This window comes from Rhinopithecus roxellana, chromosome 16 (assembly GCF_007565055.1).
Source record: "Rhinopithecus roxellana isolate Shanxi Qingling chromosome 16, ASM756505v1, whole genome shotgun sequence".
Taxonomy (NCBI): domain Eukaryota; kingdom Metazoa; phylum Chordata; class Mammalia; order Primates; family Cercopithecidae; genus Rhinopithecus; species Rhinopithecus roxellana.
This window is the reverse complement of record NC_044564.1, coordinates 79,784,291-80,361,006: the sequence shown is the minus strand read 5'-3', so window position 1 is coordinate 80,361,006 and position 576,716 is coordinate 79,784,291. Positions and strand designations below refer to the sequence as shown.

General features: G+C 36.4%; 1 protein-coding gene across 1 annotated transcript; it reads left to right on the top strand.

Annotated features, from left to right (window-relative positions):
• Nucleotides 1–109,697: 109,697 nt before the first annotated feature.
• LINGO2 (leucine rich repeat and Ig domain containing 2) lies at nt 109,698–567,955 on the top strand. Its single transcript, XM_010384447.2, has 4 exons — nt 109,698–109,763; nt 155,753–155,785; nt 231,535–231,693; nt 565,787–567,955. The coding sequence occupies exon 4, from the start codon at nt 565,822–565,824 to the stop codon at nt 567,640–567,642; it is 1,821 nt and encodes a 606-aa protein (XP_010382749.1). The 5' UTR covers nt 109,698–109,763; nt 155,753–155,785; nt 231,535–231,693; nt 565,787–565,821; the 3' UTR covers nt 567,643–567,955.
• Nucleotides 567,956–576,716: the final 8,761 nt, after the last annotated feature.

Here is a 576,716-nt window from a genome sequence, read left to right as displayed (position 1 = left end):
TGTATAAGTTGTATTTTTCCATACCAACTATTAGAAGAAAGTTTCTTAGAAGTGATAAATACTTTTATATTTTTCTGCTTATGAGTCTTTCTTCTGGTGCTACTCTGAGGGACTGTTTCTTTAAAATACAATCATACTTTATTTGCCTCTCAGAGCCAATGAGTTCAAGAGAGTGTACACTAGTAGCTCTGTACTGCCCTTGTGGATTTATCGTCTTTGGTACCATGGACTAGAACTTCTACCCTTTACAAAGACAAAATTCTGAGATCTGTCTCCTTTGATTTCCTCTGGCCATTTTTTCTGATTTATTTCTTTGTTGCCCACATGATAGTTTTTCATCTGATCACAGTCCTTCTCATGGAGTTCCCACTTATGTGAGATCACCTTTTCCTAAAATTGAGTATTTGCTATTGATTTCTAAGCTTTCCACTGCTGGCTTTCTTCCACTTCCCTCATCTTTTCTGGTCTTATTGTCATAGAAATTTTGCTTAATTGCTTCATTAGTTTCATAGAGATGCTGTAACAAATTACCACAAACCAGGCAACTTAAAAAACAGAAATTTATTCTCTCACATTTCTGAAGGCTAGAAGTCCAAAGGTGTTGGCATGGCCATGCTCCCTCGATGGATCCAGAGAAGGATCCTCCCTTGCTTCTTCTAGCTTGTGGTGGCTATTGACAATCCTTGGCTTTCCTTGGCTTGTGGCCACATAATTCCAACCTGTCTCCACCTTCACATGGCTATTTTTACTCTGTGTGTATCTGTGCCCAAATTTCCATCTTCTTATTAGGACCTCAGTCGTTAAACCAGGGCCCATCCCAATCCAGTATTACCTCATCTGAACTTGATTATATCTGCAAAGAAGCTATTTTCAAATGAGGTCGCATTCCCAGGTTCTTGGTGAGCATTAATTTTGGGGAAAACACTATTCGGTCCAGTGCACCTGCATATATCCCCACTTGCATAAAATTTGCATATTCTAGTTTCTTTCTACAACCTCAGTGTTTGTAAATTATGGGGATTTCCCCCCAACTTTGTTAGTCATTCTACATTTTTCAGAGGGAAAAATGGGGGGAAAAACATGACTAATTGGCTTGCACAGGCCTGCCATATCCTTTCCTTAGATTTTGACACATCAGGCACAATATCGGTGAATGGCTTACAAACCCATTTCCACAGGTCCTCATGAATCTATTTCTAGGTTTGGCATTGTGAATAGGAACCCTATATACATACAGTGGCATTGCCTCCTGGAGCGTTAGTACTCATACCCTCACTACAGTTTTGAATAGTACAGCAGGAAAGTTAGCTGCCTTAGATCATCTATTGAATTTCAAAGATGATGTTTCTACTGCCCTCTTAATTATCAAAAATTGCCGTATTTATTTTTATATTGCTTTGAATATCCCACACAGTTTACAATTTTTATTTTATTAAGACATGTCGAAATAACATACAATGGAATGATATTACTGTCATAACAAATAATTCAGAGGATTTGTATTCCCTCAAATTTTAGGCTCTGTTGGGCCTAAAACTCTCAAAGGGAAAAACAAAATCATTTATTGAGAAGGAGTTTAATTGTAGGGATTTAAACATTTTACACACATCCAGCCGTTGAGAACAGAGAAGCTGAGGATCCAAAAAGCACAGGAATGTAGGAATCAAAGAGTGATGCAGGTACTATTGTGTGGCACATCTGCAATGCTAATGTTTTCTAATTAGTGCTTATCATGTTCCTGCTCTAAGGCATATGTAAAGGAGATTTAATGAAAAAGTTGAAAAATAATTGCACCTTCATGCTTTTGGTTACTAAATGTTAAAATATACTATGTAGTACTTCCTTAGTATAGTAGCTGTGTTAGCTGATTAAGCTAATTAAATTATTGAGCATTGGTGGAATGCAGTAATTTATTAATTCCACAACGCTTTATTCAATGCCTCTTGGGTACCAGGCTCTCTTCTAGATTCTGGGGAAACAAAGATTAATAAAAGAAATAACATACCTGCCCTCAGGGAACTTGCATTCTAGTGGATGACATAGACAAGTAACATATGAACAATAAAATGTTCAAATATCAAGTAATGATTACTGCCTTAAAAAAGAAAAGCTAAGACAATGAAGGACAAAGAGAGTAACGAGAGATTTTTTAGCTAAGGTAGTTATAGAGAGCTCCTCTGAAGAGGTAATAAATGGATATTAAATGTCATAAAGAAGCAAACTATGCAGACATCTGGTAAAAGAGCATTCTAATATTACTAAAAAAATCTTAATAAACTAGTAAAAAATTCTTGATGTCACCTACTTAAAAACCTACATTATCATAATTCGTAATAAAATTTTAGAAGTACTCTTGAAGTCAAGACTAAAACAAAGACACCTGCTATATCAGCTTCTACTCAGTATTCTACTGAAGACTGTAGCTAATGTAACAGGAACACAAAAGCAGCATAAGAATTAAGGCTAAGGTAAAACTATCTTTGTATACATATCATGTGATGTTTATGTTGAAAACCCAAATGATTTTACAGACAAACTCATAGTGCTAATAATGATAATGAAAACAAATTGATATGTTATGGTTTACAAAATCAAAATATAAAATTAATAGCATCATTATATGGAATTTGTCATTTTTTTAACTGGAAAATAAACCTTAACCCTCCCTTTTTATATAAAAGTACACTCAAAATGGACTATGGACAAAATGTAAACCCATAAGACATCCAGAAAAAAAACTGGGGATCAAGGGCTAGCCAAAAACTTCTTAGACTCAATGCCAGAAACATGATCTATAAATGGGAAATTTGACAAATTTTACCTCCTCAAACTTTTAAACTGTTTCTTTGTCAAAAACCCCAGTGGTGAGGGTAAAAGACAAGCTGCAGACTTGCTTTGCAGAAAGGTTTTCTTCATGAAGATCTGTAGATGTGGTGAAGGATGTATAGTGCAGGTAACATTTCTTATCTGGCAGTTCTATGACTCTACTACTTCATTTATGGGGCTGTAACTTTTTGCAGCATCATTGGCTTACATAAACATGATTCAAAAGTTTGATGGTAGCAACCACAGTACATAGGATAGGAATGATTTGTTAAGCAGAGTACAAAATGTTCTATGTATGCTTTAACATCTAAAAAGCTATATATAACTCAGCATTTCCAAAAAGGGAAGTCTCAACTAAATAACGATACATCAATGACACTAGCTGTTACTACTTACCTGAACAACTTATTTAAGAGATGAAGACAATAAAAGTGAAAAATAGAAGATCTTGTGGGGCCAAGTGTGGTGGCTCATACCTGTAATCCCAGCACTTTGGGAGTCAGAGGCCAGGGATCACTTGCACCCAGGAGTTTGAGACCAACCTGGGCAATATGATGAAACCCCATCTCTACTAAAAAAAAGTACAAAAATTGGCTGGACATAGTGGCACACAGCTGTAGCCCAGCTACTCTGGAGACTGAGATGGGAGGATCACTTGAGCCCGAGAGGTTGAGGCTGCAGTGAGCAATGATCATACCACTACACTCCAGCCTGGGTGACAAGAGTCAGACCCTGTCCCAAAACAAAAAACAAAAAACAAACAAAACAAAAAAACAAACCAAACATTAGAAAACTACTATGAAATAGTCATTAAAAAGACAAGTATTTATAGGATTCAACAGTACAAGAAAAGCAGAAAGTACAACACAAGTTAGATAAATCCAGGACAGAAGAAGAGTCAAAACTTTACCTTTTCTCTCTAGATTTCCTGCTGGGCCTTAGGATTAAACTGACATAAGATAAACAGGAGAGAAGCCTACAAATTTAATGTTTTATGTTACACAAAGCCCTCAAAAGAAAATGTAGACTCAACAAAGCAATTGCAGTCAATCACTTATATACTTATATACTTGGTCCAGTTTGAATTGGACAAAGAGTAGTAAATTTTGAAAAAGCAATTAAGTTATGTGGAGAAGTTTAAAAGATGAGTTATTTTAATAAGGCCTGTCTGTGCAGAATTCTCTCAGCTATGATTCATCATCAAAGAATGTTTATTTTCTCCTGGTACAAGGAGCATCTTTCACATGAATATTTTTATGTCCTGTTTTAAGGAAGTAAAAGGTAAGTCGAGAGTGTACTTCTTGGATCTGGTATTTTTCATGACTGTAGTTCCAAGTAACCCCTATGTTGAAGTGACATACTTCATGGTTGCATATTCTGGTACACTTCATAAGTGATTCATTACTTGGAGGTGACAAATGAGTGTTTAGAACATAGTACTAGCCGGGCACGGTGGCTCAAGCCTGTAATCCCAGCACTCTGGGAGGCCGAGACGGGTGGATCACGAGGTCAGGAGATCGAGACCATCCTGGCTAACACGGCGAAACCCCGTCTCTACTAAAAAATACAAAAAAAAAAAAAAACTAGCCGGGCGAGGTGGGCGCCTGTAGTCCCAGCTACTCGGGAGGCTGAGGCAGGAGAATGGTGTGAACCTGGGAGGCGGAGCTTGCAGTGAGCTGAGATCCAGCCACTGCACTCCAGCCTGGGTGACAAAGCGAGACTCCGTCTCAAAAAAAAAAAAAAGAACATAGTACTAACCTACATTATAACCAGATATGAGATGTGACCTTCATATATTTTATTGAATGGTGGAAGGGAATGGAAACTGGCCTGGGAATCAGGAAACTTGTCTTTTCTTCTTGATTTGTTTTAACTCTTGGAAAACCAGAATTAATTCACTTCATCTCTTAGGTTCATTTTCTCATTTTTAAAATGGGGTGGTAGTTGGGGGCACCTCTGAGTCATTTCCAAATTGTAATCTCTCTGAGCCTCTCCTGCTGGCTGTGGAGGTAAAATGACTCTGCTCCATACATCACATTTAGGGGCCCTATCTGTTAAGCCAGTGACTCACTGCCAAGGGTAATGCAGAGGGACACAGAAATAAGATCCTGGAATCCAATTGGCTTTGCTTTTCTCATTTCCAGAGTGCTATGTTTGAACACATTTAAAAGTTCTTCAATTTATAAATTCCACCCCTGAAGCAGAGTGAATCAAAGCACTTGTGGCATTTGAATCTTTGTACCTTGAGAATGATTTATTGTGTTTGAATTTTCATTGTGTTTCTACTGGGGGAAATAGGCTTCTGGGTAGAGTAAACATTTCCGCAGTGTGAAAATACGCTCCAAGCATCCCTAAGCCTGTGCCAAGAAGTACTAATGTTGCTTGAAAATTATTATTGCTCCATTAAGGATTCCTGAATTTCTGAATATTCATTGTAACCATGTGATTAATTTGTACCTCCTCAACTCTAGATGACTGGTTTCCAAATGCTCTTTAATTTCAGTACATTTACAAAATAATTAAAATGCAGTTTACCAGATTTTAAGAGTGTTTGTAGTAGATGCTCATAAATGTATCAGGTAGCACTACTTTCTGGGTTTTTCCTAATAGTGTCTTCCTCCCCTCCAATTCTTTTAATTTAACACTTAACAGGTACAGAAATTCTCATAAATAAACATGTAAATTGATTGAAAGGAGTGATTAAATGGCATTCAGAGGTTAGTGCTCTAGCTTTTGCTTCCTAGAAAGTCTGTTAATGTTTTCAATTAAAAAGAGAAAAGAGGAACCTCACAACTCTGAAATGAGGGTCTTTGAATTAGTGTGATATTAAAGATCTGTCTCTTTTAGAAGGGGTGGCAGCTGTAGTGGGGGTTGAGGGGGAAGAAAAGAATAGGAGGATTAAGTCACACCACTTAGATTCATTTGTCTGCAGAAAAGACCTTTCCATCTGGTTAAGTGAAGATGAATGAATGAAGAATCACAGTGTTCTTACTTAATCAGCTTAATCACCTTGAAAAATTGAGGTAGTTATTCTGCCTACCAGGCATGAAGGGCCTAAGTGATATTTGCCAAGTTGTTTTAGCACCTTGAAAATCAAGTTGTATGTATTGACACAGATCCATGCTGACAAAATGTGCCCATAACATCCTGACATTACTTTGAAATTGCTCTAAATAGAATTTGTCACTAATATTTGAGAAAGAAAAAATAACCTAGGGTCAAGCCTTCCTGTTTTTAATATTATCAGATATCTCATACAGTCTGGCAGAGGAAGAGTATATCCATGAATCATCTGATCCCAACTCTAGATTTAGCTAAGAAGATATTTCTACCTGAGAGAATACTTCTTGGGATAGAGTGGTCTTCAGTGACATTAACAACAACAGCAACAGTGTCAATAACACTGCAACAATAGCAATGTTGATGATGAGAATATCAAATATTGTCCTCAGTGGTTTTTACACATTGGTTTTAATTTTTTTTTTTAATTTCGTTTCTATGAAGTAGATATTATTGGCATCACCTCTTTAGACTTGGGGAAGCATGTTGCAGAATTTAACTTTTCCAGGTCCCCTGACTAGGAAGAAGTGGAGTCATCACACCCAGGCATGACCTGTGTCTCTAAAACCAACAGGTGTGGCTCCATCTCCACCAAAGACTAGCTTAGTCCACAGCAAAGTTGTATCATTTCTGTCTTATTTCTAAAAATTATCTGTTAAAACTTCAATGTAGTTTTTATTGTCTTCTCTGTAAAGAGAGTAAAATACCACAAAACCATTTTGAAATGATCCTTCCTGTATCAGGAGCTCCCTGACTTCTGTGGGCAGGGATTAAATATACAGGCATACCTCAGAGATAGTGCAGGCTCAGTTCCAGGACACCACAATAAAGTAAGTCACATGAAATTACTGGTTCCCCAGTACATATAAAAGTTATATTTATAGTATACCATAGTCTATTAAATGGGCAATAACATTATGCCTTAAAATGTATATACCAAAATTTTAAAATACTTTATTGCTAAAAGATGCTAACGATCATGTGAGCCTTCAACAAGTCACAATCTTTTTGCTGGTGGAAGATCTTGCCTTGATATTGATGGCTGCTGACTGATCAGAGTGGTGGTTGCTGAAGGCTGGGGTGGCTGTGGCAATTTCTTAAAATAAGACAACAAAAGAAGTTTGCTGCATCAATTGACTCTTCCTTTCACAAGATTTCTCTATAGTATGGAGTGCTTTCTGATAACATTTTACCCACAGTAAAACTTCTTTTAAAATGGAGTCAGTCCTCTCAAACCCTGCCAATGCTTTATCAACAAAGTTTATGTAATATTCTAAACCTTTGTTGTCATTTCAACAATGTTCCCAATATCTTCACAACAAGTAGATTCCATAAAAAGAAACCACTTTCTTTGCTCATTCATAAGAACAACTCATCTATTCACATTTTATCATGAGATAACATCAACTCAGTCACATCTCCAGACTCCACTTCTGATTCTAGTTCTCTTGGTATTTCCACTACCTGTACAGTTACTTCCTCCACTGAAGTCTATGGCAACTATAGCCTTACAAAATGTATTTCTTAACAAATAAAACTTGAAAGTCAAAACTACTCCTTGATCTGTGAACTGCAGAATGGATGTGGTGTCTGCAGGCAAGAGAACATTACTCTCCTTGAGCTTCTCCATCAGGTTTCTTGGGTGGCCAGGTGCTTTGTAAATGAACAGTAATATTTTGAAAGGAATCTTTTGTTCTGATAGTAGGTCTTAATAATGGGCCTAAAATATTCAATAACCATGCTATAAATAGATGTGCTGTTATCCAGGCTTTTTTGTTTGTTTGTTTGTTTTTAATAGAGCATAGACAGAGTAGATTTAGCATAATTCTTAAGGCCTTTAGATTTTTCTGAACGGCAAATGAACATTGGCTTAAACTTAAAGTCATCAGCTGCTGTTTTGTCTACATTGAAGGCTATTTTGTCTACATTGAAAATCTGTTGTTTAGTGTAGCCACATTCATCAGCTATCTTAGCCAGATCTTTTGGATAAGTTGCTGCAGCTTCTTTATCAGTATTTGATGTTTCCCTTGCACTTTTATGTTACATAGATGGCTGATTTCCATAAACTTCATGAACTAACATTTACTAGCCTCTAATTTTTCTTATGCAGCTTCTTTACCTGTCTCATCCTTGATATAACCGAAGAGAGTTAGGGACTTGCTCTAGAAGATTAGGTTTTGGCTTAAAGAATGTTGTAGCTGGTTTGATCTACCCAGATGACTAAAACTTCCTCTATATCAGCAATAAGGCTGTTTCCCTTTCTTATTATTGGTGTTTGCCAAAGTAGTACTTTTTATTTTCTTCAAGAACATTTCCTTTGCATTCACAACTTATCTAACTAGTGAAAGAGGCATAGTTTTCAGCCTGTCTTAGCTTTCAATGTGTTTTTCTTATTAAGCTTAATCTTTTTTAGTTTTTTATTGAAAATAAGAGATGGGATACTCTTCCTTTCATTTGAACACTTAGAAGCCATTGTAGGGTTACTAATTGGCTTAATTTCACTGTTGTTGTGTCTCCAAGAATAGAGCTGTCCAGGAAGAGTGAGAGTGATATGGGAATGACTTTTCAGTGGAGCAGCCAAAAGACACACTTTTATCGATCAAGTTCATTGCCTTATATGGGCATAGTTTCTAGCATTTCAAAACAATTACAACAGTAACATCAAAGATCAGAGATCACCATAACAGATATAATAATAATAAATAGTTCTGAAATACTGTGAGAATCACCAAAATGTGACAAAGAGACAGGAAGTGAGCACATGCGGTTGGAAAAACAGTGCTGATAGACTTGCTCTATGCAAGGCTGCTACAAAACCTTCCATTTGTGAAAATGCAATACCTGCCAAGCACAATAGAAAGATATGTGCCTCTATTAATTTTAATACACATACATTCATGAAGTCGGTATGTCCTTTTTTAGATCATCCATTTCATCAACCTCTAAGCTTCTTCAATATACTTTATTGGATATCACATATTTGAAATGTGAAGAACATACACATAAAGAAGAAAAATATACTATTATGTTAATTTTATAGAGCAATATCTGAATTTTTTACAAAACAACGTTGTCAAAAGTAGACTCATCCAGCATTTTTACTTAACAGTGTCTAAATATTATAAGAATATATTTCTAACAACTATCTCATTGTAGAACTCAAGTGACAATAAAATCTATGAAGCTATTTACTCAAATATTGCTTTTTCTATAATTGTATCTTTTTCATGCACTTAAATATAATCAGTGAGATTACAGATTCTTCTAGAAACTAAGATTGTATAGCTGGACCCTAAAAAATTATATCCTGTGCCATAGTTATAGGAAACAATGTAGATTTCAGATATTGTGCTAAGTACATGTTATTTAAAAGAATATTCACTTTGAGTCTGAAATTTAGATACTGTAACACTTTGAGCTGCAGTTAGCTCATAGTAGTTAGTGCATAAATAGAAATTGCATTGATTGCGGATTGATTGACTGATTGATTGATTGGTATAAAAAGTGTGAATACCTACATCTACCAATTGTTTTTTGCCTATTTGTTGCAAAGTTTGCATGTGGCATTTAAAGCTAGAATACTTTCTACATACGTGTGTGTGTGTGTGTGTGTGTGTGTAAGAGAGAGAGCGAGAGAGACGGTTAATACTGAGCATCAACTTGATTGGATTCAAAGATACAAAATATTGATCCTGGGTGTGTTTATGAGGGTGTTGCCAAAAGAGATTATCATTTGAGTCAGTGGGCTGGGGAAGGCAGATCCACCCTTAATCTGGTAGGCACAATCTAATCAGCTGCCAGCGAATCTAAAGCAGGCAGAAAAACGTGAAAAGGAGAGAGAGAGATGGGCCTAGCCTCCCAGCCTCCATCTTTCTCCTGTGCTGGATGCTTGCTGCCCTTGAACATCAGACTCCAAGTTCTTCAGTTTTGGGATTTAGACTGGCTCTCCTTGCTCTTCAGCTTGAAGACAACCTATTGTGGGACCTTGTGATTGTGTAAATTAATAATAAACTCTAAGATAGACAGATATAGATAGATAAATAGGTAGATATCCGTGTGTGTTTGTGTGTGTGTATTTCCTGTTAGTTCTGTCACTCTAGAGAACCCTGATTAATACAGATTTTGGTTCCAGAAGTGGGATCTAGAACAGGAGAAGTCTCTGCAACAGGTTCAGGCTCTTTGCAAGCTGCTCTGCCACTTGGGCCATATGACCCAGCAGATCCAATGGTGCTTGAGGTATCAGTGGCAGATAAGGATGCTGTTTGGAGCCTTTGGCAGTACCCCATTGGTGAATCACAGCGGAAGCCTCTAGGATTTTTGGAGCAAGACCTTGTCATCTTCTGCAGATAAATACTCTCCTTTTGAGAGACAGCTCCTGGCCATTATTGGGCTTTGGTGGAAAATGAACATTTGACTATGGGGCCTCAAGTCACCATGCAGCCTGAACTGCCCACCGTGAAATGGGTGCTTTCTGACCCATCTAACCATAAAGTGGCTCATGCACAGCAGCATTGCATCATCAAATGGAAGTGCTACATATGTGATCGGACTCGAGCAGGTCCTGAAGGCACAAGTAAGTTACATGAGGAAGTGGCTCAAATGCCCATAGTTTCCATTCCTGCCACTCTGCATTCTCTCCCCCAACCTGCACTAATGGCATCATGGAGAATTCCCTATGATCAGCTGACAGAGGAAGACTAGGGCCTGGTTCACAGATGGTTCTGCATGATATGCTGGCACCACCCTAAAGTGGACAGCTGGTATACTACAACCCCTTTCTTGGACATCGCTGAAGGACAGCAATGAAGGGAAATCTTCCCAGTGTGCAGAACTTTGAGCAGTGCACCTGGCTGTGCACTTTGCATGGAGGCCAGGTGTGCGATTCTATACTGATTCATAGGCTGTAGCCAATGGTTTGGCTGGATGGTCAGGGATTTGGAGGAAGCATGATTGGAAAATTGGTGACAAAGAATCTGGGGAAGAGGTATGTGGATGGACCTCTCTGAGTGGTCAAAAACTGTGAAGATATTTGTATCCCATGTGAGTGCTCACCAATGGGTGACCTCAGCAGAGGAGGAGTTTAATAATCAAGTGGTTAGGATGACCTGTTTTGTGGACACCACTCAGCCTCTTTCCCCAGCCACCTCTGTCATCTGTTAATGGGCCCATGAACAAAGTGGCCATGGTGGTAGGGATGGGGGTTACACATGAGCTCAGCAACATGGACTTCCACTCATCAAGGCTGACCTGGTTACGGCCACTGCTGATTGCCCAATTTTCCAGCAGCAGAGACCAACACTGAGCCCTCGATATGGCACCATTCTTTAGGGTGATCAGCCAGCTACCTGGTGGTAGTTTGATTATATTGGACCTCTTCCATCATGGGAAAGGCAGAGGTTTTCCTCACTGGAATAGACACTTACTCTGGATATGGGTTTGCCTATCCTGCACATAATGCTTCTGCCTAGTTGACAAGGGGTGGATTTGTGATGGTTAATACTGAGCATCAACTTGATTGTATTGAAAGATACAAAGTATTGATCCTGGGTGTATCTGTGAGGGTGCTGCCAAAAGAGATTAACATTTGAATCAGTGAGTTGGGGAAAGCAGATCCACCCTCAATCTGGTGGGCATGATCTAATCAGCTGCCAGCAAACATAAAGGAGGCAGAAAAACAAGAAAAGGAGAGACTGGCCTAGCCCCACAACCTACATCTTTCTCCTGCACTGGATGCTTCCTGCCCTCGAACATCAGACTCTCAGTTCTTCAGTTTTGGGACTCTGACTGGTTTTCTTTGCTCCTCAGCTTGCAGACAACCTATTGTAGGACCTTGTTATTGTGTCAGTTAATACTTAATAAACTCCTAGATAGATAGATAGATAGATAGATAGATAGATAGATAGATAGATAGATTTTTAAATATATAGTCAAGGTCCCTCTAGAGAACCCTGACTAATACAAAAAGACTCTGTGTGTGTGTGTGTGTGTGTGTGTGTGTGTGTGTGTGTGTGTGTGTGTATATATATATATATATATATATATATACAGTCGACAGTAGAACAGCATGGGTTTGCGCTGCACGGGTCCATTTATGTGTGGATTTTTTCAATAAAATTTCACTGAGTATGCTTGTTCTCCTTCATCTTCCACCTCCTCCACCTCCTCTGCCTCTGCCACCCGACACAGCAAGATCAACCTCCTCCACTTCCTTAGCCTACTCAACATGAAGACCAAGATGAAGACCTTTATCATCATTCACTTTTACATAATGAATAGTAAACACATTTTCTCTTCCTTATGATTTTCTTAATAACATTCTTTTTTTAGATTACTATAAGAATATATTATAATACATATCACATAAGAAATGTGTTAATCAACTGTATATATTATCAGTAAGGCTCCCAGTCAACAGAAGGCTATTAGTAGTTAAGTGTTGGGAGTGAATAAATGTTATGTGGGTTTTCAATTGCTTGAGGGGTTGGCACCCCTAAGCCCTGTATTGTTCTAGGGTCAACTGTATATTAATAACCATGTTTAGGGAATTGTTTAAATGAATTATGTCAATATAAATGTCTCACTTTCCACAAGCGTATTTAACTTTTTCACGTTTCCAAGCCATAATCAACATGTGAGCATCTTAAAATATAGGGCAGTAAGCTGCCTGAGAGCAAGGTTCTTCTCTCTGCCATAGGGCAAGCCGAGCAACTGCCACTGCATTAATACCAGTGATAATTATGAATTATTGCAATGATTGTAATCTTAGTATAGTGCTCTTTGTTTTGTTTATCTTCAAAAATATTTAGGTTTTGTTACAATATCAGAATAAGTTAAATCTAGACTATATATGTATTAGTCTGCAAGGGCCGCCACAACAAAATACCACAGACTGTATGACTAAAACAATGAACTTTTATTTCCTTGCAGTTCTGGAAACTGAAAGTCTAAGATTAGAGTGACATCAGGTTGCTTTCTGGTGAGGCCTCTGTCTCTTCCTAACTTGTAGAAGGCTGCCGTCTCTCTTCTCTTATGAGGACATAAGTACTACTAGGTTGAGGTCCCACCCTTATGACCTCATTTAACCTTTATAACCTCCTTAATGGCCCTGTCTCTCAATATAGTCACATTGGGAGTTAGAGCTTTAACATACAAATTTTGATAGGGGCACAACTGATTCCATAACCGCACATGTAAAATGATGTTTTCTCAGATGTATTCTCAGTGGAGACAATGATTGTAAACCACTGACTTGAAAAATATCCAGACAGGACAATATTTCAGGCAGGGGCTCAAAAGGTGGTCAATAATCAGAACTTCAATCAAAAAGCAGAAGGCTACAGGAATCACTGTCATAGGAAGGAGTTTCAAGCAATGAAGCTTGTAGTAGAAAGGCTGAATGTTATTCTCTTAGATTTTCTATGTCCAAGGGGAAAAGTAAAACCTGTTTCAGAGGTAGCCCACTGGACATTCCTCTTGAGGGAAATTAAGCCACACTCAGTTTTTAGAATTGCTTTGTAAATTAGAGTCTCACTCATAGAGGAATAAAAAAGAGCCTGAAGTTAAAAAATAACTAGGGCCACAATAAAGCTGATTTGATCTAAAGTGAGGCTGATTTAGACCAGAGCAGATGAATTCCAGGTTGGGAGAAGTATAAGCACAATATCATAGAGTCTGCTAGATTCTTGGCGTACCATATGAAATGACAGCAGATTAGTATGTAGCATATGGCATGTAGTATGTATGTAGTATGGCATGCATACTGCATGAAGTAGTTCACACAACCACTCCATAAAGTTATTATTTCCATTCTAGGGATGATGACATCTATGCTCAAGTAAGGTAAGAAACGAACTCAAAGATCATATATGTAGTAAATCATCAAAGGTAGGGAGAAATCCTTTGTTTCTGTCTGTTAACTCTCATGATTGTTCTGCTATACAAATAGAGTTTTCTACATTAAATACAAGCAGAAAGTCATAGAATGTCTTACAAATATTTTTTTTTCTCCCTCCAAAAAAGGAATTAAACAACCAACCTTCTGTTTATACATCAAATAAAGGAAAAGATGTATTGTGGAATCCAAGACAAAATTGGGGGATTAACAAAAGACTAATTCCAGTAGTTAGATAAATAAGTGAAAAAAGTAGGAAAGTCATTTCACATATGGGCTAAACTTTTTAAAAATAATAACCAAAAATGAGAGTACAAAGGAAAAAAAGAGAGAAGGCAAGCAAAATAAGTAAAGAGGATAAGAACTTAAGACGAGTTTTTGTTCTAAAATTTCCCTTTAGTATTTAGTGCATGCCTAAAGCTGACATCTTAATATGTCATCTGAGTAAAAGATTACTCAACTATTGAGCCCCATGGAATAGCACATTCAATGAGCACTTAATAAATACTATTTTCTGATATCAACAATGATATATTCAAGCTGTAATCTTCTGGCATACAAATAGATGTAATGTTTTTTTGGAATTTTAACAAATGTACAGAGCAAGAGCCTAAAGTAACAGGAAGGGAAATACGTGTATCGATAATTTCGTATAAATACTGTTTAGAGCCATAATCTCTGCTGTAAGAAAGCCAAGTTTAGTCTTATAAATTCCAAATCATTTAAAGAAATTGGAATGAACCCAGATTACCCCACATACATTTAACCTACCCACTAATCAAAGATTGATTTTTAATACCTATTTTTTCTTTCCAAATATGACAAAATATATTATTAGAAAGGCTGGCTTTCCAATGAACCCTTCACTGTCATCCTACCTTTGCTCTGAGTCACAAAATATAATACCTAAGTGAAATTTTTAGAAAAAAATCAAAACCTACCTGTGCTGATTTTGCTGTTAATTTGCCCTGATTATAACCATATGAGAGACTCATTATAAATCTATTTAATAATCCAATCTCATATTATGTAGTACATGAAAGCGTTTTGCTCTTCCTCATTCTGAATATAGCCACTGTTAGTACTTGAGTATATATTCTTTAACCTATTTTTAAAACAAATACCAGTATATAAAGTTTTATATATGTGCATGTATGTATTGATTTAACAAAATTTGAGTCATACCTTATGTATAGTCCTTTTTCTTTACTAACATATCTTGGACATCTTTTGCTTCCAGTATTGTTAAATGCCATTACTGGAAGACGGAAAGGTCAGAAATTCAGTTTTGCACATTTAAGTCTGAGATGTCTATTAAATATCTAAGGTGGGATGGTGAGTGGGATATGTGATTTTGGAGTTCAGAAGAGAAACCACTGAGCATGAATGCTTTGAGGATTGAAAGGCTGGGTTCTTCCTCACTACTCCAGTTTCCATTGCTATGTGGTTCTAACAAAAGACTGAGCAATGTATCCTTTACTCTAGAAGGATATAACATAGATACAGAAGACTATTGGGTAGGAAAGAGTAATTATGTACACACACATATGCAGGCGCGCACACACACACACACACTCCTCAAAAATGCAATAAGGTCTATTTCTGATTTTTGCTGAGCTATCCAGGATAAAAAGCCTCAATCAGTCAGAGGTGCCATTCATGGGACATCATCTTGGAATTTCTTCTAAGGTATAAGTCTTTGCTGCCTTGATGCTTAAGAATCTTCAGCTGGTACATGTGGAAACAAGATTCAGACTTTTTATTTAATTCCAAATTGTGTGAACTTTCCATTACACAGAGCTGTTCTTTCCCTTTGTAGTTCTTTTGAATTTTATAGTAATATAGGAAGATAAATAAAATTTGATGAAACAAATTGCCTAATTGCTCTAGAGAAGATGATTTAATGAATCTGTTAGAGTTGGTTTTCCCAGGAGGAATACCTTTACAAGTGACCAACATGGCAATTCTTACACTCAGTACTTTCTATAGCATAAACACCTGGCAATAATTATGCTACCTAGAGACAAAACAACTCACAGCTAGTAATGCAAGCAAATACATTTTCTGTGTGATATATATCAGTGAATAGTTGTTTAAAGTGAGTGAAGATGGACATGCAGGTATATATATATATATATATATATATATATATATATATGCCTCTAAGTTATGACTTGCATGAAGTGACTTTGTTATTTAAGTGTGGAACAGAAGTTCAAAGCTCAAAGTGGCCTTACTTTTCTTGAGTGGAAATGTAAAATTAGAATTACTTCAGATGGTATATTGCTGTGAAGATCAAATATAAACTATATCATATAAGTAAACACCTTAAATATTTATATTACTACTCATATTGTTATTATTAATGAAGGGAGGAATTTTTCCACTGGTCAGTACAACTATTCAATTAGAGTTGCTGGACCTAGAAATATAATAAAACAATGACAACAACAGAAATACCCTTGCATAGCAATAATTCCTTTTCACTTAAAACATAGGAGGAATGTTATTTAGTTGAAGTCATCAGTATTTGGGATAGTGGTTAGTTGCAACAGATGACTCCCACTACCCCAAGAGTGAAACCTAATTCAAGAATGAATGAAATAGAAAAAACAATGTGTTGATATATAAAGCATATGAAAATTAGACTGATTTTCACTAATGGTAGCCTCGGAATTAGGGTTTACAAATGCAGATTATGTATTACTTGGTAGATGTAGCAGTCGTTTGTCTTAGGGTCAAACAGGAAAAGGTAAATGCACTATTTATTGTTTCTAAACTCTTGGGAATAAAAAGCCCTCTATTTCTAGTTAATATCTATTTATGATTTATAATCATCACAATCTATTTCTTTTCAAAGGATATGAGTTGTCTTATAACAAAAGTAAGCCTTTTCAATTCAATGTGTCATTGGTCACAAATTAGAAACATAACTAAACAGACATTCATTTTCAACTTTCCAAAACTTAATAAAATGTTATAAACAATATCTAACAAATTTGTTAATGGTGTTATTTACCCTCATTTGTCTAACCCCTTAAATGTTGCCAATGAAGAACAAGTTAGAAGATTAAACCACAGATGCTGAGGAACATTTTGTTTATTTTTTACCTTTGGCCTACCTGAGTGTCCCAACCTGCAGGACAGTCGAACGGGCCCTGGAAGGGGGAGTGGGAATGGAGGAGACAAGAAAACACGAGAAATGGAGACAAGACAAATAGCCTGATCAAGTCTCGTTTAATGGTGGCAGTGCAATGCCTTATATAGGCTGGCAGAGGAAGAGGTTGGGCCAGGGCGGTGACAGGAGGCTGGGTTTACTCAAATTACAATTGCACATGCGCTGTGGGTTTGTAATTTTTCCCGGGCGCGGGATCGCGCCTGCGCCCTAGGCTGCATAGCTTCCTGGGCGGGAAAAAATGTTTGCGCCCGGGCAGGAAAAGTTAGCCCGCGCGCGGGAAAGGTTAGCGCGCGCGCGGGAAAGGTTTGTAATGAAGAACCCGGAAATGTGCCATCTGGCTCCGGACACCTGAGCGTCACTTCTGTATTTTGAGTCTCCTTTGTTCCATGAAAAAACGCCTCATATTTTCCCCTTTATGCTTTCTAGACTGAATTTCTAGTAATCTTTCTTAAACATAAAATAATTTGCTCAATGTGTATGGCCAAATCACTATAGTTGATTAATTTTTAACCAGTGTAATAACTTACTGTTGCTCCTTCTATCACAAGACAAACTTTATTTTTTCAGCATGGCATTCAAAATCCCTCTTAAATTGGCTTACAGCAAGTCAAATCATTTGCTTTCTCATCCTTCCCTAACTTGAAAACTTCTCTGCCATCATTTTGGTCTCCTCATTGTTCTACTATGCTCATGCCATTTTCCCTGTTTGTTGGCACCCTACATCATCATTTCAATCCATGGTTCTCGTTTTGCCTCCTCTATGAAGCCTTTCTAACTCCAAATACACTTACCCCACGCTGTTTTACCAAAAAATTATATTCTACCTCTTTACTTCTTTCTCATTTCTCAGTTTTATTTCTCAGCTAACTTTTAAGCTGATTTAGGGCACTTACAATAACATATTTTTCCTACAATGACTATTTTTTAATATCTTGAAAATATTAAAATTTTAATACATATATTAGGTATAAAATACATATATAAAAATATTTATATTTTGTCCATTTTTAATGATGAAGCTAAATGCAATAAAATGTAGTGAAAAAAATCTAGCAGTGAAAAAACAGTGAGGTTAGAAACAGATGAAAGAACACTTTAAACAATCATGTTAGAACTGTGCCAATGTAAACATAGCACAGTAGGGACTTATTTTTTAGCATCCCAGTTTACAAGCCTTATTTGTGTACTGGTTACTTCTACACATTGTTTGAAGTAGGCCCCTTGTGAAGCGTTATGCCACAGTATGTTTATATACCATGACAAGTTGAATTTTACTGCTTATGTTAGTATATTTTTAATATATCTAAATTAAAAATCGTAGTGGAAAAGGGAAAGTTAAAAAATTTGGCACAATGTTTTAAATGATAAACAATACTAAATGGCCTAAATATATAAGTATGTAGGAAAATATAGAGAAATGATGGAAGTATGATTTTTTGCATTATTTTATTTAGAACATTTTCTTAGCTTTTTGAAGTTGAGGAATTAATGAAATGTGTGTTTTCCAAAAAAATGTGTTTTGAGGTATAACTGTTGAAATCAGAATAGATTACTGAACTGTAGGCACTATGAATCTGACCTTTGATGATAGTTTTTCTGCTGTATGGGGCTTTATTCTGTTCTTCACATGATAGACAGTTAAAGAAGTATCCACTAAATTTCAGGAGAACCTCCGAAACTGTCTTCATACTCAATCATGTTTTCTTGTTCTACCCTTCCTAGTATCTTATTTACTGTTCAATCTGTCTGTTTAAAAAATGTATTATTTATTTTTTTTCCCCCGTATCTTTTTTCTCTGATTTTCTACTGTCTCGTAATGTTCCCACTAATTAATTCCTCCTGCTCACCACCAACATTCTGACTTATACCTCGGGAAGATGTGGCAGGTGGAGTTTTCCTATGGAAGAACTTTACTGACTATTTTATCCCTTCCAGTAGAGTTTCTTTTCAAAGAATAATGCCTAACATTTAATTATCTTATATAAAACAAATATTAATCCATCTATATGGCATTTAAGTTTTACTTTCTTCATGGAAAACTGAAGTTTTTTTAAAATAACAATTTCTTTTTTACTGAAGATTTTCTCTTGTAAGCTCTGTTCCCATAAATATGACAGCAATAATGAAAGAAGGCTTTTGATTTCATGTAGACATGCATTGCTTTCCAATCTGTCATCCCCCTAAAGGTGATGCTAAATGAGTTATCATACATGATAGCTAAATATGTGTCACATGGAAGCACCATCAATAGATTTTTTAAAATAATATTTTATCTTCAATATGTGGATTTTAGGATGCCTTCATCAACTATAATGACATATCTTAAACTAGATATTTTATGGAATTCTTAATTTTTATGTACATTTAATGCTTTTTTACAAGGTATTTATATACTTTCGTATTCATTGTTTGGCTTTCTAAAGAGTTACTAAATTTATAATCAGAGCTGTTTCATAGTGACTGTAATGAACCCAAAGTAATACAGAAAGTGTTTCTTTCCATATTGGTTAACAATAACAGCCTGTTTTTTGAGTCAAATTCGCAAAAATTATACCTCAGTATGCAAATTTATTTTTTCATTACTGATGCAGAGCAAAGAAAGCCAACAGGATAGCAAACACTAACATTTTGCCTCTAAGTGCTCATGGACATAAAATAAATGAGCCATGGCTATTGATTGTCTTTGGCCTACATTATCTGCACAGGAACTATTAAGGAGGCTTTACCATCTTCCTTTCATGCCTCATTTTCTCATACTATCTAATGAAGAGCTTCACTTAAATGATAATGTGCTACTCTCCCGAAAGTACATTTTTATGGCACTAAGAGGCAATACTTGTGTATCAAGGACTGTTTTTAGTGCTATATTTAGTGGCTTGTTGCACTGTGTAAAATGATAAAATATTCTAGAGCTGAGTGGCATTATTCTTTTAATTAATTTCTAATTTTAAAATTTATGTTATCAATCCAAACTGCTGAATAATAAATGTCACTATAATATTCAAATAGTTGTGAGATTACCTTTGCTGCCCTCTACAAAGACATATTTTATAATATTTTGTTGTATTTTCCTTATGAAATGTTTATTGTAAGGCTAAAGTGATAAATATGTGTAAAAGATATTTTCATTCTGTGGCACACTGAGTTTAGGATCCCTCTCAGAAATGTATGAGTGAACCTTTGGATGGAAATCCTGAAATTTCATTAGTAAGGTCTAAGCTGGAAATACTTTTGTATGAGTCATTAGTTGTGGAAATCAGAAAAATGAATGAGATTATTTGGGAAGACAAGAGAGAAGTCAAGCTGAAGTACTGGAAATACTGATATTTAAGGAGTAGCAGATAAACAAGTGCCCATGAGACCACATATGCAGAAAGGAAGGATACAGACAAGTAGAGGGTGGTGTCATGAAAATCTAAGAAGAAAATGTCTTTGGAAAAAGATTGTGTGATGTCACAGAAATGACTGTGTGTGTGTGTGTGTGTGTGTGTGTGTGTGTGTTTCTCATCTTCAGACTTAGAAACCAAAACCTGCAATGTGCATTATCAACCTTTGTCTTCCTCCCTCCTTTCTTCCCTTTATCCATTACTTCCTTCTCCCTTTCTTCCTTCCTTTCTTTTTTTCTCTCTTTCTCTTCTTCCTCCCTCCTACCTTCTCTTTCTGTTTTTGCCAGTTGCAAAACAAATGCCTCATTTTAATTTGTGTTTCCATGCTTATTCACAAAGCTGACCATTTCTTATCTATTTATTGGCAATTTGTTTTTCTTCTGTGAATTTTCGTGCAATCTAAATCAATTACATTGTAAATCAGTGGAGAAATGGACAATAGATCTGGACTGCAAAGCAGGATATTAAGTGTAAATTTCTGCTAAAGAGATTTTTCAAGTATCAGCTGGTAGGAGTATCACCTGTATGTAGAGGTGTGTGCGTGTTTCTTAGGTATGCCTCTGAAAAACAGAACCTAGGTAGACAGGTGGATTTTCTTTTCTCTACCATCCCTTCCCCAAATTGAGAGTCTCTGGCTTTTAATAGGAAAATTTAATAAATTAACATTCACATTACAGTGGTCATTGATATTTTTAGAATTACTTTTGGCACTTTAGTGTAGATCTTTTTTTTTTTACGTGCAATGCTTCCTTTAAATTACCCTTTTCCCCACTTGACTTTGTTGGATTAATTTAATGTTCTTTGCTTCATTCAATTATTTGTATGAGTTTAAATTTCTCCATCATATTTACAATGTGATAGTGGCAATGCTTAATATTTTATTTAAACTTCAAAAAGTTTTTTTTTCTACCAACATCTGGAATTACTTAGTATTTATAGCCACATTCAAATAAAACAAAGAATACAACATGCTTCTTCTTTTACCTGCCCTGCCTTATCTTTAGCAAAAATAAATACTTCCTAATTACCAACAATTTGTGTATGATACTTCAAGTATAATTTATTTTATATAAATATGCTGATAAAAATTTTGTTCAACAGTGTTGCATGAATTTGACATATTTCTTTATGTGGAAATCTTTTTTTGTTTGTTTTGCTAGGATATATCTCTTAGCAATATTTTCAGAAAGGACCTACAGTTGGTAGATAGAATGTAATAAAAGTCTTTATTTTTCTCTACTACTTACATGTTATTTTCCTGTGTATGAGATCAGGGTCTTTGAAGACATTGTACTATTATATTCAGTCTTCCACTTTAACTGCTGAAATACCTTATATTAATTTAATATTCATTCTTGTGAATTCAAGCTGCTTTCCTTCTGGAGCTTTTTGTAATTTGACTTTGGAAATATAGCCTCAATTTTACATTTCTTATTCTTTCTGCTAAATACTCAGCGATCACCTCTCTATTTGGAGTCATCTTATTTTTCTCATTTAGGGATATTTTATATCTTTTTTTAATTAAAAAAATCATCTCTTCCATGATCTCTATTATACTCTTCTGGAATTTTATCAGATGAATATTGAAACATTGAAGTATACTCTTCCTGCCTCCAAACTCCTCTATTTTACTTCTTATCTCCTTATTTTTTTATCGTGCATTCTGAGAAAATATCTTGCCTCAATTTTTCAACCAATTGACTTCAGTTTATATCTAATCTATTTAGCTCATTTTAAAATTCTAGCATTCAATTATTTTTACTTGTTTCACAAAAATATGTTTTAATTATTGTTTTTCTAGCTATAGTAGTACCTTTAATCTTTGAGGATTCTAGTGAATATTAATGCTGTTTGTTTGCCTCAAATTTCTGGGGATTTAACATTTTCTGCCTTTAGAGGCATATAGCTTCTGATTACAAGGACAAGGGCATGTGGTCAGTGATAAGGAAGGAGGAGAAGGATGTCTAATAAGTTGAAATATGTTGGTAGTGCATTTTCTTGGTGTGAAAGCCCCCATCTTCCTTGAATCCAGAGGCACAGCTCTGCCTGTTTAATCCTGCTTCCCATCTCGAAATCTTCAGTCTGAAGACACACACAGTGGCTCTATTCAGAGTTTTATCCTGTTAGCAAATGATTCAGCATCAGCCAAGACCAAAACAGGGAGAGGGGCAGATGACTCCTTACTGGTGAGAACTAGAGATAGAGGTTGCTACTTAAGGGGAAAAGCAATATTAAGGAAAATCTCTGGTGTCACAATTTACCTTCAAGTCTAGGATCATTTTCATTGACTACCAACAAAAAGAAGTTTCTAGGAGGTGACATACTTTTTGCGGCTTGTGTGACTGTACAACTATGGCATCCAGTGGGGACCTATAGAAAGTTATCTACTATTCTCTAATTAGTCTAGAAAGGCTTCCTGTGAGAAATGGGATTGTAGGAGAGAGATGTTCTGCAAAGTTCTTTGGAAATGTCACATCTATAAAGTGATGGCTTTTCAGTGGCAGTAATATGGAGTGCCATTTGTTTAACATCCACTATGGCCATGTACTGTGCTATGTGATTTTATGTATGTTATGTTGTTTAATTTTCAGAAGTTTATCCTCATCACTCTTTATATATGAAAAAACTAGGATTAGTAAAATTGAGTAACTTACCCATTCAGCTGTCAAGTGAGAAATCTGGGTTTGAACCCATTTATGTCTAAATAAAACCTATATATGTCTAAATTAGAATTGCTGTCAAGCACTTGAATTGAACTAATTGCAACAGAACAAGATACTTACCTCTCATTTACTTAGGGCCAAAGGCTAAGGGATGTTGATCGTTGACAACAGGCTCCTGGAACTATGATCACTCAAGACTTTATTAGGTCTATTCTTATATACATATTAAATTGTAACATAAAAGTGATATTCAAACTCCCAGGTAGGTCTGACCGAGATGGTCTTTCCACTTCCTAATTCCCCATATTCTACTTTGAGTGCCTCAGAAAACAAGTCATCTGTCTTTCACTCTAGGGCTAGAAAATGGTATCTTCATTCCTCTATATCTGCAACTGACCTCCCAGGACTTACCTTTGGTTTGCTAAAGAAGGGAAAAATTATAGCAGTTATAACCTGTTATAGTTAAATAAGCTACTCTTCAGAGTATGGATAAATGAATCAAAGGCTACTTTCTGGTGAAAATGCCTGCAGATACTATGAATATAGGTTAAGTCCCCATAGGTTTGCCTTCTTTCTGATATTTAAAGACCAAAAAAGTCTTTGGGTAAAATATCATAGTGGATAATTTAATATTTTATAATCTTTACCTTTATTTCTACCACACTATGTAGTATTCTTTTTATTTTATAGTCTTATATTTTTATTGTCTTATATCTTTCATGCACTAGACACCTACTGATCAAAGTAGCCTAAATATTAGGTTGATACAAAGGTAATTGTGTTTTTGTGATTTAAAAGTAATCGCAAAAACCACAATTGCGTTTGCACCAAAGGAATATATCTTAACATTTATTCTAAATCTAAAAATCTAGGAATCCATAATTCTAGGTGTATTAGTCAAGGTTCTCTGGAGGGACAGAACTAATAGAAGAGATGTATGTATAAAGGGAAGTCTATTAAGAAGAATTGACTCACACCATCACAAGATGAGGTCCCACAATAGGCCGTTTGCAAGCTGAGGAGAAAGGAAGCCAGTCAAGTCCCAAAGCTGAAGAACTTGGAGTCCAATGTTCGAGGGCAGGAAGCATCCAGCACGGGAGAAAGGTGGAAGGTGGAAGGCTAAGCCAGTCTAGTCTTTGAACGTTCTTCTACCTGCATTTATTCTGACCGTGCTGGCAGTTTATTAGATCTGTGCCCACTCAGATTAAAGGTGGGTCTGACTTTCCCAGTCCACTGACTCACATGTTAATCTCCTTTGACCACATCCTCACAGACACACCCAGGAACAATATTTTGCATCCTTCACTCTAATCAAGTTGACATTTAGTATTAACCATCACACTAGGATTTTAATGGATTTTTGTTATATATTTGTTTGTTTCATGATTTTTCAAATAAGTAACATATAAGCTATCTGTATTACTCACACTAATTACTCTGAAACAGCTAGAAAAGACTTGGAGAGATGGGTAGAGAGTAGGTACTGCATTTACCAATATATCTCCAATGATTTATTACCATGTCTTCTTTTGATGTCTGTGGTATTCTCAGCTGAATGCCTACTGAATATCCATCCTCACTTGTTATCTTTACTAACAGACCCCCAATGTTGATTTTAGAAGTGAGGTGTCAGTTACAAATACTCTCTGTCTTGGTTACCCTGGCAATGAGAGATGATCATGTTTTGAGTTCTGGAGAAAGAAATGTAGGTGGAAGTATTAACAAAGGGATTCCCTTTAGGACAAAAAGGCAAAGCCTCATAAGGAGAAACAATTTTTGACCTTATTCCTTTGGTCATTTCCTATGTCAGGAAATGTAAATAATTGCCTGGAAATAAAATAAGACAAACATCACAAACTAAGGACTATGGATCAGGATGACAGGGGATACTTGTTGCCTTAAAGATACACACCTTTAGGCATCTCAACCAGCCTAGAGACTTGAAAAACATGAGCCCCATCTGTCAGAGTTCTTTGGGTTTTCTATTATTTGTACCTACACCAATAAAATAGGTTAACACTTCCGTAAATTTTTGAAAACTGGTGAGCTGCAACTGCTCTTAGGATAATTGCTCAGTAATGAAGTATTCCACCACCCACCTTTTTGTTTTTCTTTTAGGAGTCCTTTGCAGTTCTGCATTTATTGACTTCTTCCCTCCAGGACAGGTGAAAGATCTTTCCTAGTGTCCTGTATTGTGGCAGTGACTACTGTATTATGGCAGTAGTCCCTCTAGATGCTGGTTGGAATTCAGAGACTCATGGACGGTTAGGGATCTCTTTAGTTGAAACCTTTCCATGCATCTTCTTCAATGGGGGGAATAATTAACAGCTGTCAGTATTTCAGGAGCTTAGTGGAACTTTGGAAGAGACCCAGAATGATTTGTAATGCCCTACTTTTAACAAAAACAACAGCATTAAGCTTGACAGGAGTATGTGGTATTTTATTGTAACCTAAAGCTATGTTATGCAGCTTCAGGTTGCCAACAGCATATCCTTCATTACAGCGGTGGCAGCATTTATATTATACCCATACTTTGCTGTACTTTTGCATTCTTTCTAAAAATTTGCTACAGGCTAGCATAAAGCTTTCAGGTTTTCAGCATATGAGTTAATGCTATGTATTCTCAATGCTTTATTTGTTTGGCATAGAGTTTTTTCCCCAAGACACTAAAACTGGGAGATTGGATAGTTTAGACAAATTGATCAGACATTGTTCTTGTATTCCACTTAGTCTCACTGGCACATGCAAGATACATAACACCGAATGGAATTTAGCTCTGTGTAGAGCATTTCTGGCAACATCTTTTTCTATTAGGAATCACGGGAGAGAAAGCAAAAGCTGAAATTTTGAAATCTGATATGAAATTGGTTTCAAAGTTATTGACAACACTAAGTGCCCCATACAATGATGCCCACGGAAAATTTTCTATGAGCTTAGTACTAGAAAGATCTGTCTCCTCCTCATAATTTGATACATTTGTTCAGTTCACAACAATAAAAATAATACACCATTTTCCCCCAGTTTCCCTTGTTGCTTTAGCAGTCAGGAACCTAAAAACAAGATTGATGCCTATTCAAAGCAAGTATTTTGACTCATAAGATTATCGTATAAGCGTTCTCATGTTATTATACTTTTAATCCCTTTTTAACTTTCAATTTTATTTATTTTACTATAGGTGCCTGTTTTATAAACTGCCTAAATATTCTTTGGAACAAATTGGGGCATAAATAAATCCTTCTTCAAAAATGAATTATTGCACTTGTAGCTGATATATCACATTTGCCTAAGAAAGTCACAGGTTTCTATTTGATTTTAAATGTTTAATTAGGTTTAATTTTATTTTAAACTTAATACAAAAACATAGTTAAAATAAGTCAAATAATGCAAAAAAGAGGATAATAAAAAGAATACTCACTTCGAACATGTGGTAGGCAGAAAACTGGTTACCCAAAAATGCTTGTATCCTGCTGCTTGGAACCTGTGAATGTTACTCTATTTGGTGAAAGAGATTTTGCATGTGTGATTACGGATTCTGTGATACAGAGATTATCCTGTATCATATGGGTGGGCCTGATGGAATGGCAAGGATCCTTCTAAGACAGACAAGAAGGCAATGTGATCACAGACACAAGGATTGGAGTGATGTGGCCATAAGCCAAAGAATGTCAAGAGGTCTCCAGAAGCTGTGAGAGACAAGGAATATATTTATCCCTGAAGCCTCCAGAAAGAATCAGCCCTGCATACACCATGATTTTAGCTCCATAAGACTCATTTCAGACTTCTTACTTCCAGAACTTTAAGAAAATACATTTGTGCTGTTTAAAGCCTCCAAGTTTGTAGTAATTTGTTACAATGGCAACAAGAAACATACACACTCTAATACTCCCATCTCACTTTTCCAAAGTTAACCACTGTTAAGGATTATTCATGTATCCTTCAAATAATTTTCTAATCACTCTATATACGTTGTTTTCTCTTTGTTTTTGAAAGATCTGTATTTTTTCCAGATTTTAACATGTACAAATAATTTTACAATAAACATCTTTTACATATACCCCTTGATAAATGTGAGATGCATAGCTGTAGAATAATTTTCTTGAAGTGAAATTATTGGATGATAAATTATGTACAATAACCTAGTAGTTTTGATAGATTATGAAAAACTACCCTTTAGAAAGGTTAAACTAATTTATATAATCCCAGTATTATGTGAAAATGTTATTTCTCTCTACCCTTGTCAAAGCTATTAAAATGTTAATCTTTAAGATAAAGGTTTATATTGGCCATTGGATACCACACCTCACATAATCTGAGTTTATGTTTCTATTGTTTTATACATAAGTAAACTAAATTAATTCAAGGTTACGTTTAGGAAATCTGTAATGAAGGAACTCTGAGCACAATTGCTTCTAGTTTTGGCATTAGCACTCACTGCATTTTTGACTCTGTGCAAATTGTTTAACCAAGTTGCTCACAAACCTCCCTCTCTATGAGATTTATCTGGGAAGCTTTTAAAATGCACATTCCTAGTTCACCCAAGTTTACTCAGTCAGACTCTCTTTGGGTTAGAGATTGGAAAATTTGCTTTTTAACAAACACTTGAGCTGATTCTTATACAGATAGTAAGGAGCAGTCTATAGACTGCATTTGAGAACCACTTATTCAATATTTCTAAGCCTGAGTACATTTTCTTTTGTTAAACTCCTGCAATATAAGCTTGCCTTTCCCACAAGGTTGTATTGGAACTTCAAGTTTACTTGTTCCATTGGGCCTACTCCCCTAACCCTACCTAGAAATTTTAACCACCTTACTGGGGTAGGATTTGAAAGCAGCTCACACCATATACCTTTTTACTAACCTGGGACTTTGCTGACTGATTTTATGCCAAGACTGAATTCAGCACTTTCTTGCTCTTTGATTTTATTTTCATTCATTATCTTACAAAAGGTAAGATTTATTGGTAAATTGTATGGGTGTGGGTGGAATTTGGTCAATACATGAGTGGCCAAACATAATGGGCCAGTTACCCTTCCTATTTTGGGCATTCTTGAGAGAGCTAAACACACAAAGGACAATATTAAGTAGTAAAAGCAGGTTTCAATTTATTGTTAATTTTGGGCCCATGTACAAGAGAAACCCTCTCAGTGGGTGACCTGATAACCCTCTAACATAATCACCAAAATAGTCAAGTTTCCATTTCCTATGTGAAACACACTTGTGTACTCCCAGCTGGAGTCACTCTAATACAGAGAAGCATTTCTGCTGTCACCAAGAGGCTCTCTGCTCAAAAACCTTTAGATGTTAGCTGTTCTCATTACTGAAATTACATAGTTCACTTAAACTTTCTATAAATTAATGATAATGAAATGTGTATGGAAAAATAAAGAAAACTGATTACTAAAATTAAGTCGAATGCTTGAGAAAACTAAGTAAATGTAAATTATTATTTAAATTGCTGACAATTTTTATTTATATAAATATGTATTCATTTCTCAACCTTTCATTGCAGAGCTAAAGCCATTTATATAAATATTGATCTGCTAATTGGAATTATAAGCTTTATTTATTACATAAATCATACCTACATGCCTTTCCTTATCTTAATATATTTTTTTTTCTGTTTTTAGAGATGGAGTCTCGCTCTGTTGCCAGGCTGGAGTGCAGTGGCGCAATCTCGGCTAACTGCAACCTCCAACTCCCTGGTTCAAATGATTCTCCTGCCTCAACCTCCTGAGTAGCTAGAATTACAGGCCCTCACCACCACACTCAGCTACTTTTTGTATTTTTTTTAGTAGAGATGGGGTTTCACCATGTTGGCTGAGATGGTCTCCATCTCCTGACCTCGTAATCTGCCTGCCTTGGCCTCTCAAAGTGCTGGGGTTACAGGCGTGAGCCACCGCACCTGACCTCCTTATCTTCCTAAACCTTAGCTTTTGCAGGTGGCTAACGGACTTAGAAAGTCACAACAAAATACGAGAACAGACAAGAGAACAAAAGTTCAGGCCTAGCCTCAAAGAATAAGCCCTTTCTTAACTTAGCCACAATATTAAAAGAAAAGTGATGGGCTGGACGCAGTGGCTTACGCCTGTAATCCCAGCGCTTCAAGAGGCTGAGGCAGGTGGATCACTTTGAGGTCAGGAGTTTCAGACTAGCCAGCCAAGATGGCGAAAACCCATATCTACTAAAAATACAAAAATTAGCCCGTCGTGGTGGTCCATGCCTGTAGTCCCAGCTACTCAGAAGGCTGAGGCAGGAGAGTCTCTTGAAACCCGGAGATGGAGGTTGCAGTGAAGAGATCAGGCCACTACACTCCAGCCTGGGCGATGGAGCAAAACTCTGTCTGCAAAAAAATAAATAAATAAATAAAATAAAAATTTTTAAAAAAGAGGGAATTGTAGAAGAAAAGCTATTCTCACCTCCCTGGAGTGTGACATTTTAAAGTATGATATCATGATCATTTATAAATATTGCTCAGTCAATATTCTGGAAACTGACAATTTATGCCAGAAGGTAGAGAAGTGGGTAGAGGAATTCCCCATCTCTACCCTATATGCATCATTAGAGTATAAGCTTTTTTTGCTTCCTTTAAACATCTTTGCAGTTCTTGAAGCTTCCGTCTCAATAGCTTTGGCTAAACAAATAAAAATAATTTATTTCAAAACATTTTGTAAATTTCAAAACACTGGACAAAATATAAAGTATTTGTTTATTGGTCAAACATTTGTAGAGCAATATTTATCCAGCCTGATTCACCACCACACAATTCAATGACACCAAGTAATATGATTAACTCAAGCAACATTACAATTTAACTTTGAACTGTGATTTAGTACAACAAGGACCATCATGTTAAGATAGCACTGATCAAATTATTTCTAGAAAAATCTTTCATTGAGGTTTTATACTTGGAGATACTACTTAATAATAATGATATTTGCAAAATTAAAAATAACTACATATATGACTCATTATGTTCCAAGGACACAAAAAACGCCTTTGATTCTCACAAATACATGAAATATGTGCTGTTGTTTTCCTTATTTTGCAAATGAGAAAAGGTTGGCTTAGATAAGTCAAATAACCTGCTTAATATATAAACAATTAATGGCAGTGCTAAGATCTTAACTGAAGGTTTCATTCTAGAGCTGGTGTTTTAACCACTATCCTATATTATCTTGCCTTAATGGTCTTAGGATAACTCACTTTGGATGATTCTGTGAAGAAGTTGAATCTATTTATAATATTATTTAATTAGTAACAGATTTCAGTTCCTTGCGTCAGTGTTTCTTTGCTAAAGTGTTTAGTAAGTTTCCCTATTTATGTGGGATTTCATTACATCTCTTTATTTTTTTTCTTAATGTCTTTTCAGAGTTCTGCAGGCACTTCCAATTATTTGCCAAACATTAACAAGCACAGAGACTTTAAGAATTCACATTAATTTTTAGCACTTGAAATTCTTATCCTATGACTCATGTAGCTTTTTTGCTACTCAAAATCACCTCCATGGGGAAAGTGGAAGAAATGTTTTTATCCTAGTGAAATGACTATCATTTGGTTTGGCAAGAAAGAATGTGTATATATTCAAAATAGATGTCAGCAGGGCTATACTTTAAAAGCATGCTTTTCAGAGTATACATGTGTGTATACTTTTAAATAGGCTAAATAGCTAATTGTTTTCTCTGTTTTGTTTGGCTTTTGATCTATCCGTTATGAATCATATTAAAAGCTGGGAAGCCTCATCAAACACCTAACCTGTGTTGACTGAGAGCATCTTGGCAAATTAAGCTGAAAAAATATTCCATAATTTTACTTTCTAATTAATGAGTTTGGGTTAATGGATGCAGCTGTATTTAACATTTATGTCATATCAGCAATAAATTAGGATCAAGTCTGAATATAGCTAGCAGCATTCTCAGGTCTAAAGTGTCACAGTGCAGAAAAGATCAAGATTTATGCTGCTGTTTATGTTAGTATTTCTTTTGGGTATATTATGGGTATTTCTGTACACTTTATTCAACCTTTCATTGGGAAATTTGACATTTCCAACACATTTCATGTGAGTTGAGAAGAAGTAGAGGGTGTTTCATGGGAGGATTGATTACAATTAATTGACTCTTATAAATGTGACTTTCAATAGTTTTTAGATAAATTTCCTTAAAATTTTTGGCATAAGAGTTATTATGCATATGACCCAAACTCTGTTTAGTTGTTTCTAAAATGATAATATCAGGCTTATTCAAGTAGGATTGGCTTATGCTAAATCACTTTACCTGCATTCCAGAAATACCTGGTGAGAAGAAATTGAAAATATCAATTTGTTCTTCAATGCATTCCGCAAATCACAGTGGTGAGAAAAGCATACTAAAAGAATATTTATCAAAAGATTTCAGTGTTCTATAAACTCTTAGAAGACCACCTGCTATTGGAAAGGGACAGAGGATGAAAAGAAGCTAGTTTCCTGCACCATGGGGACCAATGTCTGTCTCTACAATATTATCTGTTACACTAGTGAGTAACTTTAACTTTATATGGGTTTTCTTCCATCCAAAGCAGAGCTCCACTTTTTCTTTCTATGGTTTACTCTATATGGGGGATATATTTTTGACTCCATACCTTCTTTCACTCTACCTTGAGGTCATCTTCCTCTGGAACTGCTCCTGCCGTCTCTGCTTGGCACTCAGCCTCTTGAATGCTTTCTCTCTTTGTCTCAAATAACTCAGCACCCTTAATGGAGGGACTGCAAGCATCCTACAAAAGAGAGTCTGGCTGTATGTCCTATAAACTCTATCTCTGGTCATAGATTGTGAGTTTATATTACTATTTTATTATTTTTTTTAAATTCGATTTAGTGTGTGTGTGTGTGTGTGTTTTTTTTTTTTTTTTTTTTTAAGAACATGAGGTTATGTTTTATGAGTTGAAGGAGGGTCAACGCAAGATTTTTTTTACATTAAATTTTCATTTGTTTGGAGGCCTCATAGAATGAGAGCAGTATTCAGTATAACAGAATTAGATGTCTCCTGTACATGAGGAATACCTTTGTAAAAGAAAATCTGAGCAATAGAAAAACAATACATACACACCCCCATACATGCATGCATACACATGTGCATATGCACATGAACATACGTATGTATGTGTACTTTCTTTGGGAAAGATAAGGCACCGGGGAAAATTTCCAGGAGACAATTTCTTTTTTATTTATTTATTTATTTATTTATTTATTTATTTATTTTTATTATACTTTAAGTTCTAGGGTACATGTGCATAACATGCAGGTTTGTTACATATGTATACTTGTGCCATGTTGGTGTGCTGCACCCATCAACTCATCAGCACCCATCAATTCATCATTGATATCATGTATAACTCCCCGATGCAATCGCTCCCCCCTCCCCCCTCCCCATGATAGGCCCCAGTGTGTGATGTTCCCCTTCCCAAGTCCAAGTGATCTCATTGTTCAGTTCCCACCTATGAGTGAGAACATGCGGTGTTTGGTTTTCTCTTCTTGTGACAGTTTGCTAAGAATGATGGTTCCAGCTGAATCCATGTCCCTACAAAGGACGCAAACTCATCCTTTTTTATGGCTGCATAGTATTCCATGGTGTATATGTGCCACATTTTCTTAATCCAGTCTGTCACAGATGGACATTTGGGTTGATTCCAAATCTTTGCTATTTTGAATAGTGCTGCAATAAACATACGTGTGCATGTGTCTTTGTAGTAGACTAATTTATAATCCTTTGGGTATATACCCAGTAGTGGGATGGCTGGGTCATATGGTACATCTAGTTCTAGATCCTTGAGGAATTGCCATACTGTTTTCCATAATGCTTGAACTAGTTTACAATCCCACCAACAGTGTAAAAGTGTTCCTATTTCTCCACATCCTCTCCAACACCTGTTGTTTCCTGATTTTTTAATGATTGCCGTTCTAACTGGTGTGAGATGGTATCTCATTGTGGTTTTGATTTGCATTTCTCTGATGGCGAGTGATGATGAGCATTTTTTCATGTGTCTGTTGGCTGTATGAATGTCTTCTTTTGAGAAATGTCTGTTCATATCCTTTGCCCACTTTTTGATGGGGTTGTTTGTTTTTTTCTTGTAGATTTGTTTGAGTTCTTTGTAGATTCTGGATATTAGCCCTTTGTCAGATGAGTAGATTGCAAAAATTTTCTCCCATTCTGTAGGCTGCCTGTTCACTCTGATGGTAGTTTCTTTTGCTGTGCAGAAGTTCTTTAGTTTAATTAGATCCCATTTGTCAATTTTGGCTTTTGCTGCCATTGCTTTTGGTGTTTTAGACATGAAGTCCTTGCCCATGCCTATGTCCTGAATGGTACTACCTAGATTTTCTTCTAGGGTTTTTATGGTATTAGGTCTAACATTTAAGTCTCTAATCCATCTTGAATTAATCTTCGTATAAGGAGTAAGGAAAGGATCCAGTTTCAGCTTTCTACTTATGGCTAGCCAATTTTCCCAGCACCATTTATTAAATAGGGAATCCTTTCCCCATTTCTTGTTTCTCTCAGGTTTGTCAAAGATCAGATGGCTGTAGATGTGTGGTATTATTTCTGAGGACTCTGTTCTGTTCCATTGGTCTATAGCTCTGTTTTGGTACCAGTACCATGCTGTTTTGGTTACTGTAGCCTTGTAGTATAGTTTGAAGTCAGGTAGCGTGACACCTCCAGCTTTGTCCTTTTGACTTAGGATTGTCTTGGCAATGCGGACTCTTTTTTGGTTCCATATGAACTTTAAAGCAGTTTTTTTCCAATTCTGTGAAGAAACTCATTGGTAGCTTGATGGGGATGGCATTGAATCTATAAATTACCTTGGGCAGTATGGCCATTTTCACGATATTGATTCTTCCTATCCATGAGCATGGTATGTTCTTCCATTTGTTTGTGTCCTCTTTGATTTCACTGAGCAGTGGTTTGTAGTTCTCCTTGAAGAGGTCCCTTACATCCCTTGTAAGTTGGATTCCTAGATATTTTATTGTCTTTGAAGCAATTGTGAATGGAAGTTCATTCCTGATTTAGCTCTCTGCTTGTCTGTTACTGGTGTATAAGAATGCTTGTGATTTTTGCACATTATTTTTGTATCCTGAGACTTTGCTGAAGTTGCTTATCAGCTTAAGGAGATTTTGGGCTGAGACGATGGGGTTTTCTAAATATACAATCATGTCATCTGCAAACAGGGACAATTTGACTTCTTCTTTTCCTAACTGAATACCCTTGATTTCTTTCTCTTGCCTGATTGCCCTAGCCAGAACTTCCAACACTATGTTGAATAGGAGTGGTGAGAGACGGCATCCCTGTCTTGTGCCACTTTTCAAAGGGAATTTTTCCAGTTTTTGCCCATTCAGTATGATATTAGCTGTGGGTTTGTCATAAATAGCTCTTATTATTTTGAGGTACGTTCCATCAATACCGAATTTATTGAGCGTTTTTAGCATGAAGGGCTGTTGAATTTTGTCAAAAGCCTTTCTGCGTCTATTGAGATAATCATGTGGTTCTTGTCTTTGGTTCTGTTTATATCCTGGATTACGTTTATTGATTTGCGAATGTTGAACCAGCCTTGCATCCCAGGGATGAAGCCCACTTGATCATGGTGGATAAGCTTTTTGATGTGCTGCTGAATCCGGTTTGCCAGTATTTTATTGAGGATTTTTGCATCGATGATCATCAGGGATATTGGTCTACAATTCTCTTTTTTTGTTGTGTCTCTGCCAGGCTTTGGTATCAGGATGATGTTGGCCTCATAAAATGAGTTAGGGAGGATTCCCTCTTTTTCTATTGATTGGAATAGTTTCAGAAGGAATGGTACCAGCTCCTCCTTGTACCTCTGGTAGAATTCAGCTGTGAATCCATCTGGTCCTGGACTTTTTTTGGTGGGTAGGCTATTAATTGTTGCCTCAATTTCAGAGCCTGCTATTGGTCTATTCAGGGATTCAACTTCTTCCTGGTTTAGTCTTGGGAGAGTGTAAGTGTCCAGGAAATTATCCATTTCTTCTAGATTTTCTAGTTGATTTGCTTAGAGGTGTTTATAGTATTCTCTGATAGTAGTTTGTATTTCTGTGGGGTCGGTGGTGATATCCCCTTTATCATTTTTTATTGCATCTATTTGCTTCCTCTCTCTTTTCTTCTTTATTAGTCTTGCTAGCGGTCTGTCAATTTTGTTGATCTTTTCAAAAAACCAACTCCTGGATTCATTGATTTTTTGGAGGGTTTTTTGTGTCTCTATCTCCTTCAGTTCTACTCTGATCTTAGTTATTTCTTGCCTCCTGCTAGCTTTTGAATGTGATTGCTCTTGCCTCTCTAGTTCTTTTAATTGTGATGTTAGAGTGTCAATTTTAGATCTTTTCCTGCTTTCTCTTATGGGCATTTAGTGCTATAAATTTCCCTCCACATACTGCTTTAAATGTGTCCCAGAGATTCTGGTATGTTGTATCTTTGTTCTCATTGGTTTCAAAGAACATCTTTATTTCTGCTTTCATTTTGTTATGTACCCATTAGTCATTCAGGAGCAGGTTGTTCAGTTTCCATGTAGTTGAGCAGTTTTGATTGAGTTTCTTAGTCCTGAGTTCTAGTTTGATTGCACTGTGGTCTGAGAGACAGTTTGTTATAATGTCTGTTCTTTTACATTTGCTGAGGAGTGCTTTCCTTCCAACTATGTGGTCAATTTTGGAATAAGTGTGATGTGGTGCTGAGAAGAATGTATATTCTGTTGATTTGGGGTGGAGAGTTCTATAGATGTCTATTAGGTCCGCTTGGTGCAGAGATGAGTTCAATTCCTGGATATCCTTGTTAACTTTCTGTCTTGTTGATCTGTCTAATGTTGACAGTGGAGTGTTGAAGTCTCCCATTATTATTGTATGGGAGTCTAAGTCTCTTTGTAAGTCTCTAAGGACTTGCTTTATGAATCTGTGTGCTCCTGTAATGGGTGCATATATATTTAGGATAGTTAGCTCTTCCTGTTGAATTGATCCCTTTACCATTATGTAATGGCCTTCTTTGTCTCTTTTGATCTTTGATGGTTTAAAGTCTGTTTTATCAGAGACTAGGATTGCAACCCCTGCTTTTTTTTGTTCTCCATTTGCTTGGTAGATCTTCCTCCATCCCTTTATTTTGAGCCTATGTATGTCTCTGCATGTGAGATGGGTCTCCTGAATACAGCAGACTGATGAGTCTTGACTCTTGATCCAGTTTGCCAGTCTGTGTCTTTTAATTGGAGCATTTAGTCCATTTCCATTTAAGGTTAATATTGTTATGTGTGAACTTGATCCTGCCATTATGATATTAACTGGTTTTTTTGCTCGTTAGTTGATGCAGTTTCTTCCTAGCCTCGATGGTCTTTACATTTTGGCATGTTTTTGCAATGGCTGGTACCGGTTGTTCCTTTCCATGTTTAGGGCTTCCTTCAGGGTCTCTTGTAAGGCAGGCCTGGTGGTGACAAAATCTCTAAGCATTTGCTTATCTGTAAAGGATTTTATTTCTCCTTCACTTATGAAACTTAGTTTGGCTGGATATGAAATTCTGGGTTGAAAATTCTTTTCTTTAAGAACGTTGAATATTGGCCCCCACTCTCTTCTGGCTTGTAGAGTTTCTGCCGAGAGATCTGCTGTTAGTCTGATGGGCTTCCCTTTGTGGGTAACCCGACCTTTCTCTCTGGCTGCCCTTAAGATTTTTTCCTTCATTTCAACTTTGGTGAATCTGGCAATTATGTGTCTTGGAGTTGCTCTTCTGGAAGAGTATCTTTGTGGCGTTCTCTGTATTTCCTGAATTTGAATGTTGGCCTGCCCTACTAGGTTGGGGAAGTTCTCCTGGATGATATCCTGAAGAGTGTTTTCCAACTTGGTTCCATTTTCCCCCTCACTTTCAGGTGCCCCAATCAGATGTAGATTTGGTCTTTTTACATAATCCCATACTTCTTGCAGGCTTTGTTCATTTCTTTTTCTTCTTTTTTCTTTTGGTTTCTCTTCTCGCTTCATTTCATTCATTTGATCCTCAATCGCTGATACTCTTTCTTCCAGTTGATCGAGTCGGTTACTGAAGCTTGTGCATTTGTCACGTATTTCTCGTGTCATGGTTTTCATCTCTGTCATTTTGTTTATGACCTTCTCTGCATTAATTAGTCTAGCTGTCAATTCTTCCACTCTTTTTTCAAGATTTTTAGTTTCTTTGCGCTGGGTACGTAATTCCTCCTTTAGCTCTGAGAAGTTTGATGGACTGAAGCCTTCTTCTCTCATCTCGTCAAAGTCATTCTCTGACCAGCTTTGATCCGGTGCTGGCGATGGGTTGCGCTCCTTTACAGGGGGAGATGCGCTCTTATTTTTTGAATTTCCAGCTTTTCTGCCCTGCTTTTTCCCCATCTTTGTGGTTTTATCTGTCTCTGGTCTTTGATGATGGTGACGTACTGATGGGGTTTTGGTATAGGTGTCCTTCCTGTTTGATAGTTTTCCTTCTGACAGTCAGGACCCTCAGCTATAGGTCTGTTGGAGAATGCTTGAGGTCCACTCCAGACCCTGTTTGCCTGGGTATCAGCAGCAGAGGTTGCAGAAGATAGAATATTGCTGAACAGCGAGTGTACCTGTCTGATTCTTACTTTGGAAGCTTCCTCTCAGGGGTGTACGCCCCCCTGTGAGGTGTGGGGTGTCAGACTGCCCCTAGTGGGGGATGTCTCCCATTTAGGCTACTCAGGGGTCAGGGACCCACTTGAGCAGGCAGTCTGTCCGTTCTCAGATCTCAACCTCCGTGTTGGGAGATCCACTGCTCTCTTCAAAGCTGTCAGACAGAGTCGTTCGCGTCTGCACAGGCCTCTGCTGCTTCCCCTGTTGGTTTTTAGCTGTGCCCTGTCCCCAGAGGTGGAGTCTACAGCGACAGGCAAGTTTCCTTGAGCTGCTGGGAGCTCCACCCAGTTCGAGCTTCCCAGCGGCTTTGTTTACCTACTTAAGCCTCAGCAATGGCGGGCACCCTTCCCCCAGCCTCGCTGCTACCTTGCGGTTAGATCGCTGCAGACTGCTGTGTTACCAATGAGGGAGGCTCTGTGGGCGTGGGACCCTCCCGGCCAGGTGAGGGATATATTCTCCTGGTGTGCCTGTTTGCTTAAAGCGCGTTATTGGGGTGGGAGTTACCCGATTTTCCAGGTGTTGTGTGTCTCAGTTCCCCTGGCTAGGAAAAGGGATTCCCTTCCCCCTTGCGCTTCCCAGGTGAGGCGATGCCTCGCCCTGCTTCAGCTCTCGCTGGTCAGGCTGCAGCAGCTGACCAGCACCGATTGTCCGGCACTCCCTAGTGAGATGACCCCAGTACCTCAGTTGAAAATGCAGAAATCACTGGTCTTCTGTGTCACTCGCACTGGGAGTTGGAGACTGGAGCTGTTCCTATTCGGCCATCTTGCTCCGCCCCCCCCAGGAGACAATTTCTTGATTGGAATAAATGTTTGTTTTCTTTAAATAACACAAAGGAATCCTAGTTTTTGTCAGACTTCAATTGCTTAGTAAATATTTACTGACCACCTATTACTTTCTATCACTCATTTGTAGCATAAATTGCCAAACATAATGACCTACATTTACTTTTCTTGTGTGTAAGAAATTGCCACACAGAATCTTTCAATTGTCATTGTTGTGCCTGTTGTCTTCAAGAAAATGATTAGACCAAACAACAGCTAATGTTACCGTCAAGCAGATTATTAGAAGAGGTAAACAACACTCAATAGTCTGGATGTGCTGGATTTCAAATCAGCATTAGAAGGATATCCTCAGTTCTCCTCATCCATACTCTATTGATGTATTTTCAGACTAATTGAAATTAATTCTGAAAGTGTGTGTCGTTTCGTCATTCGAGCTGTGTCACCTGGCTCCATAATTAAAGTAACCTCTGCCATACCAGTCAGTAGAGACACCAAGAATGAGAACAGTGATTTAGCAGTCACAGAGCTCAGAGTCACCTCCTCCAAAGCTGGTTGCCAAGAAGATTTTTTTTCCCACTTACATCTTCTGAGTATATTTTAGAACCCAAAAGTAAATATCCCCTCTTGTTCTTACGTCTCCTAATACTTACTGAGCTGCACAGGCCCCACTGGAGTGTCAAATGACTGACGGTTGTATCATGCTAACTAAGCAGGGTGGAAAGGTATACAAGGGGTTGGTTTCAGCAACCATGTTTCAGGGTTGTTTCATGCTGTGGCTACATAATTTCTAGAGCAATGGAAGACTGTTTATCAAAAAATATGCTTTATCTTATCAGGACACAAATAATTCCCTCTCTCAGCTATCAAAATCCTACTTCATCAACTTCTACTGTCTCCTTATATATCCTTCATGAAGTATTTTTCATCTCTTCAGGCTGTAATGAGCTTTCTCTCATCTGATTCCACTATTATTTATTGTCATTATCATTTACTTGATACTCATACTTTTACACTTCAAATTGTAGCATATTATAGTCTAGATGGGTTGTAGTATAGGTATATCTGCATAACTAGACTGTAAGTTCTTCAAGAGAAAGAGCTGTGGTGGATATTACTTTTTATCATCCAGAGTGCCATGCACTGTGCTGTGCTCATAGTATGTAACAAAGTAAGTTGCTGGGTGAATCAGCCAATGAACCAGTAAGTAGGAAGACTGGAGGAACTGGTGAAGCACTTTTCTCAGATTTTTATTGAAGATAAAATTGTTTAGATTTGGGCTAAATTGTAATCAAAGACAGAATTTTAGAATGATTTCTGACAAATAAGAAGTTGGGAATCATTGAAATCCCTTACCAGGAAATATTATGGTTTACATGGAATCTTAGAGATGATTTAGTCAATGCTTTCACTTGATAACGGAGAAACTGAGAATCACAGGTATTAGTTACTTGTCCAAGTTTACTGAGCTGTTTGAGGGGAAAGTCATGACCTAGATGTCCTTTCTCTGACAGATGTTCTTTCCATCCCTCTCAAAGAGTTCAATATTTTGGAGAGTTAACAGACAATTGATTGAAGTGTTGTCTGTGGGTTGCTCACCACACCTGTAGACAATGTCTCTCTCTGACACTACTTTGTAACACCAGCAGACTTAGAGTTGAATTTTTAATCCATTAATATTGTAATAGTCCCTTCTCTGACCACTTTTGGGAAATATAAATTTTATTTAAGTTTAGACCTTGTCACTAGTCACAAGCCAGATAAATTTACTGTTATTCTCATGGTGTTCCATGTTTGCTAGTAGCTCCAGAAATGTCACACAGTGTTCAATATATTTTAAAAGGAGTCATTGACAAATTGAAGTTCATCCAAAAGAGGGTGACCAGAATAGTGAAGTGTCTACAAACATGCCATGTGAGAAATGTGGCTGTCATTTTGTATTTAAGAAAGTGGTAATGTTGAGTCTGAAAGATGCTCTATATCCCTTCAGGGCAGTGATAACTTCCTTCAATTACTTGAAGAGCTGCCTCATGAAACTGGGATTCTGTATATTTTGAATAGCTCTAGAGGGCAAAACTTGGACCGATGTATGACAGGTACAAGCCTTCCACTCTATATAAACAGATTTATCCAACAGTTGGAGCTGCTGTTTCAAGCTCCATTCCTGGTGCCAAGAGAACCACATTATGGGCCCCCCTTGTCAACAAAAGCTGGTATACCCCACATTGAATGGGAGATAGAGTGGACAACCTGAATCACTTATGACTTGAAGATTGTGTAATTATCTGAGTCATCAGGCTATTCGCAATGGATGATAGTCTAACCTCATCAGCAATTCTTACTCACCTCATTCAGGTGAAGGTTACTTTAAAAAAGACCTTGCTACTGGAAGCTATTGCTGACACTAGAACCCCTAATTAAATGCCCAGGCTGTAGATAAAGCTTAGCCTGTTGTATTGAGGTGGTATTTCTTTCTCTCTACTTAAGTTACCATAATCTAAAGCTTTTCCTGCAACAGTGAGAAAATGTAATTCTTTAGGAAGCCGTCTGCATCAATCTACATGAAGGAAATAAAATGTGTTTAAAATAACCCTTTTCCTCCCAATCTTTTTAGGTTAACAGTGGATGTTCTGGGTGGCTTATATGAAACAAGTGTAATTTATTGAACTACAGTTTTGAAAATGTTAGGAAATGAATCAAACTGTAAAATGTGCCATAAGTTTTAGAATAAATAAAGTAAATCATGTTTCAGTATATTTGAAGTAATGCCATGACCTAGATGTTCATATACCTAGAGACAACATATATAATACAAATATTATTTCACTTCTCACTTTGATTACAACAGAAAGTACATATTTAACAGTTATTTTAAGGCCTGAATGTGACTCAAGTTACCATCCTAGTTACAGTTCGGTTTTTATCATTTTTTTTTCCTGTCACTAAAGCAGCAGTTAAACCTCATATTTAGGTTTAATATAGATTTCAATGAGCACACAAGTTCCATGATGGAACTCATTTTATTAGACCATGCACTCAATACAAAACATCAGTTGCAGACGGTCACACCGCATCTCTAGCTGTCACACCAATGTCTTGCTGAGTGCCACCTGCAATGTCTTAGGTTCTTTATTTATACTGGAACTCATTTAGTTTGATCCGAGAGCTATTTCCAAAATGCCTGCAGTACACAAAATAAACACTTTATCAGCAGATAGTCCATTGCTTTGGAGATAGGAATATCAGCAAGATTTTTAATGGTAGTGAAGATCTAGACAAATGATGACAATCCACTTAAGGAGAAACAATCTTAATTCTAGCAAAAGTTGTTTTACATTAAATGAATCTACCCATCCTGAACTAGTATAGCTGAAATGGGATTCCAATGCCTTCCACCTTTTAGGTTTTGAAATGCAAATTCAGTATTTGAGAAGGTTTAATTCTTCTTATACAATGTGCCTGCAATTTAGGTAACTACCACCAGGTGATAAAGTTAACTTGGAACAGAGCAACATGGGCTAAGTAGAAAAATCTTTCTTAAAAATGTGTCTAATTGAGCCTCATAACCTCTGATGGACCAACATTCTCAGCCCAGTAAAAAGCTTATATATAAACAAGAGAAGTAGTTCGTACACAAGTGACTTAAAAAATGGCAGAAGATAGAACTGCTGTAAGAGAAATTCAGTAAAAACTTATACAGAGGAGGGAGAGAGCATTTCCAGTTGACAGTAACAGAAGGAGTTAGTATTTGATCTAGATCTTGGAAGGTGATAAATACTTGAAAATAAAGAGACTGAAAGAAATGTTCCTCTGAATATAAATATGCACAAATCTGTCTTCAGAGAAAGGAAAATAAAGTATTTAAAGAAGTGGCTAATCATGCAAATTAGAGGACAAATAAATTTTGGTGGATATAGGCTGCAGAGGTAGAAGGCCTGGTTCCTACTATTTATTAGGTTAACTGAAGGCTTAGGGTAGCCATAACATCTCCATGCTACAATTGTCTCATTACAAAATATGGATATTAATAATTATTTTACATTTTTTTCTGAGCATGAATTTAGTCAGTTATGAAATATCTTAACTATTTGCAATACACTTTTGCATTATGAATTTGCACATAGGAAATGAATCCAAAAAGGTAAATCAAAAACATTTGAAGACTTTGAGCCCAGGCTTTGGAGTTAGAAATGGGGCTCCATGCCCATTCTCCAATCCTGTGTTACACAGAGGAGCTTGAGAAATGTTTTGATAATGAGTTGAAAATATTATAGCTTGGGTTTAGAGAATTTGGTGAAATTGGGAACAAAATTGATGTATGAAAAGGAGGCAGGACTGTTGTTGAGGCAGATGACTTAGTTGAGAAATTGTTGCAGTAAGGGACAAGAGGTGGTAGGAGTCATAGAAATAGAGAAGTAGCAGTGCCTTTTGTTTCTTCAGGAAACTCAATTAACCTTCTATAAAGTTGTAAGTTATGAAAGGGAATCAAGGCCTAAAAGGACAGATAGGACACTAACAAAAAAAATTAAAAGTAAAATAAAGTAAGAAAATTGGATAGAAAACCTGGAAGCATTTTAGGAGTAGACCTGAACAAGAAAGAGACTGAAATCTGAGAAGCCAGTTGCGAGGTGAAGTGGTAAGTTATTCCAGTAAGACATTAATCCAAGGATATTACAGTTATTGAATTCTTCCTCCTGGCAATAGTTTTCCCCTTTAATTTTTAATCTTATTTTCCCTTCTAACAAACACTTCAGTCTACAATTTATTTTTCTCTTTATTCCTATCAGAAATTTACCTAAACTATTGTTGTTTTACTCCCATGTTTGTGTCTTCTGCCATGGATTCCTTGAGCCTGGTCCCATCTGCTCTTGAAAAAGAATAAATTTCTCTGAATAACTGGCTTTCAAACATAATCAGAGTCAAGATGCTTTATATTATAAAGCCACCTAAGTGTTTCCTTTCAAAGAAATTACTGAAGATAGCATTTGAACATATGGGCAAAGAAAATCATAAGGCGGGTCTCAGAAATAATGAAGAAAATAAACTGGCCAGCTCTTATTAAACCTCTCTCAGAAAGGAGCCATACTAACCCACTGGGCAAATACCTATCTTTCCTGTGTTGTTAAAAGTTCTTGTTTTGGTAATTGAATCTAAGTGAAACCATTATTGACCTACAATGATTAAAATAGCAACTCTTTGTAAATGCAAATGAACCTCACAGAAATCATAGCATTAAATAATCTATCAAAACAAATATTAGCAATTTATTATGGTTGTTGAAATTTTGCTTAGGAAGTAACTCTATTTAAATTTTTCTCAAAATGTATGTGTGTGTGTATATATATGTATGTATGTATACATACATACACACACACACACAGATGACATGGTTCTAGTAGTTAAGACATTCTTCAGTATGGTACTCATATGGGAGAAATAGTCATTATAGATAAGACCAGTGAGTGTTCTTTAAAGCAACTGGAGAAATGTTCCTGAAATACATTGTTGTTTGGAAATTTTGCTGAAAAGACAAGTAGGAAATAAGCATATTCTTGTCACCTGGGTCTATCATTCTTAAATGAAAAAATATGTCAGACATAAGCATTTATTTATTACATGGATTGGCCATTATTAAACATCTACTTATTTTATTTCATTCTTTCAATGTTGATTAAAACCTATGCTTTCAGAAAGATCTTTGGCAGTAATATTTAGCAATAAAATGATCTTTTGCTAAGTTTTGGAAATAAAGACTAGAATCAGTATTCTGTAAAATTTATAATGACATTTCCTGTGCTTTCACAAACACTTCTTATTTTGGCATATTTTCCTTTTATAAAGTATATAATACAGAGCTAGTACCTATGTTCTCTTTTGTAATATAATTGGCTACCTAAAATATCTTCTAGCAGAGATATGATTCTTTAAAAAAAATTAAATTTCCCGTGATTATAAAAACAAGACTGAGCATACCTGAATTTAATATCATTTTTGCCACTTTTAAAACATATATGCTTGAAATAATTCCTCCATCCCAAAATTCTGTCTCTAGGTATTAATAGTTTATTTTTGTAATGATAATTAATATATACAAAGCACTAATACAGTGCATTGCCATTAGTAAGAGCCCAAAATAATAACTACCACTAACTTTAATTCCATCAATTTATCAATTAAATGAAATAACATAAGTACATAAAAGTATATGAACACACATATTTAGCACAATGTATTGTAGGACTTCATAAATGAAAGCTAAAATGTATACTGTGAAAGGAATCAGAAATATAGAACAAAGCACAGAAAAATGCAGAAGTATCTCAAATATTGGCCAATTACAAAAATCCAGTATTTTATATATTATATGTGCTGTTAAATTTAAAGGTATCTGCATTATGTGACATCAGGATGCACACTTGTTTTCAAGGCAAGGACAATCTTTATTCAGAATTATTGACAAATTACAAAGTAAATAAGAGAAGTACGTATGATTTGTTAACTACTTAATGATGTATTGTTGATCTCGCAGAAATGGTGTTTGTCTGAAGAAGAAAATGTACGTTTAAAAAACTTATTGTTATAATAATATTTTTGCACATGGAAAATATACACAAACACACAGAAACATACAATAGGAAACATTCAAGAATCTTTCTGAAACCATCTAAAACTGTGATCTATTGCAGGGGCCATTGAAAATAATATGCTAAGAATAGATAAGGCTCAAGGACAGTATCTCTAGCTAGTTGCACTTTCAATGAACTCCCGTAGTCAAGGACAGTATCTCTAGTTGAACTTTTAATGAACTCTAGTAGGCGCCAAGAAGGCAGACAAAATAAGAAAGAACTTAGAGACAAGGAACTAAGCAGAAGGTTATATCTGCGTGCAGAAAGTTTGTTTTGCATTGTGTTATTTTTGCTGACGTGGGATTTATGGAGTATAAATAAAGTGAGGCAGAGGCTCTAGGCGCGGCCGCCATGTTCTCTGTTTGTCTTTGTCTCTTGTGTCTGTTCATTCTCCACCACCCCCGGCACGGTCCCCAATAATCTATCTTCTGAATTCTTGTTACTCAAAGTGTGGTGAGTAGATCAACACCATCAGAGTAACCTATCTGATGGATACAGATTCTGCAGTCTTACCCTAGACTCACTTAATGAAAAATCTGCAGTTTGATGAATGTGCATATAAATCTCCATGTAACTCATATTTGCTTTAAGCTTGAGAAGTAATGCTTTAAATCAAACTGAGAAAAAAAATCAGAAACAAAGCTTAGAGGGCTACATATATTTTAGCAGAATGATTCAGATAGAAAAAAAATGCTACTAGTTAAAATCACATATAAATCTTGTTTTGTATAAATAAAACCAATATATATGTCCTGAAATAATCGTTCTGATGCCTCATTTTACAAGCTTACTTCAGGGCTATTTGACAGCTACTGGTTTCTTCAGTGAGGAGGAGAGAGATAATAGAAAATTAAACAAATAAATTAAAACATGACTGTAGGTTATGATGGAAGGAAGGACTCCTTGGGTGTCAGGGAAAACCTCTTTGAGAAAGTGACTTTTGAACTGAGACCTGTAGGATGAAAAGTATCCAGTCTCAGAGCCTTCCAGGGTTGATTTCCAAAGTCCTTAGTTGCTGAAGACCATGGCTTATTAGAGAATGAGTTGGTGGCAAAATGGAAAATAACTATCTATGGTAATGTTTGAGAGATCGGCTGCAGCCAGCTCATGTCATAAGTTGTAGGCCACGATAGATGCTTGCATTTTATTCCATGTGCACTAAAAAGCCACTGAAGAATTTTAACCAAAGAAGTAAAATGATGATTTATGCTCTGAATTCTGTAAGTAATGTATGGTAGAAGGTGTCAAGAGTGGGATCAGTGAGAATAGGTGGAAAGCTCTTGCTATATTCTAAGGGTTAGATGATGGTGGCTTCAATTGGAGTATTGGAGTGAACTATATGGACTTTAGCTATAATTAGCCTGTAAAATCACATGGAAAAGAAAGGTATCAAGGAGATGCCTACATTTCTGGCTTGAATACAAGGCAAACGTTTCAGTTTCCTAGAAAATGGGGGAAGACTTAAGAAGGTATATGAGGAAAATGAAGAGTTCCAATTTGGGTCAAGTTTGAAAGATAGTGGAATACCTTGAAGATTAAGAGAATGGATTCTGCATTCCATGCTCATGGATAGGAAGAATCAATATCGTGAAAATGGCCACACTGCCCAAGGTAATTTATAGTTTCAATGCCATCCCCATTAAGCTACCAATGACTTTCTTCACAGAATTGGAAAACACTACTTTAAAGTTTATATGGGACCAAAAAAGAGCCCACATTGCCAAGACAGTCCTAAGTCAAAAGGACAAAGCTGGAGGCATCACACGACCTGACTTCAAACTATACTACAAGGCTACAGTAACCAAAACAGCATGGTAATGGTACCAAAACAGACATATATACCAATGGAACAGAACAGAGTCCTCAGAAATAATACTACACATCTACAACCATCTGACATTTGACAAACTTGACAAAAACAAGAAATGGGGAAAGGATTCCCTATTTAATAAATGGTGCTGGGAAAACTGGCTAGCCATATGTAGAAAGCTGAAACTGGATCCCTTCCTTACACCTTATACAAAAATTAATTCAGGATGGATTAGAGACTTAAATGTTAGACCAAAAACCATAAAAACCCTAGAAGAAAACCTAGGCAATACCATTCAGGACATAGGAATGGGCAAGGACTTCATGTCTAAAACACCAAAAGCAACGGCAACAAAAGTCAAAATTGACAAATGGGATCTAATTAAACTAAAGAGCTTCTGCACAGCAAAAGAAACTACTATCAGAGTGAACAGGCTACCTACAGAATGGGAGATAATTTTTGCAATCTACTCATCTGACAAAGGGCTAATATCCAGAACCTACAAAGAACTCAAACAAATTTACAAGAAAAAAAAAAAAAAAACATCAAAAAGTGGGCAAAGGATATGAACAGACATTTCTCAAAAGGAGACATTTATGCAGCCAACAGACACATGAAAAAATGCTCATCATCACTCGCCATCAGAGAAATGCAAATCAAAACCACAATGAGATACCATCTCATACCAGTTAGAATGACGATCATTGAAGTCAAGAAACAACAGGTGCTGGAGAGGATGTGGAGAAATAGGAACACTTTTACTCTGTTGGTGGGACTGTAAACTAGTTCAACCAATGTGGAAGACAGTGTGGCGATTTCTCAAGGATCTAGAACTAGAAATACCATTTGACCCAGCCATCCCATTACTGGGTATATACCCAAAGGATTATAAATCATGCTGCTATAAAGACACATGCATATATATGTTTATTGTGGCACTATTCACAATAGCAAAGACTTGGAACCAACCCAAATGTCCATCAATGACAGACTGGATTAAGAAAATGTGGCACATATACACCATGGAATACTATGCAGCCATAAAAAAGATGAGTTCATGCCCTTTGTAGGGACATGGATGCAGCTGGAAACCATCATTCTCAGCAAACTATCACAAGAACAGAAAACCAAACACCACATGTTCTCACTCATAGGTGGGAATTGAACAATGAGAACACTTGGACACAAGAAGGGGAACATCACACACCAGAGCCTGTAGTAGGGTGGGGGGAGGGGGAGGGATAGCATTAGGAGATATACGTAATGTAAATGATGAGTTAATGGGTGCAGCACACCAACATGGCACATGTATACATATGTAACAAACCTGCATGTTGTGCACATGTACCCTAGAACTTAAAGTATAATAAAAAATAAAATAAAATAAAATGAGAATGGGTTCTGAAAAAGTTCAAATCCTACTCTGTTTTTTTACTAGCTGCGGATCTTGAATAGTTCACTTAAACAAAAAAACCTCGTTTTTCTCGTTGTTAAAAGTAGGGATATTAATAACACCTGCCTTCCAGGGTTGTTGTAAATATTAAATTAAATCATACCCCAAAATACTAAGAACAGTTCCTGATACAGTGTAAAACTACGTAATTATTGCCATTATCATTGGTCACAAAAGTGGCAGTGTCATGGAGGAAATCTGATATGTAAATATGAAGTTTAAAGGAAAGTGATTGACATTCTAATAATTTTCAGAAAGCATTTTTTTCTCATTATAGTTCTTTTGAGTGAATGAAAATTATCTTAGAATTGTTTCTACTGTTTTCTGCCAACTTATCTTTCTCTCTGTGGATCACAGAAGGGAGTTAGTGTGGTATAGGGTAAGAAGGAAATGATTGATCAAGAAAATGGAAACGTCATATTCTAATCCTGAAAAGAACATCTCATTTCCTTTTACAATTTTACAATTCCAAAAGCAGATTACAGTTTTTAACTGATTGTGTTTAAATTTTCCCTTTTAAATTAATCATCACTATTTTTGACTTTTCCAATATATTAAATACTGAAACCACAAGGAATAATCTTTGACTTGCATGCTGACCATGTTGTCAGATTTTAACCTTTGAAATGAAAGGTTTACTGACACAGCAAGTCTTTTCTCCTTCAGGTCTGTTTTCTCCTCATTACATTATAACAAAATACCATTTTGCCTTCTGGAGTTTCAGTACACAGATCTTCAAATATATGAATGGCTTTAAACATGAGCTTCCTTTATTCATCTATGTAATAAAAAAGATAATTTAATGATTAATTTTAATAGATTGTTATGTTCTATGAATTCCAATTAAACATAACAATATACTTACCTTCAAAATGGAAAATCACAAACACATGAAGTGAATTAATCCCTATTGTGTTTCTTTCATTTATAAAACAAATACTATATATGTTAATTATTACCGTTATGGCCATTAATATATTAAAATCCTTCTTGAAGCAAGCGAGTGTCATTTTTCTTTTAATTTCCTATTTTTTGGCAGCGTGGAAATAGGGTTATGAGAAGAAGCTCAGAGCAGAGCACCAAAAGTGGCCACCACCAGCATGAAGAACCCAACAATTCAAACTGGTAAGTGGGTCCCTTTTTCTATGTTTCAGGCAATCTGTTGATTCTGTGTCTTATGCAGAAAATCTTCATAGTTTATAAATAAAAATGAGAAAGCTTCTAAAATGTAGACTGTGAAATTTATTCTCATGACTTGGAAGACTTTTGGGAGGTGGTATTCTGTGGGAAACTTGACCAGACTTTTTTATAGACAGACATGGATTTAAAGTAGCTGTGTAGGACTGTGGAAGTTGCTCACATTGAGTCTTAGTTTCCTTATTTTAAAATGGAGATTATCATAGTTATCTGGTTAAATTTTTATAAGAATTAACTAAGACATTGCATATAAAGAATTCAGTAGTTTTCTTAGCATAAAGAACTTGAAGATATGACTAATACTTACTGAATACTTTTCATGTACCAAGTACTAACCACTAAATACTTTACTGTATTATTTGTTCCTCGCCTCAACCTGAAATTAGTAGTGATAATTATCCTTGTTTTATAGAGGAAGAAAGTTTGCTATTAATAGATGATGTGACTTGCATTTAAATCATATGCTGCTCCATGAGACAGTTATTTTGTATACAATTGTATCCATTGCCAAAATTTCTATTTTTGTATTTATTTATAAAGTCAAAAAACCTTTAGTATCTAATATATGCCAGGCTTCTTTTAGCTGAGACACCATGCTACTTCACAAATAATTATTATTTAATATATGATGACTATATATTTCTATGAGGCCTTATATTTATCGACAGCTTATGAACACATAATTGTGTTTAGTTTTCACATACTCTGTAAAAAATGCAGAGAGTGGAGTTCATTATTCATATTTTTGCAGATAAAGAAATTCAGGTTGTGAGACATTAACTGGCTCTCTGGATGTCTTAGAGCTCAGTACTTCTCAGACTCTCTGTGAGTAAGAGTCAGTTTATTGTTTATACATTGCAGATTGAATGTTTTTGTAAAATTACTAAAAATTAATTGCTAGAAAAAATGAAATGATAAAAAGAAGATAGAAAATATACAGATTTATATTTTTATTCTTATTTATCATCATTCTACAAACAAAAAATTACCTCATTTCTAGAACATTATTCATACTTTCTCCCAATCTCCATAAATCCTTATGGTGCAGACCAGTTATTGTTTGCAGATTGATGCCAGCCTGACCATACAGACAGGTGACAGTTGACCATACAGCAATGGTAAAACTCATGTGATACAAGTGTAACACTCAGTCTAGGTTTTCCATCTCCTAGTCCAGGTCTTTTCATAGTAGCCTTGGCTTCCTGAACACACAGTAACAAACCTGTTTTATGGTCCAAGGGACAAGAAGATCAACTTCCAAATTGTTAAAATGAAACTGGTGCAAGAAAAATGAAAAATGACAAAAATTATAAAAGAGTTGTATGAAATAACCGACATTAAAAAATTAGGGGAAACATTTGGAAGCCTGTAGAAACGACTTACTCTACATTGATTTATAAGACATCAAGACTTCTAAAAATTCAATATGTGTTGTGTTTTTGAAGAACTTTCTCAAGATTGTTTTATGTCTCTTCTTTTTTCATTTTTTTATTCTTTGAAAAGGTAAGTTAGATTGTATTTAGGAGACTAGGCCTTGTCAGTTCAAAGCAGTATACCGACCTGCGTACAATTCTAAGAGATAAAGGTGGATCCTGGCCTGCTATGAAATAAAAATGAAGTCATTTCCACACTACATTGAAGGGGCTTGAAAATAAATGTTACTTGTTATTTCAAAACTACCAAAGAAAATTGCAGCACTTTTGGGTGCAAAGTAACATGCACATTGAGTCAGCAATGAAAATTTACTTTGTAAGATGATTTTGTAGCTTTCTCAGTTCTACTGAAATGGATCCAAATATTTACATGTGTTATTTTATTAATAACTATTTTACCATCTGTGTCAAAGTAACATTACACAGATGTTCAGGAATAGCTTTTGGTTGTGAGTAAACATTAAAGGAAGATTGAATTTTTCTCAAAATGATGCTGATGGAATGTTTTTTATCATAGTTTAAGATGTCAGAAATAAGTATTTTTTTTTTAAGTTCTACCAGCTTAACAGTGCTTGAGTTAGCTTAAAATGGCTGTAAGCGCCCAGAGAAAGATGACATTTTATGATAATATTCAAAACTGACACTTTCAGCCAACCTATTATTAGTTTCTTGGAAGACTCTACATTGCTAAATTGAAATTTACAAACGGAAGTAAAGAAAACCTATGGCCTTCTGTGCTTCTTCCCCCTGACTGAAAGATCCAAGATTTGTATCACTCAGAAAATTAAGCAGTCATACATGGGCACCTTTCTTCAATCAGTGCCTCTACATCTGTATTTATTTGGTGATTACTTTTTCTGCTCCCTCTGAAAATGGAAGAAAGGAAGGAAGAACTTACAGTAATGCATTATGTCCCGGGAAAGAGAGATATAGTCCCAAAAGCATTGTAGGTGTTACAATAGTGGAAATAGAGAAAGTAGTAGTGTGTGCATGCTCACAAGTGTGTGTGTGTGTATGTGTGTGTGTGTGTGAGAGAGAGAGAGAGAGAGGGAGGCTCTAGAGATGTTATCAGATCAAGGTGAGAAGACCATAGAGTGGGGAAAGATGATGAACCATCTACCAACATTCTAGAATTGCATTAATGAAATGCTTGCTACTCATTGGAATTTGGGCCTGAACTTTTTCATAACAATCTACTCTTCAACCATGAAGCTCAGAAGCTTTCTGCTAACAAAAAAAAAAAAAAAAAAAAAAAACAAGTTACCAGTAGAACCAAGGGCTAATGGTCAATCTTGTCACTTGTCTGTTAGAAAATCCTACACTTCAATAGATTTTTCTCACAATCTCAGATCAGTAAAGAAAAAATAACAACAAAACCATTAAAGCAAACCTGGTTGTCAGTAGTAATTACTTGACATGGAAAATTAAAATCTCAGAAGAAAAGCATATGTAAAGCAAGAATTAATATAGAAAGCAGACAAAATGTTTTAGAAAATTGTTTTCCATCCTTGCATATGCATTGAATGACTCAGAAATAAAAAACACAGAGATTGGATAAATTAAAGTACAAACAATTGAAAAGAAACCAAAATGTTACAGAAGAATGATATCTGTCTTTGGAGGCAACAAAGAACAGAATCAGATTTGTGCAAAGGAAACTGAAGGAGCACTCAGTTTCTTCAGAACTGCAGAGGGCAAAGATAAACTATAAAAACAATGAGAGAAAACATATGACCAGTATGGAAAACAGAAACAAAGGTATAGGTAATTATTTATGAAAACAAGAGACCAAAATAAATAAAAAAGAAGCACTAATTCCACAATTGCAAGAGAAAAAATCTTGTTGAAGAAATAAATAGGTTTTTGTTTGTTTGTTTGTTTTTTAAATAAATTGTTTGCTGTGGTCTAAGATTTTTTGTAGTGCAAGGAAATTACTTGTTCTTTAAGTGTTAGGACAACCTAATAGTAAACTTAGACAAAGATTATCTTGGGTCTAATAGTTTCTTTTTTAATTTCTCATGCTTCTATGGTTATTGGTCTATTCAAGATTTTCTTGATTTCCTTAACATATTTTGATAATCTGTGTCAACCTAGAAAAACTACCAATGCTGAGTAATTATTCATGTGTGAACCTACATATTAAAAAATAAAAGACTTGGAGTCAATGCACTAGTGGAATAAGAAGTAACTTTTATTTTTTCAACTTTAGTCTCTTCTGTTTTCTAGTATAAATATAAAATAACCATGTATCATAGGTTGAGCGAGTATTTGTATCGAAACATACATAAGAACAGTGTGCAAATCATAAATGAATAGCTAAATGAATTATCAGAATGTCTACAACCCTGTGTAATACCTCTCAAATTAGGAAATAAGACATAATCAACACCATTGCAAGGGCCCTTTTTTTCTTTCCAAGTCACAAATTCAATTCCTTCACAAGGCAAGCAACTCCTTTCTTGAATTCTAAAACTATAGAATATTTAGCCTGCTTTTGAGTTTCACAAATGTAATAATAGTGTTTACACTTGTTTTATGTCAGCCTCTTGGTCTCAATATTGTGTATATGAGATTCCTATGTATGGCAATAGTTTAATTTTCAATGTATTTCATCATAACCAGATTTTGGACCTTACGTATTTATACATATCTTTTGGGACATGTGTGTGAAAATTTCTCTTGCTGTGTAATTGTGTTTATGTGGCTTAAAAGCTTGTTGATAGATAGATGCTACTTTCCCAAAGAGTTATACCAATTTGTATTCCCACTGACATAGTATAAGAGTTCCAGTAGTTCTATATCTTTATAATCACTTGGTAATCATTATCAGAGATTTTTGTTTTAGCTGTTCTGTTGGGTATATTGTGGTATCCCACTGTGGTTTTAATTAACTTTGCTATAACTGGTAAGAATGGTGCTATTGTTTGAGTGTGTCTCCCACAATTCACGTGTGAAAAATGTGGTTCCCTGTGTAGCAGTGTTGGGAGGTGGGATCTTTAAGATGTGATTAAGTCACTGAGAGAGATTAATGCCACTCTTGTTTGATCCTGTTAATTCTTGAGGGAGTAAGTATGTTCTTACTCTCAAGTGACTGGATTATTTACCAAGACAGCAGGCTGTTAAAGTAAGGCCATCCTCTTGTTTGGTCTCTTTCACATGCACTCTCTTGCTTTTCTGTTTTTCTATCATATTATGACATAGTATGAAATCCCATGCCAGAAACTGTTAGCATACACTCTGACTTCCCAGCCTCTAGAATTGTAAGACAATTAAACTTATTTTCTTTACAAATTACCCAGTCTTGGGGTATTCTATTTTAGCAACAGAAAGTTAATTAAGACAGATGGCATTGCTATACCAGATCAACAATTCCTTCCTCTAAGTTAAAAGGTACATGGACATTTAGAAGAGGCATTAAGAAGCATAGTAACTGTTCGCCTCCACTAAATGAATACTCAAGCCTTAAAAAACCTATAATTTCCTATTATATAAAGAAAATTATATATATTATATATAAAGAAAATTACGTGTAATATATGTTATATATTTCTTATATTTTATATATTAGTTATTACATATATGTAATATATTATATATAATTATATAATTCATATAAAACCTTATGTCTTTAATTGTTTGCAAGTATGGCAATCCCATTTAATTTAAAATTCAACATCTATTTTTTTGACTTTCCCATTAGCTAATTAATACATGAGAATCTATCAAGTTTTGTCCTGTTTCATTGGGTACCAACCTATCTTATGACAGTAGAATCACAGCTGAATGGCAATGATTAAAATTTGTTGCAGGACAATGATTGCATACCCCATTCGTGTGTTGGGAAAACTAATTATTTGTTCAGCCATTTGAAACTAGGGATGGCACATGGGCAACAGGCATGAAAATGATCCAGGAGGGCAGCATGATCTTGACAGAGGGCCTAGGGCTCTCAACCATGCAAAAAGTGTGACAGCTCCATCACTTTCCCAGGCATTTCCTCTGGTGAGCTATGTAATGGTTGATTTATTTCCAGTACTATTAGTTTCCAAATAGTGTGAGAGCCTGGATGATATGTTTTTGAGACAGTTTGTTTGTGCATCATTTAATACTATGTTGTCTTATGGTATGATTGCCTATGAAGCCATATTATCAGGAATTAGCAAAATTCAAATAAATTTTTCTTTGTTTTAGTGTGGTAAAATATATATGACAAAAAATTTACAACTTTAACAGTTTTCAAGTGTACAGTTCTGTAGGATTAAATACACTCTCATTATTGTACAGCTATCACCAACATCAATCTCCAGAGCTTTTTCACATACCGACTTAACTCCAATGCACAGGAAAACTCTACTGCTTAGAGCTTCACCCGGTTTCTCTTTATGTTACTGATTTCACAAATGACATCTATACATAGTGGGTATTCCTTTATGTATACTTATAATTATTTTTATACATTTGTTTTTTTAAATCCTGTAGAAAATAAAAAGTTAAGTTACAAACCAAAATTAAAATAATACTGTTATTTGTGTTTGTCCCTGTGTTCATTTTTACTGGGGAATTTCATATTTCCATATGACTTTGAGTTACTGCCTACCGTCTTTTCAACTTATAAGACTCCTGTTAGCATTTCATATATAGTAAGTCTAGTTGTAATTAACTGTGTCAGTTTTGTTTGTCTGGTAATGTTTTAATTTCTCCCTATTTTTGAAGAAGCTTTATGCCAAATACAAGATTCTAGGTTGACAGGTTTTTTTTTTTTCTTATTTTAGCACATTAAATATATCATCCTACTGCTTTCTGGTCTGCAAGATTTCCACTGAAAAATTCAATGATAGGTTAATTGAGGATCCCTTGTGCATGATTAGTGTTCTTTCTCTTGCTGCTTTCAATATTCTTTCCTTATTTTTGGCTTTCAAAAATTTGATTGTAATGTCTCTTCTTGTGAATCTCTTTATTCTACTTGGAATTTGTTGAGATTCTTGGGTTTATAGATTCCTGCATTTCCTCAAATTTGGAACATTTTCAGCCATTATTTCTTCAAATAATCTCTGTACCCCTTTATCTCTCTTTTATCTTTTTGGATTCTTATAATGTGTACAGCTCTGTTTATTGGTTTATTGTAAGTCCCTTATGTTCTGCTCTGTTCACTTTTCTTTACTCTTTTTTCTTTTTGCTCTTCAGACGTAATAGTTTTAGATGACTTTTCTTCATGTTCACTGTTTCTTTTCTCTGCTTGTTCAAGGCTGCTGTTGAACAACTCCAGTGAATTTTCAATTCAGATATTGTATTTCTCCCACTCCCTAAGTTATGCTTGGTTCTTTTTTTATGACTTCTATATTTATCAATATTTTAATTATGTTCATATATTGTTTCTCTACTTCCTTGAATTTTTTTCTCCACATTCTTCTTTTGCTCTTTGAGCATATTTAAGACAATTATTTTAAAGTCTTATCTAGTGAGGCTGATGTATTTCTTTAAAGACAGTTTCTGAAGATTAACTTTGTTCCTTTCGATGGATCATATTACCATATCTCTTTGAATGCTTTATGATATTTTTGTTGAAATTTGGTCATTTACAAAAGAGACCACATCTCCCAGTTTTTGCAGACTGGCTCTGTGCAGTGGAAAACTTACTTATCAATGTAATATGAACACATAAAGTCCTCTCAGACCTTTTCTGAGCATATATTCTGTCTGGGCATGTGTTTATGCCTTTCCCTCTTATACACACTGTAGAACTGTGATTGCTTTCCAGAGCTCCTAAAAACCTGTATTAGTCAGTCTCTCATTTTTAAAGTTTCTGTGGGTAAACAAGGGCCTAGATCTTTCTTTTTTTTTTTTTTTTTTTTTTTTGAGACGGAGTCTCGCTCTGTCGCCCGGGCTGGAGTGCAGTGGCCGGATCTCAGCTCACTGCAAGCTCCGCCTCCCAGGTTTACGCCATTCTCCTGCCTCAGCCTCCCGAGTAGCTGGGACTACAGGCGCCCGCCACCTCGCCCGGCTAGTTTTTTGTATTTTTTAGTAGAGACGGGGTTTCACCATGTTAGCCAGGATGGTTTCGATCTCCTGACCTCGTGATCCACCCGTCTAGGCTTCCCAAAGTGCTGAGATTACGGGCTTGAGCCACCGCGCCCGGCCGGGCCTAGAGCTTTCTAATCTACCAACTTGCTGATGTCACTCACAGACTCTTTTACATTTCAGTGAGTCTCAACTCAGCTTCTTCTTGGAGCCTTAGATGTTCTATTGTATTATTTTCCCAATAATCTCTTACCTTGGGGTTTCCGTGGACCTGCAACTGCCCCTCTGTCCTGAAGTTTTTGCATGCATGCCACTGGTTTACATGGTTTCTAGCCTAAGATCCAAATTACGCTTTTTCCTCTTCTGAGCTCCAAGTAAGGCGAGTGAAAAACCAGTGCCTTGGCAGTGCTCACACTGGTTATAACCTTGCAAATATGATCTACTTTGCTCTTTCTGGCCCAAGTGAGAGAACTGGGTATTGTGTCATCATCTTCCACCTGTGAGGCACTACATAGGATAAAGAATGGGGCAAAGGCAAGTAGAACACTATGAAATTTCTTACCATTTTTAGTGTGGCTTTTTCTTGATTGGGCATTTGCTTGGTTTCTGTAGATTTGTGACTATCAGAGATACTATTAAATTATATAAATCAGTCTATAAGTTTATTTATTTTAGTGTTTGTTTTCTGTGATGGATAAAAGGGCTTTGAGCTTTCTATTCTGCTACTTTCCTGATTATTTTTTAAAAAATTTTAACAAAATGCATTGTGAATGTAATACAATATTGTATATTTTGTATATTATTTTGATGTATGATTTCAGCATTGGAAATAATTTCAATGACTTGAAAATATGTTATAAACCTTCCAAACAGGGAAAGCAGAATCAGTTAGTTATTCATGTCAATACAGTTGTATTATGTTCTTTCCTACTCTAATATATGATTCAAAGGGAAAGACTAATTTTTTATGTGACTTTTATTTGCAATCTATGACCCCAATAAGCACTGTGTTGAATTAAACTTCTTTAAAAAAATTCCAGTGGATCAACCAATTTTTACTCATTAAAAATAATACAAAATAAATAATATGTAATAAAAATATTTACTTCTTCAATTTTACTCTATTTTTCTAGTTTTAATCAGTTTGTTGTTCAAACAAGCAACAGTCTCATGAGCTAACTTTTGAAGGAGAAAGTGCATGCTATGGTATTTAAGGAATTGTGGTTCATGTTAGATATATGATTTCAGCATTAACAAAGAAGAATTCCAATGACTAAAAAATATGTTATAAGCCTTTCATCATAGAGAAAGCCGAATCTGTAAGTTTCTCATGTCAATATTGTTTTTACTATGTTGTACGCTACTCTAGTATACAATCTGAAAGGAGAAAGAGCTGAGGTTAAGAGTCAGCTAGGGTTAAGTTATTTTTATTACTAGAACAAATCCACCCACTTTGCCTTTGTATCTTATCAGCAGAGTTAGTTTGGATTAATTTTGTATAAACAATAATTTTAGTCATTTTTAACCAATTTGTAACACCGTTTCTATAGTTTAACAATATGCATGTGATGCAGAGATAGCTGGATAATTTTATTCATGCCTTGTGTTCAATTTAATAAAAGAGAAAAACACTTTGAGTTAACATCACAATTTTAGTGAAATGGAATGCTTTTTGTTAATTTTTAATTTATAATTCTTGTGGGTACATAGTAGGTATATATATTTATGGGGTATATGAAATATTTTGATAAAAGCATAAAATGTGTCATAGTCACATCAGAGTAAATGTGGTAAACTCTTCTGATTATAACTACTTTCTTGCAGATAAACAGAGAGATAGCAAAGTAGTTATATTGTAACATAGGAATAGAATTTATGCCAATCACTCTTTAGCTTATATCCTATGTTGTGTAAAATGCATTTGCTAATTTAATTACATGGGGAAATATCGAAATATTGTGTTATGAAATAATGATTCATACCATAAACTACTAGAATTATGAGGTAGTTTCCCTGAACAGAATATTTTCTTCCCAACCTTAAATGTTAGGGAAATGTTTTGTCTTGATAAATCTGCAGAAAACCCTAGCAACATTTTGATTCTCTATGACTTACGGATTTCCTCCTTATACAGGCATAATGTGAAGTATATTAAGATGAAAACAGGTTCATTTCCTCTAACTTTAAATAAAAAATAATTATTGTGACAGGGAGGAGTGAATACAAGGTGCTTTAAATTTATTGGCTCTGTTAAAGATATTTTTTCCTGCCAAATGCACTCAATTAAAACAGCGACCATAGGCTTATCCTATTTTCAGTAAATCATTATGGGTTTTTTTCAATTTGCTTTTATGATTGAATTCTAAAACTCTTCAATGGCTCATCTTGGTTCTCTCCCCTTCCGTGAAACCATCTCAAGTGAATATTTTTGTATACAATAGCACACACATACATATATTTGTCTGTGTAAGGTCAAGTAAATACCCATGATTTTTCCTTTATGGCAGTTCACATGATCTTTTACAGGCCATTTGCCTCTAGTGCTCAAGGCTAAAACCCTCCTATTTAATTCACATTACTTGATCTTTTTCTCAGTAGAAATGAAAAGTCCTAGTATACCTATAATCCAGACTATCCATGGGCAAAATTGGAAGACAGGTGAACATTTTTCTCATTTTTCTTCATCCCATTTTTCTTTCTTTTTTATTTATTTATATATTTTTGGCCTTTTGGTGCCAGTGTTCTTTTGTTCTGCCATCCCACTCCTTCAAAAAATCAATTATAGTTTAGGCATCAGATAAAAGAGATTTGATAAATTTCTTCACACTAAATTGAAAGTAATGGCTAAGCTCTCCTATACAATGACATTTTTCCTTTAATAAGTGATGTTACATATCTAGGTAAATAAGTATAGATACCAATAACAAAGACTAGGGTAACTTGTGAAACGATAAAATTTGTTCCCCAAACCAAGAAACTTTTGATAGAGAAAAAAGTGCTATTAATCATTCCCTGAGGATAAAAGTGTAAATCAGAAGTGTCTTTTGTAAACCAGAACCTAAATGTCATCTTCTAACTCTAGTATTATTTGTCCAGGATATTTAACCCTGCATGTAGTTCCCACAATTTGCAGATGTATACTGTCTTGCAAAACTTAATGTCAAGAAGTATTGCTCTTTAAGGTGTCCCCAAGATGGCTTAGAAATCCTGTGATGAGTCATTTTTCAATTTTTAGTTCAGAATAGATAGTTCCTTGGAAAAATGCTCAGAACTTAATTACTACTCACAACCAAGTTAATCTATGAATCCACATTACTTCATTGAGTCACTGTTTCCTTGATTTAATATTGTGGGGGGAGGTAATTAGACTAGAAAATGCCCAAAAATATTTTTATCACTGATATCCTATGAGTCTGAGTGAGAGTTATGATAAATTTTTATCCCTTCAATAAATAATAGCACAAACTGAAAAATCATTATGTGTAATCTATGTGAATTTTTGGAGCCCTCTAAAATAATGGTTGAAGAGAAAGGTGACAGAAACTTATAACTCCATTTTTTCCCCCATTTGTGGTCTTCATTTGTGGACCAACTGTGCTTGATCTCTTTCAAAATGAGATGTCATTGCAAACTCAGGTATAAGAATTTTTTTTTTTTAGCTAGAGCATGATGAATGTTATTCTAGCATGTGACCCTTTTTGTTGATCATAAAATGAAAATAAGGGCATTGGTTTTTGTTTTATTTGTAAAAAATTGTTAAAAATCAAATTATCTGCCATAATTCTGTATTATTTGAACTAAAATAATTTCATCTTAGGGATTCTGCAACAGTTACTAACCATTATAATGGCAGCTATATGACTGTTCTCTCTTCATCTAACCCTAATGGATAGAGTCAGGTTCTCTGGGAAGTCCATTCAGTTACTCTGATTCTATGAGATTACAAGGCAGCATGATTTAGGACTAATGTAAACAAAGATAAAGAATAGTGTTAAAATTAGAAATAACATTGGAGGAGAATGAATATAAATTTTAAAAGGAGACAGATGATGCTTCAAATCTTGGCTCTGTGGGTGCCGACTTTGTCACATTAGACTAAGTCACTGATACTCTTTTAGCCTATGTTCCCTCATCTGTAAAATGGACTGCTGACATCTGATAACTCACAGAGTAGTTGAAAAATTTAAACGAGATAAATATGTAGAGCTGTCACCATTGCTGTAATGTCATAGACTGCACAACAATTACTTTTCTTTGCCTGAGAATCATTAACAGATATAATCAGGAACTACTACTTGCCTTTGGAACCTGATGTTTTTGTAACTTTTGTCCATATTAGACTCTCAGAAACTATTCTCTTGCTCTCCTCTCCACATCCCTGCAAATATAAACAATGACATTGATTCGCAGACTGTGCTAAGTCAGACCAGCTGGTGCCTCAGCTGTAGGGAAATGAGCCCGATCTTTCAGGGCATCAATTCTCAATATTTGTTACTCATTAGAGCAATTGTTTGCATCTTTAAGAATCTAACGTTTCTGTTTGGGAGGCCGAGACGGGCGGATCACGAGGTCAGGAGATTGAGACCATCCTGGCTAACACGGTGAAACCCCGTCTCTACTAAAAAATACAAAAAACTAGCCGGGCGAGGTGGCGGGCGCCTGTAGTCCCAGCTCCTCGGGAGGCTGAGGCAGGAGACTGGCGTAAACCAGGGAGGCGGAGCTTGCAGTGAGCTGAGATCTGGCCACTGCACTCCAGCCTGGGTGACAGAGCAAGACTCTGTCTCAAAAATAAAAGAGTGTAACGTTTCTTTTTATTTTCATTTTTTAGTTATTTCCAGTCAAGAAAAAAATAGTATGTGCCCAACCTAAGTTATGAGGACTTGTTTGATACAAAATGTGTTGCTATTTTTGATGGAGTAAATACAAATTTAAGATACCCTGTATGACCAGAAACACCATTTCAGAAAGCCCCCAAGTAAATGATAGTGAAAGATGAATGGTAGGGAGAGAGCACTGAGACTGGGAAAATGCTGCTTGCATAGCACTTTAGGCTCCTAGTGAGGCAGATCAAGAATTGTCTTATTATCTCGATATTGTGTAATATGTTTCAAAAAGCTCATCCGGAACATTATTTTGATTTGTATTCCTTTAGAATCAACTTCAATTTCAGTACTATCTTCTATCATTTTATGTTGTTATAAAAGTGAATCAAATATTTGTGGCAAACTGTAGATTTTTCTTCATATAAGAAAGAAAAGACTATGACGATAAACAAGAAAGACAAGCAAGAATGAGTTTATGCCCAAGTGTTTAGGGTTATATTGTATCTTCAATACTCTCTAGTTGTTTCTACACCAGAAACAACTAGAGATCGTGGAGTTTAAAAAAAAATTAGGTTGAAGTAAACGGGAAATGATACAACGGGTTCTAGACATTTTTAGTCTGTATGACGAAGCTGAGTTCTTGCTCACTTACCTTTTCTTCACCTCACACTCCTCCACCCCTCCCACACACACGCACACAAACCACACACTTTGCCCTCCAGACTGGGAGAAATTCATTACTGTGGTATACCATCTATCATACCACTTCTTCCCAAATACCGGCACAGTAGAGGAATTAATTTCCAGAGGGAGGAGTAAAATTTCCTATTACAGATGCATTATATTTTATATAGTATCTTTTCATTGAAAGATCATTTTTCTGATTACACACCAGGAAGATTTTCAGTTTCTCCCATTTCTCCATTACTATGTATTACATGAAATTATTTATTTGGCTTTCCTTTCGCCTATTGCACTATATTCTTATATATGTTTCTAATAGCATCTTTCTCTTTGAGCAAGCATTCTATAATCTGGACTTTAAAAGTCACCTACACGGCAAAGCTGAGTTTTAGTATTGGGAAATATGTTTAAGTTACACATAAGCTATATTTTGCTAATAGTTCTCAGACAGTTTTGCAAACAGTTCAATATTTCACTTATCCAAAGTTCATTTATTTTACAACCTTGATTCCCAAGAAAATAACTAAGATCCTAAAAGGACTCTGAGATTTTAGAAGAGATAATGTCTTATGTGAATGTTGTGTATAAAATATTTGCTCCTATATTAAGAATAATTTCAACTGGTTCTATTATCTGGTTTTCCAGACTGCAGGGAGTTAGGAAAAGACAGTAAGTCTGTTTAAATCAGATATACTGTGAGTGTCAAAAAGGGATGGCTGGCAAAATAACAATAGATAAAAATAAAAGACACACTCAGATTTACAGATTGGAAAAATTACAAAACCATGATTACTATGATATAGAAGTAAATTCATCAGACACAGAAGAATAAATATATGCCTCATTTATTCAGCTTATGAAAAACATGAATGTGTAATATGCCTTCTTAAAATAATTTTTCCAGGTCAACTATTGGTTTTTATTGGATATATAGCATTATGTTTATAAGTTATCTAATATGATCTCAGAAGACTGATTTTTGATAGTAACAATATGCGAACATATTGTCTTCACTTTAAATTTCAAAGCACATACAATAATATTACTTAACAATATAAATATTTTGAAACTTCAAATATCTCTAGGCAACTGTCTTGTAAGAATGCCAGATTATCATTTATTTATTTGATAAATAATATATTTACTTGGTACCATTTTTGGACTGAGAATATTGTCTGGTGCTAAGAATACAACTGTGAAGAAGATATTATTTCTGATTCTAAGGAGCAAAAAGTCTACATAGGACCCTAGTTCCATATTAATATTCATACTAAATGTCCATTCATCTACCTGGAAACATAAAATGAGGTGACATAGACTTTTTTTCTGGCACATAGAAAATGTTCAGTGTTTGTTGAAATTGATTCAACTCTCATGTATTTTTCACAACTAACCATAGAGCTGAAACGTATCACTATCCATATTGACTATCAACTTGTTATTAAATCTCTTTAGCCCAGAATCCTTAACTTTACCAATGAGTATGTAATTACCTAACTTTTGGGGTTATTGTGAAGAGTCAAGAAAATAATAGCACGTGCACAGGTTTTTTGTTTTTTGTTTTAAGTTTTCTCCTTCCCATCCTTTTAAATGCTTGTTTCCAGAAGATCAGATGAAAGAGCTATAACATCATGGTGGAATATATTTTGATTGCCTTTTTGAGTTTACTAATATCATTATTTTCATAATTAAAGCATCATCTATTTTTTGCAAATGAATGTAAAATAATTTTGTAGAGTACTATTGGAATTGTTGTAATAAAGCGTATACATACATTTAGTGATGCCAAGATTTTATTTTATGGATAATTATTGAATAAATCATGTTGCATTGCAATTTAGTAATGCAAAAATCATAATTCACATTTGGGCTCTATGTATCTTTAACAGCTTGCTCCTGTATCTCAAATCCTACAAGAATACACATGTACTACTTGATGCTTCATAGCTTTTTGTAGACTTTCTCTTCTACAATTTTTAGAGTATGTAGTTTTTGAGCAAAGTTCAAGGTAAGCAATGACTTTAACATTTGTAGCCAGGGCAAACCTTCAAGAGTGGACAGTTGATCTAGGAAGCTTCAGAAGCAGGATGTGGGATGATGGGAGTTTGTCTATCAAAATTTAGGTTAGCCTGTCAGTGGTCATCAGACAGGTACCAGCAGAGCAGCAGAGCTGAGAAGCAAGTAGCAAGGATCCCATCTAATGGCAAGTGAATTTTGGAAGGGGAACTTCAGGTTCTAACAAGATCAGTGAGAGGATGACCAAGTGTTTGCTCCAGATCTTGGCAGTATATGTCTATATGCAAAAAAAAAAGAAAAGAAAAAGAGACCCAAGTATATTAACAGTGACTCAGTTAATGTAACTAAAATGCAGGATATTTTTCATGGTGAGGTATTGGGGCAGAAATGAGCAGAGGTAAAAATTGTCATGAGACAAATAACAAGATGAATGAAAATCACAGAAAATGTAGTTAATCAGCAAGTAGATTTTGAGCTATGAACAAGTGTCACTATGTTAGTCCTGGTATATATAAAAATATAGGAGCTTGCGCCTTTAAGAAGTATATAATCCAGCTGCAGAAATCATCCTTCCCTAAGTAAAAAGAAAATATAATTTAAAAAACATTCAGAGAATGATTTCTGACAAATTGTTTGCATGCTCCTGAGATTTACGATATGTGGCTCATGTTGTGATCTAAGGCTACAAGAGCAATTTGTTGTTGATCTCTTAAAAGTAGTCCTACCAATTCATAAATCCACATCAAGTCAATTTCCCAACAGTTTTCTCTCTACATACTATTAAGCTGAACAGCATTGAAAGAAATTGATAATTATAGTCTCCTTTGTAATTTTCCTTGTGAAGTATTCTCATTGAGATTCACTTTCCGGTACCCTGCCTGGATTGCTAATTCTTTTCAGTGAGAATGCTTTGGCTGAGTTGTGTTATTAATGAAAATTTATGCCTCCCAGTAACTTTTTATATGAGGGGTAAAGAAAGTAGCAATGACAGGAGAGAAAAGGAAACCATTAATATGAAATTCATATACAATGTTGCTCTCATTCTCTGGTTGGAGGTAGTTTTATATTCCTGGAACTAGTATTTACATGAAAACTTTCAGTGTGTCACAGTGCCTCCTACCTATAATTCCAGCTAATTGGGAGGCTGAGGGAGGAGGATTGCCTAAGCCAGGAGTTGGAGACCAACTTGGGCAATATAGTGAGAACCCATCTCTTAGGGTTTTTTTTGTTTTGTTTTGTTTTTTGTTTTAATTAGCTGGGCATAGTGGTATGGACCTGTAGTCCCAGCCACTAGTGAGGCTGAGGCAGGAAGAATTGCTTGAGCCCAGGAGTTACAGGCTGCAGTGAGCGATGTTCGTACCACTGCACTCCAACCTGGGGACAAAGTGAGACCCCATCTCTAAAACAAACAAGCAAAAACTTTGTGACATGGTGACATCATTGTGGATTGAAGGTTATGGCGTATAGTTTAGTCACATTAAATTATCTCAAGGCTTCATTGTGTGCTTTGCCAGCACTTCAGTCCTGTTTGAAAGGCTTTCTTTCATTGTACTACGTGATTAGCTATATAGTTGGTCCCATGCAAGGAAAATATGCTGTGCCTATGCAAGAAGACTGTCATGCACAGAGCTCATGAACACTTTTTATAAACCACTGTGATGGGTCAAGGTTTCTCCTGAATCTCTCTAGGTTTACATATTTCCATGATGTGCACTACTTGACTGTCTTGCTTCTGGAATTAGCTCTATAAGTGATCATGTTCACTTATGATTTAAGTGGCTAGTTTATAGCACTTTGGCAATTTCAGGAATGTACTCTCTCCTCATGAGTTGTAGAAAATGATTCTTGCTTCCAAGTTCTGGAGGCTCTCCAAATGTGGAGGGGTGAGGAAAAGATAACATGTATAGTAAAAGTAGTCAAATATTATTTTGAATAAACTCCATGAGGAATGAACACAAAATGGTTCATAGCATATGTGTGTAGCAAGACCAGTGATCTTTCATAATGAGAGAAGAGTTTTCTCCAAAAAGAATCCTTGTTCCAATTCATTTCTTATATTTTTACAGGAACTTCTTGAACTAGAAGCTTCAAATTAACAAATATTTTATGTCTGTAGGTTCAGTTTGTGTCATGCATGTCAGAAAAAAAAAAAAAAAAAAAACTTCATGTGGCCTTCAAGGTCATAGTTTGGGATGAAGAGAGATGGCACTTGTTCCAATGGGTAGACTACTGGGCAATTTCTCAAAAAATATCTGAAACAGTCTCTTTTCTGTACTCTGGAAAATGAACAGTCAGAATGGTGCAAAGCTCTGAAATCAAGGGAGACTTCTGCAAGCCCAAATTTCTCTTTTGGTACTCTTTCCACGTTTTATATTGATTTCTCTTCCTTTTCTTGAAAGTCTTTATGATTTGTAAGAAATGCACGACCATGCCTCTGAGTTAGAAGACATAGAGAGAATGGAGAAAAGTCTTGGAAGGCTGTAAATGAGGCAATCCAGTATAGAAGCAACTCAGGTTGGAGGAAGAAGTGTGTTCGTAGACTGACAAGCCAGGCCAGCCCCTGTCGTTGCCTTGTGTTGAATCTTGGTCTTAGAACTAACCAGTATGTGACTTCGATAAGTCTTTTTCACTTTGCTCATGTGTAAAATGGCAATAACAATAGTACTTACCTCAATAAAGTTTATATGGTGATTGAATAGCATATGGCTTATGAAACACTTAACACAGCATAAAATAAACACTCAAAAATTACTACCCATTATCAACAGGTTAAAAAATGTTAGTTATTATTTGAGAAACAAAAAGTTTGAAGGAGATAAAAATGAGATACATGAGAACTCATGGGAATATAGAAGGTAGTTCTACTACTAATATGCTGAACTGAGTCTTATAAAAGTATATGTCCACCTGGCAAATGAGAAAACAGTGCCTTCCTGATACAGAGGGCATCATGATCAGAATATAGCAACTGGGATACCATGGTGTAGGTGAAGAACTGCAAAATGGTTCGTACTTCAAGAGTATTCATTTCAAGGCAGGGGAAGGTGGGAGATATGATTTCAGAATTAGATAAAGGCTGTCTAGTGAAGTCCATAATATTTTACGTAAGTAGTTTGCACCTGTCCCTATGAATAGTAGAATGCTATTGCTGGGTTGTAAGCAAGACAGTAGCGTGGCCTATTCTCCCAGACTGTCGCAAAAGCACAGATTTACAAATGAAATACATTACACTTAGTGTGGTCCCTTCTCAAAACCCATACCTATCTTTTACTCTTTGGCTCTTGACTTTAGTTGCATCCTACACTCATGCATTGGTTTTGATTGTATGTTCTGGTTGTTTATTATATGAGTATAGCTTGCCTGAAACTACATTAGAGAGAGGGTAGATTTGTCCTCATTGTCGCTATGCAGGTATTTAGATAGGGAATCATCTTAATGCCCAAATTACTTTGCAAATCAAATATTTCTTATGAAATATATTGGATTAATATTAAAAGTATATTCACTTATACCAATAGTGTTTATCAGGTAGGGCAAAGATATAACTATTTTAATAATCTAGTATATAAGAGTAGGCATGCAATACTTGTGTTCTGGAAAAATTATGAACTCACAATCACCTAAAATGTTAATGTCTTTTGTCCCTTAACCAGTGTCTCCCACTGTGTTTCTCCTACCACTTATATTCTATGTGGCAAGCATGATGATTTTTCCTACAAGACAAACAGAAGGGAAATTTTATTTAAAACTTCAGGAAATAGAAAGCAACAGAGAAAGTGAGTGAAGGGATCTAAAAGAATACTAGAAATATTGATGAGAATAACAAAATGACTTAGAAAATCCTTAGTACCTGTTCTTAATACTAATGGCTGCATTCTGAAATTCAGCTAAAGAGGCTAAGAGGTGTCAAAAATGTATCACATTATATTCTAGCAGATGGTTAAGTAGTATTTTTTGTTAACTCATTTATCTAAAGCTCTTTCATCTATATTAAAATTGTCCTTAAGGAAAACAGAAGTTTCAGAAATGTTTGTCATCCTTTATTTTGAGGGAAAAATCCATTTTCTATGATATCTGTCAAGTGCAAAAACCTATTTAAAGGAATTAGCTGTAATAATTTGCTGCTTTGAATTGATTCCTTTTGCAGTATTGCTTCCCACACTTTCATCTTATTTCATTCAAATGTCTTTATCTTGCAGTTTCAATTATCAAAACGTATACAATACAGAATATATATGTACATTGTGTGTGTATATATATAATATGTATATGTATGTATCCTAAATATCAACAATCTGTGTAAATGCAATATTTGAGACTTACTTTTCTTGTATAGACTTCCTCATGTCTACTGTGCCCTCTAATGTCTATCTGTTGCCTGTATACTCATCTTTTAAATACATTATTCTGCAGGTGTTATTTCAACCCTTTTGGAAATTTTGTTTGAGTTCACCGTTTGAAGGTGTCATGTGTTTGTATGCATGTGTGTGCTTATTTCTACAGGAGAGGTAACAGAGACACAGCTTAAAAATAAGTGCAAAAGTTGAAAAACAATTTTAGCAAAGTGTCATAAAAGGAAGACAAATATAAGCAATGGAAAAGTGGCTTGTGTCAGTATATATTGATCTTTATTGTTTACAACCTGAGAATCTGAGAGTTAATAAAGTGAAGTAGTATGACTAATGTCTTAACAGGATTTGTGCATTCCAGCCTCTTACTTACCTTCTAAGTTACCTCTGTGAGCGGTTGTTCTCTATTTACAGTGACACTCTCATTACTCAAGACTGATTTTAGCATGTCTCATTAAAAGCCTACTTCCAACTCCATTTTAATCTTTCGATCTTCTCATTTCACAATTCCAGCCATGAATGCAGACAGACTGCAAGGCAGCTGCAGCAAAAATTAAAGGCATGGGTCAGTATTCATATGCAATATCTATGTGGTTCAGAAGAGCCATCCAAAGGATTATTTTTTAAAGCACTAATCAGAAAAACAACTCTAAGGACACTGACACTGAGTAAAGAACTAGGAAGCTTTTTGAGTCAGTACTGTGGGTCCTGAAGGTGGTAGCCAAGGAGGAGTTCCAAAAAGATCTTGAGCAAAAGGAGCATCAGTGAAATAAAGGGCTCAATATACATTTATATACTAGTATTAGCAAGAAATCTGGTATGATTTTCTATAAATCTGAATTAGACTATTTTACTCCTCTTTTGAAAAATTTGTAGAGATTCCTAATCTATATAGTGTTTTAAACTTTTTTAACTTAAATATCCCTAAGGACAAAGAAGAGACAATCACAAAATTTCTTTGTCTTTGAGTCTTACCTTAAAAATGTATCTGAATATTTTATTTATTTCACAATTTAAAAGACTGTATTAAAATTTTACTATCAAGCAAAATAGATCAGAATGTTGCATCAGGTTTCTTTGTATTTTAATAGAACACTGATGTTACCTCCAACATTCATCCATTTCACACATCCAAAAAAATTAACCGAACATTTGCTATACAGTACAGAGTGTCAAATGATGGAATTGTACGCACCTCACTATATTTTATCTGTTTGTATGAGCATCGTTCACAATAAATTGAATTTCTTGAGAGTAAGGACTCTTTATTATTCCCTCTCATATCCCCAGTGACTAGCATAGTTGTTGGAACACAGAAGATGCTGAGAAAATATTGAATAAATAAAAATGTTTGGTAACAACCATTTCAAAACTTTATGGTACATTATATATTTCCATTCGAGTTCTTATTCCAGTATCATCCTACTCAAATCTATTATCTTTTTATCAGAGTCATTGATCTTAATGCTAATTCTAAACTTTCCCCAATTTTATATATTTGGCAAATATGCATGGCTTTTTAAGTTTTGCACAATAAAGTTTAACATCTAAACTCCTCCTTAAGCAAGATATACAAGACCTGTGATTATCTGTCTCGTGCCTATTCTTTCAGGGTTCACTCTTACTGCTCTCCTCCAACTCAGTACATTTCACTTTTTTCACAGCTCTTAGCTCTTACCCATGTTTGTACGTATGTTCTTACATTTTGTCTAGCCTGTACTTCTTTCTTTTGGATCTAGCAAATTTCTACTAATTCTTCGAGACCCATCCCAGGCATTTCTATATTTAAGACCTTCCTTGACCAACAGATGTAATCACTTCTTGTATACAATCGCTTTCCCTAATTTATACTTTTATTGCTATTATCCCCAAACCATGTTCCGAGGGAACTAACCCTGCAGAATGGTAAGAGTGTATTGAAGGGGGTAGGGGATAAAGAATATTCTAGGGTCAAAAAAATTGGAAAATTATGTATTTAATAAAATTAAGCAAGTGTTTTTTTTTTTTTTGTTTTGTTTTTTTTTTTATTCTAGGAATAGTCAGAGCCTGTTCAGTTTTCGTGTTTATCATGAGTCTTTAAGAGCAGACCTCATAATATGCAGAGTTTCCCATATGTATTTCTCTATGGAATACATGTTTCACACATCATTTAACATCCCATGGGACATAAGCCTTCTACTCAAGGTAGTTTGTGAAACCTGTTCTATTATTTTGCTTACTATGATCATTTTCTTAAGATGTGTGAGTCCTTGAGATCAGGGACTGTGCACTCAGTAAAATTTGCTATTCTTTTGCTTAGTAAAATGTGAGTAATTGTCTGAATATTGACTTAGTTTACACATGAAAATATTCTAAATCATATCTCAGTGAAAAGACTAAAAAAGTGTCACTTTTCATCCATCTTATTTGCTGTGATTTTGTTTGAACTAGTGCACATGAATGTTGGATAAATAAGTAAAACATGTAAATAAAGTGAGAATTTATTTTTTGGTGTACTCTACCTATTTCAATGTTAGAGTTTCTCATATGCTCAATATTCTATTGCAGTATATTTTATTGGTCAAGAACCTTTAAAAGTAATATACACGAAAATTTTACATTTTTATAGTACTTAATGTTGATAAATACTTCATGCTGATCATAATTATGCACATATTCAGTTGGAATTTTTTAAAGGAGAGTACAATTATTTCAACTATCTTAAAGCCTATATTTAAAATATTTAATAAGCTACTGGGTGTAGCTAAATCTCTTTATAGTATAAGATATAACACCAAAATATTCATGCAGACTGATGGCAAAATGTAGCCAAGGTACAAACATAGATACTTAGATTTACTATCTGAAATTTAGTTAGCTTTCATTCCAAATAGATTGTCAGTATTGTTCCCATAATATATTTTAATGAATAATTGGTTTAAAAATACACTAAGAACATTTTCTACTCAATACTAACCCAATTGGTGGCAAGGTAAAAATTTTATTAAAACAACCAGAATTTGTGTATTTGGTGGTTGTTAATTGGTTTGGCTGAATTTCTTCAGTTGTTTTATTGAACCCACAAGTTGATTCAATTAAAAAAAGTAAAACTTTATCAAACTTGTTTGTGTACACATTCAATGCCATCGTTTAAACATTATTTTCCTGGTGTTAGACTGTAGCCTGAGAAGTGAGATAAGCATTCTACTGCGATTTATTTCTCTTCTTCTCTCTTTCTGTTCTATGAAATAATTGTTTTCTTCAGATAGTTATTTTAAAATCTAGAGAGAGAATGTTATTGAGAATAATGTTCATAAAGAACATCGTAAGTGAATTATTGAAACATTATTCCCAAGTAGAGTTCTCATAAACACAGGGAAATATTGAAGAATTAGAACTAATAATTGATCCTTATTGGTTAGTTATATGGAACTGTATTTTTGTTAAACAATTTGACACGCATTCAAAAATTTTATCTTTTTTAACTTTGAAAATACGGTTGTAGTCTTTTAAACTACTCTACCAATTTAAACAATGAAAAAAAATTAGGACTATTTCTATTCAAAACGAAGGAAAGGACTCAGACTCATGTATACTGTTCACCACAATTAAGTGATAAAATCAATGAGGAGAATGGGCCATTTAAATACAACTATTAATCATTAATTTTATGTGGTTTAACTTGTATTTTTATAATGACAAAAGAGTATAAAATAGAAACATGAGGAATCTCTTCCAGCCAAGTTAATATACACATTTAAGAAGTCATAAAAATATAAAGATTATGTTTTTGATAGTAGTACTTCAGCCCATCGTCAGGAACACTCTACTGTATTCACATACAGCATGGATTGATGGTAGCAGAAACAGTGTTCTTGGGTTCGGTTGATTTGATAAGGAAACTAATTAGGTAGAGAAATGTTTAATTCCAGTGTGACTGATCAGACTTCAGTGATTAAGTACTATTTTTATTTGGTCATTTTCTGAGCCTCAAAGTTAAAAGGATCAAAGAGGAATCTAATCAAATCTTTGTAATTAATGCTACTACTCTAGATGTTTAGCAACAAGGATTGTGGCCTTGGCCTCCCCGAAAACTGCTTTAATTGTTCTCTGCAGCTCAAAGAGCCCACTCTTTTTTACTGTCTTTAAAACTATGATGATTTGTTAAATAGAACACTTCTTATAAAGCACTTACACTCAGACTTTAATGAACAGAGGATTCATCTAGAAAGTTTGTGAGTATGCAGATTCACAGGACCCAATGCCCTATCTGTTTGATGGGTCTTAGATTGGACTTAGGGGTCTGATTTTAAGGAATGTCCTTAAATCTGTTACAAGTGGTCCACAGATTACATTTCAGAAGCACTATGAGAGAGAATAGTTGACATTCCAAAGAACAATGTTCAAAGGGTATACAAGTTCAGATGTGTTTCAGACATCTTGCATACAGGGAAATCTAATCCACAAGACTGATCGTTGCAAGAAGGCATCTCAAGAAGGGAGTCTAAGTTATAGTGTGATGCATGAATACTGTGGAATGGTGTGCCTATGAATCCAAGAACATTCTAGTACTCCCTCCTTCCTGCAACGCAAGGACCAGGGGATAAAGAAATGAGATTTGGCCTTAGTCAACTCTAAGAAAGGCAGAAATTGCTGGATAATTTAGCCTGATTTGGTGACTTAATTTCAAGTCCCAGTGGATGGTGTCACCAAGTTTTCTTCTGTACAGTCAGTCTCAGGATGGATTCATAAAGTAGATAATATTGAACCAATAGGTGGGGACTAGTAATCAAAGCAAAGAAAATCAGGTAAGAAATGGCAGTCGAAACATTTCAAGTCTGCCTTTTATAAATATTCTAGCTGATCTCCATTTTCCAGACTTGTCCTATGGTAATAAAGAACTGATTCTTCAAAGGGAGAAAAAAAAAAGAAAACCTTGGGATTTTGGTTTGTTGGTTTTACTCTTTAGTAGACCAGTAACTTGTTGGGTATTGAGTAGTATTATATAAAATAGCATTTTACTTTGTTATTCCTACTTTAAGTAGCAACACTCAATATTCAAAAGAACCTTGGCAACAGGCCAACTATTAAATATTAAACTCCTTTGCTGGCTTTATGGATATTTATTTTAAACATTGCTCATAACCACTTTTTTTTAAAAAAAAAAAAAAAGAAAGAAAGAAATGCACTTCTGTGCTTTGCTTAAAAACAAACTATTTGTGGATACTATGGCAGAATATGCATGAAGTAAGAAATTAGTCTACCTTGTCTACCATAGAACTTTGAGATGCTTTGTTAATCCAGCCAGTGCTTCCCTGTAAGTAAACTTTGGAATATAGTGGAGACAGCTAGTGCAAAATCCAACAACAGCATCCCATAGACAGGCTGTGGCGTGATGCCTTGATTCGTAGGCTACAAGAAAACTGTTTGTTATAGACAAGGCTAATATTAAAACAACCAAATAAAATCTACCTTCCCAACACATACACACACACACACACACACACACACACACGTGAATACATAGGCGGAATGGATTGTCGGATTGTCGTTGCCAACAGAATCAAGCCTAGCTCCTTGATGTGATAACTTATGGCCCTTCACTATGTGGTACCAATCTGGTGGTAATGCTTTTCTTTGTTCTCTTGATACATCCCTGACTTGTCCCACATTTTAATCGAACTGGATAACTTAACATTCCCAAACTTACCCTAGGTATTGTGGCCACACTCTCTCATCACACTCTTTCCTCTATTTGCTGTACTGTTTTCCCCAGATGCAGAATGCTACCAGTCACTCAGGGCTAGCTTAAATGCTCCTTCCACCTAATCTTTATGATCAGAAGGAAATAAATCACTTTCTTTTCAATTTCCATAGCACTTTTAGATTTACTTTCTTTTCTAGGTCTTTCCATTTTCTCGTTTCTATTACATTTTTCTGCATCTGATCATCTCCTTTTTGAAAACTGTATGTTCTTGGGCATCAATAACTGCTTGTCCCTCCCCCGGAATTGCCTTTAGCAAATAGGTTTATATAGGTAGTAAGTATGCAATATGTATTTTTTAACAAACGTCCTCTTCTGCCTGCATTTTGTCTAATCAGTAAGAGTTCAAAATATGAGCCTTGAAATTTAAACATCAGAATGCTTTCTGATTCTACTGTCTATTAACAAAATCTAAAAATGTGTTACAGCAGTTTTAAAATGTGTTATGGGATATGCTGTTGTTTAACTTTTAGTACCAGTCATGTCCTTGACTATTAAATGCTGCAAGGTTTTTTGTACCACCTGCTGTCAACCCGGCAAGTATTCTCCATTTTGTAGGTCCACAACTTTCAAACTCATACAGCATTTTAATGCTGGTTATACTTGTCCTTTATTCTATCTTTTCAAGATATTTTTCGATCTTAATCGGTTTTGCCAGTAAAAAAGACTAGCTGTCTCTCTCACTGCACATACCCCTTTCATTCGAAGCTCTAGGTAGTGTGATCCACAGAGAAGCTTAGCAATTCATTGATAAAACTGAGTGGCACAAAGACAGAAATAGAGACTTCTCTTCTAACTGGCATCAATTAGAATCAGCAAATTATAAATTATCCACTATGACCATAATCCTCCATTTTATCCACAAAGATGTCAAAGGACATTTCACTGCCTTACTGTAATCAATGTGTGTTCTTATTTAAAAATTTTTCCCAATATGCCCAGTGCATCACAATAAAAAGAGGTGAATTCCTATATCAAGCAAGTAATGTAAAGTTTTGTGTTATAAAGTTGTTTGCATTTTTGGCAACATATATAGTTCTCCCATGTTAGCTGTGCATTTAGACTTTAATGAATACTGAGAGAAGATCCTATTAATCATTTCAAAATAGCAAAAGCTAGCCATTTCAATATTTTGAAACGTCTATTAGTTTAATTTTTTTAGAGATGAAATCTCACTATGTTCCCCAGGCTGACCTCAAACTCATTAGAGGAAAAATCAGTTGGTTGCTATCTTCGTCCATCTGGGCTGCTATAATGAAATACAATAAACTGTGTGGCTTATAAGCAGCAGAGATGTTTCTTACAGTTCTAGAAACTGGGAAGTCCAAGATTAAGGCACTAGTAAATTCAATGTCTGGTGATGGCTCACTCTTCTAGTTCACACATGATACCTTCTAGTTGTGTCCTTACACGGTGGAAGGACAAACAAGATACCTTTGAGTTTTATAAGCAACTAATTCCACTCATAAGGACACAGCCCTCATGACTAATCATTTTCTAAAGTCTCCACCTCTTAATACTATTGCATTGTAGATTGGGTTTCAGCATATGAATTTTTAGGGACACAACCATCCAGACCTAACAGTTGCAATTATGAAAAGTAATACAGGAAAATTCAGAGTCATATGGGGATAGATATCAGGCAAACCTGACCTAGGATGGAGGGGCAGGAAAGGATTCTCTAAGGAAGTGACAGTTAATCTAAGTCCTGATAAGAGTTAGATATCCAAAGGGATATTGACAGTGGGGTAGTGAGCTGGAGGGCAGATTCTTTAAGGCAGAGAAAGGAACACCTATCCTGAGATAGAGAAGGAGTCTGGCACTTTTTAGAAAAATAAAAGGCATCCAGTGTGACTCCATGGCAGAGAGTGAGAGGGAGCATAGATTCTTCCTATCATTTATGGTCTTCCTGCAGGCCACCTATTAATTTTAGATTTTAGCCTAAGGGGAATGGGAAGGCAGAAAGCCTATTTGCCTATTTGTATTTTGTTTGTTTTAATTAACAGTAAAATATAATCAGATTTGCACTGTAAAAAGATCATTCTGGCTGCTCTGTAGGGAATGGATTAGAAAACAGCATAAGTAGGTGAAGGAAAACCAATTTGAAGGCTTTTGCAGAGGTAAAGGAGAAAAATAACAGTGTTTTGGAGCATGTAATAACAAAAGGGTTCAAGATTAGTGAATAGAGGCAAAAGAGGTTCAGGAAATAGAAATTATAAGGCTTAGTTATTGATTGAATGTGGTGAGGAGCAAAAAGAAAAAGCCAAAGCTTGTCCAGCATGGTGGATATTAATTAAATATAATAGTTGCCCAAGGACAAATAGCTAATAAGTGTTAGGGATTTGGACCTTGTTTAAAATTTGTGCTGTTACCAGTATGCTCCTCTGAAGCCCAGTTTAAAATGGCCAAGCATTCCAGTATTTGCAATTTTATATTATAAACTGGATATGCTTGAATATGCATAACAACATAATGGAGAGACATGTGCAATTCAAAGTGAATTATGGAGCAGATCCAGGATCTGTCACTCAGAATTAGCTTTGATGACTCTCCAGAGAACCTGTGAAATAAGGGGTTCCTTAATTTGTTTCATTCCATACTCTGGTGGTAAACATAATAATCATAATGAGATAGTCAAGGTAAAATGAAAAATAAACATTCCCTTGGATCCTTGAATGAAAGAAAAAAATTTCCCCAAATTATAAAATCATGTATTTTCTCTGTAATGTTCTATCTCACTCTGTCTGGCTTAATAATATCAAAATTGTGATATATATCCTCAAATTACTTTGTAACCATTTGCACAGATCAGGAGAATTAATTATATGTGAGGTCAGGTAGAATCTCTCCTTTTTTGAATTCAGATGCCCTTAGTAATGTGAGGTAGTAAATCATAACCCATAATCATGGTTTTTTTTTTTCCCCCTTCTGGGTTAACAGAGAATCACAAAAGGAATTATAGCCACAGGATTTCATCTTTAAAAATGTTGCCAACAATAAGTAACATTGTCATCAGGCAGAATCAGGTGCAATTTTGCCTTGTGTATTCTTAAATTTTTGTTTCAGATTTGCTTTCAGAATGTATTACTTCAAGTTTCTCTGACAGTTCTGAATACTGCTTTCTATGTAATATACTTTTAGTTGTAATTGCATATTGACACTGTACACATTATTCTGATGGAACAAATGGAGTAATAAAATATGTAAAAAAAAATAACAATTTTAAATGTTGATAGACCACTGTAGATGGTGACACAATGTTGTCTCCTTCACAAGCCTGCTACTGTGCATGTAGTTATTTCTCCAGTTTATTTCCGGTTTTTCTAGCTTACTCCTTTTCCAAGAGAAGCAAATCAAGACATGTCAGATTATGCTAGATCGATGGAAGATGAGCAAGTTCAGTGGCTTTGATCACAAGCTTCAAGGTGGTCAGGATGAGGTGGAGGGACCATGTATTTCCAGCCCATTGAGACAATGTGAGGAACATGGCAGCTATCAAGTGAGAGGAAATAAGTTGTTCTGCAATACAGAAACTTCACCATTCCCACTGACAAGGGCTCAGATTTACCGAATCAAGAAATAACAATAACTTCTGAAAATAAAGGATAAAAAGTAGCATGTTAAGAGTGTATATTATTATTGATAACATTGTCATGTGGAGTGGTGAAGAGCACAGGCTCTGGTCCCTGGCTTCTGGCATTATCCGTCACTAGCTCTGTGACCTTGGCTAAGTTACTTAAGTGAGGTAATAATAGGGTTCTTTGGTGGCTCTGTCACAGGATCCTTGGGATGTCACTTCACCAGCCAGAAACCTCTGTAGACAGCAGCACCTTATGATTGAGTTTTGGTTGCTCTCACTGGGCCAGTTCTGCCCACTTGGCCCAGCAGGCTGCACTTGGCTTGCACTACCGGCCTGGATCCCACAGCTGCTAAGGCCAAGCCAGGTGCAGAGTGGCAAGGGGTATGTAAGTAAATGAGTATGGGGTCTTACTACTGCACATAGCCAGGTATACTGGCTGTTGTAGTGGGGTGGGCAACACCAGGCACTGGCACAGGTGCCAGCTCCATGCAAGGCTCCAGCTGGACCAGACATACCACAAGAAACTTCCACTGTGGGGACCAGTGTCTGGACAAGGGGAATGTGGTGGTGTTTGAAAGCCCAGAGATGCCAGAAACCACAGAGCCCAAAGAGGGTGTTACAGCCTGTCACAGCCCTGGCTTGGGGAGCCCTGAGGTCTGGACTCCAGGAAGGACTGCAGCTCTTCTCTCTTTCATGTCACCTGCAGCATGGTGAGTGGGTAGGTGGGGGCATGTTTCAGCCCATTTGTGTTACAGCTCTTTTAGTCCTGCTGCCTTGTTCTGGCCCACAATTCACGGGCTGGCCTGGCCTCACTGCTGCTTCTGTTGCATGGGGTGGCCACCACCAGTGCCAGCAGAGAAAAGGAGGGCTATAGTGTTACAGCAGCTTTGGCTTGGGGAACTCTGAAGACTGGGCCACCAGAAGGATCACCACTCTTCACTCCCACAGTCCAAGAGCGTTTCACCATCTGCAGCTCAGTGAGCTGGCCAGGAACATCTTACAGCTTCTTTTCTTCCTGCTGTTTGGGTGGATCCTGAGTTCTTGTCCCATATCCAGGAAGAATGAGGAGGCATGGACAAGGAGGGTGAGCATGGCAGAGAGGAACTTTATTGAGTGACAAAACAGCTCTCAGGAGACCCAAAGTGGGTAGCTTCTATCCACAGGCAGTCTGAGTCTGGCTGAGTCTGGGGTTTTTATGGGCTCAGATGGGAGGAAGTCTGGCTGATTGATGCATGGGCAGTCATGGGTGGGACTGGAAAAAGCACCATAAGTTCTCACTCCAAGTCATGGACTCCCCCTGGAACTGCCAGCCCAGGCCCAGGCTTCAGATTGTCCCTGGCTTGAAGGTAAGGTTCCACCAGAGACCACTCCCTCCCACCTAATAACCTGTCTGCCTCCTGCCACTGTCAATGTGCTATTTGTGGTGCTCAGACTGTCCATGCTGAGGGCCGCCCACAGGCCCACACCGAGTCACCATTAGCTCCCTGGCCTCCCCATACTCATTGGCACCCAAAGTCCAGAGGGGACCAAAGCAGTGGGGTCTGGCATGTCAGCACTGCCCCAAGAGTGCTCACACCTGGCCAGATTGTGACAGCACCCAGGCTCAGCCACAACTTTACTCCACAATGGAGTAGCCACTGGGAGTGGGGAGAGGCCAGGGAGCAGGAGCAGGCACGTCAAGCCTGGAGGAGGTAGGGGGTTACCAGGCCCCCGAGAGCACAAGGATGCCTGAGTCTAGAACCATGGGGCAGCTGCACTCAGGAACATGGGGCTCCTGCCCCACCAACTCAGTAGGGTGAGCATGGCAGAGAGGAACTCCTGTAGGGGTAGGGGTCAGGGCTCCTGCCTGTTTCCTGCTTCAGCCAGCTCCACAGAGTGCGCAGCCCCAGCCATTCCTCCCCACCTGCAGCTGGCATCCCAACAACAGTTGCTCCAGATGGGCCTCTGCCACCATGAGTTTAAATGATGTTATCCATCAAGCCATCAGCACAGTGCCTGGTAGGTACATAGTGAATATGGGAGGAACGTTAGCTTTTATTATTGTTATTGTTACCCTAATGTACTTACCCAGTCAGAACCTTTAACAAGCACAGCAATAGGCACCTGATAGATGAAGTGAGACAGTTGGTATGAAAGCATATCTTCCTTTTTCCTCTTACCTCATTTTGTCCCTTCTTTCTCATATATATGCCTCTTGTCTATTTGACTTATCAACACATCATTTTTCCTCTTCCACTCATGCACATGCCATGGTCTATGTAAAATTATAACTGAGGTACTCCTTATTTTAAAGCTTATCCATCCATATATGTTACAACCTCATTTGTAAGAGTCCTCAGTTTGTGAAAAAATAAAAATAAAACAACATTGGAGCTAATAATTTTAATATTGAGTACACTGAAAATACATACTATGTAATGAAATTCCACCAAAGCAAGGATTTGATCCTTTATAATTGAAGCAAATTTACTAACAAAAGCTTCATGTGCCTTCATAACCATAGAATTGTGATTTCAACTAATGAATGGCCATGAGTTTGTAAGAATATATATATAGCTGTCACAGGAATGCTTATACCACTGATGGTTTTCAACACTGTAAGAGAAGATGTAAAGGAGCCTAATTACCTAGCAGAAGCCTTTGGCTCTCCTGAATGTAAACTCTTGATTGCTGTTTCAAAGAGAGTCCATGTTTAAAAACAAGAAAGTAAATGAATGCATTTAAGGGAAGTTTATGTAGCTGTGGCCCTAAAAATAGAGAGAATAACAAAAATAGTTGTTAAGTATTGAAGAAGGAAATTTAAAAAGTTCATAAAACAAATATGGCACATTAGTACATTTTAAAATATTTTATTATTCTTTAACAAATTATAGCACATTTACATGGTACAGTGTGATGTTTTAATATATGTATATAATGTGGAATCATTAATCCATTATTTATTGTTAAAAAGTATGATATACTCTTAGCATAAACAATAAAAGAAGTATACAAACCAAAAACTTAACAGTGGTTATGTCTTAGTGGTAGGATTTGGGTTGGTCATTCATTTACTTATTATTTAGCTAACTAGTTTCTTATTTTTCTACTATGTCTTTTTTATGTCCTTAAAGAAGAAATAAACAAAAATGCAAAGTAAGCTGACCAGCTGACAATTAGGAAACTTTTTTTTAATAATTTGCAAAACTGAACAATGTTTTTATTATGTTCAGGAAATTTAAGAAATACCTCTGAGATCCCAGGGAAAATATTAAAATTCAAACAAATCAAATAGAAAAAGATACATTGCCAAGGCATTGCCCAAGGCAGAAAAGCTTTCTAAAATATAATAATAAAAAGATCCAATCAATGTAAATTTTCAAGAGCATTTATAATAGAAAACAGTGGGTGAAGTTAGGGAGTATCTTAGTTCAGTGAAGTCAGAGACAACTAACAATCTTAAACACAATAAGTTATCAAAATATAATTTTTACAGCCACAGAGACTTCTAGAGAGTTATTTGTTTGCAATAAATCTCAAATAATAGAGGACTTGAATAATACAAGGAAGAATAATTTACTATTCATCAAGGAAAACAAATCAATAGGATAATATGTTATTTTCTTCTTTGTTATTAAGAGAAGTAGATATTTATGAAAAGCATGGTAACTATAAATGCATGATGAAAAAGAAGAAAATCAATGCCCTTATAAGATGTCAAAATTCCTTTCTTGGGCAGTTTTCTCAATGTGTATTGCCTAGACAACTGGTATGAGAAAAACCTGGGATGTCTGACCCTGGCCACCCAATCAAATTATCTGGAGTCACATTCCCTAGGAATCTGCTTTTTCAATAAGTGCCTAAGTTAATTCCTATATTCACTGAAGTTTGAGAACAAATAACATGAATTATGGGCTAAAATCCATCAAAGACAAAGAAATAACATGAAGTATGGGCTAAAATCTATCAAAGACAAACAAAGTGGTAGATTTCACACTTCTCGTTACACAAAGAGCTTCTGTATTTAACTGAAAGTTTGTTTAATATATAAACTTCCTGAAGAGAGAATGGGCTAATGCACCAAAAAACAAACAAACCCTCCAATGAATTTATGCTGCTATACTTGTGACTAAGGTCATTTTGTGAAATTTTTTTTTTTTTTTTTTTTTTTTTTTTTGAGACGGAGTCTCGCTCTGTCGCCCGGGCTGGAGTGCAGTGGCCGGATCTCAGCTCACTGCAAGCTCCGCCTGCCGGGTTTACGCCATTCTCCTGCCTCAGCCTCCCAGTAGCTGGGACTACAGGCGTCCGCCACCTCGCCCGGCTAGTTTTTTGTATTTTTTAGTAGAGACGGGGTTTCACAGTGTTAGCCAGGATGGTCTCGATCTCCTGACCTCGTGATCCGCCCGTCTCGGCCTCCCAAAGTGCTGGGATTACAGGCTTGAGCCACCGCGCCCGGCCCATTTTGTGAAATTTATTTCTCACAATTCTGGAGGCTGGGAAGTCCAGTATCAAGGTACCTCAGCAACCGGTGAAGGCGTTTGGCTGCATGATCCCAGGAAGGTAGAAAAAACTGTGAGACAGCAAGAAATTGAACTGGAAGTCTCAAGAATCAATTCATGAAGGTGGAGTTCTCTTGATATAAATACCTCTCTTTATGCCCCACCCCTCAAAACTGTTACATTTGGGATTAAGTTTCCAACACATGCTTTTTCGGGAAAACATTCAAACCACAGCAGCTTGTATACACACTTTTACAGATATGCCTTTAGGTCATTTTCATTCAAATTGTTTTATATATTCTGAATAAGTATGTGAACTGGGAAAACTTTAAAATGCTTTGCTCTCATTTGCATAACTGATAGAAATAAAATATTCTTGTTAATCATTGAGGCATATGTACTATGTTTCAGCTGATTAATTTTGTTCTAATGTGATCCCTGTTTTTTTTTTATCCTACTTCATAGAGCAGTCATACTTGAAACAGAAAAGCATTATGTGAGATATTTATATTCCTTTAGTTATTAAATCCAAAGGTAAATTACTTTTGTTATTTTCAGAGCTTTTGTGTATTTTTTTTTTTTTTACCCTATGGTATTTCTAAAAGGCATGACTAAACTTAAGCTCTGGAAGGTTTAAGAAGCCAAAAATACAGGAAGAATTCATGAGACCAATGGTATGTTAATATCAGAGGTAATTTTCTGACCTCATAATTGATGGCTTTGCTTTTCCAAAGGGGGACTATTTCCAAATTCTTCTGAAGTGCTAAAAGACATTTTTCCAGAAGCGAACATTCTATAAATGACCTGTGTCTTCCATTAAAAGTATACCTGTAACTTTATGTAACTTCAGTATTCACACCTTTTTGAATACATTTGACTTATGAAATTTTTTAAAAAATCTCTTATGTATCCACACTTAGTATTCCAGAAATTTTTTCAGTATCCTAAATTGCAGATGCTTCAATTCACAAAATGCAATTACTCCTGAGTATAATTTTACTCTTTAAAAACAAAATAATAAAAATCAGGGTTTTGAGGAAAACAAAATGTTGCTGTGTAAAAACAAGACATTGATGGTATTAAGTTATTCCCTTAAGGATTTTATCAGTCAGGATGGGCTCTGTTATGCCAGGGTGAAAAATAACACCAAATTTCAGAGTCTAACAACAGCCCAAATTTAGTTTGCTACTGGCATGTACACATCAAGTTATACTCAATTCAGGATTTAGAGTTTCAGAGAAGCCACTATCTAGAACATTGCTTAGCCCCATGGCAGAGAGAGGGTGATGGCAACATGAATCATACAACAGACCTTACAGTTTCCTCACAGAGTAACACATATCACTGAACCAAGCTAGTTTCATGGTATATTAATCCATTTTCAAACTGCTGTATATAAAACTACGTGAGACTGACTAATTTATGAAGGCAAGAGGTTTGTTTGGCTCATCGTACTGCAGGCTGTGCACCATGTCTGGGGAGGCCTCAGGAAACTTACAATCATGGCAGTAGGCAAAGGGGAAGCCAGCACGTCCTATGTGACTGGAGCAGGAGGATGAGAGAGTGAAGGGGAAGGTGCCACACGCTTTAAAACAACCAGATCTCATGAGAACTCTACCACAAGAATAGCAAGGAGGAAATCTGCCCCTATGAGTCAGTCACCTCCTACCAAGCCCCCTCCTCCAACACTGGGAATTACAAACCAACATGAATTTTGGATGGGGACACAGAACCAAACCATATCACATGGTCATACCAAACCTCAGTGTGCAGGGGAACACAGTCACATAATATGCCCAAGAGAACCATAAATATTTGATGAACAGCACTAATGACTGCCAGAGGATCCTTGCTTACTGGACATTTTCAATATATATATATATATATATATTTCATTTTATATATATATGCATATATTCTCTTCTTCCTTTCTTAAACATCAGAACTATCTTCCACAGCTGGCTTTCTGAGATTTAAGACAAAGGCATTAGCCCTTGATGACCTTCAATGGCAGTAGTGAAGATTTGTAAACTTAAGTCCTCATCACTACTTGCCAATAGCTGATGCATTAGTCAGTGTTCTCCAGAGAAATAGAACAAATGGGATATATGTAGATATGCAAAAGAAAATTTGTGCTAGAAATTGGCCAATGTGATCATGGAAGCCTAAAAGTCCCACGATATACATTCTGCAAGCTGACGAACCAAGAAAGCTGGTGGTATAATTCAGTCTGAGGCTGAAGACATGAGAACCAGTGGAACCACATATCTAAGCCCCACAACCTGAATACCCAAGAATCAGGAGCTCTGATGTATGAGGCCTGAAGAAGATGGATGTCGCAGCTCAAGAAGACAGAAGGAAAATTTATCCTTCCTGTACCTTTCTATTCTATTTGTATCCTCAACAAATTAGATAGTGGATCTTCTTTACTAGATCTACTGATTTAAATGCAAATCTCTTCCAGAAAAACCCTCTCAGACACACATGGAAATAATGTTTTATTAGCTATCTGGGCATCCTTTAGCTCACTCAAATCGACCCATAAAATTCACCATCCCAGCTGGTTTGGGACAGAAGAGGACTAGCTGGATGATATATTTTTTTTTTCAATAGCCACAGAAATCAATATAATCAGAAAGGGAACCATCATGAAAGCCCTAGGCCTTTGATGTGACAAGGAAAGGAGAAGACTAGATTACTGGAACCAAAGCCAATGTTTCAACCTGATAAGTTTTCCTATATTCTTAAGTCACTTGTCTGATAATTACTGTATGAAAAAAAGTCGTTTTCTTTGTTTGAAATACATTTAGAAGAGGGGTAGGTAGTTGGGTGTATGGTGTTAACAGTAAAAATTTAAACTGTTAAAAATGATATGAAAAATACACCTGGCAGAATTTTTTTGTGCTACACTGGAAAATTATGGTAGGGCCTTCTGTGCCAAATATATGTTGTTTGTCCTTCAGAACCTCTCTCCATTGTTCTCTATCTTTCTATGGTCTCAAGAAGTCTGATGTATGTAGGTCCCTTGTCCTTTGGCTTCCTGAGTTTAAAAAATGGAGATGGCATCAAGAGATGAGAAAGGGGGAGAAGAGATACATTGGTCAGGGTTTTCCAGAAAGATAGAAGTGATCTGTTTGCACGTGTGTGTGTGTGTTTGTGTGTGTGTAAGAAGGGATTTATTAGGAAAATTGGCTCATGTGATTTTGGAGGCTGAGAAGTTCCACAACAGGCTGTCTGCAAGCTGGAGACCCTGGGATGCCAGTAACATGTCTGCGGCCAAATGTGACAGCCTCAGGACCAGGGAAGCCCAAGATATAACTCTCAGTCAGATGCTGAAGACCCAAGAATGTGGTGAGTTGGGAGGCTGCTGGTATAAGTTCTAGGGTCCAAAGGCTGAAGAGTCTAGAGTTACGATGTACAAAGGCAGAAGAAGAACAGTGTCCCAGCTCTGGGACAAAGTAAGAAAAGTGTTTGCCTTTCCTCTGCCTTTTTGTCTTATCTAGGCCCCAGCCCGGGATAGTGACTGGACTGAGTGGAAAGTGGACCTTTTCCACTCAGTCCACCAACTCATAAACCAACCTCCTTTGGTAACACCCCATAGGCACATCTGGATATAATGCTTTACCAGTTATCTTGGTATTCCTTAATACAGTCAAGTTGATACTTATAAGTAACCATCACATTGAAGTATTTGAACCCCAGTTCACTCTGTTAGGTCTTCGAAGGGTGGCTCTTTTTCTTTATTGAAGGCTACGGTTCTTATCACATGGCTCTCTCCACAGAACTACGCTTTCAAGGGTCCAGGAACCGTTCCTTACCCTTGCCCCATCAGGCTTTGCAGTGGTAAGGACTTCCTCCTCTTGCTGCCATGCAGTACTGCCTTATCTCTTATTCATTTCTCTATACTCTGCCACACTTTTATAAATACTCTTCCTTATTCTTCTCTCTCAAACAGACTGTCCCGTCTGTTTCCTGCCAGAATCCTGAGAATCTCTGTCTCCAGGTGTTATGACATATGTCTATGTTCAGTGCCAATAGTTAAAACTATTAGGTTGCAAAGGTCTTGGCAGAAACTAATCTTCCATTAAGATTTTATGTTCTTCGGATCTCAAAACTATTTTTATTGTGTAAAGAGTAAATTTAAGTCCTGAATTTACTAAGTGAAAAACAAAACATAACAAATATTTGAAGTCCTTGGAATTACAGGTTGTTGCTATGGATAATTTGGTCAAAAGCTTCTGAGAAACTGTAGAGTGGGCTACTTATTATGCTAACAGAAAGAGAGACTATTAATAAAGCTCTCAAGTTAGTAATCTTGGTAACTGCTTTCTATTGTGGATCACTGCTGGCAGACACAAATAGAAACACTGAGAATGAAATAAGTGGCAAGTATGTTAAACCAACCTGTCAATCAATCAGTGAGTATTTACTGTTCTAAAATCTCACGTCCCCAGTCCACCCTTTCTATTGATTTATCCAACAATTTTCCAAGTTTTGTTCATTCTATTATCTTTTGTGTTGATTTTTATTACTCTCTATTGACTGCATTGCTCATAATAACTACAGTGCCACATGGTCCTTTGTCATATCACTTGCCTTCTTAGTCTGATACTCCATTCTCCAAGGAGAGAGCTACTTCATACACAAAAGCAGGAAGGGATATTCTCATTCTAATCCTAGCCATCAGGACTGAAGACCATGGGACAAATGTGTAAGCCTGCATTCCAGTACCCAATCTACATTGTTTTTTTTCTGCCATTACATTTCATTCTACATAGTCCTTTGCAGTAATCTTGAAGTCAGATAGAATGACAATTCGGCATCAAACTTCACAGTCCAGAAATAATTAGAACATTTTTGAGCAACTCCTATTTTTCTATTATATTGCATGATTTTGTCCTAGAAATATGAGGCATCACGATTTTTGCTAATTTAGAAGTTTTCTTGGCCACAAAGCAAAATAACCCTTCTTATATATAGTGATACTGCTAAATAAAATTTGAGGTGATTCTTAGATCACAACGTTCTAAAGGTACTAGAGTGTTAAATTATGAAATACGGTTAAAATGACTTACAAAAAACAAGACTTGAATTACTTTACAGTAAAATTGAACAGGTTTTCATTTAAGACATAGCCTTTAGTGCGTGTAGTTGTTTGAATTTGGACTATATTATTTATTTCCTATAGTGAGTTCGTTTTAATATTTATATAATGAGTGCTCACTTTATGTTCTTTATTATAAAAAATTACAAAGGACAAACTTTGTTTCTCAAAAGTTGACTCTGCTAAAGGGAAAAAAGTGGGTTTTATGACAGGGAATTTTTTTAAGTAAAATGAAAGTGTAAGGAAGAAAAATATACAGGTTATAGTGGATCAAGAGAGAGCCTGGAATACTTTAAGCTAATAATAGAATGGTAAAATATAGTCTTCATGGCTTATATCAGTGTTTCGTTTTCCCTCCTTCTTTTGTACAAACGTTCCGTGAAAATAGTCAATAAACCTTCTAAAAACAATAGAGAAGAATAGATATCCAAGCTATGACTCAGACTAGAGAATAAAATAAGTGAGTCCAAATTACGGATTAGGAAAGAAACAAAAGAGAAATATTTATATCTGATCATATTAGCCTTATCATTTGAAGTAAATGTGATAAAAATTTTGGCCTTGAGAGCATACGAGAATAAGATATTTAAGGAGAATATTGAAACAGAAGACCTCTTGTTTGATGGAAGCCAAATGCAGGAAGGATAAATGTGTCATTTCTCAAGTACCATCTCCAGTATTTTGTGTGTGTGTGTGTGCTCAAGAACTTTATTTTGGCAGTGCTCTTACAAGATAGATAGTTATAGTGAGAACAGGCTGTAGCATGAGCCAGACACAATCAGGGGTCGGATGATTGACTAACCAGGAGGATCTCTGTCCTCTAGCTGAATAATGTTCTTAGTATTTTGGAGACTCTCTTTTTTTTTTCCTTTTCTTCTTTTTTTATTTTAATAATTTTTATGGAACAGGTCATTTTGGGTTACATGGATAAGTTCTTCAGTGGTGATTTCTGAGATTTTAGTGCACCCATCACCCAAGCAGTATACACTGTATGCAATGTGTAGTCTTTTATGCCTCACAATCCTCTCTTCCCACATCCCAGAGTCCCCAAAAGTCCATTATATCATTCTTATGCCTTTGCAGTCCTCATAGCGTAGCTCCCACTTATAAGTGAGAACATATGATATTTGGTTTTCCAATCCTGAATTACTTCACTTAAAATAATGACCTCCAGCTCCATCCAAGGTGCTACAAAAGACATTATTTTGTTCCTTTTTTATGGATGTGTAGTATTCCGTGGTGTATATATAGCACATTTTCTTTATCCACTTATTGGTTGATGGGCATTTGGGTTGATTCCATATTTTTGCAGTTGTAAATTGTGCTGCTGTAAACATACGTGTGCATGTGTCTTTTTCATATAATGACGTGTTTTCCTTTGGGATTACTGGATGGAATGGTAGTTCCACTTTTAGCTCTTTAAGGAATCTCCATACTGTTTTCCATAGTGGTTGTACTAATTTATATTTCCACCAACAGTGTAAAAAGTATTCCCTTTTCACCACATCCACATCAACATCTAATGCTTTTTGAATTTTTAATTATGACCATTCTCGCTGGAGTGTGGTGATATCTCATTGTGACCATATCCAGATTTTAATGAAGATTTCTTTATTTGCATTCAGAAATATGTCTTAAATCTGTTCCTTCCTTTCCATCAGCACTATCCCAGGCTTTGAGGGTCATCTCCTCTTTCTGGTGTGCATGTCCCTAAGTAGAGGGGACTTTTCTTATTTATCTGCTTTTCTGGCTCAGCATGATGCCCGATATATAGAATTTTTGCAAATTATATTTGCAGAATAAATGAGAAGTGGAAGAGTTTTAGAGACTAGTCTATATACCCAGTGGCTGAGATCTTCCCTTTATATAGGGGTGAAGGGTCGCAGCTGGGAGAGTGGGAAAGGGATGACAGGCTTGGGTTTTATAATTTAAGAAACCTGTTTGCAAGATCACATCTTAACATACTTTTCCTACTTGGAATTGTATACAATGATGCCTTCCCATGAAACCGTCTAGAAACCATCTACTGTTACTTCTTCCATGTCTTTATCATACCCTGCTTTTAATGAGAGGTGAAAGCCATTTTGAATGATAAAAAGTAGCAATTAATTACTATGCTTAGTCTTTCTGAAACTATATTTTTTCAAGAAAATCCAAGATTGGGATATTTTTAATGCATATTCTTATTGGCTTACTGCTATCATTTCCTCCTCATTTCTACTCTCTCCAGAAATTAAAACAAGATTTCTTAACAACATTCATTTTCTACTAGTGGAATTGTGATTAATCTTCAGTATATATGGCTGATAATAAATTGAAAATGTAGTCAAGCTGAAGTTAACGTCTCTTTTATCTGCAATGTTTTATTATGGAAATTAATAGAAATTAAATACAAACATCAGAATTCTGTATTTTAAATGTTCAGTTAATACAAAGTGTGTCTTGTAACATTTTTCTATTCTAAATTCATGATTAATGTGACCATAAATGCAAAGAAAATAGAGGCACAATTCAGATCTGAAAGCAGACCATCCTTTATTATTCCTGAAGCTGCAATCAGAATAACCCATGTGAATAGATTTATTTTTAATACATGTAAATTGCCACAAAATCAATCACAGTTAATAGGAAGTGGAAACTAATATAGTTGCCACTCTGAGCAATAACAGGGAAAGTTTTGCTTTTTGATTTTTTCCATTATCAGTTCCTTTCTTTTTCTTGAAATTGCAGTTGAAATATTTCTATTTTATGTATATTAGTAAATATCTTATTTTAAAAATTAATATTGATTGGGGAAAATGATTTGTTGAAATTCAGGTACAACTTCAACTCACATTTTGTCTTTTAGTGTCAAAATGAGCTTTTAATAAAATTCAGTGTCTGTTTTCCACAAGTTTGACCCATAACTACACTATCTCTCCCATAGTCACTGTTTATTTTTGAAAAGGTGACAAACTAGTATATACCTTCTCCTTAACAGTAAAAGTCTAAATAATATCTCATCTGTGTGGTCTTCTGATCTTTCCAGGCAGAGCTAATCACTCTTTTCCTGTGACCCTATAGTGCTTTTATAGAATATGGTATGGCACGTTTATTTATATTACATTATGGTTTTTTGATTAAATGCTCATCTGGATGTACATACAATGAATTATTAGGGCGAGGACTATATTTCAATCATATGTGATTTCCCATCACCTACATATTTAGGGAAAGAGAGAGGGAGTAAGTAAAAACAGAGCACTAGATTTCAAAGGGGAAAAAAATGTCCTATTAAGTATTATTGGAGACAGAGAAGGAATACTTTTTCACTATGCTTTTGAGGAGAAATCAGCCTAAATTGGAAATCACTTTGGATAAAACATTTAAAACAGCCCATTTAAGATAATTGAACTTCTGTTTATTACATAAAACTGCATCCATAAATGTCAATGTTTCAGCCACAGGGCTTTCTGAAAGAGTCACAGAATATACTGCAAGGAGCTGCCGTGAACTGGGAGAATGATCATAATTGGTCTTTTTATTTCTAACTTCAGTGATTCTCTCCAGACTTATATATGAGTTGTTAAATCACAAACTCTGTTTCTGTCAATACCATAATCAAGGGCCATGGTGCTAGAAATTCTATATAATTTCAGTCTTGACTAAAATATTAAAATTCTATTTATTTCTTCCAAATAATTGTTCTATAGATCAGTCATTTCCAATTATTTAAGGGATTTAATATGTGCTTTAGCTTTGATTCCTTTCTCTCTTTCTCCCTTCTTGTCTTCTTCTTTTCTTCAATATTTAGTGTGCCAGACACTAGGCAGATGATAGGAAAACAGAGAAATTGGGTTTGGTTTGGTTTCAGCTCTCAAATTGCTTTAAGTCTAGTTAGGAAGATACTGGATGTGGTAGACTGCCTCTTAGATCACCTTCTCCACCCCCCACAATGATTCCCGACTCCTAATATTTATATTCCCTATAATCACTTCCCCTTGAATGTGGCCAGACTTATTGCTTTCAGTGAATAGAATGTGACAGATGTGATAGGATATTGCTTTTCAGATTAGGTTATTAAGAAAGACTGTTGCTTCTGCCTTGAGTTCTCTCTCTCTCTCTCTCTCTCTCTCTCTCTCTCTCTCTCTCTCTCTCTCTCTCTCTCTCTCATCACTCATGCTGGACTAAGCAAGTTATCATGTTCTAAGAAGCCCAATGGACAGATCCACTGGTGTACAAGGAAATGAGGCCCTCAGTTTAATCACCTACAAGGAACTGAGGCTTGACAGCAACCACAAGTGAGCTTGAGAGCAGATTCTTTAGACCCCATTAAGTGCTGAAATCACTGCAGCCCTAGTCAATACCTTGACCACAATCTAATGAGAGACCTTGAGCTCAAACCATCAACTGAGCCAGCCCTGAGCTCCTGGCACACAGAAACTGTAAAAAAGTAAGCATTTTTTGTTTTAAGTATCCAGTTTTAGGTCAGTTTGTCACCCAGCAAGGCATAACTAATACAACATTGAGTGTAAGCAACCCCGTTCATTAAAGACAGTATCCTGATGACATATAGGAAAAATGTAAGTGAAACAAAATAAGTCATATCTATTTGAAATAAAGTGAAGTCAAAAGTCTTTTGATTTTGGATTTAAAAGATAAGGAGATTTTCTCTAGGAGGATGACATTGGAATGAGAGAGAAAATATTCTAGGAAAAGAGTTATGTGAACAGAGGCTCAGAGAAGTGAAACAGCATGGTGTATTTTGTCAATTGTAAGTACTTTGTTATGCTTGTGTGCTATGACAGAGCGTAGGATGCTATACAAATCTTATATGCCATACTAGGAAGATTGAATTTTATGCTGTAGGGCCTGGGATGGTAAATTGAAAACAAAGTTGGTATCTTTCACGTTCCTAAGTCACATGGCTGACACTTTGACCAGGACCCTCTTCTGCCAAGCCTATGAGAAATAATCTTCTACATTATGCTCCAGTCAGCTGTTACCAATCAACCATCATTGAAATGAAACTGAGGATCAGACACACACATATCTAATATCTAATGTAGGAAATTTGAAGACATAACTAACTAATCTTCATAGGTGCTACAGGGGTTTGCAAAAGCAGTGACCCATATTACATATTTGTGAAACTGAACTGCAAATCTCATAATATCCTACCTAGGTTATCTTCGATTTCTTACATCTCTCCCTCTTTTTTCCCACTTCTCAATTTTTATATGCATGGATTCAAAATCAGTTGGAACACCAGGGGCTACATCTTTGGTGAGGTTAAGAAGCCATAAAAGGGAAGATAGAGAAATGAGAAAATGGAAGTACTTTAGTGGTAATGAGTACAGTAATTAGCTAGTTTAGTGTATAAGAGCTTGAAGACTATTTTTACTGCCACCTTCTACTCTAAAACTAAAGGATTCCTTGAGTCATTGGACATTTCTAGCATTTCAGGTGTCTCAGCTGAAAAAGGTGGGGGTGGTTGACCTATTGAACTTCCTCATATAATATCATCAGTTCTGCAGAGCTCATTATTGGTAGTTCTCTCCTACATATTAAAGAGTGCCTAAGAATGAATGGACCTCATCTACCAAAGAGAGATTGATGTTTCTTGATGCAACTTTTTAACCTGATTCGTAACACAAGGGAATATCTTTGGAACTAACACATTGTTATTATGCCATATAGGGAAGAAAAAGGGGCTTTGTTCAATTACCCTATCACTATTTTTTTAATCTAAAATTTTTAAACTCCTGTGAGGTTTTTAGGAAGAAAACAGTCCAGAGCATACAATATATTCTTCTTAATGCACAGTGTCTTTGCAATGTGTTCTGCAAGTTTGCTGGGGCAGGATAATAGCAGAATGCTCTTTGTATCTATTTCATTTTTCTTTAAAGAGATAAATGTGCTAAGCAAACATTAAACACTTACTGAGCTGTTAAGATGATTTATTAGAATAGTACTGTTTCTATTTTTCACGGCTATGATACAATTGTCAAAAAAGTATGTAAGTAAACAGTATGCTTTATTTTCAACCAAAATTTTTTAACAAGTTAGATACTTAAGGCAAGATAAAGAATCATGTTCTCTGTTTATATGGCTAGGCCTTTTGAGTATAAGGATGAACAAAGGGAACTAGGATGCACTAATAGTTTACCACTTAATACTACTTTGCATTCTCCCTAAATGCAGTAGATATTAACTTCATTATTATGCAGGTGAGAAAACCCATCTTTGAAAAATTCAAGTAAGTTGTCAAAAGTCATTCATAACTGACAGAGGCAGTTTCAAATCCAGGTGTGTCTATTCCAAATCTTCTGCATGTACTGTGTAACCAGCAGCAAATACATCTGAACCCACCATGATCCTGATGAAAAGCAGAGTCAAGCTTTATAATAGCATCACTGCTCTGATTAAAGCTGAATAAATCACCCATTTTTGAGTCAATTGAGGTCAATGACTGAAAACCCCGCTGCATTGCCAAACAGTTGTTAAGGTCCGGTTGTTTTGATCAGATGACTGTCTCAGCAATTAACCATCCTGATGAACCAAAGAATTGATTAGACATGAAAATAACCTACTTTTGGAAAATGGAAACACAGTCTAGTACAATCTCATAGTTTCCTTCCTCTGTGGAAAAGCAGTGATTCTGCTTCGTCAGCCAGAGGATGAAGGTAGGCGAGATCCCCTTTCCTCCTTTGCTTATTATTCATATTGTGATTTTCTTAACCACTTTTCTCAAAGATTGCCCAAAGAATCCTCTCAAATGTCAGAAACCCTTGTTCCTGATCCTCTGATGAAATATAAAAGCCAAATAGATGGCTGTTTTGTTTACTCTTCTGTGAAATTGCATTATTAGGTGAGGCATCATTTTAAATTAAGGAGTGATACATGGCTATGACTGGCTTCAACTCGTTACCTTTTTATGATTAAGGAATATTTTGCCATGTTAAAAAATCCTGGGGAAATGATCGAAGATGTTTCATGCTGCTACTGTCCTGGGTGTAACTGACTGTATTACACACAGAGACTCTGCAAAGGAAACAGATGTGATACTGTTTAGAGAAATAAAGAATAAGATCTATAATGTAATACCATGATTTCAAGGGTCTCAACTGAAAAAAGCAGAGGAGGTTGACCTATTGAATGCCCTCATATAATATTATCAGTTATGCCAAGTTCTATATTAGGAGTTTTTCCCTATATCTTGAAGTGGTTAAAAGGAGATGGCCTCATCTAACAAAGAAGGAGTGATGTTTCCTGGTACAGCTTTTTCACCTGATGTGTAACACAAAGGAATACCTTTGGAATGAACACATTGTCCTTATGCCACAGAGAGCTGATTTGGACTAATTTGACGTTCATTTAAAAGTCTATGGAATAGGAGCATAAAATGATTGACAAAGAGACAAGTTTAGATGGAAATTAGAAGCCTAGATTTTAGAATGAGACAAGCCTGTGAAAAATCCATCTGTATCATATTGATTGTATGAATTTAAGCAAATGATTTAACCTTTATAAACAGCCTCAGTTTTCTCATATGTAAAATGAAGATTATCCCTCATGGGATTATGGAGAGGATTAATGGAGAGAATATACATCAAGTGCTAAGTACACAATGAATCCTCAGTAAATAATAATAACTTGTTGTTTGAGTAGTGAAGGGATCTCATTCATACACACCTGGACTTCATATCTCTTAAGCAGGAACATGTGTGAGAGCAGGTAGGCTGGATCACTTGCAAGAAACCCCTCTAGTGTCCCATTATCCATCTAGAGTAGAGCTCGGGAGAAAGAGCTCTTAATGGGTTTTTCAACTCCTCTAGACTATGTCTTCTTGTGTTTTAACATCTTTGTATCCCCTGCAGCATCTAACCTAATGTTTACTGCATGGGAAATGCTCATGTGTGGTTTTTAAAGAGAGAAAAATAAATAGGAGAGAAACAGATGATTCATTTGATATCCAAAGCAGCTGAGAAGTAAGAAACCAGGTATCAGGTTTTCTAAAATGCCTCTATGTGCTAAGTGCCAGTCTTCGTTTATGAGATATGATAGCTAAACCTTTGAAAGGAAAATTGTAGTAAAATATTAATAAATAAATTTTCCAGTAAAAATATGGACCTCATGCTTTTCAGTTTCACAGGAAGGACAGGAAGAAGTAACATCTGAAGTGCATCTTGATTGTTAAAGGAGAATTTGGCAGGTAGATGATAATCTGTGTTCTCTCTCTAAAAACAACTAGAAATGCTACAGGCATAAAAGCAGGGTAAAGAATGCTTGGTGCAATTTCCCTTTAAACAACCTTAGACTATATCTATTGAGCTCCATCCTCTTGGATGGACACTAAACCTCCATTTATGTGTGCCTCAGGAAAACCTCTCTACCCTCATCTTTTACAAACATGGCAAAGGGTATGAAAACATCAGCACAATATACTTGCGTATTTAAAAACTTCTGTTGGTAATGGTCCCTTAAAGCTAACAAATAACAAAACAAAACTATGTTTTGATTGCTTTTCTACCAATGGTGGCAGAGTACTGCTATTCCATGCAAAATTCGTTTCATCCTTTTTAGCTTCCAAATTAATAGGTTGTAAATATAACTTTCAATTTACTGAATTTATATTTGTATTTAAAATGCATCAGCAAAATGTTACCTCTTTTTCAGATATATGAGATTAGTTCTGGTATTATAAGTCCTATGTCTACTTCAGTACATGTATTAAATGTTTTATTATATATTATGTATTATTAATATGTTATAGGCAATAAGTATAGGGAGAGATATTTTATTTTGGAGGGGGATGTGCTATTTATCGTTTTTCCCCAAAAGTGTTTATTGGTAGGATAAATTATTGTCATTGTATCGTAGCAAGTGTGTGTGCATGTGTGTGTCATCTGTTAATCTGCCATTTTATCTTCATAAAGGCAGAAAGAAGAATTTCATTTTAAGTAGTTGATTTCAGTAATACAGTTCAAAGTATCTTAAATGTGCTCCACTTCAAAACAAATGACTCTATCTTCTCTGAAGCAAAGCAAATTATAGTTATAGATGAATTTAATCTTGAAAACACACCTAAAGTAGATCTCAAAAAGAAGTAAGCTGAATAGGCATTTCAAAAAGAAAGTAATTTATCTACGTTTTACAATAACAACAACAAAAATATAGTCAAACTCTAAAGAAATTTCTATTTGAGAGAGTTCCCATTTTGGCTTCTCTGGACAACGCTCATGTTGTGAAAATATATTTGATTAGCACAGGTCATAGGCAGCTGGTGCAATGAGTATGAAGACACTACATTTTGGAGAAGATGCCTTAGTAGATATTTGATTTTGTTGTTCTTAATTTTAAAATGTAGATTTTCACTGGATTTGATTTCTACTAGATAAGTTACTTCCCCCTAATCCCTAACAAATGCTATAGTGTTGGATATTGCCCTTATCAACACAGTCACAAGACAGGAATGTTCCAGAGCATGATAAAAGGTAAAAGGCCAGCAGCATAGCACAGTATTCAGAGCATGAGCTTTAGTGCCAGGCTGCCTCCACTACTTCTTTAGTACTATCAGAGCAGGTGATTTATCTTCTGTTAGATGCCTCACTTTTCTAAAATGAATATTGTAATAGTTTCTACCTCTTACAACTCATGTGTGGATAAATGAGCCAATATATGTATATGTACGTGTTTATATATATATATAATATATACACATATATACTATATACACACATATATAATACATATATTTAATATACATTATATAATTATGTGCACTTATTTCTTTCACATAATAAGCTCTATTAAGAGTTTTACTTGTATTATTAAAGTACAAAATGTAAAGGCACTTAAAGAAAAGAGACCATGGGAGTTAAAGGAGTTGAAAATTATATATTATTTATATATTAATCAAAAACATGAGGGCCCTACACTGTGGTAGAAAATTTAAAAATTAAAACCCGTTTAAGACTTACTGTACATGAGACATTAAATATGTTCTATTATTTGGTCCTCACTTTAGCTTTATAAGGCAGGTATTACAACCCTTATTTTGTAGAAGAAAAAAATTGAGAAATTAATATATTTATCCAAGAACAATGAACCGCTGTATGGTTAAAAGGACTCAAACAAGGCCTGTTTAATTCCAGGGCCTGACCATTTAACTACTGCACAACACTGCCTCTTATGTAATCTTGATTCTTACATATGGAACTCATTGACACAAGTGTAGCTAAACATAGCACCTGGTGAAACAGAGTATAAAGAGAAATCAGGCCTTGTTTTAATTACTGGAATACTGGATCAAGTTATAGAACAAAAAATAGTGATTAATTTGGTATTACATTGATGTACTTAAATGACACAGACTTACATGTCAATTACCTACTGCTGCATAAAATGCTACCATAAATGTTGTGGCTTAAAATCAACTATCATTAATTTAGTTTATAATTCTGCTGGTCAGTTTTTAAACATGGCTGAGTTCTGCTGATCTCGGAGAGCCTGATCATATATGTGCAGTTAGTTGTTGTGTTTTCTGGGGACTGACTAATTCCAAATGACCACACTCACATGTCTGGCAATTGTCTGGCTATTGGCTATGATACCTCGGTTCTCCTACATTTTGTCTATTCTCCAGCAGGCTAGCCTGTACTTATTCACATGGTGGCAGCAAACTAAGAATAGAAGCTGAAAGGGCTCTTGCAGCCTAGGCCTAAAAGCTGTATATATAACTTCACTTCCTTCATGTTCTTCTACACAAAGTGAGTTGAAAAACTTGCCTAGTTTAAATGGTTGGGAAAGAGATTCCTCCTCTTCAGGAAGGTAAATAAAAAGTATTATAGGCATTTTCGCAATCTGTCGTGGCTTGTATAGAGGTGATCCTACCAAGTGACTTAATTTCCCTATAAATTAATATGGCAGACAGTGTGGACAAGGAGTAGGCAATGGATGGGAATTGGTGGCATGAACCCATAATAGCAGCCTTAAAACTATTGATAGAGATCTGGGAAAAAGAGACACCTTGTGATTGAGGCACTTTGTGATTTTTCTATTTAAACCTAATTTAGGAAATAGGTCAGTCAATGTAGCTGGTTCTGAAATTAATTCTTGGAAGACCACATTTAAAGATAGTCATTTTAAAACACTCCATCATTCTATTTCTCTGAATTATATCTTGAAAAGGAACAAAGATTTAGATATTATACACCTTATTCACCCAACCCTAGAAGCACCACTATTAAGCACTAACGTTTTGGTTAAATGAGATTAGTCCTCTAAAACAGATAGCTCATATTTATATAAAACATAGAGTAGAAGTAAATGAAGTATTTCCTAATTCAGTTTTCTTCACATGTGAATGTTTTATAAACATGTAGAGCTACTATAAGATTTTTCCCTTCTAAGAATTACCATGGGGAATTATAAACCCTGCCACTAATCACCCTGGAAATTTTGTTCTGAACAGAGTGTAAGCTAATTTAGTGACAGGTAGCATCCTTAATTGATTTAATTTTTAAAGATGCATATGTAGTTCTTTAACCGTAGCTGAGAAACTACAAAGGACATTCACTGATAATTCAGTTTAATGGGTTCATTTCCTTTTTTGATGTTTTAGGTTATTGATGATTAACTTGAATATTCTAGTTCTAAATCATTTATTGTTTAATTTTTTTTCCTTGTTAGGGCTAGAGTGTCTCAGGATTATTTAGCAAAGATAGAATCTGTTCTGACATGTAGTCTTAGGATATTCTCTTAATATTGAAGTGTATATTCCATTTCAAGCTTTACTCAAAAAAGGAAACTTTTAAAAAAATTGTGGTGGAATACACATGACATAAAATTTACCACCTTAACCATTTTTAAGTATATGGTTTGGTGGCATTAAATACATTCATATTTTTGTTTAACCATTACCACGATCAACCTTTGGGACTCTTTTCATCTTGCAAAACTGAAAATCTGTATCCATGAAAAAAATAACTTTCCATCCCTCCCTCCTCCCAGCCCCTGGCAACCACCATCATTCTTTCTGACTCTATGATTTTGACTATTCTAGGTACCTGATAATAAGTGGAATTATAAAGTCTTTGTCCTTTTGTGACTAGCTTATTTTATTCAGCATGATGCCTTCAAAGTTTATCCATATTACAGCATGTGTCAGAATTTCGTTCCTTTTTATTTTTCCTGAAAAATACTCCATTGTATATGTGTACCAAATTTTGTTAATGCATTCATCTACCAATGGGCACATAGGCTGCATCCATCTTTTGGCTATTGGAAATAATACTGCTATACATATGGATATACAAATGTCTCTTCAAAATCTTGCTTTAAATTATTTCATATATATACTCAGAGTAGAAATGCTAGATCACGTGGAATTTCTATTTTTAAGTATTTGAGGACCTGCAATATATTTTGCATTGCCGCTGTACCATTTTACACCCCTATTAACTGTATACAAACATTTCAATTCATCTACATTCCCAGTAACACTTATTATTTTCTGCTTTCTTTTTAATAGTAGCTATCCTAGGAGGTATTAGTTGGTGGCTCATTGTCATTTTGATTTGTCTTTCTGCTAATGACTGTGACATTTAGCATCTTTTCATGTGATTGTTGGCCATTTGTATACCTTCTTTTGAGAAATGTTTATTGAAGTCCTTTACCCATTCTTTCAAAAAAATCAGGTTGCTTTGTTGTTGCTGTTGAGTTGTAGGAATTCTTTATATATTCTGGATATTAACCTCTTTTTAGATATATGATTTGAAAATATTTTCACTCATTATGTAGGTTGCCTTTTTATTCTCTTGATAGTGTCCTTTGATGAATAATTTCAATTTTGATAGAATTCAATTTATCATTTTTTATTGCATTTATTTTCTTGTCTTTGGTTTTCGTGTCATATCCAAGAAATCATTGCCAAATCCAATGTCCTGAAGATTTACCCCTATGTTTTCTTCAAAGAGTTTTATAGTTTCAGCTCTTATGTTTAGGTCTTTGATCCATTTTGAATTAATATTTATCTATGGTGTAGGTAAGGTAAGGGTCCATCTTCGTTCTGTTGCATATGGATATCCAGTATTCCCACTTTGTTGAAAAGACCGTTCTTTTCCCACGGAATGATCTTGTCATTCTTGTGGAAAATCATTTGGCTTTGTATGAGATGGTGTATTTCTGAGCTGTCTGTATTTTTGGACTATGTGCCTTTCTTTATACACGTACCACACTGTCATGATTATTGTAGCTTGGTATAGTTGACCCTTGAACAACGTGGGTTTGATCAGCTGCGGTACACTTATGTATGAAGTTTTTTCAACTAAATGCAGATGGTGTTCATAGAATATGAAATCCTTGTATCTAGAAGGTGGACTTTTCACATATGTGGGTTCTCCAGGGCTGAACACAGGACCAATGAGTATGAGTGAGTTTTGGTACTCCCGTGATCTTGAAACCAATCCCCCATATTTACCAAGGGATGATGGTCATAAATTCTAAAATCAGAAAGTGTGAGACATCTAACTTTGTTTCTTTCAAGATGTTTTTGGCTATTTGTAGTCTCTTGAAATTCCCAATGAATTTTAGGATGGAATATTTTGATTTCTAGAAAAAAATGCTTTTGGGATTTTTTTTTTTTTTTTGAGACGGAGTCTCGCTCTGTCACCCAGGCTGGAGTGCAGTGGCCAGATCTCAGCTCACTACAAGCTCTGCCTCCCGGGGTCACGCCATTCTCCTGCCTCAGCCTCCCGAGTAGCTGGGACTACAGGCGCCGCCACCTCGCCCGGCTAGTTTTTTGTATTTTTAGTAGAGACGGGGTTTCACCGTGTTAGCCAGGATGGTCTCGATCTCCTGACCTTGTGATCCGCCCGTCTCGGCCTCCCAAAGTGCTGGGATTATAGGCTTGAGCCACCGTGCCCGGCCGCTTTTGGGATTTTGATAGGGATTGCATTAAATCTGTAGATTGCTTTGGGCAGTGTTGACATTTTAACAATATTAAGCCTTCTGATTAATTAAAATAGAATTTTTTTTCATTTATTGATGTTCTTTTTTATTTTTTCAGCAATTTTTTTTTTAGTTTTTAGTTACAAGTTATTCATCTTCTTAGTTAAGTTTATTCTTGTTCTTGATTCCATTATAAATTAAATGATTTTCTTAATTTCCTTTCAGTGTATAGAAATGCAACTGTGTTACTTTTCTGTTCTACAACTTTGAAATTTTTTTTGTTTGTTTGTTATAGTGTATACTGATCATGACAATTTGGGCAAAAGGAAAGCCATTTGGTATTTACCTTGGGAGATATTAAATGGTTTATTATTAAGTGATTTATACAATCACCAACTATATTATTTTCTTTAAACATTTCAAGAATCTTTGAAATTTGGTTAGTATTTTTAGTATTTTTCCAGCATTCATTTCTTAAGTCATGAGCAATTTACATACCTGGTGGGAAAATCTAGTCCCTTTCGACATGGCCACAAAAGAATGTTGAATACAAAAAAAGGTATCCCAAGTCAGTTCTTCATAAATATCATGATACAGAGCTATCTTACTTTGTGCAAACCTATGAGTTTGACGCAGAGAAAGAAAGCAGTGACAGTAAAAATTTTCTGAACTTTAGCAGAGTTTATGCCTATTCTCTTTGAATATGGGTCATATTACTTTTATAGAGAACAAATGGTACTATAGTTCAGCCCTGTGACCTGTATCTATACAGAAATCCAGCCCCTCCCCAGCAATAGCTGTAAATTAATCCCCTTGATCTGTCTTATTGTCTCCCTTACAAACAATGACATGCATATGGTAGGTGGGAAGTGATATATGAAAATATGTGTTTGTACAATAGATGAAGTGAATCTTTACAGTGAGCCAGCAAGTTTAAATTAAAAATTGTATGACCACAGATGAAGCAAGTCTTTATAGTGAGCCAGCAAGTTTAAATTAAAAACTGTATAACCATGAAGGAATGTTCCTCTATTCACTGTAAATGGCATTGCTAATTATCAAGAAGAAAATGTCACCTGCTGCTTTCTAAAATTGACCTTGTAATTAAGAAGAGACTTAGTGGTTATGCCTGAATGAGAAATAAGACAATTTTACAATAAGAAATATTACTTCTAGTGTATTTGGAAATGCAGATTTATTTTTGCACTTTGCCATGTTTGGATATTTTGGAGCTATACTTTTCTTTGGGCAATGAGACTTCCTTTGTGAAGTCACAAACTTGTAATACCAGGACTCTAAGAAATTATACAAAAAATATGAATTTTATTCTTCCTCATTTGAGGCAATGGCCTTCTTAACTTTGATATACTACAGCACTGCCAAACATGCAAATATGTCGTTTGATGTTGGTGATTTTTATTTTTTTCTTTATATTCAATTTTTCCGCCATGCAATTATTTTCTCACTTTTTAAAATTATGATTTCCCAACCTTTTATATTGGCAGCCACCTTACTTATTACTTTTTATAATCAATTTCTTAGCTCATATTTTTAAAATTGAAAATAAATTTATATTTACAGATAAAAATTATACATAATTTTGTTGTTTTGTAGTATTTCTATTATTGGCAATGTTGCAAATTTAGATTCTTCAGAATAGAAATTTTAAAACAAAGGATTATTTCATGAATGTCATTTGTCTTAAGGCTGATTTTTAAATTTTTTTTGCTGAATATGTTTTGTTTCAGAACTGTAAAATAGAGAAGTGATATTTTCTTCTTCTTCTTTTTTTAAATCTATCTCCACATTTGTTTCTTTGTTCTTACAGGATATTGAAATGTATTGCCCAGGCTTGTTCTTTTTCCGTTTCCATGTTTATGGATAAGATGGACTAATGGAGTCAGATTTGCTTATGAACAAGTTTTACCTTTATACAACAGCTTACATTAAGCAAATAAACCCTCTGAATCTATTTTCACATCTGGAAAATGGCAATAGTATTACTAAATATAGATTAGTATTGTAAAAATGAAATAATGTTTGTGAACTATCTACTACTTAATAAATATCCAATAAATGTTTTTCTTTGTTTACACAGCACATACATTTGAGAAAAAACAAAAATTCAAGAAGTTTTCAAAACTAAGCAAAGCTGGAAGATCAAATAGCTTTTATACTATTTGCTGATTGGAAAAAAAGATGGAAACTCCCCATCTTCATTTCCTTAAGTTAGCCTAAATCTGACAGCAAAACAATATGAACTATAAAAGTAACATAAAAGAATACAATGGAGAAAAATATAACATATTAATTCTGCAACTTAGTAAAATAATAATATGCTTTAATTATGAAGAAATTACTCTGGAAATGTTAGGACTGATCAAAATTAGAAAATGACTTCTGTAATTAATCACATTATAGATCAAAGGAGAAAAAATGTATATGAATATTTCAATTGGTACTAAAAACACATTTATTTAAATCAATAATATTCATTCCACATTTTCAAAGACAGTTTTTAATATGATATGAAAGCTACCACAAACCATATTAAAGATTATGTTAAATGCTGAAACAGCACAGACATTTCCTTTTGCAATCAAAAATTTCCTTGTAATCAAGAAAGTTCCCTTACAATCAAGAGGCTGCAGCCTCTGATCATTTGCATTTATTAAATGCTTCCCATGTGCTGAGCCCCCAGTCTAAATGGTCTCTTTTAATCTTGCCATTTACTTTAAGAAAGTAATCTTATCCATTTTACAGATGAGAAAATGAGGCAACTGAGCCTTAGGTATAAATGTGAATTGCCGGCTGGGCACGGTGGCTCACACCCGTAATCCCAGCTCTTTGGGAGGCACAGGCGGGCAGATCACGAGCTCAGGAGTTCGAGACCAGCCTGGCCAAGATGGTGAAACCCTGTCTCTGCTAAAAATACAACAATTAGCCTGGCGTGATGGCGGGTGCCTGTAATCCTAGCTACTCAGGCGGCTGAGGCAGGCAAATGTCTTGAACATGGGAGGCAGAGGTTGCAGTGAGCCGAGATTGCCCCACTCCAGCCTGGGCAACAGAATGAAACTCCATCTCAAAAAAAATAAAATAAAATAGTAAATGGCCTAACATTACATAAGTAATAAATGACAGAGTTAGGACTTATTCTAGGTCCTTGTAATTTTTGGATTCTTAAATATTCAGTGCTTTCTTACTGAACAATAACACTAATCATATGCTCATGGCACCAGAAAATTAGGAAGTCTAAATACATTGTTGAAGGAGTTTGATCTCTGTTCATCAAAAACAGTAGTATTCCACTGGGGGGAAAAAATGGAACCTCTCTTAGACTTCCTTAAATTGTGGTTCAGTTTAGTGTTTAGTGCTTCAAGTCTAAGAATGATAGTTCAGTCCCCTTTTTTACCACCTAAGAATGATTAGAGTTTTCTGAGAAGATGGCCACAAATTCATTGATTTGTTCACTCATAAAAATCCATTCAGAACCTATCCTTTGCTGTATATTTTCTGCAGGATGAGGGATATGGAGATGAATACAATTGAGTCTTTACTTTCAAGATACTCATAGTTTAGTAGACTCAACAAGCGTGTAAGCAACATAATCGTATGACATAAGTAACAGTAAAAAATTATACATGATACACAGATATTGCACACAAGGTAATGACACAATATTGAAAGTAGGAGTGGCATATTTTTAGGGAAGTCTTCTTGAAGGAGCCCGCGTTTGAGAAGGATTGTGAGAGTTCTATAAGAGTTCATCATGTAAAGTGAAATACCAACCTGATGTTTCTTCAGGGAACCACGAACTGTGTATTACATAATTAAGGGAAAATTTTTCTAACCTTATGGAATTACTATCTCCTAATAATTATGTAGTGTATTATTTCTATATTATCAAACTTATCAGATGCTTATTATTCAGGCTAATACCACATTTTAAAATATAATTACTATCATAATTACTGTCATAAATGACAAATAAAATATGTTAAAGTGATCTGTTTTGATTTTATTCATGATGACATTTAAATGTAGCACCTAGGACTGTGTTGGCTTTCATAATATCTTTAATGGAAAAGAATGGGACTGAACACCACTGAACTGCAGTCTTTCCTAATAGAGCTTGGTTTAAACTTCTCCTCCCTGCCCATTTCATGTGCCTGAAAACCAGAAACAAGTTGGCCTTGCCAGACTCCTTCACAGACTAACCATTTCCACAATGACTTCTTTTATAAATTTCACATCAGTATATAACTGAAACAGCTTTTTTACTGAACTCCTTACTCTTTTGTAATAGTTTCCATCTCTAGTGATTTATTCACTAGGTCAGAGTTATAGTTATAATCTACATACTTATGTACTTGATATCTGCAATAAACTGTATTTCTAAAGGGCTGTAAGGGTGTGTAAATGCATATGTGTGTCCATGTGTATTTATTTTATTAGTACAAAGAATTGGATACATATGTACAATTCTTCATCTAAGTAGGTATGGAAGGAAAATGTATACATTAGATTAAAAAATACAAAGGACTCTGTCCTATACCGTATGGTTTTATCTTAACATTCACAGCTTAAATATAGCCTAATAAAAGTATCTCCTTATACTCTGCAGCTTTATGGATGAAAACATTCCAGTGTTCACTGCTTTCAAGACAAGTTCTGCCCTTTTCTAAGGTAGTTACAGTGAGGAGATGACATGTCATATTTTTTTCTTGATAGACATTTTGAGGGTCTCTTGCATGGGATTTGAAGCTGAGTGTGCTGGGATAGAAGGGATTCACTCGTAATTCATTTGGAACACTTTGTAATCTTGAGTTTCCCTATCTCTCTCTAAAAAATAATTAATGCTTCATAAAAGGTAATATCTCTTGAAGCAAATTTAATTTAAAAACCTATTTTAAGTGATAGTGAGGTGATGACACACTTTAGTAAATTGTGGATGTTCAAAATATTCTTAGAAATCAGTTTTGTGTGTGTGAGTGCTTTCAATTCAAGAACCACAAAGGAGAGAAAACCATAGCAATTCTGTTCTTTTTAAGGAATGCTGTTGATTATAATGATTACTACCCAAGCTAATTAATCTAGCATCTTTAATTAAAGTGGATAATGACAAAGTATATTTATTTAACAGAAAATGTTTAATTTTATGAAAAGAATATAATTTTCTGGCTTTACTTGTGTGGTCAGAGAAACTCGATTGTTTACATATCTGATATAGCTACTCCTGTCACATGTGATAGTGGTATAATAAGCAATTTTGCATAAGATTTTGATAAAGTAATCAAAAAACATAAAAATCCTCAATCTTCACAGTTTTTTATACAAATGAAAAGTTGAGCAGATAAATGGAAATAATTTTGTTCAAGCCTTTGTTTTAATAGGGTGTATAGTATTCTGCAAAAACCTAAACTTGAATACTGTTAAACAATTGTTGATCTTTCTGAATATAATAGAGATCACAACTACAGTTCATATAAATATACTAAAAAGATATTATTTCCATCCATGCATTTATGTAACTTTTTTTTTTAGCACTTACTATGTGCCAGTCATTATACAGTAATTGGTTGTAAAACAGGATTACAGCTCTCATGGAACATATAGTATAACAATTTTTCTGTAAAGGTTCAGACAGACAAATAAAATAATTAAAAACTAAGGTGCCATTATAGAAAGTGATACAAGATACAACATGGCCTCCCTTAGTTAAGGTTGTGAGTGCATTTGAGATGATATTTAAACTGGGTCCTGAAGGATAAACAATTGGAAGAATACTTTCAGGAAAAAGATAGTGCATTCAGAGACCCTGAATTGGAGAAAAGATTGGAAAATACGAGCCAAGTGAGCTCCAGTAAGAGCATCTCAGAATGAGGTAGCAGACAGCAGGGCCATTTCATTCAGGACCTTGCAGGCTGCAGTAAAGAGTTTAGGATTTATTGTCAATGTAATGGGATGCCGTTGATCATTTTGGAAAGTGTTAACATCCAGATGTCATTTAAAATATATTATCCTGCCTGTTGTCATCAAAAACATTTTGACTGTGTCAGAAGTGGAAGTAGACAGGCTGGAGAGGGAGCTAAGAGAAAGACCCAAGGTCCTGGATTTACTGAGACAGAGATTTGATAGTTTCCTATCCATTCTACAGCATTATGGGAGTGAACTGTATTTAACTAAAAACAGAAGGAACTAGCATGTGAATTGGTTAATATTCTAAATGCATGTCGAAGAATTTGCCATTATCAGTGATTTTGGTGCATGTCCTTCTATTCCTCTTCTACTCTCTGTTTCTCTCTTCTTTTATATGTGTTCTGGTTATTGTCACTTAACAGTATAATTAATGACCAATCTCCCATACCATTAAATAATTTTCTACAATGTTATCTTTTAGACACAAAATTTTACTGCTTATACTATGTTTATTTAAATAACCCCTTATTTTTGAACTCTGGACTTGTTTTCAATGCTCTACTATAATAAACAACTTTTCAAGAATTTTCACTCACAAAATCTTAATGCCTATCTTGAATGATCTCCTAGGGATATATTATTTGTACAAAACCATCACTTTATCTAAAACAAATATCTATGATTACTGTGGCAAAAACACAGAACAAGGAAGCCCAGTTGAGAGGAGGCTGTAGGGCAATCAGCTTGGTGCACTTATTAATAAATGGCTCATTAATACCCTTCAAAAGTGTCTCCCACCCCCATCAGAAGATGATTCAAATTTATATTTTAACAGTCTAGCATATTATTAGTTTCAGGGACTCTAAAGGTTTTAAACAAATAGTTAGAATTTTGAACATGAAATACACAGTTGGAAGGTATATTTTCTCTCAATTCCTTCTTCTAAAACAGCTCATGATTTAGAAAATGATTAGCAAATATCAGCCCCTCAATGCTCTCTTCTTTTTGCAGCAGGTTTTGAAGACTAGCAAGCACATGGTGAGGGAAACTATGTTGAAAATATATATTAAGCCGGGCGCAGTGGCTCACGCCTGTAATCCCAGCACTTTGGGAGGCCGAGGCGGGTGGATCACGAGGTCAGGAGATCGAGACCATCACCGCTAACACGGTGAAACCCCGTCTCTACTAAAAATGCAAAAAATTAGCTGGGCGTTGTGGTGGGCGCCTGTAGTCCCAGCTACTTGGGAGGCTGAGGCAGGAGAATGGCGTGAACCCGGGAGGCGGAGCTTGCAGTGAGCCGAGATGGTGCCACTGCACTCCAGCCTGGGCAGCAGAGCGAGACTCCGTCTCGAAAAAAAAATAAATAAATAAAAATAAAAAAAGAAAATATATATTAAAATTTGTTCATGTGTATTTGGCAAAATATATTTTATATATTTACATATAGGTACTGTTTCAGCTCATCAATAGCCTTATGGATTTCTATCTGCTTCAAGGGCTAGAACAAAATAATGATGAAATAGACAACCTCATGAACCATGGAATGAAATAAAATCCTAAAAATTCAGGGACCTTCTGAATCCCAAAACAGTAAAAAGTAAAGTTCTGAAAGTCTTATTATTTTTTCTTTTGATAGCTAGAAACCTAGAATAGGAAGCCCTGAGGTAGAAAGCTTACGGAGCCTGCCTCTTTCACTTACTTGTCAAAAATATTTTTTAAAAAACAAGCTGCTGCTTTGCTTGTGTACAACTCTGATTCAGTGCAAATAGATGTCGTGGGGGAGGCAAATTGTGATTCACTTAAGAAATGCTATTAATGTGGGAACTAAATAATAATTATAAATTAATACTACTTGATTTAATAATATTAATACTGCTTACATTTTTACAGCCTCTCTTCAGAACACCAGTCTGTTTGATCATCATAATAATTAACATTAGTAACAGAATCCTGGCTTCAAATATATCTTGTAATCAAGTATTAATTTATAACACAGACGTAGCATAGCCTCTGTTTGAAGTATATGTGAAGCAGAAAGGATCAGTCTAAGCTCCACCTGCACAGCAGGTGCCACCCCTACCACTCCCACATCTCAGCCCTCAGCTTAGTCCCAGAAGTCGTTTGTTGAACCCTTCAGCATAATGGAGCACAGCTGGAAAGCCATTGTGGTACCCTGTGCCAAGAAGATGACAGTAAGAATCTCTTCCATTTCTTTTTTCTTCAGATGAAGAAAATTAAGCCCAGAGAGCTCAATGATTTGTTCATTACCACAGAGCTACTGAGAGGGAGAAGTTGGAGGGAAAGCGTTTTATGCCTATAGAGTTCTCATACCACTTTTCTTTAATTACATTTACATGTGGTTGTGTGTGTGTGTGTGTGTGTGTGTGTGTGTGTATTTTATAGGGAAAGGAGGAACAGGTAGCATACAATATGAATAAAGACCTACATGTGAAAACTTAGGCAAGTCACTTTCCCAACCATAAAATGAAAGCTGAAATGATAGATAAACCCTAGCATATCCGAAATTAAATTATTCTGTTTTCAGATGACCTTTAAACAACATGGGGTGGGGGGTAGGGTTGCAAATCTTCTTTGCAGTCGAAAATCTGCGTTTAATTTTGACTCCTCCAGAACTTAACTACTAATAGCCTACTGTTATCTGGAAGGCTTATTAATAACATAAACAGTAGATTAACACATATACTGTATGCTATGTGTATTGTATACTTTATTCTTACAATAAAGTAAGCAATAAAAAAAGAAATATTATTAAGAAAATCATAAGGAAGAGAAAATGTATTTACTATTCTTTAAGTAGAATTGCGTCATCATGAAGATCTTTATCCTTATCATCTTCACACTGAGTAGGCTCAGAAAGAGGAGGATGAGGAGGAGTTAGTCTTGCTATCTCAGGGATGACAGAGGCAGATGAGGTGGAAGAAAATCTGAATAAAGGTAGACCCAGGCAATTTAAACCTATATTGCTGAAATGTAAACTGTACTTATCATTTAAGGTGAGTTAAAATTTTATTATGAAATTTAGATTTGTTAATGAAAAACTAAATTTTAAATGCATATTTTATGTCATTGCTATTTCCTCTTTTTCGCTACCAAATATAATAAAACCCCTTAAAAATCAAAGGAGCTATTTTCTTAATTTTATTTTCAGATTTATAATTAGTACTATAGAAATGCAGTGTATTTTTGTGTTCTGATCTTGTGTCTTGCTATTCTGCTGAATTCGTATCTAGTTCTATCAGATTTGGGAGGAAATTTTAGAGTTTTCTGCATGTAAGATCATATCATCTGCAAACAGGAATAATTTTACTTTTCCCTTTTCAATTTGCATGTTTTTTAATTTTTATGTTATGTTTTTGCCTAATTGCCCTGGCTTGGGCTTTCAGACAAACAACTCTATTCACAAATGGGCAAAGGATTTGAATAGGTATTTTAAAAGAACATATACAGATGGCCAATTAATCAATAAGCATGAAAAGATGCTCAGAATCATAAATCATTAGAGAAATGCAAATTCAAACCACAGTGAGATACCACCCCACCATTAAACTGCTATCAACGAAACAAAATAACAGTTTTTTTTTTTTTCACTTACAAGTGGGAGCTAAGCTATGAGTATGCACAGGCAGACAAAGTAGTATAATGTAGTGAACACTGGAGAATCAGAAGAGGGGAGGGAGAAGTGGGCTGAGGAATGAAAAACTACTTGTTCGGTACAAATAACACTATTCAGGTAATGGGTGCACTAAAATCCCAGACTTCACAATTACACAATTCATCCGTGTAACCCAAATCCATTTGTACCCCTAAAGCTATTGAAATAAATATTTTTAATAAAAAATAACAAGTTTTGGCAAGAACTTGAAGAAATTTGAAACTTTGTACACTGTTAATCAGATTTAAAATGGTACAGCCACTGTGGAAAATAGTGCAGTGATTCTTCAAAGACTTAAAGATAGATTTACCAGTTATCCAGCAATATCACTTCTGGGTACATACCACAAAAAAAAAAAAAAAAATTAGAAGCAACATCTTGAAGAATATTTGTATACCCATATTCATAGCAGCATCATTTACAATAGATAAAATGTTTGAACAACCCACGTGTCCACCAACAGATGAATGGATAAGCAAAATGTGGCACCTACATATGATGGAATATTATTTGGCTATAAAAAGGAAGGTAATTATGGTTTATGCAACAACTTAGATAAGGTACCTAGAGTTGTTGAAATCAGAGACAGAGAGCAGAATGGTGGTTGGCAGGAAGGGGCAATGGTGATTTATTGTTTAATCCATAAAATGTTTCAGTTTTGCAAGATGCAGAGTTCTGGAGATGGATAGTGGTGATGATTGTACAACTATATGAATGTACATGATACCACTGAACTGTATACCTAAAAATGGTTAAGATAGTATATTTTAAGTTATGTGTATTTTATTACAATTGTAAGAATTGAAGAGAAAAACTAAGGATAAAATCATTTTGCCACTCAGAAAACTTGATAGATTTTGAAACAGATGCTAAAAAAGGGAGCATGTGGTTTATTATATATCACTTTGCTCTGGAGTTGCCTGGTTTTTAAATAACTAATCTTAGCATGTTTTCATATGCCTGTTAAAAAAATTCCATACATTTATTTGTTTAGAATGCTCTCCTGATACCTGATTTATAATGATATGCTATCGCATTTAAAGGAAAAAGGATAAGTTCCAGCTTGTCTTGAGAATTTGTTTTTGCAGCTAGCTGCCTTCAGAGGTAGACACCTGTGAATTCTTAGCAGCTTCTCTAATCTCAACCAGTTCTGGTCGTTGTGCATGTTGACACTGAGGGGAAAGCAATTTGTAAGGAACCAGACCCTTTTTTCATCAACTAACTACTGTGAAGTTTTGCACTTTTACCTTATTTGCAAAAGTATTCTATGAAACATGTTGAAATTGTTGCCTGACGATTGAGTTTTCATATTTTATCAGAATAAAAATTATCAGAATTACAAGATGTCAGAGTACATTGTCAAAATTAATGATGCAATAGAAAGCAAGTAAAACATACACAGTGAACTTCCCCCTTGTTGCGTTTGTTGTTCTGAATCTTTCAAATACAGATTGTAATAGAGAACAAACTTTCTCTTACTATACTTTGTTGGTCTTTATCTTAGCGATAACGAGCCACTGGCAGTCACGAAGCAGCAGTCTCATGCTCTCATTAATGTCAGGACTTAAGTCACAGGAAATCTCATGGGACTCAGGGCTCTGGCACTCATTTTTGTGTTGTTTTATTGTATGTTTGTTTTATTAGTGAGCAAAAATCTAAACAGCCTTTCGACTGTTTTAAGGGAGCAGGGGAACATTTTTATTTTTATGCCTGTGCAGTTCTGTTAATGACTCTCAGAGTTTTTTATTTTAATATGCAAGTGGCTTGTTATTCTTTAGCAGAAAACCCCCATAAAGTAAACAACTGTTCAACTCTGAGTAGTACATGTAAATCCTAACTTGCCTGGTTAGTAATTTATTCATATACAAATTATAAAATAAGATGGAGAATAAATTTTTAAGAAGGCTGAATCAAATCATAACCTCTATTTATTCCTTTCTTTTCCCTTCTCTTTCTCTTTATCTCTATTTCTCTCTCTCTCTTTCTCTCTATCTCTGTCTCTCTCTCTGTTTCTTTCTCTTTTTCTCTCTTTCTCTTACTTTCTTCCTTTCTCTTTCCCTTCCTCCTTCCTTCCTTTCTTCCTAACTTTTTTCTTTCTTTTTTTGTTCTTTGTTCTTCCCTCTCTCCATCCCTCCCTCCCTTCTTCTCTCTCTCTCCCTCCCTCCCCTCAGCTGTCTTCCTTTCCTTCTCCCTTTATTTCTCTCTCCCTCGCTCACACTCTCCCTCCCTTTCTCCCTCTCTATCGTGAAATGTATGATTTTCATCGCCTTTAGCCCCAGCTTCATTAGTTTAAAGAGGTTGTTGGGCTAGATAGTATCTCAGGTCCCTTCTCCTCTAATATGCAATGACTATGATTCTAGTGGTTGACTCAGGAGAAGAGAAACTGCATCATGTAATAACCTGGACATTATTACTGTGTGATCCTGATGCTCTCTTTTCCTTTTACAATGACTTCAAAACATCACATACACACACACACACACACACACACACACCCTTGCACATCTGTTAAACCAGCTTTGTAATAAGAATCCAGATTTTATATGAAATATAAATTTTAAGTCTTCCTACAATATGAGTATTATTCATCAGAGTCTCCACAGGAAAATATATTAAGTCATTTAACACTATTCAAAAATCCACATCAGATTCAATGAAAGTGACTCATGTACATAACTATCCACAGCAAAGTTCGAGATGAAACATTGTAAAATTGTACACTTGTGCATGCTATCACAAGAAATGGATAGGATGGATCTGATTTATTCTTTCATAAAGGAAATATGAAGTGGGTATTAAAATTATGTTGGCTTGTGTTTATGAAAGATGAGATGGCTAAACTCTATGTAAAGGTATATTGGACAAGCAAATGATCCTGTAGCAGTATCACAGAAAATAATTACCATCCACAATGGGGTATACAACATGCATTTTATTCACTTGTTCTCAGGAAGTTTTCATTTTAAACACATGAACCATGTTTCCAAAATTTATTTTTCACATAATGCCTACATGAAAATGATGCTTTAGACAGGTGCCCAGTGGGAGTTAAGATGATAGAAGGGTGGGAGTGATTATTGACAACCTGTCCTGTGTTCTTAGTTTCATATGGTAATATGGTGAATGTGGCATTAAAGCAGGAGAAATTTATTTCTAATAATGTTTGTAGAAGCTCTTAAAGGAAATGCTAGAAGTTCAGAAACCACTGTGGGGCCTATTTTCTAAATTCTTCCCTTTTTGTGAACTTCAAAGAAAGTAGTTCTCTTTGTCATCTAGGAGGACTATAGACTATGGACCAGAAGGCCATCTTTCTATTTGAATGACTTTGAGAAAGTTAAGAAGCATCCCTGGTCCTGAGTTCCCCGATGTATAAATAAAAGCATAATCCTGTGGAGGCTTTTCCAAATCTACCAGTTCACATTGAAACTAATAATAGTGATAATACTCAAGATATTTCTGGTGTTTCTTATTTGTCATGTATTGTATTAAATGCTCTGTAAAGTGATCTCAGTGAAGCAAACATATAGAGGAAAATATTTACAATATTCATAAACATCGTCTTGCTTTACACATGAAAAAGCTGAAATTTAAAGGAGATAAATGATGTACCCAAGGGTACCTTGTAAGTAGCTGACCGTATCTGAACCTAGGCTGTCTACTGACAAAGACCAGTGTTGGTTTTACCCAACGGTCCCTCAGCACTGCCTCCCTTTATAGATCACAGGGTTGTTGAGAAAATTTTAAGCAAAGTAGTGAAATAATCAGATGGCTTCTCTTTTCTGTCTTTCTCTCCCTGCCTCCCTCTATCTGTACTCTTACTACTCCTTTAGTTACTTTGCCCAGTCAAGGACTGGACTTTCTGTACACTATTTCAAATGCACATTGTTTTACAAGTTTTTATTCTGTGAGAATGCCTTGGCCCACAAAGAAGACTTCACTGGGGTGACTCTTATGGTCTGCTTGCTTCATAGGAAGGTTTATGGCTAAGACTGAGAACAAACTTATTTGTAAAATTATAGTGATGCAGTAAATACAATGTAAGGAAAAGGCTAACCGTTGATTTTAATGAAATCAGGCATCCTCCTGAAATAGAACCATTTTCTCCTTCTCCCCCTCTTTCAACCTTCCCTTTAGCATGTGTCATTTCACACTTTCACACTTGTTTTGCTATCTGCTGCAAATTACCAGAAACCCTTAGGAAAATTTGCAAGTGTTGGCAACAAATCCAAGTTTCCTTTCTTAAGTTGTGTGCTGTGCTGTGGCCTTAGAAACCTCTCCTCTGTGATAAGCAGAATCTTGGCACAGCGAATTAGGTGAGCTGAGAAATCTGCATCTGTGCTTTTAATTCTGTGTAATCATTTGCCTCCAAATAGAGCCATTCATTAAGGAGCGATAATAACCTTTGAATAGTGCTTTACACATTTGTGGCTACCCTTTCAGCTAAGTTAATTTTCCATATCATAAGTGATTTTTTTCTATACCTTACTCTGACTCATTATATTTTTCTATCACTTTTTTTTCTGTTTACCTCAATTATTCCTTAACCTGCCCCTCCCTGCTTTTTTTTTTTCTTGTTTTTAAATTATTTTTTTCTTCCCTTTCTTATGTCCTTCCTTCTTTCCTTATCTTGGTAGATAGTTTATGCAGCACTCTAAACTATCATAAGTGCATACATATTTATATATGTATCTCTACATATAGTGATATACATATAGCCCTAGAAACAAAAATGTAGTAATATCATATATTCTTTCTTACGAAACTTAGCCCCTGCAGTTGAAGATTTCTTTAGTAAACTGCACCCAACACAGGAATGAAGAGATTAATTGGGATTTTTGTCGTTATCTTGAGTGTCTGGACTATAGGGTCATCATGAACTCTAAAAGCAAAGTATCATTAGAGCAATGCAGTTGGAAATTTCTTTTACCTGGACCAATGTTGGTGGGAAGAATGAATTAAAATAGCTTTTTCACAGTACCTTTTTAAAATCTAGAAACATGTTTACCCTAGTTGTATATTTAACTTGGTCCTTAAAGAACAAATAAGAAATAAGAAGAAGAACAATTTGGTTGGAGAATGCTGCAGATGGATTCACGTTTGTCTAGAAATGCCAAAGCAAATTTTCTAAAGTATACATATTCAGAATCTGGTGAAGATAGAGTAGGGAGAGTTGTCTTCACCTGCTCTGTTAATTAATCTGAATATATGGTTTTATTATGCAGAAATGAAAAAAATAGAGGATGCATAAAGAGAATAGCAAGCTAATGTCTGGCTGGAAATGGCCATCAATTAAATACACTTAGCCATAATGAAAGGCAAATATTTCATTTTTTGCCAGGTAGCCACACACATTCCAGAAATCTTTTTTTTTTTTTTTTTTTTTTTGAGATGGAGCCTTGCTCTGTAACCCGGGCTGGAATACAGTGGCGAAATCTCTGCTCACTGCAACTTCTGCCCCCTGGATTCAAGTGATTCTCCTGCCTCAGCCTCCTGAGTAGCTGAAATTACAGGCATGTGCCACCATGCACAGCTAATTTTTGTATTTTTAGTAGATATGGGATTTCACCGTGTTGGCCAGACTGGTCTTGAACTCCTGACTTCAACTGATCCACCCACCTCCTCCCAAAATGCTGGGATTACAGGTGTGAGCCACTGCATCCAGCCGCACATTCCAGAAATTTCGAATGTGAGTCAAAACTTTACATTCTATCCAATTAACAATTATATGTCAAGGGAATTTTGAAAACAAGGAATTAGAAAAAGATAAGAAGAATATGAATGCATTGTTAGTGCAGGAAGGAACTAGAGTCCTGGAGAAAAATTAGAAAGCTATTGGCATAATTAGGAATTAAAGTACCTTAATACCTTGCTAATAGCCAGCCATTTAATAAATGCTCTTTGGTTGAATGAATAAAGGAATGAAGTAACCTTTAGTCTACACATGGTTGGTGAAATAAAAAATAAAAAGGAAGGAAGAAAAACGGAGTCATGTAAAAACCATGGAGAAGGCTTAAGTATTGATGGGAGGTGGGAAATGAAGAGAAAGAAGATTTAAAAATGCACTGACAACAATGTCTGGAAACTTGATAGAAAGAGAAGTGTGTCATATTTTAAAAACAACCACTTCTAAAACCATTTTCAAAGGATAACTGAAACAAGCACAGCAATAAAGTAATTCTATTTTACTCTTGTCCTTTTACTTCCAGAATGTGTATATGTATGTGTGTGTGTGTTTCTATTATGTGGTAAATATTACAAATCTAATAGTGATAGAGGTAAATTTAATACTTTTTTTTAACGGAGGAAAAGCTAGCTACATGAAGAAATTGGTGAGGCTGGAACTAGAAATAACAAGTTAAATTGAATTTGATGTGACAGTAAGACCTCTAAATAGAGGCGATGGGCCCAGACTCCCCTGAGAAAACAGGAATGAAGCCACAGTTTTCGAGTTAACTATGAGGAGGTTTCAGAATGAGTACTCTCTTTGAAGGACCCAATTCTATTTCAATTGAGAGGACACATATTAATATAACAATGTTGAATAATAATACAGTGTTGATAAAGCTCAAGAGAGAATAAAAAATAAAATGCCTTAAATTAAATATACAAGTTACGTAATATATATTAGTGTTCTTTGAAAGTTTTAAACTTGCAGAATATTAAAATGTCAATGAACCTAATCAAAAGCTTCTACAATAAGATCCCTCGGCAGGGATTTGGTTTTCAGTGTTGTCTTTCTATACCTCCTAAAGAGAAAGGCACATTCCTCCTTATTGAGTTCGATTTTTTGTTTGTTTGTTTGAGACGGAGTCTCGCTCTGTCGCCCAGGCTGGAGTGCAGTGGTGCGATCTCGGCTCACTGCAACCTCCGCCTCCCGGGTTCACGTCATTCTCCTGCCTCAGCCTCCCGAGTAGCTGGGACTACAGGCGCCCGCCACCACGCCCGGCTAATTTTTTTTATATGTTTAAGTAGAGACAGGGTTTCAACCATGTTAGCCAGGATGGTCTCGATCTCCTGACCTTGTGATCCACCCGCCTCGGCCTCCCAAAGTGCTGGGATTACAAGCGTGAGCCACCGCGCCCAGCCTGGTTTGATCTTTTTAAATTTCATTGAAAATTAAATTTCCGCTGGCTTCCTCCAAATGAAATTCCTCAGTCAAAGGTTTATATGGCAAGCTCAAAGGTGTAGTCCTTCTGGAATTTTACACACACACACACACACACACACACACACACACACACACAGCAGCTGAACCTCTAGTTTTCACAGTCACATTTTTCCATACATTTCAGTAGTTACTATTTTCTGATCTAAAAGTCACTGCAGCTCACTTATGGATGAAATTATTCAGCTTTGCCATACCTACAGTGGCAAAAAAATGATTATGCAAAGTGAGATTACAATAAAGAACTGATTGTCAAGCCTGAATGCAGGTGCCCAAGTGATGCAAGTATGCCTGGAATATTTCAAAAGAAATTTATGTCAAAAGAAATATTCCAGGGATATTCCAGGGAGAGGCAACATTTAGCCTCTCACTAGCCAAGCTTTAGCTCAGCACAGTAGTGCTATAGGTTCTCATACTTCATATGTATTTTTTCTTTTGAATATAATTACATACATTTTATGGCACATTGTTGAAATTCATTTCTGACAGAATATTCTTTTTAATAATACAATTTAGAGCAAATAATATCTATGAGACTTTCAGTTGTCAAATACTTGAAATAGAGTACCTGTTAGGTTTAATAATTTTTAAAAAAGAAAAGTTAATAAACTTAAAGTAAGCTGATTTTTTTCTTTAAACCTCTACCACAAATCATTTGGAGAATATATTTATTCATCTATTATAGAAAAGAGCAACACATTGTTTTAATAATAAAAAAAAGTACAGAAATAAGCAATGAAAGAAAGCTTAGTTATTAGTATGTGCTGAAAGAAAGAAACAAAAAAGACGCCCTTGAAGAAAGTAAGTTGAGATATAGGGGTATATTTTTAGAGATATTTGGGGCAAAATTATGAATGTGTATTGGCAAAGAAAAGTTATTCATACATGAGTGTTCCCAACTTCCACTTGGTCTTTAAGGGGAAAAGACTTTGGCTTATTGGGTCAGCTTCTGGGCTTCCTTTGTTATAAAAAATAGGTAAAGACAGAATTAGAGAGATAAGTAAAGAAAGCAGAGAGACTAAATTAATCTTCATCTTAAGGAATTGGGAGAAGAATAGAGATGATGCCAAGAAAAGGATTTAATTCCATTTAAAAAATCTTATATTCATATTCCATGTGCAAATAACTGTACCAAGTGCTTCTAGGGTATGAAATTGAGTAAGACCCAGTCCCTGATCTCCAAAAGGCTCACAATTTTATAGGCAGGAACCAGATTACTATTATGTATACTGTGCTTCTTGCCAAACTAGATTAAAATTTCATGCAGATTATTCTGGGAGTCCATGAAAAGTTGAGGTCATCCTTTTTTTTTAAAAAAAAAAAAAAGGAGAAGGATGGCATTGTAATCATTATTTAAAACAATGGCATTTTAGTTATTCTTTGAGAACAGGGTAGGGCCTCGATAAGTTTCGAAGAGGTTAAATAAAGATATTGCAGGCAAAGACAACAATCATAATTACTGCATTTGTCAGAATCCTGGCAGGACAGGTGGCACTCCAGTGATATACATTACCATTTCTAGAACAGAAAGAGCCAGAAGAGCTAGCTGTCAGACCTGAAGAGAAGCTGTCGCCATGAGAAACAGCCACCTTATAGAAGCTGCAGCCTTTGACAGAGTAATGCAACCCCTGCCGTCCTGTAGAGGAGCCAGGAGGGAGCCTTGGGAATAAATACCCCAAAGTTTCCTCTCCATTCATCTCCTACAGGAACCTCCCTTTGCACTACTCCAACCAGACACCAAAGAGAAAGGAGCCCATTAATTAAGTCCATGAAGTTCAGCATTTTGGAATACAGAGCCAGTGGGAAAAGTACAAGGCAGATCTGGAGCAGCAGAAGAGAAATATCTGGCCAGCACAGTCATTATCATCTTTATCATCACTAAAGTTGACTAAATATCAAAGTTTCTTAATGACAATTCACATGTGTCATCTCATTTATTTTTCACAAAAATCCTAGATAGGGTATCATTATTTTATGCATTAAGAATCTGAGGCACCGAAAAGCCTAGTAACTTGCTCTTCATACCACAACTTTTAAGTGGTAGAGAACCGATGTGATTTTGCCAAAACCCTGCTTTTTCTACTACACATTCTACCTTCTTTTCAATGAAAAAGTTAAAAGTGTAAGGCGTTTGGGAACTATCCTATTGCAATGTTGTTGAAACAGGGGGTCCACTGAGAAAGAAAACAGAAAAAACGTGATGGGAAAGATAGCCTGGGATATAGTGGGGAAAGTGTTGGTTCTCACTGTGTTCATGTCATGTCAGACGTGTGCCTTAGAAAACGACCTTTATAGAGATAACTCTGATCTAAACAGAGATGATGTGTTGGAGGAGAGAGTGGAGGAGAGCAGATACCTAAGGGGAAAAGAAGAGAGGAAGGAAGAGAGGGAAGATGGGAGGGAGGGAAAGTGGGGCAGAGAAGTTAGGAGGCAGTGTACGGATCTGCTGGAAAGATTCTTTATGCCAAAAAAGTTGTAAAATCATTGATGATTTTTGTTATACTTGTCATTCACTGTTTTTTTTTTTTTTTTTTGACACCTTGATGATGATTTCTTATTTTCTAATCTCATTTTTTCGATGTTTTATCTTCTACTCTGCATTAGATTTATATATAATATGACATTTTAACTACAACTACTCCTCTTTTTACATACTAACTCTTTTTTCAACAAATTGGGCAGAAAAGAAAAGAGAAAGGAATTATAATTAAAAGAAAATAGAATTTGTTCTTTGTTTCATAATGCCTATCCTAAGTTACTGTTTTTTTCTTTAGTTATGTGGCTATGAGTACTCATAAAATGACAAAATAGATAAGGTAGGAGATCCCAGGCTGCATTACATTAACTGTATCCACCTGGGTGGTGTTTTAGACTTGCTTATGTTGCCCTAGTGAGACCTTGGTCACATAATGCCAAAAAGCTAGTCTTTCCTTATAAATCTTGTACTTTTTTTCAATCTAGAGAACATTTAAACATGTTTACAAGAAAAAAAACCACAACCCCATCAAAAGGTAGGCAAAGGATATGAACAGACACTTCTCAAAAGAAGATATATATGAGGCCAACAAATATATTTTAAAAAGCTCAACATCACTGATCATCAAAGAAATGCAAATCAAAACCACAGTGATATACCATCTCACACCAGTCAGAATGGCAGTTATTAAAAAGTCAGGAAATAATAGATGCTGATGAGGCTGTGGAGAAATAGGGATGCTTTTACACTGTTGGTGGGAGTGTAAATTAGTTCAACCATTGTGGAAGACAGTATGGCAATTCCTCAAGGATCTAGAACCAGAAATACTATTTGACCCAGCAATCCCATTACTGGGTAGATACCCAAAGTATTATAAATTATTCAACTGTAAAGACACATGCACACATATGTTTACTGCAGCACTATTTACAATAGCAAGGACATGGAACCAACCCAAATGCCCATCAGTAACAGACTGGATAAAAAAAATTGGTACATATACACCATGGAATACTATAAATTAATACACCCATAAATACAGCCATAAAAAGGAATGAGATGATGTGCTTTGCAGGGACATGGATGAAGCTGGAAACCATCATCCTCAGCAAACTAACACAGAAACAGAAAACCAAACACCACATGTTCTCATTCATAAGTGGGAGTTGAACAATGAGAACACATGGACACAGGGAGGGGAACAACACACACCAGGGCCAGTTGGGGGTTGGGGGTAAGGGGAGGGAGCTTAGAGGATGGGTCAATAGGTGCAGCAAACCACCATGGTACTAATATACCTATGAAACAAATCTGCACATTCTGTACATTTATATCGTTTTTTTCAGAAGAAATAAAGAAAAAAGCATTTAAAATCTTATTTGCACCCTTGTTTCATCACTACATGACTTTCACTTATTTATAAAATATAGCATTATATTTTGTTTTTCATATATAAACATTGTACATATGATTATTAATAATGCAAACACATGTTCATATATGTTAATTTTGTTGGTGTTTAGGAGCAGTCACCTTGATTCAATGTCCATGAAAGAAATAAAAAACAGGAAAGATGATTTCAAAATATATCTTCAGACTTTTGCAGAACATAAAAAATGTCTTTCCAATTATTTGCAGTTCGGCGTAACATTCAAACTCCCTCATGTGTTGAACTAATTTATTTTTCAGAACTTCTTACATGCTCCCTTTACCTTACTTGTGTTGTTCTCTTAAACTTCATCCTTTATTAGTGTTTTCCTGCACCTGCATTAAGTTTGAGAAAGCCTCTGAACCATCATTAGTTACCCTTTTTTTAATCAACTCTTCTTCGTTCATGAGTACCTTTGATAATTATTTAATAGTTCAAGGTTTGAGCTATCGAAACACTATGCATAGAATATTATTAATGATACCTTACAATGCATGTTGTTTTACAAGGCACTTTTACATCCCTTAGTCATGTTATTCTTAACTCTCCAACAAACCAATTATTTAAACCAGTGATATATTGGTAAATGTTTTACAACTAGGTCTTTTGGGGAGAAGGAGCCCTGGTTTGTAGTGTTTGCTGGTTTCCATGATGTAAATTCACCTACCATGCCTAATTTTAAGCTACTTATACAACATCACTGAACATGGAGATGGAAAGAGGTGTTCACAAGTGACTCTCACATACCAGTATGAGCCAATTCCTGCACATGATGGGTACTGGAACTTAGGAAAATTCGTATGTTCTGTAAACTCCCAAAGATCATAAGAGACAGAGCTAGCACTTGGATCCAAGGTCTTCTGAATCCCCATAAATTAATTTTCTTCAAAAAATAGGCTATAGTTCAAAGATATAATTGTATCTTGGGCTAGTCTTTCTGGTGCCAAAGGGTCACAATGGAGTCACTCTGCCTGCTTTAGACACCCCCATTGTGTTCTGTGGTCAGCTCCATTGTGTCCACATAGATGGGCCTGCCACTATTTTTTGCTTCCAACAAAATAATGCTGCAAAATTAAACTGACTGCTTTTTGGGGGCCATAGACCATTCGTTTTAATTTTATAAACTAAGCTCTAATTCAAGTATGCTATTAGTTAAGTAATTATTTATACTGATTCTTCAACAGATGCCTTCAATATGTTCAAAATAGGTATTACTTTTAAAAATTTGCCCACTGAAAATATATCAGATATAGAATCTTAGAACTGAAAATAGAATGAACATTAAACATCCATAAGTCAAATCCCATAATTTAACATAATACCTAATGTAATTCAGAACTCTGCCTTCTTGGGAATTCTTTCTAATACTCTATGCCAGTTCCAACCAGAATGCTTCCCTGATCATCACAGGAAGTATTAACCACATAGTATTTCATAGTAGGTGGAAAATGGTCATTTCATTGTTTAAATTTGCATTTCTTAGATTACTCTGAGGATGAACATTTCATTTATGTTTTCTGTTTATTTGTATTTCTTCTTTAATGAATTTTTCTAACGATGTTTTCTCTATGTTTCTATTTCTCATCATTTTTTAAAGTTATATAACTTTTTATTTTATTAACTGCACAATATTTACATGTTAATCTACAAATTATGACAAACATCATAATTTATGTAATTAGTCTACCACTTCCAATATTTACATACCTTTCAGTTTCACTTTCATAATGAATGTTATGATAAAAATAATATTATCCCCTTTGTCCTACAAAGACAGAAATATATCTGTTTGCTACATTGAGTTTTTGACTGTGATTGAACTGAGGTGGAATGAGAATCTCCTTGAATTTTGTCACTCAGGGAATTTGAATGTAAGAGGGAAAAGGGTTAACTGAAAGTCCTTGAGATACTTAGCCAATATCCTAGACACCATTTGCATGCCATCCTTCAAAAATTAAATTTCCTAAATCAATAAAAATATAAAGAAATATGCAGGCTGTTAAAGCAAAAAATTGTGCAAGGTATAGAGCCTCTTCTTTGGCCTTCTATCTCTCAATCTGGTTTTTACTCACCTTCTCACCGGCTCCAACATAGAGTTTCTAGTCATTTGGATAGATTTCTACTTCTCAGCATGTTGTGAGATTTTATAATAGACTGTTGGCCCCAACTGCATATTCAAAAACCTCTCTTTTCTCTTTACCTATGTTGCTTAACTCCTTTCTGAATGGATTTTAATCCCTGTTAACAAATTATCTTATTTTACATTTTTGCCAAACTGTATCTAAGCCAGTTTTTACATCAAATCAAGTAAAGTAAGTAATATTTATGAAATGAGAACCAGACAGGAAATCACTATAGAAATGTTTATTTTTAACCAGACTATTAGAAGGGTTTCTGCTAAACTTGCGCTAGAAAGTAAAATGAATATATTTGTATATTAAATTACCACTAACTCTTGGCATTGGATAAAACCAAACTTTTCATTCAACACCTTCTAAATTCAATGACTCTAGTACAGTGTTAGGTAATAGAGTCCCCGTATATATCTTTGATGCTGTAATCCACCTTAGATTAAATAGTCTGACCTCACATAACATGGGTTATGCAAATAATCTCTGCCCAGTTCCTGATCAGCCAGGGTAATCATAACACTGACTGATCTTTTCGGTCTCAGTTCCCAACCTGGCGCTTATAATGGCATTCCTTTAACATGCAAATTTAACTCCAGCAATAATTCTTTTTTATTCTCAATGTATGACTTTTGCTACTGAATTTAAATGACATTTATTAAAGCCTATTGAAGTAAATGTGTAATAGCACTATACTCTATACAGAGGTACAAAGTTCACAGAATTTGGGGAGATGCTGTCCAAAGAATACATATTTTCTCTTAGATGGGAGGAATGACTATAAGAGATCTATTGTACATCATGGTATTGATAGTTAACAACAATAAAATGTCTTCTTGTAAAATCCCAAGTGTGGCTGTTAAATATTCTCACCACAGAATAACAATGTGAGGTAATACATGTGTTAATTAGTTAGATTTATCCATAGCATAATGTATATATACTTCAAAACATCATGTCATACACAATACAAACAATTTTATGTCAATTTAAAAATAAATAAATGTGAAAAATACAGTTTTTATTTTTATATATCTTATACTCCCAAGAAGATACTGAAGGATATGGATCCTATTCTACTTTTACTGCCTCTTCCATAGGAGTTAGTAGGAGTTATACATATTATCAAGACTCACTACATGCCAAGTGATAGAACTCTTCTTAGAAAATTAAGTCTAGGATTATTAGGAAGGAAATACTGATGAGTTACTGGACATATATTCCAGAGAATGGATAGGCAAAGATAATGAGCCCAGGGCATCATCTTTTTGCATATAAACTCTTATGGTTAGTAAAGGGTAGGCTAGATTAGGAAAATACTTGCAAAATCATCTTGAAAGATAGTGAATCATTGTGGCTTTCTATCAGACATAGAGTAAATCTGAACTCTTAACCTCTCTGATTTTACCTCCCACTCCTCGACTTTTTACTAGGTTCTCTCTAGGAAGCTGGCCAACTTGCTAGTTCTCAAAACCGCAAGGAAGTTTCTCACTCAGAGCACTTGTTGATCTGTCTGCCTGAAATATTGTTCTCCCAGATAATTTGATTTAGTCAGGACTTTTTTTTTTTTTTTTTTTTTTGTTTGAGACAGAGTCTTGCTCTGCCGCCCGGCTGGAGCGCAGTGGCGCGACCTCGGCTCACTGCAAGCTCCGCCTCCCGGGTTCATGCCATTCTCCTGCCTCAGCCTCCCGAGTAGCTGGGACTGCAGGCGCCTGCCACCTCGCCCGGCTAATTTTTTGTATTTTTAGTAGAGACGTGGTTTCACCATGTTAGCCAGGATGGTCTCAATCTCCCGACCTCGTTATCCGCCCACCTCGGTCTCCCAAAGTGATGGGATTGCAGTCATGAGCCACTATGCCTGGCCTAGTCAGGATTGAATGTTACTTCCTATTCAAAATTGTCAACTCCAATTATGACACGTAAAATAGTAAATAAAATAATAAAATATCTGACTAGAGTCTCTAAAATTGCCCCATATATCTCTATTTCCTTACTTGGATTTACTTTGCATATGATTCTTGGCACTTGTAACTCACAGCTTTGTCATGAAGAATAAATGAGTCAAGACATGAACAGTGCTTTTAACAGCACTTGGCACCTGGTCATTTCTATATAAGTGTCTGTGAAATAAATCATCAATCTTCTACATTTTGTGGGAGGAAATGGAGTCTCAGAAACGAAGTGTCCCATAACCAGTTGTATGGAATCCTGAGTTTTCTGTTACCCAGAGCGCACTGGGAATTATGGCAGTCTCCCTAGTTTCCTCCTGCCCTCCTATTTTTAACATTTTTTTAACCAAGACAAATGGATAGGAATCCATATTGAAGACCAAAGGGCCAAATTTCAGATCTAATATTAATTTATAACACAGAAAGATAAAAGGGTTGCTGAAATGTTTACACCAATAATAACCAAGCTTAATAAGTACTGTTCCAAAAAAGTATCCATAATGACAGAGGAGTATGAATTTGCCCGCTGAGGTCTGAGCTAGGGCTAGAAAGGACCAACTACAAGTATAAAACTTATCAGAAAGCTATGGTTTTATTTCAAGAAGTGATGAAAACATTGCATTCAACTTTATACTATATCTATGTCTGTTTAAATGTATAAATGATATTTTAAATTATTTACCACCAAGTGAAATTGACATTAAAGGACTTGTGCGGGCTTTGTTGGTTAACTTGCCATATGGGTATATGCCCAGGAGACCAGGCTTTCCACTTTAAGCAGCAAGGACGTGAACTTTTTTTCACTTCTGTTATTTCAGGATTTACTGTCATATATTTGCTTCGATATCATAGTTGAAATGGTTTTGAAATATACTTTATGCAATAGTATCCATATTCTTGGCAACGAATACATACTCTTTCTTCTAAACTTCTAATATGTGGGCATTGAAAGAGAGCATGCCAGTGTTTGGGTAAAATCACAATAAAGTGACATTTTCCAGCACACCTTGCATTGAATTTAATTGATGTAGGTTTTCACTAATACATTATTTTTTTTTTTTTTTTTTTTTTTTTTTTTTTTTTTTTTTTAATTATTATACTTTAAGTTCTAGGGTACATGTGCATAACGTGCAGGTTTGTTACATATGTAAACTTATGCCATGTTGGTGTGCTGCACCCATCAACTCGTCAGCACCCATCAATTCATCATTTATATCATGTATAACTCCCCAATGCAATCCCTCCCTCCTCCCCCCTCCCCCCTCCCCATGATAGACCCCAGTGTGTGATGTTCCCCTTCCCGAGTCCAAGTGATCTCATTGTTCAGTTCCCACCTATGAGTGAGAACATGCGGTGTTTGGTTTTCTCTTCTTGTGATAGTTTGCTAAGAATGATGGTTTCCAGCTGCATCCATGTCCCTACAAAGGACGCAAACTCATCCTTTTTTATGGCTGCATAGTATTCCATGGTGTATATGTGCCACATTTTCTTAATCCAGTCTGTCACAGATGGACATTTGGGTTGATTCCAAGTCTTTGCTATTGTGAATAGTGCCGCAATAAACATACGTGTACATGTGTCTTTGTAGTAGACTAATTTATAATCCTTTGGGTATATACCCAGTAGTGGGATGGCTGGGTCATATGGTACATCTAGTTCTAGATCCTTGAGGAATTGCCATACTGTTTTCCATAATGGTTGAACTAGTTTACAATCCCACCAACAGTGTAAAAGTGTTCCTATTTCTCCACATCCTCTCCAACACCTGTTGTTTCCTGACTTCTTAATGATTGCCATTCTAACTGGTGTGAGATGGTATCTCATTGTGGTTTTGATTTGCATTTCTCTGATGGCCAGTGATGATGAGCATTTTTTCATGTGTCTGTTGGCTGTATGAATATCTTCTTTTGAGAAATGTCTGTTCATATCCTTTCCCCACTTTTTGATGGGGTTGTTTGTTTTTTTCTTGTATATTTGTTTGAGTTCTTTGTAGATTCTGGATATTAGCCCTTTGTCAGATGAGTAGGTTGCAAAAATTTTCTCCCATTCTGTAGGTTGCCTGTTCACTCTGATGGTAGTTTCTTTTGCTGTGCAAAAGCTCTTTAGTTTAATTAGATCCCATTTGTCAATTTTGGCTTTTGCTGCCGTTGCTTTTGGTGTTTTAGACATGAAGTCCTTGCCCATGCCTATGTCCTGAATGGTACTACCTAGATTTTCTTCTAGGGTTTTTATGGTATTAGGTCTAACATTTAAGTCTCTAATCCATCTTGAATTAATCTTCGTATAAGGGGTAAGGAAAGGATCCAGTTTCAGCTTTCTACTTATGGCTAGCCAATTTTCCCAGCACCATTTATTAAATAGGGAATCCTTTCCCCATTTCTTGTTTCTCTCAGGTTTGTCAAAGATCAGATGGCTGTAGATGTGCGGTATTATTTCTGAGGACTCTGTTCTGTTCCATTGGTCTATATCTCTGTTTTGGTACCAGTACCATGCTGTTTTGGTTACTGTAGCCTTGTAGTATAGTTTGAAGTCAGGTAGCGTGACGCCTCCAGCTTTGTCCTTTTGACTTAGGATTGTCTTGGCAATGCGGGCTCTTTTTTGGTTCCATATGAACTTTAAAGCAGTTTTTTCCAATTCTGTGAAGAAAGTCATTGGTAGCTTGATGGGGATGGCATTGAATCTATAAATAACCTTGGGGAGTATGGCCATTTTCACGATATTGATTCTTCCTATCCATGAGCATGGTATGTTCTTCCATTTGTTTGTGTCCTCTTTGATTTCACTGAGCAGTGGTTTGTAGTTCTCCTTGAAGAGGTCCTTTACATCCCTTGTAAGCTGGATTCCTAGGTATTTTATTCTCTTTGAAGCAATTGTGAATGGAAGTTCATTCCTGATTTGGCTCTCTGCTTGTCTGTTGCTGGTGTATAAGAATGCTTGTGATTTTTGCACATTAATTTTGTATCCTGAGACTTTGCTGAAGTTGCTTATCAGCTTAAGGAGATTTTGGGCTGAGACGATGGGGTTTTCTAAATATACAATCATGTCATCTGCAAACAGGGACAATTTGACTTCTTCTTTTCCTAACTGGATACCCTTGATTTCTTTCTCTTGCCTGATTGCCCTAGCCAGAACTTCCAACACTATGTTGAATAGGAGTGGTGAGAGAGGGCATCCCTGTCTTGTGCCAGTTTTCAAAGGGAATTTTTCCAGTTTTTGCCCATTCAGTATGATATTAGCTGTGGGTTTGTCATAAATAGCTCTTATTATTTTGAGGTACGTTCCATCAATACCGAATTTATTGAGCGTTTTTAGCATGAAGGGCTGTTGAATTTTGTCAAAAGCCTTTTCTGCATCTATTGAGACAATCATGTGGTTCTTGTCTTTGGTTCTGTTTATATGCTGGATTACGTTTATTGATTTGCGAATGTTGAACCAGCCTTGCATCCCAGGGATGAAGCCCACTTGATCATGGTGGATAAGCTTTTTGATGTGCTGCTGAATCCGGTTTGCCAGTATTTTATTGAGGATTTTTGCATCAATGTTCATCAGGGATATTGGTCTACAATTCTCTTTTTTTGTTGTGTCTCTGCCAGGCTTTGGTATCAGGATGATGTTGGCCTCATAAAATGAGTTAGGGAGGATTCCCTCTTTTTCTATTGATTGGAATAGTTTCAGAAGGAATGGTACCAGCTCCTCCTTGTACCTCTGGTAGAATTCAGCTGTGAATCCATCTGGTCCTGGACTTTTTTTGGTGGGTAGGCTATTAATTGTTGCCTCAATTTCAGAGCCTGCTATTGGTCTATTCAGGGATTCAACTTCTTCCTGGTTTAGCCTTGGGAGAGTGTAAGTGTCCAGGAAATTATCCATTTCTTCTAGCTTTTCTAGTTGATTTGCGTAGAGGCGTTTATAGTATTCTCTGATGGTAGTTTGTATTTCTGTGGGGTCAGTGTGATATCCCCTTTATCATTTTTTATTGCATCTATTTGATTCCTCTCTCTTTTTTTCTTTATTAGCCTTGCTAGCGGTCTGTCAATTTTGTTGATCTTTTCAAAAAACCAACTCCTGGATTCATTGATTTTTTGGAGGGTTTTTTGTGTCTCTATCTCCTTCAGTTCTGCTCTGATCTTAGTTATTTCTTGCCTTCTGCTAGCTTTTGAATGTGATTGCTCTTGCCTCTCTAGTTCTTTTAATTGTGATGTTAGAGTGTCAATTTTAGATCTTTCCTGCTTTCTCTTGTGGGCATTTAGTGCTATAAATTTCCCTCTACACACTGCTTTAAATGTGTCCCAGAGATTCTGGTATGTTGTATCTTTGTTCTCATTGGTTTCAAAGAACATCTTTATTTCCGCTTTCATTTCGTTATGTACCCAGTAGTCATTCAGGAGCAGGTTGTTCAGTTTCCATGTAGTTGAGCGGTTTTGATTGAGTTTCTTAGTCCTGAGTTCTAGTTTGATTGCACTGTGGTCTGAGAGACAGTTTGTTATAATTTCTGTTCTTTTACATTTGCTGAGGAGTACTTTACTTCCAATTATGTGGTCAATTTTGGAATAAGTGCGATGTGGTGCTGAGAAGAATGTATATTCTGTTGATTTGGGGTGGAGAGTTCTATAGATGTCTATTAGGTCCGCTTGGTGCAGAGATGAGTTCAATTCCTGGATATCCTTGTTAACTTTCTGTCTCGTTGATCTGTCTAATGTTGACAGCGGAGTGTTGAAGTCTCCCATTATTATTGTATGGGAGTCTAAGTCTCTTTGTAAGTCTCTAAGGACTTGCTTTATGAATCTGGGTGCTCCTGTATTGGGTGCATATATATTTAGGAGAGTTAGCTCTTCCTGTTGAATTGATCCCTTTACCATTATGTAATGGCCTTCTTTGTCTCTTTTGATCTTTGATGGTTTAAAGTCTGTTTTATCAGAGACTAGGATTGCAACCCCTGCTTTTTTTTGTTCTCCATTTGCTTGGTAGATCTTCCTCCATCCCTTTATTTTGAGCCTATGTATGTCTCTGCATGTGAGATGGGTCTCCTGAATACAGCAGACTGATGGGTCTTGACTCTTTATCCAGTTTGCCAGTCTGTGTCTTTTAATTGGAGCATTTAGTCCATTAACATTTAAGGTTAATATTGTTATGTGTGAACTTGATCCTGCCATTATGATATTAACTGGTTATTTTGCTCGTTAGTTGATGCAGTTTCTTCCTAGCCTCGATGGTCTTTACATTTTGCCAAGTTTTTGCGATGGCTGGTACCGGTTGTTCCTTTCCATGTTTAGGGCTTCCTTCAGGGTCTCTTGTAAGGCAGGCCTGGTGGTGACAAAATCTCTAAGCATTTGCTTATCTGTAAAGGATTTTATTTCTCCTTCACTTATGAAACTTAGTTTGGCTGGATATGAAATTCTGGGTTTAAAATTCTTTTCTTTAAGAACGTTGAATATTGGCCCCCACTCTCTTCTGGCTTGTAGAGTTTCTGCCGAGAGATCTGCTGTTAGTCTGATGGGCTTCCCTTTGTGGGTGACCCGACCTTTCTCTCTGGCTGCCCTTAAGATTTTTTCCTTCATTTCAACTTTGGTGAATCTGGCAATTATGTGTCTTGGAGTTGCTCTTCTGGAGGAGTATCTTTGTGGCGTTCTCTGTATTTCCTGAATTTGAATGTTGGCCTGCCCTACTAGGTTGGGGAAGTTCTCCTGGATGATATCCTGAAGAGTGTTTTCCAACTTGGTTCCATTTTCCCCCTCACTTTCAGGCACCCCAATCAGACGTAGATTTGGTCTTTTTACGTAATCCCATACTTCTTGCAGGCTTTGCTCATTTCTTTTTCTTCTTTTTTCTTTTGGTTTCTCTTCTCGCTTCATTTCATTCATTTGATCTTCAATCGCTGATACTCTTTCTTCCAGTTGATCGAGTCGGTTACTGAAGCTTGTGCATTTGTCACGTATTTCTCGTGTCATGGTTTTCATCTCTGTCATTTCGTTTATGATCTTCTCTGCATTAATGAGTCTAGCTGTCAATTCTTCCACTCTTTTTTCAAGATTTTTAGTTTCTTTGCGCTGGGTACGTAATTCCTCCTTTAGCTCTGATAAGTTTGATGGACTGAAGCCTTCTTCTCTCCTCTCGTCCAAGTCATTCTCTGACCAGCTTTGATCCGTTGCTGGTGATGGGCTGCGCTCCTTTGCAGGGGGAGATGCGCTCTTATTTTTTGAATTTCCAGCTTTTCTGCCCTGCTTCTTCCCCATCTTTGTGGTTTTATCTGTCTCTGGTCTTTGATGGTGGTGACGAACTGATGGGGTTTTGGTATAGGTGTCCTTCCTGTTTGATAGTTTTCCTTCTGACAGTCAGAAGGACTCTCTGTTGGTCTGTTGGAGATTGCTTGAGGTCCACTCCAGACCCTGTTTGCCTGGGTATCAGCAGCAGAGGTTGCCGAAGATAGAATATTGCTGAACAGCGAGTGTACCTGTCTGATTCTTCCTTTGGAAGTGTCCTCTCAGGGGTGTACTCCACCCTGTGAGGTGTGGGGTGTCAGACTGCCCCTAGTGGGGGATTTCTCCCAGCTAGGCTACTCAGGGGTCAGGGACACACCTGAGCAGGCAGTCTGTCCGTTCTCAGATCTCAACCTCCGCGTTGGGAGATCCGCGGCTCTCCCCAAAGCTGTCAGACAGAGTCGTTCGCGTCTGCACCGGCTCCCGCTACTTCCCCTGTTGGTCTTCAGCTGTGCGCTGTCCCCAGAGGTGGAGACTACAGAGACAGGCAGGCTTCCTTGAGCTGCTGTGAGCTCCACCCAGTTCGAGCTTCCCAGCGGCTTTGTTTACCTACTTAAGCCTCAGCAATGGCGGGCGCCCCTCCCCCAGCCTCGCTGCTGCCTTGCGGATAGATCGCGGCAGACTGCTGTGTTAGCAGTGAGGGAGGCTTCGTGGGCGTGGGACCCTCCCGGCCAGGTGTGGGATATATTCTCCTGGAATGCCTGTATGCTTACAGCGCAGTATTGGGGTGGGAGTTACCCGATTTTCCAGGTGTTGTGTGTCTCAGTTCCCCTGGCTAGGAAAACGGATCCCCTTCCCCCTTGCGCTTCCAGGTGAGGCGATGCCTCGCCCTGCTTCAGCTCTCGCTGGTCAGGCTGCAGCAGCTGACCAGCACCGATTGTCCGGCACTCCCTAGTGAGATGACCCCAGTACCTCAGTTGAAAATGCAGAAATCACCGGTCTTCTGTGTCGCTCGCGCTGGGAGTTGGAGACTGGAGTTGTTCCTATTCGGCCATCTTGCTCCGCCCCCCCATACATTATTTTTTTTACTTGAGTTATCTCGTTCGTTTTTTATAACTACATAGTTTACCTATTTTATTTTATTTTATTATTTTATTTTATTTTATGATGATAGAGCTTACTTCAAGGACTAGTATGAAAGGTCTTTCTTTTGTTTATTTCAAATAAGTACAGTTACCATTTTGATGGTGGGCTGGGACCCTTATCAAGTACATGTTAATTTTGTTTTCTATGCCAGTGATTCCATGTTTTAATAAAACAAGAATGTCTTAAGTTTTTTTCCTCAAGTGCCAAGATAGGTGATTGTTTGAGCTCTGATAATATAATGAATGTGAGAGCAATGGCCTCATGCCAAATGGGAGTTAAATGCAAAAAGATGGGGCGAGTTTAGCTTTTCTACCTTGTAGTGAAATTAATACATTCTCCACATGTGTTCATTTTACTAAAGAAGGAAATGACAACGGTTTGGGGCTGGGAATTCTATAGTTAATTCATTTCTGTTAGCTACACTGTGCTTAATTGGAAAATGAAATGGCTTATTTCCTTCACAAAGGATTTTATTTATTAATAAGAATCTATGTGTATAGTACTGTGTAATAACAAGGAGTTCTAAGTACAGCTAGCTCAGTACAAGTAATTTATTTCTTACCTGTTATCACTGCCTACCCCCATACATCTTCGGATGGATTTAGAAAACAAAAGGCATGAAGGGAGGAAAGGTTAATCACATATCTGGTATCTGCCTACCTTTTCAACTAAAGAAATGTCTTCTTTCAAAAAGTCTATAATTTAGAAAAGAGTATCTTTACTGAAAGAAGAAAGGAAGGAAGCAAGAAAATGAGGGAGGCAGGAGAGAAAAGAGGGAGGCTGGAAGAGAGAGAGAGAACATTGGTAGTGAGGGCAATGGGAAAAAAAAAGAGGAAAAGACTTTTCTCACTGTCATCTGATTCTGTTTGGATGATGGAAGAAACAATCCCCATTTGATTTGTAAGCAGTAACTACATTTCATATCTCTTGCATTCAGAATTAGAGAGTACTGACAGTGAAGTCTTCCATCAGAAAAAGGCCTGGTAAACTGTGTTTCATAGTCTTTATGCAAAGTGAAGCATTGCATTGGAAAGAGATCTTCAGATATACCAGATACAGCTTTGGTATGGACCCATTAATCCTATGAGCACTGACTGGCTACCCTTACCTGGGCACATCGATTGGTGTCTTCGTCTTGGTTCCATTAGACAGAGACTCTTGTGAAAAGATTATATTGTAGGAAATGTATTTGGGAGTTAATCCCAAGAAACACTAATAGGGGAAAGAGACAAGGGAAAAAAAGAGGTCAGTACAAATTTACCACTCAGTAACTGGGATGAATCCTGTTTGGGAACACCGGCAGCTAGTATAAGAGCTTTTGCCTAAGAGTTATCCCCTCTAAGGGGCAAAAGGTATTTATCTACTAACTTCCATTAGTCATTAGTTGAAGGTTGTTTGGGAGAGGAGAATGGGTGTTAATTCCCTGGCACCTTTGACCTGCCCTACTATACTGGAGCAGAGCAAACTCTGAAGGAAGACATCGAGCAGAGAGATGGATTTGCTGGAAGTTCGAAGTCAGCCTGGTGTTTTCCACCTGGTAAGGCCTGACGTTCACCTCTGACAGTTGATCTTGCCTTGCATTCCACTCCATCGCTATTTGTCTACCTCTTGTTACCTATCCCCCTTCTCCATCTTAAGGATAAATGTGTGGTCTTGCCTTGTGGTTCAGTATATTGTCATTAATATGATCACCACCTCTCCTACCTGAAGGATAAAATTTGAAGTTTTCATTGATTTAGCAATCAGCAAAACACCAGATCTTGAATCAGAAAATGCAAACTTAATTCTTGCCTGTTCAGTCCAGTTTACCAGCTTAATAACTGTCTTTCAATCTCATTTTCCTTGAGTATGAAATGGGAATAATGTAATTTTCTCTGCTGAACTCTAAGAGTACTATAAGGACTTAATGAGATAATACAAAGTGTGCTTACTAAATATATGTCCTTTTATCCTATGTTCTAGAACTGGATCTCCATGAGAGCAGTGTTTGTGTTTTGTTCACTGCTGTTCCTGCCCCCAGGACATAGAATACATCCCACATAGTAGGTATAGGACAGATATAAGAATTACCCATTAAAATAAAGTAAACATTGAAGTAGATTTCCTTTATTTCAAATATTAGCTCAGCTATTTGCTGGCTGTGTGATTTCACATAAGGTTTTCATCACTCTAAGAGACTTTTTCTGAGGGATACGTTAGTCAAATGACTTTGTTCTAAGTATTAAGAAGTTCCTAGGGACATAGTCTCCCTCAGCACCATTCATAGCCTTACCCTTGGGGATAGTGTAATAATTCCTACATCTAGATTTGAAAAAAACAATCTATTAAACTACTGCCATAAGAAATATTTTTGATCTTTGTCTGCAACTTCTGGCCCAGAGCTTCTAAAATCCTTGGAGTTTCCTGAGTGATCAGGTGTCTTTTGTTATTCATAACAAGCCCCCCTTAAGAGGTACACCTGAGTTTATTGTAATAAGGTGATTTATAGCTGGGCCCTTAGATAATCTCAAGATGAGACTGGTCACCTGAAACACCAAGTGATTAGAGCGCTGGAACTTTTAGCCCCACCCACTGACCTCCGAAAGGGTAGGGGGAACTGGAGCCTGGAGAGAGGAGAGTTGATGAACCCCTCCAGGTGTTGGGAATGCGGTTTAACTGAAGAGAGCATGGAAGGTCCATGCACCTGCTGCTCTCCCATACCTTGACTTATGCATCTCTTCCATTCAACTTTAACATCACCCATATGAGGTGAAACTATGATTTCTACTCACCAGTGTGTACATCACAGCTCAAGGAAGTTACATGACTTTTATGTGAGCAAACAGCTAGTGAATAGCACAGACAGGACCTAGGTATGCCCAACTCCGAAGGCAGTGTAAAGGTGTTGCTTTTATACTTTTTCTCAAGAAGTAGCCTTCCTTCCCTCATGCATATTGTCAATTAGATCCTAATTAAAAGACAAAATATCTTAACTGACTAAAGATAGCAATAGTCAAGGTTTTATTATTATTATTATTATTATTATTTCTTATATTTTTGAGATGGAGCCTCGCTCTGTCACCAGGCTGGAGTGCAGTGGCGCAACCTTGGCTCACTGCAACCTCCACCTCCCGGGTTCAAGAGATTCTCCTGCCTCAGCCTCCCGAGTAGCTGGGACTACAGGCACGTGCCACCACTGCCAGCTAATTTTTGTATTTTTAGTAGAGATGGGGTTTCACCATGTTAGCCAGGATGGTCTCAATCTCTTGATGTCGTGATCTGCCTTGGCCTCCCAAAGTGCTGAGATTACAGGCGTGAGTCACCACACTTGGCCAAGGTGTTGTTTTATAGGCACATAATTGTTTTGATTCAGCATAAAATAGGGTTTTCTTACTAAGAATTATTTTTCCCCATTAGATTTTTGTACAATGTAGCCCACCTGCCTAGAGTAGGTATTTTAAAATGTTGTATAAATAAATTAGGTATTTATTGGTATTTTCAAAAATAATTATAAAGAATTTCCATGTGACAAGGAGGTGTAAGGCTTTAATTGAAGACATATCAGCAATAAAGAAAACATGATTTCTATTTCTAACAGGCCTCCAGTCCAGTGGATGAGGTGATTAAATAAACACACACACACACACACACACACACACACACAAACGTAAATACATATTGTGAAAAGAAGGAAAAGGGAAAATCAGGGATAAGAGGGAATAATAAGGCCATTAGACAGGGAAGGCCTTGGTAAGGAAATAACTCCTAACAGAAAAACATGATTTCCAACTGCCCTGATTCACATCCTTTGACAGGAATCCAGGCACTGAAGTTTTGAATTTGATGAACCCTGTAAGAGCACACCAGAGTTTATAAGTAATAAGGTGATTTATAACTAATTAAAACTGGGCCTATGTAAAGGGCCACAAGGAAACTCTCTGATGGCAAAAATATTCCGTATCTTAATCAGTGTGGTGCTAATTATTTGGATTTATAAATTTGACTCATTTCGTTGAATTGTACAGGAAAACTTTGTAAATTATAATACATTAATTACACAAAAATAAAGTTAATGAAAAATAAAAGTAGATTTAAGCTAATAGGTCAATAAGCAAACAAATTAAAGATGAATTCAAATGATTCTGAATTACCCACATCTAGGTTTTAATGGTTTTACATATCTGGGAGTCGTGTATTATTGGATCAGTACCTGCAAACAGATTACTTTTACATCTGTAACAATAGTTATCTCTGATTTGTCAAGTATATCAGACTTTTTTTTCACTCATGCTACTAAGATAGAAGAGTAAAAGAGATAGATGCTTTTTCAATGATGTGAAATGTTGGATTTTCCCCCATACTGTGGCTACATTCCTGAGTAATAACAAGAGCATCACAATAATGTCTTTTTGTTTATAAAATTCTTAGCTCTGAAGAAATCAAATTGCTTTGAATTTATGTCTACATTAAATTGCTTTTACCTAGGAGAAGTCAGATGTGTATTATCCCCATTTTGCAGGGAGGAAACAGGAGCACAGGAAGGTTTAGGAGATGGCAGACTTAAGTATCTGTCAAGGGCTACAAGGGTTATGATCATAAACTCTATTCTGAAGTTGTTCTTTTTTTTTTTAATTTTTCGTTTATGTATCTTTCAAAGCAAACCTATTTCTGCTCTATGTGTATATGTCAGCATTCTACTAGCAGGAGAACAATGGAAGATGTTCATAAACACAAAAGTTGAAAGTATTTGTAATACCATTTCTTTATTCCAGACTTGATAAATTGATGCATAAAATGATATAACTAGATAATTATTAAATAACACATGGCTTTGGGGCAAACATCCATTATGCCATAGATGTGAAATAAGATTTCAGAGTAAAAGGTTCTTCCTTTATTATTTGCCAAACAACTGTAAGCCTGTTTGCACTGAAAGAAATAGTTTAATTTTGTAGTCATCTGCTGGATGCGAACAATGGGAAGGCTATTTGCTCACAATGTGTGGCAGCATTGTACAACAGAAACCATGGAAGCAATGACCTGAGGCAGGATACAGCTCAGGCATTTACTAGTTGGGCAATATTGAGCCATCATGAAGCGTTGTAAGAACTGGAGAAAATGTATGGAAAACACATACATGTTGTCTGGCAGATAGTAGACACCAAAAAAAACAAAAAGGTACCTGGTAACTATTATTGGTATCATGGCTCTTTAAGCTATAAACACTGAGTTTGGTACTATTAACATAGAAAAAATGTGGCTTAGTTACAAGAGACATAACATTTTTCCAGACCATAAAAATATTTTCAGTGTGATTTATCAGCTTAACTCAGGGCAATTTAGGAGTAGTCCAAATCCAGACATCAGGAAAAGGAAACAATGAATTTTGGAACATGAAACCAGGGCCAGATTAAGACTTTATTTCTCCTCATATTAGAAATATATCAGACTGTATTAAGACTCTATGTCCCTTCGAATCAGAAATTTATGGTGCCCTTCATAGGTAATTCAAAATGAAAATATTATTCAACTACATAATACAACCCTAGATGTCTATTGAATGTAAAATAGTTTCTAGATGCTATGATTGCAAAGTTCTGGATGCATTTATGAAAGGTGAGGGTTTTGTTTGTTTCTGGATGCATTTATGAAAGGTGAGGTTTTTGTTTGTTTCCTGTGGGAAGATGATGAGGCTCCCTGCAGGATGATGCAGCACTAAGTGGGGCTGACTGTGACTACTCTAAGAGATGAGGCAGGAATTTAGGAATGCTGATGCCTAGAGATCTTGGGTAGGTGGGAATGATGCCTCTGTGCATGGTTGTCAACATTTATAGAAGACAATACTTAAACCTTTGTTGAAGGTGGGGATCTAACCCACCCAGGTCAGGAGAGTTGAAGAATGTTTATGATAGAAAACTTTAAAACTCTGATATCTAGCTTCCAATCTGTGGTTATAAATCTCTGAAATTGTAAAGTCATAATATTTGGAGACAAAACTGTTATGCCCAGACTGTTTATTCCCCGAAGAAGACCACCAGAGTCCAGAGTCAAAGCCAAGCAGCAAGGATCTTTACTGCAAGTTCAAACTTGGTCCCTCTGCTCCACAGCATACAAGAGGGCCCCGAACAATGCATGTGCTTGCTTTTTATAGCCCGATGTAAACAGGACTTGTAAGGTTACAGAGGAACAAGGGAATTCTTTAGGTTACAGCATTACAATTGGTTAACATTTTAAGTTATACATTTAGCAGTTTTTTTTATTGGTTCCCGTGCTTTCAGTAAAACCACTCCACAAACGGTTGTGACCTTATCGGGGACTCTCCAGGTGGTGTTTTTCTAAAGTTGAGACAAATGGAGGAATGTTTGTACTGGGCCCAGGACTGAGATATATGGAGGAATGTTTGTACTGGGCCCAGGAAGTTGAGACAAATGGAGGAATGTTTGTACTGGGCCCAGGACTGAGATATATGGAGGAATGTTTGTACTGGGCCCAGGAAGTTGAGACAAATGGAGGAATGTTTGTACTGGGCCCAGGACTGAGATATATGTTTGATTTCTTACAAAACATAAAGATTATCTTGTCTTTATGATATAGCTCTTCCTAGATACATTGATAAGTGGCATATAAAATATATAATTTTATAAATATAAGCAAAAAGAATAGTTCATATATTTTACAGTTCAATATTTTTGTTATTAGTGTAACAATTACTTTAGACAACAATCTCCTAAGACTGGTTTAAGGTGAGAGTCTAAGGAGACATGCCCAAGATTCTGAGGGCATAAAGGGCTGTAGCTACATTTTAAGGTAAATTACAAATAATCTGCCTATACCAGGTTATAGCAAAAATAATTGCCTTCCTTAAGCCTTGAAAATGAGTGAAGAAAAACAAAAACCAATAATTTGAGTAACCACAAGTAGGTTCTCATGTATGGTTTCCAGCCTGCTGAATTCATTCTACTTGGGAAATCAAAAAAAAAAAACCTCAAGTCAAATATTTACAGTTGCTGAAGTTTGGTAAAGCTTCTAAACGCATTACAGGAGAAAATGCAAATTATATCTGATTTAGTTCACATTTGGCTCAGGCATCAAATAATTCCTTCAGATAAAGCTTCAAGGAATATCGGCTTAGAGTCAAAAACCAAACAATACACAAGGAAGTACCATAAATAGGCATACCACAGATGAGAAATCGTATCTTGTGAACCTCATTAATAACCAGAGACATACATACTGAAATGAAGGGTGAAATACAGGATTTGCAAAAATTAAAAGTTGTGTAATATGAAGTTTTGGCAAAGATGTGGAACAAATAAAATTGAAAAAGTCCCTGGTTCAAATAAACGTATTTGGGAAACAAATTGGCATATTACAGTAAAATTGAACATATGCATGCCCTATGACTCAGCAATTCTACTCTTAGCAATAAACCTAAGGGAAACTCTTATTTATGTGTCCCAGGATATCTGAATCAGGAGACACATGGGTGAATGTTAACAGCAGCAATGTTTGTATTAGCAAAATAGTGGAAAAAGCCCAAATGTCCATGAACAGTTGAATAGAGGGGGACAATGGCATATTTTCACACAATGGGATACTCTATACATTAATTAACAAACCACAAGTGCATAAAAGAGAGATTCTATCATAGAGACATGACACTGAGAGAAAAAGCAAGTCTTAGTTACACAAACTTTAGAAACATGCCAAGTAGGATGTTAGAGGTTACTAACCGATGTAGTAAAACTATAAAGAATAGTGAGGGAATGATAAAGCACTATCTTTATTTTATAACTTTGGTGGGTAGGAGTAATGACTGATCTCAGTAATGGATCCATGAGGGCCTTAAAAGTGATTGGCACGCTCTATTGCTTAAATTGGGTACCTATATTAGGTACACAGTGTTCATTGCATTGTAATTATTTATTGCTAATGCAATGTTTACAAACATTCTTACTATATTTTAATACTTAATTTTAAAAAACTAGAAATACTGTAGACACAATACTGCTTGATATTCTTCTTATTCCCATATAAAATATAACTGCTTTGTTTCTCTTTATTTTTGTTAAAATCTAAGTAATTATTTTGTTAAGTATTTTTAACATATTCGTCTTCATAACTTATTCTAAGAAATCTCTACCTACCTTATAAAGATCCTATCTAGAATAGTTTATTTTTTAAATTAGAAGTGCCATATTGGAGAAGGTGTGACAGAAATTCTCATATACCACACAAAGTACTGCTCTGTTAATTGAGGTAACCAACTATGATTGTTTCAAAAGACTATTAAAGTTTTTATTTGTTGAAGATATTGTGTTTTTTTTTTTTAGAGTTGTATACTCTGTTATCTCTCATTGGCATGATACAGAATAATGAACATTCCCTTCATCTTTAGAATCATTCATTGAATTATATATTCTCTAATCTTTCTTCTTCATTATTTAAAATGTATTTTTCTATTGGTATGAGTAGGAAGAAGATATGTACAGTTTAGGTAAATATGAATCAGAGTGAAATTCAGTACACACACCCCTCCACACACAGACAGGAATCTCCCTTTTAGTATTTAGTGTCTTAGTAGCAAATTAAAGAACTAGAAAACTTGCCCAACTAGGAAGCTTGCCTCTTTCTTGTGCACATCAGTGTCAAAGGACACGGCCAGATTCACAGGATAAACAAGCGGTTCTTTATCTCTATAAGAACATTGTGTATTTTTTCCCTTTAAAACAGAGATACACTACACCTTCTCAAATCTTTGAAATAGGGGATCCTCAGGCAGGCAGAGGGATATAAGTCATCGATGTTGTGTTATGTGCAAGGCTTCCAATATTAAAGTCTAACTTAGTTGGAAAGAAGATTTCATGCTTGTTGATATTCCGCTCAAAGGCAATTATCTACTGCTATCATGTCTGAGTTCCCAGAAGGCCCAGAACTGTAGTATTTTATTAATGATGTTCTGTAAGAAGATATATATTGAATTGTGTTGTTTCATTAAAAATAAAGTCCACACAGTTTCCAAGGATATACCGGCTTCCCTAATAAATCCAAACTGCCATCCCTCTTTTCTCTCTGGGTCCATTTTCTTTTGCCTTCTCTGTATCTGTGCCTAAGCCTAGCTGCAGTTATGTGGAAAGGTATGCTAATGAAGCACATGCACATATATTTTTTGATTATCATTTCCTGGTTTTTATGGAAAGAAACACAATTCATAGAGGATTTAGTACGTTTGAGACTTCCAGGGCAAGATTATATTTTGAATATTTATCTTTTGTTCACTCCATTTCCTTCTGCTTCATAATTTTCCCTAAGCTGCGTATACCTTCTTTCCGGCCACAAAGCCTAATTTTATTTGCCTAGAAAGAAGAAAATAGCATTATGAAGCATAGCAGTATCTGTGCCTTTTCTATATTTCTTAATTCAGAGCAGAGGCATGAAGTTGAATACAGCAATCCCTCCCCCCGACACACCTGATTGTGAGTTCTCCTTATATAAAATCAACCTGTATGTGAATTTGCGTTTCAACAGCTGTGAGAAAACGGAATCTAGTCTAGGTAAGCCCAGTGAATTTTAAATCACTTCAGGTGAGGTTAATTATATTATAGAAGGAGCAAAACTGGTAGTAGCAAATTAGGTAAGGTTAAATGCTACAGGAATAGAGATTCTAAACACTGAATCTTTAAAAGAATGAAAGGAAGGTAATGCTTCCTTTAAGACTGGTCATAAAAACATATTCTTAGAAGTACTCAATGCATCTCACTAGAGGTCAACCTCCAAGAATTTAGAACTATGCCTCTCTTGTGCCCTCCTGTACCCTGGTGTCTAGCCTAGTACATCACAAATGGTAGACATTTAGTAAATATTAATTGAATGAAAGGAGAATGAATGGATAGGAGTAAATAGATCACACCCAAGAAACAAGAATCAAATTAACCTTAGATTTTTCAAGGGCAACAGTGGATACAAGAAAACAGTGGAGTGCTATTTGTAAAGCATTAAAATAACTTAGGATATAGAATGTGATATCTGGCTAACTGCTGTTTACATGTGAAGACTTTTTTTTTTTTTTTTTAATCACACAAAGCCTCTGAAACTTTGCCAAAAACCCATACAAGGAGCAGTTTGGATCGAGAATCTAGATGAGAAAATTGTTTAAAATCTTAGGAGGTGTTGCAAGAAACATATATTTTTAAAGTAATTTTATTCCTTGTTATAAACTGTTATAAATATTGATAAGAGCAAAGAAAAGGAGAAAGCACTAACAGAATAAAAGTCTAGAATGATAATGCCAACATTACAGACATGTTTGAGGAGTGGAATTCAATGAATGTGATGTGTGCTGAAGTGGTCGTTTTAAAAATAATGAGAAAAAGGTGAGACATTATTACTTAAAGGTATGAAAAAGGAGACAAAATTGAAATAATAAACTAAAATGAAGTAGGTCAAAACATATCAGTAACTACAATAAAATGTTAACTGAAAAAATGTCCAAATGATTACATACAACATTATTACCTTTTTTAAGTTACAAATATCACACATACATGGGCATATATATAAAATATATGGTGGATAACATGGAAAAGAAGGGAGTGATAAATGTGGAATTCAGAGTATTGGTTGCCTGAGGTGATGGATTGAGGGGATTATGTGTTTGGAGTTAAAGAGGAGCATAGGGTCAACTTCCTAGTTTTTGTTTTGAGTGCAGGTTTGCTCATTATATTATTAAAAATCCGTAATTGTCTAAATGCAATTTTCAAATTGTCTAAAATAAACTAAATAACTATTATGCTGGAAATCAGTAATATATTAATATTTATCACTAATTTAATATTTATAGATTTTCACATATGTTGTATTGCATAATATTTTATTTTAGTGAAAATGAACGTATATAAAAGGCTTTCATAGCTATAATCCTGCCCTCAAGCCTTATAACTTTATTTTCTGTATTAGCATAAGATCATAGATTTCTCTACCCCAAATTCTTTTAACACAGGAATTCTATGCAAACCTAAGCACTGCAGGTGAGGTGGGAAAAAAAATGCGTATACAAAACAGATGTATTTTCCAATTCAGAGCTTCCTTATATTAAAGTCTCTTTAATTAATGTTACACAGTATTGTATGGTTGACTAACTCCCCTTCTCTAAGCACCCCGTGAATATCCGAAATATTGTACAGATGCTCTTACAGAGAATTACATTACTAAATGTCATTAACGTAAATCAACATTCAGCATTAATGTAGTGGTTGGGGCTTGGAAGTGACAAAACCCTCTGGTTTTCATTCACCTCCAAATTCCTGTATATATTTATGGCTTCATGCACAAGGAATTTCTCTGTATGGACCGCTTCCTTTCCAGGGAGGGATCCCCTGAGGAATCTGATTCCCCACTCTCTACAAACTGCTGCCTCACCAGTAGCCTCTACTGCCTTCAGCACGTGGACATTTTTGGAAACCTTCCTCCAATGAGATCATGGACTTTCTTAAGCCTTTTTCATACTGTATGGTCACTTGTGGGAGATTAAAAACAGAGGAGAAAGTATTCCAGGTAGAGAGGGACTGTATGTAGATATACAAGAGGCATAGCAGAAACCTAGGATCTTACACACACACACACACACACACACACACACACACTGAATGGTGATCTGTAGTGTTTCAATTTTATAAATGAAAGAGTGAGTGCTGCCAGCAACCCACGTGGGCAGAAGTCACCCATGGAGGTCCTTGCATGCATTTTAGGGTGAATAATCTTCATCCTACAGATGAGGAGCTATAAATGAAAAAATTTTAACTGGGGACGTGAACTCAGGGGACTTAGCTCTGGATTGGGCTTGAGAAATATCGACTCTTTAGCACAGTGACAGACTTCACTTCCACACTTACCACCTTTTACTCTAGGATCCTTGTTTTTTTTGGTCCATATTGTTTTAACTGTTATATATGTGTTATATGAAATAAATCTCCACAAATCCTGTTTGGAAACAGGTATGAAAAAAATGATAGTATTTATTTAGTGATTTCAGTGTATCAAGAACTCTTGTGGTAGTATTTCATTTAATTCTCACAATAATTCAGGGAGGTAAACACTATTTATTACTAACCCCATTTTACAAATTAAGAAAATGAGTCATGGGGGCAAGTAACTTTCCAAAGAGTCCACAGCAAGTTAAAGGGTTCCGTCAACTGTCTAGAAACAGAGCAAGTATTATTGACCACTATGCTTTAGTGTTTTTTGATTGAAATATGCCATGTGGCCTGTAGAACTGAATTATAATATCCTGTATGAAGATTTTAGGTGTTGAAGAGCTGCAGACTGCACGTGAATGCCCCCCCCCCCACCATGAGATTCAAGGCTTTGCTCTAAGTATTGCTGATATAGAACACAGGAAACATGAAATGTGTTTAATTGGTGTTCAGCTAACTCTCCCTGTGTGTATTGTTTCTGTCCTTAAAATAAATGAGCACCTATTAATGGTCCATAATGTGTTGTCGGTATTTAACTAAAGTCATTTAATACATAATTTATCAATGTGATTATTTGGGAAAGATGTATCTAATGAGCTTTTCCATGTGAATCATTCCGTGAGATAACATCTTTATCTGAATTCTAGACATTTGAGACTTTCTAACAATGCTTTCATATTTTGATTGTCACAAATATAAATGCAGCTAGCTGAGATAGCTTAATAATCAGAAACAGTACTAAAGAAGAAATTGAACTAATATTTATTTTGTGTCTAATAAATGGCAAGTACTATCTATGACCTCACTAATTCTCAAAACAAACCTTGAGGCAAGTGTTATTATCCCCATTTAATAGAGAAGGAAACAGGCTCAGAGTAAGTAGAGAACTAGCTCAAAATTTCCCTGTTAATAAGTAGTAGTGCTGGGATCCAGCCTAGGTCCATCTAAATCCAAATACTTGGCTCTTCACACTGTAATATCCTGACTGTAATATGCTGCTATTAAAAGTGTGCAGGCATCCATGGATGTATAAAAAGAAAAAGAAAAAAATTAAAGATACAAAATTTGAATGATGGCCTGAGCCTTTTGACTCACAAGGCAACATTCTAATGATTTGGCTAAAAATCTTCCCCAAATTGCAGTGTTGGGTTAGAAGTGCAACATAAATGACCATCTGGGTCAATTTTTTCAGTGTCAGTACAAGACCACCTTTCTCCTAGCTAAACACTTCCATCAGACAAAATTGGATAAAGTAGGGGCAGAGGGTGAAGATTTCCTTTAAAATCTAAGATTATAGTCAAAGACATAAAGAAGGGAATTTATAAATAAACATTTTGAAAATATGTTTTTTTTTCTTATCGATGGTGCTGATTCAAACACAAATATGGTTTTATATATTCAAGATATAAATATGTTGGTGTATATATTCCAGCCTAAATTACAAAGACACATTTACACTCCCCACACAAATAGTTATAATTATGTCCTGTATTCCCTCAGGGGCTGTGATTCCTGAGATCTTCTACCTGCATGTGTAGCCATACTCAGTTCCAAGCTGTATGATTATATTAACAGCCTGAGATTCACCAACCAATGGGGACTGAAATTATTTTTACTGCCACTGACACCCAAATGCCCATAGACTCACAGCTTTTCCCTATTTCTACCATGTTAGTCAAAACTCTGCAATTGCATTTTTTTTAACTCTGCTCTGAAGTTACCTTCCACACTAGGACTCTGGAAAAATTGATGGCTTTCTCCCTGAATCCAAACCCCATTCTATATAGGCATAGTCATTGTCAGGGATCCTTTTCTGAAAGACATCACTTTCTACCAACCAATGGTGGACTTCATTGGATATTGATGCAAATCAAAGTGGTGTTTACTATGTTCCTTTGGACCCTGTGTAGAGAAAGCTCCTGACCTGAGAAAGAAATACATACTCAAGGGCAAGCCTGTAGTTATACCCAGCCTCCACTCCTTATTTCTTCCTTATATGCCTGAATTGCTATGTACCTAGCATTTCTCATTCATGTGAAATACACATTCATTTCTGCTTCTCTCTTCCCATCCAATCCTTAGTGTTCCATGTTCTTAAGTCTGGACTGCAGCTGTTCTATATTCCATCTCCAATCTATCCTATATATCACTGTCAAAATGATCTTTCCTAAACTTCACTTTGTTTATACTGTCTCTTTTAAGAAAGACTTTGTAGTTTCCTATTAGCTACCAAATAACCTAAAAAATATTAAGCTTGACATTAAATGACCTCCATGATATGATGTTTCTCATCTTCCCAGACATCTATCCTGTACTTCTTCACTCGTACCCTATATGCTTATCCAACTTGCCTGGTTTTCATTCTTTGATCACTGACCTTGACTCTTCCATACCTTGAGGACTGCTACCTCCTACTTCTCCATCTATTTCCATTAACCAATTTTTCACGGCCTTTTTCCCCATGAAGTATTGTTTTTTAAAGACTCTTACCATTGGAAAAAAAAAACTTTATAGTCATTGAGTCAATAATTTACTCTCCTCTATGTTATCCTCTATTGATGGTCACCTAGCTTATGTCTGGTGGCCTTATGGAAATTGGTGGGTAGGCTAAGAAACAGGCTGTTTCTTATCCATATATTGCCAGGTATATTTTAGACACATTGTGTATGTTTGAAACCTGTTTATTAAATGAATGAACACATGAGTGAATGATTGATGGATCGGCTGTTTCTTAAGGCAGGAGTCAAACTTTTCCTGTAAATAGTCAGATTGTAAACATGTTCAGCTGTAAATATGTTCAGTTCATATATGGACTGTGTGGCATCTAGTTAACTCTGCTACTGTAGCAGCAAAGAGGACATAAATAACCTATAAATAAAAAGAAGTAGGATGTTTGTAGCCTATAATTTGTGAACCCCTGTCTTAATACAAGTCATCTTGAGACAATTTTTAGTTAGTATTCTTCCTCTTGTTACTTCAAATTTCTCTGGCTAAAATGTTACGATACTTACTTAGATGTTCCAAAACAACATGCATGGCCCCACTTGAATGCAACTTCTTCTGCCATTCCTTGCACTATTTTTAGTTTCTTCACTAATGTAGCCTTTCTCCCAGATTGTGTCCCATTTGTTTGTGGATCTTATAAAATCTGGTATCTTAAACTAAAATCAGTGCTCCGTCTTGATATGACAACTTAAAAGTAAGGCAGGTTCATTTCCTGCCTTCCTCTATATACTACACATGTAATAATAAAGCATACAATAGCATTCGTGTTTGTGGGAGGCACATCGCATTTCCTTTTGATCCTAAGTCATACTTTTGCTCTGCACTCTTGCCTAAACCATTCTGTATTAAGGAGTGCTGGTTTTGTTTTGGGGAGGAGGGCAGGGGAGTACTCGAAATTTAACTTGTAACTCAAGTAAAATTGTTGAACAGAAACAGATAACCATTGGAGCAGAATATAGACTAAATCCTGGGCTTCTGATTTTATGTACAGTGCTCTTTGAACCACACCACTCTACTTTCCTAGTGTGAGGGGGAAGAAAAACATGATTTCAAATTAGTGAACCTGAGCAACATTTGCCAGCCTTGTCAATAGGGCCCCATCAAACACGCATGAAACACACCTGCTTTCACTCTTGTGCAGGTGCTACCTCAGCAATTTTTATAAAATACCCTCTCATCTGAAAAACACTTTAAGGCTTCATGCTGACTATACTTCCTTCAAAATTTACCATATGAAAGACTTTATGACATTGCCCCAACCTCTCCCTGTTATTTAATTAAAAGTTAAATAACTTTTAATATTTTTAATATCAAAAGGAAATTATTAAAACATTATTTTCCATGCTGATAAGCTCTGTCCTGTAGAGCTCTTTGTGATTCAAAGTTAACTCCATGCCTTTGTCAGTCTTTATCTGTTTGTCAGACTACTTTTTGTAAGTGCCTTTGTGATGTTAAATGTAATGTACTGTGTACTGACAATCACTCAGCTATAGGAAATCTGGGTTTCTTGGGCAAAAATTGACTTTCTTCCCTGAACTCATGAATATTGATATCTAGAAACTGAGGTGCATTCTTACCAGTGTCAGGTGTACTTGCATTATAAGTCAAAGTAAGCTTACGAGTATGTCATATACATCTTTGTATCTTTCACAATCCCGATTAAATTATGAATGAATTGATGTAAATCTATGATGCTACCTTTCTGAAGTTTCCAGGTTTATGTATTAATGGTACTGTTTAAGAATAGTGAATGATCCCAGAATAAAGTTAGAAAGCCTAACTTGACAGTTTCGAAGCCTCATCAGTCAGTAGGGAGCAATGGTCTAGTAGATTTTCTGGAAGTCTGGAAGAATCTTTGACTTAAAGCTCACTGAGTAGAGTGTGCTTTGCAAAATCTACTGCCTCTTGGTGGAAAGTCCCCCATTAGCTGCATGCTTCACTTATAGTGTTTCCTGTATTTATTGCCACGTGGGACATATAATGCAGATTCCATGGGGAGGTTCCTATCCCAGTTACCACAAGTTTAAGTTTCACAACCCTCTGATACTTGAGAGCTCTTTCAAAAGCCTCCCTGCTTAAAATGGCATAAATAGTCTTTTGTCCACTAACTGAAGACAATTAAAGATAAAACTAAAGCTAGTTGCTCTTCCTGGACATGTAGCTACTATTTTCTGTCTCTCGATGGATAGGTTAGGATACTTTTCTTGGAATGCTCTAGTTTTATTTTTCTATCAGAGGAATTTTATCTACAATTGTGTTTGTATTTATTACATTTAAACCTTTGACACAGTGTAGTGGTGGCATAATATGAGTAAACCAGTGATGCCACAAATACTTAAATAGAAAGTATAAATGATTTGATCTAGAATTAAGAGTTGTGAATGAAATAAAAGATTCGGTGATGCAGAATTTCTTGAGGAATGGTGTGAAGCACTGTTCACAGCTTGTAAAATCTTAACTGGATTTTCTCACAACTGCATAGAATTAGGCAACTTCTGTGTTCTAATTGTAAATGCCGCCTGAAGTAACATTTTACTGGACTGTAAATTGTTCTGACTACATTTCATGCCTGATAAAATTCTTACGTTTATTGCAGAAAATGTAAGCCCTTGTTCCATAACTAATCTTTTAAGTTTTCTGAAATAGAGAAGTCTTGAATAGTCTTCCTAGAAAAATGGCATGATTAAAAGTATCATATTGTTCTTTGCAAATAGGCTAACATAATTAAGGATTTTGGTCACAGTAACCTTGGAATGAGTCCTGAGATATGTTTTATAGGATACACACACGTGTGTACATGTATACTATATCCACTTGAGCCTTGAACAATCCATGGGTTGGGAAACTAACCCCCCCCCACACACAGTTGAAAATCTGTGTATAATTTTTTACTCCCCCAAAACTTAACTATGAATAGCCTACTGCTGTCTGGAAGGCTTACTGATAATATAAACAGTAGGTTAAGACATATTTTGTGTATTATATGTATTGTATGCTGTATTTTTATAACAAAATAGACTGCAGGAAAGATGTAAATCTTTCCTGTTATTAAGTAAATCATAAGCAATAGAAAATGTATTTACTCTAAGTAAAATTGGACTATCATAAAGGTCTTCATCCTCTTTCTCTTCACATTGAGTAGATTGAGGAGGCAAAGGAAGAGAGGGGGCTGGTCTTCCTGTCTCAAGGATGGCAGAGGCAGAAGAGGTGGGGGAGGTGGAAGGGGAAGCAGGCATACTTATATAACTTTTATGGGAAAATGTCCATGTATAAGTGCATCTGCATAATTCAAATCTGTGCTCTTCAAGGGTCAACTGGATTTTAATATATTATAAATCAATGTGTGTTTGTACATATCTACTAACATCTCTGTAGATGTCTAGATTTCAAGAGATGTAAATACATTAGTTTAAGTTCCAATGGCAGTATAATTGTAGCTATTGTGTAACACTGAAGAATGATGACTTACAGGCTGAAATATACCATCCTTGCCTGTGTCTACTGCATACACAAAAATGTTTTGAAAAATTGTTTCAACTCTTCCTTTTGAGAGGGAGAAAAATATAATGGAAAGGTTATGAATTTCAGACTCAGACATATCTGTTTTCAACTCTCTGCTCCATATCTTCCAAATTTTGTAAATCTTGATTGAGGTAAATTTTCCTGTGAAACAAACTCTGAAGCAGAGGTTTTCAGGCATGAAATTTATTGGGAAGTTACTTGGGATCAATGTATTTATAGTTGTACCAAGCTGAGGAAAGAGAGTCCAGTCTTTGCAGTACATTATTAATCAATCATTAGCATGAGCTGCCTGTGAATAACCTGTCTTGGTCAAGGCAGTTCCCTTGGGTGGAAGATGGAAAATCCCCAGAGAAGGACTCAGCTGTGGGCTACCAGCAGCCAGCACTTCAGGCAGCTAGGGGAGTGAGTCTTTGTCATGAAGGGGGTGATGCCATGTGGCATCTACTTGGCACTGCTTGCATTGTATGATATATTTATCCCATCTGAGAACAGCTCCTCCAGAATCTGAATAGGTCACCATCTTTAGGAAACCTCTTAGAAGAAGATTAGTGGGGAGCCATGGCTCCTGCTATTCAAAATCACAACAGATACTTATTATCTCTCCCTTCCCTTCCCTTCCCTTCCCTCCCCTCCCCTTCCCTCCCCTTGCCTCCCTTCCCTTCCCCTCCCCTCCCTTCTCCTACCCATTCTAAAATTCTCCCATCCTCAGCTAGTACCCCCATGGACATATGTGGCCTATCTTGTGGGGTAACACAGACTATTACTAAGGGATCTGAACCCCTCCTCAACATTTTATTTTTAGGCTGCTATACATGTCCATTTATTACAACAAAAAAAAAAAAAAAAAAAAAGGAGCAAGGAAATTTTACAAAATGCCTAGTGTATCACCTGCTTGCCAGATACTCTTTTCTGCCCTTATTGTATAATAGCAGCCACATCAGATCCTGATGAGGAGACAGTTATCCTGGTAAAGAGAGTGACCTTTCTCTTTGCTGCCAATTTCTTGGCACAGGAGCCCAAAGTAATTTGGTGTGGGATATAGCTTGAAGCTTTATGAGATTCCTACTGTGTCCCCTCTCAGAGTCAGTGTCCTCTCTCGGAAGCAACCTCCCTCTGAAAACCAGGATCTCTAGACCCACAGAGCCTAAACTTTTGTGAACAGGAAATGCAAATTTCCCCATTTAAAACTGTGGGAGTGATGCTAAGTTCAACTACTTCTATATTTTCCACTTTGTTCCTAGATCCATGTATTCAACCTGTTGGGGATGCAGTATCAAAGAATGGTCATTGATTTAGAGTATTTACCACATCCTTTAGGATTCAAAAGGCTGGTCCATCACTCATCAGACCAGCACTTTCTGCAGCATGCAGTGCATACCAGGACAAGTGGATCTCATGATTACGTACCCACTGTTCTGCCTCAGTCCAAAGTAGTCCCATTGGCCTGGATGATATTATGCAGTATCATGTGTTCACATTTCAGACACTCTGTAGGCCCTCAGATCTTGGTGCTAAACAAGGCTCTGCAGGCATGTAAGGCAAACCCTTATTTGGAATTGGCTCAGTTCTAGTCAAAATGAGCTACTGTTCCTTCTAAGGTAGAAGATGTGATAATCAGCTTACTACTGAGTGGCAGTCCGAACCGGGGAATAATACTGAATTAAGACCCAGCGTCTACCCCCGTTGCTATTAGGTTGAACAGCTCATCTACATTTTCAGGTGTGGAAAATCAGAAACAGATAATTAATTGAGTGGCCCCATTGGAGCAGATGGGTGCTGCCAAAGGAGTGGAGAGAAGCTTGGTGTGTGTGTGTGTTAAGGGGTATGTGTGCGATAAGGGGTTGGAATTTCTTGGGTGGGTTGTTAGAAATATAACAAAGTCCAGAAAGAGTCCAAGAATAGGTCCTGGGAGTTCTTAAGCTGTATCAGAGGGTAGTCCTCTAAAAACTCACTAATTTATACACTTTGTCCTTATCTTTTTAATTTCCTGTTTTTGTTTGCCTTCGGTTTCTGAGTTTCTTTTCAATCTTACTTTACTTTTGGTCAAGATGGGTCAATTTGTCAAATTAAAAGAACACAGGCTAACTTGGTAAATTTGGGCAAATAAATGACTTTTGTGAGACTCAATTTTCTCATTTGTAAAAGTGGAGTAAAATGGCTATTACAGAATGTTAAAACCTGCTTATAAAGTGCTTATACATGGTGGATGGTCAATAGTTGCCTATCAATATTGAAACACTCCTAAAAAATTACTGCTGAGCTAAGGAGGAATGGATAGGGCTTCCATCCTTGTTTGGGGCTCTGGTTGTACAGATCTGGCAAGCTAGAAGGAAGGCAGGCAGCCGAAATGAGTTACTGGAGGTCTGCTTCCCATTTGATCTAGGGACCCACCTAATAAGCTGTTTCAGTGATTGGCCTTGCATTTTGCTCAGTTTTTGCTTTCATTTTAAAATAGTATAATTTTTACATTTATTTTTGGATGTCCTTCTTTCTAGGTTGTTACATTTTTAAAAAATTGTTTTCTGCTTATAAAAAATACTATAAACACTTAAAGCGTAATATACATGTATCATGGAGGAAACAAGTTCCATCTTCAACCTCTTATTAAAAGGTTACTTTAAGTGTCTGATAGCTATTCCTTTAGATTTGTTTCCATGCACAATTGGATATGATATTTTATATATAATATATATATACACACATATTTTTAATAAAAGTAAGTTGATGTTATGTATATTGATGTATCAGATACTCTGTGGGCCTTCAGATCATGGTGCTGAACAAAGGCCTTAAGTAATTTGTCTATAAAATTGGGACAATACTACTACCTGCCTCATGAGGTTGTTGTGCGGGTTAAAGGAGAAACCTTTGCAATTCACATATGCCTGTAACATGCATCTATGTCATACGCATGTAAGCCTGGTTGTGTCATGCCTGCCACAGTAAATATTAGCTATTATTATTATGCTTGTCTGAATCCATATCTTCTTTTTTTTTTTTTTTTTTCTTTGAGATGGAGTTTTGCTCTTATTGCCCAGAATGGAGTGCAGTGGCCTGATCTTGGCTCACTGCAACCTCTGCCTGCCAGGTTCAAGCAATTATCCTGCCTCAGCCTCCCCAGTAGCTGGGACTACAGGCACGTGCCACCATGCCTGGCTAATTTTTGTATTTTTAGTGAAGACAGGGTTTCGCCATGTTGACCAGGCTGGTCTTGAACTCCTGACCTCAGGTGATGTACCTGCCTCAGCCTCCCAAAGTGCTTGGATTACAGGCGTGAGCCACTGTGCCCAGGCTGAATCCATATCTTAAATCCCAACAGGATGTTTTATGTTAGTGTTTTTCTCTTACCTCCTCATTCCTCAAAGAGAACAATGAGTAAAAAAAACATCGGTTGGGTAAATACAGCATTATCATAATTACAATTTCCCTGAGAAAAGTGGCTTGCAGTTTGAATATTCAGCATCATAATTACAATTTCCATAAGAAATGTAGAACAGTTATTATAAACAACAGAATAATCACTTGGTCCATAAGGGAGAACAGATTATTAGGGGAGTGAGGAGAGAGAAGCAGCAAAATCATGTGTTCTAATCAGCATTCAAGAGTAGAAATGTAGAACCTGAGAATAAATTGTAATAGCACCTTAAAATACTCTTGCCTGAATTTATCAAAAATCTTACCATGATGGCTTCCATGGGATAAGTGCTGCCTATATGTTTTTTTCTTTTATACAATTTAATCATGTTTATTACATACCCCCTCTGCATTTTTACTCACTGTCATTCATGATTTCTATACCCATAAGAAATTTTAAAAAGCAAATTATGACAAAATTTAAAAAGTAAAAATATATTTAAAACAATGTAGGAGAAAAAGAGTTTTATCAGGTTTTTTTCTCTCTGTAGTTAAATGCTTCTTTCCTGTCCACAAGAAAAATGGGTAAAAGTTAAAAGAAAAAAAGAAAATGTCTTTTTGACTTCTTGTGTTACTTTAATAGGCTTTTATTTCAATTTCCTTTTTTTGTGTGTTTTCTATTTTTTAGGTGAAGTGAGAAAAACAGAATGCAGCTTTCAAGGTTGGTACATTTTATAATTTTTATTGTGAATTGACAATTTGTAATTGTATAAATCTATGGGTTAAAAACTAGTGTTATAGTTTATGACTCCAATGTGGAATAATTAAATCAAGCTAGTTAACATATCCATTAATTTAAATTTTTAACATTTTTTGTGGTAAGAAGATTTCAAATTTACCCTCTTAGCAATTTTCAAATGTAAAATACTCTGTAATTAGTTAGATTTACCATGCTGTGCAATAGAACTAACAAAAAAAAAAGCCTATTCTTCCTGTCTAACTGAAATTTTGTGCCCTTTGACTATCATCGCTCCATTCTCTCCAACAGCCAGCCTTTATAACCAGCATTCTGTTCTCTATTTCTGTGACTTCAGTTATTTTAGAGTCTACCTATAAGTTAGAACGTGCAGTACTGCCTTTAGTGCCTGATTTATTTCACTTTGCATAATGTTCTCTTGTTCTATCCATGTTGTCACAAATGACAGAATTTAACATATACGTTAATATGAAACAATATGAAAGTAGCAGAGCAAACTATATCCTTAGCTTTGCACCAGTAGCTATTAGAAAACATTATGTTTTTATTCTCCTCACTCATGGACAGAAAAGTACAACATAGACTTAAGTGAATTCAATATAGCAATTATAATAGCTGAATCAATCTGTAGCAAAATTGTGAAGTTGGAAGTACATAACATTTTCATATTAACATTTAATATTAATAATTATTCACTCGATCCATCTATCCATCATTCAATTCATCTACTATTCATATATTTTTATCAGTGTATCCTTATTACATATTGTGTACAAGCTCCTATCATCTAATTCCTCTCTTCCTACATTGTTTGACTGACCTTCAACAGATTCTCAACCCTACCCCTTGCTCCAGCACTTTCTGCTTATTACTAACAATAAACCTTCACCTATTATAACAGGTATTCGATTTTAACTTGCTGTATCTGATAAGTGAGCAGTGTTTCCCCAACATCCCTCAGCTTATGTGTACGCCAGTATGTCTACTTCCAAATAATTGGGGCAAAGAGGAAATCATCAGGGCAATAACTACCAAGTGTATTGTAATTCAAGTAAATCTGGAGAGTACAAAAAAGTCCTAATCTGGCCTCTGAAATAGAACACTCAGAACTGAATTTATATATGAGCACCCTTGGATAAAGGTATAGTATAGCCCTACAGTGACAAGATACTATGGCCTGAATGTTTTTGTCCTCTAAAAATTACTCTGCTGAAGTCCTTCACTTGATCTTAGCCAAAAGGCCAAGAAGCGATACTCTGCTGAAGTCCTAACCCCCAAGGTGACGGACTTAGGCAGTGAGGCCTTTTGGGAAATGATTAGGTTCATGAATCATGAATGGGATTAGTGCCCTTATAAAAGAGGCCCAAGGGAGTTACCTTGCCCCTCTCAGCATGTGAGGACACAGAAAGTGCTGTCTCTAAGGAAGTAGGCTTTCACCATACAGTACTCCTGCCTGTGCCTTGATCTTGGACTTCCCAGACTCCAGAACAATGAGACATACATTTCTGTTGTTTAAATGCACTCAATTGATGGTTATTTTGTTATGGTAGATAGAACAAACTAAAACACAAGTGTTCTCATTATACAAGTTTGAAACATGAATGGGTGGACATGGAACTATCATCTCCACACTGGTCATAGATAAAAGGTAAAAATGATCTGCAATGTCCTTATGGAGAAATTAAAAAAGGAAAATAATTCTTGATAACTCCAGATCCATCTCCAGGAAGTATTTAAATATTTGAGTGAAGGGGCCCAAATTTGAACCTGCCTATGAAACCTAGTCTATCCCTATGATATCCCATGGTCATGCTTCCATTTATATACACTATGTAGATGCTTCTGATGGCTTGCATTAGCCACTGTAGGTAAACTCATGCCCTTCTTATAAAAGGGAAGCCCAATAACAGATTTTTAGATTGAAAAATGCTTCAACTGTTATTCATTTTAATCATTTTTTGTCTTCATATAATAAAATCCAGGCCTATAGAGGTTGAATACATAAACTGTTCTAAATCAGAGTTCACTAATGACCAAATAGGGACCACAATCACATTGTTTACCATCTTAACACAGGGCATCCCACAGTGGTTGGTATGGAGGATAGGAAAGTCTTTCATTTGGAATGGAAGCCATTTCTGTAACAACACATTTCATACCAATCTGTTGCCTAAAATTGTTTATGTCCTCTATTTTTAAGCATTTCTCAAAAACCCTTTTACTTCCCTGACTATATCATGATCTCCCTGACGGTAAAGCTCATGGCTATCATTTCTCTGTATTTTTACCATATTTATAAATTTTAGGTAAATGTTGTGTGGTTCATTATTATTCTAAACCTTATTAATAACACTGAACCTCTGCCTCTATTCCAACTCAGTGAATTCCACTGATACTCTTTGTAGAAGATCTAGAAAAAAAAATTCACTGAAGGAAACCAGAAACCAAATAAAGATGGCTGGGTTTTGTTTTTGTTTTTGCATGTGTGTATACTTTGGAATGTGTGTGAGGAGGAGGTGGTCAAAAGAAATCACTTAAATTTATCTGAGACTATGTGGGTTTAATGAGTTGCAGGGTAAACCATTAGAGTAGCTGAAGAGAATAGAGAATGCCTACTGAAAATGTGAATGTATGTTTGGATAGATAGAGAGGATCCAGAGGCTAAACATTAGAATAAATAGACTCAATTTTTAAATACAGAAGAAAGGTTAGGAATAAGAAAACTAATTTCCTTTTTATTATAGATCTCAGATCTAATTTCCTTTTGTCCTTCCTGTATATTTGAAAATAGGATGTAGCTCTTCTTTCCATGTGAGAGCTGTTTAATATTTTCACACTGAAAGTGTTGTGTTTAGATTTGAACACGACACATTTAGAAATCTATAAATAACCTATTTTGCCCTTCAAAATATATAGAATGTCAGTCAAAGAAGCAGAGATTATACAACGATTATTAATTAAAGAGAAATACCAATATTCACTTTACTCTTTCAAAGATCACTAAAGGTGATCAAATTTATAACTCACAGCAACTATTTTCACAAATCCTTTTATTCACCTGTCAAATCTTTCACACTACAGTGTTTCAAATCTTCATCAAAACCTTACTTTAAGCCCTAGTTCTTGCCACTTTTGTTACATATGTAGCTCTCTCTCCTTTCTTCCAGCATTTTATTATGTAGTTCAACCTAGTCTGTCTTACTAAAACCTTCCCTCTTACTCACCTACCTCTCTGATTTTGTCTTTCTAGATTTTCGTATGAAAGAGGAAGAGATAAGAATTAATAGGCAGATTATGGAAATGCTGAGTGTACCCAAATGTCAGTAAATCTTGTCTCAACCATATATATTCTATAGCATGGTGATGGACTCAAAATTGTAAGCAGTGGCAGCACGTGTAGTGGATACAGCAATGGATTCACTTGTAATTAAACATGGTGTGAGCTTTTATCTCTACTCCCTTCCCAAAAGTAACTAAAATAGGAATAAAGGATAAATTATGCATAACCCCCCAAGGACAAAGTAATCAAGAAAGGTGACAGACAATACCAGACTAAAAATGGCAAACACATTTTCAAAAATTTTAAGTGGATGGACAAAGATAGTCATAGTAGCATGACAGAAGGTTGTAACTGAAGCAATCAGAAAAGTCATAATAATGAAAAGGAGTCTGAGCTGCTGATCCCCAGAAATGCCCAGAAATTAGACATATTAAAGGTAGGGATTAAGGAATTGACTGAAAACATTAAAATGGGGGTTGAAAGTTTGTAAATGGAAGAATTGGGCTCCCAGATTCATTCCCACATCGTGAAGCCAGGCAACTACCCCGGCTTCATTTTGTCAGAGACTTGAGATATACGTTGTGAATACTGTAATTCAACTGGGGAAGTATTGGTCTTGGAAATCCTAAGATCAGTTTAGGACACAAAGAAGGCACTCTAGTGAAAACAGGATTTAATTAAAGTATACAGAAGTAAGATGATTAAATGAAAGTATGCTTATGAAAAACTGAGACCCTCAATACATCTCTCTGACTTAACTCTCAGAACTCTGGAAGCCAAGCAGGAAAACAAAGCATTCCTCTCTGGAGACTAAAGAACTCAAAAGATTTGCATTTATCTGATGGCAAGTGATGATGAGCATTTTTTCATGTGTCTGTTGGCTGTATGAATGTCTTCTGTTGAGAAGTATCTATTCATATCCTTTGCCCACTTTCTGATGGGGTTGTTTTTTTCTTGTAAATTTGATTGAGTTCTTTATAGGTTCTGGATATTAGCCCTTTGTCAGATGAGTAGATTGCAAAAATTTTCTCCCATTCGGTAGGTTGCCTGTTCACTCTGATGGTAGTTTCTTTTGCTGTGCAGAAGCTCTTTAGTTTAATTAGATCCCATTTGTCAATTTTGGTTTTTGTTGCCGTTGCTTTTGATGTTTTAGACATGAAGTGCTTGCCCATGCCTATGTCCTGAATGGTATTCCCTAGGTTTTCTTCTAGGGTTTCTATGGTTTTAGGTCTAACATTTAAGTCTCTAATCCATCTTGAATTAATTTTTGTATAAGGAGTAAGGAAAGGATCCAGTTTCAGCTTTCTACTTATGGCTAGCCAATTTTCCCAGCACCATTTATTAAATAGGGAATCCTTTCCCCATTTCTTGTTTTTGTCAAGTTTGTCAAAGATCAGATGGCTGTAGATGTGTGGTATTATTTCTGAGGGCTCTGTTCTGTTCCATTGGTCTATAGCTCTGTTTTGGTACCAGTACCATGCTGTTTTGGTTACTGTAGCCTTGTAGTACAGTTTGAAGTCAGGTAGCGTGATGCCTCCAGCTTTGTTCTTTTGGCTTACGATTGTCTTGGCAATGCAGGGTCTTTTTGCGATACCATCTCACACCAGTAAGAATGGCAATCATTTAAAAATCAGGAAACAACAGGTGCTGGAGAGGATGTGGAGAAATAGGAACACTTTTACACTATTGGTGGGACTGTAAACTAGTTCAACCATTGTGGAAAACAGTGTGGCAATTCCTCAAGAATCTAGAACTAGAAATACCATTTGACCCAGCCATCTCATTACTGGGGATATACCCAAAGGATTATAAATCATGCTGCTATAAAGACACATGCACACGTATGTTTATTTTGGCACTATTCACAATAGCAAAGACTCGGAATCAACCCAAGTGTCCATCAGTGACAGACTGGATTGAGAAAATGTGGCACATATACACCATGGAATACTATGCAGCCATAAAAAAGGATGAGTCTGTGTCCTTCATAGGGACATGGATGCAGCTGGAAACCATCATTCTCAGCAAACTATCGCAAGAACAGAAAACCAAATGCCACATGTTCTCACTCATAGGTGGAAATTGAGCAATGAGATCACTTAGACACAGGAAGAGGAGCATCACACACCGGGTCCTATTGTGGGGAGGGGGAGGGGGAAAGGATAGCCTTAGGAGATATACCTAATGTAAATGATGAGTTGATGGGTGCAGCACACCAACATGGCACATGTATACATATGTAACAAACCTGCACGTTGTGCACATGTACCCTAGAACTTAAAGTATAATAATAAAAAAAAAAAGTAAGAAAGAACTCAAAAGAAAAGAAGTACAGATAGGAATACTGTTTTCTCCCAGGAAAAAGTCCAGTGCTTTATTGTGGGCTGCACTAAGGCTTACCAACTGACAGGTCCAGCAAATACACCCAGAGATTCCAATCAGCCTTGGAGATCCTGCAATAAACAGAAGGAAACTGCTATAAACAGAGGAGGGAATTGTACACCATGAAAGAAGAACACCAACACAAACAGAAAAAAAAAAAAAAAATAAGACAATGCAGGGTGTAAAAGAAAACAATGGAAAGGCTATAATACTCTCAAAATGATGAGACATTATATCCCCTAAAGTACAACAGGATGTATAGATAGATTAGAGAGAGATAGAGATAGAGATAGAGATACATAGATAGAGGTAGATGTACATAGAGGGAGACAAAGAGAAAGAAAAAAAGTAAAGGCTCTTGGAAAAAGAGGGAAATAAATTGGAACATATTGGAAGTTACACTTAAGGAGTTTACAGAAAGTAGAAAAAAATGACAGAAAGATTAAAAATGGGGAAAAAAGTTCAACAAACCAGAATTAATTCAGAATACCCAGCATCTGACTCATAATAGTTCTTGAAATAAAGAAGTTAGAGGTGAGTGATTAATAAATAATAACTGCAAACTAATAGCCAGAATTATTTTCAGATTAAAAGGGCCCAGTGATGCTACCAATAACAAATAGGAAACCAAAATCATCATAAAAGTTCAGAATAGAAGAGACAGAAGAGTCCACTACAGCTTCCAGAGAGAGAAGAGAGAGGAAGAAAAGAGTCACCTACGAAAGAGTAAGAGCCAGACTAGACCATGACTTCTCAGTATCAACCCTGAAAACTAGAATTCCATGGAGAAATACTCTCAAATTTCCGCAAGCTCCACCAAGAAAGAGGAAACAATGGCCCCCAGGAAATAAAGTCACAAATATAAGAAGGACATAACACTTCCCAGGTTATCAGTGAAGTTCTGGAATATCAGCTTATGCAGCCCCCTCTAGAGAACAGCCAGTACAACAGACCAGCTGCAGTAAAAATACAGAAAGAAGGACTCCAGGAGGAGTGTGTTAAAGCCAAATACAATACAACAAGCAAAACTAGAAAGAATGGTGAATGTGTTCACACATATTAAGAGAAGATTTTCAGTTCTGCAGGATGATTTGGGAGTAAATTAATGACAGATTTATAGAAATCATGCAAGTCATGAAACAGGGCAATTATTAACTCCAGGAGAGATAAGAATTGAAATAAATGTCTAGAACATCATATTATTGAGCTGATATTAACAGTCATAATAATGTAAATGCTTAGTTTTGATTTAATCAAAATTATAATACAACTATATAGAGAAGATAAATGTATATGTGTTAGATGGGCAGTTTTAAGAAGCTAAATCTGTATATTCCATATGGGAAATAGATGAGGAAGAAGAGAAGGAGAAGGAGGAAAAAAAAAACGGCATTTTACCTGTGTCATTAGAAACAGATGATTAACAAAATATACAACTATAAGAGGTGAGAGTAAGCCTGTTGAAAATAATAAAGCAGGTTATTATTATTACTATATTTTCCTAGTAGTGTATCATTAATATATTATTATTAGAACTACTTGGCTTTAAAAATATGAATCTGTATTACTTTCATAAAATAAAGCAAAATTTAAATGTATTTAAAATTAAAAATTTATAATTTACTCTAGCTTTTACATACCTGCTTTACCACTTACCTTGGGAAAGTCACCCTTCTTTTTTTTTTTTTTTTTTTTTTTTTTACTAGTTTATTTGTATATTTGTTGGATTTTCTTTTGCTTTTCCTCATAAGGAAGCTAATGCAAGTGAATGATCCTACCTTAATATCTAACATGAAGCAGTGAGTCTTCCAGCATTCTTTTTCATTTCCCCCTTAAAGGAGCTAAGCAATGTGTTAGCTTCTTTCAGATATTTGAATGAGTCTTATATGGAAGTGAGATGCAATTTGGCCTTTGGTTTCAAGTGATAAAAACAGGAGCTGAAAGGTTCAAGAAAACATGTCCAGCTCAATATTCAAAGGAACATTATTGTAAAACATGGCTATCCAGGGCACAGGTAACTGGTGAGTTCTCTATGGTAGAGTCTTTCAAACACAGCCTAAAGATCACATCAGAGGGATGAAATACAAAACAGAGGTAATGCCAGTGCTAAATTAGTAAACTAAGTAATGTTCCAAGTCTTTCCTTTCCAGAGACTGGATGATGTTATGCCCTGCTACCACTTCAGAGATGCAACAACCACCAGGGAAGCAAGCTGTAGTTACTAATATGGTAGCAATGGAGATTAGAAGAAAAAGGAACAGGCTCCAGCTGCTTTATATACTAAGGAAAATGTAAAAAGTAGAATTAGAAAGGTCTGAGCCAAATTCTGGCCCAGATTTAACATTGTGAAAATGTTCAAAGTAAGGGTGAAATTCTAACATTTCATTTGAAAGCAATGCAGCTCTCCTGGGAAAGGACTGACTTGGGGCTTGCTTTGTTATGAACTCCATCCTTTCTTAGTCACACACAGACAGATCCTGACTTGTATATATGCTCTGCCCACTAACATCCTTTCTCCCTCTGCCTCTAAGTCCTCCAGAGTAGTCTCAAAGTGGATCCATATCCCCATTGGAAGGAAGAAAAGGAGGAGAGAGAAAAAAAAAAAGACCCAAAGGTTGGAATTTCCTTTGTACCTCCTAGCTCTTGTCCCTATTCTTTAACTCTGAAAAGGCAGGGTAAACCGTAAACCCCAAAGTGGGTGAAGAAATCCTACTCAAAACCACTTTTCACTCCCTGTGGCCCTGTCTTCTCCCTCCTGTCCCCTGTTTTGCTTTTTTTCCAGGTCCCTTTAACTGCCTACCTTCTACTCACTTGCTACCTCTGCCATCAACCCTCACCCAGGCCTGCAGGAGCCTCTTTCTGGGATAGGAATGTGGTGCCAAGCTCTTGCACTAGGGGGTGTTGCAGTTTTGCTTTCTGGTGTTTCGCTCTACAGCCTGTTTGAAAACAGGGTTGCCTCTGCAGCACAGATCCAGTTCTTAGCTCTTAGTCATATTTCTATTGGTCACCCAATACCCAGGCAATTAGTTCCAGGCTCTTTAGCATGACACATACATTTTTCACAATCTGGCCCAGGTGACATTTACAGCCTCCTATCCTGATCTTCCTCTAGAAGGCTCCCTTTGTTCCACCCACACTAAATTCTTCATGTTCCCTCTATTGAGAATGCCCTTTCCCACCATCATCCCTCTCCCACTCTCTCCCCTCTCTGCAGCACACTGACTGGACTAACCAGAATATCTCTCCCTCCTCTGTAAAACCTTCTTATACTCCCTTATTTGAACTTAGACAGCAATCCCTCTGTGCTCCCAAGACTTTTTGCTCATGCATCTATTATAGCACTTAACATGATGTATTTTAATTTATGTTTTCGTGGGTTTATCTTTCCAACCTGATTTCTCAAATAAAAGCATCCTATTATTCTTGGTATTTACAGTACATAACACAGTATAAGGTTTGTAGCGGGAACCCAATTAATGCTATTTGAATGAATGAAATAAATATGTGAATGAATGAGAATATATGCCATAGTGTGTGCCTTTTTAAACAACTGATCTAAAAGATCAGTGATTAAACAAAGAAAGCTTCAGTAGGCATCTTGCACATCTGGACAATTGTAATGCAAAATATTTACTTAGGAGGCAAAGCGATAGTCTCTTTTCTTGTTGAAATAGAAAGGAATTTTGTTTCAAGGAAAATTACATTGAAAAAATAACTGTCTACAATACAAGAGTCTAAGTTTACATCTTTGGGGACCGTTCTTATCTTTTTACATTACAAGAGTGAACACGATTTAAACCAAGCAGTCAGTGTGATGATGTTTCCAGACAGCTAATAAAAAGGAAGATTAGAGAGCTATATAAAATGGCAGGTGCCTCGGCAGATTCTACATCTTAGACATTAAGCACAGAACAAAGTGAAGCTGTTTTCTGAAGACCACCGAAAGTGCTTGATGTCAGCTTCAGCCGCATGATGCCATTTTGACTGTGGTATTCATCTTACCTTGTGTCCCTGTTAGAAAACAACATAGAGAAAGAAAAAAAAAAAAAAAAAAAAACTAAAGCTGACAGCGGTAGATGATGATACTAAGAACAGAGAAAGCATCTGAAAAAAAGCAGACTCTTGAAAAAAAGAATGTTGAATTATTTCTAGTCGATCAATCACTTGCAAAATATCCTTTGCACTCACAGACCAAACTGTTATATCTGATGATATAAAGAATCATCTGCAGAGGGACTATATATATTCTATAACTCATTTTATATCATCTCTTACAGAGTTTAGAATTATGACTATTTAAAGATATGAGAGAAATGAACCAGGGCATTATTTCTCCTGGTAACTCGCATGACTACCAGGGGTAACAGCCATCTTTACCCAAAAAGCAAATACGGAAAATACACCATCTTTTTTTTTTTTTTTTTTTTTTTTTTTGTAGTCTAATGAATGCAATTACAACAAATATTTTCTCTTTTGAGCTTTCTTTATCAAAGGTAACTTCAAAACCATCTCCTGTTTGGAGACAAAGGTAATGCCAAGAACATACTGTGAATGTAGGCTAAAAGAGAAACACAAGCAAAGAGACAGACACATTAGGAGAAAATAATTGTCAACCTCAAAGACATCTAATGAACATGGAACAGGAATCTCAGAAATTGATCATGAAGATAATAGTAGAAATTTTGTAAATGTACAATTTGTAGTAAAGGGTTGTTTTTTTTTTTCAAGTGAATATATGCATCTAGCCTTGACTAATTAACTAATGATAGTGACCCTGCGATTGGTGGGGATGATTAATTTGTGAGCTTGTTAGAGGACAAGTAATAATAAAGACCTGTGTTCCCCCCTTTTAGCTGATGGTGCTGCATGAATGTCTTTATATGTCTAAAGAAACTCAAACTTCTTTGGTCAATGTGACTATTGCCTGAAGGCTTATTATCAGGGGCCCAAGATAAGTTAGAGATATTTCCTGGATTGGCTCAAATCGAATTACATACTAGCAGAGGAGTTGCCCACTGCCCTTTCCTGATAAACAATCGCTTAGCCTCAGGTCTAGTTTTCTCATTTTGCTGTTCCTCCTCTTTATTTTCTTACTCTTGCTTTAGGTTTCCTTCTCAATAGGACTAATGCGTATATGCCATGGCTATTTCACTTATCATTGATCTGAGAGTCAGCAGAGCATAGACTCTGGAGACAAACTATCTGGGCTTGAATCCCAGTTTTTCCACTTACTGTGTACATTTTGGAAGAGATGCTTACAATCTCTAAAGTTGAGTTTCCTCATTCACAAAATGGAGGATGCTTCCCGAGGGGTTTATGAATATTAAATAGGATAATCTCGTTTTGGCCAGCCGTAGATACTCAATTGATGTCATTGCAATAATTATATGATTATACTGGAGAAGGGGAAGAGACATGAAGGTTTTCACACTCTACACTTTGACCATATGTATAAGCAGTTCCCTTAAGTTCTTACTCAGAAAATAAAAATGCAACAGACATCTATTTTTTCTTTTGCTCAGATGCTGGGAGAATTAGAACCAAATTAGTCTTGTGAATAAAACACTTTTCAAAATAGTTTTATTTTTATCTTAACTGCTAGAAGAATTAGAGTCCAAATCGAAGTCAAATAACTTTTCTGGGCTGGGCGCTGTGGCTCACGCCTGTAATCCCTGCATTTTGGAGGCTGAGGTGGGTGGATCACCTGAGGTTAGGAGTTCGAGACCAGCCTGACCATAATGGAGAAACCCTGTCTCTACTAAAAATATAAAATTAGCTGAGCATGGTGACACATGCCTGTAATCCCAGCTACTTGGGAGACTGAGGCAGGAGAAGCACTTGAACCCCGGAGGCGGAGGTTGTGGTGACCTGAGATCATGCCATTGCACTCCAGCCTGGGCAACAAGAGTGAAACTTCGTCTCAAAAAAGAAAAAAAAAAGTCAAATAACTTTTCTTCTAGGCTAAGTTCCTCTTTTCTTTTGATTCTTTTATTAATCTTTGTTCTTGGTTTATCTATAATTGTGTAATTTTTATTTGTATTTGGCTTCTAGGGTCTCTCAAATCCTTTTGAAACAAAACAATGAAATCGTAATTTAAACTTTCAGAAGTCCTCTCTCTCTTTCTCTCTCTCTCACACACACACACACACATGCACACACACACATACAATTTACACCATCTAAGGGAAATGATAAACCTAGTTTGGCCTATATGGGCTCCCTGTGAACCTTTTTGAAATTGCGTATTTCCATGTCCAGCTCTAGATATTCTGATCCTCTAGATCAAGGTGGAGCCAGGAATCTGTATGTTTTAGCAAGTATTATGCACCTAGGAAATTCTGATTCAGACAGTACTCTACCACACTTGGAGAAACAATGGCCTGTGTGGTGTGGCAGGCAAGAGATATAAATGAGTCTGGCTTTTAAAGCAGAAACAATTACAATCTGTGTGACCTTAGAAAATCACTCAACCTTAGATTCAGTTTCTTCATCTTTGAAAGATGGAGAAAGCTGTAAATGTCTGTTAAATCTAACTTATAAAGTTGCTATAAAAAGCAAATGAAATATTATATGTCACAAGGATACAAGAAAACACATTAGTTAAATGAACATCTAGGTTTCATAATCTGCAGAAAGACCCATATGAATTTTTAGAGGCAAATAGCTTTGGATTTTTTTGTTGCTGTTTAAAAATCAAGGCCCTTTGCTCTGACTTCTGGCTGCTCCAGATAGATTAGGTGTGTTAAATCTCAGGTCATGACTCATTAGGGAACTGTGTAATCTGTTTGGTAGTAGCCCCAGCATTCTTAAAATACAGTAGAATAAAATGGAATGGGACAGGATAGAATACAATGAAAAATGTCAGAGCACATTGCCCATAAGAAGAAGTTTAAAATCAGATGTCTAATACAGTAGTCTCCTTTGTCTGCAAGAGATGTGTTCTAAGGCCCCCAGTGGATTCCTGGTCACAGATAATATTGAACCCTATATATACTATGTTGTTCCCTGTATATACATACCTATGAAAAAGTTTGACTCATAAATTAGGCAAGTAAGAGATGAACAATAATAACTAATAATTAAATATTAATTATAATGACATACCATCATCACTACTCTTGCACTTTGGAATCACTTATTAAGTAAAATAAACATGACTTCAATACAAGAACTGCTTTACCTCAGCAATTTATTTGAAGCAAAACAGCTACTAAATGACTAATAGGCAGGTAGCACAGACAGTGTGGATCCACTGGACAAAGAGATGATTCACATCCCAGGTTGGATGGAGCCGAATTGGCACACAGTTTAAAATGTATTAATTTCTTATGTGTGGATTTTTCCATTTAATATTTTTGGACAGCTGTTGACCATGGGTAACTGAAACAATGGAAAGCTAAACCACAAATAAGGGAGGCCTATTGTATTTAAATCTAGTTTTTTTTTTTTTTGTGCCATGTTGTGTCTTCTCCTGAGTTATTCCTGTATATCCTGACTTGTGTTTGGAGATCATACTTAGGAATAAAAGAAGAGAAGTGCTGGCCAGTATAGAGGGCAAGATGGGGCGGCAAGCAGGCAGCATCTATAGGTGAGATTGTAAGGGAAGCAGGAATATATGAAAAGGAATATGATTAAAGGAATGTTAAAAGGAATACAATTAAATGTTATCATAGTTATGCATGTATAAGGAAAATAGCATATACATGGCTTGGTACTCTGTGCGGTTTCAGGCATCTTTCAGGAGAAGGTCAGGAGAATATGTGTGTCTTTAGTGCCCTCAAATATCTTGTGGAGGGCACTAGACTTTTAAGATCATGCAGAAAGGAGTTTTAGAGCAGCTTCTTTGAAAATTTTAAAAAAGAATGATCCTAAAAAGCTGAAGGACGTGGGGCAGTTTGTATGTGCAAGCACTCCAAACTTAAAGCACACTGGTAAGGGAAAATAGTACTTTTCAGGTATAAGTTTAATTATACTTTGCAGGTATAGATTCCTTGATGTAGCAGCTGCTCTTCTAATCCCCAAATACCTCTACTGAAAGCAAAGTTTAGGGCTATGATAAAAGATGGAGTCCTTTCTCTGGCTGACAGTTTAAAGGAATAGTGCTCTAGCATCTGAAAGTGAATTTTGAAATTCATATTTCTCATTTTAACAATGATACTGCCCTATTCAATGAAATAATACATTGCATGCACTACTTAGTGGGTACATTAATGGCTACCATTTTGTGAGCTCATACCATGTACTAAGAATTGTACTAAATACTTTACAACCATGATCTCTTACCTTCCAGAACTCTAGGGGAAAAGTTTTAATGTACATGCTTTATATATAATCTTACTGAAGCTCAAAGAGATTAAGTAATTAACCTCAATCCACATGAGTAGCAAGGGCTAGAAGCAGAATTCACACCCAGATCTCTACAGTCATTTACTTGCAGCTGTACCTCATTGCCCCAGCCCCTAGGGCAAACCGGTGCTTATGGACTGATTTTGGAAGGACACCATCATATGTAATATGTTTCTGAGAGGGAAGCTCACCTGCAAAGTCAAGCAATTTGGCTAAACAAAAGTGTTGTGCATTAGGCAGTCAGCCTCTGCTGAAGACGCTCAGTGTCTCAACATCTTCACTATACACGTTAGGTATGTAACTGTGTCTTTTGTTTCTTAGTGGATTCTAAAGGCACTTGGTGGAAAAAATAACTGCTTGTTTCCCTTTTAAATGTTAATTTGGTGGTATGCTTCATAAATATATTTGCATTCTGTCACCCAAATGATAGTGATTGAGATGAAAAGAATATCATGCTAAAAATAATTTTGGGTTGTACAGTGAATATAGTTAGAAAACAAATTGTTTTCATGTATTTTTGTAAGTTTAGGGCGAGGGTTAGGGCAGGTATGTGTGTGGTGTGTGTGGGGACAGGAAATGGTATTACTCTGGGACCAATGTTTTCTTTTTGTTTGTTTTGTGTTTGGCAATTAAGAAGGTTGATGTTAATTTGATCCAGAAATTATGCTGCATAGAAGTAGAGAGTATAGTATGCTCTGGATGTCTAGTCCCAGATTCTATTCACTGTCTGCATCCAGTGAGGGTTAAAATTAAAAAATGAAGCAGCTGTGACTAGCTCTGACAGGAACTCAGGGGGACTTTCTCCTCAGTTCTCCCCCACATTGCAAAGCGAAGAGCTTTGTTCGTCCTCTATCCAAAACCGTGAGAGGCGCAGATGCCCTCTTTGCAGTCAATTCTTTTGTAAGTATAAGTTTGGGTTAGGTAAAGGAAAGAGAGAGCAAAACTGCTGATTTTCAAGGACATCTTGCACAAGGAAATTTGCAAGATTCCTGTGATTCTCCTGACTCTCTCTGGTGTCTCAAAACAATCTGGAATCATCAAGCCTTGACAACAGCTAATGAGAATGAACAGACTCACACAGACTCCCCCTTAGCAGCAATTGGATTCAACCTTTACAAGACAGGCAAATCAGCCCAAATAACCTACTTTTTGAATGAATAAAAAGATTTTCTAGCCTCTAGAAGTTGTCTACTAAGAAGGAAGTCTGGTAAAGAAGTTGAGCTGTAATCATGACAATAAGTCCCGTAGAATGTTTACTAAGTGCCAGGTATATAGTACTTTACGTCAACCCTGTGGTCTAGGTACCACTGTCACCACCATCTTCATCACTATAATCCCCATTTTATAAATGAGGAAACTGAATCATAAAGAAGTTCCATTTTCTGCATGTGGCCCATGTGCCTGGTTCCAGGGGTCGTGGGCTCAACTCTTTTCTTCCCTAGTCAGGGTAAAAATTAAGGTGTATCTGAATTCTGAGCTGCCTTACTAAAGGGCTGTCATCCTGAGACCCATGGAAAAGGGGCTGGTTACGGTTCATCATCTCTTCAGCATAGTATCTCATGAATTATTCTTTCCATTTGTGACTGATCAATTAAAAAATAATGATTTAGAGTCTGCTATGAGTTAGGCACTGTAATATATGACAGGAGATATTGCTCAGTGGCTGAGGTGAATCATGGAGCCAGGCTTCCTTGATTAGAATTTACTTACTAGCTATGTGACCTGAAGATGTAACTTAACTTCATGGGCTCCAGTTTTCTCATCTAGAATATGAAATAATAATAATTATCCTCTTCATAGATTTAAATTAGTTAATTAATGCAAATCAATTAAAATAGTGCCTGACACATAGTAACAGCTCAATAAGTTTTACTGTTATGGTTATTCCTAACCTGTTTTACAAGCTAAAAAATATAAAATAGTTTTGGTGTAGTTAAAATAGTCTAGATGGAGAGAAAAATGAATCATTCTAGATCTACCCTTTTTATGAAGTTAGTCTAGATTTTAAAACAATAAAATACCTATAACTTTTTTAAAGTCTTAATTAAGTTGCCCTTTTCTATCCCAGGAATGTGTACACACTTTTAAAATTGTTTGATTTGTTTGATTTAATTAATTGATTTGATCAATGTAGCTAATATGTATTGATTACCTACTAGGTGCTAGGAAGAATGAATGAAAAACACTTGCACAAAATTTGTAGAATTAACACTCCATCATAGGTTTCCCACTCTTTTTCACTCTGATGTTTACAAAAACTGTAACAGAAACTTAAAGTTAGCACTGAACCTGTTAGTGATGCTATAGAATACAAGAAAAATGATGCCTAATTATTAGTTGAAATATCATTTACTACACTTCTGCTTTTCATTTGTTCAAGGTAAAACTATCATTGAGTAAAAATGTTTCCATATAATTATCTGGAACCCAATTCTTGCTTATACTATATGATTATAGTTGTTTCTAATCAAAATTATGTATCACTTTAAAAACACAACAAATTTAGGATTATATTTTGGGGTGAATATTTGTCATATAGAAAAATCAACATGTCTATGAGGAGTGTTATACAGAATTTACATAATTAATTCTACACTAAATATTTGCTCCAAATTAGCCACAACATAGACCATATAACAAAATTGTATCCTCGAAAAGATTGAGAAGTATTAGTCCTGTTTTTTTCTTTTTCCTTTTTTCTTTTTTGCCTTTTTTTCTGTATCTGAAAGGCTTCTAGAGGTTTAACTAATAAAAGGTTGTATTTTCCAACTGTTCCCATTTGACAGATGGTTGATTTTAAGCCTATAGAATAAGCGTGCTTAACTCACTTTGCAAACCCGAAAAAACCATAAATTCAAAAGCTAGATATATTTTATCTGTTTTAGCTATTGGCTATTCCAATTGCTCACCATGATCTCTGCTTCGGGGATAGATTACAACAAATGATATTAATATATTCTATTCTTGAATGCATTAATGCCACAGTCATTTAGTGAAATTGATTGCATAGGAGCCTAGATATGTATATTTAAATAATTAATAAATATTTCTTACTTTGAAGTTAGTGTATAGCCCTTTTAAAATTATCAGAGCAGTTTTTACCCCTACCCCATATTTCTGTTTTAAGATACAATATCATCACTCAGTGGAAGAGGAAGTAAACTTGCCTAGTACCTCTTCAGAGGTTAGAAATAGGATCTGATAGTAAGAGCTTCTGGGAGGAAGATTTCTGCTCAATAGAAGGATGCGCTTTCTGATCATTAAAGCTGTCTGACAGTGGAGAAGTGACCACCTGACATAGAGATAATTTAGGCAGAGACCGGGTGATTATCATTTAGAAATAGGGTAAAAGGAATAATGCAAGTGGTAGAACGTTTGATTATGTGATTTCTCAATTTCCTTACAACTCAAAGATTTTGCTTAGGATTGTGGAAGTTCTTGTCTAGCCTAAAATTGTTTCCCATGAAGAAATAGCTACATGGTATAGTGGTTAAAGGCAGCAATTTTATGATACAACAGATTGACCTGGAGTTGGTGCCTTGTTGCTACTGACCAACAGAGCGACTGTAAGGCACTCATTCAACTTTCCCAGAGACAGTTTCTGTAGCTGCCAGAAAGAACAATATCTAATAAGTGAGTTTTGAGGATTGAGTTTATACATGTTACACTGTCTCATGGGTATGGGTCTACAAACCTAGGAGGTCATGTCTTTCAAAATACAAAGGGAGAAATGATTGAGAAATAGACCTGGTTGGAATTAGAGGAACATCATGATATTCAATGATTTAAAAAAATATATTTAAATATGTAATGTATATTGGACCACTCTGATGCATGCTTAGTTTATAATAGCCAGAAGCAAATGTATTTGTGGCAGTTGTATGACAATTAAGACACTTTAACAACTGCATGGATGAAGTATTCACAATTGATTCCTTTCTTCTGGAGACAATTCCATAATCTATTTCTAGATCAGTAGCTCTTCATAGACACTAGAAGTGATTAAATATCTAACTAAATGCTATAAGCATCATTGTAATATCCTGGGACCCAGGAAATCACATAATCTCTCAGTTCGTGTTTATAACTCTCTTTCAAGTCAACATCACCTGGTCAGTTTAAGGTTTTCTTGCACATTTGTGTAGCATGATGATACTCATGCTGGCAACAATAAATCAAACCTCTGGTGATAGATGTTTTTTCTGTATGCACACATACACATACCTTAATGCAAGTCATATTTCCCAAAGAGTACAGTGTGAGTATTACGTGCTGATACTACACAAAAGCAATCTCTCTTAGCCTAGGGTTTCCATCCTTCACTGTGAACCCTCCTGGAGCCTGCTGATCAGCATGCAGAACCAAGTTCCAGAGAAGTACAGAGAAATCTCTAGGGATCTCTGTCCACCTGTGAGGTGAGAAAGGATCCATATATTATTTGCAGACCCATATTCACTTGTTCTCCTTGAGAAAGCTTTTGTTGTTACCTCAGAAGTGGAAATATATGTGTGTTTCAACTGGTGTCTAACACATTTAGTTAGAGAATACAAAAATGTTCAGCACTTTAGGGGGCAAATGTTATTTTTTTTTGGATAAAAAACTTTTCCAAAGCATTGCACATAAACACACACACACACACACACACACACAGAGAGAGAGAGAGAGAGACAGAGACAGAGACAGAGATAGATTTGGGTTCTGAGATTTGTAATGCAACCTGGGGCAATGAAGAAAAAAAAATAGATGGTTAAGACAGGTAAGTAGAATTATAGATGTCTATTAGACTGATATGTTTAAAAGATGAATGTTCTCTGGACTAAAGTTAGAATGAATTTCTCTTTCTATTAGACTTAGTTTTAGAATGTTTTGGGTAGGTTTGTTAACACCTTTAATAAGTGAGTACATTTCTTTTAAAATGTGTCAAATCATGATAAAAGCTGCTGCACTCAAAAAGCTCCAGTTTGCAGTACAAATTCAGCAATGTACAACAGCAAGCTGATCAAGTCTCAGTTGTATTTTATTTTTTATATGATATCATTAGATTTTATTTGGCTGCTCTTAGCTGCTGACAACAACATACCTCCTATCAAATTTATTGTGAATTAAGAGATGATAGGTATGAAGTTATATTAAAAGAGTTTTCAGTGTGAACTTACATACAGTAGAATGAATTGGTAAAAAAACAGCTATAAAAATGTTTTAAAATTTATAAGTTGTTTTCTATTGGTCAAACAAGAAGAAAAAATGTGTACAGGATTGTTCTATTGTGTTTAAGGGGATAGGGATAGTTAAAGTGACAACAATAGGTTTGAAAATATTGTTTTTAAAACTTATGTCACCCCATGTGTCTTGAGCATGAATTTTGAAATTTCACCTTAACTCCTACTGTTTGAAGATTTCTACATTTGTGACTTGAAAGAATTGAGAAGCAAAATCACATACAAAATTATGAAGTTTTAGAACACCTAAAGCTATCACATACTATCATTTTGATATGTAATTTGGGAGCCATTGGTAGGATTTTGTGAAGTGTTTATAAGCCTATGTCATATTTGCTTTATATTTCTAAAGCAATAGGTTAACATGAATTTGCATAATTACCATAAAATAAAGCAAAATTAATAATGAACCTCAATATGGTACATCCTAATCTTTCCCAAACCTTTTGGTAAGAGTACCATATCACCTTAAAAGCCAACATTTAAAAAAAAGTCTTAACAATTTTAATCAGAACTCATATGATGTGAACAGCATTTTTGTCATGAAAATATTTCTTCTTTAGATTACAATCACTGCTTATATTCACTGTATCTACAATCCTATGACCTGTTTACCTAGAAACCTTCTAAAATACTTCTGAGAATACCTTATACTCCAAAGTGTTGAAAATAAGTGACATTCTTTACACCCAAATCTTTTTAATCGGTATTTCTCTAAATGATAATGCTAATTATCTCAAGAGAGGCAGTAACAACATAGTAGAAACTTCTTTGAGCTAGACAGGAGACTTGACAGTTCTCAATAATACTCAGCACTCAGGGCATTTGTTATTACATGGTCAGCATCTGTCTTCCCATTTAAGTGGTTCTCAACCTTGGATGCACATTGGAATTACTGCACACCTTTAATAAAATAATAATGATGCCTGGGTGGTACCCTAGAGATGCTTCTTTAATGAATTACAGAGTGGAGTCTGGAGATTGAGATTTTCAGAACTGAACAATTTAGCTTATTGTAACATGTAACTAAGAAAATTGTGCATTTGACTGCACATTCAATGACAAAAGGGACCTTATCTTCAATAAATAAATTAATATCTAGCACAGAGTAGACTGTTGGTAAATATTGGATGAATGGATGGGTAGATGGATAAATGGATTGATGGACTGTATTGACTCTTATCTTTATAGGTCTTGGTTTTGTATGTGAGTGTGTGTGTGTGTGTGTGTGTGTATGTGTATCACTCTCTGCCAGGTCAACTTCAATGTGTATGTATATATATATTAAGAGGGTTGAGCTATGTATCTCTTCCTTTGATTCAAATGACGAGAGACCATTGTAATGGGTCTAGCGAGCATTTATTTTCTCAAATGTAAGGGCCTTAACTAGGAATATTTAAATATCCAATAAAGGCTTTAATAGGTTTAATAATTTTTGCTGAACTAAATGCAAATTTTTATATTTTATAAAATCCGTTGTAGGATTTTCTATTTTTATTCTCTTAAATGAAGCCACGGATTCACATCCTATATCCTTAAAGATTTATTTGCCCTTGGGAAAGAATATAAAACATATTTTGTATCTGTAAAAAATGACTTTTCAAAAATTGACAAATGGGATCTAATTAAACTTCAGAGCTTCTGTATAGCAAAAGAAATTATCAACAGAGTAAACAGACAATCTACAGAATGGTAGAAAATATTTGCAAACTATGTATCTAACAAAAGTCTAATAACCTGTATCTATAAGGAAGGTAAACAAATTTACAAGAAAAAAGCAACTCTATTAAAAAGTATGCCAAGGATACAAGCAGACACTTCTCTAAGAAGGCATACATGTAGCCAATAAGCATATGAAAAAAAAGACTCAATATCACTAATCATTAGAGAAATGCAAATCAAAATCATAATGATATATGATTCCACATCAGTCACAATGGCTATTAAAATCAAAAATAACATGCTGATGAGGTTGTGGAGAAAAGGGAATGCTTATACACTGCTGGTGAGATTACAAATTAGTTCAACCATTGTGGAAAGCAGCATAGCAATTCCTCAAACAGTTCAAACAGAGCTACCATATGACCCTGCAATCTCATTACTGGATATGTAGCCAAAGGAATATAAATTGTTCTACTATAAAGACACATGCACATATATGTTCATTGCGGCACTATTCACGACAGCAAAGACATGGAACCAACCCAAATGCCCATCAATGATAGACTGGATAAAGAAAATGTGATACACCATGAAGTACTATGCAGCCATAAAAAAAGAATGAGATCATGTCCTTTGTGGGAACATGGATGGAGCTGGAGGCCATTATCCTTAGCAAACCAATGCAGGAACAAATACCACATTTTCTCACATATACGTAGGAGCTAAATGATGAGAACACATGGATACTGGGAGAGGAACAACAGACAGTGGGGTCTACTTGAGGACTGAAGGTGGGAGGCAGTAGAGGACCAGTAACTATTGGGTACTAGGCTTAGTACCTGGGTAACAAAATAATCTCTACTACAAGCCCCCATGACACAAGTTTGCCTACATAACAAATCTGCACATGTACCCCTGAACCTAAAATAAAAGTGTTTTTTTTAAATTATGGCCTTTGTTTCTGATAAATCAGATATCTATGGAAGATGCTTTAGTTATCCAAATTATTTAGTGTTAATTTTGTCTAGCAAAGTTATTTTTATAAATCTTTTTCTTTGTCAATTAAATTAGGCTATTCCAGTGTGATTGCTGTCATGATCCATGTTGTTTATATAAGAACTTTTGCTATTTTTGTTTAGCAAACATTTATTTTAACTAATCCTTCCTCATTGTCACTACTGAGCAATGAAGCATTGCATTCAAGAGACATAGAAGCATTAAAATTTTATACATAATGAGCCACGTGTGTAGGCTACAGTAGTGATTGTATTACAGTGATAGTCAAGAAGACTTTGTTTTGGTGAAAGAATATTGGACAAAACTCAAATGCGAGTTGAAGGCAGTCTAAAAATTCATTTAAAACTTGTTTTCTTTCTGAAGTCATCCTTCAAAAGGCCTATGTTGTGATGAAATTTTAGAGGGATTAAACTTGAGTAGGTCAACACTGTATAATGAACAACCCTATATTATGATCAAGTTCAATTGCAATTACTAAGTGATCCAGGCCTGCTAGTTTGATACAAGGCTGCAATAGGTTACCCTATATTTGAAATGTCTTTCTGGCATTCTAGCAGTTTGATGTGTACTAGTTAATGGATTGAACAAAGGCTTTCAAACTTTTTCAGTTCATGATACCCTTAGTGTCTCAGTAATATTTTCACTGCAAAGGAGATATTTCACAGTTTTACTTATTATGCACTTAGGCCCTTAGTAACCACCTGAAAAAAATATATGAATTAAAAGAAAAAAATATGTTTAATTCCATTCTTAAATAGCCACAATTAATTACTGGCTGGATGTGTGTGCCTGTTGGGCACTACATGGCTTCTCAAACCTTAGAATCAGAATAGAAGCCACCCTCATTCCCTGTTCTAAGGTAATTCTTAACGGTTACCTGCCTTTCTTTCTTTTTTTTTTTTTTAACACATCAGCCACTAAAAGCCGAGCTTCACAAAGATAAGACACTATCGAAGGGAATGACACCAGATTTTATGTTGAGACAGTGAACTACCACTGTCTAATATTTTGTACAGTATCCAACAGAATGTCTAGTATTACTATATTTCCTTTGAAAATTAAAAATAATCTGTGGCACCTTTGTTGAGTTATTGCAGCACCCTAAGATTCTTTGGGGGCAGTTGGGGAACTAGAGCAGTAAACTGTTTGCTAAGCTAGGCCTGCTATATTCCAGAGTTAGCTAGGCTAAATGTTGGACAGTGGGATGGATGGTATAATTCTTAAATCCTTGAGTCTTTGTTAGCTGAAACCATCTGTGTTTAAACAACTATTTTTCTTTTGGAAAATGGATGTTTTTTACTAGTGCCACTTATTTATTTATATATTTTAAAATTGAATGACCCTTTTTCTGAGAATAAAGCTTAATACAAATAAATTTAATTTGATGCAGAAAAGCAAACAGAAAAGAATAAAAATAATATCTAATCCCACAATTCAGGACTACACAGTCTCCATATTTGTGTGCATATATATTCAGATACTTTTTGTCCTAATCATGAATGAATAGACATACTCATTTTTCATTACTTATTTTCACAAACATGATTTTATACTGTTTTACAGTCTCCTTTATTCACTTAATAACATAACCATATATTTTAGATATCTCTCCTGCTTCTTTAAATACCTGTTTCGCTGGAAATATCTTTTCTTAATGTTCATATGATCCCCATCTTTTGAACTACTGAGACTTTTCATTTTCTGTATTGATTTTTCTGCCTCCTCAGTCTTATAGAAAAAGATCCAGGTTGTTTTTCTGTTATTAAATGAAATTTGTGAATAATTATGTAGGGTGACTGTTCTGTCATTTTTTGTTACCAATAATATTAAATTTTATTTACTGCATCTTTAATGTTTAAATTTATCATAAACTTTTGTTGACAGACTAGAGGGGCCCAGTAGTTTGCAGAGCTGGGGGACGAGACACACAGACTGACATTACTGGTGCAGGAGAGACATTTTTGTTCAAAAATTCCCTTAGAAAGTCAGCTTTGGCTGCCTTAAGACATTTGAGCCAGAAAGGCTCAATTATTACTCCCTGCCACCTAATGGAGACATTTTATTTGGAGGGTATCCTGTTTAACTTACTGAGTAATTCTTAGTCTCTCCAAACTTAATGTTGGGTTTAGGCATCTCCATGATTTCCAGTCCCTACAGATAATGGCAGCTGACAGAAACTCTTCATATGTGACCTATAGAAATGGTGAGAAGAGGTGGGCCCAAACTTTTTTCCTGCATTTTTCAACTGCACTTTCTTGTCTAAGGTCTCAAGAATTCAGGTACCTGAGTAAGATTCTTAACTAGTTTTCAGCAAGAATATGGATGTTATGTTAATTCCTATTATGTTAATTGGTTGATTGTAATCAGTAACTAGTCTCAAAGCTGAGTTTACATTTTCATCTCAGTTCCAAGAGTACTTTTATCACGATGTCTATCAGTAGTTACACAGGACAATCTACATATATAGAACAATCTATGTTGATTTGCCAGAAATCACAAAATATTTACCTTAGACTTCTTTTCAGTTTTTTTATACTAATTTCAATACAGAATAGGCAGACCCATAGCTCTGCAGTCAAAGAAATGGAAGAGAAGAACATGATTTTTTAATTGTTTGTTTGAAGTGAGGAATGTATATATGTATGAACTATAAGCAAAGTGTAGGTTTAACTTGTGATTGTATTATTATGATGCTTCATTGTATGACCTATTACCCTGACTGCCCTGAGGGATATTCTAGATGTCTAAACAGACAATATTATCTGTTTGACCTCAGGCTATCCTATTTCCTAAATCCTCAGTGTGAAATACTATGAAAGGTGATTGTCATACGCTTTATAAAATGACCATATGAAAACCCCATGTTTTGATGAGAGCAGATCTTTAAACCAATTTTGCAATCTCTTAGAAATCACTATCCACCCAGCAGCAGGCTTTTGCTGCCATTGAATGGCTCATGATAAAGCCACTCACCTGAAACAAATGGAAGGATTTGATCACCAGGAACAGCAAGACCAATTCTAGCTGTTTTTGTTATTGTTCTGTTTAAATGAGGAGAAAATGCTCACTTACAGAATGTCTTCATTCTGGTCATTCCTTTTTCTAAAGGAAAAAGAGTATGTTTTAACCAGGTAGAGTCATTTTCAAATAATATTAAATTATATTTAAACTACATTTGTAAGTTTTTTTACTCCTCTAGAAGAAGTTAGTGACAGTCCTCCTCCTCACCGCCACCCACCTCATATACTACAGTACTTTTCTGAGGTTATTACATGATGGAAAAACCTCTAAGATATCATAGAGTTGAACTCTAATATTTTAGATGAGAGGAAGCCAAGCCAAGAAATTCCCGGATCTCACCAAAGGCCTTAAGCTGAAAAGCAGCCATGAGGAGACCTGACAAGAGATTTGAGATTCCAGTACCACTGATTGCTGGTGGGCTGGTGGTCACTACAGCATGACTGAGACTAAAATTTTACATCTCCATAACTGGGGGTGGACATAGGGGATGAGATGGCACATAGCAATAAAGTTTGCATGTTTGTTGGACTATTTCTTGTCTCTCTATATGTAGGATTTGAGGCATCTTACAGTAGAAATACTTATATGACGATGGGAATATGAACACTAAAAGATCAAGGATAAGTAACAACCTAGATTAGAAGACAAGGTTGAAACACAGCAGGCAAAAGAGAGCACACACTAGCCGTATACAGAGCCGGAGGTTTGTTGAAGATTTTGCTTTGCACTTCCTTGAATTCAAAAAAGGAAAGTCTTTTTTATAGTCAGCATTTTTCAGAGAGAAGAGAGTTAACATACAGTTGCTTAGAAGAAGCAGAACTTTCCCCATAAGTTTTAAGCAACATTTTCCCCTCCTTTTTTTGGTATTTGGAATTACATTGTAAAACTTTGAGCATTCATCCTAACTCATTAATATTCTTCCTAACTCTACACTGTAGTATAAAAAGAAGGTGGTAAATGTGTTGTTGGTCATAGAGAGAACATAAAGTTAGTGAAAACTTAAACACTGCATTGTGGGTATGTAGTGTTTTATTTCCAATAAGGGGATGCTAAAGTTGACCTGTTTCTGTGAACTTTATGGTAGAATGGAAATAGAGATTTTGAGTCAGGAGGTCAGTCTAGGATACTTATCTACTGTGTGAGAGTTAGAAACACACACTATATGGTTCTTACAGTGGTTAAATATGGTTAAATTTTGAAAAAGGGTTTTGTAATATGTTAAGCTGCATATGCTTAATAACTATTATCCATTTAGTTGCTGAGTATTCTTTTGAGAAAATGACAAACACTGTACATTGCATCTTTTCTGATTGTATTTAATGCCATATTTTTTCTCCATGTGCTTTATTAGCTGCTTTCATAGAGAGTTGAGTCCTCATCACTATAAAGTGTGTCTTTTCTTGGCTAATGTTTTGTCTTTGCTTTGTTTTAGAAGTCACCATCACAGGGTTGTATTTCATGAAATAATATTATTGTAACAATGAAGAGTTAAGTGAATCTGAATAGTAAAATATAATATAACATGTGACCAAAATGACTGGTAACACAGTAGGTGGAAAAACATTTCTTTCTGTTGTGCTTTATTAGATTGCCAAAACACCTTTCCCAGATTTGCTGTTGTCAGCATATATTAAAAATATATTTAAAAAATTACAAATTTTAGTTTCTTGGTATGTGATATAAAAGATGGATTTTAAAATGGCCCAGTCATATCTATTGAATTGGTTAAATATTTATTTCAGCTGAAAACTTGTTTTTTTCACTTAGTCAATTTTCTTCATTCATTACACAATCCAGATAACAGTATGTAAAAAAAAAAATTAGTCCTTGCTTGCCTTAGTTTTTTGTTTCATGATGCATTTTTCTCTAGGGACTCATTAGATTGTTTTAATGCTATGCATTTTATTTGCCCTTTAAAGAGACTGGGGAAAAGATACACTGTGCTCTTGAATTTATTGCTAGATTTTCTAAAATAAATGACATGAAGGAATGATTCGGTTACTAAAATATCCATGTGATTACTTCATCTATTACTGTGCTGATAACCTAATAACAACTTTTTCTATTAAAATGTTCACTGTTTTACATATTTTCTATAATGAGCATCATAAACCCACTTCTTCATGTTCCAAAGACAAGCTGCTATTCCATAGAGTATTTTTTTCCTTGAATTGATTTGCACTACTAAGAAATTAGCCAAACTCTACTCAGTTACATCCACTATTTGAGTTTTGAATAAACCAACAAAGGGGAGACTTTTACTTGCTGTTGTTCAGAAAATTTGTAAACGATATGGTAAAAATATGTCTTTTGCTAATAGATTCCCCTTACCTCTCAATAGAATTCAAAAGTAAGTACTGTTCTATTTATTTTAGTGTGCTACATGTTGAAATATTACTATTCTGTCATCAAATCAAATTTTGTATAATTACAAACATTTTAAACTCCATCCAGAAAGAACGTAATGTGTTCTCAATTTTATGCATTCTATGAAACACACATATATGTCCACTGTGCTATTTTCTGTTGTAAGAATATAAAATCAGCTAGCACTGTTGAGGGCATATTATATACAAGACATTGTGCTTCAGAGCTTTATGTAACTATCTAATATAATCCTCATACTAACTTTATGAGTTATGAATTTTCCGTCTTATATATACAAGAAAACTGAGACCCAGATAAATTACATAGTTTCCCTGTGGTCACAGAACGAGTGTCAGAATTTAACCTTAGGTCTACCTGATAACAGAATTTGTGCTCTTCACTATCATTCTATTCTGCCTGATGGCAAAACAATAATATATATACAGTATTTCCCTGTTTTACTGAGCAGCAGAGTTGCAGACAAGGCTTTTCTTGAAGCAGAATACAACTATGAAGGAGGCTAATGGTGGGAAAGTGACCAGGCTTTGCAAGGTCATTAGAGTCAAGTAAAGCCAGTAAGCACCTATGGCTAAACAGGCTACAGGCTCAGAAGAGAGAACTAAATACAGGGGCTCCAATCAACAGAGTTGTCCAGAATTTTCACTGCCACAAACACAGCTTCCTAACTTTGACTCCTGTGGGAATGAAGTTCTCATAACAGATCTTCACATTGTTTCTACCATTGCCTGGAAACAATAAATAATATTCACTACTGGTTTTCAAGTATATGCAGATTTCATTATGATAATTAAAGTACAAATTTATTTAAAAGCATCATTGAACTCAGAGTTTATATTTAAGTATTTTCTCAATTGATAGGTCCTAATATCACCATTTAGTGGGCCTAATTTAAGTTAGGTTCAGAAAATATGTTGACATTAAAAAGTATCCTCATTCAAAAATATTCACAGCCACCATACTACTGGACTTATGCAACTCTGAACACTTACTGAGAGCTTACTATTTTGCCAATCATTCAAATAAACACTTTCAATGTAAAACTATGTTTAACCTTACAACAATCTATATGGTAAGTCCTATTATCCCAGTTTTAGATGTAGAAACTAAGCTTCAATTTTCACTTTCTAAATACAACCTACTATAAATAGTTTTGTGGAAATTAAAATGGATAATGAATTTAAAATAGCACAGCCTAGGTCTAAGGCAGTAAATGTTTACTGTTTATTAGTATTAATTAATATTAGTTCCATTGAAGACACAATCCATTAATTTTATTTGTAAGATCATTGATAATATAACTTATCTATTCCAAAAAGAGGTTAAGAAAGTTAGCAAAAGGACATTTAGAGACATTTTGTTATGACTGAAGAGTAAACAGAATCTCATTAGATTTTAAGATAAAACAAGAGACTGCAAACGTGTTCCATGCTTATGGAGCATTCTTCAGGCTGTGCTACAACGCAATACTTGGGAGTATCATTCTCTTGGAGAATGAGTTTACTCCCATCTAGCATCATTTTAATGTTTGTTAATTTTGCTTTGTGTGTTAGTGGATGAGGGGGTGGTGTATTAATTTGTTCTCACACTGCTAATAAAGTTACCCTAGATTGGGTAATTTATAAAGGAAAGAGGTTTAATTGACTCACAGTTCAGCATGGCTAAGGAGGCCTCAGGAAACTTACAATCATGGTGGAAGGGGAAGTAGGAATGTCCTTCTTCACAGGGCAGAAGAGAAAAGAAGAATGAGCAAAAAGGGAAACGCCTATTATAGACCCATCAGATCCTGTGAGAACTCACTCAATATCACAGGAACAGCATGAGGGCAATGCCCCCATGATTAAATTACCTCCCACTGGGTCCCTCCCACGACATGGGGGAATTATAGGAACTACAATTCAAGATGAGATTTGGGTAGGGACAGAGCCAAACCACATCATTCTGCCCCTGGCACCTCCCAAATCTCATGTCCACACATTTCAAAAGACAATCATGCCCTTCCAACAGTCCCCCAAAGTCTTAACTCATTCCAGCATTAACTCAAAAGTCCAAATCCAAAGTCTCATCTGAGACAAGGACAGTCCCTTCCACCTATGAACCTGTAAAATCAAAAGCAAGTTATTTACTTCCTAGATACAATGGGGTTACAGGCATTGGGCAACCTGTTCCAAATGGGAGAAATTGGCCAAAATAAAGGGGCTACAAGCCCCATGCAAGTCTGAAATCCAGCAGGGCAGTCAAATATCAAAGCTCCAAACTAAACTCCTTTGACTCCCTGTCTCACATCCAGGACACACTGATGCAAGAGGTGGACTCCCATGGCCTTGGGCAGCTCTGCTCCTGTGGCTTTGCCAGGTACATCTTCCCTTCTGGGTGCTGTCATAGGCTGGCATTGAGTTTCTGTGGCTTTTCCAGGTGCATGGTGCAAGCTGTCAGTGGATCTACCATTCTGGGGTCTGGAGGATGGTAGCCCTCTTCTATTGCTTCACCAGGAAGTGCCCCAGTGAGGATTCTGTGTGGGGGATTTTATCCCACATTTTCCTTCTGCACTTCTCTAGCAGAGGTGCTCCATGAGGGCCCCACCCCTGCAACAAACTTCTGCCTAGACACCCAGGCATTTCCATGCGTCCTCTAAAATCTAGATGGAGGTTCCCAAACCTCAATTCTTGACCTCTGTGCACCCACAGGCTCAATACCACATGTAAGCCTCCAAAGTTTGGGGCTGGCAGTCTCTGAAGCAGCGACCTAACCTGTAACTTGGCCTCTTTTAGCCATGGCTGGAGATGAAGCAGCTGGGACTCAGGGCACCATGTCCCAAGGCTACACAGAGCAATGGGTACCTAGACCTGGCATTTCTTCTTCATAGGCCTCAAGGCCTGTTATGGGAGGGTCTGCTGTGAAGGTCTCTGATGTGCCCTGGAGACATTTTCCCCTTGTATTGGTGATTAACACTTGGTTCCTCCTTACTTGTACAAATTTCTGCACCTGGCTTGAATTTTTCTTCAGAAAATTGAATTGCATTTTCTGTCACGTCTTTAGGCTGAAAATTTTTCAAACTTTTATGCGCTGCTTTCCTGTTGAATGATTTGTTTACATTTGATTACAAAATGATTTGTTTAATTATATTTTCTTTTTAACCTCAATTTTTTATTTTAATTTGGAGGGCCATTTTTCCCACCACATCCTAGCAATTACTTTTAAATAATACATAAGCATTGTAGAAAATGTGTAAAATACAGAAAAGCACAAAGAGAGAAATAGTATTTTTCTCATAATTCTACTGTTATTCTATAAAATATGACACTGTGCTTTCAGGAATTTCTCTATATACATATTCTATATATAATATTTATATCTTATTTTTATAATATGAAAGTATATTATATTCATTTACAACTAAAATTATTAAAATATTGAAATGCTATATGTAAATTTTTTAATAAGTTGACTCAAATTTTAGTACTTCAAAACAGTTGACTATGTAAAGAATTACTGAAAGAAATAATTCTGTGATATGTATGGTCAGCTCAAAATTGTCTTTGTGATTTTTTAAATATTCAAATTTGTATTTAAAAAAAGTATTCTAGTAATAAGCAAAATATTTTAAATCTGCTATTACTATGGAAAATAAGATTTTTTTAGCCACAGTTTTCACTGGTAATGATTAAACAAACAGCTTATCACAACCATGCTTCTAAATCCAGATGCACATGCATTTACCCAACTGATTTTTCTGCAGTAGTTCAATGGAAGAAGAATCTTTTTAACAAACAGTACTAGAACAGTTGAACAGCAGTAGTGCAAAAAATGAAGTTTGACCTAAAACTGATGTTATTTTAAAATTAACTCTAAGTGGATTGTAGATCTAAGTATAAAATATAAAACCATAAAATTTTCTGGGAAGGATGTATGGAAAATCTTCATGACCTAGTGTCAGGTAAAAGTTTCTTACATTTACCAAAAACAAATCCAAAAAGAAAAAATGAATAAATTGGATTTTCTCAAAATTAATAACTTTTATTCTGTGAATGATCCTGTTAAGAGGATGAAAAGACAAATTACTAACTTGGGGGGAAATACTTCTAAATCCTCAAACGACTTGTATTCATAATATATAAAGAACTCTCTAAACTCAACATTAACAAAACATATCATCCAATTGGAAAATAGGCGAAAGTTTTAAACATCTCTCTAAAGAATATATACAAATGACAAATAAGTACATGAAATGATGTTCAGCTATTTAGAGCAATGCAAATTAAAACTATGATGTTACACTACTACACATCTAATAGAACAGATAAAATTAAAGATAATACCAAATGTTGGCAAAGATGTTGAGATACTAGATCTCTCATATAATGCTGATGGGAATGTAAAATTGTATAACCACTCTGGAAATCTGTCAGGTTTTTTTTTTTTTAAAAAGAAATTAAACCTGCAGTATTACATCTAAAATTATACTACTGAGCATTTATCTAACAGAAAAGTAAACTTATGTTAAAGCAAAAACCTGGAAATTAATGTAAATTGCAGTTTTACTTGTAATACCGAAAAACTGGAAACAACCCAAATGTCCTTCAATGGATGAATAAATAAACTGTTGCACATCCATGCCAATATTACTTAGCCAATAATTCATATTTTAAAATTTGAATGCTTTCAAAAATGTCAGCAGTTATTTATCCTTGGATCATGGTTGAGTTTATTGTTTTGTTTTACTACTTTTTAACATTTTTCAGCTTACTGACAGTTGTTTCTATAATCTTAAAAAAAGTCCTCAGATATTTTTAAGGAAAACAAAAGAATATACTTTCCAAACTGGGGTAAGATTCTTGTTAAGGAAACCCCACCGCAATGTGCACAAATCCTCTGGATAATCACATCTTCCTGGAATATCTGTTTTATTTGAACATTTAGCATGGTATGTATATGGAAAGCATGGATATTTTGTGCAGTAGAATATGAAATTTGGGTATATTTTTCACATGTAAGAGATGATTACAAAATGTCTTGCCTGAAGTGACTGCCCTAGGGCTACAATGCCAGATCGCTGGAGGGTTCTATGAAGACCTCTCTATATTCATTCTTCTCCTAGATGACAATGTGTATGAAGCACTCCTTAGCACAAATGTGCATGGAATGTAACAATACCTTAAATGCTAGACTTTCTGTTCTTTCCACCTGTCATTTGACATGTATTGAAAATGTGACATCAGCTCTCCCTCCTAAGCCTCAGCATTGATCCTCTGCCTCAGAAGAGATGGAGAGTGTAGATCAGAATTAACAGCTAACTAGAGGAAGAGAAGGAAGTTAAAAATAATTATAACTGTAGTGAATATGAACCTCATTCCACCAACATGGATAGGCAAGAAACATCACATTTCTGTTATCTCTAAAGTAACTTAATTTCTATCCCTGGCCTCTATCTCACTGGCTTATTAGCAGGGAATTCTGACTCAGTCATTGCTGGGTTTCCCTTAACAAGTCTCATTATTCCCTTCTCTGTCTTTGTGCCTGAATGCTGGTGTTTTAAATGGGGCCAAGGCCTCCAGGAGTCCTCTCTTCATAGCTTTCTGGATACAATCACAATGCCCACTGTCATAATCCCCAGGATCATTTCAGGTTCGTGACTGTGGTGCTCCAATATCTGCCTTGGGCATGAGTAGGGCCAGGACAGCTCCTTCAAGCACATCAATTCATTCCCTTTAATGTTGCCACTGTTTGGGAGTTCTTATGTAACCAGTATGCCACCCAAACCTACCAGAGTCCCATTCTCTATGGAAAACACTTATTTAAAAAGTACTATATACCAGGTATTGTTCTGAGTGCCTTATTACTATTAACTCATTTTTCCTCATAAAAACCCCACTTAGTAGAGGAGAAAGCAGTCACAGAGTTAAAGTATATGAGTTTAGGTACCTAAACCCATACTATTTTATTGAACTATACATTGTGGATATTTTTCTAGTGGAATTCATTAACTAGACTTCAGTTGAAAAATATACATAATAATTGGCTTAATAGTGTTTTTAAATAATTGTACCATTATTTAGTTCCCTAGTTTGCCATCAGAAGAAATATAAATACAGGTTTTACAAATAGAGTTTGGTCACTCATAGTACCCTTTTTTCCTTATGTATCTTATTTGCTTATAAGATTGAAAGTTCTCAGGCCATCCTCTTTCTTATATTTCATGAAATTTCTTACAGTATGTAACATGTATGTGTCCACAACATTCACCCACCAGGGAAGCTACTCTCTGTTCAGAGAAGGCTTCAGAGAAGAAACAGCTCCTGCTTTTACAAAGAAGCAAACTGCAGCACAAAGGGAAGCCTGTAATCTGATTTTCAAATCTGAAATATAAATCAGCATTAGATAATTGATAATTTTGCTAATGTTACTGTGCCCCAGTATCATGGTTCCCTTTCTTTTATGAAACAGTGAACTGACAAAAGTATATAATAAGGTCATTTGTAAGCAATATTTTCGTTTCCTTTGCTCTTTTCAAATGAATATAATGTTAGGTTTAATGCACTGAGAGAGTGTCTGCTCATGTACAGTTTTTAAATCATTTGGAGCAATGATGATACCCTGTTCGAATATCTTACATAGTATTTGCATGACTTTTAAAGAACTGTGTGTGCATAAATCAGAGGATATGGCAAGGTCCTGACATGATTTTGAAAGTTCATTGAAAATATCCTTAGAGTACCTCACAGCTTTAATATGCACACTTGAGGATTTACTGGTTTTCAATTTGGTTTAATTTCCTGAATAATAATGTACATTTTTCATTTGATGTGTTTTGAAAACTAAGTAGTTAGCACTGGATTAGAAGAAGAAGAAAAATGTACCTTCCCTTATCAGCTCCATCAAGTTACCATTATATAATGGCTTGACTTTGCCATGCAGTTGTCCTAAATATCTTTGTATTTTACATTTGAATGTACCTTAGTCTCCCACCTAGGTTAACCTTATACAAATCTGTCCTTTAAACGTCTCTGATGAGTCCTTAGACAATTACTAGTAGACCTACGTTACCCTTACACTGAAACGTCTCTTTCTTTTAAAGAAGTTTTACAACAGCTGTAGATATTTTTTATTGAATCAAGCATTCTTCCTGTTTAATCAACTGTGTTCCAAAATGTAAGTATCTGCCTTCAATTGTTAAAACACAAAGACATGGGCACAGTGTTTGCCTAACTTAATTGTTCTTCTTTTTATATGACTCACAACTTGTTAGAAAGCTTCTAGTGTAATGTTTCCTGTGTATGTGTCTCTTCTTTTTACTGACTGATTTTTGGAAAGACCAGCTGGATTTTGATCCGTAAAACTGCAGAAATTAAAGATAAATATGTCTGAATCATAACACTTTCATTTTCTTGTTAAAACAGCTAGTTTTAAACTTTGAGGAGTGAGGATGTTTATCTGATCCCCATTTTTTTCTTTCTGATTACATTTAATCATCAGATCACAGACCTAGAAAACAAGTTAGATATCATTGTGTTAGCCCTCATCCCCAAGCCAATATGTGCTTTAACCATCCACTTCCTATGGACTTTTCCGGGGCCAGAGTTTTACAGATTTTCCTACTTAGGGATTTATGTATTCCTCCAGGCATGAGTTGAATTCTTATGACTAAACAAGGCTCTTGTTTCAATCAAACTCCATTCATTTTCTTTCATTTGATTCTCTTCTCATGAGAGAAACCAGTCAGATTCTTACAAGAACCCATCTATGTCTTGAGGCTGGCTCTTACAAAACCTTTTCCCCATTTCCCAACCTTTTTTTTTTTTTTTGCTATACTTATTTTTTATCCCATTTCAACAAGGCCAACTTTAAGAATAGATAGTACCACCCTAGGATGATTTGAGAAGTGCCCTTGTAAGAAATTTTCACCACAGAATATATGTGCCTCTATTAAGACAATGTCTTTTCATCTATTAGATTTATTAGAGAATTGGTATATTCCTGTTTTCACTTACAGAGAAACCTGCCATGTGAGTCTCAGGCCAGGTAAGTTTCAGTGAGGAAGCTCAGTGTAGCGCCTTGAATTATTAGGTTGATGCAAAAGTAATTGCGGTTTTGAAAGTGATGGCAAAAACCACAATTACTTTTATACCAACCTAATAGAAACTACAGCCCCAGGCCTACTATCTACTTTTCAGGAATTTTTTTTTTTTTTTTTTTTTTTTTTTTGAGACGGAGTCCCCCTCTGTCACCCAGGCTGGAGTGCATGGCACGCTCTTGGCTCACTGCGAGCTTCGCCTCCCGGGTTCATGCCATTCTCCTGCCTTGGCCTGCCAAGTAGCTGGGACTACAGGTACCCGCCACCATGCCTGGCAAATTTTTTGTATTTTTAGTAAAGACCGGGTTTCACCATGTTAGCCAGGATGGTCTCGATCTGGGGACCTTGTGATCTGCCCGCCTCAACCTCCCAAAGTGCTGGGATTACAGGCGTGAGCCACTGCGCCTGGCCTACTTTTCAGGAATTTTTAAGTCTTAAGCAGGGACTAGAAAAACAAAATCTAAAAAGAGATTGGAAGGTGCCTAAACTGCTCTGAAAAATAAAGTCTATTAAAAAAATTAGAAAATTTTCCTAAGAGGCTACCTAAATGGCACATAACTATGTGCTTTAATTAATTAGGTATCAGGTTAACATAAGTTTATTTGGCAGTTAAGTTGATTATTTTAATGTAAGAACTTCATAATCTACAAATGTTTTAGATAATCCTTTGAAAATCAGGTAAGGCAAAAAGACACTTTAATAAGAGATGTGAAGTTGGAGCTCAGATTTAGATGTGCCCACCACATCCAGGTTAGTGACATGTGCAAGGTGACAAACAATTCCAAAAAAGTTTCTTTTTCCTTTATGTGATTTTTAAAGTATATCATACTGGGAATGGTGGCTCATCCTGTAATCCTAGCATTTTGGGGAGGCCAAGACAGGAGGATTGCTTGAGCCCAAGACTCCGAGATCAGCCTGGGCAACATGGTGAAACCCTATCTCTACAAAAAATACAAAAATTAGCCAGGCGTGGTGGTGTGTGCCTGTAGTTACAACTGCTTGGGAGGCTGAGGCTGGAGGATCACCTGAACCTGGGATGTTGAGGCTATTCTGAGCCATGATCAGGCCATTGCATTATAGCCTGCGTGACAGAGTGACACTTTGTCTCCAAAAACAAAAAGAAAAACTATAACAATATTAGTTATGTGGAAAGAATTTACATGCTACAGGAAATGTACTCCTGTTTTGAGAGATATACTTTGCATATCGTAGAGCCCAGTTTCCAGAAGTGATTAGAACAGACTCATATTTAGTATAGATAGCATTTTCAACTCTATTTGATTAATTAAGGTTATGGAGATTTAATATTTTTGCTTGTTTATTTGGTTTTTGTTCTTTTCTTGTTGTATACAAAATATAGAAGTTGTTTGCTTCTATATTCTTGGCCACAAATTATGAGACTGAACTAAAGGTTATTTATAATTAATAACGTTTAAGATTTATTGAGAAAGTATGGGGTTTTTTCTCCCCTCTCTTCCAATAAAGACGCCTGGAAAGGAATAAACTACTTTGTATCAGTTGAATACTTTTTAAAATTAGTATGAAATTAATTGGTTTTAGAATACTTAATAAATAAATACTTTGAAACATTGTTTTAAAAATAATGTCAACTTCATACAGGTTTAATAAAGAAAATTTAGCCTATTTCAATTTATAATCATTAAAAAAAAAGATAGAAATAGCAACAGTATCCTACTAGATCTTCATGTCTCTTGAAAAATCTGTCTATATTAAAAGCCTACCTAAATCATTTTTCTAATCCAAAATTTGCTGTCACTCCTTTGAACACCACATGTCCTGGAAGGTGATAGCAGGAGAATAGTGTACCACAAAGCATTAAGCATAAAAGAAAGAGGATGTTAAAAGATGGCATGAAGTTGGGGCTGAGCTTTAGACCTGCCCACCATGTCCAGGTGTCACAGTCAACGTGATCAGTAATTCACAACAACAGATCCCATTTTGGGTGAATCAAGTCTTTCAGAGCCATTGTTTACTCATTCATTCTTATAATTCTTTTACTAAATACAGTATTTAGTAAGCATCTACAATGTACCAAGCACAGCCCTTAGGGTCTAGGGATATGGAGATTAAAAACATGACCATCTAATATAATGTATCAATATTGGCTCATCAATTATAACAAATATACCACACTAATGTGTGATGTTAATAATGAGGAAAACTTGTGGAGAGAAGATGGGTGACATATGGGAGCTCTTTGTACTTTATGCTCAATTTTCCTGTAAACCTAAAAACTTCTCTTTGTCTTAGCTTGGACTGTCATAAAAAATTCCGTAGACTGAGTGGCTTAAACAACAGAAATTTATTTCTCACAATTTTAGAGGCTGAGGGATTCAAGATCAAAGTGTCAGCAAGATAGATTTCATTCTGAGGTCTCTTATCTTGGCTTGTAGGCAGTACCATCTCACTGTGTGTTCACATTGCCTCATCTCTGTGTGGATGAGAAGAGAGAGAGCATTCTTTCCTGTTCATTCTTATGAAGTTACTAATTCCATCATGAGGGTGCCATCCTCATGACCTGATTACCTCTTAAAGACCTCATCTCCAAACACTATTGCATTGGGGGTTATGGCTTCAATATATGAACATTAGGGGCACACAATTCAGTAAATAGCATGCTCAAAAAATAAAGTATTGAAATAAATACATAAAAATTAAAAGAAAGTGTCTATTGGAAGAGCTAAATATACAAATAGACAAATAAAGGTTAATAGAGCTATACACAGGCCAGGTGCTTTAATAGAGATATACACAAGGTGGTATAAAACCCCAAAGGATGGCTATCTAATTCAGGGTGGGGTCAGGGTGGTTTACCTGGAAAAGGTCATGCCTGTTTGAAGTCTTGAAGGGCAAGTTAAAATTAGCTAGATAAAGAATATGGGGGAGGTAGCAGTTGCAGTGATAAATGAAAGAAGGGGAGAGTGGGAAGGAAACTATTCCAGGCAGAGAGAATAGCAAGTGCAATTATATAAAGAATTTTTGTGTATGCTTGGATATCCTGGCTTGAACCCAAGCCCTGGCTCAAACAAGTTTGAACATGCAGGTTGTACCAGGAGTCAATTATCATGAGCATTTTAGATTGAACAGGAGCAAAACTTTTATATATATGACAAGAAATAATGACTTGACTGAAGAGATAGCATGGTGTGTGCCCCTACCTTATCAGCCCAAGCCATCAAGTTAAGCTATATGGAGAGAAGGGGTTTAGTAACAGGCAGAAGGTACTGCTTTGAAGAGAGTATTTGTGAGATACAGGGAAATAAGAAGCTCTGCTTTATGCCATGGGACAGAATTATGACTAGAAGGTGAGAGAACCATTCTCCCCACTTTTGGACAGAGCCAGAATGAACTGAGAACAATTAAACTGTTAGGAAATCTAGGCTCCTTTGGAAATTGGAGGCTTGGTTGCAGATTTGGGAGCCCTCTGTCTGTCTTAGTAAGTGACTGGAGCAAAGGAATATGGAAAAATATTCATGAACATGAGCAACACACCAAAGAAATACTGGGACTGATCTTGTAAGGGATAAGGCCTAGCTCATATATGGATGGGGTGAGAACCTGAGAAGTCTCTGTCAAGGCCATTCAATGTGTTCCATTAGTTTTCATTGTTTTCTTAGATTTTTTTTTTTTTTCCTCAAAGGGCATCAATGTTAATCCCAGAAGGACAACTGTCACTATTTTTGTCTTCCAACAATAAATTTTCAGAATTTTGACTATGACCTACTAACATCTTGTAACATGATCAATGTATGATATTGAGATGATATTCTTGGATTACTAAAATAGTTAATTGGCAGAATCCTATAACTTATTTGAGTTCCATTGGAATATATATATATATATGTATATATTGCATTACTCCCTTAATGAAGAAAATTAAGGCAATTTGGCACAGTGTGGCTTTCCTAAGGTTGTGCTTAGTGCCTTAAGCTTCTGAATGAGTTGTTTTATGCCATTACCAAGATTAAATTAAGGTTAACATTCTAAATTATTGCGATCATTCTGCTTTTTTTTTTTTTTTCAAAGATGAACTTTTAAAAAAATCGTTCTAGAAATGCCTCTTCTCTTCCATGGTTTTCAAAATAATAACCAGTCCCTCAGAGATAAGAACAACATATTCTACAAGGATGCTGAAGGCGTATGTTTGGCTGTGAAAGTATCTGACATATTTCTTCCGCTATTCATTTAGTTTTGTTCTTTTTGCTTCACAACCAACTCTCATTCTAGTTATCACAACACATTGGGCTTTTCCATAATGTTAGATATAAATAACATTACAGACAGCCTATTACTTTTTGGATACCTTATTGTTAATATCCCTTCTCTACTTATCAAAAGGCAAGTAACAGCTGCCTTCTAACTTTCCTCATTTTGCTTACTTTGTTGTCTCATTTCTGCTACACATGCTATGAACCATAGGGTCTTTTCCTAGTGATTTCCTCTGGATACAATATATGATTTTCCCTTTTCTTTCAGATTCTTCACTGTAATTCTTCTTGCTGCGTATTTGTTGTCTCTCCTGTTAAGAGCTTTTTGATGCACGCATTCACAGGGTCCAAAAGTTTGAAAGGAGTGTCTTGGCCCCTGGCTGCTGAGAGTGTATGTTGTACATTCACATAACTCTTCCACTCTTTTTTTTTCTTTCCTTTTTTTCCTTCCTTCCTTCCTTTCTTCTTGCCTTCCTTCATTTCTTTCATTCTGTTAATCACATTACACTAGACATTTAATGATAGTGTCTACTTATTGAATATTGAATATCTCATGACTTTTTTTATTGATGAGTGATTTTCACATTATCATCACAGCTTTGTAAGAACAGCTGCCAGAATATTTTATCAGATGAAACTAAAATTAACCAACTGTTTTATTGCCATACAGAGCCCATATATGTATAATATCAATTAGATGTTAGTGCAAAGATGACAGAAACAAGTGTGCTTATTTCTGCTGTTTTGAAAAACAAATATAAAATTCTGAGATAAAATTTGCCAGTTTGACTGTGAAGGGAATATGGCCTGTAGTAATTAAACTCTGGGCCAAAGAATCCTCCACAGTCCCCCTAAGGGAGAACTGCTGTTGGACTAAGCTTAGAAGTAGATAAAAATGAGAGAGATTTTCCACCTCAACTCACAAAATGAGCTTGAAAAAGCCATTCCTTTTTCCTCAGAGCTGGAAGAAATGCATTGCCAGTGGGTCCTGAGCTTATTCCTATTTTAAACATTTTATCAGGACTCCTTCCTGCTGACTTAATACTCATTCAGCAGGAGGTGGGAATGATGGTAGCAGACTTTCTTATTTCACATGGGTCGCTATAACAAAATACCTTAGACTGGGTAATCTATAAACAATAGTAATTTATTGCTCACAGTTCTTGAAGCTGGGAAGTCCAAAATTAAGGCACCAGCAGATTGAGTGTCTAGTGAGGGCCTGTTTCTCATGGATGGGACCTTCTTACTGCATCTTCCCATAGCAGAAGAGGTCAACAAGCCCTTTTTATAATGGTACTAATCCCATTCATGAGGGTGAAGCCCTCATGACCTAATCACTTTCCAAATGGCCACCTCTTAATGCCACCACATTGAAGATCAATTTTTCAATAAATGAATTTTGGAGAGACACAAACATTCAGACCTTAGCAAGCCTCTTGGATGTGAAGAGGTGAATGAGGGCCTTAGCCATTCCCCTAGTGCATTTCTCAGTAATGGTATCTATGTGTCTAGGGATGACCATGTAACCAGCATGCCACAATCACCTGTTGTGCCTGTTCTATTGTGACTATGATCCCCAAGGAATATTGAACTTTCCTAACATTTGTGAATTGTGGAGCCCCTGTGATTTGGGATTAGGAAAATACTATTGATGTATTTTATTCAATTATTTATTTTAAAAACATTCATTAAGTATATACCATGTCTTAGAGCACTGTGCTATGTTCTGAGGATTAAAGAAAAGCAAAACAGTGAACAATGCAAATATAGTTCCTAATCTCATGGAACATACCGTCTCATGGAGGAACAAGGTAATGGACAGGTGAACAACAAATATAATAATTAAGAAAGAGGTGTTGCAGGGCTGAGCAAGATGGCTGAATAGGAACAGCTCCAGTCTCCAACTCCCAGCGCGAGCAACACAGAAGACCGGTGATTTCTGCATTTTCAACTGAGGTACTGGGGTCATCTCACTTGGGAGTGCCGGACAATCGGTGCTGGTCAGCTGCTGCAGCCTGACCAGCGAGAGCTGAAGCAGGGGGAGGCATCGCCTCACCTGGGAAGCGCAAGGGGGAAGGGAATCCCTTTTCCTAGCCAGGGGAACTGAGACACACAACACCTGGAAAATCGGGTAACTCCCACCCCAATACTGTGCTTTAAGCAAACGGGCACACCAGGAGAATATATCCCACACCTGGCCGGGAGGGTCCCATGCCCACGGAGCCTCCCTCATCGCTAACATAGCAGTCTGCGGCGATCTATCCGCAAGGCAGCAGCGAGGCTGGGGGAGGGGCGCCCGCCATTGCTGAGGCTTAAGTAGGTAAACAAAGCCTCTGGGAAGCTCGAACTGGGTGGAGCTCACAGCAGCTCAAGGAAGCCTGCCTCCGGGGACAGGGCACAGCTAAAAAAACAACAGGGGAAGCAGCAGAGGCCTGTGCAGACGCGAATGACTCTGTCTGACAGCTTTGAAGAGAGCAGTGGATCTCCCAACACGGAGGTTGAGATCTGAGAACGGACAGACTGCCTGCTCAAGTGGGTCCCTGACCCCTAAGTAGCCTAACTGGGAGACATCCTCCACTAGGGGCAGTCTGACACCCCACACCTCACAGGGTGGAGTACACCCCTGGGAGGAAGCTTCCAAAGTAAGAATCAGACAGGTACACTCGCTGTTCAGCAATATTCTATCTTCTGCAACCTCTGCTGTTGATACCCAGGCAAACAGGGTCTGGAGTGGACCTCAAGCAATCTCCAACAGACCTATAGCTGAGGGTCCTGACTGTCAGAAGGAAAACTATCAAACAGGAAGGACACCTATACGAAAACCCCATCAGTACGTCACCATCATCAAAGACCAGAGACAGATAAAACCACAAAGGTGGGGAAAAAGCAGGGCAGAAAAGCTGGAAATTCAAAAAATAAGAGCGCATCTCCCCCTGCAAAGGAGCGCAGCCCATCGCCAGCAATGGATCGAAGCTGGTCAGAGAATGACTTTGACGAGATGAGAGAAGAAGGCTTCAGTCCATCAAACTTCTCAGAGCTAAAGGAGGAATTACGTATACAGTACAAAGAAACTAAAAATCTTGAAAAAAGAGTGGAAGAATTGACAGCTAGACTAATTAACGCAGAGAAAGTCATAAACAAAATGACAGAGATGAAAACCATGACACGAGAAATACGTGACAAATGCACAAGCTTCAGTAACCGACTCGATCAACTGGAAGAAAGAGTATCAGCGATTGAGGATCAAATGAATGAAATGAAGTGAGAAGAGAAACCAAAAGAAAAACGAAGAAAAAGAAATGAACAAAGCCTGCAAGAAGTATGGGATTATGTAAAAAGACCAAATATACGTCTGATTGGGGTGCCTGAAAGTGAGGGGGAAAATGGAACCAAGTTGGAAAACACTCTTCAGGATATCATCCAGGAGAACTTCCCCAACCTAGTAGGGCAGGCCAACATTCAAATTCAGGAAACACAGAGAACGCCACAAAGATACTCCTCCAGAAGAGCAACTCCAAGACACATAATTGCCAGATTCACCAAAGTTGAAATGAAGGAAAAAATCTTAAGGGCAGCCAGAAAGGTTGGGTTACCCACAAAGGGAAGCCCATCAGACTAACAGCAGATCTCTCGGCAGAAACTCTACAAGCCAGAAGAGAGTGGGGGCCAATATTCAACGTTCTTAAAGAAAAGAATTTTAAACCCAGAATTTCATATCCAGCCAAACTAAGTTTCATAAGTGAAGGAGAAATAAAATCCTTTACAGATAAGCAAATGCTTAGAGATTTTGTCACCACCAGGCCTGCCTTACGAGAGACCCTGAAGGAAGCCCTAAACATGGAAAGGAACAACCGGTACCAGCCATTGCAAAAACATGCCAAAATGTAAAGACCATCGAGGCTAGGAAGAAACTGCATCAACTAACGAGCAAAATAACCAGTTAATATCATAATAGCAGGATCAAGTTCACACATAACAGTATTAACCTTAAATGTTAATGGACTAAATGCTCCAATTAAAAGACACAGACTGGCAAACTGGATAAAGAGTCAAGACCCATCAGTCTGCTGTATTCAGGAGACCCATCTCACATGCAGAGACATACATAGGCTCAAAATAAAGGGATGGAGGAAGATCTACCAAGCAAATGGAGAACAAAAAAAAGCAGGGGTTGCAATCCTAGTCTCTGATAAAACAGACTTTAAACCATCAAAGATCAAAAGAGACAAAGAAGGCCATTACATAATGGTAAAGGGATCAATTCAACAGGAAGAGCTAACTATCCTAAATATATATGCACCCAATACAGGAGCACCCAGATTCATAAAGCAAGTCCTTAGAGACTTACAAAGAGACTTAGACTCCCATACAATAATAATGGGAGACTTCACCACTCCACTGTCAACATTAGACAGATCAACGAGACAGAAAGTTAACAAGGATATCCAGGAATTGAACTCATCTCTGCACCAAGCGGACCTAATAGACATCTATAGAACTCTCCACCCCAAATCAACAGAATATACATTCTTCTCAGTACCACATCGCACTTATTCCAAAATTGACCACATAATTGGAAGGAAAGCACTCCTCAGCAAATGTAAAAGAACAGAAATTACAACAAACTGTCTCTCAGACCACAGTGCAATCAAACTAGAACTCAGGACTAAGAAACTCAATCAAAACCGCTCAACTACATGGAAACTGCACAACCTGCTCCTGAATGACTGCTGGGTACATTATGAAATGAAAGCAGAAATAAAGATGTTCTTTGAAACCAATGAGAACAAAGATACAACATACCAGAATCTCTGGGACACATTTAAAGCAGTGTGTAGAGGGAAATTTATAGCACTAAATGCCCACAAGAGAAAGCAGGAAAGATCTAAAATTGACACTCTAACATCACAATTAAAAGAACTAGAGAGGCAAGAGCAAACACATTCAAAAGCTAGCAGGAGGCAAGAAATAACTAAGATCAGAGCAGAACTGAAGGAGATAGAGACACAAAAAACCCTCAAAAAATCAATGAATCCAGGAGTTGGTTTTTTGAAAAGTTCAACAAAATTGACAGACCGCTAGCAAGACTAATAAAGAAGAAAAGAGAGAGGAATCAAATAGACGCAATAAAAAATGATAAAGGGGATATCACCACCGACCCCACAGAAATACAAACTACCATCAGAAAAAACTATAAACACCTCTCGCAAATCAACTAGAAAATCTAGAAGAAATGGATAATTTCCTGGACATTTACACTCTCCCAGGACTAAACCAGAAAGACGTTGAATCCCTGAATAGACCAATAGCAGGCTCTGAAATTGAGGCAACAATTAATAGCCTACCCACCAAAAAAAGTCCAGGACCAGATGGATTCACAGCTGAATTCTACCAGAGGTACAAGGAGGAGCTGGTACCATTCCTTCTGAAACTATTCCAATCAATAGAAAAAGAGGGAATCCTCCCTAACTCATTTTATGAGGCCAACATCATCCTGATACCAAAGCCTGGCAGAGACACAACAAAAAAAGAGAATTGTAGACCAATATCCCTGATGAACATCGATGCAAAAATCCTCAATAAAATACTGGCAAACCGGATTCAGCAGCACATCAAAAAGCTTATCCACCATGATCAAGTGGGCTTCATCCCTGGGATGCAAGGCTGGTTCAGCATTCGCAAATCAATAAACGTAATCCAGCATATAAACACAACCCAAGACAAGAACCACATGATTATCTCAATAGATGCAGAAAAGGCTTTTGACAAAATTCAACAGCCCTTCATGCTAAAAACGCTCAATAAATTCGGTATTGATGGAACGTACCTCAAAATAATAAGAGCTATTTATGACAAACCCACAGCCAATATCATACTGAATGGGCAAAAACTGGAAAAATTCCCTTTGAAACTGGCACAAGACAGGGATGCCCTCTCTCACCACTCCTATTCAACATAGTGTTGGAAGTTCTGGCTAGGGCAATCAGCAAGAGAAAGCAATAAAGGGTATCCAGTTAGGAAAAGAAGAAGTCAAATTGTCCCTGTTTGCAGATGACATGATTGTATATTTAGAAAACCCCATCGTCTCAGCCAAAATCTCCTTAAGCTGATAAGCAACTTCAGCAAAGTCTCAGGATACAAAATTAATGTGCAAAAATCACAAGCATTCTTATACACTAGTGACAGACAGAGAGCCAAATCATGAATGAACTTCCATTCACAATTGCTTCAAAGAGAATAAAATACCTAGGAATCCAACTTACAAGGGATGTAAAGGACCTCTTCAAGGAGAACTACAAACCACTGCTCAGTGAAATCAAAGAGGACACAAACAAATGGAAGAACATACCATGCTCATGGATAGGAAGAATCAATATCGTGAAAATGGCCATACTGCCCAAGGTTATTTATAGATTCAATGCCATCCCCATCAAGCTACCAATGAGTTTCTTCACAGAATTGGAAAAAACTGCTTTAAAGTTCATATGGAACCAAAAAAGAGCCTGCATTGCCAAGACAATCCTAAGTCAAAAGGACAAAGCTGGAGGTGTCACGCTACCTGACTTCAAACTATACTACAAGGCTACAGTAACCAAAACAGCATGGTACTGGTACCAAAACAGAGATATAGACCAATGGAACAGAACAGAGTCCTCAGAAATAATACCACACATCTACAGCCATCTGATCTTTGACAAACCTGAGAGAAACAAGAAATGGGGAAAGGATTCCCTATTTAATAAATGGTGCTGGGAAAATTGGCTAGCCATAAGTAGAAAGCTGAAACTGGATCCTTTCCTTACTCCTTATACAAAGATTAATTCAAGATGGATTAGAGACTTAAATGTTAGACCTAATCCCATAAAAACCCTAGAAGAAAATCTAGGTAGTACCATTCAGGACATAGGCATGGGCAAGCACTTCATGTCTAAAACACCAGAAGCAATGGCAGCAAAAGCCAAAATTGACAAATGGGATCTAATTAAACTAAAGAGCTTCTGCACAGCAAAAGAAACTACCATCAGAGTGAACAGGCAACCTACAGAATGGGAGAAAATTTTTGCAACTTACTCATCTGACAAAGGGCTAATATCCAGAATCTACGAAGAACTCAAACAAATATACAAGAAAAAAACAACCCCATCAAAAAGTGGGGAAAGGATATGAACAGACATTTCTCAAAAGAAGACATTCATACAGCCAACAGACACATGAAAAAATGCTCATCATCACTGGCCATCAGAGAAATGCAAATCAAAACCACAATGAGATACCATCTCACACCAGTTAGAACGGCAATCATTAAAAAATCAGGAAACAACAGGTGTTGGAGAGGATGTGGAGAAATAGGAACACTTTTACACTGTTGGTGGGATTGTAAACTAGTTCAACCATTATGGAAAACAGTATGGCAATTCCTCAAGGATCTAGAACTAGATGTACCATATGACCCAGCCATCCCACTACTGGGTATATACCCAAAGGATTATAAATTCTACTACAAAGACACATGCACACGTATGTTTATTGCAGCACTATTCACAATAGCAAAGACTTGGAATCAACCCAAATGTCCATCTGTGACAGACTGGATTAAGAAAATGTGGCACATATACACCATGGAATACTATGCAGCCATAAAAAAGGATGAGTTTGCGTCCTTTATAGGGACATGGATGCAGCTGGAAACCATTATTCTTAGCAAACTATCACAAGAACAGAAAACCAAACACCGCATGTTCTCACTCATAGGTGGGAACTGAACAATGAGGAAACTTGGACTCGGGGAGGGGAACATCACACACTGGGGCCTATCATGGGGAGGGGGGCGGGGGGAGGGATTGCATCGGGGAGTTATACATGATATAAATGATGACTTGATGGGTCCTGACAAGTTGATGGGTGCAGCACACCAACATGGCATAAGTATACATATGTAACAAACCTGCCCATTATGCACATGTACCCTGGATCTTAAAGTATAATAAAAAATAAAAAAATATAAAAAAATTTAAAAAATAAAAATATAAATATAAAAAACAAATACAATAATTACTATTTATGGTGAAAACTATATAAGAAACCAACAGGAAGCAGTGATATAGAATAGCAAGTTTTTATAGATAGGAATGCCAGAGAAAGTAATATTTAAGCAAACAAACAAAGGAAGTAAAAAATTGGGGTAGGATAGAGGAGCAAGGTTAAAGAATCTGAGGAAAAAACCGACATTGGCATGCACTAGAACTAAACACTTTACAGCATTATAAAAACAGTTTGTGGCTGGGGCATTGTGGTTCACGCCTGTAATCCCAGCACTTTGGGAGGCCAAGGTGGACGGATCACAAGGTCAGGAATTCCAGACCAGCATGACCAACATAGTGAAACCTTGTCTGTACTAAAAATACAAAAATTAGTCATGCGTGGTAGCAGGAGCCTGTAATCCCAGCTAATCGGGAAGCTGAGGCAGAAGAATCGCTTGAACCTGGGAGGCAGAGGTTGCAGTGAGCCAAGATCATGCCACTACACTCCAGCCTAGGCAACAGAGTGAGACTTTGTCTTAAAAAAAAAAGAGAAAAAAGAAAAAAAAAGCAGTTTGTACTTCTTAATTGTCAAAGAAAAATTGCAATGGACAGACTTAAACAGTCAAGGATGACTTTATTCAATACTGTTGCAATAGGGGAGAGAGATTGAGCTCAACTCTGTTTAAATAAAATGTGGGAGAGCTTTTAAGCCCTGGAGTGAGCTAATAGGATAGTACTGGAAGGTACTAGGCCAGAGTTTAGTCAATGTATTAGTTCATTTTCACATTGCTGATAAGATATACCCGAGACTTGGTAATTTATAAAGAAAAAGAGGTTTAATGGACTCATAGTTCCACGTGGCTGGGGAGGTGTCACAATCATGGCAGAAGGCAAAAGGCACATCTTACATGGTGACAAGACAGAGAGAATCAAGTGAAAAGGGAAATCCCTTATAAAACCATCAGGTCCTGTGAGACTTATTCACTTCCACGAGAACAGTATGGGGGAAACTGTCAGGCCTCTGAGCCCAAGCTAAGCCATCATATCCCCAGGGACCTGCGTGTATACATCGAGATGGCCTGAAGCAACTGAAGATCCACAGAAGTAAAGATAGCTTAACTGATGACGTTCCACCATTGTGATTTGTTTCTGCCCCATCCTAACAGATCCATGTGCTTTGTAATCTCCCCCATCCTTAAGAAGTTTCTTTGTAATTCTCCCCACCCTTGAGGATGTACTTTGTGAGATCCACTTCCTGCCCCCAAAACATTGCTCTTAACTCCACCGCCTATCCCCAAACCTATAAGAACTCATGATAATCCCACCACCTTTGCTGACACCTTTTTCGGACTCAGCCCACCTGCACCCAAGTGAAATAAACAGCTGTGTTGCTCACACAAAGCCTGTTTGGTGATCTCTTCACACGGACACATGAAACAGAAACCACCCCCATAATTCAATTATCTCCCACCAGGTCCCTCCCACAACACAGTGGAAATTATCGGAGCTACAATTCAAGATGAGATTTGGGTGGGGACACAGCCATATCAGATCATGTGTGTTTATTCATTGGTACTTAGTGAAGTTTGGCTCCAGCTGTTCTACAGAGACTAAGAGATAGGAGTTCTGTCTTTCTTGATGATTATATTTCAAAGGGATGACTCCTAGGTCCTTAAAAAAAGACTTTTCTGAGTTGTGTAACTGGCAAGAGGCTGAGAAAATATTTATGTTTTAAAGGGGAAGATAAATTATTTATAATTGCAAGTTTTCTAATATAGATGCTCTAAGAAAAGAGAATTCAGGGACCTATAATCAGGAACAAACCTGTCTAAAGTTTAGTCAAGCTGAGAGCAACAGGCCATCTTAGTCAATGACAGAGATGGGGGGTAGGTAGGGGAGAGGGAGGAAAGGGAGAGAAGGAGAGAGAGACGGAGTGTATGTGAAAGAGCCTGAAAGAGAGATATGTGGAAGAGAGAAGTTAAGAGAGACATAACATTTAGTTTGCTGCTCCATAGTCACACCTGGTACTGACTATGTTACTGGAAAGGGGTCTTCAAGAGAGGGTTCTTGGACCTCGTGTAAGAACGAATTTGAGGCAAATCGATAAAGTGAAAGCAAGTTTATCAGAGAAGCAAAGAAATAAAAGAATGGCTACTCCATAGGCAGAGCAGTGGCATGGGCTGCTCAGCTGCTTGTATGTATTGTTACTTCTTGATTATGTGTGAAACAAGGGTTGGATTATTCATGAGTTTTCTGGGGGAAGGGGTGGGCAATCCTGGAACTGAGGGTTCCTCTCCTTTTTAGACCATATAGGGTAATTTCCTGATGTTGCCATGGTGTTTGTAAGCTGTTATGGCACTAGTGGAAATGTCTTTCAGCCTGCTAATACATTATAATTAGCATATAATGAGCAGTGAGGATGACCAGAGGTTACTTTCATTGCCATCTTAGTTTTGGTGGGTTTTGGCCAGCTTCTTTACCACAGTCTATTTTGTCAGCAAGGTCTTTATGACCTGTATATTGTGCCAACCTCCTATACATCCGGTGACTTAGAATGTCTAACCTCCTGGGAATGCAGCCCAGTAGGTTTCAGCCTCATTTTACCCAGCCCTATTCAAGATGGAGTTGCTCTGGTTCAAACGCCTCTGACAACTATACCTGGTTCCTTCACAATTAAAAACCCATTACTGAAACCAGAGGTAGATGCAGGTTTTGTGGGGCTTGAAGCTTATAAAATTTGGGGGAGGGATATAGCTATTATTTTTTTAAAAAACAGCAACAAATGTATAACTGCTAATGGAAAAATAGAAATGAAGTCTTGACAGGGGCCCATGTAAGCTGGAGACTTTGAATCCTAAACTTCTTTGCTTCATGGTTAATCCCCTTCTGACTCTAAGTATTAGCCGTACTGCTACAACATTTTGCTTTAGACAAACAACTTCCTCAGTATAACACACCAAGGCTTTTGTTTATTATATAAGAGCTATAGAAAGCTGTGACTTTCTCTAGAATCTGCAAAACAAAAGAAGAGCCTTGCCATTTGTACTGTTAGGTTTCCTGGATTGCTTCATTAACCTACGTGTCTTTTCTTATAAACTATTAGTATTTTAGGGGTAGCTTTTAATTTCTGTTATAATACCATGCATTATTTCTATTAGCTTCTTTACAAATTACGTGTCTGACGATTCTTTCTCACCCTCTTACTCTGATATACGGTGATGTTAGCCTTCTGCCTTTTAAAGCAGATGATGGTAATTGATTGTGATTGGTTACTGTCTGGTGCCCATTATCCTGCCATTGTTCTCTAAACTTATGTTTGCTTTGATGCTATGCTCTGGAGTTATTTACAGCTTATTTCGAGACTATTTTGGATCTATTTGGCTTGCTTCTTATTTTATTGATTGATTGAAACAGAGTCTCCCTCCGTTGCCTAGGCTGGAGTGCAGTGGCACAATCTCAGCTCACTACAACCTCCATCTCCCGGGTTAAAGCGATTCTCCTGCCTCAGCCTCCCGATTAACTGGTATTGCAGGTGCACACCACCACACCTGGCTAATTTTTGTATTTTTAGTAGAGGTGACATTTTACCACGTTGGCCAGGCTCTTCTAGAACTCTTGACCTCAAGTGATCCACTCACCTCAAACTCCCAAAGTGCTGGGATTACAGGCGTGAGCCACCACACCCGGCCTGCTTCTTATATTATTTTATCAGAGCAAATACAGTTATATCAAAAGGCATGGAATTTGCCTACAGAATGTGAGAGCCATAGGTAACCCTGGATAACATTAGGCCCACAGATTTTAAACTGTGATTTTTTTGAAGATCCTTTAGAAATTCTACAAGTTTTTCTGTGCATATATAGCATATTAAACTGTATTTTAGGCAGTATAATAATAAACCACCCACTCTGGGACTATTTTTATACACCAGATTTTAACACGCTGGAGACCATCAATATCTAAACACATGATTCCAAGTTAACTCCCTTCTGGGCACAATTAGAATAAAGATTTTCCTGCCATACCTGCAATCAATGAGTATTTTAAGATTTCAAGGAAGTCCATTTTTAAAATCTCACCATGTCTCACTGTGTACATATAAATAGGGATTTTCTTAACATAGAAATTTTAAAATATATTTGTCAGGGCAATCTTATTACTTTCACTGAATGATTTCACAATAAATAAACATTGTGTCTTTGAATGTATCATATTAGCAATTTATTGAGGTTGTCTATATGATTTTATTTAGAAAAAAATAGATTTTGCTGCTAAAAAAAATTAGAAAAGCATCTTTCTATCCAGTGACTTACCCCAAATCATACAGGTAGTGATAATCAAACATGTGACAGTGTTTAAGACCTTGGCCTTGGATCCAAACAGATCTGACTATGAATTATGCCATACATAAATGTTGGATGTGCAAATTCCTTAATTTTTATTAAATTCAGTGTCCTCTTCTATAAAGTGAACAAAATAAAATCTATTATGTTTGGTTATTTAAAAAATTATTTATGGTAAACGTGTGTGTGTGTGTGTGTGTGTGTATTTATGTACTGAATGCCTAGTATGTCTGGGAACTATCAAGTATGCAAAAGAGGCTTACTATTCTCAGCAAATCTTATATTTTATTTGGGACAGGTAATATTTTTTAAGCGGAATGAAAATGGTATAATATGATAGGAAGTCACTGATTAATTTTAGCTTGGGTGATCAGTGAAAACCTCTCTGATGAGAAAACATTTGTGCTGTCATCCAAATGATAAGGTTTCATCCATGAAATATAAGGGACATTCCAGGCAAAAGGGACAGTTGGAGCACAGGCCTAAGGCCAGTATGAACTTGATGTGTCTAAAGGAAAAAACCTATATGTCTCAAGGTTAGTGTGTAAGGAGAATACTACAAGACAAAATGGAGATGAAGCTTAGTAAGCTGAGGTAAGTAGTTTGGATTATTCCAAGTAGCATGGAAAACTTTTGGAATGATATGATTTAATTGTATTTGCAAAATGGATTTCATTGATAGATATATAAAAATATCATGCATCAAAATTAAATTGTTGAGTTTTTTTTTCTTTTTTTCCATTCCAGTGAGTGGAATCTAGCTTTCCATCACCTGTCCTAACATCCAGTGGAATTTATTTTAGGAAGTTTTCTCTTCATTGGTGGTTGTAATTGGGTGGGCCCTGACCTTGTCCCAACCCAGGACATGACCTAAAATACGTTCAGCATATATTTCCAATCTGAATTTGAATATAAGGCAGATCAACAATGAAATTGAGAATGTTTGAAGCCTCAATTCATATTGAATGGGTCAGGCCCTGTAGTTTCTATTTCTTGGCCCTATTACAGTTCTTTGAAATCTGCTTCTCCACTCTTCTTTTTGAATTCATAAACTTTTAATATATTTCCAGTACATTTTCTTTAGCCAGTAATAGTTTCAATTGCTTGCAACCAGAGAACCTTAACTAGTACAGCACATCGATTCGCTGGCACATAATAGGTCCTCAATTACTGTTATGATTAGTGATTGAGGTGAACTAGAACTCTGGTTTCCTAACGTTGAATTTTCAGCACACTGGTTTTTGCATGTCTTTTATGTAGTTACTGCCTGGCTATATGCAGTTTTCTCTACGTCTAACATGTTATATCTTGTGGATTGAATGATCCTATAGAAGCTTATTGTGACAACATCTTTGTCAAATGTTTTACTTCTCAAGCAGGTCTCTGGCTTCTTGATTCTTAAATTTCAGTAGGTAATTTGTTTGGGTATTTTCTCAAAACAGTTATGGAGAAACACATGGAATAGTTTGTATTCAACCCTTTGATAAGCATTTCTTTAAATGAAGTGAGTGTTTTAGTTTCAATGGCAGAAGGGTGAGAACGAATGTGATTGCATGAGGTTGCCAATATTTTTTTAAAAATTAACAAAAATTAAAGTAAGTTATTCATCCTAAGAAATGTGATTAAATGAGCTATCATTTTATGCCATGGATTGGCAGCTGCAAGACAAAGTGCATTCAATTATTGATGCTGTCAATCAGACCATACTATAATTCTGTACTATAAGAATCTGCCATTTGAAGCTAGCTAAAAGTGCTCTCTGAGTTTCAATGTCCTGCCATGATAAAACAGGGCTTTTTAACATCAAGAAGGAAACAGAAGGGGAACAGATGTGCGAGGGAGTTGGCAAGTAAACAAATCCCTAGTCTCAGTCTGGATTGAGAGTCCTCTATTGAATTGGATCTTTGAGAAGAAATCTTTTGAAGGTAATGAAGCTGCCATTCATAGAGAGAGTGATTTGGCTCCCCTCATTAAACTGTGCTATATAGTACTGCCTCTGTCTTCTGCATTTCTGTGTCCTGTGCCTTAGGTTATATTCCTGATCCCATCCCTAGAACATATTGCCTAAGTGAATGTCTAAAGATACCTGTTTGTTTGACCAATTCATAAGTAAGTCTAATGCTGTGGAACTGTTTCTCTAGGGCCTAAGAGCAGCACACACATCTGGAAAAGTAAATATAGCTACTAAAATTGCCACCAATTATGTCTGCTAACTGCAGCACCATTCACAATTTGTGCAGTTGCACAGGTGTCTCATTAATGCTTAAATATTGGGATTGACAGAAACAATTATAGTTTCCCTTAGATTTGTAAGAACTCTTCATTTCAGTGATAGAGTAGTGGACAGGAGCTTAGAGACAGGAATTCTACTCCTGGCTGCCATACTAATAAGATATATGACCTCAAGCAAATTACTTAATCTCACTGGCTGCTGCTACTGCTTTGAAATAATGGAACTAAGCTATGTGACCCTGGAGAATGAGGGGACTGTATGTTTCTAATGCAAAACTGGAACAACTGACGTGTGATGGAATTTTTCTTGGGTTCACAAATATATTTTGCCCACTAAAATATTCATATAGCTGGAGTTCCATAGGAGCAATGAGACAAAATGTTTTAAATCAGGAAAGTCTCAGAAAGTTAGGTACATATTCTCACCCTATTAATAACATCTCCCTGTAGCCCTAAAATCCTAGTACTTTAAGATTCATGGTGACTCAGTGAAGCACTAATACCTTTTTCTTTTCTGTTTGTTTTCAATCAGTTTTATTGCATGTAATTTATATCCAAAAATTTACTCTTTTTAGAATTCAGTTCTATGAGTTTGGACAAATGCACACAGCAGTATAATCCCATCACAAGAAAGATGTAAAACGTTTCTATCACCCAAAAAATTGCCTCAAACTCCTGTGTAATCAATCCCCTCCTCTCATTCTCAGTTCCTGGAAACAACCAATCTATTTTCTGCCTCTATAGTTTTGTCTATTCCAAATGTCATATAAAAGGAATCATATAGTATGTAACGCTTTTATTTAACATCATAAATTTAAGAGTCATTCACATTGTATGTGTTACTAATTTACGTATGTTGCTGAGGGGTTATGGTAGGAAGAATAATAACAGCCCCCCAAGATGTTCACACCCTAATCCCTGAAACCTATGAATCTCTTATTTTACATGATAAAAGCAATTTTATAGATACAATTAAGATTTAGAACCTTAAAATGGAGAGATTATCCTGGATTATCTGAGTGGGCTTAATCTAATCCTATAAATTCATATAAGAGAGTAGTAAAGAGAAATATAGATGAAAGAAGGAGCAGAGATTAGAAGACTGACAGGGATTCCACTCATTATTGCTGGCTTTGAGAATGGAGGAGAGAGGGGCCACAAGTCAAGGAATGTGGGTGGCCATCCCTATTACTTTTGAAATCTATATGGAAGCCCTAATTTTCCCATTATACATTGTGTTAAATTTGAGTTCATGTGTAGATCCTGGCTCTTGCTTTCAATGTTTCTCTTCTGTCTGCTGGGCAGTTCATACTTTGTAATTATTTCTAATAAATACAATACATCACTGATTATAAGGAGTTTTAAACTATTAAGTAATGGAAGAGGCTGTTGAGTCAGCCCTAGATTCTACGGCTCCTACTGCCACTTACTAACCAGGTGTATGTAGCAAGTAGCTGAACATCTCTAAGCTTCAGTTTTTAACTGTAAAATGTGGGAAACAATAAGGATTACTGTTATGAAGATTAAATAGTGTTTTGTCAAGTGCTTGCTTAGTACAGTGCCTAGCCTAGAGAAAGCACCAAGAAATGATGGTTTTATTATTATTACAATTTTTAGTAACAAGCATTTCCAATAGTAGTCTTATGTCTTTATATTTTCAAATATAGGGATCTCTTTTGTGGGACATACTTACTCATTAAATACCCACATGAACAGTGATGTCAGGCAGAAATCTTGTCAATAGTCAATAGAACAATTGATCTCTCTGTCCTTTGGAGCTCATTTTCTAAGTAGACCGTTTTTATTGTAGTTGTGAAAAAGTATGACATTTAGCATCAGTCAAACAAGGAAGTCACATTCTATCACTGACCATTGCAAGTGACTTTGTGCATGCTATTTAACCTCTTTGAACTTGATAAAAATAATCTCCAACTCCCAAAGTTATCATGAGATTCTACTAAGATGAACACATAGTTCACACTCTAAACATTATTTTTCTTCTCCCAAACAGAAATTTGGAGATTATACGATATAATATATGCTCATGAATAAATGATATATGAATGCTCATGAGTCAATGATATAAATAGAAGTATGTGTATAATTTGATGTTTATGATCTCCACTTAGCTTTCTCAAGTGCTAATTTACAATGCAGAGTTCTCACTCAATGTATTTCCGTTCTATAGAAACAGTGAAGTTAAAGAAATTTTTTCCTTTGCATTTCTTAGGTGTTTATGATGAGAGAAGTGCTTTGAGTCATTGTTGTTCCAATTGTGAAGCAAATTAGTCCAATTGTAGCCTGATATTAATTCAGTGAACCTTGAAAGAACATGAGAATCCTGGTAGGATGAAGGGCCAGGTACCTGCTTCAACTCAGTTGCTTCTTGTATGGCTGCAGCATATGTGTATTCCTTGCTGATAGTCTTTTGATGTGACTCATGCACAGATGTCTGAGAGAATGGCCATTCAAACTCCCTCTTTATCTCTTTTTGTTTTGATATGCTTAGTCCCCACAAAGGCAGGAACTGCGTTTGACTGGACTGTATTATGGAGACTAAAAGTTGGCCCATACTCTGTGTGGCAAAAAGAACTGTGACTTAAATTAGCAGACAGGGAGCCTTTGAAAGTTAGTAACTGCTAACACAGCTGGCTGTTCTTCTACCCTGTATGGATTAATATAATATTTCATTTTTACCATCAACCCACTTTTATGTGAACCGCAGAAAAGGGAGAAAGCAAATAGAATTAAAATATTTTGAAAATATCTTTTTTAAACACTCCGTTTTTTAGAATAATGAAGTGACAGTTGAATCCATTAAAATTTCATCCTCACAATATTCAAGTTTCAATTATAATCCATAGAACCCTCATGGCCTCTACCAAACTTATTTGACCTTGAACAAAGCTCTATTTTTAGCTATTTTACATATTTTGCTTCTAATAATGATCTGAAAGTTCTGAAAGGTTTCACTAATGAAGTTACAAAGCAACATGTTTAATCTAAGGTAGAAACATTTTTCAGTCACATTTATAAGATTTTTATTTGTTTTTTTAGGACATTATTGTTTGACACAAATTAGGGAGAAATCTTCATCAAAAACTTTTCTTCTAACTCTCCAAACTGAGATAAATAAGGAAAGGTCAATCTAGAATTTCAGCTCCCTCATGAAAATTACGTCTCTCTTTTCTCACAAATATATATGGAACTCATACTGACAAAATGCATCACATGCTGAATGCATCTTTATAATTCATGCTTTAAGAATAGTTGAGCCGAATCTTCAGACCTCAATATTTCACATTATCCTGTGTAACATAGGAAATATAATTGGAATACATTAATATAGTACAAAATAATATATTTCTAAGAACTTAATTTTTCTAAGAAAAAGAGAGTTAATATCTTCAACATAAGGATAATGAAGGATATATATTGTCATGTAGGTGAAATAGCCAAGTTAGCATAGTGCATATAGCATGTACTCAACTGATGCAAGGGACTTTTGGCAATTAATGAAGCAAAATGGGAAGTGAGCTTTCTGTATTTTCAGATGGCTAGCAGATAAGGGTGCTTAAAAGTACCTCATCCTAATTTTTACTAATCATCCTGGTGTCAGATTAAATGTGTATCTGAAAGGCCTTCTTGGAACTTCTCAATATAAATTACACCCTCTTCTACAATCTTATATACTTAGTTTGTGTGTATTTGTTAATGTTTCCTTGATCTCTACTGCTTAGACACTCTGTGTATATTGGTTTCACAAATGTGACTTGTCCTTTAGTCCAAGTTCAAATGCCGATTCTTCTCTGGAGACTTGCTTGACATCCTAAAACAACTCAATTTTACATGGCCTTTTTTGTAACTTCTTTGTAATTGGACCTGTATTATGGAAGTTTTTACAATTTTTCAAATTAGCTATGTACTTTTCCAGATTCCACTTCTTTGCCTCTGTTCCCTACTTCCTACAATATCTTAAATCCTTTAAAAGCCAAGGTCAGTGTCTTAATAATTTTGAGTTCCCTCAAATCTCAACCCAGAGCTGGCATACAGTAATCTTCAATTTTTACATAAATACATATTGCCTTATCTGTTTGTCTTCATCTATAGTTTTTTATTTTATTTTGATGAGTATATAATGAAATACATATCTCCTCACTATATATTTCATTGTACAGTCATTAAAATTAAAAACAAGTTTTGGTACTGTTTTCAAAATATGTATATATACATGTATTAATATATAATAATTGTTTTTATAACTAACATTTATTGGCTGCTTATTATTAATATATGACAAGTGCTGTACTAAATGCTTCATATGTAGTTGCTCATTTAAAGTTTATGACAATTCTATAAAGTGAGAAATATTTCATATTATTATCTGTATTTGTAAATGAGAAACTTGAGGGAAAGAAAGGTTTAGAGGCTTGGCTAACAATCACATAGGTAAGTAATAATTGGCAGAGCCACTTTTAAATTTAAAACTCAGAAGATCTGCTCCTGGAGCCTACGATTTAACCCATAAACTAATTTGCATATTCACAAATCTAACACTATTATCATACCCTGTACTAAGAATTATGTACTTTGAATGTCATATTCATAGTTTTTACTCCAATAAACATATATGAAATAGAAATTAGAATGATAAAATTTGACTACATAAATGAAGTTCTGGTATTTTCTTGCTGAATTAAGTGGATATTCTCATGTATGCTGGGAGTGCCACATTCCACTTGGATCCCATTGATGAGATACTCTCAACTAGTAAATCATCTACCAATACTTTAAAAATCTTTCACTAAGCAGCCCTTCTTTTTGTTAAAACCTAGATAATATGAATATAATATTTCAAGTGACAAAAATAATTTGCATTCCATCAGTAAAAACAGCTGGTCAGCTAGAATGCTTCCATAAATAAAGATGAGGCACAGGGAACAAGTTTAGGATATAAATATTTGTCCTATGGAAAGTCACTCCACATCAACCAAGAGTGTGTCTCTCTTTTTTTTTTTTTTTTTCGAGACAGAGTGGCCTTCTGTAGCCCAGACTGGACTGCAGTGGCGTGATCTCCGCTCATTGCAACTCTGCCTCTGGGTTCAAGAAATTCTCTGCCTTAGCTGTAGCTGAGATTACAGGTGCCTGCCACCTCACCTGGCTAAATTGTTGGTATTTTTAGTAGAGATGGGGTTTCACTATTTTGGGCAGGCTCGTCTTGAATTCCTGACCTTGTAATCCTCCCGCACCTCAGCTTCCCAGAGTGCTGGGATTACAGGCGAGTGTGTCTCTTTTTTTTAATCCATCTCTAATTGTGTTACCAGTGATCGTTTGGGAATTATTAGAATATAATAAAGCATTCCATACTCCTGAAATGTTTCATATTTTCATTTTTTTCTCTTTCTTTTCTTTTCTTTTCTTTTTTTGAGACGGAGTCTCGCTCTCTCACCCAGGCTGGAGTGCAGTGGTGCTATCTCCACTCACTGCAAACTCCACCTCCCAGGTTCACTCTGTTGTCCTGCCTCAGTCTCCTGAGTAGCTGGGACTACAGGCGCCCATCACCACACTTGGCTAATTTTTTTTGTATTTTTAGTAGAGACAGGGTTTCACAGTGTTAGCCAGGATGGTCTCCATCTCCTGACCTCGTGATCCGCCCGCCTTGGCCTCCCAAAGTGCTGGGATTACAGGCGTGAGCCACCACGCCCAGCCTCATATTTTAATCTTTGCCATTGTTTCCACTAATGTATGTAAATTCAGATTTTTAATGTGAAATGACATGATGGAGCAAAGAGCTGTCAGGTTGATTTTGTGATGGTCATCAACAAAAGCCTAGCTCTGGCAAAGTGCTTTGGAGAAACTGTTTTATATTTAGGCCGTCAGTTTCTTTTTATCTGTAAAATAAACTCAGTGCCTTGAACACACAGGAACTCAAATATTTCTTGAAGAAGGAACGGGAGACAGGTGGAAAGAAGGTGTTAGAGTACATGGTTAAGCTCCTTTTCTGCTCTAAAATTTACTGACTCTGATTTCTAAAACTTTATCTTGGGTTTCAAATCGAAAGATTTGTGGATTTATTGATCAACTTTTTGCTTACCCTAACCATGGATCCAGCTGCATTTAAGTGTAGTATTTCATGCCCCAATCATGTTATAGGACTTAAAAAGATCAAAAATCAATTCTCACTGGTCACAGTGTTTGAAGTTCTCAAGGTGTTGAGCAACTAAGTCTGTCTATGAACATTTTAAGGCCCTCTTCAAACAAGAACCCTTCACAGGCACATGCAAAGTACCATCAAGCTAACTAATAATGTGGATAGGACTTCTAGTTAATATTCATTGGCACTCCTTACATTCTCCCATTTCCAGTTTGCATTAGGGAAAGAATTTATTACTTGATGCTAATTTCATTTAAAAGCTTGAAGTTGAGAAGCAACTTTCTTCAAAATAGAATTTGATACAGAATAAGTTTGAGGGTGATTCTGAGAGCATCCAGCCTCTCTGCCTAACAGTGTAAGAATGGGCTGTCTCACAGACAGGGATGACAGTGATTGAAAGATTTCAATTTCTTCTAATCTTTACACATGGAACTTCAAGAATTTGAATTGCCCTAGATTAAAAAAGGGGCACAGTCAACCATTTTCCAAATTTAAGGAGTCCTGTAGAGTTGAAACTTAGCAAAAGCTTCTTTATAAAATATTATATACTGTCCTTTTGTCTGAACTATTCTAACACAAAGTACCCTTTCTCTGTGTCCTTTGGATCTTTCCCAAATTGCACCTAAGAATTTGAGTGTGTTAGCAGGAGCCCAGAGACCCCTCTCATTAAATACTTCCCTGAATACTGTGAGTGTGAAAAGTATTCTTTTGAAATAATTCAATTTCCTAATATAGTGGTTATGCTTCCAGATATAATTATGTATTAGCTAAGGATATAAATCCTCTCAATTGTAATTATGTAGTCTCATTACAAAACTGTCTGTACAATATAGGAAATGAGTGATTGAACTTTTATTCAGCAAAGTTTCGTCATCAGTTGTTGAAACATGTGTCAGGATTATTCTCTGTTGGTATTTTGCTTGGTACCTGGACTGTTAATCAGTTTGTATGAAAGTGGGGATGATATATTGTCTCAGCCTGAAATCCTTTGTATTTTGTGGGTTTTCATGACATTTAATGTAATAAATAACTACCCTTGGGTCATTAAAAACAAGAAGGTCAAGTTTTCCTTTTTTCCTGACACAGCAGAGCTCTGATTAAGAATAAAGGCACAAGGTGATTTCTGCTGTGAAATCTCGTTTGGGTTGAGAGTGATATAAATGATTATTTTAAATGGAAACAGCAATGGCAATAAGCCACTACTGATTTTATTTCATGTTGGCATATGCTAATAAAATTCTTAAAATTTTCTCAGAATTACAATAATTGCACTCTGTCTTGTATAAGGGTAGAAATACATTTTTGTTAGAAGGGATAAAGACTTATTTGAACCCAATCTAATTATTTTGTAAATACTACTAGTCCCTTAATCAGAATAAAACCTTATAAAACTACATAGTACTCTATGCGTATTGATGTTTATGACTGAAATCCTCTCATTTAGCTTTTTTGCAATTTTATCATTATTTTAAAAATTTAATCATAATCACTTTACTTTGTTAAATTTTCATAATTTTTCTGTAAAATTTTAATAATTTGATTTCCACAAATCATTTTCTTATTTTCTTTGATCATCCTCTCACTATTACTCCCCTCCTTCTCTCCCTCTCATTTTTATTTAAATGATTCACAATTTTCAAATAAAAATTTAGAAAAATTTGAGTTTATGTCAAAGTTTTATTTCAAAGTTTGCAAAAAGAGAGGGCTAAGCTGGCCAATTGAAATATATTCTTTCTCGGTAAGGACAATTTCGAAGTAAAAAGATTGACTAGACAATTATTGGTATCTGGATACAAAAAAAAGAAAGAAAACATCTAAAACATCTAGCTAAAGAACATAGATACTTGACTAATGACCAATAAATGGTTAGCTAATTTCAGAAGAAGGCTTAGTATTGTTGAACTTTATTTAAAATTGCTTATCATTTTATCAGCATTAAAATTTCTTCTTAAAAGAATATGAGTTTCTCTTCTCAGAAAGGTTTTGCTCTGATCAGATTTGGGGCAATGTTTCTTTGTAAATTACTACAGATAGAAGATATTTAACTGTAAAGAAATTTTCAAATTAAACTTTATACTTATATCCCATTTGTTTAAATCAGCTTTATTTACCTATAATTATAAAGTACACATAAAGTGTACACTTTTATGTCTTGACATATGAATATACCCATGAAACCATCATTGTAGTCAAAATAATGAACATATCCATTACCCTCACAAGTTTTCTTGTGTCTTTTAAGTTTCTCCTTCCTGCTTCCTCTTTGCGCCCTCAGGCAAACACTGAACTGCTTTCTGTAATCATAATTAATTTGAATTTTTATTTTCTAGCATTTTATATAAATGGAATTAAAGAGTATACATTCCTTTTGGAGGGCTGCAGGAGAATCTGGCTTCTTTCATGCAGCCTAATTATTTTGTGATTCATTGATGTGTTGCATGTGCCATTAGTCCATTCCTTTTAATTGCACAGTATAATTCTGTTCCATGGATATAACACTATTTATTTACCCACTCACATGTTGGTGGATGTTTGAGTAGTTTTCAGCTTTTGGAAAATGTCAAAAATGTTTCTAGGAACAACTGTGTACAAATGTTTGTATGTACATATATCCATTTCTTGTGAGTAAATACCTAGAATTTGAGTGGATGGATTATATAGTTGTGTATGTTTAACATTTTAAGAAACATGAAACTACTCTCCAAAATGATTGTATCATATTACACTCTTACCAGCACTGTATAAAAGTTTAGCTTCCTCCACACCCTTGCCATCATTTGGTAAGGTGAACCTTTTTAATCTTATCCAATCTAATAGCTGTGTGGTGGTATCTCGTGGTGGTTTTTATTTGCTTTTCCCTAAGAACTAATCACAATGAGCATCATTTCATGTGCTGATGTGCCATCCATGTAGCTTCTTTGGTGAAGTGTGAATTCAACTCTTTTATACATGAGTTTTTATGTAATTTGCATATATTTTCCCCTTGTTTGTGGCTTTTCTTTTAATTCTCTTAAATTTGGTTTTCACAATGCAAAACGTTTTAAATTTTAATTAAATCTAATTTATCAATTTTTAATGGAATTTTTTTTTTTTTTTTTTTTTTTTTTTTTTTTTTGAGGCGGAGTCTCGCTCTGTCGCCCAGGCTGGAGTGCAGTGGCGCAATCTCGGCTCACTGCAAGCTCCGCCTCCCGGGTTCACGCCATTCTCCTGCCTCAGCCTCCCGAGTAGCTGGGACTACAGGCGCCCGCCACCTCGCCTGGCCAGTTTTTTGTATTTTTAGTAGAGACGGGGTTTCACCGTGTTAGCCAGGATGGTCTCGATCTCCTGACCTCGTGATCCGCCCGTCTCGGCCTCCCAAAGTGCTGGGATTACAGGCTTGAGCCACCGCGCCCGGCCTTTAATGGAATTTTTGATGTAGTACCTAATAAATCTTCACCTAACCCAAAGACATAAAGCTTTTCTCCTTTGTTTTCTTCAAAAGATGTTCTAGTTTGAGGTCTATGATATGGTTTGAATGTACCTGCTTTCCCAAAATTCATATGTCGAAAATTTGCAATGTGATAGTATTACAAGATGTGGCCTCTGGAAGGTAATTAAGTCATAAAGGCTCTACCCTCGTGAGTGGGATTAGTGCTTTATAAAAGAGGCTTAAGAGAGCTTGTTTACCCCTTTCATCATGTGAGGTTGCAGCAAGAAGGCCCCATCTGTAAATCTGCTCACTCCTTGATCTAGGACTTCCCAACATCTAGCATTATAAATGGGAATTTCTGTTGTTTATAAATTACTCAGTCTAAGGTATTTTGTTATAGTAGCCTGAATGGACTAAGGCAGTCTATGGTCTTTGAGTTAATTTTTCTGTATCACATAGTGTGAGGTAGGAATTAAAATTATTTTGCTTCTTTTTATTTTTTTATGTTACCAATTGTTCCAGCTCCACTGGTTGAAGTGACTTTCCTTTCTCCACTGAATTATATTTGTATGTTTGTTGAAAATCAGTTGTCCAACTATATGTGGGTTTATTTCTGGTCTCTGTTTTGTTCCATTCATCTAGTTGTCTGCTTTGACACAAAACCATACTTGAAAACTTGGTAAATGTCATTTTCTAAAAAGTCTTGAAATAAGGTATTATTAATTCTCTGAATTTTTTTCTTAACTTCCAAAGTCTAGCGGGGGTGTGTGGGGGGGTGCTATTCTAGGTTCTTTGCATTTGCAAATAAATTTTAGAATCAGGTCAGGTACAGTGACTCATGCCTGTAATCCCAGCACTTTGAGAGGCTATAGGTGGATCACTGGAGGTCAGGAGTTCAAGACCAGCCTGGCCAACACGTTGAAACCCCCTCTCTACTAAAAACAGAAAAATTAGTTGGGCATGGTGGCACATGCCTGTAGTTACAGCTACTAGAGAGGCTGAGGCAGGAGAATCACTTGAACCTGGGAGGTGGAGTTTGCAGTGAGCTAGGATCACAACACCACATTCCAGCCTGGGAGACAGAGTGAAACTCCATCTCAAGAAAAAGAAAAATTAGAATCAGTATGTAATTTCTTTAAAAAATTCTGTTGGGATTGTGATTAGTCAGTTTCGGATAAATTGACATTAACAATAATGGATTTTCTAACCCATGAATGTGGTGTATCTGTACATTTGTTTGGTCTTTAATTTCTCTCAGCAATGTGTTATAGCTTTCAGTGTACAGATCTTGTATATATGTTGTGAAAGATTCATCCCCATGTATTTCATTTAATTTTATATTATTGGGGATGTTCTTGTGTAAATTTCAATGTCTAATGTTTTGTTGCTAGACTATAAAAATACAATTGGTTTTTGTATGTAATTTTTATATTCTGTAGCTTTACTAAATCCACATATTAATCAGTTCTAGTACTTTTTGTGTGGATTCCAATAGATTGTTACTTAGACAATCATCTGCAAATAAAGACAGTTTTAACATTTTTATTTCTACTTTGGATGCCTTTTATTTCTTGCCATACTGAACTGGATAGAACCTCCAGGACAATGTTGAACAGAAGTGATGGGAGCTGACATCCTTGCCTTTTCCTGATCTTAATAAGAAAGCATTCAGACTTTCATCATTAAGTATAATCTTAGCTCCAGGTTTTTGCAGATATCCTTGATCAAGCTGAAGAAATTTCTTTCTAGTCCTAGTTTGTTTAAAGTTTTTATGAGCAATTGATATTGAATTTTGTCAAATGCTTTTTGTATGTCAATTGAGATGATCATATGGTTTTTATTTTTTAGTTTATTAGTACGGTTAATATGGTTACATCAACTGCTTTTGTACGAAGCAAATCTCTTTCAATTTAATGTGTCTTTATTGTAAAGTTGCTCTAGCTATTCCATTATATCTGCAAGTCATTTGCCAAGTTCCTCCTAGAACATTGATAAGTAATAGAATTAAGGTATTTTCTAAAATAACTGATAAAGACTTTACATCTTATTGCTAACTTTACTAGAGGCATTATAATCTCAGCTACAATTTATTTATTCAAATTTTGTTTTTCATGCTTTATTTTTTGTTATTCTCTTTGACATACTCCGTACTACTTTCAGTTAGTCCCTGAGCTGGGTGCCAGTAGGGTTTCTATTAATGTGAATTGTTTGGATAAAATTTCTAATATAGTTAAACATAGATCTAAACTAAGACCCGGCAAGTTTAGTTTTAGGTATTTATCCAAGAGAAACGAAAACATATATCCAAAAAAAGACTTATACAAATGTGTGTACTATATAATTCCATTTATATAAAGTTCAAGAACAGGTGAAACAAATATTTTAAAGCCAGAATACTAATAGCCTGTGAAATGTGTGTATTGACAGGAAGAGATATGAGGAAGCTTTCTGGGGTGCAGAAATATTCTATATCCTGATTGAAGTGTTGGATTCAGGGATACAGTGATTTCTTAAAACTGATCCGAGTGTATACATAAAATCTTATGTTTCACTCTATGTAAATTGTTCAATAATTAATTACATATATACACATATCATGTATATATTTATAAATCAGTATATATGTATATAATATAATTAATTATGTAAATTATACATATGTAGCTATTTATATGCCAGGTGAAGTATATTTTTAAAATTATGTATTATAAGGCCGGGCGCGGTGGCTCAAGCCTGTAATCCCAGCACTTTGGGAGGCCGAGACGGGCGGATCACGAGGTCAGGAGATTGAGACCATCCTGGCTAACACGGTGAAACCCCGTCTCTACTAAAAACTACAAAAAACTAGCCGGGCAAGATGGCGGCGCCTGTAGTCCCAGCTACCCGGGAGGCTGAGGCAGGAGAATGGCGTGAACCCGGGAGAGGGAGCTTGCAGTGAGCTGAGATCCGGCCACAGCACTCCAGCCTAGGTGACAGAGCGAGACTCAAAAAAAAAAAACAAAATTATGTATTATATATATACATTTTAAATTTTTAAATTATTTAAAATTTTCGAAGAACAAATTTCTGTATCAGTAAGGATTTTTTGTTATAAATATTGGAAAATGACTCTGGCTGTCATAAGCAGGAAAAGAATTCATCAGAAGGAGATTCACATCTCACAAAACAGGCATATGGACAGGAATAAAGAAGCTTGTGCACCTAGATCATATTGCAGGAAAACCTAGTGCTTTAGCTGTCGTTGTTATGTGTCTATCCTTAAAAATGTGTGTATAATGTAAATATATATGTACATACACACACATACACAGGTGACCATTGAACAACACAGGTTTGAACTGCTTGGGTCCACTTACATGTGGATTTTTGTCAGTAAAAGTTATGTCTAGTGTGTTGGTTCTCCTGCCTCCTCTCCCATCTCCTCTACCTCTTCCTCCTCTGCCACCCCTGAGAGAGCAAGACCAACCCTTTCCCTTCCTCCTCCTTAGCCTACTCAACATGAAGACAATGAAGATGAAGACCTTTATGATAACCCACTTCCACTTAATAAAGAGTAAATATATTTTTCTTCCTCATGGTTTGCTTAATAACATTTTCTTTTCTTTAGCTTAATTTATTGTAAGATTACAGTATTTAATAAATAGAGCACATTATGTTACCAATAAGGCTTCTGGTCAAGAGTAGGCTGCTAGTAGTTAAGTTTTGGGGGAGTCAAATATTGTACACAAATTTTCAACTGCACGAGGATGTTGGTGCTCCTAATCCACATGTTCAAGGGTCAATTTTATATATAACTACAGTTTAAAAAATCTTTGTGTCACTTCCTCATGCTTTCATATTTAGGTCATGTTAGTTGAGTTAGGTCACCTCCAACCCACTCTCATTCCCAGGCTGCAGTAGAAAGAAGGCCTTTCTTTCCCTCCAAGACTATCCTCAGCAACAACTTCCTAATAAAAATCAGAGAATTAATAGGAAGAGGAGCATGTTGGTTTATGGAAAGCCAAAATAAAAACAAAAAAAAAAAAAATTCACACACATACACACACAAGCTGTCCATGACATTGTCTCTCTTGTATTTTGTCTCTATATACCTGATATTGGGATAAAGTGGAATATAGTGTTTAGGGGAAGAAAGTATTAGAAATAGAGAAAGAAATGGGTTGACCTGGCTTTATTCTTGATGTGGGAAATCTAAAGCAAATTGATAAGACAAATGACATACAGAGCATTTATTGTATTGGAAAGCGTAGGACCTATACAATTAACAAGTCACAAGTTTAAATCTTAATTCTCCCTTGTATCTTTTAGACCTCAAGCAAGTTACTTATCTTTTCTGACCCCATGCCTTTTGATTGCAAAATGGAAGTAGTGCCTGTCCCCAGGTTTTTATGAAGATCAAACGAGAACATGTATGTAAAGTGTATAATGTGACACACTAATTCTCAATGTTTACTTACCAAATACTATTTTCTCATCTTTCTTCTTTAGAAAACGGTGTTACTTTTGATTCATCCCTACTACCATGACCCTGCTGAAAGGGGTTATAATTTTTTTTTTTTTTTTTTTTTTTTGAGACAAGTTCTCACTCAGTTGCCCAGGTTGAAGTACAGTGGTGTGATCAGGGTTCACTACAGCCTCAGCTTCCTGGGTTCAGGTGATCCTCCCACCTCAGCCTCCTGAGTAGCTGGGACAACAGGCATGTGCCACCAGGCCTGGCTAATTTTTTATAGAGATGGGGTTTCGCCATGTTGCCCAGGCTGATCTCGAACTCCTAAGCTCAAGTAATCCACCTGCCTTGGCCTCCCAAAATGCTGGGATTAAAGGTGTGAGCCACTGATCCCAGCCTAAAAGGGGTTGTATGTCTCAAATATGCTAACTGCATCCCATCAGGAAATGGTATTGCTGTCAAACTCATGTGGTGGCACCATTCTTGAGTGTGGTTATATAGAGAGATGATAGTTTCTTCTTTATGAAACATAAGTCCTGATGAGACCACTTACCCTCCATCGTTTCTTGTTTCCCATTTTAGGCACAGTCTGCCTTACACCAAAAAAATTTGATTCCATTGTTTGTATGGCTACTTTATAGGGACACTGGTCTGTGTGTTTAAGTGTGTTTTTGTCTTAGCTGGTAGAAGTCTTTCCTTTCTACATTTAGTGCTCCTTTCAAGATCTCTTATAAGGCAGGTTTGGTGGTAAGGAACTCCCTCTATATTTGCTTATCTGAAAAGAATTTTATTTATCCTTCACTGAGGAAGCTTAGTTTGACTGGACATAGAATTCTTTGTTGAAGATTTTTTCTTTAAGAATGTTGAATATAGGCCCCCCATCTCTTCTCGCTTATAGGGTTTCAGCTGAGAGGTCCACAGTTAGCCTGATTGGGTCTCCTTTGTAGGTGACCTGCCCTTTCTTTCTAGCTGTCTTTAACATTCTTTCTTTCATTTAGACCTTGGGAAATCTGATGATTATGTGTCTTAGGGATGATCTTCTTGTGTAGAATTGAAAGGCCATTTCTCACTTTATGCAATTCACGGAAGAATCATTTTTCCCCCAAAATAGGCTATCTGAAACTCAAAGAGAAATAAATATTTTTCATTAAAAGATGTAGAAGAATACTGAAAAAATTAAAAAATGGCTTTGTTGTAGAAGAGTAGTTCTTAAACATGAGTGTGTCTTAAGTGTAATCTAGGGAAGTGTCATCTTCAGAATCTCCAGTCTCACTCCAGACATGGTGATTCATTAATTCTGGGGCATTATCCAAGAACCCACATTATCAACAACACTCATAATTTTGATGAGCTAATTCAGAAGTGGTTTTTGTTTTTTCCCTACTAGAAAGGATTTCCAGGGAGAAGTTTCTGGGTTATTTGTTTGTTTGTTTGTTTGTTTTGTTTGTTTTTTTTTTTAACCTGTCATGGATTGTGCCAAAGGCAGGACCTATACTATATCTAGAGAGCAGTGGGTGGTGACTCCTCAATAGTTATAAAGGAGGATCTCAAACTGGTGGCCAAGGACCAAAACCAGTCCAAAAATGTGTTCTTTCTGGCAAAATGGTGTTTCAAATGTTGTTTGTAATATCCTTAGGCTAAGCTTACTTTCCCCAGCTCATCACTGGTGGATCTCTGGCTCCTTGTCAAAGTCAGCCACACTATATTTACATTTAAGAGATACACTTGACTCTGAGGCATTCCAGTTTGTGAGCTTTGAGAATTTAAAAGATTTCTCTCTAAATCATAGAAAACTCAGAGTATGTGAAGTATTTGGAAACTGCCTGATGATAATTATATTTTGTTTGTGAGTTCTAAGTTGACCAGGCCAAGCCAAACCAATAAAGATCAATTTATGAATTATTTTCTACTCAAAGCTGACATGTTCTGACATGTTCAATGCAGGTTGGACCTCTACTCTTCTTCCAGAATTTGTTGGTTTACTTCTCTGTTCACACTACTAGACTACGAACAATACTTGAGCAGGAACTAAGTGTCTTGCCTTGTCCTCTGAGACTAGCATATTGCATAGAACTTAACACATATTTAAATATTATTGGAATGAAGAAGGTGAAAAGGAAGGGAAAGAAGGATGGAAGGGAGGAAGAAAAAAGACAATGGAGGAAGAAAGAAAAGGAAGAAAGAAGAAAGGAGGGGGCATGGGATACAAACACTAAGGAAAGGAAGGAAAAAGGACAGAGGCAAGTTTCAACTGTGGAAAATGTGGGAATGTGACAAATTGATGCCTCGTTTTAAGAAAATGAAAACAAGAATGTGGCCTATTTTAATTGGTAAAGTTTCCAGATCATAATAAATTCAGAATTAGGCATCTTTGAGCGAAGACCAAAACATTGAGAATTGTGTTTGAGCATCAGGCACTGCGTTCTCAGTGATTGATAACATTACCTTAGATCTTGCTTTATGTCACTTGAAGGGCTTCCTGCTGGGTTCTGAAATGAAAATGATATCAAATGAGTATTTTGCAAGATTATTTCCAGATTGTGAATACTAATAATGTAGCTACACATACAAAATGGTCATCAGCAAAACACTGATGTGCTATTCATACTTTAATCAGGGGTTTTGTCATAGTCTATCAACAGTCTTCTCTTTGTGTCTATGACTGTTTTTTTTTTCTTAATTAGAAAAATGAGAGAGAGAAAGGGCATCTCTTGCTTTCAAAATTAAATTCACTTAAAACTGTGTATCTCAAAATCCTGTTATTTTGTTTGTTGGCTTTGGTATCTTCTTTATGAAATAAAACCTACCAGAAACACCATTTTTAAAAAAAATCAAGTGAATTAGAAATCTATAAAGTTGTTTGGAAACCATGCTGAGTAAGCTGGGTAAGAAAGGGGTATATTGGAAAGACAGGAGCATCATGGGTTTAAATGCTTATCCAGACCCTACTGAGATCTGAGTAGCCTCTAATATGTCACTTTACTTCCCTGGGACTAAGCTTTTCATCTATAAATTGAGTGAATCTTTCAAATTCAATCTCTAGGAACTTATTATTAATTGAGTTAATATAGTACAGCACTATCAATTAACTGCACTGAAATCACAGCTCTATTTTTCAAAGGCTCTATATCCTTGGGTGAGTAACTTAAACTTTCTTATTTTAATTTCTTATTTTAATTTCTTATTTTATTTATTATTTAATTTAATATTTCTTATTTTAATCACCATAAAGTGGGCATTATTATAGTACAGACTTCCCATAGTTTGGGAGACAATTAAAAAGAAACTACATATAAAATAGATAGCAACAACATTTACAAGTATTAGTGGTGGTTGTTAATGACCTCTGCCTGCTGAGAAATACTTTTTGACCTTTTCATCAGACTAAATGAATTTAAAAAAAAGAATTTAGAAGCAATAATTTTGTGAATAAAAAATGGCCAAACCTACCCTTTCCCTAAAATTACTGACAGAAAAGGCTAAATTTGACATTTCTAAGGTAGACAGCCTCATAATTTTGATAATAGATAATCTACCTGTTTGTACATTCTTGATTATTATATTTTCTGTGTTAGTGTGGGAAAATGAGTCACTTAGACACAAAGCTTGCAAAATATACCAAGAGCAAGCAATCATTTAACAAATGCACTGAACTCATTGAATGCTGAGTACTCTTCTAGTTCTGTTGGCCACCTAGAGGGCTATGCAACATATCTCCATGGGGAAGATGAAGCTGAGATAACATATAAAAAACAACTTGTCAACAAGTGCAAATAATCAATAGCCTATAAAATGAGTGCCTAAGTGCTAAGGGGATCCTTTGGAAAGCTTTCTTCAAAGCAATAAGGTAAACTAAAAGGGTAGTAGTAGTGGTGTGTATAAGGAAAGACAAAGAATAGCAAAATTCAATCACAGAGCACTTAGGGCCAGACCAACAAATAGGAAAACAGGGTTTGTACATGTTAGAATTTTTTCTCTTTTGTTTTCCAAATTTTATTTTGGTCTTGTTTTGCTTTAAATTAATGTACAACAGTGATTTATCAATCACTTCTGTATACCATGCCCCTATCTGGAACCTCTTTGCATATTGTCAAAAATTCATTTTAGAACATTTAAATCAACATTATTGAGTTGTAATTTACATACAGGAAAATATATTCATTCTGAATTTTTTATTTTTTTTTTTTTTGAGACAGAGTTTTGCTCTTGTTGCCCAGGCTGCAATGCAATGATGTGATCTTGGCTCACCGCAACCTCAGCCTCCCATGTTCAAGCGATTCTTCTGCCTCAGCCTCCTGAGTAGCTGGGATTACAGGCATGAACCACCACTCCCAGCTAATTTTGCATTTTTTTTTTTTTTTTTTTTTTTTTTTAGTAGAGATGGGGTTTCACCATGTTGGGCAGGGTAGTTTCAATCTCTTGACCTCGTGATCTGCCCGGCTTAGGCTCCCTAAGTGCTGGGATTACAGGTGTAAGCCACTGCACTCAGCCCAGAATTCATTTTTAAAAGAATAAGTTTCTCAAAAATAATGAAAGCATTGAAGGAAATAGCTTGTTTTCATACTACACATCCCCGTAATAGCAGTTTCAAAACATAAAATAATTAAATCTTTTGGAAATCATATTGATTTTATTTTAAAATATCACTTACTATCTAAGAGCATTTTAAATAATAATTATTCCTACCTTTTGTTTTAATTGTATTCTCATTAATTACATATTTGGAGAGAGATAAGTGAAAAATTATTTGAAGTGTATTTTTTCATAATGAAAGTTGGTGACCGGATACAGTTTCAAACCAAAGTCATGGAATTGGTACTTCTTATGACCCCTCATAGACTTCTCTTCAAGGAGAATACATGCATTTAATTTTGTATCTTCTTTTACAGAAAACAAATGGAATAATCACACAAAAATTGTGTAAAGCAACTTGTACGATAGCATCTCCCCCTACCTCCCACACACAAAAGTCTGTTAACTTGGATGTGATGCAGAGCACACAGGATTGTATTGCGATTCCTTACACAACAGTTGCAAGGCAGTGACTCTTGTGTTTGATGCCATAGATGTTATTGTACTATCAAAACCTAATTGGTTGGATTATCTGATTCATTTTAACTCAGCTACATGAGATTGTGGAAGAAGATATGAGAGTGACACAAAGCTATCACATTGAATAACAACCTCACAGGCATTAGCTATGTGAATTGATCCTTCTATATTGTAGATTTTCCCTTGGCCTGTAGTGCTTTACTCACTGACAAACCTCATGAATTTCCCGGCTCTGGTCACATAGCAGATTGTTCATAAGGTAAGGCTAATTATCTTGATTGGATGTAATGTTGCTGCCTTTCTTAGTTACAAGAAAATGTTAAATCAGAATAGAATCAGTGATAATCTTTTCATGAAGAGAATGTATGTCTTTTTGTTTTGTACCTGTAGCACCAAATCCCATGCCTGGCACCACAGAGGTACTCAAATAAAATTTGTGGAATGAATAAGAGGGCTGATGAATAAATAAATGAACAAAGATCAGTGGAAAATCATCACTGCTGAAAAGAAAATACACAAAACTTACCCCTTCTGAGGAGGGAGCAATAGCATCATTTCTGTGTAATAAAATAAAGCCATTTTATAAAGCAAGTAGTTATACTGACTTATTTTCACTTTTTTATAATAAGTGGCAGAACCAAAGTATGAGAAGTGGCACTAAGTCACAGATGGGTGCTTCCAAAGCAAGTAGCTTTCAAAAATTTCTCACTTAAAAGCCAGTTTGGAAGCTTAGAAATTATGTTTATAAACTCTTCCCTGTCATCTGGTCCACTAGTATACAGCTTCTTTTAATATCCTTCATGGCTGCCAAAAGACCAAAAAGGCTTTACCATTCATGAAAACAGGTTTGTTTTATAAGATAAGTGATATAATTTCCAGAAGATCTTCAGAGAAGATAGGAAGTAGAAAAAAAATGTTGGCATGAATAAAAACAGTTTGCATCTAGAAGTTGACTAAGGTTGTAGGTTAATAAGTACCACAACTTGGATCAACAAATACAAACTTTTAGACTTTTGTGTGTTGAGGGGGTGTGAGTATTTATGGGTATCAAATAGCATCAACATAACGCTCCTGCTTTGAATTGCAGTATGGTCATTTAGTGTCACATATACACCTCTTTGTTTAAGGAATTATTTTGAAGTTCTGCATTCTAGTGCAAGGCATGTGTTCAACTTGAACCATTTGTCATCTTAGCATTCTGGCTGAAATGGCATAATAGGATATCATACTGTTGTGCCTTTTAACAAAGTCTGCACACTGACTTCTGGGAATCCACGAAGCTCTAATCACAGGTGCATGAGGATTTATTATTTTGTTGCTTGTTAAAATCAGTTTCTGCACCTGTGTCCATGAACCTTCAGAACGTAGCTATTCACAAGTCCCCCTACACACTTAGAATAACCTCTAAGCCCTTTCTGTGCACTACTTAGAAAATAACAGTAATAAATTTGCTTCTCTATATGTATTACTAAATATGGTTGTTATAGTTATAAAAAATCTAATAGTTTTTAAGAGCTACCCTGGGAAGACCAATGAGCAATTTTGTTCATTAGTATCATCCTAATCGTGTATTGAAGTGTTGCTTATGTGTCAGGTAACAGTCCAATAAAGGTTACTGATTATACATAGGTTTTCTCTGTATGAATGAAAGTCAAACATGCTAATTAAGTTTAAATGCCATATTTACTCATGGACATAAACAACTGAATCATTAAATATGTGGTACATTGCCTCCAAATTAGCTGTCTAATTACTTTCTTGAGTCTGGTCATTCCTTTGTGTACAGACTCTGGCTACGATGCATTTACATTGGTTACTGTCTTACAGTACTGTCTTACTGTCATACAGTCTGTATGTTGATATCAATAATGGTAGCTGCTCAATTTGCAACACCTTACATATGTCCCTCAAAGTTGTTTCTCACACATTATCCTAGAGAGGTGACCCAACATTTATACAAGAAATGTTGACATTGACTGGAGCATCAGAAATCACAAAGGAAATTGTCCTGATCCACAATCTTGTGGATTTTGCTCTAACTGCTCATGGGTTTTGCCCTGTTGCATCCCATTGCCTAGTTACCCTGAGAATATTATGGGTAAAGTAGAAAAATACTCTGAGTACCCCAACTGGTTACCTACCTGAAGAAGAGGTGGTACATACTATAGCATGTATAAGTTTTAATATCAATAATGTTCATTAATAACCGATGGCTTGAGTAGATCAATAACAACATGCAGAGGAACATGCATTTGGCAAAAACACCTTTTGTAGTACATAAACTTCAGTCTTCCAGTTTTAATGTTTATCAGCATCTTGAGAGGCATTTATAGTCCCTCACACACTCCTTTATGATACCCTTATTAAGTTGTGATGCCTCCTGGACCTAGGACACGGTTCACTATTTTTCAATTAAAACGGAGAAATATCTTGTTTGTTGCAGGTTCGTTTCAAGCAGTTGGCTTGTGGGACTCTGAGAGATGCTGCTGCCCATGACATGCTGGAATTATCATGATCAACTACCCAGCTTGGATTTCACCCAGTGGCCAAGAGCTTTGTGTGGGAGACGGCAAGGGTTGGATTTTTCAAAAGAGTAAACCAGGTAAGGTTTGAGGGAGACATCTGATCATTTATCACTTGCTCTAAGGGCTTTAGTGTGCTGCCAAGATATATGAATAATGTATAGCTTTTCTATTTGTTTTCTAAGTCCACGGACCAGGTTGTTAAAGAATGGGGCTCCCTTGGATTTAGGAGAATGCATATAGTAATAATTGAGTCCCTTTACTCGTAAGAGGAGAAGGGAGCTATTTTAAGATACACATAATACAGGCATATTAATACTGTAGAGGCCAGTACTATAAAGATTTCCTCTTTAAGCTACTGTTCTGAACTCTAATGGCATAAAAAGTTGTACTTTTGAAGGTGTAGTAGAGAAAGTGTTGCCATTAAGTATTTATATTTTATACAACATAGAAGTGAATATCAGTTCATGGCATATGATCTTATAAATACGCTTCAAAGTTACTCCAATTCAGCAGATTATACCATTGTTCTGCCTTTTATTTCTTTGAAAGTATTTATCATTCTAATCTATTCACCTATTATTTAAGATGGTGATACAATGACATACTGTATTATTTTGGCTCTGAGGATATAAAATATTGCATTCTTATTCAAGTACTCTTTTATCTACTTTTTCTATTACATGCTGGAAACTCTTCTCAACTATTAACTATATTTTGGTCAGAGCTTCTTATCTCTCTCTTTAACTCGCTTCCTCCCCTAAAACATCAATTAAATTTGTTATCAATAATTACCTGAAGACACTACAAGGTATTCTTGTCTTCTGACTCTAAGACCTTTGAGACTTTAACAGTTTCTTTGAATTTTATGCATTGCAAGGCAAGATTTTCTTTAAGTTCAAGTATAGAAACAGAAAAAAGAATGTAAAATTCCTTTATTTAGAAAGCAATGGATAGAGATTATTCTATGTCACTAATGCTTGAACACCTTAAGCTTTTTACAAATATAGCTTTCATACTTTCTGAAAATAAAGTAAATGGAACTCACTCAGTCAGTAAATTATAGCCTGACATAATTATCTGGATATAAATGAAGACTTCTGAAGTATTTGAAAACAATCTTTTAAAGTTTAATAAACATTAATTTTCAATTCCCTAATGACTTATTTGCATATAAGATGATATCATAAGAGTATAAAACCCAAATAGCTACAAATTTAAAAATGTTTTGAAATAGTGTAGATTACCAATCTCGTGGCAGTAATGTTTGTTTGATGAACTGAGCTGGTGAATAATTTTTTTGTCCTGTTTAGTGGCAAAGTGGATTACTCACATTTAGAAGACTTCTGACAGTCTGTAAATGAGGGGGACATCAAAACACAGCATACATTAGTAGAAGAAAGTGCAACCCCGTTCTACGTTTCATAGCATTGGTATCTAACACATAATTGTAGCGAAAATACTTTGGGATAGACTTCCATAGTCTTATACCTTTAAGTCTTAGAGTTAATCCTAGTTATTTTTATTTCAGTATTTACCATAAAATTGGGTTATATGTCAAAACCTCAGAGTTAGAAAGGAAAACTTAAAAAAAATTTTTTTTTGGAGATGTTAACATTCCTCTCTTAGTACTACAACCAGCAGACAGAAAATCAGTAAGGATTTAGAAGAACTGAACAATACCATCAATCAACTGGATCTAGTTGACATTTATAGAACTCTACACCCAACAACAAAATATACATTGTTTTCAACTGCATAGGAAATATTTACCAAGATAAACTATATCCTGAGTCATTAAACAGACATTTACAATTTAAAAGAATTTGTGTGTTGATTGTGTATATCAAAGGGAATAAAGAAAAATAAGAAAAAATAAAATAAAAGGATTTTTGGCTGGGTACAGTGGCTTACACCTGTAATCTTAGTGCTTTGGGAGGTCAAGGTGAGAGGATCACTTGAGACAAGGAGTTTGAGATCAACCTGGACAACAAAGTGAGACCTCATCTCTATAAAATTTTTAAAAATTAGTTGGGAATGTTGGTGTGTGCTTGTAGTTCCAGCTACTTAGGAGGCTGAGGTGGGAGGATTGCTTGAGCCCAGGAGTTTGAGGTTACAGTGACCTGTGATAGCACCACTGCATTCCAGCCTGGGTGACAAGGTGAGACCCTGTCTATAAAAAAAAAGAATAAATAAAAATAATTTTTAAAAATCAGGGCCAGCCGGATGTGGTGGCTCCAGCCTGTAATCCCAGCACTTTGGGAGGCTGAGGCAGGTGGATCATGAGGTCAGGGGATTGAGACCGTCTTGGCTAACATGGTGAAACCCCATCTCTACTAAAAATGCAAAAAAAAAATTAGGAGGCTGAGGCAAGAGAATGGCATGAACCCGGGATGCAGAGCTTGCAATGAGCCAAGATCACGCCACCGCACTCCAGCCTGGGAGACAGAGCAAGATTCCGTCTCAAAAAAAAAAAAAAAAAAAAAAAAAAAAAAAAAAAATCAGGCCAGGCGTGGTGGCTTACGCCTGTAATCCTAGCATTTTGGGAGGCCAAGGCAGGTGGATCACCTGACATCAGGAGTTCAAGACAAGCCTGACCAATATGGTGAAACCCTGTCTCTACTAAAAAATACAAAAATTAGCTGTGCATGGTGGCAGGCACGTGTGATCCCAGCTACTTAGGAGGCTGAGGCAGGAGAATCGCTTGAACCCTGGAGGTGGAGGTTGCAGTGAGCGGAGATCACGCCATTGCACTTCAGCCTGGGTGACAGAGCAAGGCTTCATCTCAAAATAAAATTAAAAAATAAAGATAAAAGAATTGAAGTTCTTGGACCATAATGGCATTACACTAGAAATTAACAACTTGAACAAAATACGTTCTTGGACCATAATGGCATTACACTAGAAATTAACAACAGAAAGATACGGGGAAAATCCTCAGACTGTTGGAAATAAAATAATTCACTTAATCCATGAAATACCCATGTGAGTTGAACCTTATTGTTATCCTCATATTAGAGATGAGAAAGTGAGGCAGAGAGAAACTGAGGAACTTGCCCAAGTTCACTTGGCTAGTGACAGCTGGAATCAGAAATTGGACTCAGGCAGCCTGGCTCCCAATCACACTCTGCAGTCCCTCTGACACATGTTGTAGCCTAACTTATCCAAACAAGTTCCTCCACAGATCAAATGATGCAGATAACTCGCTTGGCTTCATTCAGGATAACTCAGGATACTTTTACTAGTTATGAAATTCTAGGTTGACAGGTTTTTCTTCCCCCTATAAGCACTTTAAAGATGGTTTTCCATTGTCTTCTGGCTTGGTTATTTCTGGTCATTGTTCTCCTATAGGCAATGTGTCTTTTTTCTTTGGCTGCTTTATCTCTGGTTTTTAGCAGTCTGCTGATGACTTGCCTAACGGTAATTTTCTTTAAATTTATCCTGTTTGGAATTTGCCAAGTTTGTTGGGTCTACAAGTCTATTTTTTCTCAAATTTGGAAATTCTGCCATCATTTTCCTCAAGTAAATATTCTACCACATTCTCCCTCTCTTCTTCTAATATTCTAATTACATGTCAGATATTATCCCATAATTACTGAGCCTCTGTTCATTAAAAAATATATTTTTACTCTATTTGCTTCAGCTCGAATGATTTCTTTTCATCTGTCTTCAAATTCATTCATCCTTTCTCCTGCAGTTAAGCCTATAAAATTTGTAAAATAATTTCAGATATGTATTATTCCATTCTAGAAGATCCAGTTGGTTCTTTAAAAAAAATCTCTTGGCAGCTATTAGACTATAACTTCTATAAGGGCAGAGCATTTTATCCATTTTGTTCATTGCATTATCCCTGTTCCCTAGAACTGGCATAGTATCTGTTCACGGACAAACATGTGACGCCATCTCCCTAGCTGTGAGTGATGGACTAAGGAACACGTGGATGTAGTAATGATTTGGGAACAAATGAGAGTGGCCCAGCTCTTTTTCTGTTCACTTCAGTGCCTGATGATCTCAAAGTCCACCAATCCTTCTCTTCCTGAAAATCTGTATTTTAGATGAAGCTGATAGCCTTAGTTTGGGTTCCGAAGAAGCAGACTTTGGGAACCGCAACACCAAGATTCAAGTGCGAATAGATTAGATTATTTTGGAAAAGATGTCAGGAAATATCTATAGGTAAACTGGGAACTGAGACAGGGTAAGAAGGGCAGCTGATAAAGGATATATTATCAAAAGTGTCATTAAGTGGACAACTGGAGCCTAATCCCAGTGGATAATTCTGAGAGTCAGTGCAGGGTTTTTCCTCACAAGAGGCAAGGGAGCTGCAGCTTGTATACACCATTCTCATCAGTCATTGGTTGAGGGCTGCTGGGGTTGGGGTGAGAGAGTTAATTCTCCCATGCTTTTGAAACCGACCCAGTATTCCCATGGATAGTTTTTAAGATAAACATAGAAATTGACCCTTCTGATCTTAAAGCTTGAAACTTACATTTGTCTTCTCTGAGTTCCTTCCTCAGGAAATGACCTTCAGGCCTCTGAAAAAATAATAAAGTATCAAAGAACTGACACTCACCAAATACCCACATCCAGACAATGAGATGCCAGGCCCCTCACTCCTCATGATTGCTTCCTTGCCCCTCCTCAGTTACTGTTTTCTCACACATTGTTACATTCTTTCCCTGCTTTATAAACCTCTATTTTTAGTCAATCAGGGAGATGGATTTCAGACTGAGCTCCCATCTCCTCAGGTACAGCACCTGAGTAAAGTCTAATCTTCCTTGGCAATACTGTTGTATCAGTGATTGGCTTTCTGTGCGATGAGCAGCAGGAGCTAGACTGAGTACCCCAGTGTTTCTGTAACACGTTTAGTCTGCCATATTAGTGTTGCTGGAGAGAGCAGGAGCCAGAGAATGACCTCAGACAGTCCAAAGTCTTGCCCAGTGCACTGCAGCGGTGAGGTGTAAATTGATATGGGTAGGGCACTTTTATCAGGTGCTCCACTGATTTGCCCTGAAAACAAGTATCTAGTATCTAGTAAGACAAATACTTAATACAGTGCTAGGCCCACATAAATATTAGCCTAGAATAGTAGCTAAATCACATATTTGGGAGTCAAGCCAACTTGTGTTCAGTTATCATATCTTCTATCAATCTGCCTTGTGACCCTAAAAAAATTACTTAACTTCTCTGAGCTTTGGTTCCCTCACTAAGAAAAAGGTGTAATGCAGAAGAATGATGGAGAGTCAATAACAGAGTGCCTGGCACCAGGTCAACACTAGAAAGGAAGACATGTACATGGCTTCCTGGCATCCCTTCTCCTGGCTGTGAGCCCGCAGTAAATGATGGAATTTCATGCTTCAGTGAACCAGGAGGAATTTGTATGAAGGGCATGAGGAAAAGAGTAGACAATTTTCTGGTATTCTTGAATTACAATGTGGAGGGAATACCTCTTTGCCCTGCTTCCTGGTTCCCAGCCTGTGTGCCCAGGAGAGCGGGGTACTACTTCCAAAAATGGAGAGACTGGAGAGAGAAGAAGCTTCAGTGCAAGAGTAGCTAATGAAACCATTCAAATGTTGGAATACTTAGTCCACTAGAGGACAAAACCCTGAATATTGCCCTAGATTTTGATAACATATGAGCTCAAATTAAGTATAGAAAGAAAAACTTTTTAAAAGGGAGATAAAATTAATTAAGCCTGTTTTGAAGGTAAATAATCATAAGATAATGCAATTAATAATTATCTTGTCACAAAGGAAGAGCTCCTCTGTTTGTGAGATATGAACTTTCTTTCTTTGGAATACTTTATCTTTCTGAACTGTATAAGTCATAAGTATGGGGAAAATGGACAAATAGTTTTGATCCAAGTATTATAACACAAAACTTCAGATAGCCCTTCGAAGTGAATCCTGCTAATCAGCATGTACAGAGAGAGTCCATTCCACTTTTCTGTATACAAATATATGAATTAGAAGTGTCATCTGGAATATAAAAGATTTGACAGTGAATTAATATGTTTTCACAGTTAAAAGTTAAGTGTTTTAAAATGAACAGAAAATTTATATATTATAGTTTTACAGTTTACATTAGTTTTAAATTTATTTTGTTCTCTGTTGTATGAATGGCAGTTACATTATTTTATGGTGATGTATATTGGCTTCTCTGTAAGGTAGAAAGAGTGTCAAGGTGTCTTAATTCTGTTTCTCAGAAGTTTACAACAAAGCTATAAAACTTTGTACTGTTTCTAAGCTTAGAAGCAATTTTTCATTCTTGAAGAATTTTTTAAAGTAAAGATTTGCCAAGCTTAGCATTACATTACTACAGGCTCATACATAGAAGCAACATTAAGCTATAAAGACAGGATAGAAAAGATGAGATCTCTGAAAACATTCCTGATAATAGTATGCCCCATTAATGGGCTTTGCCTTCCCCAAGGTAATTCATGAAAAACACTTAAATAGCACCTGTGTATGCAATATATCCCTTGCTATCTGCAGACAGCAGTGGGCATTCTCACCTGTGCAGCTCTTCACATTGTTAGATCTTCTGAAATAAAATATTGAAAATTTAATGAGGCAGCTGATTCCCTCATGAAAACTCTCATGTGACTCTTAAATACTTTCTGGCTGCATATTTATTTGCCCTGTAAACACTTTTTAAAAGCCTAACACATGTAAAACAGCATGTGGCCAGAAACAAATTAGCAACCCTCACTGCCCTGTCCTCAAGTAGTTCACACTTACCAAAGAAAAAACAACAACAAATAACAAGCCATATGAACAGATATATGAACAACTCGTTTCAGCTCAAATGAACTGAGAGCTTTAAGGACACATTCCACACAAAATTATCCAGAAATTAAGATGAAGGACTGTTAAAACTGTTAGAAATATTAAAAAGCATGAAGCTTAAGAGGCATTTCAGCTGCACTGCAATCAAATGGAGGGAATTGCAATTGATAGAAAACTGGTATAAAGGTATTTGAGGCTCAGAGTACAGTCTGACAAAGTCACCATTATGTAAAAATAAATGTTATGTTTGAGGAATGGAAAGCTTGAAACTGGGATATCGGGAGAGATGCAAGAAGAGGCTGGATGTGTAAGTAGTGGCTAGACTGTAGTGTTTTTGCATGCACAGCTATGGTGGTGTTAAATGTGAAAATGAAGCCATTTATATATATATATATTTTAAAAGATTATGGCAAAGGGTGCGGTAGAAGTAGGGAAGATACGTACAGAAAGAAATGATAAACTAAGAGCGTTCAGCTCCATGAGTGCAGAAATGTGTGGTTTCTAGCCTATTGTATCTCTAGTGCCTGGAACACTTGTCCTTCATGGATTCTGTTATTCTCTGTTAAATGCTGACTAAATAAACATCTTCCAGTGAAAATCAATACGTTTATACATTTGCAACTTTTTCCTTTATAAAACTGACTTAAAAACCCTTCATACAAAGGATGAAAAGAGCTTGTGTGTTTTTTATCACAGCAGTGCACATATGCACACAAGTGTACACACGCACACACACACACAAACTGTCAGTGTATGCTTGAAATTAACCCTCAGATCCTGCTTCTGAAATTTATGCTTCAATTAAGATGGGGGCAGCTGCTGCCCTACTTTATTTCCCTTTTGAGACTTTTCTCTCTCTGGCTTTATCCTTCCCTTCATCATTTTATCATCACATCAATCACTGTGTTTCCTCCTCGGGAACACGGCATGCATCGCAGGCATATTTTTTATGGCTAGAAAGCAAACCTAGCCTACTTGGCACATACTGCTTACAAAAACCTAATTAAGTAATTCTGCTGAATGTATCATGTCCTTTCCATTACAGTGCATGTGTGGTCAAAATAATAGGGGACACTTTAAAGATACAGAAAATAACTGGGGGAAGGAGCATAAAGAAGACACAAAGCACACAAAACAGTGAACGTCAGTTCAGCTTTCTTTGATACAATCCTCTAATAAGCTGGAGCACATTAACACCTCTGCTAGAGGAATCTCCTAACTCAGAGCATCATTTTCACTTCAGTTGTTTTATTGAAAACACCATTGTTGTACATCTCCTTAGTAGTACATCAGAGTCAGCATGTTTTTTATGATCGAGTCATGTATTTTCAGATAAGTTCTCTTATGATCTGAAAATAATCTAAGAACTTGTTTCTAAATGTGCAGACTTGGGGACATGTGATATTTTTCACTAAAATGTAAGATGCTCGAGGTCAGGGCCTTTGTCTTTCTTCCGTAAGACTTAACCCCAGAGCCCCATACACACTCATGGCTGGTAACTGACTGAATGAATATCAGAACATGTGCTAACATCACACTTGTATATATTTTTTAACTTTTAAGCTCAGGGGTACAAGTGCAGGTTTGTTACATAGGTAAACTTGTGACATGGGTGGGGGGCTGTTGTACAGATTATTTCATCGCCCAGGTGTCAAGCCTAGTACCAATTAGTTGTTTTTCCTGATCCTCTCTCTCCTCCCACCCTCCACCTTCTGAAAGGCCCCATTGTGTGTTGTTCCCCTCTATGTGACCATTTGTTCTCATTATTTAGCTCCCACTTATAAGTGAGAACATGAGGTGTTTGGTTTTCTGTTCCTGTGTTACTTTGCTAAGGATAATGGACTCCAGCTTCATCCATGTCCCTGCAAACAACATGATCTTATTCTTTTTTATGGCTGCATAGTATTCCATGGTATATATGTACTACATTGTCTTTACTCAGTCTATCATTGATGGACATTTAGGGTGATTCCATGTCTTTGCTATTGGGAATAGTGCTGCAAGGAATATATGTCTGCATGTGTCTTTATAATAGAATGATTTATATTCCTTTGGGTATATACCCAATAATGAGATTGCTGGGTTGAGTGGTATTTCTGTCTTTAAGTCTTTGAGGAATTTCCATACTGTCTTCCACAATGGCTGAACTAATTTAAACTTCCACCAATAGTGTATAAGCATTCCTTTTTCTCCACAACCTTGCCAGCATCTGTTATTTTTTGACTTTTTAATAGTAGCCATTCTGACTGGTCACACTTCTATATTTTTAACAGGAGGAAGCATATCTCTCTCTTGTTGGTGGGATCAGTTGGTAATTGGTTCATTCTGTCCATTGTCAGATAATGCTACTTTATCCTCTCATGGTTAACTAAAGTGCCATTATTTAGTAATTGATATTTTAAAATCACAAAAATCACAAAGTGACATATAATTGTACCCTTGTAATACATAATAGTATAGAGGATTTAATCTCAAATAAAGGGACAAGAAAAAGTATTTATTAGGTATCGTGTTGCCTTTTTGGATAAAGTATGGTCTCTTCCACAAGCTTTCACAAACTTTGAATTTTTACTTAATAAAATTTACATGATATGAAGGTCTCATATATTTGGGAGAAAGAAGTAGGGTTTGCCATTTTCTGGCTGTTGGGTATGTAATAGTGAGTAGAATTTATTAGAATGCTACCATCCCAGCAAGCTGCCCTTTTCTTCTTTGAGGAGGCAATCTACAATAAGTTGTGATTGACCTATAAACTATGAAGTTTATAGGTATTATTGACTTTAAGTAAGGCCTGGGTTTGAATCATAGCTCTGACACTAATTAATGATCTTGGGCAGCAGGGCTCGGTGGCTCATGCCTGTAATCCCAGCACTTTGGGAGCCTGAACCGGGTGGATCACGAGGTCAAGAGATCAAGACCATCCTGGCTAACACAGTGAAACTCTGTCTCTACTAAAAATACAAAAAATTAGCCAGGCACAGTGGCAGGCGCCTGTAGTCCCAGCTACTCAGGAGGCTGAGGCAGGATAATTGCTTGAACCTGGGAGGCGGAACTTGCAGCAAGCTGAGATCCTGCCACTGCACTCCAGCCTGGGTGACAGAGCGAGACTCCATCTCAAAAAAAAAAAAAAAAAAAAGATATTGGGCAATGTATCCTCTCAGAGTTTTGATTTCCAGTCAGATATTAGTAGTTACCCAATGGGACAACTGTAAGGATTAAATGAGATCACTGATATAAAATACTCAGCCAAGTATCTGATATATTATATATAAGTTACTGTGATGATGATGATGATGACAACGATGATAATGATGTGAAGTCTATATATACAGCAGGTCTACCTAGAAGTTCATTTGTTTAAAGCCAAATGTCATAATATTTTCACCTTGATCTCCAGAAGTAAGTGAGATAATCCAAGGCCAGTGCTTAGCACAATGCCTGACACCTCATAAACACTCAATAAGTGTTTTGTTGTGGTAGCAGTTACTATTATTCGCTTTTATAAACATTTTGCTTCTTCAGGCTCTTTGAAGATATCTTGGTCTAGTCCATTTCTATCAACAATTTCCATCTTACAATAGTGGCAGTTCTATGAGTTATGGTCATGGTTTTGACTTTGCGGTAACGCTCTCCTTAATAATCTAATATAGTTCATATTATATTGGTGTCTTGAGGTAAATAGCATTTTCTTTACAACTGTAGAATACCAGAAAGGTTTTCCTATCAAATTATAGTCTTTTGGATCATAAAATACATTAAAAGCAACTAAATGAAATGTTAACATCTATCTTTACAGTAGCAAACAAATCATCCTTCTCTGTTGACATAATTCTCTAATTTGGAAATACCTCTTTGAAGTACAGTCGTAGAAAGAGTCTGTGGGAATCCCTGACATTAATCTAGCAGTATCTATAATTATGCCTTTAACCTTTTTATTACATGTATTTTATTAAAAAGACTGTCATTAATTTTGAAAAGAAAAGTTAGAATTAAAACTGTATTTAACATGATAAAATAATACTTAAGAAATAACTGACAGCATTCGTCTACAACATGCCATCTAAAATCATATTAGGAAACTATGAGGAAGGTGGAGTCAGAGTCTGGCCTCATAAAAAGGGTGAGAACACAAAAGAGTAGGGAAGATGTGGTGGGACATTTCAGCCAAACAGTATGATGAGAGCAGAGGTTCTGGAGAAAAACATGTGGCTTGTTCAGGGAAAAACAAATACATCCTTTGATTGTATGGAAGCATTTGCAAGAACAAGTACAGAAAGAGATGTTTCAGAAGGTAACTGGGAAGAAGATTGTGGAATGCCTTTAAATTTCAGGGTGAAATTGCTGAATCTGAATTCTGAATCTATCCAATGAAAAGCCACTGAAATATTTGGTTATGAGGAAAATAAATGGAACACTGCATTTAAGGAAACCTAAGCCAGATAAATGTAGCTTTTGTTAATTATTTATTCATTTTAATCATTTGTTCAGTAAATATGTCAATAGGGATTGAGCAAGACATAAGATTTGAGATAAAGGTTTGAATGAAGTGGGAAAGTAGTAAGGAATTAGAAGCCATCCAGAAAAGAAGTTTAAAAGCCAAATTTGGGAGGGCAGTAGCAGAGTTGGGTGAGAAGCTGTGGGTTTCAGCAATTCATCTGTTTATTGATAAGGAGTATATGCACATACAGGAGCCATGGAGCTCTTCTGGAAAAAACACCTTCAAGTTATAATTTCAGTCTGCTTGATGTTACCAGGTGAGCCAAAGACACGGACTTTTAGCTCTTATACCACAGACAGCGTAGCAACTCATTAAGGGTGACTATATTGCAGTTGTTACTATGGGAAATTATATCCTCAGATAGACTTCATAATAGAATGGAAGAAGCCCTCAAGCCCATCTTTGCCGCTGTTGCTGCAGCTATACCTGAAGCTCAGACACGAACACCTGAGCAGTCCACATGGAGCTAGATTATCCAGTAGTAGTAGGACTCATATACTACATCATTTATTTGGAACTGAAAATGTACTGAGTTTCATTGTTGGTCTTTATAATGATATCTCACAAATACCTCACAATTAACTTGGAGAAAAGTGAAATATCATGTATCCTCACAAACTCGCCCTACCGTCATGCAAAGTCTCTCCACCTGGGAACCGTCTCTGTCTCTCTGTTTCTCGTGTCATACCTTAACATCACTACATCCTTTCTGTTTTTGAAGTATCCCTTTCAATCTATTTTCTCCTCTCCTGCACCAAAGCCACACCTATAGTTTGGGTCCAATACTTTCTTACCTACATTCCTACAATCGTCTGTTTCTTTTAAAAAATGTTTTCCTGCAGTACTCATTTCATAAGTCTCCATGACTTCAATTTTGTCTTCCACCCATTTGAAACCCACACAGAAAGCAAATCTCAATATATCATCACTAAACTCTTAGGGATGAAGCACTTATATCTTAATGTATCATGGGAAATTCTTCATCATCAAATTTCTTTCTCTCAAGACTCACGCCTGCTATGCCTATGCCTTGGCTTTTGTCTCATTGTTATCCCACAATGTTTGTCCTCTCTTGCCCTGTACATCTGGCTTATATTTGTCCTTCCTGGCCCCTTGCACATACTTATACATCTGTTCATCTCATTAGAATGTGAGTCCCCTAAGGCGGACCAGGTCTTATTCATCTCTGTGTTCCCAGAACATATGATTCCCACAGAGCTGGCATGTATACATGAACATATGCATTTTCTTTTCAATTATATGAAGAGTAAATCACATAATTCTTTGTCAATTTGGTAACTGGAAATCAAACCCTACTTCTCTTTTTGCCTTTATTTAGCTGAAATGCCATTATGGGAGAAAATAATGAGTTCTAGAAAACCTAGAAAACTGTTTTGGGCTGGCAAATATGATGTAAATGATCAGGATTGAAAACAAAAATTCTGTCTTCAGCACTGGAAATATTGTAGATGGTATTCAAATGTGACTCAAAAATGTGACTTCATAAAAATAATAGTATTTATATGAGCAATTCAAAGTAGATGGAAAACTATTATTAAAAAGTTTTAAGAGTTTAAATGCCTTTCCATGATTCTATGTTACTGGAATTTAACTAGGCTGTAAAGACCAATATGTCTCCACTATACCCTACTTGGATTAAACATAATCAGTGTCACATATATACCATCTGTGTCTAGGCCTATAATCTAATTCCTAAAGAAAATTAAAATAATCTAATTCCTAAAGAAAATTAAAAACTGACCTCTCATTATGTTAAATATACGTAAATAAGTTTGTTCCCACTATTTTATGACTTAAGTAAGTACCTAAGGTCTTGGATTTAAACCTTCTTCCCTGCTACATATTTTTTTCTACTTGTGCAACTGAAGGAGGAAAGTATAAAATATAGGATTACGATGCTTAAAAAAATTCCTGTGTAATAATTAAGGTACAAGTGAGTAGTACATTCTGTCAGTTACTGGGAGTTCCAGTACAAATACTGGAAATGATATATATTGTTATGGATATATAAGAACTAAAAGTAAAATCTTTGCATATAAATTTTTAGAGCTGGTTACTAGCAAATTTGAAGCACCGAAAGAGGCATCAAATAATTTCCTAGCCAAGAATTCCAACTTGTAGAATTTCTCAAACCCATACCTCCTAGAAAGTCTCCTACCCTATTCCTGAACATTTCCAGGGCATAGTTGATGCAAAATTGATTATCAACTCTGATTTGACATAAGCCAAAAGAGCACAGTTATTATAGCCCAGTACAGGGACTAAGATAACTTATGATACTTTTTATTTGAAAAATAATATTTTCTCCTGCCATGAACTTGCAGCAGAATGAAAACATACTTCACTAGCAGAAAGGGCAGTGTTTTCTCCATCTGATCTTTCATCAAATAGAATTCTTAAACCAGAACCTTCTGAAATATATGATTTGGAGACCTTCCACAAAAAAAAAAAAAAAAACTGTCCTGAAAGAGATGGTAAACTACAGTTTGATCTCATTTGTCCTGAATTCTGCACATCATTCACTCATTACTTATCATTGTCTCACCCTTGTGAGCTATGTCCCATAACGCATTCTAGTCAACATGCTGCATTGAATATTGAAAGATTTGTATCGTGGAAATAACTTGACTATTTCAAACTTTGGTCTCTAATGAATCAGAACGTAATTGCATTTAGTATCTTTCTGCTTCCCAAGTCTAATCAAATTCCACGCAGGTGAGTCTGCGTCTGGCCTCTACATCTGGCATGCTTTGTGAGATTTAATCAGGGACATGATTTAAGGAACTCCGTGACTGGACATTGAAGTTCCTCCAGTGTTTGTGTTATAAACATCAATACCAAATTCAGCTTGCCTTCACCATGTGGAATATTGTTTCCTGTTTGGAAACAGTTAGAGGTTCAAGCAAGTATTTCCACATGCAGAAATCCAGTAACTACGTTTAGAATATGCTAAGAAGGCATTTGCAGTTTTAGTCTAGAAACAAGTCTGTCACAAATCAGAATTGCATAATGCCAGATTCTATAGAAGTGGATGCAAAAGATCTGCCAGATTAGCCTTGGTACAGTGTGATTCAATCAGCAACATAGTGTATTTGTGATGTCACCTCTCCTTGTATGAGCTGCTATCCACATCTCGATTTCTCTTCCCCACTAGACTATATAAACATCTTAAGGTCAGGCGCTGTTAATTTTTCCCCCTTATAGCATTCTTCATTCCTAAAACAGTGACTGGCAAATGGTGAATGTTGATAATTCAATTTTTTAAATGTCTAGCATCCAATAGCCCCTTTATGTGTGTGTGTGTATGTGTGTGTGTGTGTATATATATGTAAATTTTTTAATAGATAAAGTAGTAAATATGCATATGAATTTATTTCAATGGAAGTGGGTCTTAATAGTTCATTGGGGCATTTAATGGTTAAAAGAAAATGAGATGCATCTTCTTTCTTCTCTTTATTACTTTAGAAATCAATTACACTGAAAATTGAAATTTGAATATTACATTAAAATATTGGAAGTAGGTGGCTCATGCCTATAATCCCAGCACTTTGGGAGGCCCAGGCGGGTGGATCACGAGGTCAGGAGATCGAGACCATCCTAGCTAACACAGTGAAACCCCGTCTCTACTAAAAATACAAAAAATTAGCCGGACATGGTGACGGGCGCCTGTAGTCCCAGCTACTCGGGAGGCTGAGGCAGGAGAAAGCCATGAACCCGGGAGGTGGATCTTGCAGTGAGCCGAGATCACGCCACTGCACTCCAGCCTGGGTGACAGAGCAAGACTCTGTCTCAAAAACACATACACACACACACAAATAAATAAAATATTAAAAAATGGACTTTAGAGTAGACAAGACCAGCATTCTGGACTAGAAACAGATGTGACTTAAGACTTGGAGATGAAGATACTCATACTGACAGGAAATCAATAAAGGCTTACTCTACTGCTGAATGAGTAGGAACTTTCTATACTTGTGAGCACCTAACTTAATTAGTTTTAGAGATTGTGCTAAAACTGCTTTGAATACATTGGAGAATAGCCAATGGCATAGCTACTTTTGTGATGACCCACCCTGAGAAAACGTACCAGTAGTAACTGGATATCTTGTTCCTGAAGTTGGCTGGAAGAAAGAAGCACCCTGTCATGTTGGGTGTTGGTAAAAGGAGTCATTTAGGAAAAAGCAAGCTACTCTGCTGCCCCTTCTGACTTGTCTATGTGGAACTTGTTTAACCACACTTTATCTTATGAATCAGTTTGGTTTAGCAAGAATAGCCTACAAAGAAATCACATTCTACTGAAACTGTGTGTGAATTTGTCTTGGAGGGTTGAAATAATTGGTAGATAAATCCAATTTTAAAGGGTAAATGAAAGAAAATCTTCAATTTTCACAGTTCAGATAGCATTATGCATGATGTAATTTTCTCCTAATTTAAAATGAGGGGAATTTTCAAGTTATTTATGAATGCAGTGAGAAAATTAGAATATGCTATCAAATATATCTTGGTGTCAGTTTAACCTAAACATTAGCCATGCATTTTAAATTTCCAGAAGCAAAAAAATATGTGCTCATAAGTGGACCTGGGTTACTTTTTTAAATTTACTAACATAAATGGGTCTTGGAATAATACAATAGAGATTAGATTTTTATAACGTATAGTGTTAAAAGAGAGGAGAGAATGATTAGGAATAAATTTGTCACCAGGAAATATTATTTTGATACTTATGGTTAGAATTAATTTTGTGTGCTTAGGTTATTGAGGTAATATAATAACAATTATTCAAAAAGTATGTTCATAGATGTCATCATCTACAGTAAATATTAATTATAACTCCATTTTAGCTCTCAAATATATCCAGTTCTCCCCATCTTCTCTTCTTCTGGTTGATATAATGGTCTCTTAAGTCTGTCCGTGCTCAGTCTGTGCCATTATATGTGGCTTTTTATCTGGGGGAAAATGGAGTTCCTCTTTTGTCCATTGTTCTCTAGGTAGGAGAATACTAGCTGTGCCTGGTAAATTTGCTATGGAAATTACTTCTAGCCCTAGTATCTGGCCTTTGATAGACTGACATGTCTGAATATTACAAAGTTTTCTTCAGATTTACTCTCTGAATAAAGATACCAGAATCACTCATTAGGGTACAGCTACTGCTAAGAGCTTAAGTCTTGGTTTTACTGTTTGTATTTCTTTTCTTCCCTGGATTTTATGGAACTGTTAGTTGCCCAAAATGATAACAATCCCAGTATCCTCTGATAGAAGAATTAATTAGATGAAGCAGTAAGCAAACGCAAAATGGGTAAAATCCGCGTGGTAGAATTCAATCTAGGGTTCTCCTTCCCCTGGTTGGTAGCCTGGAATTTTCTTTTGCAGTCCTCCATGACCTGCCACATCGCTTTCCTGGGCGTTTCCGGACTTTGTGAATAATGCTAACTCTATTTGGTTACCAAAATACTAAGGGACCGTTTTCCCTGAGTGAAAGCTTCCAGAGAGTTTCCGTGGCTTTGTTTTTGAAGTGTCAGTAAATTTTAGCCCTATTCCATTTGCCTACACAGAAGGACCACTTTGCTTTTGCCCTTGGCAGGATTCAGTGGATACCACAGCCATAAAACCAGTGTGAATAGGACAATAAATAACTTTATTTATTGGGGCTGCATTCAATAACAAGATAACTCTTGGGTATGAAATAAACAATCTCTTCTAAGGAACAAGGTCAAGGAAGAAGGGGCCATGTGGTCAGCTTATATGATAGGCAAGAAATAATTATGTTGGGTATGGGGAACTACGTGGTTTTCTTTTTAAAAACAAATCAGCCCACAGATATTTATTGAGAACTTATGGGAGAAGCATTGTCCTAAGTTCTGGTGATGCTGGTGAATCAGAAAGATTGATCCTAAGTATAAAGGACTCTATGGTGCTTACATTCTAATGGAGGGAACTAAAAAATAGGTAAGGTCAAAAGGTAATAATTTAAGTGACTCAAAATGAGCTGGAGGCTTTATTCAGCTGATGTGCACTGGGAGCACCTGAAGACTGGGTAACTCTCCAAGTTAAAGCAGGAGTGGGATTTTATAGGGTGAGGAGAAGATGGGGGTACCTGTCCTTGGAAATTGGTTCAGTTAGTAATTTTCATCGTTAACTGCTGTAAAATTTGCTGGTGGTGAATTAAGAGATTTTTGTTGTTGTTGTTAGTCCTCTGCTTGTGATTTTTGGGCCAATACCACCCCAATGACTGTCAGAACAATTCTTGTGAAAGTTGTTTTTATAGGACTTGTAGTTTGTTGAAGTTGAGGTTCAAGGGCAGAAGTAGGGAAAAAAAGAATAAAGGGAATTCAAAAAGGAAGGAAGGCAATGTTAAAGGCAATTTTGGTTGTTTAACATAAACTATTCAAATAAAATATCTTTAATGATTTGTAAATTGAGTTAACAAAGTAATTTCAGGGAAACATGGAAGAGAGTCATTAGGGAGATCTCTCTCAGGAGGTGACATTCAGGTTGAAACCTGACTGTTGAAAAGGAGAAAGCCATGTGACGATATTTAGCAACTACAAATGCTCTGAAGCAGGAATAAGCTCAGCATGTTCAAGGAGAAGAAAGAACAAGAGAAAGAGACATATGAGACAAAGATTCAACTAGAGTTCATAGGCTGTCTTTGATACTTGATTTTACGCTAAGTGCAAAGAGAGGCCCCTGAAGTATTTTTGGCATAAGAGGAACACAATCTGTTCTCCGTGTTGTCGAGATTCCTCGGCTGCTATGTGGACTATGGACAGCATGGGGTCAGTAGGCAAAGGGGAGAGAACAGTTAGAAGGTTACTAAAATAGCCCATATTAAAGATGGGGGTAGCTTCTATTAAGGCTGCAGCCATGAAAATGGTGAGTAGATGACATGGAGAAGAAGTAAGGGTGCAGGAAAGGTCATAGTTGACTGGAATTGTTTTAAACTGGCATCAGCCCTGGCTGCTTGGCAAGCATTTACAGCAGAATCTGATGAGGTGTTTTGGAGAGGTGGTACTCCAACCTCAATGTGCTCAGAAATCACTTGGGCATTCTGTTGCAGTGCAGATTCTAATTCAGAAGGCCTGAGATAAGGACTGTTTTTCTATTTTCTTTTTTTTTTTTTTTTTTTTTTTTTTATACTTTAAGTTCTAGGGTACATGTGCATAACGTGCAGGTTTGTTACATATGTATACTTATGCCATGTTGGTGTGCTGCACCCATCAACTCGTCAGCACCCATCACTTCATCATTTATATCATGTATAACTCCCCAATGCAATCCCTCCCTCCTCTCCCCTCCCCCCTCCCCATGATAGGCCCCAGTGCGTGATGTTCCCCTTCCTGAGTCCAAGTGATCTCATTGTTCAGTTCCCACCTATGAGTGAGAACATGCGGTGTTTGGTTTTCTCTTCTTGTGATAGTTTGCTAAGAATGATGGTTTCCAACTGCATCCATGTCCCTACAAAGGACGCAAACTCATCCTTTTTTATGGCTGCATAGTATTCCATGGTGTATATGTGCCACATTTTCTTAATCCAGTCTGTCACAGATGGACATTTGGGTTGATTCCAAGTCTTTGCTACTGTGAATAGTGCTGCAATAAACATACGTGTACAAGAGGGAATCCTCCCTAACTCATTTTATGAGGCCAACATCATCCTGATACCAAAGCCTGGCAGAGACACATCAAAAAAAGAGAATTTTAGACCAATATCCCTGATGAACATTGATGCAAAAATTCTCAATAAAATACTGGCAAACCGGATTCAGCAGCACATCAAAAAGCTTATCCACCATGATCAAGTGGGCTTCATCCCTGGGATGCAAGGCTGGTTCAACATTCGCAAATCAATAAACGTAATCCAGCATATAAACAGAACCAAAGACAAGAACCACATGATTGTCTCAATAGATGCAGAAAAGGCTTTTGACAAAATTCAACAGCCCTTCATGCTAAAATGTTTTTCTATTTTCTAACAAATTCCTAGGTCACAGTAATGATGCTAACCAAAGTGTACACTTTGAGTAAGAAGGCTTTGGAGGCTATTTTTGGAGATGTCTTTGTCCTTTCTAATTCCCCCAAATCCTTAAAGCATCACAGTGGGTACAGCCATGTTTGACTTCCTTCTTCACCATTCAAAATACCACATGAAGGCTTTTCCTTGGTCTATTTATTGACCTACTGGAAACCATTGTCACCTTACAAGGCTGGTTCTTGCTGGATTTCCAATTCAAATTTGAAAATGGTGGAAGCTACTTAAATCACTTTATGTCCAAGTGTCTTTAATTTAATATTTTGAGGTTATTCTTGTTTTGTTTAATTTAATTTAGGAGAGCTAAATAATTAAACATGAGGCCAAAGTACATAAGAAAGCGGCAGCCTTTTATTGCAAATATGCACACACTCTCGGGCGAGGTTCTCTGGTCCTCAGGTGTAGGGGGCCAGGGAAGTGGCACCGTCGCTCTGGGGTGAGGTTCTCCGGTCCTCAGGTATGCGGGGGGGAGGGAAGAAGTCACGCCAGCTCCTGCCGGCAGCAGACTTTTAGGCATTGGTACTGGAAGGGGGAGGGCAGTGGGCAGGATAAGTGCGTGATAGGGGAGTCTCCATAGGCGTGGCCGGGTAAGTTTGGATCTCTTCGGATTGACGTCACCTGGCGCATGCTCGGTTGATCTGCATCTTCCCGGCCGGGGCTGCATTTTCCCGGGAAAGTTGGTGAGGAAGAACCCAGAAGCAACATGGATTGTGCGTTCTTGTTCACCTTCCTCCATCTTGTCCTTTCTCCCTCACCCAAACAATTCTATCATGTGCCTGTCATGTGTGTCCGTGTGAAGAGACCACCAAACAGGCTTTGTGTGAGCAACATGGCTGTTTATTTCACCTGGGTGCAGGCGGGCTGAGTCCGAAAAAGCAGTCAGCGAAGGGAGATAAGGGTGGGACCGTTTTATAGCATTTGGGTAGGTAAAGGAAAAGTACAGTCAAAGGGGGGTTGTTCTCTGGTGGGCAGGAGTGGGGGTCACAAGGTGCTGGGGGGGCTGGGAGCTTTTTGAGCCAGGATGAGCCGGGAAAAGGAATTTCACAAGATAATATCATCGCTTAAGGCAAGGACCGGCCATTTTCACTTCTTTTGTGGTGGAATGTCGTCGGTTAAGATGAGGCAGGGCATTTGCACTTCTTTTGTGATTCTTCAGTTACCTCAGGCCATCTGGGCATATATGAGCAAGTCACAGGGGATGTGATGGCTTGGCTTGGCCTCGGAGGCCTGGCAGTGCCATTTACAAATTCTATGTTATTTCTGGGAAAGAGTAATGCTTGTTACATGGAAAATGCTTAGTTTTTTTTAACTTCTTAATTATTTACAAAGCTATGTAGTTTTTCACTGGGCATCCTTTAGACTGTAGTAGAGACACAGTATTTGTCCTGCTATAAGTATGGAAGTCTTTCTAAATTATGTTAATAGACATAGGCTCTGCTCAGTCACCCACTGTTTGAGTAAGCTTTGGCAAATTATTTCGTCTCTCTGAATCTCAAATCTTCATCTGTAGAGTCTGGATTATAGAAGAAACTCATAAGTTTCGTAACACTTAAATAGGGTATGCCTATAAATTGTAAGCATGGTGTTTGGTACACAGTAAGCTTTCAATATATATTAGACATTAATATTAGTATTATGATTACTAATTACTATTTTCCCAACAAGTACAAATTCGATTCAGGAAGAACTAGTTGGCAGAGCCTTCAAAACATATTCAATCGTGATCTGCAGCTCATATACCAGCTGCTAATTTGCTTGTTTATTTCATTTGATTTTCCTTAACTGCACATAAGGGAGGTGGGTGGTAGGAGCTTAATTTATTTGTCCCTTATTTTGAAAATGTGGGTTTTGGCTCTCACACTATTTTGAGGCATGGCCTGGTGGTGGCATTGGGGATATGCATACTTTAGGGAGGCGGGAGGACAGTGTAGCCCTCCTAGTGGCTCTAGTGCCTTTCTTTCCCCAAGTGATCATCATAGGTGCTAGATAGCTAGTGCTGCCTGCCAAAGGCCTCTCCTCCCACTGATCTGGAAACACATGAAAAGAGCCATGACTCATGGGCTACAAGTTTTTCAGCTGCTTGATACAAGCACTGATAGGCTCAGCTCTCATATTTGTATCACCCCACAGGCTGGCTGAAGGGGAAAGAGATCTTGGTTTTAAAAATGAAGTGTTTCCTAACAATAATTGAGAGCGGCTGAGAGATACCATGAAGAGGGTAGGACATTGTTTCTGTCACTTTGCCGAAGTCAGTGAAAAGGATGATCTGGGGTAGTGCCAGGGTATCTTCAGAACCTTAAAGGTATGGCATTTGAAGTAATTTCAGATTTTTCTTTACAAACTATCTGAGAATCCCTGCTTTCCTGCCTGGATTTTATCCAATGCACCTTGAACATTTTTCTAGTGGCACTTAAGTCATAGCGTCATTATTTGTTGTGGTTGCTGTTATTGATTTTCCTGTCTTCTGTGGACTATGTGCTCTGTGAGGGCAAGTCCTCTGTCTTTGTCATCTTTAGATCTCCAGCCCTGAGTTCAGCGCCTGTTAGACAATCAGTACCTAAGTAGCAATTGTTGGCTACATGAATGCATAGACTCATTAATGGTTGGATGGATGCATGAATGACTATGCTGATGAAATTGGGGAAAAGGAAATAACCTAGCACAGTTTTTCGTGGTGGATGTGGGAATACTTTTTGATTAACAGAGAATATTTGGTGGGGGAAAGTATTGATTCAAAAGCCATTCCTGAAGTTTAGAAAGTTTACCTTGCTGTGAAACTTAAGGTGATAATATTAAGCTTGAGAAATGCTACTTTGTCCATAAAACCTGGAGTCATTTTAGGGAGAATTTAGAATGAAAGAAGCAAGTGTCCTCAAAAGTAGAAATGGAAACTTGTGTTATCATTGATAATGTGACATTTAATTGAAAATTAAATCAGATTTAGTTTATATAAAGATAAGATGTATTGAATCTATACAAAATTTTTATGGACAGAAAGCTTAATGTTCCATTGAGAAAAATGATAGAAGTTCATTCAGGCACTTGCTGAAATCATATTTATTAAAGACCTATTTTGTACTGGATACAATGGACCTGGAGATGAATCAATCCATATCTCACTCCTCCGGGGCCTATCAGTTAAACCAAGAGGTAGACGTGTAAATAAGTAATTATAGTAGTAGGAAAATAGAGGTATAATTAAGAGATTATGGAAACACAAGAAATTGACATGTTTAACTCTGCTCGCAAAAATCTATAAAAAGGGAAAAAGTGATAGTTCTGAAATGGATCTTGAAGGATGTGTAAGAGTTTACTATAACAGGAGAGAAAAAGAGGTTGTACATGTGCAGAGAGGGAGTCCAGGAAGAAGAGCATGCATTCTGAGAAATGTGAATTCTTCAGTATGACCACTGCCGAAGTGAGTAGATGAGATTAGAAAGGCAAGCAGAGAAAAATCCCTCAAGACTTATATACCAAACTGTGGATTTAAAAATTTTGTTCCTCCATGTAAATGACACATAACTGAAAAATAATCTACTAATTGCTTTTCCAAATACTGCAGTATATTGTCTAATAAAGACATTGTGTTGTCTACAGCATGTTCTGGTTTAACTTTAACAGACAGAGAAATATTTATTCAGTGGTTATGTAGTCCTGACCTCATGTACTTTTAATTCTTTTGGTAAAAGCAATTGATGAAAAGCATAATACTGTGACTTAATTTTATACTCTCATGTAATTTGATATCAATCATTTTACAAATCAGAAAAACATCCAGGAAAAATTATAGAAATTGTCTTATACTCAAATGGACTCATTGACAGGGTCAAGAATAAAATGTAGAACTTCTGGTTTCCTACCCATTGACTTTCTTATGAGACCACCTGAATCAATAAATGCAATTACCTATAAACCTGGATGGTAGTGTTTTATCTTCTTTGTTATGTCATGGAAATTCTGTTCTAGGTTCACCAGATTCTCCTGCATGACCTTGAGTGTCTGCCTTATAAGCTTTTCCATTCTTTACTTCAGATACCATCACAGATTGTGGTACTCTTATAATCGAGTTCAAAATTGCATCTATCTTTAGCCAAAGAAATTGTTGACCATACAACCAGACATCATCCTCTCAAAGATTAGTTTACCCAAATTCATCAGTGCATTAGAGGAATGGCTACAGAAAATCAAGAGCACATCTTCAGAAGCTACCTAGTTTTATTTGATATTTGCTTGACCTACATTTTTAAAATGCCTATATGCAAAGGGTGTGTTTATGTGTGTGGCTGTGTGGATGTGTGTGTGCACAAATAACTCTGATATTGACCTTTAAACGGTAGATACTATGTTGTAAGGCATTATTCTGAGTACGTTCTCATAATAGAAGCTAATTTAATCCTTTTCTATTAATGGATACCAATTAAAATCCCCATTTTATAGGTGAGAAAACTAAGGCTCCGAGAGATTAATATGTAGCTTTCTCATGTCATGGGCCAGAAAACGAAGGAACCAAGAATTGAACTTGTGTGATTTGAGTCTAGAGCTCATGCTATTAGATGCTGTGCTCGGCTCCATGCCCTGGAAGGAAACTGGGACCTCCAGGAGTAGGGGATCATGTGTCCATATGGGAACTACTCTAGAAATTCGGTATAGGAAGAAAGTCCATTTGTGGTGTTCATGAAGGGTTCATAAAAGAGGAAACATTGAATTGAAGCTGGGCCCAGGATTAGTGGGGTTTTGTCAGGTGAAGATTAAGGTGACATGCAGGCTACAGATTGGCAGCAGCAAAAGCACTGAAGTGGAAAACCACAGAATGATGTGGAGAGAACAACACATGTCAGGAGTGAGGTGGAAAGTGAATATAAAAGTACAGGAGGAATGTTACTAGAAGGGTAGCTGTAGCAAATTCCAGAGAAACTTACAACCCAGATAAAATAGTTTGAAATTCATTCTGGATGTGAATGTTTGTGATTGGAAGTTTTATTTTATTGTGTTTTGTTTTGTCCTAAGCAAAGCAGTAAGTGAAGAAAGATGAATTTGGCAGCTATGTGTAAGATAATTAGATAAAAACTGGAAAAGATTTCAGAGGTGAATGATAGAAAAAAATGGTGGTATTCTAATGGATTTAGACACTTTAACAAGAACAACACCAACAAAACAAAACAAGAGACATTGTTCTGAAGTATTTTAATTCTGAAATAGAAATTCACACAATCTCAAAACTGCATTGCTATAGCAGAAAATATATAGTTATAAAAGTAATGTTTTCTCGCTCACCCTCCTCGACCTACACAAACAGGACATTTTTGCACTATCTGGAAACACAGAAGAAGAATTCATTCTTTAGTTTCTCCCTGCACCCTGGAACCGTGAATAACAGAGTTCTTTAACTTTTCCTCTGTACTTTGGTGACAGGTTTGCCCAAGATAGATGTACAGTGGAGCACAGCTAGTGTATTATATTGAGATGTCCACGACTGTCCTGTGATGTGGAATAATGATGTACGTGCTACCTTGACATGGGCATTAATACTGATCATAGCATACTCGGGCACAAGGGACCAGGAATGGCTGAAATGGGAGATTCGCCAGCAGTAACAAACATTCTTACCTAAGTCTCTGCATTTTTTGAAGAGGCACAAAGCAAGAATATTAACCTAATTTGGGTTTTGGCCTTCTGGTTTAACTGCCTCTACATTAGGAAGTCCAAATATCAAGGATGACGTTTGATATTAGGAAAAAAATAAGAGATAATCCACAAGATATATAACCAAAGAGAAGAACTCTGAGAGAGAAAAGAAAGAAGGCAAATCCTTGTCAATTTTCTGTTAACTGATTTGAAATTGTAGGGTGTCTAAGCAAATGTATGCTTTCTAGCAAATGGAATTTGGAGAGAGAAATCTGGGAAATTCTGGGTTTGCCCTGGAAACAGAGAGCAGGATTTAAGTGGCCTTTGTCCATTAGAAGGTCAAAATTAGTTGTATCAGAGAAGATGGCAGAAAAGCTCACTTGAAAATTGTAACTTTCTTGTAGGAATCCTCTGAGTGAAGTTCTTTCTTTGTGAAACATTTTACTATTCAAGTAATGTACTAAATTTACATGACAACTTCCTTACGATATCCCAAAATAAATGGCCCTCTGTGGGTACTTCATCAAATGGGGATCTTTTGGGTTATCTTTGTGTCTCATTTCACTAAAGAGAAAGCTTTAGTGAGGTAGAACTTCAGAAGCATCTTGTAATGATGCATAGGGAGTGTATTAAAGACAAGGCATACTTAGTTTAAATGTTTTTAAATAACATCCATTTTTAAAACTAATATTAAATCATTCAAATCATTTGGTGATGAAAAAAGTACTAAGTGTTTATGTATCTTCAGATTCCATCCTTATCATCTTAGATTCTGGCCCCCACTTTGAAAGTGTCTCTTTGAATGTGACAGGGTGTAAGAAGCAGACTTGTTTATGTCTATGAGCCTTTAAACCTAACCAAAGCATACAGCAAGTCAGGTCAGGTGCTTTCAGAAAGGTGCTAATAAGACCTCTACTTTGGTTTGGGCCCATTTATGTCATTTTCTTTTCTTTTTATTTTGCCTTTTTTAAAACTTTGTGTTTGAAATAAACTTAAACATACAGAAAAGTTTCAAGAATAGTACAAAGAATTCCTGTATCCCCTTTATCCAGAATCACTAGTTTGTAACATTTTATCATATGCTTTAAATTTCTCAAGTTAGAACATATTTTTTTCAGATCCACTGAGACTAAGTTGCATGTGTCATGCCCCTTTACTCTTTACTACTTGAGTGTATATTTCCTAAAAGCAAAAATATCTTCCTACATAAATGCAGTACATTTATTAAATTCTGTCTATTCTACATTTATCTAATCTATAATCCACATTGAAATTTGTCCACTGTCCCAATCATATAATTTACAGTACAGGTACCAAATCTAGTTTAGAATCATGCATTACATTCACAGTATTAGAACTCTGACTAACAGGAGGGGCCATAGGAAGATAATTTTCAGACAACATTTAGAAAGGAGCTATGGGGGATCAGATTTATCCTTTTTATACTCAGAAGAGGTATCCCTGTGAGTGATGTGCCTTTTTATCCTCAGAAAAGGTGATGTACCCATCAGGGTTGTGCAGGGAAGCAAAACCAATAATATATATGAGTGTGTGTGTGTGTGTGTGTTGTGGTGTTGTGTATATACACATATATGAAGATATTTGTTTTAAGGAATTAGCTCTTAGAATTGTGGAGCTGGTAATTCAAAGCCTGTAGGGCAGCCTGGCAGGCTGGAAACTTTGCCAGGATTTGATATCGTCATCTTGAGTTTTAAATCTGTAAGTCAGACCATCAGGCTGGAAACTTAGCAGGAGTTGATGCTGCAGCCTTGAGGCAGAATTTCTTCTTCCTAGGAAACCTCAGTTTTTTCTCTTAAGGCCTTCAGACTGATTAGACAAGTCCCACCCACATTGTGAGGACACTCTTCTTAAAGTCAACTGACAGTAGTTGTTAACCACATATGTAAAATACCTTTACACCACCACTTAGACCAGTGTTTAAGTAATAACTGGCCTAGCCAAGTTGACACATTAAACTATCAGAGGAAGAGATTATCACTCACATTTGATAGATGAAGAGATGCACCACTGTTTTTCCTAAAGGTACTCACTGTGTGTGGCTGAGGTAGAATACAAATCCAGTGTGTCCCATTCCCAAAACCCATGCTGTTCCATGGCATGCCCTGTTGCCTAACTTCAGTGTGGGATGATTCGGGAAGTGGTGAGTTTCCAGTCACCAATGACTAGCTAATAGGAATATTTCAGAAATTAGTCAAGCCTTGAATGAAATACTGTAATAGATGACCTTTATAATTCAGTTTGCCTTTATGGATTTATATTAAGTTAAAAAATGTGTTTTAAAGTCATTGTATTTCTTTAATTAGGATATAATATTTTTATGCACAGATACCTTTGTATGAAATTAGTACCCCTAATTAGAATAGACAGATCAATTGTACCACATTTTTTCCTGGAACAACATTATTTATGGTTTTACCATTTAAACCATTGTCACTATTTGGCAGTTCTGTTTAATAGAGGGCATAGTGAAAAATATGAGACTTTATAGAAAAGCTGTGCTGTTCAAAATCAATCATAAATGACATCTATGTAAATATAAAGTTTAAATATCCAACTGAGTCATTTTATCTTTATATTTTATTCCAAAGATGATTTGATGGCTAAAGATTTTTTTGTCTTTTTTTTTTCCTTACTTCACAGCAGAACTGTAATGAGAGCTCATGGTATATCTTGAAAATTATCCTCACTATTAGAAAGAGTTTCATCCATTGTAGGTCATTTTAAGTAACAAATAATAATCATAGAAGTAATATTCAGTAAGCACTAGGAGGTGCCAAGCTTTGCTAAGTGATTTATAAGCATTTTCTTAATTATTTCTCATAACAACTCAAAGAAGTAAGTACCATTACAACATCCATTTTAAGGAAAAAAGAAATTAAAAAAAAAAAAACAGGCATGAAAAGATTACATAACCCTAAAAGAAATATTCTACGTAGATCATGTGCAGGTGAATATTTTGTTTTCTAATCTGTACTTCGTGTATTAACACAAATTGATTTATTTAATATATAATTCAAACTGTCTTTTTAAAATCTGAGAGTGTTCATATTTCAATAGATGATGGAGGAAAGTAATTATGTGCCTTGTCCTTAGTCACCAGCAAGATGGTTGCCAAATTAGAAAATTAATTTATGACCTTTTAACACCAAGTCCAAAGTTTGTCCATTAATTTACAACACCTTATAATAAAACCCACTGTTATGACAGCTTAACATATGAAAATCTCAATTGCTTAGCAAATATTAATTTTCTATATTGCAGTCTATAATTACCTTCCCTGGGCAATTGCATGGTTCTCTTCCTGAATAATATGTTGTCATCTAATGTTAAGGTGGACTTTTTTTTTCTCATATAATTATAGGAATGTACACCTCTGTCTCTAGGGGTATTTGTCACTTGGCAAGGAATAAAAGACAACTCTTTAGTTTGATTTTAAAATTTCAAATCTAAAGGTATCTTATTAGGAGTATAGAAAGGACTATGTGCCAACTTTGTTTTTTATTTGCTTGTTTTGAGATTTGACTATAGTGAGAATTTGTGAATAAAAATCTCCTATGTAGCAAAGCAGTACTGTTGGATCTCAACTCAAGGATAGATGGTAACAGTTTAAATACTGTTATGAATACAATGGCAATGTCAAGAGTGTCTTTAAAAACTTGTGATGTTACTATTCCTGGCTGAATTTAAGGGTGGCTGGCAAAAGAATAATCTGGGATTTATCTTTGCCTAAAGATTTTAAAATCCCTTCTAATTTAGATATTTTTTAATTCTGTAACTCTGCATCTTTACATATTATGGAGGACTTTCCTTATTATGCTTATCATTTTAATAAAGCGTAATTCCTATTTTAAAATTACTATGCTATATAGGGATTTAATTGTATAAAATTATTTTTATAGAATAATTTAATCTCATATAGTTCCAGAACTACACAGTAATTAAGCTCTAAAAAATAATGGCAATTAAGGAATTGTCAGGTTTAGGTTATCTAGATGTATGATTTACATGTATCCTACTCATATCTTATACTGGTACATTAAATCTTTAAGCACACAGACCAAGATATATGATGGTGACACAAAGATTGTTGATGATGCCACAGCGGGTTACTAAATTCTGCTCAGATAGCATTCACTGAATGCTCGTACCACTGAATATCCAATTGATTTATAAAACCCCAGCATCAACCACATTGCAGAGAAAGGGGCATATGAGAGTAAAGGAAGAAGGTACCCTAAAGTAAGGCATTATTTACTTTCAGAGGTAAGAAACTCATTAGAGGTGAGAAACTCGTGAAATAAACTTATCTGTCTCAGAGCTCGTTTGATGTACAGGTATAGGTATAATTCTAGGTATAAAACTTGCTAAATATGTAGGACTCTCTGGGGCAAATTTGTTTGAATACGTGTTTCTACCACCAAGATCTAAACCTGTGTGCCTCTGTCATGCCCACATCCTGATGTGAGGGAATGTAACTGCTAGTAATGACAAAGCATTTAAGAGTGTCTCACAAGACTGAATGAACATTCATGTTAAAGAGTGACTAAGGCAGTGTTCTTAAAGTGGATCTAGGTATCTTAGGGAAAGATCCTAAGACATCTCTGAAGTTAGAATTAAAAGTTTGAAGTCAAAGCGACCATTATGACATATCAGAAAAGAGTTTGGAGCAATATGGAACATAGAAAAGCTTTAGCAGGTGATATAGAGAAGTTTTCAAGAGTGAATCATTAGTTCTCTTGGCAGTTCAGCCTAAATGTTTCCCAAGTGAAAAAAAAAAAAATTACAAGTGCTCATTTATCCACTTTGAGTAGTATAGTATCCTTTGTATATATGGTTATGCATAGGACAATTGATATATTTATTATTTGTTGAGGTTATCACCATATAATTTCTGAATTTATGGATCCTAAAGTTTTGTTCAAGTCAGGTCCATTCCACCTCAGTACAGATGAGCCCACTGCTCATTCTTGCTCTTATAGGCAAACAGGGTGCCTTAAAAATGGGTTGTCTGTGGGACACAATACTGCCGACATCCTGAAAAAAAAAATTGTGGAAAAAATAGTCTTCATTTTTGCCGGGTGGAAGTAGGAAAGGGAGGATCTTGCTCTAATTAGGGCTGGTGGCTAGTACATAATGACCCAGCTACCGTTTGGCTTCCAGATCTTCAGATAATCTTTTTTTTAGTGTTCCTTTCTGAGCTTTTCTCTCACTAGTCTTTCTCTTCTTGATTAGTTTCCTTTGGACTTTCAGGATAAATTTATGTTCTCCCCTACCAATGTACCTCTACTGTTCTCCTTTTAATATGAGGAAATGCTCCTTCTCTGTTTCCTTCCATGACGCTCTCTCTCTCTTTCTCTCTCGCTCTCTCATTCTCTCTCCTCCCTGGGTCCCTTCGTCTCTCTTCTTCCCTCTATTTCTTCCTCTTCCCTCAAAAACCTCCTTCTCTTCTGTTTCCTCCATAGACCTTGTATGGCTCACCAACTCAGACCCCAAGCTATCGGCAAGTAACATCAACATCCCTTCTTTTGTAGGGCTGGTAGAAATTAATTGACAAATCTCTCCAGGAGGTCAAGTAAACTATTTCCATGCCCTTCTTCCAGTACCTCCTAGAAAGAGAAGAAGAAGAAGAAAAAAAATAGATTTTCAATTAAAACACAATTCTACCACAGTCATATATTTTTATTTCATTTAAGTAAGTTAATTCTTATTTTATCCCTGGGTAAGTCCAAAATTTAGGCACCTCTGTGATTCCTAAACCACCAAACAAAAGAGAAATTATGTATATTCTAACTGGCAGATTGAGTCAGGACTCTGGTATCAAATCTGGGGAGATCAAATAAACAACACTCCTTACAAAATGGCACCAGAACAAAGCCTTTTCTTGTCAGGGTCTGCTGTGCATCACACTTGCAAACATACTAATTCTGGAAAGGATGAAATTTTAAAATTAGAGAATTAAAAAAACCTCATATGCATCTTCTCAAAATATAAGTAAAGTTGGTATGGGACCAATCCTTCTGTGATTTTCTTGTCTTGAAATTTAATGTGTTTCTTTTTTTTTTTTTTTTTTTTTTTTTTGACTTACAAAATACTCACTACACCATTTGAAAAGTCAGAACCATGCTTGCTAGGCTTTCAGGTTTCAAAAGAAAAAGCAGTTCCTCTTGGATATGACTTATACACATTGTATAAACTTTGGTATGGTGTATGGTTGGCAAGCCATTGAACTCACAGACAAGAAGGGTAAAAATAGGCCGGGCGCGGTGGCTCAAGCCTGTAATCCCAGCACTTTGGGAGGCCGAGACGGGCGGATCACGAGGTCAGGAGATCGAGACCATCCTGGCTAACATGGTGAAACCCCGTCTCTACTAAAAATACAAAAACTAGCCGGGCGAGGTGGCGGGCGCCTGTGGTCCCAGCTACTCGGGAGGCTGAGGCAGGAGAATGGCGTAAACCCGGGAGGCGGAGCTTGCAGTGAGCTGAGATCTGGCCACTGCACTCCAGTCCGGGCGACAGAGCGAGACTCCGCCTCAAAAAAAAAAAAAAAAAAAAAAAAAGAAGGGTAAAAATAGTATCACAATGTCTGTAAGATGTTCCGTGTTGTAGTTCACGGCATTCATTGAGCTGTGGAATTCAGAGTTATTTCTAAACCTCTCTGTAAAGGCTCTCTGGTGAGATATCTGTTAATCGCAACAGACTGAGAAAAATTCTTTAAAAGGTATTTTATAATGAGGCATACATAAGAAGACCAAGTTCAGCATAATATTAAAGGAAGGACAGCATAATTCTAAGAATCTTGTGGGGTGTGTGTGTGTTTTCAATAATTTAGAGTCCAGAAAAGTTTTCTGCAGTGATCTTTTTATATTTTTATATTGACAGTTAAGTGCATAACTTAATATGACTTGTATTTATTTTATTTCAGTAGCTCTTCGTTTGTTCCTCAGGCCTCACTCTTGGGAAAAATAAGGGAAGGGTCAAAGGGGTAGTTTTCTCTTAGGATGGGAGAGGGATATTTTTCTCCTTTCCTATGACCCTTAATTAAAAATATATTTTTCAGGAAGCATTTTTACTCCAGTGAACACATAAGTTCTGTTCAATATTTTTATAGCCTTTGTATTTATGAAGTGCTTTAAAATGAACCTGATGGCCGGGCACAGTGGCTCAAGCCTGTAATCCCAGCACTTTGGGAGGCCGAGACGGGCGGATCACGAGGTCAGGAGATCGAGAACATCCTGGCTAACCCGGTGAAACCCCGTCTCTACTAAAAAATACAAAAAGTTAGCCGGGCGAGGTGGCGGGCGCCTGTAGTCCCAGCTACTCGGGAGGCTGAGGCAGGAGAATGGCGTGAACTCGGGAGGCGGAGCTTGCAGTGAGCTGAGATCCAGCCGCTGCACTCCAGCCTGGGCGACAGAGCGAGACTCCGTCTCAAAAAAAATAAAAAATAAAAAATAAAAAAATAAAATGAACCTGATTAGACACTTGTTTTGTCATCTAATAAAAAATAAACACTTGAAAGATAACATGGACACCTCATCATTTATTAGCAAAGAGGTTAAGCTGCCTGCTCAGGTTGGTCTTCCAAGTCAATGGAGGACAAAAGAATAACATTTGTCATTCTGTAGCTTCTAATGTATTGGTTTGGTTGCTTACCTATGTGACTGCTTTTTATGAATTAATCAACAACACCATAATTATTAGGAATGACAATTGCACATCAATAATTCTCCAATATAGGTACATAAAAGGATTAATGTTACATGGGCTCTAGAATATACAGAAGAAAAGGTCACTAAATGATGTATTGGAACAACCATGATAACAGACGAACAAATTAAACCCAACAGGAGAGATCAGCATTTGTTGGATAAACCTAATAAAATCTTGTAGTTTATTGATGTTGCTCTTCTACTGGGCAGAAATAGCTGTAGGATAAGATAGAAAGGCAATAAATAAGCATGTGGATCAAAGAGAACTGCTGAAACACAGGTGGAGATCAAGGTAGCTCCAAGTAAAGCTGTAAGTACAAATTTCGAGTCATTGCCAAAATGTTTTCTTACTTATGGAATTATTTTGTTACTGAATTATAAACAAACCAAGGTTTGTTTGTTTACTCTGAACTCTGAATTAGCGACTTCTAGTAGTCATAATTTTAGTGAGTCTCTGGGAGGCTATTTTCACTAAAGACCATCTTTTAAATCACAAAGAGTCCTTTCTCTTTTAATGACTACTCTCCTGCACACTGGAATGGTCTTCTGTCTTGATGAATTATTTAAAAAGGCCAGTGGACATAAAATATATGAACACATGACTGATATAGACAAAATGTTAGGTTAAAAAACATCTCTTTAAACATGTTTTATACTAAATCTACATTGAGATGAATAAGTTTAAGAGACTGTTTATGCTATTTGGACATTTAAAATCAAAATGAATTCTATTCCAGTCATCTAATCTAATAAACTGTTCAGAGATAATAACATAAATATTTCCATAAAAACACTAATTATAGCATTTATGTCAGAACAAAAATAACTAAAAGTAACTTAAAAGTCCATGGGGATTGATTACATAAAAGTCAATACTTTTGTGTTATGAAATAATATGCAGCAATTAGCAATATGTTTATTAATATTTTTAATGATCCAAGAAGATATTCCTCACAATAGATTTAAAGGCAGAACCAAAATTGTACATAGCAGCATCTTTTAGACCTTTTCATTTGCTAAACATATATCTACAATTTCTGGTAGGAAATATATGAAAATACCAAAATTATTAAAAGGCTTTTTTAAAATACATTTTATTTTTATACTTCTTTGTATGTTTTGCATTTTCTAAAATAAGAATATAATACTGCTTTAATTAGCCTAAAACAATGAAGGTTCTTTTTACTTTGTTTTTATTTTAATGAAGTGTTTCTATTCTTCGAGCATGTCAAGCTTGTTCTTTGCTGCTTGTACCCTCTGTCCAGAATGTTCTTTTCCCACTCTCATAGCTGGCTGCATCATATTATTTTACATAGTTGCTCAAACATTACTTTTTCATCATTCTTAACACATTATCTTTCTTAATTTTTTTCATGGCACTATCAGAAATTATATCATTAACCTGTTATTGAATGCAATTATTTGTTTGATGTCTGTCTATTGCATTAGAAAGAAAAACCTATGAGGGTAGCAGAAAACTTTACTATCTTGCTTACTTCTACATCCCCTGGAATTCAGTCTGGCATGAAGGACATATTTGTTCAATAAAATGATGCGCCCTTAAAGAATTAATCAATAATTGGCAGTGTGTATATACTGATTTCTTCTTATATTAAGAAGAAATAAAAGAAACTAATATAAATGAAACCACCTACTGTGTTTTGGCATTGGCAGGATGAAATGCATTTTACTTTTTAAGAAAAATATGAGCATCAAGAAAATAGAAATAGAAAAATGAAGCAAGAGGTGAGGGCAACTTACAAACTAAATGCCAAGAATTCCTGTTCAGCTGCTGGAGTGCGGTCACAACCCTGTCTCTAAATCAGTGGTCCATATCTCTTTGTTTGGGGTATGGATCCCGTTGGAATCTAATCAAAGATCTGAAACATTCCCTCAAAAATATATTTGTGTATATTTGGACATGTACATGATGTTTTGCAAACAGTTTCTGCAGATTCACAGACTGCCTTAAGAGTGCATAGTTTCCACAATAAAAGCTATTGCTTTCTCTTTTGTGACATACATAATGTTACAAAGTACAGGATAGTTAGAAATCTTCACAAGAAGTTGCAGTGGTATCTAAGAGCAGCAGCAGAAGTTTCACTTTAGCCTCTCATAGAGAGAACACATTGCAAATATGATCACATTTAGTTATTATTACCTCAAGATCAGGAAATAGAATTGCAAAGTTAAAGAACTTGCTAAAAGTTGGAAATCCATCATAGAATTTCATGTGAAGCTAAGTCAAAGATGAATGTTTATTCCACTGAAGCATGTCAGTAAAAGTTTTATGGGAGACCTGATAGGTGAGTTATATCTTGAATAGTCATAATAATAAAATAATAGCTAGGGCTGATTGAGTGCATTACAAATGCTAGACACTCTACTAAGTGCTTTACATACATCATATTTTTAAAGTCCCCACAGTATCCCTACTTTAAAGAAAAAGTAACAGAATTAGAGAGGTTCAGTAACTTGCTCCAGGATATTCAGCTAATAAATAGTAGAGCAGGGTTTCAAGCCTAGCAAGTCTGACTCAGTCTTTCCATGCTGATATAGCATATCTCAACAGGAGGATAAGATTTCAATCGCTAGAGAAGAGGGCAGAAGTCAAAAGACATTCCCAGTGGGGGCTACTATAATACCTGCACAGATGTTACTATATGCCTAGAAACAGCGAAATAATTTTAAGTGTGCCAGGAATAGTGTAAGAACAAAAGGAAAGAAAGAGACAGAGAGAGACGGGGGACCGGGGGGGAGGGAGGGAGGAAGGAAGGAAGGAAGGAAGGAAGGAAGGAAGGAAGGAAGGAAGGAAGGAAGGAAGGAAGGAAAAAAAGAGAAGAAAGGAAAACAATTTCCTTGAGACTGTACATAAATCTATTTTCACAACTATTTTGAAATAAAATTGGGAGGAAAAAGTATCACTAAGTAACAAAGGAACTCTAGTAAATGAGGAACTTTAGTAAATTTAGGTGTTACATGGATTTATGTATTAGATTTTGTATGTCTTGATGAGAACACATGGACACATCGAGAGGAGCAACACACACTAGGGCCTATTGTAGGGTGAAGGGTAGAAACAGGGAGAGGATCGGGAAAAATAATTAATGCGTACCGGGCTTAATACCTAGCTGATGAAGTAATCTGTACAACAAACCCCCATGACACAAGTTTTTACCTGTATAGCAAATCTGCACATGTACCTCTGAACTTAAAAGTTAAATTTAAAAAAATTTGGTATTTCTTTTGGTTGTTTATAAAATGGTTGTTTGAGTGAGAGCCTTCTGAAAACTTTATCTTCAGCCAAAAGCAAATTTTTGTTTCAATAAAAGGACAGATTTTATGGCACCTTTATACATAAGTTAAAAGATGGATATGATGGAAGTGAACCTTCTCATGGGATTTGAAGTGCCTCTAAAAGCTATCAATTGCTAAGAACTATAAGATTTTTCTTCACTGAGTGTCATGATGATATATTCTTTGCACCGGATATGAAATAAATACATATGTGTCTATCTTTCATCTAGGAAGATAAATCAAGTGCCCTAAAAGTAGTCTATTTCTCTGAAAAATGTGATATTGTATATTAAGGAATAGCTGAGAGAGAGTGGTTAGGGGCAACCTTTGTGCACATTTTAGTTTCCATTTTAATACCATTTCATTGCTATATTCCAACAATACAGTGGAAATACCACTAAATATAAATGCTCTTTCATATATTCTGACAAGTTTTAGAAATAATAGTAGCATTATTAATATTAATGTTAACAATTACTAATATTTTACCTAGCAACTATTATGTACTAGGAAACATGTCAAGCACTTAAAGATAATATAATTTAATTCACATAATTATGTTATCTTTCTCCCTCGTTCAACTAAAGATGGGGGTCCTTGTCACACAGCCATGAAATCTTAGGCTCACAGACACTGTGAAGGGTGAGGAAAAATGGAATTTGTTGGGCAAAAAGGAAAATCAGGGGAAACAAGGACTCGCTGCTGAGCAAGAGTTCAACTAGTAAGCTTCCCACCTCACAGACTGAATCCCAGGTTCCACCCAGGAAGAGGAGGGGCCAGGTGCTTCCCCGCTGCAAATGGCAGAACTTCTGTGAGTCCACCCCAGTGCACGTTCTTCCCAGTGTGTAGGGTGGTTGGAGTTTTTCCAAGGACCCCCTTACACTTGGCTATCTCATTATGAGGCTAGACTATTATGATCCCCATTTTACAAATGAAACTGAGACCTGAGACCAGGAAGGGAAGGTAGGTTGCCCCAGGCCACAGGTTAAGGTGGTGGTAATGGCATTTGCCCCAGGTGAGCCTGCTTCTAGACCCTCAGGGTTTAACTCCTACCATCTTAAACTTGTCATACAAATATGAGAAAAGACTTTCTTCATTTAATATGCATTTAATTTCCAGAGAGAAACCACTAAAACATGGTTACAAAAATATAATGCAAGAAAAATCATTTAGCTTACTGCTGAGAATACCTAGAAATATATTTACCTCTGGATTGAGAGAAAGAAATAAGAATGCTTTCTCACTCATCTAAAACAACAGATTATCATAAATTCTAAAATAATTGGTATGCAGCAGCCTTTGTTTTTAACATCCACAAAGTTAAGGGTCATGCCTTCCATTTCTTTTGTGGAGTCTCATTGTGTTTAGTACACTGCCCTACAGAGTTAAGTGGTCAATAAATGCTTGTTGATGGACTTTCCCATTGGGCACCTGTCAATATCCTATAGTGTACTTTTAAGATTTAATGAAACTGTACTCTCATAAAAGAAATGTGCATCTGTTCTAATACCACATGAAAATCGATATATGTACTATAATGCCTTGAGAACATCCATTAATTTTTCTCTGCCTTGTTTTTCCCACCTGTTTATTGAAGAAAATGATAATTTTTTTAAGCAAATTGAAACATGAGGAAGTTTAGGTTTGATAACTGCTCTGAAAATACTTGTTGCTTACCTTTTAGCAGTTAGGTAGCTTACAAAACCTTTATTATATTCTCCAAATGCTAGTTTTCTTTGTTCGTATTTTTTTAAGTGTAGAGAAATTGTGACTGTCCATTAAAGTCTGTAAATTAATGGCCAATCTACAATATGATTTGGCTGTGTGCTTGATCACCTCTATATAAACATAATTAAATCTAGGAGACCTGGATTTCCACATCTTATACTATTACTACTCACTGTGTAACTCAAACTCTCTGCCCTTAATTTCCTTATTGGTATAAAGTAAGAGTTGAAGAAAATCATTTCTAAAGTTCTTTGTAGGATAACGTTTTCTGATATTATATATTTTGTACTATATATACTGTATATTCTCATATGTAGTAAATATACTATATATTTTCATATGATTGCTCTCATTTAACTGAATTTTATGTTAAAGTATGACACATGACTCAAGGTTAGAAAAGTGTTGGCTTAGAGTGGAAATAATATGTGCCAAATTCTCTCAACCATGGTTCCTATTTTTAAATAATTTACATATTCATTTATGAATCTGGGGGTTAGACTTAGGGTACAATTTAGTACACTGTAAGGGACATTTTTAAAGTGGTATGCTATCTCCAGAGTAACATATTTAAAATATGGTTTGCTTTAAAATCCGTTACTATGGGCTGGGCAAGGTGGCTCATGCCTGTAATACCAGCATTTTGGGGACTAAGGGGAGCAGATCACAAAGTCAAGAGATCGGAGACCATCCTGGCCAACATGGTGAAACCGTCTCTACTAAAGAATACAAAAATTAGCTGGTCATAGTGGTGCATGCCTGTAGTCCCAGCTACTCAGGAGGCTGAGGCAGGAGAATCACTTGAACTCGGGAGGCAGAGGTTGCAGTGAACCGAGATCGTGCCTCTGCACTCCAGCCTAGAAACAGAGTGAGAGTCCGTCTTAAAAAGAAAAAATAAAAAAGTGTTACCATGATTTTTAACCTTCATTCCATTTATATAATGATCCCTGTATAGACCACTGCAAATATTCTTTCCTAACATAAAAATACATTTTATAAAGTGTGACTATAACTGTTTGTGCTTGTTCTGAAAATTATCAATTTCTATAACATACTAAACTACATGATCCCAGAGATATCTACAGTTTTAGAGTGAAAGGAAACTTGTAGATTATCTAACTTCATATTTTATAGAAAATAGAGAAACTGAGGCTCAAGGAAGTTAAGTAAATTGGCCAAGGTCACATAGCTATTTAGTGGTAGAACATGTAAGAATCAAGATCTCCTAACCCTAGGTCCAGTATTCCTTCCTATAAGAGAGTACAATTCCAGTTATACAATTTGCAGCTTTGTTTGGTACATACATATGTAGGATTGCTATGTCTTCTTGAAGGACTGACCCTTTAATTATCACATAATGTTCCTCCCTGTATATAATAGTTTTTTTTTTTTTTCACTCTGAATTCTACCTGTTATTAATAGAGCTACTCTTGCTTTCCTTTGAAATCTTGGGGAAATATAATTAAAAGTAAAATTTTTGCCAATTCAGAAAAGCTTTCCACAAAGACAGAAGAGAAAGAAAATAGTTCTATTTTTGAATAAGCACTAAATCAGAATGTGATGCCCACCACAGACAATCTGCTAAAGAGATTGCAAAGAGAGAAAGAAATTCTGCCCTTTTGTATAGTCAGGCAGGTATGATCCATTACATACGTGTTTTCAGGATAAATGACAACTGATCCTCAAATAAGAGGACTTGAAATTTGTCACACAGTTTATCTTGAATTTACCTGATAATTAGAGTGACAATCCACATTTACTAATTGCCTTTATCAAAAGGAAAAATAGACTTCTCATATCTTTACAAAAGGAGACATATTGCAGTTACCCTGAGGAAGTAAGGATCCTACCCTTCTCTAGAAGCTGAGAGATAAGGGAACTATATTCTTTGATGATTACATTTCAAATAGGTAGCTTCTGGGTTCTTGGGAAAAAAGTTTCCTGAGTTTAAAAACTGACCTGAGGCCTATTTAGCTTTCAAGAAGATTTGTATTCATCATAGGGGGCAGAGAAAGAATTCACAGTTGTAGGTTTTCTAAAGTAAATGTTCTAAGCAAAGGGCAGGGGGAGGAAAAGTCTTTTTCCATTTTGCATTAGGGAAAATTAATTTTTTTCTTTTTAAAATTTGAATGTACCCTTACAGAAAGGGAAGAACACCTTGTGATTGCCAGCTGGAGGTGAGTTACAGGTTCCCCACTTAGCCTACGTTGACACCTGATGGGGAGGGCGTCTCGTGACTGCTGGGGTGGGAGGATTTGCGGCTCCCCAACTGATGGAGATCCACACCAAGGTGGAAGTGGACTCATTACCACTGGGTAACTGTGAAAGTCCTCTCTGTCCATTATTCCTCCTCTGGCAACCCCTGAATAGGGAGTGGGAAGGGTGCTGTATTACTGCCAGATAGCGTATAAGTGCAGGCTGTCCCTGTGGCTGGCACGGGATAAAAAGTCCAGATCCTGCTTTGCCTTCTCTTCTATAACATAGTTCTGGTGAGGGGTTAGGGTGCTTTGTTATAGCCTCTGGAAGGTAGAAGTCTTCCCTGCCCATTCAGCCATCATGAGTGGGGATGGGGACACAGACATTTCTGTGGTGTTTAGCTGGAGTAGAGTTATTAAAGTCTAAAAGTTTTTTGTCCTGCAAAACTGCCCCTTCCTGGTGATTGCACTAGAAAAGGCTGACTTGTTCGGGCTTCTTTGTCTGCACCTGTTGATGTCCTGTATTGCCTACTTCTTAAGCTCCAAGTCTGGGATATCTTAGGCAAAAAGAAAACTGAGGAAACTCACCACTGTGCTAAATTCTCTAGCTAGTCAGCTTTTAGAGACTTCGTATGTCTCTTTTGTAAACACTGTATAGTATTTGTAACTGTACTTGGCAGAAATAAGAAAAACTACATCCACTTCATCTTCCTGGAAGCAGAAGTCTCTCTCTGCATATTTTGAAAATAGTGGCATAGGTCACTTATGTTGCAGGAACTCAGAAGGATGTGACTGACATCCAGAAATCCAATCCCTTTCTTTCCTAACCACTCATTGTTAAGACCCATGAGAACAGAGGCTGCTTTATTCACTTGTAGATAATTTTCAGTCCTTTTGGTGTCAGTAATAAAACATTTTCTTGTCTTTATAAACAGCTTTTTCATCTCTGAGAATGAGTACCAGAGTGAAGGTTAATAATTGTGGTACCCAAACGCTGCCCCTCCTATCTGAATATTTGCAACACTTTTGTTGAAAACTTAAGATAATTGTTTGACCAATGGAAAAATGGTTCCCTTTTGTCTGATTAAAACTGTCTATTTCTTCTATCACTTCAAGAAAGAATTTAAATGGATTTCTAAAAAATACAAAATAAGTCAAGTTAACGGTAATGATAGGGGAAGAATTTTTACTTCTGACTAAAAGAATGATAACTCATTTTTTTCTTTAATGAGAACAGTAAGTCAAAATAATTATTCATGCATGCTTGCCATCTCATTAAGCATTGCTATAAAATTTTCTCCAATAAAACTCAAGTGGGCTTTTTTTGCAAGGTCGGGCTTTAGGAGGTTTATTATTTCCATTAGTCTGTGGAATTTGATTACTCAATCAACCTACTTCAGTCCAGAAAAAATTCTTAAGGCCCATGAATTTAAGGAAACTTCTTTGTAAAGTGCATGATTGTAAAATGAAAAGGAAAAAAAAAAAAATAAAGACTGTCCTTATTACTTGCTTTCCTCTACTTTTATTCTGTTTTAAATAATTCTTGTTGCAAATCACTTGCCATAAGCACATTAAACACATTTTTAGCCGCAGTTATTCTAGAAACTTGAATAATAAAGATTAATATGCTGATCTAAACTCAATTACTAGTCTGAGCATATCAAATATATCAAACTTCTTTTCAGCATAAAAATATATTTTCATCAGAAGAAATAAACATTTCTAGGTTTAATTACTGTAGGGGGTTTTAGGTAAAACTTAACGATTTTCTCATGGTTAAAACAACCTCATGATCCAAAATGAATTTAAGAATATATATATTGAATGTTGTATGTTGAAAATACAGTTCCCAAGGTAAAATAATACTTTGCTTCTTATTTTTTTCAAAAAAAAAGAAACCACATTTTCCCACAAATCATGTAAGTAAAGATAGGACTCTCCACATTTCTGTGTATGCATGGTGAGGGAATTAGTAAGTGTTGTTCTACATGAGAGCATAATCTGTAGAAGCCCTAGATAAGTGCTGTTCCTGTCATAGATGGCTTAGATACATTGATTTTCCATTTGCTTGTGTCCTCTCTTATTTCCTTGAGCAGTGGTTTGTAGTTCTACTTGAAAAGTTTCTTCACATCCCTTCTTAGCTATATTCCTAGGTATTTTATTCTCTTTGTAACAATTGTGAATGGGAGCTCATTGATGAGTTGGCTCTCTGCTTGTCTGTTGTTGGTGTATAGGAATTCTTGTGATTTTTGCACATTGATTTTGTATCCTGAGACTTTGCTGACATTGCTTATCAGCTTATGGGTTGAGATGATGGGGTTCTGTAGGTGTGGGATCATGTCATCTGCAAACAGAGACAGTTTGACTTCCTCTATTCCTAATTCCTTTTTTCTTTCTCTTACCTGATTGCCCTGACCAGAACTTCCAATACTATGTTGAATATGAGTGATGAGAGAGGGCATACTTACCTTGTGCCAGTTTTCAAAGGGAATGCTTCCAGCTTTAGCCCATTTAGTGTATCAGTTGTGGGTTTGTTATAAATAGCACTTATTATTTTGAGATATGTTCCATCAATATCTAATTTATTGAGAGTTTTTAACGTGAAGGTATGTTGAATTTTATTGAAGGCCTTTTCTGCATCTATTGAGATGGTCATGTGGTTTTTATCATTGGTTTGGTTTGTGTGATGGATTATGTTTATTGATTCACTTCTGTTGAACTACCCTTGGATCCCAGTTGTGAGGCTGACTTGGTGGATGAACTTTTTGATGTGGTGCTGGATTTGGTTTGCCAGTATTTTATTGAGGATTTTTACATCTATGTTGATCAGGGATGTTGGCCTGAACTTTTTTTGTTGTGTCTCTGCCAGGTATTGGTATCAGGATGATGCCGGCCTCATAAAATGAGTTAGGGAGAAGTCCTTCCTTTTCAACTATTTGGAATAATTTCTGAAGGAATGGTACTAGCTCTTCTTTGTACCTCTGGTAGAATTTAGCTGTGAGTCCATCTGGTCCTGGGCTTTTTTTTTTTTTTTTGGTTGGCATACTATTACTGCCTCAATTTCAGCATGTGTTATTGGTCTGTGCAAGGATTCGACTTCTTCCTGGTTTAGTTTTGGGAGGGTGTATGTGTCCAGGAATTTATCCATTTCTTTTAGATTTTCTTGTTTATTTGTGTAGAGTTGTTTATAGTATTCTCTGATAGTAGTTTGTATTTCTGTGGAGTCAGTGATGATATCCCTTTTATCATTTTTTATTGTGTCAATTTGAGTCTTCTCTCTTTTCTTATTAGTTTAGCTAGTGGTCTATTTTTTTTTTTTTTTCAATAAACCAGTCCTGGATTCAGTAATTTTTTGAAGGGTGTTTTGTATCTCTGTCTCCTTCATTTCCACTCTGATCTTAATTATTTCTTGTCTTCTGCTAGCTTTTTGATTTCTTTGCTCTTGCATCCCTAGTTCTTTTAATTGTGATGTTAGGGTATCGATTTGAGATCTTTCTAGCATTCTGATGTGGGCATTTAGTGCTATAAATTTCCCTCTTAAAACTACTTTAGCCGTGTCCCAGAGATTCTGGTACATTGTCTCTTTGTTCTCATTGGTTTCAAAGAACTTCCTGATTTCTGCCTTAATTTCATTATTTACCCAGGAATCATTCAGGAGCAGGTTGTTCAATTTCCATATAATTGTGTGGATTTCAGTGAGTTTCTTAATTCTGAGTTCTAATTTATTTGTACTGTGGTTTAAGAGATGATTTGTATGATTTCTGTTCTTACGCATTTGCTGAGGAGTGTTTTACTTCCAATTGTGTGGTCAATTTTAGCATAAGTCCTCTGTGACTTTGAGAAGAATATATATTCTATTGTTTTGGGGTAGAGAGTTCTGTAGATATATATTAGGTCCACTTGATCCAGAACTGAGTTCAAGTCCTGAATATCCTTGTTAATTTTGTGTCTCATGGGTTTGTCTAATATTGCCAGTGGGGTGTTAAAGTCTCTCCCTATTATTGAGTGGGAGTCTAAGTATCTTTGTAGGTCTCTAAGAGCATGTTTTATGAATCTGGGTGCTGCTGTATTTAGGATAGTCAGCTCTTCTTGTTGAACTGTTCTCTTTACCATTAAGTAATGCCCTTCTTTTTAAAAAATCTTTTATTGGTTTAAAGTCTGTTTTATCAGGAACTAGAAATCCAACCCCTGGTGTTTTCTGTTTGTTTGTTTGTTTGTTTGTTTGTTTTACTTTCCATTTGCTTGGTAAATATTCCTCCATCTCTTTATTTTGAGCCTATGCGTGTCTTTGTACGTGAGATGGGTCTTCTGAATATAGCACACCAATGGGCCTTGACTCTTTATCCAATTTGCCAGTCTATGTCTTTTTTTTTTTTTTTTTTTTTTTTTTTTTTTTTTTTGACAGAGTCTTTCTCCATTGCACATGCTGGAAGGCAGTAGCGTGATCATGGCTCACTGTAACCTCTGCCTCTCAGGTTCAAGCTATTATCCTGCCTTAGCCTCTTGAGTAGCTGGGACTACAGGCATCCACTGCCATACCCGGTTAATTTTTTGTGTGTTTTTTAGTACAGATGGGTTTTCACCATGTTGCCCAGCCTGGTTTTGAGCTCCTGACTCAGGCAATCCGCCCACCTTGGCCTCCCAAAGTGCAAGGATTACAGGTGTGAGCAACCACGCCCAGCCCGGTCCGTATCTTTTTTTTTTTTTCTTTTTTTTTTTTTTTTTTTTTTTTTTTTTATTATACTTTAAGTTCTAGGGTACATGTGCATAACGTGCAGGTTTGTTACATATGTATACTTATGCCATGTTGGTGTGCTGCACCCATCAACTCGTCAGCACCCATCAATTCATCATTTATATCATGTATAACTCCCCAATGCAATCCCTCCCTCCTCCCCCCTCCCCCCTCCCCATGATAGACCCCAGTGTGTGATGTTCCCCTTCCCGAGTCCAAGTGATCTCATTGTTCAGTTCCCACCTATGAGTGAGAACATGCGGTGTTTGGTTTTCTCTTCTTGTGATAGTTTGCTAAGAATGATGGTTTCCAGCTGCATCCATGTCCCTACAAAGGACGCAAACTCATCCTTTTTTATGGCTGCATAGTATTCCATGGTGTATATGTGCCACATTTTCTTAATCCAGTCTGTCACAGATGGACATTTGGGTTGATTCCAAGTCTTTGCTATTGTGAATAGTGCCGCAATAAACATACGTGTACATGTGTCTTTGTAGTAGACTAATTTATAATCCTTTGGGTATATACCCAGTAGTGGGATGGCTGGGTCATATGGTACATCTAGTTCTAGATCCTTGAGGAATTGCCATACTGTTTTCCATAATGGTTGAACTAGTTTACAATCCCACCAACAGTGTAAAAGTGTTCCTATTTCTCCACATCCTCTCCAACACCTGTTGTTTCCTGACTTCTTAATGATTGCCATTCTAACTGGTGTGAGATGGTATCTCATTGTGGTTTTGATTTGCATTTCTCTGATGGCCAGTGATGATGAGCATTTTTTCATGTGTCTGTTGGCTGTATGAATATCTTCTTTTGAGAAATGTCTGTTCATATCCTTTCCCCACTTTTTGATGGGGTTGTTTGTTTTTTTCTCGTATATTTGTTTCAGTTCTTTGTAGATTCTGGATATTAGCCCTTTGTCAGATGAGTAGGTTGCAAAAATTTTCTCCCATTCTGTAGGTTGCCTGTTCACTCTGATGGTAGTTTCTTTTGCTGTGCAAAAGCTCTTTAGTTTAATTAGATCCCATTTGTCAATTATGGCTTTTGCTGCCATTGCTTTTGGTGTTTTAGACATGAAGTCCTTGCCCATGCCTATGTCCTGAATGGTACTACCTAGATTTTCTTCTAGGGTTTTGATGGTATTAGGTCTAACATTTAAGTCTCTAATCCATCTTGAATTAATTTTCGTATAAGGGGTAAGGAAAGGATCCAGTTTCAGCTTTCTACTTATGGCTAGCCAATTTTCCCAGCACCATTTATTAAATAGGGAATCCTTTCCCCATTTCTTGTTTCTCTCAGGTTTGTCAAAGATCAGATGGCTGTAGATGTGCGGTATTATTTCTGAGGACTCTGTTCTGTTCCATTGGTCTATATCTCTGTTTTGGTACCAGTACCATGCTGTTTTGGTTACTGTAGCCTTGTAGTATAGTTTGAAGTCAGGTAGCGTGACGCCTCCAGCTTTGTCCTTTTGACTTAGGATTGTCTTGGCAATGCGGGCTCTTTTTTGGTTCCATATGAACTTTAAAGCAGTTTTTTCCAATTCTGTGAAGAAAGTCATTGGTAGCTTGATGGGGATGGCATTGAATCTATAAATAACCTTGGGGAGTATGGCCATTTTCACGATATTGATTCTTCCTATCCATGAGCATGGTATGTTCTTCCATTTGTTTGTGTCCTCTTTGATTTCACTGAGCAGTGGTTTGTAGTTCTCCTTGAAGAGGTCCTTTACATCCCTTGTAAGCTGGATTCCTAGGTATTTTATTCTCTTTGAGGCAATTGTGAATGGAAGTTCATTCCTGATTTGGCTCTCTGCTTGTCTGTTGCTGGTGTATAAGAATGCTTGTGATTTTTGCACATTAATTTTGTATCCTGAGACTTTGCTGAAGTTGCTTATCAGCTTAAGGAGATTTTGGGCTGAGACGATGGGGTTTTCTAAATATACAATCATGTCATCTGCAAACAGGGACAATTTGACTTCTTCTTTTCCTAACTGGATACCCTTGATTTCTTTCTCTTGCCTGATTGCCCTAGCCAGAACTTCCAACACTATGTTGAATAGGAGTGGTGAGAGAGGGCATCCCTGTCTTGTGCCAGTTTTCAAAGGGAATTTTTCCAGTTTTTGCCCATTCAGTATGATATTAGCTGTGGGTTTGTCATAAATAGCTCTTATTATTTTGAGGTACGTTCCATCAATACCGAATTTATTGAGCGTTTTTAGCATGAAGGGCTGTTGAATTTTGTCAAAAGCCTTTTCTGCATCTATTGAGACAATCATGTGGTTCTTGTCTTTGGTTCTGTTTATATGCTGGATTACGTTTATTGATTTGCGAATGTTGAACCAGCCTTGCATCCCAGGGATGAAGCCCACTTGATCATGGTGGATAAGCTTTTTGATGTGCTGCTGAATCCGGTTTGCCAGTATTTTATTGAGGATTTTTGCATCAATGTTCATCAGGGATATTGGTCTAAAATTCTCTTTTTTTGTTGTGTCTCTGCCAGGCTTTGGTATCAGGATGATGTTGGCCTCATAAAATGAGTTAGGGAGGATTCCCTCTTTTTCTATTGATTGGAATAGTTTCAGAAGGAATGGTACCAGCTCCTCCTTGTACCTCTGGTAGAATTCAGCTGTGAATCCATCTGGTCCTGGACTTTTTTTGGTGGGTAGGCTATTAATTGTTGCCTCAATTTCAGAGCCTGCTATTGGTCTATTCAGGGATTCAACTTCTTCCTGGTTTAGCCTTGGGAGAGTGTAAGTGTCCAGGAAATTATCCATTTCTTCTAGATTTTCTAGTTGATTTGCGTAGAGGCGTTTATAGTATTCTCTGATGGTAGTTTGTATTTCTGTGGGGTCAGTGGTGATATCCCCTTTATCATTTTTTATTGCATCTATTTGATTCCTCTCTCTTTTTTTCTTTATTAGCCTTGCTAGCGGTCTGTCAATTTTGTTGATCTTTTCAAAAAACCAACTCCTGGATTCATTGATTTTTTGGAGGGTTTTTTGTGTCTCTATCTCCTTCAGTTCTGCTCTGATCTTAGTTATTTCTTGCCTTCTGCTAGCTTTTGAATGTGATTGCTCTTGCCTCTCTAGTTCTTTTAATTGTGATGTTAGAGTGTCAATTTTAGATCTTTCCTGCTTTCTCTTGTGGGCATTTAGTGCTATAAATTTCCCTCTACACACTGCTTTAAATGTGTCCCAGAGATTCTGGTATGTTGTATCTTTGTTCTCATTGGTTTCAAAGAACATCTTTATTTCCGCTTTCATTTCGTTATGTACCCAGTAGTCATTCAGGAGCAGGTTGTTCAGTTTCCATGTAGTTGAGCGGTTTTGATTGAGTTTCTTAGTCCTGAGTTCTAGTTTGATTGCACTGTGGTCTGAGAGACAGTTTGTTATAATTTCTGTTCTTTTACATTTGCTGAGGAGTGCTTTACTTCCAATTATGTGGTCAATTTTGGAATAAGTGCGATGTGGTGCTGAGAAGAATGTATATTCTGTTGATTTGGGGTGGAGAGTTCTATAGATGTCTATTAGGTCCGCTTGGTGCAGAGATGAGTTCAATTCCTGGATATCCTTGTTAACTTTCTGTCTCGTTGATCTGTCTAATGTTGACAGCGGAGTGTTGAAGTCCCCCATTATTATTGTATGGGAGTCTAAGTCTCTTTGTAAGTCCCTAAGGACTTGCTTTATGAATCTGGGTGCTCCTGTATTGGGTGCATATATATTTAGGAGAGTTAGCTCTTCCTGTTGAATTGATCCCTTTACCATTATGTAATGGCCTTCTTTGTCTCTTTTGATCTTTGATGGTTTAAAGTCTGTTTTATCAGAGACTAGGATTGCAACCCCTGCTTTTTTTTGTTCTCCATTTGCTTGGTAGATCTTCCTCCATCCCTTTATTTTGAGCCTATGTATGTCTCTGCATGTGAGATGGGTCTCCTGAATACAGCAGACTGATGGGTCTTGACTCTTTATCCAGTTTGCCAGTCTGTGTCTTTTAATTGGAGCATTTAGTCCATTAACATTTAAGGTTAATATTGTTATGTGTGAACTTGATCCTGCCATTATGATATTAACTGGTTATTTTGCTCGTTAGTTGATGCAGTTTCTTCCTAGCCTCGATGGTCTTTACATTTTGCCAAGTTTTTGCGATGGCTGGTACCGGTTGTTCCTTTCCATGTTTAGGGCTTCCTTCAGGGTCTCTTGTAAGGCAGGCCTGGTGGTGACAAAATCTCTAAGCATTTGCTTATCTGTAAAGGATTTTATTTCTCCTTCACTTATGAAACTTAGTTTGGCTGGATATGAAATTCTGGGTTTAAAATTCTTTTCTTTAAGAACGTTGAATATTGGCCCCCACTCTCTTCTGGCTTGTAGAGTTTCTGCCGAGAGATCTGCTGTTAGTCTGATGGGCTTCCCTTTGTGGGTGACCCGACCTTTCTCTCTGGCTGCCCTTAAGATTTTTTCCTTCATTTCAACTTTGGTGAATCTGGCAATTATGTGTCTTGGAGTTGCTCTTCTGGAGGAGTATCTTTGTGGCGTTCTCTGTATTTCCTGAATTTGAATGTTGGCCTGCCCTACTAGGTTGGGGAAGTTCTCCTGGATGATATCCTGAAGAGTGTTTTCCAACTTGGTTCCATTTTCCCCCTCACTTTCAGGGACCCCAATCAGACGTAGATTTGGTCTTTTTACGTAATCCCATACTTCTTGCAGGCTTTGCTCATTTCTTTTTCTTCTTTTTTCTTTTGGTTTCTCTTCTCGCTTCATTTCATTCATTTGATCTTCAATCGCTGATACTCTTTCTTCCAGTTGATCGAGTCGGTTACTGAAGCTTGTGCATTTGTCACGTATTTCTCGTGTCATGGTTTTCATCTCTGTCATTTCGTTTATGATCTTCTCTGCATTAATGAGTCTAGCTGTCAATTCTTCCACTCTTTTTTCAAGATTTTTAGTTTCTTTGCGCTGGGTACGTAATTCCTCCTTTAGCTCTGATAAGTTTGATGGACTGAAGCCTTCTTCTCTCCTCTCGTCCAAGTCATTCTCTGACCAGCTTTGATCCGTTGCTGGTGATGGGCTGCGCTCCTTTGCAGGGGGAGATGCGCTCTTATTTTTTGAATTTCCAGCTTTTCTGCCCTGCTTCTTCCCCATCTTTGTGGTTTTATCTGTCTCTGGTCTTTGATGGTGGTGACGAACTGATGGGGTTTTGGTATAGGTGTCCTTCCTGTTTGATAGTTTTCCTTCTGACAGTCAGAAGGACTCTCTGTTGGTCTGTTGGAGATTGCTTGAGGTCCACTCCAGACCCTGTTTGCCTGGGTATCAGCAGCAGAGGTTGCCGAAGATGGAATACTGCTGAACAGCGAGTGTACCTGTCTGATTCTTCCTTTGGAAGTGTCCTCTCAGGGGTGTACTCCACCCTGTGAGGTGTGGGGTGTCAGACTGCCCCTAGTGGGGGATTTCTCCCAGCTAGGCTACTCAGGGTCAGGGACACACCTGAGCAGGCAGTCTGTCCGTTCTCAGATCTCAACCTCCGCGTTGGGAGATCCGCGGCTCTCCCCAAAGCTGTCAGACAGAGTCGTTCGCGTCTGCACCGGCTCCCGCTACTTCCCCTGTTGGTCTTCAGCTGTGCGCTGTCCCCAGAGGTGGAGACTACAGAGACAGGCAGGCTTCCTTGAGCTGCTGTGAGCTCCACCCAGTTCGAGCTTCCCAGCGGCTTTGTTTACCTACTTAAGCCTCAGCAATGGCGGGCGCCCCTCCCCCAGCCTCGCTGCTGCCTTGCGGATAGATCGCGGCAGACTGCTGTGTTAGCAGTGAGGGAGGCTTCGTGGGCGTGGGACCCTCCCGGCCAGGTGTGGGATATATTCTCCTGGAATGCCTGTATGCTTACAGCGCAGTATTGGGGTGGGAGTTACCCTATTTTCCAGGTGTTGTGTGTCTCAGTTCCCCTGGCTAGGAAAACGGATCCCCTTCCCCCTTGCGCTTCCAGGTGAGGCGATGCCTCGCCCTGCTTCAGCTCTCGCTGGTCAGGCTGCAGCAGCTGACCAGCACCGATTGTCCGGCACTCCCTAGTGAGATGACCCCAGTACCTCAGTTGAAAATGCAGAAATCACCGGTCTTCTGTGTCGCTCGCGCTGGGAGTTGGAGACTGGAGTTGTTCCTATTCGGCCATCTTCCTCCTTCCCCCTCCGGTCCGTATCTTTTAATTGTGGCATTTAGACCATTTACATTTAAGGTTAATATTGTTATGTGTGAATTTGATTCTGTTATCATGATGCTAGCTGGTTATTTTGCACACTAGTTGATGCTGTTTCTTCATGATGTCAATGGTGTTTACATTTTGTTGTGTTTTGCGGTGGCTAGTACTGGTTTTTCCTTTCCATATTTAGTGCTTTCTTCAGAACTCTTTCAAAGCAGGCCTGGTAATGATGAATTCCCTCAGCATTTGCTTGTCTGAAAAGGATTTTATCTCTCCTTCACTTATAGAGCTTAGTTTGGTCAGATATGAAATTCTGTATTGAAAATTCTTTTCTTTAAGAATGTTGAATATTGGCCCCTACTCTATTCTGACTTGCAGAATTTGTGCTGAGAGGTTTGCTGTAAGTCTGATGGGCTTCCCTTTGTGGGTGAACTGGCCTTTCTCTCTGGCTGCCCTTAACAATTTTTCCTCATTTCGACCTTGGAGAATCTGATCATTATGTGTCTTGGGGTTGATCTTCTCGTGGAGTATCTTAGTGCTGTTCTCTGTATTTCCCGAATTTGCTAGGTTGGGGAAGTTCTCCTGGATAATATCCTGAAGTGTGTTTTTCAGGATGAATCCATTCATCCTGTCTCTTTCAGGTACTCCAATCAGTCATGGGTTTGGTCTTTTTACCCAGGCCCATATTTCTCAGAGGTTTTGTTTTTCCTTTCTTTTTTCTCTTTAGTCTTGTCTTCCTGCCTTATTTCAGCAAGACAAGTCTTCCAACTCTGATACTCTTTCTTCCACTTGATCAGTTCGGGTATTTATACTTGTGTATGGTTCACAAAGTTTTCAAGTTATGTTTTTCAGCTCCAGATGTTTCTATCTAAACTGGTTCTTCTAGTTACCACCTCCTCTAACCTTTTGTCAAGGTTCTTAGCTTCTTTGCATTGGGTTAGAACATGCTTTTTTACCTTAGTAAAGTTTGTTATTACCCACCTTCTGAAGCCTACTTCTGTCAGTTTGTCCATCTCATCCTCCATCCAGTTCTGGCCCTTGCTGGAGAGGTGTTGCGATCATTTGGAGGAGAAGAGGCACTCTGGCCTTTTGGGTTTTAAGCATTTTTTCATTGATTTTTTTCTCATCTTCATGATTTTTTCTGGTTTTGATCTTTGAGGCTGTTGACCCTTGGATGAGGATTTTGTGTGGACTTTTTTGTTGATGCTGTTGTTGTTGATTTCTGTTTGTTTTTCTTTCAGTAGTCAGGTTTCTTTTCTGTAGGGCTGCTGCAGTTTGCTGGGGGTTCACCTTATACCCTATTCACTCCTGTGCCTGGAGATGTCATTCAGGGAGGCTGGAGAACAGCAAAGATGGATGCCTGCTTCTTTCTCTGGGATCTCTGGCCTTGAAGGGTGCTGACCTGCTGACAGTAGGAACACTTCTGCATAGGATGTCTGACAGCCCCTAGTGGGGGATCTCACTCAGTTGAGTGGCACAGGAAGCAGGACCCATTTAACAATGCACTTTGGCTGTCACTTGGTGATGAGGGGGTGTGCTACACTGGGGGGAACCCACTAATCTGGGTTGCGAGGTTCCTCAGAGCATCTGTCTTGGCTGGGGGTGGCTCCCTTGCCCCCTGTGACTCTCAGGTGGGTGGCCACACCACGCTGCCCTTCCTCACTGTGGGTCATACCTGCTGCCTAGTCAGTCCTAATGACGGAACCGGAATACCTTGGTTGCTAGTGCAGGATTTGCACACTGTTTGGATCTTTTCGATGGGTGCTTCTGATACCACTGCTTTTAGGCGGCCATCTTGGCCCCACCCCACATTCTTAGAATTTTTTCTTTCTTTTTCTTTTTTTTTTTTTTTTTTTTTTTTGAGACAGGGTCTTTGTCATGAGGCTCGAGTGCAGTGGCACAATCTCAGCTCACTGCAATCTCCACCTCCCGGGTTCAAACGATTTTCCTGCCTCAGCCTCCTGAGTAGCTGGGATTACAGGTGCCCACTGTCACACCCAGATAATTTTTGCATTTTTAGTAGAGACAGGGTTTCATCATGTTGGCCAGGATGGTCTTGATCTCCTGACCTCATGAACTGCTTTCCTCGGCCTCCCAAAGTGTTAGAATTACAGGCATGAGGCACCGTGCCTGGCCAGATTTTTTCTTACAGAGTTGTTTGAGCTTCTTATATATTCTGGTTATTAATCCCTTGTCAGATGGGTAGTTTGCAAATATTTTCTCCAATTCTGTGGTTTGTCTCTTCACTTTCTTGACTCTTTCCTTTACTGTGCAGAAGCTTTTTAAACTTGATGTGATCCCATTTGTCCATGTTTTCTTTGGTTGCCTATGCTTGTGGGGTATTGCTCAAGAAATTTTGGCCCAGACCAATTTACTGGAATTTCGCCCAAGGTTTTCTTTTACTGGTTTCATAGTTTAAGGCCTTAAATTTAAGTCTTTAATCTATTTTGTTTTGATTTTTGCATAAGAGATGGGAATCTGGTTTCATTCTTCTGCATATAGATATCCAGTTTTCCCAGCACCATTTGAAGAGACTGTCTTTTCACTAATGTATGTTCTTGACATGTTTGTCAAAAATGTGTCTACTGTAGTTGTGTGTATTTATTTCTGGGTTCTCTACTCTGTTCCATTGCTCTATGTGTCCAGGATTTGTTTGTTTGTTTGCCAGTACCATGCTGTTTTGGTTACTATAGCTCTGTAGTATAATTCGAAGTCAGGTAATGTGATGCATCCAGTTTTTTCTTTTTACTCAGGATAGCTTTGCCTATTCTGGGTCTTTTGTAATGTCATATCAATTTTAGGATTGTTTTTTCTATTTCTGTGAAGAATGTCATTGGTATTTTTACAGGGGTTGTGTTGAATCTGTAGATTGCTTTGTGTAGTATGGATATTTTAACAATATTAATTATTCCAATCCATGAATATGGAATATCTTTCCACTTTGGGGTGCCCTCTTCAATTTCTTTCATCAATGTTTTATAATTTTTATTGTAGAAATCTTTTACTTCTTTTGTTAATTCCTACGATTTTAATTTTATTTGTAACTATTGTAAATGGAATTACTTTTTAATTTATTTTTCACATTGTTTACTGTTGGTATACAGAAATCCTACTGATTTTTTTTTTTTTTTTTTTTTTTTTTTTGAGACGTAGTCTCGCTCTGTCACCCGGGCTGGAGTGCAGTGTCTGGATCTCAGCTCACTGCAAGCTCTGCCTCCCGGGTTTATGCCATTCTCCTGCCTCAGCCTCCTGAGTAGCTGGGACTACAGGTGCCTGCCACCTCGCCCGGCTAGTTTTTTTGTATTTTTTAGTAGAGACGTGGTTTCACCATGTTAACCAGGATGGTCTCGATCTCCTGACCTTGTGATCCGCCCGTCTCGGCCTCCCAAAGTGCTGAATCCGACTAATTTTTATTTGAAAATATTATATCCTGCAACTTTACTGAATTTGCTTATCAGGTCTTGTAGTTTTCTTGTAGAATCTTTTGGTTTTTCCAAGTATAAGATAACATCATCTGCAAAGAAGGATAATTTACATTTTCCTTTCCAATTTGGATGCCCTTTATTTCTTTCTCTTGTCTAATTGCTGTAGCTAAAACTTCCAGTACAACATTGAATAACAATGGTGAAAGTAAGCAATCTTGTAGTATTTCAGATCTACGGGGAAAAGCTTTTAGTGTTTTCAAATTCTGTATGATACTAGCTGTGGGTGTGTCATAAGTGGATTTTATTATGTTGAGGTATGTTCCTTCTCTACCCAATTGATGAGGTTTTTATTTTGATGGCATGTTGAACTTTATCAGATGCTTTTTCAGCATCATTTGTAATGATCTATGATTTTTGTCCTTCATTCTGTTGATATGATGTATCACAGTGATTGATTTGCATATGTTGAACCATCCTTACAGCCCTAATGTAAATCCTACTTGGTCATGATGAATGATATTTTTAATATATTGTTGAATTTAGTTTACTAGTATTTTGTTGAGTATTTTTGAATCAGTATTCATCAGAGCTATTGACCTGTAGTTTTCTTTTTTTTGATGTATCTTTGTCTGGTTTTGGTATCAGGACAATAATGACCTCATAGATGATTGGAAGTATTTCCTCTTCCTCTATTTTTCAGAACAGTCTGAGTGGTATTGATACTGCTTTTTGAAATTATTGGTGGAATTCAGCAGTGAAGCCATCTTGTCCTGGGTTTTTCTTTACTAGGAGATTTTTTATTACAGCTTTGATTTTATTACTTGTTATTGGTCTGTTCAGTTTAGGGATTTCTTCATTATTCAATCTTGGTTGGTTGTATATGTCTATGAATTTTATTTATTCTAGATGTTATGATTTATTGGTGTTTAGTTGATCATGCTAGCCACTAATGATCCTTTGAATTTCTGTGGTATCCGTTGCAATTACTCCTTTTGTCATATCTTATTTTACTTCTTTGGGGCTCCTCTCTTTTTTCTTAGCTAGCCTGGATAAAAGTTTGTCAATTTGGTTCATCTTTTCAAAAAAAAATCACAATTATTTGTTTCATTTATCTGTTATATTGTTTATTTTCACTTCAAATTTATTTATTTCTGTTCTTGATTTTAGTATTTCTTATACTAATTTTGGATTTGGTTTGCTTTTGCTTTTCTAGTTCTTTAAGATGCATCATTAAGTTATCTACTTGAAGGTTTTCTTGTTTGTTATGTAGGCATGTATAGCTACAAATTTTCTTCTCAGTACTGTTTTTGCCATATCACATAGGTTTTAGTATGTTGTGTTTCCATTATCATTTGTTTTGAAAAAAATTTCAATTTCCTTTTTAATTTCTTTATTGACCTACTGTCATTCAGGAGCATATTGTTTAATTTCCATGTGTTTATATAGTTTCCAAAGTTCTGCTTCTTGTTGATTTCTAGTTTTATTCCATTGTGGTCAGAGATGATGCCTGATATTTTTTCAACTTTTTTGAATGTTTTATAACTCTTTTTGTGACCTAACATATGGTCTATCCTTGAGAATTATCCATGTGGTGAGGAAAACGTGTATTCTGCAGCTGTTGGATGAAATGTTCTGTATATATCTATTAGGTTCATTTGGTCTATAGTGCAGATTAAGTCCCATTTTTGTTGTTGTTGTTGTTGTTGTTGTCATTATTGATTTTCTGCCTGGTAAATCTTTCCAATGTTTAAAGTGGGGTGTGGAAACCTCCATCTATTACATATTGGGGTTTCTCTCTCTCTCTCTCTCTCTTTAGTTATAATAACATTTGCTTGATATATCTGGGTGCTGCAGTGTTGGGTGCATGTATATTTCAAATTGTTATATCATTTTGCTGAATTGACTAATGAATCATTATGTAATTACCTTCTTTGTCTCTTTTTACAGTCTCTGTCTTGAAATCTATTTTGTCTGATATAAATATAGCTACTCCTGCTCTTTTTGGGTTTCCACTGGAATGGAATATCCTTTTCCATTTCTTTATTTTCAGTCTATGTGCATATTTATTGGTGAAGTGGTTTTGTTTGTTTGTTTGTTTGTTTGTTTTTGGTGTGTGTGTGTGTGGTTTTTTGTTTCTTTGTTTTTTTTTGACAGAGTCTCACTCTGTTGCCCAGGCTGTAGTTCAGTGGCACAATCTTGACTCACTGCAACCTCCACCTCCCAGGTTCAAGCAATTCTCTGCTTCAACTTCCTGAGTAGCTGGGATTACAGGCATGTGCCACCATGCCCAGCTAATTTTTTTGTATTTTTAGGAGAGGTGAGGTTTCACCACGTTGTCCAGGCTGGTCTTGAACTCCTGACCTTGTGATCCACCTGCCTTGGCCTTCCAAAGTGCTGTGATTGCAGGTGTGAACCACGGCACCTGGTCAGTGAAGAGTCTTTTATAGGCAACAGATCACTGGGCCTTTTTTTTTTTTTTTTTTTAAATCTATTCAGCCAGTCTATCTTTTTTGATTGGAGAGGTTGGTTTCTTTGCATTCAATATTATTATTGAGTAAGAGATAAGTGGTGACTTACTCCTGCCATTTTGTTATTTCTTTTCTGGTTGTTTTGTGGTCTTCTCTTGCTTATTTTCTTCCTTCTCATCTTTCTTTTAATAAAGGTGATTTTTCTCTGATGGTAAGCTTTAATTTCTTGCTTAAGAATTTTTGTGCGTGTGTGTCCATTGTATGCTTTTTCACTTTGAGGTTTCTATGAGCCTTGCAAATACTATCCTATAACCCATTACCTTAAACAGATGACAACTTAGCACTGATTGCATAAACAAACAAACATACAAAAAAAACTAATAAAAATTGTACATTTAACTTTATCCCCCACTGTTTAACTATTTTGTTTCTCTTTGTGACTTATTGTACTGTGTCTTTTACCCTATGACTTTAAATTTTTTTATTTTTAATTTGTGCAGTACATAGTAATTTTATATATTTATGGGGCACCCAAGATATTCTGGTACAGACATGCGATGTATAATAATCACATGATGACAAATCGGGTCATCTCCTAAAGTATTTGTCCTTTGTGTTACAAATAATCCAGTTATACTCTTTTAGTTATTTTAAGATGCACAATTAAATTATTATTGTCTATCGTTCCCCTGATGTGCTATCAAATACTAGGTCTTATTCATTCTTTGTGTCATTCATTTTGTACCCATTAATCATTTCCACCTCCCTTGCTACATTCCCTACTACCCTTCCTGACCTCTGGTAAACATCCTTGTATTTACTATGTCCATGGGTTCAATTGTTTTGATTTTTAAGGTCTCACGAATAAGTGAGAATGTGATGTTTGTTTTTCTGTGCCTAGCTTATTTCATTGAACATAATGACCTCCAGTTCTGTCCATGTTGTTGCAAATGACAGAATCTCATTCTTTTTTGTAGCTGAATATGTACTGTCTATGCCTTAAAAAGTTGTGTTACTATTTTTGATTGGTTTATCATTTAGTCTTTCTACTCAACTCAGGAAAAGTATACACACTACAATTACTGTATTAAACTATTCCATGTTTTCCTTTGTGCTTAGTATTATGAGTGAGTTTTATGCCTTTAGATAATTTCTTCTGGCTCATTAACATTTATTTTTCAGATTGAAGAAATCCCTTTAGCATTTCTTGTTGGACAGGTCTGGTGCTGTTGAAATCTCTCAGCTTTTGTTTGTCTGGGACAGTCTTTATCCTTCATGCTTAAAGAATATTTTTACCAAATATACTATTCTAATGTAAATTTTATTTTTTTTCATCACATTAAAAATATGTCATTTCACACTCTCATGGCCTTGTAAGGTTCCCACTGAAAAGTAGTAGTAGTGCCATTGTATATTATTTGTTTCTTTTCTCTTGCTGCTTTTAGGATCCTTTCTTTATCCTTGACCTTTGGGAGTTTGATTATTAAATGCCTTGAAGTAATCTTTGGGCTGAATCTGCGTGTTGTTCTATTTCCTTCTTGTGTAATTGAATGTTGATATCTTTCCCTAGGATTGGGAAGTCCTATGATATTGTCCCTTTAAATAAACTCTCTACCTCTATCTTTTTCTCTGTCTCTTCCTTAAGGCCAATAACTCTTACATTTGCCCCTTTGAGACTGTTTTCTAGATCCTGTAGGTGTGCTTCATTGACTTTTTTTGTCTCCTCTGACTGTGTAATTTCAAATAGCCTGTTTTCAAACTCACTAATTCTCTTTGCTTGATTATTTCTGCTATTAAGAAACTTTGATGCATTCTTCAGCATGTCAGTTGCATTTTTCAACTGTAAAATTACTGCTTCATTCTTTTTATTACAATCTCTCTTAAATTTATCTGGTAGAATTCTGAATTTCTTCTCTGTGTTATCTTGAATTTCTTTGAGTTTCCTTAAAGCAGCTATTTTGAATTCTATGTCTGAAAGGTTACATATCTCTATTTCTCCAGGATTGGTCCCTGGTACCTTGTTTAATTCATTTGGTGAGGTCCTATCTTCCTGGATAGTGTTGATGCTTATAGATATTCTCCAGTATCTGGGCATTGAAGAGTTAGGTATTTACTATAGTCTTTATATTCTGGACTTGTTTGCATATGTCCTTCTTGGGGAGGCTTTCCAGGTATTCAAAGGGACTTTGGCTCCAAAACAAATAACACTATGGTTTTTACAGACTCCTAGAGGTACCTCCTTGCTGGTCTTGGATAAGATCCTAAAGAATTCTCTGAATTACAAGGCAGAGACTCTCATTCTTTTGTCTTACTTTCTTCCAAACATAGAGATTCTCTCTCTCTGTGGTGAGTCCCTTGAAACTGCATATGTGGTGATGCAAGCACCCTTGTGGCCACCACCACTGGGACTGTGTTTAGTCAGACCTAAAGCCAGCATAGTATTGAACCTTGCCCAAGGGCTTTCCCTTTAGGATGGTGAATTTCTCAGTGCCCAGCCATGTCCAGAGATGCTGTGTGGAAGCCAGGGATTGGAGTTAAAAATCTTAGCAATTTACTTTATGTTCTAGTCTCTTGCCTCCTAGCTGGCACTCAGACCACATGTATTAGTCAGGGTTCTCTAGAGGGACAGAAGTAGTAGTATATATGTATATATAAAGGGGAGTTTATTGAGTATTGACTCACACGATCATAAGGTGAAGTCCCACAATAGGTCATCTGCAAGCTGAGGAGGAAGAAAGCCAGTCCGAGTCCCAAAACCTCGAAAATAGGGAAGCTGACAGTCTGTGGCCAAAGGCACGAGAGCCCCTAGTAAATCACTGGTATAAGTCCAAGATCCCAAAAGCTGAAGAACTTGGCCTCTGATGTTCGAGGACAGGAAGCATCCAGCATGGGACAAAGATGAAGGCTGGAAGACTCAAGAAGTCTGCTCTTTCCATTTTCTTCTGCCTGTTTTATTCTAGCCATGCTGGCAGCTCATGAGCTGGTATCCCTCAGATTGAGAGTGGATCTGCCTCTCCCAGTCCACTGACTCAAATGTTAGTGGACTTTGAGTCACCTTTGGCAACACTGTCTCAGGCACACCCAGGAACAATACTTTGCATCCTTCAATCCAATCAAGTTGACAGTCAATATTACCCATACTGAGTTTTTCACACTCTTCCTTCCCCTTTCCATAGTCAAAGAAACTTCTGCTTGTGGCTACCATCACCATCAGTCCCCAGGGGATTCTGCCATCCCACTGCTGATGTTAGCTTAAAGCCCAAGGGCTGTTCTGTCACATTGTGGTGAATGCTGCCAGGCCTGGAACTCACCCTTCAGGGCAGTGGGCTCCTTTTTGGCCCAGGGCAGGTCCAGAAATGCTGCCTAAGAGGTTAGGCCTGGACTCCAGGACCCCAAGAGCCTGCTGGTTGCTCTACCCCACTGTGGCTGAGCTGGTACTAAGGTCCAAACCAAGTCCCCTTTACTTTTCACTGTTTTTCTCAAATAGAAGGAGTCTTTCACTATAGCCACCATATATGTGGGAATGTGCTGAGTCTCACCTGAAGCCAGCACAGCTCAGAGCCCAAGGCTAATGGCTTACACCCTGGGTATCACTGCTGGTTATTCAGGGCCCAAGGGCTCTTTAGTCAGCAGGTGGTGAATTCTGCCAAGACCATTTCCTTTACTTCAAGGCAGCAGGATCCCTTTTTGCCCAGCAGTTGACTAGAAATATCATCTGGGAGCTAGGGTCTGAAATGGGGCCTCACAACTCTATTTGGTGCCTATCCTATTGTGGCTGACCCGGCACCCAAAAGGCAAAACAAAGTCCTCTTTAGTCTTCACTCTCCTCTCCTTAAACAGAAGGAAGCAGTCACTTTTGTTGCTATGAGCTGTACTTGCTGGAGTTGGAGAGGAGATGGTGCAAACCTTAACACAGGAACTTTTAATAAGAAGTAAAAAGAAGTTACTTTGAAGATCAAAGTTACACTTATAACACTATTCTATAATGATAAATATCATTTTATTTTTCCTTCTTAATCAAGTCAGTCTTTTACATGTGTTCAAATTAAATGACTGCTCATAAGATTTTATATTAGGTGTTTGGGAGTGTCATTCCTCTGCTCAGAGATACCTCACTAATGGCTAGGTCATCTTGCCAGATATACTTAAGTTTCTGCCAATTTGACTTAACACTGTAATTGTCTTTATAATGTTACACATTTTTCAAATAGGAAGTAAAAATATGTTTAGTTGCTCAAACTCATTGGAGCTCATTTGTTCAGTTAGCTTATCTGTCACTTATTAAAGGGAATGGGACAGATAATGATTTTAGAATAATATACATGTTGTTCATATCAATAGAGATACACACACAGATATGTATGCACACACACACAGACCACACATACACACACAGAGTACACACACACACACACACATATATATATATTTAAAATGTTTACTGTCTCTCTTATGAGAAGTATAAGTCCTTAATTCATTCTCTTGATTATGGAACCACAGAAGACTAAAAGCATCCATAGGTTGGATGATACAAGGGTATTTCCCATACGCACAGGTGACTAGCTAATATTCACAGCAATGGAGTTGATGTGCCTTTTTTTTTTTTTCCAGATGCATGATCTCACTTATATGGGAAAAACAAGAAGTCAAGCTAATAGAAGCAAAGAATATAATGGTGGTTGACAGGGGGTGGGGAGTGAGGGAGTGGGGAAATGGTGGTCCAAGGGAACAAAGTTTCGATTAAACAGGATGAATATATTCTGGGGACTTACTGTACAGAATAATGACTGTAGTTAATAATAATTATTGTATACTTGAAAATTGTTAAGAGGGTGGTTCTTAAATGTTCTCACCACACACAAAAAAATGATGAGTTATGTGAGGTGCTGGGTACATTAATTAGCTTGACTTAATCATTTCACAATGTATACATATATCAAAACATCATATTGTATACAGTAAATATATCTAATTTTGATAGTTTTACCTTAATAAGCTCTGGGAGAAAAACGTGATCTCTTTTCAGCTTGTGTTTTTTTTTTTTTTTTTTTCTGAGATGGAATCTTATTCTGTCGCCCAGGCTGGAGTGCAGTGGCACAACCTCAGCTCAGGGCAACCTCTGCCTCCCAGGAGGTTGCCCTGAGCCAAGAATCAAACAATTCTCTAGCCTCAGCTTCCCAAGCAGCTGAAATTACAGGTGTGTGCCACCATGCCTAGCTACTTTTTGTATTTTTAGTAGAGACAGGGTTTCATCATTATGGCCAGGCTGGTCTCGAACTCCTGACCTCAAGTGATCTGCCCACCTTGGCCTCCCAAAGTTCTTGGATTACAGACATGAGCCACCGTGCCTGGCCTCTTTTCAGCTTTATAAATGTGGGAAGTTCCATGGGTAAAAAAGTGACATATATAAGATACATAGTTTTAGAGAGTCGTCCATTAGCATGGGGTTTGAAATTGTGAAGGTAAGGATGATGGTTTTTTTTATTACTTTATTTTTATTACTTTAAATATAAACATTAAATATTGACATTGAAAATATTAGAGAAACAAGTATAAAAGAGCAGTGTAGACATACATGTAAAGCATATGAAGTATCCTTTTGTTACGATGCCTAGCAATCAGGATTTTTTTTATCTTTGCTTTTTGTGCATGCTTAGTGCCTTCTACTAATCATTGAAACTGAGTGTCTTGATGGTCTGATCTATAAAATGGAGATAATGGTCTCTTTACCATACTTACCTAACAGGGATTTGGTGAGGGATAAGGCTTTTCAAGGATCTCCTCAAAAGCCATTACATAAATACAGAGTTTTACTCTAACTATGTAAGAGTATGTCCTTTGAAACCCATTAGGGAAGAGAGTGTCAGATGTCTTAAAACTCAGTGTAATATCTCATGTTTGTTCCCAAATGTATATTGCTGTAGATATTAGTTTTGTTTTCTTTTTAATTGTAGAAGTTAATGTGATTATTAAATTCCAGATTTTCATATTTCCTTTAAAAAATTAAACATTTCTTAAATATTTAAGAATCCTTCAGTATTTATAATTTTAAATACCAAAAAATAAACCAATTTTCCCACATTGCTCCAAAAAATGTTTTTTCTAAAAGCAAAAGTTTAAATATACTTGGAAATGGCATATCAGTGAATGGCTCCTGTACAGGGAAGAATCTTCTCTTTTATTTCTAATGATTCAGGCATATATTGTGAACTCTTTCAAAATGTAGTCCTCCTTCACCTTCCAGTGTAGTAATATCCCTGCCTATCTTTACCATTTTTATTTGTTCATAAAGGTAATGTCTTTTTTTTTTTTTTTCTTTTTGAGGCTTAGGCTAAACCTTGATCTCATTGATCCCACTCTCAAACATTTTATTCTTCAACCGGGTTTGTTTTTCCAACTACATATTGAGGTCTCTATATTATATATTAGTATATTCATTGTCTTATAGGAACTCATGAAATGTGTGCTGAATAAATAATGGCCATAGCTGAGATTATTTGTCAGAAAAACATATGACTATTTCATTAGTTAAGTTGCTTTGACAGTATTTGATTTGATACTCTACATACCATTATAAACAAGTAAGAAAATATATTGGATAAACCTGTGATGTCAACATTTATAAAAGATACTTAAGACTATAGTGAGAAATATGTGGCATATTATGTTGAAAAAACAAAGCACTGTGGATAAACATGCAAGAAGGCAGAAATAAGTGAGTATGCACATCCATTTCCTTTATGGGGAGATGAAATTCCCTAAATGTAAATTATTTACAAATTAACTTGCAGATTTTTTGTAATTCAATTAAAATCTCAATAAATATTGTGGTTTTCAACAATGTAAAATCAAAATTTAATAATAATAAAAACTGTAGACTTGGTGATAGACAAGACCTTGTCTTTAATTTAAAAAATAAAACATAATATTAATAACTGGCTGGTGATAGTCAATATATTTTAAATTAGTTAAGATGGGATTTACCTTACCAGATATCAAATCAAGTTATAAAGCTACAGTTATGGAAACATAAACTATTAAGCCAAGAAGGGTATTAGACCTCAAAAACAAACCTGATATCATAGTTTCATGTATAATAAAGATGACATTTGTCATTTGATTGTAATTACATCTGATTCTAGCTTTGGACATCTGCTAACACTGTTACTTTCTGAGTAGCTTACTTAAGGAAGTTTACCTGTATTTTTATTTTTTTATAGAACCAGTTTATTCAATTATTCAACTGTTTTTCACATTTTAATTAACTACATACCCACATGCACACACACAGTATTTTTTATCCTTTCATCGTATTTGTTGAATACAATGTTTCTAAATTTTCTAATACAAAGCTTGCTTTTCCTTATTTTTTAAAGTATGTTGTCTTACAAAGAAAGCTTTTAGAACAATAAATGTGACATTGATAGTTATTTTAATTTTTTTCACATCTAACACAACTTGCATTTTTAGTTTTGGTTTTCTTTTTAAAAGAAGGATAATTGAGAAGTAAGTTTTGTTTGTTTGCTGAAACTTTTGGTGTCAATTTTTCCTTTATTGCCTTTAGGTCAAATCAGCTGCTTTGTACAAGTTGTTCTTTTTAGAAATGAAATTACTTTTATTTTGCAATAAACTCCACATTCAATTTTTCTAAATGGGCTAGGGACACATGAATAAAAGGTGAATTATTTATTAGGATGGAATAGAGGTCAGCGTTTATTCCTCAATTTTAGTAAAATTCCTATGACCTTATTTCTCTGTTTCTAATTGATTGATAAAAGAACTGAAAGCCAATGTGTTAAATTTTCCTGTTAACAATATGTTTCTGTTTGATTATCACTTTATTTTTTAGTTTTGTTAAACCCATTTTGATATTAAATTATTCAGTTCACACAGTTTGCAGCTGTTCGGTCATTACATATTATACCTTTTGGTCATTCTTTTTGTGTTAACTATATGCCTTATGTTTTATGTGTAAAATTAACACTGCCATTTCTGATGAGAGGGAGGGTCCTTTACCTCCCCTTCCTCTTCTTCTTCATCTTTTTCTTTGTTCCTCTGATACTTGTTCCTACTATTAACTTATTTTCTTGTAAACAAGGTATATTAACATTCTTTATTTTTTTCTTCTGAAGTTATTATAGACTTTTATTAATTGTCTGTATCAACATATATTATTGTCACAGCCCAAGATATTTTTGTTTTATTTTCAATATTTTGGAAGGTTATCTCTTTAACATTTCTTTTAAAAATTACCTTTTTAATGAAATAAGAACAAAATATAATTTACTGTGCTATGTGTAAGAGGAAGTATTTTGCATCCTTTCATTTTCCCAGCTTTTTCTTTGTAAATATGTATGCAATGTTTAGAAGTTCAATCACAGAAAGGAATTCCTCTCCTGTTTTGCTCTCAGAAGAGAATGACCTTTGTTCCATAATGCTTTAGGTTTTAGTGTATATCCATGAGAATTATCTCTGTTCTGATTAATAAATGTGGAAATACTGGATGCTCGTATGAGTACAACATGGCATTTTAGAAATAACGGGAATACAGAAATAAGAAAAGAAAAATTTTAATTTCTATGCTAATCAAATTTCATTTGGAAATGTTTTAAGGAGACACATCTCATTATGTAAAAATAAGGTCTTTCCATTTAAAAATATTTAATAAAAGCATAAAACTAAAAAATAATTCCAAAATATTAAATTATTATATTAAAGTATTATTTTGTTTTAAGAATAATTTTGACCTATTTAGTTTTGTAAACAAATCTGCTAGATTTAACTTTGTAAGTGATTTTTAAATCATTTTATAACATCTCTCTCTATTCTTTATTTTACATTCTCGGGCTACTTGAATATTCAGATATTACTTTTTAAAATGGTACATGGATGTTATACTTCTGGAACTTTTGCTTTATATATGAATATCATTACATTGCTTATTAACAGAAACAATATCTTTCTGGTTATAAAGTTTCAAATCCCACCATTTTCCCCTAAGGAATTACAGATACTTAAACCAAAGGAAGAAAGATATGTATGGGTAAATTCATAATATTGCTGTGTGCCAAATGGATCTGATTTAGTTCATACAATTCCACAGGGCAAAACTAAGATGGAAAGGTAGACGCTGTATAGAAGGTTGGCTGGGTGAAATGTTGATCTCTCTAACACTGAGAACTTTCTAAAAATTGAGGTAGAACTGCCTTCCAAAGTCATAAAATACAAGTATTCCTGCAGTGATTTGGTGCCTACCTTTCGGGATATTGTGCAAAGATAGTTCACGCTAGATAATAAGAGGTAGGAACTCCTCTTTAGGTGAGTATCTGACTCTGAAAATGAAGGATTCATCTGTTTTCAAAGCTCTGTAATTTGTAATTAGATGGAATCATTAGGATGTGACTACATGTATTAAGCTTCTGTCATCTATCGATCTGTTGATCTATCTATTATGAATGACTATTATTTATATATTTATTCTAGATAAATAATAAAGCCCTAATTAGTTTGGATAATTAATAAATACCCTATTATCCATCAAAGTGTTGTGGCTTTTTGCTAAATTGTGGAAAGGGCAAGTTTGCATTTCAGTATCCTGTAGATGTTATGGCTCCTTTGTGGCCATCTTCCCTGAACCTTCCTTTGAATATCAGACAGATGGCAAGCTAGGCATTCACATTGCTCACACTGGAATCCCCAAAAGGATAGTAACCAAAGCAAAAGCCCTCTGGTGGATGATCTGTTTGTAACTTCATTACATAGTATGTGGCTGTTAACTAGAGGGATTCTGAACAGTCTTTTAGGAGTCATTTTATACTTTTTTTTTTAATTGCTGAGTTTCTAGTGTTACTTGTGTATGTAGTTTAAATATTTATTTTTTAACATAGGATAAAAGGGAACATTGATTTTATTGTTAAAGAATACATACCAACCACATAGAAGGGAAGAATGGAACAATACAGATTCTGCATGTCCATTTTAGAGAACTACAACTAGTTGTGCAATTTACCATTCTTATTTTAAAATGAGACATAAATTATAGCTGGGTCAGATGGAATGAAAAAAAATTAGAGGAAAATAGCAAAGAGAAGTTCAACCTTTTTCTTTCCTTGAGCAGCTGCTCTATCTCCTCGAAATAATAAGGGACCATGGTCCATGGAATTTAGTAAAAGAGAACCAAAAGCATAACAATGTTTAAAGATAGCTTGAGAACCTCTGGGGACGTCTGGATTTTACTTCTTGTTCTGCCAACTCCTATTGGATTAGCATACATTATCAGAGCTTCAAGTTTCTGATCTGTACATTGGAAGGCATATACCATCTAATAATAATGGTTCTTGATTTATTGAATGCTTACTATGTGACAGACACTTTGCCAAGCTCTTTACATCGATTATTTCATTTAATCTTCATAATAATCCAATGGGTTAGAAATTTTCCACAAACTGATACTGAAATTAGATCTGCAGCCTGCCTACAAGCCTGAAAACTATACAAATATTAAAAACCCTACCTAGTTCTAAAATTGTATGAAAAATTGGCTTAGTACTTACTAATATCAATTGCACTTCAAATTGCCTATCCCTGATAAAAGCCGTTGATTAACTACACTCTTCCTGGATAGCCCTGTGTTCTTTCAGTCCTGGAAGGACCTTTGGACAAATGCATCCAAGGAATGGATCCAAGGGATGCGCTGGATCATAATATGCAGTTTCCTCTGTCTTGTCTTGTCTGTCTTTCTTTCTTTTTCTTCCTTCCTTCCTTCATTCCTTCCTTCCTTTCTCTTTCTCTTTCTCTTTCCCTTTCCCTTTCCCTTTCCCTTTCTCTTTCTTTTCTTTTCTTTTCTTTTCTTTTCTTTCCTTTTCTTTTCTTTTCTTTTCTTTTCTTTTCTTTTCTTCTTCCTTCCTTCCTTCCTTCCTTCCTTCCTTCCTTCCTTCCTTCCTTCCTTCCTTCCTTCCTTCCTTTCTCTCTCTTTCTTTCTTTGTTTCTTTCTTTCTTCTTTCCTTTTTTTTTTCTCTCTCTCTCTCTTCCCACCCTTCCTCAATGATGTCTTCTATTTCTCTTCTCATGCCCTTGAATCAGAGACTTTTTTTTAAATCCTATGTTTAAGAAAGACTCTACCTGGTAAGAGAAAAAAGCATGCAAATGATAATTAATATAGCAGAGGTGCATTGTATGTAACATACTGTAATGGAGGCATATATAAGAGACTGGGAAGACAATTTCTACTCTACCAGAAGTAGGGGGAGATAAATACAGTGAAATCTTCACAGAGGTACTAGATGGGTCTTGAAGAGTAAATTGGTACACTTCAGATAGGCTAGAGATGTAGCTGAGCTTTCCAGACCCAGAGGGTAGAACCTGAAACAACAACTCTCATACTATATACATTCTGGATTTTACCTTGCAAGTTGATGAAATTATTTTGGATATTTCTTTTTAAATCTCCAATGAGATATATTCAGAATGCATTCCAGTGGACCAAAGCTTTCTGTGCCCTTGGTTGGATTGTGAGAATACGCCATTTAAGATTTAGTAGGTTTATGCTTTCAAATTTTGGAGGAACTTCTGGTGTTATGTAGATACAACATGAAGTCATTCCTGGAGATTCATTTAGCATCAATTTTCAGAGTGATAATGATTGCCATGCTGGAGAGATGACTGATTTTGGTGATTGCCCATTGTGAACATGTACAAATTTTGAAATTCAAAATGGCCATTTGTTTCAGCTTTATGGAATTTTCATTTTAACAGCATTTCAATTTAACAAGTTTCAAAAGGAATCTCATTATTTCTATTTTTATTTTTTGCACTACTAGTAAAATTGAATATATTTCTCTGCTTACAGTCAACTTTATAATTTTCATGAGGTTTCCACATTGCTTGCTTGTGCATTTTGCTCATATTTCTATTTAAGGAAATTTAAAATTGTTGATTTATAAGAATGTTTTATATATAAAGGGTATTTATATTTTGTTCATTTATTGAAATCTTTGTCAGTGTTTCAATCTACATAATTTTTAGTATATTTTCTCTCATTAAGGAATTTTAATTTTCACTGCATTTAAAACTATTAGCCTTTTCCTTTAGACTGTATTGACATTATGTTGAGAAAGTTTTTTTTTACAATTCTCATACAATCTATTACATTTTTATCAAATTGCTAGAAAAGTTCTATTGGTATTTTGATTTGTATTTCATTTAACATATACAGTAATTTGAGGAAACTTGATATTTGTAAATATTCTTTAAATATTCAGCCTTACCATCCAAGAACATAATAAATCACTATAATTATAATTTTAAAAATCTTACAATAACATATTATATCCCTTGATAATGACAATGTTAAATTAATACCTAAGTATTGTATTTGTTTCTTGCTATTCAATTTCTCATTTACTGGTCCCCTTTCCTGCTCTTTCACCTTCTTCAAATATAGACATCCAAAACTTCACATCCTTAATCTATTTTGATGTGACTTTTTATATGGTGAGAAATAGGACTCTAGTTTTATTCCTGTGCATATGGATATCCAGTCTTCCCAGCACCTTGTATTGAAAAGACTGTCCTTTCTTCAAGGTATGTTCTTGGTGCCTTTATCAAAAATGAGTTGGTTGCAAATGTGTGGTTTTATTTCTGGGTTCTCTATTCTGTTCCATTGGTCTATGTGTCTGTTTTTATGTTGCTGTTTTTGTTACTGTAGCTTCGTAGTATATTTTGAGTCTGGTAGTGTGATGCCTCAGGCTTTGTTCTTTTTTGTGTTTTCAGGACTACTTTTGCTGTTTGGAGGGTTTAGGGATTCCATACAAATTTTAGGACTTCATTCTATCTTTGTGAAGAATGTCATTAATATTTTACAGGGATTAAAAGCTATATCTCATGAAGATAGAAAGTAAATTGGTGATTACCAGAGGCCAGGAAGGGTATAGGGAAGGAAAGATAAAGAGAGGAAAAATGGGTACAAAAATACAGCTAGAAGGAATAAGACATACTGTTTGATAGCTCAGTAGGGTGACTACAGTGAATCATAATCTGTTTTACAGCTACTCAAAACAGCTATAAGAGAATAATCCAAATTTTCCGCATAAAGAAAAGGTAAATATTTGTGGTGAAGATGGATATCCTAATTATCCTGATTTAATCATTATATATTATTTGCATGTATCAAAATATTACATGTACCCTTAAAAATGTACATCTATCATGTAACAATAAAAAAATCTGCCTTATTTGTTTCTTATAGTCTGATTGTACAGTTTCATCTATCCCAGTGATTACAGCTATTACCTGAAAGTAGATGAACTTCCACACTTAGACATCGACCCAACCAATATAATTACTTATTGTCTTTGCTATCATTGCCACACCAAACTCAAAATATCTTCTACCAAACCCATTGTCTTATTTTATGGGCTGAATAGTCTTGACTTCCATATTTTGGTTAATGGTATTTCAATATGCATCCACATTTTTAAAAAGTATGGGCGTATTTGTCTTTTTTCTCTCTTTCTTTCCATAGGCAATGTACAGGCCGTTCTTAAAGATTTCAGATCTATGAAGTTTCCAGCATCCATCCCTTTGTCTCCCGCTCCCTGTTTCCATAACCACTATCATAGTTTTTGCTCTCCTCACCTCCTGTCTCGATTATTTCATTGGCAATTAAACTAGTCTTTTTGTTTCCATCTTCTTTTCTTCCATCCCAATCAGACAGATAAGCATCTAATTAATCTTTATGAAACAAAACATTGATTTGGTGCTGTGGTTTCTAATGCCCCCCTGCAAATTCAGATGATGAAACTTAATGGCCAATGAAACTATGTAAAGATGCGGGGCCTTTAAGAAGTGATTAGGTTATAAGGGCTTCTTCCCTTGTGAATGAGATTTAGGCCATTGTAAAAGAGGCTTCACAGTGTTTGGTTCTCTTGCCCTTATGCCCTCCTCAATGTGAGGCCACAGCATGCCTCCCCTCTAGAGGATGTGAGACGGCAGGATCTTAGAAGCAGAGGGCAGGCCTTACCAGGCAACCGAACCTGTTGGAACCTTGATCTTGGACTTCTCAGCCTCCAGAACTGTGAGAAAACAAAATTTTTTAAATAAATTACCCCATCTCAGGTATTTTATTACAGAAGCACAAATGGACCTACCATCTCTCTTCTTTTAAGGATCCTGCAGTAGTCCACAGTGGTTACTTGCCTAACTGAGCACAAGTCTCAATTTAGAAGACTCTCATGCCTCAATTTCTTTTCTATTCTCCTTTTCAGGTGATTCTTCTCCTTTTCAAGTCATTACTGTATCTTGAAATAGGACTCTTCTTGTTCCTTAGAAATATATAATGATTTCATTCCTCTGCCTAACTAGGTAAACTCCAGCTGTTTCCCTAGGGTACCATCTCACTTATCTCTCCCCAGTGAACGCTACCATCCTTAAAGCTGTGTGTAATCTCCCCCTCTTCATATCTTGATTTTGGAAACTTACTATGGTATGACTTGAATATAAAGCTGTTTGTATATTTGACTTATCTTCATTTCTAGATGTTTTAGCGCCTTAACTGTGGAGATTGATCTTATTCATCTCTCATTTTATTCAGTGATTTGTGCACATTTGGAATCATCTAAATATTTATTAAACCAAATCAAATAGGCTCAATTACCCTAGGAATTGCCTGTGATTCAGACTAAGAAACAAATGACTAATTTTTACTAGATTCCAAATGTGACTCAGTTAAAATAAAACCTAAGGTAATGCTTTTTTTTTTTTTTTTTTTTTTTGCCTTTAACTAAGTCAAGTGTTAATTTAAGGTGAGCAGCTGGGAACCTCTGATTACAAAATTCTGTATGCCAATGAATTTTTTATAGTTAAAAAGAGTTATTTGGTAGAAATGCATTTACACACATAGGTATTTGATTCAAAAGCTGTGATTTATGACTTAGACTGGAATTTAAGGGAACAATGTCATGTAATACCTGAAAATGCCATTTATTTTCATGCACTATTTAAATTACACTTATACCAAGTTACAGCAATATTTAAAAAGAAATATTCAATGCCTCCTCACATTTGCCACATTTTTATCACAGTTGAATTGAATTCAGAATTACTGAATGGGAAATATTTCTTCTACAAAAAAGTTACAGTTGAATAATTAATCAAATGAGAAAAATGTTCAGGTATATATTTTTATCTTCCTTTGTTCTTTAATTTTTTTATTTGTAAAATGAATATATTCATACTTCTGGATTTTTCCTTTTGAGTAGGATTCATAACATATCTCTAAACCCATAGCACATTTCACAAAAGGTAATATAAATACAATTTTCTGGTGAATGTTGTGAGGGCTAGTTTTTCAAAACGGATTTAGACTGGAATACTGAGAGGTGGAAGTGCTTTAGCTAAATACTAACTTACTCTGAAGGAAATATAAAAAATAAATTAGTATATCCTGTTGGAAAGAAGCAAGTATATATCTTTTTTGTTTTTTTGAGACGGAGTCTCGCTGTGTCACCCAGGCTGGAGTGCAGTGGCCGGATCTCAGCTCACTGCAAGCTCCGCCTCCCGGGTTTACGCCATTCTCCTGCCTCAGCCTCCCTAGTAGCTGGGACTACAGGCGCCCGCTACCTCGCCCGGCTAGTTTTTTGTATTTTTTAGTAGAGACGGGGTTTCACCGTGTTAGCCAGGATGGTCTCGATCTCCTGACCTCGTGATCCACCCGTCTCGGCCTCCCAAAGTGCTGGGATTACAGGCTTGAGCCACCGCGCCCGGAAAATCATGGATAACTTGGTATATTAGTGAATATGAAATGAAATTGAGGTAATGAAAACACTTTCCAAATCTAGAAGAGTGATCAGGGATCTACTCACAGCATTTCTTCATCTTTTATATGTTGTAAGAGTAAAGCATTAAATATCTTAGTTTTGTCTTTTGTCTAAAAATAGCTGCAATTCAGTTGCAATTCGGTGTCTATAATTTAAAATTCAGCCAAGTAATTGGAAAGTTTAATATCTCCCTTTATTACCAGTAATTTCTAAACTTGTCTGATTATTTATGAACCACAGAATCATATGCTTTTTTTAAAATTGGATCCCAACTCCCTCTACTTTCAATTAGGAGTAGCAAATGTATTTTGATTATATATTTACTTTGTAAAACATGATGATTTCAAGTATACATACATGTGTAATAATTAAATTTAGCTAATTAACAAATTCATTACCTCACATAGTTGTTTTTGTGGTGAGAACACTTAATCTCCTCTATCTTTGCGTTTTTGAAGAATACAATATATTGTGATTGACTGTAGTCACCATGCTATACTATAGATCTCTTGAATTTATTCCTACTAACTGTAATTATATATTTGATTGACATCTCTATTTGACTCAGAATTTTTGTTTGGGTTTTTTTCCTTTGGGGTGGAAGTGTTACTTGGTTGTTTCGCTTGCTTGTTTTGCAATGGAGATATAGATCTGGCGTGGTTTTAGTGGCATCTACACCTCAGTTTTTCTGGAGACCAGTGGTAGGCATTTCTGATATATGTGGTGATTTGATAGATCAGAGCTCTAGGATGTAGGTTCTTTGTAGATTGGAACAATGTAAACTGACCCATATGAGAAATGAACTTGTAACCAACAAACCAAATGAGTAAGTTAGCAATAAAGGGATCCTTTTTAAAGTTGATCTGAAAAATCTGAAAAGTTCAACTCTGTTTAAGCCGTATTCAGAGCCTTTAGTCAAAAACATTTCTAAATAAATCCAAATAACACTACTTTAAAAAAAAAAATCCATAGCAGCATTTTGTTATTCATTCGTTTGGATCTGTTTATACGATATCGTACTATGTGCTCCTGGTACCCAGGAGTCTTTTTCTCTCATAGAACTTGCTTTTGTATGATAACGGACAAACAAGATGATTTTAAATGGTGAACCTGTTCTGAAAGCCAGTATTATACTTTTTAAAGGACTTATGGTTAAAAGAGTTTGGAAAGTGTTGTGTTAAACAAAGTTCAACCAGTTTCTTTTCTAAAGGACTACAGTCATTCCTCAGTATCCATAGGGAATTGGTTCCAGGACTTCCAGAGATACCAAAATCTCAGACTCTCTCGTCCCTTATATGAAATGGCATAGTATTGGCATATAACATACATATATCCTCCTGTAAACTTAAAGTCATCTCTAGATTACTTATAATACCTTATACAATGTAAATTCTGTGTAAGTTGTTATTATGCTGCGCTGTGTATAGAATAATAAAGACCAGAAAAAAAGTTTGTGCAGGCTCTGTATACATGTAACCATCCTAGTTCATGTCATCTACAAAGTAATATTTTCTGGAGTTTTAAAAATATGATCTATAGTTGGTTGAATCAGCATATATAGAACTCATGGAGACAGCAGACTGACCACACTTAGAAATTTTAATATTTTCATCTTTGTTATGAATCTCCAAGAGGAAAACATAGTATTAGCATTTCACAATATAATTTGTCTGTGAAAATCTCTTTGCACAGACTATGTAGCAGCTCCACTGTTCAACAGAACATACTTTGTAAATGCTGTTCCACAACATGCATAACTAACTATGAAGGGCATAAACCTAAGAATTCACAGCGAGAAAAGCCACATATCTAGACTATGTTTCATGATAGCTTTATGAAAGAAGTTAAACTGGTTTGCCAAAACAGAACCTTAATATAATCTTGATAAAAGATCTATGTGACAGGCATTCTGTAGGAAAATTATAATTTAAGGAATATGTATTCACATTGCTTCCAACAAGAGGAATAAATATATTGACAATTTGACAGCCATAATATGAAATTTTACTTGGCATTATTCTTGCTATTTATGAGACCTTAAAAAAGAACCTCTAAAATAAGGAATAAGGCAAGCATATCCATCATTTTGAAATATAAAAGAATATAACTGAACAAGAAGTCCCATATTTTATGCAGGCTAAAGAAAGAGCAAGTATGCAGAAAGCCACTAGTTTTTCTGAATATTAAGCATTTGAAAGCAAGAATTATATCTTTCTAGGCCCTACATGGGCGCCTGGCACAAAAAGACATCCTTAAATATTTCTTAACTTCAGTTGAATTTAGAGAATTGTCAGGCAATAGTTAACAAGATGGGGCCACTAAGGAATGATATTCAGTGGGTCAAGTTGTCCTGGTTCTGCAAAAGCTAATCTGGCTGCAAATGTTGCCTGAAAACTGGGTGTCTGTCTGCATGGTTGATATTTAAAGTACTAAGTGATTAGAATTTCTGGCAAATGGTCACTAGTGAAGACAAGTTTCAGGTTATCCAAGCTAACATGCAAATTATAGTCTCAGAAAATTTGAAATAAGTAGCACTCAGAAGTAGAATCCTTATTCTTGTGTCTGAAATGGCAAATGGGCTATTTGCTATGGAATGGAGCCTCAGGAAGAACTTTAAATTCCAGGCGGGGAATAGTGAAATATTAGCATATCAGGGTCTCATGTCCTTCACCCAATGCCCAGGGCAGAAATCTCGTTTTAGGAGGTAGGTTGTGGCATGAGATATTGGGCTGTGAGATGGTACAAAATTATTGGAAGCCATGGTTTCATCAGCTTTGTTCTTCATGGTGGAGAACATAGTGAAACATTAGCATATCAGGGTCTTATGTTCTTCACTCGATGTCCAGAGCAGAAATCTAATTATAGAAGGTAGATTGTGGCACAGGATATTGGGCAGCAAGATAATACAAAATTCTTAGAGGCTATGGCTTCGTCACCTCTGTTCTTCATGGTGGAGAACATGTGACTTTTCCACTTCAGAACAGGCTTGGTTTTGGTGATGTGGGTAGAAATGGTTTTCTAGGAAGCAGACTGGCCAAGATTACTAGATAGCGTGTTATATCAGGTCGCTGGAGGGAATGGTCCACTTTGTTAGTGCATACTTAACTAGTTTAGGGACTTCATTTTTCTTTGACAGATTCTATCCAAATTTCCATAACTAAAAAAAAAAAAAATTAGAAATTCAAGATTAAATTATTAATTCCACATAGGAACTGTATATTAGAGTTATTATATTACTATATTATTATTTGATATTATTTGATATGTTTGATATTTGATACTATATTTGGTATTATTTGATAATATATTAGAATTATATATATTTATAATATAATTATATTAGAATTAGAATCCAGACCCTAGTCTTCAAATCTATATCTGCAAATCTGTAACTTGATCTTCATCTCTGTCCCTTTCCAAATTAGACTTTATGTTTAATCTATATTTTAGACCATGTTAAGAATATATCTCCCTCCTCTTTTTCCAAATTATTTCCTTGGACATCTTAATTCTTATAATAGATAATTATTCTAGTTCCTCGAACCTAGGTGCCTTATTTCTGCACACAATTATCTCAAAATAACATACCCCACTTTTTGTGGACACGTTATGTTTGTAGCCGTTGATCCTGCACTTTAAAAGCAGTTCCTATTTCATGAAGTCATATACTTTCTCAATAACTGAGAGCTAAAATGTTAGTAGGGGTCTTTCGGACCAAGACCCATTATAAATCACCAAATATATTTTATGGGACTCAGAATGTGAAGGCTATTTTGGACATCAAAACAATAAAGGAGACAATATAAACTATGGGAAAATAAGGACGTTAGAAGAAGAAATATATGAAGAAAATATTTCAGAAAAAAATAAGACTTCCAAGACTCTCTTCAAAAATAGTGTCTTTTCTATGGTGGTGTTTGCTCATATAGAGAAAACTGTGAAAACGATCGTGCATAAGGGTATGAAACAAACTTATCAAATATTTTCTTTTTATTTTTTTGTGAATCTTGATTTCAGTTGTCTTTATTTTCACAACTTGAAAAATTCTTTTGAAATCTTTTAACAGTGTATTACCCCCAAGAGGCACAGGAACTATTTAATTTATATTTGGTGTTTAACTTAAAGGGGAAATGACCTAATTAATTTTACTAGGATTTCTTATTTCAGAAGTTCATTCCAAGTAAGGTATTGTGACTTAAAAAATAAACTACATAAAAATAATATACCACTCAATCAATTCACATATAGTATATATACAGTATATAATATGTAGTATTATTCATATTGTATATATACATTTAGTATATTACATATTATATATTTTATCATGAGTTTATTGACATCAGCACTGATGATTTGTGTAACTATATTAATAAATGTCTATTCCTTACTTTTCTCACTGATGCAAAACAAGGGCATTACAGTTTTTTATGCCATTTTCTGTTTAGTTTATATAATGTGAAGGATGTTGGTATATAAATTGAAATTTTATGTGCGCAAGAGAATAAAGTTTAAAATATCACCTGAATATCACCCGATACCTGTTTTTTCTTTTATATAATGGGAAATTTCTAACTTACTGATCCATTTATTTGAATAAATGGTGTTTTATTTTAAAAGTGACAAACTATAAAAAGTAGTGACTTCAATAATGATCATAAATGAGCCATTTTAGTTCTGAGAAATATTGCTGCCAGTGGAAGTCCTTGCTGTATGTAGGAAAAAAAAATCCTAATAGATAATGTACTGTATACCATAAATTTTCAAAAAGTGAATATTCATATAGGTATAACTTTTGGGTTGCATTCTCAACTCAAATAGTTTTGCTTTGTTTGCAATTTATGGTCAGCGGAAGTTTATCTGTAGTGATGCTTATGTTGTCAACACAAAAATCAGATTGAAGACATTTTACAATGCAACTGCCGCTGCAATTGCTGTTTCTCTAGAGATGGATATATAAGTGAGTTATGCTACACATTCTTTTTTCTACTCTTTTTTCACTTAACTATTTCATAGCACTTTTTTACTAACAACCACTCCTCCCAGAATCATTGAAATAATATGCTTAGAACTTCAGAAAATCCCAACAAAATTCTGTCTTTTGTTTTTAGATGTCCAAAATTTCATCCTAGTTGAAAATGTCATCTGCAAAATCCTGAATTAGAAAAGCTATCCATGGACTGTGGACTATGAGGCCACATTTATTAATTTTGACTGTTGTGGATGTAATAAATCATTCTAAAATAATATTGGCATTTATGCATTCCACTAACATGACAGTCTAACAGCCTGTCCTGTATACTGCTGCTTGAGTTAAGGATTTGCTATCACATTTTCCAGCTTAGTTCTCCCAGTCTTAATACACCAGACAGGGGTAATGTCAATTGCAGATGTGCCAAAAGAGCAAAAGATGGCTAATGTGTTCATTTTTTATGGGCAATTTAAAACTCCATGCCATTGAGCACATTTCTCTGAGTGACTCTCATAGCTCACGGTGTTTGCTTCTTTCCTCTTTCTTTGAGCTACATGAAGCCTTTTTTTGCTGCAGGTATGGCTTTCAGTTTGATTTAAGTCTGTTTTCTCTGCGTACTGACAGGTGCACAGAATGCATTAGCAAGAAAGATATCATAATTGAAATCAACACCGTGACTATGAAGAGTGTTTCTATGATGAGTTCTGGTCCTGTGTATTTTATATGCTGCCATAACCATGTTGATGTAATGGATTAGACACTTCCATCGATTCAGCTCACACACACAAAGACACATGCACAACCCTTGACTAACGTTTCTTTTATACTGAATTTATTGTGGCCTCCCAGTTGTTTGATTAAACTGAACCAATCAATACATAAAAAGAAAATATTCACTTGCTCTTCTAGGTCAAAAATGTGATTTAAGTACCACAATAAATGCTTTTTTTACTATAAAGTTTCTAATTCCCATGTGCAAATGAGCATAGATTTCAATTTATCACTGCCATATGCGTAACATTTTTACCTCTTGACTTCTAATCATTGATTCTTGCAACTTTCACAATCATCGCCAACTGCCCATATTTTGCTCCACTAATTTATAAGATAAACTTTTCTCAGCACTTTTCCCTTCTACTATGTCCTGTTCTTTCAAGTGCAAACTTTTGACCTCTCTGTATTTTATTTTTTCTATATGCAATGGGAAATTCTAAAGGAGAATGTTATTGTTGGATATCATAGCTATATAACCCACCTCTGAAATTATTTTCTGGCTTTTGAGGGTATCTTGATCAGGTAGCATCCTGGCCCTGACGAAAGAGAAGCAGCAATATCAGCCACTCTCAGGATATCCCTGCCTTGTTTATGGCCAATAAACCATGAGAAGAATTACGACATTTCCTGTAGAAGAAAGAGGATCTCTGCACTTTGAAAATTCCCCATGTCATTAAAAACACAAGAAGGATGTACAGAACATGTCATTCAATCCCTCTTGTGCTTACATTTGAACACCAGTTTTTAGAGTTTTGGAATATATACTTACTGTTTGTTTATAATCAAATTACATTTTATAGACAGATGGGGAAATAAGCTGATTTGTTTCCATTCTGTGATTAGTATCTTTTTTACTCTAGCACCACATTGCCAAAAGAGAGTGGAGCATGTGTATACCATTGGCCCTACTTGCAGAGAATGAATTTGCACTTATATTTGGACAATTATACCGTACAGCTTTTCTGTTTCCTTCATATATAAAATAGCTACATTAGTAGTTACATTATTTTCTTAGTATTCCCCAAATATCCTTTTATAGATCTACACCTCTGTGGGCTCCTAGTAAATTCTACAGGATAATGGAAAAGAAAATGAGAAAATGGGCCAGATGGACCTACAGTACCATCTTTATATTGTCATTGATATGGAGTTGGAAAAGCTCCCAGGGGGAGTTTTCTGAAACACATTCTAAGATTTTCTCTAGAGAAAATGGAATTCAACAGTTGGAATTGAACAAATTTTCTTTGGGTAGATAGAAAAATCCTTTAGTGTATTTTCAAGTGTAGACAAGACTTTGCAAACTGATGCAACATCCTTGGAAATGGATGTTTACAAATGATTGGGAATGACTGCCTTGAGTATCTGTACAACTTCAACTATTATCAACTGTCTCTTTGTTCAGGCAAAGAGAATGTCATGGGCCATCAGCAATTTTATTCCATTGCTTTTCTGCATGAAAGTATAAAGGATTTCTTACTCAAGCAAAGTTTAGTCTTGAAAGATGCTGACATAATTTTTGAAACTTCCTTCTTTAGCACTTACTTTCTCTGTACCCTGATATTAAAATTGTATCCTCCTAATAGTTCAAAGTTGTGTTCAAGTGGGGAAAATATGTATTTTTCTTTTGATTAATTTCCTTTTATCTTCTAAGTCAAAAATAATCCTCCTGTTTCTCCTGAGCACACTTAAAATGTATATCTAAAAGTAAAGGTTGGTCTATTCTTTTAAAATGTAAACATTGAGGGTTGAATTGGGGAATATTGCATACTTTAATTGCAAATAATGCAAACTAGAAGATTGCCATTTTTTTCATTGAACAAATTCACCATACTGTGTGGAGTGTAAGTTTATAAAAGCCATTCTTTTAGAGGCAGATGAATCCAGTACTAACATAAAATGTTTAAAATAAATATATAATCACTGAGAATATTTATAATGTCTGGTGCTTCCTAGAGATATTTATTTTTATTAAGTATTTGGTAAGTGACTACTTATAAACTGAGTTAGGTAATAGTTTTACATTTATTGACTAATAGAGAAGAAGAAAAGTAAGATAAATGTTTATTATATAAATGTCCTCTGCTTCTTTTAAAGAGAAAAAAAAGGATCCAGGAAAAAATGTATGTGCTTCTTAATAAGTCATTATTCTATCACTAGTTGCCAAGCAGATACTCAGAAAACCAGGCAGAAGAAAGGCATACTGATTTATTTCCATTTTTGTGCTTATCTGTTTATTTCCTTGAAATTGTTTGATCACTCTGGCTTTTCATTTTCCATATCTTTGTGGCTGCATGGACTATTTCTGAAGATTGGCTCAATATATCAGAATACCATCTCTCTTGCCTTGTTATTTTTTTTCTAGAAAAACACAGGGGTTCTTAAAATAACTCTGCTTCCATCCTCCTTTATTGAAGATTCTCCAACAAATTGAACTCTCTAGGAACTTTCATATAATGAGGATGACTGATGTTTGCTTAGCTTTGAAGGTCTGCATATATTTTGAAGTACCCAAGATTAGAATCTGTTGAAGTGAGTAAGTCATAACATAAGAATGTATTTGCTATGCTTTGCTCACAAATGTGATTGCACAGGGCAAATCTTTGCATACAGCTTCAGATTCAGAGTGACCATGAAAAAATTACAGATAAATTTTACTTCTCTGTATATTTGGTTTGCATAATTGAGTTTGTATATGTGTATGTAAGGATCCAATATGAGAATTTTTAAATTAAGTGATTTCTCTATTATGACAAAGGATTTGTTATAAACAAGTACCTTGATAAACAAATTTATTCACATTCTTATCGAAATGTATCCAGTTCAGTGCTGTCAATACAACTTTCTGCAATGATGGAACTGTCCTATGTCTATGCTATTCAGTATGGTAGGTACTAACCTAATATGGCTTTTGAGTGCTTGAAATGTGGCTAGTGTGACTGAGGGGTTGATTTTTAAATTTTATTTGATTTTAATTATCTTAAATTTAAGTAGCCACTTATAACTGGAAGCTACTATATTGAACAATGCAGATCTAGTTGATATATGGATGCATACTTGACATGATTAAAATCAATATTCAGTATATGCATGTGTATGTACATATATATAGACAAGAATCTTTAGATACCCAGCACTATAGGAAGATACACAATTTTTTTCTAAATCCAGCTCATGTGTACATTGTACATGAACAGAATGAAAGAAACCAGTTATATCAAAAGAAGGAACACATAGGAGGCCATAGCAGATAGCAGTTGAGAGTCTAGGCTTTAGAATATGTCAGATGGGTTAAAATCCTAACTCTGCCCCTCATTTGCCATGATAACTTAGACAAAATATTGAAGCTTTTTTAGTCTCATTTTGTATGTTGTAAATGAGATTATGTATATATAATGTACTTATTACTCAACATGGAGAAATAGTGAGTGTAATAATAATCCTGTTCATGATGGTGTTGTCTTCATACATATTGACTTATTTAGTAGTCATACAACTTTTATTAAAAATACTATCTCCATTTCTCAGATGGAAAGACTAAGCTCAAAGTTATTATTTTCAATTTTACTTAGCTAATCCAAAATTTGAATTATAAGTCCACTTCTAAATACATATTCTTTTCATTATGCTACAGTGTCTTCTTTGGTAGTAACCAGCTAAACTCCAGTTAAAGTCTAAACTGTTAGTTGGTGCAAAAGTATTTGCAGTCTTTGACATTGAAAGTAATGGATTAAAAAAAATAATAAGCATGAGAATACAAAGCAGGATACTACCCTGGACCTTTAAAATAAAGCAAGGAAGAAAGGAAGGGAGAGAGAGAGAAAGAAAAGTAAGAGTAAAGTTAGCAAGCAAGAAAGGAGGAGACAACCTCTCCTGAATTTATATTTGAGGAATATGCATTTGCTCATTTCTGGGAGTAGGGAGGAAGAGTGAGTGGGTAAGAGAGAGAGAGAGAGAGAAAGCATGTAAATCACATGAATATGAATGGTCTGTCTTGAGAATACAAGCCTTGCCTGTTTCTTCTGACTTCTTCAAAGCAAGAAATGCAAGCAAAAGTTTGCAGAAGGTATAACTTTTAAGAAAGCATAACCCTGTCCATTGTTAATTAGTATCTCGGTCTTAGACTAATCAAATTAGCAACTCCTTCTTCCTTAGAGTCATGGTGGAGAGAGCAGAGAAAGGCCTGATCACAAGAGGGTCCAAGTTTCTTCTCCTTTGTTTGACAATGGCAGAAAAACCATGGAAGTACACCTTTAAAATTATTGTGTGTATTTTACTCCCTTAGTGGTACACAGTTTAACAGGTGCTCTCCGGTCATGAGAGGGGTTATATTTATAACTCAATGGCAGGGAAAATACTGTCCTTAAACTAAAAAAAAAAAAGAATTTGGAGTTTTCTTGGTAAATCCAATTAATCTAAATCATGATTACAGACCAATCAGTAACTAACCCTGATGGGCTAGAGTAATTAATTGCAAAAGCACAAGTAGTGTATATTTGTATAGTCCATGTAGACTGAATAAATATTATTTAGCCTGTACATATTTGTTGCAATTTTTCAAGGCTTATAGGTACAATGTGATCAAAGATTGACTTAGAACAGAATTAAGACTGCTTATGAAATTTGCATTTTCTCAATCAACTTCCATGAAAAGTACAGGCAAATGCATGGGGAGGAATCATCATCATTTCAAATGAATGGAACCATCATTTAGAATGGTACCACTAGGTTGGATCTCACTTATTAGCTCTATTATGGTCTTCATGATAGTCTTTATGGAGCTAATGTTCCTCTCTTGGTTATGTGATATTTGCCCTTAAATTTAGACTTCCTGTTTAACCAGATAGAAATCTCATGAAAAAAATATGTAAAAATATAATATTTCTCCAAATATCACAAAATACTCATGGAAATAATTTGTATCAGGAACATGGATGTGAGTCCAATATTCATAAAACTCTACCGTTTATACCTAGTGGCTTTCTTCTCTCTTCTCTCTCTGCATCCATGTAAAACACAAATTTTACATTGGTGCAGAAGATTGTAATTCAGTCACATTAAGTACATGCATGCAGCTCCTCCATTTAAAGTAATGTGGTAACTTTTTAAAGAAAAACTACAAAACTTGCTTTTAATTATAATGGCACCAGAAACAGTATTTATTGGCATCTTTCTCCCAACTCATTAGTTCATATGAATGGCATCTATTATAAAGAAAGCCAAGTCATTCTTTATTTTTTTATTCTTACAGTTAAAGTTTCCATATGTTAACATCACATCAAAGTGAGGGAATTCAAGGATAGAAAACAGTACAATTCCCAATTACTTTATTAGGTTCTACTTTACAAATCTGTGGTCTACAGACTAGGAAAGTATGAGAAAATTGCTCAATATTTTTGGCTTTAGCTTTATATATTTACTTAAAATCTGCTGAATCAATGCTGCAAGTTATTGAGACACATGGCTAGAGCTGTAGCTACCTCCAAGAGCCCAAAGCCACTAGAAATTGGAGAAATATTGAAATATCTGGACCTTGAATTTAATACAACCAAGTCAATGTGAATTACTCATGGCAGAAAGAATACAAATTGTTTCCCTCTTTAAAGGGTAAAGGAAATTAATTCAGTATTTCTTCTTGTTTGCATTAAAGTGGCTTTAGGGCATGTTAATTGGAGATTCTTTTGAATTATTTATACTTGTAACCCTAAAGCTAAGGAGATAAGTTGGTGGAATTTTTTATTTTTCAGTGAGTAGTTTCACAGCTTGCCTTCCATGATTATAAGCCTGGGAGGATGAATATGTTTACTTATCTGTTGAAATAAAATATAAATACACTGAGAAAAGTGTTCATTTACTGAAATATTTCCATTATCTGGTTAACCTTGCCATAGCATTACTGAATCCCATCATACTCCTGGTATATTCTAGAGCAGCTCTGATTTCCTTTTTCTGATGTACTCTTTCAACACAGAAAATGTTTTAACCATATACTTATACAAAATTACTCCAAGACAGAGAGAGCGTTACCATTACAACTTACCTTAACATTGACTTAGAATTCAAAAAGGTTTATTAAATTGAACTATTACTAAAGGTGATTTTATTTTTGTATTTTCATTAAAATAAATATGCGTCATAAAACAAATTATTTTTAAGACCCTTAGACAGTAAATCCTGATTTTTATTTCAGAAAATATGGCCATTATACCTAGTGTAACAAAAAGTTCATGAGACCACCTGCAGTATGAAAAGAAATTTCCAAGGGAAATTAAAGTTAAGAGCTACTGGGAAGTGTCTTGAATTTATATGTGCATGACAGATGACTCCAATGGAGACAGAAAGAATGATACGTACAAGTCTGAGAGCATCCTTTAAGTACCTAACCTAGGCATGACCTATATCAGTTATTCAATATATATTTGATATATGAAGATCTCTGATGTAGTAAAACTAAAGCCAATGTCATCACAAAATGTTTAGAGAATGGATAAATAAGACCACGAAAGAACACTTAAAAAAATTGGGATGGAAGATTGGCAGCACAATTTCATAACTGCTTTCAAGATTACATAAGCTTATTACAGGTATTTTTGCTCTCTGTCGTGAATAGAACAGGAAGAAATATGACATACGGAACACATGCATTTATCTCTACTCTCTCCTGCAACTTCATTAAATTGGTTGTACAAGAACAAACCCAGAAAGGACAAAGAAGAGAATTAGTAAGAGTAGAGAAGTGATATCAATAAAATGATGGGAAATGGAAAGCAGATGGCCAAGTGCTAAGGACTTAGCGGAGCAGAGGAAAAGGAAGCCTGAATGCCTGCAGAAGATGAAGCAAGTGTGAGGTGAGCTTATTAAAGATACAGATCCCCCAAATGCTCAGAAATTAGACATTATATGCCTATGAGGACATAGGTGAATGATGAGACTGAAAACTGGAATATTGTTTAGAAGTCTAGTAAGAAGCGGTTAAAGGCCTAGGTCTCTCCAACCGACCAACATAGTGATAGCGCGTTTATTCTCTGTAGAAGTAAATGAGGAAAGTTGTGTACTCCAGGAAACCAAATACAGTGAAAGAAAGAGGAGGCACCATCTTGATCCCAGGCCATGAGAATTAATTATGAGTCTATCTCCCTACCCTTCACACCTTTTCTCCTCTTTACCTCCTGCCCCCAAGGATGTTGAAATAAAGATTATAATTCTAGCTTCCTTAAATAGCAGACTGCAGTTATTTCCTGAAGAAATAAGCCCAGTAAATAAATAAGATTTGCCATAAGGTATATCATCATAAAAATGCTTTAAATAGATTTAACACAGTATTATGATTTGTATCTATAAATTCAGTTGCATATAGTTCTCCTTCCCTACCCCACAGGCAGCAGTTGGGGTAGGTTACTATTATTTTTTGGTCCTAAGGCTTATGGTGATTTTTAAATCAAAATGAAAATTCAAAACATAAAATTCTCTTTTAATTACACTTATAGTATAAATGGACAATTGTATATTTATAAAATCTGCATGTTCTGAGGAAAAACTGTATGCATTCTGACATTAGTTTTTACAAAAAGTAAACCAGCAGTAAAATAATGGACAGTGGCATCCTGCTATAAAAGCAGCTATACTCTGAGATGGTCCTGGAAATTAGGTGCCATTGGTAATATTCGTGTAAGCCAAAAAGCAGACTTTGAATTTCCAATCTACTTATTCATACATGCATAGAAACATTACCTGGTCTCTGTGAGACATACAGAAGAGCCAAGTTTCATGCAAAACATTAAAAAAAGAAAACCTCTTTCTCTTTCAGTTTTTAAAATATTGGCAGACACTGCAAGTCTATTTTTGGAATTAAACATAGCTAATTATTTTTAGGCATGGCACCAAATGTTTATGTCTTCAGACTCAGCAATTCTCAAAATTGGTTTCTGGACTTTTCTTTTGCACTCCTAAAGCTCATATTCCAGAGCTGAGACATATACATAAACTTCAGCCGTAGGCACCTTTTTTAGCTTGTTATGAGTCAGGATGAGGATGAAGAAAGAGAAAGATTATTTAGAATAGAGGGGAACATTTTTGTTATTCAATATTGGAAGTGAGAGAAGAGACTTTTTTTACTTTCTGTGAGGAATTTATTGATAGGTTATGTATTTTATTTTCAAGACCAATACCTTCTCCTTGTAAGAAATGAAACAGGTCCTTTAAAAATAAATAAAATTTGAGGAAAGATTTCTAAAGGCATTAATTAGCCTGTCTAAAATCCTTATAAATCTGCTACAATTTATGTAAAGTAACAGACAGTTGTGAAATTGGTATTTTAAGAATCCTAAATGATATTAAACAGCCTTAATCGTCTTAACAGGCTGTGATTACTTCAACTGACTATGTTTACAGTGGGAAATTGGAAAATGTACTTTCTTTGACTTTAATTTCGGGCTAACCTGAAAGTACTTTTAGTTTGAATAGCAATTATTTATAGATGATCATATTAAAAATAACCAAACTTAAAGTGAAAAATTTTCATTGTAGTGCTATCAATAATAGGAAATGCATAATGCATGGGACATAAATCAGAGTCTATGATTAAACATTTAACTTGTGAAGGTACAATTTTTAAAACTGTTTCATACCTCTAACAGCAAAAATAAGAAATGAGAGAAATGTTTAACTATGACCACAAAAGGTGTACATAATGTGTCTAATGTTGACTAATATCCGGGGTCTAAAATGAAATCAAATAGTTCCATCTTAAGTGAACAAAAACTATCCAACTGTGCAGAAATAGTAGGCTTTGTATGATAACTGGGTTGGCAGAAATAATTAAGCCATTGAACCAGTTATAACCTAGTAACTGAAGATTCCTTGCAAAATCACATTGAAAGAGATTACATAACATCCTTATGATCTTAATAGTAATGCTTCAGATTATAAATACTGGCATTATTCTTGTCTTTTCAAATTTATCAAAACATACAGTTTTTGTGACTTATACATTTTAAAGAGCTACTATTTTTATCTATCTATGGAAATATACCTATTAAGTACATAAGTTAACTTGGTATTATGGAGACATTCTAGTTCAAGGTTGCAGAAAACCATAGATAAAATTAAATAAGTTAATATAAGGTGGTGATTTTTAATATCCAGATAGACTGCCTTTAGCTTCCCTGTGAATCATTTTGAAACCTTGGACAGTACAGACAGACATTTGTCAAAATGACAGACATTTTATCACAAAGCACTGTTTAAAAGTATTATATTTAGTATCAAATTAGGCATTTTCATATTTTTGTGCTTGATTTGAATATTACTAAACTTGGAGAAGACGTACTACTCTTGGACATGAGTGCTAAGGAAATGTGCTGATCATTTGGAGAAGTTTTCCAGGGTAATTTCTTATTGTGTGCTTCAACAGCTTATTCTCAACTTTATAGGTCAAACACTCAACTACAATTATACCAGAGGCTATCCAGTGCAAGAAGTCTGACTTGAGATACTTAAATTCACATGATATGGATAATTAAACCAAATTTCAATGGATTTATTTACAAAGGAAGGCACAGCTTCCTGAGACATAATTTCTTCCTTCTTTCCTTCCTTCCTCCCCCTTTTGTTTGAAACAGGGTCTCACTCTGTCATCCAGTCTGGAATACAGTGGCATGATCTCAGCTTACTGCAACCTCCATCTCCTGGGTTCAAGCGATTCTCACCACCACACCTGGCTAGTTTTTGTATTTTTAGTAGAGACAGGGTTTTTCCATGTTGGCCAGGCTGGTCTTGAACTCCTGGTCTCAAGTGATCTGCCTGCCTCGGCCTCCCAAAGTGCTGGATAACAGACGTGAGCCACCACACCTGGCCAAAGACATTATTTCTGCTTTCTAGAGTAAATTGGAAATCAGCATACCTTGGAAGCTGACACTTTAGACTGCACTTGTTTGCTAGCTTGGACTTGGAACAAAAGGAAATGGAGATAAGATTTGTTTCATCCAGAAAATGATGAGGACTAACGAACCATCTGTGCTTTTATGATAAAGATCAATTCTCTGGTGACTAGAATATTTCTGTCACCATAATGAATAATTTTCTACCTGGTCAGAGCTGGATAAATACTGCCATGTTTTCTTCTTTGTTTCTCTTTTAGTTGAAGAATTTTCACTAATATTTATTGAGTGCCTAAAATGTAATATTCAAAGTTGACAAGGCTGTTGTCTCCCAATAGTTAACATTCTAGTTAGAGATGATAAAAAAAAAAAAACTGAGGTGATAGGTTAAATAGGTTAATATCATGTGATGATAAGTATTACGAAGAAATAAATTTGGCATTGATGATATGACCAAGAGTAATGGATTGGGATAGATCAGGGAAGGCATCTCTGGGGATGTGATGTTTGAGTTAAGATCTGAGGATGGGAAGTATCAGATGTAAATATCTGAGGGAAAGGAACCCAGGTTAAAGGAACAGCAAAACACGGGTACATGTCAGAAAGGAAAACATTTGGGTGAGGAACATACATTCTTGACTCTCCAAATGTGACCATTAGGTTATATCATATGCTATTTGAAAACAAATATTTCTTAATGTCACAAACATTTCTTAAATTGCTTAAATGTGATATATACTCCTAGAGGGTATAGACGGGGTCTTGGTAATTTCCATATCCCCTAGTCTCTAGAATAGGCTCTAATGTAGATTTGAGATTTGGGACTCGACACATATTTCTGAATTGACAAGAATAGTCACATATGAAGACCATTACTTGTAATTCAAGAGCAATATCCTGTTACAAAATTGGGCAGAGATCTAGTGGGCCCATTCTCTGTTTGACTGGTCCCTGGTTTTGATGCTGACTTACGCCCTCCAAACCCAGGAAAATATGTCCCCTTTATTAAAATAAACCGACTCAATCTGATAGCTAATGGAAAAGAAGATTCTGTTCATGGAACCAAGTGCCCACCCATCCCTTGAAAAACTTTTGTAAAATTTCTGAAAACTCACCTCTTGCCAATTCCACTGGTCTCTCCTTTGTTTCATAAGAGTTAACATTAAAAACACAAATTCTGCTCGGAAGAGTTGCATTTTAAGTAAGTGACCCAAATGATACTTTGATGAAGAAAAACTCAGTCGAGGTTCTGGAACTGAGGGACGATCAATCAATGTTACTCCCGTACACCAGGTACATGCAAGATATGCCTAGGGAACTGCTTTGACCCATCACTATGTAAGAAGAAATGTCGCTAACAGTTCACTGAGAGCATGATTAGAATAAGTAACCATGGAACTATAATGGAAAAGATATTACAAAATAGAAAAATATACTGACACAGTTGAAAAAAGAGCATCGCAGTATCAGCATGTGTGTGGGTAGGTCCTTTGGTTATAATTCAAAAATAATAAACATTACTTAATCATATTAGTAATTAATTAATCCATTCCACAAAATATTCAAAATGATTCACAGGGAATACATATAATAAAATAAGATTTTGTGTATGTGTGTGTGTATGTGCACGTGTGTATGTATATGTACAAATATAAAGACAGGTAGATACAGATGCAGATATAGATAGAGTAATACATGATGTCTAGGAAAACTATAACTGAGTGACAAATAGTTGCTACAATAACATTGTAACCTGGCTTTGGGTATCCCAGAATCCAGTATTAAAGAGTATTCCATGCAACACTAGCCCTTTGTGGCATTTAGTAAAAATGTTCAGCATCACATAAGCTTTGAAAAAGTCATATATACTCTGTGACCCTTTCTTGGAGATTCAGAATGCACAGTAGAATAGGAAAGGCTCTGAGGAACAACAGGAAAATAATTTTGCGTGTATTTTCTTAGCCTGTTGTTTCCCAAACATATTGATCAGGTAATCCATTTTTGTGTTTGCTTTTTAAAATTTGTTAACATCCAGTAAGTCTCTATGAAACAGTGTTCCACCAAATACCCTGAGACCCAGAGGCCTAGTGCTCTTAGTTTCCAGGAAGCTCAAAACAAATGTAGTGTTCTAATTCTAACCTTTTATGATGTGGATATATCTATTTCTTCCACTGGTACTAATGCTTTGTATGATATGGCATTTTTCTTGATGCTGTTTATTGATTATTTTATCTTATTTTCACGATATATTTCCTATGAGTTTATCACATTCTTTATGGAAACCTTTGATGAGTTACTAATTAATAAAGCAATGTTTACTGTAATTCAGCATTGAATAATTTTCAGAATCCTTCCAAGTATGATTCCAGGCTCCTCACTCCTCTCCTGCCTTACTATCTATTCCTCCTTCAGAAACTAGGCCCAGAAGAAATACCCCTATTTGTAATGGTTCAGAAGAGGAGGCACTGCTGCTATTACTGTCATACTTCAGTGGTTGGAGTCCATCTTTACGCCATGCAGATAAAATAGGTGCTTCCTCCCTTGACTGTTAGCAACAATATCAAAGCATTGCTTAGCAGAGTGAACATTAGGAATGACATAAAAGTACTCTCAAGTAAAATGAATTATGTAACACATTGAAACAGTGAACACATTGGAACACTATAGTGACATTTAAAATCATCTTTTCTGTGAATACTTACTGTTACGTAATTTAGTTCACTGCATATTGCTATGGTAAATATAGTCTCCATCATTATAGGTGTAAGGCTATACATTTCATTGTAATTTTGAAGAATAATTTCCTGCTTTTTGTTTTCCTATCTTTTGCTTTTTTTAATTTTAATATTTGTTGTGTACCTATTAGGTTCTAAGTACTAAAGCATGTACTAAGGTTATTGTAGTTAACCAAACGAAGCCCCTGCTTTACAGAGTTTGCATTCTATTCACAATAAGCCTGTACTATTTGTGAAATGAAAAATAACTAAGAATTATTTTCATGTATCTTTCCATCCCCTACTTGTTTACTGGAAGTTTGAGAATGTCAGTTTGTGCCATGACTTAAGCTTTGGAAAGAGAACATATATTGAGCACTTCATATCTGCCAGGCACATTCCTGTGTTCTCAACCTAGTGAGGTGCATTATCCCATTTTACATTTGTGAAAAGAGAGGCTCACAAAGGTCCAAGATTAAACATTAACAAAGTCACATGACTGGAGCCAGGGTTTTTCTGCATTGATAGCCCCTCTTCAGTTCTGTTTTTCTAAACAATATATGTGACAATAAAGAAATGTTAGTGCAAATCCTTTCTGGTTGGGGTGGGGGAACAGAATTACAACTACCTCCAGGAAAGAACTGTCACTCTAAAAACTAGTTAGTGAGCTTTTGTTTCCAAGTCTTTTCAGTGGCTTTCAGGAGACATCAGGCACATTCAGGAAGGTATGGCTGGTAAACTCTTTCAAGTGGTTTTCAAAAAGTGGATAGCTAATGGTCCCCTGCATCCAAATTTGCAAGTGTATTTGTTACAAATGGTGTCTGTTAGATGCCATATCAGACCTATGGAGTCAAACTTGCAAAGAGAGCATTATGGGTTGAATTGTGACCGCCCTGGAAATTAATATATTGAAACCCTCATCCTGATACCCTAAAATGTGACTTTCCTTAGAAATAGGCTAATTTAAAATGTAACTAGGTAAGCTAAAATAAAGTCATACTGGAGTGGAGGACTCTATTACAGTATGACTGGTGTTTTTATAAAAAGGGGAAATTTGGACACAGGTATACACACACAGAAAAAGGCCATGTGAAGATGAAGGTAGATGTCTACAAGCCAAGGAACACTAAGGACTGCCAGCAAACCTCCAAACTGCGGGAGGCATAGAATAGGGCCCAGAAGGAACACAGCATCCAGAAGGAACCAGCCTTGCTAACATCTTGATTTTGACCTTCATGAGAAAGAGAAAGAGAGATAGCAAGTGTAGCATCAACTGCTAGAGCAGTGGGCTCATTTATTCTAAGTTCTCTTTTGAAGGTTGTGGGGGAATTTAAATAGGGGGAGGAGGAAGGGGAGGAGGAAGAGCAGGAGGAGGAAAAGAGAGGGAGAAAGTATATGAAGGAAAGAAGAACTAAATATGAGAAGGCAAGGTAACTTAAATGGCATTATTTTCTTCTTAAAAAAGAAAAAAGACATCAAGGAATCAAGTCTCAAGGACAGCAGTGTGATTTTGAATTAAGGAGGTGATAGGAAAAAAAAAAAAAAAAAGGTAAATCTGTCAGCCCAGTAATTAAAGCTAATAACCAGGTCAGGAGTCTTGTACAGTGATTTATTTATTTATTTTTAAGTTTTTCTTTGTAGACTCACCTGAGTATTTAAATATATATGAAGGGATCCACTGTTTTTAACTAAAGTCACTTTGCATGGCCTTAGCCTTATTCTCTAACATTTTTATCACTGGACTTTAAAAATGCTGATAGTATTCTGCATGTAGAAATTTGTGGTAAAATGTAGATGACTGGAGGGTACTTATTTATGTTTTACTTCTATTCTTTATTTATTGAACAGCCCTATTACAATTAAAATATTCAACTTTACAAAACAACTAAACTCACATACAGATCTTTATCAATAATATCTTCCATAATGAGAGTCATACCTTTGCAGCCAGTGTGTCCTGATTAAATACTAAATGTTCAGAAGTAATTTAGAAGTATTCTTGAAGCCATATGTAAATGGTTATTTTTTTTTTTTTTTCCTTAAGAGAACTATACCTGCTTTACCCAAAGCATTGCTCTAACCTACATGACCTAGTTCTTTCTTTATAGGATGAGATGCTACCTTGGATAAAGCCTGTGTAATTAATCTTAAAAATGTGATCTTATTTATTCTCCCAAATTTGGAGGCTTTTTTTCCCCCAAAAGTAATAAAATGATAAAACTAGAAGGAAGTTTGAAAAATCATTAAGTCTAAATCAGACCTAGACACCAACACTGTCTTTTGCTTAAAATAACTCCAGAGGCAAGGTTACCTATCTTAGTCACTGTTGTGCAGTTTAAAACCCTTATTGGCAGGAACTGCATTAGCTTAAATGTTTATTGCTTTGTAAATCCCACAATAGCTCTGTTATTTGTGAACACAGAGTCCTTTTTCTTTTAAAAATTCTCTGTTGTGAAGAAAGTGTTTTGTTGTAATTGTTGTTTGCTTGTTTATTTTTTTAATTAGCTACCATTTTTCCAGGAAGTCTTTTTTTTTTTTTTTTCCTAAATGAAGTTCAACTGGTATTTCAAATTGAATTTCAGCTAAGAGAAAATAACCATGAAGTTCTTTGTTTGGTTATCTTTATGACCTGTAGTTTCGAAGCCCTATACTAATACTTTAAAAGGTTATTATCCGATGGTAACATTGTTTTTGAAGAATTATCTTTCGATGTATTGGTCATGTATTATATTCACTAGGATGATATGTACTACTTCTCTTAATTATTGATATAATATCAGTATCAGAATAGAAAATTAAGATGTGAAAAAATGTGAATTCAGTTTAGCAGAGATAAACATTGGGAGGGAGATGTTCACTTAAAATATGAGAAGCAAGCTGAGCTACCTAAAAATGAAGAAGGGCCAGGTGCGGTGGCTCACGCCTGTAATCCCAGCACTTTGGGAGGCTGAGGAGGGTGGATCACAAGATCAAAAGATCGAGACCATCCTGGCCAACATGGTAAAACCCTGTCTCTACTAAAAGTACAAAATTAGCCGGGCGTGGTGGCAGGTGCCTGTAGTCCCAGCTACTCGGGAGGCTGAGGCAGGAGAATGGCATGAACCCGGGAGGCAGAGCTTGCAGTGACCCGAGATCGCACCACTGCACTCCAGCCTGGGCGACAGAGCGAGACTCTGTCTCAAAAAAAAAAAAAAAAAAAAAAAAAAAAAGAAGAAGAAGAAGGAGAAGAAGAAAAAGAAGATAGCCCATAATCTTTCAACATTATGAGCAAATTAGAGAAAAAATAACCCTTGGAGTTAATAAAATGCATGCCCTCATCATATATGAATTGCCTACTATGCACCAGGCAATGTGCTAAGTAGGCAAAAGGAATAAAGACAAATGACAACCCAAATACCAGGAGTCAGATAAATAAGTAGAAGCTTGCAATGCTAGGTAATAAGAACTATGATACATGTATTTAAGGGGAATTGTTGAGAAATGGTATTACAGATGGTGACTTTTTCAAGATGTACATGGAAAAGAAATTATCTAGGAAATCTTCATAATAACATTCTAAGCAAATCTTCCAATAATGTTTTGACTTTAATTACAATGGAAAGAATTGCCAGACTTTCACATCTTTCAATAGAAGCCAAGCCAGAGCACTTGTCAGGAAATCATTCAAAAGCTAGCAACAGATGGGACATTTAAGGTCCATTTTGACTCTGAGATCCTATATTTCTATGAGATTGGATGTGTAAATAAAGGCAAACTTGTCCTAAACATTACTGAGCTGAATACTGGAAATGCCCTAAAAGATAGGGTCATCATTTTTCTTAGCTGCTGTCTGCCAGGAGTGTAAAGGATCTTTTTGACAGTTTTCTTCAAAAATGAGAAACCAAAAATTATAATGGAAAAAAAATAAAGATTTTTGTTAAGTGATGGTTGCGACCTCTTAGCAGCTGGAAGTTCCTCAAGACACTTCCATTTTTAAAACTCACTTGGCATACTTAAAAAGAAAAGGAATAGCAGAATAAGTTGTAAATGAAAATATTTTGTCATTTTTGCATCAGTACTCATATGCATAGGAAAGAAATTGAAAAGCAAAAGTATGGTTGGTGAAAAGTAAATTGTGTTCTGTTGCCATTCTCCCTTGACACAAACTCTTGCTACAGTTTCTTATACAGTATATTTATCCAGAGAGTATCGGTGCATATCCAAGCATGTGGTATACATAGGTACATGGAAATTTATACAGAATACTAGTGGTAAAACAGTATACACAGCATTCTGTAACAGGCTTTTAGAGTTTTATTTTTTTTTTCATATTCGTCCACAGAGGAATGACACATCATTTTTTAACAAAACATTGTAACTTAGAGTCAACTTATTGATGAACAGTTAGGGTTTTTTTTTCCTGAAATTTCTCAATATTGTTCCTCAAATATATATCTATAGGATAAATTCCTAGAAGTAAACTGTTTGAGTCAAAAAATATGTGCATGTAATTTTGATTGCTATGCTCAACTGCCACCAATAGAGTTTTAACTCATTTTCCCTCCCATTTATATAATATGTTTACACACACATTTATTACTATGGTACATTATTAAATTTTACTCATTTTTCCTGTGTGTCAAAAAATGGCAGTTTACAGTAGTTGTAATTTACATTTCTCTTATAATGAGTAAGGACGATTCATAGTCTTTTGTATTTTTTTAATGCAGATGTTCTATTTCTTGTGGACTTGTCAGAGTTCTTTAAGGTAATTACCCTCTGTGGTATGAATTACAAGTGTGTTTTTCCGGTTTGCCACTTATCTTTTGATTTGATCATTTTTACGCTATGCAAATTTTTTGAATTTTTCTAAATTTAATTTACATTTTCCTTTTAATAGTTTCAAAGTATTATACTTAGAAAAACCTTTACAACTCTGTGGTTCCTAAAGAAAACTCATTCAGGTTTTCTCCCACTTTTTACTGCTTTTATTTGTGTTCCATCTGGAATATATATTAATAAAAATAGAAGGAAGAAATACAACTTTATTATGTTTCCCAATTACTAGTGACTATTAACATTTTATTAAGCAATTTATGCCTTCCTTAGTGAATTGAAATACCATCTTTATTATACTCACTTTACTATAAACTAAATTTTTATTTCTGGTTGTTAGAATCCTTTTTTTTTTTTCCTCTTTACTACACTGTTTAAGATATTTTAGCTTTATAACATATTTTAATACTGTGTAGACTAGCTTCCCACAATATTCTATTTGTTTTCCTTAGAATTTGCCAGGAATCCTTGCTTACATTTTGCATGTAAACTTTATTTTTATCATTTTAATCTTTTAAATTAAAAACAAAATTTTAATTATAATAGATACATACTAGTTGCACATATTCATGGATCACATGTGATACTTTGATATAAGTATACAAGGTGTAATGATCAAATCAGGGTAATTGGAAGGAATTCTCTATCTCCTCAAGGATTTATCATTTCCTTGTGTTAGGAACATTCCAGTTCCACTCTTTTAGTTATTTTGAAATATACAATAAATTATTGTTAACTATAGTCACCCTATTGTGCTACCAGACACTAGATCTTATTCCTTTTATCTGACTGTAGTTTTGTACCCATTAATCATCCCCACTTTATCCTCCAATCCCCACTCCCCATCCTGGCCTCTGGAAGCCATCATTCTACCCTTTATCTCCATTTCAATATTTTTTTGGCTTTTACATATGAGTGAGAACATGTGATATTTGTATTTCTGTACCTAACTTATTTCATTTAACATAACATCCTCCAGTTCCATGTAAACTTTAGATACAACTTGACTAAATTTTAAAAAGTAATCTGTGGGTATTTTTATTATGATACCATAAGTTTTCTAAATTAATTTAAGAGAACTGATACCCTGATAATGTTGAACCTTCCTATCTAAAAAATGGCACAATTTTGCATTTGTAAGAACCTCTTTCTGTTTCTTAGTAAAAATTAAGACTTGGATCCATTTCAATTCTTCATCATTTTTGTTGTGCTTTTTCTGAACGACTATACCTTTTTATTTCCACTGTAAATGGGGTATTTTCCTCTAATTTACCTTGTTAGTGGGTACTGCTTGTACATATAATGTCTATTAATTCCAGTATGCTAATTTTGAGCAACTACCTTACATGAGTCTCTTATCCCTTTCTATAGTTTCAATTGATTCTCTGGGCTCTTCCGAGAATATAAACATAGGTCTAGAAATTTTGATAATTATATTACTTGTTTTCAGATTTTTAAAACTGCAATTTTTCTTCTCTTGTCTAATACCACTAGGGCAATATTAAATAGTTTGATGATAAAAGACATTCTTTTTTTAATCTTCAATTTAATGTGTGTTTTAACAATGTAAATCCATGTACATATACATTTCAGTATCTTGAGAAGTATCCATATATTTTGATTTTAAGAGATTTTGTCAAAAAGGATATTAGCATGTTTGTGTATTTATCACACACTTATCTGCATCAGTAGAAATAATCAAATGTTTTTTATATTGATTTATTAATACAGTTGATTATATATTTATTTATGTTAAAGCATTCTTGTATTCCTGGAATATACCAGTTTTTCATGGATTATTATTTTATAGTGCTGATTAATTTGATTTGCTGATAACTTACATAGAAATTTACATTGATACAATAAATAAGCATGGTGTATAGTTTTGTGTATGTGTACATCTTTTTTTCCATGCTGTGAAGAAATTTAAACAGTTTTCTGTTACTGAAAATGGTATAATTCCTTTCATAAAAGCATCTTTGCTATGAACTATGTATGAATAAATAAGAGATTTACTTATTTATTTATTGGAATGAGGAGATGTTTGTTGATGGAAGTTTTATCAGATCATTTCTGGCTATAATTTATGTGTTCTGGTAATATTATTTTCTTAGAAAATCATCTATGTCATCCAAGTTCCCGAATTTGTTTATATAGGGTTGTGAAAAAAAAACTTTTATTATTTGTTATAATTATTAATAATTATATTTATTTTTAACAAATTGTTTATCAGAGAAAAAAAGCATCTTTTAAGTGCCTCTCAATACCCCATGTTTCTGTTTATTATTATTATTTCATATCTTTCATATAAGTATACATTTTTCTATTTCCGTTTCTGTCACTCACAACTTTCTGGAATTTTTTTTATGAGTTCCGTAATATAGTAAGATGGCATAATATAAATTAGGATAGAGAAGACCTAATCCCCATGGTTATTTCAGGTAGGTCTAATTGATAACTATGACATTTCATGCCTTTTCCTATCAAATCTATTTTAGCTGGTTCTTATACATTCTAACATGTAGGTGTCCACTGTTACTGTCTAAATAGTCTGTCATTCTGCTTTGACTTATATTTTGTCCTAAAAGTTATTTAGTAGAGTATTTTCCCCTTAATTTCAAAAAGCCAATGTTTACGTTTCTGTTGTTTGTTTTTCATAGGTTTTATTACTAATTCTTTTTGTTTTGTTTTGTTTTTGTCCACTTATTCTGTTAAGGTTAGAAAGAGGTGACTTAAATCCCCTACTACTACTATGTTTCAGGAATTACTCTATATAGTTGGTAGTTTTGCTTTATAAACATTGATGTTATATTATTCGTTGCACAGAAATGAGTAATTGTTAGATCTTTGTACATTGCACCTTCATCATAATAAGGTCTTTTTCTTGTCTGTTGCTTTTTTCCCTGAAATAAACGTAAATTATTTTTAACTTAATTAATTTAATTAATTAAGGTAACAGTGCTTTGTAGTTGTTTGTATTGGCAGGTGTGTTTTTACTTTTTTATTTCTTTTCCTACTTTCTATGTCACATTGTTTTCCATACGTTTCTAAGATAGTATTGATTTGGAGTTTTCTTTTTCATGCATTTTGAAAGCTTTTCCTTGTTTTTAGTGAATTTAGCAATTTTTTTTCTTAGGATAGAGAGTTTAAGTCTTAGCTCTGTTCTTGTGAAAGGAATATGATGAAGTGATTGAGATAATGTACTCTAGAGTCAGACTCCTCTTCAAATCTCAGGTCCACAATTGATTAGTTGCAGAGACTTTGGCAATTCACTTCTCTTGCCTTGATTTCCATGTCTGTAAACTGGTATCTTTCTCAGAACTACAGTGAGGATTAATTAGGTTAGTACTGGTAAAAGACTTTAAAAAGTGTTTGGCACATCGGTTTGTTACTATTATTCTATTTTGTGTCATATATTTTATTTTACTTTTCACTATATTGTCTACATTCAGTTTCTATTGTTTTGTTTTGTATTTCTTCTGATACCATGGAAGATATGGCAGCTTGTATTTTCCAAATATCTCTCATTTCATTTGTTCTTACTATTTGACTTCGACAATCCCCCTTTGGAAAGGTGGAGTCTATGTCCTATCCCTTTGAAACTAGACTGGCATTTGTGACTGCCTTGACCAACAGATTAAAGTAGAAGAAATGCTATGTGACTTCCAAGACAAGTCATAAAAATGCCAGTTTTCTTTCTTTGACTACTCACTCTGGAACAAATGAGCTGCCATATGAGCAGTATGACTGCCCGGAGACTGCCCTTCTATAAGGGAGACCAAACTAGCCTAGAGAGACTCTAAGACTACATAGAGAGAGAACTGCCTGGGCAGCTCCTAGTTACTCCAGCTTCTGATTGTTTCCACTGCAGCCTGCACATGAATGGACTCACAAGAGGGACTCTGAACCAGAACTCTTGAACGCTCTTTCTCAATTTTTGACCCACAGAACTGTTGAGAGATAATAATACCATTGTTGCTGTTGTAAGCCACCAAGTTTGGAGGTGATTTATTATACAGCAAGAGCTAAGTAGAATAAAAGTTTGTGTTTTTGTTCTAGTGGTTACCTTTATATCAAATAGCTTGATATAATGTCTTTACTCTTCTATTTTCTGAGAATGTATCTATTAGCTCTTTATGAGTCTTGATGTAGTTAGGATAATCTTCCTTTACTGTCCAATTTTGGTATATATTTTTACTTAGTGCTTACTTTTATACCTTTCAAAATCCTTAAATTTTTAATTGAAAGTTAATAAATAAAAATTAATTTCACTTGTCAGTTAGTAAAGACACTAGCGAGATATATGTGAATTTTATGCAGAAATTTCTAATTAATCCTACTTTGTAGTAAAATAACATGGAAAATGAAAAGCAGCCTTGGTAAGTGTGAGTCTAGTTCCTAGATCTAAGAAAGAATGGGACTATTCAAAGGAAAAGCATTGGGGTTGAACTCCTATTTATAATAATATCATTAGCTGTAACATAAAAAAATTCAGAAATCATTTGAACTCCCAGCATAAATCTTTGAGAACATCAGTGTAATCTATCTTTTCATCTTGATTCCTCTAGGAATAAATTAAATTTGTACTATGTCAGTAACCATCAAATGTGAGCTATTCAGCACTATGTTATGACATACAAGTTAGGCCTTCTAAGTCTCCCCAATTATCTCTTCTCTTAATGTCTTTATTATGTGACTCAGTGTGTATTGTTGAAATTATTTTATCTTGTGCCCCCTGGGAAGGAGGCAGAAGCCTAAAAGACAAAATTTTCACACAGAAAAATGTATTTTCAAAAATATAGACCCTAATACCTATATCAAATATTTTTTCTTTATGTACATATAATACTGTGTCAAGAGAACCCAGACTGGCCACTCGGATAAACTGATTAATCAGAAATAAAACCAGCATTCTGCATAAAGTGTCTAAACACGTAGTGATCAAAAAAAATTATGACCCATAGAACATTGCAGTGTTACTATTTAAAAGGGCATAGAAACAGATTGACTTTGCATTAAGTTGTCTACACAAAGAAGAAGTACATCACCACAGAGCCAGGCCAGGGGGTTATGGGTTATGACGTATCATAATCAGAGACACACAAAGAAAGGTGAGGAGGCCTCCAAGGAATAGGAAAGAACTGCAATCACTGATAAACCAGGGGATATATAGCCAAATATCTAGGTAGACACGGCATCAGTAATTTGAAATGTATTCTGAAGAAAGTTGCTAAGTATGCTAAATGTTTGTTAAATAATTAAGTAAATTAATTAATTCAGTGAACATTTACTGGGTTGCTGTTTAATGCACTTGAAAAATATGAAAAGCCACTAAAATATTTACTCTATTCATATATATAATGTATATATAACATATATTTATCTTTGTGACTATGAGCAGGTATGTATGTAAATATATATACATACATATACATTTGAGAGATGATGCATATATCTTAGGTTTGAGCAATGAGAAGACTGTGGTGCTATATTGAAATGTGGCAGAGTGATGAAGAGGCAATAAGAGTTTAGGGTTGTCTATATTAAATCTGAGTTTCCTTTGAAATAAACGTATTTAGATATCAAGTGTGCAGTTGGAAATACAAGTAGGGCTCTCAAGTGGAGAAGCCAAGGATGGATATAAGCATCTGGGAGTCAACAGAATATAGATGTTATGTTAAGCCCTAAGACTAGAGGAAAGAACTAATAGAAAAAGGCATGCACTGGGCAGATTTAGTGGTCACATAGGAAAATAAGACCTGGCAAAATCAATTAGAAAGTAGCTGGTGTATCAGAAGAAAACCAGGTTATTGTCATTGTACTGAATATGGGAAAAGATAATGTTTCAAGAAAGAAGGAGAGGTTAAAACTTTAGGTTCTGCTGAGAAGTCAAGGAAGATATGGATAGATACATTACCATTGGGTTTATCATTGAGGTTACTGATGACATTTACACTGTTCTGAGCACATACCCTGTTCCTGGCCGTAAGCATGTACATAATAAATGCTCATTAAATATTTTTAAAGAGGAAGAAAGCAAAGAAGATGGAAGAAAGGGGGTTTAGAGAGAGGGAGGGAGGCCTTCAAGAAGGAGAAAAATAAGAAAGATAGCTAGATAAAGGAGCCAAGTGATTCTATTTTATTCTTCCTGCCTAGACAAAAATTAACATTTGATTGTGTGAGATGCTGGTTAGAAAATGAAATCACAGGCAGCAGGAATAGGATCTAGATGCTCAGCTGCAGATTTGTGGGTTCCCAAGTTTGGGGCAGAGCTATACTTTACCTTTATGAACTATATAAACTATATATGATGGAATAGTTTTATACAGGCCTACTATAAATAGTCAAATGTCAAGAAAATAGTAGAAGTCTCCACCACTGTGAAGAGAAGTTATTTTATTCATTTATCTATTTTTACACAAAAATGTTTCTTGTCAGAAAGCCCAGCTTGCTTGCCTAGAGCCAGTTTAACCATGGGACCTTGCTCATGCTTTGTCTTAAATTCTCTCTAGGAAAGTATTATTTGGGACTGGTTGTTTATTTTAAAGAAATTAATAAACGATGACTAAGCAGCTGCTTTAATGCTTAAGACATATTGCCTTCAAAATGCTAACTGGCACCTGGCTGTGGAAGAGCAAATAGTTCAGTTTCTCTATTTATACAGTTGCAATTTGGTCACCGTACTGTAAATCAAAAAGAGAGCTGACATCTGTCTGGTATATTAGTTGTTAAATCCTCGTAATTCTTTAATATCATATTTAAAATGTAGATGTTTCTTCAGCAAGAGTATCTATTATATCAGTTAGTTTGGACTAGTGGTTTGATCTTCCCCAACTCCTCCTAATGAATAGCTACCTTTATACCTGCAGATTGGATAAATAGAAAACCACAAAGAATATCCGGGCTAGTTTAACAAAATACCATAGACTGGGTAGCTTATAAACAACAGAAATTTAATTCTCACAATTCTAAAGGCTGGGAAGTCCAAGATCAAGTCATCAGTAAATTCTGTGCCTGATGCAGACTCTCTTTGTGCTTCATAGATGACTGTCCTCTTGCTGTGTCCTCACATTGCAGAAGAAACGAGAACTCTCTGGGGTTTCTTTTATAAGGGCACTAATGTCATTCATTAGGACTCTGCTCTCAGGACATAATCACAACTCAATGGCCCCACCTCCTGATATCATTACACTAGGGGTTAGGATTTCAACATGTAAATTTTTGTGGGGAACAAAAACATTCAGTTCATTGCAACCAGCAACTCTGACTTCTTTTGATGCAGTATTTTTTTAGTATATTGGGGAGGTAGTGAAATACTATGTGACTCCGCACAAGCTACTAACTTCTTCCTAGGAAAAAAAAAAAAAAAAAAAAAACAGATACACTCCCAAATTTTACAATTTGGGAAAGTTTATCAACCCTTAAAGCCCATTTATGGACAGAGCAGCTCGGGAACTGTGAAGGTATGGGCAAAACAACCTGGCATCAGAATTACTATGGAGCTGAGGAAACTATTGAAAATGTGGCTGCCTTGGCCATACTACATCAAAATATCCATGTTCGTTAAAGGTTTAAAGAACTTATAACACTACAATTCTGCCTAGATTCCTGAACCCAAGATTCAGAGGCCTCAGCTAACAACGACCTCTCTAAGTATTCCTGTTCTTATGTTCCACTTAATTTATTTCCCTTGTTTTTTGCTGTCCCCCTTTCTAGTCCCCTCTTCTCTCTCATCTCCATCACTACTCACCACCCCTTATACACACACCACATGGTTGCACACGCACACGTGCCGCACACACAGAACAAGAGTGGCTGCCTTAAGCCCTGGATCACAACTGCTTCAAGCTTTTGGTTCTCCAGGGAATATTAGGCACTGGTAAAGCAGTGAACTTTTCATCATCTTTTGAACCGATCTTCCTTCCTTCCTTCCTTCCTTCCTTCCTTCCTTCCTTCCTTCCTTCCTTCCTTCCTTCCTTCCTTCCTTCCTTCCTTCCTTCTTTCCTTCTTTCCTTCCTTCCTTCTTTCCTTCCTTCCTTCTCTCCTTCCTTCCTTCCTCCTTCCTTCCTTCCTTCCTTCCTTCCTTCCTTCCTTCCTTCCTTCCTTCCTTCCTTCCTTCCTTCCTTCCTTCCTTCCTTCCTTCCTAGTATGGGAGAAGAAAAAAGATCATTGCTCTGGCTATCTTTGCTTTCATTTCTGAGTGGTTTGGAAAGGTGTATAAACCTAACCTCAGGAACTTTGTTCTGAATTTTCAGGATAGCCCGTACCTAAGACAAAAGTTGGCAAAGTTCCGAATTTTCAGGATAGCCTGTACCTAAGAAAAAAGTTTGCCTCAGAGTGAACTTTCTGGGATATATTCTCTAATAGCTGCCCAGATTATCTTCTTAATTGATGTAAACTTTTAGACTTGTCTTCTGTTTTTTCCTTCCCACATCTCTCTGCAATCTTAAGCAGTTTCTGAAGAGATGCTTTTCCCTTATAGGCAATCAAGGATGGATTATGTTCCCAAAATCAGTTTTAAAGTCCTTTGTTTTAAACTTGGAGCATATTGTGTCATGGTAATTACACATAAATGATGATGTTGTCACAGCAGCCTATAAGACCTCTTTGACCCATCACAGTAGGAATAGCATTATTTATTAATTATGGGAATACAGAAGCAGGTGCTATAGATATAGTGACCATTTCTGCATTTTCCTTGGCTTGTCACCATACTCCAAACATTGTCTGTAGAAAACATCAGAATGTCTAGGAAATCTCTGGCCTTTTTTTTTTTTACTGCCTCTTATATCCAAAAGGGTTAGAAAAAAAATTTATTGTCCCAATTTTTGGTGATAGAGAAGATAACAGTAATTTTTTTTTCCTGAAGCAGAGCTTTTCCCAGGCAAAATTCCAGGAAAGATAGTCATCTCAGGTGTCTTCCCATACCCTCTGGCCCAGTCCTCTCTGTAATTGCCATGCCTCAACTTTAGTAGGTGGTTGAAGAGAGGGTGGCCTTTAATAACTAGGAGATTTTATAAATGTGATCTTGACAAGTCAGGAGCTGCTGCATCTGAAAAAGGAAAACAATTTAGTTATTTTTTAAAGAAAAAATGCTTATTTTATTTGTTATCATAAGCAATTATGTGGACTATGAGAGAAACAAGTAGCCCAAGGTAATGTTCATTCACTCAGAAGAAGCCCTGAGTAAATAAGTGGAAATTAGCTATGAGTTAGACTCATTTGAAAAGCCTGTCAGTTGGTTAGTCCACACAAAGGTTTTGAGCTCTAGACAGCAGAAGAAATGGTTTGGCCTAAAGAAGGGCCAAGTAGAAACATTTAGAGTCCAGAGCAAATAGCAGAGAAATATTAAAAAGGATTAATGAACCTATTCTAAAGAGCAACTAATTACAAGCTTGGATAGCTGAGACCAGGAGCTATGAAAATGTTTGAGGTGACGGGAACAAGGGAGAAAGATAAAGAAGCAAATCATAGTTTGGAATTAAAAGGCAATTACCTAGTTATTAGGGGCTCTGAGGCTTTAAAAAATTATATTCAAGTCATAGTATAATATTAAATCCTAGAAGTTTAGACCATAGAAAAGCCTTAGAGATCGTGTTATCATATGTATGTTAAGAAGTAACAATTACGCACTATAGTCTAAGTTAATAATTATGCACGTATTTGCCTAACACAAAAGATATACAACTCTGTCCTTCTCAAGTTTAAATGTCTATGTCTGCCCTAGACTTTATCTTGAACTCACAGCCTGAAATAAGTATTGCAAACATAAAACCACAGAAATTAATCTCTCCTCTCTACTGATTAATTTTTTCCTCCTGCAGCCTTCATCTTCATTGATGACAATTCTATCCATCCAATAGTGAAGCTCAAAACTTTGGAATAATCTGTGAATCCTCTGTCTCTCTTTTTTTTTTTTTTAAGACAGAGGCGCACTCTGTCGCTCAGGCTGGAGTACAGTGGCACCATCTCAGCTCACTACAACCTCCATCTCCTAGGCTCAGCTGATTCTCCTGCCTCAGCCTCTCAAGTAGCTTTGATTACAGGCCCTTGCCACCATGCTCAGGTGATTTTTGTATTTTAACAGAGACAGGGTTTTGCCATGTTGGCCAGGCTGGTCTCGATTTCCTGACCTCAAGTGATCTGCCTGCTTCAGCCTCCCAAAGTGCTGAGATTACATGTGTGAGCCACTGTACCTGGCCTTAGTGAATCTTCTCTTGATCTTCTATCAGGAAATCCTGATAACTCTATCTTTAAAATATACCCACATTTTCTTAACTTCCTTTAGTATGTCTATTCTGATTTCAGCCACCATCACTTATTTCCCAGAAGATTCCTATAGTCTCCTAACCGGGTCTGCCTGTGTCTACCATCGATTCCTTTCAATCTGTCCCCACTACTGCAGTCAGAGGGGTCTTGTTTAAACATATGTGAGACTGTGTCATTTTTTGTCACCAAACCCCTGATGACGTTGAATCTCACTCCAAGTAAAAGACAAAGTAAATTCCCATGCCCTGTGAAGTTTGGTGGATTTGTCCCCAGTTATTTCTCTGACCTCATATGCTACTACACTTCTCCTTGTCGATCTGTTCCAGCAGCCTGGTCCTTTTGCTGCTTGTCAAATATGCCAGGCCTGCTCCTACCTCAGGGTCTTCGCACCTGTTCTTTCCTCTGCCTGGAATTCTTTTATCTCCAGATGTCTATATGACATTTCACTTTTATTGATTCTGTACTCATTGAAATCTTCACATTTTTTGATTCTTAACTTATCTAAATCTTCCTGGACTACACTTTATAAAATTCCAACTCCACACCTCCCCCCCTCTCCAACACTCCCTACTCACTTTCTATGCTTTATTTTTCTCCATTATAAACGCTATTATATATTTTTGTATTTATTTTGTTAATTGTCTCATCTGTCTAGAATATAAGCTTTGTGAAAACAGAGATCTTTGCTCTTTTGTTCACTGCTGAATCCTCTGGCCCTAGAGCAGTACTTGGCTCGCTAAAGACCTTGTATAAGTATCTGCTGAATTAGGCACATTTCTCATTTATAATTACTTTAACTTAAACAGACCCTGGGCCAATTGATCTACTTTTTATACCTCGTAATATCATTGAATAGATTCAGCACCTCTTTAGGAATTTTCCTACGTGCGATATGAGCCTCTTCATTTAAAGAAATATCACAGTTTGTGTAGGAGTCTACCTCTCAACTTTTCCAGTCCCCCATAGGATGAGATTGATGTCAAAAGTCAAATTGTACCAAAAGGCAAGGACATGAACCTGGGTCAGAGTAGTATGACAGGACAAGGAACCAGAGAGTGAAAGGAGGTTTTGACCAGATAAAAGGAGAATGGAAGAAGATGGTTGGCTGAGGACATGTCCCAAATGATTGAGCATCTCTCATAATAAGCCTCTTTTCTCTGGTTTTATCAGATCCACCTAGACAAGATCTTTTAGTGATGAAAACTTTATGCTTCCTAAAAGCAGAAGCCTTTTATCCTTTTTATATTTCAAAGTACAATCTTAGAAATGACTCCTGTAAGTCATTTGTCAGACTACAAGGCATAAAAGATGCAGATTTCTGACCATTCCCTAGAATAACTGGTTCAGAATGTCAGATATGTTTTTTTAAATTTTTCCGTATCATTCTCCTGGACTGTAAATCCCTAGGAGTATCTGTAGCCATCAAAATTTCAGATGTGAGCAAGAAAAAAAAATCTATGAGGAGAAAGAAGTGTAGCTAAGAACTATATTTTTGCAGTCCTATTTCTACAATTGTGTTTCAGTTCTCTAAAGAATACAAATAGTGAAGAGTGGGAGTGAAGACTTTCTTGGACAAATGCATTTAGACAAAAATTGATTAAATAGAATTACTGTGGGGTTTCTCAGAGCCACTTATGACATGCACTGAGTGTGATACATGAAGGGCATAAATTAGGCCACACTTTCTAAAGTTTTTTTTTTTTTTTTTTTTACCATTTACCTGTTAATCATAGGTTATGATTATGCAAAATGAATATTCTAGGAAACACATTTGATTAATACTAACATAGTGTCACGGCATTTATAAGAGAGAATTTATTACAATAGTAAAGCACATAAGGATGCTTCAAGCATCTTGCATTATGTATAATTGAAAAAGTTAAAATTGGTGTGACAAGACATTATTGCTGGCCCTCTGATGTCTGCACACTGCTGAACTATGACTGAATGTGTTAGCACTACCAAGTTTATTTACTTTTGAAATGAGGTCCAAAGAGGGCAATGCTTAAACCAAAGTAATAATGTTCAAAAGACACTATTTTGGGGAAGCTGGTACCAGAAATATGTGCAATTTCAGTGTAGTTGGGCCTTTCTGGCATTTCTCAAAGCAATCACCTACTTCACCTACCCATAAATCCAGCTCTGTTTCTTGTGGCTCTGAAGTTTTGGAAAAAGGATTTTTTTCATTTTGTTTTGTTGTGTTTTGTTTTAATTTCCCCTGTCTTTCAACAACCACCATATCATTAGTATGCTCTCCAGAGAATGAAGAATTTGTACATGAATATTTGGCTCCTGGGTCAGACAAAGCAGCAGATGTTTTCTTGTACCATGTGTAGGGGTGCAGTTATTTTAGGCCTTTTCCAATTTGCTTTTTTACTGAAAGTTTTATGTTAAAGTGTGTTGTTGTTTACTTTCTCCTTTTAGAATAAATGTCTGTATACTTCCTGAATTATGTCTCCAGCCTGTCTCTGTCTTTTTCTGTCTCGGTCTATCAGACTCAGAGTCAGTCTCTCTTACTCATTAATTCTTTCTCTCTCTTTCCCCCCATCTCTCTCTCTCCCCACATCCCCCCCGGCCCACCCTTACCCTCCTTCCTCCCCTTTTACATCTTTCTTTTTCTCCATCTCTCCTTTCCTCCTTTATATAGATTAACCATACTTGTCCAGCAGGATTTTTTTAAATTGAACCTTAAGAAGTTCAGTTTCAAAGGTAAAATTAAGGCACAGTGCAGCCTTAGACAAAACAATATAGTGGTAGAAAAGGTAGCAGAAAAATATGGGCTTTAATGGTAGACCAGATGTGCCTCATAGTATCACTTGTTGGCTGCATTACCTCTAGCAAGGTACTTAAGAGAATGGGTACCACTTCTTTATTTTCAAAATAAACAAAAAAGGGTAGTAGCTAACTTGTGGAAGTATACAAAAGAAGTATACAGCATTTATGAACATTGTTGGACTTTTATTTCCAGCTACCTCCCCTTTTCCCATTAAGACCTCCCCTTCTATTTTACCCTCCTGTGTTCCTTAGAACTTCCCCATACAGGTTCTAGAGAGCATTTCATGGTATTCCTTGTTGATCTTTTTCTTGAATCCAGCAACAAGATGGTCAATAATTTTCCTCCAATGAACCAATTGCAGAAGATTAGTAATGGTTGCCTAGAGAGCTTGCTGAGAAGGGCTGTGAGGCCCAGGTGGGGCTTTGAGAATACAAGCCTCATGATTGATTGGTAATGTCTATCATTTGCATGAGAAGGAGGTTGCAACATACGAATTTTTCAATCTTACTCCAAACCTGTTTCTTCTCTTTAGTTTCCAAACCAAATTTTACCATGCTGACCTTGTCTTCTTGGGCTTTAGTTGTGGCCTTCTAAAATAGCATATTTTTACACAAGCTCATGCCTACAAATGTCTTGATTTGGGCTAATGGTAACCTGTATAATTCCTTTCAGAGACACTTACATGTATACCGGCTATATCTAAATATAAGGGTGGAATTTCATGCAATGTCCTTGTAACAGTTTTCTATAGTCACATTGTATAACTCTCACATGACCTGCTGTGAGGTCATGCCACTACTTAACTCTGCCATTGTGGTGTTAAAGCAATAATAGACAATAAGTAAATGAATGAGTGAGGCCGTGTTCTAATAAAACTTTATTTACAAAAAAATGCAATGAACTAGATCTCATTCACACATGATAGTTTTATGACCCCTGCATAAAAACTACATTTCTTTTTTTAAAAAAATTAATTTCTGGAATACATGGGCAGAATGTGCAGGTATGTTACATAGGTATACATGTATCATGGTGGTTTGCTGCACCTATTGACCTGACCTCTAAGTTCCCTCCCCTCTCCCCCCGACCCCTCAATAGGCCCTGGTGTGTGTTGTTTACCTCCCTGTATCCATGTGTTCTCATTGTTCAGCTCCCACTTACAAGTGAGAACATACGGTGTTTGGTTTTCTGTTCCTGTGTTAGGTTGATGAGTATGACGGCTTCCAGCTTCATCCATGTCCCTGCAAAGGACATGATCTCATTCCTTTTTATGGCTGCACAGTATTCTGTGGTGTATATGTACATTTTCTTTATCCAGTCTATCATTGATGGACATTTGGGTGGCTTCCATGTCTTTGCTATTGTAAATAGTGCTGTGATAAACATATGAATGCATGTGTCTTTATAGCAGAATGATTTCTATTCCTTTGGGTATATACCCTGTAATGGGATTGCTGAGTCAAATGGTATTTCTGGTCCTAGATCCTTGAGGAATCGCTACAGTGTCTTCTGCAATGGTTGAACTAATTTACACTCCCACCAACAGTGTAAAAGTGTTCATATTTCTTCACAGCCTCGCCAGCATCTGTTGTTTCCTGACTTTTTAATAATCACCATTCTGACTGGCTTGACATGGTATCTCATTGTGGTTTTGATTCACATTTCTCTAATGATCAGCAATGTTGAGCTTTTTTTTCACGTTTTTTTGGCCATGTAAATGTCTTCTTTTGAGAAGTATCTGTTCATATCCTTTGTCCACTTTTTGTTGGAGTTTTTTTCTTGTAAATTTGTTTCAATTCCTTGTAAATTCTGGATATTAGACCTTTGTCAGATGGGTAGATTGCAAAAATATTCTCCCATTCTTTAGGTTGCCTGTTCACTATGATGATAGTTTCTTTTGCTATGCAGAAGCTTTTTAGTTTAATTAGATCCCATTTATCAATTTTGGCTTGTGTTGCCATTGCTTTTGGCATTTGCATCATGAAGTGTTTGCCCATGCCTATGTCCCGAATGGTATTGCCTAGGTTTTCTTCTAGGGTTTTTATGGTTTTGGGTTTTACATTTAAGTCTTTCACTCATCTTGAGTTAATTTTTGTATAAACGGTAAGGAAGGAGTTCAGTTTCAGTTTTCTGCATATGGCTAGTCAATTTTCCCAGCACCATTTATTGAACAGAAGATCCTTATTGCGTTGCTTGTTTTTGCCAGGTTTGTTGAAGATCAGATGGTTGTCGATGTGTGGTGTTATTTCTGAGGTCTCTGTTCTGTTCTATTGGTCTATATGTCTGTTTTTGTACCAGTACCATGCTGTTTTGGTTACTGTAGCCTTGTAGTATAGTTTGAAGTCAGGTAGCTTGATGCCTTCAGCTTTGTTCTCTTTGTTTAGGGTTGTTTTGGCTATACAGAGTCTACTTTGATTCCGTATGAAATTTAAAGTAGTTTGTTTCTAATTCTGTGAAGAATGTCAATGGTAGTTTAATGGAAATACCATTGAATATATAAATTACTTTAGGCAGTATGGCTATTTTCATGATGTTGATTCTTCTTATCTATGAGGATAGAAGGACCTCTTCAAGGAGAACTACAAACCACTGCTTAAGGAAATAAGAGAGGACACAAACAAATGTAAAAACTATATTTCTCTGCACACTAACTCACAAGTGATGCTAGAGGCTGGGACACAAGGGAATGAACCCTGCTGCTGACACTGTCCGAGAAATCTAAACAGACTTTCAATGAGCTGTAAGCAGGGTCTTTGCTGTCAATTTGAAAACATTTCATTAGGCTTCACAAAATTGACTATACCAGTGGTTCTCAAACCTGAACGTGCATCCTAATCATTGGAAGGGCTTATTAACACACTGTTGCTGGCCCTACCACTGGCATGTCTAATTCACTATACCTAGGATGGGACCTGAGAATTTGCATGTCTAACAAGCTTCCAGGGGATGTGAATGCTGCTGGCTGAGAGATCACACTTTGAGATCCACTGGCCTGAGCCTTTGCCTAGAAAATCTGAGATGATAATGAGACAACATTATTCAAGCAACAATGAAATTGGTTAATCCTCCAAACATTGTTCATAGAAAACTTTTTACACAATATTTCTACTCAGTCAATGAATATATCCCTCCTATTGGCAATGTAGGTGCCTACTGGAAGCAGCCCAGTAAGCATAATCTAAAATCAATGGGTATGCTGGTTGGTGGTAAGAGCTATAGACTAGTAGGCTTCCTGTACTTGCTATCTCCCTTCAGCCCCATTCATCTCTTTTGGCCAGCTGTAACAACTTACCCTGGCAACTAGAGTGACGCTTTACGGAAATGGGTTTTTACCTAAACCTAATAAAAATCAAACAGTACATTTTATCACGTTGATACAACCTCAATTCTTATCATATGGTTTTGTTTTGGTGAAAGTACATAGGAGGCTACATTGGCATATGGATATCAATTTGACTATGTGAACTAGAGTAGTGAACAATCTATTGTTTTTCCTTCTTTTAAGCAAACGCTGCACGTTTCTTTCTCTGTGTGTGTGGGGTGTTCTATATGTGAATGTTTGAGGTATGTGACACTCTTGGGGTTCTCTTACTTGGGAGAGGACATTTTTTAAAATGATATTTATGGGATAAACTGGCAACCTTTCTTCTCCTTCCCAAACTCCTGTTCTACTCGCTGGCTAATGCCGCAGCTCTATCTTTTGAACTATATTGTTTTATCTGGAAAAGCTGGTCTTTAAGCTGTTAGCAGTCATTCATGCCTGAGTGAGGATAAAGTGAAGATGAAACTGGATAGAAAATATGAGGATAGAGAATGAACCAAGACAAAGACAACAGAATTGGGAGAAGAAGCAAAGGAACTTGCCTCACTCTGCTTCTTGCCAAATAATGGCGCTAGTGATCAGTATGTCAATGCAAAGCAGAAAGTAGAATTTGTAAATGTCTTTCACACGCGTGTAGCTTTCACTTATAAAACAGACACTTGGAAATTTCTTTTAAAATCCACAAGATAGAAAACTTTACATGAGACAATACAACAAATGCTCTAGCAAAATACTGCTGAGTTTACCGGGGACCTTCCTTATCTCTTGAAGATACCCCTGGCCACATAGCCATGGAAAAGAAGTTCACCTGAGGAAGATAGCACATAGCATGGAGGCAGCCCAGTGGTGACAGATAAAGCAGATGGCTTTGCTTTCCTGCTATGGTTTATAGAAAAGCTATCTGGTTTTATTTCCCTAATCCACACTGAAGCACAAAAGACTACTCCTTGCCCCAGGTCATATATTGAGTGGCAGATTAATGACAGACAGGACAGAAAATATAGATATGAAGGCTAAATGTCATTATAGACTTTTGAGGCAGTGGTTACCTAAATTGTGCTTATAGTCCACATTCAAAGAAGAAAACAGATAATTCACTTCAAAGGTTTATTTGAAGAATTATTTGACTCTTGTTTTTCTAATTTAACATACCAGAGTTTTAGCTGCACAAGCCTGCTTAACAGGCACTCAGAAACTGAAGCTTTCCTTCCGTGAGGAAAAAAGTGAGAAAGAGAAAATGAAATGAGTAACATGTTGCAAATCTAGAATTTCGCCTGTTTTTGTAAATGATTATTTAAGGGAAAATACTATATACACACACACACACACACACACATATATATATAATTAAAGAAATACTATATATGGTATACATACCATACTATATATAGTATATATGTATAGTATTAAAGAAAATGAGTTAAAACTAAATGCTTCCACACAAATTGGATCAGCTCTTAGAGATGCTATTGGCTATGCTGTAAATCTTTTGAAGTATCAAGTTTCCAATAAAATACAGGAGGAACTTTAAATAAAGTGAAACTAGCAGATGCCAAGTCCATGTATTAAAAAAAGTTTAACACTTGCTCCATGCTGCTGTTAAATTCATTTTTGTACATTTTATTAGGTCTGCAAAAACTATATTATCCTTTGAGTCTCAATTTGTCTCCCTTCAAGTCTATTTGGCTGATATTAGAGGTGAAACCTGATATAACCCAATGGAGCATAGATTCAGAAAAATTGAAAATGGAGTGCGTATCGTTTCCAACTTAGAAATAAGCTAATAGACGTTATTCTGCTGCACTGGACTATTCACTTGTCTTCCCTTTCCTGATGGAAAGTTTCATGGATTGGAAATCTTCCAGCTGCCAATAATAATATTCACGATATGCATTTGACTAGAATCAATTATGTTGTAATCCCCAGAATAAAGACATGAGAATTCAGCTATGAATATGGCACATTTATGGAAGAAAATGCACAGTCTAAAGAAATCGTAACTTTCAGTGTCAACTTTAACTTCTGAAGATGGAGAACAAAATGTTCCGTGAACACTGAGAAGATAATTTCCTGTTATCACCAAAGCTTTGTTCCTGTTCCTTCTGTGGTTATCAAATCTTATTTTTGTAATGAATATTAATGCTTACAGCACTCTAAAACCAAAACTCCTCGTGTCTAAATTAACTGACTTTTTTTTTTTTTTACCATATTTAGCACTTAGAAAGTTTCTGCAGAACCATCTATTGCCATGTTGATGTATATTTTGAATGTATATTTAATTCATATAAGGCATTTCATGTTCCAAGTTTACTGACATTGTAAACCTACAGTTTCAAGTTTCCTCTTACTATATGTGAGAGCCCAGACATTTTAATATAATGTATACACTACCTTCTCTAAGTCGCAATTTAAATTTTATCACAACACTGTGGGAGCTGCGGGTATCTGTAGCTTGATTTCACCCCATGGTTTATGCCCTGAAGTGTCAGACAGATAGACAATGTTTTGCCAGTTAGTTTCAGCCTGTTAAAACTCAGGGGCAAGGCAGAGATAAAGTGATGGAAGGCCGAAAGTAGGCTTCATAGCTCCTAGGACTTTAGCATCTGTGCAGAGGGCAGTAAAAGAAAGACACATCTCTATTTGCATAGATTCATGTATGACTTCAAAATACTTGGTGGACGTTGGAAGATCTAAAACAAATGCCTGTTAAAAAAAAGAATGAAAAAGTAAAGAGTATTTGATAGGCTGTAGAATAAATTTCAGCAGTGTCACTTTTAACAGGTAATAGTGCATGAATGAGACCTCTAAATCATCCACTATTTGGGTCAGAGTTTCCTCATCTATAAAATGGGGATGATACTGAAATTTATTTCATGGAATTTTTGTTAAGAATGAGATGAAATGGCCAGCAAGATTCCTGGTCTCTGGAGTTCTGAATCCATTCCTTTTTCTTTCTTTCTTTCTTTCTTTCTTTCTTTCTTTTAATTTATTTATCTATTGCTCCTTTTTATATTTCCACCATAGCAATCATAACAGTATTTGTTGGGACATTTAATGTGTCAAGCACTATGCCAAGCTTTACATTCCTTATCACATGTAATAGACAAACTAACCCTATGGGGTAGGTATTTCTTTTATTCTCATTTAACTGGGGAACATAATGAGGATCAGAGAGGTTCATGCAGGTTAGTGGTGAATTGCAGATTTGAACATGTATCTATGAACTCAGAAGTTTCTAACGCATTTGTACCACATGACCTTCAGAAATCAGAAGGCATAAATTCGGATTTCCCTCGGGGTTTTGGAAAATGGCTGGGCTGCGAAGAGAAGAATCTTTCAGAACTTTGGCCAGTTCCAAATGAGACCCTTTTTTGTAAGCCCCATTGGACAAGCTAGTTATATCTAAAGCTTTCTAGCATATTTCTGTTCATACGTTTACTCAAAGAAACCATCCTTTACAATAGCCATCTATGATTTTATCCAAATATACAGCATAGTGGGAAAATCCTATCAGAGGACAACAGAAGAGATCCTTCATGTTAAAATAAGAAATGTTAATTCTGTAGATGCATCCACATCTTTCTATAATAACATTTGCATGTATACACTCCCTAAATTTTCAGGGATTCCTAAGACTTGGTAAATGCTATCACCATCAAATTAGAGTCTGGGAAGCTTGACAAATGGGGAAATATTATTGTGTTAATTTTTAACTACGATAACATCAAAGCCATACCTTAAGTCATGTTTGTATAGGAAGTTGTCAGGAAAGATTGAAAATATGATTCTTGAGTTTTAAATGATTGAGTAGCAGTATGAGACATAGCCTGCTGACGCCAAGTTAAGCACACTGCACGTGCTTACATTTTCTGTAATGGCAAAAAGAGCTGAGGGCAATTGTTTACATCAAACCATCAATCAAAAAGTATTTATGATGAGTCTTTGGTGTGCTGAGCAGATCCTAAGTATTCTTGAGTTTTAATTTCCTTATCTGCAATATAGAAATAATAAAAATATCTGCTTCATTGGCTTGTTGTAAAGATTAAGTGAAAGAATATATGTGAAAGCATTTTGTACACTCTGAAGTGTTATATAAATGTCAGATATTGTATTAAATTCAGATCATTAATCTTTATTGAGCATAATCTACTTCTTGATCATGGGAATCCAAACACTGGAATGTAGGTTATTTTACCCCCAATGATATAACTATCTAATGGAGAAAATATGTATCTTATCTAAACAATTAAAATTCACATGAAAACTGCTACTATAGATGTATAGACAAAGTACCATGGTGCTATAGAAATAAGGGCTGCATTTAATTCAGGGCAAAATTTGTCAGAGAAGTTTCAGATGGGAATGATATATTGAACTAGCTCTGAAAGCTGATATGGGAGTTTTTCAGGAAGAAAAGATTCTAGGTAAAAAACATCGTACATGGAAGGGATTTTGTGAGCATCAATATAAAAGCATAACAGAGTAGCCTCCTGTGACTAGGCTGTGGAAGGTGCCTGAAGAAATAGTAGAGCTTTCAAGGTAGGTTTGAAGGCTGTATGTGAATAATTTTGAGCAGAATACTTAAGAGTTTTATCCTAAATACTATGGAAAGCCATGAAAATATTTTCAGCAGGGAACAACACAGATTTTATTAGATAAGAGTGAAGGTGATAATCATTCCTACCTTCAGGTGTTTATCTTCTGAGGCAGTCATATCAGTATATACAAAAGCATGTTTCTTCCTTGACCCTCACCATCAGGACAAGAATTGAGGCCAAGATCAGAGAAGGAGCTTCATCCTGAGTTGTCTTGAGTTATTGGAGCTCATACGGTCGATACATAAATCAAACATCTAAGACTGCTAGAGAGATTCTAGAATGAATATTGTAATAAGAGTGAACAGAACTTGCAATCTACCTTATCTAACAGAGCAGGTAACACTAACTCAGTATTTTCCCTAATGACTCACCACGTGTGTTGCAAAAGCATATCCCTGGATAGGGTCCCAGTGAGACTGTTCCTGGGCAAAGGATCATACCTCATAGTCATTATATTCTGGAATAGAGTTCTCAATATTGGTGTGTAATCTATATTACATGAATAATAACAAAATTACTATAATGGTGAGAAATCACTCCTGAAGTTGGCAATGTTTCATTGAGGATGTTGTATTCGATTGTCTGAATCACAACAAAGAGGTAAAACTACAGTTCTGAGAACCCCTCTCCCCTATGGCTTCATGCCAGTGTCTGCCAATGAGAGGAAGTTGTGAGAGCTTTGGAAGGAGAAAAAGAAAGAGGGGCTGGTCTTCTCTGGAGAGAGTTGCAGTCAGACACAGGAGCAAGTGTAGAGTTCAAAATGCCTTCCTGGAAAGCATCTTGAAGATCACCTGCATTTGGCTGAGAAAGTTTGTGACAACCTCCAGAGGTTGTCGTGGTTCACAGTGGCTTCAGGTGAGCTACTCAACAAGCTTGGTTGTTGCAGGCTGGTATCTGGGGCGGCAGTTTTCCACAACTTTACTTTCTTGGCCCTTCTAATGATTGTGTAAGCTTCCAGTTCCTATGCTAACAACTGCTATACATGAAATGAAGAGAGTAGATTATATTCTTCTTACTAAACACTAAATCTGCCTGATGCTGGTATGGGCAGGCAGTTACCCTTATACAAAACTTGGCCAGTAGAATGAAGCCTGCTAATAAGTCTCCTCTCTCTCTCTCTCTCTCCCTCTCTCTCTCTCTCAGACACAAATTCTCTTTCTCTCTCTGCCTCCCCTAAGAAATCTGACTTTTAGGAATTCATCTGAAAGATACATGTTTCATAAACATTTATTGAGTACCTTTCATGGAGCAGACACTGGATTCGATGTATAATATATATATGGTTCTGACTCTCACAGAGCTTTCAGTCTACTGGGAGATATAAAACAGTGTTCATGCATTCACCATACAGTGTGATGTATATCACAATGGTAGTACAGGGTACAATGAGAGAGCCAAAGAAAAGCATGCAAAATATAGACCTCAATCAAAGTCATCTCCCTATATGAGGTTATGTCTAAACTGAAATGTGATGGTTAGGCAAGAATTAGTTAGAAGTGCATATGCTTATGTGAAATATGTGTGTGTGTTTGTGTATCTGTATGTCTGTTTGTGTGAGACAGAGGAAGAAAGAGGGAGAGACTTAAGAAGAGTAAGGGTAAAATGAAGAGAGAGGAGGAAGGCAGAGCATGTACAAAGATTCATGAGCAAGTGGCATTTTGTAAACTGAAAGTAAGTCATTTTACATAGCAGTGTCTGACCCATTATGCTTTGATTCCATAGCTTGCTTCTCAATCTTCAAGAAGAGAACATTTCTTTTATTGAACCTTTACAATTAATGCAGAAATAGAAGCTTATAATTCTGAGTGGATTCTCATTTTAGAAATGTCGCAGCTCATACTGAGCAGCTGTCACCCACACTAAGCCAAATCCTCTGCTGAGAAGTCTTTGGAATAGCTTAATAGAAACATGGTGCATGCATTTTTTCCATTGTTCTGTTCTGCAAAAAGCTTAGTGAATCTACATTGATATCTTAGAAAATATTTATTTTACAGTCCTTTATTTATAGTGAAAAGACCTCAACTTTATATAGCATAGGTGTTTTCAGTTTGGATATAACCTCACTGAGCTTGGTGGACTATAAAGAAAACAATTTTTAAGCAGAGATTGCAATAACCAGCTCTGCCTAATATTGTGTCCAATTGAGGTTTTCTGACTTTAAATGATTAATTTATACCCCCTAAAAGACACGGGAAAATACCAGTGGCTAAATAAGATAAAACCTAACAGGCACAGTACATATCAGACTCTTAATATTTACATGCTATGCTAAAGGGATTAATGAAAAATAATTTCCTCACTAATTATACACACAGTGAAACAAACATTCTTATGACCATTCCATTCTTGGTCACGAAGACAGTGTGGCAGAGCACTTGTAATGCATAGCATTCCTAACTCGGGACTGATGGCTCATGCCTCTTAAAAGAGAGTATTTATCAAAAGTTCAAATGACAATTATCCTATCCCCATTGTGACACTTCTCCCATGGAGATTTACTTTCTCCTTTTCCTGATAGTAGATGAGTTGCTCATCTTATGGTCTATTAGTCTCTATATATAATTCAAAAAATTGGTCCTATCCCTTAAATATTCAACAATAAGAAGAATTTTATTCTTTGAATTTTTTCCTCCTGTTATATATCACCTTCCAATTTTCCATTCCCCTAGAGTTCAGCTATCCATCTCACAGTATCAAGTCCTTCAGTATAAAAGAGAAAACAGCAGATATAAATACCATTTTAAAGAGAGTGAGCTGCCAGGTCTTTTGGAATAGAAGATGAAGAATATGAGGAAAATGAAGCAAAAATTTATGCAGGGTATTACTGGATGCTTAATTGTTGTTGTTTAGTGTAATACACTGATAAACTTTAGTATATCCTAAAGCAGCTCATTTGTATGTATATATATGTGTGTGTGTGTGTGTGTGTGTGTCTGTGTGTGTGTATAAACAGACCTTGAAATCTTTAAGCTGTCTTTAAAACTACAATCAGTGAGAGTATTTTGAAGGCAAAAACTGCCTCTGCTGAATTGGAGCCTTCGGATTACACAATTTTAAGACAGTTATGCACCTAGGAGCTGAATCTAATAGGCACAGTCAAAGAGAATAGTTTCAACAAGTTTGTAATTACATATACTGGACTCCAGGAGGTTGGCATCCCATTACTCCAGTCCATCAATGAAGAAGAGATAAGAGTTGTGCATGTATATAAGCAATAGACCATAGGCAAAAGCAGTATTTTAACCAGCATTCTTTCCCTCAACATTCATTATAGAAGCAAGAGAGTCTATCAAAGACAAAAATCGAGAAGAGAACTAGAAGAAAGAGCTTCGAGAAAAAAAAAAATTGAGAAAATTTTACTTAAGGACAATGCACTGAAGCAAGACCACACAGGCTTAGCTTTGTGAACTCCTGAAACTCCTTTCTCCATCCTTTCCTGAAAGTTTCCCTCCAAAGCTATTTCTTCATGTGCAACTTTGTGGATTTGATTATAGATTTATTATTCAGGAATTAATGTGTTTTTAATCACAAAACTATCCAAAATTTAAGTCAAGATTACCCTAGTTTTGAGATGTTTAAAATGACGATAATGATATTTTCTTCTGTGTAGGGTTCTTACATGGATTCAGTGAGATAATGTATGGAAAGTGTTCTAGTTTAGTGCCTGGTGAATCCTTAATTATGTCATCTATGGCAGTAGCCACAGCAGTAAAGTGGTAGGAGATGCTGTTTTTATTGAGTTTCAGCTGGGATCCAGAGGCCCACATTTTGGCCACAATAAAAGATTTAGATATTGGAATTTTGGTGAAAAAAAAGATACATTGTTTGGTAGCAAAAGTCCCAATACATATTTATATAATATGTAAATCCCATGGTGCTAGATTTGGGGACTTCTGTCCATGCCCTTAAAGGTGCATAGTTTTTTTAGTGTTCTTGAGATCTTCCCAAGCCCTCTACGAGGCTGACAACAACTTCTCTCCACAATTTGATGGGGTTTTAGTATTCATGAAGGACCTTGTGGAAGTGGCCCTTTCAGATACAGCTCCAGCCTGATCAAGAATTGTTGTAATTAAACGGTTCTGGTTGCCAAGACAAGGACATTAAAGCTAATTTTACTAATGAATAGATTGTAAATGAAAGGTACCCAAATACTCTGCTTCCCTCTGCAAGTTTGTTCCATGTCCTTCCCTGCAGACTGGGTTTTTCAGTTTCTTCATATTCTCTACACCCATCTGTCCTTCCAATTTCATGTTGCAATTGGTTTTCATTTATTGTGGTAGAGATTATGGTCATGCTGCTATAATAACATTCAACTCATTGTTCCACAGCTACCACCAGCACCTCAAGAACCAAATACCAAATTTTTGGAAAACAAAGATGGTTGGCCCAACTTAGATTGAATATCTACCCACTTATCTAGAAGGTAGTTTTGGGATGGGAATGATGGTGCCCATAACCATCTGTGATAGGCAGAATAATGACCCAACAAAGTTGTCCATATCCTAATCCTTAGAACCTCTAAATATGTTAGTATATGTAACCAAGGGACTTTGCAGATGTCATTAAGATAAGGATCTTGAGATGGAAAGATTATCCTGGATTATCTGGGTTTGCCCCCAGGGTGTTAGTAAAGGGAAGAGAGAGGCAGATCAGAGAAGGAGATGCAATGATTAAAGCAGAGTTTGGAGTGGTGCTGGGCCCTGAGCCATGGAATACAGGAAGCCTCTTGAAGTTGGATTCTCCCCTGTGGCCTCAAGAAGGAATGCAGCCCTGAGACCCATTTTAGACTTTTGACCTCCACAGCTATAATAAATGTGTGCTGTTTTAAGTCATTAAATATGTAAAAATTTGTTACCACAGCAATAGGAAACCGATACACCATTGATTCCAGAAGTAGAGGCAGTTTCCAAAGGACATTGCAGCCAGCCACCACCCTTATAATCTCAAGACCTCAGAGAAATCAGAAGTAGCTTCTCAAAATTTAGGGACTTCTTACTTTAAATTTTCTAGCTGTTTTCCTGCCACTGAAATAGCCTGAATGAATAGCCACTAGATTCCTCTTACATGTCAGTGGAAGCTGTTTCTATTTTTTATGGATAATAGTAACTACCTTGTGAACTTTTTGTATTAAATAATATATTTACATAAAGCTACGTGGAACAATGTCATGTAATATCTGTACATTATATTCATCTAACCTTCTTTCCATGCCTCAAAATATGTCAAGCCCTCTCCTAGCTCACATATTTATTTATTCAAACATTCATTCAAATATGTGTATTCAATACCAGGTATGGTCCTGGCACCGTTCCAAGTGATAGAAACTTAGTAGTGAATACAACAGAGTTATTCTTGCCTCCTTGGAACTTCCATTGTTGTGGGGATCAGGCAGATAAAAACAAAAGCAACAGTGATAATTTAAAAAATATAGATGAAATAGGGAGTGCTGGTGGGTAAAAAGTGTTGTAACCTTAAATACCATGACTAGAGAAGGCCTCATTGGAAAGATGACATTCAAACAGAACATGTGAAAGAGGTAGATTGCAGATATTTGGGAAGGAAACAATCCAGACAGGGAAAATTCCAAGTGCAAAGTTTAAGCTAATCTTTCTCTCATCTAGGAAATAAATAAAACAGCTTATTCTTTACCCCACTATCCATTCCAACTACCTTTGCATTTCTCATTTCTGGCTCCCATGCTGTATGTTTTCTATGCTCTTGATTATGCACTATATTTATTTGTTTATTTGCCTCTCATATGTCCACTCAATAAATGTTAAGCTCCATGAAGATACTGATTTTGCCCATTTTATTCACTATGTAACATCAGAACCTAGAACAGTGTCTGGGCACATAGTAGGCACTTGATAAATATTTGTTGAATGGCTATATTAGTGAATGTTTTTAAAGAATAAAGTTAGACTTCCTATACTTATTGATAGGTTATTACTGAATATATTTTCTTCTGGTTTTGCTTTCGTAAAGTATTGATTTCTAAAAGCCTCATTCTTATTCTGATTGGAAATTCTGGACTACTATACTTTAAATACAGTGAAAATGAATATATCCTATAAAAATGTTTTACCTACTTTCCTCAGTTCTACTTATTTTAAAGAATATTTCAATTTTAGCATAAAACTAACTCAGTGTATGAATAATGGTTTGAGTTTGATCACGTGTGTTTGTTCTGCATGCTGCTGCCTCAACTATGTGGGAGAGTGAATTGAGTTGTTAAAGCATACAAATTAAAAATTAAAATAATAAAAGTTTCCACACCTTTTAAAAATTTCTACAAAATATTTAGTCCATATATTAATCAGAACATTGTTTTTGGTAGTTTTTTCGTGTGTGTGTGCCTATCAAAAGCTTGAAAGAGTTGAATTCATGGGTGCAGATGTTTGGCTCATTTGTAAATAAGATATATCAAGCAGTTAACATAGTACCTGGCACAGACCAGCTGTTCAGTAAGTGCTTGTTGTTCATTCATTCATTCATTGACTTACTGAAAGATGTATGAAGGAATGCTGGGTGGCAAAGCCACACACAGTCATTCCAGTGCCTTTTGGGAACACAACTCCCACTGTGTGAAAATGGAGGTGACAGCTTCATTTATTAGCTATTTTTATTGTCCCAATTGTAATACATGCGTGTTACAAGGACTCTAATACAATGTGGGTTCCACAGATCTTTAGGCCTCGGCATCAGCCATTCATATAATTATTTGTATGTACCTTTAGAGCAATATATGCCATATGTCTGTCCTATACACATGGCTGTGCACATACGTTACTTGCCCATTTTGAAAACTAATTTATAGTCATTTAGAACCAAGTACATGCCTTTGAAAAGCAGGCTATTAGCAATGTAAATTAAGAATAAATGAAACAATAACACCTGTTATAAAAAGTACTTTAGCTACTTAGCAAACACATGAGGTTGGAACTCTTAAATTTAGCAAATTTGACTCTAGAGATTGGAGGCCAAAGGAAACAATTTTTTCTAGTTTCTAGATTATTTTTCCTGAAGAAGCCTTCCTGTTGCTATTTTCACACTACCCCAGATGTGCAGAGCCCTACAGTAGACATCAGGACTTCATGATTTTTGAAATAAGACATAATTCCTGCTCCAGTTATTACAAGTAAAATAAAATAGAAACCATGGCTTCATCAAAACCTGTATTGGCTAATGGACCTAAAATATCCAGGAGTAGATCTGGCTTTAGGCTCAGCAGGAGTCAGGGCACAAATGATGTTATCACCACACTCCCTGCTTAATCCCACTGCACACCAAATTCTCCTCCAGGTAGCAAGAAGGGGAGTTTTCTCCCAGAAATACAAGCGTAAGTTTGAGAGAATCAAGTCACTGTGGCCAGAGAAATTGTCTTTTCAGGGATGAAGTGATATGAACATGACCTCTCAGGGAAAAATTGGGAATGGTTACCAAAAAAAGGGCTGAGGCGATACTGGCTGGCAAAACCTCATCTCCTCACTTCTATGAAGAAGCCTCCCCCATGTGTGGGGAAGGAGATGACCACTGTGCCCATCGAATTGTTTGCAAATCTGGCTTTCTGTTAGAATCATCTGGTGGGCTCTTTTATCTATAGGATGCCAATTTGAGCAACTTCTGCTTCAGCCATAATGCAGTAACTTAGAGCAAGAATTATGATCCTACCATAATCAACTAGAAAACTGAACAAAAATAGAAAACAACTGCTTTAAAAATTAGACAATAGGTGGGGTGCAGTGGCTCACGCCTGTAATCCCAATACTTTGGGAGGCTGAAGGGGGCATATCACTTGAGAACAGGGGTTCCAGACCAGCCTGGCCAACATGGCAAAACTCCGCCTCTACTAAAAATACAAAAAAAAGTTAGCCGGACGTGGTGGCACATGCTTGTAATCACAGCTACTCAAGAGGCTCAGGCATGAGAATCGCTTGAATCCTGGAAGTAAAGGTTGCAGTGATCTGAGATCGCGCCACTGCACTCCAGCTGGGGCAACAGAGGGAAACTCTGTCTCAAAAGCAAACAAACAAAAATATTAGACAGCAGAGAAACACTGGGCTCTCTTAGTGAAGGGAAATGGCAAGGTAAGCCCAAGGATCACAGAATTTATGCCTAAAGGCACTTTACTGGTCATGGCGCAGAAATGGGGATCCCTAACAGAGCATGGCAATCTTAAAAAGTTGAGTAGAAGCAGATTTTCAGCGTTCTGTAAGTTGTTGGAATTTGCAGGATAAGAAAGCTGGAGGGAAAGAAGGGGGGGGGGTTATATTAATTAAGTAAAAGCTCCAGGAATCTGCATATACATTCCCTTGAGTCTCTTCCTCAGTAATAAACCGTGTACCCATAGATTGAGAATCTCTTCTTTCCCTCCAGCTTTCTTATCCTGCAAATTCCAGGCTGGAAAAATGCCAACTAGGAACTATTATGCTTAAAAATTCCCTGAGTCATACAGAACTTCGAGAGGTTTGAGTTCTGGCTGCAGGTTGATGAGAGTTCTCATTGACCATCTGTGGCATTCATAGAAACCCCAGAAGAGTCATACTTTAGTAGGTACATGAAATAGCACAGAGTAATGGGAGTAAGAGTAATAGTAGACAGGAGGAATCGATAGAATCCAAAAATTCACTGTTTGTTTTTGTTTTGTTTGTTTGTTTTTATTTTTTTGTTTTGTTTTGGTTTGGTTTTGCCAAGAAATAAAGACCCAACTTTGGAATTCCAGGAAAAAAAAAAAGGAAGTATCATCAGTAATGTTATTGGTTAAAGAAAGCCCCAATACATATTTGTACAGTGTCAAATTCTAGACATTTGTACAAGTTCTGCAATGTCAAGAGAAGACTTCTTCTCTTCTCTAAATAAAAAAAAAAAATATTTTTGTGCATTTGATTTGTACACTCTTTCCAGCCCCATCTCAGTAAGTTAAAATCATATTCTTTCTTCACTGTCCAACATAAATACCATAAAGCATTCTCAAGCTTCCTTCTAACACTAAACAAAAAGATCATCCCTCCAGTGAATGATGTCATTTGAATGTCTCATGGCTGTGCACAGTATCTCATTTAACCATAACAAACGCATCGGGTAGGTACCTCCCACTGAGGAATCTGAGGCTTAGAGTGCTGGTAAGTAGCACTGGGCAAGTCTGGAGTTGAACACAAGGAATCTGGCTCCAGAAAACAAGTTATTCAACTCTACCATCTACGACTTATGATAGATTATGTTTTAGTTGTTTTGGATTAGGTGTTCTTGTAGACAAATGCTATGGTTTTTTGTTTGTTGGTTGGTTGGTTGGTTTCTTTCATCCTTATATGCCCTGTACCTAGCATAGTGTTTTGCCTATACTGGTACTTAGTTATTGGCAGATATTTAATGAATGAGTAAATGCATGCATGAATGAAAAATGTTTAAGTATCTTTTGAAAGGCAAAGCTGTTACGAGTCATACATCAGATATAAGTGATGTCTACAGAGTAGAGGGTATATTATTGATGTGGTGAGCGGTTTTGTGTTTGGTAAATACGAGTTTTGTTGAATTTCTTTTGAGAATTTTTTTTTTTAGCTCTGCTTTTCTCCTTGCTTTGTGTTCCTATTGCTAGCATTCTGAAGCAAAATATTCTTATTGATATATAAAACAGATTGTGTTTTCAGAGCTAGCAAATTTAGTGATCGATATTCTAATCATTAAATATGAAATTCCTTTAGTAGGGTAAGATTTGGTAAATTGAGAAGGGAAACTAACTAAAATCATTGAATGGAAGCCTCCCTTAGCTTCTCTAGGGGAAATATACCAGTTCGAAAGGAATCAGGAAAAAAGGGAAAACAATTATGAGGAAAACCACAAGCTTTATAGGTTCAATAATTTTCTATTTCAGAATGCATTTTCTTGCTCTTATTTTCCTTGCTTTAAAACTAAAAATGAACGGGAAATAGCATAGTAATAATGAATTTGAGATTGCAATCCACGAGGACAGTTTTTTCCGTTAAGTTACTATATGGTCTGAACAAAGAAAACTAGGCATCTTTTACGTAAAACCTGGGAGTAATTACTGGAAGGACAGCAATGAATTACCTCCCATCCTTTTATTCTTCACCTCCCACAATCCCTGAATCTGCCCAGCATGTCATAGGGTCTCTGAGGTAGAAGTTCAGTGAAGAAACAAAATTCAGTGTACCATTAACAAAGGTTTAGCATGAAAGAGACCAAAGCACACTACTGATTCACTTCTGGTTTGAACAAATGATTCATTAAAAAAAAAAAAAAAAAAAAAAAAGTTCTTTAAAGGAATTGTAAATGTTGTGACTGTATTTGTCCTTATTTTAGGCATCTGAGTTTGCATGTAAAGTGTCCTAAAACGGAAGCAGCAACAATGAAAGATTAAGAGGCCTATATGTCTAGTTTTTGTTTTAGAAACTAATTGGCAGGAAGAACAGCCTAATATAGGTATTACCCAGAGATGAGGTTGGTGCTTCACTGCATCAGAGTTCAAGTGACTCAAAGAAAAACTTGCCCAAAGGCCTTGTAGTAGTCATACTCAAGTGGAAAAACCAAAAATTTTAATGGAGCAGTGATATCCAGTAATAATTCAATGTGATGAGTGGGAACCCTTTATCTGTGTACAAAGTAAGACGTAAGAAGCAAAGGACACGTGGAACCTGTCAGGAGGAAACTGCAAGGGGGCTAAGGGAGCAGTTCAAGAATGGGGGCTGGAACCAACTGGGAAGACACCAATAACTTACCCTAATGACCTAGTGCCAGACACATATATAGGGGTGAACCAGCCAGCTCAAAGGCGTAAAGCAGTCCAGATGCATTGCAAGTAGCACCTTCTCTGATGACTTTTCAGATTGTCTGATATCAAGGTGACCTTGGCTTCCTTTTTACTCTCAAGACATTTATCTGTACTGCTCCAATATAGTTCATTATTTTTCATCCTTGACCATAGTTGGGCTCTGGTGACAGATTACCTGGATTACCTTTCTAGCTGTGTATTCTTGGAAAAATTACTTACTTGCTCTCTTTCTGTATTTTTATCTCTAAGATGGAGATAAAAGTTTCCAGATCTCATAACATTTTTACAAAAAGTAAATGAGTAAATAAATGGAAAAATGTTAGGACAGTTTCTGGCAAGTAGTACCATTCAACAAATTTATATTTTGTTAATATACTTATTATGATCATCTTATATTTCACCACAGTGTCTAGTATAGCACATTATCAGTGATCTGTAAATATCCAGTAAGTTACCAAATAAAAGAACATGAGTCCCGGGTTTAGCTGTACCTTCATATGTCAAAATAGTCACCTCTAGTTAGGATGAAATGAACAACATAGGTAACAGACACTTCTTAAAAATTGTCAAAGTGATAATACCATTCTATTACAGTTTATTATTAACTTATTTTCATTACATGTAAGTCAAAAATAGTTTCCAATATTTAGAGAAAATTTACTCCTAATTAATTTATATTTTTGACTTTAGATAAAATTGCAGACAGAATCATTTCCTGAACAAATACAAGCTGTGACCTATTTACATCTTGATCAATGTTACAAGCCAGGGCCAAAAGATATTTTAATTTTGGGCTATTGCAGAAGAGTTTCTGGTTACATCAGGAAGGTAAATCATTTGAACAATTATTATTAGAGTTTAACTAAGTCCAGTGAACTGTAAATAGGCAAGTTGGATCTCGTTTAGGCAGAAAATTGGGCTGTAGATGTAGGGTGTGTGGTGATGCTTATTGAATCAAACAGACCCTGTCATCTGCAAAAAAGAAAAAAGTAACTTGGTGTCATAATCTGTACTCTTGATTTTCTTGGTGAGTCTTTGACCATGTATTCTTATTTTTATTTATTTTTGTCTTTGTTTAAGAGCAACTAAAAGGGTCATTGAAAGGAGGAGTATATGGTATTATCTATCACTTATTACTCCTAGGCCACGTGACTCAATTCTTCCTATCTTATTTCCTGTCTAAGTTCTATAGATTATTTTTGTATGCATTTTAAGTATTTTTATCCTTTGAAAAATTTTAAATTATTGGATTGTTTCAAATATCTTTCATATATATTCTAAAAATAACAAAGACTTTGCATTCACATTACATTGCTTTCATGTTATCAGTGTCTAGCTATTACTAATCTCTTGGCATGCTCTTCATACTCATATACTCAACGTCTCCCTCAGTTTTGGCTATTCCCTCTTTCTTAACTCTCATTTTACTGCAGATTCTATTGATACCTTCTTTCAATGCCTCCTCAAATAGAGAAATAACTAACCCCTTTTTCTGGAATATTTATAATTGACTTATACAATTGTTTTCTGCCTCTGGTTTCTTGCTCCTCTGATTAACTTCACACACTCCTGCTGGAGTTTTTTTTTTCCAAAACACAAATATGAATATAACCTTCTCTAGCTTTTAAATTTCTAATTTACCTTTCTTGCCAAAAGATAAAATCCACACTTCTCAATCTGTTACTTAGAGTTTTCAAGCACATAGCTTCCTGCAAGCAACCTCTCCAGTTCATTCTCACCATGTTTTAACAATACACTTAAAAAAAGTTAGTATCAGACTTCTGCTCCTTTGCTCAAGCATTTCATTCTGTCTGGAAATGTCTTACCTTACATATCTCTACATCAACTTCACTATGCTATACCATATTTTTGTTGCACTAGCATACATGAACAATCATGTCCAAGTTAAATCCCACGTAAGTAATAATTTCTACAGCCACATACTAGGATCTTAGCACCCCACTAAGATTGTCATCATCCAACCATCTCCCAGAATAGGAAGTAGTACACAAGGATGTACACATAATTAGTAAAAAATATAAAACATCTTCCTAAAACACAAATTTGAATCCATAGTAAGTAAATTATAACCTTTTATATTAAAGTTATCAATGTAGTAGAATAACTATTGCTGTTGTTTGATCGCTCAAGCATTTTATCCTTCACTGGGGAGACTTATTCCTCTTGACACCATATGATTCTGAGAGGGCTTCCATATTACATCATATCTCTGCCTCCTTAGCTCTAGTTGATTGATCTAGTGCAAATCTGACCCAAGTTAGATGAATCAAAGCCTTTCCCTGGGATTTTTTTCAGCCAGACTCTGACATGAAAACTACCTTCTTTATGCCAAAAACAGAAGATATGAGATATGGGAACTACCAGTTATGTAAGTAAGCAAACTTACAAGATTGAAGGTTTATTGAACAAACAATATTATTCAAGTCCGTGACCGAAGGTGCCCCTGACTGAGTCTTTCATTTGCCTGACAGAAATGGCCTCTGACTGAGTCTTTCGTTTTTATGCATTTTCTCGTAAGTTTCTTTTTGCCTAATTTGGTACTGGTTTCTGGCATTTGCCTGAAAGAACGCAGGCAATATATGCATATATCATGGAAATTAATTGAAATTGTTCTTGCAGTTTTAGAATATAAGACAAAATTGAAATTTTGAAATCATTGCAAACTGTTAGTGCCTCCTGAATGTCTCAGACTTTGACTTCTACTTTGCTATAAAAAATGTATTAATGAACCATTTTAAGGACAGCATTGAAATGTTGGAAAATTTGTTAATTTTTTTTGTTGGCTAGTGATTACATAAAAGAATTATTTACTACTATTATTAAATTAATTAGAAAATGTTGAGTGAGTTAGCTTGTACCGGGACAAAATGAAATGGCAAAAATACCTGAAGAGCAAAAGTTCTGAATGAAGTATTATTTGATAATGTTCTCATAGGATCTTCTTATTAGATCATAGATACTAGATTATAGGTGACCGAATTCTGCATCTTACTTGATAACATAAGACATACAATATGCTAGCTGGTTTCCTTTACACATGAATCCTTCTCATTCTATTTTCAGTATAAATGGAGATGGATAATTATACTATTTTTTACCCTTAAGAGGCCCACTCAGTTTCTCTTTCTTAATTTTTCCATCAATAAAAATAAGGCTAATACTATCTTTTAGCTTACACTTGTACTAAATAATTTTTAATAAGTTTGTGTTTAAATTATATACTTATTTCACTTATCACTGAATTTTAAAAAGTGTCATCACACTTATATCTTTTGCACTTTCAAAGGCAAAATAACAATGAAATATTGATAGTAAAAAAGATACTAAAATTTCATTGCCAACAATTATTTTCCTCTTAATTATACCCTTGGCATTATATATCCAAATGTCTTTATCTCCTACTAACCCCCTGCTTTTTCCCAAGTAGTCCTAGAGGCCTAGGAGCCAACTGGATATTCTTGAGAAATCTTACTGACCATTGGTATCAACAATTAATAGCAAAGTTAATTTATACAACTTAAAGCTATTAGGAATAATTTCACCCTATAAATGTAGTTTGTGTTCATATTATTCTTTGAATTTTGCCCTCCATGCTCTTCAGTCTTTGGCAGGAGTATTGGTCTGGTTAATGATGCAATAGCAGATATTCTGTGGAGCCGAGGCCACTTTGGGAAGTCCCCACCAGGAACCACTGCAGAGGTCAAAATTGGAAGGCCGGGTAACACCGAACACTGTTCAGGAGCATGGATGTCCGAAATGCTAAGAAGGGAATTGAGAGAATAGTCAAATCCTGGTGGGCAAGAGAGGCTAAGAAATTGAGATATGGAGCTAAGAAATTGAGATATGGAGCCGAGAGGCAGACATCAGTGTAGTACCTGACACTCAGTTCATTTATTTATTTATTTATCTAGAAACTATTTATTGTCTGCTGTTACCAGACACTGTTCCCAGCACTGAGGATAGAATAACAAAAAAAAAAAAAATAGGGAAAAAATTACTGCTCTTTACTCTTTAGAAGCTATTAATAAATAGTGAATAAATGAATGGCTGTAGAAGAATGAAGTAATTAACAATGCATATTGGTAGAGAAATCACAGAGATGAAGAGCAAGAGCAGAAGGGGTTCAAGAAGGGAGTAGAAAGGACAGAGATTCTGAATTTTTTCTCTTATGGGACAGTCTGGACATATGAGTTGATGTGTGTAGACTGATATAAAAGGAACAGAAAGGTAGCAGGTAATTAGGATGAAATTTTGTCCATTTTATTCCACACAGGAGAGGCAATAAATAATTTGACAGTGAAGAATTCTTTTTTCAGTTTCTCCCGTTTCTTTTATTTTTTAAATATGATGGGTCCAAGGGTTATTATTCTGTTTAATGAGGGAGACACCTCACAGATATCAATGCGAGCTCAGGCTCTTTCTCAAGATATCACACAAGATAGTCTTATTTCTACTGGAGTCTAGTCAACTCCAATTAGTACAAGAGATGCACTGACCTGCTTAGTTCAACAGATGTCTCTTACCTAGCAGAACATTAGACAATGCGTACATTAACCTTAATGTTCTTGAGTCACTGATTTTTTTTCATAGTTGCTATAGATTCCTTTTCATAAGTAGCACATTTACTAATAATTTGGCAGTCACAACATCATCTTGGCAATCATAGAAACGATAAACTCATGTATAACTCATAGAAACATAGAAACAAGAAACTCATGTATAATGAGTTTGGGTTAGGATTTCCAAATCAGTTATCTCTGTTGAACAGACATCTATCAAACCTTTTTAGTTAAAAAAATTCTCAATTACTCTATAACTGTGGGTAATAGGTTGCGTTTTAAGAGAAGGCAAAGAAACTGTATTCAATCTTAAAAATATTTGAACTGTATTTGAAATAATGTTTATTGTTTATAGTTAGTTAATCAATCTGGTAAAACAGAAAACATGCCATTTGATTCTTGCTTATCAGAGTTCCAGATAATGTCAGGAAATCCCAGAAGGCTATAAAGGAATTTAAATTTTCATTTGGATTTCTACACTAATCTTTTTTTTCATAATTATTCAGTATGAAATCCAAGAAAATTTAGTATCAGAAAACTGGTTTGTAAAGCAATTATCTAAGATAAAAATGGACTCATTAATTAGCTTGGTTTAATCATTCTATAATGTAAGTACATATCAAAACATCATATTGCACTCCACAAATATATATAATTATTATTTGTCAATTAAAAATGAAAATTGAGAAACAGAAAATTATAGATGCTTATTAAATGGTTTTTTATTTTTTATTTTTTTATTTTTTATTTTTTATTTTTTTTTTGAGACGAAGTCTCGCTCTGTCGCCCGGACTGGAGTGCAGTGGCCAGATCTCAGCTCACTGCAAGCTCCGCCTCCCGGGTTTACGCCATTCTCCTGCCTCAGCCTCCCGAGTAGTTGGGACTACAGGCGCCCGCCACCTCGCCCGGCTAGTTTTTTGTATTTTTTAGTAGAGACGGGGTTTCACTGTGTTAGCCAGCATGGTCTCGATGTCCTGACCTCGTGATCCGCCCGTCTCGGCCTTAAATGGTTTTTTAAAAAGAAGAAAAAATAAAAGCTACACATGTGTTAATTAAAATTTGTTTGAAACAAAGAACTAGTTACATTTTTTCAGTAAGGAGATTTTAACTAACATTAAAATATTCTGTGACAGTTTCAGCATTTTAATTCTCTGTTAATTCACCTCAAATATTATGATACTTATGGGAAAATAGTATCTAGCTCACCTTTTAAAATAATTCATAAAACAAACTAAAAGTCTTATATTTTAAACTAATTAACAAGTAAGGTAACAAAATAAGAAAATATTCATAATCACCATTTTTATACCTTATAAAGCAGTCTGTCATCCACTCAAATCAGGCATGAAAATGGTGAGTTGTTTAAGAATCTAGCAGTCATTCAAATCTAGGCTTTTTGTATACAGGTCTGTGTATAACTTCCTTTTGGCTTTTATTGTTCTATTCTTAGTTTTCTCTTTGCTCTGAAACAGAATAAAGGAATGATGAAAACCTAAATAAATAAAGCCATGTTTTTCAAAATAGTCCTTTTTCAGTGTTTACAATGGAAGTAAAAATTTGAACGAACAAATTCCTCCTTGGTACATACTTTGTGAAGGATAGTTTTTCAGCTGTTTTGTGAATGCACAGTCAGATTCTTCCCCTGTGAAACTCATCCTTAGGGTATCCTTCGAAGCTGCTGTGCACCCATGCAGAGGAGCACTAAGTGGAAATAGCAATTGGAAGGGCAACCCCCTCTTGTCTGTGCCAGGGTGGCTCTTCCTTGTTACCCTAGGGATATCATAATACAAGCCTCCCTCCCACCCACATCCTTGTCTATTAGATTTGCTCCACTGAACCCTGATTGAGTTTTAATCCAATTTTGAGAGAGGAGGGGACACGCCGAAGGAAAGACATGTGAGATGCTGAGGAAAGAAAAGGCTAGGGAGAGAGGAAGTTTGCTTTTCTTTTGTCTTCAGACTCCCTGACCAACTTTAAGAGCCCACCTTTCTCTGACCTTCCTTTAGTACTTTCTTACCTGAGAACTCTTTCTTGGCACTTGATATGGTTTGGCTGTGACCTCACCCAAATCTCTTCTTGAATTCCCACATGTTGTGGGAGAGACCCAGTGGGAGGTAATTGAATCATAGGGGCAGATCTTTCCCATGCTGTTCTTGTGACAGTGAATAAGTCTCTTGAGAGCTGATGGTTTTAAAAAGGGGAATTTCCTGGTGTGTGGTGTTCCCCTTACTATGTCCAAGTGATCTCATTGTTCAATTTCCACCTATGAGTGAGAGCATGCAGTGTTTGGTTTTCTGTTCTTGCGATAGTTTTCTGAGAATGATGGTTTCCACTTGCATCCATGTCCCTACAAAGGACAAAAACTCATCCTTTTTTCTGTGGCAATTAGGAAGGATACAGCTGGGATTCGCACTAAACTGAAATTTAAATGTCTACATAGACAATTGAAAAACAAAATCCTATCATTGACTGTTTAAAAAAATAATAAAAGGGGGGGGATTTCCCTGCAAGAGCTCTCTTCTGCTGTCTACCACCATGTGAGACGTGCCTTTCACCTTCTGCTGTGATTGTGAGGCCTCCCCAGTCACATAAAAAGACTGGGCATGTCTTTATTAGCAGCGTGAAAATGGACTAATACAGTAAATTGGTACCATTAGAGTAAGGCACTGCTGAAAAGATACTCGAAAATGTGGAAGTGACTTTCAAACTGGGTACCAGGCAGAGGTTGGAACAGTTTGGAGGACTTAGAAGAAGACAGGAAAATGTAGGGAAGTTTGGAACTCCCTAGAGACTTGTTGAATGGCTTCGACCAAAAATGCTGATATTGATATCAATGAAAAAATCCAAGCTCAGTAGTCTCAGATGGAGATGAGGAACTTGTCTGGAACTGAAGCAAAGGTGACTCTTCTTACATTTTAGCAAAGAGACTGGTGGCATTTTGCCCCTGCCCTAGAGAGTTGTGGAACTTGAACTTGAGAGAGATGATTTAGGGTATCTGTAGGAAGAAATTTCTAAGCAGCAAAGCATTCAAGAGGTAACTTGGGTGCTGTTAAAGTCAGTCAGTTTTAGCAGAACATAAAATTTCAGAAAATTTGCAGCCTCACAAGATGATAGAAAAGAAAAAAAACCGTTTCTCTGAGGAGAAATTCAAGCCAGCTGCAGAAATCTGCATAAGTAACAAGGAGCCAAATGTTAATCCCCAATGCAATAGGGAAAATGTCTACAGAGCATGTCAGAGATCTTCATGGCAGTGCTTTGCATCACAGACCCAGAGGCCTAAAAGGAAAAAGTGGTTTTGTGGGCTGGGCCCAGTGTCCCTGTGCTGCATCAAGGAGCCTAGGGACTTGGTGCCCAGCATCTCAGCTGCTCCAGCCATGGCTGAAAGGAGCCAACTTCCAGCCATGGCTGAAAGGAGCCAACTTCCATTCACAATTGCTTCAAAGAGAATAAAATACCTAGGAATCCAACTTACAAGGGATGTAAAGGACCTCTTCAAGGAGAACTACAAACCACTGCTCAGTGAAATAAAAGAGGACACAAACAAATGGAAGAACATACCATGCTCATGGATAGGAAGAATCAATATCGTGAAAATGGCCATACTGCCCAAGGTTATTTATAGATTCAATGCCATCCCCATCAAGCTACCAATGAGTTTCTTCACAGAATTGGAAAAAACTGCTTTAAAGTTCATATGGAACAAAAAAAGAGCCTGCATTGCCAAGACAATCCTAAGTCAAAAGGACAAAGCTGGAGGCGTCACGCTACCTGACTTCAAACTATACTACAAGGCTACAGGAACCAAAACAGCATGGTACTGGTACCAAAACAGAGATATAGACCAATGGAACAGAACAGAGTCCTCAGAAATAATACCACACATCTACAGCCATCTGATCTTTGACAGACCTGAGAGAAACAAGAAATGGGGAAAGGATTCCCTATTTAATAAATGGTGCTGGGAAAATTGGCTAGCCATAAGTAGAAAGCTGAAACTGGATCCTTTCCTTACCCCTTATACGAAGATTAATTCAAGATGGATTAGAGACTTAAATGTTAGACCTAATACCATAAAAACCCTAGAAGAAAATCTAGGTATTACCATTCAGGACATAGGCATGGGCAAGGACTTCATGTCTAAAACACCAAAAGCAACGGCAGCAAAAGCCAAAATTGACAAATGGGATCTAATTAAACTAAAGAGCTTCTGCACAGCAAAAGAAACTACCATCAGAGTGAACAGGCAACCTACAGAATGGGAGAAAATTTTTGCAACCTACTCATCTGACAAAGGGCTAATATCCAGAATCTACAAAGAACTCAAACAAATCTACAAGAAAAAAACAAACAACCCCATCAAAAAGTGGGCAAAGGATATGAACAGACATTTCTCAAAAGAAGACATTCATACAGCCAACAGACACATGAAAAAATGCTCATCATCACTCGCCATCAGAGAAATGCAAATCAAAACCACAATGAGATACCATCTCACACCAGTTAGAATGGCAATCATTAACAAATCAGGAAACAACAGGTGTTGGAGAGGATGTGGAGAAATAGGAACACTTTTACACTGTTGGTGGGATTGTAAACTAGTTCAACCATTATGGAAAACAGTATGGCAATTCCTCAAGGATCTAGAACTAGATGTACCATATGACCCAGCCATCCCACTACTGGGTATATACCCAAAGGATTATAAATTATTCTACTACAAAGACACATGCACACGTATGTTTATTGCGGCACTATTCACAATAGCAAAGACTTGGAATCAACCCAAATGTCCATCTGTGACAGACTGGATTAAGAAAATGTGGCACATATACACCATGGAATACTATGCAGCCATAAAAAAGGATGAGTTTGCGTCCTTTGTAGGGACATGGATGCAGCTGGAAACCATCATTCTTAGCAAACTATCACAAGAAGAGAAAACCAAACACCGCATGTTCTCACTCATAGGTGGGAACTGAACAATGAGATCACTTGGACTCGGGAAGGGGAACATCACACACTGGAGTCTATCATGGGGAGGGGGGAGGGGGGAGGAGGGAGGGATTGCATTGGGGAGTTATACATGATATAAATGATGACTTGATGGGTGCTGACGAGTTGATGGGTGCAGCACACCAACATGGCACAAGTATACATATGTAACAAACCTGCACGTTATGCACATGTACCCTAGAACTTAAAGTATAATAAAAATAAATAAAAAATAAAAATAAAAAAATAAAAAATAAAAAAGGGCAAAGGAACTTTCTCAAAAAAAAAAAAAATTCTCAAAAAAAAAAAAAAAAAAAACATACAAATGGCCAGCAGGTATATGAAAACATATTCAACATCACCAATTATTGGGGAAATGCAAATTATAACCATAATGAGTTATCCATTTCACTTCTGTTAAAAGGCTAGTATCAAAAAGACAAAAGATAACAAGGGTTGGAGAAGATGTGGAGAAAAGGAAACCCTCACACACTATTGGTGGGAATGTAAAGTAGTAGAGCCATTATGGAAAACAGTATACAGATTCCTCAAAAAACTAAAAGTACAACTATTGAATAATCCAGCAATCTCACTACTAGGTATAAATTGAAAAGAAATGAAATAAGTGTGCTGAAGATATATCTACACTCCTATGTTTATTGTAACATTATTAACAATACCCAAGATATAGAATCAACATATATGTGCATCAGTGAATGAATAAATAAAATGGTAACTACACACAATGTAATGCTATTCAGCCATGACAAGAAAAAAAATCTGTCCTTTTTGACAACATAGATGAACCTGGAGGACATTATATTAAGTGAAATAAGCCAGGCAGAGAAAGACAAACTCCGTGATCTCATCCATAAGTGTAATCTAAAGAAGTTGATCTCATGGAAGGAGAGAGTAGAATGGTAATCCCGGCACTTTGGGAGGCCGAGGCGGGCGGATCACAAAGTCAAGAGATCGAGACCATCCTGGCTAACACGGTGAAACCCCGTCTCTACTAAAAATACAAAACATTAGCTGGGCGTAGTGGCAGGTGCCTGTAGTCCCAGCTACTCGGGAGGCTGAGGCAGGAGAATGGCAAGAACCCTGGAGGCGGAACTTGCAGTGAGCCGAGATCACGCCACTGCACTCCAGCCTGGGCGACAGAGCAAGGCTCCGTCTCAAAAAAAAAAAAAAAAAAAAATGATGATTTTCAAGAGATGGGGTGGTTGGTGGGAGGGGGTTGGAGAGATGTTGGTCAGAAGATATAAAATTTCAGTTAGGAGGAATAAGTTCAAGAGATCTATTGTACAGCATAGTGACTGTAGTTAATAGTATATTGTATTCTTGAAAGACCCTAAGAAAGTGGATAGAAAGTGTTCTCACCACAAAACTAACTTTGAGGTAATGCATGTTAATTAGTTAGATTTAGTTATTCCACAATGTATACAAATTTCAAAACACCATGTTGTACACAATAAATACATACAATTTTATCTGTCAATTTAAAAATAAATGAAAAGGCCACTGCTTTATGTACAATGAGGGTGGCCACATTTAAAGAACTTGAATATTCATTATCTAGGCCGGTATCTGGGCCATGTACTTGGGAAACAAAACGTATAACCAAGCGGTCACTGGTGAGCACAGAATTATAGCAAAGACAGGGATATGGGGAATTTGGATAGCTGTTAAAGCTGTATGTTCATTAGAGGTAATGAACACAGGGTTTAGAATCATAAGAGCCTTATTTCAAATTTTATGTTTCTCTAAAATAATTCTTTAAGTCATTTAAGCTCCAGTTTTCTCATCTAAAAATGTAAGAATAACTGCCTTATAGAATTGTTGTAAAATTTAAATAAGATAATGCATATAACATACTCCCAATGTTTGATTCATAGAAAGCCCTCAGTAAGTTACAGTATTAGCTTACATAATCCTTATCATTATTATCATCATTATTATTGTTATAGTTTATCCAGACAGGCTAAAGATATACTCTTGCTCCATTACTGAGTTCAATTTTTAGCAGTTGGTATGCTCTAATCTACCTGACATAGTAACTTTTCTCTGGATTTTATTGGCTAAATACTGATCAATTATACTTTTCTGATTTTCATTTTCCTCAACTCAATGAAAATGAGAAATTCTCTTTCTTTATGAAATCACAGAAAAGCATACATCAGTTATTGTTTCCATCTACCTGAGATTTTAGAGACATCTTATTTTCCCAGTAAATGTTAAACCTCTCTGTACTTCATTTGCAAAACTGGGATTAAAAATCCCTGTGTCATAAGATTGGATGTAGATATTCAGTGATAGAATGAGAGTCAATACTTTAAAATGTCTACCACACTGCCTAGTGCATAGTAGGTTCTTTAACAATTCTAATTGGATCTACTGCATTTTTACAAACCATTCCTTAGAATGGGGTTACTCTCACAGAATTATATCACATTTCCGTTGAAAGGAGTAACATTTTCTGATCTTATTCACAGTTTATGGAGGATATGCTGGCCCTTCTAATCATGCATGTCTGATATTATTATTCTCAAAATATAACTACTAAGTACATAAGAGGAAATGAGAAAAATCATTTAGACCCGGAAAACAAAGATAGAATGCCCCAAACTTCTTAGATACTTGTCTCAATAATGATCTTTTCTATTGCAGTGAATAATTCATTAAAAAGAAAGGATTAAAAACAGTAGTAACAAGTTGTCCTAGTTTGTTTGGGCTACTATAACAAAATACCATAGGCTGAGTGTCTCGTGGACAACAGAAAATTATTTCTCACATTTCTGAGGCTGGGAAGTCCAAGATCAACTTGCCTGATGATTCAGTGTCTGGTGAAGGCCCATTTCCTGGTTCATAGACTGCACTTTCTTGCTGTGTCCTCACATGGTGGAAGGGATGAAAGCACTTCCTATGGTCTATTTTATAATGAAAGGAATCCCATTCATGAAGGCTGTGACTTCATGAGTTAATCACTTCCCAAAGGCATTATTTCCTAATACCGTCACCTTCAGAGTTAGAATTTTAACAGGAATTTTGGGAAGACACATTTAGTCTATAGCATTAATCTTATACCAACTATTTCCTAAATCCAGGGCTGATTTTGTCTCGTAATTGTAAACAGATATGACCTGATGTTTGTTCTGCCATGTTCATGGAACATATTTTAGAAAAAACTTCATTTCCACAAACATATGTTGGGCATATCTTATGTCCAAAGCTTTCAAGCAGGAAGTAGCGTGATCAGTTTTGTGTTTTAAAAAGATCATTCTGACTATTGGCTAGAGAATGTGGAGGAAAGCAGAAGTAGACATAAAGAAATAGGACTTTCTAGGATTGTGTGTAATTAAAAAGCCAGGAGACCTTAAAGAAATTATATAGGACTTTCTTCTAAGCATAACTTTTCATAACTGACCCTTTCACACAGCATGTGGCTTCTCTGAGACCTTGTTTGCCATGACTTCTAGATTCCTGGCTGGGTTCCAGGGTTGTTGAATTTGCTGGAAGTCTAAGCATAGAAGAATTGGATTCTTACAGAAAATTGAGTATATTATCAAGAAAACCTTGTTTTCCCAAAGGTGGAAAGCACCATGTGCCAGTTGCTTGCATATTTTCCTTATCTTTTCTTTAATGAGTCTTAATGCTCTCAGAAAGATTTGTCTACAATAAACTACCAATACATAAAGTTTCAATAACAAGAATTTCTGACTAGAATTCACAGGTGAGAATTAAAATTCAATAGTAGTTGCAATATACCAACGATTTTCACTTCTTCCTTCTAACAGCTAGTGATTCATGATTTTTCAAAAATAAAGCAAATTATTTCTAAATGTTCTCCCAAAAATAAGAAATAAAACAACTAGTTTGATTTTTTTTTAAATTTCTTCATTCAAGAAAAACTTTATCTCATTCCAACCTGACATTGTATTCTTCCTTGTAATCCTATTAGGGCATTACTAGGATGAGATTATTATCTCAGTAAGTGTAGTTGCAACATATATTGAAAGTCCATAGGTGTCTGAAAAGGGGATGCTGCAAAGTGGAAATTCATAACCTTTGATTATAAATTGCACACTATTATTCATCAGAGCACGAAGGTTTTCTCTTCATTGTGGAAACACTGGGATTTAATAGGTAGAAAGTAATTTTGATGCCCAGAAACACAGTACTCTGTGAATAAACCTTCATTTCCTCCCTTACAGGAAAATAATATACAATCTGTCCTGTGCCTTCATAAATAAAAACCCACTCATAGGCATGTATCCAAGCAGACCAAACAGTACAAAAATGAAAATAGCATATTTATGTCCATTTGGATCAGCATGTGTTCATCTTTGATTTGTAACCTTTTCAATTGAATTGTGGCCCAACAGAGAAGGGGGTGAACTTTATTTTGAGTAGAAAAACAGTGTCTTAATATTAAGACCCAATGTCTCAACTTTTCTTTGTGGGTCAAAAACTATGACAAGTACATAAAATCTCATAGTAATAAATAGCAGACTATACAATTACGTCTTTGATAGAAATGTGGATTCCCTCATCCAACCCACTTCCTTTCCTTCTGTCTTCTCTATCACCCAAAAAGATAGTCTCCTCACCTAGAGGCACCTGCTTTATGAGGATGGTTGTCAGAGCTATAGCAAATGAATGGAGTATTAAAGCAAGTTCAAGTCTTGATTCTCCATTAAAAATGATGAGTCTTTCTAAGCATTATTCATCTCATCACTATGGTGCAAATAATAGTATAATAATTTAATGAATGTGTACGTAGAAGTGCTTAGTAAACCTTAATTCACAGTTGAGGTAACTTCCTTACCACAGAAGTTGAGGTAAGCATTGTCCCAACTGTATTTGCTTTCCTTAATGAAAATCCTGTAATCATGCTCATCTTTTTTCCTTCCTAGGATTATAATATCACCCTGTCTGTACTGTAATATCTTACTGTTTAATTATTAATTTAATCACAAAGAATGTAAGTTTAGATAACACCAAATAGCATAGCTCTGGTATAAAGGGATAGAGGCGTGCTCTCTTCTTTTTGTATTTCAATATTTTAATCACATCATTGCATGGTTATTTTAACAATTAGAAAACGTTTAAAAATTTAGAAACGTTTAGAAATTTCTGAAGTAAAGACCACTGGAATCATTTTGGTCAAATGTTGAAGAGACAGACTTTTTACAAATATGTGATTTTGTGTTGCATTCTATTTTAAAATTTACTTTTGGAATGTAACTACAAGACTGTTGTTCATTCCATGTGGAAGAAATGCATTGGACATCAATAAGCACGTAATGTTCTAGGCTCTGGGTTACAGCAATAAATAATCTAGACAAGGTTTGTATGTATTAGAATTATTTTTATTGCTGCATATAGAGATCTATCTCCATATATACACATTCAGCATAACACATATGTGCAAACTTCACTAATGGGGATTCAGGCTATTTCCAATACTTCACAATTAGACAAAAAAAGTAACAAGGATTTTTCAGTATACACCATCTTTCTGCACTTATGCAAATGTTAATTAAATAAAATTAATAGGTCAAAATTATTGATATTTATTTTACTAGATATGCGAAATTGCCTTTTGGGAAATTGTGCAAATTTAAACTCACAGGAACAATAAATGTCTTATCACAGGATGCAAACATTTTGCTTCTCTGATAGATGAATAGTGAACCCTGACTGAATTTTCATAACTTTATTAATAATATTGAGCATTGGGGTTATTTATATCTCTTCATTGATATCTAGGCATTTTGTATATCATGCATATTAGTCCTGGAGTTTCTAATTATATTGAATTCTTTTCTTCCAAAGTTGTTGCCCATCAGTTTATGTTGTTTAAGGAAGACTGATAGGTGATTTTGATTTTTATTATTTAGATTTATCGGTTATTTTCTTTATGTCTTTCACATTTTGTCATGTTTCAAACATTTTCTGTCCCCAAGTTACAAAAATATCCATTTAAGTTTGCTCCTAGTATGTTGCATTTTTATTTTTTTACATTTAATTATTTGATCCACTCTGAATTTTGAGTAGGGAATTAAGTAAAGCTCCAGTTTTACTTGTTTCAAAAAGCTTCCAGTTGTCCTATTGACATTTAGCAAATAGCTAACTATTTTTCCACTAATCCAAAATGTCATTTTTATACATGTTGCATTCTTACGTATATTTGGGTTTATTGTGAGTTTCCCTCTTTTTGTTTCATTCCACTTGGGCTTATCGTGTTTGTGTTGCTATAAAGAAATAACTGAGGCTGGGTAATTTATAAAGACAAGAGGTTTGTTGGCTGCCCCACAGTTTTGCTGTCTGTGAAAGAACCATGACGCTGGCATCTGCAGCTGGGGACGGACAGCCTCAGTGGGCTTCCTCTCAGGGCCGGAATGAAAGAGGAGCCAATGTGTGCAGAGGTCACATGGCGAGAAAGAAAGCAAGAGAGAGAGAGACAAGAGTTGCCAGGCTCTTTTTAACAACTAACTTTCTTAGGAATTAGCAGAATGAGAAATCCCTCACTGCCTCCCCAAACCCTGAACCCAGAGAGGGCATTAATCTATTCATGAGGGATCCACTCCCACGACCCAAACAACTAGGCCCCAACTCCGACACTGAGAATCAAATTTCAACATGAGATTTGAAGGTTAAATATCCAAATTATAACATCCATTAATCTGCCTATTCTTTTGCCAGTTCTATACTTTATTAATCACTATTAGTATATCTTATATTTGGTAGGGTTATTAAGCCCTCATGACACTTTCTTCTAAATCAATTTAAAAATAATTTTGTTGGTATTTTATGTGGAATTGCATTTAATTTCTATATGAATGTAGGAAATATTGGTGTCTTTAAAACGTTAAATCATCTAGTCCAAAATTGAAAATACCCATCTATTCAATTCTTCATTAGTTTATACTTTTTACAACCTTTATAATTCTTATTAAATTTAGTCAAGAATTTATACAGTCTTATTGCCATAATTGGTGGGATTATTTCAGTAAATTTTTGAGTCATCATTTAGAATATTAAAAAACCCTTAAAAGTTTTATTAATTTTAATTTTGTTTTATTAATTTTAATTTTATTTCATTGTTTTGAATTTTCTAGTAACAAAATCCTATCAACTTCAAATGATTACAATATTTCCTTCTTTATTTAAATAGTCATAATACTATTGTCTAATTATATTTGTTGACACATATTGAATTATATTAAATAGCACTGGTGATAAAAGATAATCTTAAGTTGATCTTGACTTGATTTGCAGTACTTCTAAAATATTACCATTCAATCTAAATGTCATATGACCTTTGTTATTTTATATTGATCTTTTGATATGTGTATATAATTTGTATATACATGTGTGTATGTATAAATATAAATTCACAGTTAGTTAAGAAAGCATAATATAATCCATACTTATTCAAGATTTTTATTAGGAAAGAATGTTGGATTTTATTAAATGCCTCTTACATGTATATTAAATGAGTTTTTAGTCTTTTGTCTGTCAATCTATTACTAGAGTGAATTATAGTTATTGATTTCCTAATATGAAAACATCTTTGCTATTCAAGAATAAACCACTCTTGGTCATAATATATTATGATTGCAATGTACTGTTGGGTCTTATTTAGGTTTTTCTTTAACTCATCATAGTAAGTAAACTTGTACAATTTTTTCACTTGAGTGTTTACTGTCTCAGGATTTGGTATTAGTGTTACTCTGGCTTTTAAAATAATCAGGAATTCTCCTTAATTTTGTTCTATCCTGAAATACTCTAAAAGGCCTTGGAATTATGTGTTTCTTTAAGGATAAAAGAATTTAACTTTGAAATTAAGTTTGGCAATATTTCAGGAAGTAGCTCTCTGACATTCTTCATATCCTCTATGATTATTGACCTGTTTAAGATTTTTACCACTTCTTAAATAAATTTTGGTAGTTTATGTTTTTCTAAAAAATCAATTACTTTAGGTTTTCAAACATCTAATTTCCTCTATACCTGCAATTCTTTCCTCTTTATCAAACCACAATCAATATTTGTACTTTCTCTGTCTTTTGCTAGATTGGTCTAAGTAGTGTGTGTTTATTTTATTAGTTTCTTTTAGGGTAAATAACTCTATAGTTTTTATTCTGAATTTATTAATTTTTTGCTGGCTCTTCTCCTTCCTAGTTCTGACACATCCTGAAAGCAGGGATTTGAGGGCCCAGGGACAGCAAACACTCAGTTGACTATCCAAGCCGAGTTTAAGCCTGACTGTTTGCTCTTGACCTGTAGGCAGTTACATCTGAAGGGGGCTGATTGTGGTACAGCTGGCAGTTCATAACCAATGAGGGGGTGTGTACTTCTGTTGTGAATGGCACCACACAAGGCTGAGTGGGAAAATACTTTCTCTTGAGATTCTATTTAAAAATCAAAAGTAGAACTTTATTAAATCATTTTTGACAATGCTGTACAACTGTGGCCCTTCCCATCTGTCTGCTCACCAAAGACATGGAGATCTGGGTTTCCCTTAGCACAGAGCAAATCAGCCAAAGAGCCTCAGGCCTGGATAGCCTGGGGAAGACAAGGGGCTTTAAGGGGAAGAATTTCGATCAAGGAATCCTGGAGTATTGAGCCTGGGTAAGAGTATCAATTAGTTTCTGCCACTTTTGCTGAAGCTATTTGTGAAAGAAAAAAAGAAGACCTTTTAATATTTAAAATTGTATAAAAACTATTTAAAGAACGGATAAGACAGGAAGCTTAATGACTCTTGGTTCAAATTTCACATTCAGTAAGATGAGAGAGAGAGAGAGGAGGGAGGAGAGAGAAGGAGAGACAAAGAGAAGTGAGGGAGGAAGAGAAGGAAAGAGAGAAGAAAAAAATTAACACATGGTTTTCTCAAATCTGGAGCAGATGTTTTCCAAGTGTTCACAAAAATAGGTCAGACGCACATCTCAGAACTGAATTAGAGTACAGACACCCAGTCCTGACTCTAACTATAAATCAAAATTCATCTTTTAAAAATAGATAATGTGGTAGTCTTGAGGAAACAATTTGATGTTCTTAGAAAATACTATATAAACATATTATTTTATAGGCTAGTTCCCACTTTGCAACATTAGAGAACTGCCTAAAATACCCAAAGTATGCAAATAAATTCATAGTACCTCATAGTTTAGACTACAAATTATCCCATGTGTCAGAAACTCCCTGCAGTTATCATTGTATTCAACTCCCACTGTGTGCAACACTTGCCTTCCTTGCACACTTTGAGCTTCTAGTAACCCTTAAAGCTTTCTCATGTCCCTACCTTTTGAACCCACATAAGAGCAGAACATTTCTTACTATGGCCTAATTTTCTATATAATCTTGGTTCAGAGAACACTGTGACAATACAGTGAAGGATGGAGAAAAGAGAAGAGGCGACATACTGCTCTGCTTAGATGGTCTCCTTGATGGCCAGAAAGCACCTCATGCACATTCCTGCCTCTATTGCGTTCATTTCTTTCAGAGGATTTAATACCTGGGTATTAAAATCTTACCTTTCAAAAGTTTCCACTGCAAAATATCCACCCTACTAGACTAAATGAGATGCAGAAGTCCATCCAGTTTTTGTAACTGGGATGCAACTCAAGCACTGATCTCAATCTTCTTTACATCCTTGTTGTGCTTAATACCCACATGTACTGTCTTGCATAGGCTTCAATTTGCCTTTGTTATTTCGGTTTACCAAACCAGACAGTAAACTCCTTGTAGGCAGGAGTCCCGTTTTTCGTTGTCATTGTCGCTTGTTGTTACTACCTCCTCTATCTCCGTTCCCATCTGTCTAGCACTTAGCAAAGACTTAAACATAGTAGACTTTCAACTGTTTCTTAGGGAACTGAACTGAAAATACACTCCAGGAGATCGAGTATACCAGTTATTTTCCAAAGACTAAAATTAAGTCAGAAGAAGCTTACAGATTGAAACTCTTATCCCCGGAATTATGGATGGCATTATGAATGTTGTCTATGGATGTAGTTACAGTCTAGAAATCTTATATAAGCACCTCACTAGTACTTTTTAAAACTTCCTATTCACAGGCCTTTCTCTTTAAAGATTTTTATTCAATGGGTTAGAATAGATCTTGGGAATTTGTATTTTTAACAAGAATGCTAAGGGATTATAGTTTGTAGCTAGGGTTGAGAAACACTGTAACAGGCCTGACAAACCTACATCTGAGATGTCCTAGAAAAAGGTATATTTTTCTCATTAGAAATGATGTATGCCATTTACCCCCAAGCTCACAAGAATAGCATACATTTCCAAAACACAATAACCTTTATGAAATTATTAAATTACTTTAAAGATCAATTAATTTTTTTAGAGATACAAACTATTTTATCTATTTATTTTTCTGTCTGTTCAACCATTTATCTATCTCATTTGGTCTGCCTACCTACCTACCTGTTTCAATATCTACCATTCCATATATCCATAATTAACCTTATTACAAAAAGGACTCTCAGTGCTCCTGCACAAGTACTTTATACTTCTAAGTTAAGCATATGCTTACTGCAAAAAGTCACAACCAAAGTTTTTATAAAAATAAATATAACCAAAAAGACTTAATAATTACCTCTTGTTTCATTGAACTTTTGCTTTGGATTAAAATATCTCTTGAGACATGAGTTATTGGGTTTCCTTTTTTATAAGCAATTTAAATAATCCAATAGGCAGTTCTTGTGCTTAGAAAAATGTACTTGATATTGACACTATAGTTTCCTTTTCTCATTTTCATCACCAGGTTTTCTATTTATACACGTTTGTTCTATGTTTAACACCTCTTTTCCTTTGGTGTTTATGTTTCATACACAAAAACCAACTGAAAACCATCTTCTTCTTAGTCATTATTCAGTCCATATTAAAAAGGTTGAGCAATTTGATTCACTAGTTTATCTCTCTATTTCCTTAACTACGTTAAGCCCATTTGCTCATTTTCCTGCTCCTTCCGATTTATTTTACTGCTCTGATCCTGTGCTACTTGAAACTGAAGAGATGTGATTTTATTAGACTTTCATACAAAAGAGATTATCAATTTCAAGATGCAAATTATCTGTGCAAATCCAAAATAGCACTTATCCTTTCCCCATATAAAAGGTTCCAATGACTCTTCATTTTCCAGTCCTTAGAATTGACATCTCACTTACCATTTTTGCTTTCTTTGACTCTCCAGGACTATTCAATAAATGCAGCAAATTCAGATTGTTTTAACTATTCCACTAGGACATAAAGTCAAAGGATCTAATGTAGATATCAAATTTTGGAATTTCTTCAAATTTACTGCTTTTGTAGCAGTTATAGAAAATGATGGTGATTCCTAAGTAGGACTAACTTACCACTTAATTAGGGCCTCTGCATGTGAGATGTGGACAAATAGTTAACTTAGAGTCCTACCTATAGGTTTACAGTTCCAGAAATTTAATTTTTGTCAATGCATCTGCAATTGATCAGATTGAAATCTACTGAAATAGACTTTTCAATAACAAAACTCCCTATAGACCAGCATAGAAAGTTGATTTATAATGAAGAGTGACTGCCAACTAAACCAACTGTTAAGTCATCTAGTCAGTATATCCACCCCAGTTAGGGAAATGATCATAAAGGGGCAAAACAAACAAACAAGCAAAAATAATAGTAGAGGCTAGCATCCTTAACCTATCAGATGGAATCATCAAGAGTTGGGATAGTTCTGTCAATCAACTCAAAATCCCCACAATAAGGGAATCAGAGAATTATCTCAAGACAATGCTAGCCAATTAATAATATACACTGAGATTCTCTTTCAATCTTTTCATCAGTTAGCCTAGTCTTTCTTCAGATGTGTAAATACAACTAATAAGGTAATTACTTTCTTTGAAAAGAATTACCTTATCGACCATTTTATTTTCTGAACCAGACCCTTTGCTATGGACATGAAATATATTATGTTATTTAATCCTGAACAACAATAAAAATAAATCCTATGAAGTCTTTACAGAACAGTGAGATCAGAATCTCACCCATTGCTACATAGCTTGCAACTAGGATTCAAATCCAGATCTAGCAGTAACAAAATCCATACTAATTTTTTTTTCTCTACTTAAAGTCAGTATTTTTAAGGAAACATGACATACAATTAATTTCATGTGTTGGTTTTATTGCTTTTCTCTTAGAGGATAAACTTATTAAGGAATTCTGGAAATCCCTTATTACCTTACCTATATATGTTACTAATGCACACTATTTAAGTTACTTGCCACAAAAAAAAAAAAAAAAGAAAGAAAGAAAAGAAAAGAAAAAGTAAACCCAATTAGTTCCAAAGAAAACAGCTGGTTTTCATGACGTACACAGAAAAGGAAGGAAGTTGGGCAACAAATACACTCTCTATTAGTAATCCATCAATGAAATTCTACTTGGGCACATGGTAACCAGGAAACGTGCTAAAGTAATGCAGAAAATTGATGCATTTGCCTCTTAGGTTTTCCAACATGAGTTCCATTTAGTTAACAATTCTAGCTAAGAATTATGTGCTTTCTGAGATGGAGTCTCGCCCTGTCACCCAGGCTAGAGTGCAACGGCATGATCTCGGCTCACTGCAACCTCTGCTTCCTGGGTTCAAGTAATTCTCTTGCCCCAGGTTCCTGAGTAGCTAGGATTACAGGTGTGTGCCACCATGCCCGGCTAATTTTTTGTATCTCACTAGAGATGGGGTTTCATCATGTTGCCCAGGCTGGTCTTGAACTCCTGACCTTGTGATCTGCCCACTTCAGCCTCCCAAAGTGCTGGGATTACAGGCATGAGCTACTGCACCTGGCCAAGAATTGTGTTTAATAGTGAAATTCCATTACAGGCATAGACTAATGATGAGACTGTAATGTTTTCCAAAGTGTAACCCAGGCTGCAGAAGTTAGTAATAAAAATCCAATACAAAATGATTCTTGAATCCCTTAAATTATTAAGTATATGTAATGAGGTGCTACTATGGTTTTAGGTAAACATTTCTTTTTTTATGTGAGGCTTCCCAAGCATTGCAGAACACTGAGAATCCCTAGCTTCTGACTACTAAATGCCACTAGCATCTGCCAGTCTTGTTACAAACACACCAATGTTCCCACACCACATTTGCAAATATTCCTCCTGTGGCTGGCAATTCTGCCCTCTGAAGGAAAGCATGAGTGTAGTAGTTGGTAAAGAACGCATTTCTGGAAATTCCAAAGTAAGGGCCAGACCCATAACTTTAGAAATATTAGTACATGAAGGACTGTTCTATTCCCCAATTCCAGCTAATATCACGACAGAAATAAGTTAACCTTTCCTTAATAAGCTATTAAGAATTCCTTTTCTCATCTGTATTGAATAACTGAGGCAATTTTCTGCATCAGGGTACTCAACCAAATGTTAATTTGAACATTACTGGTTTGGACTCAAGATAATTTGCTATTTTCAATATGAACTGTAATTTTATATTGATGATTAATGATAGTAAGTATATATTATTTATATTATATTAAGTAAAGATTATATTAAGTATACTATGGAATAAAGAAATTAACAAGGAATACTTTTCATTTAAGAAAATAATCATGATTATCTTGTGCCAAAACCTGTACTATATATTAGAGATACACAAAAGAATGACCTTGTCTTTTGTTAGTAAAGAAGACAGAATATTAACCAAGTAATTGCCACATGGTTTGCTAAGAGATACAGAAAATGTATGTACAAAATGCCATGGGAAAATCCAGGTGGTAGTGATAACTCTATCTATGGGGTTTAAAGAGAGCTTCACAGGAGATATTTCATTTCACTTGGATGTTAAGGCATGCATAGGAATTTGCCAGATGAAGATAGCCTTCAGAGAGAGAAAACTTCATGGGCAAAGACACAGGAGTATTAAATAACAGTAGTACAGTGAGGCTGTACCAGGAAGAAATAGTAGGAAATTAGGTTTAAATGATGTATGTGCACTTGAAGGAATAAGTGGTAAGAAGTTTGGCTTCTCTCCTTTGGGTGATAGGAAGTCTGATGAAAATGTATATGTGATAGTAACAAATGATTTAGTTTGTGAATGTCAATCATATACATTTCCTATCTGGTTCACTCAGTAAACATCTCTGCATTTGTGTTGCAAATTGAACTATCATTTTATGGAAATTTGGGAAGAAAGGTGTTTCTAGTTGCCACTGGTAGATTACCCTGGCTTCCTCAATCCTCACTGTCTACAGAGTACATTAAGACACTTTTCACGCTGACCCAGAAAACGTTGTATATTTTCTTTTGTTTTGTGATGTCTGCTAGTTTTTAAGTCCAACTATTTAGGTCTTTAAGATATAGATTGTCTTAGATGGGACATTAAGGTTTTGTTTTGCTGGAGGGACAAAGGTTACCTTGTAATTATTTAATTGTATATGTCTGTATGCACATCATTCTCATACAAAAATACTTTTGACTGTAAAGACACTTTTTTAAATTAAAAGTCGTGCTTGTAAGGTGAGGTGAATGGTATAGCATAAATATTTTCAATTAATAATCACAAAACTAAATGTTATCCAAGAGGATTAATAAGTGAGTTCAATGGTTCTTTTGGATGGTTCTGAATTACCTTAATTTTGCTTTTTTTCCCCCCTGAAACTCAAAACGTAGTTTTCTCTATGCTTATATTTGTAGTATTCATTGTATTTTCCCTATTTTTTTCATTTTGTGATACCTTTCTTAATATTCAATATGTATATCTCAATATATTTCATAAGCAATTTCTGTAAACCTTTCTAGCTGTAGAATTCCTTTATATTTTAAATTAAGTCTCACAGTAGGAAGAAAAAAATTCAATGAAGGGGCCAACTGAAGAATCTAAGCATTTCTATTGTTAACCATGGAAAAATGCTTTACTTTATGCTCTTTAATTAAAATCTACATTTCTCTTATCAGTTTTCTTTCTACATTTGTGCCCCAGTGAATATCCAGGAATGTAGCTGATATACCAGGCTGTTGTCATAATTGGATGAATAGTAAAAGGAATAAATTAAAAAGAAAGATATATTCTACCCACACAATTTTAGTTAAGGATACTGTATTCTATATGCACATGTATCCACTCTTCATCTATACTATATAAATAAGGTATATGTAAACTGTGTTTTAAACAGCTGTAGAAAGCTGTTGGAAGTCAAGGTTTTTGCCAAAAGCAAACTGCCAATGGCCAAGGTTATGTCTCTGGTGACTTTTTTAGTAATAGCTGAGATGCTGGTAGACTCATTGCTGAGGTCCATACCCTGCATCACTTAGTTGTACAATTGTGGCTCTCACTCTGCAGTAGCAGATAATGATGCACTCAGCAGGGCTGCTCTAAGTTTTTTCATATGTAACTAACCTGAAAAATAGCTTCAGGCATGACTGAACAGACCACTGCCTCCTAGAAGCCAGGCCTTTTTGAGATTTACTGATAGTGGAGGGAAAATCTCGTAGTGAAACTGACCATTAGTGAGAAATAACCCATTTTTTTTCCTTAGACACATAACAGTCCTTACATATTGGAACTAGGTTCATAGTTCTCTTACCTTTGTCCCTTGACTTTTCATCTGTGTAGGGGAAGGTCTTGCTTTGTGGAACTTCAATCTTGTACATACTTGATGTATAGTCATTGAAAATAAGCATGAATGCATTAGTCTATGTAAATTCTTTAAGAGTGGTTATTATAACAGTTTATATGCTTGTTAATATTAGCATTTTTAAGGTTTTATATGATGTTCTTAAAGAAGGCCTAAGGACATGAGTTCCACTACAAAAGGAAGTGGAATAAAATTCATGATTAGTTTAATGAGTCACTGAAAAATGCCTGCTTTTCAAAGCAAAGCTATAATTCTTTAATCAAAGACTGGAGGCAATGAATGAAAATTACATTATCTCACTAAATCACTTATCTTGGATTCAAATATGACAAGTGGCCTCACCCAAAAAAATATGCATCAATTCTGCATTTGATGAGCTGGGCAAAATTAAAACTTTTAATTCCCAGCTTTGTCATTGACTGGTTGTCTTGTAAAGCATCTTTCTTTGCCTCCCATATACCATACGTGTAGACAAAGCACATTTTATAGTTTCAGCTATTTCTCTTACTAGAATTAGGTTGAAGTAAAAGCAAAGGAAAAATATCAGAGTACAGGGAGAATTACTGAACAGTGTTTTAGGTAAATTGAAAATTGTTTTGCCTTTAATCTTTGGGGGAGTCTGATAGTGCAGACCAGAGTCTTGAGATAGACGGAGCTAAGATCAAACCTTGGCTCAAACCTTGGCCACTGATTACTTTTAAGTGTCAAGGTGATCTTGAGCAAATTTGTTAACTTTTCTGAGGCAGATTTTTTTTAATCTATAAAATAGGAATGATATCTACCTTCCAGAGTTTTTATAAGAACAAACTTGATAATGCATGTAGAGCATTTAGCAGCAAAGAATTTGGCACTCAGTTGCTTATGGCAGCTATGTATCTTAGAGGAATTTTATTCTATTTCTCAAAAATGTATAACTCATGGAACAAACGAAAATATTCTCACATAAAGTTTTATGTGCTGAGCTTGGGAAATTCTTCCTTTTACCTCATAGAACCAAAGATATACCAAAATACGTTTTTAAATAATGGGAAAATATCTATTTTTTATTGTAAAAAGTTTGGTTATATCTATATTTAAGTGATCAAAATCTTCAAACGTAATATGCCTATCATTATAAAAATCTAGCTTTTCATTTGTTATAAGAATAAATCAGACTTTAGAAAAAATCTTTTCTATTAAATACATATTTACTTTTTCATGTTAAAGAATTCCAGTAAGAAAATCAATAAAAATGTACAATATATATATGAAATCATTACAAGTTTCATGCTTCCAGGAAATTTTTAAAACTATGACCCACTTGAATCCAATATTCTAGGCCCTAAATATGAGTGTGAAGGACACGAAAACAATAAACTAGCTTATCAGATTAATTTCTTAGGCCTGGCTTTACTTAAATTTCTCTAGAGCAGGGTTGTTGTAGAGGTGTTCAGAATTACTTTAACTGTCAAGCATTCTTGCTGCACAGAATTAAGTCTTAAAAATAAGTTAAACTAATATGTATTTAATTAGATATTACAACTGACATTCAACTTGTATACAATCATTTTACATTGTGTTAAATGTATATATTTGTCAGGGTTCTCTAGAGAAAACCAATTTGTGTGCATGTGTATGTGTGTGTGTGTGTGTGTGTGTGACAGAGAGGGATTTTCGATACATCTATGAATATATAAAAATATTTATCATAAGGAACTGGCTTAACCTGTGAAGGATGTCCCAAGATCTGCAGTTGGCAAGCTAGAGCCCCAGGACAGCCAGTGGTATAATGCCAGATCAAGTCTGAAAACCTAAGAAACAGGAGAGATGATGGCATAAGTTCCAGTCCGAGTCCAAGTCTGAAGGCAGGAGAAGACCAACATCCCAACCTCCAAAACCATTAGGCAGAAAAAAATCAAATTCTCTCTTACTCAGCCTTTTTGTTCATTCAGGACTTCAGCAGATGGAATGAGGCCCACCCACATTGGGGAGAGCAATCTGCTTTACTCAACTCTACCAGTTGTTTAATCTCATCCAGAAACACCCTCATGAACACACCCAGAATAATGCTTAACCACATGTTTATCTGAGAACTCCATGGCCCAGTCCAGCTGACATACAAAATTTACCATCACAGTACATTATGATGGGATATGGTATATTCTAATGAAATATAGAGAGGAACATCTGGACATAAGAAAGTCTAACACTGATGAAGATTTTTAGAAAGCACTGGAGGAGTTCTCTCTAAAGCTTACCCTAGCCAGATCATGTTGATGTTCATCACCATAAAAAAAAAGAAAAAATGCTGATTAGAGTGGGATAACAGAAAAGTGACCCTGAAATACTGAGCGTCCCTGCTAGGCAGAACTAGCAAATCCATAAATCTTAACTGGACAAAAAGTAGAATGATTCTCAGTCTAGCTTGATCAGTGATACACAGATTTGTGTTCTATCAGATGGTGACTGAAGACCCCGTGTAGGAATCTGGATAGTGTCGTGTATAGGGCCTGAGTAGAGCTGCCGAGAGCTGCATCGGCATGCAGGAAGGGAATGCCTTTTTCTAATTTATGCAGTATCTCCCTCTGGGCCAGCAACAGCCTCAATTATCAACTAGTAGTATCATACACCACCACCACTACCACCATTAGCCTCACAGTAACTTTGTAAAAATCCTATAATTAATTATGTGATTATTAGCTTGATAAATCAAGGAATACAAAGACTTCAAGTTGGTTAACTGTTCTTAGTGGAGTCTGTCAGACTCTACAAAGTTAATAACTAGATATAACTAGGACATTAGAATAGAAGAAACCTTAGAAATAATTTATTTCACCTTCCTCTGGCCATCAGACTTTATCACTGCTGACTGTGCTAGATAGATGCTGGACTATACAGACCTCTGTTCATAGGGAGCTTACATTACAGTGAAGGGAGAAAAATAATATCTCAGTAAATAATATAAATAATGAGATAGTTGTGTATGAGATAAGGGCTGTGAAGGAAATAAACAAGATAATGGAAGAGAAAATCACTGGTAAATACTTTACAAGCCAGGGAGAGAGTAGAGGGAAGGCATTTATGACAATATATTCAGACTCAGCTGCAGGAAGTTCTGGGGACTGTTTGAGCTTGAAGGGGAATAGCAATGTAAATAAAAGATCAACATGGCTGAGTGAGGGATCAGCAAGACTTGAAATTTGTAAAGGAGTGGGAGTAATATAGAACAGACCATGATACAAGGTTTGACTTTCATTTTAGAATTCATCAGAGGCCATTGAAAGGTTTAAAGAATGAAAATGATATGGGAGGATTTTCTTTTTCTATTTTGAATTTCATTATTGAGTAGATACTAGACCGACAGGGTTTATAAATAAAACAATAGATGGTTTTGTTTTGTTAATTTTTCTCATTTCTGTTGTCTGAGTCAATTTCCATGTTTTCTTATCATGTCTGTTCTCCCAAGTGTTCCTTTTAAACTTGCCTTCTTTACTCATTTTATTTTCTCTTCTATCTCTTTCTTAAATTCTAGCAGCTTGTATTTCATCTCTTCTTTCTTTCATTTCATCTTCTTTCGTGCAAACATCTTTTCCTTGAGTTCTTGTATTTCCTCTTTAGGGTCTTCTTTCATAGCAATCACTTCATGTATTTATTTAAGCCTATGATAAAATGTTTGGTTACAATTTTTATATGCTCACTGTGATTTTTTTCTTGAGATTGTTTTTTATCCATTCATATGATAGTAACACCTTCTTCATAGAGTACAACCATGCTATGTCTGCTACTGTTTTGTTACTCAGGGTTGGATGTAGAAGATTTTACTGGAACAGGTATTTATTTGAAAGAGATTCCTAGTGTGGGTCTATGCAGTCTTCTAGGCTTTGCAGCTCAAGTGTCTCTTTTAGTCTTCTTGGATTTAGATTGTTCTCTTCCTATATAGAGCCTCTGAGCTTATCTGTGTAGTCAGCTATCTTTAAGATATCCAGTAGTTTCTGCTGCCAGCCCTGCATGCCACATTCCCTATTTCTTCACTGCCATTGTCATAAACAGAAACGGCTCTGTTGTCCAAGGCAATATTTATTTCAAATCATTTTAGAACTTGTTTTCACTGGCATTGTCTTTAATCTGACAAGGCTATTAGACTCATCACCTTGGCAACTGCTCTCTGATGGCAGCATTCTCAGAACTCAGCCATGTTTACTACATCTCCAGCATCAGCTTTAACTTTCACATTTCAGGGAATTCCTTGCTCTTAGAGAATGTATCTGTGTTGCGCTCTCCGGAATCAGCTACCTCTGGGTCTTCCATGCACTTACCAGCCAGTGCCCTCCCTTCCTCCCAGGTGGCTCTGCCCCGATCTTGGCGGCATTTGGTGGCATTAACTTATCATTGGAGTTACAGCTTCTTTCTGTCTCCTAATGTTTCTGCAAATTGAAGTTAGGCAATTTTTGACATTTTATATATGTTTGTTTGTTGGTTGGTTTGTTTTGCTAATGCTTAATGGTTTCTAAGAGGAATAGTGAGTTGTTTTTAGGTAAACAATAACCATATAAAAGAACTACAACCATGTTCATATTGATTTCTTTCTCTCTCTTTCTCTATATTTTTAATGATCACTGTGGCTGCTAAGTGAAAAATGTGTTGTTCGGGGACAAGAATATATATAAGCAGAAGAATTTGGAGCAACTTCAGTAGTCATGCTACAATGATTGTGGCCAAGACTGTAGTATGGCAGAAGAGATAAATCAATGTGTTTGAGATATATTTCAAAGGTAGAGTGGATAGGAATTGGTGAATTGGGAGTTGTATATAAGGGAGAAAAAGCAATTCAGGAAGGGTCTTATATGTTTAGATTTGGAGAATAGGGTTGATGATGGTATTATTTATTGAGAGTTCTTTTTGGACATATGTTAGATATTGGATAATATTGTAAGACATCTGTAAGGAAATGCCAAATCTGGACTGAAGATATAAATTTGGGCATTAGTAAATTATAGATGGCATTTAAAACATGGAATGTGAGGAAATCAGATTTAGAGAGAGTTTAATGAAAATAAAGATCCCAAGACCAAACCTTAAAGGACACCAACATTTACAATAAGAGAAATTAAGGAGCCAGGAAAGGAAATTGAAGAGGGGTGACATTGAGGTAGACAGAATGCCTCATCTCACTTAAAAGAAATCTGAGTTCTATGAACCCTGCCTCCAAACTGCCCATTAGTGCTTTCTGAGCCTGTCTCTCAACACATTGCTCTTCATCTCAGTGATTTAAGATAATATTTCAAAATTTCACTTAGTGTGAAAGTTTACCCAGTGAGTAATATTTTAATAGTATCAATTGAATCTCAAATACCATCTGTATGTCATTAACTTTAACTTTATATCTCTAGTCCAGACTTTTTTGCTGAGCTCATGTATCATCCTTCTAATTGACAGCTCTACATGAATGTCTAATAGGATCCCAAACATATACGTTCATAATTATAAATATAAAGCAGACATTTGTGAAATTATATTTTCTGATGACAACTATAGTAATAGATCACCCAAAACTTTTAATATGTAAATAATCATAATTGTATAATATGTAATATATTACTCATGTATTTGGTACTTATTTAATAATATATTCAGGAAAATACATTCTTTTTTTTATTTTATCTTCTTAATCTTTCAAAGTTTACTTGTGAATAGGACAAAGTTTACTTGTGAATAGGATCTCAGCTTTCTTCAGCAATTTTGTTCAAAATAGTCCTGTTCTTAACAAATGTCAGCTGCTTTGTGGTTTGATATAATGAGGCAAAAGCTTTTTCTGCCTTCCTGTATTTTTGTGACATTTAACTTGCTTATTCTTAGGGCATTTATGTTAAAAATGTATGGGCTGAAAGCCTTACCAACAACTCACTGAGTTTTCTTCATGAATGTGGAAATTACCTTTTGATGAAAAGGGGGGTCTGCTCACAATGATGTGATCTCAGCTTAGGCCACAGTGACTGCTGTCACTATTCACATAAGTGCCCACTGAAAGCAAACAGGTCAAGGTCAGCTTTGTTTTCCCCTTGGAAAGTGTAGCATCTAAAGAAAGAGCATAAAATGCTCTGGGACCTTAATAACACAAAGTATGTTCCACTTTGTGGAACAACAGATTAAAACTCAGTCTTTTCATTGAAACAACATATAAAAACCAGAAGCAGCTGTAGTTTTATTACATTTGAACCTGATTTATTAAAATGATGGCCTGTGACAGAAAGAGGTAAAAATGTATAAAGCAGTTACTAGATTTTTTTTAGCTCAAAATTTTTACCTGTTCAAACTATGCAACCTCAGGAAATCTAAATAACTGGCCATGGAGCTAAAAGCTGTCTAATTGAAGTACCTGCAATAGTTATAATTCTGACAGCTATAACTCCTGGTATCTGCCCTCTTGCCTTGGAAAGTCTCTTTAAGTCATGTTTTCGATGGGCAGATGCAATTGGGTTGGGAGAAGTCACATTAAGCTACATAAAAGGTTTTTATCTAGACATTATCCTATTTTATCTTTCAATAGCTTTACACATGGGTATAACTCAATGTATATATTTATAGCCCATATACTTATACGAAACAATTAGAGGCAGCTTTCAATAATTTAGTCAATATAACAAAATAGAAAGAAAAGTCAGGGTCAGTAGAAACATAGATGACATAGAATATAATATGGAAAAGATTATATAGTACATAAGCAAGCTTTACATATCTATGAGTTTACTAAAACTAGTTACTAAAATTAGGCTGCATATTTAGCTTTGAACTTTTTGGTACAAGTATAATTATACTACTTTTACAAAGAAAGAGATTGAAGTTCAGAGAAGTTACTTAATCCACCCAAGGGCATAGTTGGAGAGTGGTAGAGTTGAGATCTGATCTTGAATGTCAAGCCTTGATCCCCCAAATCTGTTGCTTCTACCACAATGTGCTGAGCAGTTTTCATTCTTTCTTTTTAAGTCAGGTTTCACCCTAGACATATCTTTCCTTCTGTATTGAACCTCATTCTTTCAAAATGTAAATTTCCCTGAAATCACCTTAGAGGTGTGATGCATTGACAAATTTTGTTACCTTTAATTTGTTCCAGCTGAAGAACTCAACCCCCTGAATGGTGGGTCAGCAACCTTTTATTATTGGAGGTTGTGAGTGAGAATGTTTTAAGGGCTTCTACCCGGAAGCATCTGATTATTATGGGAATGCAGACAAATTGCATGAAACTATTATAGAAAAATTACCAGCTAAACTCTATTATTTAGGTTTCTATAATCTATCTGCAATTTACTTTTCCAGCCTTAGATCCTTCTTCTTCCCTCCATTATATTCAATTCATGAAATATTTATTAAGCATGTATTTATTATGCTAGGCATTTTGGGGAGATAAAAAAGATGAGTGAGATACATTTTTTACTGTTAAAAGAGATTAAGTTTATTGCCAGTGATAAGCCAAGTGCAAACATAAAGTGGAATGAGTTAAGTGACATAAAATAAATAGAAAATGCAGTTGGGATTTTAAGGAAGAAGGAGTTCATTTGATTAACAAGACCCCAAAGATCTGTATGACTCAGGGGGATACTTTTTCTAGGCCTTGAATGGTGTTGGCAGTATACAAAATACATGACATTTCTACCACTGCTCCCAAAGTCATACCTGGTTTGACATCACTAATCACTCATGGCTTTTTTTTTTTTTTTTTGAAGATGAATTGATTTTGGAATTTTTCCCTCATATCACTCTCAAGAAACCTTGCCAGTTTATCAGAGTTGAAAGCAGAGAAAAAACTTATTTCTAAAAAACCTTCATTTTGAGGAGATACGGGAAGGGAGGCTGGGAGCATGGTAGAAGTTAAGGAATAAACATCAGTAAAGGCAGAGATGGGAAGGCATATACATTGTTGGGAAATCCAAAGTTTCCCAGTTTGTCTATCATATAGGCTATATATTTGGAGAGAGAAAACTGAAACAAATACAGATGTGAGGCCCTATTTTGAAAGGCCTCAAATGCATGCATGGGAACATATATACATAAATTTCCTTCCGTAGCCAAACTGTACTACTTCTCAGAATCTAGTCTTTTTCCATTTCTGTACATTTGGCCCAGAATATCTGATAATAAGAACAGTGTCCTACTCTTCTCTATTATCTCAAACTCTGGCCATCCTAGCCCCAAGATCACTCTCTGACCCTCTGACTTCCATACAATAACACTATTATTATATTTGTTAATGACTTTTATGATGTGTTTTCTGATAACATTGGTTATATATTTACATGTAGGTGTCCTGTTTCTCCAGCTATATTGTAAACTCCTTGACATAGGAGCAATGTCCTATTTCTACAGGTGTTTCTAACACAGATTGAATGATTGTCAGTGGTAAAATGGTGAGAGATTCACAAAAACTTGACTTAAATTTAAATTGGGAAGAAAAGAAACTTAAAGTTTAGCAGTCTGGCACTGTCTCCCAACATAGCTCTGTCCCTCTGAATGTTTAAATACTTTATACAGTCTCATAGCTAGAGGGAGAGTTGAATATCAGACTTATCAGTGGCTGACCTTTTTGAATCCAAAACTAATACAGTCATAGCAGAACAAATACAATTGAATCAGAAAATAAGCAGCAAGTTTCAAAAACCTGATGAAGTGTGTTAAGGTCTATTTTAGAGGGTCTAGAGTTCAAACCAGTGGTTAAAATGAAGGCACAACTCTAAATCTAGAAAAGTCCTCTATTGCACATGAGAATCAATGTCAGAATTGACAAAATCCCCAAGAGTTTACCTGAAGATCAATAACTATATTCATGAGATGCTGAAACATATGAAATAGTCTGAAGTGGTTACTCTGTGGCTTCTTGAATTTTAGAGGGAAAAAGTCAACTAAAATAGAAGTTACTGGAACATAAGTTGTTATACCACAAAGATTCACATATTCTGGCTCAAAACACAGATCTTAGTTATTTCTCATTCTATAAAAAGAACAACATATTTTTTCTATGCATGTTTCTTTATTTTCCAAGTGTTCTACTATGAATGTTTTCACTTTCTTAAGCCAAAAATAAACTTAATATTTAAAAAAAAGCTTATGACTAGGTTGTTTTCAAATCACCAGCAATATGTCTATACCAAATTTCTGTACATTTGAGCAACGAAATTTTCAAATTTATAATTGGACCACTAATAAAAACTAATTTGGATTTTTCGGAGATTTTCTCCCCTACTTACTGCCTTAGTTCAAGCAATTGATGAGTTTTAGCTACTTACTTACAGGAAGATAGGTCAAGTGAGTTGGGAAGTCAGGGATGTAATCCTAGGTCCATTTACCTGGGCAGGACCCAGTCTGAGGACCGAAGAGGTATGACTGGATAGGCTGTTTATTTGATGAGACTTCCAGGCTGGCCGAGAGTTTATACTTAGGAATCTCTTTTTGGGTGAAGAATACCCAAATGCCATGCTAGATAAATGAGTCAGGGCCTCAGCTTCTCAGGAGCTATAGGAGTACACAGTTACACAACGAAACAAGAGCCAAACATGGGTGTATTAGTCAGGGTTCTCCAGAGAGATAGAACTAATAGGATATATATACATACAAAAAGGAGTTTATTAAGGAGAATTGACTCCCACAATTACAAGGTGAAGTCCCATGATAGGCTGCCTGCAAGCTGATGAGCAAGGAAGCCAGTGCTAGATCAGCCCAAGTCCCAAAGCCTCAAAAGTAGGGAAGTTGACAGTGCAGACTTCATTCTATGGTCAAAGGCCTGAGAGCCTCTGGCAAACTACTGGTGTAAGTCCAAGACTCCAAAAGCCGAAGAACTTGGAGTCTGATGTTTGAGGCCAGGAAGCATAGACCATGGGAGAAAGATGAAGGCCAGAAGGCTCAGCAAGTTAGCTTATTCTACCTTCTGCCTGTTTTTCCTAGCTTCACTGGCAGCCAACTGGATGGTGCTCACCCAGATTGAGGGTGGGTCTGCTTCTCCCAGTCCACTGACTCAAATATTAATCTCCTCTAGCAACACCCTCACATACACAGTCAGAAACAATACTTTGCATCCTTGGATCCAATCAAATTGACACTTAAAATTAACCATCACAATGGGGAACAAAGGCAGCTCTGTTATCTGTTTTCTGTTACCAGGGTTGGACCTCACCAGAGCATTATCAGCACTGGTTCAGCCCCAGGTCAGAACAGTAGAGAAGTTGAGTCCAACAGACCAGCGGTCAGCTTTGAAGCAGCACTGCACTGAGGGAGAACGCATTGCAGTTAAATTCAGTTTAACTGCAGCCCTTATCCAACTTTAGCTGAGACTTTAGAAATATTTTCTCCTTAAATTATGTCCAGACTTGGAACCACGTGCTATCATGAGTGGGAAATTAAGACGAACAGAGGCAGGGAGAATTAGATGCGGCTGGTATTTTTCACCTATACATATAAGAGGAAATCTAAGATGTTTGGTTTATTTGTACCTGTTTGGCCTTTTCATGACAATTTTTAATCTGGGAATGATGATTTTCATAATGACAATTTGGGCTATTTCTAGTTATGTTTTCCTCACCCAGGGGAAGCTCCAGTTATGGTGGAAAGAACCCTGATTGAGGAGTCAGGAAACAATGGTTCTGGTACTTATTCTGTGGCTCACAAGCTGGATTCTTTGTACAATTCACTTTTCCTCTCTGGATCTTTCTTCTTCTGTGAAATAAAGAGATTGAGCTAGATAGATGATATCTATGGATATATTTTTAATTTACCATCCTGTGACTCCATTAAGCAAGCCTGACTTTTAACCAGAGCTTTCCAGAACAGGTACTTATGCCCTAACTAATGGATGCTACATGTGGATATTTGAACAGAAAAATATCTGCTTTGATTTTTAAAATAGAGACAATTAATGTAAAGGCTGCATGACTGAGTTTCCTCTCTTGTATTTTGAAGAATTTACATTTTCCTCATATAAGCAGGGACAAGAGATAAAGTAAGTTTCTAAAGTCAGAGTTTGTAAATGGCAAGCCCCTAACTCAAACCCAGGTCTTTGTGACATCAAACTCTACACTGATCAGAAAAATCATAGCAAAAATGGCATCAAAGGTGAAGATGCCAGTTTTATTTTCCTACCTGGGAATTGCTGTTGATAACAGTGAAGAACATGTGAAGAGTCGGCCGGGCGCGGTGGCTCAAGCCTGTAATCCCAGCACTTTGGGAGGCCGAGACGGGCGGATCATGAGGTCAGGAGATCGAGACCATCCTGGCTAATACGGTGAAACCCTGTCTCTACTTAAAAATACAAAAAACTAGCCGGGCGACGAGGCGGGCGCCTGTAGTCCCAGCTACTCGGGAGGCTGAGGCAGGAGAATGGCGTAAACCCGGGAGGCGGAGCTTGCAGTGAGCTGAGATCTGGCCACTGCACTCCAGCCTGGCTGGCAGAGCAAGACTCCGTCTCAAAAAAAAAAAAAAAGAATATGTGAAGAGTCTACCATAGAGAGGACATTTCCACCATAGAGAGGACATTTCCACCATACAGAGGACATTTTGTCACTTGTTAGGCTTGCATTCCCTGTTCATAGGTGCCTTGTCTGATTCCATGGGAAGCATCCTCTATTCAGCAATCCCATATTTGTGACATTCCAAAAAGGATGCACTTACTTGTTTACTGTCTACATCTACTTCTCAAGGAAAGTTCTTTAGGGTAGTACAGGTTTTTCAAATTAAGCATTACAGTTTTGAGGTATAAAAGTAGAATTCTTGTCACAGCTACTTGTATCAGTTGACCAGATTCAAATGTCGGTGACAAGAAGGTCCAGGCAATGTGGCTCAGGAATGTGGCCACATGGTTTTGATCTTAGATCTGCAACTTTATAGCAGCTAAGTAGTTAACATCTCTATACCTCACTTTCTTCACCTGTGAAACAATGATAAAAAATTGCATCTACCTCACAGAGTTGAAGTACTCAATGCATTTTGGCTTGAAATAACAAAAAACCCTTAAAATTGCTCTTTTCTATTGACACATCCCAAATACCTATTTGATTCAGCCAAATGTTTCCTTGCCAAATTAATAATTAAGAAAGTATGAATAACCAGGGAAGTCAGCACCATGCAATAAAAATAACCTGGGAGTCATGTTTCAGTTATCTATTGTTTTATCACAAATCTCTCCAAAATGTAGTAGCTTAGAATAAGAATAATAATGTGCATTATTTGCCCATAATTTGGCAGTTTGGGCAGGGTTTAATGGAAATGCTCATCTCTGCTTCATGCAGTATTGGGAGGGCATCTTGACCGAGGCTGATGTAGTCTCTCATCCTCCAGGACCTGCCTCTCTTCAACAGTATAGTTGTACTTTACATGTGGCTGTCTTCCAAGAGTGAAAGAAAACACTCCAAGACCCCAAAGGCATGAGCATCAAAATCCCTGGACATCATTTATACTACATCCTATTCACCAAACCAGTCATAAAGCCATACCAGATTCAAGTGAAAGGACATACATCTCTACTTCTAGGTGAAAGGTGTGGCAAGTGCAGAGAAGGAAGAAATTGCCAGGGGCTATCTTGTCAACAGGCAGAGCTGAGTTCCAGTGAAATTTCATCTACCTAACACCTAAGGGACTTCTGTGAATCTCAATTTTCTCATCTTTAAAATAGCTCATTTTAAGATTGTGTGTACTCATATAAATGATGCATGTAATGTGTCTAACAAAATTCTTTATTTATTAAAAATGCTAGGTACATATTTATTTCCTTTTCTTTTTCTGTAATGCTTTTATGAAGAACAAATTGAAGTAAGGTTAGAGAGTATTGTTTCTCTGAAGGAGAATAATATCCTTCTGCTCACTGCTGTGCATCCCCAGTTGAAGAGCTATTAACCACATAAACAAATGTAACACCTGAAAATAGGGGTGCCATGGCCTGGGACTTTTGATTTGTCATATATTTAAAGTTGATATTTGTTTGCTGTGTCTCTGGCTTGTTAATACATATTTCAAGTCTCCACCAATGGAGAGTCATAAGCCTCTAATTGTATGATGGCCTATTTCTTTGAGGGACCCCTAGGGTGCCCCAAAGGTAACTTCATCTTTGCCTAATGGCCTGTAGTTTAAGTCATGCCATCTCAAACATGTCAGTCACATTTGGGAATGTCATGCAGCAGCTTTCACAAGGATGTGGTCTGAAAGGAACAGAAACATCACTGCATTTAGGGAGATTCACTACAAGATGGTAGAGCCCCATCTACAACTCTCTGTTATCTAACGCATTATGTTGGTCTCAGTGGTCAGTTAGGATGTCTTTTTTTTCCCCTTCCACTTAAAGCCATTATCTTTGACTAGTCTTCTAAATGAACCTTCGATAAATACCCTTGCAGATGAAATTATTCAGTACTTATTCTAGGTTTTCGTAGTAGCCAAAGCCCATAAAATACAATTATCTGGAGCTTTAACCCTTTAGATATGAAATTTTACTATAAGCCACATCATGAAAATACAGCACAGAATATGATATATTCTTTGACTATAAAAATTATATTGAGGAATTAATATCACAGACTACTTTAGAGGAGGCAAATTCCATGGCCTTTTATCAAAATTTTTCTTTTTAACATGACAGAGCTGCTTAGTATTTAAGGCCTTTCATTTAAATCAGCCTTGTTAAGATTAATTTGAATGATTTGAATTTGAGATCCTGTTGGTATGGAGTATAACAGGTGCAGATTGGTTGGTACTCAATTTTCACCAGAGAGTGTTTATCACAAACGATGGGATAAATATCCTGGCAATTAGAGACATTTGGGAAATGTAAAAACTGAACCTCTGGAATTGGATTTGAAAGTAGCTGTTCCGTTCTTAGTGATTGATCAGCCTTAGGCAATATTATAGTATTTCATTAATGTCACCAGTTAGTTTCATGGGCTCGGCTCACACTTTGGCTCCCACAGAAAAGAAGGTCACTCAATTTTTTTTCCCTGTACTTATTTCCCCTGAGCTCTGGTCTTGGAAATCTAAGTGTGCCTTAATGATCTGGAACTGAAACCTCTCCTATTCCAAGGATGAGACTCCAAGAAAGCCCTGCAGTCTATAGCATATGTTCATAAGGTTGGGTCTAATTTGGCTGCAGAGAAATACTAGGGGAATCATAACAGTCTAGCTTCAGCATTTGGGTAGAAAATTCTACCGTACTCTTGTCCAGAGTGCCACTGAAATATTCCATAAATTAATGTGCTAAAAGAAGTTTTTATATATGCTGCATATAAGCAGTTTTGTTTTTAGTATCTTCTGAAACAAATATACTTGTAAATATAGACTGCTGAAATAAATAGATGTACTTAGAGCAATAGTGATCTTTAATTACAGAAGAAACTACATGTCTTTTATTTCTCTTTGTTATGCTGCTTGGGCTTCTGAAAGGTCTTAAGAAATTTATAGCCACAGCTTCCCTCTGGTACTGAGAAGCTTTAGCCAAATAGCCAATGCACACACATTTTTCTTCTTCCTCCTCCTATCCCCAGTGTTTTTGCTGAAGAATATATATCCTCTTGACTTTGTGTTTTCTGGCTCCAGAGTTCTGAATGTCCTACCAGAAGCACAATTCCTTTTGACATCAAGAGATTTGAAATGGCATTTAGGACACTGCTAACTGCCAACCTTCTTTTTATGTGAGTATCTATCTCATTCTATGTGTTTAGCGTGAATAATACACAGCCTGCTCTTTTATGGCACATGTCATTATCTTCTAAACAGTCTTCCCTTATATTATTACTGGTAATATTTATTTTTGTTCACTGGAGATTTACTTGATTCAATGAAAGGCCACAGCAAAAATCATTGAAGAAAAGGCATGAGCTTTCCTTTTCTTCCTGTTTTTCTTTTCCTGTATTTATTCCATCTCTCCCCAACAGCTAGTCTATTTCCCAGAACATAACTAATGAATGCTAGCAGCTGCCATGATAGTGATCCCATTTCTCAGGAAACCAATGGGGAATTTCTGATGAGCGCAGTATTTTAATATTTCGCTGGGAAAAATAAGTTGATCTCTATTTACTCAGAGGTAAATAAAAAATTATATGTGCATGTGAAACTATTCAAAAAAACAAAAAACAAGATAAATATAGTTTGTCTCTGAGGTATTTTGCTGTCTTTTAATAGGAGTGTGCAGATGGTATAATATGCATCATTATAAATGTGGTATGTCTGTGTTTTGAGGAAAAACTTCCTTTCTTTTTACCTGTTTGATTTTGAAATTGCCAGCGGAAAACAATTGAAGTGTAATCTCCTGTTCTTGTAAAGAGAAGTTGTTTAGTCCTCCCAAAGTCTTATCTTAGATGTTGTTCCTAAATTTAAGTGCATGATTTTAACATGTTAACTTCAAACATTCTTCTTAGCGAAATATGGTAGAATCAGATTTCTTGAATCCAGATGGGATTCAAACTCTAAATTGTGACCAGGGTTAATGACTGCCAAGTCATATGGTATCCTCCAGACTACCACCAAGCAAATGCTTCAATGAATAGACCACTTGTCTTTAAAGCCTCTCCTTGAGAGAATCCACAGTAATATGCCAGTTTTAAGTGACATCTCCATTGTTGTGGGAGTTGTGTTTTCTATTCCCAAATATAGGCTGAAAAAAGTCCTAAGATATTACATAACATTGTTGTGCTTTTTCCATATAAGAATTAAATATTTTTTAAACGTCCATGTTGGAGAATCAAAGGTTACCTGTCCCTTTTTTATAGAAGGGTTCACGTTTTGTTTAATTTTAGTCAGAAAGCCAATTACAAAAGCATTTTTGAATGCCAGATATGTTCCAGAAGCAATATTCTGTGCCATGAGGACTACATAGACCAGTGTCTCTTGACTGAAGGCAGATTCCTATCTAGAAAATGTGTCCTTCATTCCTGAGAGTGCAGCCTTGAGAAGGGCACACTTAGAACTGAGAGAAAAGGAAAGAAACAGGAAGACATTGCTGACCAAGCAGATGAACAGACTCAGTGCTGGAATCAAATCCAGATTGCTCTTACCTTTCACATAGCCAAGTAAATCTAAGTATATAGCCTATTTTTGAGGTTCTTCCTTCTTCATATTTTATTAATTAAATAGATTTCCTTTTTGAAACCTGACTATGATTTTAGGAGATCCTCAAAACTAGAAGAAATGTTATTATTCTTAGTTTTGTTTTTGTAAAAGCCTGGGAAATATGAAGTGGCCCCTTTTCTCCATTCAGCATTATTCAATCCTCTCAAATATTTGGTTCAACTTTGATCTCAAACAAAAGATAGATAAGCACAAGAATGAGAAGAAAATGTTGACACATAACTCAGTATTTTTCAAATGCTGAGAATTTGGTCCAAAGATAGAAAACCAACAAATAAAAACATAAAAGAAATAGAATAGCCAGGCGAGGTGGCGGGCGCCTGTAGTCCCAGCTACTCAGGAGGCTGAGGCAGGAGAATGGCGTGAACCTGGGAGGCGGAGCTTGCAATGAGCTGAGATCCGGCCACTGCACTCCAGCCTGGGTGACAGAGCGAGACTCCGTCTCAAAATATAAATAAATAAATAATAAAAAGTAAATAAATAAATGAAAATTAAAAGAAATAGAAAAGAGATTATTTTAGGTATCATAAATATATTTTGACAAATTGGACATTTGTAATCCTAGCACGATAAATGAGTCAACAGTAGGCATGTTGTCTGCAGTAGACGTCACCCAATTTGTCAGCACATTTTAGACCAGTAAATAATTACAATAATTAAAAATGTAAAACTCTCAAAATTCTCTCAATGTAATTGAACTCTTATATGAAATGAATTAAAAAACATAACTTCTGGTTCTTTTGACGCTATGATGGTGGCTTGGAAATGGAAAAGACAAAGAAAAGTCTAAGTCAGCATCATCCTGGGATAGCTTGCTTTTAATTCCCAGGAAGAAATCCAGAAGGAGGAATGATTTTTACAACTTTCATACTGAAACCCACAGAGCTACTCTTCTGTAACATAGTGGGGAAAAATAAGGGTTTAGGAAACAAACATCTGGGTTCTAATTCCATTTGGACCTGTGTGATTCTGGACAGGTTAGCAAAACTTTCTGATTCTCTATTTTCCTATAGACAAAACAATGCTGATAGTTATACTGTAACATGTGAGTTTCAATAAGATTTTGCATTTATCTGGAATGTAGTGAAGACCTAAGCACTTGTTATGTTCTTTCTTCTAATCCCTGTGTTTATATACATAGCCCTATTTCACTATAAATTGTTAAAACATTTAAATAATATATATTTTTAATTATACTTTAAGTTCTAGGGTACATGTGCACAATGTGCAGGTTTGTTACATATGTATACATGTGCCATGTTGGTGTGCTAGTGTGCTGCTGATAATAACATCATATAGCTTGAGTCTATCTTTCCTGAAAATTATTTTTAATGGCTTTTGATACTAGTAATCTATTCCCAAACTGGACACTGAGAAAGCATACACTACTGAATGTTTTGTTTTAAGCTTTCTTATGTACTGTCTCAAGACAATTGAACACATTAAAATTAGGAGATTGAGTAAAAAGTAGTATCATGCGCTAGTTTTAGGAAGACCGGGAATTAAGTCCTCTCCCAGCTCTGATTTTTCCACATAAGTCAATTCATCTTTTATCTTATTTTCTCCCATATATAAAATAGAGATGGTGGCATTTATTTTTGGCAATACTATGAAATTTTCAATTCTTAGGAATTTAAAAGAGCAGTAAATATTGCGTTTTTGCAAGATATTTATTTTTAATAGCACCAAGCCTGAATATATAATTCATCAGTTCTGGAGTCTTCATGCTTATTTTCACTGATTCATATTCTAGTGGAGTAATGACAAGAAATTGGATTTTTTTAAGTGTGCAGTTTTTCTTTATTCACCGGTCTTTAGAAGAGCTTTTTTCCTTAAGTAAAACACTCTTTCCAAAGATGTAGTTCATAAATCTTTGGGTATTTCTCTGAGGAATGTTCTTGTAAGGGACACGTTTTATACTCTATTGTCCTATTGTCTTTTATGGCTCTCTGCCAAGAGACCCGACTGATTTCATTTAGATTGCCTATCTATTGGCTGCAGTAGCTCCAAGCACAAAAAGGACTGGGTCCCTTTGTTTTCCTGAAGGTTCCATAGGAGTGCTACCAAGTCCAACAGCAAGAAAGAAGACAGAATGCAGAAGGAAGTAAGGATAATCAAAGATAAAGAATTTAAATTTTAAGAAGATAAAATTCCTGTGTAACAATAGAGCAAGAACAAAAACCCTAAAAGAACATAGATTATTCCTACATTGCATAGATAAAGTAAAACCACCAAAGGCCTTTACCAATATGTAAAAATGATTTTTTGTTTAGTTACAGAAAAGCAGATTTGCCGAGGAATCTGTGTCGTTAGTGTAAAAAAAAAAAAAACCTCTGCACTGAGAAACAGCATGTACACATTTGCTCCCTGGCATTGTTTCACCACTTTTATTTCTCCTTTATTCTTATATCTTTCTGGTTTGTTTTATGCTATTTTTCTGCCACAAATTTAAAATCTATACATAATTGTGTTCTGGAGACCCAAAAATCTTCTATCAGTGTATCTAAAATATAATTTTGAGGGAAATCTAACCCCCAAAATTCTCAAGTTGAAGCAGATAGATTTTAATTAAATTAATATATAACAGATATTTTTGTGTATGATAAGGATTTGTGTTTTGTTTTTAAATCCAGGCAGTTTTCTTACTCTTTTTTCCCCCTATTTCACTTAAAGCATCACTGTCGTGAACTATTAAACAATATCAAAAAAGGTACGTAAAGCTCCAGTCTGAGCAAGAAGAATCTTGTAAATGGAAACAGTAGACTTTTCCTCATAAGCTGGCTTGAGTTGTCAGAAGGATAATTATGTGTTGCTTCAACTGGAATTTAACAAGGAAGTATACTCATTATTCATTTTTTTTCCATTTTACATGTAGAAATTCTGTGAATAATAATTACCATATTGCTGCATCAAGTAAAAATCAAACTGCTATTTGGTAGTTCATTTGAAAGCAGTGGGGTGAAGAAACAGAGGGGGGTACTTGTAGATCTACTAAAATTGTGGGTCCCAGGAAAGGAGCCTTTAACACTGAATATTTCTAACCAATGCAGTGTTACCAAGTTTCTTCCCTTTCTGTATAGCCTGTTTTCTTTGGCATTCAGCCACTGGAAATTAAGACCCAGTTTCCCTGGCAACAATAAAGGTGCACAAGTCCTCACAAGAGCTCCTTCATTCAGATTGTTAGTTATACAAATAAAGTTCCACAAAGAGATTGCCTCAGAATAAAAGAATAAAAGAAAGACCATCCCCATCTATTGTGACAGGCGTTTAGGTATTATTCACAGTACCTCCAATTGGACAATGTGTTTTTGTGATGAACTGAATTACCTTAGATTGGTTTTCCACATCTTTTTGTGCCTGGGATAGCAGCCGAGGCTTTTATAGTCTATTTAGTTTTCTCCTCAGTTCCATTAGCATCAATCCTATTTCTTTCCAGTTTGTTTTAGAGGAAATTTACTTGTTAAGTTGCCGTATTACCTTTTAAAGAGCTGTTCCCAATTGAAATTTAAGTATAGCTCAGAGCTTTCAAAATTAAGGTGCATTTTTTATTCTATCTTTTCTCTATCTTCTCCACAATATGTATGTTGGGAATAAAGAAACTCTAGTATTTTAATCTGTGGTCTGACCTGTGAAATAAATTGATTGTGATTGGATTATTTCAAATTTGACTTGAAATCTTGAAGAGTGTTTGTGTGCTTATTTTTCATAGTGCATTTACCTATACTTCTAAGGTGAGGGTAACACAGGAGATTGATTTTAAATTTTACTAGAGACATATTAATTAAAAGCTTAATAAAATAATCAATGAAGCCCTCTATAATACTTGCCAAAAGAGGGCCAGACTTCATATCAATAGACCTCTAAAATTATGAATCTGGAGAGGGGAGTAACTTACATCTTCTTAGATCTTCTTAGAATTATATATCAGGCAAAGGTTTGATAAAATTAATAAGAGCTGTTAGTCACTGAATGTTTACTTTTTGCCAGCCACAATGATAAAAGCTTTACTTAGATGCCTGAATCAGCACATCCCCATGAATTATGTATTATTATTATTGTACCCATTTTAAAGGTAAAGAAATCAAGACTAAGATTATATTAACCTGCCTAGGAATATATGTTTGTTAAGTAGTAAAGCTGTAATTCAATTCCATGCAGTCTGGCTCTAGAGCCCATGCTTTTAACTACTTCATCATAGCTTAAAATCATATTTTGCTGGAGAATATGGTGAAACCCTGTCTCTACTAAAATACAAAAATTAGCCGGGCATGGTGGCGGGCGGCCGTAATCCCAGCTACTCGGCAGGCTGAGGCAGGAGAATTGCTTGAACCCAGGAGCCGGAGGTTGCAGTGAGCCAAGATCATGACACTGAGTGAGACTCCATGGACTCCATCTCAAAAAAAAAAAAAAAAAAAAAAAAAAAAAAATCATATTTTGAAGTGATTTTCCAGTCAAGAGATGAGATATTTTTTAGTGAACCCATCCAAATTCCTTCCAGTTTTTCTGTAGTAATGATACCAGCTAATGGTCTTTGCTGATGGATGCAGAGCATCTAATATGAACCAACTTGCATGGAGTTTGAACCCCTAACATCAGAGTTTTCAACATGGGCCTCTAATACCCTGCGCTATCAGCACAAGACAACATTTTATCCAGACAATTACAATTGCTAATGCATACACATAGGAATTCCGATATTAGTCTGGGTAGACCAACTGAGAATAAATTGAAAACTGTTATTTTATCCTGTGGAATGTTTTCAAGTAACATTTTTTCGCATTCATTCCATAGGAATGCAGTTCATTCAGCCCTAAGAATTCTATTTGTTTAGTCAATAAATTCTTGCTAAGTTCATAATGTGCACAAAGCTTTACCCTTATAGATATACCAAGATAGCCCAGACATGGTGCTGACCCTCAAAGAGTTGTGCTTCTAAGTGGCAAGGAATACAAGCGGACTAGAAACGCAGTGGAAGCAAGGACATCTAGATGCTACATCTATGCTACTGACTACCGGAGTGAGCTTATGTTAAAGTTATTGGATCTCAGTTTTCTCATCCATAAACTCAGGGTTTCTGACACTTTGATCTTCAAAACCTTCTGATTCTAGTTTTCTAGGATTCTAGTGTATTCTAGGTTGGGATCCCTCACAAGGTAATTGGGTTTGTTGTTTACTGACCTACATGCTAAAATACTTTGACCCACCTATGATGCCTTTACAAGACTCAGATTTTGCTGGAATTTATTCATACTGTGCACTTCCATTATAACAGTCTAAGAAAAGTAGTGAGCCTCTTTTTTAAAAACACTATGTTTTTTTACTTAACTGCCAAAGGTAAAATGTTTTAACCAAAATTATATTTAACCCAGGCTGGCAATGATCCAGGGTCCACGAGTAAATTATACAATTAATTTCAAAGTCCTATGATAAATATGTAGCATCAGCTTCTATATAAGATGTCAGAAGAGGGCTCTTTTGCTATTAAAGCCCCAGACTTCTTTGTTGCATTATTCATGGCAAGGATCATTTTCTATCTTGCAGGATATTTATTGTCTATTTGTATTTTGTTCTTTACTAGATGTAGACTTCATATACTTGTAAGATAATATGTATTAGCAAATCTCCAAAACAGCAAAAATAATTGGCACTTGTCAAGCATAAGTTAATTTTACAGTAATATTGAATGTACATATAATTGTATGTGAATGTTGCAATTATAATTTATTCCTATTTTGTTACTTTTGTGAAGATTACATATTAGTTACTACTCTCCCAAAAATCACACTGAACTATCTTCTCATAATGCCCACTGTCAAGCTTTCTCATTCCTTATATCCACGGATTTTCTACTTGCCACTACAAAATTAGATAGCTTACTGAATAAGTTACTGCACTGTTAGAAGCACTGCCTTCTCCTTATTAAACTAATAGTGTACTTATTAGCTAATGTTGATGAAAACATGGCATTATTTTTGAAAATCTGTAGATGACTTGATATTTGGTATTACGTGGCTTATTAGAAGTTAAGTTCAAATCAATCTAAATAATACCTGCTATTCATTTAGAAGTAAGACAGGCAGTATTTTCCTCTCAGTTCTCCATACTCAATTCACACACTCCTGCATTCTCTGGACTCCAATTTTAATTTTAATTTTAATTTCTGGAGTACATGTGCAGGATGTGTAGGTTTGTTACATAGGTAAACATGTGCCATGGTGGTTTGCTGCACCTATCAACCCATTGCCTAGGTATTGAGCCCAGCATGCATTAGCTATTCTTCCCTAATACTCTCCCTCCCCCTACCCCACTCCCTAACAGGCCCCATTGTATGTTGTTCCCCTCCCTGTGTCCATGTGTTCTTATTATTCAGCTCCCACTTACAAGTAAGACACTTACACTGTCTTCCACAATGGTTGAATTAATTTACATTCCTATCTCTGGACTCTTTTACACTTCATGCCTTTATTCTTGCTGCCCCCATTCTTGTGCTATTAAGTCTGGTCTTTTTAATAAATATTTATTCTATCATCTAAGATGTGGTTTGAATATCACCTTCATATATCATGACTTCTCCAGAAGTAATGCATCACTCTCCCCTATGTGACTCTAAAAGCCCTTGTACATCTCTGTGGCAGCTTTCTTTCCTATTTTTAATAAGGGAAGATAACTACACTTCATTGATCAATTAATATGAGTGAAGCCCTTTGCATTACATTTATTATACTACAATTATCTTTTCCCAATCTCCCCTTCCTGATAGATTTTAAGATTCTCACAGAAGTGGGGAGCACATTTTTGTTGAAGGGATGAATTATTAGAAGAATTACTCTGAACTAGCCACATTCACTTGGATTATTCCCTTCCTAAAACATGATTATAAGTAAACAAAATAGCTGGGCAGAGTTAAAAGTTTCCTAGAGCCATTTATTTCTGTGCAATTCCAATAAACTCACATAGGAGAAACACATAATGTCAGCCTCTTGGTTTTCCTTTTTTTTTTTTTTTAATTTTTATTTTACTTTAATTTCCGGGATACATGTGCAGAATGTGCAGCTTTGTTACATAGGTATACATGTGTCATAGTGGTTGCTGGACCTATCAACCCATTATCTAGGGTTTAGGCCCCACATGTGTTAAGTATTTCTCCTAATGCTATCCCTCCTGTAGCCCCCCCACCCCACGAATAGACCTGGGTGTGTGATGTTCCCCTCCCTGTGTCCATGTGTTCTCATTATTCGACTCCCACATATGAGTGAGAACATGTAATGTTTGGTTTTCTGTTCTTGTGTTAGTTTGCTGAGAATGATGGCTTCCAGCTTCATCCATGTCCCAGCAAAAGACATGAACTCATTGTTTTTTATGTCTCCATAGTATTCCATGGTATATATGTGCCACATTTTCTTTATCCAGTCTATCATTGATGGGCACTTGGGTTGGTTCCAAGTCTTCGCTATTGTAAATAGTGCTGCAGTAAACGTACATGTGCATGTGCCTTTATAGTAGAATGATTTATAATCCTTTGGGTATATACCCAGTAATGGGATTGCTGAGTCAAATGGTATTTCTGGTCCTAGATCCTTGAGGAATCCCCATACTGTGTTCCAAAATGGTGGAACTAATTTACACTCCCACTAGCAGTTTAAAAACATTCCTATTTCTCCACAGCCTTGCCAGCATCTGCTGTTTCCTGAGTTTTTAATAATCATCATTCTGACTGGTATGAGATGGTATCTCATTGTGGTTTTGATTTGCATTTCTCTGATGGCCAATGGTGATGAGCTTTTTTTCATATGTTTGTTGGCTGCATAAATGTCTCCTTTTGAGAAGGGTCTGTCCATATACTTAGCCTACTTTTTGATGGGTTGTTTGTTTTCTTGTAAATTTGTTTAAGTTTTTTGTAGATTCTGGCTATTAGACCTTTGTCAGATAGGCAGATTGCAAAACTTTTCTCCCATTCTGTAGGTTGCTTGTTCACTCTGATGCTAGTTTTCTTTTGGTACGCAGAAGCTCTTTGGTTTAATTAGATCCCATTTGTCAATTTTGGCTTTTGTTGCCATTGCTTTTGGTGTCTTAGTCATGAAGTCTTTCCCCATGCCTATGTCCTGAATGATATTGCCTAGGTTTTCTCCTAGAGATTTTATAGTTTGGAGTTTTACATTTAAGTCTTTAATCATCTTGAGTTAAATTTTATATAAGGTGTAAGGAAGGGGTCCAGTTTCAGTTTTCTGCATATGGCTAGTCAGTTTTCCCGGCACCATTTATTAAATAGGGAAATTTTCCCCATTGCTTGTTTTTGTCAAGTTTGTTGAAGATCAGATTATTGTAGATGTGTGGTGTTATTTCTGAGGTCTCTATTCTGTTCCATTGGCCTAGATATCTGTTTTGGTACCATGCTGTTTTTGTTACTGTATTCTTGTAGTGTAGTTTGGAATCAGGTAGCATGATGCCTCCAGTTTTGTTCTTTATGCTTAGAATTGGCTTGGCTATATGGGCTCTGTTTTGGTTCCATATGAAATTTAAAGTATTTTTTTTTTCTAGTTCTGTGAAGAAAGTCAGTGGTAGCTTGATGGGAATAGCATTGAATCTATAAATAACTTTGGCAGTATGGCCATATTCACAATATTGATTCTTCCTATCCATGAGCATGGAATGTTTTTCCATTTGTTTGTGTCCTCTCTTATTTCCTTGAGCAGAGGTTTGTAGTTCTCCTTGAAGAGGTCCTTCACGTCCCTTGTCAGTTGTATTCCTATGTATTTTATTCTCTTTGTAGCAATTGTGAATGGGAGTTCATTCATGATTTGGCTCTCTGCTTGTCTATTGTTTGTGTACAGGAATGCTTGTGATTTTTGCACATTGATTTTGTAACCTGAGACTTTGCTGAAGTTGCTTATCAGCTTAAGGAGTCTTGAGGCTGAGTGGATTGGGTTTTCTAAATATAGAATCATGTCAATTGCAAACAGAGACAATTTGACTTCCCCTCTTCCTATTTGAATACCCATTATTTCTTTCTATTGCCTGATTATCCTGGCCAGAATTTCCAATACTGTGTTGAACAGGAGTGGTGAGAAAGGGCATCCTTGTCCTGTGCTGATTTTCAAAGGGAATGCTTCCAGCTTTTGTCCAGTTAGTATGATATTGTCTGTGGGTTTGACATAAATAGCTGTTATTATTTTGAGATATGTTTCATCAATGCCTAATTTATTGAGTGTTTTTTTAACATGAAGGGATGTTGAATTTTATTGAAGGCCTTTTCTGCATCTATTGAGATGGTCTTGTGGTTTTTGTCATTGGTTCTGATTATGTGATGGATTACGTTTATTGATTTGCATATGTTGAACCAGCCTTGCATCCCAGGGATGAAGCTGACTTGATTGTGGTGGATAAGCTTTTTGGTGTGCTGCCAGATTTGGCTTGCCAGTATTTTCTTGAGGATTTTCTCATTGATGTTCATCAGGGTTTTCCATTTTTTTTATAGCATGGAGTAGAAGACAAAGCATAGGCTTACATCTCAGATAATTTTGGAATGGCTTTGAGGCTAATCTCCATGTATGAAATTCAGCACATTGTTATACCTTTCTGAGACTGAGTTTCCTCATCTACAAAATATGGATAAAATATTTATCTCTCAGGGAAGATATATTAAATGAGAAAGAACTAAGTGTTCAGAATGGTGCTTGATAATAAGTATTCAAGGACTGTTGGTTTCCATCCTTTGGGACTCTTTTTACCAGGAACTAATAGTCCCAGGTTGCATTCTGTACTATTGCCTTTTTTACTCTGAACAAAACCTAACAGGAAAAGTAAAGAGGGCAATACTAAGAGGCCTCTAGCTCAGAAAGTTACACTCCTGAGAGTCTATTTTTCCTTTCCATTCCCTGTCTCCTTCTTGGATTTGATGTTACTCTCAGACTTTTCTTTTTTTTTTTTTTTTTTTTTTTTATTATACTTTAAGTTCTAGGGTACATGTGCATAACGTGCAGGTTTGTTACATATGTATACTTATGCCATGTTGGTGTGCTGCACCCATCAACTCGTCAGCACCCATCAATTCATCATTTATATCATGTATAACTCCCCAATGCAATCCCTCCCTCCTCCCCCCTCCCCCCTCCCCATGATAGACTCCAGTGTGTGATGTTCCCCTTCCCGAGTCCAAGTGATCTCATTGTTCAGTTCCCACCTATGAGTGAGAACATGCGGTGTTTGGTTTTCTCTTCTTGTGATAGTTTGCTAAGAATGATGGTTTCCAGCTGCATCTATGTCCCTACAAAGGACGCAAACTCATCCTTTTTTATGGCTGCATAGTATTCCATGGTGTATATGTGCCACATTTTCTTAATCCAGTCTGTCACAGATGGACATTTGGGTTGATTCCAAGTCTTTGCTATTGTGAATAGTGCCGCAATAAACATACGTGTACATGTGTCTTTGTAGTAGACTAATTTATAATCCTTTGGGTATATACCCAGTAGTGGGATGGCTGGGTCATATGGTACATCTAGTTCTAGATCCTTGAGGAATTGCCATACTGTTTTCCATAATGGTTGAACTAGTTTACAATCCCACCAACAGTGTAAAAGTGTTCCTATTTCTCCACATCCTCTCCAACACCTGTTGTTTCCTGACTTCTTAATGATTGCCATTCTAACTGGTGTGAGATGGTATCTCATTGTGGTTTTGATTTGCATTTCTCTGATGGCCAGTGATGATGAGCATTTTTTCATGTGTCTGTTGGCTGTATGAATATCTTCTTTTGAGAAATGTCTGTTCATATCCTTTGCCCACTTTTTGATGGGGTTGTTTGTTTTTTTCTCGTATATTTGTTTGAGTTCTTTGTAGATTCTGGATATTAGTCCTTTGTCAGATGAGTAGGTTGCAAAAATTTTCTCCCATTCTGTAGGTTGCCTGTTCACTCTGATGGTAGTTTCTTTTGCTGTGCAAAAGCTCTTTAGTTTAATTAGATCCCATTTGTCAATTTTGGCTTTTGCTGCCGTTGCTTTTGGTGTTTTAGACATGAAGTCCTTGCCCATGCCTATGTCCTGAATGGTACTACCTAGATTTTCTTCTAGGGTTTTTATGGTATTAGGTCTAACATTTAAGTCTCTAATCCATCTTGAATTAATCTTCGTATAAGGGGTAAGGAAAGGATCCAGTTTCAGCTTTCTACTTATGGCTAGCCAATTTTCCCAGCACCATTTATTAAATAGGGAATCCTTTCCCCATTTCTTGTTTCTCTCAGCTTTGTCAAAGATCAGATGGCTGTACATGTGTGGTATGATTTCTGAGGACTCTGTTCTGTTCCATTGGTCTATATCTCTGTTTTGGTACCAGTACCATGCTGTTTTGGTTCCTGTAGCCTTGTAGTATAGTTTGAAGTCAGGTAGCGTGACGCCTCCAGCTTTGTCCTTTTGACTTAGGATTGTCTTGGCAATGCGGGCTCTTTTTTGGTTCCATATGAACTTTAAAGCAGTTTTTTCCAATTCTGTGAAGAAAGTCATTGGTAGCTTGATGGGGATGGCATTGAATCTATAAATAACCTTGGGGAGTATGGCCATTTTCACGATATTGATTCTTCCTATCCATGAGCATGGTATGTTCTTCCATTTGTTTGTGTCCTCTTTGATTTCACTGAGCAGTGGTTTGTAGTTCTCCTTGAAGAGGTCCTTTACATCCCTTGTAAGCTGGATTCCTAGGTATTTTATTCTCTTTGAAGCAATTGTGAATGGAAGTTCATTCCTGATTTGGCTCTCTGCTTGTCTGTTGCTGGTGTATAAGAATGCTTGTGATTTTTGCACATTAATTTTGTATCCTGAGACTTTGCTGAAGTTGCTTATCAGCTTAAGGAGATTTTGGGCTGAGACGATGGGGTTTTCTAAATATACAATCATGTCATCTGCAAACAGGGACAATTTGACTTCTTCTTTTCCTAACTGAATACCCTTGATTTCTTTCTCTTGCCTGATTGCCCTAGCCAGAACTTCCAACACTATGTTGAATAGGAGTGGTGAGAGAGGGCATCCCTGTCTTGTGCCAGTTTTCAAAGGGAATTTTTCCAGTTTTTGCCCATTCAGTATGATATTAGCTGTGGGTTTGTCATAAATAGCTCTTATTATTTTGAGGTACGTTCCATCAATACCGAATTTATTGAGCGTTTTTAGCATGAAGGGCTGTTGAATTTTGTCAAAAGCCTTTTCTGCATCTATTGAGACAATCATGTGGTTCTTGTCTTTGGTTCTGTTTATATGCTGGATTACGTGTATTGATTTGCGAATGTTGAACCAGCCTTGCATCCCAGGGATGAAGCCCACTTGATCATGGTGGATAAGCTTTTTGATGTGCTGCTGAATCCGGTTTGCCAGTATTTTATTGAGGATTTTTGCATCAATGTTCATCAGGGATATTGGTCTAAAATTCTCTTTTTTTGTTGTGTCTCTGCCAGGCTTTGGTATCAGGATGATGTTGGCCTCATAAAATGAGTTAGGGAGGATTCCCTCTTTTTCTATTGATTGGAATAGTTTCAGAAGGAATGGTACCAGCTCCTCCTTGTACCTCTGGTAGAATTCAGCTGTGAATCCATCTGGTCCTGGACTTTTTTTGGTGGGTAGGCTATTAATTGTTGCCTCAATTTCAGAGCCTGCTATTGGTCTATTCAGGGATTCAACTTCTTCCTGGTTTAGCCTTGGGAGAGTGTAAGTGTCCAGGAAATTATCCATTTCTTCTAGATTTTCTAGTTGATTTGTGTAGAGGCGTTTATAGTATTCTCTGATGGTAGTTTGTATTTCTGTGGGGTCAGTGGTGATATCCCCTTTATCATTTTTTATTGCATCTATTTGATTCCTCTCTCTTTTTTTCTTTATTAGCCTTGCTAGCGGTCTGTCAATTTTGTTGATCTTTTCAAAAAACCAACTCCTGGATTCATTGATTTTTTGGAGGGTTTTTTGTGTCTCTATCTCCTTCAGTTCTGCTCTGATCTTAGTTATTTCTTGCCTTCTGCTAGCTTTTGAATGTGATTGCTCTTGCCTCTCTAGTTCTTTTAATTGTGATGTTAGAGTGTCAATTTTAGATCTTTCCTGTTTTCTCTTGTGGGCATTTAGTGCTATAAATTTCCCTCTACACACTGCTTTAAATGTGTCCCAGAGATTCTGGTATGTTGTATCTTTGTTCTCATTGGTTTCAAAGAACATCTTTATTTCCGCTTTCATTTCATTATGTACCCAGTAGTCATTCAGGAGCAGGTTGTTCAGTTTCCATGTAGTTGAGCGGTTTTGATTGAGTTTCTTAGTCCTGAGTTCTAGTTTGATTGCACTGTGGTCTGAGAGACAGTTTGTTATAATTTCTGTTCTTTTACATTTGCTGAGGAGTACTTTACTTCCAATTATGTGGTCAATTTTGGAATAAGTGTGATGTGGTGCTGAGAAGAATGTATATTCTGTTGATTTGGGGTGGAGAGTTCTATAGATGTCTATTAGGTCTGCTTGGTGCAGAGATGAGTTCAATTCCTGGATATCCTTGTTAACTTTCTGTCTCGTTGATCTGTCTAATGTTGACAGCGGAGTGTTGAAGTCTCCCATTATTATTGTATGGGAGTCTAAGTCTCTTTGTAAGTCTCTAAGGACTTGCTTTATGAATCTGGGTGCTCCTGTATTTGGTGCATATATATTTAGGAGAGTTAGCTCTTCCTGTTGAATTGATCCCTTTACCATTATGTAATGGCCTTCTTTGTCTCTTTTGATCTTTGATGGTTTAAAGTCTGTTTTATCAGAGACTAGGATTGCAACACCTGCTTTTTTTTGTTCTCCATTTGCTTGGTAGATCTTCCTCCATCCCTTTATTTTGAGCCTATGTATGTCTCTGCATGTGAGATGGGTCTCCTGAATACAGCAGACTGATGGGTCTTGACTCTTTATCCAGTTTGCCAGTCTGTGTCTTTTAATTGGAGCATTTAGTCCATTAACATTTAAGGTTAATATTGTTATGTGTGAACTTGATCCTGCCATTATGATATTAACTGGTTATTTTGCTCGTTAGTTGATGCAGTTTCTTCCTAGCCTCGATGGTCTTTACATTTTGCCATGTTTTTGCGATGGCTGGTACCGGTTGTTCCTTTCCATGTTTAGGGCTTCCTTCAGGGTCTCTTGTAAGGCAGGCCTGGTGGTGACAAAATCTCTAAGCATTTGCTTATCTGTAAAGGATTTTATTTCTCCTTCACTTATGAAACTTAGTTTGGCTGGATATGAAATTCTGGGTTTAAAATTCTTTTCTTTAAGAACGTTGAATATTGGCCCCCACTCTCTTCTGGCTTGTAGAGTTTCTGCCGAGAGATCTGCTGTTAGTCTGATGGGCTTCCCTTTGTGGGTGACCCGACCTTTCTCTCTGGCTGCCCTTAAGATTTTTTCCTTCATTTCAACTTTGGTGAATCTGGCAATTATGTGTCTTGGAGTTGCTCTTCTGGAGGAGTATCTTTGTGGCGTTCTCTGTATTTCCTGAATTTGAATGTTGGCCTGCCCTACTAGGTTGGGGAAGTTCTCCTGGATGATATCCTGAAGAGTGTTTTCCAACTTGGTTCCATTTTCCCCCTCACTTTCAGGCACCCCAATCAGACGTAGATTTGGTCTTTTTACGTAATCCCATACTTCTTGCAGGCTTTGCTCATTTCTTTTTCTTCTTTTTTCTTTTGGTTTCTCTTCTCGCTTCATTTCATTCATTTGATCTTCAATCGCTGATACTCTTTCTTCCAGTTGATCGAGTCGGTTACTGAAGCTTGTGCATTTGTCACGTATTTCTCGTGTCATGGTTTTCATCTCTGTCATTTCGTTTATGATCTTCTCTGCATTAATGAGTCTAGCTGTCAATTCTTCCACTCTTTTTTCAAGATTTTTAGTTTCTTTGCGCTGGGTACGTAATTCCTCCTTTAGCTCTGATAAGTTTGATGGACTGAAGCCTTCTTCTCTCCTCTCGTCCAAGTCATTCTCTGACCAGCTTTGATCCGTTGCTGGTGATGGGCTGCGCTCCTTTGCAGGGGGAGATGCGCTCTTATTTTTTGAATTTCCAGCTTTTCTGCCCTGCTTCTTCCCCATCTTTGTGGTTTTATCTGTCTCTGGTCTTTGATGGTGGTGACGAACTGATGGGGTTTTGGTATAGGTGTCCTTCCTGTTTGATAGTTTTCCTTCTGACAGTCAGAAGGACTCTCTGTTGGTCTGTTGGAGATTGCTTGAGGTCCACTCCAGACCCTGTTTGCCTCAGTTGAAAATGCAGAAATCACCGGTCTTCTGTGTCGCTCGCGCTGGGAGTTGGAGACTGGAGCTGTTCCTATTCGGCCCTACTCTCAGACTTTTCTAAGTGAGATGAAGGTGCCATGGAGTGAGTATAAAAGATCAATGCTCAGTGTAAGGTGAAAGAACTTTCACACTGCACCTTCCTTACGTGGAAGAGTACCAGAGCATCAAATCATCACATCGAGTGTGACATGCTGTTTGATAATTGTAGCACACTTGGCTGCCTGAAGACTCTTCAAAGGTAATTTTATCTGAGAAGAAAGAGTTAGCTCACACCCCTTTCCTCCAGTCTTTTAATAGGGGAAACAACCTAATTGCAACTTTAAAGGGACCTCATAGTCTGTGTTCCCTTTCAAAGAGAGCATTTGATATAGAGTCACTAGGTATTGTAGCTGCGAGAGAGCTTTCAGAATCAAGGGGAGGCTCATTCAGAGAAAGCTCTAAAACCTATGTGTACTCCCGTTTTAATGAGGTTCTGGCAGTGCTGCTGGCTTTTTGCCTCCATTTGTGTCTGAGCATCAGTGAACTTGCACTGCTATTATTTTCATATCTCTGTTCCTTTTAGAGCAACTCTTGTGGATTCTACTTTAGACTTTGCAATTCTATGTCCTGAAAAATGAAGTAGATCGTTAAAATGACTGCCTTTTTCTTAGAAAGGATACATGTAGGGGAGGTTGCAGTAGCTATGAATTTTAGACTTTGATGACTTGCCTATTTTCAAAAGTAGCCAAGCATATGAGGTGTTTTATATCTCAAAAAATGCACAGACTCCCCTTAGAAATGAATCATTTATGAGGTTGAGCAAACATCCCACTGAGGTTTCCATGTGAAATTGTATTGGTGAATTAGCACTGGCCCTTTTTGCTTTGTCCTCTACGTTGCTTAAGAAAGGTTTACCTTAGTACACTTTTCTAATTACCCTTAAGAATACTCTGTCCTGTAACTAATAGAGGTAAGTGGACAGCTATTGGAACTAAAGCAGCAGTAATTACTGAAACAAATAGATGAAGTGGAGTGGCTCAGAAATATGCACAGTAGAGAAAGTCATAGATTTTTAGAGGTAGAAGAAACCTCAGAGTGTCACTAACCCAACTCAATGATTTATACATTAACAAATAACTGAGCTACAAGAGAAAGTAATTTTCTCAAAGTCAGAATATATCCCAAAATATGAAATTTCAAATAGTAATACCAAAAAAATGGATGAAATAAAGATTTAGAAATTATTCATTTTTTGTACCTTTTACACACTAAGCATTGTGAAAGGTACTAGGAATATAATATTGACCAAAACAAATATGATTTCTGCCCTCATAGACGTTTGGCTAGTGGGGGAAAGACCCCAAACAATCATACAAATAAATCTAAAGACGTACTTCTGTTAAGTGTTGTGTAAGAGAGTTGCGTAGTGCTATGAGAATGTATAATAGAAGGCAGCATTGGGAAAACAAGGAAACCATCTGGAGGAGGGAAGTGAGATCTGAAAAACAAAGAAGCCAAGGAATTAGCCAGGAGGAGGAATTAAGGAATGGAGAAGAGGTGCATGGAGCATTCTAGATAAAGCAATACCATGGAAACTTCATGAGAAAGCTCAGAATGTTTTTCTTGTGTAGTAAGTAATCACATAAGCATGAGAGACAGGAGTAAGAAGGGGAAGGAAAAAGTAAGTAAATAAAACAACATTCATTTTGCCATAAACAAGACACTTTTATTTGTGCTATTTTATGTAATTCTCCCAAAAGCCCTGCGATATAGCTATTTTTCCTCCAGTTTACAGATAAAGTAACCAAGGTTTGAAAAGTTTAAAGAATTTGAGAAGGCTTCACAGCAAGTGAACAGAACTGTCAGACTGTAGGATTTTAAAACACTGTGGTGCTTCTAGGCAAGAAAATGGTGAATGGTGGGATGAGGAGGCTGTGAAGAGATGCTAAAGGAAGAAACAGGTAAGACTAGAGAGTAAACTTGAAATGCGTATGTGAATTGGGGATATGCATATGGCTCTAAAGCCATGTAGCCTCAATAGTAAATTTCTCAGTCAGGCATGAGATTAAATAAGAAGTTTTCCTCTTCCTCTGACTTTTTCATTCTTGCATGGTATCCCCTAGGGGTGGGGCATGGAGAGAGGAGGGAAGGCAATTGAAAAAATTGAAATTTGTAATAAGAACAGTTGTCAGGCTTGAATTGTTTCTGTCTGTGTCCAACATGAAAGAAAATGAGAAAAATTTTCTTTTTCTTTTTCTTTTTCTTTTTTTTTTTTTTTTTTTTGGAGACGGAGTCTCGCTCTGTCGCCCAGGCTGGACTGCAGTGGCCGGATCTCAGTTCACTGCAAGCTCCGCCTCCCAGGTTTTTTACGCCATTCTCCTGCCTCAGCCTCCCGAGTAGCTGGGACTACAGGCGGCCGCCACATTGCCCGGCTAGTTTTTTGTATTTTTTACTAGAGACGGGGTTTCACCATGTTAGCCAGGATGGTCTTGATCTCCTGACCTTGTGATCCGCCCATCTCGGCCTCCCAAAGTGCTGGGATTACAGGCTTGAGCCACCGTGCCCGGCCTAGTGAGAAAAATTTTCTAAAGAGTCTTCTTTAAATTGTGTGGGTCTTCCTTTTGCCCTAGTCTGCTCATGCTGCCATAACAAAATGCCATAGACTGGGTGATTTAAATCTGCAGTCCCCAGTCTTTTTGGCATGAGGGACTGGTTTCATGGAAAACAACTTTTCCACAGACTCAGAGGGGTAAGCAGGTGTTTTTGGAATGAGACTGTTCCACCTCAGATCATCAGGAATTAGATTCTCATAAGGAGCATGTAGTCTATATACCTCACATGCGCAGTTCACAATAGGGTTGGGTCTCCTATGGGAATCTGATGCTGCTGATCTGACAGGAGGCGGAGCTCAGTTGATAATGCTTGTTCACCAGCCCTCACTTCCTACTGTGCAGGCCACAGACCATTACCAGGTTGTGGCATGGTTATTGGGGACCCCTGATTTAAACAAGAGAAATTTATTTTCTCACAGTTCCATAGGCCAGAAATCCGAGATCAAGTTTCTGGTCAATTTGGTTTCTTGTGAGGGCTCTCTTCCTGGCTTATAGACAGCTGCCTTCTCTCTGTGTCCTCATGTGGCCTTTCTTCAGTGCATGTGTGTGGAGAGACAGAGAGTGAGAGAGAGAGAGAGAGATTCCTCTTGTTATAAAGCAACCAATGCTATTGAATTAGGACTCCACCTGTATGAGCTCATTACCTTTTGCCTTAATCTTTTTGCCTTTTGCCTTTTGCCTTAGTCTGCTAAGCAGACTAATCTTAATTACCTCCCACAGACCCCATCTCCCAATAATCACATTGGGGTTAGGACTTCAATATATGAATTTGGGGGGAACACAGTTCAGTCCATAGCACTTCATTTTATTTTTTCCTACATTTAATCACCCTATTGAATTTTCTGAATAGCAGTTATCACTACTGGATATTTTTCTTATTCATGTATGTATCTGTTTAGTTTTCACTATTATGATTTATCTCCCTAGAGTAGAATACAAGCTCCATTAGAGCACTGTTGTTTCTTGTTCGTCGTGATACTTTCAGAGCCCAGAACAATGCCTAGCACAAACAGGACACCAGAAAACATTTGCTTATGAAGAGAAGAGCTTATATTCTGTGAGAACTTCACTGGAGAGCACATTTTCTGAACACTTCCTAATAACATGACTTCTCATCAGTACAAGAGAAATCACCCCCTGGTGTTTCAGAACAGTTGTTGAGAGGGAAAACAGAAGTGGAGTATTTTTGTCTTCAGCTGTTCATGCATATTCTTACTTTCTCTCTAGATATCTATTACTGCATACACAGAGAATAAAGTGTACCAATCTGACTTCCTAACTCTAATTGCAATCAGGTGAAATGATGAGTGATTCTTGGTCCCTATGCTTCAGAGGAGGTACATATGGCAGGTTGATCAATGTTTAAATGGAAACGTGATCAGTTATATAGTGAGCCCAGCAGTGAAACTCTCTCGTTAACACATTCATTTGTGTCTATGTGGGTCAGTGGGGGAGCAGAGTCTACCTTATGTTTTTCCCATACTGTATTTATCTTCTCATTATAAATATTTCTAAAATAAAAATAGAACAATATTTCTTTGATTTCTTTTCATGAGAATTGATAAGACTGGCATTATCAAAGAAGAAAGAGCCTCAGTGTTAACAAGGGAGAATCAGATTTAAATTATGGCAAATTTGAGAAGAAATGTATGTTTTAGTAGAAAGAGTTAGAAAAACACATACAGAAATACAAAAGGATTGACGTTATTTTCACCACAATAATGGAGAGTCAGGGTGTTCCATCTTAGAATCATGGAATTGTAATTGAAAATTTAAAAAAAACCCATGTAAACAAAATGGTCATTAGAGGTAGTGTCCTCAGTGGGCTGTATATTGGGAGGTCTGAAGAAGGAATGAGAATGAGGTTTGTGCCTCATACAAAATATGAGGTCATAGAGATGGAATTTGAGGTATTTATAAAAGTTAACTTTAATCTCTGTGCTAGATGGTGGCTCTGAAAAATGCAGACACATTACTTCTATTCTAGTTAAACTAAGATAGGCAATAACTGTTACATTTATACATCATGTTTCTCATTTGTCATTGTTGCTTGGGGAAAAAAGCAAAACAAAAATAAACAAAACACAAAACAAAACAACAATGGAAAAACCTTGTATTGGGGAAAAGCAAATCCTTACTCCTTACTCTTCTTATACAGTTAAGGTAGCTTTTCTTCTTTACTTACCCTTCCTGCCCTTATTATAACCCAAGAAGGACAGAGAGGAGTAGGGGACAAGGAATCATTGATTTTTCTGTACATAATATGTGCCAGATGCTTTTTGTGTCCAGCAGAATTATTTTATAGGAGTTTTCTTCCCCCTTCAAAATAATGGGTAATAGAAAAAAGAGGTTACAGTGGATAGCTATTAAAAGCATCCTTTAATAAAGATCTGCAATCAAAGGAAAAGTAATTTAAGTTACCCAATGATTGGTATAAGTCAACATAGTTCCAAAATAGTTCACCCTACTTCCTCATTGTTTCCAGAGCAAAGAAAAAGATTTTTTTAAGTTTAAATCAACTCTCTGCATATTCAAAATAGTTAAAATGGCAGTTCTAAGTGCAATAGAAAAATGATAGCTTTGTCACATTTATTCTCTATGTGTACATGTATTGATTATTTTTCATAATATGTCAAATCACCCCACAACCTAGTGATGTAAAACAACAATTATTTCTTTTGTCAATATGTCCTTTGGTCAGCAATCTTGATTAGGCTGAGCTAAATAGTTCTGCTGGGCTGTTGGGCTCACTTATGTGCCTGAGGTCAGCTGCTGGTCAGTGTGGCAGTTCTGCTTCTTGGTACTGCTGGCTGTTGGCTATGGGGCAATGAGGGCAAGTAGGCCATGTGTCTTTCATCATTCAGCAAGCTAACCTGGGCTTGTTCACATGGTGGTTCAGAGTTTCAAGACAGTAAATAGAAACAGACAAAGTTTTTAGGGCCTAGGTTGGGAAGTTGTACCGTCTCACTTCCAACACTGTTGGTCAAAATGAGCCATGGACCAAGCCAATTCGAGAGATGAAGAAATAGACTCTGCCTCTTAAAAGAGCCACAGAGAATCATGACCATTTATGTAATCTAACACAGCACATGTAAATAAAAATACAGATGCATTTTTCTTTAATTTTCACTCAATTATGCTTTTCAACTTTCATTAAAATTCAAAGAATCTCAAGTTATACCTTCATAGGTTACATATGTTTACCTTTGAACACATTAAGTTGACAGAAATTTGTACTAAAAAGTCTTTCTTAACCCAGGGCTAATCTGACCTATATACAAGTCTGTTTTGAATCAAGCTGAGTGGGAAATGTAGTGAGGCAAACCAAAGAAAATTTTGAATTCACTGTGGACTCTCCAGAGTTAATATACCAGCTTGGCTTCTAAAGCAGAAATATTCAGAATAATCACTCTGAAATATACTACTTCAGCAGCTCTTCCATTTCCAAAGCTTAGTTCATTGCTAAGTGCTGGACTGCCAGGCTTCCATGGAAGAATGTCTGCCCACTTAATTTCTCCCATGTCCCACTTCCAAATAGTCATAGTAGGTACAAGCTATTGTGAATAAAGGCTTGGAAAACAGGCTACTGAACAGTTTTTATGCTTATTAGTGATAAGAAGGGATCAAGCTTGTGTGCCTCTTTATGGTTTGGGATGCCCAACTTATAACTGATACTGTGGGTTGTAAGTGTCTGTGAAATCTGAATTTGGCTTATTTTTAAGCTGCTCAATTTTTTAAAAAAATAACCCCTTTCCCTTCCCAGCTGCAGTCTCTCACATTAATCCTTGTTTTGAAACTGATTAAACATATACAGCATATTTAAAATGAAATTACTGATCCGTTTGCCCTCTTCTCCCATCTGTAATATCTTGCAAATGTTTTCTTGCTTAGGGCAATTTTGAGTTTTAAAAAATAAAGATCTCTTAAACAAATTCATCTTTTACCTCATTTCTGGCAGCTAGGGATCCCCTTTTCTGGCTTATGTTTTTCAATCAGAATTAATACTTGAATTTAAAATACTATTGTTATTTCCACCTCAGCCTTCCAACCTAGTAGTTTCCCACATGGCTGTTTTGATCTCTCATTCAAGCATATATACTGTTTAAAATTGAAAGCTGTCTTTTCCCATAGTCCCACCAGAAATGTTTTATAGAAAAAAAAATACAGCCTTTCTCAGGGTTTCTTCTAAGCTGATTTTAATTGACTGCTCCTGCCCTGGGACAGACCAAAATAGTTGTGATTCCAACGTGGTCTCTGTGGCAGCCCAATAAAGCATTCAAAATGCTCAGTGGGAGGGATCAAGGTGAGTTGGAGGCAAAGCTGATGGAAAATTGGAAGGCAGAAGCTTGTATTTGTCACACCAGTCTATGGCAGCATGTTCACAAGGGTTTATATTCCTGGTGCGCAACTCCCAAATGTCAAAATAAATTATCCCAGGGAAAACAAGTGAGTTATCAAGGTTGACTATTCTTGACTTCCTGACTTTTAATAAACTCTTTCTTTCCCCAAAACTAAATGTATCACGAGTTCAATTCTGATGGCCGGGGAATGTAATCCGCCCTTGACTTCTAGCAGTGTGTGTTGATAAGGTACTATTGCTGAGAGATTTAGCCCATACAGAAGTAACAAAGACAAACTTTCGTTGCAATAGTTGAACTCTCCTAGAGACAAATATTCCCTTGTCAGTGGGCATTCTTGCAACTACTACCCAGGAGATTTAATTGAAAAGCTTAAAACACATAGAAGCAGTGGGAGAAATCCCCAGGAATTTAGGAATGATGAAAAAGTTTAATCTTTGTCAATGAAAAGTTGTTCTAATTTACTCTTCACACTGTGAGGTATTAGGCTGTGCAGCATTTACAATAGCAAGAAATTAGAAGCCTTTTTCTCCCTCTAGCAATAGCCTTGAAGTGACCTAGTTAAAATCATGTTAATAGTTTATTTTGAAGTGCTATCTTACTTTAATTTTATATACTAACATTTGGTTGCTCTGTTAGTAAAAATACGTAGCCTTTAGCAAACTCAGGATTCAGTAATCAAAAGCTGAAAACTGTAGCTCTATACTCAAGATTTTGATCTAGGATGGACACCCCATCAATAGTCAAGGTCTGACTATAAAGAGAAATAGCCCAGCAGTGGAGAGGGAGACCATATATATCAAAAACAAACGTTATTTAATTGTCTTCTCTCTTTGTCTCATAGCTTTAGTTTCACAGTGCCTCCCATAACTTCTTTTTATCCTTTCTTTCAAAAAAGAAATCATTTAAACATCATATTCCCCCAAAATTGAAAAAAATGTGTAACTGTAGAAGATATTCAAAGGAGCATTTGCTTACTCAGCTTCCTCTAGACTCTACCCCTACCTACACATCTTCACTTACTCATATATTGACTGATGCAATGACCCTCTAAAATACACTGCCAAAATGTAGTTTTCGTGGGTGGCGAATGACAGCAAACATGAAAACAGAACTTAGATGAAACAAAATTGTAAGGAAAGCTCATTCCCAATCAATTCATCAATTCTAATAAGTCAGGTATTGAAGGAGTTTGTGGGATAGAAGTTGAATCAACTCAAGGAAGGCAAGACAATTCAAAGTGGAGGATGCAAAGCAATATTCCCTGAGATGAAGAAGATAACTACAGCCTCAATTTGCACAGGTGTCTTTATGCTTTGGTTCTGTGTTGGCAAGGAAACATTAATGGCCACAAACAATTCTGGACAGTAGTGTGGCCAACTAGAATTGTCTTCTAAATACTGAACACTGAATTAATTTTCTTTTTGGGCTCAAATGTGACTACATTTTATATCTTTTCAATAGAGCAAGTTTTTAGTTCCTCATCAGCATGTGTTTATTTCTCTCTACTTCACATAACATTATTCAAATCTCCATGTTAGCATTTACTACATTATACTCTGATTTATCTATTTAAGCCTTCTGCTTCCCTCTAACTAAACTATGAGTTAGCTGTTTGAAAGCAGGGAGCATTGCATTTATCTTTGTATATCTAGTGCCTAGCACGTGCTAAGAGCTCACATAATAAGAGATTTTTCTTGCTCTGAACTATGTGGTTCACCTGCTCTGACAGTAAGAGAAGCTTTCATAGGGACTCTATTGATTGTATTCATTATTTTATGAGTCAAATAATTTTGAACTTCCAATATATTTTAGGTACAATGCTAGGTGTGAGGCATATACCAGTGGATAAGAGAGTGTTTGCCCCCAGAGCTTTTAATCTAATGGGAAAACAGATTTGAAACAAATACTTCCACAGTAATATTTTGAGTTTGATCTTGTTATATGCTAAGAGGAGAAGTACATGATGCTATGACAGCAGAGAACACAGTATATTTTCAGAGGTAAAAACATATCGTTTGTAGAAGTAATAGGATCACACGTGCAAAATGTGCAGTAATCCACTGAGCGAAAGAACATTCGGACAGAGGGAGCAGCATTAGTAAAGGATCTCAGTTGAACAAGAGGACAGGAGGGCAAGAGCATGGCGACTTTGGGGGACAGTGGTGGAGAATGAAGTTGTAGAAGTAGGTTTGTTAGGACCAGATTCCTCCTGGCCTCAAAAGCTATTTTATCCATGTGAATCAATGTTTCATGAGCATAGTTAGGGTGTTTACAGTGTTAAAGACTAATATTATCATATCTGCTTTTTAAAACTCATTCTGGCTTCAATATGGAGAGTAGAACAAACATAATTCTAAGGTGACAGAAGAGTATTGTGATAGTCCAAGTAGATACAGTGGTGTCTTGGGCCAGGATGGTGTCAGCTAAGGTGGAGAGATTGGACAGTATCACCTTACCCCAATGGGCTAAATCAGCAAGACTTCTTCATTGATTCTATGTAGGAAAAAAGGGAAAAGATGAAGCCTAAGTTTCTTCTTTACTTGTCCACATGGTATTTAAGCTTCCGTCATGGAATTAACATTAGGCTATAACAAAACAAAACAAAAAACAAGAAAGCACAGATAAATTGTATGAATATTTTTCAAAAATAAAAAGCCTTTTTGTTAGCTGATATTTTGTTGTAATTATTCAAATCAGTGATTTGCCATTTTAAAATAATCACTAGATGCTTTGCTCCTCTGATAGTCCCAGGACACACAATAGGGACTTAGGCTTTTGCAAGGTAGAGATGAAAGATACCAAAAAAAATCACCTGTAAGGGACCTTGAGGAGCCTTTAGATATTACATTAATTTAACTAGTAATACTAATATTATTGCTACTGTCCTATCTAGTACATACAGTCTTTCTATGCTTTGAGCATAATGTTTTGAATTCAGAATCAATGTGACCTGAAGTTCCTTGGGTTTGTTTTCATTCCCAGTACCCACCAGCTTCAGTGTAGCATGAAATCATTTCAAAATCAGTCAAAAAGCCTAACTGAAGGTTACACAGGATGTTCACCCCATTTATTCCATAACACAAACATATTCACCATTTCCTCCCATCTCAGCACCATCCATTATCAAAACATTCTATGTCTCAAATAAGCTGTGGACCCTTGTCAAGATAGGTGCAAGCTTTGGCTGCTCCACTTGATATGTTCTGTATAACATTCTCATTGTTTTATGAACTATTGATATCTTATAATGCATAACACCTACCAACTGGTACTCTAAGCATCTCCACATGGGGCTTAGCATTCTTGACTCTTATAATTCACATGTGCCTCGGTCAGAGACCAGTATCCACACATAAAAATATCAGAAAAACACAGAGGATATTTAGTTTATACAGGAAAAAAGAAAGATCCATGCCCTAAGGATGTAACTACCCTATATCAGGAAAGACCTGGTGCTAAGAAGTATATAATCTGATGCGAAAGCACTAAGCAGACAGCAAGCCAAATTTGTGGTGCAGGTTTAGGAAACAGTGACAAAGAAATATGACATGTTATAGATTTTTTATTGATATGTAATTCACATATTATACAATTCACCCATTAAAATGTAAAATTCAATGGTTTTTGGTATAGAGTTTTTTTTGTTTTGTTTTTTGTTTTTCTTTTTGACAGAGTTTGACTCTGTCACCCAGGCTGGAGTGCAGCAGCAAGATCTCAGCTCACTTGCAACTGCAGCCTCCTGGGTTCAAGCAATTCTCCTGCCTAGCCTCCTTAGTAACTGGTACCACAGGTACATGCCACCACACCTGGCTAATTTTTGTATTTTCAGTAGAGATGGAGTTTCACCATGTTGGTCAGGCTAGTCTCAAATTCCTGACCTCAAGTGATGCACTCTCCTTGGCCTCCCATAGTATTGGGATTACAGCATGAACCACCACACCTGGCCTTTAGTATCGATTTTTAAAAACATCTTTTTATTAAAATAGGATGAATGAAGAGAAGCATTGGCTAAGCAAGGCCTGTTGGCAGACTTTCCTTAAACAAGGTATCCAGCTCATCTCATTCTTTTCCTATAAGCTCCCTTCCATTTTTAAGCTTATCTTTATCATGACATTCACCACCTGCTTTCCTTGGAAAAACAACATTGGTGCTGCAATTGCTGACTGAGTAGCTGGGATATGGCGAACTGTCCCTGTGCCTAATGCTAATTGGGCTGTGATGATAGCAGAGTATTTCAATGGTCATAGGCCCTTCTGTGGGTAGGATATTTTTATGCTAATGAATATATTTTTCTTCAGTGGTTTTTGGGGGTCATACTGAAGGTGTTGCTCTGTCTTTCAAGGGAAATGTAATATTTAACTGTTTTCAAAAATCTGAATGGAAAATTTTGGAGTTCAGACACAATGTAAATGTTAAACTTTTAATTGTGGAATTCTAATTAGATTGTTATTAAATTTTAAAAATATTATGTTATTGGTTTTGAGGCATCTAATTGCTTTCTAATTACTTCTGAAGTGGATTTTATGCAATTAGTGTCCACCTACGTCCTATCTCCTATGTCCTCTAAGAGGCCGTGTAGAGTGCATTATGCTTCTAAGCAATCTTAATTTAAGTAAGAGGACTTTTGCTATTACTATCCTTTAAGAACTTCACAATTAGCTTTGAGGGTCTGGTTTAGTGGGAAAAAAGTATGGTACAGAGGAGTACTACTTTTCAGTATTATTTCATCTCAAATGTTGTTAATGAAAGACATGAAAATTGAACACTTGTTTTAATTGTAGCTTATTAAGTGTACTAGTAAATGCTCAGTGGAAAAAAGAGTCTATGTGCACCTTTAGCACACACAGGACTTCCCATAGGTCATGAAATGCTTGGTATCATTGTAATATTATCAAAAGAACAGGTTGTCCTAGTCTAAAACATATAAGTAAAATGAAATATTCTCTCTCTCTCTGACACACACACCCACACACACGCACACAAACAAACACACATCCCCTTTCTCAGTTTGTTGCTTCATCATGCAAAATACAGCTCAATAGATTTTTACCAAATTTAGAGGATTTGTTCACGATGGCCTTTCTTATAAGCATTGGCATACACTGAAGTCACTTTGGGACATTTTGGGCTAGAGAGGTGAGGAAAATACCTTACAGAAATATAGGCAAGCAATTCGGATCACTTGCTGTAGCTTGCTGAAATACGAGCAACAGCAGAAAGGTACTCGTTTGACAACAGTTAAAATTTTCTCCAGCATCTTGTCTAGATAGTTTTTTAATTAAGTTACTCTTCCTCCTTTGGCAGTCAATTTATGCATCTTAGAGTCATTTTCTTCCCTAAATAGGTTACTCTCATTATACCATATTTTGTGAAAATAATTCTGATTCTTGGGAGATATTTTATGCTAATTATAAATAACATTTGGCCATTTGGCCTTTTCAAAGAGTTCCTTGTTCAAATCACACTTATTGATTGCCTAGCATGTGCCAGGTCCTCTGCTAGCTGCCAGATCCAATATGTATTGGAGGATTTGGAATTTGGGCCTAGCATGTGCCAGGTCCTCTGCTAGCTGCCAGATCCAAGATGTATTGGAGGATTTGGAATTTGTAATAAATGAGACATAATAATCTTCCTCAAGCAGGTACCTTCACTATAATCTCCTAAAAAGTGGCCCTCGTCAGATTTCCAAAGTTTTGCATGGTTGTCAATGGTTAAATAAAAAAAATGCTTAGCTACTAGGAAAGAGACACATTTCAAGGTCTTCCCGGAGTGTGGTTTGCAGCCCTTGCTTTCTTGTGGCTCAGTCTGCCAAGCTAATGCTCCTGGTTGAGAGTGTGAGAATGACACTTTAATGGCAAGGGATTATTTAGGCTAGCAGCACACTGTATCTTCAGAATAGAAGAAGCAGGGGCTTTTAAAAAATCATTTTCCAGGAACAAAAGGGTTTCTTGAGTGTTAAAAAGGTGTCATAATGTGTCTGACATTAATATTTAATTAGAAAAATATGCGAAGTTTTGGCAAAAGTGACGGTTTAAAAAAACTAATGTTTAGTGCATATTTACTATGTACTAATTGCCACACTAAATACAGTCAATGAATGACTTCCTGTAAGTTTCACACCGACCCTAAACTAACGTGTTGCTATGCTGAAAGTGAGTTACACTGCAGTGTCACGGTCTGCCTCACCCAAGTGCCCATCTTTGTCATTATCAGAACAAAGAAACCTTTGCTCCTTGTCAGAGATTGCCACTAATGCTCTTGGTAATGACCAAGGATTTTTTTTCACAGAGGTGTCTGCAGCTCTGTGACAAGGAAATGAGTCCCTTCATTCTGGAGAAAAATGCACTGTATAAATTGCTTCTTACATTTCTTTCTCTTAGGCAGCAGAGCCTTAGAACTAGTCTAAGAGTTAATTTAAAAGCAGAACCCTGGCTGCATTACACATTGCACCCAAGGTAACTAGCACAGAGATAAAGAACATGTACTTAGAGGTCTGACTACCTGGGTTTAAATCTTACATGTTCAACTTGCTAAGTTTGTGACCCTATGCAAGTAACTTAGCCTATCTTGGCATCTCTTCCATAAAATGGAAATGGTGATAGCACTTAACTCATAAGGTTGTGATAAGAATTAAAAGCCATGATGCATAGAAAGCACTTAGTCTGATGTCTGGTATATGAGAAGGGCTCAGTAAACAGTAGCTATTTTTATAATACTGTGTTATAAAATGTTCACTATTATTTAAGGATGTGACATTCTTATTATTGATCATACAAGTAAGGAAAGAGGCTGCTTGGTTTTGGATAGTGAAAACTGCCTTTCAGTTTTTTCATGCTTGGTCTTAATCCTGTGCTGAAGGCTGCATTTCTGTGGTCATCCGTATGTTGTACAATATGTGTTTCTATCAGTACCCAGAGGACTTAGACCTGAGATATACCTACATTTCATCCATGGATCCCAAGGTAGGGGAGAGGGAGGAGGGAAGAAAGCCAGAATGCAGATTACTATGGTGTTTGCAAAGGAAGATCTCGATTTTAACATTTTGCTTTTATCAGGGTCATCTGGCAATAAAGGCCAGAGTGTAAAGGGCATAGCCATTCTAGCCATGGTCCAAATGTATATAATACTAGAAGCAGGTCCAGTGTGTTGCCTTGTATGTAACTGAACTTTGGGTGCCATCACTTTTTCCATTTATGTACCCATTAGTTGTACTAAGCCATTACGTGTATGTGTATAATTATATATATGTAAATTATATATAATATATATATAAAATCTTATTTCTTCATCCCCCCCAAACCCTATGCAGGAGGTATTGTTATCCCAATACTATAGATAAAGAAAATAGATAAGAAAACATGTTCAGATTAATTAAATCTCTTATCCAAAATTAGTTAATGGCAGAGCCACAATTTGAACTCCGAAATCTGTTCCTTTAATTGCTTTGCTGGACATCCAAATAGAATGAACTGTCAAGGAATAGTATGGTTATCAGAACAGATGCCTATTATTCTGTACTGAGTCATTATAGTGATTGGGAATGCTGAAACCAAAGAGTTTCTTTACTGGTACTAAAGTATCTTAGGTAGCCATGGAGGAAATTGTGGCTATTGAAGACTAGCAGCTATGTCATGGGTTACTCATGTTACAGGACTGGAAATGTGAACACAGAAATCTGGAAATATGTACCAATGAAGTGCTAATTCCCATAAGATTGTCTCAGGAATTCGGTAAGGGCTGTCAGTGTACTTGGCTCAAAGCAACCGGCTAAGTGGGTTGTAAGAAGGGGCATGAAAATGGAAATGCATGTTGAGTACTTGGCATATTCCTGTATCTGGGTGCTGAACACTACACATAGGGATCTATTCCATGATCATTCCAGGAAAAGATTCCTCAGAGAGGACCAAGATTGAATGATGAAAGAATCTCACCCTAAGTCATAGGTAACCTTTCAATCTTAGGGAATCCAAAAGAAAAATAATTTTCTCATGAATATATTTTACTTATATTTCTGCTTAGAAGTATTCCTTCTTGCCCTTAAGGGAAATGTTAATTAATAGTGATGATTAGAATGAAATATTGGTAAAACATACTGTTTTAAAAGTGCCTTTTCTTCCTATACAGTTTATCTGTTGTTACAATAATGCTGTATAACAAATAATCCCAAAGCAAGTAATTTAAAATAACAACTCATGAGTCTATGGGTCAGCTGGGCACTTCCAGCAATCTGGTCTGGGCTCAGTTAATCTCATCTTATCTCTGCTGGAGTCTCATATGCATCTGTAGTCAGCTGGCATGTGGACTAGGAGCTAACTGGTCTGGGATGGCCTCAGCTTACAGGACTTGGCTCTCCTGTTTATGCTTTCTTTTCTTCGAAAAGCTAGTCTGGACTTGTCCAAAGGTACAGCAGAGAGTGATTAGAAGCATGCCAGGCCATGTGAAGCCTGGGCTTGAAACTGGTGCATTGTCGCACAAGTCTAACTCTGATCCAAAGGTTGGAAAAATTGACTCTCGTCACGAAAGTAACTTCAAAGTCATATTGTGAGTGCTGTGGATACAGGGAAAGAAAGAATTGGAGCCATTTTTATAATCAATCTAGAATACTTGCTATTTAAGCCTTGCCTATACTGAAGGAAATGTCAATAAAATTATAGCCTTGAGATGGATGACACATAAAATAAAAACAGTGACTCTGCTAAAGTCTCATAAGTATGTGGCCAAATTGGAACTCAAGTTTTTCACTCCCACTCATCCAGGGATTGCTGCATTGTGTGTGATACCATTTGGGACATTTTTTTTTTTTTTCCTTTAAAAATTTGCCATCAAGACCATTTTTTGACAAATACACATTCAGAGCTTTTCACTTTGAAATTAAGTATGCCCAAATTAGCTTTAATTTTTCTTTCCCTTTTGTTAGGCAGGAGAAATGAGACTGGGATCTCCTGAAGTTCAGCTTTCACACATGGATATGCCCAGAAATGTATTCTTTGTTTCAAATGAGGAAAGTTTATTGCAGGTGTTTAGAAAGGAAAAACTTCATTTAAAGTTAGTTGTATTGGCTACTTGTCTTGTAAAGATTGCATCTCTGTACTCGTGGCTTTGAATGGAGAGCGATGAAATACAGGCTTTTCCCATTCTTTCTGGTTTCTGAGTTTTATTGTTTTTTTGAAATCTGAATCAGCATCATCTTTTCATTTTGAATACAGTACAGCATTTCTCCAGCTGTTTTAACTTTGTCAGCTCAGAGACATGTGTGAATTTTTTCTTTTATTGTTAAAAATATTGATGTTCAGTTAAGAGACAATATATGCCTGTACTATGACATAAAAGTGTTTCAGTGAAAAGTAAGTTTCCCTCTCACTGTTAACTGCTAGCTCCCTCCTTGTCCAGATAGATATGGGATATGTCCTTCCAGGGCTGTCCTATGTACAGATAAGCATATGTAAATATTTTTATACAGCTGTCTATACCTCTTATTTTAATATAAATATAAACATACTACCCAGGCACATTGTTCATGCAAGTGAAACCTTACTTGTTTCACATAATGATTTGTCTTAGAGATTTCATGTCAGTACATAAAGAACTGCCTCGTTTTATTTATAGACACTCACGAATTCAAGTATCATACCACCCAGTAAAATACCTCACCAGCATCCCTTTCTTTGCCTCCCTTCATGTGTTAACCACACGCTATTCTTGAGGATTTCCATTTTCATGTTAAAGACTTTATCTGTCTCAGATGGGTCCTGCAATCTTGATCACTCTCAAGAGGTAATGAGATGTCTACCCTTTTTTCCATGCCTCGCTTTCTGGGATCGCTGGAATGTTTGTGTATTATAGGGATATCCTGCCTTAGCTTTTCCAGTGAGGTCTGAGAATAGCCAGCAGTGGTTCCAATAAGGCAGTCCATTTGGTCCACTTTGCTTCTCACTTTCTAACCCAAATGTTTATTTTCTGATACATCAGACATGCATTTCATCAGTGATAAACAATTACTCTGCTTACTTACTCATGGTAAAGCCAGCTTTAGTACCCTAGAGGCCCTCAGAAAAGATACCAAGATGTAGGACAGATCCATTAAAGGTTATATGTAAAAGTCACATCTTCTCCATATTTCTGTATTACAAAGGTTTTGAAGACATCAGGAATAGGTCAGGTGGAAGGGCCCCTCTGCTCCAATTGCCACCATGGTCTGGGAGTTATAGATAAAACAAGACTTTCTGCAGTATGACATTTATGTCTCAATGCAGTCAAAGTTAAGTTTGGTGAGCATTTTACATTGTAGAATATAGTCTAATATTTAATTGCAAAATACAGTATAATGTTCATTACCATGGACTTCAGTATCAGCTAGACTCTGTATGACCATAGGCAAGTTTTTTGAGTTTTCTACATCTCTGAGTCCTCATCTGTCACACTGGGTCAATAATGCTTCATTGGTCCAGAGACTATTTTAAAGATTAAATTAGGTACTATGTGTAAAACGCTCACAGAGTACCTTATATAGCAATTCATGGTAGCTACAATTTTGAACTAGGCCAATGTGCCAGCTCCTGCAAAAGATCTTCTGATACTTTCCCTCTCCAAGGGCCCTCACCCATTTCAAATCCATCATAACTCCTGGCTTTGTCCTTGCCCAGGAAAATTATTTTTACAGACTTTCTGGCCCATGGACCTCAGCAAGGCCCAGGAGTGCTGTATGAAACATCTGCTAGGTATAAGACAATGCCTTTGGTATGACACAACTAATCAAAGAGTTTAATTTTTTTTAGAGGTAAATACCATAGTAGAGGTAAACAGGATCTGGAGTCAGCAAGTTTGGATTCTAGCTTTTTCAACTACTACTGTGTAAACTTGAACAAAATGAGCCATAGCTTCGTCATATAGTAAATAGGAATAAGAAAGTCTACCTTATAGGTTTTTAATAAAATAATTTGAGGAATTACATTTAATATAATATTGATAAGTACCTGGCATATACCAAGTATATATTAACTGGTAATTTCCTTCCTTCACTTTAGCATATGTGATTGATATCAATTTAGGTATTTCTTTGGAAGTAAATTGGAGACTCATCCGATTTGTATTTATTATAAATATTTTACTTATCTTCTGTCCTCCTGTCTCAAGTCACCATGTGAGAGCTCAGCACCTGCAGGTGTATAATAGATACCAAGTGACTGGTACTTTTAAATTGTTTTTAAAAGCCAAATAAAACAAAGAACATAATTAGGATGATTTTAATACCAACAAAGGTTATCTCTTTTAAAACAACGTAACACCCTAAATTAGACTATAACAAATTCTTTAAAACAGTATAAATATGCTGTGATGACTGTATGTATAGTTGCCTTCTTCCCTACCCTTGCTTTACAGAATGCACAAATTTTCTTTTAATTAATATTTCATCAGATTGTACTCTAAGGTCCAAGAAGGTCTAGGAAGAAGATGCAAGACACGGTAAAATTATAGCATAATTATTAATTAAAAAACAGATTGTAATCTTGATGTGGACACACAGTGTACAATTACCCTTATTATACGAATTTCTCAACACATGACATCCTCTTAACTGTTCTTTATTCTTTTTTCACTTTGACTTCATACTAGATCATTTCCAGGTTTTGTAATTACTATAGTTAACAAACTCAAGAAAAAATGATACAATTGATTAATGAATATATCTGATGGCCTTCTGAAGGTTATAAGTTCATTAGATTTGATATGTATGCCCTTAATGTGGCATTGGTAACCAAAGTTGAGAAAGAAAGACACTCCAATTTGACTGGCTACTTACTCTGTGCCAGGCATTATGCTTGGCATTTCACATGTGGTATTTTATTGAACATTTATGTGGCCAAATCTAACCTACAACCAAAAAGAGAAGGTGATTCTGAGAAATGTAACTCCTGGCTTTCCCTCTGTGCCACAAAGGAAATTGTAAAATGTGCCGGCAACTATAGAAATTGAATAACAGGCATTGCCAAGACAATCCTAAGTCAAAAGAACAAAGCTGGAGGCATCACGCTACCTGACTTCAAACTGTACTACAAGGCTACAGTAACCAAAACAGCATGGTACTGGTACCAAAACAGAGATATAGACCAATGGAACAGAACAGAGCCCTCAGAAATAATACCACACATCTACAGCCATCTGATCTTTGATAAACCTGACAAAAACAAGAAATGGGGAAAGGATTCCCTATTTAATAAATGGTGCTGGGAAAATTGGCTAGCCATAAGTAGAAAGCTGAAACTGGATCCTTTCCTTACTCATTATATGAAAATTAATTCAAGATGAATTAGAGACTTAAACGTTAGACCTAAAACCATAAAAACCCTAGAAGAAAACATAGATAATACCATTCAGGACATAGGCATGGGCAAGGACTTCATGTCTAAAACACCAAAAGCAACGGCAACAAAAGCCATAATTGACAAATGGGATCTAATTAAACTAAAGAACTTCTGCACAGCAAAAGAAACTACCATCAGAGTGAACAGGCAACCTACAGAATGGGAGAAAATTTTTGCAATCTGCTCATCTGACAAAGGGCTAATATCCAGAACCTATAAAGAACTCAAACAAATTTATGAGAAATAAACAAATAACCCCATCAAAAAGCGGGCAAAGGATATGAATAGACATTTCTCAAAAGAAGACATGCATACAGCCAACAGGCACATGAAAAAATGCTCATCATCACTGGCCATCAGAGAAATGCAAATCAAAACCACAATGAGATACCATCTCACACCAGTTAGAATGGCAATCATTAAAAAGTCAGGAAACAACACGTGCTGGAGAGGATGTGGAGAAATAAGAACACTTTTACACTGTTGGTGGGATTGCAAACTGGTTCAACCATTGTGGAAAACAGTATGGCGATTTCTCAAGGATCTAGAACTAGAAATACCATATGACCCAGCCATCCCATTACTGGGTATATACCCAAAGGATTATAAATAATGCTGCTATAAAGACACATGCACACGTATGTTTATTGTGGCACTATTCACAATAGCAAAGACTTGGAATCAACCCAAATGTCCATCAGTGACAGACTGGATTAAGAAAATGTGGCACATATACACCATGGAATACTATGCAGCCATAAAAAAGGATGAGTTTGTGTCCTTTGTAGGGACATGGATGCAGCTGGAAACCATCATTCTCAGCAAACTATGGCAAGAACAGAAAACCAAACACCGCATGTTCTCACTCATAGTTGGGAATTGAACAATGAGATCACTTGGACTCTGGAAGGGGAACATCACACATCAGGGCCTATTATGGGGAGGATGGGGGGAGGGATGGCATTGGGAGTTATACCTGATGTAAATGACGAGTTGATGGATGCTGATGAGTTGATGGGTGCAGCACACCAACATGGCACAAGTATACATATGTAGCAAACCTGCACGTTGTGCATATGTACCCTAGAACTTAAAGTATAATAAAAAAAAAAAAAGAAATTGAATAACAGGTAATACTTAATAGTCAACCTATTGGGGGAGGAAGTAGCACCCCTGTTCTTATAATCTGACCACTCAGGAGAGTCTTTTCAAAATTAGAACAGAAGCAGCTTATTGAAGAAGGTTCTCACCATCACCCAGAGGCAGAGCCAGGTGAGAAGATTGATCACTCCTTGGAGCAAGATGGTCTAGAGTCAAAAAGGGAGGTGCGGCCAGAGCCAGGAATGACAGAGTTCTACAGGGCTTTTCCAGGGCAAACACTCAGGCTTCCTGCCCATGGGGATGTCCTTGTGCTCACCAAAAGCAGATCCTATCTGGGAATCTTGTTTTGAGAGGTAATGTTTGGCAATGCATGTGAGTCTCAGCATATAATTCTACTCTTAGAGGTGGGCAATGAAATCTGAGAAGTGCCATCAATTTAGTAGAGAATCAGGCAAGGAAGGAAGGAGTTACAGGACCATGGACTGGTGCAAAGACAGAGGTAAACACCAGTGCTATGGGAGTACCAAAGTATATCTGGAGGTGGGGACAGTAATGATCAGTGTGAGTCACTAAAATGCTAACAGAGAGAAAATTTGAAACCAGAAACACAAGCCTTAAAGGCTGCACAATTGCATTTAGTGTTTTGGCTCTGATTTTACCGACTGAAGGATAATGAGATGGCAGGACAATCCAGACAGAGGGGAAACCATATGAGTCAGAAAAACCCAGAGGGAGAGAAAGAGATCCAGAGAGGGAGGGACAGTGAGAGAGAGAACATGTTCTTTAACTGAGGAATTTCTCATTGTGAAGTGGAGAATAGAACTTAGGTTTTAAAAATTAAATAATACAACTCTGATTAGAAACACTAAGGGTTTGAAAGCCCAGTTGAAAGTTTTCAAAGGCTCTATTATTTGTCCATTTGTTTACTGCCACTTTCAACATGTCTCATTGCAAATTCCTACCCAAATGTTATGCCCATAATTTACAGCTAGAAATCATACTCAGTTTTGTAAAAATGAAAAAAAAATTGTATTAAGATGTGACTTATTTCTGTGTTCAGATAGTGTTAAAGGTTTGACCCATAATTACACAACCAACAGCAAAATTTTTTAAAATCTCACAATTTGTAGTTTTGTACTGAGTTTAGGAACAAACTGGCCATCATACCTGTGCCCATATGAGATGACTTAAGTTTCCACTACCAATTTGAGTTGAGATCTTTCAAAATCAACAAAGGTGACAGCCTAAAATTTCATGTGTCTTAATTAGATTTCAGAAGGTGATTTTTGTTTTTGCCTTTGATGGGCTTCAACATCCAAGGTGACAGAAGACTACCCCCACCTACGTCTAGCGGGAAGATAGACCTCAACAAAACAAAGTTGAGAGTGTGATAGCATATGTCAAAAGCAGAAAGGATCACGTCTAATAGAGGTTTTTATGATCAAGAAGTCCCATGTGTAATCAGAAAACAGTACCTTAATTGATACTTGACTCCTGTCAAAAGCTATTTGCCTGAAAATAATGAAGGCATTCCCTTAGTGTGTTTCACTGTATGTTAATTCTGTATCATGGTATACACCTGCTTTAGCTACTTTTATGTGATATAAAAAGAAAAAGTCCATTTACTTTAGAAAAAAACAGTTGCTAACATTCAAAGAGAGTGTGCTACACATGCAGCTGGACTGTTTGCATGAATTTTACTGCACTTAATCTTTACAGCACCTTTAAAATATAGGGATTGCATTTCCCATTTTACAGCAAAGGAAGGTGATGTTCAGCTTCATTAAGTAACTCACCCAAGGTCACACAGCTGGTAAGTAGCAGAGCTGAGATTTTAAAAGAGAGTTGAGATTTCCATCAATATAGCTCCTTCTCTATCCAGAATTCCACAAAACCTTTCCAGGTGTATGTATTTGAAGTGACCATAAATTGTAATTGAATAGAATACCTTTCTTCTTTTAATGTTGATATTTTACAATTGGGTCCAAATGAACATTACCATTACATACCACACGAAAGCCCACCAAGCTCTAAAATTTAGGCACTTTTTTCCCTCTTTTATTTCCTACTTGAGGATTCTTAAGTGGTTCATCATAAGAGGTAATTTATTACAAATAATTTTATCTATTAGTTAGATGTGAATAAAATGTGAATGTGAATAATTTTTTTTTTTTTTGAGTAGTGAATCTTAACCAGAGGTGATTTTGCCTCTCCTTCCCTCTGGGGACACGTGGCAATGTCTGGAGATAGTTTCATTTGCCACAACAGGGAAGGTGCTACTGTATCTAGTGGGTAGAGGCCAGGGATGCTGCTGAATATTCAACAATGCCTAGAACAGCCCCCACAAGAAAGAATTATCCAGCCTCTAATGTCTCTAGTCCTAAGGTTGAGAAACCCTGCTTTGTGTTGTTGTTTTCCATTAGTGAATCCCCTGGGAAGGAAGTTCTAAACTTAAATTAATAAAAGTGCAACTTGTCTTCTATTCCAGGCTGCCTTCTCCTGCTACAGATACTCTATCACATTTGCTGTCATCCAACTACTAACACCTTTTCACTTCAGAACGCCAAGCCTTTTATGTTCTCTTCATGGCCTCCTCCCATTAAAGCTGAAAGTATCTGCTATCAATCATTTGTCCTGACCGAGTAACAGTACACTCTTTTTAGAATTTAAGAACCTGCACTTTAGACCTCTCTTCACTAATTATAGAATCCATCATTCAACAAATATTTATTGAATGCCTACTATGTGTCATGCTCTGTTCCAGGCTTTAAGGGTACAGTGGTAGCAATCACAGATAGACCCCATTACTCTATCTACACCTTGTGAGGGGGGATAGTCAAAGAAACAAAATAAATTTTCCCATAGTGATGCTTGCTTTGGTGACATTCAAATAGGATGTGCTGATAGTAACTGGGGAAGGTAGGACTTTTTATTAGGGAGGTATTATTTGAACTAAGATGCAAATGACAAAAAAACAACAATTTAAAAATCTGGGATAAGAGAATTTCAACCAAAGAGACCAGAAAAATCTACAGTCTCTAAAGCAGGAATGAGTTTGGAATATTTAAAGAATAGAAAGCAAGTCAGCGTGAGTTGATTCTAGTAAACAAGTCAAAGAGTGACAGAAGAAGAAGCTGGAAAAACTCGACCAGACCAGATCAGGTAGGGGGTCATATGTCATGGTAGAAATTTCAGTATTATTATTATTGCGATTAAAAGCCATAAAAAAACATTAAACAAAGACATAAGAAAACATAATGTGTGTTTTAAAAGACACTTTGGCTACTATTTGGAACATGTCCCATGGGAGGCATAAATGAAATCAGAGAATCAGATAGAAGGCTTTGGAAATAATGAGAGATGTTGGCAGCTTAGACTATGGTATAACAGTGGAAAGGGACAGAGTGGGTTGTTATCAAGAGTTACTTTGGAGGTATTGCTGACAGGCTTGATGGTGGGCAGGGTGTAAAGGGAAGAGAAATATCAAGAGTGATACCTGCATTTTTCACTTCAGCAATGGAGCTGAGGCTCATATGATATACTGATATGTCACGTAATGACACCTAAGCTGGTTAGAAGGAAACATCACATGGTCAGTTTGGAGCTATGTTGTATTTGATGTGACATGCAACAGAAGATGTCAAGGATGCAGGACAAAAGAAGCTAGAGATCATAGAGATCAGAGATGGAGATGTGCATTTGGAAGTTTCCACCATGCAAATGGCATTTAAAACCTTGGAAATAAATGAGATCAGTTGCAGAGCCTATATTTATAGAGAAAATAAAGAGACTTATAAGGAAACTTGTGGCAATTCAACCTCCAGAAGCTCACATCTATCCTGGATAAAAATAATTGCAGGTGTCTTTTTATAAACAAGAAGTATTATGTGCAGCAGAGGATATCTGAAAAATTATTATGCTTATTTACTATGCTCTAAACCAAACCAAAAGAGTCGGAAGGGGAGAGAGAACACAAATTTTCAAATGTTAAAGTCGTTTTATAAAGGTAAAGAGCATTGTTAGTAATTTTAGAGTAACTGAAAAGAGAGTGTGGAAAATCTGAAATAAAAAGGAACAGCTCACAGTGCCTTCAGACTTGTTAACTTGTGTTGACCAAGACATTCTTGGAGTCTTTTGGGTGTGGCTGGTTGCTTTTTATCATCCCCTTCTTATATTGGGCATGCTCTCCTAAAACCTTGGTGCTTTTGCCTGCTAAGTTAAGTTTTACTCAGTAAATCATGTCAAGTGTTAGATTTTCCAGTTATCTATATTAAATTTCATCTTTTTAGGCAGTTGGGATTGTGTTAAAACCTGATTCTGCTTTAAAGCCTAATAGTAGTATTTCAAGTTTCTTTTTTTTTTTTTTTTTTTTGAGATAGAATCTCGCTCTGTTGCCCAGGCTGGAGTGCAGTGGCACGGATCTTGGCTCACTGCAAGCTCCACCTCCTGGGTTCACACCATTCTCCTGCCTCAGCCTCCTGAGTAGCTGGGAATACAGGTGCCCGCCATCATTCCTGGCTAATTTTTTGTATTTTTAGTAGAGACGGGGTTTCACCACATTAGCCAGGATGGTCTGGATCTCCTGACCTGGTGATCTGCCCGCCTCAGCCTCCCAAAGTGCTGGGATTACAGGCGTGAGCCACCACGCCCGGCCTCAAGTCTTTTGTCACCTGCAAATTTAACAAGTATGTCTTCACTGAAATCTTAATTTAAAAAATTCAATCAGAGGAGGACCATTTTACCAGGGCACTCCCTCTTGTTAAACATCACACCTCTCTTTGGGTACCACCAGTTATACATATATCAAACTATAAAGTCGTTGAACCCATATTTTCATCTTTATCTTCATTATTTTCTACAAACTGTCTTGCTGAAATGTGCTCCCACTTGGCCTATAAGATTTCAATAGCAGAAGAGTCTATAGTGTTTTGTTTTGTTTTGTTTTGGGATGGAGTTTTGCTCTTCTTGCCCAGGCTGGAGCGCAATGGTGCGATCTTGGCTCACCACCACCTCCACCTCCCAGGTTCAAGTGGTTCTCCTGCCCCAACCTCCTGAGTAGCTGGGATTACAGGCATGCACCACCACGCCCAGCTAATTTTGTATTTTTAATAGAGACGGGGGTTCTCCATGTTTGTCAAGCTGGTCTCAAACTCCCTACCTCAGGTGATCTGCCCACCTTGGCCTCCCAAAGTGCTGGGATTACAGGCATGAGTCACCATACCTGGCAGAGTCTAGAGATCTTAACCCAAAATAAAGCAAGGTCAGTATAACATAATTTGTCAATAAGGCATATATGGTAGCTCCTAGGATCACTATTCTTTTTCCATTTGTTCACAAATCTTTTTAAAAAATTAGTCTATTTAAGGCCGGGCGCGGTGGCTCAAGCCTGTAATCCCAGCACTTTGGGAGGCCGAGGCGGGCGGATCACAAGGTCAGGAGGTCGAGACCATCCTGGCTAACACAGTGAAACCCCGTCTCCACTTAAAAAATACAAAAAATTAGCCGGGCGAGATGGTGGGCGCCTGTAGTCCCAGCTACTCGGGAGGCTGAGGCAGGAGAATGGCCTGAACCCGGGAGGCGGAGCTTGCAGTGAGCTGAGATCCGTCCACTGCACTCCAGCCTGGGCGACGAGCGAGACTCCGTCTCAAAAAAAAAAAAAAAAAAAAAAAAAAAAAAAAAAAAAAAAAAATTAGTCTATTTAAAAATCAGATTTAGACCTTTAAGTTCTCTAAGGTTTTCTAATCATATTGTCCTAATCAGTCCTTTAATACCTATTCTGCTCTCCATATTCCTCAAACATTGCTGATAGCAACTCTGCAAACTAAACTGCACACACTCTGTTGCCCTGCATGCCTGTAGTTCCATCTGGGCAGGAGACACACACTTCCTGAGAGTTAACTCATCTTGTTGGGCCTCAATTTCTCTCACAAATATCTGCTCCTCTTACTAGCCTGACCATTCTTCTCATTGGCAGAAATGACAGACTATAAGTAGGAGTAAAAGAGTTATATTTTTCTCTGTCAATACATTACCGGCATATTTTAAGGCAAGAGCCATTATTTATTTGTTTTTTTTTTTTTTTTTTTTTTTTTTGTTAAGCTTTAAGTTTTACAAGAAAAGATATTCAACCACCACTTAACCATAACACATATGGCAGACAGATTACAAACACTACAAACACATCATTCTCTAGAGTTGACACTTAATCATCAAATCAGGCCTGCTCTTTTCCTTCAGAGAAGCAGTAGAGTAGGATCATTTTGACCAGGGAAAATAACTGAAAATTGAGCATGACGTTATTAGATCGAGGATACCTTCTTCCTTTTCTTTTCTTTTCTTTTCTACTTTTTTCTTTCTTCTTCTCTTTCTCTTTTTTTTTACAAGCATATCAAATAATAAAATAAAACCATTTAAAAATCTCTAGATAACACTGGAGTGGGGTTTTTATTTTATGTTTATTTTTGCATCTTTTTTACTCAATTTAAGTGACATTTTATTGAAACTACTCTTCCCCAAGTAATTAAATAGCATACTTGCATTGCAATTTCCTTCATAGCCTAAGAGTTTTTGTTATCTCAGTGAAAAAAAAAAAATAAGATAATAGTTTTGATGCATTTACTTAAATAGTAACATGGGTCCCCAGAACACAGATGGACTTAATGATAATTTTAAATGAATGAATGAATCCATGAGTGAATAAAATGTGACAAATATGTATAAAGTATATGCATGTGGATTCATAAGCCGTCCAATCTGTATCCTTTGCTATAGGATAGTATACAAAATGGGAGCACATTTTTATAAGACTCACTTGATTAGATGAAAATATATTTCATGATTTTCTGGGAAACAGTTCATCATACTCAACAAACTATCTCTTTATTGGGCCTTACTCAACTCTTACTTCCTATCTAAGATTTTATGGTGCTTATAAGTATGTATACCATTTAGTGGAAACACATCTTGGTGGTCCGTTGACTGTCAGTTTTCTTGTGATTTCAGACTGGTTTTTATTTTTCTGACCACATGTTCACATTGCCAAAATGTTTTTGTTTTAGAGTCACTTACTATAGTTTTATATGAGGTAGAAACCAGTAAGCTGTGCAGTTAAACTTAATTAAGTCATGTCAAAATGTTGGTAAAAAGTACCCCTACTTACTTCTGTCACTATGCATTCCCATTTTCAACCTTACTGCACAATTTCCAATGTCTTTTGTTGAAACCAGAACAAACAATGAAATAATAGACATTAGAATTTCAAGAATGAACCCCTTGGTTTATCCATTAAAAGCAGCCGGAGGGGAAAAGATGACTCCCCTACAAAGCATCAGAAATGAGTTGGACAGGTAACTTTTCACCAACAACTGTGGAATCCAGAAGTCAGTGGAATGGATCTTTAATGTGCTCCAAAGATAGCTGACAATCAAAAATTTGAAACCCAATAAAACTATGGTTTTAAGAACCAGAGTGAAATAAATTTCATTGCAGAATTTTTTTTAATTTATCAACAAAAGACCTTAACTTCTTAGAGAATGCTTCAGAAGTAAATAAATGACATCAGAGAAAATCTGACATGAAGAAAGGAATGTGAGCAAAAATAAAATAAGACATACGTGTTGGGAGATTTAAACCTATTCTTAAAAATAAACATCATAATGTCTAACTTGTAGGACTAAAATGAAAAAGAAAAGGTTGAGGTAAAATATAAAAAAGCTATAACGACGTAAGCTAGGAAGAGATCAGAATTAAAATGTTCTCAGATATGTTTACTATTTGGGGGGAAGTTAAAGATACTGATTAACTTTAGACTTTATGAAGTACGCATGTTCATGCTTCAATGGTATCAATTAACAGAATGGAGCTAGTGTATTTAAATACCAAACCAGTAGGTATAAAAAGAAATGAGAAAAAAAAGATCAACCAAACATGTTTTCAGTTAAAATCCCAATATAGTTCTAAGATAGCATTTAGAAAAGCAAAGGCTCTGAAAAATATAATTTGTGAAGAAAATGTGGGGTGAATTGTGGTACCAGATATTAAAGATTGATTTTAAAACAATGGTAATTAAGACATGACATCCTGCTGCAGGAACAGAGAAATAGCATGTATGGCAGGCATAATATTGCAGTTTATTGGGAAAAAGATGAGCCATTCAATAGATATTGCTAGAACAATTGTTAATCTATCTGGGAAAAAGGCATATTTACTTCAAATTAATGCATAGCTCAAAAAGCAAAAATATTGTAGGAAAAATGGACAAATCTGCCTACCTTAAAATTATAAACTACTAGAAACCACAAAAAGTGAGAAAAGCAGCTATAAAATAGAATATATTTGTAACATATAAAATTAAAAAGGAATTAGTATGTGTAACATATAGTGAATTTCTTCAAATCAATTAGAAAAGACAAGCAACCTAAAAGGAAAAAAAAGGCAAAAGAATAAACAGGCAGTGCATAGACTAGAAAACTCAGCAGGACAAGAAATGTTGAAAAGATATTCAGTCTTATTTTAAATTTAGGATATGCAAATTAAAACAACAATGAGATACTGTCTTATATATACGACATTGGAAAATTTTTAAATTTTGTTAACAAATCTCGGTGAGATTGTGCAGAAACGAGATCATGCATACATATCTGGTGTCTATAGATTATCCAGTAGAGTTACTAATGGGTAATTAGTTAACTAGCGATTCTTTTCCTAGATACATGATCTAGAAAAAGTCTTTCACATGTACAACAGAGTAAGTGTACAGCATTAATTATAATCATAAAAACCAGAAATAACACAAATTTCTATCAACAGGAGTATGGATAAAGTTTAGTTCAGTGATTACTAAACAACAGTAAAAGGAATGAATCAGCTACTTATATCAGCATGAATCTAATAAACAGTAAGTCGGGTAGAAAAGAAATAAGATGTAAGAATATTACCTATGCTTTGATACTCCTTATACAGAATTTTAAAATATGTAAAACTAAGCACTATTTCAAGCCACATACATATGTATTACAACTATGAAGGAATTCCAGGGAATGATAAAAAGTTCTGAATGCTGATAGCTTCCGAGTAGAAGAGAAAGGAATGGCCTCATGAGAGCCTTCAATGATGTAGAAAACACCCTATTTCTGAATGTGGTTGTTCTATTAGCATTTTTCATATATTTTACATATAATACATTAAAAATACAATTTTATAAGTATACAATATTGTATAATACAAAGTAAAAATTAAGATGTGTACTTTAAAAGAACAAAGAGAAAAAAGATACAATGCTTCATTCCCCCCTCCTATCACTTATTCTGATATAAAATAAAAACCATCAAAATAAAACTAATACATTATAAATCTTCTTTTAGTAAAAGTTTGAAGTCAACCATGTTAAGCTTTTCCACTAAAATTGGTTTGTAAAATATTACATGAAAATCAACACACAATTAGTGCATGTGTTTGGCATGGGATAAGGCACTAATCTCTGTAGGCTTTGGGTTTTTTCATCTGTCCATTAAGATGGCTTGGATCAACTAACTTATATGAGATTTTTCTGCAGTAAGTCTCTATGTACTTCCTCTGGTATATGACTTGAACACCCTCTCCACTAATGAGGAGTATATATTACAAGCTGTTAAGTTCTGGAAGACAGAAGCCATGTCTTTCTTAGCAAAACTTTCAGTGCCGAGTGAAGTACCTGGCATGTACTACATGATCCAATAAAGGTCTGGAGAATGAAGAACAGTGGCATTATATGCTAGTGAATTCTAGACATGCTAAAATTTGATCATATTCTAGAAGTCATTATATGACAAATTGCATGGATTTACACTATCATTACAGGGATATTAGGTACTAAATTATCAAAAAGATGAAATCTTCATCAATTTTAGGGTGTACAATTTTCACATTTTATCTTCTCTGAAGTCAAGGTCGGCCTTACAATAGATGACACCTTTTTTAAACTCTTATCAGCCAGGCAGCAGTTGTGCTGCAGTTGTCATTGCCTAATTATGAACAAACTTAATTATTAATATTATTCCTGGTGCCATGACTAGACAATGGAATTCCCTCAATGTAATTAGTCAACAAATCATTCCAGGAAAGAATGTGAGTCCTACTTGTCCTCTCCAAAAAGCTTTCATTGACATATTCTGATATGATCAAGACAACCCAACTTGAAAACTTTAGAATGAATACTGGTATGTTGAAAGAATATTCTGCAGACAATAGTAGAGCACCCTTTCAAGAAAACCTCCATCAAAAATGTTCTTTAAAACAAGTAAATTGTAGAGAGAGTGGTGTGGCTATATTGTCCAGGCTTGTCTTGAACACCTGGCCTCAACCCATCCTCATACTTCAGCTCCCCAAAGGGCTGGGATTATAGGCATAAGCCACTGTGCCTGGCCCCTTCAAAATGTTCTTGATGGTCCCAAAGAACAAGATTGACTGGGAAAACTCAGAGATAAATCTAAGTAGGAAAACAGTTCAGAAGAGTTGGACTCTAAATGCAAGCAGATTTTAGGAGAACCTCAGTCAATGTATGTAGCTTATATTTTCTCTGTAAATGAACAAGAATGTATCTTTTAAAATGATTCCTTTAATTACTGATCTAGTTTCTGAAGCTATCAAGATTTAAAGGGTTAATTCCCTCTAATAAGTCATAGTTATGGAAACTGGGAGCCAGGAGAGGGCAGCAGAGAACTAACCTAAATGAGTTTTATTTTGTTTTTGTTTTAACTATTTAATATATACAAGGGACTTCAGAGTTTATGAAGCTCCTTCATGTATGTAGGAACTCATGGCATCCCTACAAGAAAACTGATGTAGGCCAGTTATTTTCATCCTCATTTAACAGTCAAGGAAAACGTGAAGAAATTAACTTTGAAGGACAGGAGCTAATACGGGGTAACCCTTGACTAGTGATAAGTTTGAGAGTTGGACTTCGGTGCATCCTTCTCCATCAACTGCTGGTAAGCCTTACAGAAGCCTAGTGGGTGGTCAGGAATAGCATTGGAGATGTGGTCTGCTGGACACACCGTCTAGTTGGTGTCTAACTGAAGTCCAAGTCAGCTAAGCCTAGAACCAAGGTGTCTGGTGAAGATGTAATGAATCAGCATGCAGATGTGAACTAAGAAGTCAAGCTGAAGACCAAGGGAGCTTAAGTGAATATCAAAGCAGTCCATAAACACTAGAGAGAAGACAGGCCTGAACAGAGTTAAGAAGTGGGCCACAGAGAAAACTGCAGATGGCATGTTGTGCTATTGGTATGCCTGAAAGCACCATGGATACTACAAAGTTGTCCATTCCTGCCCTTTCTGGTTATGAAGTGGCCCAGCCCCAGATATATTGAAAAACAGAACAGGTCCTAGGCCCTCTAGCAATAATGTTTGAGCAAGACTCTGGGGTATTCTACACTGGAGAAGGTACAGATGAAATAACAGATATTTTCTGTGTTCCTACCTCACTACCTAATAATAATAATAATAATAATAATAATAATAATAATAAATCAGAGGGAGAATTTCTGCTTCATTTACTGAGTAGTTATTGTTTAAAATATTCCATGTCAGGAAATGGAATATTTTGAAGTCCTGCTAGGAAGGCATATATGATTCTTCACTCCAGAGAAATTGCATTAAACCTTTTGGCCTGACAGATGTAGTCTAGCTGAAATATTTCATCAAGATCCATTTCTGTACTGAGCTGTCATTTCACCAAGTAAGCTATATGGTTTGGATTTTGAAGGTTTTGGTTTCTGCTGAAACTCAAAGATGGGAAATTTTCTGAGACAAACAAGAGCAAACTCTGCTTAATATTGCCCAGCATGGTTACCTCTTGGGAACACCCCGCTAAAGAAAAAGGTTGAAATGTGTGCCTGCAGCTGCATTTTCTTAGAGAGGACAGGTCTCAGAATGCAGAATAGAGAAGAAGCTTTTCCAGATTCTCCATGTTGTGTGCAAGACATCAACTGTGCCAGTTCATACAAATGTTGTGCGAGTCTCCTTCCCAGAAAGCACCCAAAAAGGAAAATAGAAGGAGTCAGTATTCTTTATTATTCATCCAGAATAGATCATGCTTTGTGTTAAGTGAATGGAAGAAAAGTGTTAAGTGAACACTGATATGTAGAAGGAAGATGAAGATGGGATTGGTATATCTTGTCTCAACAAAATCTTTGCTCTAACCATACCATTGTATGTACATTGTCTAAAGACTTATATAGCATATAATAGGATGCAAATACATTGGGAACTGAATGCCTCCAACTGTTAGTCATTTCGTTGGTGAAGTATCTTTGACTCTTTTAGTTTTCACTCTGCAATAAATAAAATTCAGAAATATATTTTATATCTGTATCAATATTTTATATCTACGTTTATATTTATTGTCAGAATGAAGAGAAGGAAGCACAGAAACAGCTGTGACGGACAGCTCTTAGAACCAAATGGACCTGGATATATATCCAGTTTTTATCACTCATTTATTGGCTAATTTTTGCCAAAGTACACAATATCTGTGAGCCTTAATTTTCCTATCAGTACCCACCTTCTAGTGTTTTTAGGGGCTGTTATCACAGATAGGAATTTGATAAAAATTATATTGTATGATTATAAATGTATACATTTAAGAGCATCTAAAGAATAGTTGGGAAAGTACAAAAACTTCACAAAATGGTAAGGACTAGAGAAATTTACACATAAAAAGTAGTTCACTAGCAGCTAGGCTAGTGTAAATAAGTACAAAGGGTAGCAGAGTGATTCAAAAGGTACCAACAGTAGAAAAGTATAAAGACTATATTGTTGCAGTTTCCATATTAAAGGACTATAAAGAGAAATGAGAAAGAACATACCTACTTCATATCATGTTACATGAGTGTAATGACTATGGCTGGAAACTTGGTTGGCAATAGTTGTTAAGAGCTTAGCGCCACACTTGAAATGTACAACCCAAGGATAATATATTGCCCCATCCCAACCCCAAGGCACCAATAGCAGTAAACTTCTCAACATGCCTGAAAAAGGGAGGAATACACAGCTTCCAAATTTCCACTATAAGTGCATGTAAGGCAGCATCACCCTTAGATGATTCCATAAGATAACTGTTGGTACTCAGACATGTAAACTATCTCATCTTCCTCAATATACTTTATAAGTAGTTCTGGGGCCAGGCATGGTGGCTCAGGCCTGTAATCCTAGCACTTTGGGAGGCCAAGGCAGGAGGATCACTTGAGACCAGGAGTTTGACACCAGTCTGGGCAACATAGACCTTGTCGCTACTAAAAATAATAATTTTAAAAAATAGGCAGACATGGTTACTCACGCTGTAATCCCAGCTACTTGGGAGGCTGATGCGGCAGGATTGCTTGAGCCTAGGAGTTCAAAGTTACAGCAAACTATGATCATGCCACTGCACTCAAGCCTGGGTGACAGAGCAAGACCCTGTCTCAAAAAGCAAACAAAACAAAACAAAATAAAGTGGTTCTGGTCCATGGCCCTATAACACCAAGTACATAATAATTATAGTAGTTATAAGATTTGCCACAGTAAGTTATTACTTCTAACATTTATAATATTAGTCTATAAATGATTTACCATTTTACAGAAATTAAAGTGGAAACAAGGTTATCTCTATTATATCAGTGTCACTTCCTAGCATTATGTAGATGGAAAGGCCATCCTGAGATTTAAGCCAGAACTGTAGGACAATCAAATAAACTGAAATGATTATTTGTACATGTATGTTTATGTGTGTTGGGATTTGTTTTTTGGTTTTAGGTATAGGTCATGTGGCTATGGGTAAATTTTAAAGTCAGATACACTTGATAGTCGAAAGGATTAAGGAGGAAAGAGAAGCCTAATTTGCTTTGACCAAGGGGGATAACTCCAACCAACCCCAGGAAAAAAATTGTCTTCGTGATAACTTGGTTTCTGGTAAACTAATATATGGTTTGAGGGAGTGAGGAATGTGTATATGCAGTTGTGCTTATAACATGGCTGGTAGAAATGGGTCCTTAAACCACCTAAAGGGGGAACTCTTATTGAGTTAATGGGTCTGCGGTATCTCTCCAGGTTTAGGTGATGTGGGGAAGCCTGGTCAGAGCACTCTGTGACATTAAAGAGAGTGGACTGACATTAGCTTTTGTATCCTGAGCATGCTGCTCTGCACCGCCCATCTGCTGTTGCCCACTATGTTTGAACGGCTTCTTGAGCTGGCCCTACTCTGTTGTGTATTTTTGCAGTGCAATGGCGACACTTACCAGCAATTGCTGGAAGAGCTTTCACTTTCTACAGGGCTATTTGGCAGTTAAGCAAACTATTTCATGGCCTCACTGTTAACCTCTGCTGATGAGATTCCCACTGGGACCAGCCAGCACACTATAGAAATGGGGAAACCTCATAAGGTGGATGTCTCAGGCCTTTTCCATGAACTCAACATCAGGCTCCCTGGGCACTAAATATTGCTACTCTTTCAGTATGCTCCTCAATGTAGACAGAATACATTCTCTCATCAGAATATCTGGTGAGATTAAAGGGCCAGAAACTCTAGAAGTTATAATTCCATTTTTGAGTGGTATAAGAAAGGCATTTGGAAGGAGTATCAAACCCTGAGCCATGGTTTGAATGCAAAGCAGTTTCTAGGCTGAGTCCTGCTGAAATTATCAGAAAACAGAAGTATTAGTTGAAATAGTTTCTCTACCACAAAAATAGTTCTGTTTGGCTTTAGGTTATGAACATTAGGCAACCTGCTCTTCCCATAATAGCTCCATAGACAAACCTTTGTCTCCCCTCCTTCAGCATGTCATTCGTAGTATGTCTGTGCTTGGAGTGATCCATTGCTAATTCAATAAATAATGAGCACTGACTATATGCCAGTATCTATTCTAGGCCCTTATTAAAAGAGATAAATGAAACAAAACAAACCCTACCTCGGGGAACTGGCAGCCTAGTGAACCCTTAATCTCTCTTTTTCTTTCTTGTTTACATCCTCATTTCACCTGCCCTCCAAACTTCACCTCAAGGACTTCTCTCTCAGTGAATATTTTCCTGAATTTATTATACCAAAAACAGTCTGCATGTTATTTGGAATTCTATAGCATTTTCTTGCTTTTAATGCTCAGATGACTTTTTATCTTCTGCTTCTCGGTACTCTAGTTTTTTGTGCACATGTTCTTCCAAAATGCATGTTTCTGGAGGGTAAAATATCTACAATATAAGCTCCGAAAGGGCAGCATGATTCTGTGTGTTTTGTTCACTGCTGTATCTGCAGTGATTATAGTAAGCACATGATATACTCGCTATCAAAATTTTGCATGAATGAATAAATGAATGGATTTGTAACCTTCATAGTACCTTGTTGTATTGTATATGGAGTATTAGATTTAAACTCAAAAGCTCCAATTAAAAAATCGAGCTTAAAATTTGACTTTCCCTGTCTGAGACTCCAATTCCTGATATGTAAGATGGGAATAAAAATTTCTGCTTTACTTATCTTACAGGATTGTTTTAGAGATTGAGTAAGTATGGTATATATGAAAAAGAACTACTTTGTTCACTGCTAAATGAGTAAAAGTTATTGCTAAGTATATAATGATTACTATTGAATGAATGAATATGTTATAGACTAAATGTTGGTGTCTCCCAAAATTTATATATTGAAGCTCTACCCACAATGTGATGGTATTTGGAGATAGGAACTTTGAGAAGTAATTAGGGTTAGATGGAGTCCTCATGATGAGATGGCTGCCCCTATAAGAAGGAGCAGAGAGAGCTTGCTCATTTTCTCTCCCCATGTGCACACAAAGAAGAGATGTTGTGAGCACACAGCAAGATGGTGGCTGCCTACAAGACAAGAGAAGAGGTCTTAAAAAGAAACCTACCGTTAAAGCACTTTGGCCTTGGACTTTGCAGCCTCTACAACTGTCAGAAATAAATTTCTGTTGTTTAAGCCAGTTATGGTATTTTGCTACGGCAGGCCGAGCTGACTAAGACAGTGTATATGCATGCACTACATGAATAGAAAAAATTTGATTCCATAAAGTCTAAGCAATTTGGGGATCCAATCAAAATGTAAACGAAGGCACTCTAGAGAAGCAGAGATTTTAGTCATTCCAGAGAACTAACTGATGCTTAAAAGCACTATGCCACAACTTTGTTGAGTATATTTTCTGAGACAAGTTTTACTGCTAAGTTTGGGATATAATGGAGAGCATTTAACTGTATTAAGACTGAGATCGAAGTGGGTGCTTATGGCAAGTCACTTTAACTCTCTGATCTTCTGTTGCCTTATCTATAAAGTGAAGACTAGAATGCCGAACATATCTACATCCTAGCATTGTTATGATAATCAAAGAAGTTGATGTGTTGCTAAATAATTCATAAATTATTCAGTGTTGATAAAATGTGAGATATTACTGGTAGCAGCATGCCCTTAAAGACTCATGTGTTGTGTTACATCCTTTGCTTCTGAAAATTGGCTTCCTTACCCAAGATTTCCTCATCATCTAGAAATTTCTAACATCCTAAAATTCATTGAGAGTATTAATTTTTTAATCCAGACCCTGTGAGCCATGTTTTATAGGGAAGAAACTATCTTCCAGAGGCAAAGTACATTGTCCAAGGTCGCACAGCTTGCCAAAGACACAACTAGGTTCTCAACACATGTTCAATTAACTCCAGATATGGAACTCTTCCATTAAAGCACAAAAATCTGAACTTTTTGGTTTTTAAATATGATTGTTTTTATTTTCCATGAAACCTAGTTTCCCTCAGTATTGCATTCAATTCCATAAGGGGAATATCTGATATTTTATAAAATGCTACACTATCTCTAAGTTTTGGTAAATATGCAATATTATTGGCAACTATTTTCAAGGTACAATTTACCTATTACCTCTTGGTAATTGTTAATGGGTGTCTTCTTAAGATTCACAGGATACCCATATTGTTGATATATAATTGTTCACAAAGATTTTTTACAAGGGCTGTTACTGTGAAAATATTTTGTGCTTATAAATATCAAAGGTATGTGATCCTGAATATTTTGAAACTGAGTGCTGGCATAAAATAAGAGGACCAGGGTTCATATTCTGTATCTGCAGAACTACTTATTAAGCAAATAATGAGATGAGTAGAGAGACCTAAATTATATTTAAATCTCTGGAGGAAGGATGGTGAGGAGGTGTAGAATTTCATAATAGGCTTTTGAATATAGCCTGTAACTAGGCACACAGTAGAAGTTAAGAAGAAATTGCTTCACTAAGCACCATTATTCTGAAGAATAGTAAGAATAGCAAGCAGAGACACTGATGACCTCAGAGAAATATGAATAACACATTATTGCTCAGATTATATTGACAGCCTAGACTGTCTCCCAGGAATTTAAAGCAAATTGGGCATTCAGAGACCAAAAGGGTTTCTTAAAGACCCCTTCTAAATTTTAAAGATCTTGTTAAGTCAGTCTTGGAGAAAGAACAACAGGTATTTCTTCTGAGAGTGATACAAATTTTTCCTCCCCCTGAATTTTATCATTTAATGACAGTTCAGTAATGGAAGACTAAACCCAGGACTCTTGAGCCTAATGTGAAAAGAGACCTGGTTCGGTCCTCATGAGAATTCCTATTCTCCTAGCTAAGGTTTCCACCTGGGAAGCCCCATAGGGACTAAGATACAATTTCAGGACCACAAAGAGCCTAGCTGAGAAGCTTTTCCTGTAAGCATGAGATCTTGGCCTCGTTCTGTGATTGCTTTGGTGCCACCCCTGAACATAGATTTAATAATCATGCAAGCAGACAAATAAAAGCCAGGATCTCAGTATTCCTCTGCCCAAACGAAAGATAAGCCGACCACTGACATATCTCCAAAACTTTGTCCTCTGTTGCTGATCACAAATATATTGTGAGTATTTGTGCCCAGTGATCTGACAGTCAAAATCGTGGAGAAAATTTAGGCTCTCTCTGTGGTACAGTCATTAGTTATCATTGGCTTAAAGATTAGGTAAATTAAGGTAACAGGGTGCTGGGTTTGCCACACTGAAGACTTCCAGGGACTTTAAACAAATGAAACCGCTGCATCCGTGTACAGGACACACCCCTCTAATGTGCTGTTTTTGGCATAGCAGGAGCCACAGAAAACCTCTTTGGCTAGTTTTTATTTTTGGTAGGCTGCCAAGATATGTCGAGAGAACATTATATGCATGTGTGTATGTGTATGCACACATACATACAAGTGAGTCAATTGTTCCCTGTACTTGTGAATAATTGAATATTTCTATGTTTTTTGTGAGCTGCTGCCCTAATTTTATTTTATTATCACCAATACTACCATCATTCTCATTCTCATTATGATTGATAACAATTACTGAGCCCTTCACATGTAGATAAAGGTAGATGGTATTAACTCTATTTTCCTGGTGAGAAAACTGGTTTATGCCATCATACCTTATTGCATCGGACACATATGGACCCTGGATCCCTGAAAGACTCTCAAAATCTGAGGCTTAATGGAGGAGTTTCACTTATTTAGTAACCAGTATCATGAATCTAACTATCTTACACTTTTAGAAGATACATATTTTTAAAAAGTAATAAAAATATTTTTGTACTGCCTTTAAAATATATATGTTTAAAGTAATAAAAAGGTACTAAAGATCCAACTACGATTTATCAAATGGAAATCACTGCCCGTTTTAAATATGCAGCTCTTAAATATGTGCTTTTACATGATTGTTGACCATCCCCCACCCTCTTATTCACAATGGCCTCTTTGTAGGTCATTCATGTATTTGTTTAACAAGTATTTTGAGAAGAACATGCTTGGTACCGGGCATTGTTCTAGAGACTGGGGAAATGGATACGGCAGTGAACAAAATAAATACAAACCTCATTAGAATACAGAAAAATATGGTTATAAAAATTGATCTTGAGACAGTGGTTTTTGTTTTTTTGTTTTTTTTTTTTTTAACTTGGAGATCAGAAAAGCCAACAGTTCAATCTCTCCCAATCCCACTCCAAAGCAAACCATGCCCACAATATAGGCCGTACACTTCCTGTATGCAGGGCATTATGCTAGGCTCTGTGGAGCTCAGATAGAAGAAAGCTTGTCTTGTCCTCGAGCAGCATGTGTAGGAATGCTGTGCTTCCTATAATTTGGGTTTTTCTAAGACTCTTTTCTAGGACTTTTATCTATTAATGACTTAGCAACTCACTATTTAACACGTTCACTGAACCCTGTGTTTTCAAGATGTTCTATGGTTTAGGTCTATAGGGATTAGGCATTTCCACTTGCCAGTGCCATGCTAGCAAGACGTGAGGCAAAAACCATTTCCCCAACATGCCAGTTGGCAAAGGGACCAGGTTAGGTTTTGTTTGGGCAAACAGATTAGCCCTCTAAGGGTTAATTAGGAAGTGAGCCCCTTTCAGGGCCTGGAACTGTTTACTTCAATCGTTTTCATGCAAACTACCATGTTTCACTTGGGTATTAATTGTGCCTGATGGACCCATTATTTGTAATCAGAGCAGTTCCTTGGTTAGCTCTCCAGGGGTTAATTAAGTGTATGACGTAGTGCCCTAGATATTACTAAAGATAGGACCACGTGGATTTCTCACCAACCTTATTGGAGAAAGTCCTGTTGCTATGATCAGTCGGGATTCTCAGCACCAGTGTTGCCTCTCACAGTTGGCGCTTATTAGGTTACCGTACCAAGACAAGCCTAGCTGATTCATCAATGCAGACCTCCCTGGCTTCGTCCCATTTCTGCTCAGAAAGGACTTGTGCCAGTGACTCTGGAAATCCAACCTGCTATAAGCAGCCCTGTTTACTGCAGAAGATGATTCCTGCCCCAGGTTAAATGGGTACACCTCATGGAAATGTCGGTGCCTTTAACCCGAAGGCACTTAAAAGCTAGGAAAATGGCAATCTACCCTGAAATATCCTGTCCTAAACACAGGAGACCACAATGATTGGTAAGGTGACTAGACATTTCTCTGTTATGCCACTACTGCTAGTAGGGGCTGACCTGTCATCACCAGTTCTTTCCCCCTCATTTTTTCCTCCCCTACTGAATTTCTAGCTCTGGTTTCTTTATGTAAAATGATCACACATTTTTTTTTTTGGTCATATGCTATTTTTTTATTTTGCAACAAGCCCACTGAGATTTAATAACCAGGAGAGAATATTGTATGTTGAGGTGTGACTGAGGAAAACAGTACTCTAGAACTCAAGTATTTAAGCCTTTCTGCTTTTGGGATCAGGGAAATCAGCAAACCAGAAAGGACTGCTTGCATGAGACTTGGTACTCAGTCCCACAATATCAATTATAGTGAAGTATTTCTGTTGCCTATAGAAGTGTCTGAACTATAGCCATCGGTAACTTGGGAAAATGAGCTTGGAGAAATATAAACTATTTTTATAGAGTTAGCTCTTGCCAAATTATAACAGAAAGACTGTTTGAGAGTGGAAAATGTAACATGGTAGAAAGGACACGATGAAATGGAAAGATCTAAATTTAATTCTTTCTTCTTCCATGTATGAGTTATATGATTTGGGAATATTTAGTTTACTTCTCTGAGTCTCAATTTCCTTATCTTTAAAATGGGGATAAGGGTTCTAGCCACTTAGGAGGCTGAGGTGGGAAGATCACCTGCACCCAGGAGTTTGAGGCCAGCTTGGCCACAAAAAACGAGGATAATAATATTGACCTACTTTCTACCACAGGATTGTTGTAAAATTTAAGCATAGCACTGGGCATGTATTACATGACTCTATTAGTATTATATGAATGAAAGACTGACTGGTTTTAAAAAAGTAATGTTTCAGAAAAATATTTGTGAGGTATTAAGCATTTATAATCCTTTGTAAGGCTTAAAAGCCAAAAATTCTGGTGATGGGTGATATTTTATTACATTCTTCTGTTTCTGCACACAAACTAAAAGAAATTATGAATTGTTCCCACCTATGTTCTGCAATGTCTGGATTGTTCCAGAAACTAGCCTGCTAGTGAGGTCTTTTTGCTTTGTTTTATGATTTCCTTCTGTAAGAGTAAGAAAAATGTGAAAGCAAAGTTGTTACATCCTTCTGAAGCCAGGTACAGCCTTGCAAGATAGGGTAAGGAGGAAATGTAGTAATAAAAATATGTTAAGTAAATGAAATGCTCAGGATAAGGAACTCTATAGAGATAGAAAGTAAATGCGTGGTTGCCTAGGGTCAGGGGTGGGTGGTTAATGGAAGGGCAGTGACAGCTAATGAGTACAGAAAAAATTTTTGGAGTAATTGATGAAAATGTGGTGATAGTTGCACACGTCTGTGAACATACCAAAAAACCAAAGAACCCATATTTTAAATGGGTAGATTGTATGTTAATTATATCTCAATAAAGCTGTTATTCAAAAAAGTACATTTAGAAATTTTGTATATATATACAAAATATATATATTTGATTTTGTATATATATAGTATATATGTAGTATATATCCTAACAGAGCTATTTGCAGTGATATTGAATAGACATTGATGGATGTATAACTGAAATGGAAAATGCTAACTCCATAAATGAAAGGTTCCATTTCATTTATGGAAGAAGGAGGCAAAAGGAAGAAAGCACACACACTTCCAAAAAGAAGGTAGTCACCAATCTTGTGGCAACCTACAATACTGCATTCGATGGGAATCTGGTAAAGTATATCAGCATTCGATCTGAATTTGAAACCACTTCCCTAGCTCCTTCACTTTTCCAATCCTGGATTCTTTTTTCTGTTTCTGCGATGCTGAAATGTCTGAACCTAATTAGGCTTGTCCCTCTGGAAGTTTAGACTAAGCGTTAATCCTAACAACCTTCTGGCAATGAGACAGAACACCTCTATCTCATTTATTCCCACTGAAAAATATACATATTTCATTATTAGTAGTAATATTGCCAGGCACTGTGAAAAATTCATCCTATGGATCTCCCAATTTCATTTCAATTCTTATAACACTACTCATAAATTATTTTATTATGATCATTCTACAGATGTGAACACTGGGGCTTGAAGAGATTCCTTAGAGTCAGGATTAAAATCCAGGCAGTCTGGCTTCCAAGTCAACGTTCTGAATCACTTTCCTATGCTGTTTTGTGTACTGTCATTTCTTTGATTGTTTGTGCTTTCAAGAAGCTTGAGTGAAAAGTTCTACTATTCAGAAGGATCTCTAGGTTATTGGGATGAATTTTACAGAGAAACTTGTAGAAGTGGGCAATCACTAGTGCTCCTGTGCCCACGGTGCATGGGCATCATGGTCATATTTTCCTTTTATTTTGTTGAATTTTTTTTTATGTTTATGGAATAAGAGGTACAAAGCATTTACAAACATGTGTAAGGCTTAAAAGAAAAAAGAAATCTGGTGATGAATGATATTTTATTACATTCCTCTATTTCTGCACATAAACAAGGTAAAAATTGTTCCTATCCATATTCTGCAACTTCTGGATTATTCCAGAAAGTAGCCTGCTACTGAGGCGGCAGTTATGTGACGTAGGTATATTGTGTAGTGGTAAAATCTGGACTTTTCCTGTACTCATTACCCAAATAGTATGCATTGTGCCCAATAGACATTGAAGGCCTCACTACCAGCATGGTTTTCCTTTATATCCACTAGTCAGGATTTAGATTATTTCCTTCACTCATTAAGAAACATACTAGATGCCAGGTTCTGTGCTAGGTGTGTGATGTATATTAGAGAACCAGAAAGAATGCAGAGCTTATCCTCTAGAAGGAAAAAAATAAATTGAAAAATAACCATAACAAATAAGAGTATGATGATTGTATCAAGAACAATTACGAGGTATGATAACAGCATGCAACTGTGGATTCCTCCCTAACCTGAGGAGGGGAGAAGAAGAAAAGCCTCTCTAAGAAACAGGGATTGAAAGTGATAGCTGAAGAATGCTGGAGGTTGTGTTCCTATAAGAAGAAAGAACGTATCTGTAAGCCCTGAAGAGAAAGGAGCATAGCATTTCCAAGAAAAGAAGAGGACAAGTTTGAAATCAGGCCAGCTTTTCCCCCTGAGTCTGAAACCTCATTTACACATTTCCTTTTGGACTTCCATCTTAAATTTGCCCAACCTTGGCCTGATGATTTGCTGTCATATTTAATCTCCTTTCAGATGCTGGTGTCAGGTTTAAATTCTATTATACTTCTGCACATACATTTAAGAAAGTTTACCATCTCTACACATTGAGCATGCAGAGGGCAGGGAAAGTTAGTATATCGTTGAGGCAGGGTTGTATAATCATAATTATTTCAAGCTCTAAAGTCAGACTGCTGGTTCAAATCCCAGATTTACTTACTTCCTAGCTTTGTGAACTTATCCTGTTGCTTGAACTTTCTGTGCCTACTTTTCTCATTTGTAAAATACAAATAATAAAGTTTTACTTATGAAAGATTAAATGTATAAATAATATGTGAGGCACTTGGAAAAGTACCTGGCACATAGTAAGAAACCAAGTGTTAGCTACTAGCATTAATTATATAGTGTAATTAGGGGCTTAATATATGTTTTCTGATAGGAAGTTGATAATTACAATAAAATCAGTGCTGATGGAATTTCAGCTTACCAAGAATGCAAGAATATCTTCAAACATTCTTTGATCTGAATTCAACTGTTTACCTCTAATTCCTAGGAGATGCTTTTGGGATGTTTGTTGCTTTTGTGGGGAAAAACTATCCACTTTTGGTCAAGTGGTCATGTTGTGAGTTTTCATTTTGGCTAGTCCTCTGCAATATAGGAGACTACATATTTATGTCTTTTAATTTTGTAGTAATAGTTATTATTATTAAAACCATTATCTAAAATGTATAAGATGAGTACATTTAACTTTATAACTGTAGAAACTGATACTAATAAAAGATCAGTGAATCTTTGATAGTCACAGATGGTAAGAAGCAGATCTATGATTTGAACCTAGGTATTTTGCATCCAAAGCCCTCCCCTTTTTCTCTCATACCCCATTCTTCTATGTGCATGTACTTAGGCCTCCTGCCATCTGCTCTGGACATACCTTTGTTTAGAAGAGTCAATCCAGTATCCTTTCATTAATTTCTTCATAATGACATTGTTGGTTATATAACTTTCGTAAAATGAATTTAAGCTAAAAGTCAACATGATGGCTATAGGGCCTTTCCAATACATTGTTCATAATTGAATACATTTATATAAATGTGTTCTATAACTACATATTCCCACAAAATTTGCTAGAGATAAGTAATTTGCTTTTCAAAAGGTCTGTGGTTGAGTTCTAGTAAGCCTGATAGTTCTTTCATCATCTGCTGTCTGCTCACACTTGTGAAGAATACCACTGGTTACCCCTGATTGTAACCTTGTGGCAAGGGAAGGCACAGTTCTAACTGCATTGCCTGTGTTGGGGTAATCAGACCCAACACCAGGTCATGGGGGTGACAAACACCGGTGGAGTCAAAGGATTGAGAAAAAGACAGTTTGAGAAGTAAAGCTGGGACCAGGGGGCCATCACTAGTGTATGGAGGCTGTGAAGGCCCCGAGCTCTGGGAGCCCACGCTGTTTTTTGGTAATCCAACAAAGAAACAGGTGGTGAGACTGTGGAGGTCAAAAGGGCAGGGCACATGATCTATAGCTGTGATGGTTTAGCACTTATATGGAACATGTTCTGCTATTTGAGATAATGGGAATACAATCGATCTAGGAGCCTAGGAGGGCTAGAAGCAAGGAGCCAGCAAGTCTAGACACATTCCAGAGGACATTATGCAAGCCCTGCGTCAGTTTCCCTCCCAACCCTCAGTTTTTTCCCAACAGCCTGACTACTAGAAAACACTTCTATTATAAAATACTTGGTACAATTGAAATTGTGAGCTCTGAATCTTTTTTGATATACACCTTCATAAGAGGAAATAAGCATGCACAGCAATTTATGTATAATTGTTTACTTAAAAATTGCATGCATGTACAAGTGTTCATACCTAAGAAAAATGTAAAGTTTTAACAGTATAGATTAAATTGGAACTAGCTATATTTTTAATATCTTAGAAATTGTGGTGTCTTTATACTATCATTAATCCCAGCTAACTTATTATAAGAGAGGACTTAAGTCCGCAGTGCAAAATTTTTTGATAAGTTTGGAATTTTATGGTTTTATTTTCTAATTAGACTGTTACTATATTTACCTTATAAATTGGCTGAATGTTTATAATAGAAATTAGAGAAAATTATTTCTTTAATTTTCTTGTTCATTTGTGTTTGTATAACTTGCATTTTGCTTTATCTTCAAACTGTGGTGTGCTTGGAAGAAATTTATTAAAGTCATTTATCTACTTCATCACATTTATTTAGTTAGTATAAGTCCACTAAGAGAAACCGTAAGTTTATTTAAGCAAGTTCTGCTGAAAAAGAAGGAATGAGTTATGTCACTTTTATACCTATGAATTGTAGCACTCCCTCTCTTGTGTAAAACTACATTGGGTACCTTATGCAATACAGACCATATATGAGTGACAATGAGCATATTGTGTATCCATGAAGATTAAAGATTTCCTTAATTGTGGCCGGGCGTGGTGGCTCACGCCTGTAATCCCAGCACTTTGGGAGGCCGAGGGGGGCGGATCACAAGGTCAGGAGATCGAGACCATCCTGGCTAACACAGTGAAACCCCCGTCTCTACTAAAAAAAAAAAATGCAAAAAATTAGCCGGGTGCAGCGGCGGGCGCCTGTAGTCCCAGCTACTTGGGAGGCTGAGGCAGGAGAATGGCGTGAACCCGAGAGGTGGAGCTTGCAGTGAGCCAAGATTGCACCATTGCACTCCAACCTGGGCGACTGAGTGAGACTCCGTCTCAAAAAAAAAAAAAAAAAGATTTCCTTAATTGTAAAACGGCCTATTAATAAATAGAATATCTGTTTTCTTTTGGCATTGTAATTGTATTGTACTCCACCACTGGTGGGAGCACCCCATCTTGAGACTGCCAAAAGAGATTTTGGTGATGATGGCATCAAATACTTTGATCCATTAAGCCTTGTAGTATCAACTAGCAACTGGAATTATTTATTAGCAAGCATAAGTATCTAAAAGGGATGACTTTTCAATTGGCACAACTATTTATTGAGCACTTACTAAATGTTAGGCAAATGCTTGTCTCCAAAGAAATAAAAATTATCAAATCATGGTTTTGGCTTTAAAGTAGCTCAAAGTTGAATAGGGGAGAATAGTATATAAAAGAAAAGCTATTGTTTATCATGCAATGTGGTATCTGCTATGATATAATGATAAACAGGAGCAAAGAGGACCTGACAGGAGGTGACAATGCTTGAGCTGTTTTCTGAAGAATAAGTAGGAGTTAACTACACATGGAAGTAGGGGAAGGGTAGCCAGAAGAGAGTAGATCCTATTTGATTGTCACCAAAAACCTATGAGTTAACATACTTAAAAAGCAAGTAGGCAGTGGAAAAGCTGGTGTTAACATGAATGTATTCTTGATCTTCTACCATGTGACCTTGTAAAGTGGATGAAGAAGAGAGATTTCTTATTTACTTGAACAGGTTTTATATATGTGTGTGTGTGTGTGTGTGTGTGTGTGTACACATTATATATACATTAGCATTAGCAACTGGAAAGCCGTGAACAAGGCTCATTTTAATAACATGGGCCTAAATTTTGAAAACTGTATCTCGTAGAACACTAATCCCCAAAAGTGCTTAGTGGCAAATGGTTCCATAATTAAATAAGCTTGAGAAAGGCTGAATATGCTGGTTCCCTTTTGTAGATTTACAATACACATTGACATAAACAGGGTTCTGGGAAATCCTACAATTAAAAAAAGAAAAACTTTACTTTTGCTTAAGTTATTGGTTGCCAAATGCGTTAAGTGTGGAATATATTTCAGCCCAAATCAGTTTAAATACCTCGGAAAAAAATAGTGTAGCCAATATCTTAGAACAGGCATAGACATCGTGGATTGTCAGTTTTAATTTTTTGGTCAAACTGCATTCATTCATAAGCGCAACAGCCACAACTTCAAAATTAGAATAACAATCATTATATTATCATATAGATTTTCATTTTTATTTCTTGGTACTCTTTAGATATTTTATATAGAACCATCAACACTATGGAAAGTGTTTCTATGATTACACCAAGATACTCCTTTAAAATCCAATATAATATCAAATTATGTAACAATTATGTATCATGCTTAATCCAAGGTCATTTCAGTTTCCATCATTCTTGTATTTTAAAAAAGCATGAACTGAGAGAATTTGCACATGTCAAAGATACAACAACACTTCGTTATAAAAGAAATGCCTAACAACTTAGCTTCTCTCTGTATATATCAGAATTCTTTGGAGTTGCAAGTGACAAAAGCAAAAGTCAAGCTTAAGCCACAGGCCCTGTCTCTTCTGCTCCATACACCTGCAGAATAGCTGGTGACATATCCAAGATCATTCTTAGAGCTGCAGACCCTAAAGTATGGTTTTCTTGATAGGTCCTGCCAGGGGCTAATAGGCTTTAACCAATCACTGTGTAGGGTGCTGTATTCAGGCCTGGGCTGTATGCAAATCACTGAGGCATCCCTGGGATGTAAAGGTGGGTGGTGCAGATGAGATGAACCACATGATTCTCATCTTCATGTTTATTAAAGAGTATGGGAAACTAGTTTTCCTATGGAAAGAGTGCTGAGACGGGACAAAAACAATATTTAACTGTTGGAGGCTGAAACAATGAGGGTCGTGATCAACTCAGTATACCACTGGAGGCTGTGTGAGTAAACAGCAATCTGTTCTCAAAAATGCAGAATGTTGGCAAACTGACAAATTGAGTCTGCCACCCAGAAGGAATGCCAAGGGCAGTCACGCCCCAAGCACAGTGTTGCTTGCCATTAGGCACATCTGAAGCCTGTTAGTAATAATATAAACCTGTTATCAATTAAGCAGCTGACCAATCGTTACCTCCTCCTCCCTGCTCTTGCTACCCAATAAATAGGGAGGGCTGTAGACACTCGGGCTGCCTGTGCTCACTAGAAGCAGGGCGCTCTCTTTTTCCCCCCTCTCTTCTCCTTCTTTTCCGGCTATAGACACTCAGGGCCTGCCTTTGCTCACTAGAAGCAGGGCGCTCTCTTTTTTCCCCTCTCTTCTCCTTCTTTTCCCTGGACTCTTCCTTTAAAACAGTTTCTTTTGTCTTAAGTTTTCATTTCTATGTTTGTCCTCTTGTTCAGTCTCATAATGAAGGTCTCAAGTAGTAATAGTAGTAACTGTTCTAATGATAGATTCAAGTAGTAACTGTCCTAGTGAGGGTCTCAAGAAGTAATTGTAGCAGTCAGCCACATTGAATATTTGCTATATGCCTACTCTGAAACAAAAGCAAGTGGTGACCATATAGACTAAGAAGACTTACTCTTCTAAATAAAATTGTATCTATAGGCTTCAAATAGAACTAAGGAGAACTGTTTAAACTTTCAAGAGAAACTGAATTTTGAGTACATATCTCTAAAGAAAGATAATTTTAACAGGTGGTTAACAAAGCATTTTCTTAAATTTTTTCTTCCTTAAAAACCTGACAAACTCAAAAGCAAGACTCCTTTTTTGTGTAAGCCCATGGTAGAGATAAAACATGTTGAGAAAATAGACTGACGCCTTAGACTTCCAACAAAGTAGTCGAATTCAAAGTGGCAAGCCACAGCTAATCCACAGAAGTACCTCACCTTTTCCTAAAGGTGAACCTTATTCTCTAAGTTTTTTATGCAAATAGACTTACTGCAAATGCTCTTATACCCAACAGATACAAAATTGAGTATAACTAGAAGTGGGCAATTGCTAAAATGGCCTGGACATTCAGACTCCCTGGCTGAGGCTTGTTTAGAGTCCATTTGAGCAGCCCTTTTCCCTCCACCTGTACCTGCTCTATCAAGAAATTAAGCCACTTAAAACACATGTGATAAACTACAGGGAAAAGGAAATGCGTTTGAGGCCTCTGCCTTATTCATAAGTCATCCTCATATTCACAAATTAAGTCTGCAGAAACTTAAGCCAATTCATATATAAGGATAAATCACAAGATAAAAGAAGAAAAGACTTCAGCATTTTGCTTTGAAATGCTTTCTGTAAGTAAAACATTCTGTGGTTTTTGGAAATTCTTGGTTACCATCTAGCTTCCGTCTAGGAGGCTATATATTTTACTGCGTGTTTGTGTTTTAATCAGAAAGCAAATTAAATTTCAGTAAAGCCTATGTAAGGAGTATTCACATTTAAGAGGAAAGACACCATTATTTATATAGCACTTGTAGTATGAGGCATACAAAAAAGATGGGAATGTGTGAAAGTAGTGATGGGATATTTCGAAAGGCTCTGCTTCTAAAATAAGGCATAAACATCTAAGGCTTAGATTTAGTATAAAAACCTAAGGAAATATTGAAAATTAAATTCTTGGAAATTATAGCCTGGAATATGATTTACAACTTGGTATTTGTGGATATCGAATACAAGCTTTTGGGTTTTTAACTCAAACTTATTTTTTATGAATTAGGGGAGGCAACTGTTGACCAAAAGACAAACTCGGTACATGCTGTTTTTGTTCATTTTTGAGGAAGGAAAAAAGTGATCAAAATGTTTTAAGCTGCTTCTAAAATTTTTAAAATAGATTATGAAACTTCAAACTTTATGCAATAAAACATTTTCTTTAGTATCCATAATATGTTAAGGTCTAGATAAAATTGTGAATATATATCGGTATAGCTGTGACACGTGGAGACCCAGGCAAGTCTTATAAAAATGCTCCATCTCGCTTATCAGCTACTACTGATCTTTCCGCATTATCTGTAGCATCTAAGTAAAAGTTTTAAAAATAGCCAAACCAACCAAGATGCAAAGTCAAAAGAAAATAAGATGCAGCTGTAGCTCCTCCTGGTTGAACTGAGTAAGAAAAGTGAAAAAGTAAAAGAAGGGCCCAGGTCTTCTGTGGATTTTTCTGTCTGGCACTTTTTTTTTTTTCTTGTCATTAAAATTTCTCCTAATGCCTTATAATAAATAAATGCACAACAGGCTAAGGTCCCAATATCCTTCTCAGTCTCCACACTTTGACTTCTATAACAGGCTTCTCCCCACGTCCCATTACAAAATCCCACTCCCACATCACACTTAAACACAGCTCTATTCCATCACCAAATCCACTTTCTAGATTGAGTCTACCAGCTGGGCTGCAACCCATGTGTACCTCTGCAGATGCAGAATTGCATGTATACAGGCCCTCGATAACTGATACTAAGCAGATTATATAATACCTGACCTTTCTACCCCATATCTGTTAATCGATTGTTTCTGAGTACCTATTCTTTGGCTAGCCATTGATAAGAAAAACAAAGCAGGAGCTGTGTTCTCAAAGTACAAGCAGCTCATGGATCAGCTGAAAACACGCAATCATCTCAGAAAAGCAACTTGGATTCTTTCCTGCCTATTTACACATTCTTGCTTTTAAAAATTGCCAATATACCCATACCCAGTTCAAATACAGACCTATTATATCAAGATTTCATGACGAGGCCTTGACATCAGTTTATTTTTAAACACCCCAGGTGATCTTGATTGCAGCCAGAGCTGAGAAACCACTCATCTAATAATTTGCAAACCCTGAGACTGACCAGTGTTGTGATTGTAAACCTTATCTGATCTGCAGCAAGCTATGATATCCCAGGAAAGAACTCCAAATGTAGCATCAATTAAGGCTTCAGATTCAGTTTCTATTCTATTAATTTTTGTCAAGATATGAACAAACAAGTACCATTTATTAGATTGTATACAATTAAGAGTTCTTTAGAAAATGTGTATGCACAATTCTGCAGTTTTTATGATCTTCTGCTTAGCATTCCAGTTTTTCTCTTATGACTCCTCCCCCTTGCAGTCTAAGACCCAGTCATACTAAACTGCTGGCAGTTTCATGGTTAGCCATATTCTCTTGTCCTTTGCTGGTGTTGCTGCTGCTGCCTGAGCCCTTCTGTCTTGTCATGTAACTCCTCTCCATTCTCCAGGACTCGGTATAAATGCTACATCCCCTGTATAGATTATCACCTACTCTAAATCTTTCCTGAATCCAAGTCAAATTCTGGAGACTTCCTATGACTCACATTATGCCTTATGTTTCCCCTGTCATAGGGGCTGTCACATACTCTTGCCTGTTGATTGTTTTGTATTACTCTCTGGGTTATAAATTTCATGAGGAAAAAACATTCCTGTATTGGTCACCATGTTATCCCTGCTTTCTAGCATAGTGCCTTATGTGTACTAGATGTTCAATGTCTCAAATTTATTTGAATACAGGCTTGCTTGTACACATAGAAATGTACAGTAGCAATTATCTAGATATGGCAAGCCCAAATTACTGTCACATAAAATATCCAAATGATTACTTCCCTTGTAAGGAAACCCTTTCATGCCAAATTTCATATACTTGAGAACTAAGAGATGTCTCTTCTCTCCCACTTACTAGATTTACTTAAAATTTTTACCTCCTTGGGATTTAACTTGTAATTTTGAGAGCCTACTTGCCAGAAAGCTTGGGAATGAATAGCACAGGCTCTTTCTAAGAGCTAGGATTTGCTGGTTTCATCCTTGAGGACCCATGACATAAGTTCAAATGACAGATGCCTACCATGAAATTAGGTGTTTCGGCTGCTTCCAGGTAAAGGAAAGAACTGGCTGGGCTGTGCAGTGTGTCATCTCTGGCAGATGGTGCTTGAGCAAATCCCTGGTATATCTCTGGGAAACTATATGTGCCCAATGGTGAAAACCAGAAGTCCCAGAACTGTGCTCTTTAGCTTCTTGGAATCCCCACCCCCGCCCCAAATTCCCCACATGTGGCTACTAAGGACGAGGTGTAGCAATGTGCTTTGTGTTAAAGTGGAAATAAAGTTGTTCAAATAATAGCCTAATGAACTAGTCATTACTTCTAGTTACTGGTATTAGCATTTTACTTTTCCATTCTCCGGTCTTGTTTTCATTAAGCAACTCTCAAACTTGCAGCACTTTCCTGCTTTGTCAAGGATAAAGTTGCCATAGGAATATGTTTTGGTTTTCTTTTATTCAGAATCCATAATTTTGTTGCTGAATTCACTACAGAGAACTATGTGCTGCTTTAATTAAAATTTAAATCTGAAGCACTTACTGGACCCAGTTTACCCTCTGCTAATTCAAAGCTGCTTTAGAATATCAGAGATAAGAACACAGCACAGTGCAAGAGACAGCCCCAGCTGTATAATGAGAGATAGGACATTTGGAATTTGAGGCAATACCTACAGTGCCCAGGGCAATTGTGATTTTGAATATTCTGTGCTTTTATTGTTAGGTGTAAGAAACTCTAACACTATGCTAACTGTGTCCCAGGCTGTCTTGCATATTCTTGGATGGACTGTATCCTGTTATTTGGATTTTATGAGGAAAACAATATTTTGTTTTCTAAACTTTAATCCTTATTAAATGTCTTTCTTGCCCCTTTTTTGGAAAGCTGATTTTTTTCACGTTTGTTTTGGGTTGATAATTTTCCTACCCCTTCTCATTGATGTCTTTGTGTTTGTGCCAGTACACGCAGTTTTAAGTTCTAATACTTTGTAAGTTTAACGTCTAATGTGATTAGATTTTTATTTTATAGTCGCCCTTTTCACTTTTTTTGTGGAAATTGTTGATTATAAAAAAATCGTGTTGCCACGTTGAAGTTGCACTAAACCTGTAAATTTCCCTGGGGTGAGCAGATACGTAATTTTTAGTCTTGTTCTGGCAAAAATTATACCTACCTTTATTAAATTCTGAAGATTTATAGGTTTCCATAAAAAAATTTTTGCTTTTTCTTCAGTGTAAATCCAAGTATTTTCTATTGCTTTTAATAAAATAACGGCGAACATTTACTAAGCATGTAATACGCACCTGACATTGTGCTAATTGTATGTTATCTCAGGTTGTTCATAGAAGACTCCCACAAGGTAGCTACCCGTTATCACCATAACTCTCCCGAGGAAGCTTGAGGTTTAGATTGATTATGTAAGCTGTCTAGGGCCACATGACTATTAAACAGTAGAGCTATGATTTGTAGCTAGGACTGTCTGACTTTGAAGGCCATGCTCTTACCTGTCATCCTGTATTAAACTGGAATTAACTAAAAATTTAGATTGAATAAAAACAGTTATTGTGCTATGGTTAATATTTCAATTGGAAAAGAAGTGGAAGGCCAATATCTGTTTGAATACGGTAAAAGAACTCAGTAGATCTTGTCATACGGTATGACCCAATGAAGTGATATGATTGCTGCTGGGAGAACTCCTCCATAAGAGTTCTAGAACCATCTTCCATAAGAGGGCAAGCTCAGACCAAAGAGTCAGATCACCACAGGTTGGTGGGTAGCCAAAGATTTATGTAGGGGAAACTTCCATACAAAGCAGCCGAAAGACGAAGTACATCTCCACCCTTGCAATACCTACCTGTCTAGCTTTTATAGTGGAGTCACTGCTGACATGTTAAGCCCCTGATTGCTTTCTTAATCTATTTACTCTCTGCTTATAGGGACTGTTTAGGTTGCCTACAATCTGGTCTGGTAAGCATTACTTAAGGGGTGCTAGGGGAGGCCTATTCCCAGCAGTAGCATTTACGTTGCAGCCAGGACGCTTTCTCCCATCTCGGTGTCCTACAACTTACTTTTCAATCACATACCCAGGACATATTTCCACAACAATTGCTTTAAATGAACGAAATCCAGTGAAATCCTGTGTTAATAGAAATATGATATCAGTTTATGGAAGGCAGATAGTCTCAGTGGCTCAACATCAACAATGCTGGTTCTTGGCCACATTTTTCAAGTGGCTTATATAACTGGGAGTTGCAGCGGGGACAATATCATGGTAGATAAAGAAGAGATACGTGGAATAAATAGTTGAGATGGGAACTTTAGGTGTGGTTAAGACATTTTAAGAGCTATGAGCAGGAGGGGAAAAAATGAACAGAAGTTTCAAGGAGACAGTAAAATCTTTCAGAATTAGCCTGTCCAACAGTAAAACTGACTTTGCTTAGAAGGTAAAACAAATTGCAGAGGGAAAAAAAGTTACAAAGTACTCCTAAATTGCAAAGGAAGTAGGCTTAAATTACAGGTTCTTAAAGTGCAAGTCCAGGACCAGTAGCATCCACCAAAAACCACAGTTAGAAATGCAAATTGGTGGACCCCATTCAGGACTACTGAATCGGAAAAGTGAGAGTGAGGTCCACCAATCTGTTTTAACAAGTCATACAGCAGATGCTTCTTGGTACATGCTAAGATTGGAGAACTTTATAACCTAGATGATAAAAAAAAAAAAAAAAAAGTTTGAGACAGTCTTGCTCTGTCGCCCAGGCTGGAGTGCAGTGGCCAGATCTCAGCTCACTGCAAGCTCCGCCTCCCAGGTTTACCCCATTCTCCTGCCTCAGCCTCCCGAGTAGCTGGGACTACAGGCGCCCGCCACCTCGCCCGGCTAGTTTTTTGTATTTTTTAGTAGAGACAGGGTTTCACAGTGTTAGCCCGGATGGTCTCGATCTCCTGACCTCATGATCCACCTGCCTCGGCCTCCCAAAGTGCTGGGATTACAGGCTTGAGCCACTGCGCCCAGCTAGACACTCTTGATGTCCTGTACAGAGTTAAACTATTTGTCACACAGTACACTTTTATAGCAATCAATACAATATCAATTGTATGCTGCATCTAAGGGAAGTTAGCTATTGAAATGTATAAAGGATCTCATTAAAAAGTGATTTTTAGCCAATAAATGGCTTCATGATGTGAACTATGAAATAGTGTTTAGTTTGAACATCAGGAATCCCAAAAATGAATGGATGCCTCCCATCATACCAACCTGTGTCCGCTAGTGGAGGCATGGATCATCCTCATAGGTCTAAACTTTTTTTTTTTTCAAAGGACAGATGAGCAAACGAAGAGAAACCTGAGTTATCATAGTTTAACTCTTTGCTTTATCATTATCAAACTGAATTGAAATCCTTGGGAGGTGGGTTGTAGGAGATGGGAAGAACATTTTAGTTTCTCATAGCTAGGACATAATCAATGTTGAATTCCCTTGCCACTTACCCTATATGTCTCTCATGCTGTTAAGTTCCTTTAGCTTTGGGGTCATGTCTCATCCATCTTTATCTTCCATAGTGCTTAGCACAGTGCCTGTGAAAATTTTGTGTTCAATCACGGCTTATTAATTGTAATGTTTAATTTGGTCAATATTCCAAGTTTAATACTTTGATTGCATAAAGATTTTTAAATAACAAAGTAGAAGAAAATCCTCTAGGCTGCCATAGTCAAACACAAACACTATTTACATTTTAGAATAATAATTCTCAATCTTTGCTCCATTCTCTAAAACTTCATTTTACATGTTTATGATCACACTTCACTTAAAATTCTGAGTTCTATTTTTCCCTGGTATCATTGTGCATTAGTCAAATCATACAACATTGAGATATGCAAATAACATATAGCTTTATAAGTTGCTAGAGCTAACTTGATTCTTATTAGGTAATTTGGAAAACTTGACAATTCATAATATCTTAGTCTCTTCCAGTTTAAGCAGTCTATGTCTGTAAAATATTCAATAAAGTTTAACTCTGTCAGGATTGGGTTAAAGAGTCCCTTGGGTGACTAAGCATATTAGATAAATGCTCAGTTTTTAGATTTGTTTTCCATCTCTTGTTTCTTTACAAGACAGCATATAGCTTTTTCTATTTTTGAGGGGTGATGGTGGGAATGGACAGGAAAATGGCTTATGTGGGATCTTTAATGATGGGGGAAAAGGTCTCAATTTTTCCCCTTTTTATTATATTGCCTGACTTCTTCCGGTTCGCTGGCTTTCTCAGAGCCCCCACTCCCCTGGGCCCGCTGGCACATAGGGATTATAAAATGCACGTGGGAGTCAGGAAAACTGATTTTTGCTCATCTATCTAACCATCTTTATCAATGAGTTTTATACCATCACTCCTATATTACTTTGGATGTGGCCTTGAGTTAAAGGTGGAATTTTCCAAGTGCAAAAAGGGAAACAACCCCTGCACTTTCAGCTTTCTCTTCAAGCTGTGGAAAAGTCTATCATTCCTTATAACATCTGCCTGAGAGAAGCCAAGACACGTGCTTGCCATCTGCTTCCCCTAACTCTCTTCCCTTCCTGTTTGGACTTTTCACATCTCTGCTCGTTTAGATTCCCCCCTGCACCGGCATTGATAGAATGGTGGTTTCCTCTTCTTGCCTGACTAGAACAACCATACCATATTTTCTCCTGTATTTTCTGTGAACTTAAATAGTTTTTTTTTTTTTTTTAATGAGGCCTATCTCTTCATGTGAAAAAGGAGGGACTTTAAAATTAGCAACCCAGCTGTTGCTCCAAAACCCTGGCTTTCAGGTTGTCTATGTTCTTAGGAAAGTCTATTTTGAGACTTAACAGCTGATCCATGATGTATGGGGCAGTACCCAGTCTCTCCTTCCCTGGAGAAAGAGACTTAGTTGAAATCTTAACATGATTTAATGGGGGAAATGTGTTCATTAAAAATTTTAAATGGTATACATGTTAAAATTAAACCCTTTTTATGCTCTGGTGTTATATACTGAGCACCATAATGGGAGATGAATGTACTTTACTTAATCCTTGAGTTATCATTACTCCCATTTTGCAAATGATACATGCAGGTTCAAAAATAACTTCCTATTTCACAGAGAGGAGATTCTTTCAACTACATACACAAGATTTAACCAAACACACATACTGTTGATTTAACCATTCCTCCATACGTAGACATTTAATTTGCCTGAAGTAGTTTTAAAGACAGATCTACAACTGCTAGTACAAAGGCATGGAACTTCACGTTTAAAGAATACTTCAAATGGTTGAAACATAGATTAAAATAGTACTAAGATATACATCAACAACCAACTGCAATATAACAATCTTATTTTGATCCAAACACAATGTAAAAAGTCAATTAGGGAAATTGAACATTGACTAAAATAGATACTTGATTATAAGGAACTGTTTATTTTGTAGCTGTCAAAGAGCTCCTGGAGATATATGCAAAATTATTATAGATGAAATTAGTCATGCCAGGATTGTTACCATGTAATGTGAGGTGGAGGATTGGGTGGGGGCAAGAGAGGTAGATAGGTAGATTAAACAAAGTTGATCATTGAGCATAATTTGATCATTGTTGAAACTGGGTGATAGGTACATAAGGGTTAATTCTTTCATTCTTTTGTATATGTTTGAAACGTTCCATAAAGGTAACTAGAACAGCAGTCCTTGTGCTTTGAGTTCTGATCAAAGGAATGTTCTTTTTCTAATATGAAGCAAACATGCATTTACGTAACTTCAGTTTCAGTTACGTAACCCCTCACCTTCAACCACTGCAGAGACTGCCATACTCTCCTACATACTACACATCACTTGACAAATTCTTTTGGGGGGGGGGTGACCCTTGTCAGATGAAAAATCTTCCTCAGTATACAGTAAAGAGAAGTAGTTCCTTTTGAGTGATGCATGTGTGAGTGTGGAGGGCATGCAGTCAGTCAACACAGCTAGTGAACACAATGGCTGTCTGAAACAGGCCTTACCAGAGCCTTGTTATTCTACTTCTTACTGCAGTTTTATGTGTCTGAGGAAGTGTTTCCTCTGCCAGGCAGGATGGAAATTTGAAAATTAGTGCTAGCTTCAAATGCCCAGGAGGCACACACTGACATCTTCTACCTGTCTCATTGGTGTAGTCAGGATGTCCTGCAGAGTGTCTCATTAACACCAGGGGCTTGGCCCAGGCAGGGTGTCCCAATTTGCCTGTGTGTCCTATCTGGGCACAGTCTTCATTCAATCCATGAAATATCCTCAAGTCACATTGCATTAGACCCTTAACGTGTACCTGTTTTCTTTAGAAATGTTTACAGGATTTCTTCTCTTCCCTGTGCTACTAAACCAGGTATCTGGCAAATTCCACTCCACTGAGACAAAAAGTGGTAATGTTTCATTAATAACTCTTTCCCTCTCAATATTAATCAAAACTTTCATGTGTTATAACACTTGTTAAAGGGAAGAAGGAAGAAAAGGGGCAAATATAACATGGGGGAGGGGAAGAATAAAGAACATAAGATTATTGCAGAATATGAAGCGAGTATATTATCTTGAGAATCTAGTTGGAGTCTGAAATGGAGACAACACACTTAAAAATAGATATGCATTTTTCCATAAGACACATGAGAATTAAAGAGGGAAAAATATCCTCTTGAATTTATACCTTTCTTTCATATCCTATACATGCTAATATGAGGTTCAAGATGAAAGATGGTAGCCTTTGGTTATATCATTTCTATAGCTTTTCTACAAAATTCAAATAAAACAGTATTTCATTAAACACGACAGTCAAAGACAGCTCAACCTCAAACTCCAAGCATATACCAGTGACTTTCTCATATCTTCGAAAATTTCACTGGTTTTGTCAGTTTTATACAGGGTGACAATATGGAGATGATTTCCTCAGGATAGAGCCAAAGGGAGCAAGTTGTAGGGGTGATAGTCATGGAGATTAATAGATATTAATGCGGTGAATTTTCTAATCTGATTTAAGAACAGACATGATTAGGACATGCTTCAGAGTTTTAAACTGAAAGCAAATGGAAGAAAAGGAACTACATAGTATGTAGATCCTGACTCATTCATATCTTTCATTCTTACCAGACTTGGATAGGAACTAATATTTGTAATAGTACTAAGCTTCATGCTTCACACACTGTATTTGATTAAATCCTTGTATGTATGTAGGTAAATTTTTATCCTCCCCATTTTACAGATGATGAAACTGAAAATTTAGAGAAGTTCAGTAACTTGTCCAAAGCTATACAGCTAGGAAGTCAGGGCTAAACTTTAAAACCACCTGTGTCTGAATCTAGCACCTGTTTTCTTTCTACTGCACCTCATTGACTCTTACTGCAAAGGAGATCATGCTGAAGTAGTTCATGGGTTTTGAAAATATTTCAGGTACTAGGGTGTTATTGTAACTCAAAGTTTATAACTATAAATTTGTATGTTGTAGGGTAAAGTCATGGAAAAGGAAAATATATGTAAATTATAATATGTCACGAACAATTTGTGGTCCTGAACTAATATATTCTCTGGGCTCACATCACTGCCAAATATAAAGATATTTGATCTAATAAGTTTTTTTTTCTTCCATGATTTACTTTTTCTTGTTGATGGATTTTACATCTCAAGTCAGAACTGAGACTAAAAGATCTGAATGCTCAGTTGGGCTGGATTTTTAAAAATTATATCAGCCTTCCATGTTAGCCAATTTTCCTCTCTCAGTAGCTCTAACTCACACACACAAACACACATACCCAGCACCCCTCTATATTCTACATACCTAGCATTATTTTTATTCAAGGAAGGACAATTCAGAGTAGGTTTTATACACAGAGCACACAGGTAAAGAGTGGTTCCGGGCAGCTCTCTCAGACTGTTGTCTTAATGTTCATACTGTACTATCTACTGCACTGTTCTGACAATTTTTGTGAACTGAGTTATGTTGACCTGGACCCTGGTCCAGAATTCTTGCCACATTGTATGAACCTGTGCTGACCTCCTCCACCTCATAACTCCAAGATAAGTGTTTGAGGTGCAGTAGAAAGATAATAGATGCTAGATTCAGACATAGATGATCTTGGATCTCCTTTTGAGGGAACATTTTTCAGTCAACAATAGTGGTAGCTTTTTGGAAAGTTTCAGACCTGAGTTTTACATAGGAAATGCTAACAGCAGTGCTGTGGTGGTATTCTACCTAGAGGACAAGACACAGTTGAAGTCCTCTCTGCCATAGATACTGTCAATATGTGACTGTCTTTCCTGCCAAATTGATAACTTCCTGGGTAGAATATAATACCACAGATCTATTCCTTTACCGCTACAGCATCTATCTCAGTGCCTGATATGTCATAGTAGATCAAGAAAGGAGCAGGGTATATTTTTTAATGGGAAAATAAGTGAATTTTGGAGACACCCCTGGGTTCAAAATACTGGCTCTGCTAATTAGTCTGTGTTTTGGGAAAAGTCAGTTAAATTGAGTCTAAGTTTCCTTCTCAGTAAAATGATAATAAAGCTTCCTTGGAATGTTTAAGATTTAGAAACAGTCAAGGCAAAGCAGCTATTGGATAGTAGACACTCAATGTATCATAGCCAGCAGCAGCAGTATTTGAAGTTGATAGCACTCCATTAGTATTGGAATGATGGATTTATTATAAATATCTGAATTATGAACCATGTCATAATCTGCCATGAACTTTTTGAGGAAAAAAATGATTTTATTTAAAATAACAAGGATTTTGACAAGAGCTATCTGTCTTGTGACGTAGTAAATCCCTGTCGCCCAAAAAAATTTCAAGCTGTCTTTGGACAACCACTTAAAGTTGGGAAGGTGAGTTTACATTGGACCATTGCTGGGAACCTTCCAATTCAGCAGTTTTTGAAATTCAGACTTATTTTTGGTAGCAAAGGCTTCCCAGTCAAACACTGAGCCTCATTGTTCAAGATAAATTATTAGTAACTTGCCTTTGCTGCAATTGCATTCTATGGAGAACTCAGACTACAGCTAGATTTTAATGAATCAATCTGTTTTGCTAACAGCAACAACAACAAAAAAGGCAAACTTTACAAGGAAGGGAGTGATAATCATTCAACATTTGATGTATAGTCAAAATGCAGTGAAGGAAGGAAAATGGTTTTGAAAAATCTCCTAGGATGAAAACAAACAGTTCACCTTATCTCATACTGATTAGCACATGGACTCGAGCTTGGCATATGGAATGTTCAGCCCATCTATGACCCCATGGAGCTGAACCTCCAGGACATCCCACAAGGGGGTGGGTCAGAGAGGGACAATCCAAAGAGGAAAGACAACAGAAAAGGACATTCTCATGAGCCTAACAGCAGATAAGTGAGGCACTGCCATTTGTGTCTATTAAGGAACAGAATTTTAATGGGAAGACTATTTAAAGACTAAATTGTTTGTGCCTGGTGAAATGACATCAGGAGACTTGCCATGATTGAGTTAGCCCTCACTCAGAGTAGACTCCATAAAGTGCTAAAGATTTGCTTCCCTGCCTTCTCTGTGGTCAACAGTATATCCACCCAGATGTAATGTTTATACGCAGAGTCCAAAAGACTTACATGTACTCAATGGAATTATAAGAGATACTACTTTTACTGTGTCCTGCTTGTCCTTTTACATACATAGGTACACACACACCTGTTACACTCATCCTTCAAGGCAACCTAGATGGCATTTCCTTTGTTAAGCTTTTTTTCTTTCCCTTTTGTCTTCCCACGGTTAATTGTGCCTCTAAGGTAGAGGTATATGCAATAATGTGTTTTCTTAAGTTTTGCCCAAATAAAAATCCCAGATCATCTTTGCATTTAAAGTTTATATATAGAACTTTTTAAACTTTTTAAAAATTGCATAGTCAATTGTATTGGTCTGTTTTATTAGCCCAATTTCTTAAAATTAACGGTGCAACCTTAATCCTTTGGGAAACATTTATAGAAAACAACTTTATGTTCAGTTTGTACATGCCCACAGCCTACTTGTTTTTCAATTCGGTGAGCCAGAGGAACATGTTCATAAAGAGGTTCTCTTCCCCTTGCTTACTAAAAGGGTCCTGGCTTATGCCATAAACTTTCTCCTCTCCCCCTCACTCCCTGACAAAGGAAGATCTTTTCTTTCCAAAACTCCTTTAAGATTTCATGCTACAGAATCAAAAAGAATTGTAGCCCTAGAGAAGGAAATTCAGAAGGTTTATTTGGAAGAGATTTAGAGACAAGTTCTGGAGAGCAAACAACTATGGAGTCTAAGGGAAGTGAACACAAATAGAATTTTTAAAATATTGCTGTGGTTTGCGAATATTCTTCAGTGTCTGAAAAATACATGCAAAGAGCCAGCTTTTCTCTGAATGTACATTTTGTTTGTTGGAGTGTTTTTCTTTGATCTCAGCACTGCTCGGGTCTGCTACATGTTATTTTATAAGCAAGGCTTTTTAAAAAATTTATGAATATGAGCAGGTGCACGTCTCTATAATGTTCTATAATATATGTTCCCAGTATTTTCAGATACTTGGTTTCCCACATCCTCTTTTTCTCATTAGAGGCCCCTTCTGGTATCATAGTGGTTTTCTTTTCCCCAGCCACTTAATGAATGGTTACTTAAATGAACCATGATAAATGTCTGTCCTGGCATGGTCTCAAATTAAATCCATTACAAATACTGGGTTGCTTCAGCTGAAATGCCTCTTATCCCAGAAAATGAAATTCCAGACTCATTTTTCAGAATTAGCTAAGAGCCCACATTCATAAATTCTCTCATTAAAAAGTGTTGTGGTGGTTGAGAACTCAGCTCTGAAACTCACTACCACGGTTTCCTCTTAGTTCAGCTACTATTGACTGTAATCCTGGGAAAATTACTTAACCTCTTTATGCCTCAGCTTCCATATCTAAAGCGAGAACATCAATAGCGTTAACCTCAGGGTTTTGGTGACACTGTTATGAGTCAGTTCAGGTAAAGGACTAGTAGAGTAGCTGACACCTCACATATAACTGCCTCCAAATAGGAGGTGTTTTAAGAGGTTGTCTTACAGATACTGCATGAAAACTTAGTTAGAACTAAAGGCAGCCACATTTGGTGATCCCTATTTGAGTTCTTGGTTTCTAATTCATTCATTCGCTAATTCATTGGTAGTTCATTGAGTCCCTTCCATGGCAGTTCTGGCCGTATGCCAGCTATGAAGCCACAAAGGATGAACAAGACAGTTGTTGCATCCAAAGAGTTCAAGCGCTGCAGATAAAATAACTAAACAAATGAAAATGCAGTGTGAAACAGCGAGAATAAAGACTAGAAGAGACAAAGCCAGTGCAAAGGAACGAGTAATTAAGACTGTTCAGGGGCTCTCAGACTTTTTAAAGGAGAGAGAAGATTAGCTGAAGACTAGAAGAATGAAATAGCCCAACAGGAAAACAAGCAGGAAAAGATCAAGGGCAAGGTAAATAGTGTGCAAAGTTCTGAAGTAGTAAGCAATGTAATCCTACTGGAGTAAATGGCAAAAGATGGTGCCTAGAGCAACTTAGTACACCCTGGTAAGAAGATAGATCCAAGTTAGAGACAGCTGCTGTTTGTTGCATAACTACTGTTTGTATAAGTAGGGGTTCAATTCAGTTTTCCCCATACCCGGAGTAGACACAGGTTGTGACTGTGGTTATTTTATTCCACCCATACTTCCATTTTCCTACTTCAACATCACTTGAATTGACTGCTTGAGCTTGGATCCTTAGAAATAGGGATTCATCCAGAATAAGCCAAGCACCAGCATGGATGAATGATACAGATACATCAAGGGCTCTGCACACATCTTGAATGTAACTAATTGCAATAAGCATTACACTTATCTCCTTTAAACACCCAACTTCTCATTTGTATAGGTTGAGAACCTTCTATTTTTCTAGTCCAGTTTTTATTTTCAGACCTCTTGTCCAGGCTGAGCTAGTCATTATATTTTCTGTATCTAGAAATAGTCTGGCTTCTCCTGCTGCTTTTGAATTTTCTTGAGCTAACTTTGCAAGGAACCTTTCCCGCTAATTGTCTTTTATTTTACACGTGTGTCTATTTGCATGTATCCATTCATGATTTTTCACTACCCTACTAAAAATGAACTGTCCTCCATTGAATCATGGACTTATGAGTCAGGTTAGGTTGCACCAGTCTTTGGGCTAAAGTCTTGTCCCCTTAATTACCATTCTTTGCATATTTCCCAAAGCAACACTTTCTTTGGACTTCTCTGATGGAAACCATTTTTGCCTAAAATTACTGCCTCCATTGACTAAAAACTCATCCCTGTAGACAGATTAATACCTTCAATCATAGGTCTACTAGAACTAGATTGAGAACTTAAATCTTCCTGGTTTTCCTGGAAACCATGGTTTGAGCAACCAGGACCCACAATAATCCAGCTAACTTTACCCTGGATGTCATGTCTGCAGCCTGTTCTGATGACGCCTCTCCTTTCCCATGATGCACAGTGCTCATGTATCCTTTTGCTTTTAGCTAATTTTTTTTTTTTTTTTTTTTTTTTTTTTTTTTTACTAATTACTGGTAACAAGATTGTCAACAGCACAGTGTTTCTACATTTCTACATGATGTGCTGTTCTTTTCTCTTCCAGAAGATTCCCTTTTCACCTACAAATGGTGAACACAAAACAATCATCCTTAATATGTGATGCTTTGGCTTCTAATATAATTGCAACCTCACCAGTAGAAAACTCCTTTATGTCTCATTTAAATTATTTAACTCTTTCTTGGCATTCTGTAGGGATGCTGCCTAAATCTCAAAGCACTTTGCTAAATAATCTATAGTCCTATCTATTCCAACAATTTTTAAAACTGGAGGCTAGATATTGAATGACCACATCGTGTCAACTACCTGATGAGTCAGTATTACATTAGCATTGTGTGTACGTGTGTGTTCATTTCTGCTATCCTCACTTCTTCCTTGTTTTAGGAATTCAAAGCTAGAGTATTTACAAAAGCTAATTATGAGCTTTCACATTCATATAGCACCTTTCTACTACAAATACACAATACATATTTTCAACATACCCCTACAATGATGTCAGCTCTGTATGCTCAAAAGATGTATTTCACGTTATTTCTAGTGCCCTAAGACATTCATAGAATTTTTTAAATGTTTTCTGAAATATATGTAATTACTAAAAAAAGTCAACAAGATACTTAAATGTTTTCACTGAAGACAAAACGGCATAACACTTATTATGTTAATATGGAATGGATAATAGCATGTGTGGCTAATTATCAAATTATGTCACATTTACCAAAAAATTCTATTTCATGTCATAGTTAATAACACTGGATTCTATTATATGCTGTAGCATACCAGAAGCACTATTGTAATTGAGGTAGTCATATTAACTGAAAGGCCTTCACAAATGAGATGGTGCCCTTGAAATTATTGAATTGTTTTGAGGAAGGCATTGATACCCACAGTTGAGAGCACAGGTTCTGAATTCCAAGTAATGTCATTTAAAAATATGTCCTATAAGGAAGGGCATGGCTTTATCTATGTTGCCTATACAAATCCCTCTGAAGCATAAATCATAAAACACTTATCAACTGAGTTAGCAGTATGCTGACAAGTGCTAGAAAAATAAAAGCAACTCCAGACCATTGTACCAAAAGACCCTGAGGGTTATTTTTCTAGAGTGCAGGTGCTGCAAGCTAATGCATAATTTTTGCGTTTTTAGAAAGTATTTGAATATCCAAACAGGCACATTAGTTAAGGATTTGCCTGGATGTTGTCAGTTCTGTGGTTTTGCAAGAGCTGTGGAATGGAGAAAGATACAGTGATAGATATTTGTCATCTACACAGTGCTCATAGCTAGCTACAGTTACTCTCTACACTCAAAATCTGCAACTCACTTCATTAGCAATTGCTAACTGATCTACCTGAAATGGTATTTTGGTTTGCTTCTAAAGACTGAGGTCAAACAAGTGAGAGGAAACAAAAGATCTCTGAAGAAGAGAAGCACTTTTAAGAATTAAGTAAGCTTAAGTAATTCACATAATTTATAATTTAGATAATTAGCAATTTTAGCTTAAATACAGTTTTTTGAAATCATAAGAAAAATGACAGGTCATTAGCTATCATCCCTAAAAGCTTGTTCTGAGAGAGAAATCCTTGTTCTCCAAGCCAGAATGGAATGAGTTTTCAGTTTGTTCTACAGTCAAGAGAGATTGCCCTCGTTTTCTAGGCTGACTTGCAAAGCCCTATCCTTCAAGTATCATAAGGATATTTGAGTTTTGTGAGTTGCTGATATTCTGGGCTTCTGGGACACAAAACCCAGGCTGAGCTTTCCTAACTAGCATATGTGCGAAACCTCCAACTAACTGCCTAGAATATGTACATTTTGGAAAATTGACAGAAAATGCTCCCTGGAAAGAGCTAAATAGAATAGGCTTCTCGGGAAACATTCTAAGGAGGGAACAAGATCCCAAAGCAGAATTTCGAAAAGAAAATGAATAATCAGCTTTCTTCTGCCCTTCACAGCTGCCCCTCTTACCTATTCAACAACCAGCAAAGGAGCTGCGTTGTTGCAAGATGCACACTGGGGAGCAGAGCAGCAGCTGGTGTGCAGGTAGCTGAACGCCCTAGCAAGCCCTGGCCCCAGAAAACAAACACCTCACAGGTTTAAGGTAGACTGAAAATGGGAAATGAAGCTAATTCACTTAGGAGGAGCCTCCTCGACAGGGAGGGAGGGCCCGAGGTCTCCAGAGCAAATGAAGCTTTACTGAGGCATCTCTTAGAAGAGAGACCTACAGAAGTTCATAGAAATGAAGAGCCCCTTCTTGGAGAAAGTGATATTGAAGTTGTGTTTACAAGAATAAAACTCACAAGGGCCCACTAGAAAGGGATGGACTGGGGTGGTGGGGGTTGGGAAATCCTTGTTTACTGAACGAATGTCCTTCAAGTCGACTATACATGACTTGGGTCACATTCACTCCAAACTCACTGAAATCAGCTAAATCTTCTGTCTTTCTAATGAATTTAGCAGATTATTCTGGTTATACTTTTTAATTCGTACATGATGTGAGCTTTGTAAGGACAGTATTAAATTGGAGAATAGAAACACTGCACAAATCTTAATTTTTTTTTTTGCCATTATAAAAGTAATCCATTCTCAAAATATAAAAAAACTAGGAGAGAAAAAACAGTCCCGTGATGAAATTACCTGATTGACATTTTGGTATATTTACTTTCCAGTAGCCTTTTAAAACTATACCATGGCAATTTATACTCCTATGCCTCCCCTTTCTACCAACTAAAGCTGTTGATGGTTCCCTCCACAAGTTTCAGTAGGGCAGAACAGCAGGCCAGTGCAGATGGGCAAGAAGCTTTGATGACTGCTAAGAGATCCCCCTCCTAGCATTGCTGCAGTGTCTCCAACATGCTCCCATTTCAGAGGGTACTGACTCTTGCCCCACCCCCATCACTGAGCTGCTTTTGACTTAGGAATTTAACATGTATGGTTCTGAAGACAAGCTAGGAATTCAATGAGATTTGTTTAAAGAATTTATGCACACCTATTTAGTGTAACTGTGCGAGCGCAGTGAACATTTGCAAAGGGAATGGAAGGCACGGTTCACATACACAACTAACACAACATAAGTAAAGGGATGATAGGAGCAAATGCAGAGGGTTTTGCAGGCTTTGTATTGGCTGCAACAGTAGTGGCTTCTGTCTACACCATGTTTTCTAGTATTCTAGCACATTTCTCATCTGATTTTTGAGAGCCGCAAGGATTTCATATGGATAAATTATCAGAGAAAGAATGAAGCTGACTGGGATGCTGTCTCCTAAAACTTTCAGGCACAAATCTTTCTCAGACAAAAGAAGGCAGAAGGCTGATAGAAGACTTTATTTTAAAATTGTATCCCTTCTGTTGTACACTGTTCCCCTGATGTGGCACCATCTACTCGAGCCAAACCAAAGTAGAACTTTTCAGGGACACAGTGTCCATTTTCGTGGGGTGAAAATGTGGAGAGTGTTTCTGGCAGGATCTATGTCAGTGTATGCTCACTCATGGATTATAGGTTTTCATTCCAAGATTTCTGGTCTGTCACCAACTAGTTACGGGACGACAGGCAGGTTGTTTGAACATGCTGGGTCTGTTTTCATCTGTAAAAGAGACTTAAAAACATCTGTGTTGCCTGCTTTGTCAAGCTGCTTTCAGCACTGAATGAGCATGCCCAGAGGCACTGAGAGATGGAAGATATTTCTGGCCCCCTGGTTCTCTTAAGCTGTAACTAGATTCACCATTGATTGCCTGGAATCATAAGGCATGAGCGGTTAGTTATGTGAATCATATTTGCTGTTGACAAAGGATGCCCCTCTACTTAGGCAGTGGGAGCCCGTCTGTGGTCAGCATTCCTGTAGTCCTGGAGACTGAAAGGGGTGCTGGGCAGTGAGGGCAGGCAGTGTGGGCGCTTTCATAATAGAGCAACAAATGCTTCCTCAAACCAAGTACCAAGAGAAAACAGCCTGCACCTGGACCTGGGTTTTATCATGTATTTTTTTAAAAGAATTAGATCTTGTGTGGAATTGTGAATGTCCATGTACCTACTTCATGACAGGACAGCAGAGCAATCTGTTTTCAAAGGCCAAAGCTGTTTTTATTTTTCCCCCAGCTCTGTGGTTTTTCTTTGCTCTCTTCATCCCAGTGAGGCTTTTTTCCCCTCATTTTGAGTCAGCAGACTGCCGGTAGCAAAGGTACCCAGCTGTTCTCTGAGCCCTAATCTCCAAACAACTTTTAATAGGTACTGCCTGGCTGGCACGCAGTTGGCTGTCACAATAACACACCAGATTGAAGGTATTTTGAGGAGGATTTGGAAGATGATGGTGAAGTGTGGTTTTACTCAACAGTTTAAGAATAGAATCACTAATATCTCTCTGTAATGATTTGTTTTCCTTTGATAGATGAGTGTGTGTTCTGGAGAGCTTGCTGCCATACAGCACTGAAAGGGAACTGGCAGAGGTCTCCCAGGTATTCCCAATCAGCCCTGGACAAACAATAATCATAGCTGACATGGACAGAGAAGATCATAATTATCTCAATCTCACCCCAAGAGCAATGCTGTGTGGCAGACACCAGATTGTCCCCACTTTAAAGATGAGGAAAGTGAGTTGGAGAAGTGGCTAAGGTCACACAGCAAGTAAGTGGCAGACCCTAGATTCCTACTCAAGTAATCTGATGTCATCAAAATCCATCAGCTTTTTAGCAATTTAAGTTTGTAAGGTGATGGATTCAATTGTATTGATTTCATCATTCCACAATGTAAACAGATGAGAACATGTTGTAACCTATATATATATATAATTATGTCAATGTTAAAATTTTTTAAAATAAAAAACCCACAGGCCATCCTGTTTTTCTACTGAAGTGGGTAGAAATGGAGACTGCTTAACATATGCAAAACAAAGCAAAACGTGGCGGATGGTCCCGTTTTATTTAGTATCTCCAAAGCCTAACACAAGCCCACCCTTGATATTTTTAATATATCGGAGAAATCACATCTTCTGTGTAGTCCTGGCCTCCAAGAAGAGTTAGTGTTTCTCCCATTTTGAAGGCTCATTTATAGCCAAGGAGATGCCTGAATATGATGAAAGCTCGACCTAACACTATAAAGCCTCATTAATCCAGACTCCATTAATTATTATAGAATCAATATTAGAAAAGTATAAGATTGTATCATTTAAATCCTTGTTCTCAATCTGTGTGTGTGTCTGTGTGTCTGTCTCTCTCAAAGTGCAATGTGGCCTTGGGGAGTTCAGCAGTTTGTCAACGGTATGCAGGTGAATACAGGATTTACTTAAATGACTTCAGAGTCTCATTTTGAATCTTTGCCTTTTTTGTTTTTCCATTTCCTTCATTATTGGATTACTCCCTGTCACTTTTTGCTCTTAACAGTACCACCTTCTTAAGCTACAATGTAGTCTGCTGTTTATAATATATGGCATGGCTACAACATGTTAGAATTTTATTTCAAATAAGATTAATTAGCTTCCAAGAAAATATCTGAGTAACTCAGTCACTCAAACTGAAAGGATGTTGCATTACTGCAAGTGCTGTGATACCAGGTCCTAGAGCAGACACTTAATATCTGCTGTTAGACACTTAAAGCATTGAGTGGCCAACACTTATTTCCCACTTCCAAGCCATTTTATACATTTGGGATTGCCAGATATTTAGCTTATAAGTGAGTGAAGTGTCTCTGGGCCTTTCTAAATTTCATCTTTGTGGTGCAACAGTAACCTTTTATTAGGAATTTTTTAAGACTTTTTCTAGGTAAATTGCATAAATACCAGTGAGTCTCTTAGTTTAGGATGTTGACTTGTTAGTCAACACATAAATATTAAATTTAATAAAAACTACATTGTGATAAATATACCTATATAAAAGTAAATAGACACTTCATTTTCTATCTCAATCTCAGGCCTCACGTAAGTGTTTTCTCATGTTCCAAGTTAGTGTTGAACATGAGTCATTTGTGCCTAAGTTCTCACATTCCATTAATAAGCACTTGTCTCTGCAGTGTTTGAGTCTTCCCTATAATTTTTGGCTTTACCTGAATTGTCAGTGATAGCCAGTTACTGTCTGAAGTATATGGAAGCTCTTACAAGTCAGACGACCTTCTCCTTGGGATCAGCTTTACTTCTGTATTCTGATCTCTGGTGGCCTTGCATCATCATCTCTGATTTCTGGGATTCCAGATTCATTTTCTTAGGCTCTTCACTTGAATTGTCCTCTCCTTCAGTAGGAATCTTCCTATTTCTCTAGGGACTATGCAATTATTGTGCCTTTAAGTGTTGTTCTGACCTATAACCTTGATCCAACCAACAAATACTTTCAAAGTTATATAATTGCACGTTAATAATAAGATACAACTGTTGAAGAATTTGTACATGCCAGGAACTATTCTAAGAACTTCCCACACGTTATTTTATATAATCTCAGCACCCTATGACATTTATCTTTAATTTCTAAAACAGCTAATGATTTTCATAGTTTCTATTAGTTTTGACTAATTATTAGTTTTGACTATCAAATTTTTAAACGTATCTGTCGTTATTGCCTATTTCAGGTCACTTTTTATATCTGACACCTCCTTTTATTTTTGACTGTTCTTTATGTTATAAATGTGGTTCCTTTCATAGCTGCTCCTGCTGCTGGTACTCAGAGTGCTAAATTTCCCCACCTGCCTTTCAATTTCAAAGTGACTTAACCATCTCTTGTGCCAAACAGATCAACAAGCCTTGCATCTTCATTCTCCTTTCTGTTATCTGAGTAGCTCTGAGAAGTACCCTGCCTGTTTTTAATTTACACCTTAGTGTTTCTCAATATATTGGCCACAGATCAAAGGCAGCAGAACAGTGGGATGCTTGTTAAAATTCAGATTCCTGGATCCCACTCCCAAGAAATGATTCTGTGGAACTGACCTGCATTTTATACTAGCATGTAGTGATAGTAATATGCACTAAAGTTTGAAAATCACTGTTCTAGATGAAAAATTCTTATCACTTGGCTTCTTAAAGGGACCTTATTTTTTGATATTACCATCAAAATATGGATAAAGCAGATTTCTTCACAGGGAGACACAATGCTGAAATTTCTCTTCATAGATGGTCTTTTATATACTTACTCTCATCTAGCCCCACCTATCCTATTCCTAAAAGCTCCTGTGTCTTCCTAGTAAGCAACTAATAAGCACTTGTCTGTGCAGTGTTTGATGGTTGCCTTGGGGCCTGCTGCACCAAGATTAAATTGGTTCCATAGGCTCAGAAGAGGTAAATTTTGGATGATTACAAATGTGTGCTTGTGTGTGTCTGTATACTTTATGTATATGCTTTACCTATAGGAGTGTAGGCAGCCCTCTATTTGTGGATTCTCATCCATGGATTCAACCAACTGCTCATCAAAAATGTTCAAAAAGAAAAATACAACAAAAAACACATACAGTATAACAATTTGATAGCATTTATATTTGTGTTACAAGTAATCTAGAGACATGGAAGGATATGCATAGATTATATGCAAATACTATGCCATATTTTATAAAGGACTTGAGCATCTTCTGATTTTGGTATCCATGGTCCTGGAAACAACCGCCTGAAGATACAAAAACAACTATATATGTACAGATGTTAATTTCAATGACTATATCGTTATCTTCTGTGAGTGTTATGTATATACATTTGTATATGAGCAAATATAGCATATATAGAAAACTAAATCCTATTTCCACCTTTTATAGTGTAGATGTCTGTAATATCCTACCAACTCATGATGTAACACTGTTGCTATGACAGGCAGAGTGAAAGATGAAAAGCTAAAAGTGAAAGATGAGAATCAATGAAATATAGATTTGATATGGCTGCATTGCACCTGCCTAGTTGTGGAAAGGCTATGTTAAGAGTCTACCGACCCCAAGCCTTCTAATTCTGTTCAATGTAAGCTCTATATAAGCCTAAACTTAGCTTCATAATCTTAAAACACTGGTCAAGGGAGTCAATAACAGAAATTCAAATATAGCATGAGTGATGAAAACAGTTTTGAGAGGAAAAAAGACAAACACTATTTTCTTCTCTGAATTCTTGATGCCTAGCACAGTTTGACACCTACTGCTCAATAAAAAGTAAATGGTCAAGAAAAAACCTCCAGTTGTGAATCATTTTTATGACTTTTAAGTTTGATTTCCTCTTTAATTGGATATTACACACCCACTCCTATATACTTTTGGGACCAACCCTGGACACATGAGATTTCATCTTGCACATATTGAGGCAAACATTTATGGTAGCTAAATTCTTAATCCAAGAGCATCACTACCAATTCCTGTCTCCTGATGAATATATGGGAAGCTCCTCAAGGGCACGGCTAGAATAATGATAGCTCTTATCTACTAAGTAGACACATGTTTGTCATTGTGCTAAATACTTAATATACCACCTCTCATTTAATCTTGCCAGAAACTTTGTAAAATGTTTTATTTTCCCCATTTTAAAGAAACAACACAGAACGGTTGAGTAACTTGCCCAAGGTCACATTGCTAAGAAAGTGGTGAAACATGGGTTGTCTGCCTCCACCTGTAGGATTACAGACTCGCACCTTACATGCTATCTTCCATCCATGCTTGCTTCACCAGTATTTGCCGTAACTTCCTACAAATAAAAGGTGCTGAACAATATTTTGTGATTATGTGTAGTTCAGTAAACTGGCGCGCACACACGAGATTAGTGCTTCATGTAATTTTAGGCATTATTTGGACTATGCCTCAGTCATGGTAGGTAAGATCATGAACTCCTACAGCCAAATTCCTGTTTGAATCCTTGAACCACCACTTGTGAGACCTTGGACAAGTTACTTCTCCACACCTCAATTTCCTCACCCATAAAATGCGAATACTTGGTGTAAGAATTAAGTACATTGATATGTGTAAAGTTATTTGAAGAATGAATTCTGGCATAGAGTAACTCCATTTAAGTGCTTCTAGGGTTATCAGTGTTACTGTTATACAAGAGGTAAAATAGTGTTCAGTGACTTTCATCTGTTTAGTAATGTATTATGCAACAATAGGTCAAGTTTATGTTGTGGATGAGACTGTCATGGTGCTTGCCCCTATACAACTGACAGTCTGTCGGGAAAGATGGATAATTAGATAACTACAATAAGCTATGAAGAGTTGCATGCAAATTTAGAAGAAGTGAGCAACACACAGGAGATCTAGGTTGTGGAAAATCCTTGAATGCTGAGATTTTCAAGATTTTTAGATGAGGGCAAAGTTTGGTCATAATAATGTCTGAGGCACTTATAACTGGCAATAAGAAATGAATAGTTCAAGGAGCAGAGAATGGTAGCCAAAAGAATAAGGATGTGGTTACAGTAGTTCAAATGTAAGGTTATAATGCTTCCATCTAGAAACAGGGCAAAGGGAAGAAATGGAGGGAATACCTCCAAAAATAAAGCAGTAAGATGTATTGACTGACTAGAAAGAAAATATAAGAACTTGCTTTAAGGACTTCCAGGCATTTAGTTGCAGAGATGCAAGCTTTCTAACTTGGGGTCCCCATGGTAAGACCGCAATAGTGCAGTAATTAAAAGACTTTTCATTATTATGTGGTTCTCAAAGTGTGACTACAGCACCATCCCAGAACTCCTTTAGAAATGCAGATTTGGTCCCAGTTTTATGAAGCAGAAACTCTAGGGGCACAGCAACCTGTGCTTTATCAAGCCACCCAGGTGATTCTGATGTTCAAAATGTTTGAGAAGCACTGCACTAACTTATTCATTTAATATCTATTATGCCTTAGGTGGATACATTTACAAAGTGGAACCTAGGTGCCTTTAAGGAGTTTACAGTCTAGTAGGGATGCGAACATCAAAAATTACCCAAGTAATAAAATCTTAGCAACAAAAAGGGCATGAGTACACTTAACAAAGGGATTTAAACTTGCCAAAATAAATATAAGTTCCCAGGAGAAGTATTTATTTAGGATGAATCCTGAAACATAATCAGGAGTTTAAGTAAAAGCAAACAGTTCTAGAGAAGCTAAAGGAAGGCCTCAATAGCTAGAGCACAATAAGGAAAGGCAACGGGAGACTGGATGAGGATGAAGCATTTTGGAGACCCAAATGATCATGCAGGCTCCTTGGTCTTCATCCTCTGTGAAAAGGAATGCCATTGAAGGAATTTGAGGAAAACAGCTTGATGAGATTTGCATTTTTAAATTACTACTTTGGCACTACATGTGTAGACTCTATTTAACACCCCTATAATCTACACAGGTATGAACCCAGCCATCCTCAGCAGTGGAACCAATATCTTCAAAAGTCTCCAGTTTGTCTGGCTCTCTGCCTTTTGTATGGGAAGCGTAGCCCTGATGCCGCTCTTCAAATCTGTATGCTTTCTGACCTAACAATTCTCCTGACTAGTTCAAAAGCAGTTATTAGAGTTTGAGTTTTAAACTGGCCTCCAACCATGAAACCACCAAGAGTTGCAATTTAATTTCCCTTTCATGCCCATTCACACCTTGACTCCTTTTGAGAAAAACCAACTATTGATACAGATAATAAGCTTATTTTATGCTTTGGAAGGAAAAAATGCTCAGCTGAATTCATCTTAAATACAGACCTCTCATGATGGAGTCTACATTTAAGTCAGGCTTCTATTAGCTGAGAAGAGTGTCCACTGAGGTATGAAATGTTTATTGTAGCTAGTTCCTGCAAGCGCTGCCAAAAGAGATAGTATTTTCAATGGCCAAAAGCCGAAATGCACAGGACATGAATTATGTATGCGTGTCTCTTTAAAACAAATCAGCATAAATTATCCCATAGGGCAGACTGCAGGAATGGAGGGCCCCTATAAGATATATTTTGTCCTGGTCTTCTCAGCATCAGAAACTTTGGGATGTAATAGTGGTGACTGAATGAAATTCCAAATCACAACCTTGAATGTTTAAGGGGAAAAAAGGGTAGGAGCAAGCAGTGACCTGCATTTCTGAGCATCATCTGTCAAGATACCGGTAATCAACACATGATTATTACTCTCATCAGCCCAAAGCATGAAAGTAATTGAGTGAAAAAAATCCTCACATTATGTGAAATGATTACTGCCTTTGAGCCATAATAAACAATGATCTCGCCCTGGTGCTAGGCAGCAAAACAAATGAGGGCTGCCTGTTACTGGTGCAGTGCCAGAATCATTACCAGAGTCTACATTCACCAATCCCCTACTCTAGTAAGGACCTGATTTCATTGTCGGGGCTAGGGAGATGCAGCTCAAATGCTGCTAAGATGCAACATTTGGCTCCACGTTGGGGAAGTTGGCTGCCTGGCACAAGCCTACTGTTCAGAATTCAAGTTCACATTCACCATGTGACTCCTCAGAACAACGAGGATGTCCATGAAGAGGCAATGACTTTTGGAACATTATAACTCACTTGTTGCTTACAAATGTAAGTTGTCAAACCGGGCAGCCAGGCAAGCATAAGGCAGTTGGAGGCACAATCAAGGTAAAGGTATTACATAAAGGAGGCTTTGGCTCTCTCAAAGAGTGAGGCTGGAGATGAATGCAAAATCTGAAGATCTGAAAGAACTCTCTGCTACTGGCCCTATTCCATCAAAGCCTCAACAAGATGAAGGAATTCTTGGAGCAGTTCTGAATGTTCCCCACAAACTGGGCTAAGAAGAGCCACTGGATTGTTTCATAAAATAGTTGGAATTGATGAGCTTGGACTTCAGTCTGCCTTGCACCACCTTGCAAAACAGGGTCAGCTGTTACCCACCCTCCACCCATCCTCCGGGCACAAACTAGATGCCACCTCTTTTTGCTTCCTAGCCTGGTTGTCCTTGTGTAGAGCGCAACCTTTACAACTGTTAGGAAGCAGCCCTGAAAGTACTTAAATATTTTAAAATCATGCTGATTTGCTTAAAGGTATCACTAGAAATGCATAGTTATTTTTTTAAATGGACCATTTCCAGTCACACATAAAGAGCTTGGAAGTGGTCACTCCTGTTCTTAAAATTAGAAAACTGAGCAAACTGAAAAATCAGTGCCATTTCTTGCACTCATCATAGAATTGAGGATACAAGGCAAACTGCTATCCCAGAATCCTAAACAGGTGAATCCAGAGAATCAAAAATGAAATTTGCTTCCCTTGACAGATGTTACTGGAACCATAAATGGGTAGAAAAACCTCAGTCGTAGATTTGATGGATTGTTGGAGGCTGAGTATGTACTAGCTAAAGAAATTCCTGTGTGGCATAATCTTAGGGGGCCCCATACTTGGGTGAATTTTATCTCTAGGAAACTCATCAGGTTCTCATGTTAGAAACCTAGGAAAGATCTCTTCTTGGCTTTGCCAGGGGAGAAGAAGAGTCACCATTGTGAAATATGCCAAGAGCATTCTTCATTAACAAATGTCAACTCCAGAGGAAAAGGCTTTATCCTGCCAGGAGAAAGATTTCTCTGACTTCAGCATCCTCTAGCTTTCCTGTTTCAACTCTTGTAAAGTCATAACCACAAAATACAAGCCCATTGAAAGAGATTTCTTCATAAGAGTATAGAGTATTTCCCCTCTCCTACACCTTACCACCATATCAACAGGATTCAAATATAGTAATGTGTTACAGATGAAAGAACTGACAGGCATAGATTCTATTTAATGAGGTGACAAAAACAAGGATATTAGAGGAATTGGAGGCTTCAAATTCCTGTATTCGGGTACCCAAATACAGCAACCATTAAACACAGTTCAACTCCTAGCCAGATAAACATGAAACTTATGGGTTAAGGTTTATTTACCTCAGCTCCTATTACCCTGAAACATCATGTCCAACTTTCAACAAAAGAGTACAAGGTATAGTAAAACACAAGAAAAGAGTCTAAAGACAAAATGCAAACATCAGAATCAGACTGATTGTGTGACACAGATTTTTAAATTATCAGATAAGCAATTTAAAATAGCTGACTAATATGTTAAAGGCTCTAATTGAAAGTGTAGAAAATACACAGTAACACATGATTAAAATATAATCAGAGAAATGGAAAACTCTAAGAATCAAAAGGAAATGCTAGAAATAAGAAATACAATGAAGAATGCCTTTGGATTCATTAGTGGAACAGACACAGCTAAGAAACGAGCTTGAAGATGTCAGTAGAAGCCTCCCAAACTGAAAAACAAAACAAATAATAAAGCAGCAGAGCATATCCAGAGTTGTAGGACAATTTCAAAAGGTATATCATAAGCATAATTAAAAGAGAAAGGAAAGAGAAAACAAGAAATATTAAGTAATAATGACAAATTTCCCAAAATTAATGAGATACTTAAACCATAGATCCAAGAAGTTCAGCAAACACCAGCAGGATAAATATTGGACCAGGAAGGAACAGAAAGGAGAAAGAAAAACAGAAGAAAAAAGAAAAACTACACCTAGACATATTCAAAATTCAGAAAGCAAAAGACAAAAAAGCATTTGAAAGAAATTGGGGAGTGGAGGATTTGAGAAACAATTCACAGAAGAACAAGGGTAAGAATTACATCACACTTCTTGTCAAAAACTATGCAAGCAAGAACAGAATGAAATAAAAAATATTTAAAGTGTTGAAAGGGAAAAAAATCCACAAATATAGAATATCCAATGAAACTCAACCTCAAAGGAGAATTAGTTTTTCAGACCAACAAAAGCTGAGGGATTTCATGACCAGAAGACCACTCTGCAGATGTTAAAATAAATTCTTCAGGGAAAGAGAAATGATATAGATCAGAAACTCAGATCTATATCAAGAAGAAGAGTGTAACAGAAGGAATAAGGAAAGATACAATTTTATTATTTCTAATCTTAATTGATATAAAAGATTACTGTTTAAAAGTAGCAATGATTTATTGAGTGGTTATAGCACATAGGACAAGTGAAATGAAAGCAATGTCACAAAGAATGGGAGGGAGAAATTTTGAGGATATTCTATTAAAATATCTGCACCATGTATGAAGCAATATAGTGGTATTTGAAAGTGGACTTTATTAGTGAATTATGTATATTGCAAAATTTAGTTTTTAATAAAATTTAATAAGATATAACTGATTCCAAAAGAGGAGCTAAAATTGAATCATATAAAATATTCAGCTAAATCTAGAGAGGGCAGAAGAGAACCAAGAACAAATGGAACAAATATAAAACAATTCAAATATGGTAGAAATTCAATTTTTTCAGTATTACTTTATTAATGGTTAAATGCAGTAATTATAGAGCATTTGAGTGAATTAAAAAGATAAAAACAAAGCACAACTCCATGACCTCTGCAAGAAACCCACTTTAAAGATCAAGATTCAGCTTAAAAACAAAGATAGAAAAAATTTTACGGTGCTCATACCAGTCAAAAGAAAGCAGAAGTAATGTATTAAACAAAATTGACTTCAGAACAAGGAAAATTATCTGGGATTAAAAAGCATTATATAAATAGGTCAGTTCTCCAAGAGTGCATAACAATCCAAAATGTATGTGTACCTAACCACAAAGCATCAAAATAAGAGGCAAAGCTGATAAAATTCCAAGGAGAAATGGACCAATTCACTATTGTTGGAAACTTTAACAGCTGTTTTAATAATTGGTAAGCAGGCAGAAAATCAATCATGATGTAGTTGACCCAAACAGCACTACCAATCAAATTAATTGACATTTATAGAACATGCCATCCAGCAACAGGAAAATATACATTCTTCTGATACTCACATGGAGCATTCACCAAAATAGACCACACTGTGGGCCATAAAACACCTCAAAAACTTTAAAATAATAAGAAGCATACAATGTTCTTAGATTACAACGGGATTAAAGTAGAAATCAATAACAGCTAGAAAATCTCGAAATAAAAGACACTTGTACATAACACCATGGGTCAAAGAACTCTGAAGAATAACTTTAAAATATTTTGAACTAAATGAAAATGAAAATACTACTTATTAAAATGTATGCTACAGAAAAATCAGTCCTTAGAAATATTTTGTAGCATCAAGTGCATATATTAGAAAAAATATCTAAATCAATAATTTAAGCTTCCACCATAGGAAATTTAAAAAGAGCAAGTTAAGCCTAAAGCAACAGAAGAAATAATAAAAAATTTAGAGCAAAAATCAATGCAATGGAAAACAAAACAATAAAGAAAAGCAATGAAACCAAAAGCTGATTCTTTGAAATGATCAATATAATTGATAAATCTTTAGCCAGGCTAGCCAAAAATAATATACTAAGGAAAAGACACAAATTACCAATATCAGAAATGCAAGAGGGGTCGTTACTATAGATTCCAAGGAGGTTTAAATGATAAGGAAATGCTACAAGCAACTACTCCTGCAATTGACACCTTAAAGTGGACCAAATCCTAGAAAGACACAAACTACCAAATCGAGGAGAAATGGACAAATCTGAATAGGTTTACCTGTATTTCAGATGTTGAATCCATAACTACCTTTGAAAAAAAAATGCACCAGGCCCAGATGGTTCTACTGGTGAATACTACCAAAGATTTAAGAAAGATATGATACTAATTTTCTACAGTCTCCTCAAAATTAGAAGCAGAGGGTAACATTTTCTTTTTTCTGTAAGACGAGTATCACTCCATTGCCCAGGCTGGAGTGCAGTAGTGCAATCTCGGCTCACAGCAACCTCCACCACCCAGGTTAAAATGATTCTCATGTCTCAACCTCCTGAGTAGCTGGGATTACAGGTGCCTGCCACCACACCTGGCTAACTTTTGTATTTTCAGTAGAGTCGAGGTTTCACTGTATTGGTTAGGCTGGTCACAAACTCCTGACCCCAAGTGATCTGCCCTCCTCAGCTTCCCATGTAACACTTTCTAATTTATTGTGTAAACCCAGCATCACCCTAACACTGAAACCAGATAAAAAAAGAAAGGCTGTGCTCTGAGTGCTCCTGCCCAGTTCCAACAAGAGTCATTTTCCCAGTTAGGGATTGCATGCTGTGTGCTAAATGTTAACACAGAGATAGTCCATTCAGACTGGAAGTGACCATAAGCATCATCTACTCTAGCATTTCTCAAGCTTGGCTATTTCTACGAATCACCCAGGGGCACTTGTAAAACACATCTTCCCCGGCTTCTCTCTGGAGTGTCTCATTTGGCTGATTTCAGGTGCTCTTGGGATTTTATTTTTAACAGTTGGCTGAAAGGATTCTGAAGATTGGCTAAGTTTAGGAAACAGACCTGGCCCATCTCCTCATTTGACAAGTAGGAAGAACTTGAGTCTAGGAGGCAGGGGAGATTTGCGAAAGATGGTTACTCAGCAAGTTGGTTAAATTGGTGAAAGAACCGAGGCTTAAACCCTGAATTTTGATAAGCAATATAATACACACACACACACACACACACACACACACACATATATATATACACACACATTATTTTTAGAAAAGGTTTTTGCATCCCTAATGAAAAAATAGAATGGTAGAAAGTATAGACAAGCAAAAAGAATAAATTGGGAATAGGCCATGACCCTGCCACTTAAAACACTGCTAAATTCTGATGTATCTGACCCCTTTTTTTATTTACTATTATTTTACTCCTTAAATGCCTGATTGTATTATTACCTACAATATTGTTTGTCACTGCCTTCAGTTTGTTTCATTGGTGAGTTTTGTATTTCCCCAGAGTAACATAAAAGACCAAATGAGGGTTCTAATCTTCCTTTGTTTCTTTCCATAGTTCCTTACCCAGCGCTCACTAGTTGGGGTGAGCTTTTATTATGTGTTTGCTAATCCATTACTAAGGAGTGGAAAATAGATATATTCTCCTAGGTACCATAGTTGGAAACTGATTTTTTTTTTTAAGCTTTTATTTTAGGTTTAGGAGTCCATGTGTAGCTTTGTTATATTAGCAAACTGCATGTCACAGGGGTTTGGTGTACATATGATTTCATCACCCAGGTAATAAGCATAGCACCCAATAGGTAGGTTTTCAGTCCCCCTCCTCCCACCTTCGACACTCAAGTAGGCCTCAGTGTCTGATTTTCCCTTCCTAGTGTCCATGTGTACTCAATATTTGGCTCCCATGTATAAGTGAGAACATGCAGTATTTGGTTTTCTGTTCCTGTGTTAGTTCATTTAGGACGATGGCCCCCAGTTCCACTCATGTTGCTGCAAAGGACATGATCTTACTCTATTTTAAGGCTGCATAGTATCCCATAGTGTATATGATTCCTCATCTTTGCTATTGTGAATAGTGCTGCAATGAATATATGTGTGCATGTGTCTTTAGAGTAATTTGTATTTCTTTGCATATATACCCAATAATGGATTGCTGGGTCAAATGGTAATTCTGTTTTAAGCTCCCTGAGAAATCACCACACTGCTCTAATAGCTGAACTAATTTACATTCCCACCAGCTATATGTAAGTGCCCCCTTTTCTCTGCAACCTTGCCTTCATCTGTGATTTTTTGACTTTTTAGTAATAGCCATTCTGACTGATATGAGAGGGTAGCTCATTGCGGTTTTCATTTGCATTTCCCCAGTGATTAGTGTTGTTGAGGATTTTTTTATATGCTTATTAGCTGCATGTATGTCTTCTGAAAAGTATCTGTTCATGTCCTTTCTCTACTTTTTAATGAAGTTTGATTTTTTGCTTGTTAAATTTCTTAGAATCTAGATATTAGAACTTTGTTGGATGCATAGTTTGCAAATATATTCTGATTCTGTATGGGAGAATATTTCTTTCATTCGGTTTCGCTGTGCAGAAGTGCTTCAGTTTAATTAGATCCCATTCATCAATTTTTGTTATTGTTGCGATTGCTTTTGGCATCTTCATCATGAAATCTTTGTCAGGACCTAGGTCCAGAATGGTATTTTCTAGGTTTTCCTCTGGGATTTTTATAGCTTTAGGTTATATGGTTAAGTCTTTAATTGATCTTGAGTTAATTTTTGTATATGGTGTAAGGAAGGGGTCCAGTTTCAATTTTCTGCATATGGCTAGCCAGTCAGCACAGCACCATTTATTGACTAGGTATTCCTTTCCCCATTGCTTGCTTTTGTTGACTTTGTCAAAGATCAGATGATTGCAGGCATATGGCATTATTTCCAGGCTCTCTATTCTGTTTCATTGCTCTATGGGTCTGTTTCTGTTCCAATACCATGCTGTTTTGGTTACTGTGGATTTGTAGTATAGCTTGAAGTCAGGTAGTGTGATGCTTCCAGCTTTGTTCTTTATGCTTAGGATTGCCTTAGCTATTTAAGCTATTCTTTGTTTCCATATGAATTTTAAAATTTTTTCCAATCCTGAGAAGAATGTTATTGGTAGTTTGATAGGAATAGCATTGAATCATACTGCTTTGGGCAGTATGGCCATTATTACAATATTGATTCTTCCTATCCATGAGCATGGAATGTTTTCCAATTTGTGTCATCTCTGATTTCTTTAAGCAATGTTTTGTAATTCTCATTGTAGAGATCTTTCAACCTCCCTGGTTAGCTGTATTCCTAGGTATTTTACTGTGTGTGGCTTATGGGATTGTGTTCTCGATTTGACTCTCATCTTGGATGTTGCCGATATATAGAAGCACTACTGATTTTTTATATATTGATTTATGATCTGTTTTATGTACAATGATTTTTGTATCCTGAAATTTTGCTGAATTTATCAGACCAAGGAGCTTTTGGTCAGACACTAGGGTGTTTTCTAGGTTATACAATCATAATGTCTGCAAACAAGGATGCTTTTATTTCCTCTCTTCCTATTTGCATGCCTTTTATTTCTTTCTCTTGCTAATTGCTCTGGCTAGGGCTTCCAGTACTATGTTGCATAGGAGTGGTGAAAGGGCATCCTTGTGGTCTTGTTCCCAAGGAGAATGTTTCCAGCTTTTGCCTGTTCAGTATGATGTTGGCTGTGGGTTTGTCATAGATGGCTCTTACTGTTTTGAAGTGTGTTCCTTCAATGTGTAGTTCTAGAGTTTTTAACATGAAGGGATGTTGACTTTTATCAAAAGCCTTTTCTGCATCTATTGAAATGATCATGTGGTTTTTGTTTTTAGCTCTGTTTATGTGGTGAATCACATTTATTGATTTATGTATGTTGAACCAACATTGCATCCCAAGGATAAAGCCTACTTGATCATGGTGAATTAGCTTTTTTATATGCTGCTGGTTTGGGTTTGCTAGTATTTTGTTGAGGACTTTTCCATCTATGTTCATCAAGGATATTGGCCTGAAGTTGTTGTGGTGGTGGTGTTGTGTCTCCACTAAGTTTTGGTATCGGGATGATGCTGATTTCATAGAATGAGTTGAGAAGTTCTTCCTCCTCAATTTTTTGGACTATTTTCTGTAGGATTGATACCAGCTCTTTATACATGTGGTAGAATTCAACTGTGAGTCTATCTGGTTCTAGACTTTTTGTGGGTTGGTAGGCTTTTTTTTTTTTTTTTTTTCCTTAACTGGTTTAATTTTGGAGCTCTTTGATATGTCTGGGGATTCAATTTCTTCCTGGTTCAGTTGTGGGAAGTTTGTGTATTTCCAGAGATTTATCAATTTCTTCTAGATTTTCCAGCTTGTGTGCATAGAGGTGTTCTTAGTAGTCTCTTAGGAGTTTTTATTATTTCTGTGGGAAATTTCTTTGTTAATATAAGAACTTCTGACTGATTTGAAACGTCATATTTGTCAGATACAGTTCTCCTTCCTATTTCTTGATAATATTAAATTCATGTAAGAAGTCAGACTTTCAGGGGATAAAAATATCCTAGAAAGATAAAAGGGTTTGCAGCTCATGTTGTACCTCAGATAGTCTGACCTAAATATTTGGAAGTGGTGGGAACTGCAACAGAAACCCTGGACATAATGCCAAGCCTATGCTCAGAGTCCCACATAGGCCACTGCCATTGTATTTTATACTGCCAGGTTTTAATGTAATTTTAGGTCCCATTTGGAACCTAAAGCAATTACCCTGAGATTATTCTTGGATATTAGCTGGAACGAGGGAGGGAAAAGAAATTGGAATCAGGAAATACAGGTCATTGGTCACAAAATTTGGATCAAAATGCCACTTCCCCAAGGGAAGCCTCCATTAAACTTCAGAATACATTTCCTTAATATATCCCTGAGGTTTTTTTCCTTGTCCCTTTTACTTTTCCTTCATAATGGCTAGCACAGTTTCTCATGAAGTGTTTGTGTGATTATTTGGTCTCCTCTTGTAAATCACAGTTCAAGTGATTTGCTCTCCATTGCATCTGAAACATTCATCACAGTTCAGGGTACATAGTTTTATCCAATATATATTTGTAAAATGAACAAATTAATTACTAAAAATTCTTAATATTAAGGTAAACTGGGATTATCATCTGAGTCTCAGGTTGTTTTGAGGGTAGAAAAGGGACAAAGATAGCTCTAGTTTTGTGATTATTAGTTTGTCACGATGTACGTTCTAACTTACTTTGTTAAAAACAGAACTATCCTTGGCATCTTGCCCTGTCATGGACATTGGCTGTGATTCTTTCCAAAACCTATGTTCCTAATGTAATAATTGCTTTCAAAATTGAAAATATCACAAGTAATATTGATATAAATTTTTCCAGACAATGTTAAACATGGAATTTAAACATAGAGGGAAGATTACCAATTTACTTATGTTATATAAACATTGAACCTCAGAATTCTTGCATTGATGATTTATTTGTGGGCTTGACAGTAAAAATTATAATTTAACTGAAATTTCTCAATACATTATTGTCCTGTGTGTGTTCTATGCATTTTTATAACAAAATTTTTTAACAATACTCCATTGGATAAATGTGTAGGCTACATGTACAGAAGTGGAAACTTTTCTCAATCCTACAAGAAATTTGTAATGTAAGACCTGCTTTGGCTAAACCTTGGGAGAACAGGAGAATGAAATCAGTAGGTTTAATAAGAGGAACTTGTCATCCCAGCTTGTATCCAAGAATTACTTTGCACTGATACATTTCCATTTTGTTAAAGGATCTTGGATAAGGACTTAGAGTAGCATGGACAATTTGGTTGCCTTTTGGATCAGAGAATTTCCACTTCTCTTGACATTCAATTTGAGATATAACTTTGGTATATGTGATACATAACTTTACCCACTAAAAATTATTCACTTTGGGAACTATTTTATCACCATATTTTTGTACAAATTTTAGTTTTTTGAAGCACTAGAGATATCTTAATGTTCCATGTAATTAGTTTGATGCAATTTATAAATCTACACAGATTGTTTGGAAAGTTTTCTAAATTATTAAAAATATTTAATTTGCATGAGGTAGTAGTCACTTTCTTGGTGTACAGTTCTATGAGGACTAACATATACCTAGATTCTTATAACCACCAACACAAATAGAATTATCTTATATGGGCCCTTCAAGGTCAGACCATCACAAAATATAACTACTTTGTGGCTCAACTCCTAAGAATCTGTCCAAGGGAAATAAAAACTTGTGTCTACATAAAAACTAGTAGATGAATGTTTATGGCAGCACTACGCATAAATCATCAGAAATTTTTAAAATGTTACTATAAACTAAATGTTACCTTTGTTAAATTTTACTTTTTTAAATCCAGGATAAGACAATTATTTAGTATATCAGTTGGAAGCTGCTTATCATTTCTCATATTCTCAGCATTTGCTAATAGTAGGATGGTTAAGAGTGCCATTGATCTAATTTAAGGCACTTGAGTGCAATTACATAATCTTATTCTTCTGTTTTCTAATCTAGGTGCTTGCATATGTATGGAAGGGCCTAATGGATTAGTTGAATTATCAAAACAATGAGTAGCACTTGTATCAAGAGACTATTATGCAATTATAATTAAAAAACATTAGTCATTAGAATTTTTTGTCATTTTTTCCCCTTTGGTAAGTGTTCCTTATTTTCTTCCAGCTCAGTGGGCTAATTCTAAAGAATAATTTAATTTTCCAAATGCTCGAGCACACCAACTGTGTTCATGTGTTTCTAAGAATTATTTAATAAGGCCTGCAGATTAACTTGCCATAATTTGAGTGGTAACCAAATCCTACACTGGTGGCAAAAAAAAAAAAAAAAAAAAAAAAAAAAAAAGGCTGTACATGCTAGAAATGATTGATATCTGGGCTTGAGAGAGGTGTCGGGGCCTGAAGAACTTCACTGCAAAAATACCAGAGCATGTACCTCTTCACCTTAGCAATATAACTAGTTTCATTTCTCGGAACTGAAGAAAGAATTGAAAAGAAAATAAGGGCAATGAAAGCCCCATTCTTTAGCCAGAAATATCCTTTCACCTAACAATCTGACAACTAGTTAAAACCCTATCATCTTCCAATTTTATGTGCTAAGAGGATAAAGGTAATACATTCCCTTGAACTTATTGATTTCCAACTCCAAGTAGAAAGTAGGGGTATAGAAAGAAAAAATCAGAAATCCCTTCTTTGGGAAACATCTGCGTCTTATTAGCAAGCCAGGAACCAACCATAAAGCAAAGCTCAGACTTCAAGATGGAGAGCCATTGTAGACAATAAGAAACTAAAAGTAGAGCTACTTACCATCAGCTTCTTCTCATTCACTACCCGTCTTTGCCACATTCCTCTGTACAAGAGCATTTGACAATTGTTGAAAATACTGATAAAAGTTTTAAGCCAAATGTTTGCAGGATATTTGGATAATTTTGATTGATTGATTCCTGAATAACTATGCTAGAGGAAGGAGAGACCACACTAGTTGAACAACAACGAGATTTCCCCAAGTATAGCAGATGAGCAGATTCCTTTTACCTTTGGGCTGCTTTCTCACAATACTCCTATTATATATTACAGTTATCTGGATCATGAGACTCTTCTAAGTCATGCTTGGGACAGGAGGAAAAGGAGAATAAAAGTGAAGAATGTAAAAATATATATAAAGGAGAAGAAAAATAAGATCAGAAGTGGAAGGTAGAAATAGGGAATTCTATGTGTCAAAATGTCTTTCTTCATCCCTAAAAATATGATTGTTACTGGAGACCCAGTGCTCAGAAAATACACCCAGGGTACCCTATGCTAAAACATCATTGCAACATTTTGTAGGTTTAAAATGCATAAAGCAGTAGTTCTCAACATGCTAACCCTAGACCAGCAACATCAGCATTACTGGAGAAGTTGTTAGAAAAAGAGTGTCAGGCAGCATTCTTTATGTCATTCCACAATCAGAATCAGGGTGGAGCTCAGGAATCTGTCTTAAGCCCTGCAAGTGATTCTGATGCTTTCCAAAGATGGAGAACAAACAGTAGGAATTTAGAGAAGGTGATGTTTCTTTTAATAGTCAATTTCAGATGGACAGTTTTTGAATGGCGATATCATAAAGGGGAAGAAAAGAAAGTAGGCTCTTTGGGACTGTAACTGGGAGTTGCCCAGGGAGGTGGCAGCTGTGAGCAAAAATGAACATCTTGAGAAAGTCACAAACCCCAGCTAAAATAACTGATGGTAGATTAATGGCTTCTGGAGTAAAATGTCTTGGCCGGACAGTATGGAGGGATTGCCAGTCAGAAAAGTAGAGTGAGTAAAGAAGGGGCTGGTGTCTTGAAGGGATTATTTCAGGAACAGAAAGTCAGACTACATCTTGTCAAAACTATGATTAGCATCACACTCCTCTCACTGCCCTTGAATGGCCCTTGGCAGTAGAGACAGTAGAGAAAAGGCATTAGAGAAGGTTAGAACCTAGAAGACTCTGACTTTGATTAACATTTTTTTTTTACCCTTGAGTGGAAATCCTGAGGAACCTATAACCTTTTTGGCCACATGCAAAAAAGCAAGGTAAACCAGAATCGTTTTTAAACTCTCCATTCTCTCGCAAGTGGGGAAGGCATAAAGTCCACATGAGACCAGCTCCTCTTCACCTTCACATCCTCCCCATGTGTGGTTCACATGTATGCGACCTTATCCATGCTTCTCAGTTTCCCTTTCCCTCCACTCTTTTCCCAACCACTAACCTGTGGTGGGCAAAATGAAAGAGAAGGCAATTTTGCTCGGTGGTAAGAGGAGTCTCGTTTCCTTTTCTGAAGTCGTAAACCAACTCTTGTGGGGAAAAAAAGGTGGGATTGTACTGACACAAAGCTGGCAAAAGAACATAATCACCAAGTTCCACTGCACCGTAGATGAAGAAATAAATTTGTTAATCCTCTGGTTGAAAGAGTGACCCACACAATGTAACTGTCCTTCAGAGGCTTGGGGTTAACAGCTGAGACCAACGTTCCCTTTGACATGCAGGGCAGTTGGTGGCATACATGTGGATATGAGTTCATGCCCTGCCTGTGTCTTCTTGACTGTCCACCGCAGGAGGCATCTTCCTTATCAGGCCACTTCTCTTGCCAGGAATAACATTAGAAATGCTTAGCCTGAGGGTTTCTCACAGTTTGTGACCACACTTAGGGTATTTAAACTCTGCAGTAAGATGAAAATGCACAGAGCTCAGCAATCCCTATGGTCCTAAAGCTTCTAACTAACATGTATATCAAATAAAATTCCATCACTTTTAAGGAAATGGAGTAGAAAAGTGGCTCATATAACTTCACCCATCTGCCTGACCTTCTACTGCTAAAGTACCATATATTTGAGTGTGCAGCACACTGAAGTCAAGATTTGGGGACAATGAAGAGGGGTTTATATCACATAAATTCAAATTGCTTACTGTCCTTAAGTTATTCAGCTATTCTTCCATGTTCCTAAGTGAGGTATGTTGACTCTTTCCCCTGCACCCCGTACTCTCTATTCTTGCTATTTACTAATGCAAAACGATGTACACAGTATTTGATTCCTTTTCTCCAAATATCCAGACCTGTCTTACCTTCTACTCCTAAAAAAAACCTGTAAAGGAATTTTTCCAAACGTTATTTCCCTGCCTACGATTTAAAAAATATATATATATTGCTGGCACCAGAATTGTCATGTCACAGAAATTCAGCCTTCATTCCTTACTGATGACTTTAAAAATCAATTTGACCTGGCCTCTTATATTTGACTTATTTCTCATTCTCTCAAACCCTTCTCTACTCGCATCCCCTTTCCCTAGACCAGTTGACTGATGTAATGTCACTCAATTTCACCCACCTATTTTTTTGTTCCATATGTTGTTGTACCTACTTGACTGCTAAACCACATGGTGATAAGCTGTGGATAATGTTAAGATTGGAAGGTACCTTTTAAACCCATTTGGATTTATCTTATTTTAGAGACAGTCTGTGATCCAGGCTGGAGTGCAATGGCCCGATCATGGCTCACTGCAGCCTGGAACTCCTGGGTCAGGAGATCATCCTCCCACCTCAGCCTCCCCGGTAGCTGGGACTACAGGCATGTGCCACCATGCCTGCTAATTTTTTAATTTTTTTTTTTTTTCTGGAGTGGCAGGTTCTCACGATATTCCCCAGGCTGCTCTTGAACTCCTGTCCTCGAGCAATCCTCCCACCTCTGCCTCCCAAAGTGCTGAGATTATAGGCGTAAGCCACTGCGTCCAGCCTTGATTGATTTTAAAACAGTATTTCTAGGGAATGCTGCTGAGCCCATGGTGTTCTGTGTCTATTTGAGGATATTGCAGGGAACAACTCGGGAAATAAGCCTGACTGGGTAGGATCTAGAACCTCCATCCCTATTTGAATCAGAAAAACGGGGCTTTTCTCTGCTTTATACATTGAGCTTCCATGTAAGATTTTATTTGGAGCAAAAGGGAGGGATTATAATGCTTGAAAAAACAATCAAGTGGTATAATATCGGTGAGGAAAGGGGCCCAGAGTGAGATCTCAGTGTCCAGGTGTCTAGGTTACAAACTATATTAGGGCAAAGTCATGCTGACTCAATGCTGTTACAGCTCAAACTATCTCTATGTAAATCAGTTATACTTAAATTTTCTTTTTAATTACAACATTTATTGCTAAAATTTAAAGATACACAGGTGTACAATTCAGTGGTTTTTAGAAAATTCACGATGTACACTTTCTGCTTCCTCTATGGACATTTTATATAACTGGAATCATGTAATATGTGATCTTTTATGAATGACCTTTTTCACTTTGCATAATGATATCAAGATTCATCCCGATTGTAGCATGTATCAGTACTTCATTCCCTTTTATTGTCAAAGGATACTTCTTTGCATAGATATGGATAACATTTTATTTATCCATTCATCAGTTTATGGACATTTGGAAGTTTCTTCTTTTTGGCTATTATGAAAAATGGTGCTATGAATATTCACATGCAGGTTTTTGTACAGATATTTATCGTTACTTCTCTTGAGTATGTACCCAGGAATAGAAGTGCTGGGTTATGTGGTACACCTATGTTACCATAGTAACTTTTTGAGAAACTGCCAAACTTTTTCAAAGAGGCTACACCATTTTACATTTCCACCAGCAATATGAGTCCCCATATCTCCATATCATTGTCAACACTTGTTGCTATCTGTCTTTTTTATTGTAACCATCTAGCAGATGTGAAGTCGTATTTCATTGTGGCTTTGACTTGTCTTTCCCTGATGGCTAATGATGTTGAATTTTTTTTTCCATGTGTTTACTGGTCATTTTTAAACCTTCTTGGGAGACATATCTATCCAGATCTTTTGCCTATTCTTAATTGGATTATTTTATTATTGAGTTATAAAAGTTCTATATATATTGTTACAAGTTTTTATGTATTTATAATTTACAAATGTTTTATTGCATTCTGTGGGTTGACTATTCATTGTCTTTATTTGCATCTCTAGTTTTCATTTTGATAGAGCCCATTTTATCTTTTTTTTTCATCACTTGTGTTTTTGATATTGTAACTAAGAAGGTCTTAACTAACCCAGGATCATGAAGATTTATGCTTGTGTTTTCTTCTAAGAGCCTTATAGTTTGTGTCTATGACTCATTTTGAGTTAATTTTTTTTGGTGTGTATAGTTTGAAGTAGGGGTTCAACTTTATTCTTTTGCATATGGATATCCATTTGTCTCAGCACCATATGTTGAAACAAAACTGTTTTCTCTTTCAATTATGTGTCAAAAAACAAATTTATTTCTAAACTCTCAATTGTATTCCATTAGTCTATATGTCTGTCCTAATGTCAGTACCACACTGTTTTGATTACTGTTGCTTTATAGTAAATTTTGAAATCGGGAAGTGTGAATAATCCAAATGTATTCTTTCTCAAAATTGTTTTGACACCTTGGGTTCCTTATAATTCTTTATGAAATTTAAATCAGCTTTTCTATTTCTGCAAAAAAAAGTCATGATTTTGATATGTATTACATTAAATCTGCAAATCACTTTGGTGGGGCACTGTCATCTTAACAGTATTAAACCTTCCAATAGGTGAATATGTGATATATTTCCATATACTTTGGTCTTTAAACTTAGTTCTGAGTATCTTATTCTTCTTGATGCTATTGGAAATTGAAATTTTTTTAATTTCATTTTCAGATTGTTCATTCAAGTACATTCAATGTTTATACATTTATGTTGATCTTGTAATCTGAAATCTTGCTAAACTCAGTTCTAATAATTTTTAGTGGATTATTTTAGATTTTTATATATAATATGTCATCAACAAAGATTTTGAATTCTTCCTTTACAATCTGTGAGTCTACCTTTTTTTCTTCTGTAACTGTCTTGAGTAGAAGCTTCAGTGCAATGGTGAATAGAAGTTGTAACAGTGGAGTTACATTTAACGGATATGTTCACTGATTTAAGAAGGATACAGCTGTGCCTCCTAGTTGTATTTACACATTATATGTTATAGATATCATCTTTATTGTATGTATAATATAGGTAAACAGATGTATATTTTTAACACACAAGTTATGACATAGAGGAATAAATGCCAGAAGGCTGAGAAACATAAGAGAATCATATTAGACTTTAATATTTTCCATTAGTTTGCAATGCAGCAGCATAATCTTTGAGTTTCTCCCTACTTTATCACTTTTCATGGAAAACCCACTCACCTTTGCAGACCTCTCCTGAGAGTGAAGGAGATTCTGATGACAAATGATGTAAGACAGGAGCTCCATTAGGACATATCACAAAAGCCCCTGATTTCAACAAAAAGTGATCATTCAGTAAACATGCACTGGTCATCTTCACCATCTAAGCTTGGTGGAAGATGCCACATGAATGCTGTCATGAGCAGAGGAAGAGCTCACCTGATGAACTTTTTGAACATTAGACTGCTTATGAGTGATACCTTGATAAAATTGAAAAAAAAAAAACAAGCCAAGAGCCAGAAAAATGTAGTCCATAATCTTGATTTCTTTTGTGACTTTCACCAGGTCACTTACGTGTTCTTCCTATAGCATAAAAATTGGTATGTTTGCCATCCAACGGTCAGATTATTGTTATGAAAATAAAAAATAACATTTAGGTAACCAATGATGGTTCTGCAGCTCCAAGGTATGAGAGTCAGTTTGATGGAATTATCTGTAAAACTGATAGAATCCCATTATATTTTCTCCAATGTTTCGTTCTATTTGTTGGGGCATCTGGTGACTGAGAGGGTTCACCATAACCATTTTATTTTAATTATCAATAGAGCCATTTTAATGCTTCAGAAACAGAGATAAGTGAGATTATCTTAGTGGATAAAACATAATTAGAAGGACATTTTCACAGTCAGGTTTACTGTTCATTTTTGGAGTAGTAAAATAGTAACTTCTGCTAGGAAGCCTTTACTTGGTACTGGACTGTTTCTCAGTTTTCATCATGTGTAGCACTTTTTGTCTTTCCTACTCTCCTCCTCTTCTACCATGCAATTGTTTTCATTCTTCTATAAATGACTCTCCAAGGCGTCTGTTACTATTGCACATATCACCATTTCCTGGGTTTGGGGCCACTTTGTAACGTGCACTATGAGGCTGTCAACAAGAGACTATAGAACTTTTTCTTATATTAAGGAGTTGGGCTAGATGACTGCCTCTGAGTTTTTCTATCTGTACAAGGCTGCTATTCTATGCTGTATAAGTGATTTTGTTTTAAAGAGGAGATACTAACTTTATAAAACAGTTTAAAAGCAAACTAGCAGACTAGTGAAACACAAGATTGCCCCATTGCTAGTCACAAGAGTCCAGGTCGGAAGCATCCCTAGTACTTAGTCTGGTGCCTGACACATACTAGGTGGTGTTCAATAAATAATTGTTACATGAATAGATATAATGAATTAGACTAGCTCAGTATATTTGGATTAGTTGCTCTCTTCAGTTGTTCAACCATAAACATTTGTTAGGTATTGCTGTTCAGTTTTAGTGGAAGCCATTTCTGAGATACGGCACCACAGAGGTTAATGTACGATGCATCATTTTAGCATGCCATGATCTGCTAGATAGCGCCTCAGCTGACTGACTCCTTAAAATTTTTATTTCTGAGAGGATGCCTTAAGAAAGGACATGTAGTGAGAAGTGTTCCCTAATAGTTTTCATCTATCCTTGAGAGATTATCATAGTCCTACTGGGGCAAAATATGCCATGGTTAAAAGGGTTGGCTCGGAATTAATATGCATCATCATTGAGTTCATGATTAAAATTACATTCCATGGCCAACCTAGATTTCCTAATAAAAAATTCTGTGTCCCTGGAGTTGAGCTTGTGTTCTATTTTTTATAGTTCTCATCTAATGCAAGGCATTTTATACAGTTCTATAAATTTTCCATCTTGCTCTCAGTGGCTGAATACAAGCCATATAAATTATTTCAATTCCAAATCATTTGTAAAGGCAATCTCCACTATTCCTCCCTCTGATAGCCCCACTATTGTGATCTCTGGTAAGAATTTTTTAAATCTTAGGTAAGCATTTCTTCTTTTTAATCCTCAGAAGGCCCATGTTTTCGGTGGCTCTTTTCCCCATTTAAAATTGACTTTGTGATTGTGTTTCAATTTCACATTCAGAGTTTGTTTTGATTGATAAATGTTTGCAAGAAATATAATCTCCCCTTATGCTTTTCTCCATCTTTTTTTCTTCCAGAAGGAGCTTTGCATGGGAAGCAAAGCTCTCCTGATAACACTGGAAATAAATCTTAATGTCTTTGCCCTGTGATAGGCCTAGACCTTATCGTTATTCCTTTTACCCCAGTTGATAATTGCCTATCAGTACATACAGGCCTATTCATATGATTCTGATGCTACTGGGGTTTACATCTTCAGGAAGATAGACAGAAAGTGCAGTGCTCTGAATCCATTAATGGCTTTAATAGAAACCAGACAAAGAAGGAATACTGGGCCAGTTTGACTCTCTCAAAATGATAAGGCCATCTATGCATTTTTGGATGCTTTCTTATGAAGCTGCTTTTCCTCTGCTCTGTCTTGGCCCTATAAAGGAAAGATTTTAAAAATGCAATTCTGTCAAAGCTGCAATCAAAATAAAAGATTATATATTAAAAATATATTCAAACTCATTGCCATTTTTACTTCCCTCATCAGCTGAAATGAATCTCAGACAGAAATCACCCCCAACACAACACACTCAAAATAAACAAGCCTACAGCCCAACAAGACATTGGAACCAGCCATATTCTTTAAACTTAAAAAGAAAAGATTGAACTTCTTACATAAAAAATAAGTATCAATTTGGAACACTGAATACCAAATGTCTTAGGATATGTGGAGAATTAGAAACTGGGGAAGAAAAGTCGAGGGAAACAGACTGGCAAGAGAATGGGAAAGGGAAAGAGGAATAAAATGAGGCCCTAAGAAAAGTTTTTTAGTCCTGTCTTATTTGTTCTCGAATCATCTCAGAGAAGTTGGGAATCACAAATATGATTATATCCTCGCCGGAGCAGTTAAGAAACATGATAAACAAATTGGCTAAGGTTAAAACAACTGCATATGACCTTCTAAAGTGTCCACAGCAGGCACATAACACTATGGAATAGTGGGAAATGGCTGACGTGATTTTGACTGAAAACCACTGGATACGATCTCAGCCAATCACATCATGCAGGAAGTAGAAAGTTTATCCAGTTGAGAGTCATGTGTTACTGGGAAAGCTAGTTAATTGTTTCCCTTTTTCCAAGTAAAGGAATCAACTGTATCCTGCCACTTTCGGATATACTGCCTAATTATGGGCATCAGGGACATTTCCTCTTCTTGCATAACAAAGGCAGCCTCACTGCATATGTCTTAAAAAAAAAAAAAAAAAAAGCCTCCCATATTCATTACTGTGCATTATTACTGGGCTGGTTGATGGTTTTAAAAATCATATTAGATAAAAACACAAACCCATTTCTGGAAGGAACTCCTCTTATGTACATACCTGCCACCAAAAGAGAGATCCCCGCTGTCTTCTCCAACATTTCTATCTCTACCCATACCTCCATTTCAAACCATCACCCTATTTTGGTGTCTTTCTCATTCTGCTACATCAGCTCTTACCTGTCTTCAAAATCCAGCCCAATTCTGCTTTCTCTTGAACTCTATTAATTTGTTCAGATGCCTTTGTTGAGTATCCACTACAAGCCAAGCAACTTTCAAACTCTGGGAATAAAACTACTTATCGCACTATTTATCAACTATTAGTTGATATATCCTCAACTAATACCTCACACTCTTTACCATCAATACAGTTAAATGATAAATACCCTAAATGACTCATCTAATAAGTCTCAGAACCTATGTTACAAACTGGCTTACATTTATCAAGAAGGGTATGTCTTCTAGTAATTATTTTGAAACTAAGAGCAATTCAGTTAACTTGTATTGAGCATATACCATTTGTACAACAGTGTGCTTTAAGCTGTGAGAGAAACAAAAATGAATCAGATAAAAATCTCTACCTTTAATGAACTAAGAGGCTATTGTCTATTTAAACATACATTAAAGTTAAATAATACACTTTAATATAGCTTACTTTGTTTTTCTTATACACTTTAAAATACCCAGACTTCAAAAACCTATCATGGGAAATGATGAATTTTTATTATAGAGGATTAGGTAGATACTTCATTTTTAATACAAACCACTGTATCAAAGCTAGATTAACAAGGAGCCAACTCAAGTTGTTCCAAGACAGATATCATACAAATTGTAATTCTCATACTGAAGGCTAGTTTGATCTTTTTTTGTTCTTAAAAAGAAAGCATGTCACCTTTGGGTTAAATTATGTATTCAGTGGGTTCAAATTCACTTTTTTCAAATGGCTAATTAAAAAAAAAAATTTCAACCAGCAATGTTTGCATTTCCTCAGTGTTGGTTACATAGCGGTGTTCAAACAAAAGAGAAACTTGATCCCAACCAAGATGACTAGTATTCATATGCAATAAATCCTCACCTAATGTTGTCGATAAGTTCCTGGAAACTGCAACTTAGGACATATAACAAAACCAATTTTACCACAGACCAATTGATATAATCAAGGATTAAGTTCCTCTGGCATATTTCTAGTTACATAAAACATCGCTTGGGAGGCCAAGGTGGGTGGGTCACAAGGTCAGGAGATCGAGACCATCCAGGCTAACATGAAACCCTTTCTCTACTAAAAATACAAAAAATTAGCTGGGCATGGTTGCAGGCGCCTGTAGTCCCAGCTACTTGGGAGGCTGAGGCAGGAGAATGGAGTGGACTCGGGAGGCGGAGCTTGCAGTGAGCGAGATCGCGCCACTGCACTCCAGCCTGGGCGACAGAGCGAGACTCCATCTCAAAAAAAAAAAAAAAAAAAAAAAATCATCGAACTTCTAAATAAAGACCCAAAACACCCCTAATAGTAAACACTGAAATAAATGTGAGCTTATATATATGGTTAAGAAAAACTTATAAAAACAAGTGAGATAATTATTTACCCACTTTTTTGTGAATCAGCGAGTGACAGCAGTTGTGGTAGTGAGTGAAATCAAGGAATAAATGTTTGCAAAGCAGAAATTTTAAGGAGCTCCTCCTACCACCATGCAATCCAAAAGCAAATAATCACAAATATGGCAGGATCACTAACACTTTCTTACCACATCATTTATTGTCATGCATTTCTGTGATTATCATATACTTTTACAAATTTTAATTTTATAATAATTCATATTCATCCATTCATTTTTCAATTCACTTTTTCCATTTGAGAGTCACAGGTGGCCAGAGCCCATTCCGGCAGCTTCAGGCTCAAAACAGCAACCAACCATGGACAGGATGCCATCCCATTGTAGGGCACACTCACGCATACACTCACACCCACCCTGGGATTAAAACACCACACGATTTAGACACACCAGCAAAGCTAACGTGCACATCTGTAGTATGCGGAAGGAAACCAGAGTAACCTGAGAAAATCCAGGCAGGAGGGGAGAATGGGCAAACTCCACACAGACCGTGGCCCTAGATAGGAATCAATTTTTTTTATCATCAATGTTATGAAGTGATGTTGACTGAAATGGGATTATTCAAGGACTTGTACTTAAATCTCTCCATATACACTGACTTTAAGGGTCTCTGTCAAAGAGACTAAGTAGCAACATACACAAATTCTTACAAAGGGCAACAATCAACAAGAATGCACCATGATGTGACACAGCATGATTTGAACTATTTTAAAAACACATAAGAATATAAACACGTAGGAATCTGGACAAATGGAAACAGTTATAGAAATGAGAATTTTTTCTTTTTTGAAAACGTTCCTGTAATATTACTATAGTGGTTTTCAACAATAGAAAAATAAATTGGCACAATTAGAAAGTCGGCTTCTTAGTTGCCGTACTTTTTTTTTTTTTTCTCCTTTTCCTTTTTTTGAGACAGAGTCTCGCTCCGTCGTCCAGGCTGGAGTGCAGTAGCACGGCTTACTGCAAGCTCCGCCTCCCGGGTTCACGCCATTCTCCTGCCTCAGCCTCCCTAGTGGCTGGGACTACAGGCGCCCGCCACCTCGCCCGGCTAATTTTTTATATTTTTAGTAGAGACGGGGTTTCACCGTGTTAGCCAGGATGGTCTCAATCTCTTGACCTCGTGATCCACCAGCCTCGGTTTCCTAAAGTGCTGGGATTACAGGCATGAGCCACCATGCCGGGCCTGCAGTACTTTCTAATTTAGAACCACTTGCTGAAAGATGAATTTTATAGGCTTGGGTTTGTCATATATGAAACAAATTGAAGTACAAGGGGGAGAAAAAAGAAATAGAGGGAGGGAAGGGAAGAGAGAATTTAATTTGTTGAGCACTGACGGTGAGTTCATGGTGGACAAAGAAAATATTGGTGTATAAATCTGCCTACAATGTCTGCTCCCAGGACCCATTTATCTATGTTCATTGGTCGTGTTGCTGGTGCTCACGTTGTAATATTCAATCTGATTGATCCATCTAGGTTTAGCCTGAGTGCTGTGACTTGTGAAATAGTAAGTGTTCCTTCCCAAAATGTATGAAAGTTTTGCCATAGGGCAGCTTTTATGAAGTTTAATGTCAAATTTTGGTATAAACTAGAATTTTCAACTGTGACTATGGTGCAGCAAGTTTTTGTCATATCTCAGTGTAACTTTTAATGTAGCAATTATCAAAATTTTGATAAATACTTGTCACTGCTTGGAGAAGATCTTCTTAGAGCATCACAGAAGTTGTAAGCATCCTTTTGTGCATCATCCTTTTTTTCCTAACTAGATTGTAAGCCTCTTGTAAACAATGATTTCATTCCTAGTTTTTTCGAACTTGAAAGTAATAATAGTTCAGCTGTACTTGTCCGTGTTTTTTTTTTCTCTTCCTTCCTGCCACCTGCTTTCTCTTCTCTGCTGGATACTTTCTCTGCTTTAAGTAAATTTATTTTCCAAATGGTCCTATCCTTTTCCCTGCACAATGCCTCCAAAAAACTTGTGACAATATAGGAAAAACACTGGACTTGGGCAAAGAAATCTTGATTTGCAGTTATGTCTGCCATTAAGTAGCACTGAATGTAACACAGGGACGGAAGACTGGGAGCATATTTTGCAGACTTAGCCTCAGTTTCCTTATCAGGGAGTTGAGAGGCATAAACCAGTTGAGCTCCAACGTTCTTCTTGATCGGCATTGTGTAATTTGTGACAGTCCCTAATATATCTCCTGACTTAGAAATTCTACAAGTCTGATTCTGTTACATCGGTAGCTATTCAGGACTGTTCTGTGGATCCCTGGAGGTTGTGCGCAGCTGCCCTGAGGGCTACTGTAGCATGTGGAAGAGGGGCAAGGGGAGCCAAGCTGACTGCTTCAATCAGAACAGCTCACTTTGATCTATTTTAGATATAGATCTTTCTGAATAAGATTTCATTTGAAGAAAGGATTCAACGGTTAAAAAATTGGAAACTTCTGTACTAGATTAAGAAAATTCCTTTAAAAATGTGTGAAAACACGTTGATGGTGATTATAAATCCCAAACAGATGATGTCTAGAAATAAGAAGGATTGAATTGCTATGTAGTAATCAATTAGTTGAAAATATTTTCCGAAAGTAATTTGGAATAGTCTTGATAGAAATAACAGCTTTAGTCATTGTTGGAATAAGAATTGAGCTGCCACGTCTGGATAAGGAGACTAGGCAGGTGGGAATATGTTTTGTATTAATTTTAGGTACTTCACAGTACAGCGGCTCCCAACTGAAAGTCTGAATGAAGTTTCTACCAGGCTAGAGTGAAGAATAATTATGAGAATATATGGCAGTTGTTTTATGTGTACTTAGCAAATAATAAACTATGGTCAACTTTATGGGAGTGCCCCCATTTGTGAAAAGTCTATGAAATCCAAAAATGTCAGAACTATTGCTCTACAGAGCTTATCAGTGTCAAACATTCAGATACTGCTCAATAAATGTTTTATTGAATTAGGGAGTCAGGAATGCAGAGATTGTATTCTAGTAAATTAAGTTGGTTATTTGATAAGCATGGAACCATATAAAAGTCCAGTGCCTAAAGAATTTTCCATGATATCTTTATTAAAGACTTTAATCCAACTCTATTGACTCAGGCTTTTGAAATTTATAGTGAAGGAGCCAGAAGGAAAATAATCCTCAATCTTCCTTTTCTTTTTCTCCCTCCTTTTTTTCCTCCTCCTTTTCGGCTTAATACCACTCTGTGGCTCCATGATGTGTGGAATCTGTTTCTAAAGGCTTCCCAGTAAAGCTAGAATCCTTTATCATGTTCTTTCAGTGGGAAAATGTATTTCAGGTTACCAAAAAGAGCTTACAAGTTGATTTTGGAGTCATGCTATTCTGCAGTTTGAGTACTGCTGCCACCTCTCATAATTGACTACACTACCCTCCACGGAGCTGCTTCGGTGAATGCGAGGCATTCAGGTTGTTTCACTCATGTCTAGTCTTTTCACTGAGTGTATCCTGTTAAGTATCTAAAATCAATATCACATCATTGTTGCATATCTGAGGAAGAGGTTTTAGAAAACAATCCAATGCCCTCAAAAGCTTATTTCAAGTACCGTAACAACAATTATTTGACATCATGTATAGTGGAGCTAATACTGAGTCACAGGAGAATTTGTTATTTAAAATCCATTCTACTGCCTTTTATTAGGTTGGTGCCAAAGTAATTGTGGTTTTTGCCATTTTAATGCAATTACTTTTGCACCGACCTAATACATGTACCATTTTTATTATATCTATATTAAATAATATATATTTAGGAGTTCCCAAGTCCTTAGAAGGTCAGCATCTACCTCTCTCCTAATCTATAGAAGTCTTTTGGACAGTCAGTCTTTCACTGGACTTAGAGATATCCATTATCATGTACACTGACTTCTATTATTTCAAATGAAGACTTCTGGAAGGACACTCCAGAAACCTGGTGGCAGTCTCTTCCAGGGAGGCAGCAGAGGAAAGAAGTAACCCACTATAAACATACTGTCTCAAGGATGAAAAGCCCAGTGAGTATCCTTTATATAAGGTCTATCACCTCCCTACATAAGCATCCATGCAAATGCCTGTGCATCACACAGGCACACACACTCTGTCTCAAGATTAGACACTGTGATTAAGTCGTAGAGGTTTATAAAGTCAAATCTGCAGTTCGTTGGCCAGCTGGCAAGTTACACCTGCACACTTTCTCTTTTCCACCTGAGTCTCTTACCCAGGCATTCCTCCATTATAATTTTTGTGGTTGATGCTTTCTGATTATGGCTGTCCTAAACTCTCTTGGCTTCTCTGTCCTGGCTTTTCAGAGAGTATGCTGTTGCTGCTGCTGTTGTTGTTGTTGTTGTTGTTGTTGTTGTTGTTGGCAGTGTTGGCAGTGTTGGTTTTTTGTTTTCATTTTTAGTTCTGTGCACTAACCTGGAGTATGAGGTCCAGGGCCCAATGTGCCTTTCTTCTTCCAGGTATATTTTAGTTTAGGGTCTATAAATCTTTTGCCTCTTGATTCTTCATTCCTAGGTGCACATAATTCTCTACTGTGCCAAGATTTTAACCAGATACCAAAAGTGAGAGACAATTCTGGGTCTGACTCTCTAATCTGCACCTTCTAGTAGAACCCTAGGTACTTAAGGCTGAGTTTAGAGTATTTTTTAAATTTATGTGGTGTAACAGAGCAACCCACCTCATAATAATAGTTTACTCTTCTCTCTTATGCTGTGGCAGTTATGGGTCTCAGCTGGGCAGTTCTCACTTGAATTCTGTTTTTTCTTCGAGATGGAGTGTCGCTCTATCGCCCAGGATGGAATGCAGTGGGGCATGATCTTGGCTCACTGCAACCTCTGCTTCCCAGGTTCCAGCAATTCTCCTGCCTCAGTCTCCCAAGTAGCTGGGATTATAGGCGCCTGCCACCACGCCTGGCCACATTTTTTGCATTTTTAGTAGAGATGGGGTTTCACCATGTTGGCCATGCTGGTCTCGAACTCTTAGCCTCAGGTGATCCTCCCGCCTTGGCCTCCCAAAGTGGTGGGATTACAGGCATGAGCCACTGTGCCCGGTCTCAAATTCTTATATGTCTGAAGTCAGATGGTGGCTGAGACTGGAATCATCTGAGGGCATCTTCACTGGTTCCTGGGCTGGCATAATTGGAACAGCTGAGCACTGGGTCAGGCATCCCCCTATGAAGCTTCTTCTCATGGCTAGTTTAGACTTCTCCACAGCGTTAATGGTCTTTGAGCAGTTGGCATTTTTACATGGCAACTGCCTTCACCAAAAGTGAGCTTTCCAAAAGAGCCAGGTGGAGGCTGAAAAGTTTCATGTGACCTAGCCTCAGAATCACATAGCACCACTTTTTCCATATTCTCTATTTCTCTATTCTGTTGGTCAATGTAGACATAGGCTAGCTCAGATTCAAGTAGCAAGAGAAATAGACCTTGCCTTTCAAGGGCCTGTGTGTACAGGGAAGAAAGGAATTGATGGCTGTCTTCTTGGAGGCAAGCTACCTCAGTGGGTATCAAGTTCATTATATTAAAGTAAAACATTATAATTTTCAAAATAGCAACTAATTCACAGACTGGTGTCCACCTCGGGGGGTGGGAACCCATTGTGTAAACCCCCTTCCTGAAACCCATTTAGTAGATATACCAGTTAAACCTACATTTTGAAACGGATATCACCTGCCCCACCAAACACGACTTGGGAATGAATAATTTGCTTGGTGACTGGAAAATAAGTGCATTAAATTAGTATTGAACTTGCTTTAGACCCATTTACTCTTAAAGAGAACAAATCACTGGCTTATCGGTTCACAGACAAAGCAAAAAGATACATTTTTGCAAAGGTATCTCCATCGTGGTTAAACCCAAGATGGCTTAATTTCAGCCTGATACAGAGTGCAAACTCATAAAAGCAAATTGCCTGACATAGTAAGTACACAATAAAAATTAGCTCTAAGTATTCAATTAAATAGTAAAGAATTACAATCTGACCATAAAATACTTAGTAATTCATTAGAAAAAATATGTTATAGGCAGGAGTCTGAGGCCCAGCAAGGAGTGGGGGTCTGCCCAAGGTCACACAGCTTTTAGGAGCAGAGCCAGGTTTAAAGTTCATCTGGACTCAGATTTCTCACTTATGACAGAAAAAAGTCACATCTCAAAGTCCTTAATAACTTGGGAATTTTACCGCAAAATGAATGACATTATATTTCAACTGGAGTTTTGCTGAATTCTACAGAGAACAGCTTGACCCTCGATTAATGAGCACGTGAACATGTTAAGTCTTTCACATCTGCCAGGTAGGTGCAAATGTAGGTAATTAGCCCTGACCTTGAGTGGCCTATGCATTTCACCCAGTTACAGATGTTGCAGAAAGTTGTACTGGGCTTTGATTAAATTCAGTATAAAGCCAGCAAGAGTCATTATATGTCAGAAGTAACTGATGGTATTGCAAGGAATCTTGCTGAATGTGTGTATATGAATATTAAATTTCTCTTTTGGAGTTTAAAAATTCAATTAGACATATGCTTACATAAGAATTTTTGAAACCTGTGTCAGCTAAAGCTGAAAATAGTAGGTATGTCATGTGTATGTGAAAATCTGATTTTTTTAAAAGCATTTATCGGGCTCTTTGTTTTAATTTTTAATTTTTATTGATACATACTAATTCTACATATTTATGGAGACGTGATATTTTGCTACAAGCATACAATGTGTAATGATCAAATCAGGGTAATTGGGATATCCATTACCTCAAACGTTTGTCACTTCTATGTGTTTGGAATGTTGCAAATCTTCTAGCCATTTTGAAATACAGAGTACATTACTGTTAGCTATAATTGCCCTATTGTGCTATTGAACACTAGAATTTGTTCGTTCTATCTAAGTGTATTACTCATTAACCAACCCCCCTCTTTTTAATCTCCTCTTCCCACTACCCTTCCCCGTCACTAGTAACCACCATTCTATTTATCTCCATGAGATAATATTTTTTACCTCTCATATATGAGTCAGAACATGAGAGATTTGTCTTTCTGTGCCTGGCTTATTTCACTTCATATAATATCCTCCAGTTCCATCTATGTTGCTGCAAATGACAGGGTTCTATTTTTATGGCTGAATAGTATTCCAGTATGTATATGTACCACATTTCTTATCCATTTTTCCATTGATGGACATTTAGATTGAGTCCATATTTTGGCTATTATATGAATAGTGCTGCAATAAACATAGGGCAGATATCTCTAAAATATACTGCTTTTCTTTATTTTTGATATATATGCAGCAGTGAGATTTTTGGATCATGTGATAGTTCTATGTTAGATTTTGAAGAACATTTATACTGTTTTCCATGGTAGCAACACTAATTTGCATTCCCACCAACAATATACAAGTGCTCCCCTTTTTCTACATCCTTTCCAGGATCTGTTATTTTCTGTCTTTTTGACGATAGCCATTTTAACTGGGATGAAATGATATCTCACTATGGTTATGATTTATATTTCCCAGATGAGTAATGATGGTGAGCATTTTTTTCATTTACTGCAACCTTACTGAATTATCAGTTCTGACAGATTTTTGTTGAAGTCTAGGTTTATCTAAATGTAAGATCATATCATTTGCAGAAAAATACAGTTGACTTCTTTCCAATTTGGATGCCTTTTATCTTTCCTTTGTATAATTGCTGTTGCTAAAACTTTTAGTTCTGTGTTGAATATAAGTGGTGAAATCGGGCATCCTTGTCTTGTTCCAAATCTTAAAGGAACAGCTTTCAATTTTGCCCCATTCAGTATGATGTTAGCTGTGTGTTTGTCATACATGGTCTCTATTTTACTTCTAAATTTATACTCAATTTGTTGAAAGGTTTTACCATGCACTGATGTTAAATTTAGTCAAATGCTTTTTTGGCATGTATTGAAATGATCAAATGATCATATGGCTTTTGTCCTTGATTCTACTAATGTGATTAACCATCCTTACATCTCTGGAATAAATCCCACCTAATGATAGTAACTGATCTTTTTAATGTGTTGTTCAATTTGGTTTGCATTAGCAAAGCAAATTTTGATTTACAAAATTAATATTTTGTTTAGGATGTTTCCATCTGTGTTCATTAGGGATATTGGCATGCAGCGCTTTTTGTTGTTAGTCTTTGTCTGGTTTTGGTATTGGGGTAAAGCTGGCCTCACAGAATGAGTTTGGAAGTATTTCTTCTTAAATTTTTGTAATAGTTTGAGTAGAATTAGTTTTAGGTCTTCTTTAAATATTTGGTAGAATTCAGCAGTGATGCCATCAGGGCCTGGGCTTTTTTATGATGGGAGACTTTTTATTACCACTTCTATCTCACTCGTTATTGGTCTGTTCAAATTTACTGTTTCTTTATGGCTCAATCTTGGTAGGTTGCATGTGTTTAAGGATTTATAAATTTATTCAAGGTTTTTCAATTTACTGGTGTATTGCTAGCATAATAGTCTCTAATGATTCTTTGTATTTCTGTGGTATCAGTTAAAATGTCTCCATTTTGTCTTTAATTTCATTACCAAGAGGTGCAAGAATCCTGGTTCTTAGTGTTACTTGGAGAAAGTATTCTGCCAAGTGACTAATTTAGCCAAAAAAGAGAATTCATTGAAGGAAAACTCTGCTGTCTGTTTTATTAAGAGAAACAGTACACTCTGAAAAGATAAGACAAAGCAAGCTGCTTAAGGCATTGGGCCAGCAGCACCCTGAGAGTTGTGCTTTGGGATTTTATGATGTTAGCCCTGCCTTAAGTCCCCTACTTCTCTCCCCACCACCCCCCTGCCTAGTCCCTGCCTCAGGCTTGTAGGACCATCAGACCATCAGTTACTATTAGTTGGTGCACATGCATGGGCCAGTGTTGAATATGAATGGTTCCTGCGTTATCTCTCAGGAATTTCTTCATTGCCCTTTTTGCCCCACCTTAGGCATGCATCTAACTACGTTCTGACAGGTTAAATGCAGAGTGAATGATGACTGGGCTTCTTAATGGGTGTTACTTTCTGCCTAGGTACTTTCCCTCCTCATATCCAGAATGCTGGTTCCGGTGGTCCCTAGGGTGTGAGATTTCCCAGACCTCCCTTTTCTCACGGACTCCCTTTCCCGCTCATGTCTGGCTATCTGCCCACTCCAACAATTTTATTTCTTTTCTCATTTCTCTTAGTCTAATCAAATGTTTGTCCAATTTTTTCTTAAAAATCAAATTTTCCTTTTTTGTTTAAATTTTATTTCTGCTTTGATATTTATTATCTCATTGTACTAATTTCGGGTTTGGTTTGTTCTCGCTTCTCTAGTTCTTTGAGGTCCATTGCTAGAATGTTTATTTGAAGTCTTTTTACTTTTTCAATGTGGTCATTTATTGCTATAAACTTCCTTTTAGTATCTGCTAAAAAAATAGCTCCCATAGTTCTCACAAGTTGCCTTTTCAGTGGTATTGGGATTGGTCTGCACACCAATTTCATGTGTCTATATATAGAAAGTCTGTCAGTTTCCTTTTGTATCTCCTATTAGTTTGGTAAGATCCATTTTATAAGTGATGCTTCACACAAGGCACCATTTACTTAATGTTCCCTCACCAAACTGTCATTTATTACAAAAATAGAAGGAAAAAATGGAAAACTAACCAGAAATCCACCACCTTAACATAACTTCACTTTCCCTCATTGCTTCCTAATGTTTGTCCATATGCATGCATAATGTGCTTATAGTATTGATACAATTTTTAATTTATAATATTAAATTATTTTTGTAATGATCACTCTATTCTCCCGTAGCATCCTAGTCTCACCTTCATTATAACATTTACTGCATTATATAACTATTTTAATTTTTTTGGCTTCTTTTCCTTACCTATGAGAATATTTCCATATAGAGATAGTTTTCTTTGCCTCTACTGTAACAACTTGCATATAATATGGCAGATAGTCCCAATAAACAATTGTTGAATAATTTGATGTAAATGCATACATTACATTGAACAAATACATCATGATTTATGTGGCCATTGTATCTATGGCTATGTTTTAAATGGTTTTCAATTATTTTGCACCTATCCATTGCCCTTCTTGGGATTAGCATCCAAATATTAGAAAATATAAGGATTTAAGCACGCATATATAAAGTCAAAGTGTTGTCAGTGATAGGTTAGGGCAAAGGACTGCAGGGGTATTTTCAGTGAAAATTCATCAACCTGATGGTGAGTTCTTTGGGGGCCACAGCCTGCAATGTTGTCATTAACACCTGACAGAAGCAGAAAAGTTGGAGAAATATGTCCGAATACCCAGAGTAGTAATTTCCCATAGTCAGGGTATGGGTTTAGGTAGAGATAGAAGTGAAAATGGGTATATGATGATGGTGACAACTAGAATCTTGTGGAAATTGAGAGACAGGTGAAAGCAAATGGGATCAAAGGCATATTTTCTAAAAATGGAAGACAGCTCAGCTGAATAGTGATAGGCATTGAAACAAATAATATTTTAATATGACTGCCTATTTCTCACAAAACAATGCAAACACCTACCAGGACTTCCTCTGACATAAAGAACATAATGCATATTTCTCACTTTTTGTCCTCTGAAATGTTCTACTATCCACAGGAGTTCTATGAAACGGAAGAGACAGCTAGTGGCAATGGCTGTCAAATGTAAAGTTATACAGTCCCTATGTTTGCATGATCAATATTTTAGTTGTGTTGCTATGTGTTTGAAGTTGCCCTTGACATTGTCAGCTCCTCTTTCTGTCTATATCCTTTTTGGGGGCAAACACCTCCAATGTTCTAAAAATAAGGATGCCTTGACACCTGGCATCTGCCAGGTCTTGAGAGAGCTATGCTAATTATGGCTGCCACTAAAGAGCCCTAGTGAAGCTCTGAACTGTCTTTGTTTTGATTTATCATCTGAACAGAGATCATGAGGGCTTATGGAATAATCCTGAAGGGTCACCTATCCACTTGCTAGCACTGAGGTAAAAAGACCAAAGCCAAAAGCAAATCATCTGGGAGAGAAAAATTACTCTCTAAGCTCTTCAGAGAAGGCTGTAGAAACCTTTAATAACTCACCCCAGTACGGAAAAGATCGTTTTTTGTTGTTGTTGCTGTTCGTTTTGTTCAGCCAGATTCATCTAAGTGCTTTGAGAAAGAAAAACAGCTTACAGTAATCATTAAGGTTTGTATAATTTTTCCGTGATTTTCAGTGCTGGCATTTTTAGAGTACCATTCCCTTTTTTGTTGGCCTTTCTGTGTAGTATAAGGTTTGTCTGTGCTGCCCCTGTCCTGCCCAGCTGTATTTAGTAAGACTTAGGCTGAGAGAGGCTGCCTACCCCGTGGAAAGTGACTGTTCATACCAGAGATCCTTAACTCCCTGGTTTCTTCAGGAGAGCAAGTTCAGCTCTTGGCTTTTAGGCACCCTGGAGAAAATAGATGCCAGATACCAAATTAGTGTAGGATACCTGTTTTCATGACACCTTTAATGACTTCTTTTTACAGGGAGCAAAGCCCTTGATGCCTGCTTGGCAGAGATGATGTAGTATATCAGAGTGGCTAACCACACAGACTTTGTGTCAGGCACACCTAGGTTTTCATTTTGACTCTTCCACTTAAATTGGTCAATCTATTCAACTACTGAATGCGATAACCTCCTTTACTGTGAAATAAGGGTATTATTTTTTCTCCCCACAGGAGTGTTAAAAAGACTCATTTTGATATTAAAGCGTTTAGCATGGTTCCTGTAACACAGTTAAGTGGTAGCTTATTATGAGTTTTTCTTTTTTTAATGCCTTTGTTCCAAATTTTTAAAATTGACTACTTCATATGTTATATTCCTTTGGAAGCTTCGATGGGTAAAGTTCTCTATTGAAGTTTAGAAAAAGGGGATTGAGACCATTGAAGTGATGCTTTTTGCAGATACTGAAGCCCAGCAACATTTCTAAAATATATCCAGTGGGCTGAGGAACATAAGCCATTGTGTCTATCTTCTATCTATCTGTTTAAGTAAGAGTTCTGTATAATCATCAATCATGAGCAGATATTTAATCAATCAGAAACTAGTAGTAGCAAAACTACATTAGATTTGATACCTGCCTTCGAGGGATACTCATTCTATTATGTTGAATCTTGTTGAAATGCTGTTTTTGTAGGTCAAAAATGGTAGAATATTGGCAGTTTCGTAAGATTCAGCCTAACACTTGGACAATGTATATGTAAAAAGATTAGTAAAAATGAAGCAGTGCTATTTGCTGAAGGTGAATGATTTTAATACTAACAATTCATTCAAAGGAATGATTGCTTAGTACACACTAGAGCAATAGGGAATGATCCATGCAGACTTGTGGCTTGATTGAGGTTCCTAGAGCTGGAACCACTTCTCATTCCTCCTCTCTTCTCTTCTTTTTCCTTCTTTTGAGCTTTCCAACTATTGTTAAGAACATAGAACAACAGTTTTAGGGGAAGAGCAAAAGACTTGAAATTATAAAACCTGAGTTCAAATCCCAGTTCTACAACTTTCTTGCATGAACTTTGTCATTTAACCTTTCCAGGTTTCTGTTTCTTCATTTGGCCAAAATGAGAAAAATAACCAGTCTTGCTGGGATGAGAACTAAGTGGGTCAATGTGTTATTAAAGTGTGTAGCACAGTGTTTAACTCATAGTTTTCTGTGTTCTTTTGTTCTGGACATAGGTTTTTGGTTCCAGCTGTGCATAATCATAATGCAGTTGCTATATATATGGTGATGATGCTGGCTTTCTGGATTGACCTAATGTCTGCCTGAGCATTTCATCCCATAGTGCCTGCCAGAACTTTCCACTGATGATGTAGTTCCTTCTATAGTTCTTCCCATATTTTCTGTATTCCTGCGCATGCCTGCACACACACACACACACACACACAGAGAGAGAGAGAGAGAGCATTCACTCTGTTTTTCATTAAATAAGCACTTCTTGATCACAAACTATATGCTTTGAATATGAGGCAATGGGTAGGATAAAATCCCCATCTGAATGTATCTTATATTTTGTTGGGAAACTAGGCAATCAAAAATAAACAAATCAGCATACAGTAAAATTCCAGGTAGTGACAGAGGCTTTGAATAATAATAAATTGGAGGATGATGAGCAGACCCTTAATGAGAATGCTAAACTTAGTGAAAGAACAAGCCATGCAAAGACCCAGGTTAGAGCTTTCCAGGGAGAAAGAAGAGGGAATGCGAATCTCCCAAGGTGGAAAAGATTTGGACAAGTTTCAAAACCATCAACAAAGCTGGGTGAACTGACTGCTCTGGTTGCTCTACAGAAAATAGAAGGCTCAGGTTGGTGAGCAGTAGTAGAGGAAGAAGACTGAGAGGCTACTGCAGTCATTCAAGCAAGAGATAATTAGGGCGTGAACTAGGGTGGTAGCAGTGGAAGTAATAGTTTCATTTTTTTTTTCTTTTTTAAGATGAAGTGATCAAGTTGCTGATTAATTGGATGAGGGTGGTATGAGAAAGAGAGGAATCAAGGATAGCTGCTTACCTGCTCTGAGCAACTGGATGAACAGTGGTACCAGGTATAGAGATAGGAAGAGTAGAGAAAGAACAGTTTGTGGGGAGGTCAGATGAACAATCATGCCAGTTATGAAGATAGGGAGAACAGGTTTGTGGGAAGGTCAATTTGGTTTGGGATTTGTGTGTGTGGTATATGTATGTATATAAATGTGTGTATATATATGTGTGTGTATATATGTATATATAATGTGTGTATATGTATGTGTATATATATATACACACACATATATTCAAAGAGTCTAAATGAATCTGGGTACCTGATTCATTTAAGTGGAATTTTAGGGCTCCACATGAGTTGATTGGATCCTTCCAAGGTCACAATCTGAGAAACACAATAGCATTCACTACAAGGCCAAGGAGTTACCTACATATACAACCCCACTTCTCCCATGGTCGAAAATAGTTGACCATAAGTGAGATGGAGTGAATGCTTTACTTTGGCATGCAAAGCTAATGACTTCAAACAAAATATCTTGTTTATTTAATCTAACAGTGATCTAGAGCTATTATCTTAGCTGTTTGGGGTACAGTACTTACAAAGCTAGAATTGAAAGTCTATACTTAAAGCAAGTAGCTTTTAAAGTCAGCCAGGCACAGTGACACATACCTGTAGTCTCAGCTACTCAAAAAGCTAAACCTGGAGGATCACTTGAGCCCAGGAGTTTGAGCCTGGCCTGGGTAACATAGTGAGAACCTGTCTCAGGAAAGGAGGGAAGGAAGAAAGAAGCAAGAAAAAGAAGAAGGAAAGAAAGGAGAAGAGGGAAGGAGGGAAATATCCTGACTAGAGGCATATTTAGCCACATTGCGAGTGTTGACCAGGAAGACTCAAAACTAATAGCTACTTATTAAGAATATCTGCTATGGGAGAAATTTTATTAATTTTAGAAGACATTTACTTTCATCCTCATAAGTACCCCTTTAAGGTTGGTTTTTTAACTTCATTTATTGAGTAGTTGACTGAGATGTAGAAAGGTTAACAATTGCTGAAACTCACATACAAAAAAAGTCGACCATAAGTGAGATGGAGTGGAAAAGTAGGAATTACTATTCCCCACCTTATCTCCATAGGAAATAGCCCAAGGAATAGATCTTGCTGACTCTGAGTTGAGGAACTGATATGCAGGAAGTCAGCCGTCTTTATGCTCTTCCTCTTTATGCTCTTCTTGGATAGTAGGAGAACATCTCCAAAAAGATACCATGTACTTTCTCCTTTCTGCATAACCCACCCTTCTGTAGCTCATTTGGCCAGTCTTAAACATCATGTCACAAATGACCTTTACCACATCGATTTTTGAATGTATACCATACCTCTACATCTTAAGGGAAACTAGTTTTATAGGCTTTGTGGAGAAAGTGCTCAAGGAGGGATGAGAACTTTCCCTGATACTCCAGCCATGATCTCATGATCTGTTTGCACCTGCCTTCCCTCAAAGTCAGACCTGCAGTCCCTTTCTTTGCTATGCATTTTCGTGCAAGAGCAGAGAGAGGCTGTTAGTTTTTCTGGCCTAACCTAGGTCCTTAGGAAATATTGTTGAATGAATAAATAGTACTAGGAAGCCCTATTCCTAAACACCCTACTCCTAAATGTGCCCAAACTCTGCATATATAACCTGAGTACTAAATTCACTCCTATAATGGCTGTGGACAGATTACCTCACTTCCCGCTTCCACAGGTCACAGGTGCTAATTTCAAAAGTACTCAGTCCCTTTGCCCCTGTTATTTCTTAGTTTTGTTTTTCCTTTTCTTTGTTTTTGTTTAAAGATGTCCTAAAGATTAGCTGGTGTGTGTGACTGGTGGGGTGGGGGGATGTGGTCGCTGGAAAATGTCACATGGGGTAATGGACCATCTTCTTCGGTCTCTTTTCTGTCTTCTCTGGCTGTTTTTTTTTTTTTTTTTTCTCCTGTTCTCCCTCCAGAAGCCAGCTCCACCCCAAGATTTGTAAGTAAGAAATCTGCCTAAATCAGTTTCCTCAGGGTCTAGTCATCTACCACCCAGAAGAAATACTTTCCCCAACAAGGCAGTTTCCTTTCTAAAAGAAATTTCTGAGAATAACATTGTCTCTCCTTTGTTATAAATGTGATTGTGAGAGTTTTCCAGTGAGAAGTGTCTTGGGTTGGAGAGGAAATTGAAAATCCTCAGTTCCAGTCCATCAGAATGACAAAATAACAAGTTCAGTTTGATTTTACCATCAACCTCTCACCATTGCAATTTTCACCTCACTGGAGTCTGTCTGCACTTGATATCTCATTCACCTTTCTTCTGCTCTGTTTGCTGGGATATGCAGGATGGCTTGGGAAGTGTTGGGAAATTTCAAGGGTATTTTGCTTATTTTGGCTACCTTTTTCTTTCAGCCAATAGAATCATAGTAATAATCATCATCATAGAAGTAATAAACACTAATTGAAAACCATAAACATTTACCACCTACTATATGCCTTATCTTGTACTAAACTTCTTCTTGTGTGTTTTGCTAACTAATGTCAAATTCCCCCTAAAAATTATCCTCAAATTACACAGATGAGAAAACAAAGATTCAGGAACTCGGTACTAATTTACTCAAAGATGCACAGTTCAACTGTTCAAGCTAGCATTCAAGCCAAGGGCTCCTGAGTCCAAATGCAATGTCTATCTCAATATGAAAACGAGGAGAAAATTGGGGATATCCTAACCTTTTATGTTAGATATATACTGTAAATTTTATGTTTGATCCCTTGTTGTGGAGCTGCTTAATTTGAAATACTACTTTGATTGACTAAAATTATTACTTTCACATCAAAGAAGTGAACCAAAAAGTGGAAGAAAAAATAAATACATGTTGCATATACATGATGCACATGGTTGATGTGTTATGACACTCATCTTGAAGAGTGAGGAACTATTGGTAGACACACCTTCTGTCCTAATTCAGAAAAGAAGAATGTCATAACAATTCTGTTGTCTCATTTCCATGTATTTATATCACACCTAAACTGTTAAACTAAAATAATTCAGAGTCCAAAGAGAAACATGTGTCTACTTACTTTTTTCAAAACAGAAGTACTTGCTTCAGTTCAACCTCTTCCCCTAAAACTCTATTGTTTACAGCATTTACTTTATAATTAAATACCCTATTTCATTTTCCTGCCTAAAATATACTGTGATAATTACAATTTTGTGACCTTGAGCAAGTCATTTAAACTCAAAATTTTCCACATTTATAAAATGGCAATAATACTAATGCCATCAAATAGGGTGTTATAAAGATTTTTTTAGAAATAGAGATGAATATAAACTCATTATCACATATTAGATCTCAGTAAAAGCTAATCTCCTTACCCTACTCTGCTTCTGGAATGTAAAATTCTAAAGATCAAGAGCCAGCTATGACCCCCTACTCCAGAGCTAGGAACACAGAAAGTGACTTAAATATTATGCTGATCTATTAGTAGAATTCCATCTCCTTAGCCCATAAAAAAGCAATGCTCTTTCTATATTCCTCTCAGACTACAGTCCAGAGCCCAGAGCTCAGGCTTATAAATTACAGCAGGTGTGTTCTCCTTCTAACTCAGAGCTTTGAAGGATGTTTTGATGTAGATATTTGTACTTAACAAGACAGTGTTCAGAAGACCCAATTCCATTTGCTGATACCATTTCCCCACTAGATTTCAACCAGTTGAGCTACAGTTCACTGCTCACCTATTAAAACCTGGTTGATTCTCACATATGAGATACATTGGCAAGGTCCACATGCAGTCTTCCATTGCTAAGAAGATGAAGCCAGTGGTTGCTGTAAGGCTCATAAACCTGTTACCCTCATAGATCAATTTCAGAGCAATTGTGCTTTTAAATGATTACAATCCAGGCAACCAAGAATAATTTCAAAACTACTCAAGCTAGCATTACTCAATATTATGAAAGTGACAACAAATCTCTGGTAATATTAAAATCTTGTTTTTCTTTTTGTTCTTCCCAGTCTGCTGCCCCACACAGTATAGTTGTCTTTCTCAACTCATGAAAACTCCACAGCCCTTGTTTTCTCTTTCTTCTTCTTGTCCTCTACTCTGCCACTTTTCTATCACTCTTCCACCACACAGCCCTGGAACTGTGCACAGACCACACCCATCTTGGAGGACAAGAAAAGGAAGACTCTGATGTAGACCTTGCCAGAAGTTTCTAATAGGAAAGCAGAGGAACTCTGGGATAACTCCAAACTTAATAATGAATATCTTGGCATGTGGCAGTCAAACTTAAGTATGTGAAACAAACCATGGTGGAAATTGCAAAAGGAATGATGAAATCTGGTCAGGGAAAGTACCAAATTGGAAGTTTGAAGTTTTTATTCTCATTGTGGCACCAGTTAGATGTATGAATTTTGAACAGTGATTTTTACCTCTCTCATTCTCTACTTTTATTAATATGGAAATCAAGCCTTTTTATAGTAAGATAGAATGACTGATGTAAGGGCACACAGTTAGTGGACATGCAGCATGGCTCTAGGAAAGCATCATGTCTTTATATGCTTTTGCATCTCTGGTACCTACTAACGGGACCTGGCGCATGGTAGGAATTCAATGACTTTTGGATGGATGATGGCTTGTATCTGGGTTTTCTGAATCCAGGGTCAATGCCCTGTGTCCTACTTTGTGTCTCACTTCCTCACTGTGCCTCTTTTCTGTTAAGGTCCCACCTACTTCAAATGATTGATGAGAACTTCTAGTGTGTATATTTATGATACGGAACACCAGTCTACACCAGTCTACACCAGTCTTATTGTCTTGATGGCAGTAACATCTCTACTATTAACTAATGCTTTCTGTGTGAGCATATAAATTCATAGAGCTTCTAAGATGCATGCATTTCCCATAACTAGATGGCAAAATTTGTACCCATTGCTCTGAAATTATTTCTTCATTTTCTCTGAGGCATAAAATGTGTGTATACAATTATTAATCATTAGGATTTATGAAAATATTTTAAGGGCTACTTGAATGTATGTAATAGGAAATTATTTTTCCATATTTTGTGTTTTTATGCGTTCAGTTCATCGTGGGGAAAGGCAAGGTGACCGGGGAGTATAAGTAGGAAAGACAGAGTAAGTATTATGTGCTGCATCTACAATGGATTGATGACATGTATATAGCACTTTGCAATTTGTAAATATATGTAAAACATTTTACATACATTTTTCTCATTCCTCTCAACCATCCTGTAGGGTTGATATTATTACTAACCACAGTTTACTAACAGGAAGATGATGCTAAGTAAGCATCATTGAAGTGACTTGTCATCCAAGATCACAAAGCTACGGCTAAGATTCATATCCAGGTTCTCTGCTCTCAGCACAAATCTTGAACCAGCATAGGAGAGTAGTTCAGAGAACCTCTTTAATCAGTTTGCTCAGTACTAACATCACAGTTTTGCTACTTATTAGCTGTGTGAGCTAAAGAAAGCAAGTTACTTAAACTTTATATGCCTCAGCTTCCCATTCACAAAATGGGATGAGGATATAACCTACCACATATGGTTATTAAGGGAATTGAGTTAATGCATGTGAAGTTCTTAGAACCTGATATGTAGAAAACACTTAATAAATATTAGTTACTCTGTGTTTATCTGTATGCACATGCATGTGTGTGTGTTTATATGTATGTGTGTGTTTACACTGAACTGTTTCTCCCAATTTTAGAAATCTCTCACACATTTACTTCTGAAGTATATTTCATTTCCTTTATACAAAAGAGCCCATTCCTAGTGTCTGGCTAATTACAAATTAGGTGTGATGTATTTATGACATGAGGCGATTGAGAGCAAGCATCTGACCATCCATTTGGGAAAAGGATCCCAATGTGTAGAATAGGAACACAGACAAACCTCTGACTCCTAATGTAATCTTCACTAAAATGCTTCTCAGATAAAATCCCTACACTTCAGGAGCTGATTGCCACAGTAACCCTACAGCCCACTAAATATAAGGCAGGCTGAAATTTAAAATTTCATGCAGGAAGGAAAAGTCAATTTTCACAGAGACTCTGTAGATTAATCACAAGACAAGAGCTTGGTGTCTGCCCCATATATGAAGTATGGAATCAGAGGGTGTAGCTTTTGAATTCTTTTCTGGTCAATTTATTGATTAAACCTCAAACTATCTAACCTGGTACATGTTGCTTGGATGTCTAAAATCAGCCTTTGAACAAAATGAAAAGACTCTCCAAATAGGGAGTAGAAAACTTCAAACTACTATTGTATTTGCACTATAGCTTCTAAAAACCAAGGGACCAAACGGTCTCAGAAGGCTTTAGGGTCACATGTGCTAAACTCTATCATTTGACTTGGAGGTGCCATGTTGGACTTTCTGGCCCTTCACTAATCTAGATGACCATGAAGATCTGCTCTCTGAGTAAGAGGGGAGCAACAGCAGTCCTTAGGTCCTCCTGTGTAGGTTACAACGGTTCCTGAACTACTAGTACAGGTACTTTTTTTTCCATCCTCATCATTTATCCTTTCATATCATCTCCATTCAAACAAAACCATACTTCAAAATAACCCTCATTCTGCCACTGGGAAATAGTGTGAGGTTTGCAGAAATAACAGGAACTTTAGTGTCAAAGAAAACTAAATCTATTTGAGCCCATGTTTTGCTTTTTTATTATCTGTGATAAGGGGAAAGTTACCTAACTGCTTTCTGCCTAACTGCAAATGGAGATAATATTATCTTACAAGGTTGTTAAGAGGAATAGGTGAGATAAAACATGGGAAAGTGTTTGGCACATAATGGATATGTAAATGTTAATTCAGAGAGAGAGAAACAGAAAGCAGGAGTATTAACTGGCTTTTGGAAACAGTGGAACTTCTGGAAAAATACAGATGGGTGTCTGACTTGTTAATAAAATATTAATTTAACTGAGATCAATGAAAAGTCCCATGTGTTGAGTACAAATACATACTCATCAGCAATCCCAAGGAAAATCCCCCGAGGGTTATTTCCTTTCATTAAGGAGCAATATCAATATTGATCAACTCTCCTAACTGACCTGTGGTTTGCTTTCATACATTAAATTTCTGTTCTGCACATAGGGCACAAATCATCAAATTGCCTTTAGTTCATAATTCATTATGTCACATTAGAAACTAAATGTAAACACAAAGTCCTCACCAAGGAAAAATTACCACTTAAGAAGCACTTCTCCTATTGTCTTATCCCCTCAAGCTGCCTGAGCTTTACAGATGACCTGTGGAAGGGCTAAGGGAATATTCTCACCTATCCCAGATAGGCCAGCCTCTCACATATGAAATCTAAACCATCTGCATGACGAGGTCAAGGAGCAGTCCCCTCACTGAGGACCAGAAATGAACAGCATACCAACAAATGAAAAGAGAATAGGCTTGATGACACAAGAAGGGTTGGAAAAATGCCAGGGCAAACATCTGCTTAATAAAGATGGTTAAAGACGTGCTAATCATCTTGTTAGCGGCGGTTAAAACATTGAAGATATTCCCTTTAAAGGCAATAGCAATATATTCTGCCTCCTGAACTTGGAAGCACTAAATAAATAAATGTATAATACTGGCTGGTCAGAAGCTTGGACAGTTTGCCTCCAATTGCTGTGCCTTACCATGTTTTTCTGGAAAGTTCTCCTTTCAAGTCCTCAGATTCAACCTGCAAAATGCACTATTAAAGATTTTCTTACCAGTTTATTACCAGAGAATTGAAGGAATAAATGGCATAGAAAGGCACTTAGCATCCTAAAAGTTTGAGGGCCCTATAGCTAAAGCTGTCTTTCTCAATCTTTGTTTCAGACTGGCTTCATTACTATACATTATTTTGTTTCTCCTGACTAAGCAGGATCCTTCCTTTGCACCTTTGCTTCTCAGTATCAAGGCAAAATTCTTGCCTCGAAGTGAGGTACTAACTAAAGCACTCTGAACAGATGGTGTTGGAAACAGTTACTATGCACCTCAAGTCCTGTCCCCTTCATATGTCAGTACAAGATGGGCCTGGAATCCAGCCTCCATAATAGGCGAGAGATGGTACTACCCACATGAGATACGATTCTTCCTCCTCCTCCTCAGTTTTCTGAACAGAAAATGACACTGGTTTTTCTCAGTTATCATTTACACTAAGGGTTTACTTTGCTTAATTCTGAGCAAGAACTATTTCCTTTGAAAGGTTTTTCCTTTAATATGCAATAATAGTGGTTTTCCATTTCTAGTAACAATACATCTTTCCCTTTATCATTGGCATTGTTATCAAAGGATCACAGTGGAATGCCCTTCCAAATTATAGTGACATTGCAGGGGTGAGCTCTAGGGGAAGTAAATATAGGCTTCTGCTTTATGTGAAGATTACATACTTTCCCATATCTCTAGTGTCCTTTTCATTCAGTTAGATTACTAGCAGGAGGAGAATATTAAACAGTATAAAATATAATTTGCAAGATAATATAAACACTAAGATTATTAAAATATGTATATACATATTTATGCACACGATTATTTAATTCCAGAGACTACTCAGTTTGGTTCCTTTAAGTCATATATGAAAAACAAGGAAGAACTGACTGCCCCTGGATCACCAAGTGAAGCAGTTACCAGGAGTATACCAACCCTAGGCCTTTCCATTTAACTGATTTTTCTTCCCATACATGTTAAGCTCATAGAAAAACAAAATAAAAGATAGAGATCAGTAACTGAGGACCAGTAAGATAGAAGTAAGGATGGCAAATCCTGGTACACGAGCTGCCACTACCCCTGCATTGCTGACTGATCTGATCCTCCTTCCTTCTGAGCCCACACAGTCAGCCTTAGATGTCATCTCAACCCAGTGGCTTCAGGTGGCCATTCCCATGTATTACTGTTCACAGCTCACAGTGTAAAGCATACTTTTTATTTCTGGTTTAGCAATTAAGTATATATGGTTTAGAATGGGATTGACCAATGTTCAAATTCCATTTCTAACACTGAATAACAGTATGACCTTAAATAAGTGACTTAACTTCTCTGAGCCTTGAACTTTTTTTTTTTTTTTTTTTTTTTTTTTTTTTTTTTTTTTGTTGAGACGGAGTCTCGCTCTGTTGCCCAGGCTGGAGTGCAGTGGCCGGATCTCAGCTCACTGCAAGCTCCGCCTCCCGGGTTCCCGCCATTCTCCTGCCTCAGCCTCCCGAGTAGCTGGGACTACAGGCGCCCGCCACCTCACCCGGCTAGTTTTTTGTATTTTTTAGTAGAGACGGGGTTTCACCATGTTAGCCAGGATGGTCTCGATCTCCTGACCTCGTGATCCGCCCGTCTCGGCCTCCCAAAGTGCGGGGATTACAAGCTTGAGCCACCGCGCCCTGCCTGAACTCTTTTATAAAACAGAGATAAATCTATTTTTCTCCCAGTATTGTTAGTGTATGTAAAGTGCTTAGCACAGGGCTTGGCACATAGTAAGTTCTCAATGGTATCAATCCAATGGTCCAAAAGAATCAGTAGCTTTTCTGTAGTTTCCATTTTTCAACATTGCAACATTAGCTGTAGTAAAATGTGCGTGGGGAGAGTTTTACAGAGGTATCTGATGATGTCTTAGGCCTTGGTGCTACATTCTATATTAAAGGTAAGTATAAATTGGTCTAGGAGAGACCTGTCTTAGTCTTTTCAGGTTGCTATAACAATACCATAGACTAGGTGGCTCGTAAACCACAGAAATTTATTTCTCACAGTCTTGGATAGTAGGAAGGCCTTCATGAAGGCACCAATATATGTGGTGCCTGCTAAAGGCCCACTTCCTGTGTCCTCAAATGATGGAAAGGGGTGAGGGAGCTTTCTTGGGTCCCTTTTATAAGGGTACTAAACCCATTCATTAGGACTTCACCCTCATGACCTAAACACTTCTCAAAGGCTCCATCTCCAAATGCCATCATATTGGGGGTTAGGATTCAACATATAAATTTTGCAGTAATGCAAACATTCTCTCTATAGCAAGACCCCATTTAGACATAAATCTAGTTATTATAATCTGTTTGATCCATTTTCAGCCACATGCTCAGTGTCCCTCCAAACATCTGTTGCATTGAATTGCAGTTCGGCTAAAGATGGCTCATTTAGAATCAAAGAAGGCTGAAAAGTTTTTAGAATTCAGGATAGGATCAGTGCCAAAGTTGATTCTGGAGCTGAAGTGTTCTTACATTTCATCCCAGGAGCAAAGGCTGCAAAGGACAAAGAAGCCACATGGTATAAGCAGGTCCGAGAGGCTCTTTGATTGGATATCCTTTCCAGTGACACCATTCAGCAAGAGGTTGCTAAGAGCAGTCGAGCCACACCCTCAACTAAACCAAAAATTGTTTTCATTGAAGCCTACTGGGGCTTGTTTGCAGAGCCAGAATCTGGGACAAACGGCTTGCCACACTCTTAATGCCTAGCCTCAGCACTTATTAAATATGAGATCTATTTCTTTCCTATTAAAAATCAAAACAGTTGCAGTCACTCTTTGACATGATTTGTTTTCTGTTTTTTTGTTTTTTCTGGGAAGCATTGTGCCAATGTGAGGTTGTCACACAGCACTGGATAGTGACATATTCAGGCTCCCATGTGATGGGGGGAGAAAAGTTTAGAGATCACTTTAAATATTTCACTAACACAGTAGTAAAATATTTAAAGTGTGTATAGTGATAGTGCTGCTGTTTAGTATGCTCACACTCCTTTTTTATTTCCAATAAAACTTGTCTTCTGAGGATATGCAGTCAAGAGCTCTCCCTAGAATATTACTTGTAATAGATGTTTCTGAATAGATTATTTTTATTTATACTAGTAGTCAGGGAGTCGTGGTAACCTGGGGAAGTGCAAAAAGTAATTTTCTTTTGAGGCAATAAAGGTAAGACCCCTCCCACCACACACACACACACACACACACACACACACACATACACACACATACACACACACATACATATACATACATACAAACTCTTTAGTGCCCTTCAAGCTCTCTATCACCTGAAGTAAATAGTCATCCAAAAAGGTGTGAATATTCCCAGCAGTTGAAGCCTTCCTGCTTGTCTGGGAGGTTTAATTCTCAGATACTTAGCATTAGGAGTAACCCTGAAATGCCTCCTCTTGTCTTTATCTCTGTGGTCTGTGATCGTGAGTGTCTTTTCTCTTTCCTGGTCTTCCACGCTTTGAAAATGAAAAAAACGTAGATAAAGTCTAAATTTTAGCATGTTGTCTAGAGTCTATTTCCATAACATTGCATAATTATAGAGAGATAGCATCTTATGAATTTTCAGTTGTTTGCTTCCACTTCTTTTTTTTTTCCGTTTACCTAAAAAAAAAAGTCCATTGGAACAGAAATCTTTGTTGCTGCCTTAGTGGAATCTTCTCACAGGCTTTCTCACAGAGATTTATGTACTCAGAAACAAACAGATATAAAAAAAAATACACAAAGTTCTGCAAAATGTCATGGGAGTGGTCCAGTTCATTGTGTATTCTTATCACACAAATTATTCTTTTCCAGCAAGGCTGACTTCCGGCCTAGCATCTACTCAACTGGAAACTCTATGAAGGATGTAACATTTATTTTGTACTTTTTTATAGCTTGATGAATCATCTTCCTAAACCTTAATTTCTTAAATGAAAGTGAGATTTCTGAATAGTCACTATTTAGAAATATTAGGCTATATGATGCAGTGGACAAAAGTAGAGATGATGGAACCAGACTTATTACTAGACTGTGACATAGGGCACATGTCTTAAGGACTCTGAAAATCAATTGCCTATCTGTGAAACAAGGACAATAACAGTACCTCCTTCCTAGAGTTGTTGTGAGGAGTAAATGATGATATACAGAAAAAAAAAACCTAGCATTATGCTTGGCATAAAAAATTACAGCTATTTTTAAATTATTAAGCAGTTTGCTTAATCCAGGCAATTTGGTCTCAAACACTATAATATGGAAAGAAAAGCAAAGCTCCGAACATGCCTAAGTAGAAAGAAATGTTTGATTTAGTAGTAATATAACAATTCTGTTGTTGAGAAAAAAAGAAATAACTCTGCTTCAAAACTGGAGAAGAATTTAATGTCTTGTGAGAACAAGTCTAATTTCCTTCCCAAATGACTGACTTTCAGGCAGAGATGTCGAGGACAGCATCCTGTGTGTGGAGGCTGAGCAGCTATCCGGGTAACACTCAAACCCAGACACCAGCTTTACCTGCTCTAACGAGGGCAGTGACACAGGCTGTGGATGAGGAAAGGAAAGCGCCTCCCATGTGTTGTTTTATTTCATTGCTTAACCCATCACTTCACTTACTTCCATCTTATGTTGGGGCAGATTTACATGTGGCAATCTTACAGCCTGTGGGAAGCTAATTAATAATTCAGATAAAGTGAATGCTTTTGTTTTCACAAGGGCATTGTAGATCAATCAAAAACATCCAGTTCTGTTGGAATAATACACTCTTTTACAGAATTAGAGAGACTATAAAATCCACATCATTTGTAAAACCAGAATTGGATTAAAGGCAAGCAATTAATCTCCTCTGCTTTTTCTTTTCAGGGGCATAAGATATAAGTATTGTACAATGTTGAAATTATTTAAAAATTGTATCCCATTCCCTGTATGAGACCATCCCAATTAAATCTTAAATGTCATTGCAGTGTCATAAATGTGCAACCAATCTAGCAAAGCCAGGTTTTAATTACCTTTTACACTAACTCTGAACTTGAGAAACAGTTCCAGATCTTGTCCCATTTGACCCAGCAAAAAAGTAAGACCATTATTAATGTTCCCATTTGAGAGGGAAGGAAACTCAGGACAAAAAGTTAAGGGTCTTACCCAGAGATACCCAGCAGGTGGCAGGGCCAGATTAAATGCAAGTCTCCTAACTCATAGTCCCAATAATATCCCGTATGTGCAGACTTTCCAGGTGTTACAAGCCATAGTAATGCCTTCCGTCAATGTTATGTCCCATATTTGGAAAACTCTCCAGTTATCTCTTGGCCCAGAGGACAAAGCAATTCAGGCAATATCAAACCACCAGAAGTCTTTCTTATGACAGGTAGATATCTGCCTATGTGTCTTCGTGGTAACTAAGAAATAGTTAGCTACTCCTTATGAAAACTCTATGAAGATTCTGGAAATCTACCACAAAAGTTCTGATTTGGGAAATTCTATTCTGGGTTCTGATTAAGCAAGCTTTGGGTAAAAACCACAGATCTGCACTTTATACTTACATACATTTAATCATACATTTAATATATAATATATATTATATAGTAATATATTTACAATGTATATTCAATATTTAAATATTTGTTACATATGGCTCAAAATTCAAAAGACACAAAATTAGATATCATTGTTCTGTTCCACCTCTGTCTCCCATCTACCCAACTGCTTCCTCTTTTTGCGAATTGTATCTTGTTTTATACTCAACATTCCTGCCTGAAAGCCTTTGGAGAAGGAAAATACACTTCTCAGAAGACGTTAAATTCTTCCACAATTTTGAAGCAGAGTGATTTCTTCTCTTTTTGGCAACAGAACTGAGTTACTACTAAGTCAAGTAAACAATATCATCTTTGTATTCTTTGAAAACTATTTTATTCACATATAGGCAAAGACATGTTTAAGTATTTCTTCATATTTTACATAAATGTCGATCTTCACTGTAAACTGCCTCTACAGATGATTCCACAGTCAGTCTTCAAATGATCACTCAACTCCTCCAGAAAGAACATTCACTCTTTTAGAACACAGGAGTTCATCAGATATACCTGCAAGCTTATTGAAACACAGATTTGGGGGGCCCCATACTTTGAGAACCCTAGTCTAAGGCAACATTTATCGAGTTCTACACTAACGGCTTAAGTTAATTGCTGTTCTAAAATATATTAGTGGCCATAAAAGCAAAATCATGTGGTACTTAGTAAGTGGCAGACACAGCTCTAAGCACTTTACATATGTTGTTTAAACCTGCAACAATTTCATGAAGTAGATACTATTACGATCCCATTTTACAAAGGTAAGATTGAGGCAAACAGATTAAGTAACTGCCCCATATTAATTCTTTCAGTTGGTAAGTGCTATGACCAGCCTGATTCCACACCCATGGACTTAACCATCTGTCTATGCCACCTTCCTGCCCTCAAAATGAGGCCTAATAGACACTGGCTTCCATATAATCAGCACCAAGTTTGATTGAGAACTGCCTTTCTTTACTATGCAACTATCAAATGTGAAAATATAACACAAAAGACAAATAGGTACTTTTTAAAATAGAAATCTTTTTAAGACAATAAAATTTGTATCAGATTTTACCTCTAATGAATTTAGGAAATTTTCAATGCACTTGTAGCCTTTCAGAACTGCCAGAAACAGTTTTATGAAATGAGACATAAGAGTGTTTAACAGTAACCCAATAACAAGGTTTAACAGTACAATGTATGTATTACATTTGGTTACATAAAATTTATGTACAAAATTATATACATTATATAAAAGTGTCTTAATATATATGGAGCTATTTAATTCAAAGCAGTATGGTCCAGGTACTGTGTGTGCTGGATCCAACTTATATCAGCTTTGCAAGAGTCAACTGTTAATTTTTCACAAATTTTATAAATGTGCTGATATCATATTGTCAGGTAGAAATTGATCATGGTAGAAAATACTTATATCATGGAAATCAGCAAAAGATAGAAAACAGGGCTTCCTCAGCCCTTGCTCACCCATTTACCCCACCCTTTGGAAAGCCAGTTGTTAAGTATTTACCACTATTCCAAGCAGGCCTTGAATCCTAAACCAAATTCTACATAGTAAGGACTTTTAAAAAAGAAAGATACTTTAAATAGTGCATTACTATGACTGGCACATTAAATAGCATGTTAATCGCAGTATTGAGTTCTTAACTTCAATCACTAAATTCTTGCCAGTAACCAAAAAATGTGAATTAGACACACAGAATTTATCTCTCATCCCTTTGCTATTAAGGATCTAAATATTTATTTCTGCACAGTCCTTAAAGCCAAACACATCATGAGGAAAAAAATGCCTCTAAGTCCTCACTTGTGATATTCCTAGGATGCAAATCAGAAGTCTAGGTTTTTAATAACTCCTCTGGCAACAGAATGAACAATGTGGAGTATGTCTGGGGCAGGTTTGATAAGTTAGCATTGTGCTTCTAACCTGCCTGTCTTTGACCCTTATAACAAGCATTTCCTAAAACCAAGTAGCATTTTGGAATTTTCTAGAATTTAAATAGGCTTGGAATTCCTCAAACAGGTTGAAATTATTCTTATACTTGCCCTGTCGACCCTTTCTTTCTCTAAGGTGATAAGAAACTTTAACTTTTTCTTTTCTCATCTTAGTGATGGCTGAAATACTGAGTAAATTAAATTACTTTAAGGTATTTTAATTACCTACTCCATTTGTTAAGCCCAACTGTTTATGGTCACAACGTCCATTCAGTAATCAGAAGGAATACTGGCTGCTTTTGTCCTGGTAACACTTGAAGTTATTATAAGCCCCGAATAAAAGCATGCAATACCGGGCAGTAATGAACACAGTCATGGTGACTAGCATTGCATGGACTGTGTTGCAGGTTCTTCGAGGGAATCCACATTATCCAAGTAGTACCTGCAGGACTTTGGTGACTCAATAGGAAGGTGACTGTGCCCTGTGTTTTTCAGACATTCCTACCTCCTTCAAAACTACACCAACACCATAGCACTCAAAAGCCTCCTAAAAAACCTTTCTCTAAAGACCTGTTATGACCCCTAATAAGACAGTGCAGAAAAATAAATGGTCTTCAATTACAGGTCTTTTCTGCAATCCCAGAAGTGTGGAGAGGATTCATCATGGAGGATTGCAGCTTGAGGTAGCATCTCTCCTGAACCCCTAACATGCCAGCATGTGATCCTCATCCTCTCAGGGCCATAAAGTACAAAGCCACCTCTCTCATCACAGTTCTCAACTGCGTGTTCACACAGCAATTGTGATGGGTATGAAAGTCATTTTTTATCAATAACAGCTTGAGTGTGGAAGTTTGAGAAATGAAGCCTATTAACAAGCAGAATGAACCATTGACTCTCCATATAACACCATCATTTTACTTACTCCTGAGTCCATTTGTACTCTTTAGTAGAAGTGAAAAGGGTGGAGTTAATCAACATATTTTATCTATCCCACAGACTCATAATCTAGGAATGTGCCTTATATATAAATGTCATTGTTCACACACACAGCTGCCACTTTATCTGGCTTTTGATAAAACACTAATACAATAAAAACCCAAAAGATTGATGAATGAACCAGTATGTCCTTTAATTATTTTTAAAGCAACATTTCTTTCTTGCAATGGCAATACTAGGATCTTCAAGTTGTCTTCAAGGGCGCCCAGGTACTTTTTCCACAGGAAAGATACTCAGAAGCTACATTGGAAAACCCAAAGGCTGGGCTAAGCTAGCAGTGACCATCCCCATCTCATCCTGTGACTCTCTTCCCTAGGAAACATACTGACCATGCTGGCTTCTCTTCCTTTCCTGTTGAAACATATCCTTCCTTAAATGTTTTAGAGCTTCAGTTTCACAGCTATTGCCGTTAAGTCGGAAAGAGAATTTGATCCAATCCTTCCTATGAGGTGTGAATTCCTTAGAACAGAGTTTCTGTTCTACATTATTCCATTGGAAGAGTGGTCCACTCATCAGCTGAATGAGAATCACCTAATATTGTTCATGAAAAATGAAGACTCATGGGTACCTCCCTGGACCTGATGAATCAGAACAAATATTCTTCCCTGTTGTACTTTTCCAGAATGACTTCTTAGTTCACTAAAACTGGAGAATTCACTGCTTTAAGCCAACAATGGCATTTATTTAAGGTGTCTTAGTCAGAATTCCCCAGAGAAACGGAACCAGTAAGATGTGGATGCATGCAAACGTACACACAGATTTATTATGGTCATTGGATCATGCAATTATGAAGGCCGAGAAGTCCTACCATCTGCTCTCTGCAAGCCAGAAAACCAGGAAAGCCTGTGAAATAATACAGACGGAGCCCAAAGGCCTGAGAACAAGGAGCTCCCATATCAGAGAATAGGAGAAGATGGATGTCTCGACTCAAGAAGAAAGGGAGAGAAAATTTGCTTTTTTTCAGCCTTATTGTTCTCTCTGAGCCCTCACAGATTGAACAGTGTTCACCCACATTAGTAACAACAGATCTTTACTTGGCCTACTGATTCAAATGCTAATCTCTTCTAGAAACACCATCACAGACACACCCAGAAACAAAGTTTTGGTAACCATCTTAGCCTCTCTTAGTTATATTCAAATTGACATATAAAATTAAACATCAGTGTCCTTTGTGGCAGTGGTGAGGAAATCAGGGAGTAGTCCCTGTGGAAACATTGGAGTGCATTCCAGGTGGAAAAATAACTTCTGACTCCTGCGGTAAGCCTCAATTCCAGCCTGCCTGGAATACTCAGAAATTTCTACTTGCATGGACAAAAAAGTTAAGCCCTTTTTTCTGTAAATTGGTCTAACATTAATAGACCTGGGATTGATGTGGTGGAGAGTCAAGTCCAGATCACAAGGTGTCCATCACTGTCAAGGTCAGCACTAGTCCAGACCCTGCACTGGGGATCTGTGACTTGTTCATGACAGACTGAGGTTGTGGGAGGATTTTTAGGAGGGCTTTTAGGACAGAGTAAAGGAAGATTTAGGATAAGAAGGGGAAACTCACCCTTGTTAAACAAACTTGCGAAAAGTCTAGCTTTCTTATATCCCAGGTTTCCAAAATGTTGCTATTCTCCTCAGACAATTTTATCTAATTAACATCTATTTTTCACTCCTTTATACAGTAATCAGCTTTCAATTACCAGAACCCAGCTGCTGATGCTGAAAAGTACTGAAAAATCAGATTCATACAATAAATCCTTAGATGCCCTCACCATTTCCTAAACTGAGAAAGAGAAGTTTGATTCCTCAACTTTCCCCCTCTTTCTTTTACCTATGTACTTTTCATTCCTTTCTCTTTCTTTTTTTAATTCCTTTTGTAAGTCCTTTTGTGACTTTGGTTCCATTCCAGCACCCATTATTGAAGGCCTTAGGGAGAGGATCAAAGAAAAAAATATCAACAAACATGAGCACTAACAGAAGTTTCAATCTTATAAGGATAGTAAAGGCTTTACATATTTACATATATCAACATTTTCCGTTTTGTTCTAAGGAATGAAACTAATATTGAAGAGCACTTTATCTAAATGTAATATTCATGTGTCTGTTTGCTACAGAGAAATTTATCCTCCAGAGGAAAAATTTTGTCAGCACTTTACACATCCCATGTTTCTTTTCTAAGAGATGCCATTGAAATCTGTCCCCAAAGGCCTTATAAGCAAACCTGATAAGTAATAATGATTACTTCTAAAGAGATTAAATTTCAGGCCAGGTGCCATGGCTCACGTATGTAATCCCAGCACTTTGGGAGGCCGAGGTGGGCAGATCACTTGAGGTCAGGAATTTGAGACCAGCCTGGTCAACATGGTGAAACCCCTTCTCTACTTAAAAAAAAAAATTAGCCATGCATGGTGATGCACAGCTGTAATCTCAGCTACTTGAGTGGCTGAGGCAGGAGAATTGCTTGAACCTGCCAGGCAGAGGTTGCAGCGAGCCGAGATCTTGGCCGCTGCACTCCAGCCTGGGAGACGGAGCAGAACTCAATCTAAAAAAAAAAAAAAAAGGTTAAATTTGAAATTATTTTTCATGTGCAGATGTACAGTATGTTCATTTTATAATATGTTGGCCACCCTAAGACTTTGGGTGAGAGGGAAAGATGGGAAGGGAAGGAAGAAGGGAAGAGGGCATAATAAGAAAAAATTAGAAGAAATAGAAGGAAAGATGCAAAGAGTAAGGACAAGACAAAGAAAGGAGAAGGGAAAATAGAGGGAATAGGAGGGGAAGAAAAAGGATAGATTGTGACCTTTAGTATGTTTATTGTGAAAAATACAGGTGTAGCTATAGAACTTGGGGTGTGACTTTGCTCTTTTAAATAAAAATAGGAGAGAACCACGACTTCCTAAGGGCTTTCTTTATGCTTGCTACTTTATATACTTTCAACTCATTTAAGTATCAAAACAAATAGGAGAAAGATGTAGATATTATCCTTGACATTGGGAAACTCATGCCTTACGAGTTTACATACTATGATTAACGTAGTTATCACCATTTACAAAATCAGAAATTGGTGTCAGATATGGCTATTCAAAATGCCCTATTTTCTTTCCATGTTATTTATTTTCATGGTTATATCTGTTTCCATAGCATACCATTATATCTTTGATGTCTTGATAATCAATTGCTAGTTCCAAGTTTTTAATCATGAAGTCAGCTGCCAATGATAACAATGTTGATAAGAAAATAACATAGTTCATGGAGATTAGAACAAGGATTGAGAGTCAAAGGCAACATTACTTCCTTGGGTGTTAATAGACTTCATAAGCATCACTCTACAGCAAAAATGGAACACAAATCAATGTTTACTCAGGGTTAAAATGCAAACCCCTTACAGTAACAGTCCTCCAGCTGTGAACATGACAATGCCCCCAAAAGGCAGGAAAATCTGCACAATTCCAGTTCAAAACCTCTTACTTGATTTTAGATTTTCTTTTCCTGAAACTAGATTAATCGATTAGGAACAAAGATATTTTTCTTCAGATTTACATTGAAAGTTCTCAGTTGGTTTCAGAGTTTATAACAGAACCCCCGAGCCTAAGGGAAAAACCAGCCAATGACTGTCAAGAAGGAAGAGGGTCTACATGTCCCAGGAACAGTGGTGGCCATATGTCCTCCTTTGACTAAGACAGTCTCTGTGTTTCACCACTGCCCAGCATTATTACACACAGTGCCCCCACCCCTACAGAAGCATCCCAGTGTGGGTGGTACAGTCTATGGTCACTCTACTTATAGAAAACCTACATTACCAGAGCAGAAACAAATGTACTCCCTTTCACCTTGGATTTTTCATACTGAGAACATGCAATATATTAATATATTATACAATATATTAATACAATATATTAATACAGCATTATGAGGCCTTGATAAAGCTGAAACTAGTAAATTACATAATAAATGCTGCTTGTTTCATTTACAAAATGTATATTGAGAGATAGCGGTTAGCTTTTCTGCTATGGCAGGGCTACAGCTTTTCAAAGATGGGTTAGAGGGACCTCAGCCAGGTCAATGACAGATCCGCATTGGAACCCTAGTTCTGCCACACTACCTAAGGGACCTTGATATAGTAGCTCAGATCTCCTGAGACTCAGTTGCCTATTCTGTTAAGGGGATAGGAATAATGCCACCTACCACTCAGGGATTTTTGGTTGTTTTTGTTTGTTTCACTAGAGTAACTAGGACTTTAGAGCCAGAAAGACCTGAGTTTGAATACCCTTTCTATCACTTCTTTGCTGCAAGTCCTTGTACAAGTAAACTTAACCCAGAGACTCGCTTTTCTTGTCTATAAAATGGTAATGAGAACAGTTTCTATCTCAGGGGAGATTGTTTTGAGGACTGCATAAAATAATGGATATCAGATAATCATGTCATAAGTAATTTTATTATTTCAAAATATTATATAGAAATACATTTAATAGCCCTATAAATGATTTGTTGCAGAAATTTTTAGTTAATATTTCTTTTTTTCTGGGCACACATTGTTAGACACTAACAGGCCTACTTTAAAACCAATTTTCTTACTGGAAAACAGAACTAAGGGTTCACTTAGTTGTATATACTCAGTGAAGCTTTCACATAAACATAACCTATGAATTATACTCCTGAAGTGGCTGAGTTAAAGCCTGAAATGACTGTTTTCCATAAAACAAAGTTAAATTGCCAGGATTCATTTCATTATGTAAGCTGTTTTATACTCTCTCTGTGCACTTTCATACTTTATCTGTTTTTCACCTTCATTTTGAATCATGAAAATCTCAGTTTACTGAGCCATTTATTAGTTTTCTTTCAATACAATTTATTCAGATGAGGATAATTAGCATGTATATTATACAAATGTAAGTATTACATTTAATATGATTCCTATGATTCTAAAAATGTTTATCAAAATACAAATAAACTAGAATATATATACATTTTATCTTCTCTCTACTTCTCCTACATGTAATTTCCTTAGACAGAGAGAGGTGGGAAATTATAATTTTATATACAGTTATATATTATATTATAAATGTTTTGAAGGTAGAGATAAAGTAACATAACAGGGAAAATAGAAGTAGTGAAGAAAAGGAGACTTATCTTCTTCCTTAACTTTATAATGTGACCAATTAATTGACTAAAGATATAGTAAGTTATCTATATACATTATTCATTCAGAACAGTTTGAATTTTGAAGGACTTTTATTGTATGTTTATATTTTTGTCGTTTGTTTCCTCAATCAGTGCAATTATAATGCACATTGAAAACATTTTTTAAATAAAAAATGAAGAGAAAGCAGAACTCCTAGAATAAGTAACTAATACCTATAGCACAATCTAACACTTAAAAGTTTGGCATATTTCCTTTCATTCTTTTGCTTTATGCATGAAGGTATTTTTCCTTAACTATATTCATTATGTAGATGTATATTTTTTCACTTAATATCTTTTTCATATAAACATTTTCCAAATTATTAAATATCTCCTATAGCCATCATTTTAATTCGTGCATAATAGTCCATTGGAACCATGAGTCATGAATAATGAATAATATAATTATCTTTTCATGGCTGGACCTTGTTTTCTAAGTATTTCAATATATTAAATAATAAGGTGCATCTTTCTGCTTAAAGTTATGTGATTCAAATTTGGGAAAGTCAAATTAATATCATTAATTTGTTTACTGAACAGAGTTTCCTTACTAGACTATAAGCTGTTTGAGAATAGTATTGCATGTGTTCATCTCTGTCTTCAGCTCTGCTTTGCATGTAAAAGGTAGCCGGAAGGTGTTTACTGAGTTCAATTAAATATACTTCCTACTTTGATAATTTTCTACTCTCTTTTGGACAGAACTCAAGCAATTAGTTGGCAACCATCAGTAGATAAAAGTTCCCAAATATCTGCTAAAGTTACAGGCAAAAAACAAGTTATTACAATTTTTGGAATGTAAAGAATTGCATGTTCTTGCTCAGCTTGATTGATACATAATTTTTTTAAAGGTTGCATTTATACCAGCTAGGAATCTAATAATAATTTAGTATGAATGAAGAGTAGCCATGCAAATGGGAATTTTAGATGCAGCACTCTATCTGGAAAAGGATTACATGAACAAAGGCCAGAGTTAAATCTTACTATGGCAAGACGTGTTTCTCTAATGTGTAAAAACATGCACACAGAGTTAAATACAAAATGGCATCAGTGATCATTTAGATAGTTAATAGATAGACAATAGGTCATTTTCCAGATGCCTGTGTCTTCTCTGAAACAACTTATAAATAAACAAAAAATAGAAGCATAAATCTAGGCATACATACTAGATTCATATTAATATCAATTTTTGTATGTATTTTGGCAGATACTGGCTAGCTACCTACCAGCCTTATTTTCTCTTCATAGCCACGTAGCTAAAGTAGTTTCCTGCCTGCTTTGCATTTAGTTGGGTGTGCCCACATGACTGAGTTCTGACTAATGAAATGTGAATAGACATTATGAGTTTATTGTTGGGTCTGGTTTATGAAAACCTTATAATTATGATCCTCTTCATCTTTTTTTCATATCAAATGGAAAGGACTTCAAAGACCTAGAGGAGGGAGGAGCCACAAAACAGAGTCCAAGTCCCTCGATGTCTTCACGGAGCAGAACTAATAAACTTCTATTGTTTTAAGTCACTGAGATTTAAGGGTTTATCTGTTATAGAAGCTGGTAGAAATTTATATTTGTTCATTTCCAGAGTGTTCCAGAAGGGATTTAAGACGGCTATCTTGTCTGAACAGCTTTAAGTAAGAGGCTAAAATGTCTAGGTGCATTCAGCACCAACTAATTAAAACCAGGTAATCTCCAGAGAGGTTCTCTTTTGTTCATGAATATCCACACTTCAAAGAATCCAGTTTTTCATGGAACAATAGATAAAATTCAAGAATCTGAAAGGGAAACTACTTAACAGAATTCTCTTCCAGTTGATGTTTCCCAAGTAAACTTTAATAACCTTATGAAGGGAGGGGTAGTTGTTCTCAGTGGGCTCACGTTTTGTCTAGATGGACCTGGGTGGATTTTGAAACCTGAACAATTATCACAGAAGGCAGCCAACCTTTCTTTGACACAAAGTGAGACACGTATTTCTTTTTCTTTTTAAAATTTTACTTTAAATTCTGGGATACATGTGCTGAAGGTACAGGTTTGTTCCATAGGTATGCATGTGCCATGATGGTTTGCTGCACCTATCAACCCGTCTTCTAGGTTTTAAGCCCCGCATGCATTAGGTATTTGTCCTAATGCTCTCCTTCACCCTTTCCCACAACCCCTGACAGGCCCCAATGTGTGATGTTCCCCTCCCTGTGTCCATGTGTTCTCACTGTTCAACTGAACAAGCGGTGTTTGGTTTTCTGTTCCTGTGTTAGTTTGAAGAGCATGATGGTTTCCAACTTCATCCATGTCCCTGCAAAGAACATGAACTCATTATTTTTTATGGCTGCATAGTATTCCACGGTGTGTATTGAGGCATGTATTTCATAGCTTGTCCTAACCCTATCTTTAGAGGAACTTAAATAACTTCTTAGCAGGAACTTTTGCCCTGGGTATGATTACCTCATTTGTTTTCAGTTTTCAGCTGTAATATAAAATACTTAACAGACTTTAACATCTACCCTAATAGATTAATCCATTGTCTCCAGATTGCATATCCTCTCTGTGGCTGTTTACATCAAAAAGGATTTTCAGTACTTCCTTCAGTTGAGAGATTTCATTCACACAATAACCCTGTAGGATAGTTACTATTGTTCTCATTTTAAAGGTAAGAAAACTGAGAATAATAGAAGGTTAAGATTTAAACACAGTTTGACGGTTGCACATATGTGCTTTTAGCCATTACCTTAGACTGCCTTACAGATTAGAGGCATTTTGCATCACATTTGTGAGGCCAACAGGCTTCTTAAGCCAACTACCCTTTAATTAGTAATATTAATGTCAAAGAGACAAACCTCAAAGCTAGACAAAAATCACTTTCATCTTTAAAAAATTTAAGTAGAATAGGCATGCTATATATGTCCAAGTATTTCTATGATAGGCCAAAAGGAGATTCAGAACTGTAGAAGAGCAAATAATTTGCATTTCAAAGAGATCAAAATAAACATGAGAACAAGGGCTCTCCAGTTTCAGGAAAGATTAAACAGAAACTATTAATGACTTAGGACAAGCTTTGCTAATTGTTCACTAGTTGCTGGAATACAAGATGAATTCATGTTTTCAAATAGATACAGTCCATTGGAGAGCTGATTGAGAATCAGGGGAAAAGATACCAAAGCGTAGCCGAGAGGAAAGATGAGAAAATTGTGTGGTGTGTTTTTTTTTTTTTTTTTCTATTTTTAAAAGGAAGTGTTACTGGAAAAAAAAAATCTGCTTTTTAAAATATAGTTGCTATCTATTTGCAATGAGAGGTATTTCAGTGATAATGTTTGAGAAAGCATGGGAGAAGTATAAGGTAAAAGTTAAGAGCTCAAAAAAACCTGGATTGAAAAAAAATCCTGGGAGTCAAAAAATCCTGGATAGAAATACTTGCTCCCTTACTGAGACTATATAATATTAGGCAAATGACTCATCAAGCAAGAAAAGTTCTTTCCCCTTCTCCTGAAATCAGGAGAAAATTGCTTCAACAGGATTATCTGGAATCCTTAATAGTCTTTGCCTGTAGTTGAAGACACATTATGACTTCTGTCTAACTCCTTCCTGGCAAATCTCAAAAACAAATATTAAGCTAGATATCCTCTTTTTGTGGCTTAGTGGGAAAGTAAAGAAAGTTGCTGCTGTATTGGGATTGCTCTGCATTTCCAGAGTTTTTTTTTTTGTGCAAATGAGTTTTTTCCATGTCCTTGAAGGCAACATACACGAGGGAGCTGCTTTATAACAAGGCCACCTGGAAAAGGTTACAAGACCTCCGCCAGTAAGATATTCCTAGAGACTGTAGAATAACTACTCAACAAGCCAGAATGGAGATTTACTCATCCAAATAAAAGGGAACTACATGGAGGATAGCTCTTGATTGTGGATCCTGAAGAACCCCCAGAAATCGCTACACAAAAGGAGTGAGCTTAAAATTCCCCAGTCCCAGAGGACACTAAGTTATCTATAGCACAGTTCCAATTAAATAACAATTTTCTTGATCTTCTTACCTCCCTGAATAAATTATAAAGAGACAATAGAGGAAAAGAATAAAGATGCTATCTGACTATATCACCTGCTCGATTTACTAGTTGTATGCCCATTTTATATCAATTTCATTGCATTAAATCATATTAACAGCTAATTCAGCTAATTTTTATACAGACAGAATCTCACATTGTCTTTATAGGCTTCAAACCGTATAATAATTGCCAGCACATATCAGTCCCTAGCCAAGTAACTATAAACCAAAATACTATCTCAGTTACCCCCAGAATTGGTCATCTGCATATAGCTAATTGAAAGGTATCTACAATAGTGGGTAACTGTCTACCTATTTGCCTGGCCACTGAATAATTTTATCATTACAGCTGTAAACTTTTGGAAACAAAATATTTTATAATATGTAACACATTTGATGCTCTCCAAGTCTGGCGTTCATTCTGGCTGTTTCCATTTTCCCTTGAATATTCTCCAAGTTGAGCCTCAATATTGAAAGTTTCCATTCCTTCCTTACCAAAAATAAGTAGAGAGAGGTAAAAATGCAATGCTTTGGAAGATAATTAGAAATTATGTATAAAGATATATTTTATTTCTGTAAAAAGAGAGTTCAAATCCAATGTTTCCTACCAGGTCTGGGACTTTAATCTTCATCTCAAGTTGGTTTGGGTCCTTCAAAGAACTTAGGTAACCCTGGTGATTTTCCAGACTTGCTCACACTAAAATTGATTTCTTTTAGTTTTAAACTGTTTTATTCAACTTTCACAACTCTGCAGTATCCGATTTTCCTGAAGACCAGGATTTCTGAAGTTACAGTTTTAGATATCTGGAAATTATAGCCTCAAATGTATTTTGGACACCATTATTCATTAAAACCTTTTGCTTTTTTTTTTTTTTTTAACCCCTACCTCAACTCACTCTTCACCCATTCCTCTCCATTTGGGAAATAGCTTTACTGACTTCAAAAAAAAAAAAGTATTATTAGATTGTTGGAAGGTTTACAGAGATTTCTGTGCTATCCATTTATTGTTTTGTGGCCGTGTTCATTTGCCAGTCAGAGAACTAAATCATAGAATTTCCAGGCTAAGCAATTTATCATTACTTTATCCATCAAAGCAGCTGTTTCCTCCTAAACTTTCTTTTTAAACAACATACAACAACCACGATCTCTTTCCTTTCTTACTTGTGTTTTTAAAAATAATGGCTGCTTAAAATTCATTTCTCTTTCTCCATTTTACCAATCTCTTCACTCTCCTTATCACTGTATCATCTGTTTGAGGACATCTTTCTGAAATGTACTCCTGTCGCAGAGGAAATCTATGCCTTTATTTGGTTTGATTTCTGTCCTGAAAAATACTGCTTCAGCAAACCAAACCATTATCCATAAAAAATAACAATGACAGCTATTGTTTATGCGCTAGGCACCATATATACTACCGTTAATGCTCACAGATTAACAGGAAATAGTGAGAATCATAGACATAGATGAATATGTCCCACAGCTAACAAATGTCAGAATCAGAATTTGGGCCAGGTATGAGTGAGCTCAAATTTTTGCTATTTTTAGTCTTTTATGTTGCTTCTTCTTTAAGTCCACTTCCTGATGCTTTGATTTGTGTTTCTTACATGAATAGAATAAGTGGGGAATAAATACACAGCATACAAAAAATGTAAGTATAAAAATATCCAACTTCACATGCTAGGTTTTAGAAGGTACTAATCACTGTGCTTGAGAATCCCTTTGATCAGAATTAATGGAAAGACCCTAGTCTACTCCCTCTAGATTTTAGCTTCCTGCTTTATTCCTAATGAAACAAAGTTCATCTTGTCAAACCTTGGTCACAGTCAGATATTATGAGCAAGCTTTGATTGTAAGACTTCTGTTGATAGTGAAAGCTAAATGGAGTCAGCAGTTTGCCTTCTGGGCTAAAACCGAGAAATATTTGTGAGGAGAATAATAAAGCACAACATTCCTCCCCAGTTTCTAAGCTACTCAAAAAGCTGATGAGATATGGCCCCAAATTATCCACTTTTGCCTAGCTAAAGGACAGTAGTAGAATGGGAGAACAGTTCCAGATGTAGAGGGACCTCGTCTACAGCAGGCTTGCGGGGTACTTATCCACCCTTCTTTTTGGCAGTCCTTCACTTTGGAGCTGAAATTGATCCACCTTAGTTGAGCTCCTTTCTAGTTAAGTTTTGCCCATGATTTAGTTAGATACTGTCTTCCATGGCAGACATACTTACAGCAAAATTAAGGAATGTAAATAATAAACTTTCTCTTAACCACTATTGAAATAAATCAGAAATAAGACGCCAATTATTTTATTTAACTGGTGATGGGCAGATTGGGCAAATTCTGCCAAAGAAGACAGTACTCTCCAGTGGAATTTATAAAATATGACTCACACTTTACCATCAATTCAAAAACGAACTGGAAAGTATGAAATATATCATAAAACTTTTATGTTGGACATAGAGTCATCTGATTATAATTGAAAATCTATTTTCCTGCCCTACCAAAGAAATTCTAAAAGCTATTACAAAAAAAAGATTCTTTTTAAGGAGTGGAAATATCATTAATCTGCCCAGGGACCCCACACATTTTGGTCTAGTCTATTGATGGACACCTTTGAGGGAACCAGGAATTCCTCATGCTGCTTTCAATTCTCCATCTCAGTGAAGGACACCAGGTCTCACCCAGTTGTCAAAAGAGTGGAAATAATCTTTGCTTATCCTCTCATACACCCTCCACAGCCGATCAGCTGTGAAGCATTTCTGTCGTGCCTCAGAATACCTCTTGAATTTGTCCATTTACCTAAGCCTACACCCATAACCCTGAGAGTAACCACTGTTTTTTTTCTGACTTGAATTAGCACAACAGTCTCCTGAGTTTATCAGCTTCAAGTCTTTCTTTTCTGCAAGTCTATTTTTCATGTTGGAATCAGATTAATCTTTCCAAAATGTAAATCTGATCATATCACTCTTTTGCATAAAACACTTTAATGACTTGCCATTGCTCTCAGGATAAAGTGTAAACAAGTTATCACAGTTTATAAGCCCCTTGTAAATCATTCCTCTAATTACCTCTTCAGCCTCTTTTCTCTCCTCAGTTTTTGTTCCAACCATTGTGAACTACTGTGTCCCCAATTGTACAGTGTTTCTTATTGTCTCCATGTCTTTGCAAACACTATTCCCTATGCCTGTACCTATCTCTACCAAGGATGAGGGGAGGAGTATAAATGGAAATATGCTTTTGCAGAACTCCTGTATTTTACTTTGAAGCAATTCAATATTGAAGTAGACTGTGATGAAGATATACAGATGCTCCGTGACTTATGATGGGATCACATCCCAAGGAACCTATTACAAGTTGAAGATATTATTACATTGAAAATGCATTTAATATACCTAACCTACCAAACACCATAGCTTAGTCTAGCCTACCTTAAATGTGCTCAGAACACTTACATTAGCCTAAAGGTGGACAACAACATCTAACAGAAAGCCTATTTTGTAATAAAGTATTGAATATCTCATGTAATTTATTGAATACTGCACTGAAATGGGAAAACAGAGTGGTTGTATGGGCACTCAAAATACAGTTTCTACTGAATGCATATTGCTTTCACACCATTGTAAAGTTGAAAAATTATAAATCGGCCATTATAAATTGGAGACCATCTGTATACTTTAATCCCTAGAGGAATAAATAAAAATAATATAAATTAAAAAGTCAAAAGAGGAATTGAAATACAAAGCTAAAAACAATCGGAGGGAATAAGGCAAGAAATGAAAAACACAGGAACAAAAACTGCACGGGACAAATAGACACCAAATAGCAAAATGGCATCCCTAAGTGCAACCATATCAATAACTACATTAAATTTAAATGGACTAAGCAATATAACAAAAGGCAGAGATTGAGACTAGATTCAAAAGCAAGAAATAACTACATGCTGTCAAAAAGAGAAGCCTTTTAAATACAAAATCACATGTATGTACAAAGTAAAGAAAAAAAGATACACCACAAAAACATTAAGAAAGCTGGAGTGTTACAGATGACTGAATCACACCTTAAGGAAAACAGCAAAAAGCTATACTGTGAACCAGGCAAAGGGTACTTGCTGTGGGGAAATTATTCCTGCAAGAGAGGGAATCCTCAATGGCAAAGCAAATATTGTCTGTTTAGATACTTCTCAGGTCATATTTTATTGAATATTATCATTTCGCCTCTGCTGCCAGGAAATACTTGGCTTCAAGGGTGTTTCCAGTGGACTGTGAATACTGAAACATAATTATTTGAAAATAATTTCAGCTCTAGATTTATTAACCAGGATTCTGTTTCTCAACATATTAGACTAGAAGAGCAACCAGATTTTAACAGCTTGTTTTTTTTTTAATCTTAATTTCAAAATGGAAGGAAGCTAGTTCCTCTTGTTCTCTTAAATATTTTCCTTTTATTCATATATTTTAATATCTTATTTTCTGAAAATTAAAGAATGAACCACAATGAAATAAACCCCAATATATTACCCCAACAAAGATGACTTAAAAACAAGGAGCATTACTAGAGACAAATATGGATTCTTCCTAATCAGTGATTGATACATCAGAAATTGAACATGTGTTTAATATCAGAGCTTTAACATGCATGAAACCCAAACCTATAGAACTTAGGAAGATGTAGACAAGTTCATATTCATAGTTAGAGATTTTAATACCCATTTCTCAGAGATTTTAATACCCATTTCTCAGAGATTTTAATACCCATTTCTCAGGAATTGACAGCATAACTTAGAAAAAATTAATAAGGATTTAGAAGAGCTGAACAACACAGTCAACTACATTAGCCTTAATGACTTTTAAAGACTGCTTCACCCAAAGTGTACAAATTCACATCCATTTCAAGTGCACATGGCCTGGCAGCAAGATGGATCATATGCTGGTCTAATAAAGCAATCTTAGTAGATTTCAAAAGATGGAAATTTTTCATAGTGTATTCTCTGACCTCACAGAATTAAATTAGAAATAATAATATATTTAGAAGAAGACCTAAATATTTCAGAATGAACCAACTAAATCCCTAAAGAAAGGAATTTTGGAGGGTATTTAGAAGATGATTTAGATGGGACAAAGAAGGAAGCACAAAGTAAATTAGAAAACGTTTTTGACTGAATGATACTTTATAAAAAATCAGAATTTGTGAAATGTAGCTAAAGTAATGTAGAAAGGGATATTTATAGTTTTTATACCTTACATCAGTGAAAAAGCAAAGTCCAAAATTAATGATCTAATCTTAGGAAGCTGAAATAAAAGACTGGACTGAAGACAAAATAAATAGTCAGAAATAACAAGGAGAAGAACAGAAATTAATGAAATAAAAATGACACACAATAGAGAATCAATACAAGCAAAATTTGGTCCTTTTGAAAAGTGTAATAAAACTGAAAAAATTCTAGATTTATCAAGAGAAAAGAAAGGCACAACTCACTGATGCCAGGAATGAAACAGCTAACCTCTAGATTTTCAGACATTAGAATAATAAGGGAAGTTTATGACAACTTCAGACAATAAATTTAACAGCTTAGATGAAATAACAAAATTTCTTGAAGGAAACAAATTACCAAAACTGACACAAAAGGAAAGAGAACATATAAAGAGTCCAGTATCTGCCAAGGAAATCAATTTGTATTTTACAACATTCAAACACAGAAATTCTAGGGTTTGTTTGGATTCACTGGTAAGGTCTGCCAAATATTTGTGAAAGAAATAATAAAAATTCTATACAAACTCTTCAGGAAAAAGAGAACAAAAATCAAGGAATACTTTCTAACTGGCTCTGTGAGAACTGTATTGCAGTAGTCACCCTTATCCACAAGGTATACGTTCCAAGTTCCCTGGTGGATGCCTGAAACTGCAGATAGTACCAAACCTTACAAATACTATGTTTTTCCCTATGTATACACACCTATGATAAAGTTTAATTTGTAAATTAGGCACAACACAAGATTTTTAAAATTGCTAATAATAAAATAGGACAATTATAAAAATATACTATAATAAAAGTTATATGAATGTAGTCTGTCTCCCTTCAAATAACTACTGTACTCACCTGATTTTGGACCACAGTTGACCATTATAATAAACCACAGAAAGCAAAATCATGAATAAGGAGGGACTACTGTACTCTGATACTAAAAGTATACAGATACATCACAAAGAAGCTAAAAACTAGATAAAAATTCTCATGAAATAGAAAAACTATTGACCAAATATTAACAGAACAATCCTAAAAAATAGATTACAAACACAATATTCAATAAATGACAAAGTAAAGTTTATCCCAGAAGTGTGAGGTTGGTTTAATATTCAAAAATTAATCAGCATTACTTGCCACATTAAAAGAATAATGGAGAAAAACAATAAGATCATCTCCATAGATACAGAAGAGCATTTTTTCATTCAGTACTCACTTGCATTTTTAAAAAATCTTAGTTAACTAAGAAAAAAAACACTTCCTTATCTTAACGAAGGTCATCTGTGAAAAACCCACAGCTAACATCAAACTTAATGGTGAAAAACCAAATAATTTTCCTCTAAGATTAGGAAAGGAGGGAAGATAGCTCTCAGCACTTCTATTTGACATTGTACGAGAAGTACTAACAAATGTGAAAGACACAAAAAAATGAAGGTATACTAATTAGAAAGGAAAGAATGAAACTGTCTATTGCTAGGTGATAAAATATTTGCTGAAGGAAATTAAAGAATACCTAAAGATATGAAGTTAGTACAACATTCATGGATTGGAAAATTGTTCAGTATTGTTATAATATTGATTCTCCATAGATGTATTAATTGAATCAACACAATTTTTGTCAATATCAGAAAATTTCTTTAGAAATTGTCAAGTCGATGCTAAAATTTATATGGAAATTCAAATGATCTAGAAAAGCCAAAGCATTTTCTGAAAAGACAAAAATTTCATGAATAACATCATCTGATTTCAAGAATTAAACTGATGATAAAAAGCTACAGTGGCCAGGTGCCGTGGGTCACCCCCGTAATCCCAGCACTTTGGGAGGCCAAGGCGGGCAGATCACGAGGTCAGGAGATCAAGACCCTCCTGGCCAACAAGGTGAAACCCTGTCTCCACTAAAAGAACAAAAATTAGCCAGGTGTGGTGGCGCGTGCCTGTAATCCCAGCTACTCGGGAGGCTGAGGCAGGAGAATAGCTTGAACCAGGGAGTCGGAGGTTGCAGTGAGCCGAGATGCAGCACTTCACACCAGCCAGGCAGGTGACAGAGCAAGACTCTCTCGCAACAAACAAACAAAAAATAAAAGCTACAGTAACCAAGACAGCTGTGCTGGTGTAATCTAGTACAGCTGTATGTACTGTATCTATTCTGGTGGAGCAGAATCAAAAACAGAAATGTAGATAGATGTATGTATACGGTCAATTGATTTTTTTGATAAATGTCCCCAGGTGTAATTTTACAGGGAAAATAAAGTATTTTTTATTTATTTTTATTTACTTATTTATATTTTTGTAGAGACAGGGTCTCACTGTCACCCAGACTGGAGTGCAGTGGCGATCACAGCTTACTGCAGCTTCAAACTCCTTGGCTCAAGCAGTTCTCCCACCTCAGCTTCCTGAGTAGCTAGGAATACAGATGTGTGCTACCATGCCTGGCTATTTTATTTTATTTTTCTATTTTTGTAGCTATGGAATCTTGCTCTGTTGCCCAGGCTGATCTCAAACTCATGGCCTCAAGCAATCCTCTCACCTCAACCTTCAAAAATGCTGGGATTACAGGTGTGAGCCACCATATCTGGCCAGAAAGGAAAGTCTTTTTAAGAAATAACACTGCAAAAAAAACTAGAAAGCTGTAGGAGGAAAAAAAAATCTTTTTCCTTACTTCATACCATATAAAAAATTAATTCAAAATGGATCACAGACTTGATTGTAAATAATAAAACTATAAAAATTTCTAGAAGAACACATAGGAGAAAATCTTCAAGACATTGGCATAGGCAAGGAGCTCTTAAATAAAACACAAAGGATAAATCATAAATGAAAAAAATGTTAAAATGGATTTAAATTTTAAAACTTCTGCTCTTTAAGAAATATGAAGAAAACAAAAAGGTAAACCATAGATGAGCATAAAGTATCACTATACACATATCTAATAAAGAACTTGTATTTAGAATATATACATAACATTTATATCTCAATAATTTAAAAACACAATTAAAAGTGAGCAAAATGTTTGAACATAAAATATACCAAAGAATCTACCTAAATGGGCAATAAGCAGACAAAAAGAGATGCTCAGCATCACTAGTTACGAGGAAAATGCAATGAGATAATACAGTCCCACAAGAATGGATAACATGTAAAAGACAGTTGGCTGGGCGCGGTGCCTCATGCTTGTAATCCCAACATTTTGGAAGCCGAAGTGGGCAGATCACCTGAGGTCGGGAGTTCGATACCAGCCTGACCAACATGGAGAAACCGTGTCTCTACTAAAAATACAAAATTAGCCAGGCATGGTGGCGCACACCTGTGATCCCAGCTACTCAGGAGGCTGAGGCAGGATAATCGCTTGAACCCAGGAGGCAGAGATTGCGGTAAGCCAAGATCATGCCATTGCCCTCCAGCCTGGGCAACAAGAGCGAAACTCCATCTCAAAAAAAAAAAAAAAAAAAAAAAAAAAAGTCAGTATCCATGTCTGAGGGGATATGAAACACATGAAACTCCCTTGCATTGCTAGTGGAAATGTTGAATGGTATAATCTCTTTAGAAAATGATGTGCCTGTTTCTTGTAAAGACTCTACATATTCCTACCCTATGACCTATAAGGGTAATTTCTAGGTATATATTCAAGAAAACTAAAACATAAGCGTGCACAAAGATGTCTATATTAATATTCGTAGCAGCTCTTGGACACAGCCCAAGCTTCCAAAAATAGTTGAGTTAATAAGCAATTTGTGACAAAACCGAATACCACCAGACATAAAAAACAAACTACTGTTACATGCAACAACATGGTTGAATCTCAAAAACATTATGTTGAGTGAAAGATGCTGGATATAAGAGTATATATTATATGATTTCTTTGATATAAAATTCTATAAAATGAATACTAATCTATAGTGACAATACAGATCAGTGCTTACTTTAAGCCAGTAACAGAGGTTGGAATAGACTGAAAAGAGGTAAAGAGGTAATGTTCTGTATGAGATTGTGATGGTGCTTACAAAGGTGTAAACATTTTTCTAAATTCATTGGGCTGTATGCTTGAAATCAAACCATTGACATGTTTTAAGTTTTCTTCTTAATTTAGGTGGTAAATATGATCATAATATTTAATACCTAAAAGTCCACCTTCTTTGAGGTGGAGAAATTGATGAGGGAGGAATAATGTCAAGGTAACTAAATAAATTATAATTTTCTATGAATTATTCTGTGCATTACACATTTAAATAAATGACTTAGTTGAGCCTTTTTTAAAAAGCTGTGCAATTTTATCTTTTATTATAAAACATATCCATGTGAAGAAGGATATGTTTGACTTTGTGAATGTCAAAATGATTTCAAGGACATCAGTAGACATTTTCTCAAAAGAAGACACACAAGTAGTTAACAAGAATATGAAAACAAAATGCATGCTCAACATCAGTAATCATCAGGGAAATGCAAATCAAAACCACACTGAGAGATAATCTTACCCGAGTTAGAATGGCTATTACTAAAATGACAAAAAATAATTTATGTTGGTGAGGATGTGCAGAAAAGGGAACTCTTAAACATTGTTGGTGGAAATGTAAGCTAGTACAGCCACTATGGCAAACGGTATGAAAATTTCTCGGAAAAACTAAAAATAGAACGCCCATATGATCCAGCAATCCCTCTGCTGGAACTGTAAGTCCATTAAACCTCCTTTTCCTTCCCAGTCTAGGGTATGTCTTTATCATCAGCATGAAAATGGAGTAATGCACAGTATATCAAAAGTATATCTGCACCCCCATGTTTATTGCAGCACTATTCACAGTAGCAAAGATACAGAATCAGTCTAAGTGTCCATCAACAGATGAATGGATAAAGAAAATGTGGTACGTATATACAATAAAATACTATTCAACCAAAAAGAAAGTATAAAGTGTTGTTTGCAGCAACATGGATAGACCTGAAGGCCACTAAGTGAATTAAGCTGAGCACAAAAAGGCAATATCACATGTTCTCACTCAAATATAGGAGCTGAAAACATTGATAGCATGGAGGTTGAAAGTAGAATAATAGATACCAGACACTGGAAACTGTGGCCAGGAACAGGGGAGGAGAGGAAGAGAGGTTTGTTAATGGGTACCAATGTACAGTTAGAAGGAATAAGTTCTAATGTTACACAGTAGAGTGACTGTAGTTAATAATATATTGTGTATTTCAAAACAGCTAGAAGACTTGAAATGTTCCCAACACATAAAAATGATAAATACTCAAGGTGATGGATACTCTATATACTCTAACTTGATCATTACACATTCTATGCATGTAACAAATTCTGTGCATGTAACAAAATATCACATTGTCACATAAATATGTACAAACATGTATCAATGAAAACATTTTCAAAAATTAAAATAACTTTTTCTAATTATAAAAGTAATACAGGTATATTTTTGAAAAAATTCAGAATTAATAATGTTATAAAAAGAAAGTAAAAATCACCATTAATCCCACCACCTCAAAAAGTTACTATTGTCAACATCTTTATCACATCCTTCCAGTTTTTTCCTTTCATACGTGTATATATATTCATAGATATAAAAATATGTTCATACATGCACACGTGGGTACAGTATATATCATTTCATTTTCCATGTTAATAAGTATACAGTTGCATTAGTTTGTTCTCATGCTGCTGTGAAGAAATATCCAAGACTGGGTAATTTATAAAGAAGAGTTTTAATTGACTCACAGATCAGCATGGCTGGGGAGGCCTCAGGAAACTTATGACTGAAGGGGAAGCAAACATATCCTCCTTCACATGGCAGCAGGAAGGGAAAGAATGAACAAAGAGGGAAAAGCCCCTTATAAAACCATCAGATCTTGTGAGAAACTCATTCATTATCACAGGAACAGCAGCATGGGGGGTGCTCACCCCACAATTCAGTTACCTTCCACAACATGTGGGGATTATGGGAATTATAATTCCAGATGAGATTTGGGTGGGGACACAGCCAAACCATATCAGCAGTCAAGAGTTACAGTGTATTGGCTAGGTGGTATTTTACTGTATGGCTGTTTTATAACTTACATAACTAAATTCCTACTGTTACATATTTCCATTTTGCTCTATTATAGACAAACCTGTAACAAACATATGTATATTAGTTCAATTATTTTCTAATGATACGTTTCTAGAAATAGGAATAAAATCGGTCAAAGAAATGAAGATACTGAACTTAGATATATTTAAATCTAGTATATCAGTTAATGTCCAGTTTATATTCTTTATATCAGTACGTGAATGTTCATTTCCTACCCTTGTTAATTCTGGCTAAAAATGATAATCAAACTCTATCAATATGACAGGCAAAAATGATATACCCCTATTTTTAAATTTGCATTACTTTGTTTACTAGTAGTTAATCACCTTTTCATATACTTATTGGGTATTTTTAAGTTAATTATACTCATTTCCTAATTTTCTATTGGCATTCACCTTTTTATCTATTACATATGTTTTAAATATATTCTCCAGTTTAGCAATCACATGTGTGTGTTATTTGTTTGTTTGTTATACCAAGTTTTTAAAATGTATACAATAGAATCATTATCTTCCTTCCTGGTTTCTAGCTTTATTCACAGAAAATGCTACTTAACTCTAATACTATAAAATAATTGAATTTTCTTCTAGTACCTGTTTTCTTCTTACATTTGAATCCTTAATTCATCTGGAATTTACTTTATTGGAAGAAGTAAAGTTAGTATGCAAATTTTTCCACAAAATATCAAGTCAATCATTTGTATTTTTCTCACTGATTTAAAAAGCCGCCTTTATATAAACTGACTTTTCAAATATATTTAGATATAATTGCTTACTTTTTGTTTTCTTGACTTTATTTTTGTGTCAATAGCATGCTGATTTATTATTAGTTTTGTATCTCATGTTTGAATGCATTGTATGGCAGGTATTGTCATGTTTTTTTTTTTTTTACTATTTCTGATTATTTTCATATATATTTTCTTTCAAATGAACTTTAGAATTAATTTTTCAAGCTTAAAATATTATTCTTTGTAATGTGTGTTCTATGGAAAAAGAAATTAATGTTTTATAATATTTAATCTTTCTAAATACATAGTACATCCCTCTTTTAGTAAGTTATTTTGATTCTTGATAGGGTTTTATAGTTGTCATTAGTTCTATGTATTCCTTGTTAAGTTTATACTAAGGAATTTGATGTTTTTCAGAGATGCCATGACTGAAATAATTTTTACAATAGCATTTTCTAAATGGTTTATTTGTGTAGACAAGAAAATAATTTTTTAAAAATTATATTTATTGTGTAGTATGCTAATTCACTTATTCTACTGTTCTAATCATTTTTAGTTGATTTCCATTGGTTTTCGTGACAGACATTAATTTGATCTGTGAATAATGATAGTTTTGCCACATATTTTCCAAAACTTGTAACTCTTATCTTCCTATCTAACTGATATGCTAGCACTTTCTGGGTTCTTGCCTTGTTTCTACATTTGGAGGAAAATTTTCTAGTGACTTAGTGATCCACCATTAAGTTTAATCCTACTTGGTATTTTTTATTCATAAATTTGTTTACATATAAGACATACTGTGGTTGTAGACATAGATATATATGTAAACACTGTAATTGGATCATTATTTTCTTACTAATTTTTCCTTTATAGTTCAGGAATGAATGTTGAAGTTTATGAAATACTTCTTTATCCAAAAGTATTGTTTCAAACTACTTAACCTTAATTAAAATATGGTGTTCATGGATAAAGCGTACCCCTGAGAACCCCAAGTTGAAAAGTAGAGCTCAGTAATACACCTTTTATTGTTCAGCTGAATTCAGTGTCTACTAAACTATTCACATTTAAAACATACTCATTTCCGATCTCATTTGCTACCTATTTAATTTCACTTTAACAGGTGCACTGATGAAAGAGGGATAGTTCATTTATCATTACAAGATATTTTTCTGAAAGTTATTTCTCTTCCCATTCCTCAATATTTATCTCAAAATCATTTAAAATGGCATTTTTTATTATAGCCATCCTGTACCTTGATTCTGCCTCATTCCTATGAGAAACACAAAAACAATACAGGCATACTTGGAGGATCTTCTGTTTGCCTCAAATAAGAAAATCCCTTCATAAATTAAAGTTTGCTAAATTATGAAAGTTATATACATTAACATTCAAAGGTTAAAAGTAGAAAATGTATACATGAAGAAAAACATTCCAACACCTTACATTGAACATAACTTTGTTTTGTATGTTGCACCTAAAGGCCTGATATTGAATGAAACTTCTGTTAGCTTTGTTTTGAATAGAGGATGATACCCTAAACATTAGTGATGCAGACACTAATTCAAACTGAACTGCTTTCTTCTTAGCTGTTGACCTCTGTTTCTTTCATTTGAATTTAAAATAGAGCCTTTGAGTGTGAAATTTATACTGTGTTGTCTCACAGTCTGTGTCACACATTGTCTTTATCTCATTATACTTGTCAAACATTGAAACTGTCATGGCAACTCTGGGACGCTATTACTGTTATTATCCCCATTATCCCCATTTCACAGCCAGGAAATCTAAAATACAGAGAGATGAAATAACTTGACCAAGAACATATGTTGCTAAGAGGGTCAACCCTCAGGTTTATATCCAGGTCTGATTGACTCCAAATCCAGCATCCTTTCCATTACACTTGCTGCCCTATTTGTGTCCCTTCACCTATTTAGATCCTAACTCACCTTCTCTTCCTCCCTTCTTTTGCCCCTTGCATGCAGGCCCGTGACCAAGGTGTAGACTAAGAAGTGGAGTCATGCTTCACACGGCCATATCATGCTGGCAGCCATTCCTGGGTCTGGCTGGGGTGTTAATCTTCATGGGATCCACCATTGGCTGCCCTGCTCGCTGTGAGTGCTCTGCCCAGAACAAATCTGTTAGCTGTCACAGAAGGCGATTGATCGCCATCCCAGAAGGCATTCCCATCGAAACCAAAATCTTGGACCTCAGTAAAAACAGGCTAAAAAGTGTCAACCCGGAAGAATTCATATCATATCCTCTGCTGGAAGAGATAGACTTGAGTGACAACATCATTGCCAATGTGGAACCAGGAGCATTCAACAATCTCTTTAACCTGCGTTCCCTCCGCCTAAAAGGCAATCGTCTAAAGTTGGTCCCTTTGGGGGTATTCACAGGGCTGTCCAATCTCACTAAGCTTGACATTAGTGAGAATAAGATTGTCATTTTACTAGACTACATGTTCCAGGATCTGCATAACCTGAAGTCTCTAGAAGTGGGGGACAATGATTTGGTTTATATATCACATAGGGCATTCAGTGGGCTACTTAGCCTGGAGCAGCTCACCCTGGAGAAATGCAACTTAACAGCAGTACCAACAGAAGCCCTCTCCCACCTCCGCAGCCTCATCAGCTTGCATCTGAAGCATCTCAATATCAACAATATGCCCGTGTATGCCTTTAAAAGATTGTTCCACCTGAAACACCTGGAGATTGACTATTGGCCTTTACTGGATATGATGCCTGCCAATAGCCTCTACGGTCTCAACCTCACCTCCCTTTCAGTCACCAACACCAATCTGTCTACTGTACCCTTCCTTGCCTTTAAACACCTGGTATACCTGACTCACCTTAACCTCTCCTACAATCCCATCAGCACTATTGAAGCAGGCATGTTCTCTGACCTGATCCGCCTTCAGGAGCTTCATATAGTGGGGGCCCAGCTTCGCACCATTGAGCCTCACTCCTTCCAAGGGCTCCGCTTCCTACGCGTGCTTAATGTATCTCAGAACCTGCTGGAAACTTTGGAAGAGAATGTCTTCTCCTCCCCTAGGGCTCTGGAAGTCCTGAGCATTAACAACAACCCTCTGGCCTGTGACTGCCGCCTTCTCTGGATCTTGCAGCGACAACCCACCCTGCAGTTTGGGGGCCAGCAACCTATGTGTGCTGGCCCAGACACCATCCGTGAGAGGTCATTCAAGGATTTCCATAGCACCGCCCTTTCTTTTTACTTTACCTGCAAAAAACCTAAAATCCGTGAAAAGAAGTTGCAGCATCTGCTAGTAGATGAAGGGCAGACGGTCCAGCTAGAATGCAGTGCCGATGGAGACCCGCAGCCTGTGATTTCCTGGGTGACACCCCGAAGGCGTTTCATCACCACCAAGTCCAATGGAAGAGCCACCGTGTTGGGTGATGGCACCTTGGAAATCCGCTTTGCCCAGGATCAAGACAGTGGGATGTATGTTTGTATTGCTAGCAACGCTGCTGGGAATGACACCTACACAGCCTCCTTAACTGTGAAAGGATTCGCTTCAGATCGCTTTCTTTATGCGAACAGGACCCCTATGTACATGACCGACTCCAATGACACCATTTCCAATGGCACCAATGCCAATACTTTTTCCCTGGACCTTAAAACAATACTGGTGTCTACAGCTATGGGCTGCTTCACATTCCTGGGAGTGGTTTTATTTTGTTTTCTTCTCCTTTTTGTGTGGAGCCGAGGGAAAGGCAAGCACAAAAACAGCATTGACCTTGAGTATGTGCCCAGGAAAAACAATGGTGCTGTTGCGGAAGGGGAGGTAGCTGGACCCAGGAGGTTCAACATGAAAATGATTTGAAGGCCCGCCCCTCACACTACTGTCTCTGTCAATGTTGGTCATCGGTAAGACAGTATGGCACAGTAAATTACTAGATTAAGAGGCAGCCGTGTGCAGCTGCCCCTGTATCAAAAGCAGGGTCTATGGAAGCAGGAGGACTTCCAATGGAGACTCTCCATCGAAAGGCAGGCAGGCATGTGTCAGAGCCCTTCACACAGTGGGATACTAAGTGTTTGCATTGCAAATATTGGCATTCTGGGGATCTCAGTAATGAACCTGAATCTTTGGCTCACACTCATGGACAATTATTCAGCATTTTCTACCACTGCAAAAACAAAAGAAAAAATAAAAACAACCTACAGTGTAGGATTTACATATTAAAAAGACACATTTGTCTAAAACATACTCTACAGAAAAATTTGTATCTATGATTATCATTTGTTAAAGCCTTGCATCATACCATATTGTTGGTTCAGTACCACAAAGAGATCAATATATTCTTTTCTTCCTTTTTTGAAACATATGCTGTACATGTTTTTAAAGCAATATGAATGAGAGGTTGTGCTTTTAGTTACCACTATAGATCCAAGTGTGATTTCACCTTCCGTTACCTACAGATGACCCTGAGACTAGATCCCTGGAGTTATGGGCGGAGATATTTTGAGAGATGTGTTTGTCTGATGTAGGATGCCAAGAAACAGGACCCACGGCAAAACTGCTCAACTCTGTTAACTTCTGTTACTATAAATAAAGGCATGTGCCTAGTTTTGATACAGAATGGAATATTTTTTATACTTGTGATAATATCACACTGGACCAGTTTACTGTAACAAAGCCCTTGGTTTCTCCAGAAGGTGGTGCACCACTAGATGTACCTGTAAAATGCAAGGTAGGTGTTAATAATGCAAATGATTCATTTAATCACTCCTTGATTTTACTTTCCACAGTCACTACTAGCGGGTTAATAGAAAATGGAAGAAGAGGTAATGGTTACAAATAACCATAGGATAATATTCACCAGTAGCTAAGATCAAGAATTCAGATATTCAAAAGCTCTCTGAATAAGAAAGAGTTCTTCTCAGATGCCAACACAAACCAGGGTGATAAATACATAACATGTTAATGCAAACAAGGGTTTGTTTAAAACATGATAGCTGCCTATGTGTAGATTGCTGCTAGTCAAGGGAACATCTAGCTACTGCCACTCGGATGTTCTCTACTTGAATACTGTACACACAGTATTACCTTGCATAGACAACTTCAGGGTTTCTTCCTGCTTCCTTCCCAATTAGATTTTGGTTTTTACTTTGAAAATTATCATGTGTAATAAAGAGAAATTTGTCTTGTTTTCTAAGAACTGAGAAAAAACAAGATGGATTAAAAAACATTTAGTGGTTTCTTTTTTCTCTCCACTGAGGAAAAAGCAAGATTATAACCCTATAAATACGTTAAGTTGTGCTGATTTTTTTTTCCTCTCTCTGACCCAAGGATACTTGTCCAATTCAGTTTGTATTAATGTCTGTTACTCGAAGTTAAACATTCCAGTTTTTAAAAACTGATGTCATTCCATGACCACCAGTGATCTGATTCAGAGGAGGCATAGTTTCATTTGGCTAAATGTTCAGTGAATTACTTTCAAAGCATGTGGTTATGTGATCTGAGAAAGCATTGAATGTGGACTGTGTTCATGAAATGTCACATTTAATCAGCATAGAACTGATAGGAAATATCTATACTTTTCCCGTTTCAAGAGGGATCTGAAAATAGGTCACGTTTTGAATAACGTGTAAGCTGGAGTAGAAAGTCTCTGGGGTTTGCTGCTTGACATATTGGGTTGGCGGGTTGGCATTCAAAAGACTGGCTCTTTTTAGTTTGAAATTTGAAAATTTGAAATTTTGAGGAACTTTCATAAAATTAAATTGATCCCAATAAAAGTAGGACAAGCCCAGAAATTGTTTTGCCAGTCAGATAGCAACAGAGTTAAACCAATTTCTCCCCTAATAAAGGGTGGAAAATATGATGAAAGATTGAAGAATTGCCTGCTCAAGTCATTTTTCATTTGACTTTTCTGATTATTATGGATCTTTTAGAATTCTATTTTCCATTTATGCCAATTACCTTATATCAAACAATGCAAATCAAGCTCTGCTGCAAACTCTTATCACAAATCCAACTTGTGTGCAAATGGAATGGGGTCTTTCAAATTTGAAAATGAACAAAGAGATTTCCAAAAAACTTCCAAAAGTTAATAGAAACTATCTTTATGTGGCAGCATTGTGTGAAGCAGTATTCAACTAATTGTCAAAAAAGAGGGAGAAACATTGAGCAATTAAGAGGGTTTTGTGATTTTGACTGCTCTTTTGTCAAAATAAAAGTTGGCCAAAAACAGCTGAATGAAATGAAATTGTATTAAAATGTACCCATTCCATGAAAAATATTTAGTTAAAAGATTTCATTATTCATTTTTTTGGAAGAAAAGAGAATGAATTTTCTTAGAGGTCCCATACTCTGATCTGTGGAACAATAGTTATTTAAGATATTTCTAAGCATTCTTCCTAAAAAAAAAAAAAAAAAAAAAAAAAAAAAAAGAGTCCTGTTGACCAGTATATTGGGGAAATGCATTCTGTAACCACCTTTTAGAGATTCAAAATCTATATAAGCCTAATAAATTCTCTGGAAAGTCCTGTAAATAAGAATCCTGTTTAATATTGTTTATCTTCGGGCTTCACTAATTTGTATGAGCAGAAAGCACTTCTTTTCATGCTATAACATTTTCAAAAACTAGAGCTCCATAGAACCCAGATTGGTCAACTTTAGACTAGAGTAGCACTCTTCTGAAGTATTCCCAAATTTAATGTTTCTAATAAGAGTAAAGTTACTGTTTGAATTGGCCTCCGATAGATTACCAAAAAAATTGCCTATGTCAGTGTTTAGATCATAAAAGTGTATTGACCAGATATTTTCAGGGGAATTGGCTACTTTTTGCCTGAAGCATCCATCATAGTAATGGATTAATAGGTAATTGAATAGATATTTAATTTTCTACACTCCCACTATCTGAGCAGATCTTGGGTTCCTTTTTGTGCCTGCAAAGTTCTGGTATCCATTGACTGAAACACTGGTGCTTTAGTACTCAGTTTCACAAAAGGATTCATGAATTTTCCCTCATGGCTTCTGATTACTCTTTGTTATATCAACTAGACCATGGTAGAGCATAACAGCTCATACCAGGATAGGGGCCAACTTACTTGCTTAAATATAACATCTCTGAGTCATTTTCTTCCCAGAGGCTTTGTTTCAAAGTATCCCAGAAAGAAATACTGTTGTTTGGCTCAGTATTTCATCCCAGTGGTTTTCATTCCACTCTAGTTGTGCTCAACTTTCTGAGAAATTTTGCTTGTTACTGACAACTCCCTATTAGAAAAAACACATTCAGAAGTTGCCCTACAGTATTTAGGATGGATTCTTTTCTTCATTTTCTCTGTCAAACATTCTGTGCTCCTCAGTTCTTACAGGAGTCTAGAAGTTGCAATCTTCTGTGACTTTAAAAAAGGATTATTTAAATGTCACTTGCATCGAGGCCTGACTTTTGTCACTTTACTCTGGTACAAACATGTATTTTTATATCAGAGGAACAAAAGAGAGAATGTGATCTTGGAGAAATAAAAGAGTAGAGTCCCATGTAAATTAACTGCTACTTCCAGGGTCTCTCTTCATCTTTGTGTCAAGACATTTGTTTTAACTTCAGGGGATGTGCTCAGAAGCCATTCAGCACTGAATATGTCTTGAGGCTTTCAAGGGAAGAAAATTACATAATTTTCAGCTTAGAAGTCTAAGACCAAATATAAAGATATATGAAGAATTTAAAGAAGGTTAGAGGGAGACACTTGGATCCATTTTAATCCTGTTTTCTTTCTTGCCAATTTTTATAGTTGTTATCTCCTACCTGAAGAAGAATCAGAGATTATGTTCTTCCTTGACTTTCACTGGTATCCTTTTTATACCTTTATTCCTATGACCCAGTCACCTATAGCTCACATGAGCTATCCCAAATGGATGTTGTGGCATCTGAATCTAGTAACAAAACCTTTGGGACCGAAGGCATTCATTCTACTCAGCACTTAGGTAAAGATTTATTATCTCTTACTATAATTAACATTCCCTGTTGGTTAGACTCATACATCATTTGCCTGGTGATTTCCATTCATTTTCCACCATTGGCTTTGGGAACTCCTTTCAGTTCCTTTCAGCTAAAACCCTTGATGTTTTTCTGATTGAGGAGTTTGGGAATTCTGCCTTTGGGTGTAGAAAGCCTTGAGGAATGAAATATTATTTGATTTGTGGATTTTTGAATTTCTATTTTGGTTAGGCAACAGAGGGTGTTTTCTGGTACATTGGCAAACACTTGACATGAATCGCTCAGTGATGTTCCCCTTTTCGCCTTCAAAAGCCATTCCCAAAAGAGCCTTCTCATTTACACTCCAGCTGGGAAAGGACAGCTTTACAACATAGGTCTACAAGATGAAATGATAGCTGATTGCTGTGATCTTTAGTTCAATTAACCTAATAAACATTGGGTTCAGGGGCCACATGGCTAGGCTTGCAAGGTTTAGCCAAGTAAACAAGGTTTTAAATCAACAATTAATGACAGGTTTTCGACTCTGAAGTTGATTTGTCTGTTTGAAGAACAGTTAAGTGTAATTGCATGTTTTCTCAAAAAAGTGGTAGGGACTAGAACTTCCTTATCTTGTGTGAGATTTTTAACAAATGGCCTAGGATGAAGTGTTTCCAACAACAACAAAATACATAATTAAGATGTTTGTAAAAGGCTTATTTTTCTAAAATAGGACTGGGGCTGATGTTACTCTTTCTAAATTTGGGAGTTTGATCAGGACAAGCTTGCATGTGTCCCAGACTGCCTTTCTCGAGTTTACCAAGGTCTTTAATACCTCTTCTCCCTCCCTGACCCCCTTCTCCGTGGAGAACATCCTGAATAGGAAGGAGAAAAAGAGCAGGAACTAAAGTCCCCTGAGACAGCCCACAGAAGGAGAAAAGCTTTGGTATTCCCCCACATACTTGCCTCCTTTCCTGATGCAGCAATTGAAATGATCCTTCACTCTCCTGCTCTGCCTACTCACCACTGTCACTTCTCAGCTGCTGCCATCCTCATCAATGAATGCTCTCTCCAGGGATAAGTCTTCTTTCATTGGTTACTGAGATTCTTGGGTAATTGTTAAACTGGAAATTGCTTAAAAAAAAAAAAAAAAAACCCTCCAGCTATCTCACATAACACTTTAAAAGTTAAGACTTACCATTCACATAATCACAAGCTGACAGCAATGTGCAGGTTGAGCAATTCTGATTTTTTTCCTCTGCCTTCCAGAAGCAGGTGGGTTGATATAATGCTAGCCTTAAATAGAAAGCTTTATTTATAGCCTTAGCAGAATGAGAAAAGAGCTGGCATAATCAAGAGAGTACTTCACATTTTAAAGAAGACTTTACTTTCAATATGCAAAATAGTCATTAGAAGACAACAAAAAATGCAGATTTGTTTTACTAAATTGCTTAATTAATTCCAATAAAGTTCAAAAGATAACTGTCCATACTGACGATGGATCAGTCAAAGACTTTATGCCTGTTCTAAAAGGACCAAAAAAAAAAATTTGGTTGCCATGTTAACTTTATTTTGTTGCACACCTCCTATTCTAAATTGCTTTAATATCTTTAGTCTACACTGCAGTATATTCAGTAAAATCAACAATACAATATAATCAAATAATTAAACAGGAGATTAATTCAGACTTGCAAAAAAATTTTTTTCATTCTTTACAATGTATGTCCAACAGCAAACTGATTTATACACATATCTGTGTGATAAGAGATTGGAATTGAATCATGAACAAACTTTGTATAGAGTCTATTTGGAAGAAAACATAGTCTTTTTCTCCACAGTTATAAAATCAGGTATATCATAAACACCTGAGTTGCTTCATACACAAGATAGTTGTCTTCAGGTTTTTTCCATATGGTATGGAATGCCCCAAATCATAATTTCTATTGTTTATATATACATATATATATATGTGGGGAAGGGTGGTTTGATTTTTTTGTGTTTAAATTATAACTTTTAAAAGTTGATAAGCTTGAGGAGGAGAAAAACAATGTGTATCTGTGTTTTCCTTTAATGTCTTTTATCAAAATGCTATTTTGAGAATATCCCATGATTGAAAGTTAATAACAACCTAGCAAAACTTTTCCTAAAAAATGCCTGAAAGTTTTGGTTTTCAAAAAATTGATGCTAATGACAAAAGTATCTTGATTTAAGTTTGCATCTCATTAGCTACTATTATTAGTTAATTGTTGTGGGCATGTTTTTTAACATGTAAAAACAAATTAACTTATTAACATGTAACATAAGTTAGGAAAACATGTTTTCTTTGCTGATGAAAGGGCTTAAGCATCTGCCATCGCAGTTAAATTCATTGAAGTATTAATAAGAAATGAAATGCAATACAAGACAACTGGAGTCACATAAAAATATTTTCTTATTGGCAGAAGTAGGTTATATGAGTCTCACAGGGAACATGAGATACCACTGTATTGATTAGTAATCCCCAATACTATCAGAGATGAAGCAGGTCCAGTGGAATCTCATTCAAATGCTAAAGTGAGTGGAGACAACTCCGAGAGGAATCAAAAGACAGGGTATCCAGCTACAGAAAGTTACACAGGGGTCATAGTTCAACCTGCTAGGCATCCAAATTTATGTAATATCAACCACAGTCTACAGATATTCTACTTTAGTAGAGCTAAATCCTGTATCACTTGCAAAAGTATCCAAATTCGTGTGAATTAATTACATAAGCAAGTAATGGGCATAACTTAAGGCTTAAAATCTATTTAAGCAAGAACTGAAGGGTTCAGCAAGCCAAACATACACCACCACCATCAAGTTTTTCTTTCTGAATTAGCCTTCACTCAGCCAAACGATTCAAAACATTGTGTCAAGTAGGAAGGCACAAAAAAATTAAAAAGAGAAACATCTTTAGTCTTCAAGCAAATTGAAAAAAGGGAAAGGCAAAATTGTCTAGTGTTAAAGAGGAAATGTATTGAAAATTGTTTAACTCCTCTTGGGCTGCTGGTGAAGGTACCCTCTCTTTACCTTCCGTACTTGAGGGAATGGTCTTTAGGGAGATGTGTTCAGGCAGGTGTCATATCTAGGGTATCATCTTCACTCTCCTTGTGGCTCATTAGATGGCTTCCAGTGAAGGAGGAGGAGGTGGAGAAGGAAGCAGAAAGCTGATAGTCATGGTACCTGGAAATCACATTCTTAGCTAACAAGAAAGCCTGGGATTCACCTCCAGGAAGCAACAAACACACAAATACTGAGACTGTTAGCAAGAAATCAGAAAAGGCCCCTTTGCTGCTGTTATTTTTTTTTTTTTTTTTTTTCCTTTGAGATGGAGTCTCACTCTGTCGACAGGCTGGAATGCAGTGGTGCAATCTCGGCTCACTGCAACCTCCCCATCCCAGGTTCAAGCCATTATCCTGCTTTAGCCTCGTGAGTAGCTGGGATTACAGACGCCCGGCTAATTTTTGTATTTTTTTAGTGGAGATGGGATTTCACCATGTTGGCCAGGAGGTGTCGATCTCCTGACCTCGTGATCTGTCCACCTCGGCTTCCCCAGAGTGCTGGGATTACAGACATGAATCACTGCGCCTGGCCTGCTGTTCTGTAATTGCAAAATGAAAAGCTTGCCCCTAGAGAGAGAATTTCTTCTTGAAAATTTTCTGTTAATGCCAGAGCTGTTCTGGTCAGAGTTGCATGTCTAACGGTGGGCTTTTATTTTATGCTACTAAACCAGTAAGACTAAAACAAGAGCCATCTCCCGTAAACATAGTTTTGAATGTGTTGGGTAGACATCTCGCCAATCAATATTAGGAGTTAGCTTGTCCAGTAAACTCACCAATCAGGGATAAGATGGTCCCAATACTTCAGGACTTGTACTTAAACAATGGGAAGAAGATAATATAATGAAGTGAAAGCTAAACATACTTTTAACTCAGTAGCCTGGCTTCTGGCTCTGCACTTTAAAGACTTTCTGGTCATGTATTACTTCATAAATTTAGAAGTTCATCATCGTTTTGTGTTTGTTTGGTTTCTTCTTTCTTTCATTTTTCTCAGTCATGAGCATACTGCCCTTGCTAGATGGCTGTTAATGTTTTTGTGTTGTTTGATACAGTCGAAATAAAAATTAAGAGTTTATACCTACTCCCTTTAAGGCAGATAAGCTTATTGTACAACCCTATATTCTTTTCTTAATTACTTCATTATCAGACCTAAAACACAGTACATGAAGATTAATGTAGAATAAAGCCAAGTTAAGGAGAAAGTTGAGAAACCTGAGGGGAAATTTACCTACTATTTCTGCCACGGATAGGTGGAAAATCTGAAAACACTGGCTTCTAGGGCTTGTCACACTGGTGCCTTTCATCAACTTTTATAAATAAATGCAAAAATTATGACCCTCTATAACAAAAAAATGGATTAGGAAGGAGATCCCTTATTATAGCTATGCAGGCATTGTTTTATTCCATAACACTGTCGTTGGTAAATCAGGACATGTCAAACTCTCAAAATAGTATATGTATATTAATGGCAGAATGACACATATATACATACATATTACTAAGAACCATCTGGAGAAAAGATAAGGGAAAAGATAAGGCAGATGGAAAATATATGGATTCTCACTATTCTGTTTGTCTGCTAATAAAGAAAACTAAGAACTCACCTGAATCACTACAGAGTCAGGGTCTCAGAGATGAAAATCCAAGGAGAGTCTCTATAAAAAGAACAGACTGCTAGAGAGCATACCTCTTTGATTGAAATACCTAAATCTTTTATGTGATTGTAAAAGTTATATCTATAGTGAATAATTTTGTATTGTCACATTGGGAGATAAATTTTTTTACCAGATCCCCATCTCAGGCAGAAGTAACATTTATGTGAACCCTTTTCTAACTACAACATCACTATTCATATTATTTCCAAGCACAAGAGATCAAGTATGCTAGTACCATAGCACAGAGGC

Bases quoted from the DNA above. Each gene is read 5' to 3' on its own strand.
- LINGO2 (XM_010384447.2), top strand. From the start codon at position 565,822: ATGCTTCACACGGCCATATCATGCTGGCAGCCATTCCTGGGTCTGGCT.